This window comes from Bombina bombina, chromosome 2 (genome assembly GCF_027579735.1).
Source record: "Bombina bombina isolate aBomBom1 chromosome 2, aBomBom1.pri, whole genome shotgun sequence".
Taxonomy (NCBI): domain Eukaryota; kingdom Metazoa; phylum Chordata; class Amphibia; order Anura; family Bombinatoridae; genus Bombina; species Bombina bombina.
The window spans coordinates 113,172,579-113,749,294 of record NC_069500.1 but is presented as its reverse complement, the minus strand read 5'-3'; the positions used below and the strand labels follow the sequence as shown (position 1 = coordinate 113,749,294).

At 38.3% G+C, this 576,716-nt stretch overlaps 2 protein-coding genes across 2 annotated transcripts; one reads left to right on the top strand and one right to left on the bottom strand.

Moving 5' to 3' along the window:
• The first annotated feature begins 140,652 nt into the window (after positions 1-140,652).
• FYB1 (FYN binding protein 1) lies at positions 140,653-383,444 on the top strand. The gene is made up of 19 exons (XM_053701223.1): positions 140,653-140,679; positions 244,357-245,455; positions 312,243-312,447; positions 334,105-334,142; positions 335,382-335,407; positions 336,006-336,052; positions 339,146-339,269; positions 340,074-340,230; positions 343,686-343,827; positions 344,025-344,053; positions 348,727-348,790; positions 352,939-353,076; positions 363,025-363,047; positions 370,846-370,912; positions 378,036-378,144; positions 380,276-380,438; positions 381,127-381,160; positions 382,697-382,728; positions 382,872-383,444. Exons 1-19 carry the CDS (start codon positions 140,677-140,679, stop codon positions 382,892-382,894), a joined length of 2,523 nt encoding a protein of 840 aa, XP_053557198.1. The 5' UTR covers positions 140,653-140,676; the 3' UTR covers positions 382,895-383,444.
• Positions 383,445-497,547: 114,103 nt separating this feature from the next.
• LOC128646872 (tigger transposable element-derived protein 4-like) lies at positions 497,548-499,110 on the bottom strand. The gene is made up of 2 exons (XM_053699676.1): positions 498,092-499,110; positions 497,548-497,980 (listed from the first exon to the last, which is right to left on the bottom strand). The coding sequence occupies exons 1-2, from the start codon at positions 499,108-499,110 to the stop codon at positions 497,548-497,550; spliced, it is 1,452 nt and encodes a 483-aa protein (XP_053555651.1).
• Between the last annotated feature and the right edge of the window lie 77,606 nt (positions 499,111-576,716).

Here is a 576,716-nt window from a genome sequence, read left to right as displayed (position 1 = left end):
ATGTTCTACACACTATAAAAGTGAAGTAACAACATGTACCTAGTTCAAAGATATCACTTCCGGTTTCGGCTTAGTACCACTTCCAGTTTCGGCAATAGCAGAGGCATGCTGATACTTATGTAGGGGAATAGTATCTTAATTGTTCAATTGTGTTAAATCAGATAAATTGAATAGTTTATACAGTGTATCAACTATAAGGGTGCATCCATGCCAAATTGCCTAAGATTGTGAAACCGGAAATGGGGGGGTGACGTCACTTCCGGTTTCGCCAAACATCGAGGGGACACTTAGGGGAATAGTAGAGAGAATCTAATGTATTAAATGGGTCAAATATATTGGGTCAAATATATTGAATAGTTGAAACAGTTTATCAACTATAAGGGTACATCCGTGTCAAATTGCCTAAGATCGTGAAACTGGAAATGGGGGTGTGACGTCACTTACGGTTTCGCCAAACATCGAGGTGACACTTAGGGGAATAGTAGAGAGAATCTAATTTATTAAATGGGTGCATTTATATAGGAGGGCAAATTTAGGAATGTAGCGAACTGGGTGTATAGCATGCTACTATCTTAGCAAAACTATATCAATATCTTGTATATGGGGGATGTATCCTCACTTCCGATGGCTATATTGTCAAAGATGGGCCTGGGAGAGGAACAATCTATATATAAGAGATGTTAAATGGAATAAAATTTAGCTCCAAAAGAATCAATAAATACACAGATCTATAGACAATTATTAGGTTTTGTAAAGTGAAAATACATTTCTAATTTCGGTAGACCAGAGCTGACGTAACTTCCGGTTCTTCGAAGGAACCAAAAATAGGAGACTTTTTATAAGGGGATTACATCTTGATGTAGGTAACTTCACTGGTTATTACCCAATCTTTTAGATCTTTTAGATCAATATGGAATGAACTTATAATCAGTCAATATAAGTTATAATAAAACCGGAAATAAGGTAGGTATGATTCTTTTGGAGCTAAATTTTATTCCATTTAAGATCTCTTATATATAGAATGTTCCTCTCCCAGGCCCATCTTTGACAATATAACCATTGGAAGTGAGGATACATCCCCCATATACAAGATATTGATATAGTTTTGCTAAGATAGTAGCATGCTATACACCCAGTTCGCTACATTCCTAGATTTGCCCTCCTATATAAATACACCCATTTAATAAATTAGATTCTCTCTACTATTCCCCTAAGTGTCACCTCAATGTTTGGCGAAACCGTAAGTGACGTCACACCCCCATTTCCAGTTTCATGATCTTAGGCAATTTGACACGGATGTACCCTTATAGTTGATACACTGTTTCAACTATTCAATATATTTGACACGATATATTTGACCCATTTAATACATTAGATTCTCTCTACTATTCCCCTAAGTGTCCCCTCGATGTTTGGCAAAACCGGAAGTGACGTCACACCCCCATCTCTGGTTTCACAATCTTAGGCAATTTGGCATGGATGCACCCTTATAGTTGATACACTGTTTAAACTATTCAATATATCTGATTTAACACAATTGAACAATTAAGATACTATTCCCCTACATAAGTATCAGCATGCCTCTGCTATTGCCGAAACTGGAAGTGGTACTAAGCCGAAACCGGAAGTGAAACCTTTGAACTAGGTACATGTTGTGACTTCACTTTTATAGAGTGTAGAACATCAATATTATCGCCAATATTATAAAATGCAGATGGAAATTAGATGATATTACCCATCCTACCAAGATATGTCTGGAATGTATCACTTTTATTACTTTTTAACAGTTTTTATTCGTTTTTACCCACAATGCATCTTATCAGGAAGTGGGTGGCCCCAAAATGAGTGATTTTGGTGCCAAAACATATTATAGCTTACCATATAAAAGGTCACTTAATGCCACTATTTTTTACTGTCTTGATAAAGGCCTAGCATAGGCCGAAATGCGTGGACATTTGGTAAACAAATTTTTAACAGAACTTTGACTTTTTGTACATCTACACTATGTCTTGTTTATTTATTTTTTCTTAGGTTTATTACTGTTTTTACTGAGGATACAGAGCACCACAGGACCACATTGGAGGATTATTCACATTTTTATAGCTATACTCTCTATACCTTTTTGTGTACACAATATTTTTTCACCAAGACACTCACTTCTACTTTTGCAGTTATTTCCATTTTTGTTTTGATTTTTGTTTTGATTTTTATTTTTCATTTTTGCAACGTCAATTTTTTCACGTCAGTTTTTTCACCTTATACATTTTTCTCACCATTTGGATGTTTAATTTGGACACAATATTACTCTGAGTATTTATTGACAATTTGACATTTATTCACTTATATTGGATTTCTATCACATATATCCCTCTATATGGATCCATGATTGGTATACCAATTTCATTCTGACCATTTGTTTACTTACTACTTTACCAATTGTTGATTTTTATTTTTACAATCCATTGTTTAATGTATTTTATATAGGATTTTTAACTGTGTTATTTCTTCTCGTCTCTCAACATTGTATTTTTTTTTTTAAAATATTTATTTTATTCCAATTCAAAGTTAAAGCTTCATTCAAAACAATAAATAAAGTTTTAACAATAATGCTTATAAACCTAACATTATAACATCACAGTTAATAACAAAGCAATACAATTAACACCTAATTTCCTGTAACTGAATTGGGGTTTTTCATATTTTTTTCCCTGTCTATAGCCAGTATGGCCCCCAACCATACACCAAACAAAAAAAAAAAACAAAAAAAAAAAAGGGGGAAGAGAGAGGAAAAAAAAAAAAAAAAAAAAGGGGAATAAAGGGGGAAAAGAGAGAAAAATTTCCCTCTCTCCCCCCCTCCCCCACCTCCGGAGTTCACCACATACCGAGCTCAACTAATTCTGTATTTCTGAAGGGATATATCAGGTAATCAATTTCACTAGGTGTAAAATCCTTAATAAAGACCATTTTGAGAAGAGTCTCCTAATTTCTTGATCATTGTCTTGATTGGTATCGATTTGTTCAAGAATGTATTGTTTCTTTAAATAATTCTTAATTTCAGTTATGCTAGGAGTAGTTCTTTATTTCCATTTTCTGAAAATTAGATACCTACCGGCTAATATAGTCATATTAATAATTTTTTTATTGGTGCCTAAATTACCCGCTGGGTGAAGATAAAGAAAGACTATAGTTTTAAATGAAAAAGTCACTACGATAGGATTTAGTATCTTATTTAGCCAATATTGAAGCCTCAGCCAAAAATTCCTGATCTTTGGACAAGCCCATAACATGTGCCGAAGGTCTGCTGCAGGGAAGGAACATTTTGGACAAGTGACAAAACTACTATTCCTATATTTGGATCCCTTTTCTGGGGTGAAATACGTCATGTATAATAATTTAAGATGGGATTCCCTCCATGAGGAGGAGAGAGTTACACGAGCAGTCTCTTGGATTGATAGATAAGGTATTCGGGGATCCAGTGCTTGATTAATCTGTATAGCCCATTTATTATGTATTTTTTCCAAATTATTTAAGCCCTTTGCTGATACCATAATTGAATATCCTGGAGTAATTGATAAATTTCCAGTTTTGGCAATGGTAAGCCAATCGCCAACACCCTTCAGGGACCAGTCCCATCCATGATCATGTGTAAGATTAAGAGCAAAGTGTCTTGCTTGTAAATAAGCAAAAAAATTCTTATGTGGTAGTTTAAATTCTGATCTAATAGAGTCAAATGATTTAATGCATCGTCTTTCAAAATCTAGGATCTGATGAACATTAATAAATCCTAGTGCTTCCCATTCTAGGTACACTCTGGTTTGAAGTCCTGCTTGAAATTGGGGGTTACCCAGAAATGGGATAAACCTAGAGATATGATGATCTACTACTAATAACTTACAAATCTTCTTCCAGGCAAGGATTGGGTTATATATCGATTTTAATTTCTTTATTTCAGGCGGTATCGCATTAGTATCGCAATGTATAAGTGCCACTGGGTATAAAGGATGTGTTATACTTTTCTCCAAATCGTTATCTGTTACATAATTCTGCAGAAATATCCAGTCAATGACTGTTCGTGCCAAAAAAACTTGATTATATGCCCCTATATCTGGCAAGGCAAGACCACCATATTTCAAAGGAAGCGATAATTTAGAAAGGGATATTCTGGGTTTTCTACTCTGCCAAATAAAGAGTCTCAAAATGGAATTCAAATAATCAATATCTTTTTTCTTAAGGAAAAGAGGGATATTTTGTAAAATATATAAGAGTTTAGGCAGAATCATCATTTTATAAGCTGCTATTCGTCCAGATAAAGAAAGAGGGAGATTTTGCCAATTTTTGAATGTATCCTTAATTCTGTTTAATACAGGAGTAATATTAAGAGTATACCAAGTGTCTGGAGTAGACGAGATATTAATGCCCAGATAACGAAAAGAGGTCTGAGCTATAGAGAACGGTATATTTGCCAGGGAATCTACTACATGAGTAATCCAAAACAATTCAGATTTTGTGTTGTTAACTTTGTATCCTGAAAAGGATCCAAACTGTTGTATTATACAGACAAGCTTAGGAATATTTATTTTTGTATTAGTCATGAAAATAAGGACATCATCCGCATATAAAGCGATTTTTAACTCCTTCTTGCCTATCTTTATGCCATCAAGTTGCTGTCTTATTGCAATGGCAAGGGGTTCAATAGATATATCAAACAAAAGCAGGGAGAGAGGACATCCCTGCCTGGTACCTCGCTGTAATTTTATATCCTGTGATAGATAACCGTTAACCACCAGTTTCGTAGAAGCATTTTGATAGAGATTACTTACAAACCTAGCAAAGTTTTCCCTTATACCAAATTTATCTAGGGTGAACAAAAGATGGTCATAATGTATTGAGTCAAAGGCTTTTTCTGCGTCTATAGATATTACCGCCCTGTCAGGGGTGTCCTCTCCCCCCGGCCCTTCCTGGGTCCTGAGTGACTCGAAATAATCAATGACAAGAAAAAGTTCACGTATTTTGGCAGCTGAGTTTCTATTCTGTATGAAGCCTGCTTGATCAGGATGAATAATAGAAGATTCTTTTTTTGTTGGATCCTTACCTGCTTTTAATATTAAAGAAGTACAAGATGCAGAGAAATTAGCTGTTGGCTCTTTTCCCTCTATATAAATATCATTAAATAAAGAAGTTAAATATGGTACGATAGGGGAGTGTAAAATTTGGTAAAATTCATTAGGTAACGCATCTGGGCCTGGTGCTTTATTGTGTGGAAGGTTTTGGATAGCTTTATTCACCTCTATCTCAGTTATAGGGGCATATAAATCTTGCAATGCCTCTGGATCTAATGGGGGAGGAGAAATTCTGTTCCAGAATTCCTCACGTTTTAATGTGTCCGAACTTTGTAATGAATAAAGATCAGTATAATAATCGTGAAAGACTTGTAAAAGTTCCTCTGAGGTTTTAAAAGTCTGGCCTTCTGTATTTATGAGATCTATCAATTGAGAGCCTTTCTCAATTTTTAGAAGGTTTGCTAGTAATTTCCCCGTCTTATTGCCGTATCGATACAGTTTAGATTGAACCCTGGTATCCTTTTGAGTTGTTTTATAAAGTAAGAAAGAATCTCTATTTTGAAGAGCTAAAGTATATTTGTCCCAGCTTCGCGAAAAGTTTTCAAGTAAATGCAAATTGTAAGCATTTGAGACTGCCCGCACTAACTCTCCCTCTCTTTGCTTAATTTTTTTAGATCTTTTCACACTATAGGCTAATATTTCTCCCCTTAATACTGCCTTGGCTGTTTCCCAAAATAACATCGGGCGAGAGACAAAATCATGATTAAAGTGGGCATAGTCTTTAAATTTAATTTCCATCCAATTTTTAAATTTGAGGTCTTTCACGAGAAAAGTGGGAAATAAAAATCGCCTAGGGCCTCGTGCCAAATTATTCGCACGAAAATCTAGACAAATAGGGGCATGATCCGATATGACAATAGGTAATATATGTGCTTGGACTTGTGTTTTACATAGCCTTTCATCTAATAGAAATAAATCTATCCTTGAAAGTGATTTATGTGCCTTTGAAAGGCAAGTATAATTGCAAGAATCAGGGTTTTGCAACCTCCACACGTCCCTAACTTTCAGGTTAATAAATAATCTAGAAAAGAGTTTTGACTCTAGTTTGTCCCTTTTTGTCTTTTTTGGAACAGGATCCTTTCTAAGCCTATCAAGCGGATATTTTGGAGCCATGTTAAAATCCCCTCCCATAATACAGTAACCCTCAACACATGTCATGAGCTTGGCTTGTAGATTTTCCCAAAACACCAGGTCAAAAACATTTGGGGCGTATAAGTTACAGAGTGTATACAGTATATTATCAATTATAACTTTAACAATTATAAATCTCCCCTCAGGATCAGGATCTACCTGAATTATTTCATAGTTAACCTTTTAACCTATTAAGATAGCTACTCCCCCCTTTCTATTAATACCTGTAGAGAAAAAAACTCCTCCAACCCATGAAGACTTGAGTTTGAGAGTCTCTTCAGCTTTTAAGTGCGTTTCTTGCAAAAATGCAACAGAGGTATTAATTTTCTTTAAGTATGATAGTATTGTTTTTCTTTTAATGGGAGAGGTTAAACCTCCAATATTCCATGAGGTAATTTTAAACTCCCCAGACATGACTAGACTATTCTCTATATGAGAGATATGAGAGCGAAGAAAAGGAGGGAGAGGAGAGAGGAAGAGAGAGAAGGAAGAGAAAAAAAAAAAAGGGGGAAAAAAAAATAAAAAAATTTGACACTTCAGAGAGCCCATGCCATCTAGGCTCTCTGGTACCCAGTGTAAGCAAGACTTTATCTTTGTATTAGATTTAGCAAACATTAGTCAATTACCTTCCTGTTATTAGCTATACAGTTCCTTAACCTGCAGGGAACTCCTTAGCATAAAACCTTCCAGCCTCTACGGCTGAGTCAAAAAAATATGTTTGGTTATCAGAGTATATTTTAAGTCTGGCGGGGTATATGATAGTTGCTCGTGTTCCCTTTTGAATAAACTTTGTGCATATTGGCGATATTTCCCTTCTCTTTGTGACTGTCTCTAGTGAATAATCCTGAAAGAGGAGGATTTTATTGTCCCCTAAAAATATAGGTTGATGCTTACGAAATGATTGCATAAATGTAACCTTGTCCTGGTAGTTTAAAAATTTAGCAATAATTGGTCTGGGTTTTGTATTTGTTTTACCAGGGGAGATAGAACCTATCCTATGCACTCTTTCTATAAAAGTTTTGGGGAATCCCTCAGAGATCTTTAAAAGCTGGGGAATTGTAGATGCAAGTAATTTAAATAAATCCTCATACTGTTGCTCTTCGGGGACCCCGATTATTCTTATATTATTCCTACGTGTGCGATTCTCAAGATCTTCGATTTTGTGCTGTAGTTTAGATATAGTAGTAAAGGAGACTTCAGACCTAGTATTATTTTCTATCATGGCATCTTCAAGATCGGATATCCTTTGCTCTGCTTCTGTCAGCCTGCTAGCAAATTGTTTAACTTCTAATGCTAATTGTGCTATATCTACTTTGATCTCATTTTTCAAAATTTTGAATTTAGGCGCAAGGGCCTCAGATATTCTAGAAACCAAGAATTGAATGTCCATAAATTCTATTGATGTTTGAGTGCAGGTGATAGAGGACTGTGTCTCAGCAGAAGAATCAAGAGTGCTTTTATTTCGCTTATCTCTCTGTCTAGCCGCCATGGGGGAAAGTGATGTTTTGGAGTGAGGATGTAAAAATTTATCCATATGGTTGTAACCGTAAGGATTGTGATGGGTGGCGGGTGACTTGATAAAGTGAAGGGGGAAAAAAAAACAAAATTCCCTGGGTGAATAAAAAAAGTGATTGAAAAGAATTTTACTTTAAGTTGAAGGACCGTGAGGGAAAGGAGTGAGTGAAGGATGTGGGGTAATTTAATTAATCGTGGACTACCTTAGAGTCAGATGAGGGGTCGTGAATCAATGTGGGGGTAGGCAGAAAGAAAAACGAAGACCAAGCAATAAAGACCAAGCAATAAAAAACACTCTCTAGGGGTTTAAATATAATTTTGGTATTTTAGTTCGCCTCAGACTTGTATTCTAGGGGGATCCTTTATGATGGGATTATCGTATCATTGGTCACACCACAAGTGACCAAATTGTGTCAAGTAAAAAAGACTTAAATTCAGTTATTATATCCAACATTACCAAAGTAGACTATTATATTTATTTCAGACAAAATAGAGTAAGCTGATTTTTTTTTTTTTCTTCCCCCTAGTAGTTTTTATACTTAAAAACTGCCCTCTCAGTCAATGAGAGGCGTTTTGGGTTCTGCTGCTTAATATACGATATATGCTTATATACTTCTATGTAGGAGATATGAACTATATACTTAAATCACAAAAATAGATAGTTGTAGCTCTTAATATCCAAAATTCTGTTTCCTTAATTTTATGAAGAATATGTAGAAGAGGATTACTTAATTGCTAGTAATGGGAGAACACAATGTTTCTTATTTCCGAACAGAGTGTAAGATATAAAAAGACAACAATTTCTGCATTCAACTCTAATTAAAAAAAAAAAAAACTTTTCTTTCTCTTTCCTTTCTTCTCCCCCTTCCTTCCTAAATACCCATCAGATCCTAATCAATTATTTTCTTAGGTACTAACACCTAGATTTGGAGTTTGGCGTTAGCCGTGAAAACCAGCGTTAGAGGCTCCTAACGCTGGTTTTAGGCTACCGCCGGTATTTGGAGTTACTCAAAATAGGGTCTAACGCTCACTTTTCATCCGCGACTTTTCCATACCGCAGATCCCCTTACGTCAATTGCGTATCCTATCTTTTCAATGGGATCTTTCTAACTCCGGTATTTAGAGTCGTTTCTGAAGTGAGCGTTAGACATCTAACGACAAAACTCCAGCCGCAGGAAAAAAGTCAGTAGTTAAGAGCTTTCTGGGCTAACGCCGGTTTATAAAGCTCTTAACTACTGTACTCTAAAGTACACTAACACCCATAAACTACATCGCCGACACTCGAATAATTTTTTTTAACCCCTAATCTGCCGACCGCTACCTACGTTATCCTTATGTACCCCTAATCTGCTGCCCCTAACACCGCCGACCTCTGTATTATATTTATTAACCCCTAACCTGCCCCCCTCAACGTCGCCTCCACCTGCCTACACTTATTAACCCCTAATCTGCCGACCGCAAAGCGCCGCCACCTATGTTATCCTTATGTACCCCTAATCTGCTGCCCCTAACACCGCAACCCCTATATTATATTTATTAACCCCTAATCTGCCCCCTCAACGTCGCCTCCACCTGCCTACACTTATTAACCCCTAATCTGCCGAGCGGACCTGAGCGCTACTATAATAAAGTTATTAACCCCTAATCCGCCTCACTAACCCTATCATAAATAGTATTAACCCCTAATCTGCCCTCCCTAACATCGCCGACACCTAACTTCAAACATTAACCCCTAATCTGCCGACTGGAGCTCACCGCTATTCTAATAAATGGATTAACCCCTAAAGCTAAGTCTAACCCTAACACTAACACCCCCCTAAGTTAAATATAATTTAAATCTAACGAAATTAATTAACTCTTATTAAATAAATTATTCCTATTTAAAGCTAAATACTTACCTGTAAAATAAATTCTAATATAGCTACAATATAAATTATAATTATATTATAGCTATTTTAGGATTTATATTTATTTTACAGGTAACTTTGTATTTATTTTAACCAGGTACAATAGTTATTAAATAGTTAAGAACTATTTAATAGCTAAAATAGTTAAAATAATTACAAATTTACCTGTAAAAGAAATCCTAACCTAAGTTACAATTAAACCTAACACTAGACTATCAATAAATTAATTAAATAAACTACCTACAATTACCTACAATTAACCTAACACTACACTATCAATAAATAAATTAAATACAATTGCTACAAATAAATACAATTAAATAAACTAGCTAAAGTACAAAAAATAAAAAAGAACTAAGTTACAAAAAATAAAAAAATATTTACAAACATAAGAAAAATATTACAACAATTTTAAACTAATTACACCTATTCTAAGCCCCCTAATAAAATAACAAAGCCCCCCAAAATAAAAAAATGCCCTACCCTATTCTAAATTACTAAAGTTCAAAGCTCTTTTACCTTACCAGCCCTGAACAGGGCCCTTTGCGGGGCATGCCCCAAGAAATACAGCTCTTTTGCCTGTAAAAAAAACATACAATACCCAAGCCCCCCAACATTACAACCCACCACCCACATACCCCTAATCTAACCCAAACCCCCCTTAAATAAACCTAACACTAAGCCCCTGAAGATCATCCTACCTTGTCTTCACCTCACCGGGTATCACACCGATCCGTCCAGAAGAGCTCCTCCGATGTCCTGATCCAAGCCCAAGCGGGGGGCTGAAGAGGTCCATGATCCGGCTGAAGTCTTCATCCAAGCGGGGAAGAAGAGGTCTTCCATCCGATTGAAGTCTTCATCCAAGCGGCATCCATCCGGAGCGAAGCGGCAGCATCCTGAAGACCTCCACCGCGGAACATCCATCCTGGCCGACGACTGAACGACGAATGACGGTTCCTTTAAATGACATCATCCAAGATGGCGTCCCTCGAATTCCGATTGGCTGATAGGATTCTATCAGCCAATCGGAATTAAGGTAGGAATATTCTGATTGGCTGATGGAATCAGCCAATCAGAATCAAGTTCAATCCGATTGGCTGATCCAATCAGCCAATCAGATTGAGCTCGCATTCTATTGGCTGTTCCGATCAGCCAATAGAATGCAAGCTCAATCTGATTGGCTGATTGGATCAGCCAATCGGATTGAACTTGATTCTGATTGGCTGATTCCATCAGCCAATCAGAATATTCCTACCTTAATTCCGATTGGCTGATAGAATCCTATCAGCCAATCGGAATTCGAGGGACGCCATCTTGGATGACGTCATTTAAAGGAACCGTCATTCATCGTTCAGTCGTCGGCCAGGATGGATGTTCCGCGGTGGAGGTTTTCAGGATGCTGCCGCTTCGCTCCGGATGGGTGCCGCTTGGATGAAGACTTCAATCGGATGGAAGACCTCTTCTGCCCCGCTTGGATGAAGACTTCAGCCGGATCATGGACCTCTTCAGCCCCCCGCTTGGGCTTGGATCAGGACATCGGAGGAGCTCTTCTGGACGGATCGGTGTGATACCCGGTGAGGTGAAGACAAGGTAGGATGATCTTCAGGGGCTTAGTGTTAGGTTTATTTAAGGGGGGTTTGGGTTAGATTAGGGGTATGTGGGTGGTGGGTTGTAATGTTGGGGGGCTTGGGTATTGTATGTTTTTTTTTACAGGCAAAAGAGCTGTATTTCTTGGGGCATGCCCCGCAAAGGGCCCTGTTCAGGGCTGGTAAGGTAAAAGAGCTTTGAACTTTAGTAATTTAGAATAGGGTAGGGCATTTTTTATTTTGGGGGGCTTTGTTATTTTATTAGGGGGCTTAGAGTAGGTGTAATTAGTTTAAAATTATTGTAATATTTTTCTTATGTTTGTAAATATTTTTTTATTTTTTGTAACTTAGTTCTTTTTTATTTTTTGTACTTTAGCTAGTTTATTTAATTGTATTTATTTGTAGCAATTGTATTTAATTTATTTATTGATAGTGTAGTGTTAGGTTAATTGTAGGTAATTGTAGGTAGTTTATTTAATTAATTTATTGATAGTCTAGTGTTAGGTTTAATTGTAACTTAGGTTAGGATTTCTTTTACAGGTAAATTTGTAATTATTTTAACTATTTTAGCTATTAAATAGTTCTTAACTATTTAATAGCTATTGTACCTGGTTAAAATAAATACAAAGTTACCTGTAAAATAAATATAAATCCTAAAATAGCTATAATATAATTATAATTTATATTGTAGCTATATTAGGATTTATTTTACAGGTAAGTATTTAGCTTTAAATAGGAATAATTTATTTAATAAGAGTTAATTAATTTCGTTAGATTTAAATTATATTTAACTTAGGGGGGTGTTAGTGTTAGGGTTAGACTTAGCTTTAGGGGTTAATACATTTATTAGAATAGCGGTGAGCTCCAGTCAGCAGATTAGGGGTTAATGTTTGAAGTTAGGTGTCGGCGATGTTAGGGAGGGCAGATTAGGGGTTAATACTATTTATTATAGGGTTAGTGAGGCGGATTAGGGGTTAATAACTTTATTATAGTAGCGCTCAGGTCCGCTCGGCAGATTAGGGGTTAATAAGTGTAGGCAGGTGGAGGCGACGTTGTGGGGGGCAGATTAGGGGTTAATAAATATAATATAGGGGTCGGCGATGTTAGGGCAGCAGATTAGGGGTACATAAGGATAATGTAAGTAGCGGCGGTTTACGGAGCGGCAGATTAGGGGTTAATAATAATATGCAGGGGTCAGCGATAGCGGGGGCGGCAGATTAGGGGTTAATAAGTGTAAGGTTAGGGGTGTTTAGACTCGGGGTACATGTTAGAGTGTTAAATGCAGACGTAGGAAGGGTTACCGCATAGCAAACAATGGGGCTGCGTTAGGAGCTGAACGCGGCTTTTTTACAGGTGTTTGGGGGTTTTTCAGCTCAAACAGCCCCATTGTTTCCTATGGGGGAATCGTGCACGAGCACGTTTTTGAGGCTGGCCGCGTCCATAAGCAACTCTGGTATCGAGAGTTGAAGCTGCGTTAAAAATGCTCTATGCTCCTTTTTTGGAGCCTAACGCAGCCTTTATGTGGACTCTCAATACCAGAGTTATTTTTATGGTGCGGCCAGAAAAAAGCCGGCGTTAGTTTTTCGGGTCGTTACCGACAAAACTCCAAATCTAGCCGTATATGTCTGACAATACTATCTGAAATTAACAACCGTTTTTACATTTATCAGAACAATCACAATCTTTACATTTTTGTTTCACCTGGCAAGGCCTGAAAACCAATACCTAAATTGCCCTGAATTCTGTTACTTAATAAAAAAAAATATGTGCTTGTATACTTTTATAAGGAAGATATGAACTATATAATCAAAGCACAGATTTTGACTATTTGTGACTCTTAATAACCAAAGTTCTGTGTCCTTAGATTTTTTTCAGATTTCACTCTTTTCTCTCAATTTTCTTCCTTTTCTTCCTTCCACCCCTTTTCTCTGTCTTGCTTTTAGCCCAGTGCCTTCTTAAAGTCCATCTCTAGTTAACGAACTTTGTGTATGGGCAGCAGAGAATAAAATTCCAATTTAGGTTTATGGTGAAGGAATCAATGCGAACTAAGTTTATGAGAGAGAGTTAAGTTATTGTACAACACAGTTATGTTGATTAACACTGCGTTCAAAAGGAAATAAAAAAGAAAAAAAATAGGTAGAACTCAGGCGTATATCATACAATGAGAATGTACTTTACCCACTCCAGAAAGTCTTGCCTGTGGAGGCAAACCCCCCCCTCGCGCAGCACCAGTGGGAGGGGGAGCGCAAAACAAACAGGCAGGTACGAGGATCCCGAATTGCCGTACCCAGCAGAGCAACCCCAGCAGTGGATAGGACAAGGAGAGCCACAGCCCAGATCAAGACAAACAGCACAGCGTGTGAGAATGGTCCAGGCCCCTCACGCAGCACCGGTGGGAGGGGAGCGTCCGGACCAGTAAAGGGCTGCGCTCTCAGGGCTGTTGCGCTTCCTCACCATAGAAGCTGTAATTCTCTGCACACGTTGGGCACCTGTTCAATTTGGAAGCAGTCCAACCGGCAAGCAACCTCCTTCTCACGGTCAGGTAACAGGACCCCAGCCGGGCAACGAACCATGCCGCAGACCCCCAGCATTCAAACTGGGATACTATCTTCCACTCGCTCTAGCAAGCAAAAAAAAAAGCCTGCAGCATCCAGAATAGGCAAGGCTTTCCTCACAGAATACCTATGCAGGTATGGTATATAGGGTGATTAGTGCAATAGCAATATGCACACAGCAAAAAAAAAGTCTATTCCTTTTGCAATCAGGTTTGAAAAGGTAGATATTATTATGTATATATCTGTAAAATGACTTGAATCCAAGCTAAAGTCATTTAAGTGCATTAGAGTGGCACTATTGGGTTCCAGTAGCGATGTATCACAGCCTTGCAAGCCGCCCAAGGTCAGGGGCCTGAAGCGCAGAGTTCCCGCCAGCAAGCTTGCAGAGAGGAAAGTCAGGACAGGTGTCTCACATGACCTCACACCTGTGCTCCTCCTCCGGAACCACAACATTGTATTTTTATATACCCCAATGTATTAAATTTTGCCTACTACATCTATATCACTTTAGGAGTCCTTTTTCCTCATCGATCATATATTTGTTATCCACTACCACTGCCTTTATAGGCGCTGTATACACCCCATCATTCGATTAGCTCCAACTCAGACCAGCTAGGAGGTCTTTGTATACAAGCTCGAGGTTGTATTCTTGGCGCTCGGTCTGTACCTTCCTTTATTTTTCAGACAGTAGGCAGTATGTGGGAGTAAGTATACGCTGTTTTATGGACTTAGTTGGGAATTCCAGGGGTGTGTAGGTTAAGCGTGATGAAGGTGTAGGTGGTCAAGGGGACTTAACATGGCATGCTAGTGGGAGTAGGCTGCACTTTGATTCAGACATATTGACACCAGTGCAAAATGTTTGAATCTACATTGCCTGAGGTAGTTAGCGTTGGTGTAGTAAAACTTAGGTCTCACAGGAAATATTTGGAGTGTAAATAAAAAGAGAGAAGCGTTCAACCTGGGAAACGAACAATAGCATAATAGCTTGCTCTATGGCTAGTTACCACCCAAGAAGAAGCCTCTTTTTGCTCAACATGTGCCTTTCGCAGAGAAGAACTTTTCTGAAGCATATCAGTCTGAACCTGACTTCACAGTACAGTCCAGCCCTGAATTACCAGGCAATTCGGCCTATTGTGGGCCTCGTCAGTGAGGTGTAGCCATATCCCTCTAGGCACACTGAGCAATGGGTCCACGTCTGGATTCCTGCATCATACCTAGGGAGACTTCCCAAATTTTCATAAATAAAAAGAGAGAAGCGCTCAACATGGGAACGAACAATAGCATAATAGCTTGCTCTATGGCTAGTTACCACCCAAGAAGCAGCCTCTTTTTGCTCAACATGTGCCTTTCGCAGAGAAGAACTTTCCTGAAGCATATCAGTCTGATCCTGACTTCACAGTACAGTCCAGCCCCAAAATACCAGGCAATTCCGCTCTGAATGAGAGAAACAGCAAAACCCCAGATGTACGTTTCGGACTATTGTGGGCCTCGTCAGTGAGGTGCAGCTATATCCCTCTAGGCACACTGAGCAATGGGTCCACGTCTGGATTCCTACATCACACCTAGGGAGACTTCCCAAAATGTCATAATTTGCATAAATAAAAAAGAGAGAAGCGCTCAACCTGGGAACGAACAATAGCATAATAGCTTGCTCTATGACTAGTTACCACCCAAGAAGCAGCCTCTTTTTGCTCAACATGTGCCTTTTCGCAGAGAAGAACGTTCCTGAAGCATATCAATCTGATCCTGACTTCACAGTACAGTCCAGCCTCGAAATACCAAGCAATTCCTCTCTGAACGAGAGAAACAGCAAAACCCCAGATGTACGTTTCGGCCTATTGTGGGCCTCGTCAATGAGGTGCAGCCATATCCCTCTAGGCACACTGAGCAATGGGTCCACGTCTGGCAGGGTGAACAGCAACAGTGGCAGGATCTTTACAGGGAAACTCAAAATATAGGACACTGGCATTGGCAAACCTCAAGAGTGTTGATTTCATCTTCATGTTATCAAAGACCTTAAGAGGGTAAGCATACTCTATTTATGTGTTTCACATGCATGCTAATGTGTTAATGACATTACCAAGGTAGACATTTGGACAGAGGAATTGAGCCCGCTATTTTAGGGACTTGGTGCTTTGTATTGGAAGATTTAGTCATGTATTAATTTTTACATGTATATGTCTTACTTTTCAATTAAGGTCAGCTTTTGGTGTAAATATAATCACTCAGATCAGTGCTTGACGAATATGATAAAAAAATTAGGAGCCAGTAAGAATATTTAGAAGACAGGCATATTTTTAGGAGACAGACAGTTGGATTTGTATATAAATATATGGAGAATAACCCAAAACGTTAGGAGTTAGGGGTAAAAGTCTAGGAGCCAGTGGCTCCCAGGCTCCTGGGTATGTCGAGCCCTGACTTAGGGATAATCTTCAATGGATCATATTACTGAATGAGATGTATCAAGCAGATATGGATAAGCCTTGGAAAACATCTTTTGGGACACTAAAATGTATATGTTCTTTGCAAAATTAGTGTAATGAAAGAATGTAAATTTAGCCCTGCACAACCCAGTGACTCATGTGTACAGGTACTACATAAGGAATAAGCCATTACTATGTATAGCACGATATACTTAAGGTAAAAGGAACGCTCACTCACCAAATCCGATGTGTAGTGTGTTTGTCCGTATGGAGTCCCAATTCCAATCTCGATCCTTCACTGCTGTATCCAAGCTGGGCACTTAGTGTCAAAAGTGTACACGCCTCTAAAGCCATCCCACAATTGCAGGGGGATGAATGTCGCTCCACTCGATATATGTCAAGCTAAGATGGTGAGAGGGTTTAAAGCTAGCTGGTAATGGATAAGCCCAATCCGCATATAATTAGAATAAAAAAATATAAATTCTCACCGTATTGGTGGAAATAACCAGCAGTCCAATGTGCCAAGGGTGAAGATATAAAATGTTGCTTTTATTAGTAAACGCAAGTAAAAATTATCTTTAGCGAAATCAAGCATAGAGCAATATCACAGCCAGTAAAGCAGCCTGCAATTGTTCACCTACTCCAACATATTTATAGTAGCTAAATTTTATTCCATTTAAGATCTCTTATATATAGATTGTTCCTCTCCCAGGCCCATTTTTGACAATATAGCCATCGGAAGTGAGGATACATCCCCCATATACAAGATATTGATATAGTTTTGCTAAGATAGTAGCATGCTATACACCCAGTTCGCTACATTCCTAAATTTGCCCTCCTATATAAATACACCCATTTAATAAATTAGATTCTCTCTACTATTCCCCTAAGTGTCACCTCGATGTTTGGCGAAACCATAAGTGACGTCACACCCCCATTTCCAGTTTCACGATCTTAGGCAATTTGACACGGATATACCCTTATAGTTGATACACTGTTTCAACTATTCAATATATTTGACCCAATATATTTGACCCATTTAATAAATTAGATTCTCTCTACTATTCCCCTAAGTGTCCCCTCAATATTTGGCGAAACCGGAAGTGACGTCACACCCCCATTTCCGGTTTCACAATCTTAGGCAATTTGGCATGGATGCACCCTTATAGTTGATACACTGTTTAAACTATTCAATATATATGATTTAACACAATTGAACAATTAAGATACTATTCCCCTACATAAGTATCAGCATGCCTCTGCTATTGCCGAAACTGGAAGTGGTACTAAGCCGAAACCGGAAGTGATACATTTGAACTAGGTACATGTTGTTACTTCACTTTTATAGTGTTTAGAACATCAATATTATCACCAATATTATAAAATGCAGATGGAAATTAGATGATATTACCCATCCTACCAAGATATGTTTGGAATTTATCACTTTTATTACTTTTTAAAAGTTTTTATTCGTTTTTACCCACAATGCATCTTATCAGGAAGTGGGTGGCCCCAAAATGAGTGATTTTGGCGCCAAAACATACTATAGCTTACCATATAAAAGGCCACTTAATGCCACTATTTTATACTGTCTTGAAAAAGGCCTAGCATAGGCTGAAACGCATCGACATTTGGTAAACACATTTTTAACAGAACTTTGACTTTTTGTACATCTACACTATGTCTTGTTTATTTATTTTTTTCTTAGGTTTATTACTGTTTTTACTGAGGATACAGAGTACCACAGGACCACATTGGAGGATTATTCACATTTTTATAGATATACTCTCTATACCTTTTTGTGTACACAATATTTTTTCACCAAGACACTCACCTCTACTTTTGCAGTTCTCACCATTTGGATGTTTCATTTGGACACAATATTACTTTGAGTATTTATTGACAATTTGACATTTATTCACTTATGTTGGATTTCTATCACATATATCCCTCTATATGGATCCATGATTGGTATACCAATTTCATTCTGACCATTTGTTGACTTACTACTTTACCGATTGTTGATTTTATTTTTACAATCCATTGTTTAATGTATATTATATAGGATTTTAACTGTGCTATTTCTTCTCGTCTCTCAACATTGTATTTTTATATACTCCCAGGTATTAAATTTTACCTACTACATCTATATCACTTTAGGAGTCCTTTTTCCTCATCGATCATATATTTGTTCTCCACTACCACTGCCTTTATAGGTGCTGTATACACCCCACCATTCGATTAGCTCCAACTCAGACCAGCTAGGAGGCCTTTGTATACAAGCTCGAGGTTGTATTCTTGGCGCTCGGTCTATACCTTCCTTTATTTTTCAGACAGTAGGCAGTATGTGGGAGTAAGTATAGGCTGTTTTAGGGACTTAGTTGGGAATTCCAGGGGTGTGTAGGTTAGGCGTGATGAAGGTGTAGGTGGTCAAGGGGACTTAACAGGGCATGCTAGTGGGAGTAGGCTGCACTTTGATTCAGACATATTGACACCAGTGCAAAATGTCTGAATCTACATCGCCTGAGGTAGTTAGCGTTGGTGTAGTAAAACTTAGGTCCCACAGGAAATATTTGGAGTGTAAATAAAAAGAGAGAAGCGTTCAACCTGGGAACGAACAATAGCATAATAGCTTGCTCTATGGCTAGTTACCACCCAAGAAGCAGCCTCTTTTTGCTCAACATGTGCCTTTCACAGAGAAGAACTTTCCTGAAGCATATCAGTCTGATCCTAACTTCACAGTACAGTCCAGCCCCAAAATACCAGGCAATTCCTCTCTGAACGAGAGAAACAGCAAAACCCCAGACGTACGTTTCGGCCTATTGTGGGCCTCGTCAGTGAGGTGCGGCCATATCCCTCTAGGCACACTGAGCAATGGGTCCATGTCTGGATTCCCGCATCACACCTAGGGAGACTTCCCAAAATGTCATAATTTGCATAAATAAAAAGAGAGAAGCGCTCAACCTGGGAACGAACAATAGCATAATAGCTTGCTCTATGGCTAGTTACCACCCAAGAAGCAGCCTCTTTTTGCTCAACATGTGCCTTTCGCAGAGAAGAACTTTCCTGAAGCATATCAGTCTGATCCTGACTTCACAGTACAGTCCAGCCTCAAAATACCAGGCAATTCCTCTCTGAACGAGAGAAACAGCAAAACCCAGACGTATGTTTCAGCCTACTGTGGGCCTCGTCTGTGAGGTGCGGCCATATCCCTCTAGGCACACTGAGCAATGGGTCCATGTCTGGATTCCCGCATCACACCTAGGGAGACTTCCCAAAATGTCATAATTTGCATAAATAAAAAGAGAGAAGCGCTGAACCTGGGAACGAACAATAGCATAATAGCTTGCTCTATGGCTAGTTACGACCCAAGAAGCAGCCTCTTTTTGCTTAATAATAATCTTCAATGGATCATATTACTAAATGAGATGTATCAAGCAGATATGGATAAGCCTTGGAAAACATCTTTTGGGACACTAAAACGTATATGTTCTTTGCAAAATTAGTGTAATGAGAGAATGTAAATTTAGCCCTGCACAACCCAGTGACTCATATGTACAGCTACCACAAGAGAAAACACAAATGACAGGCCTCTGTAAAATTAAAATGCGGTGTATGACATCGTCCCCCCCCCCCCACGAATAAAGAAATGAATCTAAAGAAAGCATGATTTTTTTTTTTTTTTTTTACTAAAGTGCTTTAAGTATGACAAAAAATAAAATAAATAAATAAAACATAACTCTACATAAACACGTCATGATTTATGTTTCTAAAAGGAAGAAATCGACCATAAATGTCCTATTTTAATCAGTGCACTGGAGGATTGCACAGTATCCAATACATGTTGAAGTACACATTTTCTAAGTGGAACATGTTCTCTACAAATGTTTCTCGCATATCTGTAAAACTTGATTCAGTTTCTGTACATGCATAAGATATTGTAGGCTCAGCTGGAAAGTGCAGAATCTAATCCTTTTTTTACAACCTCTGTAAATGTTAAAAACTGGGTTAATGTCATATCTATTCATTTTACAGCTTTTTAATAGTCTTTAAAATTACTTTTCACAGCAGACACTTGTGCATTGTTAAAAGGTTGGTCTTCATCTATTAATTTGTACAATTTTTCAAAAACAGTTAAATCTGAAGAATTATCTGAAATGATAAATTTATGATGTTTTCAAATAATATTTCTTCTTATTACACAAAGATGGTTACTCTCTTCCCTTGATCTGATCTTTAGCTATCAATGCACTATTTCAGACTTCACAAACTCCCCTTTTCCTCTCTCTGACCATCATCTCCTCACTTGCAAGTTGCAACATCTCATCCCTCCCTACAACTCTCCCTCCTTCTACCCCTCACACCAAACTTCATAGAACATTATGTCATTAGATCAGCAACAGCTCGCTAGTTATTGACGGCAGAAACATAGATATTGACGGCAGATAAGAGCCATAGGCCCAGCAAGTCTGCCCGACCTTACCTAACAGTATAAACTTATCTAGTTCGTAGGATAGCCCTATGCTTGTCCCATGCATTTTTAAAGTCCCCCACAGTGTTTGTTGCTACTACCTCTTGAGGAAGTTTATTCCATAAATCAATCACTCTTTCTGTAAAGAAGTGCTTCCTCAAATTACTTCTGAATCTACTACCCTTTAGCTTGAGCTCATGACCCCTTGTTCTTGAATTTTCCATTTCTCTCAAACTTCCCCTTTCATCCATCTCCTCCTTTTCCTACCCTGACCAATCTATCTGCCACTATAATTTCACCCTTACATCGGTCCTTGACAATCTGGCCCCTCCTACCATAGCTCGGAAATCACACACCATCAACCCTGGCACACTCCTCTGACATGATACCTACGCAGATGTTCCCGTACTGCTGAGAGGCACTGGAGAAAATCTCGGAGTTCAGCTGACTTTCTTAACTATAAGTTCATCTTGAACTCCTACTACTCTGCCCTTAATATTTATAAGCAAAATTACTTCTCTACTCTTTTCGTTACTCTTTCTTCAAACTCAGAACATCTGTTCTCCACTTTCAATACTCCTCCCACTCCCATCTCCTAATCAGAGGCGTAACTAGAAACCACAGGGCCCAGGTGCAAGAATCTAATGGCTAGATTTGGAGTTCGGCGGTAGATGGGTTGCTAACGCCACGCGTGTTTTATGTCTAACGCACTGCATTGTTTGACTCCGGTATTTAGAGTTCAAAAAAGACCATCTAACGATGCTCCTAACGCGTGTATGTCACACGCGGAATACTGCCCGCGTTAGACAGTCTCCCATAGAGATCAATGGGAAAGCAAAAAAATAGCTTTTTTCACCTAACACTCGATCTCGCAAGAATATGCACAGCTCGGTCATATGACGCATACCACATCATGCACAACAATAACACGCCGCAAATGTCACAACAACAATCAATCAACAAAGCACACAAGCATTACACATTCACAAGCGGGGGGATTTTTAATAAAATTTAATACGGGGAAAACGCATATACTTTAAGATGCGGAAATTCGCAAAATAACAACATGGAATAAAAAATATATACATACACTAGAAAAATAATCGCATTCAATATCACTATATATTAGGACAAACATACATATACAACACTTCACTAATACCACACCATCGCAAATTCACATTTAAAAAGAATACTATTGGACAATGTTAGAGAAAACGACTACTATGACATCATCGCATTCTACACATTCCACAAATACTAACTCCAAATGAGCATGCGCAAATTCACACAACTAATACACATTGCACTAATATTAATTGCTAATAAAGCACACCTGAACACAATTTACAATGGAAATTGGTACATCATTAAACATTTACACAGGGTATATAAGCACCACACAAGCAGGGCTTCTTTGACTGTGTTGCTGGTGGGTCTTTGGAGATTGGAGGTTTAAGATTAGAGAGTTGGTGCATTATTGTGAGTGAGTTAGTGTTAGCGTGAGAGAGTCAGTTGTTAGTGTTATCGTGAGTGAGTTAGTGGGAGTTAGTGGGAGTGGGAGAGAGTCTGTTAGTGGGAGCGTGAGTGAGTTAGTGGGAGTTGTTAGTGAGAGTTGTTAGTGGGAGCGTGAGTTAGTGGTAGTTAGTGAGAGTTAGTGGGAGTGTTTGTTAGTGAGAATTAGGAGTAGTGTGTTAGTGAGAATTAGTAGTAGTGTGAGTTAGCGAGCGAGTGATTTTTCTGTACACGTAACACATTTACACGCAAACACATTCAATACATACATACACTTATCAATAACACTACATACACTCCATACCCCCTACCCCCTCATACTACACTCCATACCCCATTCCCTGTAGTCCCATTCCCTTTCATCCCATTTACTCTTATCCCATACCCCATACCCATCCCATACCCATCCCCTAGTTACATTTAGTTTACATATCCTCCTTTTAGTCTTCTTCTTCTTTTGGTTTATTTAAATACTCCTTACCCTCTTTGTTTTTTTACATCCCTCTCACACTTTCAGCACTTTTTTTGTCTTTTTAGTTCTTTATTTTGACCCCCTTTCATTTCATCACACTCACTTTTTGTTTGATTATTTGGGGTTTAGTTTAGGGAACAGATGGAGGCCAGGCAGGGGAGAGGTAGAGGGGGGAGGAGAGGGAGGGGGAGAGGAACAGGGCAGGAAGGGGGGCAGGAAGGGTGGGCAGGAAGTGGGGGTGGAAGCGGTGGGTGGACCCAGCCACTTGGTTCAAGATGAACAAGTGGCTGGGCCCAGTGGCGGACAGAGTAGGGCTTCACAGTCCGGGAAACAGAGGGCATCGTCACAGGGGAAGGCCAAGGCGACTAGGGAGGCGAGGTTTTCGATGGAGGAGAAGGAGGCCCTCGTAGAGGCCTATATGGCCAGGTATAGGAGGCTGCAGCACCAGAAGACTACCCCGACTGACAAGAGGAGGCTCTGGAATGAGATAAGAAATGCAGTCAATGCAGTGGGTGGCCGGAACAGAGATCTGGATTCGATAAAACATCGCTACCGGGACTGTAAGATGGATCTCAAGAAAAAGTTAAGCCTGGAGGCCCGACATGCCGCAGGAACCGGTGGCGGACCTGCCCTGGAAATAGAGTACTGCCGATGGGAGGAAATGTTGCGGCCCAGCATCTCCGAGGTGGAAATAGTCGGTATCGGAGGAATTGATACCGGGAACCTGCCACTCTCATATGATGGTAAGCTCATTGAACAATAAATTCACATACGAATGTATTTCAAGGGACACTATACGCAAACCTTTACTTTCATGATTGAGGTAGCGAATACAATTTGACAAAACATTCAAATGTACTTATATTACCTAATTTGAATCATTCTTGAGATATATTTTAATGAAGAAATAGCCATGCACACGGTGAAACAATCACAGGAGGCAGCTATATTCAGCTAACAATCAGCATCTTATAAGCATATTTAGATATGCTTTTCAGCAAAGAATATCCAGAGAATGAAGCTAATTAGATAAGAAAAGTACATTAGAAAGTTGACATTGGGTTTCATGTCCCTTTAAGGATCAGATTAATGCTATAACGTTGTTTACACGCATTCAATTACTTTGCGGTTACATCACTATCTAGGCTATAGGTTAGGTGTGCATTTAAACAGACTGAAAACAAACGCGAAAACATTCAGATTGACCAGAGATATCACAAACACGGTTTAGAAAATGCGGAAATCGTATTGATTGTTTGTTAGATTTCAAAGTGGATTAATGATTCTGCATTTGTAATTGTATCGTAAGCTAAGTCATTTAAAGCTTGATTTGCAAATATGCTAATATATAAAAAAATTTTTTTTTTTTTTAAATATACAGAGTCTGGGGAGGAGGCAGCACAAGAAACACAGCCTCATCCATCTCCCCGGGATGAGAGTGGTGGGGAGGAATTTCCACTTCGGAGGGAAGAGGCCCCCCGTGACGAAGAGCGCACGGAAGCTGATGAAGAGGCCCCGGAAGCAGAGGAGGAGCCCGCGGAACCAGAGGACCCTCAAGGACCCGCACACCGCCGTGCACGGGCACCCCGCCGTGCACGGGTACCCCGCCAAGCACAACAAGAGGAAATAGCGGAGGTGCGGGTTCTACTGGACTACATAGACCAGATGCGCAACTCCCGGATACAAAATATCGAAGGCCGAACTCGAATTCTTGATGGACAAAATCAAATAATTGAAGGCCAAAACCAAATAATAAACATACTTAATAGAATCGAACAAGGCCAAAACCGAATCATTAATCTGCACCAAGAGATGTTCAATTTTTTCCGGGAGGCGCATTCTGGTCTACCTCCTGGTCCGCCTCCTGCTGCTGGGCCTCCTGCTGCTGGGCCTCTTGCTGCTGGGCCTCCTGCTGCTGGGCCATCTCCTCCTGCCGGCCCATCTACTCCTGCCGGCCCATCTACTCCTGCCGGGCCATCTACTCCTCTTCAGCCATCTCCTCCTCTTCAGCCATCTCCTCCTCTTCAGCCATCTCCTCCTCTTCAGCCATCTTCTCCTCCTCAGCCATCTTCTCCTCCTCACCTTGGTCGTCCCAGTACTCTTCCTTCCACTCTTCCCACAACATCTCCAAGGAGAACTCTTCGGAGTCAGCAGTTGCCCCTCCCAGAGCCTCAGCCCCGTGGGAAGAGGGGAAGGAAGAGGAAGTAAGTATTTTTTTTCATCTTTAATGTTTTTTTTATTTAAGGTGTAATGGATAGGTATGTGATGATGTGGTTTTCATACACTTGTGGACCACACTCTGTATATAATCTACTTCTATGGGACCGGGTCCATGGAGGCAGATTGTTTGCAGAGTGTGGGTTATAAGTGTGTGAAAACCACATCATCACATACCTATCCTTGTTCATGATATTGATTGGTTTCTGTGATGTGATGTCCAAACTGTTTCCCGAATCGCAAACAAAATTACCATTACAATTATCCATGATGGCATATTACTGTTTGAATGCCAATAACACAGCTTAAAGGGACAGTCAGAAAATTATTGATTACAAAGAAAACACTGTATTACGCATTATCAAGTTGGAAACAACAAAACATGGAGAAATACGTGTGACTTATGTGCTTAACCTTGTATCTATGACTAGGAAAAATGACCACTTATTTGTTGTTCTGACATAATTACAACATTTTAGATATCAATGATCAATACATGGTAAATAATATGCTGTATGAGCACAAGGTTTTACATATACAAATGCTATCCAAATGCCCTCTAGTGGTCAAATTGCATAATGATTACATGCACTCTTCAAGCTCGAAGAAATGAGCACACGAACCTCATAGGTTTAGCTAGCAAATTTAAATAAACACAGACAAATGATTAATTGGTGAGAAACATTTGATATCATTGATATTACAAAATTGACTTTTAGAATAATGCAAAACATTATTTGTTTTCTAAACTGTCCCTTTAACAAAATTACATATGCTAACACATATTTGAAGCTTGTTGGTATATCTACATGTACTTGTTCAAAAAATAAATATTGAAATCAGATTTATATTGACGTGTTAAATAAAGTCTATTTTCTTAAAGAGACATTAGTGTGTTAATTTTTTTTTAGAAAGACATTTGTTTTAACAATGAATATGGTTTAAAGTCCTTTTAGGAGTAAGGGGTGAAAATATGCTAACAATAATATATTTGAAGATTAAACAATGTGGAACTCATACATGATACAAAAATCAACATTTGCATTAAAGGGACAGTATACTATATTTTTAACAGAACTGTATGTAATAGACACTACTACAAACAACAAGATTAACATATACTGATATCAATATTACAAAGCTTCAAACACTTTCAAAGAAAATAGGGTTAGCTCTATTGAAAATATAGATGAACCCCCATTACAACCGTAAAACAAGACAAAACACCATCATACACAAAACAGGAGAAAGCTGGAGATGGTACTCACATGAAACTTAGAGGCTTGGCGAGGAGTCTGATAATTAATTAAATTTTATTTGAACAGAAGCAAAATGAAACATGTATTTGTTAAACAATGGACTATCTAACTAGAGACCAAATTAAAAGATTTCATTTATAATGTGAGTGTCTAATGAACCTTTAATAAAATATACAACGAAATTACATTTAGAAGAAGTCGGCATCATATATTTAGCATATGATAAAGCTAAATGCATATTGATTACTTTATTCTAACACAATAGCGCATATTTATTAATTAGATATCTTTAACATTAAACACAACAGTCATTTTTCTGAAAAAGGAACATATTGTTGACAAACATATTAAACAACATGGACTATAGAGATTTGCACTTGCCTTGAAATATCATATGCATGAAAACATTTTGCTTTCATTCGTTTATTCAACCAGACATCCAGCAAAAGAGAATGTGGTGGTATTTATCAGCTATGGGTCAACAATGTAACATGATGCAAATAATACATATTCGCAAGGTTTTTAAAATTGGCTGCAGTCACAAACGTGTTTAACGTGCACAAACAAATATTGCGGGACTACGTAATCCAATCAGACGTTTTTTTACCTTTGCATGTGACGTCTTAACAGGGCGCTTCCTTGATCACGTAAGAATGCCATCCAATAAAAGGCACATTCTTGATCACGTAAGAACGCCCCAAAAAAAAGGCGCATCCTTGATCGCGTCAAAATGCCATCCAATAAAAGGCACATTCTTGATCACGTAAGAACGTCAGTCAATACAAGGAATCATTGGACAGCCTGGCAGGTGATGTCTTAAGCAACATGGCGTATCCAAGATCGCTGAAAAACCGCAGCCAATACAAGGACTCAGTTGACAGCTTGGCATATCACTAAGAAACGTATTTATATTTTAGGAACTAGTATGTGTCTAGATTGCTATCTAGGAATGTCAACAAATCATGAATCATCTTTTCGGACTTGACTGTCCCTTGAACTATAGCTATGGTGTATATCTTTAACATTTAAAAGATACACATGAGAAATACATATGCCATTGATGTTTTAAGATATGTTTTGATTGTTTTGGAATAACAATAATTATACATGGATTGATTAAACGTGTCATTTATTCAAGTTTAAATATGGTCAGCCTACCTATAGCCATATATGGGAGGAGAAGTATTTTGTTAACATATTTGTTAAAAAATATTGATCATCTAAAATATTTGCATTACACACAGAGATTTATTTGGTTACACTTTTACAATAAGATAGAATTGAAAATGAAATACATGTGCTGTCAACATTACAATAAGATTGTTTATTAATAAGATTATATGTCCTTGTTCAGGTAAAAAGGACAAAAACGCTTTAGAAATGGAAATACATTCATTAACAATTGTGCTCACCATCACTTAAAGGGACATGATTTTGTTTTTAAAAAGAGGATACACATAGACAATACTATTTCAATAAAATGAACACTTTACAGGGATTATATCATTGTATCAATCCTCAGATCATTTGTTAAAGGTGCATCAATTCATGCAGAGTTTCTAAATACACACATGGATGTGAAAATTGAAATATGCATATATACACAAATAACAATCTATATATACATATATAAAACAATTACTATGCTAATCATAATCATGCAATGATAAAGCTAAGAGAAAAATATATAAAGACAAATAATAAGATTACATTGGAGATGTTAATCTTAAAGTCATTTACAATTGTCTTACATATATGATGTCCCTTTAAGGATCAACAAGATAAACTAGAGCTTTCAAAAAATAACATGAAGAATGAGGACAAAGAATCGTGCAATTACATGTCTTTTATTAGTATGTAAGAAAACATCAACAACGTTTAGAAATAATCTTGTAAAAATAAGGAATATTTGAGCCATATGACAAGGTAACAGAGTGCATCACAGTCCATGAAGAGAGTTGCCAAGGGCCACCATAGCCCCATTGGAGACATATGACAAGGTAACAGAGTGCATCACAGTCCATGAAGAGAGTTGCCAAGGGCCACCATAGCCCCATTGGAGACATATGACAAGGTAACAGAGTGCATCACAGTCCATGAAGAGAGTTGCCAAGGGCCACCATAGCCCCATTGGAGACATATGACAAGGTAAAAGAGTGCATCACAGTCCATGAAGAGAGTTACCAAGGGCCAGCATAGCCCCATTGGAGACATATGACAAGGTAACAGAGTGCATCACAGTCCATGAAGAGAGTTGACAAGGGCCACCATAGCCCCATTGGAGACATATGACAAGGTAACACAGTGCATCACAGTCCATGAAGAGAGTTGCCAAGGGCCACCATAGCCCCATTGGAGACATATGACAAGGTAAAAGAGTGCATCACAGTCCATGAAGAGAGTTACCAAGGGCCAGCATAGCCCCATTGGAGACATATGACAAGGTAACAGAGTGCATCACAGTCCATGAAGAGAGTTGCCAAGGGCCACCATAGCCCCATTGGAGACATATGACAAGGTAACACAGTGCATCACAGTCCATGAAGAGAGTTGCCAAGGGCCACCATAGCCCCATTGGAGACATATGACAAGGTAAAAGAGTGCATCACAGTCCATGAAGAGAGTTACCAAGGGCCACCATAGCCCCATTGGAGACATATGACAAGGTAACACAGTGCATCACAGTCCATGAAGAGAGTTGCCAAGGGCCACCATAGCCCCATTGGATACATATGACAAGGTAAAAGAGTGCATCACAGTCCATGAAGAGATTTGACAAGGGCCACCATAGCCCCATTGGAGACATATGACAAGGTAACACAGTGCATCAAAGTCCATGAAGAGAGTTGCCAAGGGCCACCATAGCCCCATTGGAGACATATGACAAGGTAAAAGAGTGCATCACAGTCCATGAAGAGAGTTGCCAAGGGCCACCATAGCCCCATTGGAGACATATGACAAGGTAAAAGAGTGCATCACAGTCCATGAAGAGAGTTACCAAGGGCCAGCATAGCCCCATTGGAGACATATGACAAGGTAACACAGTGCATCACAGTCCATGAAGAGAGTTGCCAAGGGCCAGCATAGCCCCATTGGAGACATATGACAAGGTAAAAGAGTGCATCACAGTCCATGAAGAGAGTTGCCAAGGGCCACCATAGCCCCATTGGAGACATATGACAAGGTAAAAGAGTGCATCACAGTCCATGAAGAGAGTTACCAAGGGCCAGCATAGCCCCATTGGAGACATATGACAAGGTAACAGAGTGCAGCACAGTCCATGAAGAGAGTTGCCAAGGGCCACCATAGCCCCATTGGAGACATATGACAAGGTAACAGAGTGCATCACAGTCCATGAAGAGAGTTACCAAGGGCCAGCATAGCCCCATTGGAGACATATGACAAGGTAACAGAGTGCATCACAGTCCATGAAGAGAGTTGCCAAGGGCCACCATAGCCCCATTGGAGACATATGACAAGGTAACAGAGTGCATCACAGTCCATGAAGAGAGTTGCCAAGGGCCACCATAGCCCCATTGGAGACATATGACAAGGTAAAAGAGTGCATCACAGTCCATGAAGAGAGTTACCAAGGGCCAGCATAGCCCCATTGGAGACATATGACAAGGTAACAGAGTGCATCACAGTCCATGAAGAGAGTTGACAAGGGCCACCATAGCCCCATTGGAGACATATGACAAGGTAACACAGTGCATCACAGTCCATGAAGAGAGTTGCCAAGGGCCACCATAGCCCCATTGGAGACATATGACAAGGTAAAAGAGTGCATCACAGTCCATGAAGAGAGTTACCAAGGGCCAGCATAGCCCCATTGGAGACATATGACAAGGTAACAGAGTGCATCACAGTCCATGAAGAGAGTTGCCAAGGGCCACCATAGCCCCATTGGAGACATATGACAAGGTAACAGAGTGCATCACAGTCCATGAAGAGAGTTGCCAGGGGCCACCATAGCCCCATTGGAGACATATGACAAGGTAACAGAGTGCATCACAGTCCATGAAGAGAGTTGCCAAGGGCCACCATAGCCCTATTGGAGACATATGACAAGGTAAAAGAGTGCAACAGGCACAACAATAAACTTTGAAATAGGCCAAATGGCAACAATAAAAAAAAAACATCAACATGTGGACGGAGGATTCTTATCTGCCACCTTGGAGCATCTCCAGATCCTCCACTTACTGGTCATCCTCTTCATCGTCCTGTGCATGTCCAGCTCCAGATTCAGGCCTTGAACTTAATCGCATGATTTCACGCAGAGTCAAGTCCTGAACCCGGAGCTGGGCCTGCATGGTGTCGTTCATCCCTTTCAGGACAGCTGCGTTCCTCAACACAGCCTGCTCTACTCTTGCTATACCTTCTAGCATGAGCCATGCTGAGTCACAGCCTAAAATAAAGAATAAATTATATATTAAGGATAATTACACAACAGACGAAAAAATAAGCAAAGATACATTGTCATCATAAAGACAAATCATTCTTTACATCAATTAGTTTAAATTGATTCTTTACACATGAAATATGTTATTCAGACAGACCGAAATCATTAAAGGGACAGTTTACTCAAACATGTTGTCCCCTTTAATTGGTTTTCGATGATCCACTTATACAGCTTGAGTGTATCAAATCTTGTTAAATGATTTACATTGTACTTACATTAGCAATTTTAATATTTTAATTATACTGTGGTAGGCACACCTATCCTTAAGCATTTTGGCATTGAGGACAAGCTGTGTAAACATAGCAACCTGAAGAAATTACATTCCCACTGGGTTAGACAAGAGATAATGTATAAACATTTGTACATAAATTGTTGGATCCAAGTAGTGGTGATTGGTATATGTAGTGATATCAAATTAAAGGGACACTGAACCTAAATATTTAATTGACTGATTCAGATAGAGCATGACATTACAAATATTTAAAAATTACACATATTCTTTAAATGTTAGAATTCTATAGCTAGATTTTGAATGCAAGAATGTCGGTTTTTAGGGCAGGCCATATTTGTTTATCAACTTTGTTTGTCCCTGCTGGTTGATGGATACATTCATCCAACAATAAAGAAATGATGTCCACAATTATTTTTTATTTAAAATTAATTATAGGCATTTCTTTGTTTCAATAAAGATAGCAAGAGAATGAAGAATAATTCATAAGAGTAGTGAATTATAAATTTGATTAACATTGCATGCTCTATTTGAATCACAATAGAAAATATTTACCTTCAGTGTACCTTTAAGTATCTTATAATGTTGATTTTGAATGATACTTACAGCTGTGCCTGGGAAGGACAATCCGACACCCAGGACAATGAAGGTTGAGACAGGGGGGAGGGATGGGATTGGGTTGGGGAGGGATGGGATTGGCTTGGGGAGGGATGAGCTTCTGCTCCGGGGTAGGCCGTACAGCTGGGGAGTGGGGAGTTGGGGTCTGGGCAGCTGTACGGGCCATAATACGGGGAGAGCGGCGAAGGGGGTTGTAGGGGCGTTTTTTGGGAGGGGCAGGAAATGATAAATGGGAAGGGCCGGCAGGGGTCTGGGCATGGGCAGGAGTCTGGGCATGGGCAGTGGTCTGGGCATGGGCAGGGGTCTGGGCCTGGGCAGTGGTCTGGGCATGGGCAGGGGTCTGGGCATGGGCAGGGGTCTGGGCATGGGCAGGGGTCTGTGACTGGTCAGGGGACTGGGCAGGGGCGGAAACCAGATGACCAGAAGTGGCGGATCCATCTGAAAATGTAAAAAATATATATTAACATCTCATACATCATGAAATCAAATCAACGCATTTCAAATTGATTATGTTTTCAATATACTTCGAAGTGTGTTTGAATTTGTAAACAATTATGAAATGAGGATATGGTATGCATATAGGCACTCAGATGAATATCAATTACTGTCTGTACAATTATAACATTATTATTGTGTTTTGGCCTGGAATATGCATGTGACATAATGATGGCATGAATTATACATTTTTAAAAAAAATAATATTTTCATGCTGCCTGATATAGAAAGGGGGCAGTAGTGTATTTGAACAGACAAATAATATTCCTTTTTAAGGTGCAAAAGCTGTAGACTTTGAATGTCTTCAATGAAATGATTTCAAATAAAGCAACATGTTGGAAACATGATAGATATATTTCACATACCATTAGACTCCAAGGCAGCCTCTTCCTCCTCCGTCACATATGTTAAATCAATCTCTGTAAAACATAACATGTTGTGTACACGTTAAGAACAGATATTATAACATATGTTACTGTTGTTCAAAGACACACATCAATGTTGCATTAAAGATATACACACCCAAAGTTATGATTTACATCATTTTGATGGAGCATACAAATTACATTAGATTTGTTATTCTCAATGATTCATATTTTCGATGTATTGTTTGTATTAATTTAAAAATCATAAAAACATAGTACATAGAACATTTAAGATTTCTCATGTGTGTATCACTTGATGACTGTTGTCAAAAATGAACATGGAAACAAACATATGCTATACATCTTCTGAATAACAAATGTGTAGACTAATAAAGTTTTAATTATTAATCTTTCAATATTAAAAGAAAATTAATATATAATCAGAAGAGAAAATTATATGTTTGTTTCAAATGTTATGCTTCATCAGAATCATGCTCATAATATTGATTACCAATACACCTTCAATGACATATAAATGAGTCAATGGACTTACCAGGAGACCGCAAAGGCGGCTCTGTGTCACTGCTGGATTCCTGTGGGCTCCCCACACCAACTCTCTCTATGAATGATATAGATATATATTAGTAAACACATTTGGGATATCACTAAATCACATCTGTATCGAATTTTAAGATTAATCAACTTGAAAATGTGAAGAATAGAGCAGTCATTAAACCAAAAAATGCTTGATTGAATCAAGGGGATTCTGTTAAAAATGATGTATTGAACATATGTTTAATTTCAGACTATATTAGACATCAAACTCATCTCATACGATGCTATTGCATATCTAAATATACCCATTGATCAATGTTCTTAAAAGAATACACACAAACCACATTTTGAAGAACAGCTGTTGACAAATCTAAACAAACACATGTGGCACATCGAGCCATTTGTGCAATGTACAGTAATCTTGTTTAGGACACAACACATATTTATCACAATACAAAACCAAATTGATTAGTACAAATATGTAATCATGGTGCTGTTAGAGTATGCTGATATCTATAAAGTAACTCCAACAGTGAATATGTGAATTATATATCAATATTGTTTAATCCAAAGAATGTAAAGATGAATGAATCTATTGTTTATTAAAGGGACACTGACATGATTTATTTAAATCATTGATTTCTCTGTTCAAACTGTTCAAAATTATTTAACATTGACTCCTATTATAATTTGAATGCTGCTACATTTTAATCTTAAAGGCAGATAAGCAATATTGTATTCAATAAATATTGTTTGTTGAAGGTATCCACCAATCATCAATAAAAACCCAGGTTGGTCAACCAAAATTGAGATGCAGATAAACGTACATTCTTGATTTTAAAATACATTTAGCAATAGAATATTTCACATATGATGATAGTATTATATTTAAATGTTTATTAATATTGCATATTCTATCTGAATGACAACATTAATAATTGTAGCTCAGTATCCCTTTAATATAAAATTATATTGATTTGACAATGTTGGTGTTAATGAATTCTCTACTCCATATGTTGATGTAATGAATGGGATTGAGCATGCAATTCAAATCTAATATGTTATTTAAGGATATCCGAAGAATTATTTAATTTTCATCTATTAAAGGGACATTACATATAAATATTGAACAATGTGGATTTAGTATGTAATGTTCTGTCCATGTTTCTAAGACAAATGTCAATTAAAATGAGACATACCATACTGTGACAAGCCCTGCCTTAAGGATCCAGCAGCAACATCCATATCTGTAATATATTAAATGAGGATTGCATATCATTAATACAAATCATGCCATGTTTAAAATCTTTACATTATTAGCAAATCAATTTAAAACTATTAATCCTTTGGTAGTCCCATGAGTTAATTGTTTCCTCAATTCAATTCATGATAAATATATCCTGTACTCTTATTTTCAATCAGTTGTGTTGTTTACTGTAGCTTTAATTATTTTTTGGTGTTATTTCATTCTCATCAATTGATGGGCATATGTTATAATTTATTTGGATTCTTCTTTTTTTATTATGTATAATATTGAAAATAAGAATACTGTATTCTTCACATATATAATAATTCACATTTCATTTTGACCACATGTATAAAGCAATGCCACTTACAGCAAAGCCATGTTAACATGTATGCGCAATTCCATTTTCGCGATCATTGCGCAATGATTCAAAGCGGAATTACGCATCCGTCATTTGACCAACATGTATAAAGCAATGCCACTTACAGCAAACCCATGTTAACGTGTATGCGCAATTCTAATTTTCGCGATCATTGCGCAATGATTCAAAGCGGAATTACGCATCCGTCATTTGACCAACATGTATAAAGCAATGCCACTTACAGCAAAGCCATGTTAACGTGTATGCGCAATTCCATTTTCGCGATCATTGCGCAATTATTCAAAGCGGAATTACGCATCTGTCATTTGACCAACATGTATAAAGCAATGCCACTTACAGCAAAGCCATGTTAACGTGTATGCGCAATTCCATTTTCGCGATCATTGCGCAATGATTCAAAGCGGAATTACGCATCCGTCATTTGACCAACATGTATAAAGCAATGCCACTTACAGCAAAGCCATGTTAACGTGTATGCGAAATTCCATTTTCGCTCTGTGACGCATATTCTGTAGAGCGCAAGACACATCATTCCTATTTCATGTGTCACTAATCTAAAATCAGATATCTAAACATCATATGTAGTGTATGTTGTGAGATCTGTATAGGTTTAGTATCTGACTATATACACCTTTTTTGATAAAAAAAAAAAATTAAGATATTATATGAAATTGGATAATTACCTGGTTCAGATTCTCCATCTCCTCCCAGGCCACCGGACGGAGAAGCAGCTGCCCTGGCCCCCGCGTCAGGACTTTCAGATCCCGCAGCTGGGAGGGAAGAAGAGGAGGCCGAGGATGGCGAGGATCTGAATCTTTTGGGGACCCGGAGATTGAGGAGCTCTCATAAAGTCACCTCATAAGGGAGTAGGTACAGTTTCCGCAGGGCCTCTATTTTGCCACCTCTTTTACGGGCTTGTACCCAGTCCCTTATGAGGTTGACTTTTTTTGTTAACCGCAACCTCATATCTCCGAATCTCCTCATGATCTGATCCTGGGTCCTCTGGACGTCACACACCAATCTAACCGCATTGGTGATAGACTCCCAGAGGGCCTTCTTAACAGGCGCATCTGTCAACCTCCTCTTGTTCCCAAACAGCTGGGGATAAAAGTCCTTGACGGCGTGGACCAGTGCAGCGCTCTCCTCCTTGGTGAACCTGGGAGCTGACATGCCTGCTGGGTTGTCTAAGAAATCCCGGTATATTATGATATATACTGCCTGCAGGCATTAGAGAACTGACAAAGATGGCAACGTGTAATGGACTTTTATATGGTGAAGTAAACATGAGATGCACCATGGGACAAGTTATCTGTACATCTGATTGGATAAAAGTTTGAAATATTGTTAGAATGTCTGTGAGACCATCCTGACTCAAGTTGTGTTTGTGTGATGAACTCTGATTGGCCGTTCCTTAATGTTTCATATCTTAGTAACTTCCTTACACATACCTCATGGTGGTGCTGTTACTTCATTTTTCATGTAGACTTATTTGTAACTCATGGGCCTGTCATGCGGATATGTGTGACGCAGATTTAATATCCGTGATCCGTTAAATATTAATGATTAAATTCTCTTTAACATCTAATACTGTCACATTATTAAATGTTGTAGACATTTCTCGGTTTAATAACGGTCTGTTTCTTTAATACAAATACACATTTAATATTGTATGTCTTTATTGTTCATAAAATCCATTTATTGACTTATTGTGAAGTATTGATATTGCTCTATTAAATGTATTTCATAATGCACATTGATTGTGTGCTATTGCGTGACATTAGACTCTAATGTTTAAAGATGCTAATCTGGTGTTTCAAGATGCGTTTCCCACGCAATATTTCTGAATGTTCAAATTCAGGTTATAAGGTCAGTAACTTGGATAATCTGTTTATAAATGTTAAACTACAGGTTTGTTTGTTATTAGTAAATAAACATCGAGCTTGTATTTGTCTGAAGTGCTCATATATGTTATTGTGCAATGGCGTCTTTATTTTTAAATAGACATTACAAACAAACAATTGTATCAAATGATCTGTAGAGATAGAAAATTGTTTAGACTTTAAAATGTAAATCAATTTATCTTAGTATTTAGATATCCTCAACAGAAGAAATTTAAATGCACATGGTTGAGACAATCACTTAAGGCAGCTCTGTGCATCCACTAATCTTCATCTACTGAGCCTATCTCGATATGCTTTTCAAGCAAAGTATGTCAAGATAGGAAGAGAAGTAAATACACTATTTAAATCTCTTAAAGGGACACTGTCCAAACAAATTTAGCGTTGGTGATTCAGATTGAGCATGAAATGTTAATCAACGTTATAATTTAATCCGATTCTCAAATGTTAACAATTATCTTGTTATCTTTCTTTGCAAATCAATAATGATATTTGAGATTACGGACAATTGTTTCAAAAAACCTGGGTTGTCCTTGATGATTGTTGGATAAATTAATCCACCACAAAAAACCAAGTTCAGTCCAGAGTACTGAAGCAAATAAATTATCTATTTAATGCATTATTTTTAAAGTAATGATAGCAACATCACAATGAGCATTCATAATATGAGACAATTTTTAAAGTTGCTTAAAATAGAATACTCATTCAGAATGTATAAATCATTAATTTTTTAACTGTCTCCCTTTAAGTATATTTTTAGTTCATGTCCCTTTAAATAAACATTTCACAATAATGCTTGAAATATCAGAAACCTAGGCACCTTCCTTTTGATAAATTAGTATAACATATGAGTAAATAAAATTTAGATTAACTTCTGGATTGTTTTACACACTGACTGAAATATATATTGTAAAGGAGGTATTTCGGAGTCTTCAGCTTAGAGGGACATTAAGCTATATGTTATGTATGCATTTTGGATAAGATTATAATATTTGAACAACTTAATATGTTTTGGTATTCAATCATTAGATTGTAATTATATATATTTTTGGATTAAATACATATCTACATAGGCTATTTTGATGCTGATTGTTGGTTGCACATAGATACCTTATGTAATTGACTAAGATATGTGCATTGATGTTTTTTTTTCAAAGTATATTTAAAGACTGAATGTAATTCTATAGTACTTTCTAAATATGTTTAAATTATTTTATGAATTATTTAAAAATCAATACACAATATACTTTGTGAATGTCCCTTTAAGGACAAAAACATTTGTAATGTTGATTTAACATTGTCAAAATAAACTAAAGGGGAATGAAAATTATATATAGATATGTGATGTCTAACCCAAGAGGTAAGATTTTAAAAACTACATAATATTATTAACTATAGTTAAATGACTCCATTAGAAAATCAAATCGATTAACCTGCCATCCAATAACAAGCTTGTGAAAAATATCAAGTTAAATGACCTACCATTTATAAATGTAAAAATTAAAATAATTTAGCAAATAATGTTTTGAGATACCTAAGGAAGATACAAGATCTTATAAAATTAATTTTACATTCAACAACACTGTCACTTTAATGTAATTGAACCACTTCCCCTTCTTAAAAGTGAAAACAAATAATTTTTGAGAAATTGACTACATATCCGAAATTATTTTAACATCTAAGAATTTCAAAAGAAAAGCATCGATGGATCTCACTCCCCAATGAATGTTAAAAAAGATAGTTTAATGTAATATTCTCGGAATCAGTGGATTTTCAACAATTAATGCATTATTTGATCTTATGCATGTGCTTGTCAAATAGACAACTACCAGTCATGGGAGTCAAATTGTTTTTTATTGACAGATTATATGGATATTTATTATAATCTGTTCCAAAGAGTGTATTTAATACTAAAATGTTTATTATTACCATTTTAAAATTTAATAGTTTCTGAACCAAAAAGAAAAAAATATTCCTGGAAGTCATCAGATGCCAATCTGAAATTTAATTTTTTTTTTTTAACAAAGTTAATACACACATAGTCAAAGATTCATAAAATACATTTACAATCATCTTGTGTCTATGCTCTAACTTTGTTCAACATTTTTTAAAGATATTTATTAATTAAATTAAAAAAAACCAAAAAAAAACCCATTATATTGTGTAATAAAATAAAAAAAAAATCTGATTTTCTAATTATACATAATAATGTATATCACATTTCAATAATATATCTGTTGAACATAAATGTCATATTTCATGTCCATTCAAATACCTCTATATCAACTATAATATGTATTCCTTTTTCTGATTGTGATCCCTAAATATCTAATGATGAAATATGTATGACTAATGTATGTAAGCTACCAATAATCAACATTCTTCCTGTGATTCTTAACTAGCATGCATTGGTACACCAACCTGGATAATGCATGGTCTTTGAAAGTCAATTCAGGGGTAAACAGTTGATCTTCAATAGGTGTCTTATTCATCATTTCAAAAATAGAGGACTGAAATCCCATCTAAAAATTAGAAATTCATCTAAGTGTCTGATTGTGATCCCTAAATATCTAATTAAGAACTAAATATGACTAATGTATGTAAGCTACTAATATTCAACATTCTTCCTGTGATTCTTAACTAGCATGCATTGGTACACCAACCTGGATAATGCATGGTCTTTGAAAGTCAATTCCGGGGTAAACAGTTGATCTTCAATAGGTGTCTTATTCATCATTTCAAAAATAGAGGACTGTGAAATACCATCTAAAAATTTGAAAATCATCTAAGTGTCTCCAATAGGATGCCTCAACAGCCTTATTCTATCAAATAGTTGGCACTTACCATGTGAACATGTCTTTGTATGGTTTTCAAGGTCAGCAGATTTGAAAGATAATGCCAGACATGATCCCATTGGTATACTTCAATTTCAATCTTGGCTTTTTCCACTGTCAGTCTGGGCAATCTTCACTGTCAGGCTTCTAATTCTTCCCTTTCAGTCTTTAGATTAAGTCAGCTCCCTAATGGCATACAAAGTTTATTCAAAATTACTACAAGTGTGTGAATCATTTCTGTAGCCCTCTCCCACCCCCCATTTCATAAGAAATTTCTGTCACTAGCTTACTGTGTAGCATCTTGTGTTATGTTCTATCAAGTGTGAAGATGAGTCATATTGAGCAGAACAAACCTCTAATGTGTGACATTGAACCATAGTCATGCTAGAGGATCCCTTTCTGAGTATTTACATTTTAAGTAATGTGTAAACTAAATACTAGTTTATAAAATGTATGCCATATGATGTATTTGTGTACAATTCATGCCAGCAACAGTCCAGACATTTATACTTACCAGCTGCAGGACCCAATGGCCAGAGCATCACCTATATTAATAAATGAAACACATTTTTAGCATTTGATGAACAATCCTAAAATGTTTGCACAATTCTCTACTTGTCATTTCCCTAGAGTTCACATCTATTGATAATACTCCAGTCTAACTTCTATTCTTTACCGTCTAAAGTTGCGGTTGATGATGTCTGCTCTGACATTGAGCCCCTCGTCCCGGAATGGCCCCTCTAGAACAGGATCATCCTCCTCATCTCTGAGGAGGTTTCTGTCCGGCCGGACGGCCTGCAGCATCCCAGCCCGCTGTGCAATATTATGCAGGACGCTACAGGCTACAACGATCTTAGCCACCTTCTTTGGGTTGTACTGGAGGGCTCCTCCCGACCTGTCCAGGCACCTGAACCTCATCTTCAGGAGCCCGAACATCCGTTCAACCACCGCCCTGGTTCTCTTATGAGCCCTATTGTAGCGCTCCTCAGACACATCAGTCGGGCTACGCAAGGGGGTAATGAGCCAAGGCCGGCTCATGTACCCAGAATCACCTATAAATTATGAACAGAACATAATTCTAACAGAATCCTCAAAATAGTATTTGTAGTACAATAAAAAGTTTTGTACACGATAATCCATTAACAAATGTTTATTTTAAATTTCAAATATCTAGTTCAATATTATTCTCTATCTTCCCATTTCAGCTAAGACATGCTACATATGCGTATTTCTCCTAAATCAAGCCTTGTGTAAAATGCTAACTACATGGTTACATTACATTCTCTATCTGAGCATTTAAGGTAAGACATGCTACATATCTGCATTGAACTAAAAGACATTTGCGGAAAGAGACAATGACATGGTTAAATTGCATTAGCTAATATCTTCCCATTTCAGCTAAGACATGCTACATATGCGTATTTCAACTAAATCAAGCCTTGTGTAAAATGCTAACTACATGGTTACATTACATTCCCTATCTGAGCATTTAAGGTAAGACATGCTACATATCTGCATTGAACTAAAAGACATTTGCGGAAAGAGACAATGACATGGTTAAATTGCATTAGCTAATATCTTCCCATTTCAGCTAAGACATGCTACATATGCGTATTTCTCCAAAATCAAGCCTTGTGTAAAATGCTAACTACATGGTTACATTACATTCTCTATCTGAGCATTTAAGGTAAGACATGCTACATATCTGCATTGAACTAAAAGACATTTGCGGAAAGAGACAATGACATGGTTAAATTGCATTAGCTAATATCTTCCCATTTCAGCTAAGACATGCTACATATGCGTATTTCAACTAAATCAAGCCTTGTGTAAAATGCTAACTACATGGTTACATTACATTCCCTATCTGAGCATTTAAGGTAAGACATGCTACATATCTGCATTGAACTAAAAGACATTTGCGGAAAGAGACAATGACATGGTTAAATTGCATTAGCTAATATCTTCCCATTTCAGCTAAGACATGCTACATATGCGTATTTCTCCAAAATCAAGCCTTGTGTAAAATGCTAACTACATGGTTACATTACATTCTCTATCTGAGCATTTAAGGTAAGACATGCTACATATCTGCATTGAACTAAAAGACATTTGCGGAAAGAGACAATGACATGGTTAAATTGCATTAGCTAATATCTTCCCATTTCAGCTAAGACATGCTACATATGCGTATTTCTCCTAAATCAAGCCTTGTGTAAAATGCTAACTACATGGTTACATTACATTCTCTATCTGAGCATTTAAGGTAAGACATGCTACATATCTGCATTGAACTAAAAGTAGACATTAGCGGGGGGAAAATATATGGTTAAATTGCATCCTATAGCTGAACATTACGCTAAAATTTTAAAACTACAGTGGCAATTGTCAAACTAATTAACCATGTTGTGCACAAATACTCACCAACGAGATAACCAGGGGGCATTTGTCTTTCCTCAAACTGTCTCCACAGTGACGACAGAGAGAGGATGCGGGCATCATGACAAGCCCCTCCAAAATTCGCAAACACATGCATAATCCTCATCTGTGCATCACAAACATACTGCACATTGAGGCTATGAAAATGTTTGCGATTTCTGAAGGGCGAGTCATCAATTGGAGCACGCAGCGCAATGTGGGTACAATCTATGGCTCCCAAGACATTGGGCAATTGAGCAATATCAAAGAATTCCCGCTTCAGGCGCCTCCAATCACCATCATTCTGTGGGAATCCTATGTATTGCTTACTGATACGTACCATGGCGTCCAGAAAGTTATCAAACACCCCAGAGAATGTACCTTGAGCCAGGCCATGCATGTACAGTTCTCCGGATTGAAAACTCCCTGAGGCCAGGACGTATAGACAGCTTAGCATCTTACTCATGGCGGGAACAGCAGTCCTTATTCTTATACGTGGCTCCAAATGAGGTTTAAGAAGATCGTAAAGGCCAATGAGCTGTTCGCGATCGAGCCGATACTTATCATAAACCTCAAAGTCGCTCATGTTTTCCAAGGTGGGTCTCACCCTGTAGACACGAGGACCTTGAACCAGATGACCCCTTCGTCTCAGTCTGAGCCGCCGAGGCTGCCTGATTCGACCAACAGCTAGTTCGCCAATAGCAGCACCAGCAGCGTCTACCATGTCATCGTCATCCATCTTTCAAAACAGCGTAACAAGATAAGCACTTGATCTGATGTGGATCACAAGTGATGCATTGGCCATGTTGTTTGGGGGATTTATAGTACAATTAGTCCAATGGTAGTGAGTTTGTAATGATTGCTGATTGTATTCACCTGTGAGCGGCGCGAATGCTTTCACAGTGGGCGTTTATTTGTTGTTTGCTGAAATGTTATTTTCAAACAATGAATCTCAATGTGAAAGTGTCAAATATCACACATACAGTGCATGTTTGTAATGTTTGTTCATATGCGTAATCAATATTTCTTAAACGCGATCTTATAGTAACAAGCACACGTCCAGGCTAACATGAATGAAAGTGCATAGTTGTGTATAATGTGCATCGAATGTGATCGATCAATGTTGCTGCAATATTGTTTGTAAACGATAAAGTAACAGCTGCCATCTGTAGTATTGTATATATAAGTGATTGCCGAGCTGTCAATATTGTATGCGTCCCTTTAAAATCGCAATAATAATTCCGAACTTCCCGTCTACCATCTGTAGTATTGTATATATAAGTGATTGCCGAGCTGTCAATATTGTATGCGTCCCTTTCAAATCGCAATAATAATTCCGAACTTCCCGTCTGCCATCTGTAGTATTGTATATATAAGTGATTGCCGAGCAGTCAATATTGTATGCGTCCCTTTAAAATCGCAATAATAATTCCGAACTTCCCGTCTGCCATCTGTAGTATTGTATATATAAGTGATTGCCGAGCTGTCAATATTGTATGCGTCCCTTTCAAATCGCAATAATAATTCCGAACTTCCCGTCTGCCATCTGTAGTATTGTATATATAAGTGATTGCCGAGCTGTCAATATTGTATGCGTCCCTTTCAAATCGCAATAATAATTCCGAACTTCCCGTCTGCCATCTGTAGTATTGTATATATAAGTGATTGCCGAGCAGTCAATATTGTATGCGTCCCTTTAAAATCGCAATAATAATTCCGAACTTCCCGTCTGCCATCTGTAGTATTGTATATATAAGTGATTGCCGAGCTGTCAATATTGTATGCGTCCCTTTCAAATCGCAATAATAATTCCGAACTTCCCGTCTGCCATCTGTAGTATTGTAAATATAAGTGATTGCCGAGCTGTCAATATTGTATGCGTCCCTTTCAAATCGCACTAATACTGAATAACTTCCGGCTGTCATCTGTAGTATTGTATATATAAGTGATTGCCGAGCTGTCAATATTGTATACGTCCCTTTCAAATCGCACTAATACTGAATAACTTCCGGCTGTCATCTGTAGTATTGTATATATAAGTGATTGCCGAGATGTCAATATTGTATGCGTCCCATTCAAATGGCACTAATACTGAAGAACTTCCGGCTGTCATCTGTAGTATTATATATATAAGTGATTTGCGATCTGACAATATTTATTAATTGTCCCATTGAAATTGCCTTAATAATGCTGTTCCAAACTGTTGTTTACGTATATGTTGTATTGTAGTATTGAGTGTTAAAGTTCCGAAAGGGGCGGTACAGTCGTGAATCTGTGATGTGTATGGTTGAATCTTCTAATGACGTCATGATATTATTAACCTGCCTATGTAGTTCTGAAATCCTCATTGTGTTGTTGTATTGTGCTACATTGTTATTGTGTGCTGAATAAAATCTAAATGTGTGCTTTGTGGTTGCGTGATGGGTGATGCGTGTTATGTACATATACGTATATATTGTGATTGTGTCCCACATATGCTGACTTCTATATAGCGGTCTGGCATTGTTGTTCCTTCCCATAAAGTGACATCTGTAATCTGGTGTAATGATGTTCTTGTTGTACGTAATTCCTAATGGTTTCTGGTGATGGAATAATGATGTTAAAAGTACAGTAAAATCCATATGTTGTGTTTTGTGATTCCTCGAGAGAATGTAATGTGTTTTTCCCCCATCATTTGAATGCACATGTATGAGTGAATGTTAAAAGTAATGTATGTGCATCCATGAGTGATCATGTGTTAAGCCTATGTAGATATGCTGTTGCTGCAAGCATATGAGTTGAATAACTGAAATGCAATAATAAAGGTAAATGAGAATTGTTTCCCATTGTGTAGTGTTTGTGAATCCTGAAAAGTTGACATTATTTTTGTGTCCGTTTAAATGTAATATTTTTAAAACAAAAATGTTGTTACTAGTGATGTTGATTTGTAGTTGATGTAATATAAAAGTCTGAAACAATTTAATGGTGTTGTGAATATTCAAACAGTAAAATCCATAAATCCACCATAGGGAAATAGTCATTTCTTGATCTATTTATCATAGCTGTGTCTAACGCATGAAATCATGTCTTTTCTAGCGCTGGTATTTGGAGTTTTTCTGTCTACGCTATTTGCGTGCGTTAGGGAAATGAGGGTTTCGCGTGCACGAGCACGTCTTCCCAATAGAAGTCAATGGAGGCTCTAAAATGTTTTCATTTTTTTTTTCTAAGACTGGTTTTCCTCGTAAAGTGAATGACGTCATGAGCTTTTGTGAAAAAGTAACTAAATCGTGTTCTTTTTGTGATAAATAAATATTTTGTGTATGTCATGTGGTGTATATTGTTTGTATGCATCGATGAGTGTATGTTTGTGATAATGTTATTAGTTAGATGTAGGTATATGAGGGTCTTTTCCCGTGTGTCAATGTAAGTCAATGGGAAAATGGATTTGTGTTGTTTTTTTTCTAACACCCGAGATCTCGCAACTTTAATCCTTTGTATTTTGATGAAAAATTATTAAATATGAAAATTAAATATAGTGTCGTGTTTGTATGAGTGTAAGTGTACTTTGTGTAATATTTGTTTTGTGATTCGTTGATGTTTTTTTTGTCGGTATATGTTTACTACTGGTTCTGAGGTGTCGGTAGAAATTTGAGCGTTAGGTGATTTTTGAGTGTCGGTAACTGAACTCTAAATACCGGAGTCCGTAAGAAACCCGCATTAGGAGCCTCTAACGCTGGTTTTCACGGCTAACGCCAAACTCCAAATCTAGGCCTAAGAAGGGCCCCCCACCCCAAAAAAAAGGTGAATTTGATACATATCTTTTTTTTTTTTTTTTTTTACATTTAACACAGAAAAAAACGTGAATCAGATTACATGTCTGCAAAAGGAGGTACCCTGTGCCCACAATCTGTGAGGTGGTCTGACCCCTTATTACTGTATATAGTGACACTGTTTAACCCACCAGTACTGTATATAGTGAGTCAGTGACACAGTCTGTAATCTGCCGGTGAGATGGCTGGCCTGACCCTACCCGCCCCAATACTTTATAAAGTGACCACAGTAGTCTGTGATATGGTCCAGCCCCCCCCCCCTTCTGTATATAGTGATACTGTATAGTGACACTGTTTACCCCCCGCCCCCCTATGCTGTAGTAACAAGGTCTGTAATTTGCTGGTTCCACAAACATACACACACACACATATACATGCATAAATACACACACAGTCACATACATACATACACTCACACATATACACACACACACATAAACACCAATGGGTAAAACAGAAACACTAACCCCTGTAGTCAGAGACACTAGTGAAGCATCATGTCACACTCACATGATATCAGAGCAGGCAGTGGCAGGTCAACATTTTTTTATTGTAAAAAAATTTTTTTTATTTTTTTTTTAAGCTGGGCCCCCACTCTTGGGGGCCCAGTCGCAATTGCGACCTCTGCACCCCCTGTAGTTCCGCCCCTGCTCCTAATACAACTTCTCTGTCAGATCAAGATGTTGCCAGCCATTTCAATAACAAAATTGATTCCATCAGAAACTAAATCAGCTCCCAACATACTTCTAGTCTCACCCCCTCAAAAGCTTACAATCACCCAAAACCCACATAGCCATATATTAAGCTCTTTTGTCCCTGTTACTGAGGAAGAAGTTTCTGCACGTATACTGTGCTCTCACCTCACTACCAGTCCCCTCAACCCCATCCCCTCACAGCTACTCCCCACCCTCTCTTCTACACTAACCCCTATACTCACACACATTTTTAACCTCTCCCTTGTGGTGACATAGCTCACAGACTTTATCCTTGGCATATTCACATAGCTGGTTTTAAAATCCCTCCCCCCAGATATACCTTTCTCTGCCTGAGCTAGGTGTTAAATTAAAGACACTCCCATTAGCCTTGACTGGCATGTGATAGGCCAAACCCCTTTGAATTGAGAATAAAATTGGGAAACACTTTCTTTCTCTCTCTCTTCTTGATGTTGGACACATTGAATAATTTGGATACAATTATGTGATTATTTTAACAGTGTTGCACAAATTGGGGGTAGCTAGTTGCCTGTATTAATTATTTGGACTGTTTTGCTGTAGTATATGTATATGTATATGTATATATATATATATATATATATATATATATATATATATATATATATATCTGTAAATATATTCCTCTTATTACAACATATATTGATTCCTAATAAATAATTTGGAAACAATGGAGACCCTTTTACAGTGTTTATTTCACTTAAAGGGACAGTCTAGTCCAAAATAAACTTTCATGATTCAGATAGAGAATGTAATTTTAAACAATTTTCCAATTTACTTTTATCACCAATTTTGCTTTGTTCTCTTGGTATTCTTAGTTGAAAGCTAAACCTAGGAGGTTCATATGCTAACTTCTAAGCCCTTGAAGGCTGCCTCTTCTCTCAGGGCATTTTGACAGTTTTTCACCACTAGAGGGTGTTAGTTCACGTTTGTCATATAGATAACACTGTGCTCACTCACGTGGAGTTCCAGTGAGCAAGCTCTGATTGGCTAAAATGGATGTCTGTCAAAAGAACTGAAATAAGGGGGCAGTTTGCAGAGGCTTAGATACAAGGTAATCACAGAAGTAAAAAGTGTATTTATATAACTGTGTTGGTAATGCAAAACTAGGGAATGGGTAATAAAGGGATTATCTATCTTTTCAAACAATAAAAATTCTGGTGTAGACTGTCCCTTTAACTTAATTGTAATGGTTTAGTGAGTTTTTACATAGAATTATATATTTAGGGATTTAAATTTAAAAAATCTAGATATTCATTTTTAATAACCACATCCCTCAGCACCAGTATATTTCCCTTAAAGCTAAAACATGCACTGGTCCCACCTATCCTCCAAACACATCCAACCTCCCCATCCAACTATCGCCCTATTTCCCTACTCCCTCTTGCCTCAAAGCTTCTTGAAAAGCTGGTATATGCACGCCTATCCCAGTTCCTTATATTAAACTCCCTCCTTGACCCAAAGCAATCTGGATTTCGGCCCATCACTCCACAGAGACAGCAATCGTTAAGGTTACAGATTACCTACTTACAGCAAAATCCAAAATTCACTTCTCTCTGCTTATCATCCTTGATCTGTCTGCAGCCTTTGATACTGTTGACCACCCTCTTTTGCTCCAAACCTTCCAATCCTTTGGCATTTGTGACACAGCTCTCTTGTGATTCTCTTCCTATCTGTCTAACCATACCTTTAGTGTAGCCTTCTCTGGGGCTTCCTCTGCCCCGTCACCACTTTCTGTTGGGGTACCTGTCCTCAATCCCCTTCTCTTCTCAATCTACACATCATCATTAGGTTCCTTAATAAAGTCCCATGGGTTTCAGTATCATTTGTATGCCGACGACATCCAAATCTACCTCTCTGCACCAGACCTATCTCCTTCCTTGCTAACCAGTGTCACTAACAGTCTTTCTCCCATCTCTTCCTGGATGTCCTCTCACTACCTTAAGCTAAATCTCTCCAAAACGGAGCTCCTTATTTTCCCTCCTTCTTTTAAAATCTCCACCCCCCATCTCTCTATAACTGTCGACAACTCCATCATTACCCCTACCCCACATGCCTGATGTCTTGGGGTCACATTTGACTCAGACCTTTCTTTCACTCCCCACATTCAGTCCTTGGCAAAATCCTGCCGCTTCCACCTTAAAAGCACCTCTAAAGGGGGTGTGTCCTGGCTCTGGCCCAAGATGGTCGCTAAACTGAAGACTGCTCAGAAATTTACATTCTGCCATGTAATCTACATTTTTCTGTGTCATCCACTGCTGCATTTTACACCATCCTGTAGAAGAGACTTTAGTGAAGCGGATGATACCTATATTTTCAATTATTTTTATACAGCAAGTCATTCAGGCTGGACTGTTGAGAAGCCTGGCAGCTCTAACAGAGAAGGCACTCAACACCCCCCCCCCCCCCCCGGGATACCAGGTATAAAGAGAATATAAGCAATTCTAACATGGAAGAGCTACTTGTTCTTATACAGGTGCTATTAGAAGAGTGTGTCAGGAAGATTTGTGAGAGGATTGACAGAATAGTAAGCCCACCTGCTGCGCAACTTGGAGACAAATGGCGATACAAAGAGCAGGCAATAGCCTTCAGGCCCTCAGGTTTGGAAACCTATGAGATGGAGGAGAGGACAGCAATAGTGTCGCGGGAAGTGTTTCAAACTGGCTCCCCTAGCCTGGATCTGGAAAAGTCTGCGATGCAGAGTCTAATGCCCACTGTCAGACTACGATTTGCGGCCTCTGCCAACTCCTGCACACTATACCGAGATTGCTCAGCCGGATAGAAAGCGGAGGTGGAGGAAGCAAGATCCTCCTTTGCCACTTGCGGGGAGCGATGCTAGCTCTTCTAGAAGAGAAATTGACCTCGTGGGAACTAGGCCTGTCCAAAACTCCGCTGTGCATGATCCATACAATACAGAGCACTACAAGAAGACTCCCCGACCACCTACTTACTTTTTTGGCTTCCGACATCATAAGCTGGACTAGGGTGCTTTGGCCCTGTTGTTCAGTTTGGTGCACAAAAATCCCCAGGGCTCTGAGGCTCCCTATGCACAGGGGGCGGAGAGCATGGGGGTCGGTTAGACCGTGGACGACAGGCTCAAGACCCAGCAGCACTTCTCATGAATACCAGACTGGGTGAAAAGTTTATCATGAAGCCTACAGTGGCTGAGTTTACTATTTATCATTTATCGCTAGCAATCCCCTGGGGTATGCCCAACATCCAGACACCTAATGTACTTTATATGCTTGAATTGCTGACTTGGGTACACTGCATTGTTTTACCTGTTTGTTATGCTGCCTCTGCTAACTATAGGGGCCTAACTATGCTGTAGTCCCACCAGTCTGTCTGCTCAGACATAATACCTCCTTGGCCCCACTATAACCCTCTATTAATTTCCTTTTGGTTAGCAGTCTATTATATCTACACCTCCACTTGTAGGGTTGAGTTCTGGCGGCCACCATGTGGTTTATACATTATTGCAGTAAATCCACCATAAGATCTCATATACATGTGTTGGGTCTCTTTATTTAATAGTTCCTTATTTTTCTTTCTAGTCTTGCAGTAGCCTCAATGTACTGTCTGCGGCCGGGACAGTATGAATAGCACATATTCCCCAACTCCTGCAATACATAGAGACCTGGAGTAAAAATTCACTACTAATGGTGATACCTATTATGTTTAAAGCCCATTCACTTACATTAGATGCATGTGGAGCTCATATAACAAGAATTACTCCTCTGGGCCCCCTGAGGAGGTCCCATCTTTTGCCCTAGAATCTAAGATACTCAGTGTGGGGATCTATCTGAGTGTATATTTTCCCTTTTTGAATAATTGATGGGGATGTATAGCACCTTAAGTACAGCTGGGATATAAGGTTGATATGATTGAGTCCTGAATATTCTGCTACAATCCCCCCCTAGAATACGAGACCTCCTTATATATATATTGTGTGATGTAAATGAAGTTAGTCATAACATGGTTCTTATCTCATGTATATGTTTTCTTTTTTTTTTTTTTTTTCTTAAGTTATAGTTCAGGGCTCAAAAGTGGCCCTATCCTTACACAAAGTTGATAAATAATAAAATTTTTCCTGGTTGTTATGTATGTTATGGACACACAAAGACCTCTGCCCTTTTCTTAGAGATAAGATACGAAAACCAGGTTTTGATTTGTTGTGTCCATGTTAACATAGCTATATATAAAATGAGGTACCGCTCATAGCCCAAAGTATTTCCTGCTGCTTGGGAATTTATGTTGTTTATTGTCCTAAGACGTACCTATGTATTAATTGTGCAAGAATTAATGTATGTACACAGGTATGTTGCCATGAAAGTATATGCTGTTATTTATGTATGTCTTTGTTACCTCAATAAAAATTATAAAACAAAAAAAAAAACACCTCTAAAATTAGACATTTTCTTTCACAAGACACAACTAAGATTTTTTTTTTTTTTTAAACCAACTTTATTTGAAAAAGCGAAAATAGTTTACAATATGGTTGGGAGACGCAGCTCCTACATGAAATAACAAAGTCAGTAAGATTTTTCCAAATATTGATAGTGTAACATAAAATAGATAAAGGTATCCCCCTCTGTTTTCGCACAAATAATATGAAATATATATGAGGATATCTTTTCAACTGTTTTAACCTATTTTAAAATTGCTCTTGAAAAAGACGTCTTTGAACGTTGAAAAGCGTAGAGCTAATAAATATATATTTTATACAATTGGAATATTCTTCCTTTTTTTGCTGTGACAGCCGTATCTTCATTATTAATGAAGTAAGTTACTACATTTTTTGTTATTATCAGTTTCGCATACTGTTTATGGAGTTTCCATTTCACTCTCAGTTACATTGAAACCTTCCTGGAGCACTGTTATCTGATATCAGAGGGAGATACTCCAAACAAGCTGACCTCATTCAATTTAAGGAGTGAGTATACTGCACCTTATTCACTTGGCTTTAATACACACAACAAGCCTTGTTTTTCTCTTTATCATTAGAGAAATTGACATTCTTCAAAGACCAGCGCCATCCACTATTTATTTTCTATTGTATATTACGGTCCTTGGGGAGAGACCACCGGAGGGCAGCGGTCAAGCTAAAAGGAGAGTATTGTTTCTTAGCACATTGTAACAGATATTTGTTTATTACCATCTGACATTTTCTGTACATATTTTTTGTATTATATATGAGGGTAAGAAGAAAAGAGCTGTTGAAAGAAAAGTAAAGGAGGAGAGAGAATAAAGGAGTTTGCTCACTTGTGTAGTTCAACTCGTGAGACACAACTAAGATTTTAATCCAATCTCTCATCCTTTCCTGCCTTGACTATTGCAATTCTGTCCTCTCTGGTCTCCCTAGTTGCCGCCTAGCTCCTTTACAATCCATAATGAATGCCTCTGCCAGGCTCATCTTCCATACATGTCGCTCTTTATCTGCTGCAACTTTCTGCCAATCCCTTCATTGACTCTGAGATACAAGACCCTCAACTGCACTGCCCTCCCCTATATCTCAGACGTTGTTTCCAGATACTCTCCCTCCCGCCCCCTTCGCTCTGCTCACAACCTCCTACTCTCCTCCTCTCTTGTTACCTCCTCACATTCCCATTTACAGGACTTTTCCAGACTGGCTCCCATCTTGTGGAACTCTCTGCCTCACTCCACAAGACTCTCCCCTAGTTTTGAAAGCTTCAAGCATTCCCTAAAGACTCTACTGTTCAGGGATGCATACAACATTCACTAACCTTTCCTAATACCAGTTCCTCTCCTCCATTACTATCTGTCATGAACCCCCTTAGCATGAATGTTTAAGAGCCCAACTGTTTGCAGATCAGCTTCGTAAGAGTTGACTACAACAGTGCGAATCTCGGCAGGGCCCTCTACCCATTTGATCCCTATAAATGTTACCTTGTATACCGCCTATGTTTATAGCGCTGCAGAATCTGTTGGCATTCTACAAATAACAGATAATACGAATAATTTGTGTAATTGGTTTTTCTTCCTTAAAACCTTCCTTTTGATGTCGGAAATTATTTTCCTCATCAGATTTCTCATTCTTAGCAGTCAAGTTGACAATATCTGCATTGTCACTCCACATGATATCCCCTTCATGTGGGTTCTTCTCCCTCCTCCACGATCCTATTAAGTAGATATATTGTGGCAACAAGCACTTCATTTTCTTCCAGGGTAAAGTGTGATGCCACCATGGCAATATTTTTCAAGACTAATAGGATTTAAGGAAGTGGTCTAATTTATATATTTTTTGTCATGCAATTAGTACAATGTGTTATAAATTCTTATTGGCTGTTAATACGGATAATAATTGTATTTTTTTAAATAAACTTTGCACTGAATTATGTTTGATGTGTGGTTTTGTTAAAAACATTGTAATTAGTTGAAAAGTGTGGCACAGTTATGGATTATAAAACCACAAAATAAGAACTACAGATGATTACAAAGCACGTCAAAAATCAGGGGGAAAAATATGCTTAATGACTAGCATTTTTGGGACTGTTTTGAGATATCCTTACATATCCTTACAAAGTATTGCCCTCGTAATTGCTGTCTAAACAGTTGTTTATTCACAAACTATAATGCCTCCACCATGTTGAACACGTAATCACGGAAACATATATATAGTAGTCTCCAACATGACGTTTGCTCAGTGTGCTAGTTTCAGTAGCAGTGTTCTGAGTTACCTTTGTTTCAGGGTGTGCATATGGCATTGGTAACATGTATAGCGGCCCACGACAGCACACATATGATGCTGGAGATCACTATTCCTGTTCCCCTCTGCACACCCTGCAGCATGTATAAGTCATAAGTGTCTATCAAAACTTGGCCGAGGTGTCAACCCTAGGCTTACTTCAGCAATCGTAAATGGTGCTAAAGATGTAATTCCAATTAAAGTGATTGTTGTCCTTTCTTGTGCTGACCCTATAATTAAATGTTGTATATGAATATGCATATGGTAGATGTGTTAATATATGGTTGTTCTAAGTAGTTTTCAAACACATTAATGACTGTCCCCATTTTAATTAATTAGTTGGTTTTGAGCTTCGAGCTTGAAAGAAGTGTAGTGAACAGGATATCGTCGAAAATCCACTCACAATACTATACAATAACCCATAAATGTTGCCAAGAAGCAATGTTAGGCCTAGATTTCGAGTTTGGCGGTAGCCATGAAAACCAGCGTTAGAGGCTCCTTACGCTGGTTTTAGGCTACCGCCGGTATTTGGAGTCACTCAAAAAAGGGTCTAACGCTCACTTTTCAGCCACGACTTTTCCATACTGCAGATCCCCTTACGTCATTTGCGTATCCTATCTTTTCAATGGGATCTTTCTAACTCCGGTATTTAGAGTCGTGTCTGAAGTGAGCGTTAGAAATCTAACGACAAAACTCCAGCCGCAGAAAAAAGTCAGTAGTTAAGAGCTTTCTGGGCTAACGCCGGTTCAAAAAGCTCTTAACTACTGTGCTCTAAAGTACACTAACACCCATAAACTACCTATGTACCCCTAAACCGAGGTCCCCCCACATCGCCGCCACTCGATTACATTTTTTAACCCCTAATCTGCCGACCGCCACCTACGTTATACTTATGTACCCCTAATCTGCTGCCCCTAACACCGCCAACCCCTGTATTATATTTATTAACCCCTAACCTGCCCCCCACAACGTCGCCGCCAGCTACCTACAATAATTAACCCCTAATCTGCCGACCGCAAAGCGCCGCCACCTACATTATAGCTATGTACCCCTAATCTGCTGCCCCTAACACCGCCGACCCCTATATTATATTTATTAACCCCTAATCTGCCGCCCTCAACGTCGCCTCCACCTGCCTACACTTATTAACCCCTAATCTGCCGACCGGACCGCACCGCTATTATAATAAAGTTATTAACCCCTAATCCGCCTCACTAACCCTATAATAAATAGTATTAACCCCTAATCTGCCCTCCCTAACATCGCCGACACCTAACTTCAAACATTAACCCCTAATCTGCCGACCGGAGCTCACCGCTATTCTAATAAATGTATTAATCCCTAAAGCTAAGTCTAACCCTAACACTAACACCCCCCTAAGTTAAATATAATTTAAATCTAACGAAATTAATTAACTCTTATTAAATAAATTATTCCTATTTAAAGCTAAATACTTACCTGTAAAATGAATCCTAATATAGCTACAATATAAATTATAATTATATTATAGCTATTTTAGGATTTATATTTATTTTACAGGTAACTTTGTATTTATTTTAACCAGGTACCATAGCTATTAAATAGTTAAGAACTATTTAATAGCTACCTAGTTAAAATAATTACAAAATTACCTGTAAAATAAATCCTAACCTAAGTTACAATTAAACCTAACACTACACTATCAATAAATAAATTAAATAAAATACCTACAATTACCTACAATTAAACCTAACACTACACTATCAATAAATTAATTAAATACAATACATACAAATAACTACAATGAAATAAACTAACTAAAGTACAAAAAATAAAAATGAACTAAGTTACAAAAAATAAAAAAATATATCCGATCAGCCAATCAGATTGAGCTCGCATTCTATTGGCTGATCGGAACAGCCAATAGAATGCGAGCTCAATCTGATTGGCTGATTGAATCAGCCAATCGGATTGAACTTGATTCTGATTGGCTGATTCCATCAGCCAATCAGAATATTCCTACCTTAATTCCGATTGGCTGATAGAATCCTATCAGCCAATCGGAATTCGAGGGACGCCATCTTGGATGTCGTCATTTAAAGGAACCGTCATTCGTCTAGTAGGCGTTGGGAGAAGAGGATGTTCCGCGTCGGATGGAAGATGATGGCTCCCGAAGAAAGAAGATTGAAGATGCCGTTGATAGAAGACTTCATCCGGATCATGGACCTCTTCAGCTCCCGCTTGGATGAAGACTTCAGCCGGATCATGGACCTCTTCAGCTCCCGCTTGGATGACGACTTCAGCCGGATCATGGACCTCTTCAGCCCCCCACTTGGGCTTGGATCAGGACATCGGAGGAGCTCTTCTGGATCGATCGGTGAACCTGGTATGGTGAAGATAAGGTAGGAAGATCTTCAGGGGCTTAGTGTTAGGTTTATTTAAGGGGGGTTTGGGTTAGATTAGGGGTATGTGGGTGGTGGGTTGTAATGTTGGGGGGGTATTGTATGTTTTTTTTACAGGCAAAAGAGCTGAACTTCTTGGGGCACGCCCCACAAAGGGCCCTGTTCAGGGCTAGTAAGGTAAAAGAGCTTTGAACTTTAGTAATTTAGGTAGGGCATTTTTTTATTTTGGGGGCCTTTGTTATTTTATTAGGGGGCTTAGAGTAGGTGTAATTAGTTTAAAATTGTTGTAATATTTTTCTTATGTTTGTAAATATTTTTTTTATTTTTTGTAACTTAGTTCTTTTTTATTTTTTGTACTTTAGTTAGTTTATTTCATTGTAGTTATTTGTAAGAATTGTATTTAATTTATTTATTGATAGTGTAGTGTTAGGTTTAATTGTAACTTAGGTTAGGATTTATTTTACAGGTAAATTTGTAATTATTTTAACTATTTTAGCTATTAAATAGTTCTTAACTATTTAATAGCTATTGTACCTGGTTAAAATAAATACAAAGTTACCTGTAAAATAAATATTAATCCTAAAATAGCTATAATATAATTATAATTTATATTGTAGCTATATTAGGATTTATTTTACAGGTAAGTATTTAGCTTTAAATAGGAATAATTTATTTAAGAAGAGTTAATTAATTTCGTTAGATTTAAATTATATTTAACTTAGGGGGGTGTTAGTGTTAGACTTAGCTTTAGGTGTTAATACATTTATTAGAATAGCGGTGAGCTCCGGTCGGCAGATTAGGGGCTAATAATTGAAGTTAGGTGTCGGCGATTTTAGGGAGGGCAGATTAGGGATTAATACTATTTATTATAGGGTTAGTGAGGCGGATTAGGGGTTAATAACTTTATAATAATAGCGGTGCGGTCCGCTCGGCAGATTAGGGGTTAATAAGTGTAGGCAGGTGGAGGCGACGTTGTGGGGGGCAGATTAGGGGTTAATAAATATAATATAGGGGTTGGCGGTGTTAGGGGCAGCAGATTAGGGGTACATAAGGATAATGTAAGTAGCGGCGGTTTACGGAGCGGCAGATTAGGGGTTAAAAATAATATACAGGGGTCAGCGATAGCGGGGGCGGCAGAATAGGGGTTAATAAGTGTAAGGTTAGGGGTGTTTAGACTCGGGGTACATGTTAGGGTGTTAGGTGCAGACGTAGGAAGTGTTTCCCCATAGCAAACAATGGGGCTGCGTTAGGAGCTGAACGCGGCTTTTTTGCAGGTGTTAGGTTTTTTTTCAGCTCAAACAGCCCCATTGTTTCCTATGGGGGAATCATGCACGAGCACGTTTTTGAGGCTGGCCGCGTCCGTAAGCAACTCTGGTATCGAGAGTTGAAGTTGTGTTAAATATGCTCTACGCTCCTTTTTTGGAGCCTAACGCAGCCATTCTGTGGACTCTCAATACCAGAGTTATTTTAAAGGTGCGGACAGAAAAAAGCCAGCGTTAGATACGCGGGTCCTTACCGACAAAACTCTAAATCTAGCCGTTAGTGTTTAATGTCCCTTTAAGTAAAATTATGACGCACAACTATCACATGTAATAATATGACATAGGGCCTTATTCTCTGAAGCTCTCAGCTCAGGGAAGACTCTCTAAAAGAAAAAAATCTCTCAGTGCTTTGTGGTTCTTCATGTGACCCTATAAAGGCAAAATCTGCCTCGACAGTTATGTCTCGCTAAGTGACCAGTGATCAAAAACTGTCAGCTATAAAGACAAATCACATAAAATCTTTGTGGTGTTTTTTGAGTATTATATTGTAATGTAAGTGTATTTCCTTCACATTCAAAACACTGCATAGTGAGATAAGTTAACATTTTCCTTTGTAAAATTCTTTGAGCGACCTCACAGTTCTGAAAGACTTTTTAGATAATCTTAGAGATCTGAGAGATTGCCGCCCCTAGAGGGGGGTGTCAATCATCATGATCGTATCTGATCGGGATGATTGCTGTTCGCCACCTCAGAGGTGGCGAACGAGTTAAGGAGCAGCTGTCTTAAGACAGTTGCTTCTTTATTTATGCATTTGCAGCATTATAAATTGGCCCCTATAAGTCAGCAACTGAATGCAAATTTAAAATAGTATCAAATGTACAATGTTGTTTCAATATATGAAGTAAAAACTTAAAAAATATCAACGTGTATAAAACTCAAAGTATGCTAATTCATCCATTCCTTTTTCAAAGCATTTTACTCCTGTATGTCTTGCTTTTTTATCTCACTAAAAGTAAGTTTGTTTTAAAGAGACATGCAACCCCAACATTTTTCTTTTACAATTTAGGTAGAGCATACAATTTTAAACAACTTTCCAATTTACTTCTGTTATCAAATTTCTTCATTTTTTGGCATCCTTTGTTGAAGGAGCAGCAATGCACTACTGAGAACTACTAGCTGAACACATAAGGGGAGCCAATGACAAGATTCATATAGATGCAGCCACTAATCTGCAGCTAGTTCCCAGTAATGCATTGCTACACTTGATCCACTTTGATTTGTATTTGCTTTAAATAAATAAAAATAAAGTTGCTGTAAGTGCTAGGTGCTTATATGGTAGTCATAGAATCTTGCAGCCCAGAACACTATAAAACTCCCCTAGGTAGGTGTTGTAATTCCTATGGAATTTGCCAAATACTTAGAAGACCATGAGGTTCCTCATATGAAAGTGGATAATTCACATAAGTGGTATTTTGGGTGTGTGCTGTATGTTGTCTATAGAGGACATACATGAGGTACCAATTACAGGGCTATGTGATTTCTTGATGCTCTATGGTTTAAAGATGCTCCAACTAATCAAACATCTCGCTGTGGCTATTTGGAACAGCTCTTCAAATTAGTATGGTGATCAGCTGCAAATTAGAGAACCCCTCTGTTTTCTGGGCCGAAAAGGCTACTTTTTGATTCCATGCTATCACAATAACATGATTTTACCTGATTCTTGCCCTCGCAAATGGGGCTTCTGTTGCTAGAAAAAAGCCCTGTTTACCCCATGGAGCCGAAAATACATTACATTTTCAGCTCACTTTTCACAACTTTTTTCTCCCCCCAAGAGCTTTATTGTGAATCCACTCCAGGGGATTAAGAGATGTATATTACAAGTAGCAAACATCCACAGGCCCATATTTATCACGCTCCGTATGGAGCTTGTGGGCCCGTGTTTCTGGCGAGTCTGACCGCTGCTCCATAACCCTGTCCGCCTGCTCTGAGCATGAGTACAATCGGGTTGATTGACACCTCCCTGCTGGCGGCCGATTGGCCGTGAGTCAGCAGGGGGCGGCGTTGCACCAGCAGCTCTTGTGAGCTGCTGGTGCAATGTTACATGCGTAGAGCGTATTGCTCTCCGCATTTAGCGAGGTCTTGTGGACCTGATCCGCACTGTCGGATCAGGTCCACAAGACCAATGATAAATAGAGGCCACAGTCTGTAAATACATATATTAAAAAAATGGATTGGAGCTCCATTGTGTGCTTTCTGTGGTGAATTGTCCATATGTCTTAATGTTGGCTTGTATCCCAAGGTCCAAATGTTGAATATTTTATACCTTGAATTGTGTACATAAAATGCAATAGAAATGAAATGAATGTTGAAAAGAAAGAATAAATAAAGTATTAATACAATAATAAAGATCCTAAAGTGTTATCAATTAAAGGGACAGTCTTGTCAAAAGTAAACTTCCATGATTTAGATAAGGCATGCTATTTTAAACAGCTTTCTAATATACTTTTACCATCAAAATTGTTTTGTGTTCTTGGTATTCTTAGTTGAAAGCTAAAACTACATAGGCTCATATGGTAATTTCTAAGCCATTGAAGGCCATCTGTTATCTCAGTGCATTTTACAGTTTTTTCAGAGAGAGTTAGTTCATGTGTGCCATATAGATAATGTTGTGCTCACACCCGTGGAGTTACTTATGAGAGGGCACTGATTTGTTAAAATGCAAGTCTGTCAAAAGAACTAAAAATAAGGGGCAGTCTGCAGAGGCTTAGATATAAGGCAATCGCAGAGGTAAAAACTGTATAAATATAACAGTGTTGGTTATGCAAAAACTGGGGAATGGTAATAAAGGGATTATCTATCTTTTTAAACAATAACAATTCTGGAGTAGACTGTCCCTTTAACTATAATCAATGTAAAAAACAATATAGTATCAATAAGTGTAATAGTAATGACCATGTTTACTTACTGATATAATATCCATTAGGGTTTCTTTAATGATATGGAAGAGATCGAAGCTCCAGCTGAGCAAAGGAAAGGAGAAAGGGGAAAAAGGTTGAAGGAAAAAAATAAAATAAGTGGGAGAGGGGGGAATAAGATTAGATGAGTAAAGGGTAATTTAAGGGGAAGGATAGGTTTTACTTATATGAGTAATATCTATAATTTGTTATTATACTGTCCATCCAACCTTTCAACCTCATTTTTGAGTCCAGTTTTGGCTAATCAAATTCAGCACCTCAAGGAACTTATCTGAATGACTTTTCGGATACCTGTTTCACTTCCAAACTTTTAGCTTGCATCTATGTTAAATACTCTGAAATGGACACTGGAGACATTGTAGAGGTTTGTTAACACATATTTTCCCATACATTCATTAAAGCTCAATATATCCTATTGGAGAGGCTGTATACAATCAACAGGGTACACATATATTTATAGGCACATATGCATATGTAGATGTGATGAGTATGTGATATCATGCACAGCTATAGGAATTGTCACGGATACCAGGCTGCCAAGGCCACCTCCTCCCATATTGTGGAATTATTGAGTCCCCACCAGCTTCCATTGTTTTGTTACCCTGATTGCACATTGTCATGGAAAGAGCTGATCTCTGCCGCTTGGCCCCTTTATGCCTTGCCGGGCTTATGGAACTACTCACCGGCTGGGCTTGCTAGTGGTCCCCGCTGAACATTAATCTAGGTCCCTCCAAAGGTCCTTTGCCCCAGAGCTCTGCTCTTTTGGGGGTTTGTTAGGCCTTTGGTGGACAAGGGTTGGGGTGAGTGCTGAGGGGGAGCTGACTTGGGAACTGGGGGTTTGGACACCCCCCACCTTAGGCTATTCCTAAGTACATTTGCCAGGCTGTCACTCCGGTCCACAGTAATGGATCATGACACTTTTTGGACTGTGACATCTGAGGACCAGGAGCTTTTCAACGGCACCCTGAAAGGGCCGCCACTCCCCCAGGATCACCCCGAAACTGCAACCTAGATACTGTGGGGGTCTGTGTGTGACTATGGCTCCTATGGAGGTGTCAGCCTGTCTGGAGGGGCAGGAATTATGGGATCAGATAAGGCTCTGATCAAGATAAGATTGTGTATAAAAACTGTGTGGTTTTCTCAATAAACTCTTTTTGTGTTTTACCTTAATACTGGTCTTGTCTGGTTATTAGGGTGAGCTCTTTCTCTGCTCTATAGCTACAAGTTCCAGGTTCAGGAAGGACCCTTTTGGAGGAGCTACCCAGTCGGGGTAGCTGGAGTCCGTCACAACTGGTTTGCAGCGGTGGGATGCTTCCTTCTACCTGGTATAATGAATATATATTATAATGGTTTCTCCCAGTCGTTACTGTTTATATTTGTTGCACTTCATATGTTCTAACACTAGGGACAAGCATGAGGTATAACAGTGAAATTTGTGTATTATCTTCAGTTAATAAAAAGTTCTTGTTCTTGAAGTTGAACAATGGTGCATTCATGAGTTCTGTGCATTCTATAACAGTAGATCTTTACATGGTGTCAGAAGTAAACAGATTTATTTAAGTTTGATTGTCATGGCTGCAAGCAGACAGCAAGTGCTTCCTATGGACTTTGATAAAGGCAATGTATGTGAGCACTGGACAAGATGGAGAGAGCTCATGGAATTATTGTTTGCTGGCCCTGATGCTGACAAGTCCACAGGATCAGATGGTTGCACAGTTTTTCATTTGCATTGGAGAGAAAGGCAGAGATATTTGCAGATCATGGAGTGCAAGTGGAGCTATATCTGCTGAAGGTAAATCAGATCCCAATGTGTTATTTGAGAAATTTGAGGCAACCTGTAATCCTAAGAAAAACATAACTGTACAGAGAAAAGTGTTTTATGAAAGACATCAGGGTAAAACAGAATCTATAGATGAGTGGGTCATACAGCTACATCTCATAGCTAAAGACTGTGCCTTTCATGGCTGTGATGATATGATAAAAGATAGAATTGTGATGGGATCAAATTCTAGAGTAGTACAGGAAAAATTACTGCTAGAAGAGGATCTAACCATAAACTCTGCAGTAAAAATAGCTAGAGCATATGAAACATCCAGAGCTCACATGCAGTTAATTCATAGTGACACAGACACAGGAGTCTTACACATGGTGCAAAGGAAAAATGAAAGTAATCTGATTCATAGCAGAAAATCATATAACCTGCAGGATTGTGCAGAGCAAACTCTTTACAGAAGCTGTACTAAATGTGGTACAAAACACACTAAGAATACACAGTGTCCAGCACAGGGAAAAATATGCTACAAATGTCAGAAAAACAACCAGTGTGCAGAAACAACACTATAAAGTATAGGAAGTCAGTGAATCACGTGGAGCAAGATGAAAATGAAACTGATAGTGACTTTGATCAAAGTACAATATTTCTAGCTATGGTGGATAAAACAAATGTAGAACAAGATGAAGTATATGTTGAGATTCGTGTGAGCACACAAAACATACCAATTAAATTCAAGATTGATACAGGTGCACAAGTAAATTGCATTCCTGCTAGCACATATTATGACAAGCTGGCAAACATATGTGAGCTTGAAAAGTCTGGTCTGTCAAAAATTTTTGGTTATGGAGGACACCGGCTACATGTACTGGGAAAGTGCTCATATCAATGCATGTTACAAAACTAAAAGCTTAATTTGGAATTTTATGTTATAGACACCCCAGCAAAGCCTGTTCTAGGGTTAAGTGCTTGAAAACAACTAAATCTAATAAAAATAGTAATGACTGTTGATCAGTATAGCAAAGGTTTATCTAAGCAACAAGTTGAGGAACTATTTTCAGATGTGTTTTAAGGGCTAGGTTGTTTGCCTGGTGAATTCCGCATTAAACTAAAACCAGATGCACATCCAGTAATTCATTCACCAAGAAGGATTCCAATTGCCATAAAAGACAAACTCAAAGAGGGACTGGGTTGCATGGTAAATTTAGGAGTGCTGGAAAAAGTGGATTAGCCCACTGAGTGGGTGAGTTCAATGGTTGCAGTAGAAAAGAAAAACTCAGGTGCTTTAAGAATATGCATTGATCCAAGAGATTTAAACAGAGAAATCATGCAAGAACACTACAGTTTACCAACTTTAGATGACATCACACACAAGTTAGCACATTCAAATTTCTTCAGCGTATTAGATGCTCAGTCAGGATATTGGAAGCTCAAATTATATGAACAGAGCAGCAGGCTCACCACTTTTAATTCACCATTTTGAAGATGGCACTTTACTAGAGTTCCCTTTGGTATTGCCTCAGCACAAGAAATATTTCAGAAAAAAAGCAAATGAAACCATTGCAGGCCTTCATGGTGTAGTTGTAATCATAGATGATCTTCTGGTATATGGATCTACACGGAAAGAACATGATCAAAATCTGTGTGCACTATTGGCTATTGGAACGTGTCAAGAGAGAAACATGAAGTTAAACCAAGGTAAAATGCAAATCGGGTTTACCCAAGTTAAATATTTTGGTCATATTCTGTCAAAAGATGGGCTAAAAGCAGATCCAGAGAAAATATCAGCAATACAACATGTGAATCCTCCTACATCTAAGAAGGAATTAGAAACCATTCTGAGTATGTTTAATTATCTGTCAAGGTTTGTTCCTGGACTAGCAGAATCTACAGCTCCACTAAAAGAACTACTTCAAAAGGATGCACTATGGAGCTGGAATGACTCAATAAATAATGTGTTTGAAGATGTCAAAGGTCTTATTGTGCGTTCATCGGAAACTGGATTACAATATTTTGACCCCAAGAAGAATGCCTCTAAGTTCGGTTTAGGAGCAGTGCTAATGCAGGAAGGCAGGCCTGTTGCATATGCTTCCAGATCAATGACTCCTACGGAATGCAACTCCTACGGAATGCAACTATGCCCAAATAGAAAAAGAAATGTTGGCCATTGTAATTTCATCAATACATCTATGGGCAGAAAGTCACAGTTGAGACTGATCATAAACCACTTATGAGCATCATGGAAAAACCACTCCCCTCCACCAAGGCTGCAAAGAATGATCCTAAGAATACAAACATATTATATGCATGTAGTATATGTACCTGGCAATAGAATTCCAGTAGCTAATATGCTTTCAAGGACATTTAAGCCTGGACAAGACAAAAGAGAGGAAAGGGACTTGGAAGAGCATGTGCACTCTGTACTTTCACAATTACCTGCTACTGATGAGAAACTTAAAGAAATACAGCTAGCAACAGAAAGGGATGCAACTATGGCCAATATGATCACAAAAATAAGGCAAGGCTGGCCGAACTCAAAAGTCAAAGTGAATGTTGACTTAAAACCTTACTGGAATGTAAGAAAAAACTGTCAATAATTGATGGGATTGTTTTTAAATGGGAGAGAATTGTGGTTCCCCTGGAGCTCAGGAAAGAAATAATAAGAAAACTGCATATAGGGCATTTTGGAATAGCCTTGTGTAAAATACATGCTAGGGATCTCTTATATTGGCCTGGAATGAATTCACAGATTGAAGACATGGTCAATAATTGTGCAACATGTCAAGAAAATCAAAGAGCAAACCAAAAGGAGCCAATGGCAACAAGAGTACAGCCAGAGAGAGCTTGGCAAATAATTGCATCAGACCTATTTACATGGAACCATAACAACTATCTTAAAATGGTAGACTACTACAGTCATTATTTTGAAATAGTTCAAATAAGAGACACTAAGTCTAGTGCAGTGATAAATGTCATTAAATCAGATAATGGTCCTCAGTACTCCTCAAGTCCTCAATGGAATTCGCAAACTTTGCAAAAGAATGGGGTTTCAAACACACATTGTCCAGCCCACATTACCCACAGTCAAATGGCTTAGCTGAACAATACATACAAATTGCAAAGAACATTTTGGAAAAAGCATCCCAAACAAATCAAGATCCATACCTGTGTATTCTAAACTACCGTAACACCCCAATAGATGGAATTGCATCACCTTCACAATTACTAATGAGTAGATGTTTGAAATCAGTTTTGCCTTCAACACCTACACAACTGGCCTCCAAAGTACAGTATCCTGCAATGGTTAAACAGCGAGTGGAATCATTATAAAACAGGCAGAAACAGTACTATGATTGTGGGTCTAAATTTCTAAAACCTTGCGAGCTTGGCGATAGGGTAATGATGCAAAATTTAGAAGGAAGGTGGAAACCTGCAGTGGTAACCAAAGTAATAAGTGAACCACGCTCATACATTGTCCGCACCGAGAATGGCAAAGATTACCGGCGCAACAGAACACATCTGCGTCATAACAGAGGTACAAATACAGGAGTTACAAATATTCCAGATGCAGTGCTTTATGTACCACCAAGGATGTCACATAGTGATATAAATGAGACTCTATGCTCAACTGATGCTTCACATGTGGACATACAGGAGGGACAATTACTGAGTACAACACCAACTGCACAACTCTCTGATCACAGCTCCAATGTGATTCTTCCTAGCACGACAGAAACAGCACAAGCTGAGCCACCCAGTAGATTCTCCATATATGGACAGAGAGTCAAGCCAAAGTATTGGGAAAATTATGACACAAAATAACTGTGTGCTTTTTTTTTTCTTTTTAAATGTATATTTCTTTATATCTAATATATATTGTTTTATTTGTATTTATTTTTTAAGAAGGGAGATGTAATGAATATATCATAATGGTTTCTCCCAGTTGTTGCTGTTTGTATTTGTTGCAGTTCATATGTTCTAACACTAGGGGCAAGCATGAGGTTTAACAGTGAAATGAGTGCATTATCTTCAGTTAATAAAAAGTTCTTGAAGTTGAACAATGGTGCATTCATGAGTTCTGTGCATTCAATAACAGGAGATCTTTACACCTGGAACATCCAAATCACCACCAGGCTCACTTTGGATGGAACAGCTGTACTCTGGACTTAAAAGAAGTACCCTTAAAGATTTGCTGGAAGTTCATGCCCAAATGACCAGCAATAAATCCAAAGCAGCGATCATCGCCGAGCTGATGGAAGGTGATTGAGCCAGTAATAAGGCCAGTGAGCCCCGAAGCAGCTGTGGGAAAGTGACTGGGCCAGCGAGCCCTCAACTGGGATAACTGGGGTGTCCGAGGTTCAGAGGGGGATCTAGTTGCGGCTGGCACTCTATGGGACTACCCCACCCCAGGAGATCATCCCGCAGATTATTGCCAACACTACCTGCCTCAAGATGCTAGAGGTCCAAAAAGCTATGGGGGGAGCCGTGCCAACCTGAGGCCTGCTCCCTCTCAGAAGAAGCTACCCTATGAGACTTTCCATGCCTTTTTTAGACAGAGAAGAGGAGATAAATTGATACCAGCAGGTGTTTGAGACTCAGTGTGAGCTGCACGGCGTCACTGATGCTGACCGGGTTACCCTCCTGATTGGGAAGCTGTTTGGGAGAGCCTTGGATGCCTTTGAGGCCATTCCCCTGGAAGACAAAGGGAACTATGAGTGGGTATGCCATCAACCCTGAGGCTCACTGTCCGAAGTACTGGAACCTAAGTAGGAGAGAGGGGCAACCCTTTACAAAGTGGAACCACCAGTTCACCCGCTCCCTGGACTATTGGTTTTGGGGTTGCCAAGTGACCACACTGGCCCAAGCCTCCCATCTCGTCCTTATGGAAATTTTTTATGACCACTCCCCGCCGGATGTACAAGAATGGGTCAGGGATCGGAAATGGAGACAGTTGATCAAAGTGCCATCCTAGCAGACCAATTCCTGGATGCCCAACACCCGGTTCACCCCCAACCCCATCCATCAGCCCGCTTCACTCATGCACCTCTTCGGGCCTCCAGTGACCCACCAGCACCCCCCTGCTCCACTGGCTCCACTCCGTTCTTCTGGGCCTAGTTCATCCCGGAAGACAGGAATCCAGTGCTACGGGTGCGATCAAGTGGGCCATGCACTCACTGTTTTGAGTCAGAGTGCCCAGCGGACACCGCCGCTTGGGGCGAAGAAGAATTTGGGGTTCTGCATAAGGTAGACCTGGTGCAGGTGGCAGCTGGTGACAATTGACTGCACCATCGCCAGCCGGTATGGATCAACAGCTGGCAGGCCCAAGGACTACAGGACAGCAGAGCCATTATTACTCTTGTTCACCAGTTCGGACTAGACAAGGACATTTATTACAGTTTGTGTGGCTAGGGGTAAGGTACTCTGGATCCATACAGCACAGGTGCACCTAGATAGGGGTGCCTGCTCCTGTGCTGTCGAAGTGGGATTCATGGCCCACTTGCCGACAGAAGCCTTATTGGGAAATTACTTGGGATATCTTGCATCCTCCTTCATTATGGATGACCCTACGGATACTTGCCCAGTCACCACTCACCAACAAGCCTGGATCCAAGCTGCCGCACTCGACCCTGGGACCCAGGTATGCCACCTTCACCTGACTACTACACTGACCGACCACCCTGTCTCCTAGTCTTCCCCCTTTGACTTTGCCCAGGAGATGTTAAGCGACCAAATGTTAGCCCCCTACTGAGCCCAAGCAGGGACTGACCCAGGGGGGGGTTAGGAGGGGACCACTTTGAGTGGGACAGAGGACTTCTGTATTGGGTTACCAAGGGCAGTGAGAGCAAGCAGATGGCCAAGCGACAGCTGGTACCACAAAAGTATTGGTACAACCTGCTGTGCATCGGGCATGACATTCTCTTGGCAGGACATCTAGGGATTACTAGGACCCGCCACCGACTGACCCAGACCTTCTTTTGGCCCAGGATTATGGGAGACATTAGGCAGTACTGCTGTACCTGCGACAATTGTCAGAGAGTAGGGAAGACCGGTGACCACTCCAAAGCCTCCCTGCGCTCCATCCATGGAGGACTCATAGAGTCTCCCCATGCTGTCCAACACAGGCGGAGTAGGACGCCGGCAGGCGTAGAGGACATAAGGATAGATGAGCATATATGGACTGTGCAGCGGGAGCAAGTAAGGCAGGTGCTAGAAAGCCAACAGAACCTTTTCTCCATGGCCCCTGGGCACACCTCAGTAGTGGTACACTGGGTGGAGACCCCGGGACAGACGCCTCTGCGTCAGTTAGGGAAAGCATGGACAACAAAATTATGGAGATATCAAGCCCTCCAACAGTCCCTGGGCATCCCCGGTTGATTATGGTAGACTTAATGACCGGACCATGACCGACGCCTACCCTATGCCCCGGGTAGATGAGCTAATAGATCGCATCGCCCAGGGTAACTTTCTAACGACACTAGATCTGTGCAAGGGGTACTGTCAGATTCCTCTGGACCCAGAATCCATTACGAAGTTGGCATTCATCACCCCATTCAGCCAGTACCAGTTTAAGGTCATGCCGTTTGGGATAAAGAATGCTCCAGCGACATTCCAGAGGATGGTAGATCGCCTCCTAGATGGTCTCCAGGATTATGACTGTGCATACCAAAATGACATCACGATCTACAGCGATACCTGGGAGGAACAGTTAGTCCACCTAGGCACTGTGTTGGACTGCATCAGGGCTGCTGGACTGACGTTGAAGCCAGACAAGTGCACAGTAGGGCGCTCAGAGGTCCAATACCTGGGACACTGAGTGGGCTGTGGGAAGAAATGGCCAAAACCGGCCAAGATTGACGCAGTCACTAACTGGCCCACCCCCAAAACCAAAACCCAAGTCTTAGTTTTTCTTGGTACAGCGGGATACTACCACAAGTTTGTACCCAATTATAGCACCCTGGCCAAACCCATCCAAACATTTTCAGTTCATACAGATGCCTCCATGTTTGGATTGGGAGTAGTGCTGAGCCAGGTGGATGAGGAGGATTGTGAACACCCCGTAGCCTGCATTAGCCGTAAACTACTACCAAGGGAGATAGGCTATGAGGCAGTGCAGAAAGAATGCCTGGCATTAGTGTGGGCCCTCAAGAAATTACAACCCTACCGTGTGACAGACCCCTCTGTCAGTACTGGAAGGGTTAACTTTGTTCAGTTTTGAGAAACTATGTTCTAAAGACAGGTTTCCTAGCATCAGCTATTGTTTACTGTAATAAAGTTTAAGTGATAAGCGTTCACATTGTTTAATCACCTCCAGAGTCAGACTGCCAGGTGTGAAGAAGGACTCCATTGTTTTCTTGTGTTCAATTGTTTATTTGGTTAAGTAATGCAATACTATTGTATTCTGTAAAAGGGCATCTTCCCTCTATCTAATGGACTATCTTCTTCCTGTGCAGCTGTTGCTGGGGAGTGACAACCAAGTGGGAGACCTGCATAAATACTGGGCATATAGCCCTCAATAAAACACATTCTGTTTTACTCTCAAGATGGAGCTTGGTCTCATGTTTGGGGGGAATTAACTGGGTTTGTGTGTTGCTGATCCCGTATTCAGGGCATCTTTCATCTGGTATTAACCCTTGATATCCGGGTTATACCATAACAACTGGTGGCAGCGGTAAAATGATCCTCATCGCCCAGAAGAGCAACTACACATCTGGACCTAATGGGAATACCGCATGAAAGGCTGAAAAGAGCTACCCTTAAAGACCTGCTAGAACAAAGGGGCCGACAAGCCAGTAACCTCAGGAAGAGGGAGATTATTACAATACTGACCAAGATGGACAGAGTACCAGGGCCCGAAGGAACCAATGAGCCCAGCATATCAGACAGAACCCCCGAAGAAGCAAGCTTTGACCGGGTGGTTAAAATAAGACTGGCACATTATGGCCCCAACCCGTCTGCCGAAATTATTGACCGGGTCATAGCAGCCGTGGAGGCCAACCTACTTCGCCAAAGCGGCGCTGCAACAGCCCAAGTCACAGCAACCCCAGTGGAAAAGAGAAAGTTACATAATGCAGCTTTTAAAAACTTCCTGGAAACAGAAGGAGAGATTGATAGGTACCTTGCGGATTTTGAGAGGCAATGTGCCCTACACATGGTACCCGCAGAGGACTGGGTCACGATATTATCCGGAAAATTATCCGGCTGGGCCAGCGAGGCTTTTCGGGCCATTCCGGATGAGGAAGTCGGGGATTATAATGCTGTAAAAGAGGCGCTAGTCTCCAGGTATGCAATTACACCAGAGGCATACAGGAGGGGGTTCAGAGACACTGTTAAACAAGCTGGAGATTCCTACGTTGAGTGGGCATGTAAGGTGCACCGCACAGCAGCTCACTGGATGGCGGGGTGCCAAGCCATATCTGGGGAAGAGTTGCTGCAGCTTTTCCTGTTGGAAAATTGCTTTGACAAGTTATCAGCAGGAGTTAGAAAGTGGGTTTGGGACCGTAAACCCTCCACCCCGCATGAAGCTGCTCGTCTGGCAGATGAGTATACAGATGCCCACAAACTGGACACTGCTACCACTAAGATCCCTGCTAGAGTGGAGTACAGACCCACAGTCACCCCAGCAGCTACCAGTTACCAACCCCCGGCGCACCGCTCTACCACACTGCCTTCAGCCATGAACTATCCTCAGACAGCCCGGTTAAACTCACGGGACTACTCACAGCCTATTTGGTGCTTTGGATGTAAGCGACTAGGGCACAAAAGACCAGAGTGTCCCCTAAACACAGCGAACCAAGCACAGTCCTGGAGGAGACCCACCGGCGGAAACCCACGTAACCCTCAGCCTGCTGCCCACTGCGTAGAGGAGGAAGAATGCTGGGGCATCCTACATGAAGCAGACCCCGTGCAAGCTGCCCACCAGGATAACCGGCAACAGCACCGGCAACTGGTTAAAGTGAATGGGATGGAGGTCAGTGGTCTATGGGATACTGGTGCTACCATGACCTCGCTCCAAAAGAACTTGGTGTCTGAGAACCAGCACACCAGAGACATTGTGGCTGGGAGGGTAGCAGAGGGTGCTGTGTTCCGCCTACCTGTTGGCCGGGTACATTTGGATTGGGGAGTTGGCACTAGACATGTGAATGTGGGGATCATGAAGGACTTACCAGCTGATGTTCTCCTTGGAAATAACTTGGCCCCCCTTGTTTCTGCCTACGCTCCCATGGGTCCCGCCAATGTTAACCCTGTGACTACCCGTGCCTAGATCTGTGCCACCGAGACCGGCCCACCTGCTGCTGAGCCCCAGGACGCTGAGCTCAGTAAACCTCTATACGCTATTGATACGTGGAAGTCCCGTTACAATGCGCTGATGAAGGAGAAGAGTCAAGTAGAGGATGAAATGGTGATGTTAAACAATCACGTAACAGTGCTAGTGGGAGAGAAGAGGAGCGCAGAGGAAAAAGCACGCTTAGAACAGGAATCTCTGCTAGACAAGCTGCACCGACAGACCGCAGAAAACACCATCTTGAGAGTGGAACATGAAACATTAACGACAAACTTAGCGACACTGGAGGAAAAGCTGACGCTGGCTCATAGTGAGGTGCAGCAACTCAAGGGCACCCTATGTCAGTATGAAGGGATTGTGGATACCTAGGTACAAAAAAGAGAGAGAAGTTTGACAGTACCCAGCACTCACAAAACACTATATAGTAACAGTATGCATTGAAAACCGTATTGTGTCCAGAACTGGTTATTAAAACGTAACTTTTACTAACGATAGGATAAAATAAAAAAGGTTGGTAAATAGTACCAAATGTATAACATAAATATGTGAGACATACATTTAAAACTTAGATTAAGAAACAGATCAGGACTGTGTGTGTGAGACTTCAAAAACAGAATTACTTCCCTGGGTAATAGTTCAAATACACCGTAACCCTCAGGGCTCAGAGAATACACGGATTGCTCTAAAGCTAATCTAAAAAGGGGATTGACCCCAACAACATTACCTAATCTGAGCAATACTGGTACCTAGAGCAGGAGAGGAAACGGTTTATAAATGACTGATTAAGGAAGGCAATTGCCACATCAATATAAGCTTAGAAAAGTCCCAGGTAAACACAAATTAGCAAGTCTCATGCACACAGACAAGGCCTGATGTACATTTCGCCGCTAGCACGGCTTTCTCAGAGGCTAACCAGAGTCAGGGCCACAACCCGGTATTTGTATCGTCATTGACCAATAGAAATTGGTTCTAAGCACACACCTCTAGATGCAGCCTATCACAAGAGGCTTAATGTAATTGGTTAAAGATTCATCACATGATCGTATCAAGCAGGTGTCAGGATAGTAACATGTTGAAACAATTTTGGGATATAAGGTATTAGATATTTGCTGCATTGTTTCAAAATCAAGAATAGGTGTCAGGAGCATTGAAAGATGACAGCAACCGTTCCATCCCAACATGATTTACTAAACTCGATTGTAATTTTCAATCATGCAGGTCTAGCTTACTCAGAATTGTCACTCCCACCTGGTCAAAGATTAATTCTATCCACCAATTGGATTCGCAAGTGTCTTACAATACAAAAATCTGCGTTTATTACCAATAACAGATTTTCATTCACACCTTTCAAAACACATATAATGAGATTCATCCTTCCTATGTCAAACATAGGAAAATCCTCAATTGATGCATAAATCCTCTCCATGTTTGTTGATAGAAAATTTGATTGTGTTTTTCAAAAAACGATCATAAGAGAATGATGTTAACATCCTTCCTATATCACACGAAGGTGAATACTCTATTGATGTAGAAAAATAAATAAATAAAACCTCTCCATGTATATTGATAGAAAATTTTAATTTATTTAAGTTTTAATTGCGTTTTTCAAAAAACGATCATGAGAGAATGATGTCAAAAATCATTCACAAATTGACTTAAATAAGACACACTCTTCTTATCTGTCAGAGCAAAGAGTAATGTTAACACGAATAAGTATATTGACTCTATTGAGACGGAGTCTTCTTGTGTGTCCCTAGTAGATTAAGTGCATAAAATAGCTTGATATTAAAAATCTATATGTAAGATTTATGAATAATATCACGTAATGCGTATCACATTTCGAATAGTGAATCAAAAAAGGGGGGGACATTGTTTGCAATATTTCAGCCAATATTATCACTATAGTGCAGATCCTGCCCATTAGTGGATTAACCAAATTTAATTGCGTTTTTCAACAAACGATAATAAAAGAATAATGTCAACACTAATCCACCAATTGACTTAAATTGAACATACTATTCTTATTTATAAAAGCAAAGAGTATTGTTTCTTATGCCTCTCCATGTATATTGATAGAAAGTTTAAATTTTAATTGCGTTTTTCAAAAAACGATAATGAGAGAATGATGTCAAAACTCATTCACAAATTGACTTAAATCAGACACACTCTTCATATCTGTCAGAGCAAAGAGTAATGTTAGCACGAATAAGTATACTGTATTGACTCTACTGAAACGAAATCTTATTGTGTGTCCCTAGTAGATTAAGTGCATAAAATAGCTTGATATCAAAAATCTGTATGTAAGATTTATGAATAATTTCACGTAATGCATATCACATTTCAAATAGCAAACCAAAAAAGGGGGGACATTGTTTGCAATGTTTCAGCCAATATTATCACTATAGTGCAAATCCTGCCCATTAGTGGATTAACCAAATTTAATTGCGTTTTTCAACAAACGATAATAAGAGAATAATGTCAACACTAATCCACCAATTGACTTAAATTGAACACACTATTCGTATTTATAAAAGCAAAGAGTATTGTTATGCAATCATAAGATGAAATATGCTAAAGTGTATCTCTTATTACAGTGGTTATAGTTATAATTTATTTTGTACTGTAATTTCCCAAACGTCATCTGCTACAAGTATAGGACTATCATTTGTGCCAGTATGGTAGTTTATCCCTATATGGGTTATTACAATAGTGTTACTGTTCCTTCTGTCATGGATTATTGATCTATATGCACATAAAAAGTCACCTATTGTTCATTTACAGGAATGCCGCAAATCCATCCTGTTCGTTAATCCCATTGGGTGTAAGGGTATTAAGCCAAAAAATCCAGCGGCATTCAGATTGGAGCAGCATTTGTTCTATATCTCCTCCTCTTATGCCTGGTTTTATAACCTGTAATACAGAGACTTTTAGTCGTGGTCTAGGACCATGTTTCTTTAGGTAATGTCTTGCTACCGGAGTAAGTGTTTTATTTTTACCTATATCAGTAAAGCAATTTTTAATGCTATTGATATGTTCACCTATTCTGGTGCGTAGTTCTCTGGTCGTAATACCCACATATCTCAAACCACATTCACACAGTAAACAGTAGACCACATTTTTGGTCCTACAATTAGCGAAACCAAGCATCCGTTTGGTTCCAGCACGTGTAGAAAATTCTCTTTCATCATGTATATATTCGCAGAAGCTACATGAGCCACAAGCATAAGTTCCACATAATCTTTTGGTACTTGTTTTTTTCCTAATAAAATGACTCTGTACCAATTTGTTCCCTATTGTTGGTGCTCTGCGCCAGCTGGTGTTAATTCTTTGGCCTATACAATTAGCCAAAACTGGATCTGATTTCAAGATGTTAACATGTTTATTAAGTATCTCATGAATGTGCTGATGTTCTGAGTTATAGGTTGTAACAAATCTTACAGTATCATCAAGTTTTGTGTTTTTCTTTTTAGGTATGAGTAAGGAGTCTCTTGAGGTTCTTTTGGCACGTTGGAATGCCAATCTTATCATTTTTCTTGTGTAACCTCTCTCCTTCAGACGCAATTTGAGCTCTTTCGCTCTTTTCATGAAAACTACATCATCTGTACAATTCCTCCTGATTCTGAGGAATTCCCCAGTAGGAATTGCTCTTTTAGTTTGTGTAGTATGACAGCTGTCATACTGTAGCAAAGAATTTGTTGCTGTCTTTTTTCTAAATAGATCAGTTTTCAGCATATTTCTCTCATCTTTATAGATCATGACATCCAAGAATTCAACTTCGGACTCACTTGTATTATAGGTCAATCTTAAATTTAGATCATTAGTATTTAAAATTGATATGAATTCTTTGAATGTATTTATGCTGCCTGTCCAGATGATAAACAAATCATCTATATAGCGACTCCATATAATTATGTACTGTGTGTACTGTGACATATCCTCTCCAAAAACTATTTCATGCTCCCACCACCCCAAATAGATGTTCGCATATGTGAGGGCACAGCTAGAACCCATAGCGGTCCCCTGTGTCTGTAAGTAAAATCTGTAGTTGAATACAAAGTAATTGTGTTTGAGGACAAAGTGTAATAATTTTATTATAAAATCATTACGTTCTTTTTTGTCATTAGCTTGCATGTCCAAGAAATATTTGACTGCATCACAGCCTTTGTCGGTTTTAATAGATAGATTGATTGAGTGACTCGACATCACAGGTTATTAATAGAGTTTCTGTGTCAACTGTTGTTATTTATTTTCCCAAGTATGTCCATTGTGTCCCTGGTATAGGAAGGGAGGGAAGTCACTATATCTCGTAAATATAGGTCAAGAAATCTACTCGCTTGTTCACATAGACTCCCTATACTCGAGACTATAGGTCTGCCTGGTAGTTTTGTTCTATTTTTGTGAACCTTAGGTAAGAGATATAGTGTTGCAATTTTCGGATTCTTTACTTCTAAGAAGCAATATTCCTTTTGACTGATAGTGCCGTTCATTTTGGCTTCTGTTATTAAGCTCTTATAATTTGTCAGGAATTGAATTGTAGGGTTTGAGAATAACAATTTATAACATTTCTTATCACTAAGTTGTTTGTTAGCCTCCTGTATATACTCCTCCTTGTCCCAGATAACTACATTGCCCCCTTTGTCTGACGCCTTAATCACCACATCCTCCCATGTTTTAATTTCTAGGAGTGCTTCATTTTCTGCCTTCGTCAGATTGATAGTTTTCTTGTCATCACTAATTCTCAAAAAGTCTGTCATGACCATATTTAAGAATACCTGTAAAGGTGCTATTTTGTTAATACTTTGCATAAATTTAGATTTTATTCTAAGTTTCTTATCCAAAGTAACCTCAGTGGTCTCTACAGCAGACCCCTCACTCTCATTCCAGAGTTCAACTAGAGTGTCTAACGTTCTTAAGTCATCAGTAACTGGGTCCAGTTTGCGGCACTCAAAAAGATGTTTAATACTGAAAGTGACCCAGTTACTGATGACTTAAGAACGTTAGACACTCTAGTTGAACTCTGGAATGAGAGTGAGGGGTCTTCTGTAGAGACCACTGAGGTTACTTTGGATAAGAAACTTAGAATAAAATCTAAATTTATGCCAAGTATTAACAAAATAGCACCTTTACAGGTATTCTTAAATATGGTCATGACAGACTTTTTGAGAATTAGTGATGACAAGAAAACTATCAATCTGACGAAGGCAGAAAATGAAGCACTCCTAGAAATTAAAACATGGGAGGATGTGGTGATTAAGGCGTCAGACAAAGGGGGCAATGTAGTTATCTGGGACAAGGAGGAGTATATACAGGAGGCTAACAAACAACTTAGTGATAAGAAATGTTATAAATTGTTATTCTCAAACCCTACAATTCAATTCCTGACAAATTATAAGAGCTTAATAACAGAAGCCAAAATGAACGGCACTATCAGTCAAAAGGAATATTGCTTCTTAGAAGTAAAGAATCCGAAAATTGCAACACTATATCTCTTACCTAAGGTTCACAAAAATAGAACAAAACTACCAGGCAGACCTATAGTCTCGAGTATAGGGAGTCTATGTGAACAAGCGAGTAGATTTCTTGACCTATATTTACGAGATATAGTGACTTCCCTCCCTTCCTATACCAGGGACACAATGGACATACTTGGGAAAATAAATGAGAACAGTTGACACAGAAACTCTATTAATAACCTGTGATGTCGAGTCACTCTATAAATCTATCAAACACGACAAAGGCTGTGATGCAGTCAAATATTTATTGGACATGCAAGCTAATGACAAAAAAGAACGTAATGATTTTATAATAAAATTATTACACTTTGTCCTCAAACACAATTACTTTGTATTCAACGACAGATTTTACTTACAGACACAGGGGACCGCTATGGGTTCTAGCTGTACCCCCACATATGCGAACATCTATTTGGGGTGGTGGGAGTGTGAAATAGTTTTTGGAGAGGATATGTCACAGTACACACAGTACATAAGCATGTGGAGTCGCTATATAGATGATTTGTTTATCATCTGGAAAGGCAGCATAAATAAATTCAAAGAATTCATATCAATTTTAAATACTAATGATCTAAATTTAAGATTGACCTATAATACAAGTGAGTCCGAAGTTGAATTCTTGGATGTCATGATCTATAAAGATGAGAGAAATATGCTGAAAACTGATCTATTTAGAAAAAAGACAGCAACAAATTCTTTGCTACAGTATGACAGCTGTCATACTACACAAACTAAAAGAGCAATTCCTACTGGGGAATTCCTCAGAATCAGGAGGAATTGTACAGATGATGTAGTTTTCATGAAAAGAGCGAAAGAGCTCAAATTGCGTCTGAAGGAGAAAGGTTACACAAGAAAAATGATAAGATTGGCATTCCAACGTGCCAAAAGAACCTCAAGAGACTCCTTACTCATACCTAAAAAGAAAAACACAAAACTTGATGATACTGTAAGATTTGTTACAACCTATAACTCAGAACATCAGCACATTCATGAGATACTTAATAAACATGTTAACATCTTGAAATCAGATCCAGTTTTGGCTAATTGTATAGGCCAAAGAATTAACACCAGCTGGCGCAGAGCACCAACAATAGGGAACAAACTGGTACAGAGTCATTTTATTAGGAAAAAAACAAGTACCAAAAGATTATGTGGAACTTATGCTTGTGGCTCATGTAGCTTCTGCGAATATATACATGATGAAAGAGAATTTTCTACACGTGCTGGGACCAAACGGATGCTTGGTTTCGCTAATTGTAGGACCAAAAATGTGGTCTACTGTTTACTGTGTGAATGTGGTTTGAGATATGTGGGTATTACGACCAGAGAACTACGCACCAGAATAGGTGAACATATCAATAGCATTAAAAATTGCATTACTGATATAGGTAAAAATAAAACACTTACTCCGGTAGCAAGACATTACCTAAAGAAACATGGTCCTAGACCACGACTAAAAGTCTCTGTATTACAGGTTATAAAACCAGGCATAAGAGGAGGAGATATAGAACAAATGCTGCTCCAATCTGAATGCCGCTGGATTTTTTGGCTTAATACCCTTACACCCAATGGGATTAACAAACAGGATGGATTTGCGGCATTCCTATAAATGAACAATAGGTGACTTTTTATGTGCATATAGATCAATAATCCATGACAAAAGGAACAGTAACACTATTGTAATATCTCATATAGGGATAAACTACCATACTGGCACAAATGATAGTCCTATACTTGTAGCAGATGACGTTTGGGAAATTACAGTACAAAATAAATTATAACTATAACCACTGTAATAAGAGATACACTTTAGCATATTTCATCTTATGATTGCATAACAATACTCTTTGCTTTTATAAATACGAATAGTGTGTTCAATTTAAGTCAATTGGTGGATTAGTGTTGACATTATTCTCTTATTATCGTTTGTTGAAAAACGCAATTAAATTTGGTTAATCCACTAATGGGCAGGATTTGCACTATAGTGATAATATTGGCTGAAACATTGCAAACAATGTCCCCCCTTTTTTGGTTTGCTATTTGAAATGTGATACGCATTACGTGAAATTATTCATAAATCTTACATACAGATTTTTGATATCAAGCTATTTTATGCACTTAATCTACAAGGGACACACAATAAGATTTCGTTTCAATAGAGTCAATACAGTATACTTATTTGTGTTAACATTACTCTTTGCTCTGACAGATATGAAGAGTGTGTCTGATTTAAGTCAATTTGTGAATGAGTTTTGACATCATTCTCTCATTATCGTTTTTTGAAAAACGCAATTAAAATTTAAACTTTCTATCAATATACATGGAGAGGCATAAGAAACAATACTCTTTGCTTTTATAAATAAGAATAGTGTGTTCAATTTAAGTCAATTGGTGGATTAGTGTTGACATTATTCTTTTATTATCGTTTGTTGAAAAACGCAATTAAATTTGGTTAATCCACTAATGGGCAGGATTTGCACTATAGTGATAATATTGGCTGAAACATTGCAAACAATGTCCCCCCTTTTTTGGTTTGCTATTTGAAATGTGATACGCATTACGTGAAATTATTCATAAATCTTACATACAGATTTTTGATATCAAGCTATTTTATGCACTTAATCTACAAGGGACACACAATAAGATTTCGTTTCAATAGAGTCAATACAGTATACTTATTCGTGTTAACATTACTCTTTGCTCTGACAGATATGAAGAGTGTGTCTGATTTAAGTCAATTTGTGAATGAGTTTTGACATCATTCTCTCATTATCGTTTTTTGAAAAACGCAATTAAAATTTAAACTTTCTATCAATATACATGGAGAGGCATAAGAAACAATACTCTTTGCTTTTATAAATAAGAATAGTGTGTTCAATTTAAGTCAATTGGTGGATTAGTGTTGACATTATTCTTTTATTATCGTTTGTTGAAAAACGCAATTAAATTTGGTTAATCCACTAATGGGCAGGATTTGCACTATAGTGATAATATTGGCTGAAACATTGCAAACAATGTCCCCCCTTTTTTGGTTTGCTATTTGAAATGTGATACGCATTACGTGAAATTATTCATAAATCTTACATACAGATTTTTGATATCAAGCTATTTTATGCACTTAATCTACAAGGGACACACAATAAGATTTCGTTTCAATAGAGTCAATACAGTATACTTATTCGTGTTAACATTACTCTTTGCTCTGACAGATATGAAGAGTGTGTCTGATTTAAGTCAATTTGTGAATGAGTTTTGACATCATTCTCTCATTATCGTTTTTTGAAAAACGCAATTAAAATTTAAACTTTCTATCAATATACATGGAGAGGCATAAGAAACAATACTCTTTGCTTTTATAAATAAGAATAGTGTGTTCAATTTAAGTCAATTGGTGGATTAGTGTTGACATTATTCTTTTATTATCGTTTGTTGAAAAACGCAATTAAATTTGGTTAATCCACTAATGGGCAGGATCTGCACTATAGTGATAATATTGGCTGAAATATTGCAAACAATGTCCTCCCCTTTTTGATTCACTATTCGAAATGTGATACGCATTACGTGATATTATTCATAAATCTTACATATAGATTTTTAATATCAAGCTATTTTATGCACTTAATCTACTAGGGACACACAAGAAGACTCCGTCTCAATAGAGTCAATATACTTATTCGTGTTAATATTACTCTTTGCTCTGACAGATAAGAAGAGTGTGTCTTATTTAAGTCAATTTGTGAATGATTTTTGACATCATTCTCTCATGATCGTTTTTTGAAAAATGCAATTAAAACTTAAATAAATTTAAATTTTCTATCAATATACATGGAGAGGTTTTATTTATTTATTTTTCCACATCAATAGAGTATTCACCTTCGTGTGATATAGGAAGGATGTTAACATCATTCTCTTATGATCGTTTTTTGAAAAACACAATCAAATTTTCTATCAACAAACATGGAGAGGATTTATGCATCAATTGAGGATTTTCCTATGTGTGACATAGGAAGGATGAATCTCATTATATGTGTTTTGAAAGGTGTGAATGAAAATCTGTTATTGGTAATAAACGCAGATTTTTGTATTGTAAGACACTTTCGAATCCAATTGGTGGATAGAATTAATCTTTGACCAGGTGGGAGCGACAATTCTGAGTAAGCTAGACCTGCATGATTGAAAATTACAATCGAGTTTAGTAAATCATGTTGGGATGGAACGGTTGCTGTCATCTTTCAATGCTCCTGACACCTATTCTTGATTTTGAAACAATGCAGCAAATATCTAATACCTTATATCCCAAAATTGTTTCAACATGTTACTATCCTGACACCTGCTTGATACGATCATGTGATGAATCTTTAACCAATTACATTAAGCCTCTTGTGATAGGCTGCATCTAGAGGTGTGTGCTTAGAACCAATTTCTATTGGTCAATGACGATATAAATACCGGGTTGGGGCCCTGACTCTGGTTAGCCTCTGAGAAAGCCGTGCTAGCGGCGAAATGTACATCAGGCCTTGTCTGTGTGCATGAGACTTGCTAATTTGTGTTTACCTGGGACTTTTCTAAGCTTATATTGATGTGGCAATTGCCTTCCTTAATCAGTCATTTATAAACCGTTTCCTCTCCTGCTCTAGGTACCAGTATTGCTCAGATTAGGTAATGTTGTTGGGGTCAATCCCCTTTTTAGATTAGCTTTAGAGCAATCCGTGTATTCTCTGAGCCCTGAGGGTTAAGGTGTATTTGAACTATTACCCAGGGAAGTAATTCTGTTTTTGAAGTCTCACACACACAGTCCTGATCTGTTTCTTAATCTAAGTTTTAAATGTATGTCTCACATATTTATGTTATACATTTGGTACTATTTACCAACCTTTTTTATTTTATCCTATCATTAGTAAAAGTTACGTTTTAATAACCAGTTCTGGACACAATCCGGTTTTCAATGCATACTGTTACTATATAGTGTTTTGTGAGTGCTGGGTACTGTCAAACTTCTCTCTCTTTTTTGTACCTATATATCTATCAGACAGTCAGCACCCCCCTTCTCCTACACTTCACCAGTGATACTAACTGGTATATAATGAATATTGAATAGATTATATATCTACTATTATTTCAGCATACTACAGGGAGTGCAGAATTATTAGGCAAGTTGTATTTTTGAGGATTAATTTTATTATTGAACAACAACCATGTTCTCAATGAACCCAAAAAACTCATTAATATCAAAGCTGAATATTTTTGGAAGTAGTTTTTAGTTTGTTTTTAGTTTTAGCTATTTTAGGGGGGTATCTGTGTGTGCAGGTGACTATTACTGTGCATAATTATTAGGCAACTTAACAAAAAACAAATATATACCCATTTCAATTATTTATTTTTACCAGTGAAAGCAATATAACATCTCAACATTCACAAATATACATTTCTGACGTTCAAAAACAAAACAAAAACAAATCAGTGACCAATATAGCCACCTTTCTTTGCAAGGACACTCAAAAGCCTGCCATCCATGGATTCTGTCAGTGTTTTGATCTGTTCACCATCAACATTGCGTGCAGCAGCAACCACAGCCTCCCAGACACTGTTCAGAGAGGTGTACTGTTTTCCCTCCTTGTAAATCTCACATTTGATGATGGACCACAGGTTCTCAATGGGGTTCAGATCAGGTGAACAAGGAGGCCATGTCATTAGATTTTCTTCTTTTATACCCTTTCTTGCCAGCCAAGCTGTGGAGTACTTGGGCGCGTGTGATGGAGCATTGTCCTGCATGAAAATCATGTTTTTCTTGAAGGATGCAGACTTCTTCCTGTACCACTGCTTGAAGAAGGTGTCTTCCACAAACTGGCAGTAGGACTGGGAGTTGAGCTTGACTCCATCCTCAACCCGAAAAGGCCCCACAAGCTCATCTTTGATGATACCAGCCCAAACCAGTACTCCACCTCCACCTTGCTGGCGTCTGAGTCGGACTGCAGCTCTCTGCCCTTTACCAATCCAGCCACAGGCCCATCCATCTGGCCCATCAAGACTCACTCTCATTTCATCAGTCCATAAAACCTTAGAAAAATCAGTCTTGAGATATTTCTTGGCCCAGTCTTGACGTTTCAGCTTGTGTGTCTTGTTCAGTGGTGGTCGTCTTTCAGCCTTTCTTACCTTGGCCATGTCTCTGAATATTGCACACCTTGTGCTTTTGGGCACTCCAGTGATGTTGCAGCTCTGAAATATGGCCAAACTGGAGGCAAGTGGCATCTTGGCAGCTGCACGCTTGACTTTTCTCAGTTCATGGGCAGTTATTTTGCGCCTTGGTTTTTCCACACGCTTCTTGCGACCCTGTTGACTATTTTGAATGAAACGCTTGATTGTTCGATGATCACGCTTCAGAAGCTTTGCAATTTTAAGAGTGCTGCATCCCTCTGCAAGATATCTCACTATTTTTGACTTTTCTGAGCCTGTCAAGTCCTTTTTTTGACCCATTTTGCCAAAGGAAAGGAAGTTGCCTAATAATTATGCACACCTGATATAGGGTGTTGATGTCATTAGACCACACCCCTTCTCATTACAGAGATGCACATCACCTAATATGCTTAATTGGTAGTAGGTTTTCGAGCCTATACAGCTTGGAGTAAGACAACATGCATAAAGAGGATGATGTGGTCAAAATACTCATTTGCCTAATAATTCTGCACTCCCTGTATATTATGAAGGGGTTGATATTTGCTTAAACTAACACCGTTGCCACTATTTCCATTGTGGATACCTATAAAGAGCAGGAACAAAAAGCTGATGAGATTTGTCTCCAACTGGAAAGAAGCGTCTCTGAAAACAAAAACTTGAAGGAATGTTTAGCCCGGGTCTGGGCACTGAAGAAGTTGAACCCTTATTTATACGGACAGGAATTCTCTCTTATAACGGGAATGCAGATGTATTGTCCCGGCAAACTGACATTCCTACCACCTCCTAGTCCGGTCATCCCCAAGTTGACCCGCCAAAGAGTCAAGCCGGGTCTGCCGGAGTGTCCCACCAGGAGGGAGCCGTGTGACAGACCCCACTGTCAGTACTGGAAGGGTTAACTTTGTTCATTTTTGAGAAACTATTTTCTAAAGACAGGTTTCCTGGCATAAGCTATTGTTTACTGTAATTAAGTTTAAGTGATAAGCGTTCACATTGTTTAATCACCTCCAGAGTCAGACTGCCAGGTGTGAAGAAGGACTCCATTGTTTTCTTGTGTTCAATTGTTTTTGGTTAAAGGGACAGTTCAACCAAAAACTTTCTCCCCTTTAAATTATTCCCAATGATCCTTTTTACCTGCTAGAGTGTATTAAATTGGTTGCAAGTAGCTCCTTTACTCATATTTCAGCATTTGAAATAGCTGATTTAGCTTATGGTTTCCCAACCTATACTGAAAGTTTTGATACTGGCGTATACGCTATTGACAAGCCTAAGTAAACACAGCCGGCAGAAGAGATTACAGTCCCAGTGGGGGCATGATAGTTAAGTAATAAAATGATAATTTTCCATTGTTCTCTCTATGTATTGAGCTTTGGTGTTCCAGACAAATATAAGATAAAGAAGCAAGTCTGTGTACATGAAAGTGATAACCTATCTATCTGATATTACCTGAAGCTCAACCCATTGTAATAGGCTGTGGTTTCAAAGCACAAAACCAGCTACTTCATATACACAAATAAACCCGAAAATGCAATTTCTCAAATATTTTATACTCTGCAGTTGGTATAACAAGTCATTTAAAATACATTTATGGAAAAATAATTTTACAGTGTACTGTCCCTTTAAGTAATGCAATCCTATTGTATCCTGTAAAAGGGCGTCTTCCCTCTATCTAATGTACTATCTTCTTCCTGTGCAGCTGTTGCTGGGGAGTGTCAACCAGGTGGGAGACCTGCATAAATACTGGGCATATAGCCCTCAATAAAACACATTCTGTTTTACTCTCAAGATGGAGCTTGGTCTCATGTTTGGGGGGAATTAATTGGGTTCGTGTGTTGCTGATCCCGTATTCAGGGCATCTTTCATCTGGTATTAACCCTTGATATCCGGGTTATACCATAACACCTACCTATACGGGAGGGCTTTCACAGTGCTCACAGATCACAACCCCCTGGTATGGCTTAACAGGGTTTCTGGAGATAACACCTGCTGCGGTGGAGCTTGGCCTTGCAGTCCTTTAGCTTTACAATTCAGTATTGAACGGAAAAGAGTAAAGGCAATGCAGATGGCCTCTCCCGGCAAACTGAATTGGAATAGCCCCACTGGACAGCCTCAAGCCGACCCATCAGGATCTATCTAGGTCTGCCTGACTTTGAAAGGGGGAAGTACTGTCACGGATGCCAGGCTGCCAAGGCCACCTCCTCCCATATTGTGGAATTATTGTGTCCCCACCAGCTTCCATTGTATTTTTACCCTGATTGCACATTGTCACAAAAAAAGCTTATCTTCCGATTGACCCCTTCATGCCTTGCCGGACTTATGGAACTACTTGCCTGCTGGGCTTGCTAGAGGTTCTCCACTGATCTTTAACCTAGGTCGCTCCAAAGGTCCTTTGCCTCCAGAGCTCCACTCTTTTGGGGGTTTGTTAGGGCTTTGGTGGACAGAGGTTGGGGTGAGTGCTGAGGGGGAGCTCGCTCTGGAACTGGGGGATTTTGGACACCCTCCCACTGAGTATCTTTGCTGGGTTGTCACTCCGGTCCCCAGAAACGGATCATGTCGCTATTTTTACTGTGGCATCTGTGGACCAGGAGCTTTCCAACAATACCCTGGGATCACCCCGAAACCGCAACCTAGATACTGTGGGGGTCTCTATGTGACTATTGCTCCTATGGAGGTGCCAGTAAGGTTTAGAACTTTTGGTGATATTATAAACCTTCGTAACTAAACGTTTTCATTATTTACAGTGTGAAAACTAATCCTGTTTTAGAAGATAAAATAAGTTGTAGTCACTTTCTTATGTAAGTTAATGGGACACTGAACCAACATTATTTATTTTGATTCAGATAGAGCATGCAATTTTAAGCAACTTTCTAATTTACTCCTATTATCAATTTTTCTTCATTCTCTTGCTATCTTTATTTAAAAAAGAAGGCAGCTAAGCTATTTTTTTGTTCAATACTCTGGACCGCACTATTTTATTGGTGGATGAATTTATCCACCAATCAGCAAGGACAACCCAGGATGTTCACCAAAAATGGGCTGGCATCTAAACTTACATTCTTGCATTTAAAATAAAGATACCAAGAGAATGAAGAAAATTTGATAATAGGAGTAAATTAGAAAGTTGCTTAAAATTTCATGCTCTATCTGAATCACAAAAGAAAAAATTTGGATTCAGTGTCCCTTTAATTTCCGGAATTGTTCTTAAGAAATTAATCACCACTCTTTCCAACTAAACATGCATAATCTCATTAACCCATTAACACATATTGGACTTTCAGTGCTCAGCATTTATTATTGGTAGATCCAAGTGCCAATGTGGGAAAATTGATATTGTATTTTATGTGATTTACACTCGGAAAAAATGTGATCATTTTGTTAACAAAGAAAGTCTGTTCCTGTTTTTCCAATATTATGTGGATGATGGATGTCTAGACCCGCTTGGGCTTGGATGAAGATGTCGGACATCCACATACCTCAATATTACTATTGAGGTATGTGTTTAACTACCTCAATACTAAAGTCCTACTTGCAAGCCTAAAGCATTGCAGCTCCTGCGCAGGACACAGCTGGTGAGCCAATCAGTAGCTGCTGTTGCATAATATTCCAATTATTGGTAATTTTCTGCTATGAAGCTGCAAGGACTGTGGCTTTATAACCGGGGTTTACTTATGTGCTAAACCACTTTGCTGCAGTCAGTAATGCAAAATAACATGCTCTTAGGGGTCAATCCATTAAAAATACTGTGTGGAGGGTTGTGCACATGATTTTTCTAATTCTAAGCCATTCAAATTCCATTTTAAGGCTTATTTATCCCATGAATTTTCAGTGGCCTAGATTTAGAGTAGGGCGGTAGCCGTCAAAACCAGCGTTAGAGGCTCCTAACGCTGGTTTTTACCGCCCTCTGGTATTTGGAGCCAGTCATTAAAGGGTCTAACGCTCACTTTCCAGCCGCGACTTTTCCATACCGCAGATCGCCTTACGTCAATTGCATATCCTATCTTTTCAATGGGATCTTTCTAACGCTGGTATTTAGAGTCGTGGCTGAAGTGAGCGTTAGAACTCTAACGACAAAACTCCAGCCGCAGAAAAAAGTCAGTAGTTAAGAGCTTTCTGGGCTAACGCCGGTTCATAAAGCTCTTAACTACTGTGCTCTAAAGTACACTAACACCCATAAACTACCTATGTACCCCTAAACCGAGGTCCCCCCACATCGCCGCCACTATATTTAAATTTTTTAACCCCTAATCTGCCGCTCCGTATACTGCCGCCAACTACGTTATTCCTATGTACCCCTAATCTGCTGCCCCTAACACAGCCGACCCCTATATTATATTTATTAACCCCTAATCTGCCCCCACAACGTTGCCGCCAGCTACCTACAATTATTAACCCCTAATCTGCCGACTGGAGCTCACCGCTAGTATAATAAATGTATTAACCCCTAATCCGCCTCACTCCCACCTCAATAACCCTATAATAAATAGTATTAACCCCTAATCTGCCCTCCCTAACATCGCCGACAGCTAACTTCAAGTATTAACCCCTAATCTGCCGATCGGAGCTCACCGCTACTCTAATAAATTGTTTAACCCCTTAAGCTAATTCTAACCCTAACCCTAACACCCCCTAAGTTAAATATAATTATATTCTAACGAAATAAATTAACTCTTATTAAATAACTTATTCCTATTTAAATCTAAATACTTACCTGTAAAATAAACCCTAATATAGCTACAATATAAATTATAATTATATTGTAGCTATTTTAGGATTAATATTTATTTTACAGGTAACTTTGTAATTATTTTAACCAGGTACAATAGCTATTAAATAGTTAATAACTATTTAATAGCTAAAATAGTTAAAATAATTACAAAATTACCTGTAAAATAAATCCTAACCTAAGTTACAATTAAACCAAACACTACACTATCAATAAATAAATTAAATAAACTACCTACAATTATCTACAATTAAACCTAACACTACACTATCAATAAATAAATTAAATACAATTCCTACAAATAAATACAATTAAATAAACTAACTAAAGTATAAAAAATAAAAAAGAACTAAGTTACAAAAAATAAAAAAATATTTACAAACATTAGAAAAAAATTACAACAATTTTAAACTAATTACACCTACTCTAAGCCCCCTAATAAAATAACAAAGACCCCAAAATAAAAAAATGCCCTACCCTATTCTAAATTACAAAAGTTCAAAGCTCTTTTACCTTAACAGCCCTTAAAAGGACCTTTTGTGGGGCATGCCCCAAAGAATTCAGCTCTTTTGCCTGTAAAAAAAACATACAATACCCCCCCCCAACATTACAACCCACCACCCACATACCCCTAATCTAACCCAAACCCCCCTTAAATAAACCTAACACTAAGCCCCTGAAGATCTTCCTACCTTGTCTTCACCATGCCAGGTATCACCGATCGTTCCAGGCTCCGACATCTTCATCCAAGCCCAAGCGGGGGCTAGACATCCATCATCCGGCGGCTGAAGAGGTCCAGAAGAGGCTCCAAAGTCTTCATCCTATCCGGGAAGAAGAGGCGATCCGGACCGGCAACCATCTTGATCCAAGCGGCATCTTCTATCTTCATCCGATGATGACCGGATTAGTTAATTTATTTTGTTAGATTTTTTTTTTTTTTTTTTTTTTATTTTTTATTTCAGTTTGTAACATACATAAATCAGAAATGAAATAAACAGTAACATATCTGGAACATGGTAATTTATTTTGTTAGATTTAAATTATATTTAACTTAGGGGGGTGTTAGTGTTAGGGTTAGACTTAGCTTTAGGGGTTAATCCATTTATTACAGTAGCGGCGAGATTCGGTCGGCAGATTAGGGGTTAATAATTGAAGTTAGGTGTCGGCGATGTTATGGAGGGCAGATTAGGGGTTTAAATAGGAATAATTTATTTAATAAGAGTTAATTTATTTTGTTAGATTTAAATTATATTTAACTTAGGGGGGTGTTAGTGTTAGGGTTAGACTTAGCTTTAGGGGTTAATCCATTTATTACAGTAGCGGCGAGATTCGGTCGGCAGATTAGGGGTTAATAATTGAAGTTAGGTGTCGGCGATGTTATGGAGGGCAGATTAGGGGTTTAAATAGGAATAATTTATTTAATAAGAGTTCATTTATTTTGTTAGATTTAAATTATATTTAACTTAGGGGGGTGTTAGTGTTAGGGTTAGACTTAGCTTTAGGGGTTAATCCATTTATTACAGTAGCAGCGAGATTCGGTCGGCAGATTAGGGGTTAATAATTGAAGTTAGGTGTCGGCGATGTTATGGAGGGCAGATTAGGGGTTAATACTATTTATTATAGGGTTATTGAGGCGGATTAGGGGTTAATAACTTTATTATAGTAGCGGTGCGGTCCGCTCGGCAGATTAGGGGTTAATAAGTGTAGGCAGGTGGAGGCGACGTTGTGGGGGGCAGATTAGGGGTTAATAAATATAATATAGGGGTCGGCGGTGTTAGGGGCAGCAGATTAGGGGTACACAGAGATAATGTAGGTAGCGGCGGTTTACGGAGTGGCAGATTAAGGGTTAAAAAATTATGCAGGTGTCAGCGATAGCGGGGGCGGCAGAATAGGGGTTAATAAGTGTAAGGTTAGGGGTGTTTAGACTCGGGGTACATGTTAGAGTGTTAGGTGCAGACGTAGGAAGTGTTTCCCCATAGGAAACAATGGGGCTGCGTTAAGAGCTGAACGCTGCTTTTTTGCAGGTGTTAGGTTTTTTTTCAGCTCAAAATGCCCCATTGTTTTCTATGGGGATATCGTGCATGAGCACGTTTTTGAAGCTGGCCGCGTCCGTAAGCACCGCTGGTATCTAGAGTTGCAGTGGCGTTAAATTATGCTCTACGCTCCCTTTTTGGAGCCTAACGCAGTGAAACCCCATCCATTCTGTGAACCCTAAATACCAGCGGTATTTAAATGGTGCGGGGGGAAAAAAGCACACATAGCTAATGCACCCCTTTGGCCGCCAAACTCTAAATCTAGCCGAGTTTTTTTGTAATATTCATAGAAAATTCAACAGCAGCATTCTGCTCCATCAGAAAAAGCTTTTTAAGTAGAATTTTGCAGCTTTCACTTCTTGAAAACACATCCAGGGCGTGATCCGATATACGGTGTACTTTTTGGCACAAGTGAGGTAACCCGTGCCGCCCATAGTTTCACCTCGCACATCGGGGTATTACATATACCCTGCCGGCAGTTGCTAAAGGGCCGTAAGTCGGACAAAATAGCGATGTCCAGAAATAGCGTGAGTACAAATTTCTGGAGTCGCCAGTGCCTTTATGGCACTTTAGAAACTGCAGTCACCTACAAAAACTAACTAAAGTATTAAATCTCCTGTAACAGTCTAACACGCCTCCCAAAAATAGCCCGACATGTATACCCCTCTATCCGCAATCCCCCCTCTCACTCCTAACAATAAATGTATTAACCCCTAGACCGACAACCCCCCACAACGCAATAAGCCTAATTATTAACCCCTAAACCACTGCTCCCGGACCCCGCCGCCAACTACATTATATGTATTACCCCCTAATCTGACCCCCCTACACCGCCGCCACCTATATTAAATATATTACCCCCTAATCTGATCCCCTTACACCGCCGCCACCTATATTAAATATATTACCCCCTAATCTGATCCCCCTACACCGCCGCCACCTATATTAAATATATTACCCCCTAATCTGATCCCCTTACACCGCCGCCACCTATATTAACTATATTAACCCCTAATCTGATCCCCCTACACTGCCGCCACCTATATTAAATATATTAACCCCCTAAATTAAAATATTGCAAATTAGGAACACTGTACTTCCATTTTTTTTTCTTTCTGTACAATTGAGAGACATAAATGTTATTTTATAGTTCACACTCCCCCATAGATAGTTGATCTCCTCACACAGGTTACTTATCTGTAACACACACACCCCTTATTTACGCAAATTTAGTTTTGTGTTATCCCCTTTTGCGGGGACTGGAGAAGTCAGTCTAGCTCCAAACGGTTTGTATTGTATCACATCATTGTATAGTTATCTTAGGTTAATGTTATCTTTCTAAAAGGTTCTAAGGCACTAGTGGCTGCTTTCCTGGTGGTCCCACAGACCTGACACTGCATAACCTGAGACCGGTAGGATTCATAATCTGCTGTGCGGATCCAGACGGGGTAAGTTAACTTAAACCCTCTTTCCTCTCCTTTCCCCTCACCTTCCCCCAACATCCCTGCCCAGCTGTGCCCATAATGGAGTCACTCCTAGATAATATTACTTTTGCAACTTTAAATGCTAAGGGCCTTAATTCCCCTGATAAGAGAAGCCTTCTTACTAATTCCATGAAGGCCCTGAAGGTACAGGTTATATTCCTAAAAGAAACTCATTGGCTGGAATCGTCCCAGAGCCTTATAGATCCTCTGAATATCCCACGGTATTTACGGCCTCTTACACTGAGAAGTCTAGAGGAGTGGCGATAGCCATTCATAAATCGATACATTTTTAACGCATACATAAGGAGAAGGACAATCAAGGGAGGTTCCTGCTGCTTCTCTGTAAATTAAATGGCCTCCTATTTACCCTAGTTAATATATACGTCCCTAACCATTCCCAGCCCAACTTCTTGAAAGGGGTGCTATCTAAGGTTGAGCTTCACAAAGTGGGTACATTGGTTTTGGGTGGCGACTGTAACATGGTATGGGACCCCTCGGTTGATAAAAAAGTCCCAAGGGGGAAAAAATTAACACGTATACAGCACATACTGCTATCAAGTTTCGTCAACACATAATTAAATATAATCTGTATGACATTTGGCGAGCACACCATCATAGTGATAGAGATTACTGTTATTTTTCCAAACCCCATATCTAGACATATGCATGGTGAAAAAATTTGGTTCGGTTTGATTCTGAATTTTTCGAAGTTCGGTTTGGATCGATTCGAATTCGGAAAATTTTGAATCGATTCGTTTCGGATTCGTTTCGGTTTGGAAATTCGGAATTTTGGTAAGTGTTAGGTGGGATTAGACTAGTATTATGTACTGTATATTAGGTGTAACCCATAGCAGAGTGATATAACCTAATATACTGTACAATACTAGTGTAATCCATGGCCATCCGAATTTACCGAATAAATCCAAACTAATTCGGATTTATTCGGTAAATTCGGCAGTATTTTAATTCAGAAATTCGGTTCGATACAAATCGCCGAATTTTCCGAATTTCCGAATCGAACCGAACCGAATTACACATATCTACCCATAACTCTTACTCGAGACTGGACCATTTATTCACCGACTCCTGGACACTCAATAAGGTGATTTCTTCACATATTAAGATTTGCGCATGGTCGGACCATGACATACTTACATTTACTTTGTCCACTGACTTGACTAAGACTCCCAGACCTAGTTAGAAACTTCCGAGACAGCTACTCCAAAACAGAGAATTTAGAGCTTTCCTTCAAAAATCTACGTTGAATTTTTAAGAATAAATTAAACCGCTCAAGTATCATCCCAAACAGTTTGGGCAGCGCTTAAGGCTTATGTTAGAGGGTTATGTATTGGGAGACAAGCAGTGATTAGAAAACAAGCGAGTGCCCCACTGGGCCTTTTGGTCTCTGAACTACGGTCTGCAGAACTAGCAAACAAAACTTTGCCCCTAGTAGACACCATTAAAAGACTTTGAATGCAGCTAGAGGACAAGGAACTAGAGAGGGTACGGGAATCCTATACCAGATTCAAGAAACTAATGTACTGTCAAAGCAATAAGGCCTCAACTCTTTTAGCACATAAGTTAAGGGGAAGGACTGCAGCAGCTAGGATATTGTCTCTTAAACGGGGTACCTCATCAGTCTCCTCGCCAAAAGCAATCGGCAAAACTTTTGCTGAGTATTACTCTGAACTCTACCACCTCCAGCCCTCCATGACTGGACATGAATCTTCTCTACAGGCTATAGCTGACTTCCTGCATAAATTAAATTTACCAACCTTATCTGAAATAGACAAAGAAACACTTAACGCCCCATTTACTTTAGCTGAGCTTAATTTAGCCATTAAACACACTTAGAATAATAAGGCTCCTGACCCTGATGGGTACCTGGCAGCCTTTAATAAACTTTTCAAGACGGAACTGAATAAGACCCTTCTGAAGGCCTTCTCTGGGGCGCGAGATTCAGGCTTATTCAGAAAAGAGTTCTTGCAGGCAATAATCTTGCCCATTCCTAAACAAGATAAAGATCCCTCCCAGTGTAGCAGTTATAGACCAATCTCATTGATCAATGGAGACGTAAAACTATATGCCAAACTTTGGGCAAACCGCCTTAACCGCTTGCTCCCGAAAATAGTACACTCGGATCAAGTCGTGTTTACTTTTGGTAGAGAGGGACCAGATAACACCCGCAGAGTCCTCAACGTACTTACAGGAGGCTTCCAGGCTTAGATGTCCCATGCTGGCCCTGTCGTTAGATGCAGAAAAAGCGTTCGACAGGGTCAGATGGGACTATCTGTGGCTTGTTCTGGCACAAATTGACCTGCCATCTTAGGTAATTACAGTAGTTCGGGCCTTATATTCTGGCCCCTCTGCAGTGGTTAAGGGGTTGGGATTTGCCTCTCCGGAAATCCAGATTACTAATGGCACTAGGCAGGGGTGCCCCCTGTCACCATTAATATTTGTCCTAGCTATTGAGCCCCTGGCCCAGGCTATAAGAAATTCCCAAATGATACGGGGAGTCCGGTTTGGGGTGGGAGACACAAAGATAGCCCTGTTTGCCGACAACGTGACTCTGCTCCTAACGAACCCATTAGGCTCTTTGCCTGCCCTTTTCGACCTTATATCTAATTTTGGCGCCCATAGCTATTACAAGGTTAATGTCCTCAAAACTGAGGCACTGCCTATCTGTATTCCCACATTTGAATTAGATGTTCTTCATACATCATACTCTTTCCAGTGGTCTCAAAATACTATTTGTCACCTAAGAGTTCAGTTAGGCCCTGACCCAAAACTAATAATTTCTCTTAATTACTCCACCATTATCAGAGAAGTCACTGATCTTATTACCTCCTGGAATTTTAGAGAGATCTCATGGCTTGGTCGCATAGCATCTTTTAAAATGACGATCCTGACTAAAATTCTCTACTATTTCCATTGCATTCCACTCAATGTTCCTAGTAGCCTTATATGTAGACTCCAGTCCCTTGGCCAGAGCTACATTTGGGAATGGTCCAAACCCTGCATAGTGGCAAAAATACTTCAGAGACGATATGAACAGGGAGGGGTAGCTATGCCTAGCGTCCAAGGGTACTATGAAGCCACACGGCTCTCCCACATTTTGGCATGGGCAGATAGAGGTAAACCACAGGGATGGAAGAGCATAGAAGCATCCAATCTACCTCCGGGACTTGGACTGTCTGACCTGCCCTGGATCCCCGAGTATAGGTTAGATACCCTAGAGATCAGGAATGTTATTATCAGAGACAACTAAAAAATATGGCAAAACCTTCGGCATCTCCTTGATATAGCTCCACATCCCTCTCCTATACACTCTATTCCGGCCCTGCTTGCAGCATTGCCTGACATGCATATTTTGCAATGGGGTGGATGGGACCTACGACAAGTCTCCCATTTCTATCTATCAGATGCGCTGATTATTCCGAGTAATCTGGGTTCTATTGTGCAAACCCCCCGGTGTGGGCCTTTTTTGAATATTCCAGACTGTACTCCTTCCTACTGTCCTGGGGATTCCCTAAAGCCTGGAGTAGACCTTTGACTACCTGGGAAAAGCTGTGGCAGTTAAAGACTAGAACTCCTAAAATCATATCCCATTACTATACTTTAATACAGACGACCTCTACTTCAGGTAGAATCTGGCAACTTAGGGCTTGGGAGGGCGACCTATCTAGGCCTATTACGTAAAAAGGACTTACTCCTAGCTGTGACTTTAACAAAAAAACTGTACACTGTGCAAACACTATGGAATCATACATGAAGTTGTTCCTGAGATGGTACTATACCCCTTCTAGACTTTCACAGATGTTCCCATCATCATCTCCCCTATGTTGGAGGGAATGTGGGCATAAGGGCTCTGACATTCACATATGGTGGGAGTGTCCTAAATTACTACCCAAAAGGAACACAATATCTGAACTCTGCTCAGCACTTGGATTGTCAACCCCATTGACCCCTGAGATGGCTCTCCTACATATATTTCCGCTGAATATTCTGACTCCCTTATCCAAACTGGTAGTCTATGTTTTAGCAGCCATGAAATTGGCGATAGCTCGCGTATGGAAACAACCTCAACCTCCAGACATTGCAACCGTGACCTCTATAATTCAATTTTATGCCAATATGGAAAAAAGCTTTTACTATTATCTATACAAAGAGGATCTGTATTGGCGGATCTGGGACCCTTGGTTTGTTTATCAAGAGGACCAAAGACAAGTACATATACATAACAGCACTCCTAGATCTTCCCTGTAAAATAAGGTACAATTCAAATTCCACTACTGAGGCCATCCCCTCCCCCTTTCCCACCTGTCTTCTCCCTACTATGACACCTTTCACCTCCCTTCTCCACCCTCCCCCTTCCCCCTCTCTCCTGTGGTTGCTTGCCCCGCCTGGTGATGCACATCACAGTTAAACCAAGGTATCATTGAAAGAGGTTTATTTAATTATAATTATCAGCTGACTTTTCTTGTCTACTGGAAAATCCCTGGTTATGGTACTGTGATAGTTAAACACTTGAACTATGTCTGTAGTTTTTGTCTAGCATGATAAGTTACTTCACTCTAGAAAACCCTGTCTATGTTTAGCCTAAAAATCTAAATACATCAATGGTATTGTATATTGAATATGTCGTCTAGTAACTGTTGGACCTTTGATTTCATATCCTATCAACGAAACTGTTGTCATTTTGATATGTTTATTCTACAATAAAAAATATATATATATAAAATATATTAACCCCTAATCTGATCCCCCTACACCACCGCCACCTATATTAAATATATTAACCCCTAATCTGATCCCCCTACACCACCGCCACCTATATTAAATATATTAACCCCTAAACCTAAGTCTAACCCTAACACCCCCTAACTTAATTATTATTTAAATACTTCTAAATAATGTTAATATTATTAACTAAATTATTCCTATTTAAAACTAAATACTTACCTATAAAATAAACCCTAAGATCGCTACAATATAATTAATAATTACATTGTAGCTATTTTAGGGTTTATATTTATTTTACAGGTAACTTTGTATTTATTTTAACAAGGTGCTATAGCTATTACATAGTTAATAACTATTTAATAGCTACCTAGTTAAAATAATTACAAAATTACCTGTAAAAACAGCGCCGGCTGGTTCCTGGAAGAAGAAGAGGTCGCCGCTTGGAAGAAGACTTCACCGCCTGGAACAGGACCTTCTCCGCCGGTTTTCAGGAAAGGTAAAGACCACTTGGGGGTTAGACTTAGGTTTTTTTAAGGGGGGGTCGGGTGGGTTTTAGAGTAGGGGTGTGTGGGTGATGGGTTGTAATGTGGGGGCGGATTGTTCTTTTTTTTACAGGTAAAAGAGCTGATTACTTTGGGGCAATGCCCCGCAAAAGGCCCTTTTAAGGGCTGGTAATAGAGCTGATTACTTTGGGGCAATGCCCCGCAAAAGGCCCTTTTAAGGGCTATTTGTAATCTAGTTTAGGGTAGGGAAATTTTATTATTTTGGGGGGCTTTTTTATTTTATTAGGGGGCTTAGATTAGGTGTAATTAGCTTAAAATTCTTGTAATATTTTTTTATTTTTTGTAATTTAGTGTTTGTTTTTGTAAGATAGTTTAGTTTATTTAATTGTATTTTAGTTTAGATAATTGTAGTTTATTTAATTAATTTATTGATAGTGTAGTGTTAGGTGTATTTGTACCTTAGGTTAGGATTTATTTTACAGGTAATTTAGTAATTATTTTAACTAGATAGCTATTAAATAGTTATTAACTATTTAATAGTTATTGTACCTAGTTAAAGGACCAGTCAACACAGTAGATTTGCATAATAAACAAATGCAAGATAACGAGACAATGCAAAAGCACTTTGTCTGAACGTCATGTGAGTAGTAGATTTCTTTTCTGACAATTTTAAAAGTTATGTCTTTTTCCACTCCCCCTGTACCATGTGACAGCCATCAGCCAATCACAAATGCATACACGTACCATGTGACAGTCATCAGCCATTCACAAATGCATACACGCTAATTCTTGCACATGCTCAGTAGGAGCTGGTGACTCAAAAAGTTTAAATATAAAAACACTGTGCACTTTTTGTTAATAGAAGTAAATTGGAAAGTTGTTTAAAATGGCATGTTCTATCTGAATAATGAAAGTTTAATTTTGATTGAGTGTCCCTTTAAAATAAATACAAAGTTACCTGTAAAATAAATATAAACCCTAAAATAGCTACAATGTAAATAGGAATAATTTAGTTAATAATATTAATATTATTTAGATTTATTTAAATAATAATTAAGTTAAGGGGGTGTTAGGGTTAGACTTAGGTTTAGGGGTTAATATATTTAATATAGGTGGCGGCGGTGTAGGGGGATCAGATTATGGGTTAATATATTTAATATAGGTGGCGGCGGTGTAGGGGGATCAGATTAGGGGTTAATATATTTAATATAGGTGGTGGCAGTGTAGGGGGATCAGATTAGGGGGTAATATATTTAATATAGGTGGCGGCAGTGTAGGGGGATCATATTAGGGGTTAATATATTTAATATAAGTGGCGGCGGTGTAGGAGGGTCAGATTAGGGGGTAATACATATAATGTAGGTGGCGGCGGGGTCCGGGAGCGGCGGTTTAGGGGTTAAACACATTATTAGGGATTGCGGTGGGGGATTGCGGTTGATAGGTAGATAGACATTGCGCATGCGTTAGGTGTTAGGTTTTATTTTGCAGGCAGTTTAGGGAGTTACGGTGCTCCAATACTCAGCGCAAGGCTTGCTACGCCTGCATTTTGTTGCGAGGTGAAAATGGAGTAAGATTTCTCCATTTTCGCCACATAAGTCCTTACACTGTATATTGGATACCAAACTGCGCAGCTTTTCTATGTTAGTCTATGGGGGGAAAAACTACGGGCGAAGGCAGAAATATACGAGCGTAACTTCTATGCTACGCCGTATATGTGATACCAAACCCGCGCAAAATCTGGCGTCGCCGGCTTCTGCGGGCGACGCTGCATATCGGATGGGGCCCCCGGTCTCCTCTGCGTGGATATTACGGCTGATTGCACAGATTTTTTTCCCAAGAGTTAACATTTCTATGCACCGTCTGTTTGAAGGAAAAATTGCAGTTTTCTTTACATACTTAATGGTTTACAATTTAACAATCAAACACACTATATGGATGAAAGTATGTGGATAACCCTACTAATTGAGTTTAGGAGTTTCAGCCACACCCATTGCTAACAGTTGCTTAAAACCCAGCACATAGCCATGAAATCACCATAAACAAACATTGGCAGTACAATGGGTCTTACTAAAGAGTTTAGTGACATGGAACCCATATTTTTTTCTTTCATGTGTTAGAAAGAGCATGCAATGTTAAACAACGTTCCAATATAATTCTATTATCTAATTTGCTTCATTCTCTTGAAATCCTTTGTTGAAAAGCATATTTAAATAGGCTCAGTAGCTGTTGATTTGTGGCTGCACGTAGATGCCTCATGTGATTGGCTCACCCATATGCATTGCTTCATCTTCAACAAAGGATATCTGAAGAATGAAGCAAACTAAATAATAGAAGTAAATTGGAATTTTGTTTAAAATTGTATTCTCTATCTGAATCATGAAAGAAATATTTTGGGTTTCATGTCCCTTTAACCCCTTAGTGACCAGACCACTTTTCCATTTGTTGACCGTTTGGGACCAAGGCTATTTTTACAATTCTGCTGTGTTTGTGTTTAGCTGTAATTTTCCTCTTACTCATTTACTGTACCCACACATATTTATATACCGTTTTCTCGCCATTAAATTGACTTTTTAAAGATACCATTATTTTCATCATATTGTATAATTTACTATAAATTACTTTATAAAATATGATGAAAAAATTGAAAAAAAAACACTTTTTCTAACTTTGACTCCCAAAATCTGTTACATATCTACAACTACCATAAAACACCCATGCTAAAGGGACAGTCAAGGTTAAATTAAACTTTCATTATTCAGATAGGACTTTTAATTTTAATCGACTTTCCAATTTACTTTTATCATCAAATTTGCTTTTTTCTCTTGGTATTTTTAGTTAAAACTAAACATAGGTAGGCTCATATGTTAATTTCTAAGCCTTTGAGGGCTGCCTCTTATCACATGCTTTTTAAATCTCTTTTCAACACAAAGAGACAGAAAGTACACATGGGCCATATAGATAACACTGTGTGTCCAGGCACAGAAAGTTATTTAAGATCTAGCACAATACAATGCTAAATTTAAGACAATAGATAATAAACAGTTACAGTCATGTGATAAGGGGGCTGGAAGAAGGTTCCTAGATACAAGGTAATCACAAAGGTAAAAAGTATATTAATATAACTGTGTTGGTTATGCAAAACTGGGGAATGAGTAATAAAGGGATTATCTATCTTTTAAAACAATAACAATTCTATGGTTGACTGTCCCTTAAACAGTTTCTAAATTTTGTCCTGAGTTTGTAAATACCCAATGTTTACATATTCTTTGCTTTTTTTGTAAGTTATAGGGCAATAAGTACAAGCAGCACTTTGCTATTTCCAAACCATTTTTTTTTTTCAAAATTAGCGATAGTTACATTGTAACACTGATATCTGTCAGGAATCCCTGAATAACCCTTCACATGTATATATTTTTTTAAAAGAAGACAGCCTAAGGTTTTAAACTTGGGTTATTTTGAATGGTTTCATGCAACCATTGACATTGGGTAGTCATTTTTTTGTGTTATTTTTCACACACATTGCACTTTAGACATGGATTCTCAGTTCCTGTTATGTGTTACTGACAAAAAACACCTCAATATGTGTTCAACAACATCTCCTGAGTACAGTGATACCACCCACAAATAGGTTTGTAAGGTTTTCTGGGGGCTAAAAGGCCTTATTTTTAGGGGGCGCATTCTAGTTTTCCAACTTGGAATTTTCACATCTGTCATCATGCACTCATGTCCTATTTGGGACATTTCTGAAGCCAGCCAATGTAATTTACCCCATCAAACCATATATTTTTGAAAAGTAGACACCCTAGGGTATTTAAAATGCTGGTACTTTAACACTTTCAATGCACTAATTTAACCACCAGTCTTTGTCAAACTTTTGTGTAGTCATTTTTTTGTGTGTTATTTTTCACACACATTGTACTTTAGTCATGGATTGATTCTCAGTTCCTGTTATGTGTTACTGACAAAAACACCTCAGTATGTGTTCAACAATATCTCCTGAGTACAGTGATACCACCCATGAAAAGTTTTGTCGGGTTCTCTGGGGGCTAAAAGGCCTTATTTTTAGAGGGCGCATTCCAGTTTTCCAACTTGGAATTTTCACATCTGTCATCATGCACCTATGTCCTATTTGGACATTTCTGAAGCCGGCCAATGTAATTTACCCCATCAAACCATATATTTTTTTAAAAGTAGACACCCTAGGGTATTTGAAATTCTGTTATATATTTTTTTTTCTCAAAACAAGCTTTATTGTTGAGGAAAGGTGACAACATGAAACATTCTACCGTATTTGCAATACATTAGTACAGAAATAATAACGACCCAAATCCATTTTATCTTAGCACTTATAAGTTCCATTTTCTTCTCCTCAGAAATGAGTTCTATTTGTTCAATTAATTTTGAGCTTGCAACAACGAGTTACTTTTCTCGTTGTTTTCCTTTTATATTAATAGTCCTTATCATCATACAATCTATTACTTAGGAACTTAACATCAGGTTATGAATAACTACTTAGATTTCAATGCTCAGCTTAACACATACAGCTGAGGTATTTTTTCCTGTCTCCTAATGTTTCCTCCCATATAGGAGTAAATACATACAGAAAAGACAGGCAAAGAAATAGATAGTTGAGGAAGAAAGAGAAAAGGGGAAAAGTAAAAAAAAAAAAACCCCTCCCCCCCACCCTCCATTCTTAAATTTGAGTCTGCATAACGATTAAAGTCCCTTCCCCTTCCATGTCAAAGTTATCATTTTGTGTGTGGCTAATTTGCAAATTTTCAGATAATGATACCTTTCCAGTCTGAGTAGGTAAAATACCTTCAGTTTCCATTCTTGGACATCTGGAGCCTGCAAGCTCTTCCAGTGTGTCGGAATTAGCCCCTTTGCTCCATTGAGAAGATGCGCAACCTGAGCTATTCTGTATCATGAAGCAAAGATAGCCGAATCCCATTCTGCCAGTTCTACTTGAGTTTTAATTTTATCATGTTGCAAGACGTTGGAAATTATGCCCAAATCTTGGTTATCCTAAATGGGAGTGTTTGGTGATGCTACTGTGGAGACAAATGAGTCCTCCTTGATTAAGGCATTCCATCTCTGGAATACTTCTGCAATCATGGGGTATTGTGAGATCATTTTTGGGCGGTTGCTGGGAGAAACCCAAGCCAATGCCCCCACATTACCTCTTTGGGTTATTTCACCATCCATTCGTATCCATGCTTGTTACATGCTCCCTGACTCCACTCCACCAATCTCTGCAGGGAGATGGCGCTTTGATACTCTCTCAGAAGAGGAACTCCCAGTCCGCCCCTATCCCTGGGTATATAGATTGTGTGCTTTCTGATTCTGGGTCTTATCCCATTCCATATATAAGCCTCAATGGCTGTCTGGATGTGCTGTATATACTGTGTGGTCGGTGACAAAGGGACCGTCTGCATCACATACAGCACTCTTGGCAATACATTCATCTTAACTATCCCCACTCAGCCCATCCATGAGATTGTCTTTGTTTTCCAATCAGAGAGGTCCTTCAGAATATCATCTCTGATTGTTTTATAGTTAAGGTCAGAGATTTCAGCTATGTTGGGGGAGACCAATATCCCTAGATATTTGATGTGATGAGAAGCCACTTTAATAGGGCAGTTAGATCTGAGGGCATCGAATATCTCTGATGACTCTGTGATATTCAATATCTTGGATTTCAGCAGGTTGAGGAGGAAGTTGGAGACCCTGCCAAACTGAGAATTCCAACAAAGCCTCCGTTAATGAGTTAACCGAGTCCGAGACAGTCAACAGCACATCGTCAGTGTACATAGAAAGTTTGTGTTCTACATTACCTATTGAATAGCCTTTAATCCGTAGATTAGCTCTGATTTTACTCGCCAAGACCTCAATGGTGAGGGCAAATGAGAGCGGCGAGAGGGGGCAGCCTTGCCTGGTTCCATTTTTTATCTGAAATGTGTTTGATAACATTCCGTTGACTCTTACCCTAGCATTTGGAGATGAATATAATGACATTGTTCGGTTTATAAAATCAGGCCCAAATCCGAATTTTACTAGCGTGTGCCGGATGAATGACCAGCTAACCCGATCAATCCCCTTCTCAGCATCGGTTGTGACCAAGGAGAGTGGTGCTTTGTTTATCTGAGCATGAGTAATCATTTACAGAATTTTCAGGGTATTGTCCCTTGCTTCACATGCAGGAACAAATCCCACCTGGTCGGTTGAGATCAAATTTGGTAGATATTTGTTTAGTCGACTAGCCATGATTTTGGCTTGGATTTTTACGTCCGAATTCAATAGGGATATGGGTCTGACATTTTCAGGTTTATCTTGTGGCTTTCCAGGTTTTGGAATTACAGCTATGTGAGCCTCTAGCATAGTGCTTAGCAAGGTGGAGATTTGGGCTAACGAATTGAATATGGTTGCCATTGCAGGTGCAAGAGTTTCCTTGTATGTATTATAATATTTAAGCCCGAAGCCATCCGGCCCAGGGCTTTTTCCCAACGGTAGATCCTTGATTGCCTTTTTGATTTCCTCTACCGAAATGGGAGAATCCAACGCTTCTGCCTCCTCCTCCAAAAGTTTTGGCAGAACAACTCCATTAAGATATTCCTGTATCTCATCAGCTTCCTGCAATGGCACTGGTTTATGGCGCTGAAAATCGTATAGAGATTCGTAGTATGTCCTAAAAATCTCTGCGACTGCCCCCCCGTCCGCTCGAATGTTACCCTCTCTTTCCAACATGTGATGTACATACGCTTTCAGTTTTTTCCTCGCTATAGCCCTAGCGAGTAATTTCCCGGCCCTATCTCCCTGTTCAAAATATATTTGCCTCATGATGAGTGCCTTTTTTTGTTGGTCTTCCTGCAGAAACTGCAGCAAGGCCTGTCTGGAAGAGGTCAAGAGCTTTAGTTTTTCCTCGTCCAGGGGATGTGCTTTATGAAGCATTTCAGAGTTCTCTAACTGTGAAAGTAGCGTCTTATAATGCTCCCTCCTTAACCTATTCAGTTTTGCTTTTCGGCTTATCAGGAGGCCTCTGATGGTGCACTTGTGTGCTTCCCATATTTTGGTGTTTTCTATATGTTCGTTTGCGTTTAGGCAAAATAATTCATCCAACGCTTTTTTGACCTCGTTGCTAAACACTTGGTCGTCCAGGAGGGTGTCATCAAGTTTCCACTTGTATGGCGTGATCGGGGTGTTAGGCCACTCTATCGAGCAACTAACTGGTGCATGATCAGACCAGGTGATCACATGTATATTGCTGCTTTTTGTGATTGTGAGACCAATTGTGTCAGTGAACAAAAAGTCTATCCTTGAGTATTTCCTGTGTGGATGTGAGTAAAAAGTGTGATTTCTGAGTGTTGGGTGGTGAATGCGGCAGATATCATGTACCGCTAATTCAGCAAGTGAGGCTGCCATACATCTTAAGATCTTGTGGGGAGTGCTGGATATGCCATTGGAGGTGTCAAGAGAAGGATCCAGGGATGCGTTAAAGACGCCCCCTAAATATAAGACACCAATTTGCATCTCCAATATCTTGCGAATGACCCCTGGAAGGTCTACCATATAATGTGCCTGTGATTACAATGTATCTGCCCTCCGGGTCTTTATATTGTTGCTGCAATTTAAAAGGCATTCTGGAATTAAAGATTATTTCCACTCCATTTTTTTGTAGGACCTGAGGCAAAATAGGCATTGGGGTATTGGTGACTAGACCATTTAGGTTTGTACTTCGAAGGGAAATTGGTCTCTTGTAAGTATATTATGTCCCCCCCATTCTGAGGCCTAGATTTGGAGTTCGGCGGTAGCCGTCAAAACCAGCGTTAGAGGCTCCTAACGCTGGTTTTGGCCGCCCGCTGGTATTTGGAGTCAGTGATTAAAGGGTCTAACGCTCACTTTTCAGCCGCGACTTTTCCATACCGCAGATCCCCCTACGCCATTTGCGTATCCTATCTTTTCAATGGGATCTTTCTAACGCCGGTATTTAGAGTCGTTTCTGAAGTGAGCGTTAGAGCTCTAACGACAAAACTCCAGCCGCCTGAAAATAGCAGGAGTTAAGAGCTTTCTGGCTAACGCCGGTTCATAAAGCTCTTAACTACTGTACCCTAAAGTACACTAACACCCATAAACTACCTATGTACCCCTAAACCGAGGTCCCCCCACATCGCCGCCACTCGATTAAAATTTTTAACCCCTAATCTGCCGACTGCCACCTACGTTATACTTATGTACCCCTAATCTGCTGCCCCTAACCCCGCCGACCCCTATATTACATTTATTAACCCCTAACCTGCCCCCCACAACGTCGCCGCCAGCTACTTAAAATAATTAACCCCTAATCTTCCGACCGCAAAGCGCCGCCACCTACGTTATCCCTATGTACCCCTAATCTGCTGCCCCTAACACCGCCGACCCCTATATTATATTTATTAACCCCTAATCTGCCCCCCTCAAAGTCGCCGACACCTGCCTACACTTATTAACCCCTAATCTACCGAGCGGACCTGAGCGCTACTATAATAAAGTTATTAACCCCTAACCCGCCTCACTAACCCTATAATAAATAGTATTAACCCCTAATCTGCCCTCCCTAACATCGCCGACACCTACCTTCAATTATTAACCCCTAATCTGCCGAGCGGACCTCACCGCTATTCTAATAAATGTATTAACCCTAAAGCTAAGTCTAACCCTAACACTAACACCCCCCTAACTTAAATATAATTTACATCTAACGAAATAAATTAACTCTTATTAAATAACTTATTCCTATTTAAAGCTAAATACTTACCTGTAAAATAAATCCTAATATAGCTACAATATAAATCATAATTATATTATAGCTATTTTAGGATTAATATTTATTTTACAGGCAACTTTGTAATTATTTTAACCAGGTACAATAGCTATTAAATAGTTAAGAACTATTTAATAGTTACCTAGTTAAAATAATAACAAATTTACCTGTAAAATAAATCCTAACCTAAGATATAATTAAACCTAACACTACACTATCAATACATTAATTAAATAAACTACCTACAATTACCTACAATTAACCTAACACTACACTATCAATAAATTAATTAAACACAATTCCTACAAATAAATACAATTAAATAAACTAGCTAAAGTACAAAAAATAAAAAGAACTAAGTTACAAAAAATAAAAAAATATTTACAAACATAAGAAAAATATTACAACAATTTTAAACTAATTACACCTACTCTAAGCCCCCTAATAAAATAACAAACACCCCCAAAATAAAAAATTCCCTACCCTATTCTAAATTAAAAAAGTTACAAGCTCTTTTACCTTACCAGCCCTGAACAGGGCCCTTTGCGGGGCATGCCCCAAGAATTTCAGCTCTTTTGCCTATAAAAGAATAAATACAATACCCCCCCCAACATTACAAACCACCACCCACATACCCCTAATCTAACCCAAACCCCCCTTAAATAAACCTAACACTAAGCCCCTGAAGATCTTCCTACCTTGTCTTCACCATCCAGGTTCACCGATCCGTCCTGAAGAGCTCCTCCGATGTCCTGATCCAAGCCCAAGCGGGGGGCTGAAGAGGTCCATGATCCGGTCAAAGTCTTCATCCAAGCGGGGCAGAAGAGGATCTTCCATCCGATTGAAGTCATCATCCAGGCGGCATCTTCTATGGTCTTCCATCCGGAGTGAAGCGGCAGGATTCTGAAGACCTCCAGCGCGGAACATCCATCCGGATTTTAGTTTAAAATTGTTGTAATATTTTTCTTATGTTTGTAAATATTTTTTTATTTTTTGTAACTTAGTTCTTTTTTATTTTTTGTACTTTAGCTAGTTTATTTAATTGTATTTATTTGTAGGAATTGTGTTTAATTAATTTATTGATAGTGTAGTGTTAGGTTAATTGTAGGTAATTGTAGGTAGTTTATTTAATTATTTTATTGATAGTGTAGTGTTAGGTTTAATTATAACTTAGGTTAGGATTTATTTTACAGGTAAATTTGTTATTATTTTAACTAGGTAACTATTAAATAGTTCTTAACTATTTAATAGCTATTGTACCTGGTTAAAATAATTACAAAGTTGCCTGTAAAATAAATATTAATCCTAAAATAGCTATAATATAATTATGATTTATATTGTAGCTATATTAGGATTTATTTTACAGGTAAGTATTTAGCTTTAAATAGGAATAAGTTATTTAATAAGAGTTAATTTATTTCGTTAGATGTAAATTATATTTAAGTTAGGGGGGTGTTAGTGTTAGGGTTAGACTTAGCTTTAGGGGTTAATACATTTATTAGAATAGCGGTGAGGTCCGCTCGGCAGATTAGGGGTTAATAATTGAAGGTAGGTGTCGGCGATGTTAGGGAGGGCAGATTAGGGGTTAATACTATTTGTTATAGGGTTAGTGAGGCGGGTTAGGGGTTAATAACTTTATTATAGTAGCGGTGCGGTCCGCTCGGCAGATTAGGGGTTAATAAGTGTAGGCAGGTGTCGGCGACGTTGAGGGGGGCAGATTAGGGGTTAATAAATATAATATAGGGGTCGGCGATGTTAGGGCAGCAGATTAGGGGTACATAGGGATAACGTAGGTTGCGGCGGTTTACGGAGCGGCAGATTAGGGGTTAAAAAAAATATGCAGGGGTCAGCGATAGCGGGGGCGGCAGAATAGTGGTTAATAAGTGTAAGGTTAGGGGTGTTTAGACTCGGGGTACATGTTAGAGTGTTAGGTGCAGACGTAGGAAGTGTTTCCCCATAGGAAACAATGGGGCTGCGTTAGGAGCTGAACGCTGCTTTTTTTGCAGGTGTTAGGTTTTTTTTCAGCTCAAACAGCCCCATTGTTTCCTATGGGAGAATCGTGCACGAGCACGTTTTTGAGGCTGGCCGCATCCGTAAGCAACTCTGGTATCGAGAGTTGCATTTGCGGAAAAAATGCTCTACGCTCCTTTTTTGGAGCCTAACGCAGCATTTGTTTGAACTCTCGATACCAGAGTTAAATTTATGGTGCGGCCAGAAAAAAGCCCGCGGAGCGTTAACAGCCCTTTTACCGCCAAACTCCAAATCTAGGCCTATGTAAGTCTCTAAGAACTATGGAGTGCTTATTAGGGCTTTTCAAACCTTTTACGTTAATTGATGCAAGATTGAATACAAGGGGGGATAGTTATCAATGCGTCTACTTTTCCTGCCTTCGCCTGCCCAATACGCCCGCCTAAGCTCGCCTCACATCGCCGCTACGGACCTGCAAAAATTCGCCTAAGTTATCAAAAAAGCTGTCAAAAAGCCGCGCACCAAGTACGGGGTGATGAGCAGCGGATTGTGAGAGTTATCACTCATCCGATCTCGCTGCTCTTCGGCTTTTTTACAGCTTTCTTGCTAGCCTGTCACTAAGCACCCACACTAAACTACACTGTTCTACCCCCTATACCGGCGCCCCCGGAGTTCCCCGTAACTAAATATAGTTAGTAACCCCTAAACCGCCGCTCCTAGACCCCGCCGCAACTCTTATAAATGTATTAACCCCTAAACCGCCGCTCCCGGACACCGCCGCAACCTACATTATACCTAGTAACCCCTATCCTGCCCCCCTATACCGCTGCCCTCTATAATAAAGTTATTAACCCCTATCTTGCTGATCACGCACCTCGCCGCAACTAAATAAATAGTTTAACCCCTAAACCGCCACTCCCGGACCCCGCCGCAACCTATAATAAACTTATTAACCCCTAATCTGCCCCCCCTTACACCGTCGCCACCTATAATACATTTATTAACCCCTATCCTGCCCCCCACTACACCGCCGCCACTGTAATAAAATTATTAACCCCTAAACCTGTCTAACACTAACCCTAACACCCCCCTAACTTAAATATTAATTAAATAAATCTAAATAATATTTCTATTATGAACTAAATTAATCCTATTTAAAACTAAATACTTACCTATAAAATATAAAAAATAATTATATTGTAGCTATCTTAGGATTTATTTTTATTTTACAGGTAACTTTCAATTTATTTTAACTAGGTACAATAGCTATTAAATAGTTATTAACTATTTAATAGCTACCTAGCTAAAATAAAGAGAAATTTACCTGTAAAATAAAAACTAACTTAAGTTACAATTACACCTAACACTACACTATACTTTAATAAATTATTCCTATTTAAAACTAAATACTTACCTGTAAAATAAACCCTAAGATAGCTACAATGTAATTAATAATTACATTGTAGCTATCTTAGGATTTATATTTATTTTACAGGTAACTTTGTATTTATTTTAGCTAGTTAGAATAGTTATTAAATAGTTATTAACTATTTAATAACTACCTAGCTATAAGAAATACAAAATTACCTGTAAAATAAATCCTAACCTAAGTTACAATTAAACCTAACACTACACTATCATTAAATTAATTAAATAAATTAACTACAAATAACTACAATTAAATACAATTACATAAACTAACTAAAGTACCAACAATAAAAAAAGCTAAGTTACAAAAAATAAAAAAAATAAGTTACAAACATTTAAAAAATATTACAACAATTTTAAGCTAATTACACCTGATCAAAGCTCTTTTACCTTACCAGCCCTTAAAAGGGCCTTTTGCGGGGCATGCCCCAAAGAAAACTGCTCTTTTGCCTGTAAAAGAAAAATACAACCCCCCCCAACATTAAAACCCACCACCCACATACCCCTAATCTAACCCAAACCCCCCTTAAAAAAACCTAACACTACCCCCCCTGAAGATCATCCTACCTTGAGTCGTCTTCACTCAGCCGAGCAGCAATGGAACCGAAGAGGAGATCCGGAGCGGCAGAAGTGATCCTCCAAGGGGCTCTGAAGAAGTCTTCCATCCGATGAAGTGATCCTCCAAGCGGCGCTGAAGAAGTCTTCCATCCGATGAAGTGATCCTCCAAGCGGCACTGAAGAAGTCTTCCATCCGATGAAGTGATCCTCCAAGCGGCGCTGAAGAAGTCTTCGATCCGGGCGATGTCATCTTCCAAGCGTGGTCTTCAATCTTCTTCTTCAGGATCCATCTTCATTCCGCCGACGCGGAACATCCTTCTTTCCCGACGGACTACCGACGAATGAAGGCTCCTTTAAGGGACGTCATCCAAGATGGCGTCCCTTTAATTCCGATTGGCTGATAGGATTCTATCAGCCAATCGGAATTAAGGTAGGAAAAATCTGATTGGCTGATTGAATCAGCCAATCAGATTGAAGTTCAAGACGCCATCTTGAACTTCAATCTGATTGGCTGATAGGATTCTATCAGCCAATCGGAATTGAAGGGAAGCCATCTTGGATGACGTCCCTTAATGGAGCCTTCATTCGTCGGTAGTCCGTCGGGAAAGAAGGATGTTCCGTGTTGGCGGAATGAAGATGGATCCTGAAGAAGAAGATTGAAGACCACGCTTGGAAGATGACATTGCTCGGATGGAAGATTTCTTCAGCGCCGTTTGGAGGATCACTTCATCGGATGGAAGACTTCTTCAGCGCCGCTTGGAGGATCACTTCATCGGATGGAAGACTTCTTCAGCGCCCCTTGGAGGATCACTTCTGCCGCTCCGGATCTCCTCTTCGGTTCCATCGCTGCTCGCTGAGTGAAGACTACTCAAGGTAGGATGATCTTCAGGGGGGTAGTGTTAGGTTTTTTTAAGGGCGGTTTGGGTTAGATTAGGGGTATGTGGGTGGTGGGTTTTAATGTTGGGGGGGTTGTATTTTTCTTTTACAGGCAAAAGAGCAGTTTTCTTTGGGGCATGCCCCGCAAAAGGCCCTTTTAAGGGCTGGTAAGGTAAAAGAGCTTTGAACTTTTTTAATTTAGAATAGGGTAGGGAATTTTTTTTATTTTGGGGGGCTTTGTTATTTTATTAGGGGGCTTAGATTAGGTGTAATTAGCTTAAAATTGTTGTAATATTTTTTAAATGTTTGTAACTTATTTTTTTTATTTTTTGTAACTTAGCTTTTTTTATTTTTGGTACTTTAGGCCTAGATTTAGAGTTGGGCGGTAGCCGTGAAAACCAGTGTTAGAGGCTCCTAACGCTGTTTGTGGGCTACCGCCGGTATTTAGAGTCAGTCATTAAAGGGTCTAACGCTCACTTTCCAGCCGCGACTTTTCCATACCGCAGATCCACTTATGTCATTTGTGTATCCTATCTTTTCGATGGGATCTTTCTAACGCCGGTATTTAGAGTCATGGCTGAAGTGAACGTTAGAAATCTAACAACAAAACTCCAGCCGCAGAAAAAAGTCAGTAGTTAAGAGCTTTCTGGGCTAACGCCGGTTTATAAAGCTCTTAACTACTGTGCTCTAAAGTACACTAACACCCATAAACTACCTATGTACCCCTAAACCGAGGTCCCCCCACATTGCCGCCACTCGATTAAATTTTTTTAACCCCTAATCTGCCGACCGCCACCTACGTTATACTTATGTACCCCTAATCTGCTGCCCCTAACACCGCCAACCCCTATATTATATTTATTAACACCTATTCACACGCTGCTTGGTGGCTTCCAATTTCTGAATATGAAAGATGTATAATGTTAGTGATACTACCCTGTCCTAGGGTCCCACAAATAGCGGAATATCACAAAATTGAAAATGCAAATAGCAAAAGGTGTCCCCACTCATCAGTATAAAGGAAGGTTTGCCGCTTTAGTATAAAGCACCTGAGTCATAGAAGTCAGTATAATATATATGTATAAGTGATTCAAACACTGAGCTCACCTAGACAGCACTGTTCCATTTGATTTCAGTGCACTTGCGGTCCACGCCTTCCTTGTTCACAGCAGGTAAGTATTCCGCTGTAGGCTGTCTCCCTCCTGGGATTGCTAGGGCTCTCCAAAAACCCTTGCTGAGCAAACAAAATAGCAAAGAATACAACAAAATCACAATCCCATTGGAGTAGAGATGCAGGCAGGGAGAGATATCAATGTTAAAAGTCAATTTATTATACTTGCATTAAAAACGTTAACAGCACAGATCACAGATCACAGAGTCCACAGCTGACGCGTTTCCTGCCTTACTGGCAGTTCATCAGAGCTAAAGACTAAGTCACCAGCAGCTGCTTTAATCAGAGGTAAGTTGCTGGTATAGCCAATCGCAGGTAGAGCTACAGGTTAACTGTTAGTTAGCCTAAATCGTAGCACATATGTTAAATACCACAATCTAACTCTGTCTAAAACATTGCTAAAAAAGACATTAAAATAATTAATGAATTTCAACAAAGCTAGAACTGGCATACATATAATGTATCAATGCTCATAATGGATACTTTGATTACAAAATGTGAGGAAAAAAGCCCAATGTGAATTACAGTGAACAAACTAAAATAAAGCGCACAACATTATATATAAGATAAATGCAAACAATAGCACACTTTATATCACTGTAAAAAACATATTAGGCTAAGACCTCACATTCCTAAAGGAAACATGGAAGCAGGCAATTTATATTATGATCTCAAAATTTAAAGTAACGACAAGTTTAGATCGACACCAAGTGTGAGCTAGCTGAGCTATGTCTAATGAAACATATAAATAGCAATATGAAGTACTGCAATATGAAGAGTCAAGTACAGTGATATCTGAGGATGGCTAAAGCACCTATAATACTTTTTATCTATCAATAAATAGCTTTACATCACTTATTTTATTTATTCCTAATGGAAAGCCTGTTTTCAATGTGTGTATCCAAAAAATGTCCTTCCTACTTAGGGCTTGATATCTATCACCTCCTCTCACTCCCAGGGATACTTGTTCTATACCCTGAAATTTAAAGTGATCTAATCTATTCTGATGTATGAAAAAATGTTTTGCAACTGGGGTTTTAGGAATATCTGCCTCTATTGATAAGAGGTGCTCCCTAATTCTATCTTTAAGATTCCTGGAAGTGAGGCCTGTATATTGAAAATTACAAAAGGTACAAGTTATAAGATAGATAACAAAAATAGAATTACAGTTTAAACATTCCTTAATTCTATAGGATTTTCCAGTGTTGCTGGAGGTGAAACTATCACCTGTTAAAGCGTAATTGCAACATTTACAGGGTCTACCCCCACATTTGTAAAAACCCGGATCCTTACTTAGCCAATTTGGCTTTTTCAATTTATTAGAAGACACATTAGAGCTGAAATGTTTTCTAACTCTGTCTCCTATAGTGTCAGATTTACGTGAGATAAAGTTACAGTTATTAGATATCGAGATTAAGTCAACATCTCTTTCTAAGAGGGGCATTCTCCTTTTGATAATATTTTAATTCCTCCAGCTTGTAACCCCTATCCACTAATCTACAGGTTAAATCATTTGCATGTATCCAATAATCATGTAAACTAGTGCAGTTTCGTCTAAGCCGAATATATTGACCTTTGGGGATCCCTCTTTTGAGGTGCTTAGGATGCAGCAAATCTGCTCTTAATATTGTGTTTCCAGTGATTTCTTTCCTATAGACCTCAGTGACTACTTGTTGTCCAGAATGTTTAATTAATACATCAAGGTATGGTATACTGTTATGTGAAGTATTATATGTGAATTTCAGATTTTCCTCATTGTGATTCAAACTTTTCACAAATTCACCTAGCTCTTCAACAGTACCTCCCCAAATTAATAGAATATCATCAATATACCTTGTGTAAAATTTGATGTTATTTCGAAAAATATTGGTGTCACTGAAGATTCTCATAAGCTCAAAATTTGCAAGATAAAAATTAGCATACGAGGGGGCAAATTTCGCCCCCATCGCCGTGCCTCTGAGCTGTAAGAAAAAATCTCCATTGAAAATAAAGAAGTTACGATTTAGGAGAAAATCTATTGCTTGTAAAATAAATTCAATAAGTTCAGTGTTGTATCCAGAGTACCTCTTCAAAATGATCTTAGTAGCATTAATTCCGATGGAGTGAGGGATGCAGGAATAAAGAGACACTGCATCTATAGTAACAAATATATATTCCTTCTTCCATTGGAAGTCATGAACCAATCTCAATAGATGCTTAGTATCTCTCAAGAAGCCTGGCAAGGATTGTACTATCGGTTGTAGCTGGGCATCAACCCATTGCCCTAGTTTCTCCCCCAGGGAGCCAATAGCAGAAATTATTGGTCTCTCTGGAGATCATCTATTGGATGTGGGGGTGGAAAGTTCAGTACTTACAAACAAAACCAGCGATTAGATCTTTGTAGAACATCCCAGAGTACCAGTATTCAAATACTTACCTAAAGTACATAAGTCCCTTGTTGATCCACCAGGGAGACCAATAATTTCTGCTATTGGCTCCCTGGGGGAGAAACTAGGGCAATGGGTTGATGCCCAGCTACAACCGATAGTACAATCCTTGCCAGGCTTCTTGAGAGATACTAAGCATCTATTGAGATTGGTTCATGACTTCCAATGGAAGAAGGAATATATATTTGTTACTATAGATGCAGTGTCTCTTTATTCCTGCATCCCTCACTCCATTGGAATTAATTCTACTAAGATCATTTTGAAGAGGTACTCTGGATACAACACTGAACTTATTGAATTTATTTTACAAGCAATAGATTTTCAATGGAGATTTTTTCTTACAGCTCAGAGGCACGGCGATGGGGGCAAAATTTGCCCCCTCGCATGCTAATTTTTATCTTGCCAATTTTGAGCTTATGAGAATCTTCAGTGACACCAATATTTTTCGAAATAACATCAAATTTTACACAAGGTATATTGATGATATTCTATTAATTTGGGGAGGTACTGTTGAAGAGCTAGGTGAATTTGTGAAAAGTTTGAATCACAATGAGGAAAATCTGAAATTCACATATAATACTTCACATAACAGTATACCATACCTTGATGTATTAATTAAACATTCTGGACAACAAGTAGTCACTGAGGTCTATAGGAAAGAAATCACTGGAAACACAATATTAAGAGCAGATTCGCTGCATCCTAAGCACCTCAAAAGAGGGATCCCCAAAGGTCAATATATTCGGCTTAGACGAAACTGCACTAGTTTACATGATTATTGGATACATGCAAATGATTTAACCTGTAGATTAGTGGATAGGGGTTACAAGCTGGAGGAATTAAAAGAAATATCTTTACTGGTATCTAGCTTTGAAAGAGATAATTTATTGAGGGATAAAAACCAGAGAGACCAAACAAATAAGAATTGCCAACAAAGAGGTATTAATTTTATTACAAAGTACAACAGGCAATATGATGAAATTTGTAATATTATCAAAAGGAGAATGCCCCTCTTAGAAAGAGATGTTGACTTAATCTCGATATCTAATAACTGTAACTTTATCTCACGTAAATCTGACACTATAGGAGACAGAGTTAGAAAACATTTCAGCTCTAATGTGTCTTCTAATAAATTGAAAAAGCCAAATTGGCTAAGTAAGGATCCGGGTTTTTACAAATGTGGGGGTAGACCCTGTAAATGTTGTAATTACGCTTTAACAGGTGATAGTTTCACCTCCAGCAACACTGGAAAATCCTATAGAATTAAGGAATGTTTAAACTGTAATTCTATTTTTGTTATCTATCTTATAACTTGTACCTTTTGTAATTTTCAATATACAGGCCTCACTTCCAGGAATCTTAAAGATAGAATTAGGGAGCACCTCTTATCAATAGATAATCCTAAAACCCCAGTTGCAAAACATTTTTTCATACATCAGAATAGATTAGATCACTTTAAATTTCAGGGTATAGAACAAGTATCCCTGGGGGTGAGAGGAGGTGATAGATATCAAGCCCTAAGTAGGAAGGGCATTTTTTGGATACACACATTGAAAACAGGCTTTCCATTAGGAATAAATAAAATAAGTGATGTAAAGCTATTTATTGATAGATAAAAAGTATTATAGGTGCTTTAGCCATCCTCAGATATCACTGTACTTGACTCTTCATATTGCAGTACTTCATATTGCTATTTATATGTTTCATTAGACATAGCTCAGCTAGCTCACACTTGGTGTCGATCTAAACTTGTCGTTACTTTAAATTTTGAGATCATAATATAAATTGCCTGCTTCCATGTTTCCTTTAGGAATGTGAGGTCTTGGCTGAATATGTTTTTTACAGTGATATAAAGTGTGCTATTGTTTGCATTTATCTTATATATAATGTTGTGCGCTTTATTTTACTTTGTTCACTGTAATTCACATTGGGCTTTTTTCCTCACATTTTGTAATCAAAGTATCCATTATGAGCATTGATACATTATATGTATGCCAGTTCTAGCTTGGTTGAAATTCATTAATTATTTTAATGTCTTTTTTAGCAATGTTTTAGACAGAGTTAGATTGTGGTATTTAACATATGTGCTACGATTTAGGCTAACTAAAAGTTAACCTGTAGCTCTACCTGCGATTGGCTATACCGGCAACTTACCTCTGATTAAAGCAGCTGCTGGAGGCTTAGGCTTTAGCTCTGATGAACTGCCAGTAAGGCAGGAAACGCGTCAGCTGTGGACTCTGTGATCTGTGATCTGTGCTGTTAACGTTTTTAATGCAAGTATAATAAATTGACTTTTAACATTGATATCTCTCCCTGCCTGCATTTCTACTCCAATGGGATTGTGCTTTTGTTGCATTCTTTATTAACCCCTAACCTGCCCCCCACAACGTCGCCGCCAGCTACCTACAATAATTAACCCCTAATCTGCCGACCGCAAAGCGCCGCCACTTACGTTATCCTTATGTACCCCTAATCTGCTGCCCCTAACACCGCCGACCCCTATATTATATTTATTAACCCTTAATCTGCCCTCCTCAACGTCGCCTCCACCTGCCTACACTTATTAACCCCTAATCTGCCGACCGCAAAGCGCCGCCACTTACGTTATCCTTATGTACCCCTAATCTGCTGCCCCTAACACCGCCGACCCCTATATTATATTTATTAACCCCTAATCTGCCCCCCTCAACGTCGCCTCCACCTGCCTACACTTATTAGCCCCTAATCTGCCGACCGCAAAGCGCCGCCACTTACGTTATCCTTATGTACCCATAATCTGCTGCCCCTAACACTGCCGACCCCTATATTATATTTATTAACCCCTAATCTGCCCTCCTCAACGTCGCCTCCACCTGCTTACACTTATTAACCCCTAATCTGCCGACCGCAAAGCGTCGCCACTTACGTTATCCTTATGTACCCCTAATCTGCTGCCCCTAACACCGCCGACCCCTATATTATATTTATTAACCCCTAATCTGCCCCCCTCAACGTCGCCTCCACCTGCCTACACTTATTAACCCCTAATCTGCCGACCGCAAAGCACCGCCACTTACGTTATCCTTATGTACTCCTAATCTGCTGCCCCTAACACCGCCAACCCCTATATTATATTTATTAACCCCTAATCTGCCCCCCTCAACGTCGCCTCCACCTGCCTACACTTATTAACCCCTAATCTGCAGAGCGGACCACACCGCTACTATAATAAAGTTATTAACCCCTAATCCGCCTCACTCCCGCCTCAATAACCCTATAATAAATAGTATTAACCCCTAATCTGCCCTCCCTAACATCGCCGACACCTAACTTCAATTATTAACCCCTAATCTGCCAACCGAATCTCGCCGCTACTGTAATAAATGGATTAACCCCTAATGCTAAGTCTAACCCTAACACTAACACCCCCCTAAGTTAAATATAATTTAAATCTAACAAAATAAATTAACTCTTATTAAATAAATTATTCCCATTTAAAGCTAAATACTTACCTGTAAAATAAACCCTAATATAGCTACAATATAAATTATAATTATATTATAGCTATTTTAGGATTTATATTTATTTTACAGGTAACTTTGTATTTATTTTAACCAGGTACAATAGCTATTAAATAGTTAAGAACTATTTAATAGCTAAAATAGTTAAAATAATTACAAAATTACCTGTAAAATAAATCCTAACCTAAGTTACAATTAAACCTAACACTACACTATCAATAAATAAATTAAATAAAATACCTACAATTATCTACAATTAAACCTAACACTACACTATCAATACATTAATTAAATACAATACCTACAAATAACTACAATTAAATAAACTAACTAAAGTACAAAAAATAAAATGAACTAAGTTACAAAAAATAAAAAAATATTTACAAATATTAGAAAAATATTACAACAATTTTAAACTAATTACACCTACTCTAAGCCCCCTAATAAAATTACAAAGCCCCCCAAAATAAAAAAATGCCCTACCCTATTCTAAATTAAAAAAGTTCAAAGCTCTTTTACCTTACCAGCCCTGAACAGGGCCCTTTGCGGGGCATGCCCCAAGAAATTCAGCTCTTTTGCCTGCAAAAAAACCCATACAATACCGCCCCCAACATTACAACCCACCACCCACATACCCCTAATCTAACCCAAACCCCCCTTAAATAAATCTAACACTAAGCCCCTGAAGATCTTCCTACCTTATCTTCACCTCGCCAGGTATCACACCGATCCGTCCTGGCTCCAAAATCTTCATCCAACCCAAGCGGGGGCTGGCGATCCATAATCCTGCGGCTGAAGAGGTCCAGAAGAGGCTCCAAAGTCTTCATCCTATCCGGGAAGAAGAGGCGATCCAGACCGGCAACCATCTTGATCCAAGCGGCATCTTCTATCTTCATCCGATGAGGAACGGCTCCATCGTGAAGACCTCCAGCGCGGATCAATCTTCTTCCAACGATGTCCAACTGAAGAATGACGGTTCCTTTAAGGGACGTCATCCAAGATGGCATCCCTCGAATTCCGATTGGCTGATAGGATTCTATCAGCCAATCGGAATTAAGGTAGGAAAATTCTGATTGGCTGATGGAATCAGCCAATCAGAATCAAGTTAGAATCCTATTAGCCAATCGTAATTCGAGGGACGCCATCTTGGATGACGTCCCTTAAAGGAACCGTCATTCTTCAGTTGGACGTCGTCGGAAGAAGATTGATCTGCGCTGGAGGTCTTCACGATGGAGCCGTTCCTCATCGGATGAAGATAGAAGATGCCGCTTGGATCAAGATGGTTGCCGGTCTGGATCGCCTCTTCTTCCCGGATAGGATGAAGACTTTGGAGCCTCTTCTGGACCTCTTCAGCCACAGGATTATGGATCGCCAGCCCCCGCTTGGGTTGGATGAAGATTTTGGAGCCAGGACGGATTGGTGTGATACCCGGCGAGGTGAAGATAAGGTAGGAAGATCTTCAGGGGCTTAGTGTTAGGTTTATTTAAGGGGGGTTTGGGTTAGATTAGGGGTATGTGGGTGGTGGGTTGTAATGTTGGGGGGGTATTGTATGTTTTTTTTTACAGGCAAAAGAGCTGAATTTCTTGGGGCATGCCCCGCAAAGGGCCCTGTTCAGGGCTGGTAAGGTAAAAGAGCTTTGAACTTTTTAAATTTAGAATAGGGTAGGGCATTTTTTTATTTTGGGGGGCTTTGTAATTTTATTAGGGGGCTTAGAGTAGGTGTAATTAGTTTAAAATTGTTGTAATATTTTTCTAATGTTTGTAAATATTTTATTATTTTTTGTAACTTAGTTCTTTTTTATTTTTTGTACTTTAGTTAGTTTATTTAATTGTAGTTATTTGTAGGCATTGTATTTAATTAATGTATTGATAGTGTAGTGTTAGGTTTAATTGTAGGTAATTGTAGGTATTTTATTTAATTTATTTATTGATAGTGTAGTGTTAGGTTTAATTGTAACTTAGGTTAGGATTTATTTTACAGGTAATTTTGTAATTATTTTAACTATTTTAGCTATTAAATAGTTATTAACTATTTAATAGCTATTGTACCTGGTTAAAATAAATACAAAGTTGCCTGTAAAATAAATATAAATCCTAAAATATCTATAATATAATTATAATTTATATTGTAGCTATATTAGGGTTTATTTTACAGGTAAGTATTTAGCTTTAAATAGGAATAATTTATTTTATAAGAGTTAATTTATTTCGTTAGATTTAAATTATATTTAATTTAGGGGGGTGTTAGGGTTAAAGTTAGACTTAGCTTTAGGGGTTAATAAATTTATTAGGGTAGCGGTGAGCTCCTGTTGGCAGATTAGGGGTTAATACTTGAAGTTAGGTGTCGGCAATGTTAGGGAGGGCAGATTAGGGGTTAATACTATTTATTATAGGGTTATTGAGGCGGGAGTGAGACGGATTAGGGGTTAATAAATTTATTATAGTAGTGCTCAGGTCCGGTCGGCAGATTAGGGGTTAATAAGTGTAGTTAGGTGGAGGCGACGTTGGGGGCGGCAGATTAGGGGTTAATAAATATAATATAGGGGTCGGCGATGTTAGGGCAGCAGATTAGGGGTACATAGGGATAATGTAGGTGGCGGGGGTGTACGGAGCGGCAGATTAGGGGTTAAAAATAATATGCAGGGGTCAGCGATAGCGTGGGCGGCAGATTAGGGGTTAATAAGTGTAAGGTTAGGGGTGTTTAGACTCGGGGTACATGTTAGAGTGTTAGGTGCAGACGTAGGAAGTGTTTCCCCATAGGAAATAATGGGGCTGCGTTAAGAGCTGAACGCGGCTTTTTTGCAGGTGTTTTTTTTTTTTTCAGCTCAAACAGCCCCATTGTTTCCTATGGGGGAATCGTGCACGAGCACGTTTTTGAAGCTGGCCGCGTCCGTAAGCACCGCTGGTATCTAGAGTTGCAGTGGCGTTAAATTATGCTCTACGCTCCCTTTTTGGAGCCTAACGCACTGAAAACCCTGCCATTATGTGAACTCTAAATACCAGCGGTATTTAAAAGGTGCGGGGGAAAAAAAGCATGCGTTAGCTACGCGGGTCGTTACCGACAAAACTCTAAATCTAGGCGTTAGTTTATGTAAATGTATTTAATTGTAGTTATTTGTAGTTAATTTATTAATTTAATGATAGTGTAGTGTTAGGTTTAATTGTAACTTAGGTTAGGATTTATTTTACAGGTAATTTTGTATTTCTTTTAGCTAGGTAGTTATTAAATAGTTAATAACTATTGAATAAATATTCTAACTAGCTAAAATAAATACAAAGTTACCTGTAAAATAAATATAAATCTTAAGATAGCTACAATGTAATTATTAATTACATTATAGCTATCTTAGGGTTTATTTTACAGGTATTTAGTTTTAAATAGGAATAATTTAGTATAGTGTAGTGTTAGGTGTAATTGTAACTTAGGTTAGTTAGGTTAGTTTTTATTTTACAGGTAAATGTCTCTTTATTTTAGCTAGGTAAGCTATTAAATAGTTAATAACTATTTAATAGCTATTGTACCTAGTTAAAATAAATTGAAAGTTGCCTGTAAAATACAAATAAATCCTAAGATAGCTACAATATAATTATTATTTATATTGTAGCTATATTATGGTTTATGTTAAAGGTAAGTATTTATTTTTAAATAGGATTAATTTAGTTAATAATAGAAATATTATTTAAATTTATTTAATTAATATTTAAGTTAGGGGGTGTTAGGGTTAGTGTTAGACTTAGGTTTAGGGGTTAATAATTTTATTACAGTGGCGGCGGTGTAGTGGGGGCAGGATAGGGGTTAATAAATTTATTATAGGTGGCGACAGTGTAGGGGGGGCAGGATAGGGGTTAATAAGTTTAATATAGTTTGCGGCGGGGTCCGAGAGCAGCGGTTTAGGGGTTAATACATATATTATAGTTGCAGCGGGGTCAGGGAGCGGCGGTTTAGGGGTTAACATATTTATTATAGCTTGTGGTGGGTTCCGGGAGCGGCGGTTTAGGGGGTAATACATTTATTTAGTTGCGGCGGTGAAGGGGAGGCAGATTAGGGGTGTTTAGACTCGGGGTATATGTTAGGGTGTTAGGTGCAGACATCTCCCATAGGAATCAATGGGATGTCTGGCAGCAGCGAACATGAACTTTCGCTATGGTCAGACTCCCATTGATTCCTATGGGATCCGCTGCCTCCAGGGCGGCGGATTGAAAACCAGGTACGCTGGGCCGTAAAAGTGCCGAGCGTACATGCTAGTTTTTTGATAACTAGCAAAAGTAGTCAGATTGTGCCGCACTTGTGTGCGGAACATCTGGAGTGACGTAAGAATCGATCTGTGTCGGATTGAGTCCGGCGGATCGAAGCTTACGTCACAAAATTCTACTTTTGCTGGTATCTAGGGCTTGATAACTAAGGCGAATCAGCCTCGCCACAAATACGCTGCGGAATTCCAGCGTATTTGAGGTTGACGGCTTGATAACTACCCCCCAGTATGTCTATGTTGACTCCGGTGACCCTTCATGATTTAAAATGCAGGGGAGAGGGAGAGAAAAAAAAATTATTTTCGACTTTTTCTTTTTTAGGGGGGGGGGGGATAGAGCGAGGAGGGTTAGAGAGAAAAGAGGGGAGAAAAGGGGTTAAGTGAGGTAGTGGTGGAAGGGGAGAGAGAATAGAGGAAGAGGGAAGTCTTGCCTAGCACAGCAAGTAGAACTATGAAATAATAACTTTTACTGTATTTGAGTCTTAATATGACTACTGCATGAACACAATCAGTAAATTCACACTTCAAATAAACACTATCAACTACTTTAAACCAGTCAGGGGGGGTAGTTGTCCCCTGGTTTTTGCATAGTATATAAACATTTATCAATATCTTTAGTAAATGAGCATGTTGCATAACTTTTTATTTTTTTTTATTTTAGTAACCAGCCATGTTCTCCCGTTTATGAAGAGTCAGGGTATATATGGTATAGGTGTGCTATCGTATGTCTAAGTTGGTCTAAGACTTTTCCCTTCAACGTTATAAGTGCAAGGGCTCTCTGTGCCTTCATAACACAGCTATATTTCCTCTGGTGGATGAGCATTGAGAGTATTGATTGGATAAATGATTGTGTGAGTAAGATTCAACCGCGGAGCCGGTGTGTTCCACTGCCCTAGACTTGTCGTTAAATCTACATATTTTCTAGACTCCACTTTTGTATTCTTACATCTATAGAGTATGTGATCCCTATGATGCAAGCTATCAACCCACCCAAGAAAACAGGTAGTTCCGCTACCCTTAGTTTGCCTCCCTGTGGTGTTTATCATATGATTTGCATTCCTTCTATGTGTAGGTTTTAGTCTATTCAGTAACTGAATGATTGTTATGTAGATCATATTATTTTTTATTTTAGTTTTACTAGGTCAGTGGCGTTTCTAAAGTCGGCTATTTCCTGATCAGCCGACGCCTATATATAGATTTCTATTTCTTCCTACTCTTTTCATAGGGATAATAGGATGATGTGCAGTGTCTAAGTGGGAAACCACAGCTGGACACATTGTACCAAACCTATATTAACATACATTATAAATAATAAAGAACATATACCAGAAACAATTAAAGATAGCATTTCTAGATTAAATTAATAAAACATTCAAACTTATAATTAACATCATATGACCTTAAAGTTCTTCCTGTGTCTCTAAGTTAGAGTCCAACATATTAGGAGTACTTTTAGTGTTGAGCGAGCTCAACGCTCGGGTTCAGGCAAAAACATAGTCCCTAGTGCTTTAATTAGGATTCTGTTGAATTTCATCTGGACCCCTTCCCAGGGGTTGTTGCAGGATTGCATCCGGCGCTCGGGGAGGCCTAATGTTGAGGCCTAATGCTTGATTGAAGTTTGGAAGATCATCTATGGTTCTCAGGACATGAGACGCGTTATTCTTTGTAGCTATCAGACTAGTAGGAAAACCCCACCTGTAGGGGATTTTCTTTTCCTTCAGTATGGTAGTAGCGAATCTCATATCTCTTCTTTTCTGCAGGGTTGCTGGGCATAAATCAGAGTATACTTGTACTTCTGTACCTCCAAACTCCAATGGATGTCTTGTCCGTGCTAGTTTCAGGATCTCTTCTTTATCCTTAAAAGATAAAAACTTCATTATAATGTCCCTGGGGGGAGCTCTGCTTGGGGGCTTAGGGCGCAGCGCCCTATGTGCTCTTTCTATTTGTACATCTGGTGCTGCTTCATCATTTCTGAGGTATCTGAAAAAATCTTGTAGATAATGTGGGAGGGCAGGAGGGTCAACCATTTCAGGTATCCCCCTAAACCGAAGATTGTTCCTCCAACTCCTATTCTCTAAATCTTCTATACGGTCCATTAATGTCTGCACTGTGCCTTCCTGAGCTTGAAGGTGGCTAGACTGGTGTTGAAGATCTGTATTAAGGGCTTCCTGCCTCTCCTCAATTTGTGTAACACGCTGATCTACAACTATTATGTCCCTTCTCAGCTCCCCAAATATGGTCTTAAAATCCTGCATAGCCTCTTTTATATCCTTTTAAGAGGACAGATGTCTAATATCTTCTTTTGTGAGATAACTAGAAGTCTGTGTCCCTGGTTCAGGGCCATGTATTTGGGGTGTTGCCGGTTGTATTGTTTTTTCCTGTTGGGGCCTGCTGGAGGATGAGGAAGATTCTGTAGGTATAAGGTAGTTCTCCATAACTGAGGTATTTGTTCCTTTGGGTAATTTATTATTCCTTTTGCTTGCCATGTCATGCAGTAGGCTCTTTGTATGTGAGATACTGATCCCTTTCTGGGTATGTTGATTATACCTCCCACATTAGAGAAAACTATCCCTTTTCTGTTATGGTAGTGTTTAGTGCGGATGCTGAGGGTTATCTGATGCAGTTTTATATATCTGCTTATCCCAAGGGTGATAGTGGGCTTTTTATGAATACCCCCGTACCCAGTTGTGAATATTTGCTTACCCCAGTGAAGTCCAGTCCCCTAATTCCTGTGTACGAGTGGCTGGGGCTCTTCAAGAAGCCCTTACAGTTTTGTAGCTGTGGTGTTTGAAGTTGTTCACAGTGAAGTTCTTTGCAGCGCAGCGTTTGGTCTGGCCACATGGGTGCGGCCTGTGTCGGTGGAATGCGGTTAGGAGGCAGCGCTATCACAACTTACACAGGGAAGGCCTCTTATCAGGTAAGTGCCACTCTGGATGAGCGAGGGGTGCTCCGTCTGTGCTTTCCAGGGTACAGAGGCTTGAGATCCTGTCAGGAGCCTGAGTTTCTTCGGTATATGTAGAGCGGCTAGTACTCATTGTTTACCGCGACTTGCCAGCTCAGCCGCTTGCTGTGTGTTCCTTTGCGGTTAGCCGAGTGCTGCTCCTTACCTGGTCTGTGGTTAGGTATGATGTTTGGTAGTTGCCATTACTTTTTTTTGAATTTCTGTGCTCTGGAAACATGCTGATTAGCAGCGAAATACCATAGGGGACTACAGAGCTCTGTTAATGTGCAGCCATCTCTGTTCGTGGCTAGGCTCCCCCCCCCCCCCCCCCCAAATGCTGATATTTTTTTTTTTTTAAATATTTTTATTGAGGTTATCAAATAATATAATCATGTACATACAATGTAAGAGGTAACATATTTCGAACTGTTACATTGAAATAATATATTAACAATAAAAGCAAAAAACATTAGAACAGCATAAGTGTTACTGTATGTATTAGAGTAAAAACCTCATTTTTCAAAAGTTAACATTATATCCTCCAATTACCCAGGGGGCCACTCATGTGCCCTAGAAAGTAGTTAACACTATAGAGGAGGAATTCTTTCCTAAGCAGTAGTAGTATAAGGAATTATCAAATACTGTATTGTACACAAGAATGCAGCTAGTTAAATTCCTGTAAAACAATAGGCATCACAATAATCATAATAAGGAACAGGCAATATGGGAACATCTTGTTAGAAAATATAATATAATATGATATGTATACCGCTCATGCCACATTAAGTCCCTCAAGGACCCCAATACGCTGTAAGTATCCTTAGAAGGAGTATTTTAAACAATTGTATTTGTAGTTAATATGAATAAGGAATTTTGCCAGGCTATGCGAAAAAGGGAAAATAAAGTCAGCATTCATTATGCACTGCAAGGGTTGCTGTCGGAAAGTGAGGAAGGTGCGGCATAGGCTAGATGAGCCGCATAGTTAACCCTCCTACCCTAGGAGGTATATTATGATGCGGTGGGGGGGGGTGGAGGTGGTAAGTTCAATGCAACAATGATAAAAAAAAAACAACAAACAAAACAGGCTCTGACCTTGTAAAGTTACACAACCATATATACAGTTTCAGGGACATGTAGGGGAAAAATAGAAATAAAGAAAGCACATATTGAACTAAAGTTATACCAAGGTCTGCGTTCAAAACTAACATATATTGTATGCGGGTTATTTATGAAATAGTGAGTGAAAAAGATCCCAAATTGTAGAATAGAAGCAGGTCCAGCTTGCCTAAGGAGCCTGTTGGAGACTTTAGGGCAAAGTTATGTGTCGCAATATACATTAACGACCGTAGCAGCAGAAAATAAATTTGGACCCTATGGCACATACTAACAAACACAATATAACAATAAGATATGTCCCAAGGAGCAAACAATATAAGAGAGGCAAGACTAGGTGCGTCGGCCGCAAATCGTTAACATATATACATAGCTATCAGTGTATGGTCGGGAAATTAAGTATGCAGCGGTAGCCTGCTTGGACAGCTAGACAAAGTTAATCTAATAAGGCCATACATGCTATATACACACTAGGCAAGCATTGCCTAAGCAACATTATCAATTTGCACGATGTGAGGTGTAAATTTTGCCCAAGGTGCGATATCATACCCCTATACATTTAAAATATTGACCGTTGCAACAGTAGCTATAACACTATGGGATTGAGATGGCTAGAGTAAAAGGTCTGCAGTCTCATTACTAGTTGTGTCCAAATAGGTTAAGTGCTAAAATGTACACTAGGACCAATCCAAATGTAGGTTTGTATACAACTTTATTAAGCGGTTAAACAAATGCTGATATTTTAACACTTTCAATGCACTAATTCAACCACCTGTCTTTGTCAAACTTTTGGACAGTAAAAGGTGGTGTCCTTTCTCTGCCCCCTCTTGGTACAGAATCTGCATTTTTTCGGAGGATTCTGCTTCGCCGCAGTAGGGGGGGATTTTGAAAATAAAAAGGGAAGCCCCAACTCTGCTCCCTCCCATCACCTCCTGGGGAGCAGGTGCATCTTGGTAAAAAAATCCCCAAAATTATCTGGAGCTGAAACTGTATTTTGAACAGCAAAAAAGTGTTGTGGGTTGCAATCTGCATTAAGTAAATTGCAACATTTTTGTACCAGCCCTTTGTCTTCTGCATAAGTAGGTAGGGCTGCAGCAGCTGATCTGCTAGATCAACCCCACCCATATGCCGGTTATAAGCCTTGATGCACACTGGCTTCATTGTGCTCTCAGCTCGGCCACATACAGAGACCTGTATGCTAACAGCTCCTCTTGGCGCAGAGCTGAGGTCTCCCCCTTTTCGTAGCCGGGTGCGTGCAAGTTGTCTTGGGAAATCTGCACAGTTCATTTGAATTGTACCGCAAGCTACTGTATCAAACAGTAGCTTGAACAAAAGGTCACTTGTATAAAATTTGTCTACATACAAGTGGTACCCTTTGTTCATTAGGGGTAAAATCAAGTCCCAGACAATCTTGCCAGTGGTTCCCATATGTTCTGGGCAGCTTGGAGGGTCAAGGTGGCTATCCTTTCCCTCGTACACCCGGAAGGCCTGAGTATACCCAGTCTCGCTCGTACAGAGCTTATACACCTTTACTCCATACCTGGAGCGCTTGGAAGGAATATACTGCTTGAATCCCATTCCCCCTTATATTTCATCAGGGATTCATCCATGCATATATTCCTTCCTGGTGTATAAGCCTCTGCAAACCTGGCAGTAAAGTGGGTAATCAGGGGGCAGATTTTATACAGCCTGTCAAACTGGGGGTGCTCTTTAGGTGCGCACAGGCTGTTGTCGCTGAAGTGCATGAAATGTAGAATCATTTCATACCTCTTCCTCAACATACTCTGGGAAAAAATGGGGGTAGAGCAAATGGGGCTACTGATCCAGTAGGAGCGGATGGAGGGTTTCTTTATGATACCATCAGCAAAGTCAATGCCCAGAATTTTTTAAATTCTGGCACATCAATGGAGGCCTATTGCTGCTTTGCCAAAAAAGTGTCAGGCTTTGCAGCATGGAACTGATGGGCATATAAATTATTTTATGGACAATGTTCCCCAATATATCATTGCCCAGAAACACCTCCATAAACTGTTGGGGGCTAAATCCTGCCACATCCACATTAATGCCAGGATTTGCAGTGAAAGGTGGGGTATCTGGCCTCTGGTGATGAGGCATTACCCACTCTTCAGCAGCAATGGCAGCTGGAGCAACACGTCTCCTTCTGGCAGGGGGGCTACCTGGGGGGCTAGCAGCCACAGATATATCACTATCAGTTGAGACTGTATCTAATGATGTATCTGAGCATATGACAGGGTAAAAATTGGGGTCTGAGTCAGACATAGAGGTGTCTGACTCTGACGCAAGGAAGACATATGCCTCCTGAGCACTATATGTTCTCTGTGACATGATTTATTTTTATCTGTAAATTATACTCACTGGATTGTGCTATTACATTATTCTCAGTTCCAGTAATAGGTGTAATATGTATAATATAATATGTATAATATCAACAATTTTATGCCTTGTATCTTTGCATCATGTTCAACTGTACTTTATCTGTTTAGGCTGTTAGTATAGTAGGCGTTAATGCTTTTATTAATTATGCATCAGCGGCTTTGGCACGCTTTTTAAACAAGCATTCTGTTTTCCAATATAGACTATGATTACGGCGTAATTGCCGAAACATGTCAGTCTAGGTGATACGCCTTGTACTTTCTTTTCCTTATTTGACTCACCAGCTTTGGAGGCTTCTATCCGCCAGTGTATCCCAGGCTACGGGCTAGCACACTTGTTTACACCCCTGCTTTACATCATGTGTGACGGTATTCACCTGTGCCGCTGGAGTTCCTGTTAGTGTGGACGGAGGCGATGACTGGAATACAGCTCTGGAGGTGGGTGCAGTGATATCTCTTAGCCCGTGTGGAGCACCAAAGAGCCCTGCATACTGCAAATATCGTCAAACAGCTCCTTCAATTCCGCCTTGGACAAGTACATTGCGGCTATACAGGTACTGAATTCTATTGTTACTTTTTTCATGGCAGCATATGATGTTATGGGGCTTACAGTGGTATGATTTAGACCCGTTACTTTCCCGCTATACACACTGCATGCTTGCTTTAGAATATTACCTTACTTCTATTTTTGCTTATTTTTATCTGTCATGGAGAAAAAAAATTACTAAAAAAAAAATCAACAAAAAATTTAAATTTAAATTAACTAAATGGCTCTGAAAAGAGCCTTTGGGTCTCCAAAAAATTACTAAAAAAAAATAACTCCTAAAAAAAATGCACAGAGAGCAAAAAAGTGCTTTTTATGCAAGAGCCAGTGATTTATAGTGATCACTGGCAAGCTAGGGGTTAATGGCTCACAATTTTTTACAAAAATTAATTTAAACTAGCTAAATGGCTCTGAAAAATATTAACCCCTAAAAAAATGCACAGAGAGCAAATTTGCTTTGATTTATAGTGATCACTGGCAAGCTAGGGGTTAATGGCTCTGAAAAGAACCTTTGGGTCTCACAATTTTTAACAAATATATGAAATACATTGCTCTCTCCTAAACACACATCTCTCTCTCCCTCCCACAAAAACACAAGTGAGGAGAGGGAGGGAAATCCACACTGGTCAGAGTCAATATTTACAAATATTGATATGATCAGACAAATGGAATTTTTTATTATCATTTTTTTTGATTGTGGCAAGCTCAGATTGGATAACCCTAGCCTGTCCGTATGATGAGGCAGGCTAGGGACACCCCCAGAAGCCCCATGATGCACTGGGCATCGCCATCTTTGAATTCACATGGGGGAGGGGGGGCTATATGGGGCTAATTTTATTAAAAAAAAAAATATTTTTTATTTTATATTTTACTTTACTAAGTGCCTCGACCCACTGAGGCACTTAGCACACTTTCAGCGCAACAGAAGCCTGCCCGATGGCTTCCGATGCTTTGCCTGACCGCTGGGCTCCACGTGGAGTGAAAACCGGAAGTGATCGCTCCGGGGGAGCGATTAAAATGGAGCTCGGCAGTCAGGAACAGTATTGCAGGATGCATCAACATCGAGGCATCGCTGCAATACTGTTTGAGTGACTGGAAGCGATTTCGATCGCTTCCACAGCTTAGATACCCGAGGACGTGTCAGGCTCGTCCTTGGTCGTTAACTGACACCAGTTGGAGGACGTGCATGACAGGTCATCGGTCGCCAAAGGGTTAAACACGATAATGAAAAAAGTAATTTTATATAATTTTTAATATAAATAAATAGTTTTAAGCATTTTGAAACTACCAGTTTCTATACTTATTCGCCTATATAGAAAGACCAACTGTAGGTGTTATATTATATATTATACATTTTTAGATATACCATTTTCAATATCACCCTCCTTTTCAGTCAGCTTTGTTCCTGATTTATCCTGTTGTATATATACTTTAGCCTACTTTGGCGCTCCTATTTCCTTTTTTCGGTACTTTGAATCCAAAATCCAGTTAGGGGGTCTTTTATAGTGTAGCCTGTATCTATAAATCTAGTTGCAGTTCTCTAGAACCACATACAATGTCATGCCAAGTAAGCTCATGACATTTCTTTCCTATTAGATCTGCCACCGGTCATCTTTAAGTGCTATTATTGTGAAGTAGAAGCGTCTAGGAGCAAAAACAGCCCAGACATGAAGTGGTAGACTATGAAAGCTCACAGAGCGGAGCTGTAGAGTGTTGAAGCGCATAAAAAGTAAAAATCCCCTATCGTCTGTTAAGTGGCGTCACTAGGGGGTGCAGGGGCTGCGGGCCACACCCGGGTGACACCCTCCAGGGCTGACACCACCAAAAAAAATATTTTTTTTTTTTTAAATTTATTGAAATTCTTAGAAATACAATGTAGAGATGCATATTTTTTTTTATTAGAGGGGACAGCATTTGTGAACATTAGTGGGACTGGGTAAGTTGTAGACACTTCATTTTTTTGACTCTTCAGCCAGCGCTGCAATTTCCACAAATAGTTTCCCGTCTGCTTTTGCTTGTTTATACTTTGTTCCTTCCCTGACCAATTTCACTATGAATGTTGTGGGCATGCCGTAGGGCTTGCGAAGTTGTGCTGATAGCCTAAACCTGCCTGCCGATCTGTGCTCACTGCTCAGTGACGTGTGGAGCAGTGGTGTCACTCACTGCTGTGCTGTCTTTCTAAACGGGAACTGGGAAATCATGAGGGGATGCCTGGCACCTGACCGCAAGACTTTCTGACACTGTCTCTAAAGTGAAGGAGCCTTGTATGATGCCCACCAGACCGGTACAGTTACGGTACATTAAGTGCACACTGAAGAGGTAGGAGGAAAGGGCGGGCGGGGGTCTGGGGGTGGGCAGAGTGCAGAGGTGATTGGCCATAAGAAGCGGTAGTGCTCTGTTTATCTTTCATTTGATGCTCTGCTGAGCCAGGGAGCAGCTCTAGGCATGAGCGTTATAATTAATGAAGTGCAGTTTACATATTTTGTATGTGTGTGTGTCTGAGTTTTTGTGTGTGCGTGTCTGAGTTTTGTGTGTGTGTCTGAGTGTTTTTGTGTGTGTGCGTCTCAGTGTTTTTGTGTATGTGTGTCTCAGTGTTTGTGTGTGTGTGTGTCTGAGTGTTTTTGTGTTTGTGTGTGTGCCTAAGTGTTTTTGTGTGTGTGTGCTCGGATAGAGAGCTGTGAGTCGGACTATCTATATTCCGTGATTATAGGAGCCAATCTTTGATTGGAGTCTATGTGATGAGTATTATTGAGATATATAATTAGTCTTGTGTTACTGAAAAGTGGAAATCCGTGTAGGTGATAGCATTATATTCGTGATTGGATACCTTGTAAAACATACACCTAGTGTCAGTACTATGTGGCGTGCACTCAGTTAGGTGTAGAATTATGTGAGCCGTTAAATATGTATGAATAAACTTCAGGTATGAACTCTAATATATAGTGATGTTGATATCAGTCTGAGGCAGTGTATTGTGCCAAGTGGCATGCACTTTAAACAATGTGATGTGAATGTGATCCGTTAATTACGGATAAACGAGTTTTGGTATAAGTATGAATAAACTTCAAATATGAACTCTAATATAGTGATGTTGACGTCAGTCTGTGACAGTGTATTGTTCCTAAGTGGCGTGTACTTTAAACAATGTGATGTGAGTGTGATCCGTTAATTACGGATAAACTAGTTATAGGTTGTCTGAACAGCATTGGTATTCCTGAAATGAATCCTAATGTAAATGATTTCTAAAAAATGGATGACAAACGCAAATGTTTGATATATTAAGGATGACAAACGCAAATAATTAATATATAAAATTTTACTATAAAATAAATGTTCAAATGATTTATATCATGGTATTCCTGCTAGAATAAAAATGGATAACCATTCATATGCAGATAAAAGCAAAAGAATGAATGACAATTCATAAGCAGACAAAAGTAAAAAAATGACACATTTGTGGCAGCAATGGATACATAGACACAAATAGCAACAAATGTCAGCGGTGTATAATAAATATAAAATATATATATAAAAACTATGGACACTTATGTCCGTATTGATAAGTTCCTGATCAGGATCTCACAATGCTGGTTCAGCGTGAGTTGTTCTTAAACGATTATAAATGAGCAAAGTTATAGGTGAACGGGGTTAAGAACAAAGTTGTGGCCACAACTATTTATATTTGATCCAATAGGATATATCTTGCTGTTAAAAGGTGCTCAATATACAGAGCTGTTGAAATCCCATAGTGGAACAGAATGATGCACTGCTCCCCCTTACCGGACTACCGATATCCCTTACCTCCTCTAGAGACTTTGTGGGTTATGGGAAGGCTGTTTTTATCACGGGATGTAGAACTCCTCTTCGATCGCCGTATGTGCTGGTAGCAAAGGCAATATTTTTCTCTGGTCAGCGTCTCACCGTTTGAGTTTCCCGGTCAATCCTTCCTACCCTGACGTGTGCATAGATGATACACGTGGTCTTCGGGTAGCCGGGTAGCCGGGTTGTGGGGGGAGTGGTTCTGTAGCAGTTCTGTTGTCTTTTCGCTGGAGCCAAAGTTAATCACACTGGATAGTCGATATCTACGCGTTTCATCGCTGGGTGTGCGCCTTTATCAAGACTGTATACTCTTGTGTGTTTTTGTGGCTCTTTTTGTAGTTGTATGGGCGTGGGAAACTCCTCCCAGTGTTAATACAAATCGTTGAAACTGAGCATCCTAATTGGCTATTTGTCTATGTGCATCTTGAGATAATAATAATAAAGCATTGGTGTATCATGGAAATGTGGAATACAATATGCATAAATATATTATGAAAACATGGAATACAATCTGGAAATTAAAGGTGAAAAATGAATTTAAAGAATTTTAAGTTGATGTCCGTACTATTAAAGATTGGTATCATGTTGACATACATGCGTAATTAGAAAGTAATATATATTATCCTCGATAGTTCATTTTAACATACATACGTGATTAGAAAGTAATATATACAGGGAGTGCAGAATTATTAGGCAAATGAGTACCACATCATCCTCTTTATGCATGTTGTCTTACTCCAAGCTGTATAGGCTCGAAAGCCTACTACCAATTAAGCATATTAGGTGATGTGCATCTCTGTAATGAGAAGGGGTGTGGTCTAATGACATCAACACCCTATATCAAGTGTGCATAATTATTAGGCAACTTCCTTTCCTTTGGCAAAATGGGTCAAAAGAAGGACTTGACAGGCTCAGAAAAGTCAAAAATAGTGAGATATCTTGCAGAGGGATGCAGCACTCTTAAAATTGCAAAGCTTCTGAAGCGTGATCATCGAACAACCAAGCGTTTCATTCAAAATAGTCAACAGGGTCGCAAGAAGCGTGTGGAAAAACCAAGGCGCAAAATAACTGCCCATGAACTGAGAAAAGTCAAGCGTGCAGCTGCCAAGATGCCACTTGCCACCAGTTTGGCCATATTTCAGAGCTGCAACATCACTGGAGTGCCCAAAAGCACAAGGTGTGCAATACTCAGAGACATGGCCAAGGTAAGAAAGGCTGAAAGACGACCACCACTGAACAAGACACAACAAGCTGAAACGTCAAGACTGGGCCAAGAAATATCTCAAGACTGATTTTTCTAAGGTTTTATGGACTGATGAAATGAGAGTGAGTCTTTATGGGCCAGATGGATGGACCCGTGGCTGGATTGGTAAAGGGCAGAGAGCTCCAGTCCGACTCAGACGCCAGCAAGGTGGAGGTGGAGTACTGGTTTGGGCTGGTATCATCAAAGATGAGCTTGTGGGGCCTTTTCGGGTTGAGGATGGAGTCAAGCTCAACTCCCAGTCCTACTGCCAGTTTCTGGAAGACACCTTCTTCAAGCAGTGGTACAGGAAGAAGTCTGCATCCTTCAAGAAAAACATGATTTTCATGCAGGACAATGCTCCATCACACGCGTCCAAGTACTCCACAGCGTGGCTGGCAAGAAAGGGTATAAAAGAAGAAAATCTAATGACATGGCCTCCTTGTTCACCTGATCTGAACCCCATTGAGAACATGTGGTCCATCATCAAATGTGAGATTTACAAGGAGGGAAAACAGTACACCTCTCTGAACAGTGTCTGGGAGGTTGTGGTTGCTGCTGCACGCAATGTTGATGGTGAACAGATCAAAACACTGACAGAATCCATGGATGGCAGGCTTTTGAGTGTCCTTGCAAAGAAAGGTGGCTATATTGGTCACTGATTTTTTTTTGTTTTGTTTTTGAATGTCAGAAATGTATATTTGTGAATGTTGAGATGTTATATTGGTTTCACTGGTAAAATAAATAAAGGAAATGGGTATATATTTGTTTTTTGTTAAGTTGCCTAATAATTATGCACAGTAATAGTCACCTGCACACACAGATATCCCCCTAAAATAGCTATAACTAAAAACAAACTAAAAACTACTTCCAAAACTATTCAGCTTTGATATTAATGAGTTTGTTGGGTTCATTGAGAACATGGTTGTTGTTCATTAATAAAATTAATCCTCAAAAATACAACTTGCCTAATAATTCTGCACTCCCTGTACTATATATTCACTAGTTCATTGAATGGTACTATTTGTGGAATATATATAAATATAAATCAGGGGATATGTATAAATTAAGAGACCGTATGATTAGAGGTATCAACTAACATGACTATATATATATCTGTCTCCCTAAAAGTGATAATATTGATCTATGTGTGTTCTATTAGGTGTATATATCTAAAGAGATGAGAGGGGAGAGGGAAAGGATATAGAACTCTGAATATGTATATCGTGGTAATAATTACCGATATATCAGGTTGAGGGGGTAATATTAATGAAATATCAGGTAGAGGGGGTAATAATTACCAAAATATCAGATTGGTGGGTGCCCATATATATTAATAGATGTGGTATACTATTAGGTTGGAGGGGTTCATATATACTAATAGATGCTATACACTAGTTAGTTATTAGTACACTAAAAATAATGTATGATTTGGTACACTATATAATTATGGTATTGTAACTATGTCTGGATTTAATCTAGGTAAATGGATTTAAATTAAGGTCTGTATTGAGACCATTCGTTGTCAATGTGTTAAATTTGAATATTAATTCTGCTTCTTTAAGCAGTAAAAAAAAAATCCATATCTCCTCCTCTATTATTTATCACTTTTTTATACCCAAATATTGGAATCCTATTGGTTTCTTCTGATGTATTTCTGTAAAGTATTTGGAAAGAAGATGTTTGCAATTACCACGTTTTATGTTTGAGAGATGTTCTCTTATTCTGTCATGTAGAGGCCTGCTTGTTTGTCCAAAATATTGTAATTTGCATTGGCATTGTATCAGATAAATTATATTAGTGTCTGAGCATCTAATTGTCTCTCTAATGCGGTGTTTATAATTATTATTAGAGGATGTCACTTCCTTATCTTTTTTGCCAAATTTGCAAGCTTTGCAGCTATTACAAGGAAAAAAACCTTGAAGTCTATTACCTAGTAGATCTTGTTCTCTTGATTTTATGGTTTTATTAAACTGGCTAGGTGCTAGTATACTTTTTAGATTTTTAGTTTTTCTATATATTATATTGGGATGTTTATCTATAGTATCTGATAGGAGTGGATCTTTTCTAATTATGTGCCAGTGTTTGTCTAGGATCTTTTTTATGATTTTATAATCTTCATTATATTCTGTTATGAATGATATTTGTTTATGTGTACCTTTACTCACATCTTTTTTATTGTATTTTAATAATTCAGTTCTATCTTTATGTATTGCTTGTGTTTTTGCTTCTTTAATTATAGTTTCTTCGTATCCTTTATCTTGAAATCTCTTTTCTAATATATTTGCTTGTAGATGAAAAGTTAGATCTTCTGAACAGTTTTTCTTTATTCTGTAAAATTGACCCTTGGGTATGTTATTAATCCATTTATTGAAATGGCAGCTATCCGGATGTAGATAACTGTTGGTACCAGTGGGCTTAAAATAAGTTTCAGTGATAATAGTATTGTTACTGATATTTATTTGAACATCTAGAAAGTGTATGTGTTCTTTACTATATTCGTAAGTGAAGCTTATTCCCCAAATGTTGGAGTTGCTATCTTCGAGGAATAGATTAAGTAGTTCTACATCACCTTTCCAGATAAGGAATATGTCGTCTATAAATCGCTTATAGAGCACGAGGTTTGCTCCCCAAGGGGAGTGTAAGATATGTTCTTCTTCAAACCTCCCCATGAATAGATTTGGGTAACTGGGTGCAAACCTCGTGCTCATAGCGGTTCATTTTAATTGTAAATAAAATATGTTATTGATGGGATGGTAAATTGTGTACATACTTTTGTAAGAATGTATCTACATATTGTGACATGTTAAACTACCAATCCCTGAAATTATATGGCGCCCGGGCGGATGATCTAATGTCTTATGTATTTTTGGGAGGTAGTAAAAAACTGGAGTTTTGGGATGTGTGATGTTCAAAAAATGATACTCGTGGTTGTTTATTATTTCTGCTGCTTTTGCTTCACTCAAGATACTTTCAAACTGTTTTATTTGTTTTTGTATCAGATTGAATGTTAATTTTTTGTAGGTATCTGTATCTTCTAATATCCTATTTGCTTCTATTATATATTCTTTGGTGTTTAGTACTACCACCCCTCCTCCTTTATCTGCTTGTTTTATTGTGATTTTTGGGTCATCCTTAAGTTCTTTTAAAATGGATTTTTCTTTCCTAGTTAAATTTGATGGTTTTCTTGTATTGATTTCACATTTCTGTATATCTTCCTTTATTAACTTTTCAAACATCTCAATATGTTTTCCTTTATTTTGTACTGGGTAGTATTGTGATTTGGGTTTAAGTGATGTGTGTATATATTCTGTTTTTACCATTTGTGTTTGTCTTTCTTGAGGATTCTTTAGAAAGTGCCTTTTTAAAGTCAGTTTCCATATGAATTGGTTGGCATTGATTAGGATGTTAAATTTATTCAATCTTGTGGATTCTAGCAAAGGATAGCCCTTTTGCTAAAATATGTTCTTGCTCTTTGTTTAGTGGTTTATCACTCAGATTTAATATGCCATTATATAGGACCAATAGAGAAAAACGCAATTTACAACTAGATGAGAATAATCATAGACAGTATTATAATAGAAATTATACGTCCTACGAAAGAAGACATGCCCCAGACCAAAGAGATAGGAGGGACCAAGATAGAAGGGGACACCAAAACTACACCCATGACTGGAATAATAGAAACCAAATAGAAAGACCTAGCTATAGACAAAATAGAGGGAACTATACCACAAATTGGAGAAATAGAGAACAATATACTAATGATTGGGATAGGAGACACCACTGGAGGAGACCTACACATAATTTAGATGTACACTTTCAAAGAAGAGAAGATCATAGACATTTCTATTCTGAAGAATACAATCCCAATTATAATAGACAAAGCCATAATAGACACAATGATGACAGATATTATAACTATGAGGGCTATAATGGACCCCAGGGAAGAAATGAAAGAACTGGTAATATACACCAAAACATTGAAACAAAAAATCGATATGAAATATTAGAAACTACAAATGAAAATCAAAATGAAAATAACCAACATTTTTTAGAGATAAGACCAGAACAACCATCCACATCAAAAAACGTTCAGTTGGAGAATCGAGAGAGATTAAAAAATCAAAAGAGAAGAAGGCCAGAGGTTGTAGAGGAGGAGGGGGAAGAATTTCCAGGAAATCACAAAAAATCAAGATAAAAGACACTAGTACCTCCAGTAGTAATATTGGCACCTCCAATAGTAATAATGGCATATTTAATCTGAGTGATAAACCACTAAACAAAGAGCAAAAACATATTTTAGCAAAAGGACTATCCTTTGCTCCATCCACAAGATTGAATAAATTTAACACCCTAATCAATGCCAACCAATTCATACGTAAAATGACTTTAAAAAGGCACTTTCTAAAGAATCCTCAAGAAACACAAACACAAATGGTAAAAACAGAATATATACACACATCACTTAAACCCAAATCACAATACTACTCAGTACAAGATAAAGGAAAACATATTGAGATGTTTGAAAAGTTAATAAAGGAAGATATACAGAAATGTGAAATCAATACAAGAAAACCATCAAATTTAACTAGGAAAGACAAATCAATTTTAAAAGAACTTAAGGATGACCCAACAATAATAATAAAACAAGCAGATAAAGGAGGAGGGGTGGCAGTACTAAACACCAAAGATTATATAATAGAAGCAAATAGGATATTAGGAGATACAGATACCTACAAAAAATTAACATTCATTCGATACAAAAACAAATAAAACAGTTTGAAAGTATCTTGAGTGAAGCAAAAACAGCAGAAATAATAAACAACCACGAGTATCAATTTTTGAACATCACACATCCGAAAACTCCAGTTTTTTACTACCTCCCAAAAATACATAAGACATTAGATCATCCGCCCAGACTCCCTATAATTACAGGGATTGGTAGTTTTACCTCAAACATGTCACAATATGTAGATACATTCTTACAAAAGTATGTACACAATTTATTATCACATCTAAAGGATACTACTGATTTTTTAAATACTATAACAAATATAAATTGGCAAAATGATTATAAATTAGTCACTTGCGATGTGAACTCGCTTTACACAAACATTCAACATAAATTAGGAATTGCAGCTTCAGAATATTTCCTAAATTTGGATTATGAAATGAAAAGACCGCAAATAAAATTTATTCTAGAATGTATACAATTCATTCTGGAAAATAACTATTTTAGTTTCAATAACACATTTTATTTACAATTAAAAGGAACAGCTATGGGCACGAGGTTTGCACCCAGTTACGCAAATCTATTCATGGGGAGGTTTGAAGAAGAACATATCTTACACTCCCCTTGGGGTGCAAACCTCGTGCTCTATATGCGATTTATAGACAACATATTCCTTATCTGGAAAGGTGATGTAGAACTACTTAATCTATTCCTCAAAGATATCAACTCCAACAGTTGGGGAATAAACTTCACTCACGAATATAGTAAAGAACACATACATTGTCTAGATGTTCAAATAAATATCAGTAACAATACTATTACCACTGAAACTTATTTTAAGCCCACTGATACCAACAGTTATCTACACCCCGATAACTGCCATTTCAATAAATGGATTAATAACATACCCAAGGGTCAATTTTACAGAATAAAGAAAAACTGTTCAGAAGATCTAACTTTTCATCTACAAGCAAATATATTAGAAAAGAGATTTCAAGATAAAGGATACAAATAAACTATAATTAAAGAAGCAAAAACACAAGCAATACATAAACATAGAACTGAATTATTAAAATACAATAAAAAGATGTCAGTAAAGGTACACATAAACAAATATCATTGAGTGCACTGACTAACTGAGTGCACGCCACATAGTACTGACACTAGGTGTATGTTTTACAAGGTATCCAATCACGAATATAATGCTATCACCTACACGGATTTCCACTTTTCAGTAACACAAGACTAATTATATATCTCAATAATACTCATCATATAGACTCCAATCAAAGATTGGCTCCTATAATCACGGAATATAGATAGTCCGACTCACAGCTCTCTATCCGAGTGCACCCCACCCCCTTTGTTTGTTTTTCTTCACTATTTTCTGATTTTGAGAGAATCAGAATTAGGGGTAGCACAGTTGAGCCTGATAATAGTATCACCACACATCTTTAGTACTTGTTTTTGTGTGTGTGTCTGAGTGTTTTTCTGTGTGTTTTTTTGTGTGTGTGTCTGAGTGTGTTTCCAAGTGTTTGTGTGTGCATCTGAGTGTGTTTTTAAGTGTGTCTGAGTGTGTCTGAGTGTTTGTATGTGTGTGTGCCTGTGTTTTTGTGGTTGTCTGCTTTCTGGGGGGGGGTGACACCATAACTTACAGCACCGTGTGACACCAACCTTAGTGATGCCACTGCTTCTGTTCAATCACTCACTACAGAATTCAAAACTGTCTAAAGGAAGAGTAAAATTTTTCACAGTAATTAACTATATAAATCTGCAAGTATTAAGGGACACAAGTTAGGGCCCCTGTTCCCTAATAAGGATCACTGAGGAATGGTTTTCTTCTGGGCATTTCCTCATTACTGTGGCATCATTGCATACCTGTGATGACTTTACTATGTGTCAATGGTCATTTTTCTATCTGTCTAGAGTAGACCAACATGCTCAGATTTGTGGAGGAAATACTGATTCATCCACCAGACACAGGAAGTAGTTCAGTGGATTTGTGCTCAAGTACAAAATAATACCCAGTTTGTGCTTGACTATGTGCTGTTAAATTATAATTGTATTAGTTATCTCTTCTACACCCCATTGGGAGTGTAATTTCTTCTGCTGGCTGTGTTTACATTGCCTGTCAATAGCCTGGACATAAAGTGAAGGTCAATTTAGATGAATCGGTGCCCGTTTTTTAATAATCCTATTAAAAACAAGGGCACTTTAATTAATCAAAATTGATATTTCACTCGTTTTCTTCAAAAACGTAGCTTTTAATACTGACAGCCACTGCAGCGGTTCCTTTTCCTCCGCCCATCGCAAGCCCTCTTCGCAGTCCAAAATGACGAATCCTGCTTCCTACAGTCATGGCGTTGCCTCAGGCCATGATTCCCCCCGGGGGAGAAGCCATGATTGGAGGAAGCCGGATTCGTCATTTCTGACGTATGTAGAGGCTTCTGACAGCCAGGGGGAATCACTGGAGCGGCTGTCAGGATTAAGTTTTTGAAGAAAACGATTGAAATGTCAATTTTGATGAATTAACGTGCCCTTGTTTTTAATAGTATTATTAAAAACCAGGCACCGATTTATTTAAATTGACCTTCACTTTAAATCAAGAAACTTTCAGTATGGGAGGGGGCTAAATTAGCTTTTTCAGCATGTAAAATGCAGATAAAATGCATAATTGGGAACAAATTAAAGGGGAGAAAGTGTTGAGTAGACTGTCCCTTTAACAATAAGAAGTTGCAGAAGTGGTTAATCTCAGACAAAGTTAACCATAGAAAGAGAGCTTTGTATGGGGCTATAAATATATATAAATCAAATACCCCTTTAAATACAAAACAAAAAATGGAGAAGGGTAATCAGATCTGATTAAAGACAGTAAGTAAATGACTCACAATTCTTCCTCCTGATGAGGATTAATTTGCCCAGAACTGAACACTAACTGTTTCATTTACGTTCCTTTCTTTTTATCATTTGTATTTTATAGTTAAATGTATTAAAGATTTTAATAAATGTAAAACATTAGCTATAAATTGATTTTATGATATCATAGTTAACCATCAAAAAAAGGGAAGTGTTATATGTCGAATCAGCTTGTCTCAAAGGGACAATCATTAACTGAAAGAAGACTGTACTAGTATTACAAAGAAGAACTGCAGTTAAAATGGTAAGTCATTTTATTTGTATTTTCTATTAATTACGCTTAAACTTTTATAAAGCAACAGAAAGTTTTGTGCAGTTCAGAAAAATAAAGTAAGAGAAAAAATATCAGTTCCTCATAAAAATGCTGACAAACTGAAGTAGATAAATATAACGATCTTTCTGTTGCGTGAAATTAGGTTTTAAAAACACTTTTAGCTTCTCTTAAACTCTAAGCTATACAGTATAAGATTACAATTATTATTACGCTGTATTAAGAAAATACACAGGTTCTAAAGAACTCAGCTCTGACTAATTAAATAAAATGTCCTGTGTAAATATATGTGTTTTGTAACAAATGTGACTGCTATTTGTGTTTTGCAATTGTAGTAAAATAACTGAAAATAGAAGACACAAAACAATGTATTTGTTTTCTGTCTGTAATTGTGTAAAACCTTTCATACAAATTTCATTGGGGCAATGCCCAGTATGTTTATCTCACTTAAAGGATTACTTTCTGTTATAATTTTTAAGCTAAACAACTAACATATTAAAGTTAATAAACATTAATTAAAACCTACTGACCTATATTTTCTCCAAAACAAAGTTTCATAACGTTCTAAAAGTTATATCTTTTATTCGCCGATGATGTCACGTTATCCTGCCCACTATTTTCAGCACTGCATGTTCAAAATACTTAAACCAATAACTTTGTGTTTAAAGCGCCATTTTGAAACCTAGGTATTGTAAACGGATTGGTACAGAGCAAAGGATACCCACGGAGTGGTTTTGGAAAACAATTAAATTTGCAGACAAGATTTCTGATATATACGGTAGAGATATGTTAATGAAATGCTATTGATAAAAAGCGTATTTGGGGTAGTTAGTTAGTAACAGGCATAGAAAATATTTACTTACAGTGGCCCTTTAAGATGTTTAAGTCATGTTTTTGTTTTGTTTTTTTGCTTTGTGATATTTAAACAGCTTTTTTTTGTCTCCATCAGCCAATGGGCATTAATAATTGTTTTTTCAGTTGTGCACAAAATTGCATTTACTATATATTTCAATATGTTGTTTTTACATAACTTTTTGTTTTAATGCACAAATATCATTAGCTATTTTAATTCCTGTGTTTTCATAGAAAATGTTGAGTAGCCTTGACATGAGAACAGCCCATGCTAATCAACATCATGGGTATCAATAAGTGTGCCTTGCATAAGATGAGACATTTCAGAAGCTTTATGTTAGACCAAACAGATTAAACTGGGAGTAATATGAACACATCTGGTAAGCCAATGGCAAAAGGCATATGTGTAACCACCAAACCAGCTAACCCCCAGTAGTAATACATTGCGGCACCTGCGCTTATCTATGCTTTTCGACAAAGTATTCAAAACTTCTCTCCAAGATATTACACACATACTCTCCTGACCCACTCTATGCAATTCTAATAATTAAAACTTCAGTTTAGAAGGTGTGTTTAATGTTATGTCAATTATATTATTTCATTTAGGTAGCTTTTCAGCAAAATAAGAGTGTTTCTCATAACAAGCAAATATTCCCATAACTAACATCAGGTGGATGTGGAGCGAATTGTTGTACTTATTAATACAAATATAGTGACATGTAAAATGGACATTTTCTGGGATGTGCAGTTCCTGGTTATATCTAAATTTCTAATAATTATTCACTTTACAGTTAACCTAATTAAAACCTGATTTATCTGTGCACCTGTAAATGGGGAAGAGCAAAAGTCATCTAAATTATTAATAACCCAACAATATAAGGGTCTTCTGACCAGTGGGTTATTTTATTCTAGATGATGCCATGATAGTAGAGGTGAATAATATTCAACAGGTCAGTGACATTGATGTTTTTTCACAACTGTATCATGTGCTTTGGGTTAGCACACAATACGAAACAAGGATTTTAACTTTTTGTAGGTTTTATACACATTTTAAAAGTTAACTTAAAAAATAACACAACATAAATAATATAGAGAAATACAGCCACAATGTTAAGCTCACACTCTGTATCACACATGTTAACTAGGGATGGGCGAATGTTTCGCAACATTCAAAAATGAAACAAATTTTAACACATTTGTTCGTTCGAATCGAATTTCTAATGTTAACATAACATTCTAACATTCGATTTTCGAATGTTCGGTTTCAAATTTTACGATTACATTTGAAAATATTCATTTCGAAAAATTTGAATTTATATTTGTAATAGTATTTCTAATGCTTTCTTTAAATGTAATATTCGAATTATCCAATATTCAAATTCGAAAAATTCAAATTTATATGTTTGTAATAGTATTTCTAATTCTTTCTTTAAATGTAATATTCGAATTATGCAATATTCTTTATAGAAACATTCGAAATGATATATTTGTATCTATTATGTATCAATTTACTAGATTCCCTCCCTACCACATGAACTATTGAACTTCTGAATAGTATTTGTTAAATAGAATGTTAAATTCGAAATTTCGAATGTGGTCATTCAGTATAATTATAAACATTTGAATTCGAAAGTGACATTCGAAAACTGTAAACAGCATTCGATTATAGAATTTTTAAGAATATTCGTTCTTATCAACATTCGGGTTTATAATTCGAATTTCGGTAATAACATTCGTTCTAACATTCGAATTCGGAAATTTACACATTCACCCATCCCTAATGCTAACCCAAAGTGCACAATGCTGCTGTGACAAAGCTGGTAGCGTTACTGAATGCACACAGCTTCTATCACAGAGTGCATCAATACCTACACTCCAAGATGGCGGCAAACAGTATGAAGATGTACTTGATCAACCAGAACCAATATATCATAAGACCCCTCATTTGAAAGAGTGAGTTCCCACTATTTAAAAAAAAAAAATTCAAATCAGTATAACTATCAAGTTATTCTCATAGTAACAATGATCACTTGTTCTTAGTGCTTATAGATTCATGTTTCTCCAAATTAAAACATTTTTATAATCAAAATAAATGGGATAACTGTATGATATTTTGTGAAATACTAGAAAGAGGGATTTTCTTTTTTTTTTACTAGACTTTTTGGCAGACTGGGGATAAGTTCAGACAGGGGTTGGAGCATGCATACATTATCCCAATGAGTTATGGTACCACTCCAGGAAATCAGAATTTTGTGTCATTTTAATTTTTTTCTAATATGATATTTTGCACCTACTCATTTTCTATATAAATTGAAAGATGGCGCAAAGTTACGAAAATATATTAATATATTAATTATGGTGTTTTGGGAAGATGAAGTGATGCAGTGGGACCATAAAATATTTGTTTCCATGTTGTATTTTTTTGGTATATAATAACTGTTCTGTTGATTACTATGTATTTTATAGAAAATAATATACAATTTATTTTTTATTAATTTCCATATTATGCTATTTCTTTAAATTTATTTTCTAAAAATGCTTGGCCTGCTGAAAACAATGACGTATAATGTCTGTGGGTACCTCACAGAAAAAAAAAAACGTTTTCTCTCTAGCTCTAGCACAGTTGTGTGAAATAGCTCAGCACCCAAAGGGTTAATATCCATTTTAAAGATGGGAAACATTTGGATTTCTCTATATACTGCATTTAATCTAAAATAAGTCTTATAGCATAAGTGAGTAGGCTGAATATTTCCTGTCCATGATGTGTGAAAATTACTAATGCAGCTTCACTTTGACCATGTGATACTCTAAGCTACAGCAACAACAGACTCTCTGCCCCTTCTGCCCAGACTCTACCCTCATGCTATTACAGCTCCACCCACAGAGTCTCCTCTCCTTGACTCCACCCTAGCCTCTCAGTCCCAGAGGTATGTGCTGTATGTAACCAAAACCACTTACACTAATTGGCTGACACAATACACAATTGCATGCTTTATAGTGACCTGTAGTATGGTCACTGTAACATATCTTATCTTAGCTATTAACCATAAGTTTAGCACTGTTGATGAGGAAGTCTGGGACACCCACTGAAAGGGGCTGGGTAAACAAAAAGAGCAGACCCCCCCCTTCCCTGCATATGAAAAGACAGCTAACATAAACAGGAGCCAGCAGAAGTCTGTAAACGCGCGTATACATCTGACACTGTGGGGCTTAGTTAGGAATCTGAAAATTAGCCCAATGTTCTTAAAAAATAAGCAAAAGTATACAATGTTATAAAAACACTACCAGATGGGCTATATAAATGGATCATCTACAAAAGATTTAGGCAAAAAAAATCTTGTGTACAATGTCTCTTTAACGACAAAACGGTAAAGGGACACAATACTAAAAATGCTCTTTGTTTGATCAAAAAGAGAGAATTTGAAAGTGTACTACACTACTCGGGTTTTTTTTTTTTTTAACTGGATAATCCTGTGCCGAATAAACCAGGTTTTTTGGGGTTTTTTTGTTGGAATTGAATGCTTAACTGCTTCTTTTTCACCACACTCCTTTTCACCAAATCAGTACAATACCAGGCTGTGTAGCAGTCATACAATATTTGTGCTGTGACATTACAACTGGATACTGGCAGTCTAATATTATTCATGGATCAAGTTTGGTACTCTCATACTATTCTCTCTATATTCAATAAGCCCTTTACTTTCAATTTGCAAGACTGCTTCAAAATACAACATACTACTTGCTAAACAGGAAAAAATATTATTCATATGGAACTGAGGCAGAAATAAGTTAAACCACATAATTTAAGGGGCATATAAAAGCAATTAGAAAATGTACTATTGTCCTAAAGCATTTTATTATTGCACTGTTTCTTGCATATAACTATGTAGTCCAGAGCAGCAATGCACTATTAGGAGGTGACTGAATAAACCGGGTAAGCCAATGGCAAGAGGCATATATGCAGCCACCATGCAACAGCTAGTTTCCAGTAGTGCTTTGCTGCTTTATAGCCTACCTTGGTATGCCTTTTAACAAATTATTCCATGAGAGCAGAGTAAGTTTGATTATAGATAATAGGAGTAAACTGAAATCAGTTTCATAAAATTGCAGACTCTATCTAAAATAGGGATGGGCAAATAGAAACACATGGGCCACATGCGGCCCTCTGCACTAGTTTTTCTAGGATAAAGTAAGAATAAGAATGTGTGTCAGAGTTTTTGTGGCCCCAGGAAAAAGTAAAACTATTAAAGTAAGCTTTGTGGACTTCTGGTGAGTTGGTAACAAGGGAAATATATTATAATTGGTGTGTTTAATAGCCATACATATATATCTGGCGATAGAGGTATTGATTTAAGGCCTTTAAGGCTCCTAAAAATTGACCTTTGACACCCAATTGTTAGGAAGTTGTGCATCGCTGACCTAAAGCATAAAAAACTTCATTTCTTTCATGTAATTAGCAAGAGTCCATGAGCTAGTGACGTATGGGATATACATTCCTACCAGGAGGGGCAAAGTTTCCCAAAAGTCAAAATGCCTACAAATACACCCCTCACCACACCCACAAATCAGTTTTACAAACTTTGCCTCCTATGGAGGTGGTGAAGTAAGTTTGTGCTAGATTCTACGTTGATATGAGCTCCGCAGCAGGTTGGAGCCCGGTTTTCCTCTCAGCGTGCAGTGAATGTCAGAGGGATGTGAGGAGAGTATTGCCTATTTGAATGCAGTGATCTCCTTCTACGGGGTCTATTTCATAGGTTCTCTGTTATCGGTCATAGAGATTCATCTCTTACCTCCCTTTTCATATCGACAATATACTCTTATATATACCATTTCCTCTACTGATTCTCGTTTCAGTACTGGTTTGGCTTTCTACTACATGTAGATGAGTGTCCTGGGGTAAGTAAGTCTTATTTCCTGTGACACTCTAAGCTATGGTTGGGCACTTTTTATATAAAGTTCTAAATATATGTATTCAAACATTTATTTGCCTTGACTCAGGATGTTCAACATTCCTTATTTCAGACAGTCAGTTTCATATTTGGGATAATGCATATGAATAATTCATTTTTTTCTTACCTTAAAAATTTGACTTTCCCTGTGGGCTGTTAGGCTCGCGGGGGCTGAAAATGCTTCATTTTATTGCGTCATTCTTGGCGCGGACTTTTTTGGCGCAAAAATTATTTTCTGTTTCCGGCGTCATACGTGTCGCCGGAAGTTGCGTCATTTTTGACGTTCTTTTGCGCCAAAAGTGTTGGCGTTCCAGATGTGGCGTCATTTTTGGCGCCAAAAGCATTTAGGCGCCAAATAATGTGGGCGTCTTTTTTGGCGCGAAAAAATATGGGCGTCACTTTTGTCTCCACATTATTTAAGTCTCATTGATTTTTGCTTCTGGTTGCTAGAAGCTTATTCACTGGCATTCTTTCCCATTCCTGAAACTGTCATTTAAGGAATTTGATCAATTTTGCTTTATATGTTGTTTTTTCTATTACATATTGCAAGATGTCCCACGTTGAAGCTGAGTCAGAAGATACTTCTGGAAAATCGCTGCCGGGTGCTGGAGCTACCAAAGCTAAGTGTATCTGCTGTAAACTTTTGGTATCTGTTCCTCCAGCTGTTGTTTGTACTGTTTGTCATGACAAACTTGTTAATGCAGATAATATTTCCTTTAGTACTGTTACATTACCTGTTGCTGTTCCATCAACATCTAATATTCAGAGTGTTCCTGATAACATAAGAGATTTTGTTTCTAAATCCATTAAGAAGGCTATGTCTGTTATTCCTCCATCTAGTTAACGTAAAAAGTCTTTTAAAACTTCTCATTTTTCAGATGAATTTTTAAATGAACATCATCATTCTGATACTGATATTGGTTCTTCTGATTCAGAGGATTCTGTCTCAGAGGTTGATGCTGATAAATCTTCATATTTATTTAAAATGGAATTTATTCGTTCTTTACTCAAAGAAGTCCTAATTGCATTAGAAATTGAGGATTCTAGTCCTCCTGATACTAAATCTAAACGTTTAGATAAGGTTTTTAAATCTCCTGTAGTTATTCCAGAAGTATTTCCTGTCCCTGGTGCTATTTCTGAAGTAATTTCCAGGGAATGGAATAATTTGGGTAATTCTTTTACTCCTTCTAAACGTTTTAAGCAATTATATCCTGTGCCATCTGACAGATTAGAGTTTTGGGACAAAATCCCTAAGGTTGATAGGGCTGTCTCTACTCTTGCTAAGCGTACTACTATTCCTACGGCAGATGGTACTTCCTTTAAGGATCCTTTAGATAGGAAAATTGAATCCTTTCTAAGAAAAGCTTACTTGTGTTCAGGTAATCTTCTTAGACCTGCTATATCTTTAGCGGATGTTGCTGCAGCTTCAACTTTTTGGTTAGAAGCTTTAGCGCAACAAGTAACAGATCATAATTCTCATAGCATTATTATTCTTCTTCAACATGCTAATAATTTTATTTGTGATGCCATCTTTGATATCATTAGAGTTAATGTCAGGTATATGTCTCTAGCTATCTTAGCTAGAAGAGCTTTATGGCTTAAAACTTGGAATGCTGATATGTCTTCTAAGTCTACTCTGCTTTCCCTTTCTTTCCAGGGTAATCAATTATTTGGTTCTCAGTTGGATTCTATTATCTCAACTGTTACTGGAGAGAAAGGAACTTTTTTACCACAGGATAAAAAATCTAAAGGTAAATTTAGGTCTAATAATCGTTTTCGTTCCTTTCGTCACAACAAGGAACAAAAGCCTGATCCTTCATCCTCAGGAGCGGTATCAGTTTGGAAACCATCTCCAGTCTGGAATAAATCCAAGCCTTTTAGAAAACCAAAGCCAGCTCCCAAGTCCACATGAAGGTGTGGCCCTCATTCCAGCTCAGCTGGTAGGGGGCAGATTACGTTTTTTCAAAGAAATTTGGATCAATTCCGTTCACAATCTTTGGATTCAGAACATTGTTTCAGAAGGGTACAGAATTGGCTTCAAGATAAGGCCTCCTGCAAAGAGATTTTTTCTTTCCCGTGTCCCATTAAACCCAGCGAAGGCTCAAGCATTTCTGAAATGTGTTTCAGATCTAGAGTTGGCTGGAGTAATTATGCCAGTTCCAGTTCTGGAACAGGGACTGGCGTTTTATTCAAATCTCTTCATTGTACCAAAGAAGGAGAATTCCTTCAGACCAGTTCTGGATCTAAAAATATTGAATCGTTATGTAAGGATACCAACATTCAAGATGGTAACTATAAGGACTATCCTGCCTTTTGTTCAGCAAGAGCATTATATGTCCACAATAGATTTACAGGATGCATATCTGCATATTCCGATTCATCCAGATCACTTTCAGTTTCTGAGATTCTCTTTCCTAGAAAAGCATTACCAGTTTGTGGCTCTGCCGTTTGGCCTAGCTACAGCTCCAAGAATTTTTACAAAGGTTCTCGGTGCCCTTCTGTCTGTAATCAGAGAACAGGGTATTGTGGTATTTCCTTATTTGGACGATATCTTGGTACTTGCTCAGTCTTCACATTTAGCAGAATCTCATACAAATCGACTTGTATTGTTTCTTCAAGATCATGGTTGGAGGATCAATTTACCAAAAAGTTCATTGATTCCTCAGACAAGGGTAACCTTTTTAGGTTTCCAGATAGATTCAGTGTCCATGACTCTGTCACTAACGGACAAGAGACGTCTAAAATTGATATCAGCTTGTCGAAACCTTCAGTCACGATCATTCCCTTCGGTAGCTTTATGCATGGAAATTCTAGGTCTTATGACTGCAGCATCGGACGCGATCCCCTTTGCTAGTTTTCACATGCGACCTCTTCAGCTCTGTATGCTGAACCAGTGGTGCAGGAATTACACAAAGATATCTCAATTAATATCTTTAACACCGATTGTACGACACTCTCTGAGGTGGTGGACAGATCACCATCGTTTAGTTCAGGGGGCTTCTTTTGTTCTTCCGACCTGGACTGTAATTTCAACAGATGCAAGTCTGACAGGTTGGGGAGCTGTTTGGGGGTCTCTGACAGCACAAGGGGTTTGGGAATCTCAGGAGGTGAGATTACCAATCAATATTTTGGAACTCCGTGCAATTTTCAGAGCTCTTCAGTCATGGCCTCTTCTAAAGAGAGAATCGTTCATTTGTTTTCAGACAGACAATGTCACAGCTGTGGCATACATTAATCATCAAGGAGGGACTCACAGTCCTCTGGCTATGAAGGAAGTATCTCGAATTCTGGTATGGGTGGAATCCAGCTCCTGTCTAGTTTCTGCGGTTCATATCCCAGGTATAGACAATTGGGAAGCGGATTATCTCAGCCGCCAAACGTTACATCCGGGCGAATGGTCTCTTCACCCAGAGGTTTTTCTTCAGATTGTTCAAATGTGGGGACTTCCAGAAATAGATCTGATGGCCTCTCATCTAAACAAGAAACTTCCCAGGTATCTGTCCAGATCCAGGGATCCTCAAGCGGAAGCAGTGGATGCATTGTCACTTCCTTGGAAGTATCAACCTGCCTATATCTTTCCGCCTCTAGTTCTTCTTACAAGAGTAATCTCCAAGATTCTGAAGGAATGCTCGTTTGTTCTGCTGGTAGCTCCAGCATGGCCTCACAGGTTTTGGTATGCGGATCTTGTCCGGATGGCCTCTTGCCAACCGTGGACTCTTCCATTAAGACCAGACCTTTTGTTGCAAGGTCCTTTTTTCTATCAGGATCTCAAATCCTTAAATTTAAAGGTATGGAGATTGAACGCTTGATTCTTAGTCAAAGAGGTTTCTCTGACTCTGTCATTAATACTATGTTACAGGCTCGTAAATCTGTATCTAGGGAGATATATTATAGAGTCTGGAAGACTTATATTTCTTGGTGTCTTTCTCATCATTTTTCCTGGCATTCTTTTAGAATTCCGAGAATTTTACAGTTTCTTCAGGATGGTTTGGATAAAGGTTTGTCTGCAAGTTCCTTGAAAGGACAAATCTCTGCTCTTTCTGTTCTTTTTCACAGAAAGATTGCTAATCTTCCTGATATTCATTGTTTTGTACAAGCTTTGGTTCGTATAAAACCTGTCATTAAGTCAATTTCTCCTCCTTGGAGTTTGAATTTGGTTCTGGGGGCTCTTCAAGCTCCTCCGTTTGAACCTATGCATTCATTGGACATCAAATTACTTTCTTGGAAAGTTTTGTTCCTTTTGGCCATCTCTTCTGCCAGACGAGTTTCTGAATTATCTGCTCTTTCTTGTGAGTCTCCTTTTCTGATTTTTCATCAGGATAAGGCGGTGTTGCGAACTTCTTTTAAATTTTTACCTAAGGTTGTGAATTCTAACAACATTAGTAGAGAAATTGTGGTTCCTTCATTGTGTCCTAATCCTAAGAATTCTAAGGAGAGATCATTGCATACTTTGGATGTAGTTAGAGCTTTGAAATATTATGTTGAAGCTACTAAGAATTTCCGAAAGACTTCTAGTCTATTTGTTATCTTTTCTGGTTCTAGGAAAGGTCAGAAGGCCTCTGCCATTTCTTTGGCATCTTGGTTGAAATCTTTAATTCATCATGCTTATGTCGAGTCGGGTAAAACTCCGCCTCAAAGGATTACAGCTCATTCTACTAGGTCAGTTTCTACTTCCTGGGCGTTTAGGAATGATGCTTCGGTTGATCAGATTTGCAAAGCAGCAACTTGGTCTTCTTTGCATACTTTTACTAAATTCTACCATTTTGATGTGTTTTCTTCTTCTGAAGCTGTTTTTGGTAGAAAAGTACTTCAGGCAGCTGTTTCAGTTTGAATCTTCTGCTTATAATTTCAGTTTTTTTCATTTAATCTTTATTTTGGGTGTGGATTATTTTTCAGCGGAATTGGCTGTCTTTATTTTATCCCTCCCTCTCTAGTGACTCTTGCGTGGAAAGATCCACATCTTGGGTAGTCATTATCCCATACGTCACTAGCTCATGGACTCTTGCTAATTACATGAAAGAAAACATAATTTATGTAAGAACTTACCTGATAAATTCATTTCTTTCATATTAGCAAGAGTCCATGAGGCCCACCCTTTTTTGTGGTGGTTATGATTTTTTTGTATAAAGCACAATTATTCTAATTCCATATTTTTTATGCTTTCGCACTTTTTTCTTACCACCCCACTTCTTGGCTATTCGTTAAACTGATTTGTGGGTGTGGTGAGGGGTGTATTTGTAGGCATTTTGAGGTTTGGGAAACTTTGCCCCTCCTGTTAGGAATGTATATCCCATACGTCACTAGCTCATGGACTCTTGCTAATATGAAAGAAATGAATTTATCAGGTAAGTTCTTACATAAATTATGTTTTTGTCTTTCATTTCCCTACTTGCTGACCCAGGGAGCTTTACTGAAAACAAGTGGATGGTAACAAAAAATATAGAGTAAATGTTGAAACTTTAAAAACAAATATTTCAGTTTTATTCTTGCAGCTTTTTGAGGTAGTAGTTAAACCATAAGGGTGTTATTGTTATCCCACGTGTGAAATATATGTAGAGATAGTGTTAAATAATGTTCTTAAGTATTTTATTTGTTAGTATCTTGTCCTATAAACATAGAATGTGACTACAGAGAATTAGGGGTCAATTTATTATTAGCCGAATTGGGCCAATTCACCCTGTTTCCGCGCAAGCCTTTAGCCTCGCTGTAAACAGGAGTTAAGAAACAGCAGTCTATAGACCGCTGCTCCTTAACTCATTCCCCACCTCTGAGGCTGCGTACAGCAATCCGCCAGATCGTATACGATCAGGCTGATTGACACCCCTGCTAGCGGCCGCAAATCTGCAGGGAGTGGTATTGCCCAAGCAGTTTACTAGAACTGCTTGTGCAATGCTGAGTATGGACAGCGTATGCTGTCCGCATTCAGCGATGTCTGGCGGACATGATACGCTACAGCTGTCTTAATCACATGTTGTCTTAATCACTATTGGGCCGAATTATCTGCTCACCGGAACCAGCAGTTATGAACCTCTGAGGCTGCGGTCTGCAATCCGCCTGATCCTATACAATCGGGCTGATTGACACCCCCTGCTAGCAGCCAATTGGCCGCAAATCTGCAGGGGGGCGGCATTACACAAGCAGTTCTGGGGAACTGCTTGTGCAATGTTAAATGCCGACAGCGTATGCTGTAGGCATTCAGCGATGTCTGTCCAACATGATACGCTGCAACGTATCATGGCAGACAGACATTGATAAATCGGCCCCTATATCTTCAATATATCAATATATTTAGCAAATTGTTTAAAGAGATTAAAAGCCGAGTACATTTTAATACAGTGTCCTGCATTTTACACTTCCGAATTCATCGATACAACCCATTTCTAATATTGCATAAGATAATATATGTCCTAAGTATGTAATGTTGAAGCTTTTTCCAGTGCAGTGACATTTGTGTGTTTTGTTTAGTTTTTACAAACATAATATGTTGCATTTATTTACAAACTGAAATTTGAATAATTCATATATTTTTATTATGCAGTTTTTATCCTGTTTGATAATGACATCCCGGCTTGTGTGTTTGCATATTTTGCATACTTTTTGACTGCAGGGTTGTGTTTGTAGCTTACTGCACTAAGCAGCTGTTATGCTCATGAGTTTATTGTATGTCAAGGTTAATTTTATTAATGCTATTCTTAAAGGGAAATATGAATGCTTAAAGGAATAGGAAAGTAGAAATTAAACTTACAAGAATCAGATGGATTATGCAATTTTAAGACACTTTAAAATAACTTCTATTTTCAAATGTGCTTTGTTCTCTTGGTATTCATTGTTGAAAATAAATACACACATATCCTACACTAGTGGGAGTTAGCTGGTGATTGGTGCCTGAAGACATTTCTCTTTTGTGATTGGCTAACTAGATGTGTTCAACTAGCTGCCAGTAGAGCAATGTTGTTCCTTTAGCAAAGGATAACAATAGAATGAAGCATATTTGATAATAAAAGTAAGATTGAAAGTTGTTTAAAATGATTCTATCTGAATCATGAATAACATTTTTGGGGTTTCCTGTCTCTTTAAACAAAATGCTGTAATTTTTGCATATGTCTGTTTAATCCCTGTAAACAACAAGTCAGGTCTAAAGCAGCAATGTACTGCTACAAATTAGCTAAACACATCTGATGAGCCAATGACAAAATACATATGTGTGTAGCCACCAATCACAGCTAGCACTCAGTAGAGCATTGCTGCTCCTGAGCCTAACTAGAAAGGCTTTTCAACAAAAGATACCAAGAGAACAAAGTGAATTTGGTTACAGAAGCAAACTAGGTTTCTGAAGAAAAATCATACAAAATATTTGTAATTTTTTTAGACCTTATAAAGTCTACCCAATACATTCAGAACACTGCATAGTGAGATAAACATCTCTCAAGCTATAGCTAGTGTATCTTAATTGAGGGAGGCTGCTCCTAGGTGGTACCTTGCCATAGAACCAGCCACTGGGCTGTTGTTCGTTACTGGTAGAGCGATTCTCTCTTTGTATGTATCTTAATTGAGGGACCCTGACTTTCCTTGAGCGGAGACTTTTTGAACAGTCGGCCCTAAGTATTGGTCTCATTGTGTATAGATAAGATAACAAGGATCTACAAAAATATACCTAAAGGAACAATTTCCTATACATTTTCAATTCTGCAGATGGTATAGGGAGTCAATGGAAACACATTCTTGTATCTAAGTCTCTGCTGACTGCCCCCTTATCTCAGGGCTATTTATCTTATCTATTGTCTTGTAATTACTACTGTGTTGTTGTAAATCTTAAATAACGTTAAATAACTCATTGGGCGTGAGAACAATGTTATCTATATGGACCACATGAACTAGCATTCCTCCTGCTGTGAAAAGCAAATAAAAAAGTATCTGATAAGAGGCTGTCTGTATTGGCTTAGAAACAGGCAGAAATTTAGAGGTTTAAATGTTTTAAAGTATATTAATAAAACAATGTTGCTTGAGCAAAACTGAGGACTGGGTAGAAAAGGTGTCTATCTTTTTAAACAATAACAATTTTAGTGTTGACTGTCCCTTTAAGTAGAGCATCACATCATTAGAATCTGAAAATTATTATTAACATTATACTCGTGTTCACTAGTGTCTCCGTTATATGACCGTTATATGACTCAAGTAAGAGATGGAATAGTAGAGGTGTCGGGAGCACGCTGTCCATTCTGTCAGTAGTGAGGGGAGTATGGTTTGTGATTGGCTGCACAGACTACTGTCTAAAATTTAAAAGAAAATGAAAATATTGGAACAATGGGCGGCCATGGAGGTAAGTATAATGGAACCTTAGAGGTTAAATTGTATAATGTTCATGCAATTTGGTGGCTTTTACAGATAACATGATGCTATACCTAATGTATTCTTTTACATGACTTATTTTTTATGTAAATTTTACTGTCCACTTAATGGCATTTTGGAATCACATTTTAGGCAGATTATGTAAAGGCATTTATTTTGTTAGTGCCTGGCTTGAGTGTATTTTTTATTTTATATATATATATATATATATATATATATATATATATATATATATATATATATATATATATATTAATTAGTACTAGATACCCTACCAAGAAAAATAAAAATATAACTGAGACATTACTGTTGGGGGTGGCAGTTTAGGGGTTAATACGTTTATTTAGTGTCGGGGAGGCAGTTTAGAGGTTAATAACTTTATTTAGTGTCTGCAATGTCGGGGGGGGTGGATTAAGGGTATTTAGACAAGGGGTTTATGTTAGGGTGTTAGGTTTTTACATAATCTTCTTGTCCCCATAGACATCAATGGGGAATGCGATATAGTGATTACCATTCCGCAATCGCAGGTGTTTGTTCTAACACTTTTTTTCTATTAATGTCTATGGGGAAAACGTGCACGAGCAAGTCAAGTCAGGCCTTGGCTTTTGTGTGCGCACCATACCGCACAACACAAGAAGGTTTTTGTGCAACTTGTAATGGCAGCAGTGGCGTTACTAGGGTTGGTGTCACCCGGTGCAGTAACTTATGGTGTCACCCCCCCCCCAGAAAGCAGACACACACAAACACAAAAACACAGGCACACACACACAAACACTCTGATACACTCAGACACACTTTGAAACATACTCAGACACAAACAAAAACACTCTGACACACACAAACACACACAAACACTCAGGCACACACACAAACACTTAGACACACACACACACAAAAACACTCAGGCACACACACAAACACTTAGACACACACACACACAAAAACACTCAGGTACACACACAAACACTTAGACACACACACACACACACAAAAACACTCAGGCACACACACAGAAAAACTCAGACACACACACAAAAGCACTCAGACACACACACACACAAAAACAGTCGGTCAGGTGCCAAGCATCCCCCTCATGATTTCCCAGTTCCCGTTTAGAGAGACAGCACAGCAGTGAGTGACTCCACTGCTCCACACGTCACTGAGCAGTGAGCACAGATAGGCAGGCAGGTTTAGGCTAACAGCGCAACTTTGCAAGCCCCATGGCATGCCCACAACATTCATAGTGAAATTGGGCAGAGGAGGAGAAAAGTACAAACAAGCAAAAGCAGCCAGGAAAACTATTTGTGGAAACTGCAGCGCTGGTTCAAGGGGCAAAAAAAAGTGTCTACAACTTCCCCAGTCCCACTAATGTTCACAAATGCTGGCCCCTCTAATAAAAATATCTACGCATCTCTACATTGTATTTCTTCGAATTTCAATAAAATTAAAAAAAAAATAAAAAAAAAATTTTTTTTGGTGGTGTCACCCCCTGGAGGGTGTCACCCTGGTGCGGCCCGCACCCCCCGCACCCCTCTAGTGACGCCACTGAATAGCAGCGTTATGGAGAGTGTGATACCACTACATTTTTTGCATTATTTACGCACCGGGTTTAGCGCACAACTTGTAATCTTGGTGTTGGGAAGAAAAATTTGTAACAGTTATTTATACTTGTATAATAGTATCTGTACTTGACAAAGAAATAATCAAATGCTATTGTATTATCATACATTGACTTTTTTATATTTGCATATGACATGATAAATAGTGTGTTCTAGCAAGTTAATTTTCTACTGTGGTAACTACAAAAGCCTGGCAATATGCAATCTGAAAACTTACAATATTTAATTTTCTATACAAAACCTAATTATTGGTTGCAACAAAACAAAACACCTTGCCAAATGCAAACACCACAAAAGGGGAACAATCTATATTTGTGCTGATTTTGCTATCTGGTATCATTTTCCCTCAAGTTTCTTTTTTTGTGCAGTGCATATATCATGACTGATCATGGGTCTTAGTTGTATGCTCTGGAATATGGGCTACAATTATGAATCTACGTACTAGCACTAGATAGTAGCAGTGATCTTAAAGTGACATAAGACCCTATTCTTTTTTCCTTTGTGATTCAGACAGAGCATATGATTTTAAAAGATTCCATTTTACTTCTATTAGCAATTTTGCTTCGATCTCATGATATTCTTAGTCGACGAGATACTTAGGTAGGCGTCTAGAGTACAACATAGCTGGAAATAATGCTGCCATTTAGTGTTCTTGCAAATGGATAAGAATTTTGCAAAACTTCTTTCATATAGTGCTCTAAATATTTGCACGCTCCTGAGCTCATGTCCCTGCTATTCAACAAAAGATACCAAGAAAACAAAGAAAATGTCATAAATTACAAAATTGCTTTAAATAACATGCTCTATCTGAATCAAGAAAGAAAAATGTTGGGTTTGGGACTGCTGCAATTAAAGGGACATTAAATCTAAATTTTTGCTTTCATGATTTAGAAAGAGAATGCAATTTTAAACCACTTTAAAGTGTACGTCTATTATCTAATTTGCTTAGTGTTGTTGAAAAGCATATCTAAATAGGCTCAGTAGCTGCTGATTGGTGGCTGCACATAGATGCTTCATGTGATTGGCTCACCCATGTGCATTGCTGTTTCTTTAACAAAGGATACCTAAAGAATGCAGCAAATTAGATAATACAGGGAGTGCAGAATTATTAGGCAAATGAGTATTTTGACCACATCATCCTCTTTATGCATGTTGTCTTACTCCAAGCTGTATAGGCTCGAAAGCCTACTACCAATTAACCATATTAGGTGATGTGCATCTCTGTAATGAGAAGGGGTGTTATCTAATGACATCAACACCCTATATCAGGTGTGCATAATTATTAGGCAACTTCCTTTCCTTTGGCAAAATGGGTCAAAAAAAGGACTTGACAGGCTCAGAAAAGTCAAAAATAGTGAGATATCTTGCAGAGGGATGCAGCACTCTTAAAATTGCAAAGCTTCTGAAGCGTGATCATCGAACAATCAAGCGTTTCATTCAAAATAGTCAACAGGGTCGCAAGAAGCGTGTGGAAAAACCAAGGCGCAAAATAACTGCCCATGAACTGAGAAAAGTCAAGCGTGCAGCTGCCAAGATGCCACTTGCCACCAGTTTGGCCATATTTCAGAGCTGCAACATCACTGGAGTGCCCAAAAGCACAAGGTGTGCAATACTCAGAGACATGGCCAAGGTAAGAAAGGCTGAAAGACGACCACCACTGAACAAGACACACAAGCTGAAACGTCAAGACTGGGCCAAGAAATATCTCAAGACTGATTTTTCTAAGGTTTTATGGACTGATGAAATGAGAGTGAGTCTTGATGGGCCAGATGGATGGGCCCGTGGCTGGATTGGTAAAGGGCAGAGAGCTCCAGTCCGACTCAGACGCCAGCAAGGTGGAGGTGGAGTACTGGTTTGGGCTGGTATCATCAAAGATGAGCTTGTGGGGCCTTTTCGGGTTGAGGATGGAGTCAAGCTCAACTCCCAGTCCTACTGCCAGTTTCTGGAAGACACCTTCTTCAAGCAGTGGTACAGGAATAAGTCTGCATCCTTCAAGAAAAACATGATTTTCATGCAGGACAATGCTCCTTCACACGCGTCCAAGTACTCCACAGCGTGGCTGGCAAGAAAGGGTATAAAAGAAGAAAATCTAATGACATGGCCTCCTTGTTCACCTGATCTGAACCCCATTGAGAACCTGTGGTCCATCATGAAATGTGAGATTTACAAGGAGGGAAAACAGTACACCTCTCTGAACAGTGTCTGGGAGGCTATGGTTGCTCCTGCACGCAATGTTGATGGTGAACAGATCAAAACACTGACAGAATCCATGGATGGCAGGCTTTTGAGTGTCCTTGCAAAGAAAGGTGGCTATATTGGTCACTGATTTGTTTTTGTTTTGTTTTTGAATGTCAGAAATGTATATTTGTGAATGTTGAGATGTTATATTGGTTTCACTGGTAAAAATAAATAATTGAAATGGGTATATATTTGTTTTTTGCTAAGTTGCCTAATAATTATGCACAGTAATAGTCACCTGCACACACAGATATCCCCCTAAAATAGCTATAACTAAAAACAAACTAAAAACTACTTCCAAAACTATTCAGCTTTGATATTAATGAGTTTTTTGGGTTCATTGAGAACATGGTTGTTGTTCAATAATAAAATTAATCCTCAAAAATACAACTTGCCTAATAATTCTCCACTCCCTGTAGAAGTAAATTAGAATGTTGTTTAAAATTGTATTCTATATCTTAACGGGAAAGTTTATCAGCACTAGCTTAAACTAGTATGTATGGTTTGTAAGTATGATCATTTCCAGACTATTTTAAACTGCACCTAGAAACATTAAAATAGGATGCACGGCAATCTTTTGCACACTCTGTTTTATTTCAGTAAAAGTAAGGCAGAAGTATGTTTGCTTCATTGCATGTCAGGTATATACAGTTAGGTCCATAAGCAGTTTTCACACTTAGGCCCTGATATTCAAAGGATTCTCCAGCTTGGAGAGAAGTTGCAGTTCAGACTTCACAGGGGCTAAACTGAGTAAATGTTTAAAAGAAGAATGGCAGAAGCCCTGCAAGATCTCTTCCATTTATGTATGTGATGGAGAAACAAGCCCAGTACAATATAGCATTGCATGATAAGGGAGATTTGTTACGCTTACTCTTTCTGATTAGTATTTTATATTACTATGCATTTCAAATTGGGTCCTTTCAGTACTATTGCATTTAAGCTTTGAGCTTTCTCTTTTATATTTTAATACATTTTGATTTAGATCTAGCAGTGATTTTACAAATTCTGATTATGTTTTGTAAGTTTCTGTATTACTTTAGCAAATTAGGTTCAGTTCATACATTGGGCTCAATTTATCGAACACAGGTGGACAGGGTTAAGTCCTTTGTATATTTCTATGTATCTTTTACAAATGACATTGCACTTTGTATTTGCTCCATTGTAAACTAAAAATTACAGTTTCAGAGAGTGGGAGAAACAGGGCAGTTCCCTAGGCTGAAAAGAGGAGTTCCCAGGGTATGTCTGAAGCTCCTCACAAGTCTTGTGAAATTTTGTAAGCATTTTAAACAAGCTTGTCAGTCTGGTTTTTCTAGCAGCTGTATGCAGGTAACGTTTCACAATACACTCATAACTTACAGAAAAGTGATATATACTAAACTATGGACAAAATTAAGTTATATTGTAGTGAAAACATTTCTGTTTATTTTGTAATTGATACAAAATGAACTTTTATATCAGCCCCAGCGATTCTCCAGCTACCACTCTCCCATGTGAAATTTTGTATCCTAGAGAACTTCATTACTTTCTATCGCCCAGATTTAGAGTTCTGCGGCCAAAGGGGTGCGTTAGCTACTTGTGCTTTTTTTCCCACTCACCTTTTAAATACCGCTGGTATTTAGAGTTCACAGAATGGCTGGGTTTTCAGTGCGTTAGGCTCCAAAAAGGGAGCGTAGAGCATAATTTAACGCCACTGCAACTCTAGATACCAGCGGTGCTTACGGAAGCGGCCAGCTTCAAAAACGTGCTCGTGCACGATTCCCCCATAGAAAACAATGGGGCTGTTTGAGCTGAAAAAAAAACTAACACCTGCAAAAAAGCCGCGTTCAGCTCCTAACGCAGCCCCATTGTTTTCTATGGGGAAACACTTCCTACGTCTGCACCTAACACTCTAACATGTACCCCGAGTCTAAACACCCCTAACCTTACACTTATTAACCCCTATTCTGCCGCCCCCGCTATCGCTGACACCTGCATATTATTATTAACCCCTAATCTGCCGCTCCGTACACTGCCGCCACCTACATTATAGCTATGTACCCCTAATCTGCTGCCCCTAACACCGCCGACCCCTATATTATATTTATTAACCCCTAATCTGCCGCCCCCAATGTCGCCTCCACCTAACTACACTTATTAACCCCTAATCTGCCGACCGGACCTGAGCGCTACTATAATAAAGTTATTAACCCCTAATCCGCCTCACTCCCGCCTCAATAACCCTATAATAAATAGTATTAACCCCTAATCTGCCCTCCCTAACATCGCCGACACCTAACTTCAATTATTAACCCCTAATCTGCCGACCGAATCTCGCCGCTACTGTAATAAATGGATTAACCCCTAAAGCTAAGTCTAACCCTAACACTAACACCCCCCTAATTTAAATATAATTTAAATCTAACGAAATAAATTAACTCTTATTAAATAAATTATTCCTATTTAAAGCTAAATACTTACCTGTAAAATAAACCCTAATATAGCTACAATATAAATTATAATTATATTATAGCTATTTTAGGATTAATATTTATTTAACAGGTAACTTTGTATTTATTTTAACCAGGTACAATAGCTATTAAATAGTTAAGAACTATTTAATAGCTAAAATAGTTAAAATAATTATAAAATTACCTGTAAAATAAATCCTAACCTAAGTTACAATTAAACCTAACACTACACTATCAATAAATTAATTAAATAAAATACCTACAATTACCTACAATTAAACCTAACACTACACTATCAATAAATTAATTAAATACAATATCTACAAATAAATACAATGAAATAAACTAACTAAAGTACAAAAAATAAAAAAGAACTGTTACAAAAAATAAAAAAAATATTTACAAACATCAGAAAAATATTACAACAATTTTAAACTAATTACACCTACTCTAAGCCCCCTAATAAAATAACAAAGACCCCCCAAAATAAAAAAATGCCCTACCCTATTCTAAATTAAAAAAGTTCAAAGCTCTTTTACCTTACCAGCCCTGAACAGGGCCCTTTGCGGGGCATGCCCCAAAGAATTCAGCTCTTTTGCCTGTAAAAAACATACAATACCCCCCCCCCCCAACATTACAACCCACCACCCACATACCCCTAATCTAACCCAAACCCCCCTTAAATAAACCTAACACTAAGCCCCTGAAGATCTTCCTACCTTATCTTCCCCATACCAGGTTCACCGATCGATCCAGAAGAGCTCCTCCGATGTCATGATCCAAGCCCAAGCGGGGGGCTGAAGATGTCCATGATCCGGCTGAAGTCTTCATCCAAGCGGGAGCTGAAGAGGTCCATGATCCGGCTGAAGTCTTCTATCAACGGCATCTTCAATCTTCTTTCTTCCGGATCCATGTTCATCCCGCCGACGCGGAACATCCATCTTCACCGACGACTTCCCGACGAATGACGGTTCCTTTAAGGGACGTCATCCAAGATAGCGTCCCTCGAAATCCGATTGGCTGATAGGATTCTATCAGCCAATCGGAATTAAGGTAGGAAAATTCTGATTGGCTGATGGAATCAGCCAATCAGAATCAAGTTCAATCCGATTGGCTGATTCAATCAGCCAATCAGATTGAGCTCGCATTCTATTGGCTGTTCCGATCAGCCAATAGAATGCGAGCTCAATCTGATTGGCTGTCGGCGATGTTAGGGAGGGCAGATTAGGGGTTAATACTATTTATTATAGGGTTATTGAGGCGGGAGTGAGGCGGATTAGGGGTTAATAACTTTATTATAGTAGCGGTGAGATCCGCTCAGCAGATTAGGGGTTAATAAGTGTAGGCAGGTGGAGGCGACGTTGAGGGGGGCAGATTAGGGGCTAATAAATATAATATAGGGGTCGGCGGTGTTAGGGGCAGCAGATTAGGGGTACATAAGGATAACATAGGTGGCGGTGCTTTGCGGTCAGCAGATTAGGGGTTAATTATTGTAGGTAGCTGGCGGCGACATTGTGGGGGGCAGGTTAGGGGTTAATAAATATAATATAGGGTCGGCGGTGTTAGGGGCAGCAGATTAGGGGTACATAAGTATAACGTAGGTGGCAGTCGGCAGATTAGGGGTTAAAAAAATGTAATCGAGTGGCGGCGATGTGGGGGGACCTCGGTTTAGGGGTACATAGGTAGTTTATGGGTGTTAGTCTACTTTAGAGCACAGTAGTTAAGAGCTTTATAAACCGGCGTTAGCCCAGAAAGCTCTTAACTACTGACTTTTTTCTGCGGCTGGAGTTTTGTCGTTAGATTTCTAACGCTCACTTCAGTCACGACTCTAAATACCGGAGTTAGAAAGATCCCATTGAAAAGATAGGATACGCAAATGACGTAAGGGGATCTGCGGTATGGAAAAGTCGCGGCTGGAAAGTGAGCGTTAGACCCTTTCCTGACTGACTCCAAATACCGGCGGTAGCCCAAAACCAGCGTTAGGAGCCTCTAACACTGGTTTTCACGGCTACCGCCCAACTCTAAATCTAGGCCTATGGAAGGTATCTCTTGTCTCTCTTGGGCTTCCAGGTTCCTCCCTTTTTCTTACAAAATTTAGTGAGTTCTGCCCCTGTGGAGTCTGAACTATAATTTCTTTCCAAACAAGAGAATGTTTGATTATCTGGGCCATAGAGAGTAATGAATCTCTCTTGGAAACTGAAGCTGATAATTTTTCAGTTTTAATTTAAAGGGACAGTCTAGTTAAAATTAAACTTTCATGATTCTGATAGGGCATGCAATTTTAAACAACTTTCATATTTACTTTTATCATCAAACTTTGTTCTCTTGGGGCAAGATTATATATACGGTGCAGGCTTCAGCACAAGCACTGAAACCCGCCCGTAATTTCACCTCGCACATCGGGGTATTACAAAAACTGCTGTAAGTCGGATATGCTTGAGATGTTCAGAAATGAGTGTAAATACAAATTTCTGGAGTCGCCAGTGAAAGTCAACCCGCTCCCAAAAATAAACCGGACATGTAAAATCCCTATATCCGCCATCAAGCCCACATTGGAACTAATAATAAATGTATTAACCCCTAAACTGACAACACCCCCACAACGCAATATGCCTTATTAGACTATTAACCCCTAATCCGCCATTCACATACATTGCAATCTACCTAATAAATGTATTAACCCCTAATCTGCCATTCACCCACATCCCAATCTACCTAGTAAAATTATTAACCCCTAATCTGCCATTAACCCACATCACAAAGTCCCTATTAAAACTATTAACCCCTAATCCGCCATTAACCCACATTGCAACAAACCTTATAAATCTATTAACCCCAAACCGCCAAACCCACACAACGCAACAATCTTATTAAAACTATTAACCGCTAAACTGCCAAACCCACACAACGCAATAATCCTATTAAAACGATTAACCCCTACACCGTCAAACCCACACAATGCAATAATACAATTAAAATTATTAACCCCTAAACCGCCAAACCCACACAATGCAAATAACTAATTAAATTACTAAACCTCCTAACCTAACACCTCTTAAATGAAACCTAATCCCTATGAAAATAAAAAAGCCCCCCCTAAATAAAAACACCCCTAATCTAATGCTAAACTACCAATAGCCCTTAAAAGGGCTTTTTGTAGGGCATTGGCCTAAGTTAAACAGCTCTTTTGCATTTTAAAAAAGTCCCCCCAACAGTAAAACCCCCCACCCACCAAACCCCCCAAAATAAAAAACCTAACACTAAAAAAACCGAAGCTACCCATTGCCCCTATAGGGGCATTTGTATGAGCATTGCCCTTAAAAGGCCATTTATCTCTTTTACTGCCCTTAAAAGGGAATTCAGCTCTTTTAAGAGTAGCCATTAAAACACTAATCTAAAAAAATAAATAAAAAAAGCCTAACTCTAACCTCCCAAATACGTACTCACCGTTCCTGAAGTCCAGCAGAGAAGCGGAGAAGTCTTCTTCCAAGCGGCCGACATCTTCTTTCAAGCGGGGACCTCTTCTATCTTCATCCAGGACCTTGGAACTGAAGACAAGCTACCGCGGAACCATGGAGCGTGGAGGATCTTATTCGTACGATCACCGTCGTACACTGAATAGTGAATTTAAGGTACGTGATTAAATGTGACGTCCCTTGCACTCCTATTGGCTGATTTGATTCTTCAAATTCAAATCAGTCAATAGGATGAGAGCTACTGAAATCCTATTGGCCGATTTGAACAATGCCCATACATGCAATTCCCATACAAATGCCCCTTTAGGGGCAATGGGTAGTTTAGGTTTATTTAGTTTTAGTTTTTTTTTATTTTAGGGGGTTTAGTGGGTGGGGAGTTTTACTGTTAGATGGGGGACTTAGTATTTTTACTTCCAAAATGTAGAACCTTGCACTTTCCGGTATTAAATCTCATTTTCCATTTACCTGCCCATTCTTTTGATTTTTTTGTAGCTCCCCTTGTAAAGCAAGTTCATCCTGCACTGACCTTATGACCTTACACAGCTTTGTATCATCTGTAAAAATAGAGATGTTGCTATTTAATCCTTGCTCCAAGTCATTAACAAAAATATTAAAAAGAATAGGGTAAATTACTGATCCCTGGGGGACTCCACGGATTACTTTTGTTCAATCTGAGTATGATCTGTTTGCTACTACTCATTGATCCCTGTCTTTTATCCAATTATTTATCCATGAGCTACTATTTTCAGCTATTCTCTCTTAATTTTGTACATTAATCTCTCACGTGGAACTGTATCAAACGCCTTTGCAAAATCCAAGTATATTACATAAACTGATTACACTTTATCTACATTTTTACTTACTTCCTCTTAGAATCTAATTAGATTAGTTTGACATGACCTATATCTCATAAAACCATGCTGAATTGAACTCATAAACTTGTTTACACGAATATACTCATCAATTTAATCACTTCAAATATCTTTCCCACTATTGATGTCAGACTAACTGGTCTATAGCTTCCTGGATCAGCCCTGCTTCCCTTTTTAAAAAGTGGTAAAACATCAGCTTTACACCAGTCCTGAGGTACTATATGCCTGAGGATAATGAGTTTTGAAAATTTAAGAGTAGAGGTTTGGCTATAACAGTGCTAAATTCTCATAAAACCCTTTGGTGTATTCCATCTTGTCCTGGAGTTTTATTTACCTTAATATTATCCAGTTTTTTTCCTCCTCTAGAGATAACTCAGTTAATGTTATGGGCTTGTATGTTCTAGTTTGTTTCAAAGTATCTCCCATTGGTTCCTCTCTTGTGTGTACCGTGTCTCTTGTGTGTACTAAGAAAAGAACTGGTTTAGTACCTCCGCCTTCTCCCGGTCACTGTTAATCATGCTACCCTTCACACATTTTAATGTCCTTCTTAGATGTTTTGCCATTTATGTGCTTAAAGGACCAGTCAACAATATAGGATACCATCATAAATGCGTTCACAATATAAAATAAAGTAGGTAGAGCTGTACCTGTGTAAGTTGCATCTCTTAATCACAATAATTTTTTAATTTTTTTTAAGATTTCCCCGTCCTCCTGTGTCACGTGGGTGAGGTTGCCAAATGAAAAATGCATATACGTATATGCATTTTTCTGCCTCTGCCCATGCGAAACCGGAAGTGGTGACGTCACACATAACATCACTGGCACAGCGGGACTGCACTTCTTTGGTGGAGCAGTGCACATAAAAGATTATGCACTGTCCACAGAAGCATAAGAGCGCCTGCATGCTAGAGAAGAAGAATACAGAGCGTGTGTGTGGCTGTCAACCTCTCAGAGCAGGAACTTTTATTTGCAGTTTGTTTATTGTTAGACAGATATCAACCAGAAAAAAAAGAATCCTACTGCCTACCTTTCCTAAAGAGAAATTTGTCCCTGGGAATACCATAAATTTAAAAAACTTTAAAGAATATACAGGTTATATAGGGATCCACAAACATGCCTGAAGCTCTGTTATTCATCTGACATGTATTATGCTCTGTACAGCTCATTTATAAACCTTGTGAGCGGAGACATTGGAGGGCGTTTGGTCTCCCTGTGTCTTATGTTCAATATCTTACTCTGAATTCCTGTAAAAGTAACGGTGCTCACAAGGGGGATGGGTGTTTCACATGCATTCGCGAGTGGGGGTGACACGCATGAGAGCGGTAGGTCTCCTGAGTTCCCGCATGAGCACTTTGAAAAAAATTATGGAAATTAGTTAACATCCGATTGGCTGCAAGAAGTTGTCAGTCATAGTAAGCCCATCCTCCTCTAGACGTGGGCAGGCAAGCCACAGAGCCATTTTTAATACGGAAAGGATAAAAGCAAGCTTTTCTCTTAATTTTACATTCAATCACCTAGATTACGAGTTTTGCGTTAGAGGCTGTGCGGTGCCAACGAGCAGTTTATGCTCACCGCTCACTTACAGACATCGCTGGTATTACGAGTTTTTACAAGCTAGACAAGAAGTGAGCGTTGAGCAAAATTTTGCTCATTACCGCACTCCAATACCAGCGCTGCTTATGTTAGCGGTGAGCTGCTGTAACGTGCTCGTGCACGATTTCCCCATAGGAATCAACGGGGAGAGCCAGCTGAAAAAAAGTCTAACACCTGCAAAAAAGCAGCATAAAACTCCTTAACCCAGCCTCATTGATTCCTATGGGGAAATACATTTTATGTCTACACCTAACACCCTAACATGAACCCCGAGTCTAAACACCCCTAATCTTACACTTATTAGTCCCTAATCTGCCGCCCCCGACATCACCGACACCTACATTATAATTATTAGCCCCTAATCTGCCACTCCGGACACCGCCGCCACCTACATTATACTTATGAACCCCTAATCTGCCGCCCCCAATGTTGCTGCAACCTACCTACACTTTTTAACCCCTAATTTGCTGCCCCCAACATCGCCGCTACTATAATTAACATATTAACCCCTAAACCACCGCACTTCCGCCTCGCAAACATTAGTTAAATATTATTAACCCCTAATCTGCCACCCCCAACGTCGCCGCCACTATTTTAAAGTTATTAACCCCTAAACCTAAGTCTAACCCTAAACCTAACACCCCCTAACTTAAATATAATTAAAAGAAATCAAAATAAAAATTGCTATCATTAACTAAATTATTCCTATTTAAAACTAAATACTTACCTATAAATTAAACCTTTATTTAGCTACAATTTAACTAATAGTTACATTGTATCTATCTTAGGGTTTATTTTTATTTTACAGGCAAGTTTGTATTTATTTTAACTAGGTACAATAGTTATTAAATAGTTAACTATTTAATAACTACCTAGCTAAAATAAATACAAAAGTACCTGTAAAATAAAACCTAACCTAAGTTACAATTACACCTAACACTACACTATAATTAAATTATTTCCATAAATTAAATACAATTAAATTAAATTATCTAAAGTACAAAAAACCCCACTAAATTACAGAAAATAATAAACAAATTACAAGATTTTTAAACTAATTACACCTAATCTAATCCCCCTAACAAAATAAAAAAGCCCCCCAAAATAAAAAAAAGCCCTACCCTACACTAAATTACAAATAGCCCTTAAAAGGGCCTTTTGCGGGGCATTGCCCCAAAGTAATCAGCTCTTTTACCTGTAAAAAAATTACAAATCCCCCCCAACATTAAAACCCACCACCCACACAACCAACCCTACTCTAAAACCCACCCAATACCCCCTTAAAAACACTAAACCCTTGAAGATCACGTTACTGGGAGAAGTCTTCATCCAACCGGGCCAAAGTCCTCAACGAAGCCGGGAGAAGTCTTCATCCAAGTCGGGCGAAGTGGTCCTCCAGACGGGCAGAAGTCTTCAGCCAGACGGCATCTTCTATCTTCATCCATCCGGCGCGGAGCGGGTCCATCTTCAAGACATCCGATGTGGAGCATCCTCTTCATCCGATGGCTCTTCTGGAATGAAGGTTCCTTTAAATGACGTCATCCAAGATGGCGTCCCTTCAATTCCGATTGGCTGATAGAATTCTATCAGCCAATCGGAATTAAGGTAGAAAAAATCCTATTGGCTGATGCGATCAGCCAATAGGATTGAGCTGGCATTCTATTGGCTGTTCCAATCAGCCAATAGAATGCAAGCTCAATCCTATTGGCTGATTTAGGGAATTAATTTAATTATAGTTAATTTAGGTTAGGTTTTATTTACAGGTAAATTTGTCTTTATTTTAACTAGGTAGATATTAAATAGTTAATAACTATTTAGTAACTATTCTACCTAGTTAAAATAAATACAAACTTGCCTGTAAAATAAAAATAAACCCTAAGATAGCTACAATGTAACTATTAGTTATATTGTAGCAAGCTTAGTGTTTATTTTACAGGTATTTAGTTTTAAATGGGAATAATTTAGTTAATGATAGTTATATTTATTTAGATTTATTTAAATTATATTTAAGTTAGGGGGTGTTAGGGTTAGACTTAGATTTAGGGGTTAATAACTTTAATATAGTGGCAGCGACGTTGGGGGCGGCAGATTAGGGGTTAATTAATGTAGGTAGGTGTCAGCGATGTTAGGGATGGCAGATTAGGGGTTAATAATATTTAACTAGTGTTTGCAATGCGAGAGTGCGGCGGTTTAGGGGTTAATATATTTATTATAGTGGCGGCGATGTCCGGTTTGGCAGATTAGGGGTTAAAACATTTATTTTAGTGTTTACGATGTGGGGGGCCTCAGTTTAGGGGTTAATAGGTAGTTTATGGGTGTTAGTGTACTTTTTAGCACTTTAGTTAAGAGTTTTATGCTACGGCGTTGTAGTGTAAAACTCTTAACTACTGACTTTAATATGCGGTACCAGTCTTGACAGGAGAGGGTCTACCGCTCACTTTTTGTCAGACTCGTAATAAAGGCGCTATGCAAGTCCCATTGAAAAAAGAGGATACGCAATTTACGTAAATGTATTTGCGGTATTTACAAGTCTGGCCAAAAAAGTGAGCAGTACACCTGTACCTGCAAGACTCGTAATACCAGTGGGCATTAAAAAGCAGCGTTAGGACCTCTTAACGCTGCTTTTTTAACCTAACGCACAACTCGTAATCTAGCCGATAGTTTTTCATTTGAGTACCCATATACATGATGCATTTAATCAGCTATACAATTGTACATTTATTTTGGTTTTGGTTATGTGCTTTGTTGACTGGTCATTTAAAAAACCTTTTAGGGTGTGAATTAGAATCCTTTGCAATTAATCTTTCAATTTCATTTTTGGCTAATTGTATTGCTTTTTACATGCTTTTGTTACATTCCTTATATATTTGGTCTGTACTATTTTCTTTGAATATTTTAAATGCCTGACGTTTTTTCCTAATTTCTTTTAACACAGTTTTATTTAACCACATTGGCTTGGATTTATTTATTTTACTTTTATAAGCATGTGGTATGTGTTGATATTAATATTATTTTTAACAAAGTTTTAAATGTTATCTATTTATCCTCTGTATTTTTATTAGTAAATACCTTTGTCCCAATTTATGTTATTTAATGATTTCCTTAAATCATTGAATTTTGCTTTCTTTAACCCCTTAACGACACGAGTCGTACAGGGTACGTCGCACACAACCTGGTCTTTAAAGACCAGCGACGTACCCTGTACGACTTTGGGGATTAAAGCGGCTGGAAGCGATCCTGATCGCTTCCAGCCGCTTTACGGTTATTGCAGTGATGCCTCGATATCGAGGCATCCTGCAATAACATTTTCCCCCCATCCGATGCAGAGAGAGCCACTCTGTGGCCCTCTCTGCACCGGCATCGATGGCCGCAATCGTTGGTGGGTGGGAGCTGACCGTGGGAGGCGGGTGGGCGGCCATCGGTGACAATTTGAAGAGAGAGGGGGGCGGGATCGGGGGCGGGATCGGGGGCGGGGTTGTTGGGCGCGTGCACGGGAGCGTGCGCGTGCACGGGGGCCGGCGGGTGGGCGCGTGCACGGGGAGGGAGCGGGTGGGAACCGCTACACTACAGCAAAATAATTATATAAGACTGGCAGTAAGGGGGGATACAATCCCCAACAAAAATAAATCTAAGGGATCTGGGAGCGGGTGGGGGATTTGTCTGTGGGGGGGGGAAGCTACACTACAGAAAAAATGGAAAAAAAATTAAAAAAACCTAAAAAAACCCCATTTGTATTTGCAAGCAGGGAACTGGCAGACAGCTGCCAGTACCCAAGATGGCTCCCAGTAAGGTAGAGGTGGAGGGTTAGAGAGCTGTTTGGGGGGGGGATCAGGGAGGTTGGGGGCTAAGGGGGGATCCTACACAGCTGCATATGTAAATATGCTTTACAATTTTTTTTTAAATTTTAAATATACCTTTTATTTTAGTACTGGCAGACTTTCTGCCAGTACTTAAGATGGCGGGGACAATTGTGGGATGGGGGAGGGAAGAGAGCTATTTGGGAGGGATCCTGGGGTGTGATGTGTCAGGTGGGAGGCTGATCTCTACGCTAAAGCTAAAATTAACCCTGCAAGCTCCCTACAAATGACCTAATTAACCCCTGCACTGCTGGGCATAATACACGTGTGGTGCGCAGCGGCATTTAGCGGCCTTATAATTACCAAAAAGCAACGCCAAAGCCATATATGTCTGCTATTTCTGAACAAAGGGGATCCCAGAGAAGCATTTACAATCATTTATGCCATACTTGCAAAAGTTGTTTGTAAATAATTTCAGTGAGAAACCTAAAATTGTGAAAAATTTTAAGTTTTTTTTTAATTTGATCGCATTTAGCGGTGAAATGGTAGCATGAAATATACCAAGATGGGCCTAGATCAATACTTGGGGTTGTCTACTACACTACACTAAAGCTAAAATTAACCCTAGATGCTCCCTACATGCTCCCTAATTAACCCCTTCACTGCTGGGCATAATACACGTGTGATGCGCAGTGGCATTTAGCGGCCTTCTAATTAACAAAAAGCAACGCCAAAGTCATATATTTCTGCTATTTTTGAACAAAGGGGATCCCAGAGAAGCATTTACAACCATTTATGCCATAATTGCACAAGTTGTTTGTAAATAATTTCAGTGAGAAACCTAAAGTTTGTGAAAATATTTGGGAAAAAGTGAACATTTTTTTTTATTTGATTGCATTTGGTGGTGAAATGGTGGCATGAAATATACCAAAATGGACCTAGATCAATACTTTGGGATGTCTTCTAAAAAAAAATATATACATGTCAAGGGTTAATCAGGGATTCCTGACAGATATCAGTGTCCCAATGTAACTAGCGCTAATTTTGAAAAAAAATGGTTTGGAAATAGCAAAGTGCTACTTGTATTTATGGCCCTATAACTTGCAAAAAAAAAACAAAGAACATGTAAACATTGGGTATTTCTAAACTCAGGACAAAATTTAGAAACTATTTAGCATGGGTGTTTTTTGGTGGTTGTAGATGTGTAACAGATTGTGGGGGTCAAAGTTAGAAAAAGTGTTTTTTTTCCCATTTTTTCCTAATATTTTATAATTTTTTTAAAGTAAATGATAAGATATGATGAAAATAATGGTATATTTAGAAAGTCCATTTAATGGCGAGAAAAACGGTATATAATATGTATGGGTACAGTAAATGAGTAAGAGGAAAATTACAGCTAAACACAAACACCGCAGAAATTTAAAAATAGCCCTGGTCCTTCAGGGAAAGAAATTGAAAAATGGCCGTGTCCTTAAGGGGTTAAATTAAGTCCTGGTTTATAAAAAACAACACAAGTGAGGTAAGTAGCACTCTAATTAATCATACAAGATATACAGGTGCATCCTAGATAGATAAATAATTAACAACATAAAACAGAGAGTAGAAACCTAAAATACAGGATTCTAAAAGTCTAGGCAAAAAAAGCAAAACTGTATGTAGAAAAATGAAGAAAATACAACAGATTCTTAAAGTACAAAATAGTTTAATAAAATTACATCACGTACATCCAAACTACCAAACATACAAATCACATCCATACAGAAGATCTCCCGGTTGCATAAATTGTAACAAATTGGCCGTGAGGGAGACTGGTGCACCAGTATGCAACAATAAATGAATGTTCGTAACAATAATGCATATATCAATTGCATATATTTGTAATCCAAAGATGTAGTACGTGTCCCCAAAGTACACAAGCCAGGTGAGTATAGTCTATACCCCTATGTATATAGTAGAGTGTGATTACGTTAGAGCGTTTGTAAACAAGAAGAGCTAGGCTCCGCCGCGTCTTTTTCACAGGTACACCAAAAAGTAATGGAGAAGGGTGTTATGAATAACAGTTCACTTCGATACCTGTCTTTTTCACGCGGTTGATCTTCCCTCAGCGGTTGCTCCCATAACGTAATGTCTTCTGGGGTAGACTTGGGGTAGACCACAAGCAGGCCAGGGATCCTCTGGAAAGGTGCTGCAAACCGACGAGTCTTAGAGCTCGTTTCACTCCTTTCTTTGAAGCAGCATGGAGCTTCTTCCGGGTGCTGACGTCACGTCAGTAGCTAAGCTGATTTATAGGAATTTGGCCGCATAAGGGTTTGTTGCCATTAGCGGAGAAGTCTGTCACTCAAAAACGGCTAAAGTGCCGACTTTGATACTTATCGCAACAATATATTCACTTATAGGCCAGAACAGCAAAAGATTATTTAAAGGGATACATTTTAGATTAACACTCACACACTCATGCTTCCATTCGATACACTAAACGGATTTACTTACAACTAATTTATTACTTTAATACTATATATATATTTGTTTAAGTTACTTGATATAAATTACATTTATTCAAATTGAGATACATAATTTTGATATTATACCTGACCACATTATTACAAAAGAGATGTGCATTCATCGGCAGAGGATTAGCCTAAAAATGAAGCAAACTCTAGTTTTTCATTTAGACCATAAGGTACTAAGGTGTTAAGTTTATATATCCATTTTGTTTCTTTACGTAGCAGGATATTATCAATATCCCCGCCACGCATGCTGAGTTTTACAGATTCAATTCCGATGAAATACAAGTCATCGGTTTTTGAGTTATGAAATTGCGCATAATGTCTTGCTACTGGGCTGTCAATATTGCAGTCTTTAATATCGTCCCTATGTTCTGAAATTCGAGAACGGAGTTCTCTAAAGGTTTTACCAACGTAAAAACTTTTACAGGAGCAATAGAGTAGATAGATAACTCCTTTTGTGGAACAGTTAATGAAAGAGTTAATTTTATATGTATGCCCTGTATTCGTATCAAAAGTTTTGCGTCTCTGCATATATTGACAGCAGACACAGTGGCCACATGGTGTACTGCCTACAATTTTCTGTGCATTTTGTTCCAACCAATTGTATGTTGGGACTTTGTTAAATTCACTTTTAACCAGAATGTCTTTTAAATTACTACATCGCCTTGCGGTCATTTGGGGATAGTCACCTACATGTTGATGCAGTGTTGTATCATTAGTTAATAGATGCCAATTTCTATTTAGGGTGTCTTTTACTTTGCTCCAATGGGCATTGCATTTTGTAATAAACCTGATCTTATTTTCTTCAGTTTTATCATCCATATTTTTTCTTTTGTATAACAGGTCATTTCTTTGGTGTTGGGAGGCTCTAAAAAAAGCTCTCTTAACACATCATTTAGAATAGCCTCTGTCGTGGAATCGGGCCGCCATCTCTTTTGCTTGTATTTTAAAGGTTTTATCATCAGAACATATTCTGCGAAGCCGCAGAAATTGTCCATACGGAATACCTTTTTTCAAACAACCCCTTATGCGGCCAAATTCCTATAAATCAGCTTAGCTACTGACTTGACGTCAGCACCCAGAAGAAGCTCCATGCTGCTTCAAAGAAAGGAGTGAAACGAGCTCTAAGACTCGTCGGTTTGCAGCACCTTTCCAGAGGATCCCTGGCCTGCTTGTGGTCTACCCCAAGTCTACCCCAGAAGACATTACGTTATGGGAGCAACCGCTGAGGGAAGAGCAACCGCGTGAAAAAGACAGGTATCGAAGTGAACTGTTATTCATAACACCATTCTCCATTACTTTTTGGTGTACCTGTGAAAAAGACGCGGCGGAGCCTAGCTCTTCTTGTTTACAAACGCTCTAACGTAATCACACTCTACTATATACATAGGGGTATAGACTATACTCACCTGGCTTGTGTACTTTGGGGACACGTACTACATCTTTGGATTACAAATATATGCAATTGATATATGCACTATTGTTACGAACATTCATTTACCATTGCATACTGGTGCACCAGTCTCCCTCACGGCCAATTTGTTACAATTTATGCAACCGGGAGATCTTCTGTATGGATGTGATTTGTATGTTTGGTAGTTTGGATGTATGTGATGTAATTTTATTAAACTATTTTGTACTTTAAGAATCTGTTGTATTTTCTTCATTTTTCTACATACAGTTGTGCTTTTTTTGCCTAGACTTTTAGAATCCTGTATTTTAGGTTTCTACTCTCTGTTTTATGTTGTTAATTAAGTCCTGGTTTAACCCTTATAACACAGTTTATGGAAAGTGATTTGAAATGTGACCATGTTATGATCACTGCTACCCAAATGTTCTTTGACTTCTATGTTTGATATTATGGGGCCTATCTATCAAGCTCCATAGGGAGCTTGATACCCCGTGTTTCTGGCGAGCCTGCAAGCCCACCAGAAACAGCAGTTATGAAGCAGCGGTCACAAAGACCACTGCTCCATAACCTGTCCGCCTGCTCTGAGCAGGCGGACAGACATCGCCACAATACAACCCGATCAAGTACGATTGGGTTTATTGACTCCCCCTGCTGGCGGCCTATTGGCCGTGAGTCTGCAGGGGGCGGTGTTGCACCAGCAGCTCTTGTGAGCTGCTGGTGCAATGCTGAATATGGCGAGCGTATTGCTTGCCGTATTCAGCGAGGTCTGACGGACCTGATCCGCAGTGTCGGATCAGGTCCACCAGACCTTCATAACTAGAGGCCCATATCTGTACTGTTTGATAGCACTAAATCCAATATAGCGTTACTCCTAGTTGGCTCCTCTACTAAATGTGACATGAAGCTACCCCTGAGAACATTTAAAAAGCTACCTCCCTTAGCTGAATTACTAGTTTTTTTGGCCCAGTTTATGTCAGGGTAGTTAAAATCTCCCATAATTACAGCACTGGTATTATTAGCAGCCTTACCTAATTGCATTAGTTGTTGAGTTTCCTCCATGTCACTAATGTTGGGGGGCTTGTAGCATGTTCCTAGTAATCTTTCTTAGGATTCATTTCAACCCACAGAGTCTCTCTACATTATCACCTGTAACATCATAAATATCTTCCTTTATTGTAGGTTTAAGGTCAGGTTTAATAAACATGTAAATTCCTCCACCGCTTGTAGGAGCATAGAAATTTAAAGCCATGAAAGGGAAAAAGGTAAACAAAAAACTAACATGGCACAGGTAAACAAAAGTGAGGCATTACAATGCAATGCAGCACTATATTATATTGTGTTTGTCTCTCCTACACATCCAGAAATACTGGAAAGAAAGAAACAGTGTTTTACTAAGAGAGACCTATATCATTCTGATTCCCATACTTCATCATGTATATCTCTGTTCCAAAATTAAAAACACAAGAATGGTCAGGGCAGACAGTGTGCTGAACCAGCCATATTCATATAATCAATAATGTTGGCACAATCAACATCCATTTACTACTGAAGGGAAAGGTAAAATAGGGATTTTTATCAGCTTTCATTACCACAGGTATACCTAAGCACTCAAATGCCTCCTCCTTTCTGCAAGTGTCCTGGGACTACAAACAATCAGCCATTTCTTACAGTGCTAACGTGCCACAAAGCTATGTATCAGATCTCCATTTGTCAATAATCACTGCAGTCCACAATAAATAAATACATACATCCAAAATTAAATCACACTGCGTTTGTTTTGTTCAATATGCTACGTTTTTTAGTCTTGTGGGGTGTGTCACCATCCTCCAATGGAACTGTGAGCATCTTTCTTAACAGCCAGTGAGCTTCTGTTCGCCAGACCAGCTGTGTACAGACATGCACTCAAGACTAAAAATCAAAATAAACAGCTTTGACTTAATCTTCTATCACGGAAAATATATTTTAAATGTTTAAGTAAAGATAAATAATGAAAGTACACCGCAATATTTTATTTGCATGCAAAAATATTTTTGAAAATTACATTTTGTATTTAATGTCTCTTTAACTGTACCCTGTCTACTAGAACACTCTTTAATCCAAATATGATTACATGCAGGAATGTGCATTCGGCAGTTTTGTTAGCTGCCAAGTACAGAAGAAGGCAGCCGATTGTGGCTCTTTCCGGAGCCAAATTTTTTCTTGTGAAAATGCATCACACTAAGATCTGTGCAAATCCGGATCATTAGTGTGTTGCACTTTCACAAATAAGAAATATGGTTTTGAAAATAGCTGAACGAGTCTGATTTCTTCCGTGTTCCACAGTTAACAAAACTATGTGTTATTCACCTTCAAGTTCCAATGTTCATGTCCAGTAGTGATGTCGCGAACCTAAAATTTAATGTTCGAACGCGAACTTCCGCAAATGTTCGCAAACCGGGGAACCAGGCGAACCGCCATAGACTTCAATAGGCAGGCGAATTTTAAAACCACAATAGTGATGAAAAAGTTGTTTCAAGGGGACTAACACCTGGACTGTGGCATGCCGGAGGGGGATCCATGGCAAAACTCCCATGGAAAATGACATAGTTGATGCAGAGTCTGGTTTTAATCCATAAAGGGCATAAATCACCTAACATTCCTAAATTGTTTGGAATAACGTGCTTTAAAACATCAGGTATGATGTTGTATCGATCAGGTAGTATAAGGGTTACGCCCGCTTCACAATGACAGACCAAACTCCCCGTTTAACGCACCGCAAACAACCGCAAACAGTCCATTTACACAACCACAAACTACCCATTTGCACAAGGTTGGACCTGAGCTCTGCAATGACGGCATTCTGGTGGTGGCAACAGAATGCTTTCATTGGCGTGCTGTCTGGCTGACCCCGGGTGCCGATGCATGCTGTCTGACTGTGCCACTGGCTCCTTGCGACGACCTCCCCCTGCTTCCAACTCGTCTCCTCCTCCTCTTTGACAACTCAGCAAAGGAAGCAGCAGCAGGTACAACATCATCATCATCACACCGTACGTCCATATGTGTAATGCTGTCTGACTGAGACATATCCCTGTTATCTACATCCTCTGGCAATAATGGTTGCGCATCACTCATTTCTTCCAACTGATGTGTAAATAACTCCTCTGAAAGATCAAGTGAAGCGGCTGTGGTGCTAATGTTGGTGGTAGCGGCAGGCGGGCGAGTGGTAACTTGAGAGGTGCCCGAAGCTAAGCTGGAGGAAGATGGTGCGTCAAGGTTCCGAGCGGAAGCTGTAGAAGATTGGGTGTCCTGTGTTAGCCAGTCAACTATGTCCTCAGAACTTTTCGACTTCAGGGTAAGTGGCCTCTGAACACTGGGCATTATTCTAGGGCCAAAGGGAATCACAGCACCACGACCACGACGGCCCCTGCGGGTGGCCTGCCTCTGCCTGTCACGTTTTTTCGATTAGTGGTACTATGCGTGCAAGCTACTGTGACAACAGATATGAGTGGCACTGTGCACTGGCAGACGTTGGCAGAGTAGACGCTGTAGGCCTGACACACATGCTTGCAGACAACTAACTGCTATTCAATCTATTACAGTCAAAATTGTATTTTTTTTTTTAAATGTACACTACTGTTACACCAGATATGAGTTGCACTGGTGTGACACTGTGCCCTGGCAGGCCCTGAAACGCACACGCGTGAAGGAAACTGACTACTATTATTTTACAGTCAAATTTAAAAAAATTTTTTAATGTACACTACTGTTACACCAGATATGAGTTGCACTGGTGTGAAACTGTGCCCTCGCAGGCCCTGAAACGCACACATGTGAAGGAAACTGACTGCTATTATTTCACAGTCAAATTTCTAGTTTTTTTTCTAATGTACACTACTGGTACACCAGATATGAGTTGCACTGGTGTGACACTGTGCCCTGGCAGGCCCTGAAACGCACACGTGTGAAGGAAACTGACTGCTATTATTTCACAGTCAAAAAAGTGGTTTTTTTTTTAATGTACACCACTGTTACACCAGATATGAGTTGCACTGGTGTGACACTGTGCCCTGGCAGGCCCTGAAACGCACACGTGTGAAGGAAACTGACTGCTATTATTTCACAGTCAAATTTCTATTTTTTCTTTAATGTACACTACTGTTACACCAGATATGAGTTGCACTGGTGTGACACTGTGCCCTGGCAGGCCCTGAAACGCACACGTGTGAAGGAAACTGACTGCTATTATTTCACAGTCAAAAAAGTGTTTTGTTTTTTTAAATGTACACTATTGTTACACCAGATATGAGTTGCACTGGTGTGACACTGTGCCCTGGCAGGCCCTGAAACGCACACGTGTAAAGGAAACTGACTGCTATTATTTCACAGTCAAATTTCTAGTTTTTTTTAACCCCTTAATGACCGATGACGTACGCCATACGTCCTCAGAAAAAACAGTTAACGCCTGATGACGTATAGCGTACGTCCTCGGTTTGGAAAGCAGCTGGAAGCGATCCTGATCGCTTCCAGCTGCTTTCCGGTTATTGCAGGATGCCTCAATATCGAGGTATCCTGCAATAACAAATTTTACACCTCCGGTGCAGAGAGTTGCACTGGTGTGACACTGTGCCCTGGCAGGCCCTGAAACGCACACGCGTCAAGGAAACTGACTGCTATTATTTCACAGTCAAATTTCTAGTTTTTTTTCTAATGTACACTACTGGTACACCAGATATGAGTTGCACTGGTGTGACACTGTGCCCTGGCAGGCCCTGAAACGCACACGAGTGAAGGAAACTGACTGCTATTATTTCACAGTCAAATTTCTATTTTTTCTTTAATGTACACTACTGTTACACCAGATATGAGTTGCATTGGTGTGACACTGTGCCCTGGCAGGCCCTGAAACGCACACGTGTGAAGGAAACTGACTGCTATTATTTCACAGTCAAATTTCTATTTTTTTTAATGTACACTACTGTTACACCAGATATGAGTTGCACTGGTGTGACACTGTGCCCTGGCAGGCCCTGAAACGCACACGTGTGAAGGAAACTGACAGCTATTATTTCACAGTCAAATTTCTATTTTTTTTTTTAATGTACACTACTGTTACACCAGATATGAGTTGCACTGGTGTGACACTGTGCCCTGGCAGGCCCTGAAACGCACATGTGTGAAGGAAACTGACTGATATTATTTCACAGTCAAAAAAGTGTTGTTTTTTTTAAATGTACACTATTGTTACACCAGATATGAGTTGCACTGGTGTGACACTGTGCCCTGGCAGGCCCTGAAACGCACACGTGTAAAGGAAACTGACTGCTATTATTTCACAGTCAAATTTCTATTTTTTTTTTTTTTAATGTACACTACTGTTACACCAGATATGAGTTGCACTGGTGTGACACTGTGCCCTGGCAGGCCCTGAAACGCACACGTGTGAAGGAAACTGACTGCTATTATTTCACAGTCAAATTTCTAGTTTTTTTTTTTAATGTACACTACTGTTACACCAGATATGAGTTGCACTGGTGTGACACTGTGCCCTGGCAGGCCCTGAAACGCACACACGTGAAGGAAACTGACTGCTATTATTTCACAGTCAAATTTCTAGTTTTTTTTTAATGTACACTACTGTTACACCAGATATGAGTTGCACTGGTCTGACAGTGTGCCCTGGCAGGCCCTGAAACGCAGACGTGTGAAGGAAACTGACTGCTATTATTTCACAGTCAAATTTCTAGTTTTTTTTTTTAACCCCTTAATGACCGATGACGTACGCCATACGTCCTCAGAAAAAATACAGTTAACGCCTGATGACGTATGGCGTACGTCCTCGGTTTGGAAAGCAGCTGGAAGCGATCCTGATCGCTTCCAGCTGCTTTCCGGTTATTGCAGGATGCCTCGATATCGAGGCATTCTGCAATAATAAATTTTACCCCTCCGGTGCAGAGAGAGCCACTCTGTGGCCCTCTCTGCACCGGGCATCGATGGCCACATTTGTTGGTGGGTGGGAGCTGAAGTGGGAGGCGGGTGGGCGGCCATTGATGCAGTCCTTGTCAGAGAGAGGGGCGGGATCGGGGACGGGATCACCGGGGGCGCACGCATGTGCACGAGAGGAGGCGGGCGGGCGCGTGCACGGGGAGGGAGCGGGTGGGAACCGCTACACTACAGAAAAAAATGTTTTTATAAGTGGGAGAAAGGGGTGCAAAATATTTAGTACTTGGAAATCTAAGTGATCTGGGAGCGGGTGGGGGATTGGTCTTGGGGGGGGGGGGAAGCTACACTACAGAAAAATGAAATAAAAAAAACCATTTTATTTGCAAACTGGGTACTGGCAGACAGCTGCCAGTACCCAATATGGCCCCCAATAAGGCAGAGGGGGAGGGTTAGGAAGCTGTTTTGGGGGGGATCAGGGAGGTTGGGGGCTAAGGGGGGGATCTTACACAACAGCATATGTAAATGTGCTAAAAAAATATATATATATATATAAAAAAAGATACCTTTTATTTTAGTACTGGCAGGCTTTCTGCCAGTACTTAAGATGGCTGGGAAAATTGTGGGGTGGGGGAGGGAAGAGAGCTCTTTGGGAGGGATCAGGGGGTCTGATGTGTCAGGTGGGAAGCTGATCTCTACACTAAAGCTAAAATTAACCCTGCAAGCTCCCTACAAGCTACCTAATTAACCCCTTCACTGCTGGGCATAATTCATGTGTTGTGCGCAGTTGCATTTAGTGGCCTTCTAACTACCAAAAAGCAACGCCAAAGCCATATATGTCTGCTATTTCTGAACAAAGGTGATCCCAGAGAAGCATTTACAACCATTTGTGCCATAATTGCACAAGCTGTTTGTAAATAATTTCAGTGAGAAACCTAAAGTTTGTGAAAAAGTTGACTATTTTTTTTAATTTGATCGCATTTGGCGGTGAAATGGTGGCATGAAATATACCAAAATGGGCCTAGATCAATACTTGGGGTTGTCTACTACACTAAAGCTAAAATTAACCCTACAAGCTCCCTACAAGCTCCCTAATTAACCCCTGCACTGCTGAGCATAATACACGTGTAGTGCGCAGCGGCATTTAGCGGCCTTCTAATTACCAAAAAGCAATGCCAAAGCCATATAGTCTGCTATTTCTGAAAAAAGGGGATCCCAGAGAAGCATTTACAACCATTTGTGCCATAATTGCACAAAATGTTTGTAAATGATTTCAGTGAGAAACCTAAAATTTGGAAAAATGTAACGTTTTTTTTTTATTTGATCGCATTTGGCGGTGAAATGGTGGCATGAAATATACCAAGATGGGCCTAGATCAATACTTTGGGTTGTCGACTACACTACAGCTAAAATTACCCCAAAAAGCTCCCTACATGCTCCCTAATTAACCGCTTCACTGCTGGACATAATACACGTGTGGTGCGCAGTGTCATTTAGCAGCCTTCTAATTATCAAAAAGCAACGTCAAAGCCATATATGTCTGCTATTTCTGAACAAAGGGGATCCCAGAGAAAAATGTACAACCATTTATGCCATAATTGAACAAGCTATTTGTAAATAATTTCAGTGAGAAACCTAAAGTTTGTGAAACAATTTGTGAAAAAGTGAACAATTTTTTTTATTTGATCACATTTGGTGGTGAAATGGTGGCCTGAAATGTACCAAAATGGGCCTAGATCAATACTTTGGGATGTCTTCTAAAAAAATATATACATGTCAAGGGATATTCAGGTATTCCTGACAGATATCAGGGTTCCAAAGTAACTAGCGCTAATTTTGAAAAAAAATGGTTTGGAAATAGCAAAGTGCTACTTGTATTTATGGCCCTATAACTTGCAAAAAAAGCAAAGAACATGTAAACATTGGGTATTTCTAAACTCAGGATAAAATTTAGAAACTATTTAGCATGGATGTTTTTTGGTGGTTGTAGGTGAGTAACAGATTTTGGGGGTCAAAGTTAGAAAATGTGTGTTTTTTTCCCTTTTTTCCCAATATTTTATATATTTTTTTTTATGGTAAATTATAGGATATGATGAAAATAATGATATCTTTAGAAAGTCCATTTAATGGCGAGAAAAACTGTATATAATATGTGTGGGTACAGTAAACGAGTAAGAGGAAAATTACAGCTAAACACAAACACTGCAGAAATGTAAAAATAGCCCTGGTCCCAAACGGACAGAAAATGGAAAAGTGCTGTGGTCATTAAGGGGTTAATGTACACTACTGTTACACCAGATATGAGTTGCACTGGTATGACACTGTGCCCTGGCAGGCACTGAAACGCACACGCGTGAAGGAAACTGACTGCTATTATTTCACAGTCAAAAAAGTGTTTTTTTTTTTTTAAATGTACACTATTGTTACAACAGATATGTGTGGTGGCACTGGGCAAGTGGGCACAGTATACGCTGTGAGTCTGACACACACGCTGGCAGGCAACTGCAATTAGATTACACAGGAAAAAAAAAAGCAGACTGATGTTCTAGCCCTAAAAAGGGCTTTTTGGGGTGCTGTCCTTACAGCAGAGATCAGATGAGTCCTTCAGGACTGTAGTGGACACTGAATACACTAGCCTAGCTATCGATTTCCCTATTAAATCAGCAGCAGCTACACTGTCCCTCCTCTCACTAAGAATGCAGCTTCCGAATGAATCTAAAATGGATGCTGTCCAGGAGGTGGGAGGGTCAGGGAGGGAGGGTCTGCTGCTGATTGGCTGGAATGTGTCTGCTGACTGTGAGGTGCAGGGTCAAAGTTTACTCAATGATGACGAATAGGGGCGGACCGAACATTGCATATATTCGCCCTTCGCGGCGAACGCGAACATGCTATATTTGCCGGGAACTATTCGCCGGCGAACTATTCGCGACATCACTAATGTCCAGCCTTATTTGCAATATGATTGTAAGTATTTTGTTTGTACCCTGCTTTCCATGTACATAGCACTTAATGGTAACATCAAAACAACACTATACAGTACATATAACTCTGGGTATAAGGTTCCATGTACTTAAAGGCGAGCGGACAAGCTTCTCAACTCGAGAAGTTGTCTGCTCACCTTCGCTGCATACGGGCAGTGGACAAACAGGATCCGCTGCCATATGCATCATTATACACTCAAGTGAGCATTTAAAGCCCACCCCTTCTCTCGCGTGACCAATCGCGTGAGTAAAGGAACTGTCAATCAACAGGAGCGAGCGAGCGGGCGCTCTATGATTTTTCTTCACCACTGCTGCTTCTTACATTGCGGGAAGCAGGCTTGCATATGTACAATAATCGGTTCTTCAAAAAATAAAATAGCTAATTTTGCAATGTTTAGTAGGTTTTTCTTTTATTTTTTTTTACAACCGTTACTGTAATTCCAAGTGGTAGATTAAAGTATTAACCAAGGCATTTTACTAACAGAATAGAACTCTTTTTGAGTAATATAGCAAGTCACATTGAACTATATACATGCATAATATTTTTCTCAGTTGAATAATTATGTAAATGTAAAACTGTATATACCTATCTAGGCTTTCAAATTTTGTAAATGAAAATAAAGGAGACAAAGAAATTGACAAAATTCACCTAGGAAACCAACAAATTATACAGTAGTTACTGAAACAAAACTTTATCTTACAATTACATACAAATCATCTTCATTCACACAGTCTAACCTCATACATTGATCAAAATTCTTCAAATCTGTGTATTCTATTTCTTATTTAAAGGGACACTAAACCCATTTTTTCTTTCATGGTTCATATAGAACATGCAATTTTAAGCAACTTTCTAATTTACTCATATTATCAATTTTTCTTCATTTTCTTGTTATCTTTATTTAAAAAGCAGGAATATAAAGCATAAGAGCCGGCCCGTTTTAGGTTCAGCACCATGCATATCGCTTGCTTATTGGTGGCTACATTTAGGTTAGGGAACACATTTTGAAGACACATGAGACATCAGAAGTTACATTCTACAGTATTCTTCCTTAGTCTGCCTAGCTTTCCTACTATAGTTCACACTTATTATTATGAGGGTACTAATGATACAGTTAATGAATATAATAAATTGGAACTGTGAAGGATAATTCTTTAGATTGGTCATAGGGCAGCATAATTACCTAATTGCACTCCTGATAATGGGCCCCATTCCCATTCAACACAATTTCCATGAGGAGTGCATCACAAAGCTTTGTGTGATTTTAAGATTCAAAACCCATGCCAGTCCTTTTAAATACAAAATGATAACTCATAAGTGACAAGTTTATATTTGCATTTGTGGCACAATAACAACTCTTTTACCTGGCATAGGGACAATATATTCAAGTCCATCATGAAACCCTTTAAAGGGCATTTTTTTGTCATTTAGCAATCATGCTCTTAAAGGGACAGGAAACCCCAAAATTTTATTTCATGATTTGGATAGAACATACAATTTTAAACAATTTTCCAATTTACTTCTATTATCAAATTTGCTTCATTATCTTGTTGTCCTTTGCTGAAGGAACATGGTTGCAATACTGGCAGCTAGCTGAACACATCTTGTTAGACAAGAGACAAATGTGTGCAGGCACCAATTAGCAGCTAGCTCCCACTAGTGTTGGATATGTGTGTATTCTTTTTTAATAAAGGATACCAAAAAAAAGCAGCACATTTGAAAATAGATGTGAATTTAAAAGTGTTTTAAAATGACAAGCTCTATCTGAATCATGCACATTAATTTTGACTTTCCTATCCCTTTAAACGTTTCTTTTTATTTCATATTCATATTTTTGTGATTGCAAGTTACAGTAATTTGATCTAGTAAGCAGCATTTCTATCAGCAATTGCAACTTGAAAAAAACGCAATCTACAGTATCTAGAACCTCATGTAGAATGTTATATTGTGACTGCAATGAATTCTTTGACTTTTTAAAGGGATATTAAATTGCTTCACCAACCATCACCTGTAACCCATTAAAATAAGAGAACAGCTCTGAAGAGAAAAAAAACCTCAGTATGGCGAGTAGTAACCATTCTGTTGAAGTTGTGTCCTGCTGTTTAATGTTTCTTTTTATATGCTAATTATAAAATTATATGAAATTATATGAATTTATTAACTGAGCTCATCATGAATGGATATTATTGGTTACCAATTAAGTAGCTGTCCTGTTTTACTTTTTCTTTTTCCGAATATATTTTCTTTTCATGAAAATCCCCTTTAAAAAATGTGCAATCTTTCTGATTCTTATAGTTTTTTTTTTGCTCATTCAAGTGGTTTTCTAGTAAAAAGAAACCAAAGAAATAAAAATTACCTGAGCGGCCATATTATGTTTTTTTAATGGCACTTCTGATGGTTGGAAATAGATTTCATATACAGTTGTCTACAATTAGAAAATATTCGCTGTGCTTTCACTTTGTAGCTTCCCTTTAAATTTGAGTAACACTAGTTCCTTATTTTATTACATTGCTTCTTTATAAAGAATGTAATTGTTCCTCCTTTGGCCGGCTGCTCCATTTATTTCAACACATGAACGGTAAAATTCTTCTTTCACATAGATATACTGTATTGTGGAGTAAGGAAACAGAATTTGACTTCTTGTGATATAATAAATATCAGTCTATCTGTGCTCTGCTCTGTCTTTGCACCCTGGAACTTTGGGAATGCAAAGAAGAATCTGTAAGGATGAGGTCCTTGTATGATTGAGAAACTGTGAGTAATTTCTTTGTTTTACCATTTTTACACTTTTTTTTTCCTTTCCTGATTCAGATAAAGCATGCATTATCAGTTTTTTCCCTCTCGGTATCTTTTGTTAAAAAGCAGTGAAGCTAGCTAAGAAGCCGGCCCATTTCTGCAGCACTATATGGGAGCAGTTTTGCAAGAATGTTTTACATTGCAGGAGCACTAGATGGGAGCACTATTTCCTGCCAGGATTGTGCTCCAGATACCTCTCTTCAACACAGAATTTCATTGGAACGAAGTAAATTGTAAACTTTTTTTTAAATGGTATGCTCTGCATCCCAAAATAATATCTTTGGGTTTCATAACCCTTTGAATTCACATTTAAAATATAATATTTATCAATAAAAAAGCTCAATAATATGAATGAAAAGATCTCAGTGGAGATAATTTGTTTTTTATATCATTTTTGTTGTGTCAGCCATTTATTGCTTCAATATGCATTTTTTTTTTAATGTTTGTTACATAATTTGATTTTTACGTAAACTATTTGTTCAAAATATGTACAAACAACAAAAGTTATCAGTATTTATATAATGAATGCAAAATGAGTGCAAAATCTTTATCTTTATGTTACTTTTTCTACTCAAATTTAATGCAGAGAAATATAAAGTGAAAAGTAAAAACGTTGCAAACTTGTTTAGTGTAAGAGAGAGTGAAACAAGAATGGTATCATTTCTTCCTTTACCAAATTCTAAATACAACAGATATGTGTTCCGATATATACAGGTGGCTAAAAACAAACAGACATTTAGGGGTTAGCCCCTTAATGACCACAATGTACCCTGAATGTCACTGGTCGTTAAGGGTTTTTTCAGGACATAATAGCGCAAGTCTAGCAAGAACACGCTATTAATGCCCTCCCTCCAGCAGGCTTTATGGAATAGAGCAGTCTCAACGCTGGTGGCAAGACCGCGCTATAAAACAATCAAGTCCCAAAAAAAGACCAGTGACATACAGGGTACGTCGCTGGTCCTTAAGGGGTTAATTTATCATTGTGCGGACAGACATGATCCGCTATAGCAAACCATGTCCGCCGCACATCGATAAATGCCAACAGCATACGCTGTCAGCATTTATCATTGCACCAGCAGCTCTTGTGAACTGCTTATGCAACGCCGCCCCCTGCAGATTTGCGGCCAATCAGTGTTAATCAACCCGATCGTATTGGATCAGGTTGATTTTCGGCGATGTCTGTCCACCGCCTCAGAGCAGGCAGACAGGTTATGGAGCAGCGGTCTTTAGACCGCTGCTTCATGACTTGTGTTTCTGGCGAGCCTGAAGGCTCGCCAGAAACACGGGACATCAAGCTCCATCCGGAGCTTGATAAATAGACCCCTTTGTAAGTTTTCAGTTAAATGTATTTATAGTGTTGCAGAAATGATTCTTTCTTTTTGTCCTAGCAATTGGGATAAAGTGGGGAAACGAATATGGATTTGCTAGAATACATATTGGTTAGAGTTTAAAATGTTGCTTTTAAGATGTTGCACTATTTCAAATGTTGCAATTAAAATGTGGAAATTTGCCAAATTAAAAATGTGGCGTGCCTATTAACTCTTTAGCTACCAACGTTGCAGTATTTTAACATGTTAAAAATATAAATATTTTTAAATGAAAAAATAAACTATATATATATATATATATATATATATATATATTATATGCAATCAGTGGCCACTTAATTAGGTACACTTTGCTAGTACAGGGTTGGACCCCCTTTTGCCTTCAGAATTGCCTTGGATGGCATAGATTCAACAAGGTGTTGGAAACATTCCTCAGAGATTTTGGTCCATATTGACATGATAGCATCACGCAGTTACTGCAGATTTGTCGGCTGCACCTCCATGATGCGAATCTCGTGTTCCACCACATCCCAAAGGTGCTCTACTGGATTGAGATCTGGTGACTGTGGAGGCCATTGGAGTACAGTGAACTCATTGTCATGTTCAAGAAACCTGTTTGAGATGATTTGAGCTTTGTCACATGGTGCATTATCCTGCTGGAAGTAGCCATCAGAAAATAGGTACACTGTAGTCATAAAGGAATGGATATGCTCAGCAACAGTACTCAGGTAGGCTGTCTGCCCATTCCCCTCTGACCTCTGACATCAACAAGGCATTTTTGTCCACACAACTGCCATTTACTGGATATTTTCTCTTTTTCAGACCATTCTCTGTAAACCCTAGAGATGGTTGCGTGAAAATTCAAGTAGATCAGCAGTTTTTGAAAATACTCAGACCAGCCTGTCACCAACATTCATGGCACCTTCAAAGTCACTTAAATCCCCTTTTTCCCCATTCTGATGCTCTGTTTGAACTTCAGCAAGTCGTTTTCACCACGTCTAGATGCCTAAATGCATTGAGTTTCTGCCATGGGATTGGCTGATTAGCAATTTTTTGTTACCAAGCAATTGAACAGGCATATCTAATAAAGACAACTTTCCAATTTACTTCTATTATCAGATTTGCTTAATTAAAGCATACCTGGGTAGGCTCAGGAGCAGTAATGCACTACTGGGAGCTAGCTGTTGAGGGGTGGCTGCTCATATATTCTTCTTGTGATTGGCTTGACCAATGTGTTCAGCATTGATGATTTTTCAACAAAGGAACCATGAAAGAACATTTTTGGATTGCATGTCCCTTTACCAAGATTTCAGAGTAGTAAGGCCTACTTCACCTAATAATTGAATAGTGGTAGTCTGCTTACACTAGCTAGCTAAGGCCTGCATAAAGCTTAAAACCTGAAGGGGAAGACCATGGGCGTGCATCTTTGATATTGATATTACAAGTCCATGGTAAAGCGCATTAACCAGAGAATGATTAGCGCGAGAGACTATGCTCAAGCACAGCCTTTTCTCTCAATGGGTATCGCCACCATATTATCTTGTGCTGCTATTGCATGATGAAAGTTAGATTTTGCGCGCAAGCAAAAGCCAAAACTGAGCTAGAATATTAAGTGTGACTTGAGATCTGAAGTGTAAGGGTTAAATAAAAAGTTTCACAAAATACATCAAAAACACATTCAAATAAAGTATTACACTCATATATATATATATATATATATATATATATATATATATATATATATATATATATATATATATATATATATATATATACATATAATAAAAATATATCATATTAAAATTAATAAAAAAATTTAAAGGGAGGGACTTAGCCAAGGAATATCTATGCTAAGGCACAGGATTTCAGATTTGTTGCTGGCTCGTTGTATATATTATAAACAGTATATATATTTAATCATACAGATGGTCTCCAATCCATATACTGGTTGTATCACTAATGCCTCTTCTCTAACATGTCTAGTTGATAGAAAAAGGGTGGTATTTATTTAGTCATGTGGTCTTTTATTAGGAAAACTATTAAGTTACATGAATGTTAATAATATAACTAGCTTCACTGTTGTATATCTCTATAGCACTTATAACATGAGACTGTTGCCCTTTCCTGTTTGATTGTGTTGCAGATTTATTATATTTGTTATCTGTTATTTCGCATATATCCATTTGAGAATTTGCTAAAATATTGAAAAAAGAGGTCCAAAAGCGGTCTCTTCATATTAGAGAACCTTCTATTATTAGCATTATTTTGTAAGTATTTGAGGTCCAAGAGCGACCTTCTGAGTTCATTTTTAGAGCATACGTTTTTAAACAACTTTCCAATTTATTTCTATTATCAATTTTGCATCATTCTCTTGGTATCCTTTATTAGATTAGCAGCAATGCACTACTGGGAGCTAGCTGAACACATCACAAAGCCATTCCCTATACACATATATGTGCAGCCACCAATCAGCAGCCAGCTCACAGATCCTGAGCCTATCTAGGTATTCTTTTCAGCAAAGGATACCAAGAGAATTAAACAAATTAGATAATAGAAGTAAATTGGAAAGTTATTTAAAATGGTATGTTCTATGTGAATCATAAAAGAAAAATGTTGGGTTTTGTGTTCCTTTAAGATTTTAGGTATTTGATGCCAGATGTTTTTATTACTGCTTAATCAGCAGTGTTAAGGTAAAATAGCAACAAAAAAAATAATTATTAAATACATTCTTCTAAATACATATATTGGATAGATAGTCAACCTAGGTTTGTATTTACAATGGTGCTCACAAAACAACCAAAAATTTTACTTTTGTGGCTTTAACGCAATTTCCATTGCTCCGCCATTACAAGTTTCAAAATAACTTTCTTTTTGTGTGAGTTATGCTGCAGTAACCCGTATATACCGCACGCAAACCAAGTTCTGACTTGGTGTGCGCGTGCATGTATTCCCCATAGAGATCAAAGGAGAAAAAATTTGGGGAAAAAAAACTAACACCTGCAATTGCAAAAATCACCACCACATTTTCGCATTCCCCATTGAAGTCTATGGAGAAAAACAAAGTTTTCAAAAAACCTAACACCCTAACATAAAAACCCATGTCTAATAACCTCTAAACCGCCACCCCTCTACAATGCAAATACTAAATAAAACTATTAACCCCTAAACTATAACCCCCCACATCGCAAATACCTAATTAAATCTATTATCCCCTAAACCACCATCCCCCCGCATCACAAACACCTAAATAAAACTATTTACCCATAAACCGCCATCCCCCCTCATCGCAATTACTAAATAAATCTATTAACCCCTGAACCGCCATCCCTCCACATCGCAACTACCTACATTAAACTAGTAACCCCTAAACCTAACACCCCCTAACTTTACTAAAATTTCCAAAATTCACCAAAATTAAAGTTAAAATAAAATAACTAACTTAAAATGAATAAAAATCTTACCTGTGAAAAAAAATTAAAATCTAAGCTTCAACTAAAAAATACCTAACATTACTTGTTTAAAAAAAATAAAAAATACAAAAGACAAAAAACCTACATTACCAAAAGAAACAACCTAACATTACTAAAAATAATAAATCCTAACATTACCAAAAAAAAAACTACCATTGCAACAAAAAATAAACACTAAAATTACAAAAAATAAAAATAGCTACCATTATTATCTAAAATAAAAAAAATATTCCTATTCTGATACCCCCAAAAAACCTAATCTAAAAATAAAGAGAACAAGAGGGCGACCCCTAGTGCAAATCAGTTATGAAGATATAGTGGTTGTTGAATTGAAACAAAGCAGAGAGAAAGGGCGCCTCCTAGTGTAGCCAGTATGTAACAAATGAGGAGTATATAACAATATACATACTCACAATATAGAAAGGCAGAGGTAATGCCTAGGAGAACGGTCTGGGAACTTCACAGTGTCCCAGAAAACTGTGCACTTTACTGTGGCTGCTCCTCCCAAATCAGAATAGTTATCTGTAGAAGTGGAAATAAAGAGAACAAGAAGGCGACCCCTAGTGCAAATCAGTTATGAAGATATAGTGGATGTTGAATTGTGGTCACAAGAGAATACTCACAGACTGTGTTGCACACTGTAGTGCAAATGAGGTGTACTAGGTATATTTCAGTGACCTAGTGCACATATATATCCAGGCTGTGCTGCTGCAGTAAGATGAATGCCCCAGAACCACTGCTGGTAAACGACGGATGAAGTATAAAGAAGGACTCCAGTAAAAGTAGTAAAAAGTTTTAATAAAATATGTAAAAACAAACACAGGTCAAACAATAGATCTGTGTAAATAATACTACGCGTTTCTAAGCGCTGACCGCGCTTTTTCCTCAGGCTAATAATACTAACAGGACTGGAGACTCCTTCTTATATGCTGGTGTGCTCTAAATGTTAAACAGCTGAACAATCGTAGAAACAGGTGTTATACTAATTACATACGTCAGTTCCTGACAACATGTCAGTAAGATACAAAGATAAAATAAGACCTTATTTATACATTGTAATGTTAAACATATTTGTGAGGGAACAGAAGCGATAGATACCACATAAATAGATACATTGTTAATCGCGAGTATTATGGAACAAAGAAAAACCCTTTTCTAATCTAAACGTGCTTACACTAATGCGTGATTTTCATACTATGAAAACATATATAATTAACCAAATGTTTTCATTCTAAAATGCACAGTGAAAATATACTAGGAGGATATGTCCGGATTCTAAAAGTGAATAGTTTAAACCTAATAGTAAAGGTGTGTCTAACTGCACCAATGAAATTACTCTATCTGTGAACAAAGAAATTATTAGTAAAATTAAAATGTATGAAACTTATTAGCCTGAGGAAAAAGCGCGGTCAGCGCTTAGAAACGCGTAGCATTATTTACACAGATCTATTGTTTGACCTGTGTTTGTTTTTACATATTTTATTAAAACTTTTTACTACTTTTACTGGAGTCCTTCTTTATACTTCATCCGTCGTTTACCAGCAGTGGTTCTGGGGCATTCATCTTACTGCAGCAGCACAGCCTGGATATATATGTGCACTAGGTCACTGAAATATACCTAGTACGCCTCACTTGCACTACAGTGTGCAACACAGTCTGTGAGTATTCCCTTGTGACCACAATTCAACATCCACTATATCTTCATAACTGATTTGCACTAGGGGTCGCCCTCTTGTTCTCTTTATTTCCACTTCTACAGATAACTATTCTGATTTGGGAGGAGCAGCCACAGTAAAGTGCACAGTTTGCTGGGACACTGTGAAGTTCCCAGACCGTTCTCCTAGGCATTACCTCTGCCTTTCTATATTGTGAGTATGTATATTGTTATATACTCCTCATTTGTTACATACTGGCTACACTAGGAGGCGCCCTTTCTCTCTGCTTTGTTAATCTAAATAAACTACCAATAGCCTTTAAATGGGCCTTTTGCAGGGCATTGTCCCAAAGCTAACAGCTCTTTTACATTAGAAAAAAACAAACAATTACCCCTTAAGATTACATCCCCCACCCCCCCAAATTAAAAAAAAACCTAACTAGAAAAACCCTAATCTACCCATTACCCCGAAAAGGGCATTTGGATAAACTAAAACCAAGGGGCTGATTTATAATTTATCCGCCGAAATCGCTGTCGGCATTTAACATTGCACAAGCAGTTCTGGTGAACTACTTGTGCAATGCCGCCCCCTGCAGATTTGTGGTCGCTAGCAGGGGGTGTCAATCAACCCAATCATATTCGATCGAGCGGATTGCTGAATGCCCCCTCAGAGGCGGCGGACGAGTTAAGGAGCACAAGCGAAAAAAGGTGCATTAGGCACAATACGGACCATAATAAATCGGCCCCCAAGTACGAAAATGGTACTCACCAATGATGAAGGGTGGCGCTCCATCCTGGCGGCGATCCATCTTCATCCATAGGCAGAGCATCTTCTACAATCTTCATCCAGGCCACGGTCCATCTAGTCCTCTTCATCTGCGCGACATGAAGCTCCTCTTTATGCAGTCTCCAGCTGCATACTGAAGATTGAATGCAAGGTACCCTTTTTATATAAATAAATATATAAATATATATATATATATATATATATACACACGCACACACAGTTTATAAATAAATATATACAGTATATAAATAAATATATAAATCAATATAAATATATATATATATATATATACACACACACACACAGTTTATAAATAAATATATACAGTATATAAATAAATATATAAATCAATATAAATATATATATATATATATATATATATATACACACACACACAGTTTATAAATAAATATATACAGTATATAAATAAATACATAAATAAATATATATATATATATATATATATACACACACACACAGTTTATAAATAAATATATACAGTATATAAATAAATATATAAATCAATATAAATATATATATATACACACACAGTTTATAAATAAATATATACAGTATATAAATAAATATATAAATAAATATAAATATATATATATATATATATATACACATACACACAGTTTATAAATAAATATATACAGTATATAAATAAATATATAAATAAATATAAATATATATATATATATACACATACACACAGTTTATAAATAAATATATACAGTATATAAATAAATATATAAATAAACATAAATATATATATATATATATATATATATATACACACACACACAGTTTATAAATAAATATATACAGTATATAAATAAATATATAAATAAATATAAATATATATATATATATATATATATATATATACACACAGTTTATAAATAAATATATACAGTATATAAATAAATATATATATACACACACACACACAGGTAGAAAACCCTTTATCCAAACTACTTGGAACTGGAAAAGATTTGGATTTCAGAAGTTTGGAAAATTTGCATCTTTAAATTGGATGGAACCAAGTGTAAAACAACAATATATTATGCCACTTAGGCAATATTCACATGTTGCAATACAGATTATACATGCAACTAAACATAGTTTTATACAACTTTTATTGATAAGTAATACCATCAGAAATATAGTACTGTAATCAGAAAGGTAACATTTTTTGTTTTAAATAAATATAGACAATTGTTTGCATTTTAGAACACTAAAAAATACAACAAATACAACAACAACAAAAAAGGCGCAATCAGAGAAGATTGTAACTTACAGGCAAGGAAAATAGTCATTTGTGACATATTTCATTAAAATATTAATTAAAAAAGTTTGGATTTCAGAATGTTTGGATTTCGGGATTTAGGTTTGGGTATTTGTACCAGTATATACAAAAGGGTAGTCTTTAGACCGCTGTTTCATAACTTGTGTAACTTGAGCTTGATAATTCGGCCCCTATGTCTTTAATGTCAATTTAAGTGCACTTTTCTACTGTGTATAGCATGAAGCTGCACCTGAAATTCCTATTATCTCTTTTGCAAGTAACTCTGTGTCAATATGTGCCAGATTACAAGTGGAGCGCAAAAATGCAAGTTATAGAGCAATAACATTGCTGCAGTAATCCATACCAATTTTTTGTGCTGGTTATAAGTCCACAGTTAACATATATTTTGTGCATTTGTTAATATAATACGCAGTACAATATTTATGTTGTATGGAGCCGGTGGATTATTTCTCTCAGATTATAGATTTCTAAGAGGGCGCGCACTAAATTTCATGTCAGATAAGTCAATGGAGCACAAAAATTCCATGCAAATAGTGTAGTATTTTTTATTTAGCTCTCTGCTATACACTTTCAATGTATATTTTACATATAAGGCTTAACATATATACAGTATATACAAATACACACATACTCACATACCTGTATATCTTTGGCTCCTTCCCACTAATTTCTTATCTCATACTACCCTTCCCCAAAACCTTTATTCTTTATTATACCTATGTTTCATAAGTGTTAAGTCTTAAAGGGATAGTAAACTCCAAGGCCTAGATGATAAGTGGAGTACAAAAATATTAGTACTATTGAGCACTAACACCGCTCAAGTTAAATCAATATCGCTCTTATTCTTGCGCTCATATTACAAATTGAAAGTAAATTGCTGGTATAGCGCGGTCTCACTAAATCCCTCCCTTAATAGACTACTATCGTGCATGCTACAAAATTCAGGTCATGGCTTTTGATTGAGCTCAAACTCAAAGGTGCGCTAAGCCAATGGTGCATTAAATAAGTGAAGAAATGGTTTTGTTCTTCGCACAGTATAAAATATTTTCATTTAACTAAATAGATAGATAGATAGACAGACATTAATAATTGTATTAATTTTATTAATTATTATTTTGTGTATTAACAAATTTAACAGTGATTAGGGAAGGGATATGATATATGACAAGGTGTTTGACTTGGAAGAGCTGAAGGTGCATATATATGTTTGTCTGTATTTGTATGTGTATGTACAGTATGTATGTATGTATGTATGTATGTGTGTGTATGTGTGTACATATGTATGTATGTGAGTGTGCATATGTATGTATACATGTGTATGTATGTGAGTATACATATGTATGTATATATGTGTATGTACCCACAATTCAATTCTCTTGTGCATTGGAAACATTGCATATTAAGAATTTCTGAGGTAAAGCAAGCGGGGATACTTGCTTAGATGTACTAATTTCCTATGCAAATATTTACAGTGATTTAATTTTGAGACATGGAGGATTTTAATTTCAGTTTTTTATCCCCCCCCCCCCCATAATTTTAATGAATTTTGGTTTAACCATGAAAATAGCTTTTCCAATGCAGCAATCAGAAATCTATCTCCTACTGATGAGTTCTAAAAAGAACGAAACAGGCTTGTCTAGTGAGTGATTTCTGGTTTGCTGTCATATTCCTGTTTAAAAGGATCGCTGTGTTAAAACAGTATTTTTGAAGCAAAAAAACTGAGAATTTGCATACCTAATTTGCATATCTTACCCACAATTCTCTTGTGCACTGGAAACATTGCATATTAAGAATTTCTGAGGTAAAGCAAGCGGGGATACTTGCTTAGATGTACTAATTTCCTATGCAAATATTTACAGTGATTTAATTATGTGAGTATACATATGTATGTATATATGTGTATGTATGTGAGTATACATATGTATGTATATATGTGTATGTATGTGAGTATACATATGTATGTATATATGTGTATGTATGTGAGTATACATATGTATGTATATATGTGTATATATGTGAGTATACATATGTATGTATATATGTGTATGTATGTGAGTGTACATATGTATGTATATATGTGTATGTATGTGAGTATACATATGTATGTATATATGTGTATGTATGTGTGTACATATGTATGTATATATGTGTATGTATGTGTGTACATATGTATGTATATATGTGTATGTATGTGTGTACATATGTATGTATATATGTGTATGTATGTATGTATGTGTGTACATATGTATGTATATATGTGTATGTATGTGTGTACATATGTATGTATACATGTGTATGTATGTGTGTACATATGTATGTATATATGTGTATGTATGTGAGTGTACATATGTATGTATATATGTGTATGTATGTGTACATATGTATGTATATATGTGTATGTATGTATGTATGTGTGTACATATGTATGTATATATGTGTATGTATGTGTGTACATATGTATGTATACATGTGTATGTATGTGTGTACATATGTATGTATATATGTGTATGTATGTGAGTGTACATATGTATGTATATATGTGTTTGCATATATGTGTATGTATGTATGTGTGTACATATGTATGTATATATGTGTATGTATGTATGTGTGTACATATGTATGTATATATGTGTATGTATGTATGTGTGTACATATGTATGTATACATGTGTATGTATGTGTGTACATATGTATGTATATATGTGTATGTATGTGAGTATACATATGTATGTATATATGTGTTTGCATATATGTGTATGTATGTATGTGTGTACATATGTATGTATATATGTGTATGTATGTATGTGTGTACATATGTATGTATATATGTGTATGTATGTATGTGTGTACATATGTATGTATATATGTGTATGTATGTGAGTGTACATATGTATGTATATATGTGTTTACATATATGTGTATGTATGTGTACATATGTATGTATATGTATGTGGGCATATATGTATGTACTCATGCATTGACATACACATAGACACATACAAAGCCATATATATATATATATATATATATATATATATATATATATATATATATATATATATATATATATATATATATATACAGGTAGTCCTCAGTTTACGCCGGTGTTAGTTTCCAGAAGGAATGGTTGTAAATCGAAACCGTTGTAAATTGAAACCCAGTTTATAATGTAAGTCAATGGGAAGTGAGGGAGTTAGGTTCCAGGCCCCTCTCAAGATTGTCATAAATAACACCTAATACATTATTTTTAAAGCTTTGAAATGAAGACTTTAAATGCTAAATAGCATTATAAACCTAATAAAATAATCACACAACACAGAATATATCATTAAACTAAGTTAAATGAACAAAAACATTTGCTAAACAGCATTATAAACCTAATAAAATAATCACACAACACAGACATCACTTGCATTTTTCTGCAAACCGTTCTTTCTATGCATTCCAATCTGGACTGATTTATAGAAAGGAAGATCTTGTTCCTTTGAAATCTGCTCAATAGCTCAGGTCTGGTTAAACTGATTAATTTCAGCTTGCTTGGCTTTGCTGCAACACAAGCGGACAGCTCCACCTACTGGCTATTTTAATAAATGCACTGCTTCTCAATGCTTTTCAATAGCAGTCACATGACTGGAAAAAAAGGTTGTTATTCTGAACCGGTGTAAATTGAACCGTTGTAAAACGAGGGTCACCTGTATATATATATATATATATATATATATATATATATATATATATATATATATATATATATATATAAACACACACCTTTGAGCCGTATCCAGTCCCACACCTTGTCATATACTATAATAATTTATTTTATTAAAATAATTTTAATGTCTATAAATATGAGTGAAATACTTTAATATGTTTTCCATCTGTTTTCACATACTTGTATTCTAACTATTAAACTGTACTTCAGGTCTCCAGTTGCAATTTTTAGTGCAATGTGAGTGAGAAATACATTCAGGTGTAAAATATAAAATCACGCGATTTGTAGATGCAAGTGTCCTGAAGTGTCTCTAGAAGTCTGTCTATCCTGCCAACATGTGTATGGCATTTATATGGATAGTGAGTTTTGAGGGTATCTTGCAATGACAATAGTTGAATGTCACAGGTAAATTTGTTTTTTTCTTGCAGAGTGAACAAAGAGGTTTAATGAATAGAGCTTTGGTGTAACCTTAAGAGGTGAGAATAGGCTACTGTGTGTGTCCATTTCAGAAGACCTCCCAGTTTCTATTTTGAAAACAGGCAATTAACACATCAAAAGTCCTTTTTTGGGAACATTTCAGTTGAAAATGCATTTGTGATGGCGGATTTTTAACTATCACTGATACAATGAGACAATAGATTGTAACTTACCCCTGTGTGTTTAACTCCTTTGCTCATAGTTATATGCCAACAACAGTGCAATAATAAAAGGCTTTAGTTTAACTCAGAGCATTTTTAGTTTGCACTTTTATGTTCTTTAAATGCCGTTGACCAGATTGGAAATATGTTTCTTTAAATAATTTCTTTAAATAAGTTGTATCATTTAAAAGCAGAAGGGAAAAGAGGAAGAATTAAAAAAAAAGAAAGGGAAGCAAAAAAAAAGTAAGAACAGTCGACAAGTTATCTTGCTAGAAAACTCACCAACAAATATGAAACAGTTCCACAGTTTCATTTCCTGGTAGAAACAAGTAGTAAAAAAAACAAAAAGATAATCATATATTGCAGTGCTAGTAGGTGGTGCGGAGGAAAATGGCAAGAGAAAATTAACTCTGCATAATATTAGAGAAGGAGGGGACAAGTAGTGATAGAAAAAGTCTTTGCTCCAAATTCAGCGCTGTCTAAAGAGGCTTAAAGGACCATTAAATATAGTAGAACTGCATAATCAACAAATACAGAATAGCAGGGGCTGTCAATCATCCCAATGGGATCCATTTTCCTTCCCTCTGCACTATATGCCAGCCATCAGACAATCTAAAAATGCATATACCTATATACTGTGAATTCTTGCACATGCTCAGTATGAGCTGGTGAATCAGAAAGTGTACATATAAAAAGATTGTGTGCATTTTGATAATGGAAGTTGTTCAAAATTGAATGCTCTATCTTAATCATGAAAGTTTAATTTTAACTTTAGTGTTCCTTTAAAGTTCAAAATTGAATTCATTATAAAGGGCTAGATTACAAGTGGAGTGCAATCAATAATGCTGGGTAAGTTATCTTGTACTCAGTCTCTCCCTAAGAATGATGCACAATTTGTTATTACACGTGGATGGTTAAATATTTTAACCAGAGCTTCTGGATAAAAAAATTTATTGATAGACCAAGGAATGCTATTAGCCTGCTCATTATACTTGTATTACAAGTGGTGAATGAAGTGTTTTGCTCAAGTACAAAGCGAAATACTTCTGTAAATTAGTGCTTTTTAAGACCGGAAGTAAACCATTATTATGATAGTATTCCACAGAACTACATGAAGAACTAAACAATTTGTACAATTTGGTTAACACACCATCGGCTTAGCGGTCAAGCAATATCCAACATAAATTTTACTGGGTGCCCCATAGAAGTCTATTATGTGAGGGATTTAGCCCAATCTAAAAATTTAGTTTTTTCACACTGCTCCAGAAAGTCTGGAGAGCTTCACTAAGATTCAGAAACGTAGGATTTTCAAGAGGTATTCAGATATGTTGTAATGCATAGCTGATATATAAAATGTATGTATTTATTATATCTATATTAAATTAAAAGCTCAGGTAAAAGCTAATATTGGATAGAATGTAATTAATCAAATCAGTGAGTTATGCATTATTTTATTTGTAATCATTTATCATTACTAGGCGATAAACCCCAAAGCTAAAATTATAACACAAAATAAAAAATGTAAAATTACAGAAAAAAATAAACAAAGCTATCCAAAATAAAAAATATAAACCTAAACTAATACCCCTATAAAAAAATTCCCCAAAAAATAAAAACACCCTCTAACTTAACAATATTACCTTAATACTACTTAAAATGGCTTTTGGATGGCATTGCCCTAAGTTAAACAGCTCTTTTACCTAAACAAATTACCAGTTACCTCCTAACAGTAAAACCCCCACCCACCAAATCCCCCAAAATAAAAAACCTAACACTAATAAAAACTAAACTACCAATTGCCACCTAAAGGTGCATTTGTATGGGCATTGCCCTTAAAAAGGCAATCAGCTCTTTTCCAGCCCAAAAACCCTAATCTAAAAAAAAATCCACCCCAAAAAATAAAAAAAAGTCTAAGACTAAGCCCCAAATAGGTACTCACCATTCCTGAAGTCCGACGGAGAAGGTCTTCTTCCAGGCGGCTCCATCATCTTCTATCTTCATCCGGAATGAAGGCGGTGCGGAGCGGAGGTGCAGAGCTGTCTTCCCCAATTGGTGGATCCTCAGCTGCGGTCCTCAATGATGGTGGTCCTCGGCGACATGAAAGCTCCTCTTCATCCGATGTCCGTCGTACACTGAAGATTGAATGCAATGTACAGCAAACAATTTGGGGTACAGTGCATTCCTATTGGCTGAAATTTTTAAATCAGCCAATAGGATTAGAGCTACTGAAATCCTATTGGCTGTTCAAATCAGCCAATAAGATTTCAATAGCTCTCATCCTATTGGCTGATTTTAAAATTTCAGCCAATAGGAATGCAAGGTACCCCAATAAATATGGGGTACCTTGCATTCAATCTTCAGTGTGCAACGGACGATCGCATGAAGAGGAGCCTTCACGCCGATGAGGACCACCGCCGCCGGGGACTGCTGCTGAGGATCCACGCATCGGGGAAGCCAGCTCCACACCTCAGCTCCGCGCCACCTTCACTCCGGATGAAGAAAGAAGATGATGGAGCCGCCTGGAGGAAGACCTTCTCTGCCGGACTTCAGGAACGGTGAGTACCTATTTAGGGTTTAATGTTAGGATTTTTTTTTTTTAAGATTAGGGATTTAATGGGCTGGGAAAGAGTTTAAACAAATGCCCCTTTAGGGGCAATGGGTGGTTTAGTTTTTTTTTTAGTGTTAGGGGTTTTTTTTTCGGTGGTTTGGTGGATAGGGGGTTTTTACTGTTAGGGGGGATTTAGTCATTTTTAAATTTAAAAGAGCTTTTTAACTTAGGGCAATGCCCTACAAAAGGCCCTTTTAAGGGCTATTGGTAGTTTAGTTTAGGTGGTGTTTTCATTTTGGAGGGGCTTTTTTATTTTCATAGGGATCAGGTTTAATTTTTTTATTTTTTATCATTTTGTATATTTTGTATATTTTATAGTTTTTTATTTTTTGTCATTTTAGATTTTTTTTGTAATTTAATGTTAGGTTTTATTTAAGTGTAACTTAGTATTGGGGTTAATTTAGGAGGTGTTATGTTAGCAGGCTTAGTATTTAATTAATTATTTGTTTTGTGGGGGGTTGGTGGTTTAGGGGTTAATAGGTTAATTAGGTTTATTGCGTTATGGGGTTTTGTCGGTTTAGGGGTTAAGAGGTTAATTAGGTTTATTGCGATGTGGGGGTTGGCGGTTAAGGGATTAATAATTTGATTATGTTATTTGCGGATTAGGGGTTAATTACTTTATTATTTTGCAATGTGGGGGTTGGCGGTTTAAGTGTTTGTTAATACTTTGTGCAGGAGGTTAGATTTTTTTTTGTTATACTTCGTGCAGGCAGTTACGTATTTTTATTTATTTCTTGCAGGTGATACATGTTTTTTCGTTATTTTGTGCGGGTGGTTGATTGTTTTTTTTTTTTTAAGGCTTCGGGTTTGCCTATGCTGCATCCAGGTGGATTCCGAAAACGGCAGGTGGATTCTTTCACAACCCTGCCATTTTTGGAATCCACCAGGATGCAGCTTTGCTGCATCCAGGTGTATTCTTTTGGCTGCCTAGCACAGTCAACATTCCTTTGATGATGCATGCGCAACTGGCGACACTGACGGACGCATTAAAAACACGATTAGAGGAGACTTCCGGTGGGTGGACCTAGAAGATGGCAGCAAGAATCCCTAGCTCTGTAGACACCTTCAATTAATACCTGCAAATTTGCCTTTTCTCAACGCCATCTGCATATCACTTGACAGGCAAGCTGTCCGTGAACTGTTAGCAGATAGAAGCCCCTCGATCGCTTCTCCCCTGGAAGTCAGTTGACTAAGTTAAAGTCCCTGAGATATCAGGGCTCTTCTTTTACTTCCAAAGATGGCCGCTAGCTCTATCGTTACAGAACTCATGAATGTGTTTCTACCTCGTTTGGATACTCTCATGTCTTCCTGTCTAGCTCTTCATGAGGAGATTCGGTCAACCCGTTTACCAGCCTTGCGGCAGACGTCTATTTCTGAACCTGGCAATTATACCTTTGAAGCTCAATGGCCGCCACTGCGGGACTATACCGCGTGGCCATGCGGTCAACATCCTGACTCATACTCGCATGCTACCCCGGCTGCTAGTGGTGGTTTCTCGGGGCTCACCTCTCATGATCGCGGAGCTTGCTGTGCTGCAAAACAGGTGTCGCAGATCTGCTCTGTCACAAACCAAGGATACACTTACCCTGAATACTTCTCAACACACGAAGCGACCCGGACTACCAGACGGGCAGGAATTCCGCTGGTCACACAGCATCGGCAGGCATGGCGGATCCCTGACCCACAACAATCCACATTACCCAGGAACACTCCGCTGCTATCCCAGCTGTGGGAGCTGGATCCCCCCCGGCCTGAAAGACTTGAGCTACAGGCGGCATCCAATGGTAGCGGCAGCCGTGACGGGCCCCAGTTAGGGCTCGGTTTAAATGTGAGAAACATACAGGTCGCTTCTGAAATCCCTGTTGCACTTTGGCGGTCTGACAACTCGTTGGGGCCTATGAGATGGACTGGTCCTGATTTGTGGCAGGCTAGTACAAAACACTTTTGTGCTAAAGGTGTTGGCTGAACTATATTCAGGTAATCAAGACATAAGGGGACAGCCACTGCACCACCCCAAAAGACCCTTAATGAAATACTTTGGTTGTCCTGCGTACACTATCACTAGAAATAGCCACTAGCTGACTCATATCTATCTATATTGCTGTATGTGTGCGTGTCCGTTCAGGCTCAGCTGACCTCTATAATGTTCTTATGTACCAACTGACTATGCATCAAATAACTGCAGGGGCTGATATCTTGGTATATGATACACACTGTTCAGCAGCTTTGAAGACCCACTTATACTTGCCACATTTCAGCAAATAGCATTGTGCTTGTGAACTTACTGTGTAACTTTAAAAATGTTTATTGTTATCGTTGATATCCCTCTAGTGAATCTTGTGCAGCTAGATGCATCATGCTTTGATAACATCCCTAAATGATGCACACTAACCTATATGCATCACCAGCATTACACCCCCAGGTCATCCAACCTACAGCTTAGCAGTGGGACATCCAATATCTATAATTTAACCCCACCCTGTAAATCTGCCTGTGGAATGTTGTGAGGTACGGTTGTGCTTGTGGTTTGTTATAATTTTACAGGTTTATTATTTTAGAGTTATACCCCAATTGACAAAATCCAAAAGTACCTTAGCAGCTTAGGGATTCCGCAATATCTGTATGTACTGTGGCAAAATAGTGCCTTGTTTTTTAAAGGTTTCATTACCCTGCTATGAATATCTTCTATATATCTTAGCTGTCCCCGGTACTGTGGTCCACAATATGTATTGTACCTCACTTATAAAAGGATCTACACACGATAGTTACAATTCCCTTACATTGTAATTTAGCTCTACCCGTATCTCCTGGGAATATGAAAGCTGTTTTTTTTTATTGGAGCTTTATCAAGTCTATGGATCAATTAATACATTAACATGTTTATCTTGTGACTCTGGGTAGCAAATATATAAACAACTGATCGATCTATATATATATATATATATATATAGGAATATGCGGGGGGCGGCATATTTATAGAATCCTTGAGTCAATTGGGATTAGGTTTAGAATGTGTTTAGAATTTATGTTTAGTGTGGTTAGGATGTTTATACCTTGTTATAAAAGAAAATGAGAAGCATGGGATACAACTGGATTGATACCCTACTATCTGAATAATGCTATTCTTACTGGACTTTTACATCCGGAGCATCAACAAAAGATCTTTGTCTTGTATCAACTGTATGATTTTCATTTGTGTAAGATTGTACGTGTTAAACTGTACCCATGTTTCTTTAATAAAAAGAATTAAAAAAAAAAAAAAACACGATTAGAGTATAGATATATAAATACTGCCTTTTGAGAGAAATCATTTGCTTGATCAATAACTGCTCTGTAGTAAAACAACATTTTGTTGTATAATTATCCCCAAGCTTTGTTCATTTATCAATTACTAAAGTTAAAAGATATTGCGCCAGATTACAAGTAGAGCACAAAATATCGCTTGCATAAAAAAATAAGAAATGTGATCAAACACAGTATATAATTTGCTATTAGGGGAATTGAATTCGTAATGTTAAATCCTTAGGCAGACAACTTGACCACTACTCTATCAGTTCCCAATGATGTTTTTCAGTTCATAATCTTTGCAAGTGATACAACAAAGCAAATAAAGAATGTGACCAAACAAGCACAGTGCATAGCTAGAAATGCAAAAAATATGCTTATATTATAATTCACCACAAATGAAAATAGTCCACTTTATTTTCTTAAATTCTTTGGTTACAATAATGTCTTAGGGTGGTTTCCTCAAAAAGATAGAAACATAGACATAGTGCAAAACAGTTTACATTTAAAATAATATCCCAATCCGAATGAACGGTACTCACATGGGGGAGAGCTTCTATAGCTGCAAGTGATATTAGCGCTCCACTTTGTAATACAAGCGCATGATAATGAAGGGAACGCAATCATTTAGCGCTCTACTTGTAATCTGGCACATAGATAACTAACAGCAGTTTAAAAATATAAATGGGCTCCCTCTAGGAAGTTCACCAACAAGCATAAAGTGTAATTACGCACAGATGTGTCCACTTGTTTTTAAATAGCAATTTTAAATACACCTGGTATAAAAAAATGTAAGCAAGTATTGTTCCCTGCACCAATTAACATGTTTGGTGAAACACAATATACATGACAACATATACCTTTCATTTATGCTGTTTCACTTGATTTCAAATAGTAGGTGCCGATATTTCATGTAGATAAGATTCCACCAGAATTGTCCATTTCAAATTAATAAAAATGATCCTAACCACCAATACCATGGGCAACCACATTTTTTGATGGTATGGTAGGGTATAATAAAATGTCCATAACATAATAATATTAGTACAGAGAACACTCACCTTGAATTTTTATGCTTAAGTAATTATCAAGCAAGAAAAGTAATTAAAATTTATATCAACCATATGAAACTAGATGGTCATGTGACTGCTGATTCTCTCTCTGCTCTTTATAATATTAAGACTCAGGTGTTTGTTTTATCTTTGATAAACTGGAAGATGCTATTTCCTCAACTTATCTAATTTATATCCCTAAACTCAGTATATAGCGGATTAAAGGTCCATTATAGTAACAAAATGACATGGTGGGGGGGCGTGTCAAACCAGTGACCAAGATGGCTGCTTTTTAGCAAAGGCTGATTACTGGAGCGATTAATCTGATGTTTATCGCTTATCATTTTCACAATCTTTGTCTTTCTCAACGGCTGTGTTGAGAGCAATACTCATGGAACAAACATTCAACTTTTATATAAAAATTCGGCCAAGCAGACCTGAATAGAGGAGGTACGCAGCAGAGGCCTAGCAACTGCCTGGACCTTCAACTACCCACCCCCCCCTTTAAATTCCTGATAAGCCAGGCTAAACAGTATTATATGCTGAACAACTAATCCTCAAAATTCTATTCCTAAAGCTATACAATAGAGCATTTACATTCTACTGTGCTGGAGACTCTGGTCCGTCTACTATGCAAACTCCTATCACGACTTGAAGAAAGTGTGCTAGCGGCATGTGAGGGTGCTGATAGCTTGGAGATGCAGAGTAGCACACTCGGAGCCCCAGATAATGTTCCAGCGGTGCGACTGCAAACAGTACTCAGACCAACGGAGAAGACATTCTTTCATAGCGCTGCTATTACAGGTTTGCAAAAAGCAGACTTGTGCGGGCGATATGGTTGCATTGAGCGCCATACCTCACCCAAATACAAGCGCTGCTTTGACGTGCTCATGCGCGATTTCCCCATAGACATCAATGGGGAGAGCCGGCATAAAAAAAGCCTAACACCTGCGATCGCGGAAACAAAAGCTCCGTAACGCAGCCCCATTGATGTCCATGGCTAAAGAAAAAATTACTTTTAAACCTAACACCCTAACATAAACCCAATGTCTAAACACCCCTAATCTGCCGCCCCCGGCATCGCGCCACCTACATAATGTTATTAACCCCTAATCTGCTGCCCCTAACATCGCCACCACTTACGTTACAATTATTAACCCCTAAACCCTCCCGCATTGCAAACACTATTTAAAGATTATTAACCCCTAATCTGCCGTCCACCCACACCGCCGCTATAATAAACCTATTAACCCCTAAACCTAACCCTAACGTAATCCTAACCCTAACACCCCCTAACTTAAATATAATTAAAATAAATCTAAATAAAACTTACAATTAATACCTAAATAATTCCAATTTAAAACTAAATACATACCTGTAAATAAAAACCTAAGCTAGCTACAAAATAACTAATAGTTATATTGTATCTATTTAAAGTTTTATTTTTATTTCACAGGTAAGTTTGTATTTATTTTAACTAGGTAGAATAGTTACACCTAGATTTAGAGTTTTGCGTTAGAAGGCGTGCGTTAGCGACGCGTGTTTTTTCCCCCCCGCACCTTTTAAACACCGCTGGTATTTAGAGTTCTCTGAAGGGCTGCGTTAGGCTCCAAAAAGGATATCCCCATAGGAAACAATGGGGCAGTTTGAGCTGAAAAAAGCCCTAACACCTGCAAAAAAGCAGCGTTCAGCTCTTAACGCAGCCCCATTGTTTCCTATGGGGAAACACTTCCTAAGTCTGCACCTAACACCCTAACATGTACCCCGAGTCTAAACACCCCTAACCTTACACTTATTAACCCCTAATCTGCCGCCCCCGCTATTGCTGCCGCCGCTCCGTACACCGCCACAACCTACATTATTCCTATGTACCCCTAATCTGCTACCCCTAACATCGCCGACCCCTATATTATATTTATTACCCCGTAATCTGCCCCCCCCCCCCCAATGTCGCCGCTACCTACCTACACTTATTAACACCTAATCTGCCGACCGGACCTTGCCGCCACTATAATAAATGTATTAACCCCTAAACCGCCTCACTCCCGACTCAAAAACCCTATAATAAATAGTATTAACCCCTAATCTGCCCTCCCTAACATCGCCGACACCTAACTTCAAGTATTAACCCCTAATCTGCCGACCGGACCTCGCCGCTACTCTAATAAATGTATTAACCCCTAAAGTTAAGTCTAACCCTAACACTAACATCCCCCTAAATTAAATATAATTTAAATCTAACTAAATAAAATAAATCTTATTAAATAAATTAATCCTATTTAAAGCTAAATACTTACCTGTAAAATAAACCCTAATATAGCTACAATATAACGAATAATTATATTGTACCTATTTTAGGATTTATATTTATTTTACAGATTGAGCTTGCATTCTATTGGCTGATCGGAACAGACAATAGAATGCGAGCTCAATCTGATTGGCTGATTGGATCAGCCAATCCGATTGAACTTGAATCTGATTGGCTGATTCAATCAGCCAATCAGATTTTTCCTACCTTAATTCCGATTGGCTGATAAAATCCTATCAGCCAATCGGAATTCGAGGGATGCCATCTTGGATGACGTCACTTAAAGGAACCTTCATTCATCGGGAGTCGCCGGAAGAAGATGATGGATCCGCGTCAGCTGCTTCAAGATGGTCCCGCTCCGCGGCGGATGGATGAAGATAGAAGATGCCGCCTGGATGAACATGTCTACCGGTCCGGATGTCCTCTTCTTGCCGGATAGGATGAAGACTTCGGACCCTCTTCTGGACCTCTTCTTGCCGGATAGGATGAAGACTTCGGACCCTCTTCTGGACGGATCGGTGATGCGCGGCGTGGTGAAGATAAGGTAGGGAGATCTTCAGGGGCTTGGTGTTAGGTTTTTTAAGGGGTGTTTGGGTTAGATTAGGGGTATGTGGGTGGTGGGTTGTAATGTTGGGGGGGTTTTGTATGTTTATTTAAATGCAAAAGAGCTGTTTTCTTTGGGGCATGCCCCACAAAAGGCCCTTTTAAGGGCTGGTAAGGTAAAAGAGCTGTTAACTTTTTATTTTAGAATAGGGTAGGGCATTTTTTTATTTTGGGGGGCTTTGTTATTTTTTTAGGGGGCTTAGAGTAGGTGTAATTAGTTTAAAATTCTTGTAATCTTTTTTTATTTTTTTGTAATTTAGTGTTTGTTTGTTTTTGTAATTTAGTTTAGTTGATTTAATTTTTACAGGTAAGTATTTAGCTTTAAATAGGATTAATTTATTTAATAAGATTTATTTTATTTTGTTAGATTTAAATTATATTTAACTTAGGGGGGTGTTAGTGTTAGGGTTAGACTTAGCTTTAGGAGTTAATACATTTATTAGAGTAGCGGCGAGGTCCGGTCGGCAGATTAAGGGTTAATACTTGAAGTTAGGTGTCGGCGATGTTAGGAAGGGCAGATTAGGGGTTAACACTATTTATTAGTGAGGCGGTTTAGGGGTTAATACATTTATTATAATGGCGGCGAGGTCCGGTCGGCAGATTAGGGGTTAATAAGTGTAGGTAGGTAGCGGCGACATTGGGGGGGGGCAGATTAGGGGGTAATAAATATAATATAGGGGTCGGCGATGTTAGGGGCAGCAGGTTAGGGGTACATAGGGATAATGTAGGTTGCGGCGGTGTGCGGTTGGCAGATTAGGGGTTAAAAATTTTTATTAGAGTGGCGGCGATGTGGGGGGACCTCGGTTTAGGGGTACATAGGTAGTTTATGGGTGTTAGTGTACTTTAGAGCACAGTAGTTAGGAGCTTTATAAACCGGCGTTAGCCCATAAAGCTCTTAACTCCTGACTTTTTTCTGCGGCTGGAGTTTTGTCATTAGAGTTCTAACGCTCACTTCAGCCAAGACTCTAAATACCAGCGTTAGAAAGATCCCATTGAAAAGATAGGATACGCAATTGACGTAAGGGGATCTGCGGTATGGAAAAGTCGCGGCTGGAAAGTGAACGTTAGACCCTTTCCTGACTGACTCTAAATACCAGCGGGCGGCCAAAACCAGCGTTAGGACCCCCTAACGCTGGTTTGGACGGCTAACGCAGAACTCTAAATCTAGGCATTAGTAAATAGTTATTAACTATTTACTAACTACCTAGCTAAAATAAATACAAAGTTACCTGTAAAATAAAACCTAACCTACCTTACACTGAAAACTAACATTACAATAAAATAAAATAAATTAAATTAATACAATACATTTATCTAAATTTAAAAAAAAAAAACACTAAATTACACAAAATAAAAAATGAAATTATCAAAAATAAAAACAAATTACTCCTAATCTAATAGCCCTATCAAAATAAAAAAGCCCCCCCAAAATAAAAAAAACCCTAGCCTACACTAAACGTAAAACTTAAAAGGGCCTTTTGCAGGGCATTGCCCCAAAAAAATCAGCTTGTTTACGTGTAAAAAAAAAATACAAACAACCCCCAACAGTAAAACCCACCACCCACACAACCAAACCCCCCAAATAAAATCGAATCTAAATAAACCTAAGATCCCCATTGCCCTGAAAAGGGCATTTGGATGGGCATTGCCCTTAAAAGGGCATTTAGCTCTTTTACTGCCCAAACCCTAAGCTAAAACTAAAACCCACCCAATAAACCCTTAAAAAAACCTAACACTAACCCCCGACGATGCACAGTTTTTGAAGACCGGACATCCATCCTCATCCAAGCGGCAAAAGTCTTCATCCAGACAGCATCTTCTATCTTCATCCAGACGGCATCTTCTATCTTCATCCAGATGGCATCTTTCATCTTCATCCATGTGGAGCAGGTCCATCTTCAAGACATCCGGCGCGGAGCATCCTCTTCTTCCGATGGTCAACGAAGAATGAAGTTTTCCTTAATGGTACGTCATCCAAGATGGCGTCCCTTACATTACAATTGACTGATAGAATTCTATCAGCCAATAGGAATTAAAGGGTAAAAAATCCTATTGGCTGTTGCAATCAGCCAATAGGATTGAGCTTTCATTCTATTGGCTGATCCCATCAGCCAATAGGATTGAGCTTTCATCCTATTGGCTGATCCAATCAGCCAATAGTATTGAGCTTGCATTCTATTGGCTGATTTAATCAGCCAATAGGATGAAAGCTCAATCATATTGGCTGATTGCAACAGCCAATAGGATTGTTTACCCTTTAAATCCTATTGGCTGATTCTATTCTATCAGCCAATTGGAATGTAAGGGACGCCATCTTGGATGACATACCTTAAAGGGAAACGTCATTCTTCGTTGACCATCAGAAGAAGACAAGTACTCTGACAAGTACCTAGCCATTCACTTTAATCATAGTACTGAGAATACTCCACCGTGTGCTGTAATCCCCCGACTTTACACAGTATCTCATATAGCTCTACTGTGGCCCTTTTCTTTATCTACATTCTTCTGAAGTTTATAATTAAATTTAGGGGGTCTGCACCAGGTCTAGAAACGGCTAAGATCCGCCTAGACTAAACAAAAATCGTTCCTATCCTGTTTAACAGGAAGGTTTGTTAAAAAATCCTCTCCCAACATCTGTCTGTACTTTATATATATATATATATATATATATATATATATATATATATACACACATATATATATATATATATATGAAAGTGATCTAAAAAAGATGTCTATACCCCTAGAATAAGGAAATTAACCTACAATTTATGTAGCAGGAATGCTGCTAAATCTATTCCGATATTCAGGCCATATGGTTTAATTGTTTAGAATTTGTAAATCCAATATGTTTCTCTTTTTCTCAGTTGAAAACATATTGGATTTACAAATTGAAAACAAGGAAACCATATGGACTGAATACCGATATAGATTTAGCAGCATTCCTCTAACTTATTCCTCTATATACAACATTCCTTTTTCCTATCTCTGTATTTATCAATTATACCTCACACTACATAAATTGGAGGTTAATTTCCTTATTCTAGGGGTATAGACATCTTTTTTAGATCACTTTCAGATATATATATATATATATATATATACATGTGTGTATATATATATATATATATATATATATATATATATATATATATATATATATTGTAACAGGAAACACTTTTAACCACGGTCTTCTAGGGCACAAATGCAGCACAGGACAATCCACTGTAGTTTAAAAGGCTTTATTTTTCACAGCAATAACAAACAGGCAGTTCGTTTTCAAAAGAGGGAAATCCTTCCTCTGCAGCAAAGTTAAGTACTTTTAAATGTGTCCCAGAACTTCACAGCATTCCACAAGTGCTTTGTAAAAATAATGTCCTTTTACAGTTCACAGGAACAAAAGTCTTTTACACAGTGTAACAAACACACACACCTGCTTCTGTAGCTGTGTAACTCTCTCTCAAGGCCTAAGTGAGGCTGCTATTTAAACCCTCACAACTTCTAATTAGCTACACCTGTGATTAGCTGCTGGACAGCTTCACAGCTGTCTGGGATAATGGCCCACCCTCTCTCCAATTATCCCAAACCCCAGGGACCCAGAACACAGTTTATCAACTGCATAATCAAATACACACTCTTTCTCCCTGGGGTTTTAACTGAAAGGAGAAATAGCATGTACAATGCTTGGTCTTAAATATCTTCCATTTATAACCAGGCCTTGCTTTCTGTCACAATATATAAAATCATATTTGCTCCCTTTATCTAAGTATTCCCTGGAGTAGATACATAAGATGTATCTGTCAGCCGCTCTGGAATCAATCCGGGATGTAATCCAACTGCTAGCGTGAATTGAAAGCACACGCTAGCACACTGAGAAATATCCTGGACGTGACCCACTCAGGAAGCAGATTAGAAGATAACTAAAATAAATATTGTTCCAGAATGCAGGAAAGCCACAAAGGATAAAACGTCCCTTTAAGCAGTACAAAGAACAAAAAGGAAATGCTCTTACTTGAAGCTCTGAAAAAAAGGTCCTCTTTAGCAGGCTTGTAAAACAAAGGAAAAAGTTCTCTTTTGCAGCTTGTAAAAGTAAAAGTCCCTTTAAGCAGGTGTATAACAAACAGAAAGGCAAAGTTCTCTTTTGCAGCTTGTAAAAGTAAATGTCCTTTTTAGCAGGTTTAGAACAAACAGAAAGGCAAAGTTTTCTTGTACAGCTTGTAAAAGTAAAAATGTCCCTTTAAGCAGGTTTATAACAGACAGAAAGGCAAAGTTCTCTTTTGCAGCTTGTAAAAGTAAAATGTCCCTTTAAGCAGGTTTATAACAGACAGAAAGGCAAAGTTCTCTTTTGCAGCTTGTAAAAGTAAAATGTCCCTTTAAGCAGGTTTAATTTATCAAAGAAAAGGTTTAAAGATAAAGGCAAAAGCAAGGTCAGGCAGGCAGAAGTCGGCATCCAAATATCAGCAAAAGGTAGAGGCAAAAGACAAGGTCAGGCAAGCAGAAGTCGGCATCCAAGTATCAGCAAAAGGGTAAAGGCTACAGGCAAGGTCAGGCAGGCAGAAGTCAACATCCAAATATCAGCAAGTAGGGTTTAGGCATGAGGCTTGGTCAGGCAGGCAGAAGTCGGTACACAAGAGAACAGAATTGATAAGGTACTCACACTCCAAAGGGAAACAAACAAACGGGCCCCGATTCAGATCTCCCGCCGTGGTTTAAAGGCAGGAGCGTAAACGTCATCAGAGGGGTGTGTCGAGAAAGCGTCATGTTGCTAAGCAACATGACGTCAGTCACACAGAGAAGATCCGGGAGCCGCGGCGACACGGCGATGAACGGAGGTAATCATGACAGCACCCCCCTCCTCAAGGACCCCTCCGGGGGACAGGACCAGGCCTATCAGGATGAGTCTTGTGGAAGGTCTTGACCAAAATAGGAGCATTTACTTGATGAGCCGGTTCCCAAGAACGTTCCGTGACTGGATAACCCTTCCAATGAATGAGATAATACAATTTCTTGCCACGCAACTTGGAATCTAGAATATGGCTGATCTCAAACTCAGGGTGTCCATGCACTAATAACGGTGGAGGTTTGGAAAAAGGCTTAGAATACCTGTTAATCATCACAGGTTTTAAAAGAGAAACATGGAATACCGGATGGACTTTGAGAGACTTGGGTAAAGCCACCCGATAAGCAGTGGAACACACCTGACCCAGTATTCGGAAAGGACCCACATATCGTGGTCCCAATTTGTTAGAAGGTTGTTTCAGGCGAAGAAATCGAGAGGAAATCCAAACTTTATCACCAGGGCGATATTTGGGAGCCTTCTTCCGTCGAAGGTCTGAAAAGAACTTGTAACGTCTAGAAGTTACAGAAAGAATACGATGTATCTTCTGCCAATGTCGAGTTAATCTTCGGGCTGTAAGATCAGAAGCAGGATTCACTGTGGAGGAAGTATGCAAAGGGAATGTTCTAGGCTGATATCCGTAAGCTGCATGAAAAGGAGAAGTCTGAAGGGAGGAATTGTACCGGGCATTATGAGCCAATTCAGCCAAAGGAAGGTAAGAAGTCCAGTTAGAGTGATAATGATCCACATAATGTCTAAGATATGTTTCAAGACACTGGTTTACTCTTTCAGTCTGACCATTCGATTGTGGGTGGTGAGAAGTAGAGAGAGATATAGTAGTTCCAAAATGTTTACAAAGTGACCTCCAAAATCGAGAAACAAATTGTACCCCTCTATCTGAAACAATATCTAGAGGAAATCCATGGATTCTTACAATATGTAAAATAAAAAGTTCAGAGAGTCTTTTGGCAGATGGTTATCCTGGTAAGGGTACAAAATGAGCAGTTTTAGTGAACCTGTCGACCACCACCCAGATAGTATTGTTCCCAGTGGACAAGGGAAGATCGGTAATAAAGTCCATGGATACATGAGTCCAAGGCTGGTGAGGTATAGGCAATGGTTGGAGTAATCCTGAAGGAAGTTGGCGTGGAGTTTTGTTCATGGCACATTGTGTGCATACTGAGACGTAATCCTTCACATCTTGAGAGAGTGTAGGCCACCAGACATGTTGTTTGAGGTTTCGAGTGGTAATACTGATGCCAGGATGTCCAGAAAGGGGACTATCATGAGCCCAAAATAAAATCTTGGAACGAAGGCATTCAGGAACAAAGAGTAAACCATCGGGAGGTTTACAGGACAAAGGAAGATGCTCTTGAGCAGACTGTAATTCTTGTAACCAGGAAGTTGTTAACTGGGCAATGACTTCATGAGGTTGGAGAATGGTACCAGACTCAGGAACTGGGGTATCTTGAAATTGTCTGGAAAGGGCGTCTGCTTTAATATTTTTTGAACCAGGTATGTAAGACAAATTATAGTGAAACCGAGAGAAGAATAATGACCAGCGTGCTTGCCTGGAATTTAATCGTTTGGCTGTTTGGAGATACAGAAGGTTCTTATGATCAGTAAGTATAGTAAATGGCAAAGAAGTACCTTCCAGCCAATGTCTCCATTCATCCAATGCCATTTTGATGGCAAGCAACTCTTTATTCCCTACGTCATAGTTAAATTCGGAAGGAGTGAATTTTTTAGAGAAGAAAGCAACAGGATGAATCCTTCCAGTCTCTGGTATTCGTTGAGACAGAACAGCTCCAGCAGCAACAGAGGAAGCATCCACCTCCAGGATAAATTGAAACTCAGGATTTGGATGACGAAGGATAGGAGCTGAGGAAAAAGCTTCTTTGAGAGATTCAAAAGCTTCTATAGCCTCAGACGGCCATTCTTTACAGTTTTGTCCTTTTCTAGTGAGAGAAGTAAGAGGAGAAGTAATAGTAGCAAAATTCTTGATGAACTTTCTGTAATAGTTGGCGAAGCCTAGGAAACGTTGTAAAGCCTTCAAAGAATCAGGTCTAGGCCAATCCAAAATGGCAGAAAGTTTAGTAGGGTCCATTTCGAATCCAGATGCCGATATTACATAACCCAGAAAGGGTATGGATTTTTGATGGAAAGAACATTTCTCCAGTTTAGCAAACAGATGGAATTCTCTTAGACGTTGAAGTACTTTCTTGACGTGGTGCACATGATCTTGATGGTTCTGAGAAAAAATTAAGATGTCGTCCAGGTATATGATAACAAAGATATTCAAAAAATCACGAAAGATCTCGTTTACAAAATGTTGGAAAACCGCCGGAGCATTGCATAGCCCGAAGGGCATGACCAAATATTCATAATGCCCAAATCGAGTGTTAAAGGCAGTCTTCCACTCATCTCCTTTGCGTATACGGATCAAGTTGTATGCACCACGTAGGTCGAGTTTGGTGAAAATGGTGGCTCCCTGAAGATAAGTAAAAAGTTCAGGAATAAGGGGTAGAGGATAACTGTTCTTGATGGTAATCTGATTCAATCCTCGGTAATCAATACAGGGTCTTAATCCGCCATCCTTTTTTCCTACAAAAAAGAAACCAGCCCCTACAGGGGAAGAGGAGGGCCGAATAAATCCTCTAGCCAGATTGTCTTTTATATATTCTTCCAGAGCCATGTTTTCTGGTTTAGAAAGTGGATATGTCTTGCCTCGAGGATAGGCAGCCCCGGGAAGGAGATCAATGGGACAATCAAAAGGGCGATGAGGAGGAAGACGTTCAGCTTCTTTTTTGGAGAAAACATCCACAAAGTCATGATAATGCATAGGTAAGGATTCCGGAGTTTCAACTGTGAGAGCAATAGTGAGTGGTAACTTAGTAATCTTTTGAAGACATTTAGTCTGGCATGTAGATCCCCAGGAAGTGAGTTCACCGAAAGTCCAAGAAAAAATGGGATTGTGAATCTGGAGCCAGGGTAATCCCAAGATAATGGGAAATTGCGGAGTGGGAATGACATCAAAACAAATTGTCTCGGAATGAAGTATTCCTACGGTGAGGAGTAAGGGTTGAGTAGAAAACTGAATATATCCAGAACCCAAAGGATCTCCACTGACCGTAGAGACTGAAATGGAATACTCCTTCTTTAGTAAGGGTATAGAATGAGTAGACACAAATGTAGAGTCAATGAACACTCCTCCAGCACCAGAATCAATTAGAGCTTGGGTATAGATCTTCTTATGTCCAATTAGAAGGGTTACTGGAACAAAGAGTTTCTTGTATAGGGAATGACCACTATTTTGGCTTAACTCAGTTCCCTGGACTAGAGTTAAGCCCTGGCTTTTACTGGCCTAGTAGGACAATCCCTTAATAAATGCCCTTTAAGGCCACAGTACAGACATAAGCCAAGAGTCCGTCTTCTCAAGCGTTCAGTCTCAGTTAATTTTATACTTCCTACTTCCATGGGTTCAGCCTGATCAGTAGTAGGAGAGACTGGAGTGACTGGATTAGAAAAACGAGGAGCCAAACGAAAAGGAGTTCGAGTTGAAGTCCTCTGTGTTCTATCCTTTTCTTGTTGGCGTTCACGAAACCTGGCGTCGAGACTGATACAGAGATTTATTAAGGCTTCTAAGGACTCTGGAAGTTCACGATACACCAATTCATCCTTGAGACGCTCAGAAAGTCCTTTACGGAAAGCGGCTCTGAGTGCTCCCTGATTCCAAGTGGTTTCAGAGGCAAGGGTGCGGAACTCAATAGCATATTGAGAGACTGGTTGATTTCCTTGACGTAAATCCAGGAGAGTAGCTTCAGCAGCGGATGACCTTCCAGGTTTATCGAATACGTTTGAGAACGTAGATAGAAATGTATCAACATCCAAAAGTATAGGACCATTCTTTTCTAGCAAAGGTGATACCCAAGCCAAGGCTTTTCCTTTCATTAAGGAAATAAGAAATGTGATTCTAGAAGAGGGAGTAGCAAAAAGAGTAGGGCTATTTCGGAAATGAAGGCGGCATTGATTCAGAAAGCCTCTACATTCTTCAGGATTCCCATCATATTTATCCGGAAGAGGTATCCTGGGACTTAGTTGTACCTGAGACTGATTGTTAGGAATCGAAGGAGGTAATGCCTCAATCGGATTTGGATTGGGATTAGGATTGGGAGGTGCAGTAGCAACCAAATTTTGTAATAGAGCAGTAATTTGATCAAGTTTAGTGTCCAGAGACTGCAAGTGAGTGGCATGAGATCCCAAGAGCTGTCCCTGGTGAGCCACGGCCATAGATAATTCAGTGGGGTCCATTTTTATGGCCCGTTTGTAATGTCAGCCGCTCTGGAATCAATCCGGGATGTAACCCAACTGCTAGCGTGAATTGAAAGCACGCGCTAGCACACTGAGAAATATCCTGGACGTGACCCACTCAGGAAGCAGATTAGAAGATAACTAAAATAAATATTGTTCCAGAATGCAGGAAAGCCACAAAGGATAAAACGTCCCTTTAAGCAGTACAAAGAACAAAAAGGAAATGCTCTTACTTGAAGCTCTGAAAAAAGGTCCTCTTTAGCAGGCTTGTAAAACAAAGGAAAAAGTTCTCTTTTGCAGCTTGTAAAAGTAAAAGTCCCTTTAAGCAGGTGTATAACAAACAGAAAGGCAAAGTTCTCTTTTGCAGCTTGTAAAAGTAAATGTCCTTTTTAGCAGGTTTAGAACAAACAGAAAGGCAAAGTTTTCTTGTACAGCTTGTAAAAGTAAAAATGTCCCTTTAAGCAGGTTTATAACAGACAGAAAGGCAAAGTTCTCTTTTGCAGCTTGTAAAAGTAAAATGTCCCTTTAAGCAGGTTTATAACAGACAGAAAGGCAAAGTTCTCTTTTGCAGCTTGTAAAAGTAAAATGTCCCTTTAAGCAGGTTTAATTTATCAAAGAAAAGGTTTAAAGATAAAGGCAAAAGCAAGGTCAGGCAGGCAGAAGTCGGCATCCAAATATCAGCAAAAGGTAGAGGCAAAAGACAAGGTCAGGCAAGCAGAAGTCGGCATCCAAATATCAGCAAAAGGGTAAAGGCTACAGGCAAGGTCAGGCAGGCAGAAGTCAACATCCAAATATCAGCAAGTAGGGTTTAGGCATGAGGCTTGGTCAGGCAGGCAGAAGTCGGTACACAAGAGAACAGAATTGATAAGGTACTCACACTCCAAAGGGAAACAAACAAACGGGCCCCGATTCAGATCTCCCGCCGTGGTTTAAAGGCAGGAGCGTAAACGTCATCAGAGGGGTGTGTCGAGAAAGCGTCATGTTGCTAAGCAACATGACGTCAGTCACACAGAGAAGATCCGGGAGCCGCGGCGACACGGCGATGAACGGAGGTAATCATGACAGTATCTCAATATATAAATATATAAATATATATATATATATATATATATATATATATATATATATATATATTACATATTTTTTCTACATATGCTTTGATTTACATATGTTTAATTTTTATTTTATTTTATTTCATATATTTTCTGTATATTATGCATTTTGTATATATTATATATATTTTCCAGTACATTCCTTCCATACTAAATATAATTACATTGTATTAATAAGCCAATATCTTCAGTGATTACCCCATATATTCACTGAAACAAATAGAATCGTTATATAACGTTTAGTTTCTGAGTCCGCTTCTGAATAAGTGGAAAATGGACAGCAAGTCAATAACATTAGATCAATTCAATAATTCACCAATTAGCTAATCAATCTGCTTTTTAAGCACAACCCAGATGGCTGCAGATTACATGCCTCTGATGAAGTGAGCTGATACCCTCACTAAACGCGTAAGGCACGTGACGCTTGTTCGTGACATCACTTCCGGATATCCGACATCACTGTTAGGCTTCACCGCCAACAGCCCAACTCACTAGCAGCTATTCTTAGCTGTCCGCACATCTTATACACCCATTATTTATTATCAAGTAAGTGTTTATAACGGGTTGCACTAATCGGCAACTCCCCCAGCTATTACACTTTATTTTACTTCTATTACACTTTATATTACTTCGATTTTTCACACAATCGTTTTATGTCTGCATTCATCTGTTTTCAACATTGTTTTTAGCAGCACTTACTCTAATCATTAACTTTTTATAAAAATATATTTTTATACTATTATTATTATTATTCATATATTTATTACGTATCTATTTAGGACTTACCAATTGTTTATCATTATTATCAATTTTTAAATATTTCGTAGTAAAATTCTTTTTAAAAAACTTTTTTTTAATTCACACATCATTTATACGGATACACAGCTCATAATAAAGTGGAATATCCTTTCTGTCCACCCTCTGTCCAATCATACGGAGTGGAATCAGAGAGGTAGTCCTACAACTCCTTTTCAGTCTAAATTCAGACCGTCTGGGCACTATACTATCTTCATCTTTTACTATTTATTAAACATTTGGAACATAAGTTAATCCTGGAGAGAAATACCAAGAAAGTTATACAACGTTGATCACTGGACCCTGTGATCTAACAGGTGAGCTACCTACATCATTTATTTCTGCTGATCACACTGGAGATACATTTATCTCTTTGTACCCATATATGCACATGTGGAACATCTCCTGGAAGCGCTGTTAGAAACACCATCTCTTCAAACCATTTATATATATAACCTAGCAACGTCCAATGCACCCAGCAGCTGTCATCAGGCTTGTTAAAATAGGAAAAAATGACACTCAGGCTTACTTGCGTGTGCAAATATATATTTAGTAATGCAGTCACAGGCAAAATTACTGGCAACAGACAGGCATAGGATTGCGGGTCAAACGCGTTTCATATAGACCATTTTTTACTTCATCAGTGACCTGCTTAAACTCCCATAATGCTATGCTATTTATGCAGTATCTAATACACACCCCTTAGATTCAACCAATAACATTGTTATATGTCATTATGGGCAGGATACTAGGGGACATATGTAAACTAAAAAATAAAGACTTATTAGAATGCTTAGTAAACCTCCCCTTTTAGACGTTACAAAAAGAAACATATTTTACCTTATTTGTACTTGTTACAATTATTTACAAAAACTTTTTTATATCAATATTGCAAAGATTATTATAAATGATCCAACTCGAAGCAATTTTTATTACTGCATTAAATGAACTTGGATACACTTATTGGGAGTCAACAAGAAGTTTGACATCCCATTCTGAGTTCAGACCTGCTGGTATTCTGGTATCCAGCTGAAAAATCCAGAATATTTCTCTCTTACTGAGAGTTATGCTTCTATTTCCACCTCTAGGGTGTCTGGAAATCAGCTGAATACCCTGGAAAGTCAGCAGGGAACTGTCAGAATTGTGCTGCTTTTTGAAGTGCAAGGAGACAGGCGTTGTTGATTCAGGGTCCTCAATTGATCGTAGGTGCTCTAAGAACCTATCCTTTAAGGCCCTTGTCGTCTGACCAACATATTGCCTGTAGCACCCCCTGCAGGTCAAAAGGTATATAACGTAACAAGAGTTGCACGTTATGTGTTCCTGTATTTTAAATTCTTTGTTATTAAAGGAAGACACAAAATCAGTCCCAAATGTGGCATAGGAGCACGATTTGCATCTCCTACTGCCACATTTGAAAAAGCCTGGTTTAATAGTCAACCAATTGGTAGATTTAACACGTGGCAACATTGATGGTGACAAAATGTTACCTAAGGTTTTTGCCTTACGTGAAACAAAATGAACCCCTTCTTTTAATAAGGGTTGTAGACTTTCATCTGTATCCAGAATAGGAAGTGCTTTGCGAACAATGTTACAAATAGTACCATATTCTTCACTATATGTAGTTATAAATTTCAGCTGGTTAAGACTTTTACTGTCTTTGGCTTTCCTTGTGTAAAACAAGGTGGACCTGTCAACATGGTCAACCTCTTCTTTAGTTTTCATTAATATGTCTCTGCAATAACCTCTATCTGTTAACCTATTAGTTAATTCTTCAGAATGTTTATTGTAAACCTGTACTTTGGTGCAATTCCTTTTGACCCTTATGTACTGGCTTTTAGGTATGGATTTGATGATGTGTTTGGGGTGACATGAATGAGCATTTAATATGGTGTTTCCCGCTATCTCTTTGCGGAATAGTTCCACATCAATGCATGAGTCAGCCACATTAGCCAAAAGTCTAATGTCTAAAAAGGACATTGAAATTTTGCTAATTTCCATGGTGAATTTCAAATTCATTGTATTATCATGTATGTACTCCAAAAACAATTTAACCAAATCTTCTGGACCTTTCCAAATTAATAACATATCGTCGATAAAAAGACCAAAAAAGAGAATATGTTCCCTGAAGGGGTTTCCATCTCCATAGACGTGGGACAGCTCCCACCAACCCATATACAGGTTGGCATAGGAGGGGGCAAATTTAGCCTCCATAGCCGTCCCACGCCTCTGGAGATAGAAACCTACTTCAAACATAAAAAAATTATGCTTTAGCAAATAATCTACAGATTTTTTTATAAACTGCTTCAGAGACTTATCATATTTTGAAAATGTGTTAAGAAAAAATTCAATAGCCCTGATCGTGTGGGATGCAGGTATATAAAGAAACCACATCTATGGTCACAAATGTATATTCTTCCTTCCATACTATTTGTTCCATACATTTGACAACATCAGTGGTATCTTTAATATAGCTCATCAGGCTTAAGACTAACGGCTGTAAATAACCATCAATCATTTCTGATAGTGGCTCATTCAAAGAGCCTATTCCAGCCACAATAGGTCTACCAGGTGGGTTATACCTGTCCTTATGGACCTTAGGTAAATAATGAAAAATGGCTGTAACAGTATGTTCAGTGAATAAAAAGTCAAAATTCGCCTCTGTTATCAGACCTTCATGCAATGCCCAATTGAGATTATTCTTTAACTCTGATTGATAAAAATATACAGGGTTAAATTTCAATCTTTCATACACTGATTCATCCGTAAGCTGTCTAAATGCTTCCTTTACATAATCATTACGATCAAGAACAACCACTTTTCCACCTTTATCAGAATTACGAATTATCAATTTGTTATTAGCAGCTAATTCTTTGATTGACAAGTATTGATCTTTTGACAGATTATCTCGTTTATGATCCCTTGATGGATTGTCTACACTTAGTTTTTTTAAAGCATTCTCAACTGTCTTTTGAAATACCTCTATTGCACTAGATCTTGCATTTACAAGATAGAATTTAGATTTTCTCTTGTATCTAGTGATGTTTAGTGTTTCCTTACCAACACATGAATACAAATCTTTATTCTCTTCATTTAATGCCAAAAGATTTGTGAGGGTGCAATCATCTGCAAAATCTAAGCCACATTTTATAGGTCTTGTTACCTCCCCACTCACCACTGGCTGACTATCTGAGACAGCTCCCAAAAAGTGTTTCTTAAGGACTAGTGATCTCACAAACCTATTGAGATCAACCACAGTCTCAAATAAATTGAAATGTGAAGTGGGAGAAAAACCAAGACCTAAGGAAAGTACCTCTATTTGGGTTTGTGTCAGACTAAAGGATGATAAATTTATAACATTGGTATTTCTGGAATGGAATAGCCCTCCTTCTCTGTGGATAATGTTTGGGCTTTGGTGTTAAAGTCTATATATATAAATGCAATATATATATATATATTTACATTTTATGCCATCGCCATCTGACTGCATCAGAACTAGGCTCACATCGGAGCCTAAAAAATAAAAAGACGACAAGAGCGCAACAGCCTCTCTAAGAGTAAAAGTTTTTTACTGAACAAGATAACGCAAGTACAAAATATCACGTACAGGATTAAAAACAAAATGAGCAATGTGTGATAATATCACCATAGGTTTCTCCCCCAAACGGACATGGATTCAATTACTGCTGATTCACAGGAACTGTCAATGCTTCCAATGTTCTCCGCCAGCCGGTCAGCTGTTGGTAAGTTTGCGATGGGCACTACCTTTGCCCCGTCGTACGCCAATTTGTACATGGACCTCTTTGAAAACACCTATATTTGGCAAAATAATGCTTTCAAGGAACATCTAGTACAATATTTTTAGTACATAGATGATATCATTATCATTTGGAAGGGGGATAGTATCCGATCTAGTCTATTTTTGGAATACATCAATGGGAATAATATGAATCTAAAATTTACCAGCAATGTTCATAACAAACAGATTGAGTTTCTGGACCTTATTCTCTTTATTGATTCTGAAAATAAAATAGCTGTAAAAAATTACAGAAAACCAACCGACAAGAATGGATTTCTCAATGCCAAGAGTGGGCATTTACAGAGATGGAAGACTAACATACCTCTAGGGCAATATCAGAGAATTAGGAGAAATTGCACTTATACAACCGATTTACCACACAGAATCCAATCTATTGGATAAAAGATTCATTGATAAAGGATATGACCCCAGTTTAGTATATGATGTCAGAAACAAAGTCTCTAATATGAATATAACCAATATGCTAAATCCTGTAGGTAGGGATAGAGCAACTGAATTGGATGAAGTGAGATTCATCACTACATTCAGCCAGGGTAGTAAGAACATTGAAAAGATTCTTATGAAACATTGGTCCATTTTAACAAGTGACCCTATTTTGGGGAAAGTTCTCTCAGACAGACCCCTTATTACCTTTAAAAATTAAGGTCACACAATATCAATAATACTATCCCTACATCCAATTGGCTTAGCAGGGGAAATGGAACTTGGCCGTGCAATACAAGTAAATGTGGGATTCATTCAATGATATTAATAATAATAAAACGTATAAGGTGAAACATAAATTCACGTGTAAATCAGTATTCGTAGTATACCTTCTCACCTGTGAATGTAATTGCTTTTATGTAGGGAGAACGAAGAGGATGATAAGAACTCGTTTTAGTGAACACTAGAACAATATTAAGAACAAAGTCAAAACACATAGTGTTTCTGAACACTTTAGAATGTTTCATAAGTCCAATCCCCAAAGTCTAAAGGTTCTTATTCTGTATTGGATTGCACCTAACTTTACGAACAATAGATTGAAAGCACTTCGCCAACATGAAACATATTGGATTCACGAGTTAAAAACCCTCAACACATCCAGTACACAAGGACTCAACATTGACTTAGACCTACAGGCTTTCATGTGATATATCAATACATGGAAATACCCACTCTAGTCTAGGGATAATTGTTGCTTGTCTATATTTCTTTTTAGTTGATTCATTAGTATACCTTATTTGGGGGGGGGGGGAATTCTGTCCTATTATCCATTTATTACCATCTAGCCCTTTGTGTTAGCGGATCAGGGACTCTCTTTTTTACATAGGTTCATTCACACCATAGTTTAATGTTCAGTTCCTGACCCTACTGCCCTATATTTTTGTGTGTTTCTCAGTGATGTTTAATGTGAGGGGTCAGTCGAAATGGTCCCACATTTCTTCTAATGGGGCTTAGTAATATTGGAGATCTTTAGGTACGTTCAGGACAGTGCACTAATTCCATGCTCTGTTGTTAGATCCAGGTCTATGAGACGTGCATTTGACAATTACATTACATTCATAAGCTCAGTTTTTAGCAATTTTAAAAAGTTTTTTAGGATTACTTCTTTGAAACACTATTCACATTGTCCAAATGGTCCCACATTTGTTCTAATGGGGCTTAGTAATATTGGAGATCTTTAGGTACGTTCAGGACAGTGCACTAATTTCATGCTCTGGTGTTAGATCCAGGTCTATGAGACGTGCATTTGACAATTACATTACATTCGTAAGTTCAGTTTTTAGCAATTTTAAAAAGTTTTTTAGGATTACTTCTTTGAAACACTATTCACATTGAAGCACATATTCGAGATTTGCTTGTCATCTCTGTCCCGGATTTTTAATTAATCTTTTATTTTCAATTATTTGTAAAGTTGTAAAAATTTTATTTTTTATATATACAATGTTGATATTATGTTATATATTGGATAATAGATTAGGGGTACCCACAAAGCAATGTGGTTGTTGCACGATAAGTGTGTATGTTACTGTTGTAACACCGCTCGAAATATAGGGTTAAGTTGGTTTGGAGGAGTGTCAAAGCTGACGGACATACCTGATCTGAATTGACAAGTTTATACACCCAATCACAATCGAATTGATTGACACTCTCTATAGCCAATCCTGACTCTCTATTGGTACCGGTGAAAGGTGATTCACCACTATTTAAGTTAGGAACATGGCTGCCATGTAACTATTCCTCTTGACAAAGTCTGGTGGAGACCAGAAGAAACGTGTTGAGGCTTAAACTTGTTTTTCCCCATGTCCGTTTGGTGGAGAAACCTATGGTGATATTATCACACATTGCTCGTTTTGTTTTTAATCCTGTACGTGATATTTTGTACTTGCGTTATCTTGTTCAGTAAAAACTTTTACTCTTAGAGAGGCTGTTGCGCTCTTGTCTTCTTTTTATTTTTTAGTTCTACACCAGAAAGGAGTCACCAGAGACAACTACGAACTATTGCCCCTATGTGGCTCAGCGATTACCGATTCACTCTATATTTTCAGATTATATCATAATCATAATTGTGGTATATATTTACATTTATTTCAGATTTTTTAGGTAGTACGGAAGCACTTGTGTTTTATTATCTGCTCACATTGGAGCCTATTTAAGAGTGCTCTCGTGAGCGGGTCTGACAGAGCAGGAGCGAGCTGCACTTAGTGCTATGGCGCGGTCGGGCCGGGCTGTGACTATACAGCTGGCCCGATGCGCTGTTAGAAAAAAACAGACCCGCTCAGAAGATCACAGAGAGCGGGTCTGTAAAACAGCAGTTATTTTTTAAATTCAAAGGGGAAATTTGGTTTTACAATGTTTGCGCTATTATAATGTTATATAATTCTGCACTATGTGCAGAATTATATAACAGTTTTTTTATGGTTTACTGTCCCTTTAAAGGGACAGTCTATTCCAAAAGTAAAAGGCCCTTGCTACCCATTCCTCAGCATTGCACAGCCAACATTGTTATATTAATATATTTTATAACCTTTATATTTCTAGCGTTCTGCCTGTTTCTAAGCCCCTGCAAGCCTTTATCTAAGTGCATTTTATTAGCTTTTAACAGCAAGACACTGCTAGTTCATGTGGATTGTGCTCACTCCTGTGGAGTTATTCATGAGTCAGCACTGATTGGCTAAAATGCAAGTCTGTAAATAGCACTGAGATAATGGGCAGCCTGCAGAGGCTTAGAGTCAAGGTAATCAAAGAGGTAAAAAGTATATTAATATAACAGTGTTGATTTTGCAAAACTGGTGAATGGTTAATGAAGGGATTATCTAGTTTTTTAAACAATAAAACATTTTGAGTAGACTGTCCCTTTAAGTCTGGAGTCTGCACTTCCACTTTTAACAGGAAATGAAAAGTCAACCATTTTCAGAATTAAATTACCAGAAAAGGGGACAAAATAAATAATGAAAGTATATAGCAAAGTTTCTTTACCACATACGATTAAATATTTTATATTACAATCCAAGTGTGTGTAATGTGCCTTATATCCATGCACTGTAAGCTTTATCTTTCTCCATTCACAAATCTTATCTTATTTATCATTTACAACAAATTAATAAGGCATTAGTGTTTACTGTCAAAGCTTCATACCAGATATTCTTTTATTACACAGAACCAAATCATCATCTGACACAGCAAAAGATTTTGTGTTACTTTTGTCTCTGCTCTGATGTAATCAGGAAGTGGCTTTAGGAGGTATATCTTCTCTTAAAATGAGACTAACTTGCAAATTGTACATTTACTGTATGGAATCTATTGTAAAAAGGAATTGTGAGTGCTAATATGTCCACAGGTTTCTACAGGTTTTTGTTTAAAGGGAAAAGAAGCTTAAAAGTTGTCTGTCATGATTCTGAATAAGCATACAATTTAACAAAATTTTTTTTTACTTTTAGTATGAAATTTGGTTCATTCTCTTGGTATGTTTTGTTAAAGATACTGAGAGCTAGCTGACCTCACCTGGTGAGTAAATGACAAAAGGCATTTATGTGCAGCCACCAATCAGCAGCTAGCTCTCAGTAATGCATTGCAGTTCCTCGGCATACCTATGGTTTTCAATACAGAATACCAAGAGAATTAATAAATTTAGATAATAGAAGTACATTGAAAACTTGCTTATTATTGCATGATCTATCTGAATAATGACAGTTAAATTTTGACTTTACCGTCCATTTAATAATTTAATTTGTGAAAGTATTAGTAGAACAATATATCAATTGAAGGTTTATGAGGCCCTATTAACCACTTGTATGGCATCTAATGGGTTAATACACACAAATATTTTGAGACAGAAAAAAAGTTAAAATGACAGTAAAGTCAGAAGTGAACTGTCATGATTTAGATGAACCATGCAATTTACTTTTGCTATCATTTACTTTGTTCTTTTTTTACCCTTTGTTGAAAAGCATACATAGATCAGTTCAGGAGTAGCCATGCACTAATGGGAACTACCTGGTGACTGGTGGCTATGTACATATACGTCTTGTCATTGGTTTACCAAAAATCTTCAGCTAGCTCCCCCTGTACATTGCTGCTCTGGAGCTGGCATTAAATATGGGTTTAACAACTGTGGGCCAGATTAGAAGTGGCGCGGTATTGTTAACGCAAGTTGTGATAACCAATATCGCGGCTTTGCTAACTTGCGCCCGGATTACAAGTTGAAAGTAAAATAATTTGCTCAAGTGCAAACAAAATTTACAATTACAGGGTTAGCGCACCTGAAGACCTAGCGTAAAGTGTAAGGGTTAAAAAAAAATGTGCACCAAACACAACATAAATACATTAAAATAAAGTGTTACACTCATATATACACTATCTGATAAATATTTATATAAATGTTCATATTTTTTTTAATACAGTTTTTTTAATACATTTAATATAAATATATATATATGTGTGTGTGTGTGTATACATGTGTATGTATGAATTTATATATCTATATATGTACATACATATGAACACATATATACACACACACATATATATTTATATATATGTGTGTATATATCTATATATATATCTATATACACACACTTTTGAGTGCATTCCACAAAAATACCTTACAATTTGTCAAATTATTTTAATTAATTTTAAAGGGACAGTCTACACCAGAATTTTAATTGTTTTAAAAGATAGATAATCTCTTTATTACCCATTCCCCAGTTTTGCATAACCATCACAGTTATATTAATATACTTTTAACCTTTGTGAATATCTTGTATCTAAGCCTCTGCAAACTGCCCCCTTATTTCAGTTATTTTGACAGACTTGCAGTTTAGCCAATCAGTGCCTGCTCCCAGATAACTTCATGTGCACGAGCATAGTGTTATCTATATGAAATGCATGAACTAACACCCTCTAGTGGTGAAAAACTGATAAAATGCATTCTGAAAAGAGGTGGCCTTCAAGGTCTAAGAAATTATCATATGAACCTCCTAGGTTAAGCTTTCAAGTAAGAATACCAAGAGAACAAAGCAAAATTGGTGATAAAAGTAAAGTGGAAAATTGTTTAAAATTACATGCTCTATCTGAATCATGAAAGTTTTTTTTGGCCTAGACTGTCCCTTTAATATTTAATAATGTTTTTAACTGTGTATGTAATGTAAATATTCAATGTTCTTCACATAGAAGAAAATGTTGTTTCTATATATATCTGTATAGATCTATACCTGTATATATTCATATAGATATATAGGTATAGATATATATTTTATAAACAAATAATCATATATATATATAGAAATATACAGTATATAAAAAATAAAAAGGGCCTTTTCTTCTATGTGAAGAACATTGGAATGCAAAATATGCATAACTACCTTAATGCTATAGGTCTGATGCAATGTCGAGTTAGCATGCGAGCAGTAAGTGTTAGGTTGTTTCTTTTTAAGGCGTGATCCATTTAAGTTTATGGGGGAGTAGCTAGCTTTGTCGCAATATCAGAGGTCTGGAAGTTAGCATGCATTGGGTTTTGCAAACATTTTACTTTCAACTTGTAATACTCACAACTACCCACGCACATTACAAGTTTACATCTAGTGGTGTTTGAGCGAGAACAAATAGCGTGCCACTTGTTTACTGGTCTTGTCAGTAAAGACCGCTGCTCCATAACTTGTCCGCCTGCTCTGCGGTGGCGGACAAAAAAATCAACCAGATCGAATACACCCCTGCTAGCGGCCGATTGGCCGCGAATCTGCAGGGGGTGGTATTGCACCAGCAGTTTACAAGAACTGCTGGTGCAATGATAAATGCCGACAGCTTATATGGACATGGTTCGCTATAGCGGATCATGTCCGTCCGCACAATGATAAATGGACCCCTATGAATCAAATTATACATGCTAATGCTGTTATAATATTCTTTACAAAGATCATAAAAGATATGCCCTTAAAATTAACTGTACTCACAATAATCACATTAAAATACCACAATAAAATACCAGATTATGGACAATTAACTTAACAATGCTTAGTTAGACAATATAACAAAATACTTTATCATCCAATTGATATGCCAATTTATCTGAACTGAAATAACCTCTTATTTAGCTACAATAATGCAAATTCTAATATATATATATATATATATATATATATATATATATATATATATATATATATATATATATATATATATAGCGCAATAACTGTAATTAATTTATGATATTAAAATACAAAATTATTTCTAAACATTAATATGTAATGCCAGTATACTTACTACAATCTAACTAAAGCTTTAGAATACCTTTGATTTAAAATATTAAATATACAGTTGCTTATACTTTACTAGATTACCAGTTTAAGTATTCAGTTAATATCCAAATATGTCTATCTTCATATATTTTAGGAGAATTATGCACATTTGTAAGAGAATTAATCTTGATAGTCTCTTATCCACAAAGAGTGTCCCAACATATTTGTCTTACAGAAAACTGTGTCCGCACACTGGTCTCTCTATAAGCAAGCAGGATTGTAACAGTTACCAAGAAAAGAATTTCATCCCAGCTCTCCTTTTTTCTCTGTGTGCAGGGAGTTTTTGTCTGAGACAAAACCCCTCCCCATTTCTTACTTTTAATCTCCTAGTTTTAATAATTATATATTCCATATATGGTCCATTTATTATATTTTATTCTGAGTATTTCAAGATTAAACATGAATATACTCCACTTATAATATCCTAAAAATGTGTTTAAAACTCATATTTTCTATGAAAAGATTTAAAAGGATTATAATGCCTTCATCATGGACTCAATTACTTTCTCAGCGTATGCAAATTCACAGCATATGGCAATTGGTGGTTTGATTTCAGGGCTGCATTTTCATCATGAAATACTTCAGGGCCCCCCTCTAACCTGCTCCAGAGGCAAAGGTTAATCAAATCTATTTGTATGGCATATCTATGTAAGAGATCGTTGCCAATATATATTTGATTATGGAGATTATTTAAAACTAAAAACAGGTGCTTTGCCAATTTATTACCTATAGAGATAGATAATAAAAATTTAGCTGTGACATTATAGCTTTCAGACCTGTTATCCAGGCCATGGACACAGTGGTCTTGGGGAAAAAGATATTTAATCACCTTAGGTTCAGCGTTCTGCGATAAATAGCCTTCACTTATATAGCTAGCTTCCTGTTTTAAGTTCAATTTGGCATACTTGGTTTTCCCAAGGTCATGCACTTGCATAGGGATAAATACATCCTCTTTAATGAATGATCTCCCCCTTTAGGGGATTTAGGGTCCCCCTTGTGGAGGTATATGGTTAATACATTGCTGTCTAAGGCCTAGATTTAGAGTTTGGCGTTAGCCGTGAAAACCAGCGTTAGAGGCTCCTAACGCTGGTTTTAGGCTACCTCCGGTATTTGGAGTCACTCAAAAAAGGGTCTAACGCTCACTTTTCAGCCGCGACTTTTCCATACCGCAGATCCCCTTACGTAAATTGCGTATCCTATCTTTTCAATGGGATTTTTCTAACTCCGGTATTTAGAGTCGTGTCTGAAGTGAGCGTTAGACATCTAACGACAAAACTCCAGCCGCAGGAAAAAAGTCAGTAGTTAAGAGCTTTCTGGGCTAACGCCGGTTCCTAAAGCTCTTAACTACTGTACTCTAAAGTACACTAACACCCATAAACTACCTATGTACCCCTAAACCGAGGTCCCCCCACATCGCCGCCACTCAATTACATTTTTTTAACCCCTAATCTGCTGACCGCCACCTACGTTATACTTATGTACCCCTAATCTGCTGCCCCTAACACCGCTGACCCCTATATTATATTTATTAACCCCTAATCTGCCCCCCACATCGTCGCCGCCAGCTACCTACAATAATTAACCCCTAATCTGCCGACCGCAAAGAGCCGCCAGCTACATTATAGCTATGTACCCCTAATCTGCTGCCCCTAACACCGCCGACCCCTATATTATATTTATTAACCCCTAATCTCCCCCCCTCAACGTCGCCTCCACCTGCCTACACTTATTAACCCCTAATCTGCCGAGCGGACCGCACCGCTATTATTATAAAGTTATTAACCCCTAATCCGCCTCACTAACCCTATAATAAATAGTATTAACCCCTAATCTGCCCTCCCTAACATCGCCGACACCTAACTTCAAACATTAACCCCTAATCTGCCGACTGGAGCTCACCGCTATTCTAATAAATGTATTAACCCCTAAAGGTAAGTCTAACCCTAACACTAACACCCCCCTAAATTAAATATAATTTAAATCTAACGAAATAAATGAACTCTTATTAAATAAATTATTCCTATTTAAAGCTAAATACTTACCTGTAAAATAAACCCTAATATAGCTACAATATAAATTATAATTATATTATAGCTATTTTAGGATTTATATTTATTTTACAGGTAACTTTGTATTTATTTTAACCAGGTACAATAGCTATTAAATAGTTAAGAACTATTTAATAGCTAAAATAGTTAAAATAATTACAAAATTACCTGTAAAATAAATCCTAACCTAAGTTACAATTAAACCTAACACTACACTATCAATAAATTAATTAAATAAACTACCTACAATTACCTACAATTAACCTAACACTACACTATCAATAAATTAATTAAATACAATTCCTACAAATAAATACAATTAAATAAACTAGCTAAAGTACAAACAATAAAAAAGAACTAAGTTACAAAAAATAAAAAAATATTTACAAACATAAGAAAAATATTACAACAATTTTAAACTAATTACACCTACTCTAAGCCCCCTAATAAAATAACAAAGCCCCCCAAAATAAAAAAATGCCCTACCCTATTCTAAATTACTAAAGTTCAAAGCTCTTTTACCTTACCAGCCCTGAACAGGGCCCTTTGCGGGGCATGCCCCAAGAAGTTCAGCTCTTTTGCCTGTAAAAAAAAACATACAATACCCAAGCCCCCCAACATTACAACCCACCACCCACATACCCCTAATCTAACCCAAACCCCCCTTAAATAAACCTAACACTAAGCCCCTGAAGATCTTCCTACCTTGTCTTCACCTCACCGGGTTCACCGATCTGTCCAGAAGAGCTCCTCCGATGTCCTGATCCAAGCACAAGCGGGGGGCTGAAGAGGTCCATGATCCGGCTGAAGTCTTCATCCAAGCGGGGCAGAAGAGGTCTTCCATCCGATTGAAGTCTTCATCCAAGCGGCACATCCATCCTGGCCGACGACTGAACGACGAATGACGGTTCCTTTAAATGACGTTATCCAAGATGGCGTCCCTCGAATTCCAATTGGCTGATAGGATTCTATCAGCTAATCGGAATTAAGGTAGGAATATTCTGATTGGCTGATGGAATCAGCCAATCAGAATCAAGTTCAATCCGATTGGCTGATCCAATCAGCCAATCAGATTGAGCTCGCATTCTATTGGCTGTTCCGATCATTGTATATAATTTAGTTAATTATATGCAATTTATTTAATTGTATTTAATTGTAGTGTAGTGTTAGGTGTTTTTGTAACTTAGGTTATGTTTTATTTTACAGGTACTTTTGTATTTATTTTAGCTAGGTAGTTATTAAATAGTTAATAACTATTTAATAACTATTCTACCTAGTTAAAATAAATACAAACTTGCCTGTAAAATTAAAATAAACCCTAAGATAGCTACAATGTAACTATTAGTTATATTGTAGCTAGCTTAGGGTTTATTTTATAGGTAAGTATTTAGTTTTAAATAGGAATAATTTAGTTAATGATAGTAATTATATTTATATTTATTTAAATTAGATTTAAGTTAGGGGGTGCTAGGGTTAGACTTAGGTTTAGGGGTTAATAAATTTAATATAGTGGTGCTGACGTTGGGGATGGCAGATTAGGGGTTAATAAGTGTTATGTAGGTGGTGTTGGCTCCGGGAGTGGCGGTTTAGGGGTTAATAACTTTATTTAGTTGCGGCGGGGTCCGGGAGCGGCGGTATAGGGGTTTAAAACAGTTTAGCATAGTGTGGGTGTTTAGTGACAGTATACCAATAAAGCTGGGAAAAAGTAGAATTTTGTGACGTAATATACGATCCGCCGGTCAAATTCCGACACAGACCGATGCTTACGTCATTACAGATGTTCCGAATGCAAATTCGGCACTATCTGACTACTTTTGTAAGTTAACAAATTTCTACCAGGTACGCTCGGCACTATTCCGGCCCAGCATACCTGGTCTTCAATCTGCCGCCCTGGAGGCGGCAGATGCCATATGAATCAATGGGAGTCTGAAAGCAGGTAAAGCTTATGTTCGCTGCTGCCTGATATCCCCAAGGGAGAATAAAGTTATGTTTACACCTAACACCCTAACATGTACCCCGAGTCTAAACACTCCTAATCTGCCACCCCCAACACCGCTGCCACCTACATTATGTTATTAACCCCTAATCTGCCCCCCTACACCGCCGCCACCTACATTATGTTATTAACCCCTAATCTGCCCCTCTACACCGCTGCCACCTACATTATGTTATTAACCACTAATCTGCCATCCCCAATGTTGCCGCCACTATATTAAATGTATTAACCCCTAAACCTAAGTCTAACCCTAACACCCCCTAACTTAAATCTAATTTAAATAAATATAAATAAAATTACTATCATTAATTAAATTATTCCTATTTAAAACTAAATACTTAAATATAAAATAAACCCTAAGATAGCTACAATATAACTAATAGTTACATTGTATGTAGCTTAGGGTTTATTTTTATTTTGCAGGCAAGTTTGTATTTATTTTAACTAGGTAGAATAGTTATTAAATAGTTATTAACTATTTAATAACTACCTAGCTAAAATAAATACAAAAGTACCTGTAAAATAAAACCTAACCTAAATTACAATAAAACCTAACACTACACTACAATTAAATACAATTAAATAAATTACATACAATTAACTAAATTATATACAATTATCTAAAGTACAAAAAAAACCCACTAAATTACAGAAAATAATAAACAAATTACAGAAATTTAAACTATTTACACCTTATCTAATAGCCCTATCAAAATAAAAAAGCCCCCTCAAAATAAAAAAAAAACCTAGCCTAAACTAATAATAGCCCTTAAAAGGGCCTTTTGCGGGGCATTGCCCCAAAGTAATCAGCTCTTTTACCTGTAAAAAAAAATACAAACAACCCCTCAACAGTAAAACCCACCACCCACACAACCAAACCCCCCAAAAAATACTAACTAAAAAAACCTAAGCTCCCCATTGCCCTGAAAAGGGCATTTGGATGGGCATTGCCCTTTAAAGGGCAGTTAGCTCTTTTGCAGGCCCAAAGCCCTAACCTAAAAATAAACCCACCATATACACCCTTAAAAAAACCTTACACTAACCCCCTGAAGATCGACTTACCGGGAGACGTCTTCATCCAAGCCGGGCAGAAGTGGTCCTCCAGACGGGCAGAAGTCTTCATCCAAGCTTGGCAGAAGTGGTCCTCTAGATGGCAGAAGTCTTCATCCAGACGGCATCTTCTATCTTCATCCATCCGGCGCGGAGCGGGTCCATCTTCAAGACATCCGACGCGGAGCATCCTCTTCGGTCGATGACTACCTGATGAATGAAGGTTCCTTTAAGTGATGTCATCCAAGATGGCGTCCCTTAGATTCCGATTTGCTGATAGAATTCTATCAGCCAATCGGAATTAAGGTAGAAAAATCCTTTTGGCGGATGCAATCAGCCAATAGGATTGAACTTCAATCCTATTGGCTGATTGGAACAGCCAATAGAATGTGAGCTCAATCCTATTGGTTGTTTTTAAGGGTGTATTGGGTGGGTTTTATTTTTAGGTTAGGGCTTTGGGCCTGTAAAAGAGCTAACTGCCCTTTTAAGGGCAATGCCCATCCAAATGCCCTTTTCAGGGCAATGGGGAGCTTAGGTTTTTTTAATTAGTATTTTTTTTGGGGGGGTTGGTTGTGTGGGTGGTGGGTTTTACTGTTGAGGGGGTTGTTTGTATTTTTTTTTTACAGGTAAAAGAGCTGATTACTAGTAGTTTAAGATAGGGTTTTTTTTATTTTGGGGGGGCTTTTTTATTTTGATAGGGCTATTAGATTAGGTGTAATTAGTTTGAATTTCTGTAATTTGTTTATTATTTTCTGTAATTTAGTGTTTGTTTGTTTTTGTACTTTAGATAATTGTATATAATTTAGTTAATTGTATGCAATTTATTTAATTGTATTTAATTGTAGTGTAGTGTTAGGTGTTATTGTAACTTAGGTTATGTTTTATTTTACAGGTACTTTTGTATTTATTTTAGCTAGGTAGTTATTAAATAGTTAATAACTATTTAATAACTATTCTACCTAGTTAAAATAAATACAAACTTGCCTGTAAAATTAAAATAAACCCTAAGATAGCTACAATGTAACTATTAGTTATATTGTAGCTATCTTATGGTTTATTTTATAGGTAAGTATTTAGTTTTAAATAGGAATAATTTAGTTAATGATAGTAATTATATTTATATTTATTTAAATTAGATTTAAGTTAGGGGGTGCTAGGGTTAGACTTAGGTTTAGGGGTTAATAAATTTAATATAGTGGTGCTGACGTTGGGGATGGCAGATTAGGGGTTAATAAGTGTTATGTAGGTGGTGTTGGGCTCCGGGAGTGGCGGTTTAGGGGTTAATAACTTTATTTAGTTGCGGCGGGGTCCGGGAGCGGCGGTATAGGGGTTTAAAACAGTTTAGCATAGTGTGGGTGTTTAGTGACAGTATACCAATAAAGCTGGGAAAAAGCCGAAGAGCAGCGAGATCGATGACTGTTAGTTAACAACAGTCCACTGCTCATTGCCCCGTACTTGGTGCGCAGCTTTTTGACAGCTTTTTTGGTAACTTTAGAGAACGTATTCAGGATCGCGGCAACAATGTTAGGCGATCTTAGGCGAGAGTATTGGTGCCGGCGAATGCAAGTAAGTTGACGGGTTGATAAATAGGAGCCTATTAATCAAATTATACACGCTTATGCTGTTATAATATTCTTTACAAAGATTATAAAAGATAAACCCTTAAAATTAACTTTACACACAATAATCGCATTAAAATACCACAATAAAATACCAGAGTATGGACCGTTAACTTAACAATGCTTAGTTAGACAATATAACAAAATACTTTAACATCCAATTGATATGCCAATTTATCTGAACTGAAATAAACTCTTATTTAGCTACAATACGGCAAATTCTAAAATATATACACCGAGATTACGAGTTTTGCGGTAACAGGGGTGCGTTGCTAATAAGCCTTTTTTTTTTTAATGCTCCCTTAAGGCAACGCTGGTATTACAGGTTTTTTTAAACCTGGTGTTAGCCGCAAAAAGCTGAGCGTAGAGCAAAATTTAGTTCCACATCTCACCTCAATACCAGCGTTGCTTACGGTAGCGGTAAGCTGGCTAAACGTGCTCATGTACGATTTCCCCATAGGAAACAATGGGGCAGATTCAGCTGGAAAAAACCTATCACCTGCAAAAAAAACAGCGTTCAGCTCCTAACGCAGCCCCATTGATTCCTATAGAGAAATACTTTTTATGTCTACACCTAACACCTTAACATGAACCCCGAGTCTAAACACCCCTAATCTTACACTTATTAACCCTTAATCTGCCATCCCCAACATCGCCGACACCTACATTATATTATTAACCCCTAATCTGCCAATCCGGACACCGCCGCCACCTACATTATCCCTATGAACCCCTAATCTGCTGCCCCCAACATTGCCGACACCTACATTATATTTATTAACCCCTAATCTGCCCCCCCCAACGTCGCCGCAACCTAACTACACTTATTAACCCCTAATCTGCCACCCCCAATGTCGTGCTACTATATTACATTTATTAACCCCTAAACCTAAGTCTAAACCTAAGTCTAACTCCCCCCTAACTTAAATATCATTTAAATAAATCTAAATAAAATAACTACAATTAAATAAATTATTCCTATTTAAAACTAAATACTTACCTATAAAATAAACCATAAGATAGCTAAAATATAACTAATAGTTACATTTGTATCTATCTTAAGGTTTATATTTATTTTACAGGCAACTTTGTATTTATTTTAACTAGGTAGAATAGTAATTAAATAGTTATTAACTATTTAATAACTACCTAGTTAAAATAAGTACACATTTACCTGTAAAATAAATCCTAACCTAAGTTACAATTAGACCTAACACTACACTATCATTAAATTAATTTACTAAATTACCTACAATTAAATACAATTAAATTAAATAAACTAAAGTACGAAAAACAACAAAAACTAAATTACAATTTTTTAAAACTAATTACACCTACTCTAATTCCCCTAATAAAATAAAAAAAAACCCCAAAATAATAAAAATCCCTACCCTATACTAAATTACAAATAGCCCTTAAAAGGGCCTTTTGCAGGGCATTGCCCCAAAGTAATCAGCTCTTTTACTTGTAAAAAAAATACAATACCCCCCACATTAAAACCCACCACCCACACACTCAACCCTACTCTAAAACCCACCCAATCCCCCCTTAATAAAACCTAACACTACCCCCTTAAAGATCACCCTACCTTGAGCCGTCTTCACCCAGCCGGGCACAAGTGGTCCTCCAGAGGGGCAGAAGTCTTCATCCGATCTGGCCAGAAGAGGACCTCCAGATGAGCAGAAGTCTTCATCCAGGCGGCATCTTCTATCTTCATCCATCCGGAGCGGATCCATCTTCAATCCAGCCGACGCGGAGCATCCTCTTCAAACGAAGTCCAAGCGAAGAATGAAGGTTCCTTTAAATGACATCATCCAAGATGGTGTCCCTTGAATTCCGATTGGCTGATAGGATTCTATCAGCCAATCGGAATTAAGGTAGGAAAAATCCTATTGGCTGTTGCAATCAGCCAATAGAATTGAGCTTGCATTCTATTGGCTGATTGGAACAGCCAATAGAATGCGAGCTCAATCCTATTGGCTGATTGGATCAGCCAAAAGGATTGAACTTCAATCCTATTGGCTGATCCAATCAGCCAATAGGATTTTTCCTACCTTAATTCTGATTGGCTGATAGAATCCTATTATCCAATCAGAATTCAAGCGACACAATCTTGGATGACATCATTTAAAGGAACCTTCATTCTTCGCTTGTACTTTTTTTGAAGAGGATGCTCCGTGTCGGCTGGATTGAAGATGGACCCGCTCCGCTCCGGATGGATGAAGATAGAAGATGCCACCTGGATGAAGACTTCTGCTCGTCTGGAGGTCCTCTTCTGGCCAGATCGGATGAAGACTTCTGCCCCTCTGGAGGACCACTTGTGCCCGGCTGGGTGAAGACGGCTCAAGGTAGGGTGATCTTCAAGGGGGTAGTGTTAGGTTTTATTAAGGGGGGATTGGGTGGGTTTTATAGTAGGGTTGGTTGTGTGGGTGGTGGGTTTTAATGTGGGGGGTATTGTATTTTTTTTACAGGTAAAAGAGCTGATTACCTTGGGGCAATACCCCGCAAAAGGCCCTTTTAAGGGCTATTTGTAATTTAGTATAGGGTAAGGATTTTTATTATTTTGGGGGGCTTTTTTATTTTATTAGGGGGATTAGAGTAGGTGTAATTAGTTTTAAAAAATTGTAATTATTTTTTTATTTTCTGTAATTTAGTGTTTTTCGTACTTTAGTTTATTTAATTTAATTGTATTTAATTGTAGGTAATTTAGTAAATTAATTTAATGATAGTGTAGTGTAAGGTGTAATTGTAACTTAGGTTAGGATTTATTTTACAAGTAAATTTGTACTTATTTTAACTAGGTAGTTATTAAATAGTTAATAACTATTTAATAACTATTCTACCTAGTTAAAATAAATACAAAGTTGCCTGTAAAATAAATATAAACCCTAAGCTAGCTACAATGTAACTATTAGTTATATTGTAGCTATCTTATGGTTTATTTTATAGGTGAGTATTTAGTTTTAAATAGGATTAATTAATTTACTTGTAGTAATTTTATTTTGTTTTATTTAAATTATATTTAAGTTAGGGGGGTGTTAGGGTTAGGGTTAGACTTAGGTTTAGGGGTTAATAAATTTAATATAGTAGCGGCGATGTTGGGGGTGGCAGATTAGGGGTTAATAAATGTAGATAGGTGTCGGTGATGTTAGGGACGGCAGATTAGGGGTTAATAAAATGTAACTAGTATTTGCGAGGCGGGAGTGCGGCGGTTTAGAGGTTAATATATTTATTACAGTGGCGGCGATGTCCGGTCGGCAGATTATGGGTTAACTACTGACTTTTAAATGCGGTAGTAGTCTTGACAGGAGAGGGCGTACCGCTCACTTCTTCTAAGACTCGTAATACCGGCGTTAGGCATATCCCATTAAAAAGATAGGATACGCAATTTATGTAAGGAGATTTGCGGTAAGCTCGAGTCACGGAAGAAAAGTGAGCAGTAGACCCTCTCCTGCCAGACTCGTAATACCAGTGGGCATTAAAAAGCAGCATTGGGACCTCTCAACGCTGCTTTTTAAGGCTAACGCAAGATTCGTAATCTAGCCAATTGATAGCAATAACTGCAATTAATTTATGATATTAAAATACAAAATTATTTCTAAACATTAATATGTAATACCAGTATACTTACTATAATCTAACTAAAACTTTAGAATATCTTTGATTTAAAATATTAAATATACAGTTGCTTATACTTTACTAGATTACCAGTTTAAGAATTCAGTTAATATCCAAATACTTTATGTCTATCATCATATGTTTTAGGAGAACAATGCACATTTGTAAGAGAATTAATCTTGATAGTCTCTTATCCACAAAGAGTGTCCCAACGTATTTGTCTTACAGAAAACTGTGTTCGCACACTGGTCTCTCTATAAGCAAAAATGACAGCAAGCAGGATTGTAACAGTTACCATGAAAAATTTTCTGCCCAGCTCTTTTTTCTCTGTGTGCAGAGAGTTTTTGTCTGAGACAAAACCCCTCCCCATTTCTTAATCATTCGATAGGTTTGGATATGCTCTCTTCTCTGATTGGCTACTAGGAAATGTCATTTTTAACAGCGAAATGCCTTTTGGTAGTAATTCTGGATTTAGGCCATCGGGGGCAGCAAACAAAACAAACAGTTTCATTTTCAACACTGCTATACAGTAAATACAGTTCAATATATATTTTTATCAAATGCCTATTTTTATATACTTTTAATCTCCTAGTTTTAATAATAATATGTTCCATATATGGTCCATTTATTATAATTTATTCTGAGTATTTCAAGATTAAACATGAATATACTCCACTTATAATATCCTAAAAATGCGTTTAAAAATCATATTTTCTATTAAAAGATTTAAAAGGATTATAATACCTTCATCATGGACTCAATTACTTTCTCAGTTATCATCTTAGTTTCATATAATTATATCTATATTGGATTAGTATCCAATATAAATATTTCATATCTGTATATCTCTTTCTGAGTGTATATAACATATGATATTATTTAAAGCACCAATTATATATGTACTTATTAGATGCCTGAAAAATATAAGAATATGTTATCCATTTAATTTATTACAAACCTTAAATGCATTTCTCAGATCCATGGACATATACATACAAGACTGAGGTATGCCTTATTGAAAATTAAGCATAAGTTGTACTTTAAAATGAATTTCAAAGATACAATGCAAACATGTGTTTCTGCTAGCTAATCTTCACATAGACGTAACTTCTGGAATTTGTGGATTCAACTCGGCAGGGGTAATCAACTCTTGCATATACTTAGGCTTCAAAGAGATCAGTCCCAGATCTAGCGACCGTTGCCTACAGATAGGAAAATCTCCTCCTTATAAAGGCTTGCTTTGAAGAAATCTGCTTTCACTAATTGAACCAAATGTTTTCCTTTTGTACCTAGCTTGTCTTAAACAGCAAGGAGGGGGCAGGGGTCATAGTGAGACCAATTCAATTTATATCAGTTAGATATTAGTTCAATGGAATTATTAAATTATGTGACACATCTGTAGTTTAATTAAAGTTACTTCACAGGTACCCTGACAGTCCACAAATGCAACTGTGTAATTACCTCACATTTGTCTAAATAAATTATGTCCAAACATACTTAATTATTAACCAGAAGTATTTCAGAGTATAGTTTCTCTAAGACTGTATCTTAGCACAAAGCTGCTGGCTTTAGACACTTCAATCTTCTCATCTCATCTCTCTGCCCCTCTCCCTTCTGTCATTCTCATTGTCCATATCTCCAATCTAATTGTACAAGATTAAAATAGAGTAATTTTGCCCTTTTAGGGCTGGGAAATCCTATTTTATTTTTACCATTAACATATAGATCAAATTCAAACACTTTGGGCCCAATGATTTAAAGGTCTCTGAGCTGGCGAGATTATTAAAGAATGTTGGCCAGTACTTCTCTTTCCCTGGTGGAATGATCTAAAGGGTGTCTCGTTAAGGGGCGTATACTGCAATTTCAGATGAAAAGTGCACAATAAAATTTGTATTTTAAACATCATAAAAAACAACAAATTGAACGATTCACACAAAATTAAGCAGGAAAAAATTGTATCAAAAATTGTAACAAAATTCTTCACCAAAAATCGTATTTTACCAAAAATGTAAAAATTTGTATGTAAATTACACAGGAATAAATCTTATTAAACATTCATAGCATAAATTGTAATTTTAGTATACTGGATGTGCAAGAAATTCCTACTTATAAGTTCATAATACAAAGCGTAATTGTTGTTTTATGGTACAATGCGCTGAACATAAGCGTTCCATGGGCGTAAATCAAATTGTCTCTCTAATCCCAGTGTAATTCTGTAAAGAGTATTGCACTCTAGTTCTCACAGATTTTTCTTAAAATACTTAGAACCCCAACAGAAAAACACATGCTCACTGCTAACTTTGCTTTAAAGAGCGAAATGTCCCTTTCCAGCAAACTCCATTACTTTCAATAGGAGATATCTCGCCACTCACAGGGACTGCCCCTTTTTTACAATAATTCCACCTGGGAAGACCCTGCGAGGGTTGGCAAGAAAAAACACATCTGAACCTTTGAAGTTTAGATCATTGAACCCTGAGTGTTATTTTTTAATTTTATATATATATTTATATATCCTTTACATATGTTGTCTTTTTACTATATTTATTTCAAATTTATGTTAAATGGACTTTAATAATCAGAGATCAAAATATACTATTGAATACATTCACATATAATATTTGTGTCAAACAATATAACTGCTCTTGCGTGGTGCTGATATTTTTACATTTCACACTATGAAGAATAAAGAACAAGAATGGGCTTCTGCATTCACACCTCCTTTCCTTACTTCCTTTTGTAATTTTATGAAATTACAGATGAAATGTGTGAACATAGAAATGTGGTCAACCATAGCCATAAGCATATTTTTGCCAGACTTATTCAAACCTTTTCAGTTTTTACTTCTAACATTAGCAGAAATCATTCATAAATCGAATAACTTTCAATGCAACAAGAATTCTGCTAAAGTAAAGAAAACAAGCTATAGCGAGATAAAAAAAAACATGACTAAGAGCAGATAAGTATTTAGCCATACAGGAAGATGTTACAATAACCCCTATCCAATTAGCTCTGCAGCAAGCCTCAAACCAGGAAACCTTTGAAAGAGCTGTATTTGTACAAACTGCAAGTTTCTCACTTCACTTGTTTTTGTTTTGTTTTACTTTTTTGTAGGACACACAGACAAATGTGAAGTCAATTGCAGCTATGTTCAACTCAGCACCTAGTCCAATGGAGACGTCAGACAATTTACCAGCTCATGGGATAAAGACAAATACAGGAATACAAGCTAAAAAGGCTGCCTTTGATAAATTTGCAAACCCAACTTCGCCAAAGTCTGGTTCTCCATCATTTACCCCAAAGAAACCTGTAAATTTTACTGCTGCTTCTGGATTAAAACCTTTCTCAGAAGAAACTAAACCCTCATTTGTAAAGCCTAATGTAGGTGTGAGCCGACATGGTGGATCTTTTTATGCACACAACAAGGATACAGATTCAAGGATTACATTTCCAAAATCCCATGGGCTTACGTCTACTGAAATACAAAAAGAAGAGCCAAAAGAACTATTTCCTAAACCCAAGCCTAAAATTGGTGGAAACAACATACAGGAGAATAGGTTTGGAGGTGTCAAGTCATCATTTCTGCCAGGACAAAAGGAAAATGAAGAAAAGTTCACATTCCCAAAGCCATCTGCTATTAAGACACATAGTACAGTGACTGATAATGAAGTGAAACCCCCCTTCTCAAAAAAGCCTGTTTTGACAGCAAAACAATCTGCAAATCTTGATGCATCGACTCAGGATAACAACATTCACAAAAATACCTTCATGGCAAAAATGCATTCGTCCCCTCAGGATAGCAAACCAGTAAATCAAATAAAAGAACCAGCACAAAGTAATGATGCAGCAAGTTCTTCATCACAGCCTTTTTCAGCAGTCAAATTAAGGTCAACTGGGGTTGCCCAAAGCCCCTTTATAAAGAAAGATCAAGAAGAAAATACTGGGCCAATAAAAAATATAGAAGGAAAACAGCTTAACAAAACAGTTCAAGATGATGGTAATTCCGGCCCTACTACAACAAAGTACCCCAGAGTTCAATCACATTTGTTTACTGGACAGCGGACCAGTTTCAGTGAGAAAGCAAAAGAGAGAGATTCCTTAGAGCCCAAGAGGAAACCTTTGCCCCCATTGTTTAAATTAGGTCCTGCCCCTCCAAAGCCTGCTAGGCCTCCTAACGTGGACCTTGCAAAATTTAAAGTCGGAAGAAAAAATGGTAAGTTAGATTTTCCCCTTCTATGTAAGCCATAATGTAATGTGAAATTTAATTTACAATGTATTTAGTTTTATTCATTTCATGTCAGTCAATTTGTTACTCATTGCACTACAAATCTATGGACTTTTTAATAATACTTTCAATTTAACCATGAAATATGTATACACAGTTGGAATCCTAAATTCAGTAACACAAGTGAGTAATCTCCTTTGAAGATCCTAAAACTCTGTGTTTTATATTTTTGGTGTTAAAGGGACTTTAAATTGCAGAAATAATGCTGTAATTTGCTAAATCATTAGATTCATGCACTGTTGCTTGTATGTGTTTATTACTTGCAAAGATGAAAGGGACATAGTATTCATTATGGTCAGTTTTACCTGCTGGACTGTATTTAATTGTTTGCATACATCTCCTTTTCCTTTATTGTTGTATTTTAAATATTTGCTTTTGCCTGTAGAAACAGCCACCTACACTGGAAATATGTATAACATCTCCGTATGAAAGCTATGTAAACAGGAGACAATATCACTAATAAATATCCCAGTGGCGGTATGAGAGATATTATCATATCTGAAATAGCTGGCTGTGCTCATTAAACCTTCCAGACACCATTAGCATTTCAGTACCTAGCTATTAAGCTGTATTTAAACAGATATAACAACAGCAGGTCTGCTTTTGCTGCAGGCTTAGCCCATTTTATGTACATGTGCTTGATGGTGGTGATGGTTTTAATGTGCAAAAATATATAGATAAATAAACATGAAGTAACATTTAATTCTCTGCAGTAGGTATAACAAGTTATTTAGAACACATTAAGGGAAAACATATTACAGTGTCCCTTTAAAGACAGCTCCACAGCACTGCACTACTGGGACCTAGCTAAACACGTCTGGTTAGCCAATCACAAGAGGCATATATGTGTAGCCATTAATAAGCAGCCATGTTCAGCTCTGGAGCAAAAGTGCATTGCTGGTCTGAGGCTGACTCTAACTTTGTGTTTAACTCAGGGGTTGAACACATATGCAAGCAATAGTGCAATAATTAATTGCTCCAACACAGAGTATTTTAGTATTTTCTTTCTTTCACATATGTCCCTGACAATGATGTTTAGGTCCCCTGGCCACAAAACCTCTTAACTTTCTGTTGTAATATATTGTACTAATAAAGTCATTACATCATTTAAAGTTGGGTTTGTTTCTCCAACTAATAAAGTTAGGATTCACTGTGTGTTGGTATGGTAAATACAAAACTTATGTGCATAACAACAATAGTTTAGAAAGTTTGTATTAATTGTTAACATGAAAAAGCGATCCTGAGACAAAAACAAAGAACAAACAAAAAAACAACCAGCAAATTCACTCACAGCTACAGCAGACGTCACCTCTTTTGTAAGTCATACAAACATTACAGGTAGGAAAAGACAGCGGGATCTGTTCAACTTGTCACCCCATTTTCAACCCTTTCACTGCCGAGCCATTTTCACATCCCTGTGCTTGAGGTGTTTTTAAATTTTGCATTTACCCATAAATTTTAACTCACACAAAATTATACCTGTTTTGCCTTTTTTTTTTAGCAGACCAAGGGGACGATTTATCATGGGTCTGTCCGACATGATCCGCTCAGCCAATTGGCCACTAGCAGGGGGTGTCAATCCGCCCGATCGTATAGGATCGGGCGGATTGATGTCCGCAGCCTCAGAGCAGACGGACCAGTTATGGAGCAGTGTTCTTAAGACCGCTGCTTCATAACTGCTGTTTCCCGCAAGCCTGAAGGCTCCCACGGAAACAGGGGCATCAAGCTCCATTCGGAGCTTGATAATTTGACCCCATAGCCTTTTTAGAAAATAACTTCAGTTTGCAGAAGTATCGTAATATGGGAAATGCCACTATATAAAATACATTTTTGTGTCATTTTCTGTGATGTAAATAGCAGCACAGAAGTTATTATTTCCTATTATTTGAAACACACATTGTATTGTTCAACATTTTGCCTCAGTTCCCCCCCCCCCAAAAAAAAAAAGACCTCAACAAAATATAGGATTGTACACTTTTATTGTTTTAAATTAAAATTGAATTTAGAAGAGAACATTTATTATTTTTGTCACTACGCATCTTGCAATTTATGCAAAAAAAAACGTGTAAAAGATCTAACCACACAAATATTGCATATATATATATATATATATATATATAAACACACACACACACACACACACACATATATATATATATATATATATATATATATATATATATAAACATAAACATTTTCTGCCCAAATTAATCCTTTATAGAATTTTTTTTTAAAAAATCACATAATTTTACATTCACCAAATTCGCCTATTAATTTTGATTCCTTTTTTTGTCAGTTCAGAGAAACATGGATCTTTGATCTGTAACATAAAAAAATGAGGGTAGCAGTTACTGCCAGGTTATCATTATTACTAAGGACATGAAACCCCTTAATTAAATAATGAAACCTCACTCTTTCAAATTTGGTTGCCTTATGAAATATATATTATGGTGAGAGTTTAATAAAAGCCTCTCAAAAAGCACTGAAATCCTCAAAAACAAAACCAATCCTGAGGTTATTTGTTATAACAATCAGTTAGCATGGTTACTGCTTGAGAATAAGGGGTATCAAGTTTGTTTATGTATTATTGGAAAAACATAGGGTATACCCCATTCCCTAATGCTGTTCCATATGCTTATGGTTCTGTCAAGTGATCAGTGGATAAACATCTGGACATGTGACCTCTCCTTAGAACGTATACCCCCTATGCTCCCTAAAGGGATATGAGACCCTTCATTTCCTAATGGGAACCAGACCCTTCTTCTCATGTTCCAAAAGCTTTTCTTATACCACTTGCCCATCAAAGAACTCACTACACAAACAGAATCATTACAACTTCAATCATATTCCCCAAAGCCCAAATATTAATTTTCTATTCAACTAATTGCATATAACAAATATAGCAAACATTATTAGATATTTAAAATAACAGTAATATTCTCTTCATTTATGTTTTTCCAAATGTTATTTAAATTTGATCAGCAATAAAATTAAAATTACTTGATTCATCGATAACTGTGATCAATACCTGCATGAAAATTATATTAAAATCAGCTTTATTTCTATATTAAGAAAAATACGTTTTAAAAAAGCAACCCTAGAAAACTCTACTAAAACCTAAAAACATAAATGTGGAATCTAACCTCTGGCTAAGAGGTATAAACCTTCATAGAATCCCATTAAGCCAAACTTTTGTTTAACACTTCCCATTTCTAAGAATATTAAGTCTACAATGTTTCAAGAGAAATTGACATGACACAAAATTTGTATTCAGACCTCCTGTGATCAAAGTACCCAGAAGAAAAAATGATTTCAGTTTGGCCTCACCAAATAAAGGTTCAGATTACGAGTGGAGCATTATTTAGCGCTTTTGCTAGCGTACCAATTGCGCTAGAAGTCATTTTTTGCGTGCTTCGGGTTGCACTGGTATTACAATTTAAAAGTAAAAAGTTATTGCTCTCATGCTTACCTAATGCGTGCAAATAGCTGAAGTTAGAATAGTTAGAATATTGCGCGTGATAACCTATTTCCCCATAAAAAATGTGAAACACCCTACTTGCACGCTAACCCTAACGGATATTCTCAAGTGCGCTAACCTGACATAGAAATATGAATATTTCACATTTCAATGTTCTTTACATAGCAGAATATGTTCTATTTATTCTTAAATACATATTTCTGCATATATCTGATGGTATTTTGGTACAATATACAGGTGCAGAATTATTAGGCAAATGAGTATTTTGACCACATCATCCTCTTTATGCATGTTGTCTTACTCCAAGCTGTATAGGCTCGAAAGCCTACTACCAATTAAGCATATTAGGTGATGTGCATCTCTGTAATGAGAAGGGGTGTGGTCTAATGACATCAACACCCTATATCAGGTGTGCATAATTATTAGGCAACTTCCTTTCCTTTGGCAAAATGGGTCAAAAGAAGGACTTGACAGGCTCAGAAAAGTCAAAAATAGTGAGATATCTTGCAGAGGGATGCAGCACTCTTAAAATTGCAAAGCTTCTGAAGCGTGATCATCGAACAATCAAGCGTTTCATTCAAAATAGTCAACAGGGTCGCAAGAAGCGTATGGAAAAACCAAGGGGCAAAATACCTGCCCATGAACTGAGAAACGTCAAGCGTGCAGCTGCCAAGATGCCACTTGCCACCAGTTTGGCCATATTTCAGAGCTGCAACATCACTGGAGTGCCCAAAAGCAAAAGGTGTGCAATACTCAGAGACATGGCCAAGGTAAGAAAGGCTGAAAGACGACCACTACTGAACAAGACACACAAGCTGAAACGTCAAGACTGGGCCAAGAAATATCTCAAGACTGATTTTTCTAAGGTTTTATGGACTGATGAAATGAGAGTGAGTCTTGATGGGCCAGATGGATGGGCCCGTGGCTGGATTGGTAAAGGGCAGAGAGCTCCAGTCCGACTCAGACGCCAGCAAGGTGGAGGTGGAGTACTGGTTTGGGCTGGTATCATCAAAGATGAGCTTGTGGGGCCTTTTCGGGTTGAGGATGGAGTCAAGCTCAACTCCCAGTCCTACTGCCAGTTTCTGGAAGACACCTTCTTCAAGCAGTGGTACAGGAAGAAGTCTGCATCCTTCAAGAAAAACATGATTTTCATGCAGGACAATGCTCCATCACACACGTCCAAGTACTCCACAGCGTGGCTGGCAAGAAAGGGTATAAAAGAAGAAAATCTAATGACATGGCCTCCTTGTTCACCTGATCTGAACCCCATTGAGAACCTGTGGTCCATCATCAAATGTGAGATTTACAAGGAGGGAAACAGTACACCTCTCTGAACAGTGTCTGGGAGGCTGTGGTTGCTGCTGCACGCAATGTTGATGGTGAACAGATCAAAACACTGACAGAATCCATGGATGGCAGGCTTTTGAGTGTCCTTGCAAAGAAAGGTGGCTATATTGGTCACTGATTTGTTTTTGTTTTGTTTTTGAATGTCAGAAATGTATATTTGTGAATGTTGAGATGTTATATTGGTTTCACTGGTAAAAATAAATAATTGAAATGGGTATATATTTGTTTTTTGTTAAGTTGCCTAATAATTATGCACAGTAATAGTCACCTGCACACACAGATATCCCCCTAAAATAGCTAAAACTAAAAACAAACTAAAAACTACTTCCAAAAATATTCAGCTTTGATATTAATGAGTTTTTTGGGTTCATTGAGAACATGGTTGTTGTTCAATAATAAAATTAATCCTCAAAAATACAACTTGCCTAATAATTCTGCACTCCCTGTACATCTATATCTGTACCTATATATAAATATATGATTATAAATAGGTATCAATATTTACAGATATGTTTATATTTTTATAAATAATAAGAACACATTTCCATATGTGCAGAACATTGGAATGAACAATATTTACAGTAAATACATAGTTAAAACCTTTATTACATATGAATATTGGATAAATATTCTTTTACATGTTTTCATCTGCTAAACAGCAAAGTGCTCTACTTATATATATGTCTATATATGTGTACATATGTATTTATGTGTTTATATGTGTATATATTTCGGTAAATACATATATACACGTATAAAAACATAAATACAAATGTATACATATATATATATATATATATATATATATATATCCTTACATATCCATCTTTAGACATGTATATGTATGTATCTCAATGTTAAAGCCCTTTGCCTGCCTTTTTACCCAAGACCTTTTATCTTTGAGCCCTTATAATGTTTGTGCACAATATTTTGTTTAATAATTGTTATTAGATTATGTTATTATGATTATAACTGTATTGTGTGATGTATTTTTGATGTGTTTTGTGACACCTTTTAGTTTCACGGAACAGTTAACCAAAGCTCTGAGGTTGCAGTAATCATTCTAACGTAAATTGCGATAGTGCTCACACATTCGCATTTACTTTCAGTTTGTAATGCGAGTGTAATTAAAATTGCACGCAAAGGAACGTGAAAACCAGATATCGCTCTCCTTTAAATGATAGCGCTCCACTCATAATGGTTTATACCCCCTCCTCTTCAACGTGTATAGAATTTTCTAATAGCCATATATTATGTTTCATATTTTAAATTTTTGTTTTAATTTATAAAGATGTTACAATGTATGTTTGATGAAACCTTTTTTGATGTTATTAACATATTCTCAAAGACTCTTACTGTATGGTCTAGATGTCTGTCCTATGTATTGTAGATCACAGCAACATTCTAATAGATATATAACATTTTGAATACAACTGGGCATTAATGGAACTAATTTATTACTCTTTCACTTTTGTTAAATTATTTGCAACCTTAACACATGCAACATTAAAAAAAAATCCTGTGTGTCCATCATTCAACCAAGTTTTTTTTCCACTTCTTTTAAATAACTCCTAGTTACAATGGCCCATAGTTATTAAGGACTGGCGGACCTGATCCGACACTGCGGATCAAGTCCGCCAGACCTCGCTGAATACAGCGAGCAATACGCTCGCCGTATTCAGCATTGCACCAGCAGCTCACAAGAGCTGCTGGTGCAATGCCGCCCCCTGCAGACTCGCGGACAATGGGCCGCCAATCAACCCGATCGTACTCGATCGGGTTGATTTCCGGTGATGTCTGTCCGCCTGCTCAGAGCAGGCGGACAGGTTATGGAGCAGCGGTCTTTGTGACCACTGCTTCATAACTGCTGTTTCTGTTTGAATATAAGATCATTTCAAATTTTGATCTTTATTTTTTCCCTACCTTGTATTTCCTCAATTATTTCCTCTAGATATTTATCTCTATTGTATTTATTTCTATAAAACAATTCTTTAAAGGGACACTCAAGTTAAAATAAACTTTTATGATTCAGATAGAGCAGCAGTTTTAGGACCCTTTCCAATTTACTTCCATTATCAAATTATTCACAGAATTTTTATATTCGCACTTTCTGGGTAACAAGATCCTACTGAGCATGTGTACAAGCTCACAGTGTATACGTTTACTAGTCTGTGATTGGCTGATGTCTGTCACATGATACAGGGGGCCGGAAAATGGGAGAAAAAATAAATTTGTCAGAAAAAAAATCTACTGCTTATTTGAAATTCAGAGTAAGTGCTATTGCATTGTCTTTGTATTATGTATGTGTTAATTATGTAATTCTACTGCATTGAGTGGTCCTTTAATATAAAACTATAGAGGGTGTATATTTTCTCCTGTTTTAACTTGTTTCCTTTGTAAGGTTTTGAAGACATTTTTGTGATGCCTGTATCCTTGACAGTTGAGTTTGTTTTATGTGGCAAGAAATAAACTTTTAAAATAGATTTGGCTACATTGATTATAATGGGGCTGAACTCGCAGTTGTTGAACGGGACGGGTACAAATCTTTTTGAATTATTTAATTTTTGAGTTGCAATATTGTGACTTTTTTTTCTCAAAATTTTAGTTTCACTTACAGGTTTTATGGAATCTAGACAATCACTGACTTTCAATTAAAGGGACAGTAAACATAAAAAACAATGTTACATTATTCTGCACTATGTGCATAATTATGTAACATTATCCTAGCGACACCAAAAACAAAAGACCAATTTAATCTCCTCAAAGGTATTTTCTACCTTCCGCTCCTCGCCAGCCTTTTCTGATTTTTATTTTTCTCAAAAGTGCCTCACTCTGTAACGATATGCGCCTGAACTAAATGTATTGCGCTCTCACAGCTGTAGGTTGCTTTACCCGGCACAGGAGCGTACTGCATTTTATTCAATGGCACGATTGGGCACGCTGTGATTAGACAAAGCACCCATGATGCCCTTTTGAAAAAAACAGAGAATCAGAAGAGGCTTGCGAGGAGCGGAAGGTAAGTATATGTTTGGAGGGGTTAAATCTCTCACATATCTTTCCTTTTTTAAGATATCACTAGGATAAAGGTGAATTCCATCATGTCAAATCCACCAGTACTTTTCATTGAGACAGTTCAAGAAGCTATTCCAGTTTTTTTGGAGTGAATTTTTTAAATATAATTATAAATATAAATATATATATATATATATATATATATAAGTGTGTGTGTATATTTATAGTTGGAGCAGCATATTTTGACTATATGCACAACTGATTTGTACAGTTTACATGTTTATAAATAAGACTAAAGAATAAACATATTAATGAAATACTATATAAATAGAATTCTTATCTATAAAAGAATATTTTACATTCAACCTGCGCTCAAACATTAGCATTAATAATTAATGAATTACCAAGCTTGTTTTACGTTTGCTTTAACTACGTATCTTTAGCTTCTATATGAAGGTTTGTGAAATTTCCTGCAAAACAAAAGCAAAACATTTTTAAAAGCCTGTGCAATGCCTGCTTCCTTCTTTTGTGTGTGTTTTAAAGGGACGTTATACTCAGAAATTCTCTCTTGTACTCAGAGTCTTACTGTAACGTATCAGAAAGCTAAAAGAGGTAGAGAGGAAAAGTGACCTGAAGTGTGCCGTGATCACATGGTCAGTATGCCTAAAAGGGGGCATACCCAAAGAAGTAAATGATGAAGATAAAAGTGAAGGTTAAAGGATGGGTGCCTAAAAGGAGGCAAAAAGAGACAGAGTAGGATGAGGGAAAGTTAATTAAATAATTACAACAGTTATTCAGCCAGGTCTGTGAAACACAAGAAACATTACAACTTGAGAATTGGGAATAAACCTAGCAAAGCATGATACATAGTAACATAGTAACATAGTAGATGTGGTTGAAAAAAGACTGAAGTCCATTGAGTTCAACCTATACAAATCTAAAATATATACAAAAAGCTCCAGTTAAGCTTAAATAATCCCACTAAAAGGTGACCCATTTAATACTAGCAATCATATCCATGAATTTTATAGACAGAAATGTATCCAAACCATTTTTAAATGTATCCAGGGTATTGGCATTCACTACCTCCTTTGGTAATGAGTTCCACAATTGTGAAAAGCATTTCCGTTGCAGGAGATTAAATCTCCTTTCCTCCAACCTTAAATTGTGACCTCTGGTCACAAACAATTTTCTTGGAATAAACAGAGCTTCTGCCATCTCTGTATATGGGCCTTGAATTGAGTTCCATCTTCCAAATTCTTGATGACATGAGTGGGGACCCCATGATGAGAGGTAGCTGACGCAGATCCTAATCTAAAGGAATAGCCAGAGAATGATTTAGGGTTAAAGCCTAGATACACTAAGATAATACGACAATGTTTAATGAAATGTGTTGTATTGAGGGGAGTACAGGGAAAGGTAAAAGTTGGCCATCAACTGTAGCATGAGCTGGTCCAAGACAGCTACCAGGCACCAAGAGTCATGAGTCTCAAAATACTTGACATTGATGCCGGCCCCTGTCTTTTGCATTTAACATGTATTCAAATGCAGACAGTAATGATCAGGCCTATATTCACTAAGATAATGCGACAGTTTGAATAGCAGTTATGGTCTCAAAATACGTAATAACAATGCCAACTCCTAACTGTTGCATATTACAGGAATCCATATGCAACAGTAAAGAACAGAGGGATCCGACTAAAAGATTAACTTTCTACCAGTACACATGAATATGCCTCCTTAATAACCATAATGGCCAAAAAAGGCAGTTAAAAGGGACAAACTAGGTAACAGCCCGAAAGGGGACTAAGTTAACCATTTGGACAAATTACGGAAAATACTTACCTGAATTCCTTTATAATAGCTTATTAGGATATGCAGTAAATAAAGAGGGCATATAAGGGCACAGGCCAGCTAGTGAGAGGCCACAAAATAGCTGCATAACCTGAGAAAGCTTCAGCATCAGTAACTACATGAGGAAAAAGATTCCGACACTGCAGGAATGAATACAAATATGTCATCCCAAAGTAGGTGGAACTCGTCACACATATGTAAATCAAATAAAGCAGCAGGACCAATAATACTCATAGCAAAGTAAAGCATATCGAGCAGTGACTGCAGCTCCTCCTGGTACAGACAATGGAGATCTTAACGCATGGATATGGACTACTAACCCTGCCTAACGTGACGAAAAAGAAGGAAATCTACTAGATAATGAATGGCTTTCGACAGAAAATTCTAAAAGTGAAAGACTTAATAAGTAAATTGCATCCCTGAAAACACTAAAGGCAAGGACAAAACCTAGACAGAGAGTATGTGGCTAAGTCAAAGGAACTTAGACTAAACAGCCAAATTCACATCCTACCAACTAATAAATCCTCTGAAAGTCAGCTAGCATGAAAAGAGCTGAAGTGACAGAGAGGGCAATGATACCAAAACATGAGGCTATGGGCAAAGGGGCCAAGACAGCTAGCATTCGGGAACAACAGGTGTCTCAGGGACAAGATGGCGGATGGGTGACTCTACAGAGTATCAACCCCAGCCCGAAGCTTGTGACATGAAGTCAACAATAAATACAAAACAGAATGAAACTAAAACAGAGAAGTAGCAACAGTACGTAAAAGACTTGCACAATACTGGAACCTAGCGTGCTGGGGAACAGAAGCCTAAATAAAACAGCTTGCATGCTGTAGCCAGGTAAGAAATACCCCTATGCTTTAGACATGAACTAGAGGATAATCCAGGACCAAAGTGATGGTGTACTCCCATGCTCCGATCTCCTGGTAGTAGATGGTGGGACATAGATGATGTCTGAGGCTTGAGACATAACCTATGTAACTGAAAGTAATGAATTATTAAAGCAACTTAATATATATAACATTTATGTATGTGTCTGAGGTATATGGTGCAAACAAGCAAAATCACAATGGTGATAATAAATCATAAAATACAACAAACTTGACGTCAGGTAAGAGGTAGGAATGCAAGTGTTTCCTAAAATTATAACTGAAGTATGTAGTGCAAGCAAGTGGACTCACTAGGGTGATAGCAAATCAGTTAAAAAATGAAAAATCAACTTACACGGCACCTAAGACGTGTCAGTCTCTGTCTGTAAAAGAGGTCAAGTTACCTGGGGCGTACCAGGCAAATTATAAAACGTAAAACTCAGGCCTTGTAATTACATGAAGAACGTGTCAGGTAAGAAGTAGGAATGTTATGATGTCTCATGAGACGTATGAATCTATGGACTATGAGACTTGCCACCAAACAAGTAAATTATTAAACAATAACTCAGTCCATAGGTGCCAGTAAGCATGACGGTTAACAACATGTGGTGATATAACGCCAGAAATAACAGAAATAATGCTGAAAGGGAAATAAATGTGATAAGGACATGGCATTATGTAAATGCAACAAAATGTAACTGAAATAAAACATGTGAGGTGATGGTTCGTATGAAATAAGAAAATAAACATAAGTGTGAGGTATATGAAAACAAGAAACAAACAAATCATAAAACTTGAATATACGGGACTGAAAACATGACAGCCCCTGTCTGTAAGAGGTCAAGTTACCTGGAACGTACCAGGCAAATTGAGCTTAAAACTGAGGCCTTGCGGTACCTGAAAAAACGTGTCAGGTGAAAGGTAGGCATGTTGTGTTTCCTGTAATTATAACTGAAGAATGTAGTGCAAGTGTGCGGACTCACTAGGGTGGTAGCATATCAATTAAAATTGAAAACTCAACTTGCATGGGACCAAAGACGTTTCAGTCTCTGTCTGTAAAAGATGTCGAGTTACCTGGGGCGTACCAGGCAAATTAAAAATCTTAAAACTCAGGTCTTATGATAACCTGAAAAAATGTGTCAGGTATAAGGTAGGAATGTTATGATATGACTTGCACGTATGAATCTACAGATGAGGAGACTTGCCACCAAACAAGCTATGTATTAAATGATAACTCAGTCCGTAGGTGCCCGTAAATGTGACAGGTAACAACATGTGGTGATATAACGCTAGAAAATGACAGAAATACTAATGTATGTAAAATGAAAGTGATGAGACATGACGTAAAGTAAAAACAACAAAAACATAAGAAAATAAGAGAGATGATGGTTCGTAAAAAATAACAAAATAAACACGAGCCAAAAGAATACCAACCTGAACAAAATATAGCCTAACAACTAAAAACAAGCCTAAAAAAGAAATAGACACTGAAAACTAACAACCTTTATGTTAAAAAAGTCATGCAAAAGCGTTCGAACCTACCAGACGGATCCAGAAGTATAGGAAGCATTAATAACAGACTAGAGATATACAAACCAAAAAACAAATAAATCCAAAAAGGAATAAATATAGCTAAATTGAAACAACGAAAGCGTTTGAAGCTACCGAATGAATCCAAAAGCATATGAACATGATTAGAACTAAGAATATACAAAGCAACAACAACCTTAATGAAACAACAGTGTATTGAAAACGAAAGTAAATCAAATTAAGAACACAAAGTACCAAACGTATGTATTCGAAATATAAGGAATGGTTCCGATAGCGCGGTGGCTATGGACAGTAATTAAAAAGGACAAGCTTAACATTACACATCAAACATCAAAAATATATGTAACCAAATATGAATATAGCTAAATTGAAACAAAGTAAGCATATGAAGCTACCAAACGAATCTGATAGCATACGATTGTGAGAAAACTGCAAATATGCAAAGCAACAACAACCTTAATGAAACACAGCATACAGAAAATGAGCATAAAACAAATTACATCACAATGTACCAAATGTATAAATTTGAAAAGTATAACAAATGGATCTGATAGTGCGGCAGCTATGGACTTGAATAAAAAAGCAAACATAGAAAACAAAAAACAAACGTGTGAGAAAGCAGATATAAAATGGTGTGAAGATATCAAAAGCAATCAAAAGGACAACCATATTGTTAAACTAACCATACCGAATATTAACAATACAGCTAAATTGAAACAACGAAAACATACAAAGCTACCGAACGGACCTGATAATATAAGAACATAATTAAAACCTACAAATATACGAAGCAACAACAACCTGTATGAATTTATACAACAAGTATAAAAACGTATGTATTCGAAGTGTAACAAATGGATCAGATATTGTGGTAGCTATGGACAGAAATGAAAAGTAATCAAAGAAAACAAAAAATAAACGTGTTTGAAAGCAGATATGAAATGATAGTGTGTAGAGATATCAAAACGGTTAAAAGAGAAAACATTAACTTAGTAAAGAAATAATCTTGATATACCAACTGCAAATTTTCAACTGAGTCGAATCAAACAACAGATGCGTAAGGAATCAAATGTGAAACAATTTGAATCGATTGAACTCGACTAACTTCGAACACAACGTAAACAGGAAGCAGAAACCAGAAAACATAAAGGAAACGCAGACAAAGAAGATTGGGTATATACAGATATATATATGGTAAGACTCCTCCTACAAATTCAGGCTAACCTATGGCCAGCCTTCCAACTGATCCATCTGAAATGGAATGCTATAAAATGGATCAGGTCCGCCAGACCTCGCTGAATACGGAGAGCAATACGCTCTCCGTATTCAGCATTGCACCAGCAGCTCACAAGAGCTGCTGGTGCAACGCCGCCCCCTGCAGACTCGCGGCCAATGGGCCGCCAGCAGGGGGGTGTCAATCAACCCGATCGTACTCGATCGAGTTGATTTCCGGCGATATCTGTCCGCCTGCTCAGAGCAGGCGGACAGGTTATGGAGCAGCTTGATAGATAGGCCCCATAGAATTTTCCAGATCTAGAAACTTAACAGGATACATGTTGCAGTGTCAGGAATACATCAGTGTCATTACCAACAATGTGAAAATATTTTTTTGGTAAAAAAAATAAATAAAAAAGGTCTATGTTTTGTTCTAACTATATGTATCAACTATCAATCCAAAAATTTTCGAATTTCTAGGAAAATTAATAAACACTTCATTTTGACTTATAGATTTTCAAATAAAATATAGACTGTGCTAGGCTAATAATATATAACTTCTGTTTCATATAATATAACTATGCGTGGCATTAGGGTTGCCACCTTTCATGGAAAAAAATACCGTCCTTAACAGTAATTTGCATAAATTATTTTTAAAGGGACAGTCTAGGCAAAAATAAACTTTAATGATTCAGATAGGGCATGTAATTTTAAACAATTTTCCTATTTACTTTTATCACCAATTTTGCTTTGTTCTCTTGGTATTCTTAGTTGAAAGCTTAACCTAGGAGGTTCATATGCTAATTTCTTAGACCTTGAAGCCCACCTCTTTTCAGATTGCATTTTAACAGTTTTTCACCACTAGAGGGTGTTAGTTCACGTATTTCATATAGATAACACTGTGCTCGTGCACGTGAAGTTATCTGGGAGCAGGCACTGATTGGCTAGACTGCAAGTCTGTCAAAAGAACTGAAAAAAGGGGCAGTTTGCAGAGGCTTAGATACAAGATAATCACAGAAGTTAAAAGTATATTATTATAACTGTGTTGGTTATGCAAAACTGGGGAATGGGTAATAAAGGGATTATCTATCTTTTAAAACAATAAAAATTCTGGTGTAGACTGTCCCTTTAATCAAAATTCTGACACTAACGCTGTTAAGGTTGATTTTGAATGATCTTTTGTTTATAAATAGATTCCAACACACTTAGTCGTAACTTTACATTTACTTAAACCCTAAAAATAGCAGCCATGTCAGTAAAATACTGGCTAGGTGGCTCGTAGGGTTGCCAGGTGTGCAAAATTATTATTATTATCTTTATTTATAAAGCAACAATATTTTACGCAGCATTATACAAAGATATTTTACAATCATAAGGGTATAATACAATATGAAACTTACAATAAGACATTATGGGCAAGATTCTGAGTGGAGCACAAAGGTTTGCGCAAGAGCGATATGGGGTTTATCGTAGGGGTTTGCACTAGATGGGCTTACCATTGATATTAGCAGGCCCATTTATCAAAGGGCTTGCGGACCTGATCCGACACTGCGGATCAGGTCCGCAAGACCTCGCTAAATGCGGAGAGCAATACGCTCTCCGCATTTAACATTGCACCAGCAGCTCACAAGAGCTGCTGGTGCAACGCCGCCCCCTGCTGACTCGCGGCCAATCGTCCGCCAGCAGGGAGCTGTCAATCAACCCGATCGTATTCGATCGGGTTGATGTCCGGCGATTCCTGTCCCCCTGTTCAGAGCAGGTGGACAGGGTTATGGAGCAGCGATCTTTAGACCGCTGCTTCATACGTTGTGTTTCTGGCGAGTCTGAAGACTCGCCAGAAACACGGCCCTTCAAGCTCCATACGGAGCTTGATAAATGGGCCTGTATGAGTTGAAAGTAAACGTGATGGCTTGAGAGCAATTGCGATTTACGCTAGAATGATTACCGTGACTTCATAGCTCTGGTTAACTGTTTTGCCAAACCAAAAATTTGCACAAAATACATAAAAAATAAACTACAAATTATAGTTAGACTAATAATAACACCAAATAATAAAAATTATTTTAAAAAAATATTGCACATAAAAGTTATAAGGGCTTAAAGATATGAGATCTCAGTTGTTAGAAAACATTGAAATACATACATATACATGTCTAAAGATGGATATGTATGTATATACAGTATATGTATATATATATGTGTACATATGTATTGATGTATTTATATGTGTATATATGTATTTTCAGACATATGTACACATATTATTATTATTATCAGGTATTTGTAGAGCGCCAACAGTATCCGCAGTGCTATAAACTTAGAGTATACAAGATAACATTTTCAGGGATCAAATGGGAAGAGGGTAGAGGGCCCTGCCGAGATTTGCACTGTTATAGTTGGCTCCTATGAAGGTGAACTACAAACAGCTGGGCTCATAGACTTACATGCTAAGGGGTTCAAGGGGATAGCAGTGGAGATAGGAAGGTTAGTGTAGGTTGAAGGCATCCCTGAATAGTAGAGTCTTTAGGGAGCATTTGGAGCTTTCAAGACTAGGGCAGAGACTTGTAGAGCGAGGCAAAGAGTTCCATAACATGGGAGCCAGTCTGGAGAAGTCTTGTAAACGGGAATGTGAGGAGGTAACAAGAGTGTAGGAGAGTAGGAGATCATAAGCAGAGCAAAGGGGATGGGAGGGAGAGTATCTGGAGACAAGGTCTGAGATGTAGGGGGGAGCAGTGCAGTTGAGGGCTTTGTATGTCAGAGTGAGAATTTTGTGTTTAATCCTGGAGGCAAGAGGAAGCCAGTGAAGGGATTGGCACAGAGGTGCAGCAGATGAGGAGCAAGGTTTAAGGAAGAGGAGCCTGGCAGAGGCATTCATTATGGATTGTAAAGGAGCAAGGCGGCAGCTAGGGAGACCAGATAGGATGGGGATGCAGTAGTCGAGGCGAGAAAGGATAAGAGAGTGGATTAAAATCTTAGTTATGTCTTGTGTAAGGAAATATCTTAGGGTGGAAGCGGCAGGCTTTAGCCAGGACTAAATGTGAGGAGTGAAGGAAAGATCTGAGTCAAGTGTGACCCCAAGACATTCGGCATGTGGGGTAGGGGTAATGATGGAGTTATCAACAGTTATAGAGAAATGGGAGGTGGAGATTTTGGAAGAAGGGGGGAAATAAGGAGCTCAGTTTTGGAGAGATTTAGCTTGAGGTAGTGAGAGGACATCCAAGATGAGTTAGGAGAGAGACCGTTAGTGACACGGGTTAGCAAGGAAAGAGGTCTGGTGCAGAGAGGTGTCGTCGGCATACAAATGATATTGAAACCCGTGGGACTTTATTAAGGAATCTAATGATGACGTGTAGATTGAGAAGAGAAGGGGACTGAGGACGGATCCTTGTGGTACCCCAACAGAAAGAGGTAATGGGGCAGAGGATGCCCCACAGAAGGCTACACTAAAGGTACTGTTAGACAGATAGGAAGAGAACCATGAGAGAGCAGTGTTGCAGATGCCGAAGGATTGGAGGGTTTGGAGCAAAAGAAGGTTGTCAACCATGTCAAAGGCTGCAGACAGATCAAAGAGGATAAGCAGAGAGAAGTGGCCTTTGGATTTTGCTGTAATTAGGTCATTGGTAACCTTAACAATTGTTTCTGTGGAGTGAAGGGGGTGAAATCCAGATTGCAGTGGGTCAAGGAGGGAGTTTAATGTAAGGAACTAGGATAGGCGTGCATATACTAGCTTTTCAAGGAGCTTTGAGGCAAGAGGGAGTAGGGAAATAGGGCGGTAATTGGATGGGGAGGTTGGATCAAGAGAAGGTTTTTTAAGGATAGGTGTAACCAGTGCATGTTTAAGAGATGAGGGAAATATACCAATGCTGAGGGAAAGGTTGAAGATGTGTGTGAGGATAGGGGTAAGGGAAGAAGAGAGGGAGGGGAGTAGCTGTGAGGGTATGGGTTTAAGGGGACAGGTAATGAGGCGAGAGGACAGTATAAGGGCAGAAACTTCTTCAACTGTAACAGGGGCAAAAGAGCTAAACTTACATATAAACACTTAAATACCTATGTACACAAATAAAGACATAAGTGCATTTGAGCCCTTTGCAGTTAAGTAGATGAAAACATATAAAATAATATTTATGCAATATTAATTTTTAATAAAAGTTTTAACTATGTATTTACTTTAAATATTTCACATCCCAATGTTCTTTAAATATCGGAATTTGTTCTAAGTATTTATAAATACATATTCCTATATATATAAATATCTGTATATATCCATATACATATATTATCATGTACATATAGGTATAGATATATATTGCACCAAAAAAAAATATATGTAAAAATGATTATTTATGAATAAATAGAACCTTATTCTGTTATGTGAATGTAAAATATTCATATTTTCATGTCCAGTTAGCAGACATGAGAAATTAGATTGGGTTTGCGTGAGAGTGGGGTGTTTTTTCCACTTTATTTCCTCCATTGAGTTCTATAGGGGAATAAGTGAATAAGCTCGATTTTTTTGCACTCGTCGGGTTAGTCCTCAAACAAAAACACTTTACTTTCAACTCATAATACAAGCGCAACCCGACGAGCGCAAAAAGCTTACTTCTAGCCTAATTAACGCTCGAGCAGAAGAATTAATTAGCACCCTACTTGTAATCTAGCCCTATATAAGATTATACACTGTACATAAGTAAAAGGAGAGAAGCACCCTGCCCGTAAGCACAATCAGTTGTAGATGTACATTTATACAAAGGGAGCTACAGATAGAGAGGCTCACAAATTTATAATCTGTCAACCAGACAGTCCAGCACTTTAGAAAGCTGTTCAGTAAAATCTTCATAAAAATACTGGATACTGAAATGTGCAGTTTTTAAAGTACCTGAGTGTTAGCTTAATCTAAAAGTCCTCCTATGCCTAAATGTATTACAAATAGTGAACACAAATTGGCAACCAAGGGAGTCAAATCACTTCTGTTTACATATTACTGGCACCCTAGGGGTACATTTACTGCTCAGTTGTGAAAAATGTATATATCATGGGATCAAGAGTGAGGGCTAAAGAAGAGCTTTTAGGGGGTGCATTGTACAACCCCAACTAACATTGTGCCCAGTTACTGCCAGACTGTTCAGTATTGTTGTAGAGGACATCTGGCAACTATAGCGGCATTGGTAACCCTATGTGGCATCTTGCTTCTTGACTATACTGAGAATTTGCAAACTGGAAGAATTATTAATTTTGCTTCACAGTATAAAGGGCTGTAATGCCTAATGATTGTAAAACTCAATGTAATCTGAGGCGTCAGCTTGTAATACAATGTATATCATGCTCAGAAGCATTTAATTCTATCAATGTATCACATTTACAGGCAGAACCACATTTGGCAATAGGCAGTTGCCTAGGGAGGCTCTGGCACAAAGGGCAACCTACTGGTTAAGTTATACAACTGTACAGTTTACAACATTTTTTCTTAAATGTGATGTTCTATAGATTAACTTGGATTCTCTTTCAAGAAATATGGCCTCTTCTTATACAGAAATATGCTCGTGAGGATGCTCATATATATTAGTGGTAAATTAGAGGGATGATCTTGTCCAAAAAATTGTGTGTTGCTTATAAAATTTCAGTTCTGAATTAGTTTTTTATTAAATACACTTGTTAAAAAAATAATAATCCATTACAGCTTTTACTGTGTCCATGGGGCATGCAGAGCATATATGCATAGATTATGTGTATCATGTTAACAATGAAGCAGATTGCATTATTGTTAAAACAAACAATAAAGTGAAGTAATAAGTGAATAAAATATACAATCAGTAACAAAGTCAAAAAGAGATTCACTGCATTATAAAAGGATATTAAATGTAAGATTTCTTCATATAAGGTAAGGATTTCCTTCCAGGTCTCTCAGCAGTGCACATGTAAATAAAAAACAATGGTGCAATATTGTCACAGTCTTAAATATAAGTACTGGTTGAAACCTACTCATGTTCTTCTGTGTTAGCCTGTGTTATAGTTGGATCAAATAGTAACTGGAACTGAACTCAACTGGATACTTTAAAATCCGCTTTTATTAAAAACACTGAGGAACAAGCAGTTCCACAGACCAGAGCAACAGAGATGCAAATAAAACTTCCAAGATCCCCCAGTGAACTACTTGCTCTCAGGCTATGAGTCCCACTGTAGATTTGCATAATCAACAAATGCAAGATAACAAGACAATGCAATAGCACTTAGTCTGAACTCTTAATTTTTAGACCTCAGTTACAGGAAAAGGAGGCAACAGGAAGGGCTCAATGGTATATATATATATGTGTGTGTGTGTGTATATATATATAAAATTAAGAAAAGGAAGTATTAGAAAATACCCTTAATCCAGCACACACTCATGTACCAATTTATTGCAACAACCCGCAGATTACATATGCATTCAATCAAAGGATGCAGACAAGGGCAGTATGCATAAACAAACATATTTATTTATTACTACTAAATAATACTGCTTAATAGCATTGTCCGTATGCACAATCAAATAGTGATTGATACTACTGCATAACAAAACCTAATAAGTAAATAAACAATTAACAAGAACAAACTGCGGTTCTGTCAGAAATTATAAAGTCCGGTGTTCAGTGGCTGTGAATCTTCGCATGCAAGTAACAATAGTTAGTTTACGATGTCAGAAAGCAAAAGCAAAAACTAGAAGATTAGTTGCCAAGCTATATGTCGACATAAGCAATATTTGGATTGTTAGATGCAGGATAGCCAGTCCGTTATATAACAGAGACCAAAGCACAGTCCGTTCTGGTGGGGCGGTACTTCCCTGTACCTTCACAGTGGGTAAATATATATATATGTATATAAAATAAGAAAACGGCATGCATTCACTGGGTTAGTGAAAAAAGTGCTTTTATTAGCACATCAAAAATATATGTAATTTTTTTGGCATTGAAGGTCACATTTACAATCACATCTTCCTGAGGCAGGGAACATTTCTGTTGATTTCTGGAAAGTCTATATTTTATTAGAACTCACCTTGTTTTTGATCACAAGCTGGCTTATGGTTGACATATAAGCCTACACATCTTTAACAAGGGTGCAACCTGGATTTGCACCTTATATGCTGTATATGCAATATGGCAGTGTTTAGTTCTGTGTATTTACACTATGTATTCTCATACACTTCTCTTTTGACCGCAAACAGGTTTATCTCCCTTATATATACGTCTACCAGTCTGGCTTATGGTGTAACCTAGTTTTACATCTCTATTAGTATATGCAGTTTATCGCATGGTCCTCTTACAAACAGATTTACTTCGATATTCCACCTACAGTCATCTTCATATACATCCACTACTCTTTCTTGATGTGCAACAAGTTGCCACCTTAAACACTATAATATAGCCCAATTAGTGTTTGGCAAACAGTTATGATGAGTTATAACTATTGTTAATATGTTTTTAATCATACCATCGTTTCTATTTACATATTCTTATTCTAGCTAACCACTTGTGTGATTCACTTTCACACACTGACACAAGCACTTGATTCTATTCAAATCCAGTGTTAATCTCTGTCACCTAGGTGACTGTTTCCATGACGATTGCTGTATACACATATGATGTTTATTTTGATCACAAAAAAACTTGTTAGATTTCATTCACTATTTGCGTTATGGTATCTCACTTGAAGGATGTTATATTAAGCCAACATGTTTGTTTTTTACAGTTAACACTTATTATTAACATTATTTGCTTTTGTTCACTGCTGACAAAAAACGGAAGTGATGTATTGGAACTTCAGGTTTCGGCTTTTACTGTGGAACGCAATTTGCGTTCCAAACTCGCAATGATTGGCGCACTTTTTTGGAGAGCACTAGGTTTGTGTATTTTGCTTTACACACTATAAAAGAGTTTAAGTATTGTATTGTTGTATGCTGATGAAGGGGTTGTGAACCCCGAAAACGTTACATTAAATTTGTTTTTGAAAAAGTCCTGTGAGTGCATCTCTAGTTTCTATATGCACTTGTATCCTTGCACCCAGGCTGTTGTCGACTTGGAGGGCTGAACTGGATGTTGTTTGATATATATATATATATATATATATATGTATATAAAATAAGAAAATGGCATGCATTCACTGGGTTAGTGAAAAAAGTGCCTTTATTTGCACATCAAAAATATATGTAACGTTTCGGGGATCAATCACCTCTTCATCAGACCATACAGTATATATATATATATATATACAGTGAGGCCTCGGTTTACGAATTTAATTCGTTCTCCGGGTCGTTTCGTATTGCGAAAAATTCGTAAACCGAAACACGGTTTCCCATAGGAATGCATTGAAAATCAATTAATGCGTTCCGGAGGTCCGAAAAAATTCAAATAAAGTGTCCAAAAAATGCTCCAAAAGGCTCCAAAAGGCTTAACAACTTGCTGCAAATGGCTCCAATGTCTCCAAAAGGCTCCACAACTTGCTGCAAATGGCTCCAAAAGGCTTAACAACTTGCTGCAAATGGCTCCAAAAGGCTCAACAACTTGCTGCAAAATGGCTCCAAAACCTCTCCAACACCTCCACACTGGTACCCAAACTTCATTAATTCAATCATACTTGAGTATGCAGGGGGCACAGGGGCCACTGGTTTCGTATTGCGAAAAATATTCGTAAACCGAAGGGGGCAAACCGGCATTTTGTTTCGTATTGCGAAAAAAAATCGTAAACCGAGTCAAATTTTCTTCAAATTTCGATTTCGTAAACCGAAATTTCGTATACCGAGTCGTGCGTAAACCGGGGCCTCACTGTATATATATGTGTGTGTACATACACATACATGTGTATACATGCACAATGCACACCCATACATATACACCTTTGAGCCTCTCCCAGTCCATGGCCTTGTCAAATACCATTGTCACTGTTTAAACATTTATTTTAATAAACAAACATATATATTACTTTTAATATATATACATATGAATTAAATCGTTTTTTTAATTTATTTTACAAGGGTTTTGTTCTACTTTTATTTTAGCCCTAATTCTTTACTTCAGGACTCTAGGCTTGCTTAACCTTTTCGCTCTCCATGTTTAATCCAGGCCTTAAAATAACAGAATATTTAATTCCAATTTAAAAAAATATGCAGGACATAACTCTTCTCCTAGATTTAATTTAGATTTTTATTATATCTTATTAATAGCAAGGAACAACAATATCACAATTTCATCACTTCTTTTTTCATCAAGCATGGAGGATTTGAAATGTTCCATATAAGCACAGTGTTTGTTTTTTTCAGTTTTAAAGGGGCAGTCTACACCAGAATTTGTATTGTTTAAAAAGATAGATAATTCCTCTATTACCCATTCCCCAGTTTTTCATAACCAACACTGTTATATTAATACAACTTTTACCTCTGTGATTACCTTGTATCTAAGCCTCTGCAGACTGCCCTGTTATTTCAGTTCTTTTGACAGACTTTGTGCAGACTCATAGGTAACTCCACATGCGTAAGCACAATGTTATTTAAATGAACACATGAACTAACACCCTCTAGCTGTGAAAAAACCTGTCAAATGCATTCAGATGAGAGGAGGCCTTTAAGGGCTAAGAAATTACCATATTAGCCTACCTAGGTTTAGCTTTCAACTAAGAATACCAAGAGAACAAAGCAAAATTGATGATAAAAGTAAATTGGAAAGTTGTGTAAACATTACATGCCTCCTTCCACTGCTATCTCCCTCCTCCCTTTTCCCTCCCTTTCTTTTTTTTTTTCCTCTTCCTTGTTGCAAGGAGGCAGAATTGTGTTATTAAGAAGAATTGAATTATTGTATAGCATAATAAATGAACTGACTCATGGTTTAATGTCTCCCTCTCTTTTAAGAGAGTAAATATGATTTTGGAAATTCTGTTCTGTATTTATTGTGAAAGGTTTTTTTTTCCCTATGTTTGTTAAAATTATAAAAATTAATAAAGAGATATAAAGAAAAAAAAACATTACATGCCCTATATAAACCATGAAAGTTTATTTTTGACTAGACTGTCCCTTTAATTTGCAATTTGTTTAGCCTAAACTGCAATATAAACAACTATTTAACATATATGTATATATATATATACACCTTTTTAAGGTGTCTATTTATAAAGGGATACATTATATTTTTACTTGCATGTGCTTTGTGCGTGCCAGAGAAACAAATAGCTGCAGTTTATTTGTCATGTTTCAATGTCTTATCATATTTTGTTTTTACTAAATACGTACTTAGTGACATATCCTGCCCTCCATATTGTCCTGCCTGACACTAAATATACATCTTTGTATCAGTTTATATAAAGAACATTGTGTACATTAGATATTAATGGGACAGTCTAATCCAGAATTTGTATTGTTTAAAAAGATAGATAATCCCTTTATTACCCATTTCCCAATTTTACATAACCAACACTGTTATATTAAAGGGACAGTCTAGGCCAAAATAAACTTTCATGATTCAGATAGAGCTTGTCATTTTAAACAATTTTCCAATTTACTTCTATCACCAATTTTGCTTTGTTCTCTTGGTATTCTTAGTTGAAAGCTTAATCTAGGAGGTTCATATGCTAATTTCTTAGACCTTGAAGGCCATCTCTTTTCAGATTGCATTTGAACAGTTTTTCACCACTAGAGGGTGTTAGTTCACGTATTTCATATAGATAACACTGTGCTCGTGCACGTGATGTTATCTGGGAGCAGGCAGTGATTGGATAAACTGCAGTTTGCAGAGGCTTAGATACAAGATAATCACAGAGGTTAAAAGTATATTATTATAACAGTGTTGGTTATGCAAAACTGGGGAATGGGTAATAAAGGGATTATCTATCTTTTAAAACAATAAAAATTCTGGTGTAGACTGTCCCTTTAATATACTTTTTACCTCTTTGATTACCTTGTATCTAAGCCTCTGAAAACTGCCCCTTATTTCAGTTCTTTTGATAAACTTGCATTTTAGCCAATCAGTGCAGAAGGATAAAAATAACTCCATGGGAGTGAGCACAATGTTATCTATATGGCACACATGAACTAGTACTTTCTAGTTGTTAAAACTGTCAAAATGCATTGAGATAAGAGGTGGCCTTCAAAGGCTTAGAAATTAGCATATGAGACTACCTAGGTTTAGCTTTTAGCAAAGAATACCAAGAGAACAAAGCAAATTTTATGATGAAAGTAAACTGGAAAGTTGTTTAAAATTGCATGCCCTATCTGAATTATGAAAGTTTAATTTTGACTAGACTCCCTTTAAGTAGCATGGATCCCTTGAAAAAAAAGAGTCTTTTCAGCCGTTCTCTTTCATTATTCAGAAAGATCATACAATTTTAAACAACTTTCCAATTTACTTATATTATCTAATTTGCTTAGTTACTTTGGTATCCATTGTTGAAGGCACAGTAATGCACTACTGTGAGCTAGCTAAAAGCCAATGACATAAGACATATATGTTCAGCCACCAATCAGCATCTTTTGAGCCTAGCTAGGTATATTTTTCAATAAAAGATACAAATAGAACAAAACAATTTGATAATAGAAATAAATTGGAGACTTATTTAAAATTGTATGTTCTATATTAATGATGAAAGAAAAATATTGGGTTTCATATCCCTTTAATTCTAATAAAATAAAACATGCTGGCTAATTTATTCTCTAACGATGATCAATTATGACACATGCAATTAACAAATTAACAAATTTCATAGTTTAAAAGTGTGATTTAAGCTATATTTTTGACTTGTACCTGTAAACAATTATGTTTAGTAAAGGAACAAAAATGACATTAAAGGGGAATAGTAAAATAAAGTCAGCTCAAGTGCATAGCCACCAACACCAGCTAGCTCATAACAGTGCATTACTGCACCATAGCATACTTTAACTATGTGTTTAACCCCTTTGCAGGTGCTAAATACAAAGTTATATGCAAGTAACAGTGCAGTGATAACACACTGTATGTCCCTTAAAAAAAAAATCAAACAAATTGTGCAAACAGCAGACCATCTAGCTGAAAGAGGCAATGATGGGTTTTCAAGTTGTCAGTGCATTAAATTTGAAAAGCAGCAGCCACCAAGTGGCTGTGTTAACAGTAAACATTTAATACAAAAAAGACACATGGCACCAAATTATAAGAGACGGGGTAGCCTTTATCTGACCCCCCCCCCCCAATAAATACAAAAAGGATTTGTGAGGCAATACTCCTATTTCAAATGAGTAGTATTGTGTTCATCCAGTTGCCAGAAGATTGACATCTATCACTTATCATTTGGGGCTGGTAACTCTAACAAAGCCATTACAAGAAACCTCAGATGGTGCCACCCCCCATATAAATAAGAGGTTTAAGAGGTTTTATGTCCTTAGATGACTGCTGCTTCTTAAATCTTCTTAACACTAAGGAAATCAATGTCTGACTAGAACATATAAAACATTTACAAAGCTATTATTATAATTCAATCTCTGATTGTAAAATTAGTAAACCATACACCAAAGAGTCAATAAGTCCTCCATTGTAGATAAATCATCCTACATATACAGCATATTAAGCCAAAACTGAATTGTCAGTATGTATCCTTGTAAGGGCAGTGACAATTCACAGACACAGAGCTTCTGACTAGAGCTCCTGCTGAACACAAGTTCATATTCTGCTCCAATAGGCAACCTGGGAATCTAGATCACATATGATCAGCTGATAATAATACAGTACATAGATCACAGAAGTCAAACGATAATAGGAATCTTCCGATCCTAAGGAAGGTGCGCTGGTGTAATAGAAAAGGTGATGATTAGCGAGATCCGGCAGCACTCTTAGTCGTATCCGTGGAGATAGAGTCCTATAGCAATGGGGAATAGAAGAGGCGCCACATAGGGTAATAACGTAGAGAACAAGCCTGCTTGTATGTCAGGGCCCCCCTCAAGAAAACTACTTACATAAGAGGCGGCACAAACGGAGTGCCTATCCAAGCAGTACAGGACCAAAGAGTCGCCAGAAAGACTCCACCAACGTCTGAGTGTGTTGCGGAAGGATACAGCAATCACCAACACAAAGTGCTCTTGGAGGGTTAGGGGATCACAGGCTTTCGGTCCAACCAAATGGGAGTACAAGTTGGCGGCGCCTTGTAAGGTAGTAAAGAGAAGCAGCTCCAGCCAATCAGAAGAGGTTGTGAAATGTATATCAGTGATACCCTGAGCAGAGCTACAATGGATCATGTGGCACTCAGAGTTTGTTTGCTGCAACAGAAACAAACTTTCTTTGCTGAATCACCGACACAACGTGCTCTCGGAGGGTTAGGGGATCACAGGCTTTCAGTCCAACCAAATGGAAGTACAAGTTGGCGGCGCCTTGTAAGGTAGTAAAGAGAAGCAGCTCCAGCCAATCAGAAGAGGTTGTGAAATGTATATCAGTGATACCCTGAGCAGAGCTACAATGGATCATGTGGCACTCAGAGTTTGTTTGCTGCAACAGAAACAAACTTTCTTTGCTGAAGTCAATCAAGCGGACTATCTAAATCAAGTCACATTAGGGGTAAGGCATGCTACAGACAAGCTTGTGATACTCTTTACTGGCCCAACATGCAAGGTGAAATCAAAGACTTTGTCAGCAATTGGCCCACTTGCAATGAATATGTATATTTGCAACAAAAAGAAACCATGATGTCACATGAGATACCTACACGTCCTTGGCAGATCGTCAGTATAGACTTATTCAACTACGCAGGAAAAGAGTATCTGATATTAGCTGATCATTACTCAGACTTCTGGGACATTGAACTTCTTCCTGACTTATCCACTGAAACTACAGTTAAGAGGTGCAAGACTCAGTTTGCACATCATGGACAACCAGATAAAGTGATCTCTGATAACGGCCCTTAGTTTGCAAGCTTACAATTCAGGAAATTTGCCACTGAATGGGAGTTTGAGCATGTGACTTCTTCACCACATCATCCACAGGCTAAAGGCAAAGCTGAATCTGCTGTGAAGATTGTTAAAAATGTATGCAAGAAAGCACAAAGTGATGGTAAAGACCCGTGGAAGGCCATCTTACATTGGAGAAACACTCCAACCGAGGGCATGGATAGTAGTCCGGCACAAAGACTGATGTCAAGGAGATTAAAGACCTCCTTACCAGTTGCCAACAAGCTACGTGAACCCTCTGTGATACATGGTATACCAGAAAAGTTACAACTTAAGAGGCAAGTGTTCAAGGCACGATATTACACATCTGCCAGAGATTTGCCTGAATTGAATATTGGGGAACGAATCTGTATGAAACTGCTGCTTGGAGATTGAACAAGTTGTTGGAGAATGGGTACCTGTCTGCAAAAAGTTGCACCACGCTCCTATCTTGTGGACATTGAAGGAACCATCTATCGCTGCAATCGTGTGGATCTGCGAGTGGCTGAGCAGCCTGATTCTCAATATCCAGTTGACAGACCGGACTCATCTGATATTATAAGGGCACACTCACCCATTGGCAGTAAGGAATGTACAGAGGTGATGCCACAGACTAATATTAGTGACAGTCCTGAGCAAGCAGGTATACCTCATGGCAGTCAAGCACAGAGCATGCCAGCAAGTATTGAGAAGACCCCAGTAACCTCAGAGATGGCTAAGAAATTCTTTGTACAAGGAGGGTAGGTCTTCACCCGTAGTGGCAGACATTCACAACCGCCCAAGAGACTTAACCTGTAGAATGTGTTATTACAAGGACTCATCCAAATGTCACAATGTTGATTTATTAACATTAAAAGAGGGAGATGTTATGGATGTTATGTTTAGTTTATATGCAACTCTATGATTCATTTCTATTGCACTTGTTTCCTGTTTTGCATTTCCTGTTCCTGTTGATTCTCTGCTAAGATCATGGCTTCTGTACACTAATGCCTTGTACTGTCATTATTTACACCGCATGAAACACTGCTCTTAAAATGACTACGTTCATTTTGGTATGAAATGTGAACTTATTTTTTTTGTAAGCTAAAATAAAGTATATGTTGCCCTTTAGTTTTGCATTTGTTGGTTGTATGTGGTTAAAATTATACCACAGGGTATAAAATATGTGTATATTTAATTTTATGGGAAACTGTTCTCACCAGTTTTCTCACCCAAATTCCCCATAGACATTAATAAACATTTTTGGTAAAAATTGCTATAGAGTCTCGCCCACATATATCTGCAGTTATCTTTGCCAGTCTGCATAGCTCTGAAGAACTTCCTGATGTCTTAAATTTGGCAGAAATACAGACCATGAAGGAGGGCAGGGAAAACTGTTTAGAGAAGATAGAAAACGTTGGGACACAAATAACTAGCTAAATAATTGTCTTTACAAACAATATCTCACTTAAATGGACATTAAACACTAAACACATGCTAGATAGAATGATGCATTCAAAGAAAAGATAAGTCTTAGAATAACATGTTGATGCATTTTTTAAAGTTTCATTAGTTCTTTAAATATTGACAAAATAAGTGTAAAGTTTAGTTTCAGTTATAAATAGGTCACTAGAGTGTGCAGCCAATGGCTGTGTGATATATAACAATGTTCTGCTCTTCCATTTCTAACAGGAACTGAAAAGCTCACAATTTCAGAAGGGAATTACAGGAAAAGGGGACAACATAAATAATGAAAGTATAGTGCAGTTCATATATATATATATATATATATATATATATATATATATATATATATATATATATATATACGATTTATCATTCTTTATTACCATATCAAAGTGTTTAATATCCCTTTAATAGCACCATGCTCTCAAAATCAAATGAACAGATATTTAAAATAGATGTGCATTTATATATGTACAATATTTATTAACAATTAAAGGCACACTCAAGATAGAGATAGAGCAGCAATTTTGAACAACTTTCCAATTTACTTCCATTAACAAAATGTGCACAGTCTTTTTACATTTACACTTTTTAAGTCACCAACTCCTACTGAGCATGTGCAAGAATTAACAGAATATACGTATAACCATTTGTGATTGGCTGATGGCTGTCACATGATACAGGAGGAGTGGAAATAGACATAACTTTGAAATTTGTTAGAAAAAAATCTACATTTGAAGTTCAGACTAAGTGTGATTGCATTGTCTTTTTATCATGCATTTGTTGATTATGCAAATCTACTGTATTTACTTTACTAGTGCAAAAGATTTGCATACAAAATAATTGTTTAAAAGTTTTTAATTTTTTTAAGCCTAACGCACAACTCATAATCTAGCCATTTGTTTTTATAGTAATTTGGTAGAAGTGTATGTAGCAATGTTTAGGGGGAGCTTTAGAGTGCATTGGTTTCACCCATTCTGTCTAGTGAACAGCTTTATAACTAGAAGCATTGCTAAAAGGGACAGTCTACTCCAGACTTTTTTGGTTTATAAAGATAGATACAATTATTTATATTTATCGTAGGAATGGCCACCGGGGATGGGCTATAAAAGAAAGGTAAAGTGAGTCTCAATGAACCTAGACCATTGTTTTCTAACTTAATCCGATATGGCACTGGGTAATTTCATTGTGTTTTGACTACTATGCACAAAACCAGTGTTCAAGTTGAAAACATCTTGAAGTACTAAGTGATCAGTCAAAACGGGTACTTTGGGGCTTATCAAGTCCTCTAAGGTGCTGGATATAATTCTGAACACAAACTGCTGATATTTTTGTATAGGAGACATTCAGTATCTTGAGATTTTAATATAACATATTTACTCATGCATAATGAAACAACTTTGTAATATAATTTAATTACTTATTTTGCCCCTTTTTCATGTAATATAGCTCTGAAAAGTAGGCAATATCTAATTCCTAGGCTTGAAGTGCACCTGCTGGCTTCTCAAGGCTACGGGGGATATTTATCAAAGGTCTGTCGGACCTGATCCGACAGTGCGGATCAGGTCCGACATACCTCGCTGAATGCGGAGAGCAATACGCTCTCTGTATTCAGCATTGCACCAGCAGCTCACAAGAGCTGCTGGTGCAACGCCGCCCCCTGCAGACTTGCGGCCAATCGGCCGCCAGCAGGGGGTTGTCAATCAACCTGATCGTACTCAATCGGGTTGAATTCCGGTGATGTCTGTCCGCCTGCTCAGAGAAGGCGGACAGGGTTATGGAGCAACGGTCTTTAGAAACACGGCCCTCATTCGGAGCTTGATAGATAGGCCCTACATATCTGTCCCTAGCTGTCTTTATCAGATAACATCTGCCATATAATATATTCTATACTAACTTTATGACAGTGAATAGAATTGTTGCCTGTGGGTTAAAGCCCAGATTCTATCTGAATCATAAAAGTTGTAGGTAAAGGTTCATTATAATGAAATAATACAATACTGTAATTATTGTTATTATTATTATTATTAGTAATAAACTGCCACTGGTAACTACAAACTTAAAGGACATTAAACAGTTTGAGATTCTAATATAAAATGTTCAGTAAAAAAAATCAATGTGCAATATAATTTTATTATTTATTTTGTCCCCTTTTCTTGTAATCAGTGGTGGTTGCAGGGGACAACCCCATTGGAATGAGGTGGTGGGTAATAGGTAAAATTTACTACTCCTTGCCACTGTCATTTTAGGCAGCCACATCCCACAACTTACTAACCACACACCGGTACTACCTGGCGCTGTACCCAGAACTCCTGCGACTCCACATCCCCCTGCACTGGCCCTTATATCTTCAATATCTAAACAACTAATATAACTGGAAAAAATACATCTAAATATTACTCTCTGTCTAATCTTTGCTTTGAATAGATCATTATATCATTGTATCTCACAGTTATATTTACTGGTTTACATCCCATTCCACTGTACTAAATTATGAAAGTTAAAATTTGACATCTGTGTTGTAACAATGTCTTTTTAAACAAATGGTCATTTTGCTAAGAGGAAGTAGAGAGCACAGCAATTATGTGAAATGTAAATAAGGAAAGCCCATATAAAGGAACAGTGATGGCAACTTCAATAACAGAAGTAAAATAGCAATAAAATACAAGGACACATTGTGATTTTACTCATTTTTACAACAGAGCTACAAACATAACAATAATAATATGTTTAGTGGCTGAGTATGTTTTTATTTTCCTCAGTGGGTAGTGCAGCCAATCAGAAGCCATACTGCTTGTTCCATGTTACACAGAATAAACCTAAGATCTAGATATGGACAATCTAAGCATGAGCTCAAACTCTCCCTTCCACCTCGCACACCAGCTTTACCAGTCAGGAGCCATACAGTCTGTGGCATTAAAGGAACATGAAACACAAAAAGGATCTTTCATGATTCAGATACAGCATACAGTTTTAAACAACTGTAAAATTTACTTCTATGATCAAATTTGTTTCATTCTCTTGATATCCTTTGTTGACGGAGCAGAAATGCACTACTGGTAGCTAGCTGAACACATCGGTGAGCCAATGATAGGAGACATATATGTATAGCCACCAATCAGCAGCTAGCTCCCAGGAATGAGCCTACCTAGGTCTGCTTTTCAACAATGTATACCTAGAGAACAAAGCACAGTAGATCACAGAAATAAATTGGAAAGTTGTTGAATGTTCTACCTGAATCATGAAAGTTTAATTTTGATTATTACTTTACCTTTAAATTATTGTGTACTTTCCTGATTTCTTGCTGGCTTCATAGGCTGGAGATGCCTGTCACTCAGCAGTAGTGCATGTGCTGAGGTAGTGGTAGCTAAAAAAAAATAATACAGCAGAATATCAAACTACAAGAGATAAAGCACTTAAATATTCTGCAGGTGTTAACCTCACAGTTTAACTCTCTGGTATAAGAGGCAATTCTCAAGTTTTCTGTAAAGTAAATGCAATTTTCTAGATACAATAAAAATTAGTACAAAAACAACTTACATATAAAGAAAAACACTAAGGCCTAGATTTGGAGTTTGGCGGTAGCCGTGAAAACCAGCGTTAGAGGCTCCTAACGCTGGTTTTAGGCTAACTCCGGTATTTGGAGTCACTCAAAATAGGGTCTAACGCTCACTTTTCAGCCGCGACTTTTCCATACCGCAGATCCCCTTACGTCAATTGCGTATCCTATCTTTTCAATGGGATCTTCCTAACTCCGGTATTTAGAGTCGTGTCTGAAGTGAGCGTTAGCCAATAGAATGCGAGCTCAATCTGATTGGCTGATTGGATCAGCCAATCGGATTGATCTTGATTCTGATTGGCTGATTCCATCAGCCAATCAGAATATTCCTACCTTAATTCCGATTGGCTGATAGAATCCTATCAGCCAATCGGAATTCGAGGGACGCCATCTTGGATGACGTCATTTAAAGGAACCGTCATTCGTCGTTCAGTCGTCGGGCAGGATGGATGTTCCACGTCGGAGGTCTTCAGAATGCTGCCGCTTCGCTCCGGATGGATGACGATAGAAGATGCCGCCTGGATGAAGACTTCAATCGGATGGAAGACCTCTTCTGCCCCGCTTGGATGAAGACTTCGACCGGATCATGGACTTCTTCAGCCCCCCACTTGGGCTTGGATCAGGACATCGGAGGAGCTCTTCAGGACGGATCGGTGAACCTGGTATGGTGAAGATAAGGTAGGAAGATCTTCAGGGGCTTAGTGTTAGGTTTATTTAAGGGGGGTTTGGGTTAGATTAGGGGTATGTGGGTGGTGGGTTGTAATGTTGGGGGGGGTATTGTATGTTTTTTTTTACAGGCAAAAGAGCTGAACTTCTTTGGTCATGCCCCGCAAAGGGCCCTGTTCAGGGCTGGTAAGGTAAAAGAGCTTTGAACTTTAGTAATTTAGAATAGGGTAGGGCATTTTGTTATTTTGGGGGGCTTTGTTATTTTATTAGGGGGCTTAGAGTAGGTGTAATTAGTTTAAAATTGTTGTAATATTTTTCTTATGTTTGTAAATATTTTTTTTATTTTTTGTACTTTAGTTAGTTTATTTCATTGTAGTTATTTGTAGGAATTGTATTTAATTAATTTATTGATAGTGTAGTGTTAGGTTTAATTGTAGGTAATTGTAGGTATTTTATTTAATTAATTTAATGATAGTATAGTGTTAGGTTTAATTGTAACTTAGGTTAGGATTTATTTTACAGGTAATTTTGTTATTATTTTAACTAGGTAACTATTAAATAGTTCTTAACTATTTAATAGCTATTGTACCTGGTTAAAATAATTACAAAGTTGCCTGTAAAATAAATATTAATCCTAAAATAGCTACAATGTAATTATAATTTATATTGTAGCTATATTAGGGTTTATTTTACAGGTAAGTATTTAGCTTTAAATAGGAATAATTTATTTAATAAGAGTTAATTAATTTAGTTAGATTAAAATTATATTTAACTTAGGGGGGTGTTAGTGTTAGGGTTAGACTTAGCTTTAGGGGTTAATACATTTATTAGAATAGCGGTGAGCTCCGGTCGGCAGATTAGGGGTTAATAATTGAAGTTAGGTGTCGGCGATGTTAGGGAGGGCAGATTAGGGGTTAATACTATTTATTATAGGGTTAGTGAGGCGGATTAGGGGTTAATAACTTTATTATAATAGCGGTGCGGCCCGTGTGTGTGTGTTTGTGGCTCACCGGGCTGTTGAAGGGCAGCGTGTCTGATCTGAGGTTTGATGTGGTTATGGGACAGTCAGATGAGATGCAGGGCCAGGGGGTCTGATGAAGCTTGATTACTGCAATACCTGGGAAACTGGAAGTAATTACCACCCTGGGCCGAAAGTTGAAAGTCCTCCTCCCGTTACCAGTGGTTCATTTTACCTGTTTACAAATAGTTCCGTTATCTTTATTTTGTCATTTGAAATAGCTGATTTTGTCAGTTTGAACTGCAATACATACTGATAATTTCAATATTGCATTATTGGAGAAAGAAAAGTTATATTTACAAGAGGTAACAGCAGAAGTCAGTGAGTGAGGTATGGGAGAGACAGATGCCTAGATTACGAGTTTTGCGTTACAGTGCGGTATGGCTATTACCGCTGAAAATTTGGCCATTGCGCTAGATAACGCATATTACGAGTCGTGGCGGTATAGTCTGTAACGCAAGCATTTTAGCCTTAACACAACGTCTATTACGCACTCAAAAATGACGTCTGAGTGCGGGATTTTCCATAGCGTCATATTACAGGTTGTGCGGTCCGGCTAAAATGCTTGCGCTACAGCCTATACCGACACAATCCATTCCGCCATCTGAGAGCAGTAGTTATGGATTTTGCAAAACAAAAATGTTTCACAAAACTCATAACTAAAATGTTACTAAGTACACTAACACTCATAAACTACCTATTAACCCCTAAACCGCCACCCTCCCGCATTGCTAACACTATATTAAACTTGAAAAATAAAGGTAAGTAAGGGCGCTGTTACCAGCTAAAGGGATCGTGGTTCATGGTCAGTGGTGATATACCAAATGTTAATAAGGCCTGTGGAAATTAAAGTATGTGTGTGATTGGCTAATTACCTGATATGTGCAGGTTATAGTGAAAAACAATAGAATGATTATATGAATTTACAATTTCTATTGGTAATTCCAAATGTAATGTGCCTAAATGCAGTGAAAATAATTAATTATTAGGTCTTGATACCAGTGCAAAAGAATTAATTTTTTATTTGATGAATAATTAATATTCTGTGAAGTGCTAAGTGCATGTGTAGTATTACACAATATGTGAAAAATTGGTAAATGGTAGTGCTAGTGTATTCCTAATTGTACTGGAAACCTATGTAAAGGAAGTACATATGTAAACTTAAAGCACTTTCAGAGAAATAGAAGTGCAATTTCATGCGTTTTATTAAAAATATTTTTTTTTTTTAAAAAGAACAATTGATAAACATAAGATGTGGATACCGCTCAATAACTAATATGACTATTATTGCAGAGTGGCTCTCTCTGCATCGGTAACTCTGCAAATCTATTCCTGCAGTGCCCTACTCATGGGGCATGTAGAAGTAGCACAATCTCGCTATTTTGAGCGACATCGCGGCAGATAGAAGGGTACGTCACTAGTCCTTAAGGGTATAACGACCAGCATCGTACAAGGTACAGCGCTGGTCATTAAGGGGTTATGCTTGTTCCTTGGTAGAGTCCATTATAATGATACTTATTATTTCCATTTTGCTAATCAATGCACAACGATGTAGCTCAAATCAATAAGTAAAAAAGAAAGATGATATATGATGGATATAGTAAATGAGAGTGAAGAAAAGGAGGGAATTAGGAGGGGGCAGAGAGGAGAGTGTTATCTCTATTAGGGGTTGTTAATTGCGGTTGCGACAAGGGTATTAAGATGCGTAGCTAAGTAGTTTCTAGCGATTGCTCTCAGTAAAATTTGACATCTAAAAAGTACGTTTTTTACGTTTGATATACGAGGAATCTTCTAAATAAAGTAGTTTAGTTGTTCTGTCTATCCACATTTGTTTACACGGAGTGGTTGGGGTTTTCCATTGTCTAGCTATCAAAGATTTAGCGCTGTTGATTCCAATTTGCAGTAGGTGCAACCTAAGTGTACATGGTTGTTTAGTTATATCATTTAAGAAAGCTATTCTGGGTGTCAATGTGAATGCATCTGACAGTATTGTTTGGAAATGTTTCTCTACAGCTCTTTATAACAGGGTTATTACTGGGCAATCCCACCAGATATGGAGTAGGGAACCATGTGCCCCACAGCTCCACCAGCAGGCTCCCATTGCATTTTTATATATTGCTGATAGGTGAGCAGGTGTTAAGTACCATCTAAGAAGGAGTTTATTGTTTAGCTCTAGAATCTGAGGGGACATAGATGATTTGTTTGTTTGTTTAAAAATGTTCTTCCATTCTGTTAATTGTTCTCTAAGGTCTGTTTGCCATCTATTTGTGTAAGGTGGTAATTTTGTTTCAGTATCCGCCCTAAGGATTCCTGTTGACATTGCAAGAGGATGTCGTACTGGGGTACCTGCTAAACATAATGATTCGAAGGGAGTTGGGTTTCGTGTGAGTTGGTGCTTCTTATAATGTGAGGTTTGTAATAAGTGGTGTAATTGCGAATATTTCAGCCAAGAGGCATATTGGCTTTTAATATAATTTTGTATTTTCTCTCGTGGCATTAATTTCCCTTTGTCTAACAGTTTGGTTAACGGAATGGTATGTCCCCATTCCTCTTTTCCCACAAATCTACTTTCTAATCCTCCAGTTAGTTCTGCGTTGAGTGGTACTGGATAGAGTGGGGAGCGGGGTGTCGAGATTCCTTTATAGTTTTTAATGATATGTGTCCATGATTTGAATAAATGTCAGTGAATTTCAAGGGATTTACAAATGGGTGGTCTACTTTCAACTCATACCCAACAGAGAGCTCCTACCTGAGGGTTTTTTAGGATTTGGGAGTCAATTGCAACCCATGCTTTTTCTGACTGGGAGCCATGCCAATCTAGGATTCATTGAAGGGTTACTGCATCATAGTATAACTCGATGTTGGGGACTCCCAAGCCTCCTGCTCTTGATTTGCGATATATTAACTGTCTATTTATTCTGGGGGTTTTATTTCCCCAGATGAAGCTCAGTAAAATGTTTTGTAATTGTTTTATATAGTGATTTGGGAGGGTAATTGGTAATGCTTGTAAGATGAAAAGATTTTTTGGTAAAACAGTCATCTTAATTGATTGTATTCTGCCCCAGCATGATAGTTGTTTTGTGGCCCATAATTTTGGAGGGGTAAGTAATTGGTTTCGAAAAGTGCTTTCAGACAGGGGGTAAGGTGAATGCCTAGATATTTGATATTGTTGGGTTGGATCTGTAGGGCGCTAAGAGTTTGCAGGTGTTGTAGTTCTGTTGAGCTGGCTGGAGCAATTTATTAGGGTCTGAAAAGGTGAGTAATTACTTTGTCTGCATACATTGTGATTTAAAGGGATTGTGGGCCAATTTGTATTCCCATGATCTGGGTGTTAATTCTGATATGGGCTGCCAATACTTCCATCGTGAGGATAAATAATATAGGTGATAGAGGACATACTTGCCTTGTTCCATTCCGGATTTGGAATGGCAAGGAGAGGACACCGTTGGCTTTGACCTTTGCTGAGGGATTGGAGTAGAGACTAAAAATTCTGCTTATCAATTTAGGACCAAAATTAAATGCTTTCCAGTGTTGCTCTGAGAAATGTCCAATTTGTGTGGTCAAAAGCTTTTTCAGCGTTGAGTGTAACTATGATTGATTTCATTTTCCTCCATTTAGCATATGACATGAGTGTGAGTGATCTAATGGTGTTGTCTCTGGCCTCTCTAATAGGGACAAATCCAGCTTGATCTACATGTATTAGTTCTTGAAGAACCGTATTTATTCTCTTGGCTAGGATCTTCTCGAATATTTTTAGGTCAGTATTCAAGAGGGATATTGGGTGATAACTACCAGGTATTTCAGGATCTTTGCCAGGCTTAGGGACAACAGTTACATATGCTTCTAGGAAGTTTGGGGAATTTTTTTGTTTTTCATCTATTTTTTGGAAATTGGTCAGAAGATGCAGGGCTAGTACATCTTTTTTGTAGTACTGGTTAGAGAAGCCATCTGGACCTGGACTTTTCCCCAAAGGTAAGATGTCAATTGCTTTTATAATTTCTTGTAGGGATATTGGTTCCTCTAAGGTGTTTTTTATTATGGGTTGTAGTTTGGGGAGGTTAGACGCTTCTATGTATGCAGTCTGGTGTTGTAGGTGAGTTGTAGTTGTCTAACATGGTAAGTTATAGAGTGATTAGTAAAATTGTAAGCAATTTTTTGACTGGCAAGTGTGTTGGATCCATGGTTATTTTTTATTTTATATATGTAAGAGTTGTAAGTTTTTTGTTTCAGCATTTTTGCTAATAACGATCCCGCTTTATTTCCTTCATAGAAGAAGGTTCTTTTAAGAAATAGGGCTTTCCTCTGATTTTCCTTGGCAAACAGTTGTCGTAAATTTAATCTGACTTCTTGAAATGTTTGAAAGGTTGATTTGTTTTGGGGTTGATTTTTATGAGCGGTTTCTAATATGTGTATTTGGGCGGTCAATTCGTTTAGTTTTGCATAATAGGTTTTCTGTAAAATAGCTATTTGTTTAATACAATCTCCCCGCATAACGGCTTTGTGTGCTTTCCATATGGTTAATAGGGATGTAGGAGGTTTAGTGTTAATTGAGAAATATTCTTGTAATGTTCTCGTTAATTTCCCCAGAATGTTGGGTTTGTGTAATAGAGAGTTATCTTATTTCCATAGAAAGGGGGTGTGGGGAATTTCAGGAGTTACAGAGTTATGTGAGCATGGTCCGACCGTGTTATGTTTCCTATGTCTGTCTCTGCAATGCTATGCTATGTAGACTACTTTGATCTAGTAGAAAGTAATCTATACGTGAGTACTGATTCCAGGGGTTTGAATAAAATGTATAATTTCTTTGGTTTGGTTGGTGTAGTCGCCATGTGTCTAGGTTCCGTAGAGTCTCGGTCACTTTGTCTGTTACCCTACGTGTCTCCGATAGTTGATGTCATGTACTGTCCAGTGAGGGGCCTAAGGTGATGTTGAAGTCTCCTCCTATTAGCAAGGTACCTTTCCTATGCTCTAAAATTAGGTTACTTCTTTTTTTGAAAAAGGTTCCTTGGCTTTTGTTGTTGGCGTATATATTTATTAGGGTGATGGGTCTATGAAAGAGTAATCCTGATAAGATAATATATCTCTCTTCTGGATCCTGGACTAATTGTATTTTCTGGAATGGTAGGGACCTTTTAAGCAAGATTCCCACTCCTCTATGTTTTTTGGATACATAGCTGAAATAGCTTGTGGGGTATTCTTTGGAAGTAAATTTAGGCATTTTGTTGCTCGAGAAGTAGGTCTCTTGTATAAATAATATATCTGCTCTTTGTTTTTTAAACCAATTCAGGGCAATTTATCTCTTAAAGGGGGAATTTAGCCCTTTTACATTAAGGGATAAGAAAGTAATCTTTGAGTTAGCCATATTGGGTTTCAGTAGTAGGTGAGTAGGGTAGTTTTTTAACCATTAATCTGGCAGTCTGTAGTCAGATATATAATGTGTGTAGTTTGCTAGAAGCTTCGTTTGTGTTGTTCGTAGTGTCGATCGTGGCAGGAGAACTCTCCTCTCTAGGGATGTAGAAAGGAATAGGAAGGGGAGGGTGAAGACAGTAAAAAGAAAACTTTGAACAAAGATTTATAATTGGTATTACTAAAGTGTGGTAGGTATCATTTAAATAACTTTTCGTAACACCAAGTAACAAATGCAATAATATGGGGAATGTACTGTCGTGTAGTACATTCATTACAACAATTAAAGTGGGGGGTGTTGCAACTCAATTAAAGGAGAGGAGCCTAAACTCCTCTAATATAGTTGAATGTAAGGGCTACACAAAACAATGTTAACAGTAAAATAAACATCGGAATACAACTGTTGAACTGTAACAATCTTTCTGTGCCTTATGGGGTATTAGCGGAAATGTCAGTTGGAAAAGGCACTTATGTCACATTTAGTATAAAGTGTCTCTTGTAGTGGCATAACCTTTTACATAACTATAATTAACTCTCAGAGTGCGCTTTAACTAGCCACAATTAAGTGGAATTTAGGAATTCTGTGGTAGTAGTAGGAGTTTAAATTTTTACTAAAATGGTTATGGCCCCCTTAGCCTGGACTTACAGCAATCCTCAGGGCGGTCTCTTCAGGTGATAGGAGCACTGGATCTTCTTTCTCTTTTGGATAGTTGGGTGGTAGAGGTACTGGTTGGTTGTTTACTTGTTCTTCATCTTTTGGGGACTGAAGACCAAGTGTTTCTTTGCGGTTTGGGTGCAGATGAGGTCTCCGGGTTTTTTGGTTGGTCTGGATATGTCGAGTTTGGGTAATGATGGGCATTCAATGTCCAATTTTGAACAAATGTTTTCTGGTGTACGGTATATTACTATACTATAGTATATACTGGTTGTTTTTTAAGACTTTGATCTCGCTTTGCATCTTCTGGATAGTGTTATAGGACTGATGTCTGCAAATATTTACATTTGGTGGCCTTCTATATTTAGTAGGTGATTTTTCCGTGCTGCTTGCATTATCTGTTCTTTGTCACTGTATTTGTGGCATTTCAAAACTATATCTCTCGTTGGTGCTGAGTCTTGTAATCGTGGCCTGAGGGCTCTGTGCACTCTGTTAACTTGCACCGGGTTCTCTGCTTGTGTGTCCATTATTATAGAGAATAAATTCTGCAAATAGTCTTGTATTTGGTTAGATGTGACAGATTCAGGCACTCCCCTCACTCTCAGATTCTGTCTTCTTCCTCTGTTATCGAGGTCTTCTACTTGCTGTTGGAGAGCCTCTATTTGGGTGTCCTGATGTTGTAATTGTATGGTTAAAGCATCTTGGTCATCAATCACTGTATCTGTTTTTCAGTAACTCGTAATGGCAGCGCTATGGAAAATGCGGTACCGCTAATTTTATTGCGTTCGTTACGCACCCAGTTTTGAGCAAAACTAGTAATCTAGGTGAGAGTGAGCCAAGCCCATTTGAAAGGGTGTTCCTGCAACATATTTAAATACAATGGGGCCCATTTATCAAGCTCTGGATGGAGCTTGAGGGCCCGTGTTTCTGGCAAGCCTGCAAGAATGATACATTTATTTAATAATAAACTGCTTCAAAGAATTACAGCATTGTATTATTACATTTGAATGATCCCTTAATGGCTTGTATATAATGTGCATTAATAGAAATAGTAAAGCACAACATGTAAGGGTTCAGCAAGACTTCCAACATTAAATGATTCTAAGTCTGCAAATTAGTTTGTATTGATAACTACCTAAGGGCTTTCAAAATGAACTTCCTGTGATTCAGGTTCTGTAAATGTATTGCAAGTTGCTAAAATTGTGAAAGCTTTAAAGTGCTGTGGGTTTCTGAATTTACTAGGCATACAAATATTTTTGTCGCTTTGCTCCACTTCCTCAATTTTTACTGAAGTTTGCAGGGCGTGTTGGTGCTGCATGTTATATCTGCATGCACTCTGCAACAGCTGTATTGTGCAGAGAGATGTGAAGCCGAACTACCTTTTGTTCTCTGGGAAAGATAAAAAGGCTTACCAGAGAAGGTTGCAGAGATAATACTGTAGCTATCTAAATACAACTTCTTGTATTCAGGGAGGGAAAACTGGCTAAGATATCATTTAAAGCAGTGTTTTTCAACCAGTGTGCCGTGAGAGATCCTCAGGTGTGCCGCGGCAGACTGACAACAGTGCGGGGGTGTCTCTCTTTCAAATTTTTAAATATTGGTAGGTATGTGACAGGCTCATCAGGCATCATTTAGAACCATGACATTGACATTCATTCACAGACAATCATTATGATTGTTTGTGAACTAATGTCAATATGTCATGTATAGTTTGTAGGAGGCATGGCATGACAGCACAGTACAGTGTGGGTGTGTGTATATACAGTATGTGTGTGTGTGTGTGTGTGTATATATATATATATATATCTATATATCCTGTATTAGGCTACAATGTGTCATTTTGTAAAATTTTGGGATGGTGGTGTTCCGCAGGATGTTTTAATGTAAAAAAGTGTGCCACGGCAAAAAAAAGGTTGCAAATCACTGATTTAAAGGAACATAAAAGTGCAAAAAAAGATGGTGGGTGGAATTTAGCTATTGAAAACAATTGCAGCAAACAAGAAGTTTAGACTTGGCTGATATGCTATTCCATAGCAACACTACAGAAATATCCTGTAATTACAAGGAGTTTTTGGCCCCCATTTATCATTGTGCGGACGGACATGATCCGCTATAGCGAACCATGTCTGCCGCACATCGATAAATGCAGACAGCATACGCTGTCTGCATTTATCATTGCACCAGTAGTTCTTGAGAACTGCTGGTGCAACGCCGCCCCCTGCAGATTCGCGGCCGCTAGCAGGGGGTGTCAATCAGCCCGATCGTACATGATCGGGCGGATTGCTATACGCCGCCTTAGAGGCGGCGTATGAGTTAAGGAGCAGCGGTCTTAAGACTGCTGCTTCTTAACTCCTGTTGGGGCCATTCGGCCCTTGTTAAATAGACCGTATGTGTCAATTTAATTGCTGATTTCACATGCTTACAACAATACAAATATAAAAAGGGATTTGTATAAAAAGGATTTATTTTCTGCATTTACAGGTTTTTTTAAAACGTGTGCAACACAAGGTCCTACAAAAACCTTTTATAAGGAGTTATGCTATCTTCTTATTTCTAACCCGAATTTGGTTACAAAATCTCTAATTCAGATAAATCCATTAGAGAATTACAGAGGATTAAAGCCAAAGACAAAACTTCTCATCCAATGTGATCCCTCCCTTGGCAATACTACACACCCTGCCTCTTTGGTAAATTGTGTAGGTTGAATATGAAAATATTGATATTTAAATGGTTACATAAAATCCAGTTTTTTTCTTTCATGACTCAGATAGAACATATATTTTAAAATAAACTTTCAAATTTACTTCCATTATAAAATTCTTTGTTTTCCTGACATCCTTTGTTGAAAAGCAGGACGGTAGGTTCAGGCGTGTACCCGTGTCTGCAGTACTAATAGCAGCAGTTTTGCCCCAATGTTATACATTAGAAATAGCACTAGATTGCAGCACTTATTTACTGCTATGTCGTGCTCTAGAAATATGCACACTACCTAACTAGATATCTCTTCAACAAAGAACAACAAGAGAACAAAGAAAATTTGATCATAAAAGTAAATTGGGAACATTTTTTTAAATTGTATTCTCTAAGTCATGAAAGAAAATTTTGGGTTTCATGTCCCTTTAAAAATGTGGGGGTCAAATTGCAATGAAATTTAAAATGTCATAAAAAAAACTATGGAAAATGTAGTGGTTTACCATTATGGCTAGAGGTTAATGTTAGGAACAAAGTAAAGGTTTGCAAAAGGTTCTTCGTTATAGATAAAGGTTTAGGGTTAAAAGGCTATTATAGAGGAACATGAAATTATTTTATTTGTAGCAGACCTACTCAACAGAGGGGTTTGCCCCCCCCTCCCCAAAGGTTTGCAATATTAAAGGAATAGTCTAGTCAAAAATTATACTTTCATGATTCAGAAAAAAACAGGCAATTTTAAGCAACTTTCCAATTTACTTCTATTATAAATTTTTCTTCGTTCTCTTGGTATCTTTATTTGCAAAAATGTAAGCTTAGGAGCCAGCCCATTTCTCGTTCAGCACCAGGGTAGCATGTGCTGATTGGTGGCTACATTTAGACAGCAATCAACAAGCGCTACCCAAGTGTTGAACCAAAAATGCACTGGCTCCTAAGCTTACATTTTTGCTTTTTCAAATAAAGATACCAATAGAACGAAGAAAAAATGATAATAGGAGTAAGTTAGAAAATTGCATCTTCTGTCTGAATCATGAAAGTTCAATTTTGACAAGACTATCCCTTTAATAATATATATGCTGCTCAAGTCCTACATAAAAAGTATGGGAACTCACCAAGACGTCCACCCCCCTAGCAATTAATATTGTTTTATAGACATGCACACACTTACACACACAGTATTTATATGTATATAATCTTTAGACTTTGGTTAATGAAAGCAAATTAAATCCAATGAAGCGTTGAATGGTTGCCTTTGGGCATGAGAATCCTCCTCTGTCACAGTCTCACCCACTTAAGGTGCAATAGTTCTATTTCTGCTGAGGGGAGCTAAATAACCCCAGAGCAAGCCACGCAGAAATGTAAGCACCATGAGGCCAAATTATCAAGCCGAAAACTTTGCTGCATTCGACAGTACCAATACGCTCGCCTAACATCGTCTAACATCGCGGCCGCGGACCTGAATACGTCTAACATCGCGGCCGCGGACCTGAATACGCTTTCCATATTTATAAAAAAAGCTGTCAAAAAGCCATGCACCAAGTACGGGGCGATGAGCAGCGGACTGTTGTTAGCTAATGATGTCGCGAATAGTTCGCCGGCGAATAGTTCCCGGCGAACATAGCATGTTCACGTTCACCGCGGCGGGCGAACATATGCGATGTTCGATCCGCCCCCTATTCGTCATCATTGAGTAATACTTTGACCCTGTACCTCACAGTCAGCAGGCACATTCCAGCCAATCAGCAGCAGACCCTCCCTCCCAGACCCTTGTACCTCCTGGACAGCATCCATTTTAGATTCATTCGGAAGCTGCATTCTTAGGGAGAGGAGGCACAGTGTAGCTGCTGCTGATTAATAGGGAAATCGATAGCTAGGCTAGTGTATTCAGTGTCCACTACAGTCCTGAAGGACTCATCTGATCTCTGCTGTAAGGACAGCACCCCAAAAAGCCCTTTTTAGGGCTGCTTTTTTTTTTTCCTGTGTAATCTAATTGCAGTTGCCTGCCTGCCTGCCAGCGTGTGTGTCAGGCTCATAGCGTATACTGTGCCCACTTGCCCAGTGCCACCACTCATATCTGGTGTAACAGTAGTGTAGATTTAAAAAAAAAAAACACTTTTTTGACTGTGTTAAATAATAGCAGTCAGTTTCCTTCACACGTGTGTGTTTCAGTGCCTGCCTGCCAGGGCACAGTGTCACCCCAGTGCAATTCATATGTGGTGTAACAGTAATGTAGATTTAAAAAAAACAACACTTTTTTGACTGTGTTAAATAATAGCAGTCAGTTTCCTTCACACGTGTGCGTTTCAGTGCCTGCCTGCCAGGGCACAGTGTCACCCCAGTGCAACTCATATCTGGTGTAACAGTAGTGTAGATTTTAAAAAAAAAACACTTTTTTGACTGTGTTAAATAATAGCAGTCAGTTTCCTTCACACGTGTGCGTTTCAGTGCCTGCCTGCCAGGGCACAGTGTCACCCCAGTGCAACTCATATCTGGTGTAACAGTAGTGTACATTTAAAAAAAACAACACTTTTTTGACTGTGTTAAATCATAGCAGTCAGTTTCCTTCACACGTGTGTGTATTTCATATAGATAACACTGTGCTCGTGCACGAGAAGTTATCTGGGAGCAGGCACTGATTGGCTAGACTGCAAGTCTGTCAAAAGAACTGAAAAAAGGGGCAGTTTGCAGAGGCTTAGATACAAGATAATGACAGAGGTTAAAAGTATATTATTATAAATGTGTTAGTTATGCAAAACTGGGAAATGGGTAATAAAGGGATTATCTATCTTTTAAAACAATAAAAATTCTGGTGTAGACTGTCCCTTTAAACAGGGAGTTTGGTCTGTCACTCTTAAGCGGGCATAACCCTTACACTACCTGATCGATACAACATCATACCTGATGTTTTAAAGCACGTTATTCCAAACAATTTAGGAATGTTAGGTGATTTATGCCCTTTATGGCTTAAAACCAGACTCTGCATCAACTATGTAATTTTCCATGGGAGTTTTGCCATGGATCCCCCTCCGGCATGCCACAGTCCAGGTGTTAGTCCCCTTGAAACAACTTTTCCATCACTATTGTGGCCAGAAAGAGTCCCTGTGGGTTTTAAAGTTCGCCTGCCTATTGAAGACTATGGCGGTTCGCCCGGTTCGCCCGTTCGCAAACAGTTGTGGAAGTTCGCGTTCGCGAACCCAAAATTTTAGGTTCGCGACATCACTATTGTTAGCTAGCAGTCATCGATCTCGTTGCTATTCGGCTTTTTCCCAACTTTATTTATACCCTGTCACTAAACACCACCACTATACTAAAATGTTTAACCCCTATCCCGCTGCTTAAACTATTAATTAACCTACCCTAACTATTATACTAAAGTTACATTAAACTACCAATTAAATTAACTATATTACATATTTAAAAACCTAACCCTACTCAAGTTATTTAAATCTACTATAAAGAATTACTAAGTTACAAAAAATAACAACTAAGTTACACAAAATAAAAAACACTAAGTTACACAAAATAAAAAAGAAATGATCGAATATTTAAACTAATTACACCTAATCTAATAGCCCTATTAAAATAAAAAAATAAATAAATAAATAAAAACCTCTAGCCTACAATAAACTACCAAGGGCCCTTAAAGGGCCTTTTGCAGGGCATTGCCCAAAAGAAATCAGCTCTTTTACCTGTAAAAAAAAATACAAACACCCCCCCCCCCCCAACAGTAAAAACCACCCCCACACAACCAAACCCCCCAAATAAAAACCTATCTAAAAAACCTAAGCGCCTGATTGCCCTGAAAAAGGCATTTGTATGGGCATTGCCCTTAAAAGGGCATTTAGCTCTTTTCAGTCCCTAACCTAAAATTAAAACTCACCAGGGGCGTATTATTGCCTAGGCCAACAAGGCCGGTGCCTAGGACAGCAGATTTGGGAGGGGCAGCACATCTGCCCTATCCTCTCTCTACACAGTACAGTGAGCGATAAAGTGTAGGCTTTTACAGAGAAGACAGGCACATGCGATTAAGGTCCTCTTCACAGGCAGTGCTCCTTTAAACCGTTGCTTCATTTAGAGCTGCCGGCAATTTTGTAGTAGAAGCGTTCTTGGTGAGAAACTTGCCCAGGGATATGCTTATAAGGTGAGGCTGGAAGAGAAGACCTTGTGCCGATATGCTGCCTCCCCTTGTCAGCTGTGGTGGGTCTGGGAGCGCAGTGCTTATTGCAGGTCTAAGCAGCTAACAGACTGGATGCTTATGTGCACTGCTTAGATCAGCTTGTGATGTCTAATCATAAACTCTCAGTGCTAATGTATGTTAGCTACTAATAGCTAGCTTTCTCTGCATTCATGTGATGTCTAATCCTAAACTCTCAGTGCTAATGTTTGTTAGCTACTAATAGCTAGCTTTCTCTGCATTCATGTGATGTCTAATCATAAACTCTCAGTGCTAATGTATGTTAGCTACTAATAGCTAGCTTTCTCTGCATTCATGTGATGTCTAATCATAAACTCTCAGCGCTAATGTATGTTAGCTACTAATAGCTATCTTTTTCTGCATTCATGTGATGTCTAATCATAAACTCTCAGCGCTAATGTATGTTAGCTACTAATAGCTAGCTCTCTCTACATTCATGTGATGTCTAATCATAAACTCTCAGCGCTAATGTCTGTTAGCTACTAATAGCTAGCTCTCTCTGCATTCATGTGATGTCTAATCATAAACTCTCAGCGCTAATGTATGTTAGCTACTAATAGCTAGCTCTCTCTGCATTCATGTGATGTCTAATCATAAACTCTCAGTGCTAATGTATGTTAGCTACTAATAGCTAGCTTTCTCTGCATTCATGAACCCACAGATTAAATATTAAACGAATACTTAAAAAGGTTCTTTACTTGAATGATGGTAATTACTGTATGTTGTTGCATGTCAATGGCAGTGATTGTTTCAAAGTGTATTCTTTTTTCACTCACTTCCTATCTCCCTTCTTTCCCATTCTCCTTCCCTTCCTCAACTCCGGTCTTCGAAAACTGTAATGTTAGCACTAGTGACCCTGTAACTCTATGGCCGCATTTACATAGTTGCTGATAATCACCCGGCGTGAAACTGTAAAAATATTGCTTCAGAAACTCCTGCTTCAGCTTTTATTGTACACGCAGTTTCCATACTTTTGCAAAACAAATCTTTTTTTTATTACATACTTGGATTGATGTTACCGGTATTTAACCATTTTCCATTCCATCCTTTTTATTGGTGACTCAAATCTTTTGCGTTTTTTTTTTCACGATTCACAATTTGGAACTGTTAAAATGCCATCATAAAAGTTGATATTAGTTCTTCTTACAGAAAATAATTTCCTACACAGTTCTTTATTTCAAGTGACAATCTCGCCAAATCTGAAAATGGTGTCTTCTCAATATATAAACTTAAAGAGACAGTCTAGTCAAAATTAAACTTTCATGATTTAGATAGGTCATGCAATTTTAAACAACTTTCCAATTTACTTTTATCAGCAAATTTGCTTTGTTCACTTGGTATTCTTTGTTGAAAGCTAAACCTAGGTCGGCTCACATGCTAATTTCTAACGCCCCCTCTTATCTCAGTACATTTTAACAGTCTTTCACACCTAGACATCACTACTTGTGTGCCATATAGGTAATAGTGTGCTCACTCCCGTGGAGTTACATAGGAGTCAGCACTGATTGGCTAAAATGCAAGTCTGTCAAAAGAACTGAAATAAGGGGCAGTCTGCAGAGGCTTAGATACAAGGTAATCACAGAGGTAAAAAGTTAATAAAACAGTGTTGGCTATGCAAAACTGGGGAATGGATAATAAAGAGATTATCTATCTTCTAGAGTAGACTTTCCCTTCATGGACAGTATACTGTAAAATTGCTTTTACCTTAAAAGGTTTCCAATGACTTGTTAAACCAGCCTCAGAGTATAAAATATATGAGCAACTGCTTCTTTTTTATTTTTTTATATGAAATTGCTGGTTTTGTTAATTGAAATCACAACCCAATGAGGGCTAGATTACGAGTGGTGCACTAACTGCTGCACTTAGCGATCTGGGGCCCGATCCGATATGCAGCGTCGCCCGCAAAAGCCGGCGACGCCGAAATTTGCGTTGGTTTGGTATCACATATACGGCGTAACCTAGAAGTTACGCTCGTATATTTCTGCCTTCGCCCATAGTTTTTTGGGCCATAGGCAGGTATACCAAACCAGCGCAGTTTGGGATCCAATATACAGCGTAAGGACTTACGCAGCGAAAATGGAGAAATCTTACTCCATTTTCACCTCGGCACAAAATGCAGCCGTAGTAAGCCTTACGCTGTCTATTGGAGCCCCGTAACTCCCTAAACTACCTGCTAAATAAAACCTAACACCTAACGCATGCGCAATGTCTATCTACCTGTCACCGCGATCCCCCGCCACAATCCCTAATAAAGTATTTAACCCCTAAACCGCCGCACACGGACCCCACCGCCACCTACATTAAAAGTATAACCCCCTAATGTGATCCTCCTACACCGTCGCCAGCTACATTACCTACCCCCTAATGTGAGCCCCTTACCCCGCCGCCATCTACCTTACCTACCCCCTAAAGTGAGCCCCTTACACCGCCGCCATCTATTTTAAAAATATTAACTCCTAATTTAATCCCCCTACACCACCACCAGCTATATTAACTATATTAACCCTAATTATATTAGGGTTAATAAAGTTAATAAAGTTATTATATTATATATATTAACTATATTAACCCTAATTATATTAGGGTTAATATAGTTAATATTGTTATTATATTATATATATTTTAAGTATAATAACCCTATCTAACTCCAACATCCTTAACTAAATTCTTATTAAAATAAATCTAATTAATATTAATATTATTAATTAAAATATTCCTATTTAAATCTAAATACTTACCTATAAAATAAACCCTAAGATAGCTACAATGTAATTAAGGGCTAATACCTTACCAGCCCTTAAAAGGGCCTTTTGCGGGGCATGCCCCAAAGAAAACAGCTCTTTTGCCTGTAAAAAAACCACAATACCACCCCCCAACATTACAACCCACCACCCACATACCCCTATTCTAAACCCACCCAAACCCCCCTTAAAAAAACCTAACACTACCCCCCTGAAGATCTCCCTACCTTGTCTACTCTTCACCCAGCCGGGCAGAACTCTTCATCCGATCCGGGTGATGTCCAATCAAGCGGCAGAGAAGTTTTCTTCCATCCGGGCGATGTCTTCAATCAAGCGGCAGTGAAGTCTTCTTCCATCCGGTGATGTCTTCAATCAAGCGGCAGTGAAGTCTTCTTCCATCCGGCGATGTCTTCAATCAAGCGGCAGTGAAGTCTTCTTCCATCCGGCGATGTCTTCAAGCAAAGCGGCATCTTCAATCTTCTTTCTTCGCTCCTCCACCGCGGAGCATCCATCTGGCACGAAGACTAAACAAGGAATGAGGTACCTTTAAATTACGTCATCCAAGATGGCGTCCGTCGAATTCCGATTGGCTGATAGGATTCTATCAGCCAATTGGAATTAAGGTAGAAAAATCTGAACCAATCAGCCAATCGGATTGAACTTGAATCTGATTGGCTGATTCAATCAGCCAATCAGATTTTTCTACCTTAATTCCGATTGGCTGATAGAATCCTATCAGCCAATCGGAATTCGATGGACGCCATCTTGGATGACGTCATTTAAAGGTACCTCATTCCTCGTTTAGTCTTCATGCCAGATGGATGCTTTGCGGCGGAGGAGCGAAGAAAGAAGATTGAAGATGCCGCTTTTCTTGAAGACATCGCCGGATGGAAGAAGACTTCTCTGCCGCTTGATTGGACATCGCCCGGATCGGATGAAGAGTTCTGCCCGGCTGGGTGAAGACAAGGTAGGGAGATCTTCAGGGGGGTAGTGTTAGGTTTTTTTAAGGGGGGTTTGTGTGTGTTTAGAATAGGGGTATGTGGGTGGTGGGTTGTAATGTTGGGGGGTGGTATTGTGTTTTTTTTTACAGGCAAAAGAGCTGTTTTCTTTGGGGCATGCCCCGCAAAAGGCCCTTTTAAGGGGTGGTAAGGTAAAAGAGCTGTGAACTTTTTTAATTTAGAATAGGGTAGGGAAAAATTTTTATTTTGGGGGGCTTTATTATTTTATTAGGGGGCTTAGAATAGGTGTTATTAGCTTAAAAATCTTGTAATTTTTTTTTATTTTTTGTAATTTAGTGTTTGGTTTTTTTGTAATTTAGTTTAGTTTATTTTATTGTATTTTAGTTTAGATATTTGTAGTTTATTTAATTTATTGATAGTGTAGGTGTATTTGTAACTTAGGTTAGTATTTATTTTACAGGTAAATTGGTAATTATTTTAACTAGGTAGCTATTAAATAGTTATTAACTATTTATTAGCTATTGTACCTAGTTAAAATAAATACCAAGTTACCTGTAAAATAAATATAAACCCTAAAATAGCTACAATGTAATTATTAATTACATTGTAGCTATCTTAGGGTTTATTTTATAGGTAAGTATTTAGATTTAAATAGGAATATTTTAATTAATAATATTAATATTAATTAGATTTATTTTAATAAGAATTTAGTTAGGGATGTTAGAGTTAGATAGGGTTATTATACTTAATATATATATATATAATATAATAACGATATTAACTATATTAACCCTAATATAATTAGGGTTAATATAGTTAATATATATAATATAATAACTATATTAACTATATTAACCCTAATATAATTAGGGTTAATATAGTTAATATAGCTGGCGGCGGTGTAGGGGGATTAAATTAGGGGTTAATATTTTTAAAATAGATGGCGGCGGTGTAAGGGGCTCACTTTAGGGGGTAGGTAAGGTAGATGGCGGCGGTGTAAGGGGCTCACTTTAGGGGGTAGTTAAGGTAGATGGCGGCGGTGTAAGGGGCTCACTTTAGGGGGTAGGTAAGGTAGATGGCGGCGGGGTAGGGGCTTACTTTAGGGGGTAGGTAAGGTAGATGGCGGCGGTGTAAGGGGCTCACTTTAGGGGGTAGGTAAGGTGGATGGCGGCGGGGTAGGGGCTCACATTAGGGGGTTATAGATTTAATATAGCTGGCAGCGGGGTCCGGGAGCGGCGGTTTAGGGGTTAATAACTTTATTAGGTGGCGGCAGGGTCCGGGAGCGGCGGTTTAGGGGTTAATAACTTTATTAGGTGGTGGCGGGGTCCGGGAGCGGGTTAATATATTTTTTATTGTTAGGATAGTGAGGGGGGATAGCGGATAGAGGGTTAGACGTGTCGGGCTATGTATGGGAGGCGTGTTAGACAGTACGGGAGATTTAATAACTTTAGTCAGGTTTTGTAGGCGCCGGCAGTTTCTAAAGTGCCGTAAGTCACTGGCGACTCCAGAAATTTGTGCTTACGCAGATTTCTGGACATCGCTGGTTTGTCTGACTTACGGCACTTTAGCCTCTGACGGCGCCGTATATAGGATAGCTTGAGTTGCGAGCTGAAACTACGGATGGCGGGGGTTCCCTCGCTTGCGCCGCAAACTACGATCTTTATCGGATTGCACCAAAGGAGTTTATTGAGGCTCTTTGCGCGCACCAGAAGTAGCGCATGTTTTGCAAGTTGAAAGTAAATGCATTTGAATTGAACAGGCGCAAGTATAGAGCGTGGTTAACTGTTGCACAAATCAAAAAAGTTGCACAAAACATTTAACATTACAGTTACACTCATAATAATACTGACTAATAAAAAATATTTTTTTTAAAAATTGCATTAAAAGTTATAAGGGCTGAAAGATATGAGGTCTCAGGTGTTCAGGGAAAAAGGGCTGCAAAGGGCTTTTAACACAAACATACATACATATACTGTACATGTCTAAACATGTAAATGTATGTAAATATATATATATACAGTATATATATTTATATATACTGTAATTTTCACCCTGACCTACAAAGTCCTTACCAACGCAGCCCCCCCTACCTGTCCTCACACGTCAACAAATATACTCCAGCCCGCCCCCTAAGATCCAACAATGACCTGCTCCTTGCATCTTCTACCATCATCTCCTCCCATGCTAGACTACAGGAGGCCTATTTAACAACGGTCTGTCGGACATGATCCAACAGTGCAGATCAGGTCCGACAGACCTCGCTGAATGCGGAAAGCAATACACTCTCTGTATTCAGCATTGCACCAGCAGCTCTTGTGAGCTGCTCGTGCAATGCCGCCCTCTGCAGATTTGCGGCCAATCGGCCACCAGCAGGGGGTTGTCAATCAACCCCATCGTACTTGATCAGGCTGATTGTAGCGATGTAGGCGGACAGGGTTATGGAGCAGCAGTCTTTAGACCGCTTCTTTATAACTGCTGTTTCTGGCGAGCCATACAGAGCTTGATAGATAGGCCCCCAGGACTTCTCTTGTGCAGCACCAACCATCTGGAACGCACTTCCTAGAGCTGTCAGACTTTCCCCTAACCTTTCCTCCTTTAAACGCTCCCTAAAGAACTTTTTGTTCAGGGAAGCCTATCTCCAAATCAGTAACAAATGAATTCCACTTGCCTAATAGCTGCCCTCATCTAACTCCACACTAACATCATTCTCACCTTTGCAGTCCCCAGATCCCACCTACTGTTTCTCACCCTCCTACCCATCTAGATTGTAAGTTCCCACGGGAACAGGGCCCTCAATTCCCCCTGTGTTTGTTTGTTAAACTTTGGTATCTTTTATATTGTATTGTACTGTAGTTTTATCTTTGTACCCATGGACAGCACTGCGGAATCTGTTGGCGCTTTATAAATAAATAATATTATACATATATATATTATATATATACTATATATATATATATATTATATATATATATATGTGTGTGTGTGTACATATGTATTTGTGTTTTTTTTATATATATATATATATATGGCATAAAAGAGAAATAGATCGAATAGAATTCAGCGCTACTAATACAAAAAATATGTGAATATATAGATGATCTTACACCAAATATATAAATATCTATAAAAGAGTGTTAGCAAATATCACAGATCACAATGAATGCAATTGTACTGAGATTGAATCAGCTAAACAAATAAGTTCATAGTCCTGTTTGCATGATAAGCAGTTATTTATAAATAGCTGCAACAATGGCACATAGAGACAGTTGATATCCCCTTACCAGAGGGTACCTCAATCATATGAGGTAATGTTTGCACGTCTGGTTATTCCTTTCTGGTCTGTCGTGGGTTTCCCTCAGGCTTTGGATGTTGTGTGTATTCCGTTGATTCGTGCAGGCTTGAGTATGGTGTTGTTTCACTTTGAAACTTCCTAGTCCTTGGTATTGCTGCCTTGGTGTCTCACGAAGTATGGTAGTCCAATCTGGATCTTGGCTCCCACCGTGTTCAGAGGAGTATGGCAAAGGAAAAGAAAGAGTACATAGTGTGATATTGTTTAAGCAAATATTTATTTCAAACCATACAAAAATAGGAAATGCACTCACATGTATAAACCTCAATCAATATGAGGTAAGTAGAGGTATGTAGATATATATTTATACACTTTAAATAGGTGTTTCGTTCTTGTAACTGTGGAGTTGATACGTGGTAACAAATTGTTAATAATTCCCAATGGTCACATTATACTTCCAAATGGTACCTTGGTTGTAAAGTTCACTAGGTGATTGCCAGAGATTATAAATAATAATAAAAGATTCCCAATTTTCCAGAAAACTGCTGCTGAAATGATGGAAGCAGCTGCAATTTCTACTAGAATGTACAGTGTCTGTATTAAAATGTGATATATATGCACATAATATCCAATATAAACAGTTATGCAATAATAATAAAATCCAGAGTCTTTAAGAAGCACCAACACCTTAGCGTTAATTGCTGTAATGTAATTACTGAAGTCACTGTATTACTATAGCGATTCTGGATGAAATGTTTATTAACAAGGAGTGTGCCATTAATAATTAGCACCAAATAGTGTGGCCGGATTAGCGGCTCGCTATGCAATAAAGATGCTGTCTATTTATTGATAATGTCAGATGGACTATAGTAATATGCTGGTATCAATGGTGCAAAGTGAACAAGCTACGTTTGCAGCTTATCTAGCTGGCGTCAAGTCAAATTGGCATGCCAGAGTTGTAAGCAAGAGTCCGCAACAAGCGCCTGTTAAAGTAACAGGTAAGTAGGAAAAAAAGAGCAAAGCCACACTTTCAGATTCTTATCCTTACGCGTTTCGAAACTTTGGGGGTGCTTCTTCGTCAGAGGAAGTTGTGGCTTGCTTATAGAGTATGTTGAAATTTAAAGGTCTTGAAGTGGGCGTGTTTTTTCCTAAATGCGCTTGACGTCATTACGTTGTGGCTGCGGTGTGAGGGTGTGTGTATGGGTTGTCTAGGTAACCGATTTGTGTATGTTCTTGGAAACTCCTCCGTGTATAATGTATTATGTTTGCATGCATCTATGTAATTATAAGTTACGTGTACTCAACCATCGATTATGACGGGTACAGAGATACTTAGAAGTTTATTCAAAACACCTCTTTTGGCATGAACAATAAATTTATACTAAGAAATTGCAAACAAAAACACTTGTATTGTTTATCTAATCCCAGCCTTAATGTTCTGCTTGCTAATCAACGCAAATTTTGTTTCAAGCATTATGTAAAAATAAAGTAAGAGCCTTTTCTTATCATAGGGCTTTATATCTGCGATCGTCAGGTTTTAGGGCTGACTACCAAAGACTTACATTCTGTTAGGCTTCTGAAACCGCTACGTGCAATAGTTAAGTACTCTTTGGAGGAGTGTTTTATCAGCTTATGCTTTGTTTTGTTAAGACAAAATAGCAAAGAATTGTTTTCAGTGTTGCTAATTTGTTGTTAACATATTGAGAGTTCATGATTGATTTGTATTGGGATTTTATTATTGTTATTATTATGTCCCCAGCATGGTGAAGACTTAGTAATTAAAAAATGATTTTATATATAAAAAGGGGAAACTGGTTGAACTGATTTTAACTTAGACTTCAGTTGGAGCAATTAGTCTGCTCAGATATTAGATACCTGGACTCTAATTTGCCAAGGCAGGAATTATCACACAAACTAAAAATTAAAAATTAGAGTGTTTATGAAGGGAATGTGCTGGACTTTAATAAATGAGAAATTTCTACTTGGAAGAAGGGGGAAAGTCTACAAAGACTGGAATGATTTATTATTAATGAAAGCATGTCTACTGGTCAGAGGAAGGCTGCCAAATCTATCTCTTCATTCATGCCCCTTGGGGTCATAGTGCCCATATAATGAATCCAGTACGATTCTCTCTGGCTCAGTTTTTGAAATCTATCTCCTATGTCCTAGCTCCAACTAGAGGCGGAGAACCATCTGGTTGAAAAACACTGGTATATGGCATACATCTGATGGGCAGCTGGTGGCATAAAATACAGATAAGTGTCCCTAGAAAAATACCTTGGGTTGTCTACTTAAAAAAATAATATATACATATACTTTACTATACTATACATACATATATGAGATACATAGCTGCAGACACAGACCTTATAATTATCAAATCTGATAATACATTTATTTTCCTTTTTTTTAATCTAATTTTTTTTCAATAGCCAAACTCTACCTTCCACTTGCCTTATTTGAAGAAGCCAATCTGGCATTGTTAGTGGAGTAGACAAGGTTAACCACAGTCATTAAGAAAGCAGCTTGGATGTTACAGCTCATTATCTGAAAACCTCTTCTGAGGTCAATGAAGGACAGATATGCAGCAGCTTTGAGATCCCTGTAGCTGTCTTCACTTCCAGTCTAATATATTAGAAATAAACAAATGCATGAGGGCTGAGATAAGGGCTTTTTTACTGCCTGTCCCCAGGATCAGACTTTGTGGATGTATCCAAGCTGAGAACTACTGCCTGTGGTTATCCGCGACGTCAGCCCTGACACAAAGAACATTTTGCAGGCTCTGTTTAAAGGGATAATATTTTTTTTTCTTTAAATTTATGAAAAAAGTTAAATTTTATCTAAGCATCAAGGTCAATATGTAACATCCACACTCTCAAAGAGGAAGAAAGAAGTTACCCAAGCAGAAACCAATAAGAAGGAAGTAATCTATCATGCAAATCTATAAAAACATGAATGCTTGAAACTGGAAAGTGGTTTGGACCATGATGCAAAATTACAAGTCAAGCGTAAAATCTGAAACTAATTGAAACCTCACTGGGTAATTTAAAACCATAGATGATGGAATGTGTAGTCCTCTCATTATAGTCCATATGGAACAACCATTCTATTAAAGGGACACTGAACCCAAATTTGTTCTTTCGTGATTCAGATAGAGCATGCAACTTTAAGCAACTTTCTAATTTACTCCTATTATTATTTTTTCTTTGTTCTCTTGCTATCTTTATTTGAAAAAGAAGGCATCTAAGCTTCAGAACTCTGGACAGCACTTTTTTATTGGTGGATGAATTTATCTGCCAATCAGCAAGGACAACCCAGGTTCTTCACCAAAAATAGGCTGGCATATAAACTTACATTCTTGAATTTCAAATAAAGATACCAAGAGAATGAAGGAAATTTGATAATAGGAGTAAATTAGAAAGTTGCTTAAAATTTCATGCTCTGAAAATGGCATGCTCTGGTATGTTCTGTGGTTCCGGTGGAGGAGGAGCAAGGTGCATGTTGCTGAGCTCCCTGCTCCAGTCCCGCAGCTGCTGGCGGTTCTCTTCGCGCCTCACCCCAATTAGGGGGCCAGCTAATTGGATAGCCTGAGACATCGTCTCTGGAACCAGCACAGCGATATTACATCTTGCTGTTAAGCAAATCAAGCTAAACCAGAAGGAAGAAAAAAAAAAAACCCTAACTCTCAAGAAGCTGCTTAAAACGTATATGGCTGACATTAAAAGCCCGTGAGTGAAGATTTATTCTACTAGGCAACCCACTCCCCTTGGCCAGTTATGCTTAAGAGGAGCGGACTACGAGGTGCCTAGAAAAGAGCGAATTAAACTTTATCTACTCACCGGCTAAGAAGGAAGACTCCCCTGCCCCCCAATCACTCTGCCTATTCTAGTGAATCTCGGCCCCTGCTGTGACTTTTGCTCTGTGTCCTCCTCTCGCACGCCGCCTCCTCTCCCCGGTATACCTCTACGAGACCACCCTGAGACACCGGCTGGATCTGCTGAAGTAAGAGGTTTGGAGGAGCCAATACATCAATAGTCTGTCTGCCCTGCTGGTCTCCTAAACCTGCACTTACCTGCATTTGGTGGAACAAGCTTCCTCTTACCCTGGACGGACCGCGACTCTGAACCGGCTTCAGTATCCTCGGCGACTGTGCTAGAACTCAGCTTCCGCATACCGCTACTGAACCACCCCCTCTCCCACCGGTGCTGCGTGAGAGGGGTAAGAGCCGGAACTTGCGTGGCGGAAGGATAGGATCCTCGGAGGCTCTCAGCAAGGAAGACTGGCCTGTTGCTCCTCTCCCTCCTCTCCCACCGGTGCTGCGTGAGAGGGGGAGAGATTGCCAGGGACTGCGGCAATTGTCTTGAAAGGTCACTTGTGAGGCCGGACCCTCACTGGGAAGTTGATCATGCCAATGGCACTCTAACCTACGCCGGCTAGGTGAGCGGTGGTCGAGGGGAGGTAAGTCTATCTGTTCCTCCAGCATTTCTTAAACTCATAAGGTCAACAGGCTGCAGGGCTGAGCAGGGGGGAGCAGTGGGCTAGAGCACTCAGGAAACAGGCTTTCATAGCCAGGAAAAGGGGCTAACTCCTCAGAAGGGGAAAAACTGGCATCCACACGAAAGGATATATGCGGCTAAGGGCAGAGGTATTCCTGGTTGCGTATCAAAAGTATCTAAAAAAGAAACTGTAACCAAATTGTTTTGAACTTAAAGGAAGCGAGTAAAGAAGAAAGAAAAGGAAAATATTTCTTTTCTTAGCATCACTCTATATTGTTTGAGAGACATTACTTGTTACATTGCTGCTACTTAACGTTGCAAATGACTGATATCTAAAACTTATTGAGACATACCTAATTTTCTCCCTTTTTTTTTCTTTTTTTTCCCTTGTTTATTCAGAAAAACCTGCTTAATCCTTCTCCTTAGTATTAACTGGTATAAAGAGCACTGAGCCAGCCATAAAATCTAACAGAGCCTTTTTTACTCCCCGTAAGGAGTGACATTCAGTTGCTGCAGACTCAGGGGCTAATATAACGTTATTTCTGCTCGTCTATTCTAAGAAACATAACCTTTATAGATAGAGAAAGCTGTGGGATAACTTGTGGAAAATATAAATTAAATAAGCCTTAAAAGGAAAAATAAGATCATTTGCTGAATTATAGATAAAAATCAGGTTGTATGCAGCCTAGAATTGTATATTTCTAATCTACAGGGAAAGCTACCTATTCATCAGGAGAACCCTGACGATAGGTTTATATTTTCTGTTCTCTTTTTTTTTTTTTTTTTTCTGTGATTTTCCCTTCTGTCTGTGTTTTTGACTAAGCTATGTGAGATAAAAGCTGGATAATGTAGCCAACTATAAGAGCAATTAAGTCTTTTGCTGTGATTTAGAGAATCCGGATTGGCTACTTGATTAAGTTAATCTTTTAAATGCATTATTGTTGCTAGGTATACATATATTGTTTTGAAAAATTGAAAAAATTCTCTCTTTTTGAGATCCTCTTTTATTATCTAACAGAAATATAGTAGGTTGTTGCAATACATTTGACACACTGTCCTCTGGGAAAGAGTTAAAGGTATTTAGTAATAAATATCCTACGTTATGCAAACTGTAAAAGGCCCTAAAATTACAATAAGGGTAATTACATAATTGGGGCTGTTCAGTGAACCACTAATATAACTCCCAACCATTCAACTGGTAGGAGCTTAATACCCTGAGTACTCACTAGGTGGGTTGAGAATTAGGAGACTGACTCTATCTCCTGTACACTGTTTAGGAACCCAAAATGACTACTAATACTCAATCTGGTAACTAAAATTACAGAAATAAAAAGGCAAAGTAGTAATTATAAGGAAGCTGTTATAAGCTCAACTATAAATTGCTAACTCCCAATAAACGAAAAATAAGCCTTATAAAAGACAGGATAACACATTAGCCTCGGAGTTTAAATAATTCAGAGTTATAAGGCCTCACGATTCACAATATAGAGAATAGTAGGACCCCTCATAAAGGGGCTAGCTGGCTGATTTGATAAAAAAACCCATTGTCCTCCGCTGTTGCAGCGGGGGAAGAAAGAAAAACACTCCATTGGAACTGAAATCACTTTTATAATCACAAATCACAATTTCTTAAATCTAACTAGAAACACTTCCTCACCTCCCCATCCCCTCCCGGGGATCTTTTTTTGTTTTTCTTTTTTCCCTTCTTTCTGTCTCCCTTTTCCCCATAGGCACTGAGTACCACACACTATTAACAGTACCACACATTATTAAGATTAAATCCTCAATTGTTTCACCATTCACATCACACTCTCACTTGATTCACCTCCCCCCCCCCTTTTTTTTTCTGTCACCTCCCTTTCCTAATATACCACTAAGTCACACTAAGCACCTTTTAAACACATGGATAAGTATCTCCACAACCATCCAAAAAATTCCCCCCCAGCAATGGCAGGAAGACAAAGAGACAAAAAAAATAAAGCAAGCCATGAAACTCCAACAGAAGCACAGACACCCTACATAAATCCATCCTCAGGTGAATCGTTAGACATCCAGACCATTGTTAGTAAGATCTCTGATGCCCTAGCCCCTAAATTTGAGGCCCTTAAAAATTGAGATCAAGCAGGACATAGCATCCCTGACGAATGAAGTAAAACAATTCTCTCATAGACTCTCCGAAGCAGAGCAGAGGATCTCAGATCTAGAAGATACCAATATGTCCTATAAAAATAATCTCGAGGCCCTAAATTTAACAGTTTCCAAAATGCAGAGTAAGTTAGAAGACCTAGAGAACAGATCCCGAAGGAATAATCTGAGAATCATTGGAGTCCCTGAGGAAAAGCAATATGAGAATCTAGACAAATTTCTTACAGAGACATTACCTAACCTACTTCAAATCCCAGACTCATTCCCTAGGATCATAGTGGAAAAGGCCCACAGGATAGGCACACCCATATTAAATAAAGACAACCCCAGACCTAGGCCCATAATTGCTAAAATTTTGAACTTTCAGCATAAAGTGGCAATTCTTCAAGCTTTTCGTAAGCATCAACCTATATCATTAGGTGATGTAAAAAGTCTTATCTTCCAAGATTACTCAGCAGAAGTGGCATCAAGAAGAAGGGAGATTGCCCCAATATGCTCAAGGTTCATAAATCAAGGCATACGAGCAACTTTACTATACCCAGCAAAACTAAGAATACAGAGGGAGGGAATCACATCTTATTTTGACTCGCCACAAGATGCAGCTAAATTCTTTGAGGAATTATTCCCTTCGGGAAAAGGATAAGGAACAAGTACAATAAGTCAGGTAGGACTGATATTATAACTACATTACACTGACTGGAGTACTACAAAATAAAGAGGGAAGGGGAAGTTGGGCTAAACTTCCTTTAGTAGCCTGCTTGAAATGGGATAATGTTCTATGTTTAAGTGTGATTTTGTGTTTTATTGTGGGGCTTTATTTTTTTTTTTTATTTTTTTTTTAGTATTTTTAAACTCAAATGGCTTTGGATAATAAATTCAAATTAATTTCCTGGAATATAGGTGGCCTTACCTCGCCTATCAAACGAAAGGCAGTTTTAACTTTTCTGAGGAAGAATTATGCTGATTTGGCCTTTCTTCAAGAAACCCACTTAAAAGCCGAGGAAGTGCTTAAATTAAAAGCCTCTTGGGTTAAGGAGGTTCTTTTTTCCGCCTCTTCTAATAGAAAGAGTGGGGTGGCTATCCTCCTGGGGAAAAAACTTTGTTATGAGATCATACAGGTAGATACAGACCTAGAAGGAAGGTACATTATTGTAAAGATGAAAATCAACAAAATTCTTTACACACTTTGCAATGTTTATGCCCCAAATGTTTTTAATTCCTCATTTTGGGATGCTCTTCAAAACAGGCTCATGCTTTGTGCAGCAGGTTACCTAATTATTGGTGGCGATTTCAATATGGCCCCAAAATATCCTTTAGACAGATTTACTCAAAGCTCCCACATCATAAAAACCAAAAGAGATAATCTTGAAACAAAGACGTTTAACAAAATCTCATTTAATTTAAAGGTCACTGACATCTGGAGATTGAAAAATCCAGAGGCCAGAGACTTTACCTGTCACTCAAGGGCTCACAAATCGTTATCACGTATAGATTTGTTTTTGCTAGATGACAGGCTTGTTAATTCTAATGTAACTGCAGAAATCTTCCCCATTACTATTTCGGACCATGCGCCCATTTCTTTATATTGTCGGCCAAGCCCTATCCCCGCAAGGAATACGGGCTTTCGGTTTCCCCGGCATTTATCTACAGACAACAAGTTTAAAAATTGGCTTATAGCTAAATATCGTAAATTTACACTATTTAATCATGAGCACACCATTAAACCTGCCATTTTTTGGGAGACTGCTAAGGCGGTCTTGCGAGGTGAGATTCTAGCATATACCATAGCAAGGACAAAAAAACTCAAGGCAAGAGAAATAGAAGTACTGAAATCAGTCATAAATACCTATAATCAGTACATTCTACTGAAATCACCCGAGAATTGGATGAAGTATACAACTGCCTTACGAGAAAGAGATTCTCTCCTTCTTTACCAATCGTCTCAGAAAGACCTAAGAATGCAGGCAAAACTGTATCGTTTTGGGAGCAAAACAGGGAAGCTTCTTGCGAACCTGGTTAGGCACGATAGGTCCTCTTCATTAATCAGCTCACTTCGTCATGAAGGCAAAACCTATAAGACAGCTGAAGAAGTTCTCGATATTTTTACTGAATATTTTAAATCCATATATGCACATAAGACCTCTGACTTTAAACAAAGGGAGGAATTTTGGGAGAAAATTCAATATCCAAGGCTAACCTCCCAAATGTTGGATCAGATCTGTGCCACAGTATCAGAGTCTGAAGTTCTTGCTTCAATAAAGAAACTCTCTCTTAACAAAACCCCGGGACCAGATGCTCTTCCAAATGAGTTTTATAAGATCCTAATGCCCAAAATAATACCTCATCTAACTGCATTATTTAATGATCTCTACATTAAAGGCACCACCCCCTCCCCTGACTTTGTGGCTTCATTCACTACCCTTATTCTTAAACAGGGTAAAGATCCAGCTGAAAAAGAGTCTTATAGACCAATTGCGCTTCTCAACACCGATTACAAACTTCTATCATCAATACTCGCACATAGGCTTCAATCTCACCTGCCTAGTATTATTCACGAGGATCAAGCTGGTTTTATAAAGAAACGCAATTCCTCAGCTAAAATAAGGGAGGTGTTCCTTGTTGTGGATTATTTTAAAACAGGCGAGGGGCAGCGGGAGGGGGCTGGAGAGGGCACCCCTGACTTGGCAATTATATCAATAGATGCAGGTAAGGCATTTGACTCAGTTTACCATGATCATATAGCCTTTACTTTACAACAATTTGGTTTGACAGGTCACTTTTTGACCTTTTTTAATAATCTATATAAGAACGCTTATACAAAACTAATTGTGAACGGGTCTCCTACGCAGGCCATAAAACTAGAAAAAGGCACGAGGCAGGGGTGCCCTCTTTCGCCGCTCTTGTTCGATCTAGCCATTGAACCTCTGGCTAATCAAATCCGCCAACAGATTGAGGGGATCAAGATTAAAAGAAAAATCTTGCAAACTGCACTTTATGCTGACGATGTGTTGATATATATGTCAAACACACAAAGTAATATTCCCAAACTTCTCTTGATAATTGAGAAATTTGGACCTTTCTCAGGTTATTCCGTCAATTCTGCAAAATCAGAACTGCTCTGGATTAAAGAATCGCAAAACTCACCTATATCCATTCCTTTCAAAATTGTTCAGGACTCTTTTAAATATTTGGGTATTTGGATCTCGGCTAATCCAGATAACTGGTACTCATTGAATATACTCCCGGTGTTGGCTAGTGTTAGAGAAGTGCTAAAAAACTGGCAGAATCTTCCTCTGTCATTGTCAGGTCGTATAGCTTTGTACAAAATGTCCCTTCTCCCTAAAATTCTCTACGTTCTCCAGAACACTCCTCTACTTCTTAAAGCAAAAGATATCACTGCATTTAATACTGCCCTACGAGCATTCATCTGGCAGAAAATAAAACCGAGAATTTCGTTAGTTAGACTAACCCTATCGAGAGAGCACGGAGGATTGTCTCTCCCTGATCTTCGTATTTATAATCAAGTATTCCTGGCACGAATTACAGCAGATTGGCTTACTAATAGTAATTACATTACTAATGGGGACTTAGAGAGTAATATGACTCATCCCTACTCACTGGTAGCACTGACTCATTGCAATAGCAGCGTGACCCCTATTGGAATAAAAAAGATGAGCTCTATTTATAACCCAATTTCCGCTTGGAGAAGGATAGGATTGGCTCTTCATATAAACACTGAAGTCTCAAAACATCTCTCTATATTAAATAATCCTCAGTTCATAGCAGGCATACAGTCAGCTGTATTCTCTAAATGGGCACTACTCGGACTGGTAAGACTGGAACAGGTATTGGACTTTGAGAGGAAATGTATAAAGTCCTTTGACTTTCTCAAGCAGGAGTTCGCTATTCCTAATAACGATTTCTTTGCTTACTTGCAAGTGAGACATTTTGCTCTTAAGCAGGTTACTGACCATGGCTGGGAATGGTCTATGGGAGATTTAGAAAAATGGATGATATTATTCAAAAATGGGCTCACATCAATCTCTTACATCTATCAAATCCTATTAGCTCTTAAAGGCCCTGGTGTTCTGGAGAATCTTCACCTTAAATGGTCCTCCCTGCTTTAACAGAACTCTCTGGATCCAGCTCTTCTCACCTTTTCGATTCAGGAAACCTGTCGGGTTACTCTCTCAGCTACGTGGAGGGAGTCACACTTAAGACTTCTCCACATGACCTATTTCACTCCTAAGAAAGGCTCCAAATGCAGAAGCTTGGAATTCAATAAATGCCCCAAATGTTCATTTCCATCTGCTGACCTGCTGCACATGATCTGGGACTGTCCAAAAATTCATAGCTTTTGGTTAAAGGTTCAATTTTGGCTTAATAATATAGTCAAAGTACCTCCCTTCACATTCTCCCCCAGGAGGATAGTCTTCTTCTCGGATAACCCTATCCCACCGTATCAGACTAGTAAAATTATAAATATGGCTACCCTCGCAGTGAGATATTTGATTTTTTCCTTTGAATTAAATATATAACAGTTTTGAAAATGTATACAGAAATGGTTTGTGAAGATAATATATGTATATAAATGGCAATATACAGAGGTGTAACTAGAAACCACAGGGCCCAGGTGCAAGAATCTAAGAAGGGTCCCCCCATCCCAAAAAAGTGAATTTGATACATATCTTTTTTTTCTTTTTTAACATTTAACACAGAAAAAAAAATGTGAATCAGATTACATGTCTGCAAAAGGAGGTGCCCTGTGCCCACAGTCTGTGAGATGGTCTAACCCCCTATTACTCTATATAGTGACACTGTTTAACCCACCAGTACTGTGAGTCAGTGACACAGTCTAAAATCTGCCAGTGAGATGGCTGGCCTGACCCTACCTGCCCCAGCCCCCCAGTACTGTATAAAGTGACCACAGTAGTCTGTGACATAGTCCACCCCGTACTGTATATAGTGGTACTGTATAGTGACACTGTTTACCCCCTCCCCCATGCTGTAGTTACAAGGCCTGACCCTATTGACCCTTGACCCATAAGCAGCCTCAAGGCCACTTCAGAGCAAACTCGCACATGCAAAAGTTAAGAAGTACCAGTCATATAACTGATGTTTCTTAATGTGTCCACAGCATCAGCGATTGTAGAAATCAGACAATCTGGACTCATTCGCACTGAATGACTGACAAGGCCTGCTCTCGTTGGTTGTGCAAGAGCAAGGAGCAGGGTTGCACTAGTGATTTCTCTTTAAATCTTAAATTACATCAACTGATGCTGCTCAGGTGGCCCAAGATGCCCCGAAGGTGCATGGACAAGTTCTTTATATGAGAAATGTGTCCACAAACAGAATAATTAACCCCTGGCCTATATATGTATAAAATACATTTAGACTAGATAATATGACATTTTCTTCAAATAACTATAAAATTCTTGCTTTCTATTTGCATAAAAAAATGCTAATTTTAGCTAGACTAGGGTTGGTATTACCAAAATAAAATGTGATTATGTTATGAAAATCTGATTTAAAGGGACAGTTTACACCTTAGTCATCTAAAAGTCTTACCTTATATTAAGCTGCAAATAGCCCCCTACATCCTTTTTATATAATGCAGGAGTAACAGTAAAATAAGTTATTTTAAAATTAATATTGTTTTTGACTGCCTAGCTAAGCCCACTGATGACATCACGATCTGGGCTGCATCTAGGCACTCTGCTGAATGGCATTGACCATCTGTTGAATCCAACTAGTGAGCCTTTTGTGATTGGATGCCATATGCAGCCCAGTTAATGATGTCATCGGTGGGCTGAGTTTGGCAGTCATTTCAAACTGTCCAGAAACAATATTTATTTTAAAATAACTTTTTTTTACCATTGCTGCTGCATGATATAGATAAGGTGCAGGAGGTTATTTGCCGGTATGGTGATTGTCCTTCTCTGCAAAATATCAACTTAAATCCAATTTGTTGTATTAACCACGTATGCCTTTATAAATCATTTTTATTAATATCATTTCTAGACAATAACGGTAAACTAGAAGGAACAGTAAATTAGAAAACATTAAGCTTTTATTTAACAAAAAATATAGATGTTTGAAATCTTGTACTGAAAAATATTATGGGGTATTTAGCTGTCTATTACTTATGAAGGTTTTGTTCACTTACCAGTTGCAGCTTAAGGAATAGTCTGCTGAAAATGTTTGGTTTTGTATGTTACAGAAAGCAACAAAGGAGCCGTTACTGAACAGAAGGCATCTGCATTATCCAATGCACTGCCTCCACCTCCACCCTCTCATGTAGCTGCAGGGGCACCAACCCCACCACCCCCACCACCCAACAGCTCTGTCTCTGCCAAGCAAACTTCTGGCCCTCCACTACCTCCTAATTTGCCTCCCAGAAACATTAGATCTGCTACTGAGTCTGTGTAAGTACACTTTTATTTCTATAGTAAATGTTATACTCTAGTGTGTGTGAGTGTGTGCACAACAACATTTAAAATTAGGGGGAGGTAAAAGGTGAGTTTAAAATCCTCCACTACACACAAAATATAGAGAGAATAACTCATTGTGTAGTTCATTAACAAATCTAGACAGGTCAGAAGGCTTGTTTTTCCCACAGAAAACCTCTGGAATACATTGTTTCCAATGCAGCAAAGGATTCTGGGTAAGATATGCAAATTAGGTTCACAGACTGTCTGTCCTGGGATGGTTATGAATCACTGCACTAACCCTTGCTAAGCTTATAAGCTGTGTGAACATCGATGCTTTGGCATTAAGGGTATCTGCTGAAAAGCAGACTTGAAGTAAAAAGGTGCGTCATTGTGAACCTAATTTGCATATCTTACTAATGGTTTTCTTTCTGAATCTCTGCTGCATCCAACGGTAGAAATGTCTAAGCTGTGGTTACACTTTTTCCAGCTTGGAGATAGGAAAGTAGCTTTCTTCTCACTATCTCTCTCTTTTTGTTTAAACTTGATTCTTCTTCTCTCCCAGATGGTATTTTTCTTCCTTAAAGTGACAGTTCACCCCAAATTTTTCTCCCCTTTAAATTGTTCCCAATGATTCATTTTACTCACTGGAGTGTTTTAAATTGTTTACAAATAGCTCCTTTACCCCTATTTTGCAATTTGAAATAGCTGATTTAGCCTGTGGTATCCCAACCTATACTGAAAGTTTCTATACTGGAGTATATTCTATTGAATACAGTGGCGTCACTAGGGGGGTGCAGGGGGTGCGGGCCGCACCTGGGTGACACCCTCCAGGGGGTGACACCAAAAAAAAAAAAAAAAATTTATTTTTATTATTTTATTAGAGGCTGGCATTTGTGAACATTAGTGGGACTGGGGAAGTTGTAGACACACAATTTTTTTGCCCCTTGAGCCAGTGCTGCAATTTCAACAAATAGTTTTCCTGGCTGCTTTTGCTTGTTTGTACTTTGCTCCTCCCCTGCCCAATTTCACTATGAATGTTGTGGGTGTGCCGTGGGGCTTGCAAAGTTGCACTGCTAGCCTAAACCTGCCTGGCTATCTGTGCTCACTGCTCAGTGACATGCGGCCAGGGCTGTGCACTGACAGACTTGGAACAGAGTCAGAGAGCAGAATTTTCATAGTTTGCACGCCTAAACCTTTTCTTCAGTGATTTATTTTAGAGTGCTCTGTTTATCTTTCATTTGATGTTCTGCTGAGCCAGGGAGCAGCTCTAGGCATGAGCTTCATAATTAATGCACTGCAGTTTACATATTTTGTATGTGTGTGTCTGAGTTTTTGTGTGTCTCAGTGTTTTTGTGTGTGTGTTTTTGTGTGTGTGTGTGTGTGTGTGTGAGTGTGTTTCCAAGTGTTTGTGTGTGCATCTGAGTATGTTTTTAAGTGTGTCTGAGTGTTTGTATGTGTGTTTGCCTGTGTTTTTTTGTGTGTCTGCTTTCTGGGGGGGGGTGACACCATGACTTACTGCACCGGGTGACACCAACCCTAGTGACGCCACTGATTGAATAGCCTAAGTAAGCACAGCCAGCAGAAGAGATTACACTCTCTGTGGGGGGCATGCTAGTTATGTAATACAATTATAATTTTCCATTGTTCTCTCTAAGTATTAAGCTTTAGTTTTCTAGACAAATATAAGATAAGGAAGCAAGTGTGTGTACACAAAGTGATAACTTAATGAGATCTGATATTACCTGACTCTCAACCCATTGTAATAGGCTGTGGTTTAAAAGCACAAAACCAGCTACTTCATATACACAAACAAACCTGAAAATGCAATTTCTTATACATTTTATATTCTGCAGCTGGTATTGAAAATACATTAATACAAAAACAATTTTACAGTGTACTGTCCCTTTAATATGGATATGATAAAACAACATCTGAATTAGAGTATGTGATTTTAAAAAAACCTTCCAGCAAAAATAACTCAGAAAGAACCAAGGTGGAGCCAGGAGCTCCTTTAACCCCTTAAGGACCACAGCACTTTTCAATTTTATGACCGTTTGGGACCAGGGCTATTTTTACATTTCTGCAGTGTTTGTGTTTAGCTGTAATTTTCCTCTTACTCGTTTACTGTACCCACACATAGGCCCCTATTTATTAAAGGTCTTGCGGACCTGATCCGACAGTGCGGATCAGGTCTGCAAGACCTCGCTAAATGCTCTCCGCATTTAACATTGCACCAGCAGCTCACAAGAGCTGCTGGTGCAACGCCGCCCCCTGCTGACTCACGGCCAATCGGCAGCCAGCAGGGAGCTGTCAATCAACCCGATCGTACTCGTACTTGTAGGGTTAATTTTTACTCCCAACACCCTCTCCCTCCACTTCCTATGTGCACATATGTGCAGATTGTGGGCGCACGTGTGCGCACACACCCCCGCGCGCACTCCTGCGTGCACCGGCGAGTGATTTCACACTGCTGGCCAGAAGTTCGCCAGCGATTGGTCGTGCCCCCACCCACCTCCCTGCAATGGCTTCCACCTACCAACGATCGGTACCATCGCTGGCCGATGCAGAGAGGGATACAGAGTGGCTCTCTCTGCATCGGTGTGCAAAAAAAGGTATTGCAGAGATACCTCAATATCGAGGCATCACAGCAATACCTTGAAAGCGGCAGGAAGCAATCAGGATTGCTTCCACTGCTTGAAACCCCAGAGGACGTATCAGGCACGTCCTTGGTCCTTAAGGGTATTTTTTTGTAGAACGTGTCTGACACATCCTCGGTCGTTAAGGGGTTAAGACACGTCTTGCCGCTTCAGCTGTAGGCTCCGCCCCCCATTTTAGATGGATTTTAATTAATCAATTGTAATGAAGATATGCTCAAATTACTTTTTAATGTCATTTTTTGTGAGCTAACAGTTTAAACTGTTCTCCAATTGGCACTCTAGCTACAAAAAATTGTGTGCGTAACATTTAGCTAGAGCAACGATTGTAAAACAATTCAAACCGTTATCTCACAAAAGAAAAAAATTACTCTTGAAGAGGGCGGCCGGAGCGCAGGGTATTTTAATTCTATCTAAAATATCACTGCTGATCTGTTTATATAAAGGAGAAAGTTTACAATCACTTTAAATTACAGGAATTGTGGCATGAGCAAAATAAAAAACAAAGGTATATTGCACAGATGTTTTATTACACATAATTACCCATTGTATATTAAAATCTCGAAGTGTTAACTTGTCCTGTAAAGCTATCACTGAAATGGTTACAACCAGGGGCGGACTGATCAGCCGGGCAAATAGGACCTGGACTGAGGACCCAGCATGTCTGGGGGGCCCACAATTTCAATACATTCAGGTCATTGCGAGACAGTGGTGACCCTTCCATAATTTTTGCCCAGAGCCCTGATTGGTCTCAGTCCGCCAGTGGTTATAGCTTTTACTAGAAGCATTTTTGCTAAGACAAGTGTATATCAAAAAAATTCTATTCAAATTTGGAATGCACTGATGCATTGCAGATGATAACCATACAATTAAAGTGTTCTATTTAACTGTTTTAACCTCAGATCTGACAAGCTAGTATAAAACCACTGCAAATGCATCATACCACTAGAATATAGTGTAACAGACTTTAACAGCATATTATAATAACTACTAAAATCGTTTTACTATTATATTCCAATATTAAAAGTACAATCCTAATCCTAGTTTGTAGGTTTTAACTGGATAACCATGTCCAAAAGGGCTTGAAATACAAACAATAACTACATTTACTATGATAGAGAAACATAATATATTTATCTATGTTAGCAACACAATTACATACAGATGTTAACAAATAAACAACTCCAGACCAGGGGACTGTATTCTATTTTTTATCCTTATCCAATCTTAAATAATAATTAAAAAAATGTAAACAATAAATAATAATTTTTTTAAATGATTCTCATTTTGTTATCTATAATGTAATATTAACTATTTCCTGTAGGTGGCATTATAACATCATCTACTTTCATACTGTATTTAGGAAAGGAAATATTTGTCTTATACAAGCTATTACAATACCTAGCCATTTATTTATAGTCTCTTTTTATATCATAAATATGTTGAAAAACTCTCAGTCCTAGCTTCCTTGACATTTTCCCAACATAATACATATGAATAAATCTGACATTGAAATCAATAAATGAGATGGATGATAGATAGATAGATAGATAGATAGATAGATAGATAGATAGATAGATAGATAGATAGATAGATAGATAGATGATAGATGATAGATGATAGATAGATAGATGATGATGATAGAGATAGATAGATATTTAGATAGATAGATAGATAGATAGATAGATAGATAGATAGATAGATAGATAGAGATTAGATAATAGAGAGAGAGAGAGATAGTAGAAATATAGATGGATAGATGATAGATGATAGATAGATGATGATAGGGATAGATAGATAGATAGATAGATAGATAGATAGATAGATGATAGTTAGATTAGATAATAGAGAGAGATAGTAGAAATATAGATGGATAGATGATAGATAGATAAATAGATTATAGATAGATCGATAGATAATAGATGATTAATCGATAGATCGATTGATAGATGATAGATAGATAGATAGATAGATAGATAGATAGATAGATAGATAGATAGATAGATAGATTATAGATGACAGATATAGATAGATAGATAGATAGATAGATAGATAGATTGATAGATCGATAGATCGATAGATAGAATGATAGATAATAGATTATTAATAGATAGATTGATTGATAGATAGATAGAAAGATAGATTATAGATGGCAGATAGATAGATAGATAGATATAGATATATTAGATTAGATCATAGAGAGAGGGAGAGAGATAATAGATAGATAAATAGAGGATTCATATTTTTTTACATCATTCCACTTAACTTGGTGCTTCCCATACTTACAAATGAAATGTTATCTTCCATAAAAGTAATTAATTAAGGAAAATAAAACTACTTTGCAATATCCATACTTTATTCTGCCTGATTTTGCTGTAAATTAGCACTAAAAATTGTGCTTGCTCAACTTCCTCTAGGGAAGCTACAGTACTTAAAGGGATATGAAACCCAATCCTTTTTTTTTTTCATGATTCAAATAGAGCATGCAGTTTTAAACAACTCTTCAATTTACTTATTTTATCAATTTTGCTTCATTCTTTTGATATCCTAAAAAAAAAGTAAACCCCAAAAATTGTATTTTATGATTCAGATACAATTTAAAAATAAAATCCAATTTACTTCTATTAACAAATTTGCTTCATTCTCTTGTTATCCTTTGCTGAAGGGACAGCATTGCACTACTGGCAGCTAGCTGAATACATCTAGTTATCCAATCACAAGAGACAAATGTGTGCAGGCACCAATCAGCAGCAGCTCCCACTAGTGTAGGATATGTGCATATTCATTTTTAACAAGGGATACTAAGAGAACGAAGCACATTTGAAAATAGAAGTGAATTTAAAGGTGTCTTAAAATGACATGCTCTATCTGAATCATGCAAGTTTAATTTTGACTTTCCTATCCCTTTAATTGAAGGAGCAGCAATACACTACTAGGAGCTAGCTGAACATATCAGTAAGCCAATGAAAAGATGCATATATGTGCAGCCCTTAATCAGCAACTAGCTCCCAGCTCCTGAGCTTACTAAGGTATGCTTTTCAACAAAGGATATCAAGAGAACTAAGAAAACCAGATAATAGAAGTAAATTGGATGTTTAAAACTTTATGCTCTATATGACACATGAAATAAGAAATTGGAGTTTCATGTCCCTTTAAAAGAGTATGTTACTTCACATAAATTCTTATTTGTACTTCATGGGCCAGTAAGAAAATATTTTATGATATATAGCTAATTTTTTTCTTTAAAACTATGATCAACTTCCCATGCATATTAAAAATAAAAATAAACAGCCAATCAGCATATTTAGTGTTGAGTTCACACGTCAGTCAATCAAACATTAGTTTGACTAGTAATAATATGCTCTCATTTCACCCACTTTATGGAGATGGTTTAACATATATATATATATATATATATATATATATATATATATATATATATATATATATATATTAATATATATATATATATATCACATCAAATTAAATCTGTGTGTTTGTTGACTAAAGACCAGTGAGTGCTTCATTATCCTGCTTTGTTTCATATATATATATACAGTTGTGCTCATAAGTTTACATACCCTGGAAGAATTTATGATTTCTTGTCCATTTTTCAGAGAATATGAATGATAACACAAAAACTTTTAATGACAACAGAAACATAATGACAACAGAAACTACCCAAATGACCCTGATCAAAAGTTTACATACCCTGGGGATTTTGACCTGATAACATGCACAGAAGTTGACAAAAAGGGGTTTGAATGGCTATTAAAGGTAACCAGCCTCACCTGTGATCTGTTTGCTTGTAATTAGTGTGTGTGTAAGGTTAATTACTTTCTGGACTCCTGACAGACCCTTGCATCTTTCATCCAGTGCTGCACTGACGTTTCTGTATTCTGAGTCATGGGGAAAGAAAAAGAATTGTGTCAGGGCTCTGATAAATAGTTGGATCACAACTGCAGACTGTGACAACCTTTTTAGTAATGTATCACTTTAGACACTGAACTAGTATAGATGATTAGCCCAAAGTGACTTCAGTGAGATTTGATAGTGGATAATTTCATAGAAGACTGTATCATTACTCAATTGTAACAGAGTAATAAGAACTTCTTTTGGAAGTAGGTAGTACTAATTGGTATTAAAGGTAATGTTGTGGAGCATCCCTTATTACAACAGGAAGGTACATATAAGATCTAATGCAGAGAGTTCTTTTTATATGTGCCAACAGGGTTTTTGTCAGGATAAATACTGCTGAAGAGAAAGCACTTAATTATGCTGTCTTATATGTGCTAACAGGGTTTCTGTCAGGGTAAATGTTGCTGAAAAGGAAACACTTACTTATGCTGCCTTGGTTTGGTAACACAGATCGTCTGCAGGTATTATGTGTTTTTAACACAAGAGAAGCGTCAGAGACTTCAGGGAGATCAGCCTGTCAGTGCTCAAGCTGCTCAGATTACTGAGCTGGAATAGATCCTTGCGTTCCGGTTAAGCGCGCGATGAGCCATCAGAGTGAGCGGCTGTTGAATGAGCTCGGAGTCAGCCCGGGGGGCATGGCGTAGTTCCGTGACCGGAACGCTTCTGACTGAGACGCACACAATGCCGAGTAGAAATGGAAAAAAAGTCAGGTACGGTATTCAAGTGTGATTATGCTCCAGCACACTGAGTTAACATATACAGGCTTTTCCTTGCACAATCCGAAGCTTAGATGTAAAAGCTGAGAATGTAAACAGCTGACAGAGTGTTAGGTAGCAAATCTTGTACAATTGTAATCCAGAGCAGTTCATCAACTGATGTGGTTTTCACAAGTAATGGCTCCTGAGTGCAAGTGTTCATAGAAGTGCTGAGTCTGGAGAGACACAGCTAGGGCGTAGTTCCTGCTTCAATACACAATAACTAAGCACCTGTTTAAGGTGCACTGAGAACTTAAATAGGGGAGTGGTGAAGCAGAGCAGGAATTCTGAGGTGAGACAGAAAATATGGTGTGGAATCCTCACAGATCCCCCCCCCCCCTCAAGCAAGCCAACCCTTGGCTTGGGGTTTGGGTCTATGACGGTAGCGCCTATGGAAGCGAGCAACAAGCCTGGGGGCATCGATGTTGGAGTAAGGTTCCCATTTATCATCTTCAGGAGAGTAACCTTTCCAACGTACAAGGTATTGAAGTATACCGTTGAAAAACCTGGAATCCAGAACATCCTGGACTTCGAAAGTGTCCTCATCCAGTACAGCAGGTTTAGGAGGTAGTATGACTTCATGTGAGACTAATGGGAAATGGACCAATGAAGAGAGTGGCAAGTTTTTTGCTAGGTATTTGAAGACGTAAATATTTATTGGACAGCCATACCTTATCACCAACGGAATATTGAGGAGATGGCCTTCTCCTAATGTCATAGAAACGCTTCTGCGAAGCTTGAGCCTGTTCTATGTTTTTTCTTAACACTTGGAAGTTTTCTGTCAGATTATGGAGTAGGTCATCTACAGAGGGTATGTTCTCAGCTTCTGAGTAGTTGAACGTTAATCTTGGATGACATGCATAGTTCGCATAAAATGGTGTCATATTGGAGGATGAGTTTAGGGTGTTATTATACGAAAACTCCGCCATAGTCAAGAAGTTCATCCAGTCCTGTTGGTGGTATATGCAATAGCATCTTAAATATTGCTCCAGCCAGTGGTTAATTCTTTCCGATTGCCCATTTGTTTGAGGGTGGTAGGAAATAGATAGGCGATGGTCAATTTGTAGTACTTTGGTGAGATGTTTCCAAAATCGTGAAGTGAATTGGCTACCCCTATCAGTTGTTAGGATGGTGGGTAGACCATGGATTCTATGTTGTCCAGGAAGAGTTGAGCTGTCTCAAAAGAGGAGTGGAGTTTGTGGAAAGGGATGAAGTGTGCCATCTTGGTTATTAGATCTGTTACAACAAAGATGGTATTTTTCCCGGAACTGAGAGGTAGATCAACAATAAAGTCCATACCTAAATGGTTCCACGGTTTTTCTGGGATTGGCATTGGCATGAGAAGACCATATGGGAGTTTCTTTTCTGCCTTCAAAGTTGTACAAATGATGCAAGAACTAATGTAGTCCTTTATGCTGGAAATCATCTTAGGCCACCAGTAGTGTCTTTTTATTAATTCAAGAGTTATTCGGATACCTGGATGACCTGAAAGAGGAGGTTTGTGATATTCTCTAATCAGATTGAGTCTAAGTGGTTCTGGAATGTAGAGTTTGGTTCTATGGTAGTATAAGTTTTTATTGAAACTGAGATCATTGTGTGGTATATGCTTGTCTGCGTTTAAGGCAGCTTGTAGATCTGTGATCGAGATGGATAATGCACCAAGAAATCTTTCAGGTGGTATTATTGAGGTTGGAACGGAGCATGGTAAGGGTCTGTCTTCCATTCGAGAGAGCACATCCGCCTTCCCGTTACGTGAACCAGGTCTATAGATTATCTGGTAGTTGAAACGAATGAAGTAGAGGTTCCATCTGACTTGTCTACTGGAGAGAGACTTATTCTTTTGCAGATATTCTAAGTTGCGGTGGTCAGTACATATGATAACAGGTTGTTCCGTGCCCTCTAATAGATGCCTCCAATGTTCAAAAGCCCTTTTAATCACCAGGAGATCTTTCTCCCCAATTGGATAATTTAACTCAGGAGGGGACAAGGTTTTCGAATAAAAAGCAACCGGGTAAAGAGGTTCATTCAAACTTTTTCATTGGGAAAGCACTGCTCCTAAGGCGTATTCAGAAGAATCTACTTCAAGAATGAATTGAAGTGTAGAATCCAGAAAACATAAGATAGGTGCTGTAGTGAAGGCTTCCTTAAGGAAGAGGAAGGCAAGGTTAGCCTGGTCATTCCATCAGTAAGGGATGTTAGAGCTGGTGAGCTTTGTGAGAGGTTTAACTATTGTGGAGTAATTCCTAATAAATTTCCTATAATAATTGCTGAATCCTAAGAAGCGCTGTAGCTGTTTCCTAGTTGTGGGTTGAGGCCAATGTGTGACCGCATCTACCTTGTCTTGCTGCATCCGTATTCCACTGGGACTGATGCAGTAACCGAGGAAAGAGATGTCCTGAGTATGAAAAATGACATTTTTCGGCTTTTGCATAGAGGCGATGCACTTGTAGACGGGACAATACCCAACTTACATGCTTTAAATGTTCTTCCAAAGTTGACAAATAAATTAGGATGTCGTCCAGATAAACGAAGACACAAGTGTCTAAAATATCTCTGAAGATATCATTGATAAAGAACTGAAAAGTTGCAGGAGCATTTGTTAGTCCGAAGGGCATTACTAAGTATTTGTATAATCCATACCTTGTTCTGAAGGCGTTGAGCCACTTGTCTCCCTCTCTGATGCGAATCAGGTTGTAGGCTCCCCATAGGTCTAATTTGGTGTATATTTTGGCATGGTGGTAAGCGGTAGCGGGTATCTGTTCTTCTTAGTGATATTATTCAGATCTCTATAATCATTAATCGGACGAAGAGATTGGTCCTTATTCTTGGCAAAGAATATTCCGGCACATGCTGAAGAAACTGAGGGACGTATGAACCCTTTCTTTAGATTTTCTTCCAGGAAATTTTTTAGATGATCTAATTTGGGTTTGTTGAGAGGGTAGAGACGTCCACAGGGCGGTGAGGTACCCAGCTTCAGATCTATGGGACAATTGTAGGAGCGATGAGGTGGTAAAGTCTCTGCTTCTTTCTTGCTGAAAACTTCAGAGAACTTGGAGTAAACATGCGGGATCAAGGGAGGCTCCTGCTGTGGATTGCTGAACTGTAATAAGGCAGTAGTTGTGTGCTGGTAGCATGTGTGAATGCAATAGGGTGAATCCAACTTGAACTGTAGTGTTTTCCAATCTACGGTAGGTTCATGTAACTGAAGCCACTGCAACCCCAGAACAATTGGGGGAAAAATTACATCAAATGTAACATTTTCTTGATGGGAAGTTTGGGTTGTCACTAGTAAGGGAATTGTGTTGTGTGTGTGATTGGACCTGAAGAGATTTCTGACCCATCTACAACACAGATAGACACAGGATTTATTTTCTTTATCAGTGGTATTTTATTAAGGAGTACAAGTGATTTGTCAATATAATTTCCTTGTGCCCCCGTATCAACGATAGCTTCTTTCATCAGGTGATTTCGTTCCCACTGTAAGGAGAGAGAGATGGTGCAGTGAGTAGGTTTATTGTGTACAATGAGAGAGGTAACATGAGAAGGGGACTTACTGGATTTATTCCTTTCAAGGGTGGGACAGTCTCTGACTGTGTGAGTTGCCTTGCCACAATATATACATAGGCCTTTGTTCCTACGTCTGAGACGTTCTTCTGCTGTTAGGGGTCCTCAAATAAACCCTATATCCATAGCTTCAGCAACATTTGGGAGTGAAGGAGTTGGAGACATATGTGGGGACATCAGACCAGGTTTCTTATAGACTGTATCTAGAATATGGCGTTCGGTTTTCCTCTCTCATAGCCTTATGATTATCTGCATGCTTAATTTCATAAGTGATTCTAGAGAATCAGGAAGAGCTACCCTGGCCAGTTCGTCCTTTAAGGCTTCGGAGAGACCGAGTCTGAACTGGTTCTTCAGAGCTACTTCGTTCCATTGCGAATCAGTCGCATACTGCTTGAATTCAGCGATGTATATTTCAACTGGTCTGCTCCCTTGCTTTAATTTTCTCATTTTCCCTTCTGCAGTGAGTTGGAGATTACTATCTGAGTAGAATTCGTCTATGGCAGACAGGAAAGTGCTGAGAGATGTCAGCACAGGGTTATGTGTCTCATAAAGGGTGTCTGCCCAAACCCTGGGTTCGGCTCTGAGGAAAGATATTAGAGTGAGCACCTTGATGTTGTCAGTAGGATAAGTCCTAGGTTTCAGGTGGTACATTAGGAGGCAGGCGTTTTTGAACTGTCGGTACTGACTTCTATCTCCGTAGAACAGATCCGGAGAGGAGACTAAAGGTTCTGGCGAATGGTCAGAAGATGGTGTCTTTGTAATCACAGTATCTTTAATGACTTTCCGCAGGGTTTCGTTCTCCACCTGAAGTTCCCTAAGTCCTTGGCTAAGTTGATCCACTCTTTGTGAAAGGTTGTATACTAATTGAGGTAGATCTGCTGGATCCATTCCTGAGGCTTATTCTGTCAGGGCTCTGATAAATAGTTGGATCACAACTGCAGACTGTAACAACCTTTTAGTAATGTATCACTTTAGACACTGAACTAGTATAGATGATTAGCACAAAGTGACTTCAGTGAGATTTGATAGTGGATAATTTCATAGAAGACTGTATCATTACTCAATTGTAACAGAGTAATAAGAACTTCTTTTCTAAGTAGGTAGTACTAATTGGTATTAAGGTAATGTTGTGGAGCATCCCTTATTACAACAGGAAGGTACATATAAGATCTAATGCAGAGAGTTTTTTTTATATGTGCCAACAGGATTTTTGTCAGGATAAATACTGCTGAAGAGAAAGCACTTATTTACGCTGTCTTATATGTGCTTACAGGGTTTCTGTCAGGGTAAATGCTGCTGAAAAGGAAACACTTATTTATGCTTCCTTGGTTTGGTAACACAGATCGTCTGCAGGTATTATGTGTTTTTAACACAAGAGAAGCGTCAGAGACTTCAGGGAGATCAGCCTGTCAGTGCTCAAGCTGCTCAGATTACTGAGCTGGAATAGATCCTTGCGTTGCGATGAGCCGTCAGAGTGAGCGGCTGTTGAATGAGCTCGGAGTCAGCCCGGGGGGCGTGGCGTAGTTCCGTGACCGGAACACTTCTGACTGAGACGCACACAATGCCGAGTAGAAATGGAAAAAAAGTCAGGTACAGTATTCAAGTGTGATTATGCTCCAGCAAACTGAGTTAACATATACAGGCTTTTCCTTGCACAATCCGAAGCTTAGATGTAAAAGCTGAGAACGTAAACAGCTGACAGAGTGTTAGGTAGCAAATCTTGTACAATTGTAATCCAGAGCAGTTCATCAACTGATGTGGTTTTCACAAGTAACGGTTCCTGAGAGCAAGTGTTCATAGAAGTGCTGAGTCTGGAGAGACACAGCTAGGGCGTAGTTCCTGCTTCAATACACAATAACTAAGCAATTCTAAGGTGAGACAGAAAATATGGTGTGGAGTCCTCACAGATCCCCCCCCCCCCTCAAGCAAGTCGACCCATGGCTTGGAGTTTGGGTCTATGAGGGTAGCGCCTATGGAAGCGAGCAACAAGCCTAGGGGCATCAATGTTGGAGTAAGGTTCCCAGGTATCATCTTCAGGAGAGTAACCTTTCCAACGTACAAGGTATTGGAGTATACCGTTGAAAAACCTGGAATCCAGAACATCCTGGACTTCGAAGGAGTCCTGATCCAGTACAGCAGGTTTAGGAGGTAGTATGACTTCATGTGAGACTGAAGAAGTGACAGGCTTCATAAGTGAAACATGGAATGATGGGTGGAATTTGAGGGAAGATGGAAGATCGAGTACAACTGCGTTCTCAATTATAATTAGGATAATGGGAAATGGACCAATGAAGAGAGTGGCAAGTTTTTTGCTAGGTATTTAAAGACGTAAATATTTAGTGGACAGCCATACCTTATCACCAACAAAATATTGAGGAATGGCCTTCTCCTAATGTCATAGAAACGCTTCTGCGAAGCTTGAGCCTGTTCTATGTTTTTTCTTAACACTTGGAAGTTTTCTGTCAGATTATGGAGTAGGTCATCTACGGAGGGTATGTTCTCAGCTTCTGAGTAGTTGAACGTTAATCTTGGATGATATGCATAGTTCGCATAAAATGGTGTCATATTGGAGGATGAGTTTAGGGTGTTATTATTATACGAAAACTCCGCCATAGTCAAGAAGTTCATCCAGTCCTGTTAGTGGTATGCGCAATAGCATCTTAAATATTGCTCCAGCCAGTGGTTAAATCTTTGCGATTGCCCATTTGTTTGAGGGTGGTAGGAAGTAGATAGGCGATGGTCAATTTGTAGTACTTTGGTGAGATGTTTCCAAAATCGGGAAGTGAATTGGCTACCCCTATCAGTTGTTAGGATGGTGGGTAGACCGTGGATTCTATGTTGTCCAGGAAGAGTTGAGCTGTCTCAAAAGAGGAGGGGAGTTTGTGGAAAGGGATGAAGTGTGCCATCTTGGTTAGGAGATCTGTTACAACAAAGATGGTATTTTTCCCGGAACTGAGAGGTAGATCAACAATAAATTCCATACCTAAATGGTTCCACGGTTTTTCTGGGATTGGCATTGGCATGAGAAGACCATATGGGGGTTTCTTTTCTGCCTTCGAAGTTGTACAAATGATGCAAGAACTAATGTAGTCCTTTATGCTGGAAATCATCTTAGGCCACCAGTAGTGTCTTTTTATTAATTCAAGAGTTCTTCGGATACCTGGATGACCTGAAAGAGGAGGTTTGTGATATTCTCTAATCAGATTGAGTCTAAGTGGTTCTGGAATGTACAGTTTGGTTCCATGGTAGTATAGGTTTTTATTGAAACTGAGATTGTTGTGTGGTATATGCTTGTCTGCGTTTAAGGCAGCTTGTAGATCTGTGATCAAGATGGATAATGCACCAAGAAATCTTTCAGGTGGTATTATTGAGGTAGGAACGGAGCATGGTAAGGGTCTGTCTTCCATTCGAGAGAGTACATCCGCCTTCCCGTTACGTGAACCAGGTCTATAGATTATCTGGTAGTTGAAACGAATGAAGTAGAGGTTCCATCTGACTTGTCTACTGGAGAGAGACTTATTCTTTTGCAGATATTCTAAGTTGCGGTTGTCAGTTAATATGATAACAGGTTGTTCCGTGCCCTCTATCTAATAGATGCCTCCAATGTTCAAAAGCCCTTTTAATCACCAGGAGATCTTTCTCCCCAATTGGATAATTTAACTCAGGAGGGGACAAGGTTTTCGAATAGAAAGCAACCGGGTGAAGAGGTTCATTCAAACTTTTTCATTGGGAAAGCACTGCTCCTAAGGCGTATTCAGAAGAATCTACTTCAAGAATGAATTGAAGTGTAGAATCCGGAAAACATAAGATAGGTGCTGTAGTGAAGGCTTCCTTAAGGAAGAGGAAGGCAAGGTTAGCCTGGTCTTTCCATCGGTAAGGGATGTTAGAGCTGGTGAGCTTTGTGAGAGGTTTAACTATTGTGGAGTAATTCTTAATAAAGTTCCTATTATAATTGCTGAATCCTAAGAAGCGCTGTAGCTGTTTCCTAGTTGTGGGTTGAGGCCAATGTGTGACAGCGTCTACCTTGTCTTGCTGCATCCGTATTCCACTGGGACTGATGCAGTAACCGAGGAAAGAGATGTCCTGAGTATGAAAAAAGACATTTTTCGGCTTTTGCATAGAGGCGATGCACTTGTAGACAGGACAATACCCAACTTACATGCTTTAAATGTTCTTCCAAAGTTGACAAATAAATTAGGATGTCGTCCAGATAAACGACGACACAAGTGTCTAAAAGATCTCTGAAGATATTGTTGATAAAGAACTGAAAAGTTGCAGGACTTGAGCTGTAGTATTTTCCAATCTAAGGTAGGTTCATGTAACTGAAGCCACTGCAACCCCAGAACAATTGGAAAAAGTGGGGAAAGAATTACATCAAATGTAACATATTCTTGATGGGAAGTTTGGGTTGTCACTAGTAAGGGAATTGTGTGGTGTGTGATTGGACCTGAAGAGATTTCTGACCCATCTACAACATGGATAGACACAGGATTTATTTTTTTTATCAGTGGTATTTTATTAAGGAGTACAAGCGATTTGTCAATACAATTTCCTTGTGCCCCCGTATCAACGATAGCTTCTTTCATCAGGTGATTTCGTTCCCACTGTAAGGAGAGAGAGAAGGTGCAGTGAGTAGGTTTATTGTGTACAATGAGAGAGGTAACATGAGAAGGGGACTTACTGGATTTATTCCTTTCAAGGGTGGGACAGTCTCTGACTGTGTGAGTTGCCTTGCCACAATACATACATAGGCCTTTGTTCCTACATCTGAGACGTTCTTCTGCTGTTAGGGGTCCTCGAATAAACCCTATATCCATAGCTTCAGCAACATTTGGGAGTGAAGGAGTTGGAGACATATGTGGGGACATCAGACCAGGTTTCTTATAGACTGTATCTAGAATATGGCGTTCGGTTTTCCCCTCTCATAGCCTTCTGACTATCTGCATGCTTAATTTCATAAGTGATTCTAGAGAATCAGGAAGAGCTACCCTGGCCAGTTCGTCCTTCAAGGCTTCGGAGAGACCGAGTCTGAACTGATTCTTCAGAGCTACTTCGTTCCATTGCGAATCAGTCGCATACTGCTTGAATTCAGCGATGTATATTTCAACTGGTCTGCTCCCTTGCTTTAATTTTCTCATTTTCCCTTCTGCAGTGAGTTGGAGATTACTATCTGAGTAGAATTCGTCTATGGCAGACAGGAAAGTGCTGAGAGATGTCAGCACAGGGTTATGTGTCTCATAAAGGGTGTCTGCCCAAACCCTGGGTTCGGCTCTGAGGAAAGATATTAGAGTGAGCACCTTGATGTTGTCAGTAGGATAAGTCCTAGGTTTCAAGTGGTACATTAGGAGGGAGGCGTTTTTGAACTGTCGGTACTGACTTCTATCTCCGTAGAACAGATCCGGAGAGGAGACTAAAGGTTCTGGCGAATGGTCAGAAGATGGTGTCTTTGTAATCACAGTATCTTTAATGACTTTCCGCAGGGTTTCGTTCTCCACCTGAAGTTCCCTAAGTCCTTGGCTAAGTTGATCCACTCTTTGTGAAAGGTTGTATACTAATTGAGGTAGATCTGCTGGATCCATTCCTGAGGCTTAGTTATTCTGTCAGGGCTCTGATAAATAGTTGGATCACAACTGCAGACTGTAACAACCTTTTAGTAATGTATCACTTTAGACACTGAACTAGTATAGATGATTAGCCCAAAGTGACTTCAGTGAGATTTGATAGTGGATAATTTCATAGAAGACTGTATCATTATTCAATTGTAACAGAGTAATAAGAACCTCTTTTGGAAGTAGGTAGTACTAATTGGTATTAAGGTAATGTTGTGGAGCATCCCTTATTACAACAGGAAGGTACATATAAGATCTAATGCAGAGAGTTCTTTTTATATGTGCCAACAGGGTTTTTGTCAGGATAAATACTGCTGAAGAGAAAGCACTTAATTATGCTGTCTTATATGTGCTAACAGGGTTTCTGTCAGGGTAAATGTTGCTGAAAAGGAAACACTTAATTATGCTGCCTTGGTTTGGTAACACAGATCGTCTGCAGGTATTATGTGTTTTTAACACAAGAGAAGCGTCAGAGACTTCAGGGAGATCAGCCTGTCAGTGCTCAAGCTGCTCAGATTACTGAGCTGGAATAGATCCTTGCGTTCCGGTTAAGCGTGCCATGAGCCATCAGAGAGAGCGGCTGTTGAATGAGCTCGGAGTCAGCCCGGGGGGCGTGGCGTAGTTCCGTGACCGGAACGCTTCTGACTGAGACGCACACAATGCCGAGTAGAAATGGAAAAAGTCAGGTATGGTATTCAAATGTTATTATGCTCCAGCACACTGAGTTAACATATACAGGCTTTTCCTTGCACAATCCAAAGCTTAGATGTAAAAGCTGAGAACATAAACAGCTGACAGAGTGTTAGGTAGCAAATCTTGTACAATTGTAATCCAGAGCAGTTCATCAACTGATGTGGTTTTCACAAGTAACGGCTCCTGAGAGCAAGTGTTCATAGAAGTGCTGAGTCTGGAGAGACACAGCTAGGGCGTAGTTCCTGCTTCAATACACAATAACTAAGCACCTGTTTAAGGTGCACTGAGAACTTAAATAGGGTAGTGGTGAAGCAGAGCAGGAATTCTAAGGTGAGACAGAAAACATGGTGTGGAATCCTCACAAATTGTCAAAGGATCTGCGGGAAAAGGTAGTTGAACTGTATAAAACAGGAAAGGGATATAAAAAGATATCCAAGGAATTGAGATTGCAAATCAGCAGTGTTCAAACTCTAATTAAGAAGTGGAAAATGAGGGGTTCTGTTGAAACCAAACCACGGTCAGGTAGACCAACTAAAATTTCAGCCACAACTGCCAGGAAAATTGTTCGGAATGCAAAGACAAACCCACAAATAACTTCAGGTGAAATACAGGACATGTGGTGTGGCTGTTTCAAGATGCACAATAAGGAGGCACTTGATGAAAGATGGGCTGCATGGTCGAGTCGCCAGAAGAAAGCCATTACTACGCAAATGCAACAAAGTATCCAGCTTACAATTTGCCAAACAGCACAGAGACAAGCCTCAAACCTTCTGGCACAAAGTCATTTGGAGTAATAAGATCAAAATTGAGCTTTTTGGCCACAACCATAAACGCTACATTTGGAGAGGAGTCAACAAGGCCTATGATGAAAGGTACACCATTCCTACTATGAAACACGGAGGTGGATCGCTGATATTTTAGGGATGTGTAAGCTACAAAGGCACAGGAAATTTGGTCAGAATTGATGGCAAGATGAATGCAGTATGTTATCAAACAGAACGCCTCATTTTCCACTTCTTGATTAGAGTTTGAACACTGCTGATTTGCATTCTCAATTCCTTTGATATCTTTTTTTATCCCTTTCCTGTTTTATACAGTTCAATTACCTTTTTCCCCCAGATCCTTTGACAATTCTTTTGCTTTCCCCATGACTCAGAATACAGAAACGTCAGTGTAGCACTGGATGAAAGGTGCAAGGGTCTGTCAGGAGTCCAGAAACTCATTGACTAATTGCAAGCAAAAGCATCACAGGTGAGGAAGGTTACCTTTAATAGCCATTCAAACCCATTTATGTCAACTTGTGTGCATGTTATCAGGCCAAAATCACTAGGGTATGTAAACTTTTGATCAGGGTCATTTGGGTAGTTTCTGTTGTCATTATGATTTAAAAAGAGTAAACACAGTTGATTGATAATAAATGGCTTCAGCCAAACATTAACCATGAGTGAAAGAAAAGTTTTTGTGTTATCATTCATATTCTCTGAAAAATGGCCAAAAAATCATAAATTCTGCCAGGGTATGTAAACTTATGAGCACAACTGTTTATATATATATATATATATATATACTGTATATATATATATATATATATATATATATAATTAATTTGTAGCGGTATACAATGACAAAGATTTGTGGAAAGATACAAATATATAAAGACAGACTTAACAGCAAAAAAAAGTACAGGAGGGGGATTGCCCTGCACCAAAGAGCTTACCATCTACAGGTTGAGAATGCAGAGGTTTTGGCGTAGATTGTCATGTGGATTGTAGTTACAGCAGCAACTGCGTCAAGGCAGTTCAAGATTTATTTTAGTTAAGATGAAAAACGGTAAAAAGGAGAGATGGTAAGCCTCTCTAAATAGGTGGTTTTCAAAGAGCATCTGAATGGTTGGAGACAGTCTGATGGAGCGGGGTAGAGAGCTCCAGAGAACAGAAGCAGCATGTGAGAAGTTATGAGGCGAGACAGTCTGATGGAGCGGGGTAATGAGCTCCAGAGAACAGAATCAGCATGTGAGAAGTTATGGAGGCGAGACAGTCTGATGGAGCGGGGTAGAGAGCTCCAGAGAACAGAAGCAGCATGTGAGAAGTTATGGAGGCGAGACAGTCTGATGGAGCGGGGTAGAGAGCTCCAGAGAACAGAAGCAGCATGTGAGAAGTTATGGAGGCGAAACAGTCTGATGGAGCGGGGTAGAGAGCTCCAGAGAACAGAAGCAGCATGTGAGAAGTTATGAGGCGAGACAGTCTGATGGAGCGGGGTAGAGAGCTCCAGAGAACAGAAGCAGCATGTGAGAAGTTATGGAGGCGAGACAGTCTGATGGTGCGGGGTAGAGAGCTCCAGAGAACAGAAGCAGCATTTGAGAAGTTATGGAGGCGAGACAGTCTGATGGAGCAGGGTAGAGAGCTCCAGAGAACAGAAGCAGCATGTGAGAAGTTATGAGGCGAGACAGTCTGATGGTGCGGGGTAGAGAGCTCCAGAGAACAGAAGCAGCATGTGAGAAGTTATGGAGGCGAGATAGTCTGATGGAGCGGGGTGGAGAGTTCCAGAGAACAGAAGCAGCATGTGAGAAGTTATGGAGGCGAAACAGTCTGATGCAGCGGGGTAGAGAGCTCCAGAGAACAGAAGCAGCATGTGAGAAGTTATGAGGCGAGACAGTCTGATGGAGCGGGGTAGAGAGCTCCAGAGAACAGAAGCAGCATGTGAGAAGTTATGGAGGCGAGACAGTCTGATGGAGTGGGGTAGAGAGCTCCAGAGAACAGAATCAGCATGTGAGAAGTTATGGAGGCGAGACAGTCTGATGGTGCAGGGTAGAGAGCTCCAGAGAACAGAAGCAGCATGTGAGAAGTTATAGAGGCAAGACAGTCTGATGGAGTGGGGTAGAGAGCTCCAGAGAACAGAAGCAGCATGTGAGAAATTATGGAGGCGAGACAGTCTGATGGAGCGGGGTAGAGAGCTCCAGATAACAGAAGCAGCTTGTGAAAAGCTATGGAGGCGAGACAGTCTGATGGAGCGGGATAGAGAGCTCCAGAGAACAGAAGCAGCATGTGAGAAGTTATGGAGGCGAGACAGTCTGATGGAGCGGGGTAGAGTGCTCCAGAGAACAGAAGCAGCATATGAGAAGTTATGGAGGTGAGAAAGTCTGATGGAGCGGGGTAGAGAGCTCCAGAGAACAGAAGCAGCATGTGAGGAGTTATAGAGGTGAGACAGTCTGATGGAGCGGGGTAGAGAGCTCCAGAGACCAGAAGCAGCATGTGAGAAGTTATGGAGGTGAGAAAGTCTGATGGAGCGGGGTAGAGAGTTCCAGAGACCAGAAGCAGCATGTGAGAAGTTATGGAGGTGAGAAAGTCTGATGGAGCGGGGTAGAGAGTTCCAGAGAACAAAAGCAGCATGTGAGAAGTTATGGAGGCGAGACAGTCTGATGGAGCGGGGTAGAGAGTTCCAGAGAACAAAAGCAGCATGTGAGAAGTTATGGAGGCGAGACAGTCTGATGGAGCGGGGTAAAGAGCTCCAGAGAATAGAAGCAGCTTGTGAGAAGTTATGGAAATGAGAGAGTCTCTTAGAGTAAGATAATTGTCAGGTGTAGATATCTAGGCAAGGGGAGAATGAGAAGCAGCTTAGTTCTAGATAGATTGAGTTGTAGGTAGTACAAATACATGCAAGAGAAGGTTGCATTGAGATAGTTGGCAATCTGGTTGAGTAAATAGTGACAGATATCAGTAAGAAAGATAGATTTGGGTATCATCAGCATATAAGTGGCATGGGAATCTAAAGGAGGAGATAAGTTTTTCAAGGGAGGATGTACAAATAGAAAAAAGAAAAAAAACAAGGAATCCAAGACCCTTATGGTACTACTGAGAGAGGCAAAGAATCATAATAAATGGTTATTGACTCTAAACGAGCAGTTTGATAGATTGGAAGTGAACCAGAAGAGGGACGTGTGTCAGATGCCAAAAGAAGTTTGGATTTGTAAGAGGAGAGGATGATCGATGTAATAAGCAGCAGATAGATCAAGAAGAATAAGTAAGCAGTAGTGGCCTTTTGATTTAGCTAATAGCAGATCATTTTTTACTTTAGTTCGACCAGTTTCTATTAAGTGTTTGGGGGGAGGGGATCAAGTAAAGCTTTAGTTGAGAGTAATTGATTTGGGCGATTATAGACTAATTGTGCCAATAATCTGGAGCCAAGAGGAAGTAAGATGACTGTCCAATAGTTAGAAGAGGTGATGGGGTCAACCAAGGGATTTAGGATTAGTGTGAATATCACATGCTTGAATGTAACAGGAAATAGAGCGTCTGTAAGGGAAGGCATTGACAAATATTTCCCATTATAGTTATGTTACAAATGCTTTGTAATTTACTACACTGGCATAAATAATGAGTTATTTTCAAACAATTATTTTTTTTATTGTAGATTTTTAAAAATGTAATAGAAATAACTCAAAATATTGCATCATTTCAGGACTGGTGAAGAGAATTATGATGACGTACTAATTGAAGGTAAGTGCAAATGAACCACAATCTGTATGCAGGGATCCTGTTGTCTTTATTCATTTTAATGGGTTTTAAGTAGGATAGAAGTACGGTTTACACTTGCCAAAGCCCTGTAGAAGTATTTTATACACAAAGCTAAAAATAACAATGATGAAAATTATTTTGTTCATACAAAGATATAAGAAAGTAACATTTGTTGTCTTAAAAGGACATAAAAGTGCAAAAAAATTGTATTATTGCTTCAATATAACTGTGTCAAGACCCAGAAAAGAGGTTAAACACATAGTTAAATTTGGCTTCAGAGCAGCACGTTAGCATTTTCTTTTTTAATTTTTATGTCACTTTAAGGTGACATTATTGTTAAAATTGAAAGGGCTCATCAGTTGATTTCATTTTCCATTGTATTAGAAAGATATTTCTAGCAAAAGCCATCTGTATTTTATGGACATATGCAATCTATTGAGTATGAGTACTTATGTCATGTGCATTCCCTGATTGTGCCATGTTAGAGAGCTGGCACTGATGATTATCACAGCTCATCAAGGACACGCCAGCTTTAGCTACAGTGAGGGAATAATGGTGCCCATGAGGTACAGACTTATAAATTATATAATTTGTAGCTCATGTGCAGAGTGGAAGCATTTACTTGAAGCATTTATGCTAATACTAGTGCAAAGCAAAAACATTTATAATAAAAATGTACTGATCTGCATTACAATTTCAACTAGAATATCTCCTTAGGGAAATAAACAACGTTCCTACTGAAAAATATGGTGAATTAAATTATAAGGAAGCAGTTTAGTTGAAAGTGGCTGATAGAAAGCATATAACACAAAGCTCCCATTTGAGAGCCACAAAAAATTACAGCTAAGCAGTAAGATATGGTCAGTGATTGGCTGCTACATCTATAAGTCTCTCTTAATTGGCTGACTGGCTTCGTCTTGTTCATGATCTGCACTCTGTAGTGGTTCCCAAGTGGAACTTTAGCAACAAAGAGCCTATAAAGAGATATAACTGAAGAATGAGGTTTATCTAAGCAAAGTTTGTGTTTGAAACTAATGGCTGCATTACCACATACACTTTTGCTTATATGGTTAAATGATAACATCCAGTTATCGTAATATGTATGTCATAGTTGTGAATTCTAGACATTGTAATTGTCTTTAAAGCACAAGCCAGTTGCATACTTATTAGATATTAAACTATTAATAGCAGATCTTTTAGTCTGTATATTTTATTTTACAGGTCCCTCAAACCCTGGCGAAGATATGGTATGTTTTATTTCAATTTGTAAAATACTGTTTGTTTCAAAACCAGTGAGTGCAATTTTTTATTGGACGCTTATATATTATATATATATATATATATATATATATACATACTGCAAAAATGCTTCTTTTACAAGTTATCTGTACTTTTGGGATAACCTTTAACGTGCACAGGAGCATAATGCGCATGCAACCTGCTTGCTGCCATATTGAAAGGGGTTTTGTCTAAAAAACAGTGATCATTTTTAAATGAAGCATTTTTATAAAGACTTTATATCCCTTAATATTTTAATGACCATCTGGATGTGAATTATGGCATGACGGACTGTGTGAAGTGTACATATGTCCAAATAGTCGGTCTGGTCATAGTTCATGTGCAGGTAGTCAATCAGCTCCCAGCTTTGTTATATGCCACTCCTACAACACCCTGACCAATCAGGGAGGCTGTAATACAACACACCACTGAGTAAAATAAAACTTTGGTCTTTGACTTGCAAAATACCCTTTAACAGGTTAAATGAGAACAGGTGGAATGAGAAGAAAACCTACAAACTTTTCATAAACCTGCAGATTATCCTAACATTTTCCATTTGTTTTCTAGAGTTTAGAAAGTGATGAAGAGTTCTATGACTGGATAGATGAAGAAAGGTATGATTTATTTTCAATATATTACTTATGAATTATAATAATGTTCTTATTTTTTTTTTACCATAGGGAGATTTTTTGAACGTTAATTGAAAACAGAATTTTTGTGCTGTATTTGATATGAAATGTTCATTGCCGATTTGCAAAAAAAAAAAATCATTATAAAAGTGTACAGTATTCTAGCGGGCAATGAAAAAACAAGTTGACAACAATTCACTGCATGTGTTGTTTGTGCGTCTATTCAAACCTAAAAATAAATTTAAAAAAATCATATCTGTTATGCTTTCTTTCAGGATTCAGATAAAACATACAATTTTAAACAATTTTCCAATTTACTTCTTTTATCAAATTTGCTTAATTCTCTTGGTGTAATTTGATGAAGGAGCAGCAACACGCTACTGGGAACGAGTTATGTGTGCATGTACCAATCACCAGCTAGCTCCCACCATTGTAGGATATGTACATACTATTTTTCAACAATAGATACCAAGAGAAAAAGCACATTTGAAAATAGAAATGAACTTAAAATGTCTTAAAATGAAATGCTCTATATGTAGGCTTACCATAATATTTAGAGATGAAACTGGGACCACCTGGTGCAGTGCCAGTGGGGGTGTGGTCAGGAGCGGTCCTTTTAAAGTAGTAGCTTTTATGTGTGTAATGTTTCGTGGATACTCTACCCTTCCTCAGTCAAACAAGTGAATCACACAGTTTAAATAGACCATAACACCACCCCCTAGTGAAAAAGACACCATTACGTTGTCATGGCAAATAAATCATTAATCTAAATATCAGATGCTAAATAATGCCAAACATCAAGCATAATTATCACTTTCATAATTATCAATTTCACAATTTAATATCTGCAGTGTAATATGTGTTTTATGTGTCTAATTAAGGAACAGAGCCAAATACTGATAAGGCATAAATACAACATTGAATGAAAGTAAAAAAGAAACACGTACCTACTAAAGCTGTTTAAGAGACTACTCTATACCATAATGCAGGAAGATTATAGCCAAAATGCTATCCTGCAGGAAGTAAAGCAAGAGCCACGCCAAAAATCCTGCCTGTCTGTACTTCCTAGTCATACCCATATGATTCCCCTAAAGGTGTATTAACGGCAATGACACCAGGGGTCGGGGGGGGGGATGTTAAATTCTTAGAAAAATAAACCAAGTAGTACTACAAAATTAAAAAAACCCTATGCTGCTCACTCAGCCTGTATTACTAAATGTAAACTTTGAAGGACACGAACGTTAAGCTAAGCAGGGCTGTATGTAACAAAGTACCAGCATCCAACTATGCTGGAGAGCCACAGTCCAGTCATTTTGAATAATGTGTCTGGGTTTCAGGTGGTCTGAAACCCGGACACAAGATTTGAAAACTGGAGGTCGCAACCCTACTGGGACAGAATGAACAACCGGGTGGGACACTGTGACAGCGCCTCCAAACCGGGACAATCCCAGTAAAAGTGGGACTTCTGGTAAGCCTATATATATGAGTCATGCAAGTATCATTTTGCCTTTCCTAACCCTTTAAAAAACAGTTCAAGCTGTTTAAATTTAAATAATAACTAATAAAGCAATGTCAGTTCTGTAAATTCCTACTTATTTGTTCATGATATCTAGGAGGCCCTGGATATAATCCTAGGTAACAGATTTTTTAGTTTATAAGATCTGAAGGTTTACAAGATCTTATATCACAGAAACAACATGGAAGCAAAGAAGTAGCTTAATAATATACAACAATGTACAGTATATGTAATGTGTTGTACAATACATAAATGCTCAAGAAAAAAATATGCATTTTTAAATGGCAGCGACAGAGAAATAATGAGTTCTCAAGTACTAACCCCATCTAGGTATAATCCTAATAAGGTAAAACCAAATGCAAACTAATATAATGCTTTTTTATTATTATTTTTGACAAATAATGGAAAATGTGGCATGACATAAGATTCCCTAATGTTGACATTCAATTTATTTTGATAATTGTTCCCTGATATTTGCTTTGTTTTTTGTGGATTTGTGCACAAAAAGTGTAATTTGATTTAAATTCATTATTCTAAATTCAAAAATACGCTGAGGTACAGCCAACCAGAGGCTGTAGTGTTCAAGCCATTACTTTCAATAGCATAGCACTTCGAACCCAAGTACATATAGCTAGATATAGACAGATATATAGATAGATAGATAGATAGATAGATAGATAGATAGATAGATAGATAGATAGATAGATAGATAGATAGATAGATAGATAGATATAGACATACATATAGATAGATAGATTGATAAATAGATGATAGATAATAGATAGATAGATAGATATAGACAGATAGATATAGATAGATAGATAGATAGATAGATATAGATAGACAGACAGACATATAGATAGCGATAGACAGATAGATATAGATAGAGATAGATAGATAGATGGATAGATAGATATAGATAGATAGATAGACAGACAGACAGATAGATATATACAGATAGATATATACAGATAGATATAGATAGATATAGATAGATATAGATAGATAGATAGATAGATAGATAGATATAGACAGATAGATATAGATAGATTGATAAATAGATGATAGATAGATATACACATGCCTAAGTTTCTATCTGCAATAATACCTAATTAAGTACTTGCATTTTTTAAATTTTCTCTGTGTACAAATTGACACTATACTCTGCATATTTGCTATAGGGATTTCCTTGATTGGTTTTTCACATAATAAAAATATGTGAAATTAAATGTTTTCAAAACCTCGCCGGCATTAAGAGAAATCACACAAAATCTTTGGGATTGTTTTCAGACCTAGTATTGTAATGTAGGAGTCTCTGTTTCACATAAAGAACACTACATAGCAACAAAAACATTTCTCAAGATAAAATTTGTGTTTCTATTAATTGCAGCCTTTCAGATTATTATTTTTCAACAGTCAGATTTTAGGTCTAACTATATGGTCACAGATATTCATGTTTTAATATTTGTTCACATTGCAACTTCATACAGAACGTTTTTTATATAAATGTACAGAATCCATATGTTGTATTTTTATGCATTTTTTTTTCTTTCTTTTTTTAGTCTACAAAATAAAAAGGAACAAGCTGCAAAGAATGAAAAAGAGGAAAAGAAAAAAATTGAGCAAATTAAAAAAGAACAAAAGGAAAAAGAAAAGAAGGAACAAGAAATCAGAAAACGATTCAAAGTAAGAGTAGTTTTATTTTTAACTTACTGACCTGAAAGTTGACTCTCTTCCTCAGTCTTTCAGACACTCTCCCAGCTTTCAGACCTTTAAAGGGACAGTAAAGTCATAATTAGACATTCGTGATTTAGATAGAGAATACAATTTTAAACAACTTTACAATTTACTTATATTATTTAATTTACGTCCTTCTCTTGTTATCCTTTGTTGAAAGGTTTATCTAGGCAAGCTCAGGAGCAGCAAAGAACATAGGTTCTAGCTGCTCATTGGTGGCTGCATATATATACTGATTATCATTGGCTCACCCATGTGTTTAGTTACAAACCAGTAGTGCATTGCTGCTCCTTCAACAAATGATACCAAGAGAATGAAGAACATTTAATAATAAAAGTAAACTGGAAAGTCGTTTAAAATTATATATTCTACCTAAATCATGAAAGAAAAATTTTGGGTTTCATGTCCCCTTAAAACCTCCCTTAAAACTTACCTTTTTAGAGAAGCCTACCACCTAACCTTATAAGTTTATTGCTCATTGAATGCTTATTCTCCAAACCGGAAACTCATCATCCCCCAACGAACTATGCAAAAATCACGTTTCAGCCCCCTTTTTTATTCTAACTACCACGACTCCCCGAACAGCACTGAGAATACTGTTGGTGCAATACAAAGAAAGAAAATGATTATATTGAATATATTGCTTCTGAGAAACAGTGTTCACAACACATTTGTCGGACTGATGTAAAGTATGTAAGAATCCCACTCTCCACTTTTTTCTTGTAATTAAATGTTCTCTTACTATTATTTCAGTTAACAGGTCCCATCGAGGTCCTTCATCAAGGTTGGTCTTGTGTTGCTCATAAAGGTGGCAAAAATGAACTGAGCTTCAAGGAAGGAGAACAGATAGAAATCATTCGTATTACAGATAACCCTGAAGGCAAATGGTTGGGTAGAATAAAAGGAACTTGTAAGTAAAATAATTTGTTAAATTTCATTCAGGAACATTTTGTTATTACAATATACCAGCTCTGTATAAAAGTCTGGACCAGAAAAAAAATATATAATGAAATAGCTTTGCAATATACTTTAAGGATTTATTTTTCCAACTTTTTTATTTAATTCAGTGATTACCTTGCAAAAATTAAAGTTCTTTTATTTCTGTACTACAAAAAAATATATATTATAACCTCCAAAACCCTGTATGGGCCGCTATTTTACATGTGGCTACCCTTGATAACAATTTAGTAAGGTGGTCACAATAACAACATGGGTATCTGTAATTTTTCAATATTATTTGTTAACATTTTAACAAAAAAAATATTTTTTACATTTTTGCTGCAACTATCTCACAAGTTATGAAATATATTATAATAATGTTATATTCTGAATCTGCTTGGCCAGCTGAAACATCCTATATAATAAAAGGCCAAGTGTGTTTGTCCGAAGCTGTCATGCGCAGTAGAGACTGCACGCGAGGACAAACACACCTGGCCTTAGAGTCCCTACCTGAAAAGTTGGTCTTGTGTTGCTCATAAAGGTGGCAAAAATGAACTGAGCTTCAAGGAAGGAGAACAGATAGAAATCATTCGTATTACAGATAACCCTGAAGGCAAATGGTTGGGTAGAATAAAAGGAACTTGTAAGTAAAATAATTTGTTAAATTTCATTCAGGAACATTTTGTTATTACAATATACCAGCTCTGTATAAAAGTCTGGACCAGAAAAAAAAATATATAATGAAATAGCTTTGCAATATACTTTAAGGATTTATTTTTCCAACTTTTTTATTTAATTCAGTGATTACCTTGCAAAAATTAAAGTTCTTTTATTTCTGTACTACAAAAAAATATATATTATAACCTCCAAAACCCTGTATGGGCCGCTATTTTACATGTGGCTACCCTTGATAACAATTTAGTAAGGTGGTCACAATAACAACATGGGTATCTGTAATTTTTCAATATTATTTGTTAACATTTTAACAAAAAAAATATTTTTTACATTTTTGCTGCAACTATCTCACAAGTTATGAAATATATTATAATAATGTTATATTCTGAATCTGCTTGGCCAGCTGAAACATCCTATATAATAAAAGGCCAAGTGTGTTTGTCCGAAGCTGTCATGCGCAGTAGAGACTGCACGCGAGGACAAACACACCTGGCCTTAGAGTCCCTACCTGAAAAGCTGGTGCGGGCGAATGTGGGCGTGGCCGGGTGTGAACTGTGTGACAGGGCGTGGTCGGATGGGGCGTGGTCAGACAGGGCGTGGTCGGGCACGGCCACGCACGAGAGGGATAGAGGGGAGAGAATAAGAAAGAGAAGGAGAGAGAGATAGAAAGAGAGGGGGAAAGAACAAAATAGATAGGAAAGAGCAAGAGAGGGGAGAGAGAGAAAATAAGAGGGGGAAAGAGAGAGAGCAAAAGAGAGGGGGAGAGAAAGCAAAAGAGAGGGATGGAGAGAGTGAGCAAAAGAAAGGTGGGAGAGAGTGCAAAAGAGAGGGGGAGAGCGCAAAAGAGAGAGAGCGCAAAAGAGAGGGATGGGGAGAGAGACAGAACAAAAGAGAGGGGGGAGAGAGAGAGAGCACAAAAGAGAGGGCGAAGAGAGAGCGCAAAAGAGAGGGGGGAGAGAGAGAGTGCAAAAGAGAGTGGGGAGAGATCGCAAAAGAGAGGGGGGAAAAGAGAGAGCGCAAAAGAGAGGGGGGAGAAAGTGCAAAAGAGGGGGAGAGAGAGAGCGCAAAATAGATGGGGAGAGAGAGCGCAAAAGACAGGGGGAGAGAGAGCGCAAAAGAGAGGAGGGAGAGAGCGCAAAAGAGAGGGGGAAGAGAGAGCAAAAGAGAGGGGGAGAGAGAGAGCGCAAAAGAGAGGGGGGAGAGAGCAAAAGAGAGGGGGGAGAGAAAGCAAAAGAGAGGGGGAGAGAGGGAGCAAAAGAGAGGGGAAAGAGCAAAAGAGAGGGGAGAGAGAGCAAAAGAGAGTGGGGGATAGAGAGAGCCAAAGAGAGGGGGTAGAGAGAGCAAAAGAGAGGTGGAGCGAGAGAGAGCGCACAAAAGAGGGGGGAGAGAGAGCAAAAGAGAGGGGGAAGGAGAGAATGCAAGGGGTGGGACCGTTGTACTCCAAAAAATGGCCGTGTGAATGGACTTTTAAAGACAGTATTGCTTTTTTGTTGAACTTTTACTGCTGTTAAAAAATGTAGGCTTTGATTGAGAGCAATAGGCTTGAGTTTCATAAAGTCAAATAAAGATATAGAAACATAGAAACATAGATATTGACGGCAGATAAGAGCCATAGGCCCAGCAAGTCTGCCCGACCTTACCTAACAGTATAAACTTATCTAGTTCGTAGGATAGCCCTATGCTTGTCCCATGCATTTTTAAAGTCCCCCACAGTGTTTGTTGCTACTACCTCTTGAGGAAGTTTATTCCATAAATCAATCACTCTTTCTGTAAAGAAGTGCTTCCTCAAATTACTCCTGAATCTACTACCCTTTAGCTTGAGCTCATGACCCCTTGTTCTTGAATTTTCCATTTTATGTAAAATACCCACAGCCTCAGTTTTACTAAACCCTTTAATGTACTTGAAAGTACTCTTTCCTCTAAGCTATACATATTTAGGTCATTGAGCCTGTCCTGGTAAGTTATCCTGGTATATATATATATATATATATATATATATATATATATATATATATATACATATACATATATATATATATATATATATATATATATATATATATATATATATATATATATATTACAATAAACAGTTATGCCTCAGGAAATTTCAAATTGGGTCAAATTTGACCCACTTTGAAAAATCCTGAGGCATCATTGATTATTGTAATCTATGTATAATGAGTGTATACCCAGGTGGTTGTTCCAGGAGGGCAGATTCATACTTGGAACTATATATATACATTATATATATATATATATATATATATATATATATACACACATATAAATATATTAAAGCAGGCTACTGTAGGTTGTAGGCTTACAAATATAGCATATATATATATATATATATATATATATATATATATATATATATAAAGTCCAGAAAAGAGCACTCTCATCTTGTAATCAGCTGCCAGGGTGCAAACGGTTAAATATAAAGGATAGGAGGCACTCTATGGTCTTTTTAAGTGTACTAATAAACAACACTTAAAAAGGCCAGAGAGTGCCTCATTCTATCCTATATATATATATATGGATTAATGACCATTACAGCTTAAGGAATGTTCTTGTTAAATCATCTTATAACGGGAACAATAACAGTGTAAGTGTTGTGTTAGTTTAATGGACATTATTATGTTTAAAGGTAAAGTACCACATATATATGCATATGTTTAAAAATTGCTTTAATGTCCCTTTAAGACTTTCACAGAGCAAAGCATTTTGACTTTGTACAATGTGTTACAGATGGATATATAAAAACAACTATGGTAAACATTAACTATGATTCACTAAAAAGGAAAAGGTCGACAATAGGTCTTCCAATAAAGCCAGAAACAATTGAGCAAGAAATATATGATGATGTGGGAGAGCAAGACAGCACAAGCAGGTAGGGGAAAAAAACTTTATTTAAAATTGTGCAGAAACGTAACAATTCATTGTTATTTCAACGTTTCTGTTATTAATAATAATAACTATAATAATCCTGTGGCTTATTTGTACATTTATAATTGCAGTACAAACAGATGCAGAGTGTTAGCTGTATGATTAATATGACCACTATTGTTTCTTTTCTTTTTTTTTTAGCCAGAGCATGGGCGGAAGTGGAGGCGGATGTAAGTTTTTAGAATGCCCATATCTGTATTTTCTGTTTGTGTGTCTTACATACTTATTAAAGGGTCATGAAACCCAAAACTTTTCTTTCATAATTCAGACAGACCGTGGGATTTTAAATAACTTTCCAATTTACTTCTATCATCTAATTTGCTTTATTCTCTTAGGCCTAGATTTGGAGTTTGGCGGTAGCCGTGAAAACCAGCGTTAGAGGCTCCTAACGCTGGTTTTAGGCTACCGCCGGTATTTGGAGTCAGTCAAAAAAGGGTCTAACGCTCACTTTTCAGCCGCAACTTTTCCATACTGCAGATCCCCTTACGTAAATTGCGTATCCTATCTTTTCAATGGGATCTTTCTAACTCCGGTATTTAGAGTCGTGTCTGAAGTGAGCGTTAGAAATCTAACGACAAAACTCCAGCCGCAGAAAAAAGTCAGTAGTTAAGAGCTTTCTGGGCTAACGCCGGTTCATAAAGCTCTTAACTACTGTGCTCTAAAGTACACTAACACCCATAAACTACCTATGCACCCCTAAACCGAGGCCCCCCCACATCGCCGACACTCGATTAAATTTTTTAACCCCTAATCTGCCGACCGCCACCTACGTTATACTTATGTACCCCTAATCTGCTGCCCCTAACACCGCCGACCCCTATATTATATTTATTAACCCCTAACCTGTCCCCCACAACGTCGCCGCCACCTACCTACAATAATTAACCCCTAATCTGCCGACCGCAAAGAGCCGCCACCTACATTATAGCTATGTACCCCTAATCTGCTGCCCCTAACACCGCCGACCCCTATATTATATTTATTAACCCCTAATCTGCCCTCCCTAACATCGCCAACACCTAACTTCAATTATTAACCCCTAATCTGCCGACCGAATCTCGCCGCTATTCTAATAAATGTATTAACCCCTAAAGCTAAGTCTAACCCTAACACTAACACCCCCCTAAGTTAAATATAATTTAAATCTAACGAAATTAATTAACTCTTATTAAATAAATTATTCCTATTTAAAGCTAAATACTTACCTGTAAAATAAATCCTAATATAGCTACAATATAAATTATAATGATATTATAGCTATTTTAGGATTTATATTTATTTTACAGGTAACTTTGTATTTATTTTAACCAGTTACAATAGCTATTAAATAGTTAAGAACTATTTAATAGCTAAAATAGTTAAAATAATTACAAAATTACCTGTAAAATAAATCCTAACCTAAGTTACAATTAAACCTAACACTACACTATCAATAAATTAATTAAATACAATACCTACAAATAACTACAATGAAATAAACTAACTAAAGTACAAAAAATAAAAAAGAACTAAGTTACAAAAAATAAAAAAATATTTACAAACATAAGAAAAATATTACAACAATTTTAAACTAATTACACCTACTCTAAGCCCCCTAATAAAATAACAAAGCCCCCCAAAATAAAAAATGCCCTACCCTATTCTAAATTACAAAAGTTCAAAGCTCATTTACCTTACCAGCCCTGAACAGGGCCCTTTGCGGGGCATGCCCCAAAGAATTCAGATCTTTTGCCTGTAAAAAAAAACATACAATACCCCCCCCCCAACATTATAACCCACCACCCACATACCCCTAATCTAACCCAAACCCCCCTTAAATAAACCTAACAGTAAGCCCCTGAAGATCTTCCTACCTTATCTTCACCTCACCGGGTATCACCGATCGGTCCTGGCTCCAAAATCTTCATCTAAGCCCAAGCGGGGGCTAGACATCCATCATCCGACGGCTGAAGAAGTCCAGAAGAGGCTCCAAAGTCTTCATCCTATCCGGAAAGAAGAGTAGATCCGGACCGGCAACCATCATCTTCCAAGCGGCATCTTCTATCTTCATCCGATGAGGACCGGCTCCATCTTGAAGACCTCCATCGCGGATTCATCCTTCTTCTCCGACGACTAGACGACGAATGACGGTTCCTTTAAATGATGTCATCCAAGATGGCGTCCCTCGAATTCCGATTGGCTGATAGGATTCTATTGTATGTTTTTTTTTACCGGCAAAAGAGCTGAACTTCTTGGGGCATGCCCCGCAAAGGGCCCTGTTCAGGGCTGGTAAGGTAAAAGAGCTTTGAACTTTAGTAATTTAGAATAGGGTAGGGCATTTTTTTATTTTGGGGGGCTTTGATATTTTATTAGGGGGCTTAGAGTAGGTGTAATTAGTTTAAAATTGTTGTAATATATTTCTAATGTTTGTAAATATTTTTTTATTTTTTGTAACTTAGTTCTTTTTTATTTTTTGTACTTTAGTTAGTTTATTTCATTGTATTTATTTGTAGGAATTGTATTTAATTTATTTATTGATAGTGTAGTGTTAGGTTTAATTGTAGATAATTATAGGTATTTTATTTAATTTATTTATTGATAGTGTAGTGTTAGGTTTAATTGTAACTTAGGTTAGGATTTATTTTACAGGTAAATTTGTAATTATTTTAACTATTTTAGCTATTAAATAGTTCTTAACTATTTAATAGCTATTGTACCTGGTTAAAATAAATACAAAGTTACCTGTAAAATAAATATTAATCCTAAAATAGCTATAATATCATTATAATTTATATTGTAGCTATATTAGGATGTATTTTACAGGTAAGTATTTAGCTTTAAATAGGAATAATTTATTTAATAAGAGTTAATTAATTTCGTTAGATTAAAATTATATTTAATTTAGGGGGGTGTTAGTGTTAGGGTTAGACTTAGATTTAGGGGTTAATCCATTTAATCCATTTATTAGAATAGCGGTGAGCTCCAGTCGGCAGATTAGGGGTTAATAATTGAAGTTAGGTGTCGGCGATGTTAGGGAGGGCAGATTAGGGGTTAATACTATTTATTATAGGGTTAGTGAGGTGGATTAGGGGTTAATAACTTTATAATAATAGCGGTGCGGTCCGCTCGGCAGATTAGGGGTTAATAAGTGTAGGCAGGTGGAGGCGACGTTGTGGGGGGCAGATTAGGGGTTAATAAATATAATATAGTGCTGGGCGGTGTTAGGGGCAGCAGATTAGGGGTACATAGGGATAATGTAAGTAGCGGCAGTTTACGGAGCGGCAGATTAGGGGTTAAAAATAATATACAGGGGTCAGCGATAGTGGGGGCGGCAGAATAGGGGTTAATAAGTATAAGGTTAGGGGTGTTTAGACTCGGGGTACATGTTAGAGTGTTAGGTGCAGACGTAGGAAGTGTTTCCCCATAGGAAACAATGGGGCTGCGTTAGGAGCTGAACGCAGCTTTTTTGCAGGTGTTAGGTTTTTTTTCAGCTCAAACAGCCCCATTGTTTCCTATGGGGGAATCGTGCATGAGCACGTTTTTGAGGCTGGCCGCGTCCGTAAGCAACTCTGGTATTGAGAGTTGAAGTTGCGTTAAATATGCTATACGCTCCTTTTTTGGAGCCTAACGCAGCCATTCTGTGGACTCTCAATACCAGAGTTATTTTAAAGGTGCGGCCAGAAAAAAGCCAGCGTTAGCTACGCGGGTCGTTACCGACAAAACTCTAAATCTAGCCGTAAGTGTCCATAGTTTAAAAAACATGCCTAGGTAGGCTCAGTAGCAGTAATGCCTGTTGCTGATTGGTGGCTACACACAAATGCCTCTTTTCATAGGTGTGTTCAGCTAGCTCCCTGCAGTACATTGCTGCTCATTCAACAAAGCATAACAAAAGAAGTAAACAAATTTGATAATATAAGTAAATTGAAACCTTTTTAAAAAACACATGTTCTATCTGAATCCTGAAAGAAAATTATTGGGTTTTATGTCCCTTTAAAGTGATGTTGTAGTCATTTTTTAATTTGTTTAATTTAAAAGAGGACATTTTATTAAATACATATTCCTGTTATGGTTATGAATACCCAGCAAAGATGTAGGAGCTGCTTATATAAACCATTAACAGGAAGTACACAACTGTATGGTGTTAGTTTCAATTTAAATATATTGAACTAATTATTTATTTTTTTCTGCCATCAAAATTAGGCCAAGGAGTTGGTTTTTTTTTAATAAAACACATGTTCCTGTGCTGAAAATAAGAATTATTTGTTCTTATGCATCTAAGGATGAGTCACTGTCCTACAATAGAGCTGAGGGAATCTTCCTTTACAGCCATTGAACTTCTTTCCCACAGACTGGTGATGCACAGAAATGCACTTCCTGTTCCATTGATAAACAAAATAAACAGTTTTAGCTCAACCTTCTGTCATGCAAAAATATATATTTTTAAACACTGAAACAAAACAGTCCTCTTTCAAATGTATGACAAACATTTGTTGAGTATAATGTCCCTTTAAACTTAAGCACTGTGTACTTTTTTTTCAGGTAAAATAAATAAATAAACAAACATGTCTAAATGATGGAAACATTTTGAGTACGATATTCCCAGCTTAGTCATTACAAGCCCTTATTATCGACCCTGTAAATTATTAATGAACTCAAATATCAGCAGTAACTAATTATTCTGTAAAACACAGTTTGGAGTGCACATGCTTCACTGAGTATTTTATACAATTTGTATTTACTAATCTGTTGTTATTTAAGGCTGGAGGACTGAATTATAAAATATATGTCTGTCAATCAAAGTAACTTCTTTTAACATTTGAGCAATAAAATATAAAAAATTAACCAATGTTGTTTGTTTAAGCAGCATTTCCACCTCCACCCAGTGAGGAGGACATTTATGATGGAGTGGATGATGAAGGTATTGGCAGGTATGGGTTTATTTATTTATTTAACTGTAGTTCAAATGGATTTAGTGTGGGAAATAATTTATATTTTATATATATATATATATATATATATATATATATACTGTGTATATATATATATATATATATATATACACAGCATATCCTGTAAGTTGAAAAAATAAAGTGTTTTTTTATGCAAAACAGTTTTGTATTTGGCACGGATGACCTCTATTGATCATTAATGAGGCTGAACATATGTCATTTTATTGACAAGAAATTCCTTATACAATGTATGTTTCTTTCTGTTGTGTCAGCTTTAAAGGGACACTAAAGTTAAAATTAAACTTTCGTGATTTAGATAGAACATGCGATTTTAAACAACTTTCCATGCTACTTATTTTTATCAAATTTTATTTTGTTGTCTTGGAATCTTATGTTAAAGAGTAAATCTAAGAGGGCTCAGGAGCGTGCATGTGGTTTTGCACTCTGTGATACCTTGCTGAAACACTGCTGCCACAGAGTGTTAAAGACACATGCATTTTCATTGGCTTACATAGGTATGCTCTTTAGCAAAGGATACCTAAAGAAGAAATTTGATACTAAAAGTAAATTTGATTTTTTTTTTTTTTTTCATTTTAATTGCAAGCTCTGTTTAAATAACTAACATCTAATTTTGGCTCTCATGTCCTTTTAAATATGACAACTCTCTGCTTTATCATGTCTTATTTATGACTTCCCATGCAAAATGGAGCCTCAGGGCAAGATTTATCAATTTGCGACCAGACAGGATTCACAAGTCACTTGATTGCAAATTGTGAGGCTCTTATGTTCCCCATATTTATCATTGCATGAGGGAACACTCGTGCAATGCCGTCCCCCTACCCTCACCCAACCAATTGCGTGAAAGTAGGGCTTGTCAATCACCCTGTTTAAATAATTCCGGGGTGATTTTCATCCGCCAACTCCAGTTTGCCCAAGAGAGTTTATGAAGCAGCAGTTTAAACCATTGCTTCATAAATATCAGTTGCAGGCTCAAATTAGTGCACCTGCAACCGATCGGGTACTTTCACCTCATCTTAAATCTTGCCCTTAATGTAGCTTCTGATATATTCTCAATTTCAGTAGGTTGTCTTTTTCTAACTGAAGTATTCAGTGAAATACAATTATCAGCTGATTAAATGTTAGGTGCCTTGGGGCTGGGTTGGGGAATCACCAGATAAAAACAGACTATTAGAGACCCTCTTGTTTTACTACTAACACACACATACACACATAAATATACATACACACATAACACACTCATACACACATACATATATACACACACACACACACAAACACATATACATACTCATACACACATAAACACATATATAAACACTGACACACACATACACATAAACACACACTCATACACACACAAACACTGACACACACACATACACATAAATGCACACACAGACATATATAAACATTGATACACACACACATACGCATAAACACATACAAATAAAAACTGACACACACACAAATACACATAAACACACACAAACACATTTATAAACACTGACACACAGATATACACATAAATACACACGCAAACACACATTTCTAAACACTGACACACATATACACATAAACACACACACAAACACACATTTATTAACACTAACACACACATATACACATAAACACACACAAACACATATACACGAAAGACATCAAGCTACTAAGTGGCAGATTGCATAGAATTGATATGTCCTCCCTATAGTGGCCTCTTCATAAAACATTACCAGTGATCTACCCAAATATAGAACACATACACCTTATGTATAGTTTCCACTTGCAAAATAATTTGGGAAATTACTATTTTTTACGTTTTTTTGCTAGAATTTAAAGTGAATGTAAAGTTTGCGGAATGAGTGCCCATTTTTTTTAAATCCTATTAAAATCAGGGGCACTTTCATTCATCAAACTTACCATTTCACTTGTTTTGTTAAAATACTTACCTTTTCTTCTTGAAGGCCGCTCCAGCGTTTCTCCAGCCCGTCGCAAGCCTCTTCATATGTCAGCAATGACGATTCTGGCATACTCCAATCACTGCTTCCCCCCCAGGGGAATCATTGCCTAAAGCAACGCCGTGATTGGAGGAAGGCTGGGATCGTCATTTCTGACGTAGGAAGAGGCTTTCGACGGGCGGGGGAAGCGCTGGAGAGGCTTACACAAAGAAAAGGTAAGTATTTTAACAAAACCAGTGAAATGTAAAGTTTGATGAATGAAAGTGCCCCTGTTTTTATTAGGATTATTAAAAACCGGGCACTGGTTCATCAAAATTTACATTTACTTTAAGGTACACTGGCAGTTATATTAAACTACTATTTTCTTTCTACACAAACCTATAATAGGTCCTTAGGGAATGTCTCTATATAATAATCTCCTATTTAAACAGACACAAACATAAGTCCTTTTTCTATCACTTTTCAGTTAATTAAACTTTACTAGTACTTATATTTTGCTACTTTAGATTTATGAGACTAAATATATTTTTTTCCACCACTAAATACCAGGATTGTGCTTTGCATTATTTTAAAGTTGTCACTGGACAACACATCTCTGCCATCAAGATGTAAATACAGTGCACTTCAATATTAATCAATAAACTTGAATATCACATATACTGTAACATACTGCAATGACAATTTGAGGCAAGGGGATTTGCTATATAAGTGGTCTGCACTTTAGTACATTATCCACTTAATCATTTGAGGTCCTGCTTCATTATTTTCTGGAAATGTATTTTTTTTTTTCTGATTGAACTTTATTGATCATGCATTTTAAAACAGGGTTCCTTGGTGTTTTCAGTAATCCTCTCAGACAAAAAATAGGCAATTTGAAAACTTTTAAACCTGATGGTTGTTATTATGAAAGGGAAAACAGTTTAAAACAGAAAAAAAGACAAAATGTTAAAAGTAATAAAAAAACATATTTATGATAAATTCTAGAAGCTAAAAATTTTGTAAATGTTCTTAAAAAGCCCTCCAACAATATTGTAAATATTTTCTAATCTAAATGTTTGAACATTATGAAGTTAATGTAACATTGTATTAAGAAGCTTTTGAAATGTTAGTTGAAACTAAATAGCTAATTGGTTGATTGCAGGGATGGGCGAATGTGTTTATATTTGAATTTGAATGTTAGAAATTCAAATATTGTAGAAATTCGATTTTCATAATCGAATGTTGATAAGAATGAATGTATTTATAGTTTTCAAATGTCACTTTAAAATTTGAATGTTTATAATTAGATTTAATTAGATCGAATGTCCACATTCAAAATTTCAAATTCGATTTAACAAATACTATTCAGAAGTTTAATACTTCATGCAGTAGGAAATTTAGTAAATTGATACATAATAGATACAAATATATAAATTTGAATGTTTCTATTTCGAATACTGCATAATTTGAATATCACATTTAAAGAAAGCATTAGAAATACTAATACAAATATATCAATTCAAATTTTTCGAATGCAAATATTGCATAATTTGAATATTACATTTAAAGAGAGCATTAGAAATACTAATACAAATATATAAATTTGAATTTTTTCGAATGCAAATATTGCATAATTTAAATATATTACATTTAAAGAGAGCATTAGAAATACTAAAACAAATATATAAATTCAAATTTTTCGAATTTGAATATTGCCTAATTCAAATCGAATTATTAGAAAATTCAAATTGAATATTACATTTAAAGAAAGCATTAAAAATACTATTACATTAAACAAATGTTAAAATGTTGTACAAACACTTGAATTTTAGCACATTTGTTCATTTGTTTTGAATTTCGTTTCATTTTTCGAATGTTGCAATACATTCGCCCATCCCTAGTTGATTGGTAGTTCCTGCTAATTACCATTAAGCATTAGATTGTTGGAAGTGACAAAGAACACATCTGATACTTGTATTTAAGTAGCTGTTGCTTCATTCTTTCATACATAAAAATGCATCATGTTTAAATGTTACTCATATGTATGATAGAACATGTTTAAGTGCAATCCTCCTTGTGCACTCATTTCAATATTAATCAAGAAAACAATAATTTGCACACAAAAAACATTCAAGATTCTGAAATCAATGATGCTTTCTACACACTGCAAAGCTCTGTACCACAGGAAGAAGATAAAAAAAACAACTGGACGTGGGGTTTGTTTACCAAGAGGAAATCAAATGATTCCAGAAAGAAAAGTGCATCTGACAACGCAGCAAAAGAAGACAACGATGAAAGTGATATTGTCTTGTAAGAATCTCAAACTGAATACACTAATGCTAACAAGAATTACTAATTCACTGGCATAATCAAACTAATTCCACAAATTTATAATCAGTATTTGCTTCACCTTAAAAATTAACCCAATTGCCTTTATATAAACATTTAACAAACGATTATTCTGATATGTAGCTGCAGGTATCTTTTCCTATATGTTGGTTTAGGACATGCAGGTGCTTGACCCAGTGACCGTGTAACAAAGCTAGTGTAATACCCTAGCACTGCCAGGCAGTGGTTAAACAAATGGTGTCTTATCATACTTAAAAAATATAGATCCACTCATGTCCATACTTGTTTATAGTATTGTTAATTGGTTAAGAGATTCATTGACTGCATTGTCATAAGGTTCAAATGACAGAATATGTAGAAAGCAAGCAGCCCCTAGTCTTCAAACAACATTTCCCCCAATCAATTCTCAAAGGTGTTAACACCCATACGTCTGTAAAGTAGTCATGTTTGTTAAATGCCCTCTAAGCAGGACAAGGTAATAAGTACATTTAGAAAAAAAGTGATTTTGTTGAGAAAAACAGAAAGAAGCTGTAGAAAATGATGACCAACCCTCTACAATTTACCCACCTCTAAATATTTCTTAGATGCAATTGGAAGCTGTGAATCTGGGGTGAATCTTAGCAGACTAGTAGTAGAAGTAATAGTAGTAGTACTAGATTACTACAGAGCTGTAGTAATGCAGGGGGTAGAGCCAAAATAATTGGAGGTGGTGCCTCATGGGCGGAGCAAGGGTGGGATTATAGAGGAGGAGGAGATTTTCAGGGATGTAGCTAGATTGTCCTCAAATTATGCCATTTATAAAGGAGAAAGAGTTGTAGGGGGAAAAGAGAGTCAAATCTTCCCAACAATGATTTTCCCATTAAAATTTGAGATGGTTCAGGACTCTAACCTTTTCACAAGGCGGAACTATCATTGGTAGAGCAGGTGCAGTTGCACCAGGGCCCATAGCAGTCCCGATATATATGTGCAGAATGTGTACTCCTAATGAAGGTGAGACTTTTATTAGTGCAGGTTGCAGGTAGATCTATCTATCTATATATCTATCCATACTCAAAACCATTATACAGGGCAGCATGTTTATTATTATTCTTGTTTATAATAATATATAATAATAATTTGCGATTTATATAGCGCTTTTCTCCCTGTGAGACTCAAAGCACTTTACAAATATACCAACATAAGACATAAAAGTTAGGAGTTTCTGAAGGTCAGATAAGTGGACTGAATGCCTGATGGAAGAGGTGGGTCTTTAGCTTTTTTTTTAAAAGTCTGTAAGGACGGTGCCTCTCTGATTGCGCATGGTAAAGAGTTCCAGAAAGAAGGGTAAGCGTGGCCGAATGCTCTGGAGCCTGAGTTTGTCCTTATTCTTGGCACTGAGAGGAGGGATGTGTTGGCTGACCTACTGAGTTACCTTTGGGGGGCCCAAAAAAGTTGCGTAGGTTCGCTACTACTTCTCAATGTGTATCTTTATTGCAACCTTTGTTATCATCATTAAGAACCAAACCTGCCAACATCACATATCTAAATGCCGCATTTAAAGCAGCTTTATTTTTAATGGAATATTTTCTGTTTGTATTTTAACAAAAGTAGCCACTTCTGTGTGATTCCTTCTTTCTGTTCTGGCTAATAACAAATCTCAACTGTGATTTTACTAACTGCTGTATAAATTATCAATAGCTTACCACTAAGGGCCCAATTCTCTAAGCATCTCAGCTCAGACGAGATAGTCTAAAAAGATTGATCAGTGCTACATTCACAGGATTCTCAAAAAGCAAATTAGCCGTGTACCTTGCTAAGAGCAAACTGTATATTTCGGTATGTGAAAGAGAAAACATACATTGCAGTATAGTGCTCAATAACATTAGCAATTTAACAAGAACACTGTATAAATTGTAATTAAAACATGCAGCACAATGAAACTTTAATTTACACAATAAATTCTTATTTAAAGAAGAAAAATCATATTCAATGTACACAATAGAAATCGTATTTCGTTCACAATTTCATCCATTCAAATTGTTCTTATCTTTCAATTTTAAAATTGAGTTTCACAGTCTGGGCAAGTGGAAATTCCTAACTGAAAGCAGAATTTTCTTAAAAAAATATTTTGTTATGAGTGCCGGGTCAACCTTCTTTTTTAGAGAATTATGTGAGACTTGCCCATGCAAGGGTCACCAAGATACTTCAACTCCATGCTGGCAAATATCAGAGAATTGGGCCCTTCAACAGATTACATTTCTTTCAATTATTAAGAATGTGTGTATAAATGCATCTGATTTTATGAAGCTTTGCTATATATTAAACTAACATTGCAGTGTCTCAGATAAATCTTCTCTATGTCAGTAGTCACAACAAATAATTATATATTTTAGATTGCTGATAAAATTCTACAGCTTCTCAGGAAGTGCCCTAAAGGCAGTAAATGCATAAGATGAATTTTATAAATGTTGTATTCATGCATCCTGTGATATTTTACTGAGTTAATTTAATTTTTATGATTATTATTTTATAGCTAACAAGTTTTCCTTCCATTAATAACATTTCAGATATTTTATATATAATCTTTATCAAATAACCATGTTGTTAAGTTAATTACATGCAAGATAAATAAGATTCTTAGCATAATTAACTAATCAGATTGTACTGGTTATTATTAGATAATAAAAAATAGTTACATTTATGTTTGAACACAAAATTAAATGGCCATTAAACTTAAAAAAAATAAAAAAATTAATTTCAATATACTGTTATAAATCTAATCATCTGCCCCAGTGTGGGTCCCCAACTCTGTTTCTATCTATATTTTTCAAAACCCCATATCACTTACCCTTCTATACATTGTCAGCCTTTCAGGTAGTACAGGGAATAAGAAGCTGAATTGCCTGCTGCAATTTACCGTATTAGACCACACTCAGGTGTTTCTGCTTACATAACTACTTTGTGTAAATGCGGCTTACGTGTAAATGGCTCTGTATGGTGGCAGTCACATGAGCAGTACAAACGGTATTTACATAAAGTAGGCAGCCAGATGGTACAAGCAGAAATGCACAAAAGTGTTCTGCTAGCCTAGATTACAGCAGATGATTTAGTTACCGTCCTAAATATTTTTATTTTTAAAAAAGCATTCAAGGGAGTAAGAAAAGTATATATAATAGGGCTCGATTTATCAATCATGGGCGTACATATTTGCCCCTGTCCGCCCCAGCTTTCCTCTGGCGAGCAGCAATCTGCTGCCCGAATTTAACATTGCACACAAGCACTATTTTGCACTCGCGTGCAACCCCTCCCCCTGCCTGTGCACAGCCAATCACGCGTGGGCAGGAGCTGTAAATCTCCTTGGTTGGACGAGACCGGGGAGATTTAAAATCTCAACCTAAGAGGTGGGGAAGAGGGTAGGAAGCAGCGGTGACTTGATAAATCCTGGCTGCTGGTTCTCTTGTGCGAACCTACAGTCGAAGGGAAGTGAAGGGTTTGATAAATCAAACTCATAGAGGGAGAGTTGAGGTCCCCGATTCAACAGAATGTAATGATGAAGAAAAAATGTTTAGTGTCCCTTTAATTATTTGCCATTAAAAACACATTAAACTGAAAATATAATTTACCAATTAGGCTTAGGAAAAAGTGTGGGGGGGGGGGAATGTACATCTTACTTTCATTATTGTTTTTGCCTATTTTCTGTTATTTACCTCTGAAAATTGTGTTTTTCTGATGCCCCTAGAGAGGACATACTGCAGTATTTAAACCCCTGACACAGTAACATTCTACACAGTGACTGCTTGATCAGTGCAGGAATATCTGTTCTTAACGGGCATAGCAATGGAGATGAAATGGATTGTAAAACAGTTTCAATGTTGCTAATAAAATTACAATTTTAATTGCTATTTACTGTAATTTCCTAGTTTAAGGTTGGCGCAGCCCAGCTTTTATTATTACTTAAAGGGACACTGAACCCAAAATATTTATTTTGTGATTCAGATAGAGCATGCAATTTTAAGCAACTTTCAAATTTACTCCTATTATCAATGTTTCTTCGTTCTCTTGCTATCTTTATATAAAAAATAAGGCATCTAAGCTTTTTTCTTGGTTCAGACTCTGGACATCAGTTTTTGATTGGTGGGTGAATTTATCCACCAATCAGCAAGGACAACCTAGGTTGTTCACCAAAAATGGGCCGGCATCTAAACTTACATTCTTGCATTTCAAATAAAGATACCAAGAGAATAAAAAACATTTGATAATAGGAGTAAATTAGAAAGTTGCTTAAAATTTCATGCTCTATCTGAATCACAAAATAAAAAATTTGGGTTCAGTGTCCCTTTAACAACTTCATACAATTTTATTCATGTATATTTGAGAGCCTTTGTATAAAGATGTAAACAGTGTGATATATAATCATGTTTAAGATATATATTGTTTAACTGAGCTGTATCCTATGACTATTACAGAAATTTTTTTAAAGAGATATTATATTATGTGAATAGCATACTGACACTATTGTAAGACACTTTTAAATAAAAAGGTCATTTAAAAAGTGTTTTAAGTGGCAACCCTGGTGCATGTGCACACACTAAATTTACAGGAGCAAGTCAGTGTTCCCTCTAAAAACAGTTTTTTTTAGCAGCCCAGCAATGAAATGGTTAATAAGGGAACCATACCTTGCAATTTGCCTTGTTTAGTGTTTGCTAATTGCTCTAATTAACTGATTCACTGCTGGAACCGCTCACAAAACTGGCCTTAGAGGGAACGCTGGTGTAAGTCTTGGAGGTAATCAACAGCCTTTATATTGCAGTGTCTAAAAATAGTATGCTGAAGCTGTATAGACTCTGCAAAACTGTGAATTCCCTTAAAGTAGTAGGTAGGTTAAAGGGACATGAAACGCAAATTTTTCTTTCATGATTCAGATAGAGCATACAACTTAAAAAAAACTTTCTAATTTACTTCTATTACCAGATTCTATTGATATCCTTTGTTGAAGGAGCAACAATGCACTACTAGGAGCTAGCTGAACACATTGGGCTCTATTACATATACAGCGTCGCCCGCAAAAGCCGGGGGCCAACAGTTCTTACGCAATTTTGGTATTACATATACGGCACTGCATATAAATGCGGCACGTATATTTTACCCATCGGCCGCAATTGTTACTCCCGTAAGCTAACATAGAACTGCGTCGCAAATCGGTATAACATATTCAGGGCAAGGACTTACGTGGCGAAAATTGAGAAATTTTACTCCATTTACACCTCGCCACACAAAGGCAGCTGCAGCAGCAAGCCTTGCGCTGAGTATGTGAGCACCATAACTCCCATAACTGCCTGAAAATATTAACTAACACCTAACGCATGCGCAATATCTATCTATCTGTCAACCACAATCCCCCACCTCAATAACTAATTAAGTATATTAACCCCTATATCTGACATCAAGCCCCATCACAATTAATAATAAAAGTATTAACCCCGAAACTGACAACCCCTCACAACGCAATATGTCTAATTAAAGTATTAACCCTTATATCCGCCATCAAACCCACATCACAACTAATAATTAAAGTTTTAACCCCTAAATCCGCCAACCCCAACATTGCAAATTACCTAATAAATGTATTAACCCCTAATCCACCATTAACGCACATAGCAAAGTCCCTATTGAAACTATTAACCCCTAATTCGCCAATAACCCACATCACAAAGTCCCTATTAAAACTATTAACCCCTAATCCGCCAAAACCCACAACGCAAATAACTAATTAAATTACTTAGCCCCCTAGCCTAACACCCCCTAAATTAAACCCAATTACCTAAATTAATAATACGAAATTACAAACAATTAAAATAAAAAACCTAACATTACTTTAAACATAAAACAACTAAGTTTAAATTAAACTAAAATTACAGAAAATAAAAAAGTCTAACAGTACATAAAATAATAAACAAGATTATCCGAAATAAAAAAATTATACCTAATCCCTATGAAAATCAAAAAACAAAAACAAAATAAAAACACCCTCTAATCTAATGCAAAACTACCAATAGCCCTTAAAAGGGTTTTTTGTAGGGCATTGCCCTAAGTTAAACAGCTCTTTTGCAGTGAAAAAAAATTATAAGTCCCCCCAACAGTAAAACCCACCACCCACCAAACTCCCCAAAATAAATAAACCTAACACTAAAAAACCTAAACTACCCATTGCCCCTAAAGGGGCATTTGTAATGGAATTGCCCTTAAAAGGGCATTCAGCTCTTTTACTGCCCTTAAAAGGGCATTCAGCTCTTTTAAGAAGGCCCATAAGCCTAATCTAAAAAAAAAAAAAGTTTTAAAAAGCCGAAATCTAACCCCCAGGTTTGTTCCTGTCGGAGAAAGTCCTGTTCCAGGCAGTAAAGTCTTCTTCCAAGGGGCGACCGGATCCTGAAGTCCGGCGGAGAAGGTCCTGTTCCAGGCGGTGAAGTCTTCTTCCAAGCGGCGACTGGTTCCTGAAGTCTGGCGGTGAAGTGTTCTTCCAAGCGGGGACCTCTTCTTTCTTCATCCAAGACCAAGCCGGAGTGGAGATGACATCAGAGCAGGACCGACAACCGCGGAGCCATGGAGCGTGGCGGATCCTCTTTGTATAATCTCCGCCGTATACTGAATAGTAAATTCAAAGTACGTGATTAAAGGGACACTTAACACCTGCCTGCTAAAATCCTTAAATCCTGCACTGGGAGATCCTTACCCTTCCAGCCCGAAAGTTAGATTACTCCTTGGGCTCAAAGTGTGACTCCTACTGCCGGCTAACAAAAGGCAGCCTAGTCTGTCACTGCCAGGGAGCATTTGCAAACCCCACAACTGCAGCCTGTTACCAGCGTCTGGAAACTCTACATACTGGGGAGCATGTTCAAACTAATGTCAATCACTTAGCCGGCAGTAGGAGTCACACTTTGAGCCCAAGGAGTAATCTAACTTTCAGGCTGGAAGTGTAAGGATCTCCCAGTGCAGTATTATGCACTGCAGGGTCAGGAGTGCTTGGCAACCATTTGAAATAACCGGAGCTTGTATTTTCCTATGCAAGGCTTAGCCTTTATTTCCGGGCTGATCTCCCATTTCTTCCCCAGAGCTTGCTACTTTCAATTCTTGTTCCTGAAGCCGTGCATTTACTAACTTATGTATTACTATGTTGAAAATACTTATTACTATTAGTCACATTTGAAACAATAGCTCTACAAACAATGCAGCACCCGCTCTACAAGAATCACATGTGCTGCTGCTGCATGCATCACAGTGAGCGTGTGCTGCAGATGGGATTCCTCTAAGCAGCAAATACATAATAGAACAATATGCGTGTGTGTCATGTGACTGGTGTATCTGTGTGTAACGCACGTCACAATATGGCAGCATGCATACTAGCAAAGAGCACAGGTAAACCATTGTTATACTTTTTTTGAACAATTTGGGGTAAGATGACAAGTTGGCATAGACATTCATGCTAACTTGATTTTGATTGATTAGAAGGAGCAAGATTTAAGGATTTTAAGCATGTTTTTAGTGTCCCTTTAAAGATGGCGTCCCTTGAATTCCTATTGGCTGATTTGATTCTTCAAATTCAAATCAGCCAATTGGATGAGAGCTACTGGAATCTTATTGGCTGATTTGAACAGCCAATAGGATTTCAGTAGCTCTAATCCTATTGTCTGATTTGAATTTTAAGAATCAAATCAGGTTAATAGGAATTCAAGGGACGCCATTTTTAATCGCGTACCTAGAATTTAATATTCAGTGTACGGCGGAGATCGTACAAAGAGGGTCCTCCACACTTCATGGCTCCGCGGTCACAGGTCTTCAGTTCCGCGGTCCTGGATGAAGATAGAAGAGGTAGTCGCTTGGAAGAAGACTTCAATGACAGACTTCAGGAATCGATCGCCGCTTGGAAGAAGACTTCACCACCAGACTTCAGGAACCGTGAGTACCTATCTGGGGTTTAGAGTTAGGCTTTTTTTTTTAAACTTTTGTGGGGTTTTTATATTTTAGATTAGGGTTATTGGCACCCTTAAAAGAGCTGAATGCCCTTTTTAAGATCAGTAAAAGAGCTGAATGCCCTTTTAAGGGCAATGCCCATACAAATGCCCCTTTAGGGGCAATGGGTAGTTTAGGTTTTTTTAGTGTTAGTTTTTATTTTTATTTTGTGGGGTTTGGTGGGTGGGGGGTTTACGTTTAGAGGGGGACTTAGTATTTTTTTAAGGAAAACAGCTGTTTAACTTAGGGCAATGCCCTACAAAAGGCCCTTTTAAGGGATATTGGTAGTTTAGTATTAGATTAGGGGGTGTTTTTATTTTAGGGGGGCTTCTTTATTTTTATAGGGATTAGGTATAATTTTTTTATTTTTGATAATTTTATTTTTTATTTTCTGTAATGTTAGACTTTTTTTTCTGTAATTTTAGCTTAATTTAAACTTAGTTTTTTTTTTTTTTAAAGTAATGTTAGTTTTTTTATTTTAATTGTAATTTAGTTTTATTTTAATTTATGTAATAGGTTAATTTAGGGGGTGTTAGTTTAGGGGGCTTAGTGATTAGTTTTTTGCATTGTGGGCTTTGGCGGTTTAGGGGTTAATAGATTTATTAGCATTATTGCGTTGTGTGGGTTTGGCGGATTAGGGGTTAATAGTTTACTAGGTTTATTACGTTGTGGGTTAATGGCGGATTAGGGGTTAATAGTTTTAATAGGTAGTTTGCGATGTTGGGGTTGGCGGATTTAGGGGTTAAAACTTTTATTAGGTCATTTGCGATGTGGGTAAATTGCGGATTATGGGGTTAATAGTTTTATTAAGCATATTGCGTTGTCGGCTTAGGGGTTAATATTTTTAATATTAGTTTCGATGTGGGTTTGATGGTGGATATAGGGGTTTTACGTGTCAGGGGTTTTTTTGGGAGGCGGGTTAGACTTTTACGGGAGATTTTTGTGTTGTTTTTTTAATTTTCTTCAGCGCCGGCAGTCTCTAAAGTGCTGTAAGTCACTGGCGACTCCAGAAATTTGAATTTACGCTTCATTTCATAAGCGCCGTATATGTAATACCCTGATGTGCGAGGTGATATTACGTGCGGCGCGGGCTTCAGCGCTGGTGCTCAAGCGTGCTCCGTATATGTAATCTCATTGTGTGAGTCAGTGACAAGAGGCATATATTTATATAGCAACCAATCAGCAGATAGCTCCCATTAGGGCATTGTGGCTCCTTAGTCCACCTAGATATATTTTTTTCAACAAAGGTTTCTGAACAGGGCTGGCCTTAGGTGTTCAGACACCGAGTGCGGGCTACTCCCTGTGCAAGTGCAAACAAGTACAGAGAGGCTATCTCTGTGACCATCAGAGAGTCTCTGTTAGAAAGAGTCCCCTCCAGCCCCCATTAGAGAGTCTAATGGGACCTGGAGGGGGTCTCTCTAACAGAGGACACCTCTGTGACCATTAGAAAGTCTGTCAGAAAGAAATGCTCTTCTTTTTTTTAATTTGCTTAATTCTCAGGCTGAGAATTAAGCAAATTAAACAAAAGAAGAGCATTGTAACATTATTTAGGATGTGATATAACATTTTCTGGGATCTCTGCCTTTTGAACAAAGTATGTATTTCTCATGATCATAGCCAACTTTGGCAAAAATATGTTAAATTATGCCTATTTTATAAATGTGTTAAGATTGTTTTTTCATGTGCATCAACTAGTGTCAGGTAGATATTGTTACTGAGCAAGTCAAACAGTGGCATACATTTAGCTAAAATGTTTTATTTTAACCTTGTTTATACATAAGAATATTTTACGTAGCCTGTTTACTTTAATAGTTTAAAACAATTAAGACATTTGCTTTCCAGCATTCCGGCTTTCTCTTCATATGCACTTATTGGACATCCCTGTTATAAATATCTTACTAATGTTTATTTTTCTCCTTACAGAATACCTCCAGTGGTATCTCAAGGTTGGTAATAAATAATGGCACAATTTGTTATAGAGCATGTTATTTGTAAAACATTATTTAGCTTTTTATCACTTACCTGCTTCATGTGTATAAATAATCTCGCTCTCGAAAGCGTAAAGTGGGTAGTCCTCAAGTAGACACCGTTCTAAACCTTACATTCTGGGCAAGCTACAGAATGCAAGAATATTACAATCACCTTAACGTATTCTACCCATAAACTTCAACAGAAAGCGAAGAAGGAACACAAACCCGCACATGAAGAATTGATGATCTCAAAGCACATTTTTAAAATATTAACCCCTTAATGACCGAGGACGTGCCAGGCACGTTCTCGTTCAAATTGAGCGCTATAAGCGAACGCAATCGCTTCCAGTCACTCTCAGGCCTCGATATTGAGACATTGTGCAATACCCTTTAGGCAGTAACCAATGCAGAGAGGGCCACTCTGTGGCCCTCTCTGCATCGGCCAGCGATGGTGCTGATCGATGGTGGTGTTGGAGGGTTAGGAGGGAGGTGGGTGGGCGGCCCATCGCTGGAGGGGGGCGGGAGGAGGGCAGGACCGCTAAGCCAAGCTACAGGTATATACAAAAAAATATTGAGCCGCAGTGGCAGTGAGGGGGAAGGAGGGAGGGGGAAGGAGGGAGGGGGAGGAGGGGTAATGTGGGGGATCCTATGTGCAATCTGATATAGGAAAGGAATCTGGGGTGGGGAGGGGTATGGTATTGAGGGGAGCAACTACACTACAGAAAAAATGGGTCTTTTTTTTATTTATTTTTTAAATGAGCCTAATTTGCAGCAAACAGTGTACTGTCTGACAGCTGCCAGTACGTAAGATGGCGGCAAATAGGTAAAAAGGGGGAGGATTAGAGAGCTTTTTTGGGGGGGATCAGGGAGGTTGGGGGGTAAGGGGGATCCTACACTGCCGCGAATATAAAAAAAATATTAAAAAAAAAAAAAAGCTTTTATTTTCATTCTAGTAGACTTTCTGCCAGTACTTAAGATGGGGGTGACCATAGGGGGGTGGGGGAGGAAAGAGAGCTGTTTGATAGGGATCAGGGGTTAGGAGGTGTCAGGTGGGAGGCTAATCTCTACACTAAAGCTAAAATTAATCCTACAAGCTACGTAATTGATGGGCGTAATACGTGGTGCGCAGCTGCAATTACCGGTCTTCTAATTACTAAAAAGCAATGCCAAAGCCATATATGGCTGCTAATTCTGAACAAAGGGGATCCCAGAGAAGCATTTACAACAATTTGTGCCATAATTGCACAAGCTGTCTGTAAGTCATTTCAGTGAGAACCCTAAAGTTTGTTAAAAAGTTAACGATTTTTTTATTTGATCGCATTTGGCGGTGAAATGGTAGCATGAAATATACCAAAATGGGCCTAGATCAATACTTTGGGTTATCTACTAAAAAATATATATACATGTGAAGGGTTATTTATAGTAAATTATATGCTATGATGAAAGTAATGGTTTCTTTAGAAAGTCCATTTAATGGCAAGAAAACGGTATATAATATGTGTGGGTACAGTAAATGAGTAAGAGGAAAATTACAGCTAAACACAAACACCGCAAAAATGTAAAAACAGCCCTGGTCCTTAACGGCAAGAACATTGAAAAATGGTCTGGTAACTAAGGGGTTAAATATAAAATATTAAAAATGTTAATAATAATTATTATTAAAACGCATTATACATACTGTCAAATATATAGATATATTTAGAATATTCTACAGTATGTATAATATTTTTTTAAGAATTATTATTAATATTTTTTACTCTTTTATATTTAATATTTAAAAAATGCGCTTTGAGATTAGCAATTCTTCATGTGTCCTAACCACACACCATGTTAGACTTTAACAGCAAAACGTGAAGCACGATATACATATTTTATATTCCTATTTTTATCACACAGAAAAAAAATTATATTTTTAATATTAAATATATATATATATATGTGATAATGTTAATGTTAAATAGATAGCTATACCTATATATCTAAAGGAATATATATACAGGCATACAGATATATAGAAATATGTATTTACAATAAGAACATTACCCTGTAAGTAATATGTACAGTAAATATACAATAAAACACAACACATAAATACATAGACATGTATATGTATATTATATACATATATACAGTCAAACACCTTGTCACATACTATATACCTTTGAGCCCTTATAAAAAAAAATATTATATTTTTATGAATACTTTTTATCAGATATTGTTTATATGAGTGTAACTGTCATTTTAAATGTATTTGTTGATTTTTGTGCAATTTTTTAATAATGCACTACTCTTTATGCAAGGTTTTCAGTCACACAAACCTGAAGATCACAATTACTTTCAATTTGTTATATGATTGCTATTTATGTTGTGCGCAAAAAGCAGAAAAACACGATATTGCATGCACGCAGAAACTAGTGCGCCACTTGTAATCTAAAGCTATGTTGGTAATTACACATTATCGAATTTCGAATGTAGAACGAATGTTATTACCGAAATTTGAATTATAAATCTGAATGTTGATAAGAACGAATATTCTTAAAAATTCTATATTCGAATGTTATTTACAGTTTTCAAATGTCACTTTCGAATTTGAATGTTTATAATTATATCGAATGTCCACATTCGAAATTTCGAATTTAACATTCTATTTAACAAATACTATTCAGAAGTTCAATAGTTCATGTGGTAGGGAGGGAATCTAGTAAATTGATACATAATAGATACAAATATATCATTTTGAATGTTTCTATATAGAATATTGCATAATTTGAATATTACATTTAAAGAAAGCATTAGAAATACTATTACAAACATATAAATTTGAATTTTTCAAATTCGAATATTGCATAATTTGAATATTACATTTAAAGAAAAAGCATTAGAAATACTATTACAATCTAAATTCGAATTTTTCGAAAATAATATTTTCTAATGTAATCATAAAATTCAAAACCGAACATTCGAAAATCGAATGTTAGAATGTAATGTATACATTCGAAATTCGATTAGAACCAACGAATGTGTTAAAATTTGTGCCGTTTTTCGAATGTTGCGAAACATTCGCCCATCCCTAGACCTAATGGGGACATGACATTAGCTACAATGCATTTGGAAATCCCATTAAAAGTATAGGCAGCCACAACCTCTGGCTACTCTACAAGAGTACTTGCTTTGTTTTGTAGAGAGTGAAGTGTGATAGCTAATGATTTACTACTTGTAGCTAGTGCTGGTACAAAACTCTCGCTACAGGTAGCTAACGTCGGTTAATCCAGCCCTGTGAATGTATTGTGTTGGTGAAGTTTGGGATGACTCCATATGTATATGTTGGTTCTGACACATGCTGAGTGGAATCCTGGTTATTCATTTTGATTCGAGGAAAGTCCTGGAGTTACTTTCAGTATTCATCCATACAGGGGGAAAAAACTGAATATTGAAGGGTTTGTAAAGTAAGCTGAAAGGTTTTAGATGTCTGTGAGGAAGTTATCATATGTTCCTATGGGATATATATAAATGTTAGTGATTGTGGTGCTATCTATATTCAGTTGTTGTTGAACATCTCAAGGTGCCAAAATAATTTCAAAGTTATGTGGTTGAAGGGACGTAACACCCATTTGCCAAATCATTCAAAAGTGATGCAGCATAACTGTAAAAAGCTGACAAGAAAATATCACCAGAATATCTCTATTTAAAAAAGGAAAATATTTTACCTCAAAATTTCTTCAGCTTACACCAGTAAGTGCTCTGGTAACAGTTATATTTCAGCTACAGTCAAACTGCAAGTTAAAAAAAAAACAATAGCCAATCAGCATTAGCAGTGCTGAGGTCCCTTGCTTTATCTCATGAGATTTCACTGAAATCTTGTGAGATTTCATAGTAAGCTTTCTTAAACTGAACAGGGAAATAACATGACTGTGCTTGCACATGCTACCGTCCAAGTCCTGGGACTAGTATCCTGATTGGCTGCTTAAAGTCCCATTACAATGGGGTGTAAATACTTAGAAAATTTTGAGGTAAATATTAGATATGTGCAATTCTTTTCGGATCGATTCGGAAATTCGGAAAATTCGGAGATTCGGATCGAACCGAATTTCCGAATTAAAATACTGCCGAATTTATAGAATAAATCCGAATTAGTTCGGATTTATTCGGTAAATTTGGATGGCCATGGATTACACTAGTATTGTACAGTATATTAGGTTATATCACTCTGCTATGGGTTACACCTAATATACAGTACATAATACTAGTCTAATCCCACCTAACACTTACCGAACTTCCGAATTTCCGAACCGTATCGAACCGAATCCAGACGAATTTCTTCGAATCCGAATGAATCGGAAATGAATCCGAACCGAATCGATTCAAATTTTTCCAAATTCAAATCGATCCGAACCGAAATTCGAAAAATTCCGAATCGATCCGAAACGAATTTTTTCGCCATGCACATATCTAGTAAATATCTTCCTTTTTTACATATCGATGTTCAGGTGATATTTTCATGTTCCTTAAAGTTGTTGTCAACGCAGAGTGAAAATAAACTGTGAAAACCTTAACTTTCTACAGGATATATATAAATGTTAGTGATTGTTGAACATCTGAAGGTGCTAAAATTATTTCAAAGTCACGTGGTTAAGTTGTTGTCAATGATGTCATAGAAGAGTGAAAATAACCTGAAAAAAGCACAACTATGAATAGCTATTCTGTTACTTATTCACATCAGCTAAATCAGCCTGCAAACTGTGCATGACTGAATGAAAACCTATTGGGATTGCTTCTCTTTCACAGGTATGGTTTCCGCCTGTCCTCCTCAAGCACATTGGGAAATCTGTTGGCTACTGAGCACAATGGTAGATGAGGTCACATAATGCCCCCCCCAACCCCACAAAAAGCTCTACATTAGCCAACACTCTTGATCCCACATATACAAGGATTGATTTATATGTTACTGGCTGCTAGTATCATATAAATCAATCATTTTACCTCTTTAGCTGTCAGTAACATATAAATCAATCATTTTACCTCTTTAGCTGCCAGTAACACACAGTCACAAACAGAAATTAATAGACCCCTTTGCCCCACCCACTTCTTTATGCTCCACATTTGTTATGTGTTGAGGCATAGGAGACCTTATACATTTAGCTAACACACAAGGACTTTAAAAAAACTGGAATTTAAGTGTCCAGTATTTTTGTGAAGATTTTACTGGACAGCCTGCAGAAATACTGAACTGTCCAGTTGAATACTGAACACCTGGCAACCCTATTCTAAGGCAAACTGGATACTGAGCTACATATCTAAAGAAATGTTAACCTTTTTTTTAACGTTTGTGGAAAATCCATTTTTAACATACACTTTCCCTTTAATATTGTTTCAGATTGTTAGAGATTCTATATTTTTAACTTAAAAAATTCCCAAATTTAATTTGTGATTTTTCTTATTTTTGTATGGCATGCGTGCTGTTACACTACCTAAAAGTAGGGATGGGCGAATGTGTAAATTTTCGAATTTCGAATGTAGAACGAATGTTATTACCGAAATTCGAATTCTAAATCCGAATGGCGATAAGAACGAATATTCTTAAAAATTCGAAAATCGAATGTTATTTACAGTTTTCGAATGTCACTTTCGAATTTGAATGTTTATAATTATATCGAATGTCCACATTCGAAATTTCGAATTTAACATTCTATTTAACAAATACTTTCAGAAGTTCAATAGTTCATGTGGTAGGGCGGGAATCTAGTAAATTGATACATAATAGATACAAATATATAATTTCGAATGTTTCCATATAGAATATTGCATAATTCGAATATTACATTTAAAGAAAGCATTAGAAATACTATTACAAACATATAAATTCAAATTTTTCGAATTAGAATATAAATTCGAATTTTTCGAATTCGAATATTGCATAATTCGAATATTACATTTAAAGAAAAAGCATCAGAAATACTATTACAATCTAAATTCGAATTTTTCTAACTCAAATACACGTATTGCATAATTCGAATATTACATTTAAATAAAAAGCATTAGAAATACTATTACAATCTAAATTTGAATTTTTCGAATTCGAATATTGCATAATTCGAATATTACATTTAAAGAAAAAGCATTAGAAATACTATTACAATCTAAATTTGAATTTTTCGAATTCGAATACACGTATTGCATAATTCGAATATTACATTTAAAGAAAAAGCATTAGAAATACTATTACAATCTAAATTCAAATTTTTCAAATTCGAATATTGCATAATTCGAATATTACATTTAAAGAAAAAGCATTAGAAATACTATTACAATCTAAATTCGAATTTTTCAAATTCGAATACACGTATTGCATAATTCGAATATTACATTTAAAGAAAAAGCATTAGAAATACTATTACAATCTAAATTCAAATTTTTTAAATTAGAATATTGCACAATTCGAATATTACATTTAAAGAAAAAGCATTAGAAATACTATTACAATCTAAATTCGAATTTTTCGAAAAGAATATTTTCGAATGTAATCGTAAAATTCGAAACCAAACATTCGAAAATCGAATGTTAGAATGTTATGTAAACATTCGAAATTCCATTCAAACGAACGAATGTGTTAAAATTCGTGCCATTTTTCAAATGTTGCGAAACATTCGCCCATCCCTACCTAAAAGGCAGGATAGTTTGGTATGTGCACAGGAAGCAGATGTATAGTGTACGTATACTGTACCTGTACTGTACCTGTATAGCTTCAGACGCTCCTTGAAAACCCACCTATTCAGAGAGGTTTACCATCTCTCCTCCATCTCTCATCCTAACCAAAATAATTATTGAACTGCCTGACTCACTGCTGCAACTGCAATCTATGTCACAAGCTACCCCAAACCTTATGTCTCTGCACCCGCAACCTGTAGACTGTGAGCTCTTCCTCCTGTACTAGATTTGTCTAGTTTGTTATGTTTTGTATTTTAGCACAAATCCTTGTCATTGTACGTCTATAATAAGGTCACACATCTTGTAGATTATCCTTGTCATTGTATACCCCTATCTTCGTACCCAGCGCTACAGAATTTTGTGGCGCTATACAAATAAATGATAACAATAATAATACCTAAACCCCACAACCACCAAACTTTACAGCACAACCATTTTACCACCTTAATTCTTAAGGGGATAGTAAAGTCAGCATTAAACTTTCATGATCCAGATAGCGCATGCAATTTAAATCAACTTTCCAATTTATTTTGATTATCTAATGTGCTTTATTCTCTTGGTATCCTTTGTTGCAAAGCATACCTAGGTAGACTCAGGAGCAGTAATGCACTTGTGGGGCTAGCTGGTGATTAGTGGCTGCACAAATATGCAACTTGTCATTGGCTCATCTGATGGGTTCAACTAGTTCCCAGCAGTGCATTGTTTCTATTTCAACAAATGATAACAAGAGAATGAATCAAATTTGATAATAGGAGTAAAATGCAAAGTTGTTTAAAATTACATCCGCTATCTGAATCATGAAAGAAAAGTTTTGGCTTTCATATCCTTCTACATAGGTTTCCAAATACAACTATCATCACTATATAAAATGAGAGACATAAGGCAAAGCTATGTTTTATTCTGCCGAAATAATACTATTTTATTTATACTTTATCAAACGCTATATATGTAGTTCTAATTTGTTTTTAACTAAAGAATATGTCAAAATTAATATTATATAACATAAAAACATAAATAATGTTTTGTAGCATTTCTAGACAACAAAAAATTGATTTTCATTTTGTTTCAGAACCAGACGGTGATGTTTATGATGATGTAGAAACAAGCGACTTCCCTCCTCCTCCTTTGGAATCAACGTAAGAAATATAATGAAAACAATTTGTTTAACCCCTTTACGCCGTTAGGATGTTCGATGAGCGCTGGATTTTAACGCTGTTAGGACGTCATGGAACGTCCTACCATACATGGCGTTCTGCAGCTTCTCCTTTGGCGAAAGGCCAGGATCGGCCTGGGGGCGTGCCTAGCAGCGTATGTAGTCCCTCATAAACCGATCCTTGTCTTGAAATCACACGATAACATTGATGAGCGTGTGATTTAATTTTTACTAATAATGTTTACTTCGTTCTGATGAGATCACTATTGTACCACCACGAAAGGGTTAATGAAAACTTTATATTTATGTTGAGTAACACTTTTTTATTGCACTTTGATCTTTTTTGTTGCAAGTAGAGCCAGGATATGAAATTACATTTATTATGCCTAGATTATCATAAAATTAGTAATTAAAACATTTAAGTATTTAAAGACACATACACCAGTTTAATTTAGTTTCCTTTGCTTAAGTAAACATTAAACTCTTTATATATATATATAAACACAGTCTAGCAATAGCACTCTCTGGATTTAAATCACAACAAACTTTATTGTGAGCGTTTTTGGAGCATTCACTCCTTCCTCAGACAATCAAAACGTGAACAAAACAGTGCTTTTTTGCAAAGCCAGGCTATAAGGCGCTAAACATAAATAGAGATACACGCCTCCCCCTCATACAGCGTCAGAACACCAAGCTGGAAATGTTTGTAGTTTTTGTAAATGGAGGCTTACAATATGGTGTGTAAACATATTAAATACATAGGCCCGTAATGATTTGGTTTTATATGGATAGCAGGTGCTATATTTCTAAAACGGTGAGTTCTCTATGTTTAGGTCCTTATAGCCTGGCTTTGCACGATTTTAATGATAATTATGATTGTGGTGATTTATCTCCTGGGTCTAATTCCTACGTGTATAGAGGGTATGATTTGTCACTAGGTTTATGCACTTTATACATTATTGATATTATGAATATAATTTGCACTTTTGATATGTAGTACATATCCTATGATTGACATTTTTCTATGTCCCTAATGTCGTGTTGAGATTATCACCTGTATGCAATGATGATGATTTGTGATACTGTTTTGTGATTGGATACAGAGGAAGCAGGAGAGTCCTGTATGTTTATTTAAGCACTCTTTTGTTCACTTTTTGATTGTCTGAGGAAGGAGTGAATGCTCCGAAAACGTTCACAATAAAGTTTGCTGTGATTTAAATCCAGAGAGTGCTGTTGCTGGACTGTATTTATTGAAAACTTTTTGCACCCTGGTACTTAACTTATTACCGAGTGGGAGTGCACTTTTTCAACTATATTGACATAAATATATAGATATATATATATATGTACATAATACAATAAATATTTTAAAAACATTTTCTTAGCAAAATTTGCATAGTTTGCTATTTCAGAACATTTTAGAAAGACTCACTGAAAAGCCTCCTCTGCAATGACCTGTCAGAGAACAGATGCTATGAACTCTTCCACTAGTCCAAGTAGGATTAGGCAAAATGCGGCATACTTAAAGGGACACAGTGTACTGGAAAATTGGCTTCCCCTTAGAATATAAAATGTATTGGAAATTGCTTCTTTAGGTTTGTTTATTGATTTATGCAAAATAGGTGGTTTTGCTGTTTAAAACCAAAACACATTCAAATTGGTTAAGCTTGCAGAAAGAGCAGACATCCTTATCTTTTTTTTTCCTATAAATAATTGTCTCCTTATATCATCTCTCTCTGATTACACAAAAGCAAGTACAATTGAAAATTAACATTTTAGTACAATATCTCAGAACCCTCACTTGGAGTTTAAATTATTCTACAGTTTCTTGTTTACATAGCTCTAATATAGCCATTCAGTATAGGAGGGGATACAACAGACAAAAGTAGCTATTTCAAACAACAAAACAAAGGTAAATTAACTATTTGTAAGCTATTTAATGCAATTTAACAGGTAAATGGATCATTGGGAACACATTTAAGGGTAGACAATGTTACAGTACACTGTCCCTTTAAGCATGCATTATGTATTCTAAAGGTAAATTACAGGCAAAAAGGCAAAATAAATAATGAATACAAATAACATTTTTAACTATCTTTAAACATTTATGGAGGATTTGTTTTGAGTTGAATGCCTTTTTAAAAAGGCATGACCTACAAAACTATGTATGTATATATATATATATATATATATATATATAATATAATATATATATATATATTATATGGGTTTTAAGACAGAGAAAAAACCTGAACCTAGTATATCAGGATGAAAGACAGGGAATTCAGCACTCTTTTCAAAAAGTTTTTTATTTAGCTCATCAAAGTAAAATGAGGGGTATCCCAAAAAAGAATAAACTTGAGTGGCCACAAGAGAGGACAATCTCTAGCATTTATTTAGCGAAACATATTGTTTCAAAAATACAGATACAATATGTCTATAGCAATAGACCAAGAAAGAAATTGTACATACAACAGAAAAAATGAACACAAAATAATAAAACAAACCTGACCGGTCAGGGGTTAGCGTGAATACCTGAACTTTGTACATATACTGACATGGAATTTCAACAGGTATACCTATATTACAGAAGATAGCTAAATTTGCTGTCAATTTTCATGTCAGACAGAGATATCTCAATGTGTGAATGGTGAAGTAACTATATTTCACACGGAGCCTTTGTCATACTACTACACCCAGCTGCGAACGGCACCTTCAAGTATAGGGTTAATTGCCGGGCAGGTATAAGAATGGGATCTAAGTAGATACTGACATTTGCGCCCACAGAAATATGGTGTAACTATGGGCAATACATATAAGGCATATTTTTATATTGTGCATACAAATAAAAAGGGAGATATATTAGTGAGACACACTTTTTAAACTACTACACCCTACTGCGTGCGGCACCTTAAGATATAAGGCTTAATGCCGTGCAGGTGTATAGATGGGATCTAAGTAGTTAATAGTGTATCTCATAATATGTACATTCGTCTGTTAGTAAGCAGGAAGCAAACAGTATAGGCGTAAGCATGGGACGTAGCTCAGCAGGAATAAGTAGCAGGCAGATAGTAGCATATATTTTTCTGTTAGTTGCTAGACAGTCCCGTGCAAGCAGTCTTAAATGCATGAGGATGAAAAGTTCATGATAGAGATGGTAAGCATAAGTGCAAAGTGGGAGACTGCACGGTAGTTGTGCTTAGTAGTGATGTTATTTCGAGACTTGTAGTTTTACCCTTGCAACCGGGTAGCAATATCCAGTTCTTATATAGATGTGCCTATTTATCAGGCAAGACTTATAATGGCATACGACCTGTTTCCTGCTCAATCCCAGGACTATTGTATGGCAAGCAGTCCTTTGTGGATCCCCAAATCCATCTTACAGGAGATCCTTCATGAGCGTAAGTTTGCAGAGCTGTTAAGTTCAGTGGCGTTCACACGCCCTGACGAAGCCCGACACACCCAGCGGGTGAAACGCGCGTCGGCATTGGACAAGCCGACACGGAACATGAGGTTCGTGTGAACGCCACTGAACTTAACAGCTCTGCAAACTTACGCTCATGAAGGATCTCCTGTAAGATGGATTTGGGGATCCACAAAGGACTGCTTGCCATACAATAGTCCTGGGATTGAGCAGGAAACAGGTCGTATGCCATTATAAGTCTTGCCTGATAAATAGGCACATCTATATAAGAACTGGATATTGCTACCCGGTTGCAAGGGTAAAACTACAAGTCTCGAAATAACATCACTACTAAGCACAACTACCGTGCAGTCTCCCACTTTGCACTTATGCTTACCATCTCTATCATGAACTTTTCATCCTCATGCATTTAAGACTGCTTGCACGGGACTGTCTAGCAACTAACAGAAAAATATATGCTACTATCTGCCTGCTACTTATTCCTGCTGAGCTACGTCCCATGCTTACGCCTATACTGTTTGCTTCCTGCTTACTAACAGACGAATGTACATATTATGAGATACACTATTAACTACTTAGATCCCATCTATACACCTGCACGGCATTAAGCCTTATATCTTAAGGTGCCGCACGCAGTAGGGTGTAGTAGTTTAAAAAGTGTGTCTCACTAATATATCTCCCTTTTTATTTGTATGCACAATATAAAAATATGCCTTATATGTATTGCCCATAGTTACACCATATTTCTGTGGGCGCAAATGTCAGTATCTACTTAGATCCCATTCTTATACCTGCCCGGCAATTAACCCTATACTTGAAGGTGCCGTTCGCAGCTGGGTGTAGTAGTATGACAAAGGCTCCGTGTGAAATATAGTTACTTCACCATTCACACATTGAGATATCTCTGTCTGACATGAAAATTGACAGCAAATTTAGCTATCTTCTGTAATATAGGTATACCTGTTGAAATTCCATGTCAGTATATGTACAAAGTTCAGGTATTCACGCTAACCCCTGACCGGTCAGGTTTGTTTTATTATTTTGTGTTCATTTTTTCTGTTGTATGTACAATTTCTTTCTTGGTCTATTGCTATAGACATATTGTATCTGTATTTTTGAAACAATATGTTTCGCTAAATAAATGCTAGAGATTGTCCTCTCTTGTGGCCACTCAAGTTTATTCTTTTTTGGGATACCCCTCATTTTACTTTGATGAGCTAAATAAAAAACTTTTTGAAAAGAGTGCTGAATTCCCTGTCTTTCATCCTGATATACTAGGTTCAGGTTTTTTCTCTGTCTTAAAACCCATATAATTTATTTTAAGGGTCTGCACCACATTTAAGTCATATTGAGGCCATACCGGTATTTGTCCAAGAACTGGTGGGTCACTACTTATTAGCTCTTAGCAGTTGCGTCCCCTCCGTCATTTCCCATATATATATATATATATACACATTATACACATATACTTTTGCAGCACTGAATAATTAGTTTGGAACAAGTTACCAAATATTCAGTATTTGTTTATTATTAAACGAAACAAATACCGAATAGCGCTACGCAGTAATATTCTGAAAAAAATTGTTTTTCAGAATATTTCTGCCCTGCACTATTCGGTATTTGTTTCGTTTAATAATAAACAAATACTGAATATTTGGTAACGTTAAGTAAATGTTTATTTATTGCAGATAAAAAAGTATCACCTGCAGTTCTATACTTACCTATAGGACGCTAATTAAGGAAGCAACCCCCCCCCCCCCACTCTAAAATAAAAAAAACACTGTAATATAAGAATCTTGTTAAGATTTAATTTAGATTTGTAAATAACCTTCTTCCTTTTGTGCTTTCAAAATTAGCCTTTCATACAACTACTAGCAATGCACCAAATACCTCTGTATAATTCCTAACCGGCTGCACAAAATTAAAGCAATTAGTTAAACTAAAGGAGGAGTTCTCGAAACAAATGATACATTTAAATTTCATAATTAAAAATATTAATTTGTGTTATAAAATAAAATAGAATTTTCATGACCTTTATTACAATTATTTCTGCTCATGGAAAACAAGAGTCTATGTACCATGATATATGTAGTTGTAGATGTCAAACACAATTAAGACATGTTCTTTAACATTAGATTCCCAAATATGACAAGTGCTGCTAGAGTCTCCATTTAAAGCATCAAGAACAAATGAACATATATAAAGTCTTAGATCACAAAGGACAATTTTTTATTAAAGGGACATGTTTCTCAAATTTGGAGGCACTTGAAAGTAATGCAGCATATTTGTAAAAAGATCACTAGAAAAGATCACATGAATAGCTCTATGTGAAAAATGAAGATCTTTTACCTCAAAATGTTATTAATAGCCACATCCCGTTGAAAAGGTAATTTAAAGGGATATGAAACAGTACTCATTTAGTAAAAACCAAACATACTAAATCAAATTAACCATAAAAACTGACTTTAAAAAACAGCAAACAACTTACTAGTTACTTGTTTGCTTGCAAAATGAGCAAATATAAATGATCAGTGTAGCCATTGCCCTCAGGGAGAGGAGGGAGCTGACATGTTGATAACTTAAAGGGACAGTCTACACCTTAGTCATCTTAAAGTCTTACTTTAGATTAAGCTGCAAATATCCTCCTGCACCATTTCTATATCATGCAGCAGTAACAGTAAAAAAGTTATTTTAAAATGACTATTGTTTCTGGTGACTTTGAAATGGCTGCTAAGCTCCGCCCACTGATGACATCATGATCTGGGCTGCATCTATGCTCTCTGCTGAATAGCACTAACAGACTGTTGAATCCAATTAGTAAGTCTTTTGTAACTAGCGAAGCCTTTAATGCAGCCCAGATTATGATGAAATCAGTGGGCGGAGCTTGGCAGCCATTTCACTGTGACCAGAAACAATAGTCATTTTAAAATAACTTTTTTACTTTTACTGCTGCATGACATATAAAAAGTGCAGGAGGATATTTTCATCTTAAACTAAAGTAAGCCTTTAAGATGACTAAGGTGTAGACTGTCCCTTTAAGTTGCATTCTATCCTAAAATTATCATGGACAAAACAGACTTCCTGTTTCACTAGTATTCCCTGAATGGTAAACCTTCTCATGTTAATCTATTTTTATATCCCATTAAATTATGTTAGTCTCGGGACTAGCAAGGGAGCGTGCATCTGGCCGGTGCAGACACAGTCACTTTATTTCCCTTCTCGGTTTAAGAAACGTTACTATGAAATCTCCCCAAATTACTGTGAAATCCCACAAGATCACACTAAAGCAAAGTGTGAGCACAGCACTATTGATGCTGATTGGCTATTGTTTTTTTATCATGCAGATGAAAGCAGCTAAAGTATAACTGCTCACAGAACCCTTACTCTGGTGAGCTAAAGACATGTTGAGGTAAAATATCTTCCTCTTTTACATGAAGGGGTTCATGTCATATTTTTTAGATATGCTGAATTTCTTTCAAGTGATTTAGCATAAGGATAACATGTTCTTTTTATGACTAGATAGACAACTAAATTGTTTTTCTCAATTACCCACACTAATTTTTATTAGAACAGGCAATAAGATACATATAAATATATTACCTGATGCGGAAAGTCATGGAAAAGAACCATAGCATTTACATTAAAAAAAAGTAAATACTTTTTTTTTCATTCAATGTGACAGATTAACAATAAGCACAAAATCCTCTACCCTTGGAAAATCAGCTGACAGAGACAGCAAGACTCTTAAAAAGCTTGAAAAAGAAGAAAAAGAATTCAGAAAAAAATTTAAGGTAATTTTTATTAGTTGTGTAAAAAAACAGACCACTTCTCTGTTGCCACTTTGTCTCATTTCTTGAGTTATAGAGGGGCTCATATTTGCTTCTCAGGTCCTGCAAGTACTTTACTAACAGAACTCTGAAAAAACGTTATCTACTCCTTCCAGAACAGTTTCTGTCTTCTGGATGTTGTCACGGGAACCATTTATTCTTGTCTGTAATATGCATGAAGAAAGACGAGTGGACCGTGGTCAATGCACCGTCAAAACTGCAAAAAAACAACAACACTAAACCACATGAAATATTAATATTTCACGATCCAATGTTCTTCACATAGAAAAATATGTTCTATTTATTTTTAAATAAATATTTCTATGTATATACCTATACCTGTATATCTATTCATATAAATATATAGGTATAGATATGTAGTTGACATGAACAGTATCATATATATATTTAATAATAAAAAGTACATTATTTTCTATGTGAAGAACATAGGAATGTAAAATATGTCTTTTGTGCATCATGTTTTGCCATTTAGATTTTAATGTGATTGGGTTAACGCACATGAAAACTTAGTAATCTTAAAGCACGTTATTGAAATATTACATCTAAAATATTTTTTAAAATATATAAAATTATTAAACATATTGTAAAATATTCTAAATAATATAAAGAATATATCTATATATTTTGCAGTATGTTTACTAATTTGTATTCATTTTTTTAATATTTAAAAAAAAAAACATTGCAACATTCAATATTGTGTCATAACCCTGGCATATAAAACTACAACAAAAATTAAACAATAAAAATAAAAATAAATCTTTTAAGTTAGAGCATTAGACAAACATAAGAAACAATTTATATGACTATTAGCAGCTCCATCTTGAACAACTAAATTTCGCTTTTTCTACCTTTCCGTCTTTATAAATAGGAGTGATCGTATAACATTAAATATTAGTATGGTGTTCTTGTTTAAATATTGATATAAATGGTGGTCATTCATGAAGTTTTTATTAAAACACCTATGTGGAAAGTGTTTTTGTTTTCACCCTGTCATCCCCTATGAGTGCCAAGTAAGCTAAATTTAGCTCGTCTGATTACAATTAATAAATATTTAAATCCTGGATTGTTCAGAGCTCTCAGGTACAATAGATGGACTCTCCACCTTGCTTTTACCAATTATTTTTTTTGCAAGGAATTTTTGCTATCAATTGTTGTTTGTAGAGAGGCTGCCTTTGTAAGTTAACAGATATTTTATAATAATAAAAAGTATTTTAACCTGAAAACCACAGTGTGATCCCATACAATAAAAAATATGGTAAATATGTAAATATGTAAACAGAGGCGTAACTAGAAACTACAGTACTATGTAAAGCTTAGGAGAAAAAGATATTAAAAAAAGTATCCAAATGGAAACCACTATAGTCCCCTCCTTTCTGCTTTATAGTATAGGGGGAAAAAAAGTATGAGACTTGCGGTAATCCATGTGCCCTCCGCATTAAAACTAAAACAGATGCTCACATAAAGAGATTTAAGTCAACCCTGTAGGAAAACAAAAAATCAAATATCATCAGCTTTCTGGGTAAGACTCAGGTTACAAAAAATATGTTTTTATATCATTTATAGCATTACAATAAGACAATAAAATGAATACATTAACTCAGTAGAGTGCTGTATTATTAAGATCATTTACTTGTTACAAGAAACCCAGCCATTTTGCCTGAAGTGGTACATTTCCACAGACCTTATTTTTTTATATTTTCATTAAAATAGGGTTTATTAGTTCTGCTCACAGAGTATGGGATTGCAACAGGTTAATTTTAATCTACAAACAAGGGCTTCCTTTATCACTTCTGAATTTAGCACATACTTACAAATAGATTTTAATTTCTATATCATAGAAGATGCTTAGTACAGTCACACATTTACATATTCTTTCTCTCAAGTTATTGAGTAGAAAATGATATCTATCTCAGCCAGAGAGAAGGCTATGATCTTAAAATTAAGATTAATTTTGAAAGGGAACATATTTAGATTATTTTTTTTTATCTCCATTGGTTATGCAATAAATAAACTGAAATGTTTTCATTACATCTAATGCATTTTAGTAAATACTTGATATATTTTTATTTTATAGTTTAATGGTGACATTAAAGTGCTCTCAATAACACAAGTAGCATCCACCCTGACCTCAAAAAAATTTGGATCAAAAGATTTACCACTGAAACCTGGGGAGTCGTTGGAAGTCATACAACACACAAACGAAACTACTCTCCTTTGTAGAAATAACGATGGAAAATGTAAGTCCTCCATTTACTTTTCCACATTGTATCTAGGGATAAAAGTGGCAAACCATTTTTTTTTATTCTGATTAGTATTAGATAAAATAACCAGATAAGCAAGATAACTTAATTGTTAGTAACTGCAAACATATCTATGAAAATGTATAATATTTGTATTATTTGCAGTTGTTAAATTTACAAATGGAAGAATCCTAACCTAATTTGTGTAGTTTTACTGTTAAAGGGACACTCAGGTTAAATTAAATCTTCATGATTCAGATACAGCATGTAATTTTAAACAGCTTTCCAATTTACTTCCATTAAAAAAAATGTGCACATTCTTTTATATTTACAATTTTTGAGTCACCAGATCCTACTGAGCATGTGCAAGAATTCACAGACTATACGTATATGCATTTGTGATTGGCTGATTGCTATCACATGGTACAAGGGGAGTGGAAACATACATAACTTTGAAATTTGTTATAAAAAAATCTACTACTCATTTGAAGTTCAGACTAAGTGCTATTGCATTGTCTTGTTATCTTGCATTTGTTGATTATGCAAATCTAATGTGTTGACTGGTCCTTTAATTTAATTTAAATATATAAATATACACACACAATATATAAATCTATTAAGTTCTAAACAAAATTAAATGATTGCCTTGATAAATTTTAAACAATACTTTTTTTTTTTCTTGCAGATGGCTATGTTTTAAGAAGTAATGTAATTGACAAGTAAGTTGCTAAACATTTTTGTAAATATTGCTTCCCCGTAGTCCAACTGATATATTGTGCATGCTAATGAAGAACAGAAGAGGCACCCACATGGTTTACATATTTTGTTTTTTAATACATTTATAATATATGTTTTCCTGATTTCCATTCCCAACTGGAGACAAAACTCTATTATTTATCATTCATGTGCATTAACCCGCAGCATGCACATGCAAATACTAGTGATTTCGTCTATAATGTCAACAGCATTGCCAGCACTGAGCCATGTGCATTATCTCAGCAGTGACTCCATAATTCTATACAAACATTAACAGGAGAACAGGTTTATGGTGTTTCATGAAAGGACTGCTCCCAGCCCTCCTGATTTTTTTCTCAACAGTTCTGGTTTGGGATCTCTAACTAGCTGTTCTTCCTTTCTATATTTTCATTTTCTAGTTAAGACCCTGGACCTCATTTCCTAAAATAATCCCTTACCACAACCTTTTGCCAATGCATGAAGCTTTACTGCACTAACGCTCCGACTCCTTTGAACCCTCTACTCCACAGACTTTCCCAACCACTTTAACCTTGTTGCAAGTTACCTCCACACACTGCGTTGAAACTTATATGATCTTCCTCAATACATTATTATTCTTACCACAATCTACTACACAGACTCCCAAAATATTAACCATTAATACAAACTCCCCCACTGCATTCATTCTTATTGGTCCAACCCACCACTATTATCTATTGCAGCTACAGCAAAACATATCACTCTCACTGCCTTATAAAATAAATTGCTATTGGTTAAATGTCAGGCTATTCCTCCAGATGTCAAGGGCTGCTCCCTTAAGCCCAGTTATAGTTTATTATGCTAACATGTTGTGGTTTGAGCTTTTAGAGTACAGCTATGCTTGTATATGTGATATCACTGGGCAACATTAAAGGGACAGTAAAGTCATAATTAGACCTTCATGATTTAGACAGAACATACATTTTTAAACAACTTTCTAATTCACTGCTATTATTTAATTTGCTTTATTCTCTTGTTAACCTTTGCTGAAAGGTTTATCTAGATAAACTCAGGAGCAGCAAAGAACCTAGGTTCTAGCTGCTGATTGGTGGCTACATATATTTACCGATTGTCATTGGCTCACTCATGTGTTCAGTTAGAAACCAGTAGTGCATTGCTACTCCTTCAACAAATTATACCAAGAGAATGAAATAAATTTGATAATAGAAGTGCATTGGAAAGTTGTTTAAAATTTTATTTTTAATGTAAATCATGAAAGAATTTTTTTTTTTTTCATGTCCCTTTAATGTAAAGCATGTCCTGATGAACCTGCACTATAAGATTCTTGAAATATAAATATATTTTTATACTTAGTATGTGCTGGCTGTGTTTCTAGAACCAATGTTTAATGTTAAAAAAGTCTACATCAATAATATTTATATTCTTTATATAGTTTTTCTGTTGCAATAAATGATTAATATAAGATGTTTCTGTTGTGATAATTAATATTTACATTCTATACATTTGCTTTGCAATTGCAGTGATGGAGAAATCTATGACGACATTGGTGAAGGTACGTGAACTGAAACTTGCCTGACAAAGGGACCTCAGTGTTCTGAAATATTTCAGGGGTTATCCCTATAAGTTAGCTATTAATGTTTCTTTTTTATTTGGTGTGAAAAATTTTTTCTGATCCATATGTCTCTTTGTCCACAGAATGTGTCTACGATAATGACTAAGTATATGGGAATACTTTCAACAACCAGAACAGACAAAATATATTGCATCCCAAAATATTTTATCTCTAATATATTTCTGCTGAAACTGGAGTTGCTCTCTTTGGAAGGAAACCATTTCCAATTGCATTAATTATGATTACTCAAGAATATTTTTTTAATATGGTTAGTTATGAACTCCCAAATTGCAAGTTAATAAAGTTATATTTTTAGGAATCAATACCATTTTACAAAACACATACCAGCATTTTAAGTAGTATTTTGCATCACTGACTTGACGTATTCCATTTAAACAACTCAATTTAATGTTAAGAATTACAAATATTTTTAGTCTATTTATTAACCATTTGTTTGATGCTTGTTTTTTTATTTAGCAATTATAAGATTTAGTATTAGACAATTATTTTAACAACTGTATTAATTTAGTCAACGTGTGCTACTGATGTTTGTGCTGTGTAATGAATTACATTGAAGCTTTTAAAACTTTTAGAATATTATCCATACTTTTTTTTAAAATGGGTTAACCTTTTAAAATACAAGTTATTATAGTGAATTTGTCATCTTTCAGATTTATTGAATTCTTTCAGTCTAAAACTTTTGAACAGGTCATTCAGAACTCCTAAAATGTTAATTTTAACTCCTAACCTTTTTGATTATTCTACATAGCATGTGGCTGGCAACTAAACATGTGGCTGACTTAAAAGTATTCTGGCTTGCTCCTAGGTTTCACGTACATTTTCCATCCAATGCCTTAGAATTTGATTAAAGCACAATTTATAGGATTTGACCTCTAAACCCACACAAATGTGCTAATATGTGCAAGGAAGTCTGCTGACCTATTTGTGAAAATTACATGTTACCGTCAGGAACTCATTTTTTTTTACAGAATCAGTTATGATATGGAATCTACTGGCAGATGCAGGAGAACTGTGGGATCCTTGATGTGGGTGATCACAAGACAAATGTTAAGGGCAAGCCGTATCAAGAGTTTTCTGGGGACTCATTAATACATGGCAATATCAATATGTAAATAGGTGTAAGCTAGAAATGAATGATTTAAGGTTGGCTGATACATATAGTGGACTTCAAACAGGTGTAGACTGAGACTCAGCAACACAGTGAACTATAAATATAGATAGAAAGTAATAGGTTTGGGAGAGTAAGGAGAGGGAGGTACTTATTAAAGTCAGAAGGTTGACAAACACCAGGTAGGCTGAGACAGTATCAGAGATAGTAAAGGGTCAAGGCAGATAGTAGAAAAGCAAAAATCCAGAAACAAAGAAAAAGGATAAAAGCATTTTTTTCCTTTTTTGGAAGAAGTCTTCAGAAGAGCTTCTACCTTAAAATCTGTTACCTCCTTTTAAGGGCTAGTTGGAAGCACATTACCCAGTGGAACTAGAAAACTTGAACTATTCCATCCTTAATTGCTAGTGAGAACTCATTAGACAGTCTGCTATAAACTTCACAGCTCAAGTACATTAAATACATATTCCATATATCTTCTTTAGACCATTTTTGAAAATGAAAAATACACTAAGTAAAGATATGTTGGCTTTGATGGACTAGTCAACTGCTATTCCCTTATGGAAACCTAGAAGTAAAATGATTCTATCAAGGCTTAGAGATACAAATGCTTTCAAGGAAAACTTAGAAGAAAATATCTCCTGATGTTAGTTCAGTACTTCTAAAAAGATGAAATTGAAATCTACTAATGAGAAGTGTAGTATCCATGACACAAATAAGCGTAGTAGCCATGCACACAGAAACTTAAAAAAAGTTTACAAAGTGGTACACCTACAGCATAGGATTCTGGAAGATGACTGATAAAATATAACTCTTATTTTATTAGAAAAAAAAATTGGGGTAACTATGTACAATTATAATACCGAGACTGATGGAGGACTCCCCATGAAATGGTTCAGATCAAGATTACAATACAGCACTGTGTGAATCAAATTTGTTTCTCACACTTAAAATAATGTTATAAAAAAACTGAATATTTATTATATTTATTTGTTAGCAATTACCGTAATGGTTCCACTATACTTTATTTTTAGCTATTCATATTATTATATTGTTGCAGTAAACATATATACACTCAACAGTTAGACCTATTATTAAAGTTGTATAGTGGGCTGCTAAGGAGCCATCCCAAAAATTGTTGTTCAGATATACTAAAGTAGATGTATATTATTTTTAAATTGCTTCAGTCCTATTAAAAAGAAGTCCCCAATCCTTCCCCCTGCCCTGACGCCTTTCACCTGACCAGCTTTTTCAAAGGTCATAAAAGCCATATTAAATGTAAATTTTACCCATGGCATAATGGTATACACATGGCTAGTATATGCAGTGAAATATGAATGACTCACAAAGGCAAATTGTTCATAAACATAAGTTAATTAGGGATCACTGGGTAAGCTGGACTGCAAAACACATTGAGATGGCAAACAGTCAGCAAATGCCAGCATAAGATTTGAGAGGTACTAACCATAATCAAAAGGAATAAAAAAACATATTGGGTAGCATGAGAAGGGGAAAATTCAAGGTAATGTATCAGAAGGTCAAAGGCAATGATTGAATCAAATGTAGTAAGCATCAGACAAGCTAAAGGCTAAGATCCAAGGAATCATATCAGAAAAGAAACATGATTATATCAGGTAAAGGAACACAGTGTCAGACCACTGGGAAATGAACTTGGCTAGTTTGAAACTGCAGGTCTAAAACATCTGAGAATGGAGACTGACATCTGATGTCCAAAGCTATGGAGTAGTATTAAACACCGAGAAGAACTTTTCTGCAGTAGTAGGGAACTAGAAGTATCTCTTCTGGTTTCTCACATGCAAGTAAAATATAACAGAAGTGCATTCCAGTTTTCCCTTGGTATGCATTATGAGATCCAATTATTTTGTCATGATAGATACATATAACGCATATCAAAATTATGTTAGGTTTAGTTAAAGGGTAAGCTGTGCCAAAACATAATTAAATCAATTATGAAGGAGAACAATAAGGAAAGTTTGGCAATGTGTAAATAAAATAGAACTAGTCTATTTGACCTTTTACTTCTAGCTAGTTGAGAAAGAGAGCTGCCTCTTTATCTATATTGTTCTTGTGTCACTAATAACCTAGAGAATGTATATGGAAGCAGATAAGAACTAAATGGCCCATTGAGTCTGCCCATATTAAAGGACCAGTAAATACAGTAGCGATCGGTCAATCACAAATGCATATACATATATTCTGTGAAATTCTGCACATGCTCAGTAGGAGCTGGTGACTCAAAAAGTATAAATATAAAAAGAATGTTCACATTTTCTTAATGGAAGTAAATAGTAAAGTTGTTTAAAATTGAATGCTCTATATGAAAATTTAATTTTGACTTGCGTGTCCCTTTAAGTGCAAACTTAAAACATTAGACAATGTCTTTCATTCATTGAAACAGCAATCTTTAAACACCTTAAAAAAATATTTTTATGCATGACAAAGTTTATTTATTTTGCCTTTTAAACAAAAAGGAATTGCATTGTTATTTAATTGTAATGAACCTTATAAAACTTAATTAATGAACCTTATATATCCTGGAAGTCAGAATCCCAATATTTTTACAATATTCTGATTTGTCTGATTTGTATAGAAATTGATTCTAAATTAATCTGTATGTACTAAAGATACAATATAATTAAATTTGTGTAGTCTCAATGATGTTAGCAATTTTAGTAGTTAATATTATTTTAACACTGAAAAATATGTAATTTCAAACACAATTTGTAATTTTTTTGTTCCTGAGTTTAAATTTTTTATTATTTAGAATCTTCTAAAATATGTATTTAATTTGTTGAAGTAATCATTACCCATAAAAATGATACAATAATATTAATAATTAATTGTCAGCCAGATTACGAGTTTTGCGTTATGGCTGGCTCGCTAATAACTTGCAAGTTATTTTCACCGCTCACCTTTCATAGCGCTGCTATTACAGGTTTGCAAACAGCTTATGCGTGCGATATGGTTGCGTTGAGCTCCATGCTTCAACCAAACACAAGCAGTGTTTTGACGTGCTTATGTACGATTTCACCCTAGACATCAATGGAGAGAGCCGGCTAAAAAAAAAGCCTAACACCTGCAATCGTGGAGCATAAAGCTCCGTAACGCAGCCCCATTGATGTCTATGGGGGAAAAAAAATGTATGTTTAAACCTAACACCCTAACATAAACCCTGAGTCCAAACACCCCTAATCTGCCGCCCCCTACATCGCTGACACCTACATTACACTTATTAAACCCCTATTCAGCCGCCCCCAATGTCGCTGCCACCTACCTACACTTATTAACCCCTAATCTGCCGCCCCCTACATCGCCGACACTTACATTACACTTATTAACCCCTAATCTGCCGCCCCTACAACGCCAACACCTACATTACACTTCTTAACCCCTAATCTGCCGTCCCCAACATCGCCACCACCTACCTACACTTATTAACTCCTAATCTGCCGCCCCCAATGTCGTCGCCGCCACTATACTAAAGTTATTAACCCCTAAACCTCTGGGCTCCCACATCACTAACACTAAATAAATATATTAACCCCTAAAATAACCCTAAGTCTAACCCTAACCCTAATGTAACCCTAACCCTAACACCCCTAACTTTAACATATTAAAATAATTCTAAATAAAACTTACTATTAATAACTAAATAATTCCTATTTAAAAATAAATACTTACCTGTAAAATAAACCATAAGCTAGCTACAATATAACTAATAGTATCTATCTTAGGTTTTATTTTTATTTTACAGGTAAGTTTGTATTTATTTTAACTAGTTAGACTAGTTAGTAAATAATATTAACTATTTACTAGCTACCTAGTTAAAATAAATACAAATGTACCTGTAAAATAAAACATAACCTGACTTAAATAACTAAATTAACAAAATACAATTATCTAAAGTACAAAAAATAATAAACACTAAATTACACAAAATAAAAAAAGAAATTATCAAAAATAAAAATGAATTACTCCTAATCTAATAGCCCTATCAAAATAAAAAAGCCCCACCAAAATAAAAAAAAAACCTAGCCTACACTAAACTGCCAATGGCCCCTTAAAAGGGCCTTTTGTGGGGCATTGATCCAAAGAAATCAGCTCTTTTACCTGTAAAACAAAATACAAACAACCCCCCAACAGTAAAACCCACCACCCACACAACCAAACCCCCCAAATAAAATCCTATCTAAATAAACCTAAGCTCCCCATTGCCCTGAAAAGGGCATTTGGATGGGCATTGCCCTTAAAAGGGCATTTAGCTCTTTTACATTACCCAAAACCCTAAGCTAAAATAAAACCCACCGAATAAACCCTTAAAAAAACCCTAACGCTAACCCCCGACGATCCACTTACAGTTTTTGAAGACCGGACATCCATCCTCATCCAGGCGGCAAAGTCCTCATTCAAGCGGGCAGAAGTCCTCATTGAAGCCGGAAGAAGTCTTCATCCAAGCGGGCAGAAGTCCTCATCAAAGCCGGCAGAAGTCTTCATTCAAGCGGGCAGAAGTCTTCATCCAGACGGCATCTTCTATCTTCATCCATCCGGCGCAGAGCGGGTCCATCTTCAAGACATCTGGCGCAGAGCATCCTCTTCTTCCGATGGCGTTCGTTGAAGAATGAAGTTTCCCTTTAAATGACGTCATCCAAGATGGCGTTCCTTACATTACGATTTTCTGATAGAATTCTATCAGCCAATAGGATTAAGGGGGAAAAAATCCTATTGGCTGTTGCAATTAGCCAATAGGATTGAGCTTTCATCCTATTGGCTGATCCCATCAGCCAATAGGATTGAGCTCACATTCTATTGGCTATTCCACTCAGCCAATAGAATGCGAGCTCAATACTATTGGCTGATTAAAGGGAAACTTCATTCTTCAACAGCCATCGGAAGAAGAGGCTGCTTCACGCTGGCTGTCTTGAAGATGGACCCGTTCCGCGCAAGATGGATGAAGATAGAAGATGCCGTCTGGATGAAGACTTCTGCCCGCTTGCGTGACGGCCAAAAAAGTGTGTGGAACAGCTATTCTGACAAGACTCCTAATACCGGTGGAAGTCAAAAAGCATCGTTATTGGCCATAACGAAGCTTTTTCACTCATAACGCCAAACTCGTAATCTGGCTGTATATTCTCTTTTGCTTGAAGTATCTTTATATAGCACATACATTTGCATTATAATTTATGTTAGTCTCTAGTAAAGGAATATATTAATGGTGTAATACTGTGTGCATTTTCCTTATTTAAAGTTTAAGATTCACTTTACTATAAAATATGTTGTAATTTTAAATATAACTGCAGTAATAAAACAGTAAAATTATGATCTGAGATATACCATAGTGCAGTACTTTAAAAAAATAATAATTAAAAATGACTTTCTTGTTTAGAGTAAATATCAATGTGTATGTTGATCAATTACATTATTTGGCTTTAGGTGCTATATATATATATATATATATATATATATATATATATATATATATATATATATATATATATATATATACATATGCCTATATATAGGAAATATTATGGATAATATAAAAATCATGTTAGAGTGGTTGCTAATTGATCTTAAAAACTATGAAAAAGATGTATCATTCTGTATATGTTTATATCTCTTCTGAAAATATCAATTGCAACAATATGCTTGCAAATGGCTTTGTAAAACAATGTCAAATGTTTGCATGTTTAATAAATTAACATAACTATTCAATACATTTCAGGCACTTAGGGCCAATTGATCTATTGCTCTCTGCTTAGGTGAGATGATCCAGAAAGTCTTGTCAGATATGTAGTTTTTATATATGTAGAACAATTTTAAAAAATAATGGTGCCTATTTCCCACCAAATACAGCAAATTTTAAAGTTATTTAAAAAAAAAACCATAAGTGATGTTCACACTTGCATTAGTTTAGATTAAAGTATTAAGTGAAAAATACTGCCTGCCCTTCATTATAGGTGAGTATCTAAAATATGCCATGATTAATTCTCTGAAGTCAAACAACTGCTGTTGTTGATAGAGTGTGTTTAAAACTGTTTTTTGTTGTTGTTTGATATTTTAAAGTTCTGTTTATAGAGATACTCTATTTGCCTTTTCTATTATATAATGAAAATGATTATGTGTGTTCTAGATTGTGCTGGCTTAGATATAAACAAAATTGTAATTAATTTTAAATATATGCATGTTTTTTTATATTCTACATGGCAGCCTATTTATAGAAAATAAAGTTTATGTGTGTAAAACATCCTGTTTTTTTTTTATTCAGCCCTTACTTTAAAAAGTATTTACATCTTGTATAAGGGGCGTATTTAGGTTTTGTGCTGCCCTAGGCACTCAAAATTCTGTTGCCCCCCCACCCCAGGTTTAAGGCCTTTTTTAAACATATTTTTGGGGCAGGGTGTAAAAAATTTAAAAAATAATGTCTTTTTAAGTACCGTAGATGTTCACCAGGGCTTGCATTCACTCTGGTCACACACACACACACACACATATATATATATATATATATATATATATATATATATATATATATATATATATATATATATATTTTAAGACATTATTTTGCAAGTCAGATGATTAAAGTGTTTATATCAGAAAAAAATATCCTTCACTGTATGATAGTTTGTCAATAGGTAGTTGTTTAACCTTAAACATTTAAGCAAAATATCTGCTTGGATAAATATGTAATGAAAATACAAACTGGCCTTTAAAAGTACTTAAAAAATACAACAGTAGTTATGATAGGTTTAGGAATTGTATCCTAGGGGATAAAGTCACATGATACAAACATAATAAAGTATACACTTGTATTGTTTCTGAATGTATTAAATGCATACAACATATTTTCAGTTGTGTTTTAAGTCACATAGTTGTATAGATTCAGCAATAAATACTTATTCTTTGCATGTATGACAGATAGACAAACAGTAAATGTACAAGTATTTAGTGACTTATCCGTTTAAGTATTTTAATGCCTAATAAAGATGTATTGAAGGGAGAAAGGCATATGCTGTTTCACAGTGGTCACGGTGTAGTGCACACTGCACTGTGTAGTCTGTGTGAGTCTCAATCACGCAGTGGAGCCAGGAAGAATACCGCATTTCCTCTCAGTCCAGGCAAGGCTGCGCAAGTGAGCTCTGCCTCCACTGTCACCATGTCATGCGCACCCACATACAATCCCATAGGATAGCAATAGCCGGGCCCTGGTTGATTTAGCCACCCGGCCCTGAGTTCAGTAGAGTGACCCTAGGGACTCAAAATTCTGCTGCCCCTTTAAAATCTGCTGCCCTAGGCACCGGCCTCATTGGCCTATGCCTTAATATGTCACTGTCTTGTATGCTTTATTGTTGAAAACAAAACTGGTATAGATATAGTTGTAGGCTGATTTATGATATTTGTTTTAATAATTAGCAGTCTGAATGTATATACTGAAATATTACCTTAGAAATAAGAACACCTCTTGTAGCATATTACACCATTTGCAGATATTAAAAAAGGTCAGTTTGGTTGTGCTTTAACCCAGGTCACTTCTACACTATCTGAGAAATGTATTCTTTTGCTGGCTTTTAATTTAATTTTCTTTTTAGGCACCATGAGCTATTTAGCAAATTGCATTCTTTTTAGAAATTTGTTTATATGTTAACCATGCACATAAATTAAACCATAAAGAAAAAATTAGATTTGATAATACTCATGATTAGGTATTGTGTATATTAAATGGAGATATTTTTAAAGTTACATATTTAGGTACAATAAAAGCACATTTACCTCACTGTTTGCACCGATGTGTATTGGGGCTATTTATTTACATTTTTCTAAACCATCAGAAGAGTTAAAAAAAATATATAATTTTGTAGACAATAAAACATATAGAAAATGCCCTTATGCATGCATTTGCCAAATAAGAATTCAGAAGAGTAGTCAAATGAGACAGATGTCAAACACAGCCAGGATACAGGAACCAAATCATAAAAACAGTAGTGCAAACAAAACAGTAAAACAGGAGTTAAAAAATCAGGATATGCAGATACAGAAGGCAGCAACCCCTTGATACACATATCAACAAACACGAGTGAACCCACCCAGGTATAGAGAAGGGATAGAACACACTAATCAATGCTTCCTGGATATGCATCCAATGAGTCAAGGTCATAAACATTTCAACAGTCTAAATATGATCAGGCAGATAGCATGGCAGAGACAGGTCAGTTCAGGCAAAGTTATAGCAGCAGTAGATTAGTCCAGGTAGAAATAGACAATACAAACAAAATCAGGCAGATGTATTCTAACAGTTAATCAGTACAATAGATAAACAAAAACAAAATGTATGCTTACCTGATAAATTATTTTCTTTCCTGGCATGGAGAGTCCACAAATTCCTTCAATTACTGTTGGGAAATTTACCTCCTGGCCACCAGGAGGAGGCAAAGAACACCCCAGCCAGAGTTTTAGTATCATCCCACTATCAATACTCCCCCAGTCATTAATCAAGCAAATAAAGGAAGGTAGGGGAACACTAGGGTATATAGGTGCCTGAAGGAAACATAAAATAAATTCTGCCTAAACAGACTTTCAGGGCGGGTCATGGACTCTCCATGCCAGGAAAGAAAACATTTATTAGGTAAGTATAAATTATGTTTTCTTTTTAATGGCATGGAGAGTCTACAAATCCATTCAATTAATGTTGGGAAACCAATACCCAAGCCAGAGAGGACACAGAATGGATAGGGAGGGAAACACATCAAATTTGAAAATTTAGAAAAAGTATGTAAAGAGGACCAAGTAGCCGCCTTACAGATTTAATCCATGGATGCTTCATTCTTAAAAGCCCAGAATAAAGAAACAGCATGAGCAGAATGAGCCGTAATTCTCTCAGGAGGCTGCTGACCAGCTTTCTCATAAGCCAAAACGAATGATACTCCTCAACCAAAAAGAGAGAACAGTTGCAGTAGCTTTTTGACCTTTATGCTTTTCAGCGTACACCATGAATAAGGCAGAAGACTGCCTAAAATTCTTTGTAGCCTGAAGATAGAACTTTAAGGCACATACCACATCCAGTTTGTGAAGAATATGTTCCTTCTGAGAAGAAGGATTAGGCCAAAAGGAAGGAACTACAATCTCGTGATTGATATTACTATCCGAAACCACCTTAGGAAGAAAACCCATTTTAGTAAGAAGAACCGCCTTAGCCACATAAAAAATAAGATAAGGCAAATCACACTGTAAAGCAGATAATTCTGAAACTGTAGGAGTGGAAGAGATAGCTAACAAAAGAAAAACTTTCCAAGATAAACGATTAATATCTACAGAATGCATAGGCTCAAATGGAGCCCCTTGAAGAACAGGAAGAACTAAATTAAGGCTCCAGGAAGGAGCTACACATTTAAACATAGGCCTAATTCTGACCAGGGCCTGAACAAAAGGGTGAACATCAGGAAGATTGGCTAATTTCATATGTAACAAAACTGAACGGGCAGAGATCTGGTTTACAGAACTAGCAGATAAACCTATCTCCAAACCCTCTTTGAGAAACAAAATAATTCAAAGAACTCTTACCTTGTGCCAAGGGAAACCTCAAGATTTGCACCAAGATAGATAGGTGCACCAGACCTTATTATACATATGGTGAGTGACGGGTTTATGAGCCTGGATCAAAGTGTCAATAACCTTATTCAAAAAAACCCTTTTAGAGAGAACTAATCATTTTATCTCCACACAGTCAGCCTCAGAGAATCTAGACTTTGATGAAAAAACTGACCTTGAAGAACGAGGTCCATTCTCAATGGTAACCTCCACTGAGGGGAGGACGGCAACTTTACAAGATCCGTAAACCAAGTCCTGCAAGGCCAAGCTGGAGAAATGAGGATCACAGAGGCCTGATCCTGTTTGATGTGGGCTATGACTCTGGGAAGAAGGGCAAAAGGGGGAACACATACATCAGATTAAACTCCCACAGCACTGCCAATGCATCCACCAACACTGCCTGAGGATCCCTTGATTTGGACCTGTAATTGGGCAACTTGGATTTGAGACGAGAGGCCATGAGGTCAATTGTCGGAACACCCCAACAATTTTCAAGAATACCTCTGGATGAAGAACCCACTCCTCTGGATGGAATGTCTGTCTGCTCAGATAGTCTGCTTCCCTGTTGCCCACTCCCAGAATGTGAATCGCTGAAATGTGACAACTGTGAGACTCCACCCACTGAAGGATGCAAGAGACTTCCTTCATAGCCAGGGAACTCCGAGTTCCACCCTGATAATTGATATAAGCTACCAATGTTATTTTGTCCGATTGTAATCTAATAAACTGGACAGAACAGGTTCCTCTGACAACCAGGATCCCTTAGCTCCTAAGGAACCCCAAACTGCTCCAAGTCTGAAAGGCTGGCATCTGTAGTCACAATCTCTCAACATGGTCTCAAGAAGCACATGCCTTGAGACAGATTATGCTGACAAAACCGCCAAGAGAGAGATTTTCTCATGTGGTTGTCTAGGACAATTCTCTGTGATAGAATGATTGCCGTTCCAATCCTCCCCCAATCTGCCATAATAGATAAGGGATACACCATTTTTCGAAACTGGTTTCACTACACTCGCGTCCATCATTTTATAACACACCACAAACAATTCGAGAACATGGTAAGACCCCTGACAAACTTTGAAATTTTATGCATAAGTACCCCTCCAATAACCCATACCCTCTCAACAATCTACAAAATTCTAACACAAACCCTTCCAGGTCATTTACCCCCTTTTGTTGAAAGATGGGAGGAAGAACTAGGTAAAGTAATACTACCACAAACTAGTACCATAATATTTCAAAATCTGACTAAATCTTCGATCTCCCTCTCCATGCAGGAGATAAACCTAAAACTCCTACACAGATGGTACCTTTCCCCAGTCAAATTAAACCACCTAACAGTAACAAATCTCAACGCTGCTGGAGATGCGGTCATGGTTTTGGTAACCTAGCACATATGTGGTGGTGGTGCAACTCAATTCAAATTTTTTGGAGCTCTATAATTGGAGAAATGGAGTCCATACTTGGGGTTCAATTCTGGTTGGACCCTATAGTGTGGCTCTTAAACAAGCCCCCCAAAATTAAATCCAAGCACTGCCTTAAATTATTCTATATAATGTCCAACAGTGGGAGATATCTCCTTGCTAGAAATTGGAGGTCTATAGAGGCCCCCACCTTGCTCATGTGGCAAAAGTTACAGAATTACTTAATATAGAAGAGTTTTACTATCTTAAAAATCTCAAGATGGACACGTACGCGGAAATGTCTAACTTGTGGGAACAGTACCTTAAGAAATAATGATTCCTAGCTTTTGAGTTAGATGGGACACGAAGAAAAGAACCCCGATATATTGCAGCCCTAGCAGATGAGACATAACCTTTAAGGTTTAATTAATGAATTAATTAATTAAATTATCAATAACTCTTATAATCGGTCCCGGTAAACCCAATCTTCTTGACAGTGTACTTATTCTTTTCCTTTCCTCCTCTTCCCCCCCCCCCCCACTCTCGTTGGACCCTATAGTGTTCAAGCGGTATATTTACGATATATGATGCAATTACATTGTATATGCTTGTAAAGGGTTAAAGAAAAAAGAGAAGTAGAAATACTTCTCTTTTTTCTTTAACCTTTTACAAGCATATACGATGTAATTGCATCATATATCGTAAATATACCGCTTGAATACTGGTAATATGCTTCTCTGTTATTTACTGTTTAATATGTAAAATTTTGTCGATAACTGTTTCAGGAAGCTGCGACTTCCAGTTTTGTATTTCACATTTTGACAATAAAGTCGACATTACAAAAAAAAAAAAAAAAAGAATGATTGCCGTTCCATTGTCTGAGCATACATAGTTGAAGAGGTCTCAGATGGAAGCGAGAAAAAGGAATAATGTCCATGGTAGCCACCATGAGACCAATAACTTCCATACACTGTGTCACTGGAGGATGTGCAGAGGATTGAAGGGAGAGACAGGTTGAGAGAAGTTTAGATTTGCTTAAATCTGTCAGGATGATCTTTATGTAGACTGTCCCCAGAAAGCAAACCCTGGTTTTTGGAATTAGAGAACTCTTGTCCAGGTTTATCTTCCACCCATGGGAACAAAGAAGATACAACAGAGAGTCCGTGTGAGATCTTGCCAAATGAAAAGATGGAGCTTGAACCAAGATATCATCCAGGTATGGAGCCATTGCGACTCCTTGGGTCCTTGCTACCACTAAAAGAGCCACCAAAACCTTCGTAAAGATTCTGGGAGCTGTAGTCAGTCTAAATGAAAGGGCTACAAACTGAAAATGTTTATCTAGAAAGGCAAACCACAGAAATTGAAAGTGTTCCTTGTGGATAGAAACATGAAAGTATGCTTCTTTCAGGTCTATAGTGGTAATAAACTGACCCTCCTGGACTAGTAGAAGAATGGATCTGATGGTTTCCATTTTGAAGGACGGAACCTTGAGAAATGTTTTGAGACATTTTAGATCCAAAATAGGATGAAAGGATCCCTCCTTTTTGGGGACAACGAAAAGGTTTGAATAAAACCCTAAGCCCCTTTCTGCAGGAGGGACTGGAACAATCACTCCCAGGGAAGATAGATCCTTTACACAGTTTATGAATGCCTCTCTTTTCACTGGGTTGGAAAAGAGTCTTGATAGGAGAAACCTGCCTCTTGGAGGACAAAACTTGAAACATATCCTGTAACCTTGGGAGACTACTTCCACTGCCCAAGGATCTGGTACGTCTCATATTCCAAGTTTCTCGAAAAAAAGGACAGTCTTTCCCCCTACATGATCCGATCCTGGATCGGAGGCCGCCCCTTCATGCAGACTTGTTGTCAGAGGAAGGCTTCTTAGATTGTTTATTCTTGTTCCAAGGCTGGTTAGGCTTCCAGGAGTTCCTGTGTTGATCAGACTTAGAAAAAGTAGAAAATGTTTGTCCTTTGAAGTTGCAAAAGGAACAAAAATTAGATTGACAACCCTTTGGTTTAGCCTTCTTATCCTGAGGAAGAAAGGCCCCTTTTCCACCAGTCACAGTGAATATAATGGAGTCAAGACCAGGGCCAAATAAAGACTTCCCCTTAAAAGGTAAAGCGAGAAGTCTCAAATTAGAAACCATGTCTGCTAACCAGGACTTCAGCCATAGGGCCCTGTGAGACAGGACAACAAATCCTGAGGACTTAGCACTCAGATGAATAACCTGCATATTAGCATCACAAATATAGGTATTGGCTAATTTCAAGGCTTTTATATGATCTTGAATCTCCTCCAAAGGAGTTTCTTCTAAAATCAAATCAGCTAAGGATTCACAGCAGTGGGAAGCGGATCCAGCGACCGACACAATACTTGCAACTGGTTGCCAAAGAAGACTAAGTTGAAGAAAAATTCTTCTTAAGTACCCCTCTAATTTTCTATCATAGGGTCTTCGAAAGAGGTACTATCCTCCAGAGGAATATTAGTTCTTTTAGCCAGAGTGGAAATAGCTCCATCCACCTTAGGCACAGTATTCCATAACTCCAAAATAGAGTCAGAGACAGGAAACATTTTCTTAAAATTAGGAGAGGGAGAAAAAGGAATTCCCGACTTTTCCCATTCCTTAGTGATGATTTCAGGCATACGATCAGGAACTGGGAAAAATTACAGAGATTTGGATTTAGTTTCCACAGTAGCTAAAACCTCCTTAAGTAGTAAACAAAGGTGTTCAAGCCTAAACCTAAAATTAACCTCTTCAGACTCTACTGGATTGTCCAAAGTAGAGTCAGAATCCGAGATCTCACCCGTTAGAAGCTGCTGAGGAATGATCATTATCAGAATTCTGAGATAAACCGACTAAAGCAGTCTTGTCTATTGAATAAATTCCCAAGTCAGAGGAAATATGTTTAGGTTTTCTCTTTCTCTTACCTGCAATAGGTAAGGAGCTCAGCGCAGCAGAAGCAGCCGATTGAAGCTATGCTGCAAAGTCTCCTGGTAAAATTCCCCCAGAAAGAGACTGAGCTGAGCCACAGGGCACTGCTGGTGCAACTACTAGGGACGGGGACTGAGGAGAAAGTTGAGGCATGTCAAGGGCAGAAGAGTCCTGAGAGACACAGGGCTCTAAAGGGTTAACCTTTTTCTTAAAAATCTTAGATCTTTTAGATTTTGATTTTAATATATTAGATAAGCATAAAGAACATAATAGAGCTGGAGGGACTACTTGACTCTCCTCACAATATAAACACTTATCACTTTGAGGAAGAGAAGTAGTATTTTGGTCTAAAGTTTTATTTCCCAACAGAAAAAAAATTATATAATTTATAATATATAATTTATAATAAATAATATTAAATAATAATTAATTCCAATGTACTTTACTAATAACCACAATGATTAAAATAGTAAGACACCTATATATCCCACAGTCAAGTATGCTACCTACTGTGGAGTCTTACCACCTCCTGAATAATCTTAAATTAGGCAGATACTGTCGATTGAGACAGATGGATGAGCCGTCTCACTACCCGATACTGTAGGAGGAATCGTTTCTTCAAACCCACTTCCAAAGATTATTAGACACGGTCAGAGCAAGATCGTGCTAACCACTGACGCCAGGTCTCCAAGGTGGAAGTCAGCGGAGTGCGCGATTGATAGGAAACTGAAAAGGCACAAGATCAGCAACAGCGCCACAATACACAGATGAAATTAATTTTAAAATGCTGCCTAAACGATGTCTAATAACTGTCAGTGTATATAACAGAAAAAAGTACTACAAATAGGATATGAGGATAATACACCTATCACCTTTGACACAATATAATCTTTTATAATAAAATAAAGAAATATTACTGCCCTCACATGCCTTAGTCCCTATTAGCTAGTAGTGGTGCCCTGCAGCAATAATAAGACTGCCAATGAAAATAAATTCTCTTACATAAGGGGAAAAAATTCTAGTCCCCAGGCTCTTAGGGTAAAGGGAGATATTATACTCCAAATGGTGATCTAAGGATCCCTTAAATAAGGAAAAGGCACTTACCTTAGAGCCTCTGCTCTTTGACAGACACAGCACTTCCAAGTCTAACAGCTTCATCCAAACTTCTGACAGGGACCTGAAGTAGAAGGAAAGCAGTGCAAAAAAATGCTAAAAGGACAGAGAAGTTATCTGCGTCATTCTAGCAGCTAACAGCTACCAATACTTTTACTAAGAGGTTTATGTGGATAAAGCATAAACCCCAGTCCTATCTTGAAGGGAAACAACCCATAAAAGGACTAATTTTCTTCAGAGCACCATCTTCACCTCTTCCTAGTTAAAGAGGCAAAGATTGACTAGGGGAGTATGGGTAGTGAGAGGATTGAGCTCTGACTGGGGTGTTCTTTGCCTCCTCCTGGTGACCAGGAGGTGAATTTCTCAACACTTATTAAATGGATTTCTGGACTCTCCATGCCATTAGAAAAAAAGGCCCAGCCAAAGCAAGGTTAGTGCAGTGGCTAGGCAACAGTTGATCTTTCCAATGGAGCAGGCAAACTTAGGTCAGATTAGCAACAGGAACAATTTGGTTACACTTTAAAAATTAAATACGTATGCAAATTAAATTCAGATTACTCTGATTTTAGAGTGTTTTACACAATCTTGACATCTTTCAGTTTGCAAGAAAAATCAGCGAGACGTGTAGAGGGAGCAGAAACGCGTTTTATGCTAGAATGATTTCTGTGACTTCAGAACTCTGGTTAACTGTTTTGAAACTAAAACATTGCACAAAACACATCAAAAATACATTACAAAGTACAGTTACACTCATAATAACATCATCTACATCATCAGCCGGTACAATGAAGATAATTAGATGGAACGCCGGGGAGAAGATAAGAAGATGGATAAAGATGGAGCGCTGCCACAATCAACATCGGTGAGTACCAATTTGGGGGTTCATTTTTTTTTTTGGGGGGGGGGGGTTAAAGATTAGGGGGGGATTGGGGGGGTTGGGCAACAAAAAAAGCTGAATGCCCTTTTCAGGGCAATTGGTAATTTAGTTTTTTTAGTAATTTTTTTATATTTTGGGGGGTGTGGGAGTGTAATGTTAGAGGGGTTAGTGAGTTTTTTTTCATAACTTCATGACTTTGCTATGTTTGGGGATGGCGGTTTAGAGGTTAATAGAGTAATTTATGACTGTGATGTGGGGGGATGGCGATTCAGAGGTTAATAGTTTATTTGGGTAGTTTTTGATGGGGGATGGCGGTTTAGAGGTTAATAGTTTATTTAGGTAGTTTGCAATGTGGGGGTGACGGTTTAGGTGTTAAGAGTTTATTTAGGTAGTTTGCGATGTGGGGGAAAGGTGGTTTAGGGATTAATAGTGTGTTTAGTGTAACTATTTCACCTAGACAAACTATTTACACAAACTTTAAAGTTGTGTAAAACGTTTGATTGGTAAATGCGATTGCATTTGCACGATCGCATTTACTTTCAACTTGTAATACAATCGCTACTTATCGCTTTACGCTCCCCATAGAAAATATATATACAGTATAGCAATAATATGGATTTGAGCGTAAAGAACACTGCGACCTTGCGATCGCGTTTACGCTCCTATTGCTCCACTTGTAATCTAGTCCTTAGCACACTAGAGATAAGTATATAACACTACAGGTGAACTTTGCACCTGTAGCAAAGGAACATATACATTAGTTTCACAAAAACAAATGCAAATGTTCCACGAATATTCAGTATTCGTTTAGTTTTAAATTAAATAGCACAGCAGCCGAATATTCAGAATACTAATTTTGAATTAAATCTGAATATTCAGTCCAAAAGAATCGAATGAACCTAACTGTTTGCCTATGCACATGTCTAATTTATAACATGTTTTATTGTGTTTTGAAAATAAATACTTTAAATTCCTATGTTCTTCACTTTGAAAATTTATTTTTTTATTTTTAAATAGATATTTATATATATATATTTTATATATATATATATATGTTTATATTGATATAGATATATCTGTATAGATAAATACTTTACAAAATATATATATATATATTAGAACAAGTTATTTAAGAATTTTACAAAGAATTTATTTCAAGTCATTTTATAGACTCTTTGAGATCACCCATACTTATCGCCATATTATAGAGAAAATGCAATAGCATTTGCATTCCAATCTTTACCCTGATTTGTATTCTTAAAGGGATAGTGTACCCTACTTTTTTTTATCCCCATTAATTTGTTCCCAATGGCCCATTTTACCTGCTGGAGTATATTAAATAGTAGTGAATTTACCTTTACATCTGAATTTGAAATAGACAATTTTGCCTGTGATATCCCTACCTATACTGGATGCTTCTATACTTAATAGAAAAGCTGTGTAAAGATAGCCAGCAGAAGAAATTATACTCCAAGTTGGTGTTAGGAGAGGTAATAAAATGTTAATGTTCAATTGTTATTTCTATTATTGTGATTTAGTATGATGATAGCATGAAGAAGCATGCGTGTGTACAGAAAGTGATAAAATAGACAGATCTGATTTCCCTGCAAGCACAACCCTTCTTAATGTGTTGTGGTTTCAAAGAGCATAACCAGCTATTTTATTTACAAAAATAAACCTAAAGAGGCAGATTTGCATACATTTTATACTCTGCAACTGGTATAACATGCCATTGTAAACACACTAGGGGAAAAAAATTACAGTACGCTGTCCCTTTAAGAAAAATTGTTGTTAATAATACTCCTGCACCAGACCTTAATATAAAACCTATAAAGCTGTTTGCCAAATAAATGATTACTGCAAATAATCATAGTAAATTTAATTAAGGGCTAGATTACAAGTGACGTGCTAACTTTTATTTGTGGCTTTTTTATACCCTTTGGAAATAGCAATCATATTACAAGTCGAAAGTAAACACGCAATTGTGATTTGCTCTTGAGTTTGTGTGACTGAAGAACTCACGTAAAGGGTAAAAAAAATTTTTAAAAAGTTGCATTAATACAACATAAATACAAAAAAGTACAGGTGAACTCATATTATAAACACTATTTGATAAAAAAAAATATTTTAAAAAAAAATTATAGAAAGCTATAAGGGATAAAAGATATATGGTATAAGGTGTTTGGCAAAAAAGGCTCTAACATATTTATATACATACATAGATATGTCTAAATATGTATAAATATATGTATATATGTGTTCAAAGATGTATTTATCCCCTTAATGACAACTGTAGTACCAGGTACGTCAGCCGGTAAAATGAGCGCTGGAAGCGATCAGTGGTCGCTTCAGCTGCTCTAACCGTATTGCTACAATGCCTGCATATTGAGGCATTGTGCAGTAAGTAACTAAACTAAACTTGAGTCTTGATGAAAAACGATAGAACACTGCGATCCTTAAAAAGCTGATCTTTTATTTATTCCAATATTTCTCCATATGCAAAAACAAAAAACACTCAAATCAGGCAACAAGCCTTAAAAACAATTGTGCAGGTAGAACATGCCTAGGAACCAATCTGCCCTACATGTTTCGGTGGTTCCTTATTCATGGACATGATTGGCTGCCCTTACACCCTGCCTTAAATACCTGAAGCTATGTTCCTAATTGCCTACCGTATTCTGATGGCTAACCCCTTCAATACCTTTGTTCTGCTTTTTACTCATAGCATTAACCAACTTGATATAAGTTAATATATTTGACATTTTTAACATTTTTAAGATACATTTGAGTGAAGACAGGAATAACTACATACTATACATGGGAAATTCAATTCCTTGAACAAGGTTTTAGTCCCTAACTTATGTATACATATTTCTACTTCCACAACTCAATGATACCATAAATGGTCATTCAAAACCTATTAACTTGAGTCTTGCCTTGTGCGCCTTTTCTTCTCTTTTCTTCTAAACTGCCGGGGATCTTCAGATCTGAAACACCCGGCAGTTTAGAGCATCGGAAGCATTTGATCGCTTCCGATGCTGGTTGCTAACATGCTGAGTGCCTTGTAGGATAAAGGCACTCAGTATATGTGAATAAAAAGTTTTTATATAAAAATAATTAAAAAAAAGTTATATAGTTTGCCTGGTGGTGTCTGCAGGCAAGATGGTGCACGATACTGCCCTTCTAAGGGCATGGCTTCAGTCTGGAGGGTGTTCCTAGCTTGCCTCATCATTAGAGGCGGGCTATGAACATCCAATCAGAGATTACCCCTAAATGTGATCACTCATTAGAGTGATCATCATTTGCCTGATCAAGTCAATATTTGTAAATATTGACTAATACCACCATGGATCTGCCTCCCTCTCCTCACTTGTGGTTTAGTGAGGGAGAGAGACAGATCTGTATTGAGAGGGAGAGTGTTATTGCGTTTTAAATTTGAGAACTATCAGACCCAAAGGCTCTTTTCAGAGCCACTATACTGTTGGTATTTATATATATATATTTATATACATATATATATATATACAGGGAGTGCAGAATTATTAGGCAAGTTGTATTTTTGAGGATTAATTTTATTATTGAACAACAACCATGTTCTCAATGAACCCAAAAAACTCATTAATATCAAAGCTGAATAGTTTTGGAAGTAGTTTTTAGTTTGTTTTTAGTTATAGCTATTTTAGGGGGATATCTGTGTGTGCAGGTGACTATTACTGTGCATAATTATTAGGCAACTTAACAAAAAACAAATATATACCCATTTCAATTATTTATTTTTACCAGTGAAACCAATATAACATCTCAACATTCACAAATATACATTTCTGACATTCAAAAACAAAACAAAAACAAATCAGTGACCAATATAGCCACCTTTCTTTGCAAGGACACTCAAAAGCCTGCCATCCATGGATTCTGTCAGTGTTTTGATCTGTTCACCATCAACATTGCGTGCAGCAGCAACCACAGCCTCCCAGACACTGTTCAGAGAGGTGTACTGTTTTCCCTCCTTGTAAATCTCACATTTGATGATGGACCACAGGTTCTCAATGGGGTTCAGATCAGGTGAACAAGGAGGCCATGTCATTAGATTTTCTTCTTTTATACCCTTTCTTGCCAGCCACGCTGTGGAGTACTTGGACGCGTGTGATGGAGCATTGTCCTGCATGAAAATCATGTTTTTCTTGAAGGATGCAGACTTCTTCCTGTACCACTGCTTGAAGAAGGTGTCTTCCAGAAACTGGCAGTAGGACTGGGAGTTGAGCTTGACTCCATCCTCAACCCAAAAAGGCCCCACAAGCTCATCTTTGATGATACCAGCCCAAACCAGTACTCCACCTCCTCCTTGCTGGCGTCTGAGTCGGACTGGAGCTCTCTGCCCTTTACCAATCCAGCCACGGGCCCATCCATCTGGCCCATCAAGACTCACTCTCATTTCATCAGTCCATAAAACCTTAGTCTTGAGATATTTCTTGGCCCAGTCTTGACGTTTCAGCTTGTGTGTCTTGTTCAGTGGTGGTCGTCTTTCAGCCTTTCTTACCTTGGCCATGTCTCTGAGTATTGCACATCTTGTGCTTTCGGGCACTCCAGTGATGTTGCAGCTCTGAAATATGGCCAAACTGGTGGCAAGTGGCATCTTGGCAGCTGCACGCTTGACTTTTCTCAGTTCATGGGCAGTTATTTTGCACCTTGGTTTTTCCACACGCTTCTTGCGACCCTGTTGACTATTTTGAATGAAACGCTTGATTGTTCGATGATCACGCTTCAGAAGCTTTGCAATTTTAAGAGTGTTGCATCCCTCTGCAAGATATCTCACTATTTTTTACTTTTCTGAGCCTGTCAAGTCCTTCTTTTGACCCATTTTGCCAAAGGAAAGGAAGTTGCCTAATAATTATGCACACCTGATATAGGGTGTTGATGTCATTAGACCACACCCCTTCTCATTACAGAGATGCACATCACCTAATATGCTTAATTGGTAGTAGGCTTTTGAGCCTATACAGCTTGGAGTAAGACAACATGCATAAAGAGGATGATGTGGTCAAAATACTCATTTGCCTAATAATTCTGAACTCCCTGTATATATATATATATATATATAAATAAATAAATAATTTTTTAACCCTGTCTGTGCCACTGATCTCTGCATAAGCATTATTATTGATATTGCACAGGAGCACACAGCAGCACTTTTTTTTGCTGTGCATTTTTTAGGGGTTAATTTAAAAAATAATTTTTTATTAATTTTATTGTGCCGTATATCACTGCTTTAGGCATTGATTTATATTTAATATTTTTAGGCGTTGATATCACTGCTTAGGCATTGATACACGGGCCTCTATTTATGAAATGTCTTCGCTGAATGCGGAGAGCATTTAACATTGCACCAGCAGCTAACAAGAGCTGCTGGTGCAACACCGCCCCCTGCAGACTCGCGGCCAATCGGCCGCCAGCAGGGAGCTGTCAATCAACCCAATCGTACTCGATCGGGTTGAATTGTGGCGATTCCTGTCCGCCTGCTCAGAGCAGGCGGACAGGGTTATGGATCAGCGGTCTTTGTGACCGCTGCTTCATAACTGCTGTTTCTGGCGAGTCTGAAGACTCGCCAGAAACACGGGCCATCAAGCTCCATTCAGAGCTTGATAGATAGACCCCACAGACTCTTATAAGAGCCATTAACCCCTTCTGTGCGCAGATCACTGCTTTAGGCAGTGATTAATATTTATTTAATTTTATTGTAAGACCCAAAGTCTCTTATAATAACCATTAACCCCTTTTGTGCTGCAGATAAGATTGGTATAAATGTATTTAATTTTTTTGTAAAAGCCATTAACGTAGATTCTGTGCGTAGATCACTGCTTTAGGCATTGATTCATTTTAATGTAAGTCCCAAAGCCATTAACCCCTTTTGTGCCGCAGATCACTGCTTTAGGCATTGATATCACTGCTATATAATTTGTTTGTAAAAGCCATTAACCCCTTTTGTGCCGCAGATCACTGCTTTAGGCATTGATATCACTGCTATTTAATTTGTTTGTAAAAGCCATTAACCCCTTTTGTGCCGCAGATCACTGCTTTAGGCATTGATATATATTTATAATGGCACAGCATTTTTATACAGCTGACGAGGCTTATGCCATCCTGGCTTCAGATTCTGAGGCCTCTGACGCAGGCTCTGATTTTGACCCTGGTCAATGCTCAGATACATCATCTAGTGAAATAAGTGTATCTAGAAATGAATCTAACGCTAGTGATGTATCTGTGGCTTCTGAGCCCCCTGCCAGAAGGAGACGTGTTGCTCCAGCTGCTGAGGAGTGGGTAGGGCCTATTCTCCAGAGGCCATATATCCCTCCTTTCACAGAAAATCCTGGCATCAATCTGGATGCCACAGGATTTACCCCCCTTCAATTTATGCATATTTTTCTAGGGGATGATGTTTTGGGGAACTTTGTCTCCCAAACTAATGTATATGCCCAGCAATTCCGTGCTGCTACGCCTCAGTCTTTTAGGACAAAGCAGCAATGGGCCCCCATTGACGTGCCAGAATTTCTAAAATTCTGGGCACTCACAATGCTGATGGGCATACTCAAGAAGCCATCCATCCGCTCCTACAGGAACACTAGCCCCATCTGCTGTACCCCCATTTACAGACAGTCTATGCCTAGGCAAAGGTATGAAATGATACTTCATTTCATGCATTTTAATGACAACAGCCTTTGCCCCCCTTGGGAGCACCCCCAGTTTGACAGGCTGTACAAAATCCGCCCCCTGATTACCCTCTTCACTGCCAGGTTTGCAGAGGTTTATATACCTGGAAAGAATATCTGCATAGCTGAATCCCTGATGAAGTATAAGTGAAGGCTGGGAATCAAGCAGTATATTCCTTCCAAGCGCTATAGGTATGGAGTGAAAGTGTATAAGCTCTGTGAGAGCGAGACTGAGTATACTCAGGCCTTCCAGGTGTGTGAGAAAAAGGATACCCACCTTGACCCTCCAGGTTACCCAGAACATATGGGAACCAATGGCAAGATTGTCTGGGACCTAATTCAACCCCTAATGAACAAAGGGTACCACTTTTATCTTGATCATTTCTATACAAGTGTCCTTTTGTTCAAGCTACTGTATTGTTTTGATACAGTAGCTTGCGGTACTATCCGTAAGAACCGCATAGGATTCCCAGAGCAACTGTAACGCACCCGGCTACAAAGGGGGGAGACCTCAGCTCTGCGCCAAGAGGAGCTCTTGGCAGTCAAGTATAGAGACAAGAAGGATGTATACCTTCTCAGCACTATCCACACTGAAAGGACTGTGGAGGTCTCTGTACGTGGCAGAGCTGAGGTCACAAGCAAGCCGGTGTGCATCAATGCCTATAATCGGCATATGGGTGGGGTTGATCTGGCAGATCAGCTGCTACAGCCTTACCTAATTATGTGGAAGACAAGGGCCTGGTACAAAAAGTTTGCAATTTATCTAATGCAAATTGCAACCTACAACACTTTCTTGTTGAACAAAAAAGCAAACCCCGAAATGAAACTCACTTTTTTGCAGTTCCAGCTCCAGGTCATTTCGAGGATTTTGAACCAAGATGCACCTGCTCCCCGGGCGGTGATGGGGGAAAGCAGAGTTGGGGCTACCCACTTTATTTTTAAAATTCCAGCTACTACCACACAGCAGAAACTACAAAAAAGATGCAGAGTTTGTTATAAAAGTGGGCTGAGAAAGGATAGCACATTCTACTGTCCTGATTGCCCTGGACAACCTGGACTCCATACATTGGTGACATTTTAAAAAAATGTACATTTATTGTTCCTAAATGTATTATTTTTTTTTTACTTTTACTGCTCCAGACTTACATTTTACTGCTCCATTTTTATGAGCAAGTTCTAAAATTTTTTTTTTTACTAAACCTGTGATGAGAGTGGGAAGTGATGTCACCAGATTGGGGGCGGGGCTTAGGCCCTTTTGTCTGTGTCACAGTTAGTTAGTTAGACCGATGCTACCAGATGTATATTTTCATGCTCTACAATAAAATAGAGTTGTACCATCTTTGCTGTGTCCTGCATGTGTCCTGCATCTCATGACATGGTGTCAGAAGTTCTTGCCTGCGCTTCTGTTTCCTGATCGATGACGATGTCAAAGTTTACCCCACCTGAGCCTTTTGACTTCTCTCAGCCTGCAGCTTGACCCACATGGCGTCAGCGGTTTCAGCGCTTCAGGATTGCTTCCAAGCTGGACAAGGAGAGTGGATAAGTACAAGTTAATTCTCTTTTATACTCTATGGGGAAAGATGTGGAGCCAGTGTTCAATGCTTTTACTTTCCAAGAAGGGGAAGAATTTGACTTTGAAATAGTTATATGAATAAACTTAGTGCCCACTATGTGCCCAAAAGAAATGTGATTCATGAGAGGGCTTGTTTTCACAAACGTGCTCACCGTGTGAGAGAATCTGTGGAGTCATTTGTGTGCAGCCTGTATGAACTAGCTGAATTCTGTGAGTTTGGTGTTGCTAAAGAAGAGCAAATCAGAGACAGAATAGTTATTGGAATTCAGTGAAGTCTCACTGAAGCTACAGTTAGAGTCTGATTTAACATTAGATGGAGCTATTAGGATGGCCCAAAAACAGGAATACAGTCCAGCACACAGGTATGTTATGCAAGTCACAGTGACCAACTTCCAATAGTCACAGCAGTAATCCAAAAACGACAGAGAGTGACAGCATAACAAATATATTGTTTAAAACAACAGGGTAACAAGAGCAACGTTTCGGGACTTCTGTCCCTTTCTCAAGCTGATATACTCACTGAATGATATCACCTTATATAGTTACAGACCACTAGGTGGTGCTAAAAACAATTACAAAAATTAACTCTTAATAAACATTCATTATTCAGATAGAAGCATCAAATCTAATATATTCATAAATTGATATTTATACATAACTTCAAAATTGATCAATTGATCATGTCCCAAGATTACGCAGAGGGGGTGATAGAGAGTTAATGCTTAAACAAAGAGAGGCATTTTGGATTCATGAATTGGGCACTAAGTAGGCTTACCATACGTCCCGTTTTTACCGGGATTGTCCCTGTTTTGAGCCCCTGTCCCAGTGTCCCACCCGTTTTTCATTTTTGTCCCGGCCGCCGGTGTTCTATCAATCATTCCAGCAAATTCATCAGACTAGCGTAGTCTGCTGAATTAGCTGGAATGATAGAACACCGGCAAATCTGTGAATTTAGCTTTGTTGCGCATGCAGCATGCACTGCCTTTTACAGCTGTCTGCTGCCCGTCGGAATGTGCGACCGTGACGTCACCACATTCCTGCAACAGACGGGTCACAGAATCCGACTGATAACGTGTGCTCCACCTCTGCTTCACACTCAGTGTTTTAGGCGCCTTCAACTTAGGAGAACGCATCGTGGGGCTGCACACTGTGGCTTCCTGTTGCTGAAGCAAATACCAACAACAACAAATTTCTTGACTTTTGCAGATCTTCTTGCTGATAATGATAAGTACGTGTGAGTTACTTACTACAATACAATATTACTTGATCTTTTCCTTTTTTCATATGCAACCACATATCTTAGGCTGCTATCTCTATCTGCTATGTGGTGTTATTATTCATTTATATTATTAGATATCTCCATTAATAATTGTGCTTCTGGGGTCACTCATCAATCATCATTAATTATGGATGGTAAACTAATAATTGTGCTGCTGGTCATTAATTATGTCAATATAATTGTGCTGCTGGAGTCAACTCATCATCATTAAATTAATGATGATGATTGATGACCCCAACAGCACAATTATATTAACATAATTAGTGATGCCCAGCAGGACAATTATATTAACATAATTAATGATGATGACCCCCAGCAGCACAATTAAATTAACATAATTAATGATGATGACCCCAGCAGCACAATTAAATTAACATAATTAATGATGATGACCCTAGCAGCACACTTATATTACCTTCATTAATGTAATTAATTATGTTAATATAATTGTGCTGCTGGGGGTCATTATCATTAATTATGTTAATATAATTGTGCTGCTAGGGTTATCACATCATTAAGTATGTTAATATAATTGTGCTGCTAGGGTCATCATGTCATTAAGTATGTTAATATAATTGTGCTGCTGGGGTCATCATTAAATTAATTGATGTCACTAATTATGTTAATATAATTGTGCTGCTGGGGTCATCCTCATTAAATAAATTATTGTCACTAATTATGTCAATATAATTGTGCTGCTGGGGTCAACTCATCATTAAATTAATGATGATGATGATGGATGACCCCAGCAGCACAATTATATTAACATAATTAATGATGATGACCTCAGCAGCACAATTAAATTAACATAATTAATAACATTAATTAATTTAATGATGATGTTGACCCCCAGCAGCACAATTAAATTAACATAATTAATTATGATGACCCCAGCAGCACAATTATAATTAATGATGATGAGTAACCCCAGCAGCACAATTATATTACTATAATTAATGATGATGACGCCAGCAGCACAATTATATTACCATAATTAATGATGATGACCCCAGCAACACAATATATTACCATAATTAACGATCATGAGCACAGCAGCACAATTATATTACCATCCATAATTAATGTAATTGTGCTGCTGGGGTCATCATCATCATCATTATGTTAATTTAATTGTGCTGCTGGGGTCATCATCATTAATTATGTCAATATAATTGTGCTGCTGGGGTCAACTCATCATTAAATTAATGATGATGATGATGGATGACCCCAGCAGCACAATTATATTAACATAATTAATGATGATGACCCCAGCAGCACAATTATCTTAACATAATTAATGATGCTCACCCCAGCAGCACAATTATATTAACATAATTAATGATGATGACCCCAGCAGCACAATTAAATTAACATGATGATGATGACCCCAGCAGCACAATTACATTAATTATGGATGGTAATATAATTGTGCTGCTGTGCTCATGATCGTTAATTATGGTAATATATTGTGTTGCCGGGGTCATCATCATTAATTATGGTAATATAATTGTGCTGCTGGGGTCATCATTATTAATTATGGTAATTGTGCTGCTGAGGTCATCATCATTAATTATGGTAATATAATTGTGCTGCTGGGGTCATCATCATTAATTATGGTAATATAATTGTGCTGCTGGGGTCATCATCATTAATTATGGTAATATAATTGTGCTGCTGGGGTCATAATCATTAATTATGGATGGTAATATAATTGTGCTGCTGGGGTCATCATCATTAATTATGGATGGTAATACAATTGTGCTGCAAAAAAATGTAGTAATATAATTGTGCATGGAAAATTAGTTCTGGTTGACAAATGCCCCGCCCCTTGGCCACACCCCTGACCACACCCCCACTGGCACCGTGCCAAGTGGTCCCAGTTTCATCTCTAAAAATTATGGTAAGCCTAGCACTAAGCAGCCTAAAGGCATGAATATAGACTGGGACTTATCAGTTTTTCTTTAAAAATCAGGTCTTTAAAAATCAGTTCTCCAAAAATCAGGTCTTTAAAAACTAGGCCTTTAATAATCAGGTGTTTAATAAAGGTATAGGATGAAATAGGAGGAGAGAGAAAAAAATCTTTTATTAAAGTTTAGATGGTTGCAACTTATTTATTAAAACTCTGATGGTTGTAATATTTTCTCCATTTTTCCTCTATTTAAATTATGTAAATACATTAAATTAGGTAATTTTAATGTATATAAGTCATCAGTATTATGAAATTTTGATGTTATGTATAAATATCAATTTTTGAATATATTAGATTTGATGCTTCTATCTGAATAATGAATGCTTATTAGCAGTTTGTGAAAGGCTCAGTAATACGACTTGTGTTGTATGAACGGTTGAGGCATCTATATGACTTTTTTATTCCATTATCTATCATCTATCTATCTATCTATCTACCTCTATATACTAGTTGGTAAGCCTGTCCAGAGGGCAAGTCTATGTGTTGTTAATGGGGGAAAAAAATGGAACTACAGAAGAAAATAAACAAATTATCAAAAATTAAAAAAATTAAACCTAATCCCTATGAAAATTAAAAAGCTCCTCCCCCAAAATAAAAACACCCCCTAATCTAATGCTAAACTACCAATAGCCCTAAAAGGTTTTTTTTGTAGGGCATTGCCCTAAGTTAAACAGGTCTTTTGCAGTTACCAAAAATTCTAAGTCCCCCCCTAACAGTAAAACCCACCACCCACCAAACCCCCCAAAATAAAAAACCTAACACTAAAAAACCTAAGCTACCCATTGCCCTGAAAAGGGCATTTGTATGGGCATTGCAGTTAAAAGGGCATTCAGCTCTTTTGCTGCCCATCCCTAATCTAAAAATATATATATATATATTTAAAAAAGAAAACCTAAGTCTAACCCCCAAAAATTAAAAAATTAAACCTAAGTTTAAATTAAGATAAAGTTACAAAAAATAAAAAAGCTAAGATTACAAAAAATAAAAAAGGCTAACATTACAGAACATAAATAAAACAAATTACCAAAGTTTAAAAAATGATACCTAATCCCTATGAAAATAAAAAGCCCCCCCAAAATATAAGCACTCCCTACTCTAAGAATAAACTACCAGTAGCCCTTAAAAGGGCTTTTTGCAGGGCATTGCCCCAAGATAAACAGCTCTTTTACATTAAAAATACACAAAGTCCCCCCTAACAGTAAAACCCCCCACCCACCAAACCCCCCAAAATAAAAAACCTAACACTAAAAAATCTAAACTACCCATTGCCCTGAAAAGGGCATTTGTTTGGCATTGCCCTTTAAAGGGCATTTATCTCTTTTACAAAATGCCCACCTTAATCTAAATAAACCCCCCCAAAACATTTTTAAAAAAGGTTGGTACTCACCGTTCCTGAAGTCCGGCGGAGAAGGTCCTGTCCCATGCGGTGAAGTCTTCTTCCAAACGGTGACCTCTTCTTTCTTCTTCCAGGAGCATCCGGCGCCTCGTGGTGCCAACATTCCATTGAGGATTCGTGCGCAACTGCCGACGGCGACGGACATTACAAATGCAATTATAATATAGGTATTTAGGAATGTACAATATTAATAGCTCAGTTTAGGTTAGCATGCGAGTATAGATTGTAGGTTTTTTTTTTAGTTTGCGCACTCCATTAAAATCTATGGGGAGAATGCGTTAACGCGGTTGCAATATCTGAAGTTTTACATGCGCAAAACTTAACTAAATAGCGCACCACTTGTATTCTAGCCCTATATAGATATATATTTTAAAACTACAACATATATATACAGTTCCGATCCAGCCTAGTGAATTTAGCCTTCACAGTTTATCAATATTACATTCCTAATAGCAAATGTTTAATTTTGACTTTATTATCCCTTTAAAGAGACATGTTACCCAAATTCTGAATCACTTGAAAATTATGCACTTGAAAAAGCTGACTAGAAAATATCAGATGAACATATCTGTTTAAAAAGGAAGATAGTTTACCAGGCAGATGACAGTAAAAAGAGAATAACTACTCACCGATCACTTACTCTGGTGGTGAGTAAGACATTTTGAAGTAAAATATCTCTCTTTTTTACACAGAGATGTTCAATCAATATTTTCTAGGTAGCTTTTTACAGATATGCTGCTTTCAAGTAATAGATAACAGGACCCTTTTAATATTATTCCATGCTGCTTTTTGTTTTCTTAGAACGCTGATTGCTATGTTTAATATTTTCTCTCATAATTTATCTAATGAGTTTGTTTCAAGCATTTTACCCCTGTCTATATTGCACTTAGATGGCTTTAACAGTGCAGGTCTAACTCACAGCAGAGAGACTGTGCTATTTCTGCTGTCAGCGAGGCTCTCATTGTTAAAGCCCTGAAGACACTTGCGACAGGCCGGCGACATACAGGGTATGTTGGTGTCTTTAATGGGTTAATTGTAACTGAAATAAAATATTATCTAACATTTTTTTTTGGCTTTTTATATAGACCTTTTTCAGCACAGCTTAAACTTATGCAGATCAGGCATTAGTGGAGTGTTGTTTATATTGGTATTAAATGAGTTGCCTTTGCAGGTTCATTAAGAAAACAGATATATATTTATTTTATGTAAAGTGTTTCATTGGTATTGAGGGATTATGGAAGAACAGATAGCAAACTATTTTGTCCATTTTTGCATGCCAACTTGCAAGTCATTCCACGTGAACACATACATGACAATAATTGAATTAGTAAGGCATATTAAGCATTGTTCCATCAAGAATAGAAAAGCAAGTAAGAAGAAAAAAAATAAGAGTATATTTCATTTAAAAAAATGTTTTATTCTCACACAAAACATGGAAAATTCAGAACTTTAATTCTTAGTGCTCTAAGCTTTGTTGATGACATCTTTTGTTACATTATCAATCACATCACTGACATGACAGATGACATTATTCATTATGTCACGCATAACACAAATATAACTTACCCATAAGCGTTGTTTATCAAAGAAGTAGATACTGCAGTGCATTAAGACGTGCTGAGATAGTGTGGTAGCATTAAAGAGACATTTTAATTTATTTAAAAATAAAATACTATAATGAAATAAAGAAATGTATTTTTCCTCTAGAATTTCATTTTAAAGTAATTTGTATATGCATTGGCTATATGATCTTAAGAATGACAGTGCCATTTGAATTGTGTTGTGTGCAATATTGTATAACTTTCAGATTTTCTGGAGGCCTTGAGGGTCTGGGATGTGCAGGAGACCTGTGAACGGGAGTTCTGATTGTTTTTTTCGTTTAGCCACAGCCATAGGTTGAATGGGTTGACAAGGGTAGGGTTGGGTTAAGGCACTTTGTGGTTTTGTTATGAAAACTGGGACATTTACCCTCAAGGAAAAGTCTGGCATCAGATGGTATCAAGTACCTGATAATAAAGTATAGGTAGTGGGCAAAATGAAATGGGAAGGCAGGGGGGTAAGTCAAGGTAAAAGAACAGAAGTCAGAAGCAAATCAAAACACAAATGTGTAGTAGAGTCCAGGACTAAGATCGGCAAACAAAAAGCAGCAACAGAAATAAAATCACAATCCAGAAGGGTAATCAAGGCCCACGGAAAAGGTCAGTTATCAAACAGCAACTCATAAATGGGTGCTATGGTTCAAATGGAAATGCACAAATTATTATGCGTATGTGATGGGACTTAATATTTGACTAATATCTGATAAACTTGCATCAAACATGACTGAACAAGACTGATGCATTCCTAACCATAAAAGGACACCATACATTTATCCCTAGTTACAATGTCCTTTTCATTCCTGGTTATCCACACAAAGGTCTATTTGTTATCAAGACTGAAGAACCTTTCATAGGGGTCGATCACAATCTATCAGATTTTTGCTTTCTGGCTGAATTGGAAGTCAAGTTTCTTGAGTGATCACAATGCTATATCATATTGTTTCTTTAAAAAAATGTTGCCGCTAACAAGGTTTCAACAGAAAAGCTCCCAAAAAGGATTTTTCGTGTGTTAAGTATCTCTTTTCAAAATAGAAACAGAGAGGTCTCCTGAAACTGAAACATACATTAGCCCATTACATCTCCTAAGGTTACAGAAATGCTCTATTCATGTAACCCCTTTGTTTACTCAACAAAGAAAATACTCTTTTGAATGTGTGACAATAACCTATTGTCATCCCAATAGACCCTTAACACGCATATGTATCTTGGCAGGATGGACATACTTCTATAGTTATTTCAGAATCTAAAGATGGCATTGTTTTATACTTCATTTTTTATTGTACTTCCTCAATCGCTTTTTCGTGATTGTCACTAACAGAACAGGGATTGTTAAAAACTTTTTTACAGGAGCTCGCTTAGTCTCTGCTTTTATATAGCTATTGCAATCCGTTTCCACCTGCACCACTGCTAACCCATATAACTGCATCTTTTAAGTTCTCAGGATGGCCAGACTTCGCTCTGATTTTCTATCGCTTCTATCATTTGACAACTTTCACAAGGATTCTTTTAAAACTATAGTTATTTCTCTTTAAAAGACCTGTTTTCATTTTGACATGAACTGTAAGAAAGATGGCGGATACGAGTTTCTAAGCAAGAGACTATCTTTTTTTACAGGATTTTCCCTTCTCTAAAACTGCAAATCATGACCTTGCTGCTTTATATCTTTCTAAGAGACCCTTAAACGAGATTTATAGATGATGAGCCCCCGTACACTCTAAGAGGCCTATTTATCAAGCCATCAACTGTGCTGCAATTGACGGCATCAATACGCTCGCCTAACATCGTGGTCGCAGACATGAATACGCTCTAATTATTTATAAAAAAAAGCTGTCAAAAAACCGTGCACCAAGTACGGGGCGATGAGCAGCGGACTGTTGTTAAGTAACAGTCATCGATCTCGCTGCAATTCGGCTTTTTCCCAGCTTTATTTATACCCTGTCACTAAACACCACCACTATACTAAAATGTTTAACCCCTATCCCGCTGCTCCCTGAGCCCACCGCAACCTAAATAAAGTTATTAACCCCCATCACGCAGCTCCCGGAGCCCACCACAACTCTAATAAAGATATTAACCCCTATCCCCCCCGCTACTGGAGTCCACCGCAACTAAATAAATGTATTAACCCCTAAACCCCTGGCCTCCCACATCACTACCACTTACTAAACCTATAAACCCAAAACCGCCAGACCCCCACATCGCCATAAAGTAAATTCAGCTATTAACCCCTAAACCTAACAACCCGCTTACTTTACATTAAATATTAACTCATCCCTATCTTATAATAAATTTAAAGTTACCTTTAGAATTAAATTAAACTATATTAAACTACTAATTAACCTACCTTAACTATTATACTAAAAATACATTAAACTATATTAAACTATTAATGAACCTACCCTAACTATTATACTAAAAATACATTAAACTATATGAAACTATTAATTAACCTACCCTAACTGTTATACTAAAATTACATTAAACTAACAATTAAATTAACTATATTATATATTTTAAAAACCTAACCCTACTCAAGTTATTTAAATCTACAATAAAGAATTACTAAGTTACAAAAAATAAAAAACACTAAGTTACAAAAAATAAAAAACACTAAGTTGGGGGCGGAGCCAGCTGAGAACATGGATGGTCGCATATTTTTAGAGCTCCCATTCTAACTATGCTAAAGGCAGTTTAAATCAAGATCTCACTATGAAGTTGGATCTCTTTTGCTAGGGGATTGTATGATTAACTCATTGTTTGTACTTGGAGATTGCAAGTCTGTACTGTGAATACCCTAGACCCACATAGAGACTGAAGTCCTGCTTATATATTGTGAGAACGGCAGACATTTTGTCACCCTCGTGGGTTCGTGTCTAATATGGAAAGCTCCTACCAGATATTATTTGAGCTTAGAAGACTCCTGACTTCTCATCAACTTCTATTTGCTGCAAAGATAGATGAAGCCATGGGCTCGGGAGAGGAGAACAGGACCCAGGCAAACGTTTATCTAAGCCATGCGGATGCGAACACTGTTTGCGGGGATGCTGTGGGGCCCCAGCATCCTCCGCTCTCCCCTGAGGCAGTAATTACTGAGGAGACACTATACCAAGAGGCGGATGGGACTACCAATGAACCTCTGTCACTGTATGCTTTTGATAGGAGCCTAACTGGAGCTCTCCTGGTTCACCCACGAGGCCTCGGAGGTGGAGTAGGTATGCAGTCGGAGCGAGCAGGGATGGTTCCAGAGCATTCCTTTTTCCTGCTGAAGCAGAACTACCAGACTTACACAGCCGGACATAAGATCAGAGTTTTGGCCAGAGCAGAGTTGGTCCTTGGGGAAGCGGTAAATGCTATAAATGCTACCTCTCCACCCCTGCTCTCTCTCCCTCTGTCCTCTCTCATGACAGCAACTGCTTATCTGGTATCTCTTCCTGGATGGCCTCTCACCACCAAAAGATTAACATGTCCAAGACTGAGCTCCTTCTTATCCCCCACTCAAGCTCTACGCCGACTTCTGACTTCTCTATCCTTGTTGACGGCATCACCATTTCCCCATCGCCCCAAGTACGCTGCCTCGGAGTCACACTTGACTCAAACCTATCCTTTGTCCCCCATATCCAATCGCTTTCTACATCCTGCCGCAATCATTTACGCAATATTTCCAAAATTCGCCCTTTTCTGAGCGCTGACACCGCAAAGCAAATAATCCACTCCCTTGTTATCTCCCGACTTGACTACTGCAATAACCTACTCACTGGCCTTCCTCTTTCCCGCCTCTCCCCCTTCAATCCATCCTAAATTCCTCTGCCAGGCTGATCCACCTTTCCCGTCGATCTGTATCTGCTGCACCTCTCTGTGAGTCCCTTCATTGGCTCCTCATTCACAGCAGAATCAAATTCAAAATTCTCACCCTTACATACAAAACTCTCACCAACGCCGCTCCCCTCTACCTATCCTCTCTAATACACAAGTATACTCCAGCCCGTCCACTAAGATCCAACAATGACCTGCTCCTTACATCCGCAACTATCACCTCCTCTCATGCTAGACTGCAGGACTTCTGTCGTGCAGCACCTACCCTCTGTGACACTCTACCTCGTGCTGTCAGGCTTTGCCCTAATCTTTCTTCCTTTAAATGTTCCCTGAAGACTTTTCTGTTCAGGGAAGCCTACCACCCAACTCAATAATTAATTTCACTTACCTAACATTTTCCTCATCTAACTCTGTATTAACATCTTTCTAAATCTTGCAGTCCTCACCTCCTGTTTCTTAACCTCCTACCCTTCTAGATTGTAAGTTCCCACGGGAATAGGGCCCTCAATCCCTCCTGTATGTGTTTGTAAATGTTGTCCTGTATCTTACAAGTCTTGTATTGTTTTATTTAAATGAATTGTATCCATGGACAGCGCTGCGGAATATGTTGGCGCTTAATAAATAAAGTATAATAATAAATAATAAAAGCTGGATACCAGATGGGCGAGTTGGTCAGTGTTGAACTAGTCCTAGTCAAAGTGGCACCTCCTATAAAGATGGGCATAGGATAGGAACTGAGTGCATTTTCATTTATGCCTTGCCGCAAGAAGGTAATAAAAGAGAACTCTAGAAAAAGGGAATCGTGAACTTTTCTTTTTGCCACACAAGTTAACTTGAAGGCGATCTAGTCCTTAGACTGTTGTATATGAAGGCACTGCGTTGGAAATCAAAAGATGGCCTTGTAAGGACTTGCCTAAAGCTCAATCTCAAAGTATATATTTATTGCTCTGTATATGTGATTTCAGAGCTTCATTAGGTCTCTGTGCTGTTTTATAATGTTATTTGTTTATATGGTTCCCCAATTACAATATAAGGTGGTGAGTGCTTCTTTTAGTTTGATTTGGGACTAAAATGTTGGGTGTGCTCTGTGTCCTTTAGATTATACTTTTCTTACTATGATAAACCCATCTCCTCTATTATTTATTTAGAGTGCTTTAAATAAATTGTGTCGTGTCTGTTGAGGTCATATCTCATATGCTATATATTTTGCCAATCTGATTGGGACATAAGTCTATAGTTAAAAGTTAATGACGGGGGGCGGAGCCGGCTGCAGACCAACATGGCCACTAAAATCTAACGCTCCGTAGCTGCAAAGCATATTCTTCAACAACACTGGAGACTCAAACATTATACTATCTCTTAAAATAGCACCATCTGATAACAGAAAACTTGAGCTTTATACTGATGGGGGCAGGTCCCCAGACATACAGCATTTAGACAGATTATTCATAACTGTCATATCAAGGAGCAACGGACACCCACATGGCCGCCTTCCTCTGGATTGATGTTCACTATACTATACCGCACACATTTAACTAGGAGTTAACAGATTTTTGAGTGACAAAGGGTGCGTTCTTATCTGTGGCAACAGTGGACCGCACAGAAGCAGCCTGATTCCAGCGACATCTCTTATTACACCACCAAGCATGGAGGAATTTTCGTTACAGGTGCTTGCGCTACTTAGCCAATTTGAAGAAAAAATGCAAAATAGCTTCGATGATCTCAAATATATCTGTAGAGCTGACTTTATAGAGGAAAACACCTCCTTTGCAGTAAGGGCGGCTAGATTAGTTCCTGCGAAGACCACAGACACGGTCAGTAAGGCTGCTCACAGGATGGAGCTAACTAAGGAAGGCCTTAGCACCCCCGAGATGCGGCAGATGGATAAGCCCCATATAGAAGAGCACCAGGGAGAGGGAACATACCCTGCAACCAGATCTGTACCAACAGCGGAGTCCGGTATATTAACCCTACCTGTCACTATGCAGTCCTCTGATACTGCACACACGGATCTTCCGTTGGGTAAGATGTATCCCAGACTGAGGCAGACAGCTCTTTGTGCCGTTGACCTCTTGGCTACTTTGCTTGTGCGGACCATCCCGACCCTTTACATGCCTCACCTCCAGCCCTACCACATGGGAGAGACCGACCTGCAGACACTGTTGAGGGCATTTGTCTTACTGCATTTAAACCGTTACATTGGGTCCTGGATCAGCTTGCCGACAGAACTCTACTACAGGTATACTAGCAGAGTCGGAATCGGCTAATTACAGAACTTGCTCTTCATAGCACATTGGCGTCTAGGGAAGTCATAGCCCAGTGACACTTCATGTGTAGTTACCTGTGCGAATAATAGAGGGCATTACAACTCTTGTCAGCAGTTTATAATAAGCCTTCATTTATATGTTATTTTCTGTTTAAAATACCCCATTCTGATACACCTACAATGACAAGGAACATGGACTGTGGGTTTACTTGGGATGTTAGAATGCTCTATATGCCCATCATGAAATTGGAGGTGGAGTTATTATAACCTTAACTGCCTTGGCCTCATGCTCTCACTACTGGTGAAATTGACAGAGTCCTGAATGAAGACACGACAGTCTGAAGAATAGGACACTGTACTCTCCCACATATTCAGAACTCAATAAATAGTTGACCATACTTAGTACTTTTAATCCTCATCTACCTGCATAACTCTTGCTCCCAATAAAGAGTCCCCTCTTTAGACATGATCTCTTATGACATTCCAGGCTAACTGAGTGTTATCCACTAAGAGTATATTATTTTAGTTAGGAGATCACTCTTCAGGTGTACAGGGGTCTGGTATTCCTTAGAGAACCCCATACTTTGTCCTTTTTACTCTCCAAAATGTTTACACAATTCACAAAATATATTGTAAATTAGGTAACATGTGCTTTCGCTTGCATTGCAGATAGAATCCATCCTGATAGTACCTATGCTCTATATGTTGGTTCTAGTTACAATTGATTCCCTAGCCTCATACCAGTCTTATTTATGGTCAATTTTGCATTGGAATATTGTTATTTGGGTCTTTTGTTATATATTTTTTTCTTTTTCCCTCTTTTCATGTTATAAGCCATAAAATGTTTCATGTTATATGTTCAAAAGCATAAGTTAGATACAATATATACTGCAGCTCTATGATAATAGCTGGTTGAGCTCTTCCACATTCTACTGCATACTTTATTACATTTTCCATGTACATACATATGTAATGATGGGTGCTTGTACATGTATCTATGCATATTTTTGTATATATTTGTCCATAGAGACTTAAGTATTTAAGAGACCTGCTATTTCATCTGTTGGCTCCGGAGAGAACCTAGGAAAGACCCCTTTTGACTTTTGACTTTGGACATGTGGTATACAGGTTTTACATATAAGCTCTCCTTTAATCTATTCGATAATACCCGACATCATATTCTCCTTAAGGCACAATACATTGACATTATTGTATAACTTTATGGGTGATATAATTTAACATACTTTCTTATCTGACCACCGTTCTGATTATACCTGGAAGCCCATACCGAGGTTATGCCTTTTATATCAATGTCACACATTATTCTAATTAGCTTATACTTTAAAATATGAGGCTCTTCTTTGTTCAAATTAGGACACATTCTAACTATGTATAGGGGGTGTTTACTCATTTATTCTCTAATACTCCACATAGCAACATGGTCCTTGGTTCACTTAGTAAGATTCTGTCATAACCACAGCTGACATATTTGAGACATTTAATATGGTCTTAAACCTCTACATATAATAGATCTCTTAGAGTTGGCTAACTTACGATAGATTACTATAACCTCTCTTATATGTCTTTGCGAATATTTACAGCAGGATCACATAGTTATTTTTCTCCTATTGTTTTTCCTAGAGGCCTGCTGTCAATAGTTTTCTAAATTCTCTGTTAGATGCCTCTCTAAGTGGATAGCTTCCCCCTCATGCTGTTTAACTTTTAGATACTGGACAATATATGTTTGACATAGCCCGCACCTCCTAAAGTTGATAAGAGACCTGAGTACAATGTTGTTATCTTACCCAGAGGAGCTCCGCCCCTCCCTCCCCCATTTTTCCCTTTTATTTAGAGCGGCTCTTGCCCGCTGCACTTTACCCTCTCGCCTTTATACACTTTGGCCCATTACTGGATAATATAAATGCTAATACTCTACTTACTAATTTTATTAGAATTGTTAGAGTACAGATAGTTGAAGTGGGGAACATTCGCTATGTAATAATATAAAATGAAGTTCCATCTTATTTGTTCCAGACACTTTTATTACAATCTATCTTGACATTACTGGTCTTATTTTTACATGTCTTCCCCACATTATAGAGTTCGTCACCCTCATGCCAAAGACAAAGCTAGAGACAGCTCTATTTCTCATTATTACTTATCTATGTTTTTGTTCATGTGACCAGGGGAATGATAGTTGAAGATGCAATTTTTAATTGCTTTGATGCTCTTTATATGATAACTATGTATCTCTTGCCCTGTTGCAATTTATTTATCTGGACAAACTTTATATGTATTTCTTTATTTCGCACAACTTCAATAAAAATCGTTTATGAAAAAAAAGTTAATGACTATACTCCTGCTACATATATAATCTACTATTTAATATACTCTAATTACCCCAACGTGTGTTTATACCGGCCGCCTGCGGGCCGGTGCGGGCTGATTGTAAACACATGAATCTCATAACTTGTCAACAAGAGGTTGCTCTTCACAGATTCCGATTTAAGTTTGACTCTGCTCTTAGTAAAAAACTATATAAAATGGCACTTGTATATAGTTTCAGTTATGCATACATTTTTGTTGCCCTTCACCCCACAATAGCTTGACCATTCAAAGTATCTCCTGGCAACCCTCTGTTTGTTAAATGCACCATTTACTCTGCATCTCTCCCTGAAAGATTTACAGGTTGTTAGCCTTGATATTTTTGATTAGTAAACATTATGCTGGTATAGCCAAATTGTTAGGACCATTTATAGATGAGACTGTCAGATTTCAACTTGGGGAGCTAGTTTTAAAGTGTGAATATTTGAGCTTATAAGCCTACATTATGATCTCCGTCCTTCCTCCCCCCCTTTCTTCTTTTTTTTTTCCCCCCTTCCCCTCTCCCCCTACTATAGTACTCAGGGTTGACTGGAGTATTCCTGAGTCTCTCAAAGCGGTTTCTCTCGTATTAAAACCGCAGTTAATTCAAGGTCTTAATATGTATATTACTAACTATTATATAAAATTAATATTGTGTTCACAAATGTACAGTCAATCAAATAATTGTATTGTTTAAAACTAAAACTGTAAACAAGTATTGAGTTTGCATCCTCATATTAGATATAGTAGTTGGTATCAATTTCTTAAAAATAAAGAAAAATATTTGAAAATGTGAGGTTCTTTTTATATATATTCTAGACCAGCGGTCGCCAACCAGTGGTCCATGGACCACTGGTGGTCCACGAGAAGATGTTGGTGGTCCTTTACACCATCAAGCAGGAATTAGTCTCCTCTGATGGTGTCACCCCCGTTGCCCTGCAACTCCCTACAGTGCCTGGCTTGACATCAGTGAAAACCGGAGGAGGAGTTAAATTACAATCTCCCTACGCACGTTGCGTAGTACTGTGCAACTTGAGTAGCTAGATTGTATTTTTAACTCCTCCCGCCCAGCGCACTGCTCAGAGGAAGATGCTTCCATTCTAAAGCCAGCAGAGGTTGGTATAGTCTTGGCTTGAAATAGTGGAATTAAAGTATATAAAAAAAGAAAATCTTAAAAAAAAAAAAATCTCTGTTATATTTCATTTATTTTCTTCCCTGTACCTGTCTCTTTGTAGTAGTTTTCCTAATTCCTTCAGATGGACTTACATTACTGTTTGTCTTCCTCCCCTCCATCTTCTTTTTTTTAAAATTAAATATGAATTATTTTTCATTCTAATAATTTTCCTGCGCACAAATCCATTCCACCTAAATTCCAGTAATTGCCATCCAGCAGATTAGCCATATCCCACCAGCATTACAGTAATTGCCAGTAACATCAGTCGTGGTTAGCTTACATCCATTTTGAGAGCTTTCTGATATAAACTTAATTTATGACTCCAATGTCTGTCCATGATCATAACTAGTTTTGAATAATTCCTAACTGGGGAGGTAACTTGGAAGTCTTGTGGTCCCATTAAACATTATTCTTTTTCCCCACTTTCTGCCTCTCTGTTTCCAGCTCAAAAGTTAGCACTTACCCTTCATCTGTTATTTGGAAGTATTCTCTCAGTTCTGTCATTCAGTTAGTTAATTCCAAAAAATAATTCTTAGAAATGTGTAAATATATACATAATGTAAACTTAGCTATGGTTATACTAGTTATGTACAGTATGGGGCATATTTATTTAAAGACCGCTGCTCCATAACCTGTCCGCCTGCTCTGAGGCGGCAGACAGAAATCAAATCGATTGGCCGTGAATCTGCAGGGGGCGGTATTGCACCAGCAGTTCACAAAAACTGCTGGTGCAATGATAAATGCCAACAGCGTATGCCTCTATATCGGATCATGTCCGCTCGCACCATAATAAATAGGCCCCTATGTGTGTATGCGTATATATATATATATATATACACACACACACACACACACATTATAGAGGTTTGTATCTTTTTTTTTTTTTTTTTTTTTTTAAATCATGTTAGTGGTCCACAGGATTCAAAATTGTGACTTTAGTGTACCATTGCATTAGTTAATGCATTGTTTGTATCTTATTTCATATCAAACCTCAATAAAAAAAAATAATAAAAAACAAAAAAAAAAAAAAAAAACACTAACGGCTAGATTTAGAGTTTGGCGTTAGCCGTCAAAACCAGCGTTAGAGGCTCCTAACGCTGGTTTTGGGCTACCGCTGGTATTTAGAGTCTTGTAGGTAAGGGTCTAACGCTCACTTTGCAGCCGCGACTTTTCCATACCGCAGATCCCCCTACGCCATTTGCGTATCCTATCTTTTTAATGGGATCTTTCTAACGCCGGTATTTAGAGTCTTGGCTGAAGTGAGCGTTAGAAATCTAACGACAAATCTCCAGCCGCAGAAAAAAGTCAGGAGTTAAGAGCTTTCTGGGCTAACGCCGGTTCATAAAGCTCTTAACTACTGTGCTCTAAAGTACACTAACACCCATAAACTACCTATGTACCCCTAAACCGAGGCCCCCCCACATCGCCGCCACTCTATTAAAATGTTTTAACCCCTAATCTGCCGCTCCGTACACCGCCGCAACCTACGTTATCCCTATGAACCTCTAATCTGCTGCCCCTAACACCGCCGACCCCTATATTATATTTATTAACCCCTAATCTGCCGCCCCCAACGTCGCCTCCACCTACCTACAATTATTAACCCCTAATCTGCCGACCGGACCTCACCGCTACTATAATAAATGTATTAACCCCTAATCCGCCTCACTCCAGCCTCAATAACCCTATAATAAATAGTATTAACCCCTAATCTGCCCTCCCTAACATCGCCGACACCTAACTTCAAGTATTAACCCCTAATCTGCCGACCGGACCTCACCGCTACTCTAATAAATGTATTAACCCCTAAAGCTAAGTCTAACCCTAACCCTAACACCCCCCTAAGTTAAATATAATTTAAATCTAATGAAATAAATTAACTCTTATTAAATAAATTGTTCCTATTTAAAGCTAAATACTTACCTGTAAAATAAACCCTAATATAGCTACAATATAAATTATTTATTTTACAGGCAACTTTATATTTATTTTAGCCAGGTACAATAGCTATTAAATAGTTAATAACTATTTAATAGCTACCTAGTTAAAATAATTACAAAATTACCTGTAAAATAAATCCTAACCTAAGTTACAATTAAACCTAACACTACACTATCATTAAATTAATTAAATACAATACCTACAAATAAATGCAATTAAATAAACTAACTAAAGTACAAAAAATAAAAAAGAACTAAGTTACAAAAAATAAAAAAATATTTACAGACATTAGAAAAATATTATAACAATTTTAAGTTAATTACACCTACTCTAAGCCCCCTAATAAAATAACAAAGCCCCCCAAAATAAAAAAATGCCCTACCCTATTCTAAAATTAAAATAGAAAAGCTCTTTTACCTTACTAGCCCTTAAAAGGGCCTTTTGCGGGGCATGCCCCAAAGAATTCAGCTCTTTTGCCTGTAAAAAAAAAACATACAATACCCCCCCAACATTACAACCCACCACCCACATACCCCTAATCTAACCCAAACCCCCCTTAAATAAACCTAACACTACCCCCCTGAAGATCATCCTACCTTGAGTTGTCTTCAGCCAGCCGACCCACCGATGGAACCGAAGAGGAGATCTGGAGCGGCAGAAGTGATCCTCCAAGGGGCGCTGAAGAAGTCTTCCATCCGATGAAGTCATCATCCAGGCGGCGCTGAAGAAGTCTTCCATCCGGGCGATGTCATCTTCCAAGCGGCGCTGAAGAAGTCTTCCATCCGGGCGATGTCATCTTCCAAGCGGGGTCTTCAATCTTCTTCTTCAGGATCCATCTTCATTCCGCCGACGCAGAAAATCCTTCTTCACCGACGGACTACCACCGAATGAAGGCTCCTTTAAGGGACGTCATCCAAGATGGAGTCCCTCGAATTCCGATTGGCTGATAGGATTCTATCAGCCAATCGGAATTAAGGTAGGAAAAATCTGATTGGCTGATTGAATCAGCCAATCAGATTCAAGTTCAATCCGATTGGCTGATCCAATCAGCCAATCAGATTGAGCTTGCATTCTATTGGCTGATCGGAACAGAATAGAATCCTATCAGCCAATCGGAATTTGAGGGACGCCATCTTGGATGACGTCCCTTAAAGGAGCCTTCATTCGTCAATGTCTGTCGGGGAAGAAGGATGTTCCGCGTTGGCGGAATGAAGATGGATCCTGAAGAAGAAGATTGAAGACCCCGCTTGGAAGATGACATCGCCCGGATGGAAGACTTCTTCAGCGCCGCCTGGAGGATCACTTCTATCGGATGGAAGACTTCTTCAGAGCCCCTTGGAGGATCACTTCTGCCGCTCCGGATCTCCTCTTCGGTTCCATCGGTGGGTCGGCTGGCTGAAGACAACTCAAGGTAGGATGATCTTCAGGGGGTAGTGTTAGGTTTATTTAAGGGGGGTTTGGGTTAGATTAGGGGTATGTGGGTGGTGGGTTTTAATGTTGGGGGGTTGTATTTTTCTTTTACAGGCAAAAGAGCAGTTTTCTTTGGGGCATGCCCCGCAAAAGGCCCTTTTAAGGGCTGGTAAGGTAAAAGAGCTTTGAACTTTTTAAATTTAGAATAGGGTAGGGCATTTTTTTATTTTGGGGGGCTTTGTTGTTTTATTAGGGGGCTTAGATTAGGTGTAATTAGCTTAAAATTGTTGTAATATTTTTTAAATGTTTGTAACTTATTTTTTTTATTTTTTGTAACTTAGCTTTTTTTATTTTTTGTACTTTAGTTAGTTTATGTAATTGTATTTAATTGTAGTTATTTGTAGTTAATTTATTTAATTCATTTAATGATAGTGTAGTGTTAGGTTTAATTGTAACTTAGGTTAGGATTTATTTTACAGGTAATTTTGTATTTCTTTTAGCTAGGTAGTTATTAAATAGTTAATAACTATTTAATAACTATTCTAACTAGCTAAAATAAATACAAAGTTACCTGTAAAATAAATATAAATCCTAAAATAGCTACAATGTAATTATTAATTACATTGTAGCTATCTTAGGGTTTATTTTACAGGTAAGTATTTAGTTTTAAATAGGAATAATTTATTAAAGTATAGTGTAGTGTTAGGTGTAATTGTAACTTAGGTTAGTTTTTATTTTACAGGTAAATTTCTCTTTATTTTAGCTAGGTAGCTATTAAATAGTTAATAACTATTTAATAGCTATTGTACCTAGTTAAAATAAATTGAAATTTGCCTGTAAAATAAAAATAAATCCTAATATAGCAACAATATAATTATTATTTATATTGTAGCTATATTAGGGTTTATTTTACAGGTAAGTATTTAGCTTTAAATAGGAATAATTTATTTAATAAGAGTTAATTTATTTTGTTAGATTTAAATTATATTTAACTTAGGGGGGTGTTAGTGTTAGGGTTAGACTTAGCTTTAGGAGTTAATACATTTATTAGAGTAGCTGTGAGGTCCGGTCGGCAGATTAGGGGTTAATACTTGAAGTTAGGTGTCGGCAATGTTAGGGAGGGCAGATTAGGGGTTAATACTATTTATTATAGGGTTATTGAGGTGGGAGTGAGGCGGATTAGGGTTTAATACTATTTATTATAGTAGCGGTGAGGTCCGATCGGCAGATTAGGGGTTAATAATTGTAGGTAGGTGGAGGCAACGTTGGGGGCGGCAGATTAGGGGTTAATAAATATAATATAGGGGTCGGCGGTGTTAGGGGCAGCAGATTAGGGGTACATAGGGATAACGTAGGTTGCGGCGGTGTACGGAGCGGCAGATTAGGGGTTAAAAAAAATATGCAGGTGTCAGCGATAGCGGGGGCGGCAGATTAGGGGTTAATAAGTGTAAGATTAGGGGTGTTTAGACTCGGGGTACATGTTAGGGTGTTAGGTGCAGACTTAGGAAGTGTTTCCCCATAGGAAACAATGGGGCTGCGTTAAGAGCTGCTTTTTTGCAGGTGTTAGGGTTTTTTTCAGCTCAAACAGCCCCATTGTTTTCTCTGGGGGAATCGTGCACGAGCACGTTTTTGAAGCTGGCCGCGTCCGTAAGCACCGCTGGTATTGAGAGTTGCAGTGGCGGTAAATTATGCTCTACGCTCCCTTTTTGGAGCCTAACGCAGCCCTTCTGTGAACTCTAAATACCAGCGGTATTTAAAAGGTGCGGGGAAAAAAAAGCCAGCGTTAGATACCCAGGTCGTTACCGACAAAACTAGCCCTATGAAAATAAAAAAGCCCCCCCAAAATAAAAAAACTCTAGCCTATAATAAACTACCAATGGCCCTTAAAAGGGCCTTTTGCGGGGCATTGCCCCAAAGAAATTAGCTCTTTTACCTGTAAAAAAAATACAAACACCCCCCAACAGGAAAACCCACCAAACCACCCAATAAACCCTTAAAAAAACCTAACACTAATCCCCGAAGATCCACTTACAGTTTTTGAAGACCCGACATCCATCCTCAAAGAAGCGTCATAAGTCCTCAGCAAGCCGTCAGAAGTCTTCATCCAAGCAGGCCGAAGTGTTCACCCAACTGGGCAGAAGTCTTCATCCAGAAGGCATCTTCTATCTTCATCCATCCGGCACGGAGCGGCTCCATCTTCAAGACATCCGGCGTGGAGCATCCTCTTCTGACAAATCATCTTGGCTGTTGCAATCAGACAATAAAATGCAAGCTCAATCCTATTGGCTGATTGCAACAGCCAATAGGATTTTTTCAACCTTAATTCCTATTGGCTGATAGAATTCTATCAGCCAATCGGATCTCAAGGGACGCCATCTTGGATGACGTCATTTAAAGGAACCTTCATTGTTCAGAAGACGTCGTCAGAAGAGGATGCTCCATGCCAGATGTCTAGAAGATGGAGTCGCTCCGCGCCGGATGGATGAAGATAGAAGATGCCGGTTGGATGAAGACTTCTGCCCGGTTGGAAGAAGACTTCGGCCCGCTTGGATAAAGACTTCTTCCAGCTTCGCTGAGGACTTCTGCCGCTTCGTTGAGGATGGATGTCGGGTCTTCAAAAACTGTAAGGGGATCTTCGGGGGGTTAGTGTTAGGTTTTTTTAAGGGTTTATTGGGTGGGTTTTATTTTTAGATTAGGGTTTGGGCAGAAAAAGAGCTAAATGCCCTTTTAAGGGCAATGCCCATCCAAATGCCCTTTCCAGGGCAATGAGGAGCTTAGGTTTTTTTAGATAAGGTTTTATTTGGGGGGTTGGTTGTGTGGGTGGTGGGTTTTACTGTTGGGGGGTGTTTGTATTTTTTTACAGGTAAAAGCTGATTTCTTTGGGGCAATGCCCCACAAAAGGCCCTTTTAAGGGCCATTGGTAGTTTATTGTAGGCTAGGGGGGGTTTTATTTTGGGGGGGGGGGCTTTTTTATTTTTATAGGGCTATTAGATTAGGTGTAATTAGTTTAAATATTTGATAATTTATTTTTTATTTTGTGTAACTTAGTGTTTGTTTTTGTAACTTAGGCCTAGATTTAGAGTTCGGCGGTAAAAGGGCTGTTAACGCTCCGCGGGCTTTTTTCTGGCCGCACCATAAATTTAACTCTGGTATCGAGAGTTTAAACAAATGCTGCGTTAGGCTCCAAAAAAGGAGCGTAGGGCATTTTTACCGCAAATGCAACTCTCGATACCAGAGTTGCTTACGGACGCGGCCGGCATCAAAAACGTGCTCGTGCACGATTCTCCCATAGGAAACAATGGGACTGTTTGAGCTGAAAAAAAACCTAACACCTGCAAAAAAGCAGCGTTCAGCTCCTAACGCAGCCCCATTGTTTCCTATGGGGAAACACTTCCTACGTCTGCACCTAACACTCTAATATGTACCCCGAGTCTAAACACCCCTAGCCTTACACTTATTAACCCCTATTCTGCCGCCCGCTATCGCTGACCCCTGCATTACAGTTTTAACCCCTAATCTTCCGCTCCGTAAACCGCCGCAACCTACGTTATCCCTATGTACCCCTAATCTGCTGCCCTAACATCGCCGACCCCTATGTTATATTTATTAACCCCTAATCTGCCCCCCACAACGTCGCCGACACCTACCTACACTTATTAACCCCTAATCTGCCGAGCGGACCTGAGCGCTACTATAATAAAGTTATTAACCCCTAATCCGTCTCACTAACCCTATCATAAATAGTATTAACCCCTAATCTGCCCTCCCTAACATCGCCGACACCTACCTTCAATTATTAACCCCTAATCTTCCGATCGGAGCTCACCGCTATTCTAATAAATGTATTAACCCCTAAAGCTAAGTCTAACCCTAACACTAACACCCCCCTAACTTAAATATAATTTACATCTAACGAAATAAATTAACTCTTATTAAATAAATTAATCCTATTTAAAGCTAAATACTTACCTGTAAAATAAATACTAATATAGCTACAATATAAATTATAATTATATTTTAGCTATTTTAGGATTAATATTTATTTTACAGGCAACTTGGTATTTATTTTAACTAGGTACAATAGCTATTAAATAGTTAAGAACTATTTAATAGTTACCTAGTTAAAATAATTACAAAATTACCTGTAAAATAAATCCTAACCTAAGATATAATTAAACCTAACACTACCCTATCAATAAAATAATTAAATAAACTACCTACAATTACCTACAATTAACCTAACACTACACTATCAATAAATTAATTAAACACAATTGCTACAAATAAATACAATTAAATAAACTAGCTAAACTACAAAAAATAAAAAAGAACTAAGTTACAGAAAATAAAAAAATATTTACAAACATAAGAAAAATATTACAACAATTTTAAACTAATTACACCTACTCTAAGCCCCCTAATAAAATAACAAAGCCCCCCAAAATAAAAAATTCCCTACCCTATTCTAAATTTAAAAAGTTACAAGCTCTTTTACCTTACCAGCCCTGAACAGGGCCATTTGCGGGGCATGCCCCAAGAAGTTCAGCTCTTTTGCCTGTAAAAGAAAACATACAATACCCCCCCCCCAACATTACAACCCACCACCCACATACCCCTAATCTAACCCAAACCACCCTTAAATAAACCTAACACTAATCCCCTGATGATCTTCCTACCTTGTCTTCACCATACCAGGTTCACCGATCCGTCCTGGCTCCGATATCTTCATCCAACCCAAGCGGGGGCTAGACATCCACTGAAGAAGTCCAGAAGAGGCTCCAAAGTCTTCATCCTATCCGGCAAGAAGAGGACATCCGGACCGGCAAACATCTTCTCCAAGCCGCATCTTCTATCTTCTTCCATCCGGTGCGGAGCGGGTCCATCTTGAAGCAGGCGACGCGGATCCATCCTCTTCTTCCGATGTCTCCCGTCGAATGACGGTTCCTTTAAGGGACGTCATCCAAGATGGCGTCCCTCGAATTCCGATTGGCTGATAGGATTCTATCAGCCAATCGGAATTAAGGTAGGAATTTTCTGATTGGCTGATGGAATCAGCCAATCAGAATCAAGTTCAATCCGATTGGCTGATCCAATCAGCCAATCAGATTGAGCTCGCATTCTATTGGCTGTTCCGATCAGCCAATAGAATGCGAGCTCAATCTGATTGGCTGATTGGATCGGCCAATCGGATTGAACTAGATTCTGATTGGCTGATTCCATCAGCCAATCAGAAAATTCCTACCTTAATTCCGATTGGCTGATAGAATCCTATCAGCCAATCGGAATTCGAGGGACGCCATCTTGGATGACGTCCCTTAAAGGAACCGTCATTCGTCGGGAGACATCGGAAGAAGAGGATGGATCCGCGTCGCCTGCTTCAAGATGGACCCGCTCCGCACCGGATGGAAGAAGATAGAAGATGCGGCTTGGAGAAGATGTTTGCCGGTCCGGATGTCCTCTTCTTGCCGGATAGGATGAAGACTTTGGAGCCTCTTCTGGACTTCTTCAGTGGATGTCTAGCCCCCGCTTGGGTTGGATGAAGATATCGGAGCCAGGACGGATCGGTGAACCTGGTATGGTGAAGACAAGGTAGGAAGATCATCAGGGGATTAGTGTTAGGTTTATTTAAGGGTGGTTTGGGTTAGATTAGGGGTATGTGGGTGGTGGGTTGTAATGTTGGGGGGGGGGGTATTGTATGTTTTCTTTTACAGGCAAAAGAGCTGAACTTCTTGGGGCATGCCCCGCAAAGGGCCCTGTTCAGGGCTGGTAAGGTAAAAGAGCTTGTAACTTTTTAAATTTAGAATAGGGTAGGGAATTTTTTATTTTGGGGGGCTTTGTTATTTTATTAGGGGGCTTAGAGTAGGTGTAATTAGTTTAAAATTGTTGTAATATTTTTCTTATGTTTGTAAATATTTTTTTATTTTCTGTAACTTAGTTCTTTTTTATTTTTTGTAGTTTAGCTAGTTTATTTAATTGTATTTATTTGTAGCAATTGTGTTTAATTAATTTATTGATAGTGTAGTGTTAGGTTAATTGTAGGTAATTGTAGGTAGTTTATTTAATTATTTTATTGATAGGGTAGTGTTAGGTTTAATTATATCTTAGGTTAGGATTTATTTTACAGGTAATTTTGTAATTATTTTAACTAGGTAACTATTAAATAGTTCTTAACTATTTAATAGCTATTGTACCTAGTTAAAATAAATACCAAGTTGCCTGTAAAATAAATATTAATCCTAAAATAGCTAAAATATAATTATAATTTATATTGTAGCTATATTAGTATTTATTTTACAGGTAAGTATTTAGCTTTAAATAGGATTAATTTATTTAATAAGAGTTAATTTATTTCGTTAGATGTAAATTATATTTAAGTTAGGGGGGTGTTAGTGTTAGGGTTAGACTTAGCTTTAGGGGTTAATACATTTATTAGAATAGCGGTGAGCTCCGATCGGAAGATTAGGGGTTAATAATTGAAGGTAGGTGTCGGCGATGTTAGGGAGGGCAGATTAGGGGTTAATACTATTTATGATAGGGTTAGTGAGACGGATTAGGGGTTAATAACTTTATTATAGTAGCGCTCAGGTCCGCTCGGCAGATTAGGGGTTAATAAGTGTAGGCAGGTGTCGGCGACGTTGAGGGGGGCAGATTAGGGGATAATAAATATAATATAGGGGTCGGCGGTGTTAGGGGTAGCAGATTAGGGGTACATAGGGATAACGTAGGTGGCGGCGCTTTGCGGTCGGAAGATTAGGGGTTAATTATTTTAAGTAGCTGGCGGCGATGTTGTGGGGGGCAGATTAGGGGTTAATAAATGTAATATAGGGGTCGGCGGGGTTAGGGGCAGCAGATTAGGGGTACATAAGTATAACGTAGGTGGCGGTCGGCAGATTAGGGGTTAAAATTTTTAATCGAGTGGCGGCGATGTGGGGGGACCTCGGTTTAGGGGTACATAGGTAGTTTATGGGTGTTAGTGTACTTTAGGGTACAGTAGTTAAGAGCTTTATAAACCGGCGTTAGCCAGAAAGCTCTTAACTCCTGCTATTTTCAGGCGGCTGGAATCTTGTCGTTAGAGCTCTAACGCTCACTGCAGAAACGACTCTAAATACCAGCGTTAGAAAGATCCCATTGAAAAGATAGGCTACGCAAATGGCGTAGGGGGATCTGCGGTATGGAAAAGTCGCGGCTGCAAAGTGAGCGTTAGACCCTTTAATCACTGACTCCAAATACCAGCGGGCGGCCAAAACCAGCGTTAGGAGCCTCTAACGCTGGTTTTGACGGCTACCGCCGAACTCTAAATCTAGGCCTTAGTGTTTTTTATTTTTTGTAACTTAGTAAATCTTTATTGTAGATTTAAATAACTTGAGTAGGGTTAGGTTTTTAAATATATAATATAGTTAATTTAATTGTTAGTTTAATGTAATTTTAGTATAATAGTTAGGGTAGGTTAATTAGTAGTTTAATATAGTTTAATGTAATTTTAGTATAATAGTTAGGGTAGGTTAATTAATAGTTTAATATAGCTTAATGTATTTTTAGTATAATAGTTAGGGTAGGTTCATTAGTAGTTTAATATAGTTTAATGTATATTTAGTATAATAGTTAAGGTAGGTTAATTAGTAGTTTAATATAGTTTAATTTAATTCTAAAGGTAACTTTACATTTATTATAAGATAGGGATGAGGTAATATTTAATGTAAAGTTAGTGGGCTGTTAGGTTTAGGGGTTAATAGCTGAATTTAGTTTATGGTGATGTGGGGGTCTGGCGGTTTAGGGGTTAATAGGTTTAGTAAGTGGTAGTGATGTGGGAGGCCAGGGGTTTAGGGGTTAATACATTTATTTAGTTGCAGTGGGCTCCGGGAGCGGGGGGATAGGGGTTAATAACTTTATTAGAGTTGTGGTGGGCTCCGGGAGCTGCGGGATGGGGGTTAAACATTTTAGTATAGTGGCAGTGTTTAGTGACAGGGTATAAATAAAGCTGGGAAAAACCTGAATAGCAGCGAGATCGATGACTGTTAGTTAACAACAGTCCGCTGCTCATTAATAACATTATGTAGGTTGCGCTGGGGTCCGGGAGCGGCAGGATAGGGGTTAATAACATTATGTAGGTTGCGGTGGAGTACGGGAGCGGCAGGATAGGGGTAATATATTTATTAAAATTGCGGCAGGGTCCGGGAGCGGCGGGATAGGGGTTAATAACATTATGTAGGTGGCGGCGATGTCGGGGCAGCAGATTAGGGGTGTTTAGACTCGGGGCTTATGTTAGGGTGTTAGGTGTAAACGTAACTTGTTTTCTAGCATAGAAATCAATGGGATATCTGGCAGCATCGAACATAAGCTTTCGTTGCTTTCAGACTCCCATTGATTCCTATGGCATCCGCGGCCTCCAGGGTTGCGGATTGGAAACCAGGTACGCTGGGCCGGAATAGTGGCGAGCGTACCTGTTAGAAGTTTGATAACTAGCAAAAGTAGTCAGATAGTGCCGAATTTGTATTCGGAACATCTGTAATGACATAAGCATCAATCTGTGTCGGACTGAGACTGGCGGATCGTATGTTACGTCACAGATTTCAACTTTTGCCAGTCTGCAGGCTTTGATAAATAAGGCAAATGAGGCTCGCCACAATTACGCTGCAGAATTCCAGCGTATTTGCGGTTGATGGCTTGATAAATAGGCCTCTAAGTCTAAACTAATTTTATATATATATATATATATATATTATTGAACTCACAGTCACGAATGGTGGATGCAGATTACAAATTCTTATCAAGTTCCTTGAGGTGCCAATTTTGATAAGCCAAAACTGAGTTTAAAAAATAGTTATAAAGTGAGCTGAAAACATTTTTTGATCACCGAGAAGTTTTTTCCTAACAATCAAAAACCCATTTGCGAGTGGGAGCAGTGCTTAACAGTAAATGAGTAATTCTGCTTTATAGAGGAATAATATTTGCCAGATTACTAGTACTACTGCATTCTAAGAAAAACTGAGACACAGCATCTGCTTGGACATTCTTTGAGCTAAGAACATAAAACAAAATAAAAGTGAATTGGGTGAATATAAATGCCCGGTGGTCTTACTGGAAGTTTCATTTGGTGGGCAGATTTTCAGTATAGGAAGTTCTTATGATCTGAACGTATAGGAATAGGTTCTGTTGTTGCTTTTAGCAAGTGCTTTAATTCCATAAGGATATCACTGGAAAATTGTCAGGGAATAGGTGAGTGACAATTGAATGCTATAAAACTATGGCCTCTATTTATGAAGCTGTCTACTTACCTGCATTCGACGGCCCCAATACGCTCGAATAAGCTCGCCTAACATCGCCGCCGCGGACCAGAATACGTTCGCCAAATTTATCAAGAAAGCTGTCAAAAAGCCGCGCACCAAGTATGGTGCGATGAGCAGCGGACTGTTGTTAACTAACAGTTATCGATCTCGCTGCTCATCAGCTTATTCCCAGCTTTCTTGCTAGCCTGTCACTAAGCACCCTCACTATACTATACAGTTTTACCCCTATACTGCCGCTCCCGGAGCCCCCCGCACCTAAATAAAGTTATTAACCCTTAAACCGCCGCCCCCGAACCCCGCCGCAACTATAATAAATATATTAACCCCTAAACCGCCGCTCCCGGACCCTGCCGCCACCTACATTATACATATTAACCCCTAATCTGCCGCCCCCTATACCGCCGCCACCTACATAAAGTTATTAACCCCTATCCTGCCGATCCCGGACCCCGCCGCAACTAAATACATTTTTTAACCCCTAGACCTCCGCTCCCGGAGCCCACCGCCACCTTCATTATACATATTAACCCCTATCCTGATCCCCCTACACGCCACTATAATAAAGTAATTAACCCCTAAACCTAAGTCTAACCCTAACCTTAACACCCCCTAACTTAAATATAATTAAAATAAATCTAAATAAATATTCCTATTATTAACTAAATAATTCCTATTTAAAACTAAATACTTACCTATAAAATAAACCCTAAGATAGCTACAATATAATTAATAATTACATTGTAGCTATTTTAGGATTTATTTTTATTTTACAGGCAACTTTGTATTTATTTTAACTAGGTACAATAGTTTATTAAATAGGATTTTTCCTACCTTAATTCTGATTGGCTGATAGAATTCTATCAGCCAATCGGAATTCAAGGGACGCCATCTTGGATGAAATCATTTAAAGGAACCGTCATTCGTCGTTTAGTCGTCGGGATCGATGGATGCTCCGCGTCAGATGTCTTCAAGATGGAGCCGCTCCTTGTCGGATGGAAGAAGATAGAAGATGCCGCCTGGATGAAGCCTTCTGCCGGTCTGGATGTCTTCTTCTGCCCGGATAGGATGAAGACTTCTGCCAGTCTGGATGTCCTCTTCTGCACGGATAGGATGAAGACTTCTGCCGGTCTGGATGTCATCTTCTGCACGGATAGGATGAAGACTTCTGCCGGTCTGGATGTCTTCTTCTGCCCGGATAGGATGAAGACTTCTGCCGGTCTGGATGTCCTCTTCTGCCCGGATAGGATGAAGACTTCTGCCGGTCTGGAGGTCCACTTGTGCCCGGCTGGGTTAAGACGTCTCAAGGTAGGGTGATCTTCAGGGGGTTAGTGTTAGGTTTTTTTAAGGGGGGTTTGGGTGGGTTTTAAAGTAGGGTTGGGTGTGTGGGTGGTGGGTTTTAATGTTGGGGGGTTGTATTTCTTTTTTTACAGGTAAAAGAGCTGATTATTTTGGGGCAATGCCCCGCAAAAGGCCCTTTTAAGGGCTATTTGTAATTTAGTATAGGGTAGGGAATTTTATTATTTTGGGGGGATTTTTTATTTTATTAGGGGGCTTAGTTTAGGTGTAATTAGTTTAAAATTCTTGTAAAAAAAAATACAAATCATTATTATAATAAAATATACTATAGAGAAGAATTACACATTAAATATGTTCTTCATAGATAAACCATTGACATGATAAGATTTTAAGAAAAATTAAAACCCTATCAATCTGAAAAAAAAATCTTTCTTTGGTTTATGACACACTGTGAAAAGGGTGGTGATAACAAATCCAAAATATTGGCATATATACATAATATACATCCAACATCTAGGCAATATCATTTAGATATTAGAAAATGAGGATGTTAATTTCCAAAAAATGTAAATCGGAAACATTTACATTAATCAAATAAAGAAAAGGTTTATAAAAAACATTTTCTTTTCAAAATCAATTTATGTAAAATTAGATCGATATAATGTCCCATTAAGAATGTATGTTCTAATGTTGTGTAAGACAAAAACAGGCGCAGCCCGACTCAAATGCAGATTATTTATTACAGAGGGAGTTCATATGACAAAATGCATACTCACTAGCATTTAAAAACAATTTAGGCATATATGATAAAAGCAATCCCTCCGGTGTGATTCTTGTATCCTTAGCAGATTCAGCCACCTCGGTCGAACTATATCATATATCATATAGTTCGACTGAGGTGGCTGAATCTGTTCAGGACACAAGAATCACACCGGAGGGATTGCTTTTATCATATATGCCTAAATTGTTTTTAAACGCTAGTGAGTATGCATTTTGTCATATGAATTCACTCTGTAATAAATAATCTGCATTTCAGTCGAGCTGCACCTGTTTTTTGTCTTACACAGCTTTCTTCTTCTATTGGGTGCAATCTGGAAGTGCACACCCATTTCTAGGGGCAGCAGACCACCTTGATGACATCACAGAGGATCCAGAACCACTTCCTGGATTAAACCACCAGACTCTCTGTGTCTGTGTCTTTTTTCCTAAACAGGGACAACCTGCCTCTATTATGCACTGATCTGAACATATTTCCACCAGTCACGGGCTGGGGGATTTGGTGGCTGTGCAGGTGGGGTAGAAGCAGGACGGGCAAAACGGGGAGAGCGGCAAAAGAGTACAGTGGTTTCTTTTTGGGAAGAGGCGGGAGAGGGGTCAGGACAGGAAGGGCCGGGAGAGGGGTCAGGACAAGAAGGGCCGGGAGAGGGGTCAGGATGGGAAGGGCCGGGAGAGGGGTCAGGATGGGAAGAGCCAGGAGGCTGATGCCCAGAAGTGGAAGTTCCATCTGAAATATATAATACAATTTTATAAATACATATATTATATGAAAATATATTATCTTTTTTTTTTTTTTTTTCTCTTTTTATTAATAATTTTTTCTCTTGACAGTATAATAATAAATACAAGATACCAGGATCCAGTGGTCCAGACAAAAAAACTATTCTGACAAAAAAAAAATTCCGATCATCTAACCGGAGAGTCCATGTACATGAACAAATACTTAGACAATTTTTATAGGCCCTTCATGTTAGACTATTATGCTTACACTTTATACACCAATTATAATTCTTAGTTTAAGTAATATATTCTAATAAACCTTGTCAAACATTGATTTCATTCATTTCATGAAATTAAACTGCATTACAAAAAAGAGAAGACAAAAACAATCAAGATCAACAATAATTCAGTGATTATAGTCTGATTATTAAACTTGCATTGACTATGAGGGGTGGGGAAAAATAAATATATATATATATATATATATATATATATATATATATATATATATATATATATTGTTATCTTGAGAGAAATTAATATTCACCATTATTTAAAATCTGTATTCTTGTTCTCATAAAATATTTATACAATATCACAATAATGACTATGTTTAAAGGTATTGATTGATTGGAATCAAGTCTAATTAATAATAATATTTAATTGATCCTTGAAACTCTGATTGTTCACTGGTACATTTCATGGAACATTTGATCAATACATTAAAAACCATATTTTTCAAAGTCAACATTATGTGCTAATCTTTATGATTTTATAATATGATATTTCTCTTTTTGATAATATATCAGTACGCATGTATGCATTTAAGATTGGAATGCCATAGAGTTCTTTTAGACACATGCCCGTGGATTGACTTTGGAGACTCCAACAATTGGATAATATGGGAGTGTGTAATATGATCAAATCTAAATGGCCACTCCACATAGCCTTTGAAACAAGGTAATCACTGATTAACATATAGATTAAGATGATTGCCTTTGTAATCTTAAATAGAATTATTTTAAGCTTGATGGATCAATCAATTACTATTCAGAATCTATACATGGTAGATACTACCGTTCATATTAAATATTAAGAATAGAATGGTATCTATCTGACATTACTTTTACAGAGTATGTATGTCATCCCAATATTAATAGACACATTCAGAATTGCATTTTTTAGGTTAGAGGAATATTAATGTTTGTTTGAGTGAAATGGACAGTCTACACATGCATCATTTGCAAATCCCTTTACATATCATACATCATGAAATTAAATGGATGAATTTCAACACAGTTATGTTTTATGTATACTTAGAAGTGGCTGAGAAGCACAGAACAATGATGACATAATGAGATGGTCTGCATCTAGGCACTCAGATGAATAGCAATGACTGTCTGTACAATAATAATATGATTATTGGGGGTTTGGATGTAATATGCATGTGACATCATGATGTCATTCATGACAATTCATACATAAATAGAAAAAGAAATAAAAACATATGTTCATGCTGCATAATATAGAAAGGCGCAGTAGTGTATTTGAAAAATAATGGAATAATATATTTTAAAGGGACAAAGCTGTAGACTTAATTTTTCTTCAGTAGTATGATTTGGAAACAATACACGTTATATACATGTTATATATGTTTGACGTACCATCATACTCCGAGGGAGCCACTTCCTCCTCCATCGCACATGTTGTTACATCAATATCTGTAAAACATAATATGTTGTGTACACATTAAAATCAAATATTATAACATGTGTTACTGGTGCTCAAGGACACACATCAATGTTGCATTAAAGAGATACTGAACCAAAGTTAGGAATTTCATAATTTTGATGGAGCATGCACATGAAATAAAATATATAATTATCTATGATTAATAATTAAATGTGATTGTCTGTATTTTGAAAATCCAGAAAAAAACATAGTACATGGAACATTTAATAGTTCTCATATCGCTTGGTGATTGTTGTCTACATTTATACAAAATATCAACATGTGCTAGCCATGTTCTGAAGTACAAATGTGTAGACTAAGAAGCTTTGAGATCTTAATATTAAAATTATATATATATATATATATATATATATATATATATATATATATATATATAATTAGAGGAGTACATTATAAGTTTTATTCAAATGGAATGCTTCATCATAATCATGATCAGAATATTTCTGAAAAAGACACCTTTAATGACGTATAAATGAGTCAATGGACTTACCAGAACCCTGCAAAGGCAGGTCTGCATCAGTGCTGGATCCCTCCGAGTCTGTCACAATAGTTAGTTCTATTAATGATATAAATAAATATTATGTAACACAATTTGTACATCAGCTTTAAATATACACATTTGGTATTCCAAAATAACATTATTCTAAACTATTTAAAATAATATCTTTTGAAATGTGAAGACTAGACCTCTAATATGAAAAATAAATTCATTAGTTCATCAAGGTGAGTGGAAAGAAAATGATCTCTTTCACATATGTCCGATTTCTTAAAATATTAGACAGCCAATTCTTATCATATTAATCTATGGCATATCTAAAAATAACTATTGGTCCCTCTTTGTAAAATAATCAAGACAGACAACACTTTGAATAACAACTGGTGACAACTAGAGCATAATACATGTGGCACATATATACATTTGTGCAATGTACAGTAATCTGGTTTCTGACACAACACATATTGATCCCAAACTATGTCATCATGGTGCTGTTAGAATTTGCTTATATATAAAGGTAGTCCGAGAGTAAAAGATGTGATTTAAATCACAGTATTGTTTCATCAAAACAGTGTAATGATTAATAAAGATATTGTTTATATATACATAAATTCAATACCAATATTTGAGAATGTCACTCTAAAGGAATTGTTTATTCCATATGTTAATGTAATGAATCGGAGAGAGCATGCAATTTCAATCAAATATATAATTTCCTCCTATCATTATGAATATTTAATTATCCTTCTCTCCTAATGATAAGAAGAAAATATCAAAGCATATGAGATGTATATTTATATATTCTGCACATGTGTAAAAATGGGTTAGTGTTGTCTAAATGTAGCCACCAACTGTCAAGCACTACACAGGTGCAGAATACAAAATGGGAAAGACCCTAATATTACATTCAAATAAAGATAGCAAGAATCAGAGGAATATCTTCGAATACTTATAAATTGAGATTTGGATTACAATGGAATTCTATCTCTGAATCATGATTGTTCTTTTTAAATCGAATTAGAGGATACATGTTAATATAGATCAATGTGAATGGATTAGGCAATGTTATGTCCAAATTTGTAGGACAAAAGTAAAGTATAATGAGGCATACCAGAATGGGACACACCCGGGCTAGAGGGTCCAGCACCAACATCCATCTCTGTAAAATATTCAATCAGGATTGGATATCATTAATACAAATCAGAACTTTGACATGAACAATCATACATTGTTTATCAAATTGACAAAGTTAAACATTTTAATTCTTCACGTGAGTTCATTGTTTTCAAAATTGTATTTATAAATAAAGAGATCATGTATATTTAGTTTCAAGCTTTTATGTTGTTGACTGTCCCTTTAAGACATTTTATGTCTTCTTGCATTGTCATCAATTGTTAGACATTGAGCAGTCAGTTTTTATTTTTTTATTGCTAGTATAGCTTTTGTAATTTATAAGATTGAAAATCAGGATACTGTATTCTTCACATTTATTCTAATTAATGTACACATTTGACCAACATGCCACTGTTACAGCAAACCCATGTTTACGTCTCTGCGCAATTATATCTTCCATGAGCATTGCGCAATAATTAAAAGCGTAATTGGGCATCCGTGATTATGAATTGATTTGGATCTAGTAGTGTGATGAGTATAATTTGTAAAGCTTTAGAATATATTTACAATTGTGTGTATCACGATATTCCAATAGGATCATTGTAAAGATTGAATGATACAATTGAATATTTCTAACTTTTGTATGAATCGATATTCAATGTATGAAATGGCGGAGGATAGGGATTTCACGGATGCGCAATTCCATTTTAGCTCTGTGACGCATATTCGGGAAAGCACAAGAAAAAGCATTATTCCTATTTGATGTGTGACAAATCTAAATTCAGATGTCTACCATCATATGTAACGTCTGTTGGGAGATCTATATAGGTTTAATATAGGACTATATACACATTGCTTAAATATATACTCAAATATTAATATATTATATGAATTTTGATATTTACCTTCTTCAGCCTCTGCAGTTCCTTCTCCCAGGTCACCGATTGGAGCTGCACTGGCCTCCGGGTCGGGAGTTTCAGAGGCAGCAGCTGGGGACTGTGAAGGGGCAGAGGAGCTTGCAGAAGCAAATCTGCAAGGGAAACAGAGATTGAGGAGGGCGCATAAAATCTCCTCATAAGGTTGTAGGAAAAGTTTCCGTGGGGGTGGATCCTTATTCCTACCTCTCTGACAGGCTTTTGCCCACTCCCTCATGAGGTGGACTTTATTACAATGCCGCAACCTCATATCCCGAATCGCCGCATGATTTGATCCGTGGTCCTCTGGACGTCTTTCACCGAATTCACAGAAACAGTGATAGACACCCAGAGGGCCCTCTTCTATCACCGGCTACGTCGACCCCTTCTGAGTCCCAAACAGCTGCGGATAAAATTCCTTGACCGCGTTGACCAGTGCAGTACTTTACGCCCATGTGAACCTGGGAGACATCCTGTTGGTTTCTGAGAAATATTATAAATATATATATATATATTTACATATACTGTACACCAACAGGCATTGGAGAACTGACAAAAATGGCAACGTACGTGTAATGGACTTTTATATAGGGAAGTAAACATGAGATACACCAAGGGACATGGTATCTGTACATCTGACTGGATAAATACTGTAATATTGTTAGCATGTCTGTGAGGCCATACTGAGTCAAGTCATGTTTGTGTGATGATCTCTGATTGGCCGTTACTTAATGGTTCATGGATTCATATATTTGTAACTTCCATACACATACCTCCTGGGGGTGCTGTTACTACATTTGGCATGTAGACTTATTTAGAATTTATGAGAATGGTATGTGTATATATGTGACGCATATATAATATACTAAAGACAAAAAAGTAAATACTGCGCTCTCTGTGAACCAAGATGTAACAATAAAGGATACAATAGTATTAATCCTAATGTGCTGAAGAACCAGCAAGTAATAATAATTCAAACAATATTAATAGAAATGAATACAAATAATAATGATAATGAGATGATAATAGAAATGTCAATGGCGTGATAAAAGAAATTCCCAATGGAATACCTAAAAAAGGGGTAAAAAATCAATCTGTTAAACAAACTCTAAAGTTGTCACTGTACCGTATCCTGTAATGGTCTGATGTTGGAGTTCAATAAAAAAGTGAAGTCCTAATAAATGTGTTAAATCCGGCCTGGAAGTATGGTAGAAAAACTTGTTCCTTTGATGGTGGTGAAAACCAGACGGCACTGGAGTACGAGTACAAATGGTGATGTAATCTCTATTCAATATCTCCTTTTGTACAGTGCCTGGAACAGAGCGCAACCCATCTAAGAGTAAAAGTTTTAATAATCCACAATGTGCGCAAGGTAAAAATGAACACATATATAATATATGTAATCCTTTAACTATTAATATATTTTGTTGACATTTGAACTAGATTGTATTTTTACTCACGATAGTAAATATAATCCAGTCACATTAGTAAATGTTTATGACACATTTCGATGTTTTATATTGATCAAGTTCTTTAATAAAAGTTTACAAATGTTTTAGATTCAAAAAAGTAAACATTGTATGTATTCACTGTTTATTAAATAAATATTGTGACTCATTGTGAAGTATTGCCAGTACTCTATTAAATGCTCTATTAAATGTATTTACAATCCCAACAATGCACATCGATTGTGTGCTAGTGCGTGAAATTATATTAGACTTTACATAGATGCGCATCTCGTGTTGAAAGATACGTTTACCACGCTATATTTCTATAATGGTGAAATGCGTAATTTGTATTTATAATGGACGCTACTTTCAGAAATATAAAGGGAATATTTTTAAATGCAATATCAACGTTTCTGTTCCTTAATTATAAAAAATCAAATAGAGCATGTATTTGTCTGAAATGCTCACATATAATTTTTTTTTTTAAAGGTGTCTTTATTGTTAAGGAGCAGATATGCAATAGTGTGAAGTATCTAAAGACATCTGGCTAACCATTGCAACTATGCATTGTTGCCCACCCACAAACATGTAGATATCTCCCAGTAATGCTTTGCTGCTCACAAGCCTATGCATATAGTTTGTGCAAAATTAGGATAACATGAGAATGAACCATATGTGATTATTAAAGTCCATTTTTATTTTAGATTCAAATCTGCTCTGTCTAAATCATGGAAGATTAACTTTTGGTTGCATTTCCCTTTCACTACAAATGAAATAGCCATCACAAGCTATTAACTCAAACTAAATAGTTGACATAATAGCCAATATTCTAATAGTAAATATGCAATGTGAAATTTTAAAAATAAATATGTAATCATGTCTAAATATGATAATATATTTAAATAGATGAGTGTATGCCCCACTGGGAGTGAAATTTCTTATAATGGCTGTGTTTACACAGCTTTGCCTTAAGGACAAAAACATTATGAATAGAAGGAGATACCATAGGAGAAATAAACTATTGAAAATCAAAATTAAGGGTAAAAGAAATCCTTGTAAACAATTCTATACACTCCAGCAGGTAAAGAGGATAATTGTGAGAAATTATATGTTGAAATATCTATGAGTTAACTGTCCCTTCAAATGACACCACTAGAGTGAATAGTCATCAATATGGCATACAATAACTAGCTCTGTATAAATGTGAAAATAAACATAACTATCATGTTTTCTTTAAAGATAATTTAATCTACCTAGGTTACCTTGCAAATAATGAGACCATAATAACTAAGCTATATTTATTTTAAAAATATGTTAGTTTTTTGAAAAAAAAGTATATATATATATTAGCATGTGAATATAAAATTAAACTACACTGTCAATTTAATCTAACAAGTTCATCCTACACATTTCTTAAAAGTGACGTGACCAAAGAAGTTATGTAGACTTTATACTGCATAACCTTGTCATTAACATTTTAGGATTTGTACATCTCTAAATCACACAATCAAAAATTAGATGGCTGTATCTAACTCCACCTTAACTTTTCTAAGTTACAAGATTTTAACACTCATTATCTGCTTGAGCTGTGTTGATATTTGAAAAAAATTCAAAAAATGTCAACTGTATAAATTATATTTCATATCAGGCATGTGCTTGTAAAATAGATACTTTAACAAACAGTCATGGGACTAATATTTTGTTTACATGTCCTAATATTAGAATGATGTATTTCTTATTATCTTACTTGGATAGAGAATATGAATATATATACAGGTATATCCCTCTCATACAGCAGGTTAGGGACCGGAGCCCCGCTGTACAGTGAAAACCGCCTTAAAGTGAAACAAAGAAGTTTTAGCTTTCTTTTCACTTGCCAGTGTGTTTAAAAACTTTAAAACATGTTTGAACTAACATATATTATGTGTGCAATAGTGCTAAGTTTAGGTTAACACTAGCACAGCATAGTATCCAATTTGTATTAAATAAAAACCGTACCTGTAAAATAGTGACAATTACTGTAGTCAAATTGGCCAAATTATAGCACTGAGACACAGATTGCATTGTAATACTGTAAACAGAGTGAACTAAGCATAACAAAATGGTGCCAGTCAGTTTTCTCGCAATCTCACGATGATTACAGCACTGTTTTTAAATCCTTGGAGGTTGAACTTCAGCTCCACAAAGTGCTGTATTAGCGAAGCGCTGTAAAGTGAAGCGCTGTAAAGTGAGGTATACCTGTATTTATATATATATAATGTATCTAAATAAATTTAAAAAAATATATATAGTATGTAAAGATATTTATTAGAAAAAAAAGGGGGGAAAAAAAGATTCTAACAATAAATCTATATTCGTTTTGGAATTAATAAAAACAACCTGAATGTAATATTTCATGTCCCTTCAAAAACTAATATACCTAAATGTCAACTATTAAATGTATCCCTTTATCTGTCTGATTGATCACAATCTGAGTCCTCTCTAGCACAAAGTATGAGGAATGTATATTAAATACTGTAAATGTCTTCAAAAATAGGACAAGTTTAAAATTGTCTGATACATTCAATATATTATGAATTAGTTGCACATTATTCCTTCTATGATTCTTAATAGCATGCATTGTGCAAACTAACCTGGATGTATGGTCTTTAAAAGTTGATTCTATTCAAAATATCAGTTTATCTTCATTATGTGTCATATTCATCACTTTCAAAATAGAGGATTGTGAAATACCATCTAAAAGAAAAGAGGAACATAAGTGTTTCCCATAGGATGTATCCTGCATCCCCAGTCTTGTTCCAGAGAATTATGTACACTTTCCATGTGAATGTGTCTTTGTATGTTTTTCGAAGTCAGCAAAGTTGAAAGACAATGCCACAGACATGATCACATTGGTATTTTTCACTTCCAGTCTGTAGATGAAGTCAATCTCCCTAATGGAAAATAAAGTGTACATCAAGGGGCCTATGTATCAAACGTCTTGCGGACCTGATCCGACAGTGCGGATCAGGTCCGTAAGAACTCGCTGAATGCGGAGAGCAATACGCTCTCCATATTCAGCAATGCACCAGCAGCTCACAAGAGCTGCTGGTGCAACGCCGCCCCCTGCAGACTCACAGCCAATGGGCTGCCAGCAGGGAGGTGTCAATCAACCTGATCGTACTCGATCAGGTTGAATTGTGGTGATTCCTGTCCGCCTGCTCAGAGCAGGCGGACATGGTTATGGAGGAGCGGTCTTTAGACAGCTGCTTCTTAACTGCTGTTTCTGGTGAGTCTGAAGATTTGCCAGAAACACAGGCCCACAAGCTCCATTCGGAGCTTGATAAATGGGCCTCCAAATCTCTAATAAAATGGTACATGTTTCTGCATCCCTCCCCCTAACTATTTGCTAAAATATTTATATCAATAGCTTACTAAGCATATGCAGCCTCTTTCGTGTTATGTTCTAACAATCAAGTGTGAAGCAGAGTCACATAAATTGTGCAGACTCAACCTCTGAGGTATGACTCAATTCAATGTGCTTCAGAGTATCCCTTTATCTGCTATCTGTCACATTAATCCATTTCAGAATATATAAAATCTAATAATGTATAAACTGAGTTAGACGTGTAAACTAATAGTGTGACATATGATGGATCAGGGGCCAACCCCCCCCCATCTAGTTCCATACAATGTGTATACTTACAATGTGAAGGTGTCTTTATATGTTTATCAAAGTCAGCACAGTTGAAAGACAATGCTACAGACATGATCACATTGGTATTCTTCACTTTCAGCCTGTAGATTAAGTCATCTCCCTAATGTAAAATAAATTGAAAATCAAATATCTCAACAAATTGTACATAGTTTTTCACCCCCCCCCCCACTAACACTACCTATTTCCTAATATGTTTATAGCAATAGCTTACTAAGCATATATAGCCTCTTTTGTGTTATGTTCTAACAATCAAGTGTTAAGCTGAGTCACATACATTGTGCAGACTTAACCTCTGATGTATGATTTTGGCAATGCTATGTGCTTCAGAGTATCCCTTTATCTGCTACCTGTGGCATGTATCCCTTACAGAATATCTAAAATCTAATAATGTCTAAATTATATAATGCATTGAAACTAATTGTATGCCATATGATGGATCATTGTGCAAAATCCCCCCCCTCCCAGTCTCAGTCCATACATTGTGTCTACTTACCATATGATGTTGTCTTTAAAAATCAGGTGGCAAAGTCATTACAGGAGCCAATGCCAGAATCATGTGATGTATAAATTACCTATGATAATAAAATATAATTTAGATTTTGCTATAATCATTTCTTGAACAATCCTAACATGTTCACACGATTCTACTTTCATTTTCCTAAAAGTCTCACATATTTGCAATTCTCCTATATAACTTATAGTATTTACCGTCTGAAGTGGCGGTTGATGATATTGGCTCTGACATTGACCCCCTCGTCCCGGAATGGCCCCTCTAGAACTGGGTTGTCCTCCACATCTTGGAGGAGGTCTCGGGTACCTGGATGGCCTGCAGCATCTCAGCCCTCTGAGCTATATTATGCAGGACGCTGCAGGCTATAACGATCTTCGCCACCTTACTAGGTGTATTGGAGGACTCCTCCAGACCTGTCTAGGCATCTTAAACGCATTTTGAAGAGCCCAAACATCGGCTCCACTACAGCCCTAGTCCACTTGTGCGCCCGATTATAGCGCACCTGGGCTTCGTCTGTGGGGTTACGTATAGGCATAATGAGCCAAGGCCGGGTCATGAAACCCGAATCACCTATAAATAATTAACATGACAAAATGTCAATATTACAAATATCTTAAAAATTACATTTAAATACAATGATACAATGCATTTGTGTATACAAAAATTGCCTAAACTAGACATTAGCAGAAAGAGACAAAAAAATGGTTAAAGCGCATCCTATATCTGCACATTTAAGGTATGACCTGCTACATATCTGTTTGTTTCTAAATCAAAAAAGGAAAGAGAACAGCACACCTGTTTGTGGGGCACGGAGTAAGATTTGCCAAATCTTGTTAATCCAAATAGTCATACATCCAAAGCACTCCAGCCACCAGCAGAAATCTTTGTTTAAAAGACCTTTATTTTCATTAGTTGAGTCCAAAAGTTTACAGGAACGTTCCTGTAAACTTTTGGACCCAACTAATAAAAATAAAGGTCTTTTAAACAAAGATTTCTTCTGGTGGCTGGAGTGCTTTGGATGTATGTTTCTAAAACTAGACATTTGCTGAAAGAGAGAAATAAATGGTTAAAGCGCATCCTATAGCTGCACATTTAAGCTATGGCCTGCTACATATGCGTTTTTCACTAAAACTAGACATTTGCTGAAATAGAGAAATAAATGGTTAAAGCGCATCCTATAGCTGTCAATATGTCTATGTTTGACTCTACCTCCTCTATCTACTTAGCCGATATGACTCCTGCACATAACTTATGCTAAATTATCTCTGTTTAATATTATATATTTCTAATAGTTAGATCTGAGTCAGAATGACACATAAATAGTCTCCTAACGTTTGGTTTTCATGAGGCAGCATACAGCTAATATTACTCAAGGTCCATATAGTATCTCCGGGCCCAGAAGTTGTTGGAGACCAATAGTGGATCACCTTTGGGAGGTGTCTCTTACACTCAGCTCCTAGAAACTTATCTCCCCCTATCATGCAAGCATGACCATATAGCTAACTTAGAAGAGGCCAACAGATAACTAATGAGAACTCTCCCATCTCTAATACTAGTTTAGCCAAGAACCAGATCTAACACAAGAATGTCCTGGAGACTCTTTTACTGTCCAGTTGCTTTGATGTGTCATAATTTGTTGGGTGACTGAATACATGTAAGTTATACTTTCTAAAGTGTTTATATGTCCATCTCATCAGTTATTAATTCTACCTATACTACATTAAATAAAGCGGTGCCCACCCACTGATAAATGTGCTTTACAGAACTGACTAAATGAAAGTGGCGTTGACACATGTGGAGTTCTAGATTTTAGGGTCAATTTTACTTGCCTTGCATCCACCTGCAGAAACACGTTATTACTCGCTTACTATTATCTTTGCTTATTATATATTTTGAAGGACATAGAGATATTTATGATATTCATGCCAAATATACTGTATATGGTTCATTTAGAGATATCCCATCACCCTTTCTGCGTTTGCCAGAATAGTTTATATACTTTATTCTTCTATTACTGTTTATATAGCTATGCTTCGGCTCTGAGACTCATATAATTTTTCTAGCGCTATATGTTTCTCCAGAATATATGCCCTTCTTAAGCAGTTCTTAAGTATTGGTTAGTCACAAAATAGAGCCTTATTTATTTATTTGGAATGCTTTCACATAGCTAACGATGCAATTGTGCTACAAAGGGGTCTCATCGTTCTTTAAATGGTAGACATGAGGCTTTACTTTTTCCAGGTCCTATGTGGGTTGGGTCTTTCCTCTCTCTCCCTCAGCCAGCGGGGGGTTAGGGGACTGCAAGCATCCTCGCAACCACAAAATAGGTATCTGGATTAGGCTATTATCTTTCACATGCCCTACATAAACAGTTAGGCATTGGCTGGTCCATATAAATACAAGGATCCTAGGGGACTCATAGATTATAATTAGTTGCAGTTAGACCGTTCTCAGGTATACTACTTTCCATTTAGCAAGCTTTATTAATGCGTTGGGAGCATTGAAAACAATGGAAATATCCCAGTTTCTTTCCTAAATTGATACACATGTTCGGGTGGATGCCCTCATATACGTGACAAACAGGAAAATATTATGCCTACTCTGAAAGATACTTAACCCGTTTTATGGCAGATATTGCTTTAATTAATAATTGAATGCTGATATGGTTTTATGTTTGGCTATATCGCTGATACTGCTTATATTATATATAGCCAGTTTATCTCCCACTACTTTTGATGTTTATTAATCGACTCCCCTCCCCCTCAATCTTAAGAGGTGTTTATCCGATGTTAAATCTGCAAAATAACCCTATTGAATTTATTGCAAAGTTATATCATTTAGCTAGTGTCACTATTAGATATTGCACATATTCAGTGACATTTGGATCCTTAGGGGTTTATAATATGGCTATCTTGTCTAATTCATTTTTCCTAAATCAATTAGCCCATGAGAGGCTTGATAAATAGTCATTGAGGTACGCTATCACTATTATAAAATGGAGGTTTCAGAAGTCCATATGTTGTAGCTCATCTGATCTTTTATTTTTCTCTTTGTTTATTGTTTGATGGAAATGTTGTAACTAAAAGTACATGGCATCTATTGTATGTATTCAGTTTGAAAAAATTAATAAAAAATTATATTAAAAAAAAAATACATACTCAATTAAATAGGCCCATAGAAATTGACCAAATAAGTTTATTAAAGCTGGAAATAATAACGGCTAGATTACGAGTTTTGCGTTAGAGGCTATGCGGTGCTAATGAGCAGTTTATGCTCACCGCTCACTTACAGACAGCGCTGGTATTACGGGTTTTTACAAACCCGGCATTTACGGCAAAAAAGTGAGCGTAGAGCAAAATTTTGCTCCACATCTCACCTCAATACCAGTGCTGCTTACGTTAGCGGTAAGCTGGCTAAACTTGCTCGTGCACGATTTCCCCATAGGGATCAATGGGGGAGAGCCGGCTGAAAAAAAACCTAACACCTGCAAAAAAGCAGCGTTTAGCTCCAAACGCAGCCCCATTGATTCCTATGGGGAAAATACATTTATGTCTACACCTATCACCCTAACATGAACCCCAAGTCTAAATACCCCTAATCTTACACTTATTAACCCCTAATCTGCCGCCCCCGACATCGCCGACACCTGCATTATATTATTAACCCCTAATCTGCCGCTCCGGACACCACCGCCACCTACATTATATGTATTAACAACTAATCTGCTGCCCCCAACATCGCCGACACCTACATTATAGTTATTAACCCCTAATCTGCCACCCCCAACGTCGCCGCCACTATATTAAAGTTATTAACCCCTAAGCCTAAGTCTAACCCTAACCCTAACACCCCCTAACTTAAATAAAATTTAAATAAATCTAAATAAATATTCCTATCATTTAATAAATTATTCCTATTTAAAACTAAATACTTACCTATAAAATAAAGCCTAAGCTAGCTACAATATAACTAATAGTTACATTGTATCTAGCTTAGGGTTTATTTCTATTTTACAGGCAACTTTGTATTTATTTTAACTAGGTAGAATAGTTACTAAATAGTTATTAACTATTTAATAACTACCTAGTTAAAATAAATACAAAAGTACCTGTAAAATAAAACCTAACCTAAGTTACACTAACACCTAACACTACTCTATAATTAAATAAATTAACTAAATACAATTAAATACAATTAAATTAAATTATCTAAAGTACAAAAAAACCCATTAAATTACAGAAAATAATAAACAAATTACAAGAATTTTAAACTAATTACACCTAATCTAATCCCCCTAACAAAATAAAAAAGCCCCCCAAAATAAAAAAAAGCCCTACCCTACACTAAATTACAAATAGCCCTTAAAAGGGCCTTTTGCGGGGCATTGCCCCAAAGTAATCAGCTCTTTTACCTGTAAAAAAAAAAAGTACAAATCACCCCCCCCAACATTAAAACCCACCACCCACACAACCAACCCTACTCTAAAACCCACCCAATCCCCCCTTAAAAAAACCTAACACTAACCCCTTGAAGATCACCTTACCGGGAGACGTCTTCACCCAACCGGGCCGAAGTCCTCAACAAAGCCGGGAGAAGTCTTCATCCAAGCCGGGCGAAGTGGTCCTCCAGATGGGCAGAAGTCTTCATCCAGACGGCATCTTCTATCTTCATCCATCCGGCGCGGAGCGGGTCCATCTTCAAGACATCCGATGCAGAGCGGGTCCATCTTCAAGACATCCTCTTCATCCGACGACTCCTCTGGAATGAAGATTCCTTTAAATGACGTCATACAAGATGGCGTCCCTTTGATTCCGATTGGCTGATAGAATTCTATCAGCCAATCGGAATTAAGGTAAAAAAAAATCCTATTGGCTGATGCAATCAGCCAATAGGATTGAAGTTCAATCCTATTGGCTGATCCAATCTGCCAATAGGATTGAGCTTGCATTCTATTGGCTGTTCCAATCAGCCAATAGAATGCCAGCTCAATCCTATTGGCTGATTGCATCAGCCAATAGGATTTTTTCTACCTTAATTCTGATTGGCTGATAGAATTCTAAAAAGTTGGATGTCTTGAAGATGGACCTGCTCCGCACAGGATGGATGAAGATAAAAGATGCCATCTGGATGAAACTTCTGCCCGTCTGGAGGACTACTTCGCCCGACTTGGATGAAGACTTCTCCCGGCTTCGTTGAGGACTTCGGCCCGGTTGGGTGAAGACGTCTCCCGGTAAGGTGATCTTCAAGGGGTTAGTGATATGTTTTTTTAAGGGGGGATTGGGTGGGTTTTAGAGTAGGGTTGGTTGTGTGGATGGTGGGTTTTAATGTTGAGGGGTGATTTGTACTTTTTTTTTACAGGTAAAAGAGCTGATTACTTTGGGGCAATGCCCCGCAAAAGGCCTTTTTAAGGGCTATTTGTAATTTAGTGTAGGGTAGGGCTTTTTTTATTTTGGGGGGGCTTTTTATTTTTTTTAGGGGGATTAGATTAGGTGTAATTAGTTTAAAATTCTTGTAATTTGTTTATTATTTTCTGTAATTTAGTGGGGGGGGTTTTGTACTTTAGATAATTTTATTTAATTTAGGGAATTAATTTAATTATAGAGTAGTGTTAGGTGTAATTGTAACTTAGGTTAGGTTTTATTTTACAGGTACTTTTGTATTCATTTTAGCTAGGTGGTTATTAAATAGTTAATAACTATTTAATAACTATTCTACCTAGTTAAAATAAATACAAACTTGCCTGTAAAATAAAAATAAACCCTAAGCTAGCTACAATGTAATTATTAGTTATATTGTAGCTAGCTTAGGGTTTATTTTATAGGTATTTAGTTTTGAATATGAATAATGTAGTTAATGATAGTTATTTTATTTAGATTTATTTAAATTATATTTAAGTTAGGGGGGGTAGGGTTAGTGTTAGACTTAGATTTAGGGGTTAATAACTTTAATATAGTGGCAGCGACGTTGGGGACGGCAGATTAGGGGTTAATAAATGTAGGTAGGTGTCGGCGATGCTAGGGACGGCAGATTAGGGGTTAATAATATGTAACTAGTGTTTGCGAGGCGGGAGTACGGCGGTTTAGGGGTTAATATATTTATTATAGTGGCGGCGATGTCCGGTTTGGCAGATTAGGAGTTAAAAAATTTATTTTAGTGTTTGTGATGTGGGGGGGCCTCGGTTTAGGGGTTAATAGGTAGTTTATGGGTATTAGTGTACTTTTTAGCACTTTAGATAAGAGTTTTATGCTACGGCGTTGTAGTGTAAAACTCTTAACTACTGACTTTTAAATGCGGTACCAGTCTTGACAGGAGAGGGTCTACCGCTCACTTTTGGTCAGACTCGTAATACAGGCGCTATGCAAGTCCAATTGAAAATATAGGATACGCAATTGACGTAAGTGGAAGTGCTAACTTGTTACAACCCTACTTTGCTGCCATTTTTCTTACAGAGAGACGCAAGTGGATAAGAAATTATTGGGCTTACTTCTCTCCCAAAATTATGCAATATCTCTTTTATATGACAATAGAGGAATCTTCTATACTGAAACTGGTAAAGTATAGCGATTGTTTTAGATATTTTTAATCGACTTTAGATAAGATATTCTTTATAACCATAGTTTAAATGAAGCTGTGATTTAAAAGTGTATTTTGTATTTCTAAATTAACATTGCATACACCAGGGTATTCTAGATAAGAATAATCATATTTAAAATTAAGTCATTTGACCATTGAGGAAAATAAACATTTTTTTTAACACTTATAAATTGATTTGGAGTTACTGTAAAATATTTTAGAAATTGCATTTACTATTGTGGTTAAATTAGACTTATTAATACTGTACTGATTGATATATCTTGATAATATAGCGTTAAATCTCCGGTTGTTTAATTGAAGTCTAAAAACAATCTAAAGTATTAACAGCGCAACTAGGAAGGTAGTAGATATAAACCTATTAGGTCAGAATAATAAAAGTTAAAAAGTAAATATATATATACACTGTACATAAAAAACAATCAATTGAAATACACAATTCATACTATATGTAATAAATATTACCCCATAGAGGGAAAGGTCCTTAGGAGCTCCCAGTTCAAAAAAATAAATGTTGGAATAAATCTCAGGTTAAGCTCCAAAAAGTCCTTGAAGTGTGGGATGCAGCTGCTCTCAGAGGTGTGTTCCTAAACACTCTCTCATATGTAGAGCCTGTAGCAACAAAAGAAAAAAGCGCAGCCCCACATCAAGGTAGACGTTTCTCAAGCATTTATTTCACACACTGTTAATATTGCACTTACAAACTGAACGATAAAATCAAGCCTTTATCCCACTTAGGGGAAGGAGATAGCGAGTCCCAATCGACTGTGGATCACTAAAAAGTCATTAGCTTTGTAGACGCTCGTTTACTCCTTATAGTGATGTCCCTTTATTTAGGAGCCGTCCGAAGCCGTACAGTTTGTAAGTGCAATATTAACAGTGTGTGAAATAAATGCTTGAGAAACGTCTACCTTGATGTGGGGCTGCGCTTTTTTCTTTTGTTGCTACATGTTTAATTGAAGTACATAAGATTATTTTGACCTAAATAGTGAATTATATTTTCCTGGAAATTCCATTAAATTAGTGGGAGTTAAAGGGCCATAATACCCAAATGTTTAAACACTTGAAAGTGATGCAGCATAGCTGTAAAAAGCTGACTAGAAAATATCTCCTGAACATATCTATGTAAAAAAGAAAGATATTTTACCTCAAAAGTTCCTCAGTAGCCACCTCCCATTGTAAAGGATTTCTAAGCAGCATTTTAGTGTGTCTGTCCTGGGACAGCTGAAAGGATGAGCCTCGTGAACTCTCATATTATTTCACCAATCAGGTAAAGGAAGCTTACTATGAAATCTCATGAGAGTTAAGTCAAATCTCATGAGATCACAGTAAGAGTTCATGACCTCAGCAATGCTGATGCTGATTGGCTGCTGTTCATTTCTTAATTTTTTTTTATTTTTACCTGCAGCTGGGAGCAGGTGAAGTATAAGTTTTTACACAGAAATTACTCTGCTGAGCTGAGGAGATTGTGAGGTAAAATATCTTCCTTTTTTATATAGAGATGCTCAGGTGATATTTTCCTGTCAGCTTTTTACAGTTATACTGCATCAGTTTCAAGTGATTTAGCATATGAGTATTATGTCCCTTTAAGCTAAGATTACCTTGTGAGATTTGGATATATGCAATGTCCAAACGTTCTTAAATAAGCTATATATTGAACTGGTTAATATTTCTGGCTAAGGTAAATTTATAGATTAAATTGTGTTCATATACAGGGTACAAGACGATTTAATTGAATATTATTTGATCTAAAGATTTTTATAGCGTGTTAAATTACTTTAATATTGTGATATTCAAATGATATATATTTCTGGTCATAGGTGATATTCAGTTTACTGCATAAATAAAATCACTGTGTTCATAAAGATTAACTGGTCAGAATTTAGGAAATATTTTAAAGTGTTATTAATAATTAATATTGATAATTGACAATAATTTTATTATTATTAAATATTAATATTCATAGTCAAAACATACTAACACGCTTGGAGGACACTGCTGAGATGTACTAATAAAATAATAGTTTGCAGTGCCACATTAGAGGCATCCATTTGGAGAATATATTGGTGATTTGCATTAGGATGGTATAGTAAAGAGAACAGGTTGATGTCACACTGCTCCAGAGAGTACATCTCACACAAGCTTTAAAAAATAGAGATACCTAACAAACAGCTAGATTACAAGTTGCACGTTCGTGTTTTAATGCTGAAAAAATAGTAATTTCAGCGTTAAAACAGCACCGCAGTCATTACAAGTCTTGTCGGCATAGCTGTACCGCAAGCCTTTTAGCCGGTAACGTAACGTCAGTCCCGCACTCGTAAAAATGACGTTTTTTTCATGGAATTCCCATAGCGCTGCCATTACGAGTTTTGTGGTGAGGCTAAAAAAACCTGCGTTACAGCCTAAAACGTTAAGAACCGTAACGCCATCTAAAAGCAGTAGATATGAGTTTTGCACTACGAATATGTAACATAAAACTCATAACTAAACTGCTACAAAGTACATTAAACACCCATAAACTACCTATTAACCACTAAACCGAGGACCTAAATAATTACTATTTAAAACTAAATACTTACCTATAAAATAAACCCGAAGCTAGCTACAATATAACTAATAGTTACATTGCAGCTAGCTTAGGGTTTATTTTTATTTTACAGGCAAGTTTGTATTTATTTTAACTAGGTACAATAGTTATTAAATAGTTATTAACTATTTAATAACTTCCTAGTTAAAATAAAGACAAATATACCTGTAAAATAAATCCTAACCTAAGTTACAATTAAACCTAACACTACACTATCATTAAATTAATTCCCTAAACTACCTACAATTAATTACAATTAAATTAAATAAACTAAATAACGGAAAAAAACTAAACTAATTACATCTACTCTAATCCCCTAATAAAATAAAAAAGCCCCCCAAAATAATAAAATTCCCTACCCTATACTAAATTACAAATAGCCCTTAAAAGGGCCTTTTGCGGGGCATTGCCCAAAAGTAATTAGCTCTTTCACCTGTAAAAAAAAATACACTACCCCCCCAACATTAAAATCCACCACCCACACACCCAACCCTACTCTAAAACCCACCCAATCCCCCCTTAAAAAAACCTAACACTACCCCCCTGAAGATCTCCCTACCTTGAGCCGTCTTCACCAAGCCGGGCACAAGTGGACCTCCAGAGGGGCAGAAGTCTTCATCCGATCCGGGCAGAAGAGGTCCTCCAAGCGGCAGAAGTCTTCATCCAGGTGGCATCTTCTATCTTCATCCATCCGGAGCGGAACGGGTCCATCTTCAATCCAGCCGACGGGGAGCCATCCTCTTCAAACGAAGTCCAAGTGAAGAATGAAGGTTCCTTTAAATGACGCCATCCAAGATGACGTCCCTTGAATTCCGATTGGCTGATAGGATTCTATCTATCAGGATTCTATCGCTTGTACTTCGTTTGAAGAGGATGGCTCCACATCGGCTGGATTGAAGATGGACCCGTTCCGCTCCGGATGGATGAAGATAGAAGATGCCACCTGGATGAAGACTTCTGCCGCTTGGAGGACCTCTTCTGCCCGGATCGGATGAAGACTTCTGCCCCTCTGGAGGTCCACTTGTGCCCGGCTGGGTGAAGACGGCTCAAGGTAGGGAGATCTTCAGGGGGTAGTGTTAGGTTTATTTAAGGGGGGATTGGGTGGGTTTTAGAGTAGGGTTGGGTGTGTGGGTGGTGGGTTTTAATGTTGGGGGGTATTGTATTTTTTTTACAGGTGAAAGAGCTGATTACTTTTGGGCAATTCCCCGCAAAAGGCCCTTTTAAGGGCTATTTGTAATTTAGTATAGGGTAGGGAATTTTATTATTTTGGGGGGCTTTTTTTATTTTATTAGGGGATTAGAGTAGGTGTAATTAGTTTAAAATTCTTGTATTTCTTTTTTTATTTTCTGGAATTTAGTGGGGGGTTTTTTCGTAATTTAGTTTATTTAATTTAATTGTAATTAATTGTAGGTAGTTTAGGTAATTTATTTAATGATGAGTGTAGTGTTAGGTGTAATTGTAACTTAGGTTAGGATTTATTTTACAGGTATATTTGTCTTTATTTTAACTAGGAAGTTATAAATGAGTTAATAACTATTTAATAACTATTGTACCTAGTTAAAATAAATACAAAGTTGCCTGTAAAATAAATATAAACCCTAAGCTAGATACAATGTAACTATTAGTTATATTGTAGCTAGCTTAGGGTTTATTTTTCAGGTAAGTATTTAGTTTTAAATAGGATTAATTTATTTAATTATGGTAAATTTATTTTATTTAATTTAAATTATATTTAAGTTAGGGGGTGTTAGGGCTAGGGTTAGACTTAGGTTTAGGGGTTAATAAATTTATAACAGTGGTGGCGATGTTGGTGGCAGCAGATTAGGGGTTAATAAATTTAATATAGTTGCGGCAACGTTGGGGGGGCAGATTAGGGGTTAATAAATATAATGTAGGTTTCGACGATGTTGGGGGCAGTAGATTAGGGGTTCATAAGTATAATGTAGGTGGCGGCGGTGTCTGGAGCGGCAGATTAGGGGTTAACAATATAATGTAGGTGTCAGCGATAGCGGGGGTGGCAGATTAGGGGTTAATAAGTGTAAGAGCAGGGGTGTTTAGACTCGGGGTTCATGTTAGGGTGTTAGGTGCCGACTTAAAATGTATTTCGCCATAGGAAACAATGGGGCTGCGTTAGGAGCTGAACGTTGCTTTTTTGCAGGTGTTAGGTTTTTTTTCAGCCAGCTCAGCCCCATTGTTTCCTATGTGGAAATCGTGCACGAGCACGTTTAGCCAGCTCACCACTGACTTAAGCAACGCTGGTATTGAGGTGAGATGTGGAGTTAAATTTTGCTCTACGCTCACCTTTTTGCGGCTAACGCCAGGTTTAAAAAAACCTGTAATACCAGCGTTGTCTTAAGTGAGTGGTGAGAAAAAAAGACTCATTAGGACTGCACCCCTGTTACCGCAAAACTCGTAATCTAGGCGTTAGTTTTTTATTTTTCGTAAAAAAATGTTTAAATATAGTAATGTTAGGTTAGTTTATAGTTTAATCTTAGTTTTTTTTATTTCACAGGTAAGTTTTTATTTATTTTAATATAGTTATAAATTTAATTTAGTTGTAAATTTAATTTAAAGTATAGGGGGTAGTTAGGTTTAGGGGTTAATAGTTTATTTAAGTGTGTTACGATGTGGGGGGCCGGCGGTTTAGGGGTTAATAACTTTATTATAGTAGTAGAGATGTGGGGGGCCGGCAGTTTAGGGGTTAATAGCTTTATTATAGTATTTGTGATGTGGGGGGCTGACTGTTTAGGGGTTAATAGCTTTATTATAGTAGTAGCGATGTGGGGGGCTGGCAGTTTAGGGTTTAATAGGTTTATTTAGTGTTGGCGATGTCGGAGGGCGGAGGTTTAGGGGTAATTAACTTTATTTAGTGTCTGCGATGTTGGGGTTGGCAGATTAGGGGTATTTAGACTAGGGGTTTATGTTAGGGTCTTTTCCCCATAGACATCAATGGGGATTGCGTTATAGCGATTGCCATTCCGCGATCGCAGGTGTTAGGTTTATTCTAAAACTTTCTCTCCATTGATGTCTATGGGGGAAAACGTGTACAAGCACGTCAAGTCAGGCCTTGGCTTTTGTGCGGTATGGAGCTAATCGCACAATACCGCACAACAAAGGAAGGTTTTTCAGTAACTTGTAATGGCAGCGCTATGGAGAGTGCGATACCGCTCATTTTTTTGCGTTATTTACACACCCTCTTTAGCGCATAACTTGTAATCTTGGTGAATCTTTGCACTGTATTGTCTGTTAAAAATGGCTGCTTATTTGTAATGTACAAAGATAAGCTACCACAAGCAAAAAAAATAAAGTCGATCCATTTTTTAAAACATTCTCTTTTATATGCAGCTAAAGTTCCTTTAAATAAAAATATAGTCTGACAGTGAAAGTATATTATGAATGTCCTTAAAGGGACATTGAGTGCAAAATATCCCAGCATTACTAAAGCTACAGAAATATTTGCAAATTAACGCCTAGATTTAGAGTTCTGCGTTAGCCGTCCAAACCAGCGTTAAGGGGTCCTAACGCTGGTTTTGGCCGCCCGTTGGTATTTAGAGTCAGTCAGGAAAGTGTCTAACGCTCACTTTCCAGCCACAACTTTTCCATACCGCAGATCCCCTTACGTCAATTGCGTATCCTATCTTTTCAATGGGATCTTTCTAACGCTGGAATTTAGAGTCTTGGCTGAAGTGAGCGTTAGAACTCTAACGACAAGACTCCAGCCGCAGAAAAAAGTCAGGAGTTAAGAGCTTTATGGTCTATTGCCGGTTCATAAAGCTCTTAACTACTGTGCTCTAAAGTACACTAACACCCATAAACTACCTATGTACCCCTAAACCGAGGTCCCCCCACATCGCCGCCACTCTAATAAAAAAAATTAACCCCTAATCTGCCGACCGCACACCGCCGCAACCTACATTATCCCTATGTACCCCTAATCTGCTGCCCCTAACATCGCCGACACCTACATAATATTTATTAACCCCTAATCTGCCCCCCCCAACGTCGCCGCTACCTAACTACACTTATTAACCCCTAATCTGCCTACCGGACCTTGCCGCTACTCTAATAAATGTATTAACCCCTAAAGCTAAGTCTAACCCTAACACTAACACCCCCTAAGTTAAATATAATTTAAATCTAACGAAATAAAATAAATCTTATTAAATAAATTAATCCTATTTAAAGCTAAATACTTACCTGTAAAATAAACCCTAATATAGCTACAATATAATGAATAATTATATTGTAGCTATTTTAGGATTTATATTTATTTTACAGGCAACGTTGTATTTATTTTAACTCGGTACAATAGCTATTAAATAGTTAATAACTATTTAATAGCTACCTAGTTAAAATAAGTACAAAATTACCTGTAAAATAAATACTAACCTAAGTTACAATTAAACCTAACACTACACTATCAATAAATTAATTAACTAAACTATCTACAATTATCTACAATTAAATCAACTAAACTAAATTACACAAAAAAAAACACTAAATTACAAAAAATAGAAAAAGATTACAAGAATTTTAAACTAATTACACCTACTCTAAGCCCCCTAAAAAAATAAAAAAGCCCCCCAAAATAATAAAATTCCCTACCCTATACTAAATTACAAATAGCCCTTAAATTAAGGTAGGAAAATCCTATTGGCTGATCCAATCAGCCAATAGAATTGAAGTTCAATCCTATTGGCTGATTGGATCAGCCAATAGGATTGAGCTCGCATTCTATTGGCTGTTGCAATCAGCCAATAGAATGCGAGCTCAATCCTGTTGGCTGATTGCATCAGCCAATAGGATTTTTCCTACCTTAATTCCGATTGGCTGATAGAATCCTATCAGCCAATCGGAATTCAAGGGACGTCATCTTGGATGACGTCATTTAAAGGAACCTTCATTCTTCTCTTGGACTTCGTTTGAAGAGGATGGCTCCACGTCGGCTGGATTGAAGATGGACCCGTTCCGCTCCGGATGGATGAAGATAGAAGATGCCACCTGGATGAAGACTTCTGCCGCTTGGAGGACCTCTTTATTTTAACTAGGTACAATAGCTATTAAATAGTTAATAACTATTTAATAGCTACCTAGTTAAAATAAGTACAAAATTACCTGTAAAATAAATCCTAGCCTAAGTTACAATTAAACCTAACACTACACTATCAATAAATTAATTAACTAAACTATCTACAATTATCTACAATTAAATCAACTAAACTAAATTACAAAAAAAACCACTAAATTACAAAAAATAAAAAAAGATTACAAGAATTTTAAACTAATTACACCTACTCTAACCCCCCCAAAAAATAACAAAGCCCCCCAAAATAAAAAAAATGCCCTACCCTATTCTAAAATAAAAAGTTAACAGCTCTATTACCTTACCAGCCCTTAAAAGGGCCTTTTGCGGGGCATGCCCCAAAGAAAACAGCACTTTTGCATTTAAAAAAACATACAATACCCCCCTAACATTACAACCCACCACCCACATACCCCTAATCTAACCCAAACACCCCTTAAAAAACACTAAGCCCCTGAAGATCTCCCTACCTTATCTTCACCACGCCGGGTATCACCGATCCATCCAGAAGAGGGTCTGAAGTCTTCATCCTATCCGGCAAGAAGAAGTCCAGAAGAGGGTCCGAAGTCTTCATCCTATCCGGCAAGAAGAGGACATCCGGACCGGTAGACATGTTCATCCAGGCGGCGTCTTCTATCTTCATCCATCCGGCCAATCAGATTGAGCTCGCATTCTATTGGCTGATCGGAACAGCCAATAGTATGCAAGCTCAATCTGATTGGCTGATTGGATCAGCCAATCGGATTGAACTTGAATCTGATTGGCTGATTCAATCAGCCAATCAGATTTTTCCTACCTTAATTTCGATTGGCTGATAGAATCCTATCAGCCAATCAGAATTCGAGGGACGCCATCTTGGATGACATCACTTAAAGGAACCTTCATTCGTCGGGAGTCGCCGGAAGAAGAGGATGGATCCGCGTCGGCTGCTTCAAGATGGTCCCGCTCCGCGCCGGATGGATGAAGATAGAAGACGCCGCCTGGATGAACATGTCTACCGGTCTGAATGTCCTCTTCCTGCCGGATAGGATGAAGACTTCGGACCCTCTTCTGGACCACTTCTTGCCGGATAGGATGAAGACTTCGGACCCTCTTCTGGACGGATCGGTGATACCCGGCGTGGTGAAGATAAGATAGGGAGATCTTCAGGGGCTTAGTGTTAGGTTTTTTAAGGGGTGTTTGGGTTAGATTAGGGGTATGTGGGTGGTGGGTTGTAATGTTGGGGGGGTATTGTATGTTTTTTTTAAATGAAAAAGAGCTGTTTTCTTTGGGGCATGCCCCGCAAAAGGCCCTTTTAAGGGCTGGTAAGGTAAAAGAGCTGTTAACTTTTTATTTTAGAATAGGGTAGGGCATTTTTTTTATTTTGGGGGGCTTTGTTATTTTTTTAGGGGGCTTAGAGTAGGTGTAATTAGTTTAAAATTCTTGTAATCTTTTTTTATTTTTGGTAATTTAGTGTTTGTTTTTGTAATTTAGTTTAGTTGATTTAATTGTAGATAATTGTAGATAGTTTAGTTAATTAATGTATTGATAGTGTAGTGTTAGGTTTAATTGTAACTTAGGTTAGGATTTATTTTACAGGTAATTTTGTACTTATTTTAACTAGGTAGCTATTAAATAGTTATTAATTATTTAATAGCTATTGTACCTAGTTAAAATAAATACAAAGTTGCCTGTAAAATAAATATAAAAGCTAAAATAGCTACAATATAATTATTCGTTATATTGTAGCTATATTAGGGTTTATTTTACAGGTAAGTATTTAGCTTTAAATAGGATTCATTCATTTAATAAGATTTATTTTATTTCGTTAGATTTAAATTAAATTTAATTTAGGGGGGTGTTAGTGTTAGACTTAGCTTTAGGGGTTAATACATTTATTAGAGTAGCGGCGAGGTCTGGTCGGAAGATTAGGGGTTAATACTTGAAGTTAGGTGTCGGCGATGTTAGGGAGGGCAGATTAGGGGTTAATACTATTTATTATAGGGTTTTTGAGGCGGGAGTGAGGCGGTTTAGGGGTTAATACTTTTATTATAGTGGCGGCGAGGTCTGGTCGGCAGATTAGGGGTTAATAAGTGTAGTTAGGTAGTGGTGATGTTGGGGGGGGCAGATTAGGGTTTAATAAATATAATATAGGGGTCGGCAATGTTAGGGGCAGCAGATTAGGGGTACATAGCTATAATGTAGGTTGCGGCGGTGTACAGAGCAGCAGATTAGGGATTAATAATAAAATGCAGGGGTCAGTGATAGCAGGGGCAGCAGATTAGGGTTTAATAAGTGTAAGGTTAGGGGTGTTTAGACTCGAGGTACATGTTAGGGTGTGTGCAGATTTAGGAAGTGTTTCCCCATAGGAAACAATGGGGCTGCGTTAGGAGCTGAACGCTGCTTTTTTGCAGGTGTTAGGTTTTTTCAGTTCAAACTGCCCCATTGTTTCCTATGGGGATATGGTGCACAAGCACGTTTTTTAAGCTGGCCGCGTCCGTAAGCAACGCTGGTATTTAGAGTTGAAGTGGCGGTAAATTATGCTCTACGCTCCCTTTTTGGAGCCTAACGCAGCCCTTCAGAGAACTCTAAATACCAGCGTTGTTTAAAAGGTGCAGGGGGAAAAAAACACGCGTAGCTAACGCACCCATTCTAACGCAAAACTCTAAATCTAGGTGTAACTTTGTAATATCTTGCATGATAATAAAATACATTTTAGTTGCTTAAAACCCCAGAATCACTTGCACTAGAATGTCTCCTTAAAAGGACAGTCTTCATGAAAATGTTGACTGTTTAAAAAGATAGAAAATCCTTTTATTATCCATTCCCCAGTTTTGCATAACCAACACTGATATATTAATACACTTTTTACCTCTGTGATTAGCTCATATCTAAGCCTCTGCAGACTGACCCGTTATCTCAGTTCTTTGTACAGACTTGCATTTTAGCCAATCAGTGCTGACTGATATCTAACTTCGCCGGAGTGAGTACAATGTTATCTATATGACACACATGATCTAGTGATGTCTTTGAAAGTTGACTTTACTGTCCCTTTAACAAGTTATAGAATTATGAACATATTTGTAAATTGTAAGGATGAAATGAGTCAGGAACATCAAAATGTCTTAGGGGAAAACATCTCACTGGTTCAGTTTTGCTCTGAGTCTGAACTGATGAGAGAAGACAACCTTCACTGATTACTAGAGGCATATGAATCAGTAAGAATTACTGTAAAATATATATGTTTGGATAATTTTTCAACAGCAATACAAAAGATAAAGGGCCAGATTTCAAGTGGTGTGCTAATAATATCACGCGCAATAACCAATATCGTTTGATTGCGCTGCCATTAGCACACAACTTTGATATTACAAGTCCATGGTAAAGCTTTAGTTAGCGTGGCAGACTTCACTTAAGCGCAATCTATCATTTCAATGGATATCATGACAATGCTAACTTGCACTGGTGTTACCAGTAACCAAGCCCCAAAGTGTCAGATGTAGACTGAAGTCTATACATTTTCATAATGAAAAGATTTTACATTACAATCTTATGCACATTAAACAATATCTCAGAGGGATATTCAAAGAGATATTCACATATAGATCTTGATTTAGCTAGACATTTATATAATCATAAACATATCTCGCTATAAATAGATATATCTGTCCAAAAATCCTCCCATATATAGAGAAATATTTATTTATAAATAAATAGAACATATTCCGTTACAAACACGTTTTCGCAATATGAAATATTCACATTTTCATGTACACTTTTCGAGAAGAATACGCCATGGGCTTTGCGCAACAGATTAGGGTTTTATTGTTTTTTTTTTTTCCTATTTGTCTTCTCCATTGACTTCTATGGGGAATACATGAAAGCGCACGCGATTTGGCTGTTTGGATTACGCAGCTTAACAAGCGCGCAAAATAATTTATTTTGCAACTTGTAATAGCTGCTTAATCCCAAATGCCAAAAATGCCGTCATTAGCACTAAAAAGGGTTAATAAGAATGAATATTCTTAAAAATTCTATAATCGAATGCTATTTACAGTTTTTGAATGTCACTTTCAATTTCGAATGTTTATAATTAGATAGAATGTCCACATTCAAAATTTCAAGTGTAACATTCGATTTAACAAATACTATTCAAAAGTTCAATAGTTCATGTGTTAGGGAATTTAGTAAATTGATACATAATAGATACAAATATATCAATTCAAATGTTTCTATTTCAAATATTGCATAATTTGAATATTACATTTAAAGAAAGCATTACAAATACTATTACACATATATAAATTTGAATTGCATAATTCAAATCAAATTATTAGAACATTTTAATTGAATATTACATTTAAAGATAGCATTAGAAATACTATTACATTAAACGAATGTTAGAATGTTGTACAAACATTAGAAATTCAAAACAAACGAATGTGTTAAAATTTGTTTCATTTTTAAAATGTTGCGAAACATTCGCCCATCCCTAGTAATTAACCAGCTTGGAACAAGGCAAATCATCTAGAAGGTCAAGATCCGTGCAGCAGTTAAGGCCATATAGAAAGGATATAGGCTTTTACATTGTTGGTGCTAATGTTGCACATTTACAGCAAAGCATTACCCAGTTTTTCTGGATGTGATATGTTCACATTGAGCAACTTGGTAGTTTTAGAAGAAACATAGCATCTCAGAGTATGTTGCTACCTGAAATAAAAAGCCCTGGGACAAGTTTACATTTCTGCATTTATTTTTCCCTGTTCTTCCCATTCTACATAATAGTGGACTTTGCACACTTGACTGAGGATTTGTGCGATTCAAGTGGTCCTTTTACAAGGGAACAAGAATTACAGGGACTGTTGCTTAATGCATATTAACTTGTAGTGATGTTGCGAACCTAAAAATTTCGGTTCGCGAACGGCGGACGCAAACTTCCGCAACTGTTTGCGAACCGGGCGAACTGCCATTGACTTCAATAGGCAGGCGAATTTTAAAACACACAGGGACTCTTTCTGGCCACAATAGTGATGGAAAAGTGATGGAAAAGTTGTTTCAAGGGTACACCTGGACTGTGGCATGCCGGAGGGGGATCCATGGTAAAACTCCCACGGAAAATTACATAGTTGATGCAGAGTCTGGTTTTAATCCATAAAGGGCATAAATCATCTAACATTCCTAAATTGTTTGGAATAATGTGCTTTAAAACATCAGGTATGATGTTGTATCGATCGGGTAGTGTAAGGGTTACGCCCGCTTCACAGTGACAGACCAAACTCCCCGTTTAACACACCGCAAACAACCGCAAACAGTCCATTTGCACAACCGCAAACTCCCCATTGCCACGAGATGGATAGATTTGATAGATAGATAGATACATAGATAGATACATAGATTAGATAGAAAAATCAATAGATGCAATAGATACATTTGATAGATACGATAGATAGATAGATTTGATAGATCAATAGATAGATTTGATAGATAGATAATTTCCCAGACAGAGAATAACAAGACGTGCGGTCTGTGACCCATGGTAAGGTTCCCAGAGGCAGTTGCGGCGCCTGAGGCTCTGATTAGAACAGAGCACTCTGGAACGTATCTGCCCTCGGCCGAAATCGGAACATTCTTTAGCTTTCTATCTGTCAGCCAAATGTCCGTCTGCCAAATGTCCGTCTGCCAAATGTCCTTCTGCATTTTGTCAGAGCACCGCGTGCAATCTACTGTGCCAACAGATATGAGTGGTCTGTCAAGTAGTACTATTCTTATCAGTTTAATACCTGTTACGTCCCCTATCATGGTACGTGTATATGGCATGGATTTTAGGAACCGGGAGATGGAAAAAGATGCGTGGTCAGTCCGGCCACGAGATAGATAGATTTGATAGATAGATAGATAGATAGATAGATAGATACATAGATACATAGATTAGATAGATAGATAGATCAATAGATGCAATCGATACATTTGATAGATACGATAGATAGATAGATAGATAGATAGATTTGATAGATCAATAGATAGATTTGATAGATAGATAATTTCCCAGACAGAGAATTACAAGACGTGCGGTCTGTGACCCATGGTAAGGTTACTTCCTTTTGCACAATCGAGTACAGGTTGGGGATTGCCTTTTGTGCAAAGAAATTTCGGCCGGGTACCTTCCACTGCGGTGTCCCCTATCAGGGGACGGGTATATGGCATGGATTTTAGGAACCGGGAGATGGAAAAAGATGCTTGGTCGGTCCTCCTACTTGAAATTTGGGGCACTGCGCGTGCAATCTACTGTGCCACCAGATATGAGTGGTGTGTTAAGTAGTAATATTCTTATCAGTTTAATCCCTGTTACGTCCCCTATCAGGGGACGTGTAAATGGCATGAATTTTCGGAACCGGGATATGGAAAAAGATGCTTGGTCGGTCCTGCCACAAGATAGATAGATTTGATAGATAGATAGATACATAGATTAGATAGATAGATACATAGATGCAATAGATACAGTTGATAGATACGATAGATAGATAGATAGATAGATAGATAGATAGATTTGATAGATCAATAGATAGATTTGATAGATAGATAATTTCCCAGAAAGAGAATTACAAGACGTGCGGTCTGAGACCCATGGTAAGGTTACTTCCTTTTGCACAATCGAGTACAGGTTGAGGATTGCCTTTTGTGCAAAGAAATTTCGGCCGGGTACCTTCCACTGCGGTGTCCCCTATCAGGGGACGTGGTTGTGTATATGGCATGGATTTTAGGAACCGGGAGATGGAAAAAGATGCTTGGTCGGTCCTCCTACTTCAAATTTGGGGCACTGCGCGTGCAATCTACTGTGCCACCAGATATGAGTGGTGTGTTAAGTAGTACTATTCCTATCACTTTAATCCCTGTTACGTGCCTTTTTTTTGTTTTGTTTTTTGAAGCCACAGTGCAGCACCAGAGGCCAGAAAAATTTGGCATGTACACATGCCTGAAAAATTAGGTATTGTTGCAGCCGCTGCTGTAGCAGCGGCCAGAAAAATTGATGTTTGTTTCCCTGGCAGAAAGTGCCCTAAAACATTGCGGCTTGAACCCTAGTTGGTGGCGGATAAGTCACGCAAGTCATCCGGCATTCGAAGATAACATACATCAGCTTGTGGACCATTTATAGCCCAAGGCAGCTCATCTCATTAGGCCTTTTTTACTCGAATGTATCGCCCAATGACAGTCCCTTCGGGATCTATCCTTCATTCATCTTAATAAAGGTGAGGTAATCTAGACTTTTTTGACCTAGGCGACTTCTCTTCTCAGTGACAATACCTCCTGCAGCACTGAAGGTCCTTTCTGACAGGACACTTGAAGCGGGGCAGGCCAGAAGTTCTATAGCAAATTGGGATAGCTCAGGCCACAGGTCAAGCCTGCACACCCAGTAGTCAAGGGGTTCATCGCTCCTCAGAGTGTCAAGATCTGCAGTTAAGGCAAGATAGTCTGCTACCTGTCGTTCTCTGAGGGTGGACCCCGAAGGGCTGTGGTGATGCATAGGAGTTAAAAAGCTCCACATGTCCTCCATCAACAACACGTCTGTTAAGCGTCCTGTCCTTGCCGGCGTGGTTGTGGGAGTCGGAGGATTACTTTCACCTCTTCCCCTGTTAGATTCCCGTTGTGCTGTGACATCACCCTTATACGCTGTGTAAAGCATATGTTTAAATTTATTTTGGAACTGCTGCATCCTTTCCGACTTGCGGAAATTTGGTAACATTTCAGGCACTTTATGCTTATACCGGTGGTCTAGTAGCGTGGACACCCAGTACAGGTCCTTCTCCTTCAGGGTCACTCAACAGGCACGACAGCATGAAAGACCCCATTTGCACAAGTTTGGATGCCGAGCTACTCATGTCCCATTCCTCGTCCTCAGTGATCTCACTGAAGGTATGTTCTTCCCCCAGCCACGTACAACACCACGGGTACCAGATAGGTGACAACGAGCACCCTGGGATGCCTGTTGTGGTTGGTCTTCCTCCTCCTCCTCCTCCTCCTCCTCAAAGCCACATTCCTCCTCTGACTCCTCTTCCTCACAATCCTCTTTCAGCGTTGCCGCTGGTCCAGCAAGCGATGCTGATAAGGCTGTTTCTGGTGGTGATGGTGACCACAACTCTTCCTCTTCACGCTCATCTACGGCCTGATCCAGCACTCTTTGCAGGGCACGCTCCAGGAAGAAAACAAATGGTATGATGTCGCTGATGGTGCCTTCGGTGCGACTGACTAGGTTTGTCACCTCCTCAAAAGGACGCATGAGCCTACAGGCATTGCGCATGAGCGTCCAGTAACATGGCAAAAACATCCCCAGCTCCGCAGAGGCTGTCCTAGCACCCCGGTCATACAAATACTCGTTAACGGCTTTTTCTTGTTGGAGCAGGCGATCGAACATTAGGAGTGTTGAATTCCAACGTGTCGGGCTGTCGCAAATCAAGCGCCTCACTGGCATGTTGTTTTCGCCACTGGATATCTGCAAAATTCGCCATGGCCGAGTAGGAACACCTGAAATGACCACACACCTTCCTGGCCTGCTTCAGGGCGTCCTGTAAGCCTGGGAACTTATGCACAAAGCGTTGTATGATCAGATTACACACATGTGCCATGCACGGCACATGTGTCAACTTGCCCAATTTCAATGCCACCAACAAATTACTTCCGTATTTCCGTCAGAAACCACTTTGCCGATCTCCAGTTGGTGCGGAGTCAGCCACTGATCCACCTGTGCGTTCAGGGCAGACAGGAGTGCTAGTCCAGTGTGACTCTCTGCTTTCAGGCAAGTCAACCCCAAGACGGCGTGACACTGCCGTATCTGGGATGTGGAATAGTACCTGCGGAGCTGGGGGAGTGCCGTTGATGTGGAGCAAGACGCAGCAGCAGAAGAGGACTCAGCCGAGGAAGAGGTTATGGAAGAGGATGGAGTAGGAGGAGTAGAGGAGGTGGCAGCAGGCCTGCCTGCAAGTTGTGGCGGTGTCACCAACTCCTCTGCAGAGCCACGCATTCCATGCTTGTCAGCCATCAGCAGGTTTACCCAATGCGCAGTGTAGGTGATATACCTGCCCTGACCATGCTTTGCAGACCAGCTCAGTGGTCAGATGGACCCTTGCCCCAACACTGTGTGCCAGACATGCCATTACTTCCTTTCGCACAATCGAGTACAGGTTGGGGATTGCCTTTTGTGCAAAGAAATTTCTGCCGGGTACCTTACACTGCGGTGTCCCAATAGCTACAAATTTTTTGAACGCCTCAGACTCCACCAGCTTGTATGGTAAAAGCTGGCGGGCTAAGAGTTCAGACAAGCCAGCTGTCAGACACCGGGCAAGGGGGTAACTTTGGGACATTGGCTTCTTACGCTCAAACATGTCCTTGACAGACACCTGACTGTGGGCAGATGAGCAGGAACTGCTACGGAAGAGAGACGAAGTGGCGGATGGTTGAGAGGGGGCAAGGAGGACAGCAGTGGTTGACGTGGCTGAAGATGCTGGACCAGGAGGAGGATGGTGGCTTTGAGTTTGTGTGCTGCTTCTACTCATGTGTTCATCCCACACTGCTGAGCTCTGCGATGACGGCATTCTGGTGGTGGCAACTGCATGCGTTGATTGGCGTGCTGTCTGGCTGACCCCGGGTGCCGATGCATGCTGTCTGACTGTGCCACTAGCTCCTTGTGACGACCTCCCCCTGCTTCCAACTCGTCTCCTCCTCCTCCTCCTCTCTGTCTCCCCATCTGAACTTTCCCCCTCTTCTTCTTCTCTTCTAGCGAGCACGCACGTGACATCCATGGTCGCATCATCATCAACCACTTCACTTGTATCTGACAAATCAACAAAGGAAGCAGCAGCGGGTACAACATCATCATCACACCGTACGTCCACGTCTGTAATGCTGCCTGACTGAGACATATCACTGTTATCTATATCCTCTGTCAATGATGGTTGCGCATCACTCATTTCTTCAAACTGATGTGTCAATAACTCCTCTGACAGATCAAGTGAAGCGGCTGTGGTGCTAGTGTTGGTGGTGGCGGCAGGCGGGCCGAGTGGTCACTTGAGAGGTGCCCAAAGCTAAGCTGGAGGTGGATGGTGCGTCAAGGTTCTGAGCGGAAGCTGTAGAAGATTGGGTGTCCTGTGTTAGCCAGTCCACTAGGTCCTCCTCAGAACTTTTCGCGTTCATGGTACGTGGCCTCTGAACACTGGGCATTATTGTAGGGTCAAAGGGAATCACAGCTGTGGTGCGAGTATTGGTGGTGGCGGCAGGCGGGCGAGTGGTCACTTGAGAGGTGCCCGAAGCTAAGCTGGAGGTGGATGGTGCGTCAAGGTTCCGAGCGGAAGCTTTAGAAGATTGGGTGTCCTGTGTTAGCCAGTCAACTAGGTCCTCCTCAGAACTTTTCGCTTCATGGTACGTGGCCTCTGAACACTGGGCATTATTGTAGGGTCAAAGGGAATCACAGCACCATGACCACGATGGCACCTGCGGGGTGGCTTGTCTCTGCCTGTCATTTTTTTTTTAAATGTACACTTACACTACTATTAAACAAAATATGAGTGGTGCCACTGGGCAAGTGGGCACAGTATACGCTGTGAGCCTGACACAAAAAAGCAGACTGATGTTTCACAATCCAAAAAGTTTATTTTTTTTAAATATACACTTACACTACTATTAAACAAGATATGAGTGGTTGCACTAGTTGGCAAGTGGGCCTGGCACACATGCTGGCAGGCAGGCAACTGCAATTAGATTACACTAGCAGACTGATGTTTCACAGTCAAAACAGTTTTTTTTAAATATTTACACTACTGTTACAACAAATATGAGTGGTGGCACTAGTTGGCAAATGGGCCTGGCACACACACTGGCAGGCAGGCAACTGCAATTAGATTACACTAGCAGACTGATGTTTCACAGTCAAAAAAGTTTTTTTTTAAAATATTTACACTACTGTTACAAAAAATATGAGTGGTGGCACTAGTTGGCAAGTGGGCCTGGCACACACGCTGGCATGGAAGGCAACTGCAATTAGATTACACTAGCAGACTGATGTTTCACAGTCAAAAAAGTTTTTTTTTAAAATATTTACACTACTGTTACAACAAATATGAGTGGTGGCACTAGTTGGCAAGTGGGTCTGGCACACACTCTGGCAGGCAGGCAACTGCAATTAGATTACACTAGCAGACTGATGTTTCACAGTCAAAAAAGTTTTTTTTTTCAATATTTACACTACTGTTACAACAAATATGAGTGGTGGCACTAGTTGGCAAGTGGGCCTGGCACACACGCTGGCAGGCAGGCAACTGCAATTAGAATACACTAGCAGACTGATGTTTCATAGTCAAAAAAGTTTTTTTAAAAAAAATTTACACTACTATTACAACAGATATGAGTGGTGGCACTAGTTGGCAAGTAGGCCTGGCACACACGCTGGCAGGCAGGCAACTGCAATTAGATTACACTAGCAGACTGATGTTTCACAGTCAAAAAAGTTTTTTTTTTCTACTGTTACAACAAATATGAGTGGTGGCACTAGTTGGCAAATGGGCCTGGCACACACGCTGGCAGGCAGGCAACTGCAATTAGATTACACTAGCAGACTGATGTTTCACAGTCAAAATTTTTTTTTTAAAGATTTACACTACTGTTACAACAAATATGAGTGGTGGCACTAGTTGGCAAGTGGGCCTGGCACACACGCTGGCAGGCAGGCAACTGCAATTAGATTACACTAGCAGACTGATGTTTCACAGTCAAAAAAGTTTTTTTAAAATATTTGCACTACTGTTACAACAAATATGAGTGGTGGCACTAGTTGGCAAGTGGGCCTGGCACACACGCTGGCAGGCAGGCAACTGCAATTAGATTACACTAGCAGACTGATGTTTCACAGTCAAAAAAGTTTTTTTTAAAATATTTACACTACTGTTACAACAGATATGAGTGGTGGCACTAGTTGGCAAGTGGGCCTGGCACACACGCTGGCAGGCAGGCAGGTAACTGCAGTTAGATTACACTAGCAGACTGATGTTTCACAGTCAAAAAAGTTTTTTTTTAAATATTTACACTACTGTTACAACAAATATGAGTGGTGGCACTAGTTGGCAAGTGGGCCTGGCACACACGCTGGCAGGCAGGCAACTGCAATTAGATTACACTAGCAGACTGATGTTTCACAGTCAAAAAAGTTTTTTTTTTAAAAATTTACACTACTGTTACAACAGATATGAGTGGTGGCACTGCAGACAGGCAACTGCAATTAGATTACACTAGCAGACTGATGTTTCACAGTCAAAATTACACAGGCAAAAAAAAAAAAAAAACGACAGATGTTCTAGCCCTAAAAAGGGCTTTTTGGGGTGCTGTCCAAACAGTAGAGATCAGATGAGTCCTTCAGGACTGTAGTGGACACTGAATACACTAGCCTAGATATCAATTTCCCTAAAAAATCAGCAGCAGCTACACTGTCCCTCATCTCACTAACAATGCAGGATCAGAATGAATCTAAAATGGCTGCTGCCCAGGAGCTGGGAGGGTCTGGGAGGGAGTGTCTGCTGCTGATTGGCTGTAATGTGTCTGCAGACTGTGAGATACAGGGTCAAAGTTTACTCAATGATGACGAATAGGGGCGGATCGAACATCGCATATGTTCGCCCGCCGCTGCGAACGCGAACAAGCTATGTTCGCCGGGAACTATTCGCCGGCGAACAATTCGCGACATCACTATTAACTTGCTCTGCTTGCTTTATTTTGCAAATAACCCTGGACTGCTGATAACTTAAGTTCCCCCCTTGGGACGCCTTGGGGGTGTTTATCTCTGTATTTATTTTTGTTGTTTTCCTTTTTCTTTTTTGTGTGCCTGAGTATGTGCGATGGTTTGGGGCGTTTCATGACCAGGCTTCCTGAATTATAAAAAATTGTCATATACATTAATAAACATCGTATATGATATATTTGGTCTGCAATTTTGTGCTGGGATTATTAGTAATTTGATTATTATATACATATATATTTATGTGTTAATATGTTTATATAGACATATTAAAGGAACATTATACACTCGATTTTTCATTGCATAAATGTTTTGTAGATGATCTATTTATATAGCCCATAATGATTTGTTTTTTACAAAATGTATAGTTTTGCTTATTTTTAAATAACATTGCTCTGATTTTCAGACTCCTAACCAAGCCCCAAAGTTTTAGGAGAATACCGTCAGCTACCTTCTCCAGCTTGCTCCTGTTTGTGTAAAGGGTCTTTTCAAACTCAAAGTAAGGGGGAGGGGGGCGGTCTGGTATTTCCCACTTGCAATGGGTGTTCCAGTAACCTTTTAGACAGAGCTAAACTAGAAGCTTCTAAATAAGTTTTTTTTTTTTAAGTATCTCTTTATTGATAGAATCTGTTGAAGCATTACACTGTATAGGTCATGAAAAAACATTCTCATACATTGAGGAAAAAACAGTAAATCAATTGTCGAGACAGAATCATATAGCATACTGTATAATAAAATTACAAGAAAGAAAAAAAAAACTTTAGCAAAGGCAACTTGAGCCATGTCTCATAGGGTACATAGAAAATATGTCACAAATTATTTTGCAGCAAACACAATATTTGTTCCTGTAGAAATACCAAGTTAAAAGGAATACTAGCTAGGGAAAATTATGATGAGTTGGTTCCAGGATATGTCCCCTTATTGCTAGTAGGACTAATGGCTTTTATTATACTCAAACCACAATGATTGTAATATTAGGAAGCTATCACTGTTTCCACTCTTATAAGCTGTGTACTCCTCGAGTTCCAACAATTTGGAGACTTTATTTTTCCACTTTGTCACAGTTGGAATGTCGCTAGATTTCCAAGCCCTCGCTATGAGGGTCTTAGCACTATTCGTGAAAATCCTAAACAGTGGGACTAGATTTTTAGAAGGGAGTCAAACAGATTTATTTAAAAGCCAAATCTGGGGGTCTGGAGGAATTGGTGTTCCCAATAAGAGTTCTACTTCACCCATAATGTCATACCAAAAATGATTAATTTGAAAGCACCACCACCACATGTGGCCCATGCCGCTCCCAACATGGCTACATCTCCAGCAGCGATTGCTAACTTTGGGAAATAAACAATGTAATTTTCTGGGGGTCAGGTACCAACAATTAAGTATTTTGTAGTTAATCTCCAGGATGGATGCTGAGATGGAGGCCCTCCTTGTGTTAGAGAATATGTTGAGTGCTGTCTGGGGGAGAATGATGGTTCCCAGTTCTCGCTCCCACATGTCAATGGAATAAGTCAAATTGCCTGGGGGGGGGGGGTGGAGGAGGATTTTGTAAATAATTGAGAGGGAATGTCTAATCGGGTACCCAGATAAATAGAGTTTTCTATGTTAGTTGGAGGCCGGGTTAGGTTATGGGTGTGAGTGTGAGTGGTGATAAAGCTATGTAGTCTTCTATAGGAGAACCAGTTCCTCGCCTATTCATACCCTTTCTCTATCAATTGATCTTGGGTGCAAATGGAGTCATTCATAGTGACGTGATATGCGAGTATGTCATGAGAGGGGGAGTCTGTAGCAAACAGTTGACCAAAAGATGGCATTGGAGAGTCTATGTTATGGATCAAAGAGGTCAATGGTCCCGGGTTAGAAGAAAGACAAGGGTTATATCTATTGGCCACCACCCACTGGCGCACTGTCTCCCCGTTGATAGGGTTAGAGATTGACAACTATTTTTGTGAAGTTGGGGTTCCAACAAAGGCCAGCTAGGGGGAAAGTTGAGTTTATGCTCTCCTCCAACCCCACCCACCTCTTCAACTCACTTTCTGTCCCCCAGTCTAAGATCCTCTGTAGGAATATGGCTGATCAGTACGCTTCCAGGACGGGTACTCCCACCCCTCCAAGAGTTCTAGGGAGGGACATAGTTACTTTATATATTCTGGGTGGCTTTCGTTGCCAAATGAAGGAGCTAAACAGGTTCTGGACTTGGGGGAAAAATCTGGGGGGCAAGAGGGATAGGTAATGCTTGCAATATGTATAGCAGTCTAGGAAAATGGTCATCTTTAGAGAGTTAATACGCCCCAGCCAGGAAAGCCTTTTGGAGCTCCAGGAGGAGAGATCTCGCATAATGGCAAATTTGATTGGTAGATAATTTTCTGAAAATAACTGATCAAAGGATCCGGTGAGATAGATGCCTAGGTATTTCATGGGCCATTACACCACCGAAAAGGGCAGCCATGTTTAATCATGGCGGCCGTACGCTCTGACAGGCCAAGACCCAGCACCTCAGACTTAGACTGGTTTACCAAAAAATCTGTTAATTTATTAAATGTGGTAAGTTCTATCAGGAGGTGGGGGATCAAGCTTACAGGGTTAGTTAGAGAAAATAGGATATCGTCAGCGAACAGAGAAACCTTATAGGTTTTGGGGGCCAGAGAAGATACCCGAGATTTCATTATTATTCCTTATTTTGGACGCTAGTGTTTCCACAAAGCAAGCGAAAAGTAGGGGTGAAAGGGGGCAACCCTGACGGGTACCATTCCTGATGGAGACTGGGGGAGACAGGGTACCGTAATGAGGATTTGTGCGCTAGGGGATGTATAAAGTGAAAAGATGCGGTTTAGGATGGTGGGACCAAAGCCAAAGGCTACCAGGGAGGCTTTGAGAAATGACCAGTTTACACGATCGAAAGCCTTTTCGTCATCGGTTGAAATGAGCACTGAGGGGATTTTATTGTTAGTAGCATGCCAAATTAAGTGGATGTTGCGAACAGTATTGTCCCGAGCCTCGCGGCTTGGGACAAATCCGACCTGGTCATTGTGGATTAGGGTGGGTAGGAATCAGTTTATTCGGTTGGTCAGTATTTTAGCGAAAATTTTTATATGTTTTTAGTTATAAATTTGTTCTGATGATTTATTGGGCTTCAAGAGGACGGAGATGTGGGCCAAGAGCGCAGAGGGAGGGAATGACCTGTTGTCATCGATACTCTGAAAATATCTAAGAAGTTGGGGGGCTAATATTTCTTTAAATAGGAAGTAGCAGGAATTGTTGAACCCATCGGGGCCTGGGGCTTTACCTTTGGGAAGCGAGGAGATAACTCCTTGGATTTCGTCTTCAGAGAAGGGGGCCTCTAGCTTGTCATTTTGCGCTTTCGTTAACTTGGGGAGCATCGATTTTTCCAGGTATCTAGCTATTCCGTCTCGGTTTGGGTCTCCTACCGCATCACGAATGTTGTTTAGTTAGTTTATCATAATAGTCTTTAAAGGCCAAAGCGATACCTTTGGTGGAGGATCTCAGCCTGCCAGAAGCATTGTGGACCCCCATGATGTAGTGTTTATGTGCCCCTTTAAGCTGGCGGGTCAGCATTCTCCCTTGCTTGTTAGCCCCCTTGTAAAAGTGCTTTTTAAGAAAAAGAGCCCTATTTTTAGCCTCAGTTCCCAGAAGGAGATGAAGCTGACTGCGTTTGTGATCTACACTCTCCAACAAGGAGGCACTGTGAGGAAAGTGTTTATGCATATCTTGTAGTTTGGATAAATCGTCTAGGAGGGATTTCAGGTAGATGTTTTTTTGTTTTATTTTAGCTGCTTTAATAGCAATAATTTCGCCTCTATGGACGCACTTATGGGCATTCCAGATATTATGAAAGTCAGTATAGGGGGTGTTATTAATTTGAAAGTATTCAATTAAGGCTTTTTGTACCTGGAGGAAGGACAGGGGGTTGCGGAGGAGGGAATCATCTAGTTTCCAGTTTATGTTAGGTAAGTAGGAAGTGGGCCATTCGAGTGAGCAACTGATCTTAGCGTGGTCTGACCATGTGATGGGGTGAATGGTAGTGTGAGTGGTGAAAGATAGAGTGGAGACATCGGTAAGTATATAGTCAATCCTAGAATATAGGCGGTGGGGGTGGGAGTAGAACGTGAAGTCTTTTGTGGATGGGTGTTGGAGTCTCCATGGGTCGCGTACTGAGAGTTGAGAGAGGGCTGATTTAATTTCCTTTAACATCTTGGTAGGGATGGACGAGGAACCCGAGAAGCAATCCATGCTAGGGTCAAAAGTCAGGTTAAGGTCGACACCCATTATTAAGCTACCCCTAGCGATTTCTAGTATTTTTTTACATAACTGATGGAAGAAGGGAGAGGGGTCGCTGTTAGGGGCGTATACATTTACTAGGGTAATGGGTTTATGATAAAGTATACCGACTAAGATTATGTATCTACCTTATTTATCTTTATAAACAGTGGTTTCCCTGAAAGGGAGTTTTTTTACTAATTGGTATCCCTACACCATTACGTTTAGTTGAGTGGGAGGAGAGGTAGGTCGGGCCAAATTTCAATAAGGCTAACCTGGGCTCTTAAAATGGATCTCTTGAAGGAGCAGGGTGTCTCCTTTACTTTTTTTATAATCCCTCAAGGCCATAGATCTTTTCTGAGGAGTATTAAGACCCTTGACATTGTGGGAAATAACCGTAACCTTAGCTAGGGTGCCAGCCATAATCGTTTAGGGATTTATTTAGCGCATAATAGCTGAAGGAAGCTCTAGAAACGATCGATAGTACAGGAACTGCAACAATATCTTGAATTAGGCATACAAATTGAGACAGGCAATAAACAATATAAATGACAATTCGAATAACAGACAACAATGAACGCAAATCAGAATCAACAACAACATTTGTAATAAGTGTATACATGTAGAGACTATACACCATACTAGGGGGGAGAGAAGTATAGCCTGTCGAGCTCTCATGTTATTAAGGAAGTAGCAAAAGAGTGGGGTGGCAGTGGGTCTGACCCACTTAGTTCAAAGTGATATAACCCGTTATGGAGGTAATAGTGTGTATAGTAGGGATTGAGTCGACTGAGGGGATGAACCTAAATGGGCCCTTACATAGGACGGGGAGTTATTGTATTACCTGACATATGTTCAGGATCTAAGTGGTTATATTAGGTTAGAGGGGGGTTGGATAGAATGTTACCAGGAGCTAAGAATATGAGAAATCGCAGTGTAGCTTATGGCCCAAATTGTGTAGGCTGCAATCTAGCAGGGTTGCGGGTATACGACCGCGATGACATTATATTATAGGTAGCATTACAAAACATTCTGTAGGAAGACGTAAAATAATTGGGTTGTCAAAGGAGAAACAGATTACATGTTTATAAGCATCTCATCCCCTACATTAATGTCCTAGCCTTGATGTTAAGCATTGTAGATTTCAACATATTACCAGACTCAGTCCCAGACCTCCCCTCCGTCATCCCAGCAACATGTAGATTAAGACAGGCAATAAACAGTATAAATAAAAATTAGATTAACAGGCAACAATAAATGCAAATCAAAGCTATACACCATGCTAGAGGGGAGAGAAGTATAGCCCATCAGGCTCTCATGTTCTGAGGTATTAGGAAAAGGTAGGGAGGTAATGGGTCAGGCCCACTTAGTTCAAAGTGATATAACCAGTTATGAAGGCAATAGTATGTAGAGTAGGGACTGAGTTAACTCTAGGGATGAACCTAAGTGGGCCATTACATAGGGCAGGAGATTTATGTGTTTCCTAACATATAATCAGGTTCTAAGTGGTTATATTAGGTTAGAGGGGAGTTGAGTAGGATGTAACCAAGAGCTAAGAATATGTAAGGTCGCAGTGTGGCTTATGACCCGGGTTGTGTAGGCCACAATCAAACAGAATTGCGGATATAAGACCGCGATGATACTGAATTATAGGTAGCATTACAAAACGTACTGTGGGAAGGTGCAAAATAGTTTGGATAACAAAGGGAAAAACATATTACATGTATATAAGCACTTTGCCCCCTACATTAATGTCCTGGCTCTGATATTAAGCATTATAGATTTCTACATATTACCAGACACAGTCCCAGACATAACCTCCATCATCCCGGCAGCACAGATAGCTATTGTCCTGAGGTCATACTCTTGGTCAATACTCGCCAAGGAAAGAGATGCGAGGGAAAAAAAATAAAGACATGGGAGACAGACTTTTCAGTGTGGAGGGTCTCCTTCTTCTGAGGGCTTTGGGCACATCTTCCTTCTTTTAGATTGGACTCTGAGCCAATTAGGTCTTTGTTGTTTTGCAGTTGCAGGACCGGGATCAGCTGGAATAGGGGGCAGGTTGAGGGCAGCGTCAGCGGGAGGGGAGAATTTGATGTTGAGAGATTTGGAGAGAAGATCGAGGTCACTAAAATCCTTGTAGACCAACTGTGAGCCATTATGTGAGACAACCAGGCTGAATGGAAAGCCCCAGAGGTACTTTATATGGTGTTCCTGCAAGGTGGCTGTGATGAATTTGTCCTCTCTGCGTCTTTGTATAGTAAGGGGACTAAGGTCCTGATAGACTTGTAGAGAGTGGCCTTGATAGGAAATAGAACAGCTAGTTCAGGCAGCCTGCCAGATGTCATCTTTTGCAGTATAACGAAGAAATCTGATGACCACATCCCTTGGCGGCAGGGGGGCCTATGGGCCCTATGGGCTCTGTCAATGTCCTCAGGGAGTAAAGGAGATGAGTTTGGAGAGAGATGTAGAAATAAGCCAATCAGATAGGGCTTCAGTTGTTCCTGCTGGATATCCTCAGGGATGCCACGGATACGCAGATTGTTTCTGCACCCACGGTTGTCGAGATCCTCTACTCTATCTTGTAGTGATTGGACCATAGAGTCTTGAATTGACAGTTGCTGAGTATTCGAGCTGACAAGAGTATTTAGGGTGTCCTGGCCCTCCTCTATGTAATTGATCCTCAAGCCCATCTCATTTAAGTCTCTTTTTAAATCCCTGATCTCCTCTTTTATAAATGATTTCAAGGATGCCAGTTGTGTCTGGATAGCCTGAAGGGAGTCCTGCTGGCTGGACATGTGGCCCTGGGCACCAGTAGGGGCTTGAGTGTCATTTATTTGTGCATTTGGTTCACTAGTGTGAAAAAAGTTGGAGACAGAAGGGGTCTGTGTGGGGGCCCTGGGTGGTTTATCTGTCTTCTTGCCCTTTTTTGGCGTCATTATGACTGGGTGGTATTAGCTCGGCCATAGGATAGATAGGGAGTGCCAAACAATAAATTTATCTGCTCCTCCGTTATCGGGAACATGATCATATGTGTCTTGGCCCCTCAAGGAAAGATGTGCACTTTTAACTTGTATTATATTGCTGCGTGTCTAGCAAAATCAGAGTCTCCCAGGGTCTCCCAGAACCACCTCCAAGCAGCAGCAAAAAAAACCTTTCCCCTTTTATTACCAGCAGAGCATCTGTGTTGTAGGTCTGGCAGGAGTCAATCTCTGTACTGGCTCTGAAGACTAACCATATGAGGCCTGCTAGATGATGATCGTGTGGGTACTGGCCACGTGGGTAGGATTACACCGGACGACTCCGTTAATATCGTCTCCACTTCCTGCACCAGACCGCAGAGAGTACACCCAGTGTCAGAGGGCAAGTGGTTGACCACTATGGGATCGCTGCTTCTGGGTTGGGTGGATAAAAAGAGAAACCCCGATTCGCCTGCATGGCAAGATGGCGGCTCTCCGTGTACTCCGGCTACATTGCAGCATAGTGAGTGCCCCGTAGGGGGTTAGTTATGACACAGGGACCTCAGAGGCTCTCGGTCCCGCCACCTGTGGGTCAAGATCTGACCTCCACCCCTGGTTAGTAAGATAAGAGCTGAGGCTAATACGGAGCACTCCTAATGTGCGGCCATGTACCAGCACGGCTAGGCTCCACTCGCTTCTAAGTAAGTTTTTAAACGGTTTTATGCTGGATTTTTATATCAGTATCTTTGCATATTATTGTTTATAGTAGTGTCTATTACATGCATTTATATTAAAATTGGTGTATACTGTCCCTTTAACCCATAAATATATATGTATATATTCATATACATATATTTTACAGCGAACACACTATTCCCATAGACTGCAATGTAAAGGTACTTTTCAGAGCCTTTTTTTTCTAACACCTCACTCCCACCAACTTTACCCCCAAAATACTGCCTAGGCAGTTATTTTATTAAAATATAACAATGCTGCTATCTTTATTTTTTTATATAAAATACACTGCACTGTATTTTGGGGGCATTTGAGGTGCATTTATAAAATTAACCAGAAATCTGATTAATTTTATAAGCGCTAATTGCTACAGTGAGGGGAGTTAGCGATCTAGCAGGAGCCTTAAATAACGCTCCACTTGTATTCTGGCCCTGAATGGGATAGGGTGAGTTAGACAGGGACACTGCAGCCTATATTCTCTGCAGCTCCATCAAAGTTTAAACACCACCGGTCCTGGATGCAGGCTTGATGATGTAGCTATGGGCCAGCAAAGCAACAAATACGTCTTTTAACATAAAGGACAAGGTCCTCTCACCTTGATGGGAGAATGATGGATAATAATTCACACACGTCCTCTACACCAAAGAGGTTAAGCTATTACCGTTTTTTTATTATTCCAGCTTTACAAATGCTTTGGAAACTTAAATCTGTAAAGTTTTATAGTGATTTGTTTGTCTGGTTTCTTCTTGACTATAAAGTCATAAACTTCCACTATTACAAATTTAGATTTAGCAGCTTGAGGGTTCCAAAGTGTCAGCTAAAGTGGTCAATTTGATTTCATGTTTCTGATTCTGAAAAACAAGACCTGCTGCATGAATACAAAAAGCTGCCTAAACCGATCAGCTTCCTGCTGCATCTCCTGCAGGCTTGAACAACACATGAACCACGGTTTATAGAAGGATAAGCAAGGCAAGGTTAGTGTATTTTCTATATTTTTTGCAAATATTATTAATAATAATTTCAAAAGCAATTGTAATCTACAAGTAAAGTCGCTGAATCAGTTTCAGATTTGCAAATATTTGTTGCTCCCATGTTGGAAACAAATTTAAAGGTCCATTTACTTTATGTCAGCTTCATCGCATTTTCGTGGGCTTTTTGACACCTTAAAGGGACATAAAACCCCCAAAAAAATATTTTGTGAGTCAGATAGAGCATACAGTTTTAAGCAGTGTTACAATTGACTTTTATTTTATCAAATTTTCTTTGTTTTGTTGGTATCCTTTGTTGAAAATCTGTAACATATGCTCAGGAGTGTCTGCAGTGCTATATGACAGCAGTTATGCAAGAATATTATACATTATCAAAAGCACTAGATGGCAGCACTGTTTCCTGTCATGTAGTGCTCCAGACATTTGCATGCTATGTTTCTAGATATCTCTTCAACAACACATAGGGGTCGATTTATCAAGGGCCGAATGGCCCCTGATGCTCCTGTTTCCGTGCGAGCCTTCAGGCTCGCTGGAAACAGCTGTTATGAAACAGCGGTCTTACGACAGCTGCTCCTTAACTGGTCCGCCTGCTCTGAGGCTGCGGACATCAATCTGCCCAATCTCATACGATCGGGTTGATTGACACTCCCTGCTAGCGGCCGGTTGGCCGTGAATCTGCAGGGGGCGGCATTGCACAAGCCGTTCACAAGAATCGGCCTCATAGCATGAGAACAAAGCAAATTTGATGCTAGATGTAAATTGGAAAAAAAAATTAAATTGTAAACTCTGTTTGAATCATGAAAGAAAAATGTGGGGTTTCACGTCCCTTTAATAGAAGAAAGTTACAACCAACTAATTTAAGAACACTTCCTCATTGCTAAATATGGTGATATTGTTTTACATTATTGACATGATTCTTTAAAATTATCGCATGGGCTCATCTAAATTGTCCAAAAAGAGAGTAGACCTGGAAGTTCCAGTGAACAGTAAGCTGTCTCCTATAAAAAGTAATGGATCTCCCTGAAATGGAGAATCTAACAAGAAAAGCAAATACAAATCAAATTGTGATGTTTTGTGCATATTTGAACTTGCTTCTTTTTTCTCTAGTTATAAATAAATTTCAGACAAATTTACCAGCTTATAAATGGTGTGATGGGGGGGTAGAGGGGGAGAGAGGAAATCTTAAGTGAGTTAGAGGGTGAGATAGAGGGAGTGAGGGCACCCAGAGGAAATGAGAGTCCGAGTGTGAGACAGGGAAAGAAAACGAGTGAGATGGGGTAACTGAAGCAAGAGATGGAGTCAGTGGAGAGAGAGAGAGTAACAGGTGAAGTGAGAGAGGGGTAAAAAATAATGTATGGAAGAGGATAATGATGTATGTAGAGTTTATGTAACCAACAGAAACATACAGGGCCAGATTACGAGTGGTGGGCAAACAGTTACGCACGATCGATATCGGGTTTATCGCACATCGGTGTAGCGATTGTATTACAAGTTGAAAGTAAACGCGATCACTTAAGCACAATTGAAGTAAACACTTGACTGGATAGCGTGACCTCAATGCTCTGGTTAACTGTTTCTTGTAGGGTTGCCAGGTGTCCAGTATTTAACCAGACAATCTAATATTATAGCAGGCTGTACAGTAAAATCTATACAAAAATACCAGACACTAAAATGTCCCCTAAGTGTCAGTTAACTGTAAAGAGCCTACTATGCTTCTATTACAAATATGGGCAGAAAAGAAGTAACACTGTGAATTTTCTATTATGTGTTACAGACGGCCATAAGAGTGTTAAATCATTGTTATGTGTGTGCTCTTGGCAGTTAAAGGGGGCCAAATCAGAACTACGTACATGTGTTACTCGCAACCAATGGGATAAAATGAGTTGTGAAATATAGATGGTGGAGTGGGATCAATGGTGGAGTCTAAGGTTGAGATTTTAGGGGGACTTTGTGTGATCCCAGCTACCACCTGTATATATGTATTAAAAGACTTATATACTCATATGTAGTCATAAATACAGATCTATAAATATATAGACATATTTATAAGTGCATTGGAGCCCTTTGCAGTCAAGTAGATGGAAAAAAATTAAAAAGCATATTTATACAATATTCATATTTAATAAAGTGTTATACTACGTATTTACTGTAAATATTTCACATTCCAACTTTCTGCACATAGCAGAATAAGTTCTATGTATTTTTAAATAGATATTTATATATATATATATATATATATATATTTAATCATTTAAACATATAGGTATAGATGTATATTGTATCATGTTCACCAGCCATCGCTGAATGCTAACAGCATACGCATTTAACATTGCACAATCAGTTCTAGTGAACAGCTTCTACAATGACGCCCCCTGCAGATTCGGGTGGATTGATGTCAGCAGCCTCAGAAGCGACGCACCAGTTAAGGAGCAGCGGTCTTAAATCGGCCCCTAAGACTTCCCAAAAAGACCAGAGCATTTTGAGCATTTTTGCCATCACTACATTTAAACAGAAATAGTGCCTTGTTTTTTTATTTACCTATCAAAACTATATTTATTTTTTTAGTAGACAACCCAAAGTATTGATCTAGGCCCATTTTAGTATATTTCATGCCACCATTTCACCGCCAAATGCGATCAAATAAAAAAAAGTTAACTTTTTCACAAACTTTAGTTTGTGAAAAAGTGCTTTCTTCACCTAGGTAAGCTCAGGAGCAGCTGCTTATTGCAGGCTGCACTTTTGTCCTCATGACATTGGCTCACCCAGTGTTTTTAGCTAACTCACAGTAGTGCAGTGCAATGCTGCTCCTTCAACAAAAGGATACCAAGAGAATTAATTTGATAAAAGACGATGGAAAGTTGTTTAAAATTGTGTACTTTATCTGAGTCGTAAGTTTTTGGTTTCATGTTCCTTTAAGTACACCAAAATGTATCTCACCAACATTATGAGTGACAGAAGTGAACAACCAGGTATCCCTCCATGTTTTCCAGGTAACCTACACTTCTGAATATACAGTTTATCCAAGGTTTTGGCATTGTACACCTCAGGTGTTGGTTGGCATGACCTCTGATCCTATTGAGTATTTCTGTACTTGGGCTGAGATTATAATTTCCAGTGGTTCCCTGTTTTTCTCGGATCTGTTTGGATCACCGTCTGCGGAATCTGTTGGCGCTCTACAAATAACCGATAATAATAATAATAATAATCACCATGCTTACTTTGGCATGACTATCGTTAACTGTTTTCAGACTTGTTTGCTGTCTGTATTCCTGGGTATGCTTTTTTTCTGACTAGACTGTGTTTAATGGAAACCATCTTGCTGCCTGAATGTCACATACTATGTTTTTGTTTACTTGTCAGCGTCATTTTTTGGGTATGATTGTTGTTTTTATTTATGGCTTTGACTTCAGTTTGTTACTACAGTTACTTGCTCTATGGACATCTGCTACTACTGATTCTTGTCGCTGATTGTGGACTGTCTTGATTTTTGGCTTGTGATACCTCTTGGCATCTTGTTTGTCTGAACTGATTTCCTAGCTCTAAACCCTGCTTTGTTATTCAGTTTATGGCCTGCCTGAACCCCCTGTACTTCACTTGGTACTGTGATCATTGCTAACCTCTGGATTGTTTGACCTGTCTCTAACCTGCTTCAGTATCCTATATTTACTGGTGGCACCTCTCCTGTATCATATACCTAACCATATTTTATCTTCAGGTACTATTTACTTTCCTTACTATAACATCCATATGAGCAGACCAGTCATAGCTTGGACTGTATCCAGAGCACTACTAATATCAAAACCTCAGTCTCTGGGTACTTTTTAGTATTATTCTCACCTTCTGGGTGTGACACTGAATACCTGCTTATTATGCCACTTTGCTTGCTGGCTCTTAGAAATATATAATAGTTTACTCCAGCTACCATGTTTGCCATTTTCTGGACTGACCTAATATAACATGATTGCACAAGCTTTGCAGTACCTCCTATTCCAGTTACCTATTTGCCATTTACCATGTAATACAAAACTACATCACATAAAATAACAGGTTAAATGTACTTTGCTTTGTGAATCAAATTAAGAAATTTTTGGCTAGATTATGAGTGTCGCGCTAACTGTTGCACGTGAGCGATAAGGGGTTTATTGTGGCTATTTGGGTGCTTTAGAAGTAGTGCGCGTATTACAAGTTCAACGTAAACGAGTTTGCTTGAGCGCAATTCAATTTAACGCACGCTGGGATATCGCAACTTCAGGGCTCTGGTTAACTGTTACGCTCAATTTTTTAAAAACTATTGCATTAAAAAGTTATACGGGCTCAAAGATATGAGGCCTTATGTGTTTAAAAACACCTTACTGCTAGCAGAATTAACGCGCGTGTGGGAGTGATAAATAGCGCTCCACACGTAATTTAGCTGTTTATGTGATATTGTAAACCCGTTAATTCAAGTTTTAATGTTGTTTTTAAAATAAAACTATTTTAAGTGGTGGTGAATAGATAGAAGCTGCTAATATAAACAATATTATACTTACAGCTTAGCTATAGCTCAAAAGAGTAATATTCCTTTAAAATTAAAACCTCTTTAACACTATCGCCACATTTACATATTTGCCAATAATCAGCAGTTGTAAAAATAAAAAATGTCTCTTCACAAAATCCTGCATCAGCTTATGTTTAACAAACATTTAACATACTTCTGCATTATATTCTACCAGCTTGTGAAAAACACAAACTATTGGTCCACACCACACCACTATTGGTCCGTCAGTATTAGGCGGGACAGAAATTTGCGTGTGTATATATAATTATTATGTGACATTTCAAACAGCTAATGAGATCTGCAGGAAACAAGAGAAATCGGAAATCATCCTGCAAAATATAGAAATAGCGTTTATCAATTGTGTTTTTAAAATGTATCTTTTTCATTTCTTTTCATTTCATACTCATACTTTTGTGATTGTACAACCTCAATTCCGAAAAAGTTGGGACAGAATGGAAAATGCAAAAAAAAACCAGAACAAATTCACCCTGTACTATATTGAAAACACATAATTAAAACATTATTTGACGTTTTACTTTGTGAATTTAATGTATTATTGAAAATATACACTCATTTCAAATCTGATGACTGCAAACAGATGCATCAGTGAATAATCCAACACTTTGAGAACACCATTCCCCAAAGATAAATAAGTAGAATTCTTTTGGCATTTCACCTTCTACAGTGCTCCATATAATTAAAGGATTCATCGAATCCAGTCAAATCTCGGTGCATAAAGGGCAAGGCTGAAAACCAATTCTGAATGTGCGTGATCTCTGATCCCTCAGACGTCACTGTCTAAAAAACCGTCATGAGTTTGTAATGGATATCCTGACATGGGCTCGGAAATACTTTGGTAAACCTTTGTCAGTCAACACTATTCGCCGCTACATCCACAGACGCAAGTTAAGGCTTTACTATGCAAAGCAGAAGCCATACATTAACACTGTCCAGAATTGCTGCAGAATTCTCTGGGCTCTGTCTCATCTGAGATGGACAGTAGCAGAATGCAATCGTGTTTTGTGGTCCGACGAGTCAACATTTCAAATAGTTTTTAGAAAAAACTGTCGTGTTCTCAGGGCCAAAGAGGAAAAGGACCATCCAAGCTGTTATCAGCGTAAGGTCCAAAAGCCAGCGTCTGTCATGGTATGGGGGTGTGTCAGTGCCCATGGCATGGGTAACTTGCATATCTGTGAGGGCACCATTAATGCAGAAAGATATGTATTCATTTTGGAGCAACATATGCTGCCATCCAGATGTCGTCTTTTCCAGGGATGTCCTTGCATTTTCCAGCAGGATAACGCCAAACCACATTCTGCCCGGATTAAAAGTGCATGGTTGCGTAAGCAGAGAGTGCAGGTGCTAGCATGGTGTGCCTGCAGTCCTGACCTGTCTCCGATTGATAATGTGTGGCGCATTATGAAGCGCAAAATAAGGCAACAAAGGCCACCGTACAGTTGCGTACCTGAAGACATGCATAATGGATGAATGGGGGAAAATTCTGCTTGCTAAATGTAACTAACTGGTGTCTTCAGTGCCAAAACGATTAATAAGTCTTATTAAAAGAAAACGTGATGGTACACTTTTTTGGATTGTGTTGCAGTCATCAGATTTTAAATTAGTGTATATTTTCAAAAATACATTAAATTCACAAAGTAAAATATCAAATATTGTGTTAATAAAGTGTTAATAATATAGTACAGGGTGAACTGAATTTTTGTTTTGCTTTTTTGCATTTTCCATACTGTCCCAACTTTTTCGGAATTGGTGTTGTAATTTACAGCAATGTGTCCTTCTATTGGAAATCATGTTGTGATTGTGAGTTAACTGTTTGTTTGCGACTGACATCATTTGCATACATTTTTTTAAAAATCCAAAAAGTCCAAAAATAAAAAAAAACATGATTTACAATATATAAAACATAATGCCTTAATCTTCTTACAGTGATAGAAATATTACAAAGTTCACAGTAGATGATTTTTAATAGATTTATTTGAAGAAAAAATATTTTTAATAAAAAAGCATCATTTTTATGATTATACTTTTGGTGATATTTTAAACCTCGGAGTCGTAACTTAGAGGTGTCACAATTTACAATTTGAGAATTGTTAAAATCCCAATATAGAAGATGATAATAGTTTCTTCTTATACAAAAAAAAATTCCAGTACTGTTCTTCGACATTTCAGACAAAAATCTAGCTAAACTGAAAAATGGTGTTTGATGATCAATAAAACTTTTAATAGATTCCTTTAAAATTTTAAAAGTTTAAAAAAAACATGAGCAAACATGATCAGTATACTTTTCATGCCCATCTATAAATGGCATTTGGATTGTTTAACACTTATAAGGATGGTTTCAGAATACAAAAGAATACATTTACACATGTAGATGATTATTCAAACACCATAATGTTTTTATATATATATATAAAAACCATAATGTTTTATATTATATATATTAATATATATACACACGTTACCCATATTTGTGCCTTAATGTCTCATTTTGTGACATTGGTTAAAGGTATACGAAACCCCCCAAAAAATATTTTGTGATTCTGACAGAACATACCATTTTTAAAAAGTTTCCAATTTTCTTTAATTATCAAATTTGTTCTGTGTTGAAGAGATACCTAGGTAGGCATCTGGAGTACTACATGGCAAGAAATAGTTCTGTCATCTACTGCTCTTGCAAGTGGATAATATTTTTGCAAAACTGTTGCCATATAGGGCTCCAGAAATAGGATGGCTGCTAAACATATGTCCATACTTTTCAACAAAAGATACAGAGAGAATGAAGAAAATTTGATAATACAAGTAAATTAGAAAGTAGTTTAAAATTGCATGCTCTATCTGAATCATAAAAGAAAAATGTTGTGTTTAATATCCCTTTAAACAATAATTTATGCAGTGTAAAAATGATGGAAATTATCATTCTTTGGTTGCTCCTGATGTCAGTGGGAGCCAGTAATAGTAAGCTACTGCCTGAAGGACAATTTTCATGTTTGAAGGCTGCCAATCATTAATTATTGGAAAAAATGTAAACTCAGACTTTGTAATGTTAAAGTTAAAACATCATAGCCTTAGATCAGACATCCTCAAACTTGGCCCTCCAGAGGTTTTGGAACTACATTTCCCATGATGCTCAGCCATGCTGAGCTCATGCTGGCTGAGCATCATGGGATATGTAGTCTGCCTTAGATGCAAATTTCCAATAATCCACTGGTAGCAAACTAGTAAAAAATTGCAGAAGACAAGTAAGAAATAAAACGTTTGGCTATTTTTAACAATTAATGGTCTGGTAACATTCTTCATTCAGACTAGTATTTTTTTCCCCAACTGGTAAAATGTACTAATATTATTTTCAACCTCTGATCATGTCTTTTAAAAAAGGACAAAGTTGTAACCATTAGAGGTCAGTCTTTGCAAAAATTAGGCTGTCTTGCTGAGCTGATTATTTATGCAGCCATAGCAAGCCTCTGCAATGATGTAAAAAAAAATAATTTTAAAAGGATCATTAAAAGTAGTCATAAGCAAGTTGTGCTTAGACAGTGGCGTCACTAGGGTTGGTGTCACCCGGTGCGGTAAGTCATGGTGTCACCCCCCCCCAGAAAGCAGAAACACACAAAAACACAGGCAAACACACATACAAACACTCAGACACACTTAAAAACATACCCAGATGCACACACAAACACTCGGAAACACACTCAGACACACACACAAAAACACACACACAAAAACACTGAGACACACAAAAACTCAGACACACACATACAAAATATGTAAACTGCACTGCATTAATTATGAAGCTCATGCCTAGAGCTGCTACCTGGCTCAGCAGAACATCAAATGAAAGATAAACAGAGCACTCTAAAATAAATCACTGAAGAAAAGGTTTAGGCACGCAAACTATGAAAATTCTGCTCTCTGACTCTGTTCCAAGTCTGTCAGTGCACAGCCCTTGGCCGCATGTCACTGAGCAGTGAGCACAGATAGGCAGGCAGGTTTAGGCTAGCAGCGCAACTTTGCAAGCCCCACGGCACACCCACAACATTCATAGTGAAATTGGGCAGGGGAGGAGCAAAGTACAAACAAGCAAAAGCAGCCGGGAAAACTATTTGTTGAAATTGCAGCACTGGCTCAAGGGGCAAAAAAATTGTGTGTCTACAACTTCCCCAGTCCCACTAATGTTCACAAATGCCAGCCTCTAATAAAATAATCTATGCATCTCAACATTATATTTCTTTGAATTTCAATAAAATTAAAAAAAAAAAAAAAATTTTTTTTTTTTTTGGTGTCATCCACTAGAGGGTGTTACCCGGGTGCGGCCCGCCCCCCCCCCCCTAGTGACGCCACTGGCTTAGATAATTAGGCATGCAAGTTATTTTACATGATTTAACAGCAAACTTACCAAGCTTATTCCACCCATCCTCTTTAAATGTTAATGTAATTTAGCCAATTAAAACCTGAATTACTTGAGTCAATCAATGAGAGAATACTACTGAGAATGTTATTGCTGGCCATCATAAAGGGAATGATAAAAATAAATACTGGGATACATATGAAGATCAGAGCAGCGCAACCAGGCGTGCACAGCTTCAGATTTTGGTGCCTACACAATCCTGATTGTGAACATGCGTCCATTAAATATAGAAGTTTTGGGTGTTATAGCTTTAGATGGGCTGTACTATCACCCGTACCTATGCTTAAAAAATGCACAAAGGGGCAGACTTTTCTGTGCAGACAAAAATTTGCCTTCACTTTGCAATTTTCTCAGGACAAAGGAAATAAATTGATGTATTAAAAGTTCCAAAAAAACGAATCTCGTGCTTTTTTTAAATCACTAGTATTCCTGAAATTTAGAAATATGAAAAATATAGTTTGGTAAATGCACAGATGTGAATCATTTTTCCATGTAACCAACATTTAACATAATCTAAACTATTATTCAAAAGATATATATATATATATATATATATATATATATATATATATATATAATATTAATACAGTGAAACCTGTTTAAGACAGAATGGCATCGGACAACGGAAATTTTCCGTCTTGGACAGGTTTCCGTCTTATACAGTTAGTAACTGATGGAGCATCTTTTGACATGTGCAAATTCAAAAATGGCAGAATAATGTTACTGTATTGGTCATGAAGCCAGTCTGACCTGCCTTGCCGCAAGGGAGCATAGGATTGAATTCCTGACCAATTAGGAAGTCGGGCGGAAGGTAATGACCTGCTGTCCAGCTTCCTGATTGGCTGGGAAGCCATTTCCATGTTCCCTCGCGGTATTGCAGGTCTCCCTCTGACCGTCAGTTCTGGTATCAGAGCATTTTGGCGCAAATGCTGAGGATCAGCACCATATCATAAAGATCCAATATCAGTGCATCCCTAATCAGAATCAATTTCTTGTTTTTCTTGCATTCAAGTAACAAAGACAGTACAATTTTGCTGCTTAATCATTACAGTCTTTTATTTAGTTTTTATCTGGATTGCCTTTTTTTCTCTAACACAGAAAATGGGTGAGAAAACATAAATTGTATACAAACACAGTACAGTACTGTATTAAAAGATTATGTGTTGCATCAATTACTGTTCAGTAATACAGTACACAAACTTTAAGTCTTCTAAACTGTACCTGTACAGTATGCAGTACAAAGACATCTACAGGTGCAGTATCTATTGTGCACAATTACCACAGATACAGGTACAGTAATCACACCTTATGCAAACATTTTAAATACTGTAAAATGTACAGTAAAATACTGTAAAAATAAAAATACAGGTACTGTACTCTACATGTACGTGCTTTTTATTTTTTAGTGTACACCTGTACTGTACAATACTGTATCTGGATTTATTTTTACAGTTCTGTACTACAGTACTTTTTTATTCTAACATTAAATGGAACAGTACTGAACATTATTACCGGTAAAAGATTAACTGTAATTGTTGCATCAACTTGCTTCACAATTACAGTAATACAGTACACAAACTTAAACTCTTCTAAGTACAGTACAATCACAGCTACAGTATCTATTGTGCGCAATGCCCACTAATACAGTAATCACATTCACATACAGTAATATGCAAACATTTTAAACTACAGTACTGTAAATACTGTCCAGTAAAATATTGAAAATAAAAATACCTGTGCAAGTACTGTTAATAAAATACAGTACAGTACTGTAAATAAAAATACAGGTACTGTACTCTACCTGTATGTACTTTTAATTTTTTTAGTGTACACCTGTTCTATACAGTACAGTATCTGGATTTATTTCTACAGTACTGTACTTCAGTACTTTTTTTATTTTAACAGAAAATGGTACAGTACTGAAAATTATTAAAAGATTCATTGTTGCATCAACTTTGTTCATAATTACTGTACTGTAATACACAAACTTCAACTCTTCTAAATACAGTACTGTACTGTACAGTACAATTACAGGTACAGTATCTATTGAGCGCAATGCCCACTAATAATCACATCTTATGCAAACATTTTAAAGTACAGTACTGTAAATAAAATATGTACAGTACTGTAAATAAAAAAAACAGTACAATTACTGTAAATAACATAATGTACCTAAAATAGTGTACAACTACTGAAAATAAAATTCTGTAAATAAAAACACAGGTACTGTACTCTACCTGTACATACCTTAACATTTTTAGTGTACATCTGTACAGTACAGTATATGGATTTATTTTACAGTACTTTACTTCAGTACTTTTTCATTCTAAAAGAAAATGGCTCTGAAGACATGAACTACCTGTATATTCTATACAAATACAGTACTGAACATTATTAAGTGTAAAAGATTAATTGTTGCATCAACTTGGTTCACAATTACAGTAATACAGTACACAAACTTAAACTCTTCTAAGTACAGTACAATCACAGCTACAGTATCTATTGTGCGCAATGCCCACTAATACAGTAATCACATTCACATACAGTAATATGCAAACATTTTAAACTACGGTACTGTAAATACTGTCCAGCAAAATATTTAAAATAAAAATACCTGTGCAAGTACTGTTAATAACATACAGTACAGTACTGTAAATAAAAATACAGGTACTGTACTCTACCTGTATGTACTTTTAATTTTTTTTAGTGTACACCTGTTCTATACAGTACAGTATCTGGATTTATTTCTACAGTACTGTACTTCAGTACTTTTTTATTCTAACAGAAAATGGTACAGTACTGAACATTATTAAAAGATTAATTGTTGCATCAACTTTGTTCACAATTACTGTAATACAGTAAACATTTTAAAGTACAGTACTGTATAGTTTTTTGTATCCAATCCAGTACTGTACTTTAAAAAATTTTTAGCTGCAGATGGAGACAATGTTTACATACTGTACTTTAAAATGTTTGTACTGTACTGTTGCTGGAGAGGTCTTGCTTGAAGGTCCGGATACAGAATGATCTGGAACAGGCCAGTGTGTTCTAAAACAGGGAAATACAGTAGTTAGTCATCAGAAATAATGATCATAAACAAAACATTCAACAGTACTGTTAAATAATGTACAGTACTGTACTAAAAAACAGTACAGTACTGTATTTAAGCTTTACATACTCTTATACAGTACTGTACTGTATTTAGATAGTGTACTACAGTTACTGTCTACTGTATGTTTTTACTGTACATACCTGTACCTTTATTGGTTTTCTTGTCCCCACAGTGCCAATAATGTTGCTTGTTTTCTTGGGGCATTGGTTATCCTTTTTTCAATTAAATGTCTAGTGGATGTTATTGGTTCTAGAAGCTCCGGGCAGTTATTAAATAATGCAAACTCTTGCAACTGGTGAACTATCTCTAGAGCATCTTGGTAGCTTTTGATTGCTGGCTCACTGGGAATTTCTGTGGTTTCAGCACTTTGATCGTCATCCATGTTCTCATCACTATCTTGTTGTTGATCTATAAGTTCCACAGCATTTGTAAATGTGCTTTCCGTCGCAAGTTCTTTGTCTATGTCAATGTAACGGTCTATTTCACTGTCAACAAGACCTCCTTGCTGGAATAATGAACGAATATCATTGTTTTCTTCTACAGTCACCTGTATTATTTCTGGCAATTCTTCATTATCGTTCCTGTTTGAATTAGAGAAACCAGCTTTTACAAAGCACTTGCAAATGGTATCAGCAGAAATAGACTTGCATGCCATAGAAATCCAGTTGACAGCATCAAGGACTGTTATGGACTTGGCAAGCTGGTGTACATTTTGTGTGGTAGAAATGTTTGCAACCAAGGACTGTAGCAATAATTTTCTATAGTGTGTCTTCATCGTGTAGATAACACCTTGGTCCATTGGCTGTGTTACGCTTGTTGTGTTTGCAGGGAACCAGGCTAATTTTACATTGCTAAGTTTCAGATGTGGATGGCAGGTAGCGTTATCCAAAAACAGGATGACTTTATGACCTTCTCTCTTCATTTTTCTGTCAAAAATCTTGAGCCATTCAGACATTAGTTCTGCTGTCATCCAGGCTTTTTTATTTGCACGCCAAATAACGGGAAGCTGTGTAGTGTCTATGTTTTTGAAGCAACGTGGCTTTGCTGCCTTACCAATCACAAGAGGCTTCTCCAATCTCCCATCCATGTTTCCACAGAGGAACACCGTCAATCTTTCCTTGGATAACTTTCCTCCTGTGCATTTTTCACGTTTAACAGCCAGAGTTTTTGAAGGTAGCAACCTAAAGAATAGGCCAGTTTCATCGCCATTGTAGATATCTTTTGTAGCGTATGGTTCCTTAAGCATTTTGAGCTTTTCTTCCCATTGGCTAACAGTTTCTTGATCTACATCCTTTGCTTCTCCACATATTTCATTCCATACAATGCAATGCCTCCTTTTAAAACTTTCCAACCAGCCATTAGATGCCTTAAAATCTGTTTTGCCTAATTCTTTGGCTAGTGCGAGGGCTTGTGTTTGTAGTATAGGACCAGAAATTGGTAAATTTTTAGAGCGTGCGGCTACAAACCATTCCCACAGGAGCTTGTTTAAATCTTCATTTCCAGTTGCCTTCGCTTTCCTCTTCACTTCGCCATTGCCAGCTAACCATTCTTCCATGATTTTCTCTTTATTTTTGATAGCTTCATAAATTTGTGTTTTGCCACACTTAAATTTCTCAACACATTGTTTTACAGACAACTTATATTTTGTGTAGGCCTCAATCACTTTAACTTTCATAGCAAGAGTAAGTGTGTTGCACTTTCTAGGAGCCATTCTTTGTCACACACCTCTTAAGTCTCTTAAGTTTCAGGGTCCTTCCAACACCGCTTCGTTCCCACACCACTAACGTTTCGGCGTCCTTACAACACCCCTTCCGCTTCCTTCCCACACCACTAACGTTTCTGCATCCTTCTCACATCACTTCCGTGTCAGCGTCTTTTCCAATACCCCTTCCGCTTCCTTCCCACACCACTTAACACCCCTTCCGCTTCCTTCCCACACCACTTAACACCCCTTCCGCTTCCTTCCCACACCACTAACGCTTCTGCGTCCTTCTCTCATCACTTCCGTGTCAGCGTCTGTTCCGTCGTCTTGTTCTTACCTCACTTCCGTTCCGCGTTACATTTTCCGGCTTATCCAGGTTTTCCGGCTTATCCAGGTAAGTGAACCAAATGTATGCGTAATTAACACTGTGACCACTTTCCGTTTCCGCGTTGGACAGTTTCCGGCTTATCTAGGTAGTAAAACAATGAAAGTATACACTAAGCGCCGGGACGGAGGGATATTTCCGACATGGACAGGTTTCCGTGTTATACAGGGTCCGTCTTGGACAGGTTTCACTGTATATATATATATAATATTAATATATATATACTTGGATTAAAGTTGTATATATATATATATATATATAATAATTGCAATTTTTTTTTTTTTTTTTAAAGCCAATAAAAAATATATTTTTTCCCATATGAGAGGTGAAGCTCTGCCTAACCGGTCTCTAGTGACTGCACGTCACTATACAATACACATTCACGTATTATCTATGGGAAACCAAAACCCAAGCTGAAGAGGACACAGAATGAATAGGGAGCGGAAAAAATAAAGAAGGCAGTCCTAAACTGGAGGCATAACAGCTTGAAGAACCTTTCTCCCAAAAGAAGCTTAAAGGGACAATATACTATAAAATAGTTTTTCCATTAATGTGTTTCCAATTACTGCAGAGTATAAAATGTATGAGATTTACTATTTTAAGGCTTATTTGTGTATATGAAATAGCTGATTTTGTGTTTTGAAGCCCCAACCTAATAAAATGGGTTGAGCTTGTAGGTATATTCAGATCTCATTACTTTATCACCTTGTGTACATATACCTGCTTCTTTATCTTATATCTGTCCATAAACCAATCACTAATACTTGGAGAGAACAATGGAAAATTAATATTTTATTACCTTATCTCTTCTACAATTCACTGGGAGTGTAATTTCTTCTACTGGCTGTGTTTACACAGCTTGGCCATGAGGCCAAAAACTTTCAGGATGGGTGGGGATACCACAGGTTAAATAAACTATTTATAATACTTGTAAACAATTTAATACATTCCAGCAGGTAAAGTGGATTATTGTGAACAAATTAAAGGAGAGAACATTTTTGAGTAAACTGTCTCTTTAAGCTGAGGCAAAAAGATCAAATTTGTAAAACTTAGTAAACTAAGTATGTAACGAGGACGAAGTGTCTGCTTTACAGATCTTTTCCACTGAAGCCTCATTCTTAAGGCCCAAGACGAAGACACTGCACAGGTAGAATGTATTGTGATTCTAGAATGAGGCTATTGTCCCGCATCTACATAAGCCATACAAATTAAACTATTCAGCCAAAAGGAAAAAGTAATCACAGTGGCCTTTTGACCCCTGCGCTTACTAAAGTACATAGTGAACAGGGCCCATCCGCAACTTTGATATTGAACACAATAGAGTGTATGGGGACGCTTCTTTTAACTTAGGAGAACAATATAAATTAAAGAATTATGACTTCATTAATTTAAACTGAAAACAATCATTTTTGGGATCCGCAATTAACGGCTACTATTGTGTTCAATATCAGAGTTGCGGGTGGGCCCGGGAATGTGCCCGGTATACGCTTCAATAATTCACACTAATATTTATGACAACCACTGTTTGCACTAGATGCAGCAAACTATAGTCTAGGCATCAAACTACTTGTAAAAGCACATAGATGCATGGGCAATATTTATATCTAACACAAGAGCTCTGGCTACTAATATTTGTGGATATTTGGAAATACGTTAATTTATTACGGAATACTGAACACTAACCAACAACGTCAGGTTTATAAAATGTATTCACTTTTCAGATTGGTAGACATATGGGGATAGTTAGACGAAGAGGATATAATAAGCAACAGTGTTACCACTAATTAACGGCTAGATTTAGAGTTCTGCGGCCAAAGGGGTGCGTTAGCTACGCGTGCTTTTTTTCCCCCGCACCTTTTAAATACCGCTGGTATTTAGAGTTCTCTGAAGGGCTGCATTAGGCTCCAAAAAGGGAGCGTACAGGCATATTTACCGCCACTTCAACTCTCAATACCAGCGGTGCTTACGGACGCGGCCAGCTTCAAAAACGTGCTCATGCACGATTCCCCCATAGGAAACAATGGGGCAGTTTGAGCTGAAATAAAACCTAACACCTGCAAAAAAACAGCGTTCAGCTCCTAACGCAGCCCCATTGTTTCCTATGGGGAAACACTTCCTAAGTCTGCACCTAACACCCTAACATGTACCCCGAGTCTAAACACCCCTAACCTTATTCTTATTAACCCCTAATCTGCCGTCCCCGCTATCGCTGACCCCTACATATTATTTTTAACCCCTAATCTGCCGATCCGTACACCGCCGCAACCTACGTTATCCCTATGTACCCCTAATCTGCTGCCCCTAACACCGCCGACCCCTATATTATATTTATTAACCCCTAAGCTGCCGTCCCCAACGTCGCCGCCACCTACCTACAATTATTAACCCCTAATCTGCCGACCGGACCTCACCGCTACTCTAATAAATGTATTAACCCCTAAAGCTAAGTCTAACCCTAACCCTAACACCCCCTAAGTTAAATTTAATTTTATTCTAACGAAATAAAATAAATCTTATTAAATAAATTATTCCTATTTAAAGCTAAATACTTATGTGTAAAATAAACCCTAATATAGCTACAATATAAATAATAATTATATTGTAGCTATTTTAGGATTTATATTTATTTTACAGGCAACTTTGTATTTATTTTAACCAGGTACAATAGCTATTAAATAGTTAATAACTATTTAATAGTTACCTAGTTAAAATAATTACAAAATTACCTGTAAAATAAATCCTAACCTAAGTTACAATTAAACCTAACACTACACTATCAATAAATTAATTAAATAAACTATCTACAATTATCTACAATTAAATCAACTAAACTAAATTACAAAAAAAAAAAACACTAAATTACAAAAAAACAAACACTAAATTACAAAAAATAAAAAAAGATTACAAGAATTTTAAAATAATTACACCTACTCTAAGCCCCCTAAAAAAAATGCCCTACCCTATTCTAAAATAAAAATTGTAAAGCTCTTTTACCTTACCAGCCCTTAAAAGGGCCTTTTGCGGGGCATGCCCCAAAGAAAACAGCTCTTTTGCATTTAAATAAACATACAATACCCCCCCAACATTACAACCCACCACCCACATACCACTAATCTAACCCAAACACCCCTTAAAAAACCTAACACTAAGCCCCTGAAGATCTTCCTACCTTATCTTCACCACGCCGGGTATCACCGATCCGTCCAGAAGAGGCTCTGAAGTCTTCCTCCTATCCGGCAAGAAGAGGTCCAGAAGAGGGTCCAAAGTCTTCCTCCTATCCGGCAAGAAGAGGTCCAGGAGAGGGTCCAAAGTCTTCCTCCTATCCGGCAAGAAGAGGACATCTGGACCGGCAAACATCTTCATCCAAGCGGCATCTTCTATCTTCTTCCATCCGGCGCGGAGCGGGACCATCTTGAAGCAGCCGACGCGGATCCATCCTCTTCTAACGACATCCTAAGTCCGAATGTTCCGATCAGCCAATAGAATCCAAGCTCAATCTTATTGGCTGATTGGATCAGCCAATCAGATTTTTCCTACCTTAATTTCGATTGGCTGATAGAATCCTATCAGCCAATCGGAATTCGAGGGACGCCATCTTGGATGACGTCCCTTAAAGGAACCTTCATTCGGACTTAGGACATTGTTAGAAGAGGATGGATCCGCGTCGGCTGCTTCAAGATGGTCCCGCTCCGCGCCGGATGGAAGAAGATAGAAGATGCCGCTTGGATGAAGATGTTTGCCGGTCCGGATGTCCTCTTCTTGCCTGATAGGAGGAAGACTTTGGACCCTCTTCTGGACCTCTTCTTGCCGGATAGGAGGAAGACTTCAGAGCCTCTTCTGGACGGATCGGTGATACCCGGCGTGGTGAAGATAAGGTAGGAAGATCTTCAGGAGCTTAGTGTTAGGTTTTTTAAGGGGTGTTTGGGTTAGATTAGGGGTATGTGGGTTGTAATGTTGGGGGGGTATTGTATGTTTATTTAAATGCAAAAGAGCTGTCTTTGGGGCATGCCCCGCAAAAGGCCCTTTTAAGGGCTGGTAAGGTAAAAGAGCTTTACAATTTTTATTTTAGAATAGGGTAGGGCATTTTTTTTTATTTTGGGGGGCTTTGTTATTTTTTTTAGGGGGCTTAGAGTAGGTGTAATTAGTTTAAAATTCTTGTAATCTTTTTTTATTTTTTGTAATTTAGTGTTTGTTTTTTTTGTAATTTAGTGTTTGTTTTTTTTGTAATTTTGTTTAGTTGATTTAATTGTAGATAATTGTAGATAGTTTATTTAATTAATTTATTGATAGTGTAGTGTTAGGTTTAATTGTAACTTAGGTTAGGATTTATTTTACAGGTAATTTTGTAATTATTATGAACTATTTAATAGCTATTGTACCTGGTTAAAATAAATACAAAGTTGCCTGTAAAATAAATATAAATCCTAAAATAGCTACAATATAATTATTATTTATATTGTAGCTATATTAGGGTTTATTTTACAGGTAAGTATTTAGCTTTAAATAGGAATAATTTATTTAATAAGAATTATTTTATTTCGTTAGAATAAAATTATATTTAACTTAGGGGGGTGTTAGTGTTAGGGTTAGACTTAGCTTTAGGGGTTAATACATTTATTATAGTAGTGGTGAGGTCCGGTCGGCAGATTAGGGGTTAATAATTGTAGGTAGGTAGCGGCGACGTTTTGGGGGGCAGATTAGGGGGTAATAAATATTATGTAGGGGTCGGCGATGTTAGGGGCAGCAGATTAGGGGTACATAGGGATAATGTAGGTTGTGGCGGTGTGCGGTCGGCAGATTAGGGGTTAAAAAATGTAATAGAGTGGCAGCGATGTGGGGGGGCCTCGGTTTAGGGGTACATAGGTAGTTTATGGGTGTTAGTGTACTTTAGAGCACAGTAGTTAAGAGCTTTATGAACCAGCGTTAGCCCAGAAAGCTCTTAACTCCTGGCTTTTTTCTGCGGCTGGAGTCTGGTCGTTAGATTTCTAACGCTCACTTCAGCCAAGACTCTAAATACCGGCGTTAGAAAGATCCCATTGAAAAGATAGGATACGCAATTGGCGTAGGGGGGTCTGCGGTATGGAAAAGTCACGGCTGGAAAGTGAGCGTTAGATACTTTCCTGACTGACTCTAAATACCAGCGGGCGGTAAAAACCAGCGTTAGGACCCCCTAACCCTGGTTTGGACGGCTAACGCAGAACTCTAAATCTAGGTGTAAGTAACCACAATATAGTTTCTTTATTAAAGGGTCACATTAAGCAAATTTTAACAATGCTTGTTACGACTTAACTATATAAAATAATCTTATTCTCAATAGGATCTCATTATGAGATCTTTACCATATCACCGTAATCTTCTTTCAGAAATGTATTTATTTCCAAACCCACTCCATGGTATCTTTCGCTCCTCTCCAATCCTGACTGACAACTGCAGTAATAACGAGCAATCTTAATAAACAGTTAAAGAGAATATTGGTAATGAGTCACAACATTATAACAACATACAAATAGAATATACAATTACTATAATTTAGATAAATTGTCTTATTCAATAATCAATATATGTTTATAAAACATATGTGTGTATAAATAGGTCTTTCTTGTATAAGTTATTATGATATTGCATACTGTTTTATGAATTTAATTTAATATAACTATTTTGTGATGTTTTATATAAGCATGGCTTGATTATTTTTTATATACATTATCATTGCGCTGCACAAATCAAGCTAATTTACTAAATATCAACTAAAAAGTATATATGTATTATTTATATACTGCATAATATACAATTATAAATTCTATCTTTTGAAAAGTCTAAAAAATTATTTTTAGAAGCTCTTATTTTAGTTTTTAATATAAAACGCAGGGATGTATGCTTAGGGTTAAATGGTTTTTGTATATTATATTTATTTGTGAAAAAAAAAATCGTTCTATACAACTTTAAAAAACCTAATGCAGGTTTTATTAATTTCACTTAGAAAAAAATATATATATATATATATCCTAAGCTTACATTCCTGTTTGAGTTTATACATATAGAATTTATGTATATTTTTGTGGATAATCACCAGTGATAGTGATTGAATAGGACTGTCTCAATTTAAAAAGCTCTATCAGGTAGACATCAATGGGGAGAGCGGGTTAGAAAAAAAACACCTGCGATTGCGTAATAAAATCTAACACCCTAACATAAACCCCATATCTAAACACCCCTAATCTGCTGCCCCTGACATCGCCGCCACCTACCTAAACTTATTAACCCCTAATCTGCCGCTCCCGATATCGCCGCCACCTAAATAAATCTATTAACCCCTACTCTGCCGCTCCCGATATCGGCACCACTATACTAAAGTTATTAACCCCAATTTCCCTGCACCCCAACATCGCCCACACTATAATAAACCTATTAACCCCTAAACTGCCAGCCCCCCCACATCGCAACAACATAAATTAAACTATATTAACCCCTAAACCTAACTAACCGTAACCCTAAACCTAAACCTAACCGTAACCCTAAACTTAACCCTAACACCCCCTAACTTTATCATAATTAAAATAGAGCTAAATTAAAGTTACAATTATTAACTAAATAATACCTATTTGAAACTAAAAACATACTTACCTGTATAATAAAACCTAAGATAGCTGGACCCCTCCACATTGCCGAAGAACCTTAGGCATAGAGAACCAGGTGGTCCGAGAATGCCTAGCCTCTTGGGAACTCCTGAGACATTGTTCCCAGGTGGCCCCCCACCCATCCCCTATCACTTCATTAACTGGCCTCTTATCTGGTCTCCCTGACTCCCACCCCTCAACGTGGCTGAGACTAGGTGTCTCGAGAGTAGCTGACCTATGGTCCTCATCTTCCCACGATTCGTTTGTATCCTATGCCCAAATTGGCGGTTCAGCACACCCCCCCCCCCCGCGCTATATGCGCTTCGAATATATAAATGGGAACAGAAACTCGAGTTCATTGCCCCCACCAAAGAGTGGCACCGTACATTACTTCTCACAAATAAAACTCTCCACTGTGTTACTATGCATGAGAACTATATTAAACTGCTCACACAATGGTACTTTGTGCCTACTAGATTAGCTACAATTTTCTCTGGCGCATCTCCTATCTGTTGGAGAGATTGCGGTAGAGTAGGAGACATGACACACATTTGGTGGACTTGCTCCAAACTGAGGCCCATTTGGAATAAATGTTTTTCAACTCTTATGTCTATGGGCATCTCCCTTCCCAATACACCAGAAGTCGCCTTACTCCACATAGGTACCTGCAAACTCCCTAAGCACTATGCTTCCTTAAGCATTTATTTATTTTCAGCTATCAAACTCAACATAGCTAAAGCTTGGAAAAGAACTAGCCCTCCATCCTGGTCTAATATCACCCAAACCATGGCCTATATCTACACCATGGAAAAACCTATCTATTACTCCAAAGGTAAAGTTGACTTTTTCGATCTGATTTGGGCAGAATGGAAAGATAGATTTGACACGACTTGGCTCCCTAGCTTTGAGACTTAGACTATTATACCCTCACTCAATATTGTCAGTACAACATCCCACACCTATCTAGTTTTATTTGGTGTCTATCATAGGTTTATTCCCTTGGCCTTAGTCCCTATCCTTCCCCCTCCCCTCTCTCATGGATGACCCCCCCCCCTCCTCTCTTATGGATGATCCCCCCCCCCTCCCCTCCACCCTCCCCTTTTTCTCTTTTCTTTTTCCTTTTCCCTTTTTCCCTTTCTTCAGTTACTTCTGACTTAAGTGAACAATTATGTAATATCCTTACTTTAGATATTGAGGTTACATATGTTTAGTTGATCCATTAATGTATATACTGTGTTTTCTTATGTATCCATTCCTTTTGTCATTTTACTGAAATAGTACGCTTTGGTCGTACTAATGTTGTACTTCTTTATTTCATATGAAAAATCTAATAAAAATTACTTTAAAAAAAAAAAAAAAAAAAAACCTAAGATAGCTACAATATAACTAATAGTTATATTGTAGCTAGCTTAGGTTTTCTTTTTATTTCACAGGTAAGTTTGTATTTATTTTAACTAGGTAAACTAGTTAAAATAAATACAAACTTTAAGACTGTAATTAGGGGGGCTTTAATAAAGCACAAAGCATTCCTTAATAGACAATATAGGACCAAATACCTTGACCTTCAATCTAGACTTGGCCTATTTGAGGCTAAACATAAAGAGCTTCCTTCTTGCGCAGAAACCACAACCCAATTAAAAAAAGCAAGATTAGAATTCCAAAAACACTTGACAGAGTCTTACCAAAAGAAAGCCCTTTACTTAAAGCAACATTACTACGAGGGAGGCAATAAGCCGGGCAGAATCTTGGCGAGAACCCTTAAGAAGAGACAATTAAGCTCCTATATACACTCTATTAAATCTAAAGACGGTCATATTCTTCGTAGCAGTGCCCAAATAGCAAGGGAGTTTCATAGTTATTATCACTCGCTATATAATATACAGGAAAATACCCCAAAGATCCCTCTGGGAACAGCATCATTGTCGCAGGATACCTTGATCAGCTCTTACCTGAAAGATACTGACCTCCCTTCACTGTCACTGGAGGATTCTGACGCATTGGACGCCCCGATATCTTTAGAAGAGCTATACAAGGCCATAGCTGACTGCCCAGGTGGCAAAAGCCCAGGCCCTGACGGTTACTCTGCGTCATATTATAAAAAGCTCAAGGAATCCCTGGCAGGTCCTTTGTTGGACCTTTTTAACGACCTTCGCGATAATCCTGAATTATCCCGCGTTCTACTGGAAGCTCACGTAACGGTCTTACCTAAACCGGGAAAAGCTGCAGACTCTCCTAGTCATTTTAGGCCTATTTCTTTGATCAACTCCGATATGAAAATATTGGCGAAGATCTTAGCAAATAGACTCAACAAACTCCTGCCTACTCTAATTTATAATGACCAAGTAGGTTTTGTCCCGGGCCGAGAGGCAAGGGACAACACAATCAGAGTTACTCAGCTGATCAATCATGCCAGAGTCTCTGGATGCCCTCTAGTGCTCTTCTCCACTGACGCAGAGAAGGCATACGATAGGGTGAGCTGGCCTTTTCTGTGTAGAGTCCTAGAGAAAATGGGGTTCGGGATGGCTTTTGTGAATTCGGTAATGGCACTTTATTCAAACCCAAAAGCCAAAATTAGGATTAACGGGACACTATCAGATTCATTCAAAATTAATAACGGAACTAGACAAGGGTGACCCTTATCCCCATTGCTGTTCGCTCTGACTATAGAAGTCTTAGCTCATAAAGTAAGACTTAACAACAATATCAAGGGGGTAGTGGTAGGAGACAGGGAGCATAAGCAGGCTCTATATGCTGACGATGTTCTTTACACATTAACAAATGCATCGGAGTCTGTCCCAGAGCTATTGAAGGAACTCAGGGCATATGGTGAAGTTTCCAACTTCTCCCTCAACCTGAATAAATCTGAGATGATGAACGTTAATGCCAGTAGCAAAATAGTACAAAGTTTGCCGCACAAATTTAAGATACCCGTAGCTAATAGGAAACTAAAATATTTGGGCATTTATTATTATTTTAAATACAACTATATCCCTTTAAAAAATGAGATCGCGGCAGACCTTTTTTACTGGAAGAATAAGACAATATCTTGGTTAGGCAGAGTGGGTGTCATCAAAATGAATGTCCTGCCTAGAATATTATACCTACTTAAAACTCTACCCATTGCACTCCCCAAATGCTATATTTCCCAGCTGCAGACCCTAATAGAACAATTCGTTTGGGCCAATATCAAACCTAGGATACCTAAAAGCACTATGTATTTACCGAGAGATAGGGGAGGTTTGGGTTTACCGGATATCTTCTCCTATAGGCGGGCGATAGGCCTACAAAGAATAGCAGAATGGGCACAAAATTCTATAACTAAAGCTTGGATCGATCTAGATAGACAAATCCTAAAACTAAACAATATGGGTACCCTCGCTTGGCTTGTGCCTTCACAGTGCCCCCTCGTAGTTTCTAGATACCACCTAATTGAAGAGACTCTCAATATATGGGATGCGACTGTTGCCACCTCCACACACATCTCCTCTAGGTACTCTCCCCTGACGCCTATTCTAGAAAACCCTGAGATTCCATATTATAACAGAGGGATACATAAGCTAGCTCCATATAAAATCAAGGAGGGCTCTGTGTATGGGGTAGTCTTTAGTGGTTAATTGGCACCACAGGCAGACCTCACAACCTTACATCCCACGATCTTTTCATCTTGGTTACATTACCATCAGCTGCTCCACTTTATCAAAAGTCACAAAAGAAGACAGGACATGGGTAGGACACTCTCGACCTTTGAAAAAATTTGTGTAGCCGACAAGGTGCCCAGACACATCATATCTTTGTTATATAATTTACTCATACTTCAGGGCACTGACTCACTACCCACATATACAAAGCGATGGATTGACGAGTTAGGTCTAGACGGTGAAACCGAGCCCTGGCTGAGGGCTTATAGATTAGTCAAGAGGTCTTCAGTATCATCTATTATTCAAGAAACACACATTAAATTTATGAGTAGGTGGTACTTAACTCCAGTAAGACTTCACAAGATTTTCCCATCTCTGAGCCCTCTATGCTGGAGAGGCTGCGGAGAGAACAGCTCAATTTTACACATATGGTGGCAATGCCCCTGCTTGGCATCTTTTTGGTCGGGTGTTTTGAAAAAAATAGGGGACACCCTAAACCTGGACATCCCAAATACTCCTAATATTCTGTTATTTCTTTCCCTACCTAAAACACAGATTATAGCACACCTATCTCTTTTACTCATAATGATCACAAGTGCGAAAAAACTGATTCCAAAGAAATGGAAGTCTCAGAGCCCTCCCACCTTTGAGGAATGGAACACCCAAGTGATGGACACATTGCTGTTAGAGAGGTATCACTATCTAAAAAATCATAACATGGTGCAATATGAGATATTGGTTGCACTATGGCAGGGCACACTTTAGGCACCAATTTAGGCATAGATCTAGGCACATAGCATTTACACTTGGACTGAAGTTTTTTTTTTTGTTTTTTTTTCTCCTCCCCTTATTTTCCCAACTTCCTCTTTCCTGCTTCTGACCCTCTCTCTCCCACTAACCTCAATACTTCTGGAACTATCACAAGATAAGAGAATCAAATTTTGAAAAATTACTCATACTTCTGAATGCCCACCACGGGGCTACCCGGGTGAGTTGTACAAGATTATTGTTGAAGTGACTATATTTGGTACATCTTTGCTTTGTCTGTTTTGTTTTCCCTGAGTACCACTGATGTTAAGAATAATACCTATGACTACTTATTGTACAAGATTACAAATTTGTTATTCTGTATCTACTCACTTCAATAAAGCCTTTTGAAAAAAAAAAAAAAAAAAAATACAAACTTACCTGTGAAATAAAACCTAAGTTGCCTTACACTAAAACCTAACATTACAAAAAATAAAAAACACTACAATTACAAAAAATAAAAAAAACTACCATTACAAAAAATAACAAACGAAATTATCTAAAACAATAAGAATGATTCCTATTCTAATACCCTTTAAAAAAACAAAAAAACACCCCAAAATAAAAAAAATCCTAATCTATAATAAACTACAAAGGGCCCTTAAAATGGCCTTTTGTGGGCCCTTAAAAGGGCATTTTGTAGGGTATTGCCCTAAAGAAATCAGCTCTTTTTCTACAAAAGATAAACAAACACCCCCTAACAGTATACAAACCCCCACCCCCCAAACCCACAAAATAAAAATAAAGTTAAACCTAATCTACCCATTGCCCTTAAAATGGCATTTGAATGGGCATTGCCCTTAAAAGGGCATTCAGCTCTTTTGCTGTCCATTAAAAATAAAACATGTCTATTCTAAAAAATAAAAAAACACCCCAAAACGAAAAAAAAAAAAAAAAACACAAAATAACAAAAGAATTCGCAAAAATAATAAAAATTATTCCTATTCTAATACCCATTTTAAAAAAAAACACCCCAAAATAAAAAACCTAATCTATAATAAACTACCAATAGCCCTTAAAAGGGCCTTTTGTAGGGCATTGCCCTAAAGATATTAGCTATTTTCCCTGAAAAAAATACAAAGACCCACTAACCCACAAAATAACCCCCCCCAAACTACAAAATAAAAAAAACTATCTAAATAAACCTAATCTACCCATTGCACTGAAAAGGACATTTGTATGGGCATTGTCCTTAAAAGGGTATTTAGCTCTTTCTCTTGCCCTTAAAAGGGCATTTAGCACTTTTAAGAAATACCTAACCCCTAATCTAAAAAAAAACACCCAAAAAACCTAACACTAACCCCTCTTTAGATTCTCACAGTTGCTGAAGTCCCGCTTGAAGGATCTTCGTCCCGGGGGCTCCATCTTCATCCAGACGGCTCCATCTTCATCCAGCTACTGAAATCCTATTGGCTGTTCAAAACAGCCAATAGAATTTCTGTAGCTCTCATCCTATTGGCTGATTTGAACAGCCAATAGGATTTCAGTAGCTCTTATCCTATTGGCTGATTTGAATTTCCAAAATCAAATCAGCCAATAGGAATGCAAGGGATGCCATTTTGAAAAGGCTCCCTTGCATTGAAGATTCAGTATATGGAGGCAAACGTATGAAGAGGATGCTCCGCGCCGGATTTATTCAGGATGGACCCGCTCCACGCCCCCGGGATGAAGATAGAAGACGCCGCTGGGATGAAGATAGAAGATGCCTTCTGAATGGATGAAGACCTCGCCGCCTGGATGAAGACTTCTCGCCGCCTGGACGCCTGGATGCCCGGACTTCAGAAACTGTAAGAGGATCTTCAGGGGTTAGTGTTTGTTAAACTTTTTTTGGGTGGGTTTTTTTTTTTCAGTTTAGGGTTTGGGCTTTTCTTAAAAGAGCTAAATGCCCTTTTAAGGGCAATGCCCATACAAATGCCCTTTTCAGGGCAATGGGTAGCTTAGGTTTTTGTTAGAGGTTTATTATTTTGGGGGGTTGGTTGGTGGTGGGTTTTAGTGTTGGGGCTCTTTGTATTTTTTAAAGGTAAAAGAGCTGTTTAACTTAGGGCAATGCCCTACAAAAGGCCCTTTTAAGGGCTATTGGTAGTTGGTGAAGTCAGTTTGTGCTTGATTTTCTTCTGTGATATGCGCTTCTCAGCATTTTGAAGTCCGATTCCTCTCAGAGTACAGTGAATTTCAGAGGGATGTGAAGGGAGTATCACCTATTAAATTCTATGGTTTTCCTCGAGGGAAATCTTTTCTTAGGTTCTCTGTTATCGGTCGTAGAGATACATCCCCTACCTCCCTTTTCAGATTGACGATATACTCTCATATTCCATTACCTCTACTGATAACTGTTTCAGTACTGGTTTGGCTATCTGCTATATGTGGATGGTTGTCTTTCGGTAAGTATGTTTTCATTACTTAAGACACTCTCATCTATGGTTTGGCACTTTATGTATTTATATAAAGTTCTAAATATATGTATTGTACTTATATTTGGCATGAGTCAGGTTTATGTATATTGGGGGGTTGGTTGGTGGTGGGTTTTAGTGTTGGGGGCTCTTTGTATTTTTTTACAGGTAAAAGAGCTGTTTAACTTAGGGCAATGCCCTACAAAAGGCGCTTTTAAAGGGCTATTTGTAGTTTATTGTAGGCTAGGGTTTTTTTTATTTTTGGTGGGCTTTTTTATTTTTATAGGGCTATTAGATTAGGTGTAATTCTTTATTTCTTTCATGGAATTGGCAAGAGTCCATGAGCTAGTGACGTATGGGATATACAATCCTACCAGGAGGGGCAAAGTTTCCCAAACCACAAAATGCCTATAAATACACCCCTCACCACACCCACAATTCAGTTTTACAAACTTTGCCTCCCTATTGAGGTGGTGAAGTCAGTTTGTGCTTGATTTTCTTCTGTGATATGCGCTTCTCAGCATTTTGAAGCCCGATTGCTCTCAGAGTACAGTGAATGTCAGAGGGATGTGACGTATCACCTATTAAATTCTATGGTTTTCCTCGAGGGAAATCTTTTCATAGGTTCTCTGTTATCGGTTGTAGAGAAACATCTCCTACCTCCCTTTTCAGATCGACGATATACTCTCATATTCCATTACCTCTACTGATAACTGTTTCAGTACTGGTTTGGCTATCTGCTATATGTGGATTGTTGTCTTTCGGTAAGTATGTTTTCATTACTTAAGACACTCTCAGCTATGGTTTGGCACTTTATGTATTAAATACGGAAAAAATCTGACAGCGCTCAACCTGCTTCCTCACAGCTCCTGGATAAAAGGGTATCTAGCTTACCCTGATAAGATTACAAAGAATTAACAAAACAATCCGAGAGCGCCAACTAGAGGCAAAGGAAGATTCTAACAAGAAAGTGAATAACAGTCAAAAACATTTATTTGAACATATATTAAAACCATGGATCCATGTAACATATACGAAAATGAGATGCAGTGAACATGTAGTTAAAAATACATAATCGGGTCAGTGGAAAATACAATAAAAAATACAGTAAAAAATACAATAAAAATACAATAAAAATACAATAAAAATACAATATTCCACAAATTAATATCACCAATTACGGGGATATACAAAATAAGAGTCACATTAAATGATCTCTTAAGAAGAACAAAAAGTTTCTAAAAGAGTTTTTTAGAAAATTGTCCAAAGGAATTGTGGTGCAATTCTTAGTTGTAGCTAATGAGTCTAGAAATCCAGTGGAAAAAACAGTGATGAAAAATCAAGTATTGATGAAAAATCAAGTGAAAAATAATATATATAAAATCCAATTGAAATAATCCAAGTGTATATATAAAAGTGTAATATGAACGGGGGATCCCCCTAACACTAGTGGTAAGTGTAAAAATTGTGAAAAATTGTGTGAAAGTGTAAAAATAGTAAAAATATAAGTGATAAAAATGAGAATGAAATCCAAGTGATATTTAGTAAGAAAAAATATATTAGTGAATGATCCTCCTTATGAATTTCTCCATATGAGTGATGGTAATGGACTTTTATGTGCTAGATGACTTTACTTGATCTTTGCAATGTAAACTTCGATTATCCCTGTAATTTAAAAAAACAACAACATAGTGCAATAACGTTTTAACATATGAAAAGATATGAAATAATGCTCACCAATTTTGTCAACGCGTTTCGGCCTCTATAAAAGGCCTTTCTCAAGACTAACTAAAGGTGAGTATTGGTGGCTCTATTTATATATATCAACAGCCAATGAATTATCTTCGTTTTGGCGCCAAAAAACGGGTTTGGCGCCAAAAAACCGGAAGTTCTATTACTCTTATACTTCTGTTTTTGGGTAATGTATTTGCATGCCTAATTGATCAGTATATCCTTTACTGATCAATATTGTTCCATTCTGTCATTCTAGATCTTTGGAAATGTATATTGCCGATCGCTCAGTTTATAAACTCGTGAGCGTCGGACCGGAAGTGACGTCATGTTTGTTTACTTCCGGTTATTCGTACTTCCGGTTACATTATTTCTGTGGCAGTTTGGCAAATAAATTCATGAGCATCAGACCGGACGTCATGTTTGTTTACTTCCGGTTATTTGTACTTCCGGTTACATTATTTCTATGGCAGTTTGGCAAATGACGATATTCGTAATGGGGGCATTAATGCTATATATGGAGCTCCCACATAAACAAATTAGGCAAATGTAAGCTCCATGTGAGGTGGTCATATTTGGGGTATATAAATAATAAATAATATGAGCAATATTCGAAATACAGTGGGTAACATTCTTAAATACTTAAACATAACACATAATAAAATGACAATCCCAAAATAAATAACAATCTTACAGTTAGTAACAATTTTAAAAATTTTAGGATTAAAAGAAGTTTAAAATTACTGTAAAAATGATAAACTAGAGTCATAAAATTATAGATTATGATTATAATGTAAATTGGTAAAAATGATAGACTATGGTCATAGGATGTATAAAATGCATAAATAAGGCCCGGGGACATCTATTAAAAAGGAGATATAATAGGGGGATACAATGGGTGTACATTCAATAAAGGTACATATAGTAATGGTATCCATAATACAAAAAAGGTTATCTGGAGATTCATAAATATCTAAAATCGTCTTCTCTCAGAACAGACTAAAATAAGGCTAAAAATGGGACTTAAAAATGGGATGTAGGTACTCAGTTCTATATAAAATAAAATAAAAGCGTCTAATGTTGAAAGAGCCTATTGTTATGGTTTATATGATAGTAACGCTTTGCTAAAAAAGCTAGTATGAAGATACATGCTAACTAGCTAAGAGTCCTAAAATATTACTTTGTACTTAATAGGTGTGAGAGGTCCTCTCTATTATTTAAGCCTCTAGGGTAAAGACAGTCAATGTTAAAAATCCATTTGGATTCTACAGTCAGTAGGCGTCTCTCATAGTCACCGCCCCTCCAATTTTTTTTATTTTTTTTTTAAATTATTTTTATTGAGGCGTAAAAAAACATTTACAAAATAGTCAAAACAAACAAGTTACAATTTCAACAGACAACAAAATGACATGACAAATCGTTACAGGCACCTCATTTTTTTTTCTGTAGGTACATAGTGTCCCCTAAACAAACAGGTCCAGACGAGGGACCAGACACTATATGGAACCCTTGAGGACATATGGATAAAGTTAATAATAAAAGGACTGGTTTCAGTGTGTATGAAGTAGAGGCAAATTTTGGGTTAAAGACACATTTACAGCAAATAAAAGTGTAATAAGGGCATCATCACAACTCTGCAAGTTAAAGACAAAAATTTACCAGAATAGTCCTCAGTTGTCATTGCAAGCGTGATTAAATATTGACACTGAACCTTTATTGAAACATGAACATCAGGAAAACTATTGTTTTTGATAATCTTCAGAGATCAGAATATAAGAAACAAGGAAAAATCTCCAATAATAGGGCCCATGGAGCCTTTTTTATTTCATGAATGCAGGGAAAAACTTAGCCATGGCTCATAGGACTGGGCAGAGACTGCTTAACTCTGCCAAAAGAAGATGTGGAGGACAAAGTATTCATCCCTACTGCATCATAGTAGTGGGGGGGGGGGAGGATGAACCAGCGACAATATACTCTATTATTGCTGCTGTGTACCATGACCAACAGTTAAATAAACTCTAGTATTAATGGGAGAATACCAAAAGAGTCTCAGAGGTACCCAGTTCACAAAGGCTCGCGTAATGAATGGTATTCTATATGCGCTGCATATTGGTTGATATAAAAAAGTGTATAATTCAAACATAACTTTATAAATACAAAACTAACTGACAGTACTAACTTATCAACTGGTATAATGCTCTATAATGTGGGTAATGCCTTCTGAGTTTACTGTTAGGGGCTTAAGGTTGAGACAATAACAATATATGGCGGGTGTACATCAATAGTCATAAGAAACAATCTACTGTTTAGAGCAGAGTAAGTAATAGCAGCTCTCATACTGAAATTTTTGCCCTACTACTTTTAGGTACCAGCGGTTATATTCACAATATTGGATAAGAGTGACTCAGTCTAAAGCACCCATAGGCGAATTTAAAGCAGATAATTAACAAGTGATCCTTAAGATAAGTCCCACGGGTACTGGGAACAGTAGATATCTATTCGGGTATCAAGAGCAGCTAGTATGATTCTGTATACATGTTTTCCCAGTTATAATCTCAAACAACATTTCCAGAACAGTTACTCACATTTTTGTATTACATTAGTTAAATAGCTGCTTTTAAATAGCACGAACATAGAGTAACCCCTTAAGAGCTTTGAGAGTCAGGGCTTAGTATATAATGACATTTTAGGGGATCTACATACATAGACATATGTACTTAGATTTTTGGATGAGCAGGTAACTAGCGTAGATAAATATTCAAATATGTTCAGTAAGTAGTTAGCAGTAAACTAACTTAAGCACATGTTGCATATACATATCGGCTTTTACAGTCATCATACAGTATTATCTTGGATAGGCTGGATACAAGACTATAAGTATTGTGTGACTACTTGAGACTTACAAATACCTGGGCTTAATCATTAGTTTTGCTATCTGTGAGCGGGGGGTATATCAGCATATAAGAAGCAATCATGAGGCCAAAAGGGGACATACATCACACACCACTCGCACTCATAAGCACATAGGGATCAGAGACAAAACACTTTTAGCTAGGATAAGAGGCATGAATATGTACAGTCCTGCTCTAGAATAAAGGAAGTTTAAACATAAACTTAGTTCTTAAACTAAATAAACAGTAAAATGTTAGGATCTGCAAACAATAACAACACAGAGAGGCAATAAATGTAGAGGTCCACGTGGTTTCAGGGATTATATCAACTCTCTTCCCTGGGCGACAGGTGTGGATTATGGTGCACAGCCCCACAATTATCTATCAGATCCAAAAGTAAACATACACAGGAGCAGTTGTGGGTGCAAAATCTACACTGTTCCAAGTAGCATTGTTAATTAAAGTAGTCTCCGGAGTATAAAACATAGCAACTATGATGTGATAGGCAGTAGTATAGTACCCACTCAAGGGAACAAATGACACCGCAAAGAGTCACTGAATTGTGTAACAAGTATTCATCCCTCTGTCAATAGTTAACTGCTTGGATGTGAGCCTTAGTAAAATCAGACAGCTGTGTCTTCATAATCAGGAGAGTGCAAAGAGGGGAAAAGAAAAAAAGACAAAAAAGAGGTATGCTAGGTTAATCGTTCCCAGCTATGGAGGGTGAAAGGTCAGCCTATTCCAACTTTTTTGTAGAGAGAAATCTGCCCAAGGACGCTCCTGCCGTCCCCTCTATATCCCTGGGAAACCGGCTCAGACATATGTGGAACAGGCTGAGTGCACTGCGGGGAATCAGGATAGTGGGGAGAATGAGGCCAGCTGATAGAGTAAGTCGCCTCTGGGGTTACATCCTCCCGGTCAGTCACAACCACAGACCTGTATCCATTTGTCACCGGGAACCTCTCCTCAGTGTCTCCCACAGCTACTAACCGCTGCATGTATAAGCGGTACGCTCTGTGCTCCAGGAAATCGGCCGCGGCTCCTAAGTCAGAGACGAATGCTGAACAGCTGCTGCTCCCGTAAGTAGAAATGAACTCTGAGGGGCAGGTCGCGGCCGGTAGAGGATGTCGGGCATTATACCCCTGGGTGGTGCTCCCCTGTGAGGCAGGTGTTGCTGCTGTTCTTCCGTGGGGTTCAACGCTGCCAGCCCGGGGTCCAATAGCCAGTATGAGACGGTCTAGCCTGTCTATCAATTTACGGCTATAGTCTTCGAAAAGGGAAGGCATAGTCATGTGAAGATCCGCCATTTTAGCACCGCCTCACAAGGAGGCCGCAGTGTCTAAGCCGGATAATATGTCGTGGAAGTCCCTTCTTTCTTCCCTATCTCCCTCCAAGCTGTGTAAAAGAGTCTTAGATAGGGATCACAATATGTCTCTCCTTTGTTATGGGGAATCAAGTGAAGGAAAGAGCCCAAATTATTTGATAAAGCTAGGAGCTGCTGCAATGTGCTTCCAGTCACTTCAGTGGTTAGCTCCGCCCCCACCGCCCCTCCAATTTGGTGTCACTAGTTGTATGCCTATGTAGTTAAAATCTTTATGGCTCGCTCGATGGTAAGTGGTAAAATGTCTATAGAGGGCTGTTTCAGTGTTTCCATGTTCTATCTTTAATAGATGTTCTCTAATGTGATCTTTAAGACTTCTGGACGTTTGCCCTATGTATTGAAGTCCGCAGCTACACCATATCATGTAGACAACTCCTCTGTCACTGCATCTTATCAGATCATTGATCTTGTATTTCACTTTTGTGTTGAAAGAGGTGAATTCTTTAATTTTAACACCTCTTTTACAGGCTTTACAACTTAGACATGGGAAGAATCCTTTAATTTCTTTACCAAATACATCCCTTACTTTATTCTCTATCCCCTTAGGTATACTTGGGGATAGTCTGCTCTTTAGGTTATCCGTCTTCCTATATATGAAGACAGGTCGGGTTGTCAGTTTGTCCCCTATGATTTCGTCATTCTTTAAAAGTGACCAGTGCTTCTCAATGATTTTCTCCACAATGTGTCTGTTTTCACTATACTCAGTTATGAACGGGACAGTGAGTTGGTTATTTTCAAAATGGTTGATTGTTTTTTTGGGTTTATATACCAGGAGATCTTTACGGTCTTTATTCCTGACTTCTTCCATAGTTTCAATTAGGGACTTTTCTTCATAACCCCTTTCTAAAAAATTTTCTTTAAGAGTGGCAGCTTGTTCTTCCCACTTATTGGGATTAGAGCAATTTTTCTTCAATCTAAGGAATTGACCTTTTGGTATATTGGTCTTCCATCTGTTGAGGTGACAGCTTTCTCTATGTATATAATTATTGCAGTCCACTTTTTTAAAAAAAGTGGACGTCTCCAGTTTGCCTTCATTGATGTCGATTTTTAGATCTAGGAAATTGATCGTTTTATTGCTCATCTCATATGTGAATTTGAGATTGTGGGTGTTGTCATTCATGACTTTTAAGGTATATTCTAAATCTTCTCTAGACCCCTTCCATATCAGAATGATGTCATCTATATACCTGTTGTAGAGGACCAGGTCCGCGCTAGCTGGGCATGAATCCCAGAAAACTAGTTCCCAGTAGCCCATATACAAATTCGCGTAGCTAGGCGCGAACCTGGTCCCCATCGCTGTACCACATATTTGTTTAAAAAAAGTCCCATTGTTGCTAAAATAGTTGTGGGTTAAAATAAAACGTATCCCTCTAAGAATAAATTCTCTTTGTAATTCAGGTAAATTGGGATCTTTCTTAAGGAAGAAGTCCACCGCTTCTATACCGCCATCATGTGGAATGCTGGTATAGAGGGACATAACGTCACATGTAACGAGTATATAATTTTCTCCCCATTGTACATTCTCCAATTTATTCAGAATCTGAGTAGAATCCCTCAAATACGATGGTAATTCTGTAACGTATTTCTGTAATAATCTGTCTATATATTCGGACAGATTACTAGACAGACCCCCTATCCCCGATATTATTGGGCGGCCGGGGGGTTTTTCGAGGGATTTGTGTACTTTGGGGAGATAATATAGTACTGGGGTTATGGGATATTTGATATTGATATATTTATACTCTTTGTCATTTAGGATCCCAATGTTTTTAGCTTCCCCCAACATTTCTTCTAATTCTCGTTTGAAGATTTCAACTGGATTTTTCTTCAATACTTCATATGTCTGTTGGTCTGATAAGATCCGGTTACACTCGTGATTGTAGTCTGTTTTGTTCAGAACCACGATGCCCCCACCTTTATCGGCTGGTTTAATCACCACATCATGATTCTTCTAGAGGGCCTTTATAGTGTTCATTTGTTCTCTAGTCAGGTTATGTTTATGTCTATTCAATTTCTTGTAGTTGATGTCCCTGATCTCATTACAGATCATGGTATCGAATGTGTCAATAGCATTACCCTTACTTGCTAATGGGTAAAAATTCGATCTTGGTCTTAGATCTGTATGAAGGTAAGTATTTCTGTTGGTAGTTTGGGTGTCTGAAATAACATTTTCATGTCGAATAGATTGTATTTCCAATGGAGTTCTCATAAAATGTCTTTTTAAAGTCAGTTTCCTGACCAATTCTTTTGCGTTTATGAAAGTGTTAAATTTGTTCAAACCCTTTGATGGGGCGAACGATAGTCCATAGTTTAACACAGACGATTCCTTTTCAGTGAGTTCCTTTGAGCTTAGGTTAAAGATGCCTGTGGTAGTTGCCTTGACATTTAATGGGGAGAGTGGTAATTCCTTCTTTCTTATTCTTCGCCCTCCTCTCTTGCCTCTGTGGGTCTTCTTTTGTCTGTTGGAGTTTGAAAGTCCTCTGAATTTGGGTTCTTTCTCTTCAAAGATCCTCTTTCTAATTCTTTGGGAGTTTTCTGAGGTATTCCTAAAAAAGAATGCCCTGATGTTGATGCTTGATATTCTTCATTCATACCTATATCTGGTATGTGTTTATTGGGTTGTCTTTCTTCTTGTTGTTTAGATTGTTGGTTCGTCCCACGTATATTTGTATCTGGTCGTGGTCCTGGATGGTTAAATCTAGGAGGTTCGTAGTTGTCGTTGTGGCGATAATTGTGCCAGTTTCCACCTCTATGAAAGGACTGTTGGTGTCTTCGATTAAATTGGGGGTATCTTCGGTATCCTCTTTGTCCCCAAGACGAGTCTGTGTTTTCTCTATTATTACCATTTGTTCTCCCATATTGCCTTGGATAGTAGTTGGGATATGGATATTCTTGTCTCTTATTGTCATGTCTATATGGGGAGTGGATATATCCTCGATTATTATCCCCCTTGAAAAACTCACCATTCTGATTTGTATCTTGTCTCTGATTATATTGATAACTGAGGTCTTGGGAATGGGACCAATGGGGTCTGTAGTCGCCCCCCCAACCCCTATTGTGTCTGTATTGACGAAATGGTGTTCTAGGGGTCCTATTGTCCTCTGGGTAGGGAGGTTCATAATTCCATCTGTCATTTTTGGGTGTGTACACTTTATTCCAGGACCTATAATTTTGTTGATTTCTGGTCTCATCGTGTCTAGTGTCCTCATTTCTAGATGGTATCCTAGGTCTGTGCCCCCTCCTCTTATTAGTCACTTCTACCCATTCACCCTCGTTATCATTATCTTTTTGTGCAGTGTCATTATTATCAGTGTTATTGCCATTTATTAATTGTTCGTTTGCCTGATCCTTACTAAGCTTAATCAGTTCTAGTTCCCTATAAAGTTTTTTGGACTTTTTGTTAGTTATATCTTCTCTTATCTTAGTTATTTTCTTTGTCAAATTTTCTTTTCTATCTAAAAAGTCCTTACATTCTATTATACAACCATCAGAGCCAATAAGATTGTCCTCAGTACTCTTAATTTCGATATCTACCTTACTCAAAATAGATTCCCTATAATCTATTATAGTCTGCATCAATTTCCTAGAGGTCTCTACCAGGGCTTCTGCCCATTGTGTTAGAAATACTGAGTCCTCTGTTTGAAATGCACAATCTTTTTTAATCACTAACCCTTTCGGGATGATGTTAAGTTCAAGACATTTCTTTAAAAAGGATATTTCTGCTTTAAATTTAACCTCTTGTATGAGTAGCTTCTCTAAAGATTTGAAAATTGTGGCAAGATCTAAGTTATCGTTAGTGTTGATTCCAGTGGTTATGCTGGAATGTTGGATATCCAATTGGATATCTTGTCTGATGGACCTTGTGATATCCATATCTGTTAAAAAAATGTATGGTGCTCAAAAAAGGAACTAATACAACTAAATTTACAAAAAACAACTAGATAAAAAGGAAATAAAATTGAATAAAATCACAACCTATGCAATTATGGTTGCTTATGCAAGTTTAGGTTTGCTGCTGAAAGATGCTAGAGAGAAGGAATTATTTACGGAAAAAATCTGACAGCGCTCAACCTGCTTCCTCACAGCTCCTGGATAAAAGGGTATCTAGCTTACCCTGATAAGATTACAAAGAATTAACAAAACAATCCGAGAGCGCCAACTAGAGGCAAAGGAAGATTCTAACAAGAAAGTGAATAACAGTCAAAAACATTTATTTGAACATATATTAAAACCATGGATCCATGTAACATATACGAAAATGAGATGCAGTGAACATGTAGTTAAAAATACATAATCGGGTCAGTAGAAAATACAATAAAAAATACAGTAAAAAATACAATAAAAATACAATAAAAATACAATAAAAATACAATATTCCACAAATTAATATCACCAATTACGGGGATATACAAAATAAGAGTCACATTAAATGATCTCTTAAGAAGAACAAAAAGTTTCTAAAAGAGTTTTTTAGAAAATTGTCCAAAGGAATTGTGGTGCAATTCTTAGTTGTAGCTAATGAGTCTAGAAATCCAGTGGAAAAAACAGTGATGAAAAATCAAGTATTGATGAAAAATCAAGTGAAAAATAATATATATAAAATCCAATTGAAATAATCCAAGTGTATATATAAAAGTGTAATATGAACGGGGGATCCCCCTAACACTAGTGGTAAGTGTAAAAATTGTGAAAAATTGTGTGAAAGTGTAAAAATAGTAAAAATATAAGTGATAAAAATGAGAATGAAATCCAAGTGATATTTAGTAAGAAAAAATATATTAGTGAATGATCCTCCTTATGAATTTCTCCATATGAGTGATGGTAATGGACTTTTATGTGCTAGATGACTTTACTTGATCTTTGCAATGTAAACTTCGATTATCCCTGTAATTTAAAAAAACAACAACATAGTGCAATAACGTTTTAACATATGAAAAGATATGAAATAATGCTCACCAATTTTGTCAACGCGTTTCGGCCTCTATAAAAGGCCTTTCTCAAGACTAACTAAAGGTGAGTATTGGTGGCTCTATTTATATATATCAACAGCCAATGAATTATCTTCGTTTTGGCGCCAAAAAACGGGTTTGGCGCCAAAAAAACGGAAGTTCTATTACTCTTATACTTCTGTTTTTGGGTAATGTATTTGCATGCCTAATTGATCAGTATATCCTTTACTGATCAATATTGTTCCATTCTGTCATTCTAGATCTTTGGAAATGTATATTGCCGATCGCTCAGTTTATAAACTCGTGAGCGTCGGACCGGAAGTGACGTCATGTTTGTTTACTTCCGGTTATTCGTACTGCCGGTTACATTATTTCTGTGGCAGTTTGGCAAATAAATTCATGAGCATCAGACCGGACGTCATGTTTGTTTACTTCCGGTTATTTGTACTTCCGGTTACATTATTTCTATGGCAGTTTGGCAAATGACGATATTCGTAATGGGGGCATTAATGCTATATATGGAGCTCCCACATAAACAAATTAGGCAAATGTAAGCTCCATGTGAGGTGGTCATATTTGGGGTATATAAATAATAAATAATATGAGCAATATTCGAAATACAGTGGGTAACATTCTTAAATACTTAAACATAACACATAATAAAATGACAATCCCAAAATAAATAACAATCTTACAGTTAGTAACAATTTTAAAAATTTTAGGATTAAAAGAAGTTTAAAATTACTGTAAAAATGATAAACTAGAGTCATAAAATTATAGATTATGATTATAATGTAAATTGGTAAAAATGATAGACTATGGTCATAGGATGTATAAAATGCATAAATAAGGCCCGGGGACATCTATTAAAAAGGAGATATAATAGGGGGATACAATGGGTGTACATTCAATAAAGGTACATATAGTAATGGTATCCATAATACAAAAAAGGTTATCTGGAGATTCATAAATATCTAAAATCGTCTTCTCTCAGAACAGACTAAAATAAGGCTAAAAATTGGACTTAAAAATGGGATGTAGGTACTCAGTTCTATATAAAATAAAATAAAAGCGTCTAATGTTGAAAGAGCCTATTGTTATGGTTTATATGATAGTAACGCTTTGCTAAAAAAGCTAGTATGAAGATACATGCTAACTAGCTAAGAGTCCTAAAATATTACTATATATCAAAGGGTTTGAACAAATTTAACACTTTCATAAACGCAAAATAATTGGTCAGGAAACTGACTTTAAAAAGACATTTTATGAGAACTCCATTGGAAATACAATCTATTCGACATGAAAATGTTATTTCAGACACCCAAACTACCAACAGAAATACTTACCTTCATACAGATCTAAGACCAAGATCGAATTTTTACCCATTAGCAAGTAAGGGTAATGCTATTGACACATTCGATACCATGATCTGTAATGAGATCAGGGACATCAACTACAAGAAATTGAATAGACATAAACATAACCTGACTAGAGAACAAATGAACACTATAAAGGCCCTCAAGAAGAATCATGATGTGGTATTTAAACCAGCCGATAAAGGTGGGGGCATCGTGGTTCTGAACAAAACAGACTACAATCACGAGTGTAACCGGATCTTATCAGACCAACAGACATATGAAGTATTGAAGAAAAATCCAGTTGAAATCTTCAAACGAGAATTAGAAGAAATGTTGGGGGAAGCTAAAAACATTGGGATCCTAAATGACAAAGAGTATAAATATATCAATATCAAATATCCCATAACCCCAGTACTATATTATCTCCCCAAAGTACACAAATCCCTCGAAAAACCCCCCGGCCGCCCAATAATATCGGGGATAGGGGGTCTGTCTAGTAATCTGTCCGAATATATAGACAGATTATTACAGAAATACGTTACAGAATTACCATCGTATTTGAGGGATTCTACTCAGATTCTGAATAAATTGGAGAATGTACAATGGGGAGAAAATTATATACTCGTTACATGTGACGTTATGTCCCTCTATACCAGCATTCCACATGATGGCGGTATAGAAGCGGTGGACTTCTTCCTTAAGAAAGATCCCAATTTACCTGAATTACAAAGAGAATTTATTCTTAGAGGGATACGTTTTATTTTAACCCACAACTATTTTAGCAACAATGGGACTTTTTTTAAACAAATATGTGGTACAGCGATGGGGACCAGGTTCGCGCCTAGCTACGCGAATTTGTATATGGGCTACTGGGAACTAGTTTTCTGGGATTCATGCCCAGCTAGCGCGGACCTGGTCCTCTACAACAGGTATATAGATGACATCATTCTGATATGGAAGGGGTCTAGAGAAGATTTAGAATATACCTTAAAAGTCATGAATGACAACACCCACAATCTCAAATTCACATATGAGATGAGCAATAAAACGATCAATTTCCTAGATCTAAAAATCGACATCAATGAAGGCAAACTGGAGACGTCCACTTTTTTTAAAAAAGTGGACTGCAATAATTATATACATAGAGAAAGCTGTCACCTCAACAGATGGAAGACCAATATACCAAAAGGTCAATTCCTTAGATTGAAGAAAAATTGCTCTAATCCCAATAAGTGGGAAGAACAAGCTGCCACTCTTAAAGAAAAATTTTTAGAAAGGGGTTATGAAGAAAAGTCCCTAATTGAAACTATGGAAGAAGTCAGGAATAAAGACCGTAAAGATCTCCTGGTATATAAACCCAAAAAAACAATCAACCATTTTGAAAATAACCAACTCACTGTCCCGTTCATAACTGAGTATAGTGAGAACAGACACATTGTGGAGAAAATCATTGAGAAGCACTGGTCACTTTTAAAGAATGACGAAATCATAGGGGACAAACTGACAACCCGACCTGTCTTCATATATAGGAAGACGGATAACCTAAAGAGCAGACTATCCCCAAGTATACCTAAGGGGATAGAGAATAAAGTAAGGGATGTATTTGGTAAAGAAATTAAAGGATTCTTCCCATGTCTAAGTTGTAAAGCCTGTAAAAGAGGTGTTAAAATTAAAGAATTCACCTCTTTCAACACAAAAGTGAAATACAAGATCAATGATCTGATAAGATGCAGTGACAGAGGAGTTGTCTACATGATATGGTGTAGCTGCGGACTTCAATACATAGGGCAAACGTCCAGAAGTCTTAAAGATCGCATTAGAGAACATCTATTAAAGATAGAACATGGAAACACTGAAACAGCCCTCTATAGACATTTTACCACTTACCATCGAGCGAGCCATAAAGATTTTAACTACATAGGCATACAACTAGTGACACCAAATTGGAGGGGCGGTGACTATGAGAGACGCCTACTGACTGTAGAATCCAAATGGATTTTTAACATTGACTGTCTTTACCCTAGAGGCTTAAATAATAGAGAGGACCTCTCACACCTATTAAGTACAAAGTAATATTTTAGGACTCTTAGCTAGTTAGCATGTATCTTCATACTAGCTTTTTTAGCAAAGCGTTACTATCATATAAACCATAACAATAGGCTCTTTCAACATTAGACGCTTTTATTTTATTTTATATAGAACTGAGTACCTACATCCCATTTTTAAGTCCCATTTTTAGTCTGTTCTGAGAGAAGACGATTTTAGACGATTTTAGATATTTATGAATCTCCAGATAACCTTTTTTGTATTATGGATACCATTACTATATGTACCTTTATTGAATGTACACCCATTGTATCCCCCTATTATATCTCCTTTTTAATAGATGTCCCCGGGCCTTATTTATGCATTTTATACATCCTATGACCATAGTCTATCATTTTTACCAATTTACATTATAATCATAATCTATAATTTTATGACTCTAGTTTATCATTTTTACAGTAATTTTAAACTTCTTTTAATCCTAAAATTTTTAAAATTGTTACTAACTGTAAGATTGTTATTTATTTTGGGATTGTCATTTTATTATGTGTTATGTTTAAGTATTTAAGAATGTTACCCACTGTATTTCGAATATTGCTCATATTATTTATTATTTATATACCCCAAATATGACCACCTCACATGGAGCTTACATTTGCCTAATTTGTTTATGTGGGAGCTCCATATATAGCATTAATGCCCCCATTACGAATATCGTCATTTGCCAAACTGCCATAGAAATAATGTAACCGGAAGTACAAATAACCGGAAGTAAACAAACATGACGTCCGGTCTGATGCTCATGAATTTATTTGCCAAACTGCCACAGAAATAATGTAACCGGAAGTACGAATAACCGGAAGTAAACAAACATGACGTCACTTCCGGTCCGACGCTCACGAGTTTATAAACTGAGCGATCGGCAATATACATTTCCAAAGATCTAGAATGACAGAATGGAACAATATTGATCAGTAAAGGATATACTGATCAATTAGGCATGCAAATACATTACCCAAAAACAGAAGTATAAGAGTAATAGAACTTCCGTTTTTTTGGCGCCAAACCCGTTTTTTGGCGCCAAAACGAAGATAATTCATTGGCTGTTGATATATATAAATAGAGCCACCAATACTCACCTTTAGTTAGTCTTGAGAAAGGCCTTTTATAGAGGCCGAAACGCGTTGACAAAATTGGTGAGCATTATTTCATATCTTTTCATATGTTAAAATGTTATTGCACTATGTTGTTGTTTTTTTAAATTACAGGGATAATCGAAGTTTACATTGCAAAGATCAAGTAAAGTCATCTAGCACATAAAAGTCCATTACCATCACTCATATGGAGAAATTCATAAGGAGGATCATTCACTAATATATTTTTTCTTACTAAATATCACTTGGATTTCATTCTCATTTTTATCACTTATATTTTTACTATTTTTACACTTTCACACAATTTTTCACAATTTTTACACTTACCACTAGTGTTAGGGGGATCCCCCGTTCATATTACACTTTTATATATACACTTGGATTATTTCAATTGGATTTTATATATATTATTTTTCACTTGATTTTTCATCAATACTTGATTTTTCATCACTGTTTTTTCCACTGGATTTCTAGACTCATTAGCTACAACTAAGAATTGCACCACAATTCCTTTGGCCAATTTTCTAAAAAACTCTTTTAGAAACTTTTTGTTCTTCTTAAGAGATCATTTAATGTGACTCTTATTTTGTATATCCCCGTAATTGGTGATATTAATTTGTGGAATATTGTATTTTTATTGTATTTTTATTGTATTTTTATTGTATTTTTTACTGTATTTTTTATTGTATTTTCCACTGACCCGATTATGTATTTTTAACTACATGTTCACTGCATCTCATTTTCGTATATGTTACATGGATCCATGGTTTTAATATATGTTCAAATAAATGTTTTTGACTGTTATTCACTTTCTTGTTAGAATCTTCCTTTGCCTCTAGTTGGCGCTCTCGGATTGTTTTGTTAATACTTTATGTATTAAAGTAAAGTTCTAAATATATGTATTGTACTTATATTTGCCATGAGTCAGGTGTATGTATATTTCCTTTTGCAGACTATCTGTTTCAAAATTGGGAAAAACATATTTAGGAAGTTATTTTTTCTTACCTGGGGTATAGTCTTTTCTTCAAAATTGATTGTTTTCAATAATTTTTTTGGCACGAAGGTACGTTCGGTGACGCAAATTTGTCATTTCCGGCGTCTTAGTTGATGCCAGGTTTCCTTGCACAAGGTTGCGTCTGTCATGACGCAAGTTGCGTCATTTCTGGATGTTGTTAGCGCCAAACAAATTAATTTTGCGTTGTGCGTCATACTTGGCGCCAAATAATGTATTTATTTAAACCCCACTTCCTATATGCCCCTTGCCTTTTTCTATGCTCAGAGGGCTATGCTGTTTGCATTTTTTCCATTTCCTAAAACTGCCATATAAGGAAATTGATAATTTTGCTTTATATGTTGTTTTTTTCTCTTGCATTTGCAAGATGTCTTAATCTGATCCTGTCTCAGAAACCACTGTTGGATTCCTGCTGCCTGATAACAGTTCTACCAAAGATAAGTGTATCTGTTGTAAGTTAGCAGAGATTATATCTCCAGCTGTGGTATGCAATAGTTGTCATGATAAGCTTTTACATGCAGAGAATGTATCCATCAGTACTAGTACAATGCCTGATGTTCCTTCAACATCTAATGTACATGATATCCCTGTGAATATAAAAGATTTATTGCTGATGTGATTCAGAAGGCTTTGTCTGCTAGTCTGCTTTCTAATAAATGTAAAAGCTCTTTTAAAACTTCTCATAAAGTTGATGAAATTTCAAATGACCGACAACTTACTAAATTATCTTCCTCTGATGAGGATCTATCTGATTCAGAAGATCCTACCTCAGATATTGACACTGACCAATCTTATCTCTTTAAGATGGAGTATATTCGTTCTTTGTTAAAAGAGGTGTTGATTACTTTGGATATTGAGGAAACTAGTCCTCTTGATACTAAAACTAGTAAACATTTAAATTATGTTTATAAACTTCCTGTGGTTACTCCAGAGGTTTTTACAGTTCCTGATGCTATTTCTGATATGATTTCAAAGGAATGGAATAGGCCTGGTACTTTTTTATTCCTTCTTCGAGGTTTAAAAATTTGTATCCTTTGCGAGCAGTTAGATTGGAGTTTTGGAAAAAAATACCCAAAGTTGATGGGGCTATTTCTACTCTTGCCAAACGTAATACTATCCCTATGGAAGATAGTACTTCCTTTAAGGACCCTTTAGATAGGAAACTTGAATCTTATCTAAGGAAAGCTTATTTATATTCTGGCTATCTTCTCAGGCCTGCCATTTCTATGGCTGATGTTGCACCTGCATCAACTTTTTGGTTGGAAAGCTTAGCGCAACAGGAAACAGACCCTGAATTGTCTAGCATTGTTCGCTTGCTTCAACATTCTAATCATTTTATATGTGATGCCATTTTTGATATCATCAAAATTGATGTTAGATCAATGTCTTTAGCTATTTTAGCTAGAAGAGCTTTGTGACACAAATATTGGAATGCTGACATGGTATCTAAGTCTAGATTACTATCTCTTTCTTTCCAACTTTGTATGCTGAACCAATGATGCAGGGATTTTACAAAGATATCACAATTAATATCCTTAAATCCCAATGTTCGACTCTCTCTGACTTGGTGGTTAGATCACCATCATATAGTTCAAGGGGCCTCTTTTGTTCATACAACCTGGACTGTGATCACAACAGATGCAAGTCTTTCAGGTCTGGGGATCTCTGACAGCACAAAGGGTTTGGAAATCTCAAGAGGTGAGGTTACCAATCAATATTTTAGAACTTCGTGCTATTTTCCGGGCTCTTCAGGTTTGGCCTCTGTTGAAGAGAGAACTGTTCATTTGTTTTCAGACAGACAATATCACAACTGTGGCATATGTCAATCATCAGTGTGGGACTCACAGTCCCCTAGCTATGAAAGAAGTATCTTGGACACTTTCTTTGGCAGAATTTCTTTCATATTGACAAGAGTCCATGAGGCCCACCCTTTTTATGGTGGTTATGATTTTTTGTATAAAGCACAATTATTTCCAGTTCCTTTTTTGATGCTTTTACTCCTTTTTCTATCACCCCACTACTTGGCTATTCGTTAATCTGAATTGTGGGTATGGTGAGGGGTGTATTTATAGGCATTTTGAGGTTTGGGAAACTTTGCCCCTCCTGGTAGTATTGTATATCCCATATGTCACTAGCTCATGGACTCTTGCCAATATGAAATTCATTTATTCAGGTAAGTTCTTACATAAATTATGTTTTTTGATAATTTCGTTTGTTATTTTTCATAGTTTAGTGTTTGTTATTTTTTATCATTTAGTATTTTTTATTTTTTGTAATTAGATACTTTGTAATTTTTATAGTAGTGTTAAGATTTTTTAATGTGTATTTTAGTTTTCTTTAAGTGGCAGTTAGTTTAATTTTAGTTTAATAGTTATATTAGTTTAATTGTTAGTTTAAACTTAGTTTTTTTAATTTGACAGGTAAGTTTTAATTTAACTTAAGATAGGGAAATTGTAATTTTAATATAAAGTTAGGGGGGCGTTAGGTTTAGGGGTTGCTAGTTTAAATTACTTTATTGTGATGTGGGGGGCTTTCGGTTTAGGGGTAAATAGTTTAATTTAATATATTTCGTTGTGGGGGGCTTGCGGTGTAGGGGTTAATAGGTTTATTATAGTGGCAGCAGTGTCGGGGAGCGGCGGAATAGGGGTTAATAACTTTAGTATAGTGGGGGCGATGTGGGTGGGCGGCAGATTAGGGGTTAATAATATTTAAATAATGTTTGCAATGCGGGAGGGCGGTGGTTTAGGTGTTAATAACTTTATTATAGTGGTGACAAGGTTTATTTATTAGTGGCGGCGATGTCGGGAGCGGCAGATTAGGGGTGGGCGGAAGGGAGGGGGATGGGGGGGGGGCCAGAGAGGAAAGGAAGGAAGGGAAAGGGGAGGGAAGGGGAAGGGGGAGGGTAGGAGGGGGAAGGGGAGGGAGGGAAGGGGAGGGAGGGAAGGGAGGGAGGGGGGAAGGGGAGGGGGGGGAGGCGAGGGAGAGGGGGGAGGGGGGGCGGAGGAAAGGCCAAAAGAAAAACAACAAATCTTACTATTATTAACTCACACTTCTACCATAGAGCCCAAAGATATTGATAGAACAACAAAACATCATGACTAGCTGACTAAGGACAACTAAGCATATGGACAACCTAGAATAGAATATACATTTCAGACAAGCGCTCTAGATTAATCATACATGACAGTAGAATGCTAGAATATGTAGGTTAGCGTCCTGACTGACCACAGAACATTGTTACTAAACATTTATACCTGGGTGGGCCCCAGTTAACATGCTCAAATCCATAGGTCAACTAAAATGTTAGGAGGAAGTTAGTTAATTAGTGATCTCTTAGGAACTAAGCATATTATCAAGGTTTCATCATATGCATGACGATCATCTTTAACAGAATATAAAAGTTTCATGCTGCTCCATGAATAAAGAACATTAATACGGCCATTATTACGCCTCTAAACAAGAACAAATAACAGAGATTGAGATAACACACATTGTTAGGCAATTAAGCAGTTACACAGTTAACATTAGATCTCTAGTAGCCCTTTACATACTATATAAAGCAAAGGGGGTTAGTCGCGCAGACTGAGGGGAAAGCTTAAATGCTGCTACAACAGACAGCTCCTCATGCTTTGGTACAGATTAAATGGATTGCATCGGGTGACCCCCACTACTATCTCTCTATCAGATGTGTGAGCTTGTTATAGTGCATATACATGGGAACAAATATGCGCCTGCGAGTATTTCTCTTTCAACCATTCAGTGGGGTTTAGTGCTAAAACCTATGGAGCTGTGGGGAAGTTACGCTCGTGTGCTCTGCAATATATTCTTATTTCCTCTCCTGTATTCTAATGTCTAAGACCAAGACCTGCGTCATTAGCAAAGTAACATAGCGGTTAGCCATTGCCACCCAGTAACAGACAAATAGTAAACAGAATATGTATGTAAGAGCAATAATTAGCTTTTCAAGTAACATTAAAATTATCAAACACGCTGCATAAACATTTTGAATAAGCAAGGTAGAAACCGAAATACTTCGCTAATAGATGCAAAGTGGGGTGGGGGTGAATTGTAGAAATGACAAAGTAACCCTCGTTATAAAACTGATCAAACCTAGAGTCTTATATTCCTTGCAGTGTCCAAACCTTTACAGTCCCTCAATACTCTGGCTTAGGAGCCGCCATTAGGGTTCTTGCGTGTGTGGCTTGGACCAGCTATGGGGTAAAAAGTATGAGGTGAATAAACTGGAGCATTCCCAGCGTTCATCTGAAAGCAACACCAGATGTAGTAAAACGCTACTCTTTTGTGAGTCACCACATCTCATTTGCGCACATGGGTTGCGATCATCAACCAATACCGGAACGGTTTTTAAGTGTAACTGAATGGTTACGCTGCCAAACTAGACAATGACAGAATGGAGCCCGTTCAGCTACAGAGGGGAGCGTGACCAGCGATACGCGAGCTCTGCGATGTTCTGTGGCGTCTGCGTCCGTAAGCGAGGGGCCATAAGACATTTTCCTCCATGTGTGTGAGCCGCTTACAACAGCAGAGGGGAGCGTCATCAATAAACTTGTACCTTCTGAGACCAATGGCGAGAAGTACGCCTGGGGAGTTGCAGGCGCTGCGTTGCTCACCGGCTTCTGTTCTACTCTGCTCTCCTCTGCAGTGTTGTCGCGGCATGTTCGTGCCTCTTGGACTATTTCAATGAGAGCATCGAGCCTCTCGCACATATTCCGCCCATAATCTTCTATCAGCTCCCTTAAGCCAGTATAGAGTGTCTGGGTCTCCATGTCTGGCAGCCAATCACTATAATGTTCATTAAGTATTGTATTGCAGTAGCGGTTTAGCCAGATATTAAGCGTTTTTAGGAGCAAGAGTAACAATCTCTTCTAAGCGGCCCAATCCATCAAAATGGAGCTCCAGTGTATGGCGGGTAGCTCCGAGGCAGCTAGTTAGCACAATAATGTACACACTGTCACCAAATGTTGATCAGTCTGCCCCAGGCTTCTCCCTGTGCTCTATCCATTTGGGCACAATGTTATTTGCAGGGTTTCTACCGTTATTAGGGCTATCTTAGAGTCTGTGTACACGGAGCTCCCTGTTCATGCGGCCATCATAGTTGCTGGGCAGCTCCGCCCCTAACACAAGCTTTTTAGCCTCACAGCAAAACTCGTAATGGCAGCGCTATGGAAGTCCCATGAAAAAACATAATTTTTACGAGTGCGGGACTGACGTTGCGTTACAGGCTAAAAGGTTTGCGGTATAGCTATACCAACAAAACTTGTAATGGCTGTGTTGTTGTTTTAATGCTGAAATAGCCATTTTTTCAACGTTAAAACACGAACGCACAACTTGTAATCTAGGTGTAAATTTCTTCCTAAACCTAAAATCCCACATATGAAATCAAAAGAATGAATATACTGTATATTACATTTTGACAACTTGAAGCAAATATCTATAATCGATGACAATAACAAGTATTTTTTTTTTTTTTGCTGAAATCATTTTTATTTTTGAGAATAAAAAATGAACAAACACAAACAAAAAATAAATATAACATAACATTGCACAGTTATACCAGGTATGTTGCGTCATTTTGAAAAATTCCATTATACCCTGTTCCAAATTATTATGCAAATTCTATTTCAGTGTCACAAAGATTAATTTTTTTTTCTTCAGTTTAACTCATGAATGGCATTGTGTCTCAGGGGTCTTTTGATCACTGAAAAAAATCTCGGACACCTGTGATAATTAGATTGCCAGGTGAGCCCAATTAAAGGAAAAACTACTAAAGGAGGGTGTTCCACATTATTAAGCAGAGCACCATTTTCAAGCAATATGGTGAAGAAAAAGGATCTCTCTGCTGCCGAAAAGAGTGAAATAGTTCAATGCCTTGGACAAGGTATGAAAACATTAGATATTTCACAAAAACTTAAATGTGATCATGGCACTATTAAGAGATTTGTGGCTGATTCAGAGCATAGACGGGTTCGTGCAGATAAAGGCACATTGAGGAAGATTTCTGTCAGATCCATGCATTGGATCAAGAGAGCAGCTGCTAAAATACCATTACATAGCAGCAAACAGATATTTGAAGCTGCTGGTGCCTCTGAAATCACACGGACATCAAGGTGTAGAGTCCTCCAGAGTCTTGCAACTGTGCAGAAACCTTCCATTTGGCCACCACTAACCAATGCTCACAAGCAGAAACGGCTGCATTAGGCAGAAAAATACAGGAAGACTAATTTTCAAACAGTCCTGTTCACTGATGAGTGCCGTGCAACCCTGGATGGTCCAGATGGATGGAGTAGTGGATGGTTGGTGGACGGCCACCCTGTTCCAACAAGGCTGCCACGTCAGTAAGGCGGTGGTGGAGTCATGTTTTGGGCCGGAATCATGGGAAGAGAGCTGGTCGGCCCCTTTAGGGTCCCCGAAGGTGTAAAGATGACCTCTGCAAAGTATGTGGAGTTCCTGACTGACCACTTCCTTCCCTGGTACAGAAGGAAGAACTATGCTTTCCGTAATAAAATCATCTTCACGCATGACAATGCACCATCTCATGCTGCAAAGAATACCTCTGCATCAATGGCTGCTATGGGGATAAAAGGAGAGAAAGTCATGGTGTGGCCTCCATCCTCCCCTGACCTCAATCCTATTGAGAACCTTTGGAGCATCCTCAAGCAAAAGATACAGAGCATCGGGAGAGGTGGATTAGCCTAGCAGAGGCATTTAGGATGGATTGAAGGGAGGAGAGGTGGGAGAGAGGAAGGCCAGTTAGTAGGTTGTTACAGTAGTCAAGCCGGGAAATTACTAGGAAATGGATTAGCTGTTTAGTAGTTTCAGCACTCAGAAAAGGATGAATTTTGGAGATATTGCGTAGGTGGTTGCGACAGGATGAAGAGAGCGATTGGATGTGGGGTATGAAGGACAGATTGGAGTCGAGTGTAACTCCAAGGCAGCGGACTTGGGGTGATGGGGAGATAGTGGTGTCACCGACAGTGATAGTAAAGTTAGAAACTGGAGTAGAATTAGTTGGGGGGATTAGAAGAAGCTCAGTTTTGGACATGTTGATTTTTAGGTGGTGAGAGGCCATCCAGGAAGAAATGCCAGATAAGCAGCCGCTGATGTGGGAAAGGACAGAAGGAGAGAGTGCAGGGGTGGATAGGTAGATCTGAGTATCATCAGCATAGAGGTGATAGTTGAAGCCATAGCTACTAATAAGTTTACCCAGTGAGGAAGTATAAATAGAGACGAGTAGAGGGCCTAGAACAGAGCCTTGAGGTACTCCAACAGACAGAGGCAGTGGAGAGGATGAGTCACCAGCAAATGAGACAGAAAAGGACCTATTAGAGAGATAAGAGTGGATCCAGGAGAGGGCAATGTCACAGAGCCCAAGGGAGCTGAGAGTCCGTAGGAGGAGGGGATGGTCAACAGTGTCAAAGGCAGCAGACAGGTCAAGTAAGATAAGTATAGAATAGTGGCCATTGTTTTTAGCAGAAAGAAGATCGTTAGTAACCTTGGTGAGGGCAGTCTCAGTTGAGTGTTGGGGACGGAAGCCAGATTGCAGGGGGTCAAGCAATGAGTTGGAGGATAGGAAGTGTGTTAGGCGATCGAAAACTAGTTTTTCCAGGACTTTAGAAGCTAGCGGAAGTAGTGATATGGGGCGGTAATTTGCAGGAGAATTGGGGTTGAGGGAGGGTTTTTTGAGGATGGGGGTGACCTTTGCATGTTTGAAGGATGATGGAAATGAACCAGTAGTAAAGGATCGGTTGAATATGTGAGTAAGAGCTGGGGTGAGGGTAGAGGACAGATAGGGTATTAGATGTGAAGGGATAGGGTCAAGGGGGCATGTAGTGAGGTGTGAGGAAGATATTAGGGAACTCACTTCATTCTCAGTGACCGGGGGCGGAGATGAAAGGTTGCAGTCTTGTGGTGGGATGTTGCTTCTGATGGTAAGTGTTTTGTTGAAAAAGTAATCTGCCAAGTCTTGAGCACTAAAGTCAGATGAGGGGGGTGGTGCAGGTGGATAGAGGAGAGTGTTGAAAGTGGAAAAGAGACGTTTAGGGTTTGAGGAGTGAGAAGATATGAGAGAAGAGAAGTAGTTTTGCTTGGCTAAGTGAAGGGCAGAGGAGTAAGAATAAAGAATGAACTTATAGTGTAGGAAATCGTGTTCAGAGCGGGATTTCCTCCAGGCACGTTCAGCAGCACGGGAGCATTTTTGTAGATAGCGTGTTTGCTGAGAGTGCCAGGGCTGGAGCTGACGACGTGGGGTTTTGCGTATTTGTGGAGGATCAAGGGTGTCGAGTGCAGAGGAGAGAGTATTGTTATAGTGGTTTGTAGCAAGGTCAGGGCAGGATACCGTGGAAGTGTGGGGAAGGCGTTTTTGAATAAGGTTAGAAAGTTGGAGAGGATCCACAGTGTGCAGATTTCTACAGGTGCGGAGGCGGGGGTAGAAATAGGTTTAGCCTGTACATTGAGATTATAGGTGAGCAGATGGTGGTCTGAGATGGGAAATGGGCGACAGGTGAAATCAGAAGGGGAGTAGAGGTAGGAGAATACCAGATCAAGAGAGTGTCCATCACGGTGAGTAGGGAATAGGGTGGATTGTGAAAGACTAAAGGAGTATGAAGATATGTGCCTATCTCCCTGCAACCCTTGTAACAACGGTTGCTTTCTGCGTCTGGTGTGTTATGAAACCTTGTTGGGTATATATACCATTTGAAGGCCACCTTCAAGTAATTTTCCTTTAGGGCCGCATTCACTGAGAATGCCATACCTCTATGTAGATTTGCTTCCCATTGGTCTACTGACTAACTATTGTCTAATTCATTTTCCCATTTTGTCATAAAGGCTGGCTTGTCAGATTTGCTAGAGGTATTGAATATTGAATAAAGCTTGGAGATTGTCCTTTTTATATTATTTTTAGATAGGTAAATTCCCTCAAACATGGTGTCTGGACAACCTGTTTCCCCTCCCAACACCTCCCTTATTCTTGATAGTAGTAACGAATAGTGGAACCATTGATACCCTACTGCATTATCTAGGTTTATGTAATGTTCATAAGATATAGGTGTATTGTGTACTAACACATCTGCTATTCTGTATAGACCTTTGTTTGACCATTTTGTGCCAATGGCTTCCTCCATTGGTGACCCTATAGTAATTAGAGGCATTAGCGTGGATTTTCGATTGAGTAAGGGGAATTTGTGTGTAAGCTTGTCCCATAATCGTATAGTATGCTCTATGACTATAAAGCTGTCCTTTCTATGCGGTCTCTCTTTCTTAGAAGTCCATAATATTCTATCTATCCGATCAGTACCGATGAGATTGGATTCTAACTGAACCCATTGTTTCTCTCCCATAGATTTACCCCAATGTAGCATTTGAGCCATCTGGGCGGCGTAATAATATGATATCATGTTTGGTACCTATACCTCCCTCCGATTTCTAGACAATACTTGTTTATTTATGCATGCCATTTTGCCCTGCCATATAAAATGTAATATGTCTTTCTGTATTTTACATAGTTCAAGTATAGGTACTGTTACTGGCAAGGACCGAAACAGATATAGTATTTTGGGCAAAACTGACATCTTGGTTGTGATAATTCTGCCAAATAGGGATATTTTAAATTGAGTCCATTTATCCATTAATTTTCTAATATGTTTAAACATTTTAGTGTAGTTTTCATCATATAAGGTATGTGTCCTAGCTGTCAGGTTAATTCCCAAGTATTTTAGTGTTTTTTTAGGCCACTTGAATGAGAAATTGATCTCCAATAGTTTTCTTGTCTGGGATGGTATCTGTACACCTATTGCTTCACATTTGTCCTCGTTGATCTTATATCCTGACAGTTTTCCACATTTTTGAATAGTGGAGTATAGGGGTGGTAGTGATAGGAGTGGCTTAGTGAGCGTTAGTATAATGTCATCTGCAAATAGTGATATTTTATAATCTTGTGAACCAACCGTCCCTGCAATATCTGAATTATCTCTAATTCTAGTCGCTAATGGCTCTATACTGAGGGCAAAAAGGAGAGGAGACAGAGGACACCCCTGTCTTGTTCCATTTTGTTTTTTTATGGTTTTAGACTGATATGCTGCCACCCGTATAAATGCTTCTGGGTTTGAGTATAGTTTCGATATTGCTTTATGAAATGGGCCAATTATACCAACTTTATTTAGGGTGTCATGTAGATAGTCCCAATTGATCCTATCAAATGCCTTCTCTGCATCCAGGGCCAGGAACAGAGAAGACATAGATTTATTCTGCGTATAATTCAAAAGATCTATGATCTTGCAAGTATTGTCTGGGGCTTCCCTTTGTTTAATAAATCCTACTTGGTCTATATGCGCTAATTTTGTGATCACTAAATGTAACCGATTTGCTAGTATCTTGGTGAAAAGTTTGATATCTTGGTTAATAAGTGATATGGGCCTATAATTTTGACAATATTGGGGACATTTGTCGGATTTAGGTACTACTGAAATACAGGCTAGTAGCATATCCAGGGGTATTTCCTTTCCTTGCATAATTAGGTTAAACAACGTAACTAGCTGTGGGATCAGGATCTGTTGGAGATCCTTGTAAAAGGATCCCGGAAAACCATCCAGGCCTGGGGTTTTATTTCTCTTAATCTCCTTAATTGCTGAATGGACTTCCTGAGGAGTTATTGGTGCATTCAAAAAGTCTCTATCTGTAGTTGTTACCGTTGGTAACTGAGATGTCTCTAAAAATGTGTCTAATTCTATTCTCTTGCTCAGATTCCCCATAGAGGGAGTAATATTGTATAAGTCACTATAAAAGTCTGCAAACGAATTGGCTATCTTTAGTGGATCATTCATGGTTGAACCATCAGCTTGTTGTATTTGTGGGATTGAGGAATGTCGGGTGATGTCTTTCAGTTTATTTGCCAGCATTTTGTCTGGCTTGTTGCCATACAGGTAGTATTGTGTGTCTATAAGTTTGATGGCATGGATTGCCTCTTTATCGAGTAAGTGATTTAGCTCTTCATTTTTTTCCCTAAGTGACTTAACTATGGTTTTCTTAGGATTATGTGCGGATTCCCTGTGTAGTATAGCAATTTCTCCCTTTACCTCAGTTATCCTAGCTCTGTCTTGTTTTTTCAATATATTAGATTCTGAAATTAAAATACCTCTCACATACAGTTTAAGAGCTCCCCAAGTATATATTAGGTTTGAAGTAGAACCCTCATTAATTGATATGAATTCAGAAATATCTTGATGGAGCTTCTGCAGTAAAAGAGTATCTTTCAATAAACTGGGGTGTAGAGACCATGACTGCACTCTATTAGGGTTAATTAGTCCCTTAAGAGTCAATTCCACTATTGAGTGATCTGACCACGTACAGTTTTGAATATCTGCCGAGGAAAGAAGTGGCATCATAATTTGGCTTATTAGTTTATAATCGATCCTAGAATGCGTATTATGGACCGAAGAATAATATGTGTAATCTCTTGCATTCTTGTTGAGGGATCGCCATCCATCTATTAGATTCTGATCTAAAAGAAAGTCACTTAGAATCTTTTGGGAGGTTCTAGGCCCTAGTCATGCATCATTATCTTCTGCAGATCTGTCTAATGTATTTTTAAGTGTCAAATTGAAATCTCCTCCTATTATAGTTTTATATTTTCGCCATTGTATAAGGTGTTTATTAAGCTTCAAAATAAAAGATAGCCTGGTTAGTATTAGGCGCATACACGTTAACTAGGAGAATTGGTGTGTTTTGGATTAACCCTCTGACAATAAGGAACCTGCCTTCTCTGTCCCTTACAACCTCCTCTACTTTAAAATTCAATGATGTGTGTAGTAGCAAAGAAACTCCACATTTTTTCTTTTTTATTAATTGCATGGTATTGTATAGCAAATAATTTATCCCAATATTTAGGTGTAGATTGAGTGGTGAAGTGTGTTTCCTGAAGCATAACAATTTGGGCTTTAAGAGATTTGTATTCAATTATGGCTTTCTTTTTTTTGACGTCAGGGTTCAATCCTCTAACGTTGTGTGATATTATTTCAATTCCCATGGTGTGTTACTGGGCTATATGCTCTTCTCAATTGTGTAAGGTGTAGTGGTAGTGATAAGTATCTCACTTCAGTTACCCACTAACATTAACAATATAAGTCACAGCTCTCATCTGCAACTTCAAAGGATATAGTGACCCTAAGGTATTATCTCTTCATTTTGACCTGAGGGAGGATAGGGGGTGGGAACTTGGAGGGAGGGAAAAATTGGAGTGTAGATATTATTCAATAAGGAGATACCTAATGATATAGCAGGGTAAGGTGAGGCTTTGGAAGGGAAAGGGGGGGGGGACGGTTAAAGTATGACCTCCACAAAAAAAAAAGAGAGAGAGAAAAAATTAAGAAGATAAAGTATAGTTATAAGAACACTTGTAACTCAAAGGATACTAAACATGTTAGTCTCTGTTAGGTAATGTTCAAGTGGGTAATGCTACCCCGTATTTTAATCTTTCCTGAGCCGGAAACATGGACAATACTTGATTTCTCCATGGTTATTGTCAAGGAGGTGGAGTGTTGTCTCTACTTGGTGCCCTTCATCCTGATTCCAGATTGGATCCTGTCTTGGGTTTATTCAGTTTGCCATTTCTTCCCACTTGTGTCCAATCTTTCTGTGAAGTTTTTCTTTGAGGTTTTGGAGAAGAGTTTATCTCTGATGTTTCAGAGATTAGTTTCAGCTGTTGTAGTAGTAGTAATCCTTCTTCATTGGAGGAGCAGGAATGGGCACCGTTTTGATATGCAAATGTGAGTTTGAAGGGAAAATTCCACCTATATTTGATCTTTTCTTTAATGAGGATTTGTACTAGAGGTTTCATCTCCCTCCTCCTCCTCAAAGTTGTTGGCGAAAGATCTGTATAGATCTGGATCTCATGTCCTTCATATGTGAGGTTACAAGCTATTCTAGCGGCTTTTAGTAGTTCTTCTTTGATGTATTAGTAGTGCATCTTCACAATTATATCCCTTGCAGCTGATTGGGTGGGTTTAGTGAGGGCCCTTTGGGCTCTGTCCATAAGAACCATCGGGATCTCTATCTCAGGAGCTAGCCAATGCAATAGATTAGTCACATCATCTGGCAAGTTCTTGAAGCATTCAGGTAGGTTTCTGATTCTTAAGTTGGAGCGCCTTGATCTATTTTCTAGATCCTCTACCTGGTCCTCAAGCTTTCTGATGTATATAGAAAGGTCTAGAAGAGTGGTTTGTAGTTGTGGAACTTCTCCAGATAGTTCATCTAGTTTGTCTTCTATATCTGATGTTCTATGTCCAATTTCTCAGTTATCTTTCTTCAGCTCCGATAGAGCCGATTTAAATTCTTCCTGGAAAATCGCTTTTATTTGTGTGAGCAGCTCCTTGTTAGAGGTATCTATGGGGCTGTTTTCCTCCATTTCCAATTGGTCTTTACTTGTATTTTCTTTTGTAGGAGATATATTTCTTTTTTGGCATTCTTTGTTTAGCTTGTGCTTTTGTTAGATAGTCCTTAACTAGTGACTTCTGCTTTTCATGGTGTTTGTGTCTTCCTTGATCCCTTTGCCAAGGTGAGTATATAGGAATTTATGATATTTTGTAGGAGCAAAAGGCTAAGAGGACTTAGCAGTACCAAATATGTGAAGTTGCTGCTTAGTGTTGTTGTTTAGAGGTTGTTTGGAGGTCACCTACTCAGGTCATTTGGGCTCTTTATCACTACACCCTCATCCTGCGGTCTTTAGTTACTCAGGGGGAGCATTTCTCCTGGATGCAGATTCTTGGTTATTGATTTCTGTAGTATCACTCTTGAGGGATAGTCAGGGTGCATTTGTAGCAACACGCTATGTTCTCAGATATTTACCCCACACATGTCCTGGCTCTATACATTCATGTATTGTAGGTCAGGGTGTGGAGTCCGCCTTTCGTGATCCTAAGGTGCTCCTTAATATCTTAGATGCTCCGACCTCCGAATTTAAGTAGTTAAATTTTAGTTTCTCGTTTTCAAGGTTTTAAGGATCTGAGCCCACACCATCTGGTATTTCTCTAGTAAAAGTTCTGTTACCTTCCAGATAAATCCTCTCCCTTCAGCTATACACTACCCCCCGGAGAGGCTGCCCTCACAGGGTGATCACAGGAAATGGTATTGGGGTATGACCTAGCTGTCCGCAGAACAGCAGAAAAGGGGAGGGGGCGTGTAAAACCAGATCAAAGTAGCCCTGAGTGTTGAAAGTACTGATCTAAGTGGGGGGGACACTGCTGATTAAAGTGAGGACAAGACCTCTCAATGTATGTGCATACAAAGAGAGAAGCGCTCTACCAGGTACGAACAACAGCTCAGTGCCCAGTGTGCTTAGAGGAATGTGGCTGCACCTCACTGACGAGGCCCATAGGAGGCCGAAACGATCGTCTGGGGTTGTCATGTTCCTTGTTCAGAGGAGAATTGCCTGGTATTTCGGGGCTGGACTGACCTTTCTTGGCAGGATCAGACTGATATACTTCAGGAAAGTTTTCTTCTGTGAAAAGCACACTGGTCTAAAAGAGGCTGCTTCCGGGTGGTAAATCGCCATAGAACAAGCCACTGAGCTGTTGTTCGTTCCTGGTAGAGCGCTTCTCTCTTTGTATGCAAATTATTATGACCCTGGGGAAGTCTCCCTATGGGTGATGGGGGAAACCAGACGTGGACTCCTTGCCCAGTGTGCTTAGAGGAATGTGGCTGCACCTCACTGACGAGGCCCATAGGAGGCCGAAACGATCGTCTGGGGTTGTCATGTTCCTTGTTCAGAGGAGAATTGCCTGGTATTTCGGGGCTGGACTGACCTTTCTTGGCAGGATCAGACTGATATACTTCAGGAAAGTTTTCTTCTGTGAAAAGCACACTGGTCTAAAAGAGGCTGCTTCCGGGTGGTAAATCGCCATAGAACAAGCCACTGAGCTGTTGTTCGTTCCTGGTAGAGCGCTTCTCTCTTTGTATGCAAATTATTATGACCCTGGGGAAGTCTCCCTATGGGTGATGGGGGAAACCAGACGTGGACTCCTTGCCCAGTGTGCTTAGAGGAATGTGGCTGCACCTCACTGACGAGGCCCATAGGAGGCCGAAACGATCGTCTGGGGTTGTCATGTTCCTTGTTCAGAGGAGAATTGCCTGGTATTTCGGGGCTGGACTGACCTTTCTTGCAGGATCAGACTGATATACTTCAGGAAAGTTTTCTTCTGTGAAAAGCACACTGGTCTAAAAGAGGCTGCTTCCGGGTGGTAAATCGCCATAGAACAAGCCACTGAGCTGTTGTTCGTTCCTGGTAGAGCGCTTCTCTCTTTGTATGCAAATTATTATGACCCTGGGGAAGTCTCCCTATGGGTGATGGGGGAAACCAGACGTGGACTCCTTGCCCAGTGTGCTTAGTGGAATGTGGCTGCACCTCACTGACGAGGCCCATAGGAGGCCGAAACGATCGTCTGGGGGTTGTCATGTTCCTTGTTCAGAGGAGAATTGCCTGGTATTTCGGGGCTGGACTGACCTTTCTTGGCAGGATCAGACTGATATACTTCAGGAAAGTTTTCTTCTGTGAAAAGCACACTGGTCTAAAAGAGGCTGCTTCCGGGTGGTAAATCGCCATAGAACAAGCCACTGAGCTGTTGTTCGTTCCTGGTAGAGCGCTTCTCTCTTTGTATGCAAATTATTATGACCCTGGGGAAGTCTCCCTATGGGTGATGGGGGAAACCAGACGTGGACTCCTTGCCCAGTGTGCTTAGAGGAATGTGGCTGCACCTCACTGACGAGGCCCATAGGAGGCCGAAACGATCGTCTGGGGTTGTCATGTTCCTTGTTCAGAGGAGAATTGCCTGGTATTTCGGGGCTGGACTGACCTTTCTTGGCAGGATCAGACTGATATACTTCAGGAAAGTTTTCTTCTGTGAAAAGCACACTGGTCTAAAAGAGGCTGCTTCCGGGTGGTAAATCGCCATAGAACAAGCCACTGAGCTGTTGTTCGTTCCTGGTAGAGCGCTTCTCTCTTTGTATGCAAATTATTATGACCCTGGGGAAGTCTCCCTATGGGTGATGGGGGGAAACCAGACGTGGACTCCTTGCCCAGTGTGCTTAGAGGAATGTGGCTGCACCTCACTGACGAGGCCCATAGGAGGCCGAAACGATCGTCTGGGGTTGTCATGTTCCTTGTTCAGAGGAGAATTGCCTGGTATTTCGGGGCTGGACTGACCTTTCTTGGCAGGATCAGACTGATATACTTCAGGAAAGTTTTCTTCTGTGAAAAGCACACTGGTCTAAAAGAGGCTGCTTCCGGGTGGTAAATCGCCATAGAACAAGCCACTGAGCTGTTGGTTCGTTCCTGGTAGAGCGCTTCTCTCTTTGTATGCAAATTATTATGACCCTGGGGAAGTCTCCCTATGGGTGATAGGGGGAAACCAGACGTGGACTCCTTGCCCAGTGTGCTTAGAGGAATGTGGCTGCACCTCACTGACGAGGCCCATAGGAGGCCGAAACGATCGTCTGGGGTTGTCATGTTCCTTGTTCAGAGGAGAATTGCCTGGTATTTCGGGGCTGGACTGACCTTTCTTGGCAGGATCAGACTGATATACTTCAGGAAAGTTTTCTTCTGTGAAAAGCACACTGGTCTAAAAGAGGCTGCTTCCGGGTGGTAAATCGCCATAGAACAAGCCACTGAGCTGTTGTTCGTTCCTGGTAGAGCGCTTCTCTCTTTGTATGCAAATTATTATGACCCTGGGGAAGTCTCCCTATGGGTGATGGGGGAAACCAGACGTGGACTCCTTGCCCAGTGTGCTTAGAGGAATGTGGCTGCACCTCACTGACGAGGCCCATAGGAGGCCGAAACGATCGTCTGGGGTTGTCATGTTCCTTGTTCAGAGGAGAATTGCCTGGTATTTCGGGGCTGGACTGACCTTTCTTGGCAGGATCAGACTGATATACTTCAGGAAAGTTTTCTTCTGTGAAAAGCACACTGGTCTAAAAGAGGCTGCTTCCGGGTGGTAAATCGCCATAGAACAAGCCACTGAGCTGTTGTTCGTTCCTGGTAGAGCGCTTCTCTCTTTGTATGCAAATTATTATGACCCTGGGGAAGTCTCCCTATGGGTGATGGGGGAAACCAGACGTGGACTCCTTGCCCAGTGTGCTTAGAGGAATGTGGCTGCACCTCACTGACGAGGCCCATAGGAGGCCGAAACGATCGTCTGGGGTTGTCATGTTCCTTGTTCAGAGGAGAATTGCCTGGTATTTCGGGGCTGGACTGACCTTTCTTGGCAGGATCAGACTGATATACTTCAGGAAAGTTTTCTTCTGTGAAAAGCACACTGGTCTAAAAGAGGCTGCTTCCGGGTGGTAAATCGCCATAGAACAAGCCACTGAGCTGTTGTTCGTTCCTGGTAGAGCGCTTCTCTCTTTGTATGCAAATTATTATGACCCTGGGGAAGTCTCCCTATGGGTGATGGGGGAAACCAGACGTGGACTCCTTGCCCAGTGTGCTTAGAGGAATGTGGCTGCACCTCACTGACGAGGCCCATAGGAGGCCGAAACGATCGTCTGGGGTTGTCATGTTCCTTGTTCAGAGGAGAATTGCCTGGTATTTCGGGGCTGGACTGACCTGTCTTGGCAGGATCAGACTGATATACTTCAGGAAAGTTTTCTTCTGTGAAAAGCACACTGGTCTAAAAGAGGCTGCTTCCGGGTGGTAAATCGCCATAGAACAAGCCACTGAGCTGTTGTTCGTTCCTGGTAGAGCGCTTCTCTCTTTGTATGCAAATTATTATGACCCTGGGGAAGTCTCCCTATGGGTGATGGGGGGAAACCAGACGTGGACTCCTTGCCCAGTGTGCTTAGAGGAATGTGGCTGCACCTCACTGACGAGGCCCATAGGAGGCCGAAACGATCGTCTGGGGTTGTCATGTTCCTTGTTCAGAGGAGAATTGCCTGGTATTTCGGGGCTGGACTGACCTTTCTTGGCAGGATCAGACTGATATACTTCAGGAAAGTTTTCTTCTGTGAAAAGCACACTGGTCTAAAAGAGGCTGCTTCCGGGTGGTAAATCGCCATAGAACAAGCCACTGAGCTGTTGTTCGTTCCTGGTAGAGCGCTTCTCTCTTTGTATGCAAATTATTATGACCCTGGGGAAGTCTCCCTATGGGTGATGGGGGAAACCAGACGTGGACTCCTTGCCCAGTGTGCTTAGAGGAATGTGGCTGCACCTCACTGACGAGGCCCATAGGAGGCCGAAACGATCGTCTGGGGTTGTCATGTTCCTTGTTCAGAGGAGAATTGCCTGGTATTTCGGGGCTGGACTGACCTTTCTTGGCAGGATCAGACTGATATACTTCAGGAAAGTTTTCTTCTGTGAAAAGCACACTGGTCTAAAAGAGGCTGCTTCCGGGTGGTAAATCGCCATAGAACAAGCCACTGAGCTGTTGTTCGTTCCTGGTAGAGCGCTTCTCTCTTTGTATGCAAATTATTATGACCCTGGGGAAGTCTCCCTATGGGTGATGGGGGAAACCAGACGTGGACTCCTTGCCCAGTGTGCTTAGAGGAATGTGGCTGCACCTCACTGACGAGGCCCATAGGAGGCCGAAACGATCGTCTGGGGTTGTCATGTTCCTTGTTCAGAGGAGAATTGCCTGGTATTTCGGGGCTGGACTGACCTTTCTTGGCAGGATCAGACTGATATACTTCAGGAAAGTTTTCTTCTGTGAAAAGCACACTGGTCTAAAAGAGGCTGCTTCCGGGTGGTAAATCGCCATAGAACAAGCCACTGAGCTGTTGTTCGTTCCTGGTAGAGCGCTTCTCTCTTTGTATGCAAATTATTATGACCCTGGGGAAGTCTCCCTATGGGTGATGGGGGAAACCAGACGTGGACTCCTTGCCCAGTGTGCTTAGAGGAATGTGGCTGCACCTCACTGACGAGGCCCATAGGAGGCCGAAACGATCGTCTGGGGTTGTCATGTTCCTTGTTCAGAGGAGAATTGCCTGGTATTTCGGGGCTGGACTGACCTTTCTTGGCAGGATCAGACTGATATACTTCAGGAAAGTTTTCTTCTGTGAAAAGCACACTGGTCTAAAAGAGGCTGCTTCCGGGTGGTAAATCGCCATAGAACAAGCCACTGAGCTGTTGTTCGTTCCTGGTAGAGCGCTTCTCTCTTTGTATGCAAATTATTATGACCCTGGGGAAGTCTCCCTATGGGTGATGGGGGAAACCAGACGTGGACTCCTTGCCCAGTGTGCTTAGAGGAATGTGGCTGCACCTCACTGACGAGGCCCATAGGAGGCCGAAACGATCGTCTGGGGTTGTCATGTTCCTTGTTCAGAGGAGAATTGCCTGGTATTTCGGGGCTGGACTGACCTTTCTTGCAGGATCAGACTGATATACTTCAGGAAAGTTTTCTTCTGTGAAAAGCACACTGGTCTAAAAGAGGCTGCTTCCGGGTGGTAAATCGCCATAGAACAAGCCACTGAGCTGTTGTTCGTTCCTGGTAGAGCGCTTCTCTCTTTGTATGCAAATTATTATGACCCTGGGGAAGTCTCCCTATGGTGATGGGGGAAACCAGACGTGGACTCCTTGCCCAGTGTGCTTAGAGGAATGTGGCTGCACCTCACTGACGAGGCCCATAGGAGGCCGAAACGATCGTCTGGGGTTGTCATGTTCCTTGTTCAGAGGAGAATTGCCTGGTATTTCGGGGCTGGACTGACCTTTCTTGGCAGGATCAGACTGATATACTTCAGGAAAGTTTTCTTCTGTGAAAAGCACACTGGTCTAAAAGAGGCTGCTTCCGGGTGGTAAATCGCCATAGAACAAGCCACTGAGCTGTTGTTCGTTCCTGGTAGAGCGCTTCTCTCTTTGTATGCAAATTATTATGACCCTGGGGAAGTCTCCCTATGGGTGATGGGGGGAAACCAGACGTGGACTCCTTGCCCAGTGTGCTTAGTGGAATGTGGCTGCACCTCACTGACGAGGCCCATAGGAGGCCGAAACGATCGTCTGGGGTTGTCATGTTCCTTGTTCAGAGGAGAATTGCCTGGTATTTCGGGGCTGGACTGACCTTTCTTGGCAGGATCAGACTGATATACTTCAGGAAAGTTTTCTTCTGTGAAAAGCACACTGGTCTAAAAGAGGCTGCTTCCCGGGTGGTAAATCGCCATAGAACAAGCCACTGAGCTGTTGTTCGTTCCTGGTAGAGCGCTTCTCTCTTTGTATGCAAATTATTATGACCCTGGGGAAGTCTCCCTATGGGTGATGGGGGAAACCAGACGTGGACTCCTTGCCCAGTGTGCTTAGAGGAATGTGGCTGCACCTCACTGACGAGGCCCATAGGAGGCCGAAACGATCGTCTGGGGTTGTCATGTTCCTTGTTCAGAGGAGAATTGCCTGGTATTTCGGGGCTGGACTGACCTTTCTTGGCAGGATCAGACTGATATACTTCAGGAAAGTTTTCTTCTGTGAAAAGCACACTGGTCTAAAAGAGGCTGCTTCCGGGTGGTAAATCGCCATAGAACAAGCCACTGAGCTGTTGTTCGTTCCTGGTAGAGCGCTTCTCTCTTTGTATGCAAATTATTATGACCCTGGGGAAGTCTCCCTATGGGTGATGGGGGAAACCAGACGTGGACTCCTTGCCCAGTGTGCTTAGAGGAATGTGGCTGCACCTCACTGACGAGGCCCATAGGAGGCCGAAACGATCGTCTGGGGTTGTCATGTTCCTTGTTCAGAGGAGAATTGCCTGGTATTTCGGGGGCTGGACTGACCTTTCTTGGCAGGATCAGACTGATATACTTCAGGAAAGTTTTCTTCTGTGAAAAGCACACTGGTCTAAAAGAGGCTGCTTCCGGGTGGTAAATCGCCATAGAACAAGCCACTGAGCTGTTGTTCGTTCCTGGTAGAGCGCTTCTCTCTTTGTATGCAAATTATTATGACCCTGGGGAAGTCTCCCTATGGGTGATGGGGGAAACCAGACGTGGACTCCTTGCCCAGTGTGCTTAGAGGAATGTGGCTGCACCTCACTGACGAGGCCCATAGGAGGCCGAAACGATCGTCTGGGGTTGTCATGTTCCTTGTTCAGAGGAGAATTGCCTGGTATTTCGGGGCTGGACTGACCTTTCTTGGCAGGATCAGACTGATATACTTCAGGAAAGTTTTCTTCTGTGAAAAGCACACTGGTCTAAAAGAGGCTGCTTCCGGGTGGTAAATCGCCATAGAACAAGCCACTGAGCTGTTGTTCGTTCCTGGTAGAGCGCTTCTCTCTTTGTATGCAAATTATTATGACCCTGGGGAAGTCTCCCTATGGGTGATGGGGGAAACCAGACGTGGACTCCTTGCCCAGTGTGCTTAGAGGAATGTGGCTGCACCTCACTGACGAGGCCCATAGGAGGCCGAAACGATCGTCTGGGGTTGTCATGTTCCTTGTTCAGAGGAGAATTGCCTGGTATTTCGGGGCTGGACTGACCTTTCTTGGCAGGATCAGACTGATATACTTCAGGAAAGTTTTCTTCTGTGAAAAGCACACTGGTCTAAAAGAGGCTGCTTCCGGGTGGTAAATCGCCATAGAACAAGCCACTGAGCTGTTGTTCGTTCCTGGTAGAGCGCTTCTCTCTTTGTATGCAAATTATTATGACCCTGGGGAAGTCTCCCTATGGGTGATGGGGGAAACCAGACGTGGACTCCTTGCCCAGTGTGCTTAGAGGAATGTGGCTGCACCTCACTGACGAGGCCCATAGGAGGCCGAAACGATCGTCTGGGGTTGTCATGTTCCTTGTTCAGAGGAGAATTGCCTGGTATTTCGGGGCTGGACTGACCTTTCTTGGCAGGATCAGACTGATATACTTCAGGAAAGTTTTCTTCTGTGAAAAGCACACTGGTCTAAAAGAGGCTGCTTCCGGGTGGTAAATCGCCATAGAACAAGCCACTGAGCTGTTGTTCGTTCCTGGTAGAGCGCTTCTCTCTTTGTATGCAAATTATTATGACCCTGGGGAAGTCTCCCTATGGGTGATGGGGGGAAACCAGACGTGGACTCCTTGCCCAGTGTGCTTAGAGGAATGTGGCTGCACCTCACTGACGAGGCCCATAGGAGGCCGAAACGATCGTCTGGGGTTGTCATGTTCCTTGTTCAGAGGAGAATTGCCTGGTATTTCGGGGCTGGACTGACCTTTCTTGGCAGGATCAGACTGATATACTTCAGGAAAGTTTTCTTCTGTGAAAAAGCACACTGGTCTAAAAGAGGCTGCTTCGGGTGGTAAATCGCCATAGAACAAGCCACTGAGCTGTTGTTCGTTCCTGGTAGAGCGCTTCTCTCTTTGTATGCAAATTATTATGACCCTGGGGAAGTCTCCCTATGGGTGATGGGGGAAACCAGACGTGGACTCCTTGCCCAGTGTGCTTAGAGGAATGTGGCTGCACCTCACTGACGAGGCCCATAGGAGGCCGAAACGATCGTCTGGGGTTGTCATGTTCCTTGTTCAGAGGAGAATTGCCTGGTATTTCGGGGCTGGACTGACCTTTCTTGGCAGGATCAGACTGATATACTTCAGGAAAGTTTTCTTCTGTGAAAAGCACACTGGTCTAAAAGAGGCTGCTTCCGGGTGGTAAATCGCCATAGAACAAGCCACTGAGCTGTTGTTCGGTTCCTGGTAGAGCGCTTCTCTCTTTGTATGCAAATTATTATGACCCTGGGGAAGTCTCCCTATGGGTGATGGGGGAAACCAGACGTGGACTCCTTGCCCAGTGTGCTTAGAGGAATGTGGCTGCACCTCACTGACGAGGCCCATAGGAGGCCGAAACGATCGTCTGGGGTTGTCATGTTCCTTGTTCAGAGGAGAATTGCCTGGTATTTCGGGGCTGGACTGACCTTTCTTGGCAGGATCAGACTGATATACTTCAGGAAAGTTTTCTTCTGTGAAAAGCACACTGGTCTAAAAGAGGCTGCTTCCGGGTGGTAAATCGCCATAGAACAAGCCACTGAGCTGTTGTTCGTTCCTGGTAGAGCGCTTCTCTCTTTGTATGCAAATTATTATGACCCTGGGGAAGTCTCCCTATGGGTGATGGGGGAAACCAGACGTGGACTCCTTGCCCAGTGTGCTTAGAGGAATGTGGCTGCACCTCACTGACGAGGCCCATAGGAGGCCGAAACGATCGTCTGGGGTTGTCATGTTCCTTGTTCAGAGGAGAATTGCCTGGTATTTCGGGGCTGGACTGACCTTTCTTGGCAGGATCAGACTGATATACTTCAGGAAAGTTTTCTTCTGTGAAAAGCACACTGGTCTAAAAGAGGCTGCTTCCGGGTGGTAAATCGCCATAGAACAAGCCACTGAGCTGTTGTTCGTTCCTGGTAGAGCGCTTCTCTCTTTGTATGCAAATTATTATGACCCTGGGGAAGTCTCCCTATGGGTGATGGGGGAAACCAGACGTGGACTCCTTGCCCAGTGTGCTTAGAGGAATGTGGCTGCACCTCACTGACGAGGCCCATAGGAGGCCGAAACGATCGTCTGGGGTTGTCATGTTCCTTGTTCAGAGGAGAATTGCCTGGTATTTCGGGGCTGGACTGACCTTTCTTGGCAGGATCAGACTGATATACTTCAGGAAAGTTTTCTTCTGTGAAAAGCACACTGGTCTAAAAGAGGCTGCTTCCGGGTGGTAAATCGCCATAGAACAAGCCACTGAGCTGTTGTTCGTTCCTGGTAGAGCGCTTCTCTCTTGTATGCAAATTATTATGACCCTGGGGAAGTCTCCCTATGGGTGATGGGGGAAACCAGACGTGGACTCCTTGCCCAGTGTGCTTAGAGGAATGTGGCTGCACCTCACTGACGAGGCCCATAGGAGGCCGAAACGATCGTCTGGGGTTGTCATGTTCCTTGTTCAGAGGAGAATTGCCTGGTATTTCGGGGCTGGACTGACCTTTCTTGGCAGGATCAGACTGATATACTTCAGGAAAGTTTTCTTCTGTGAAAAGCACACTGGTCTAAAAGAGGCTGCTTCCGGGTGGTAAATCGCCATAGAACAAGCCACTGAGCTGTTGTTCGTTCCTGGTAGAGCGCTTCTCTCTTTGTATGCAAATTATTATGACCCTGGGGAAGTCTCCCTATGGGTGATGGGGGAAACCAGACGTGGACTCCTTGCCCAGTGTGCTTAGAGGAATGTGGCTGCACCTCACTGACGAGGCCCATAGGAGGCCGAAACGATCGTCTGGGGTTGTCATGTTCCTTGTTCAGAGGAGAATTGCCTGGTATTTCGGGGCTGGACTGACCTTTCTTGGCAGGATCAGACTGATATACTTCAGGAAAGTTTTCTTCTGTGAAAAGCACACTGGTCTAAAAGAGGCTGCTTCCGGGTGGTAAATCGCCATAGAACAAGCCACTGAGCTGTTGTTCGTTCCTGGTAGAGCGCTTCTCTCTTTGTATGCAAATTATTATGACCCTGGGGAAGTCTCCCTATGGGTGATGGGGGAAACCAGACGTGGACTCCTTGCCCAGTGTGCTTAGAGGAATGTGGCTGCACCTCACTGACGAGGCCCATAGGAGGCCGAAACGATCGTCTGGGGTTGTCATGTTCCTTGTTCAGAGGAGAATTGCCTGGTATTTCGGGGCTGGACTGACCTTTCTTGGCAGGATCAGACTGATATACTTCAGGAAAGTTTTCTTCTGTGAAAAGCACACTGGTCTAAAAGAGGCTGCTTCCGGGTGGTAAATCGCCATAGAACAAGCCACTGAGCTGTTGTTCGTTCCTGGTAGAGCGCTTCTCTCTTTGTATGCAAATTATTATGACCCTGGGGAAGTCTCCCTATGGGTGATGGGGGAAACCAGACGTGGACTCCTTGCCCAGTGTGCTTAGAGGAATGTGGCTGCACCTCACTGACGAGGCCCATAGGAGGCCGAAACGATCGTCTGGGGTTGTCATGTTCCTTGTTCAGAGGAGAATTGCCTGGTATTTCGGGGCTGGACTGACCTTTCTTGGCAGGATCAGACTGATATACTTCAGGAAAGTTTTCTTCTGTGAAAAGCACACTGGTCTAAAAGAGGCTGCTTCCGGGTGGTAAATCGCCATAGAACAAGCCACTGAGCTGTTGTTCGTTCCTGGTAGAGCGCCTTCTCTCTTTGTATGCAAATTATTATGACCCTGGGGAAGTCTCCCTATGGGTGATGGGGGAAACCAGACGTGGACTCCTTGCCCAGTGTGCTTAGAGGAATGTGGCTGCACCTCACTGACGAGGCCCATAGGAGGCCGAAACGATCGTCTGGGGTTGTCATGTTCCTTGTTCAGAGGAGAATTGCCTGGTATTTCGGGGCTGGACTGACCTTTCTTGGCAGGATCAGACTGATATACTTCAGGAAAGTTTTCTTCTGTGAAAAGCACACTGGTCTAAAAGAGGCTGCTTCCGGGTGGTAAATCGCCATAGAACAAGCCACTGAGCTGTTGTTCGTTCCTGGTAGAGCGCTTCTCTCTTTGTATGCAAATTATTATGACCCTGGGGAAGTCTCCCTATGGGTGATGGGGGAAACCAGACGTGGACTCCCTTGCCCAGTGTGCTTAGAGGAATGTGGCTGCACCTCACTGACGAGGCCCATAGGAGGCCGAAACGATCGTCTGGGGTTGTCATGTTCCTTGTTCAGAGGAGAATTGCCTGGTATTTCGGGGCTGGATTGACCTTTCTTGGCAGGATCAGACTGATATACTTCAGGAAAGTTTTCTTCTGTGAAAAGCACACTGGTCTAAAAGAGGCTGCTTCCGGGTGGTAAATCGCCATAGAACAAGCCACTGAGCTGTTGTTCGTTCCTGGTAGAGCGCTTCTCTCTTTGTATGCAAATTATTATGACCCTGGGGAAGTCTCCCTATGGGTGATGGGGGAAACCAGACGTGGACTCCTTGCCCAGTGTGCTTAGAGGAATGTGGCTGCACCTCACTGACGAGGCCCATAGGAGGCCGAAACGATCGTCTGGGGTTGTCATGTTCCTTGTTCAGAGGAGAATTGCCTGGTATTTCGGGGCTGGATTGACCTTTCTTGGCAGGATCAGACTGATATACTTCAGGAAAGTTTTCTTCTGTGAAAAGCACACTGGTCTAAAAGAGGCTGCTTCCGGGTGGTAAATCGCCATAGAACAAGCCACTGAGCTGTTGTTCGTTCCTGGTAGAGCGCTTCTCTCTTTGTATGCAAATTATTATGACCCTGGGGAAGTCTCCCTATGGGTGATGGGGAAACCAGACGTGGACTCCTTGCCCAGTGTGCTTAGAGGAATGTGGCTGCACCTCACTGACGAGGCCCATAGGAGGCCGAAACGATCGTCTGGGGTTGTCATGTTCCTTGTTCAGAGGAGAATTGCCTGGTATTTCGGGGCTGGACTGACCTTTCTTGGCAGGATCAGACTGATATACTTCAGGAAAGTTTTCTTCTGTGAAAAGCACACTGGTCTAAAAGAGGCTGCTTCCGGGTGGTAAATCGCCATAGAACAAGCCACTGAGCTGTTGTTCGTTCCTGGTAGAGCGCTTCTCTCTTTGTATGCAAATTATTATGACCCTGGGGAAGTCTCCCTATGGGTGATGGGGGAAACCAGACGTGGACTCCTTGCCCAGTGTGCTTAGAGGAATGTGGCTGCACCTCACTGACGAGGCCCATAGGAGGCCGAAACGATCGTCTGGGGTTGTCATGTTCCTTGTTCAGAGGAGAATTGCCTGGTATTTCGGGGCTGGACTGACCTTTCTTGGCAGGATCAGACTGATATACTTCAGGAAAGTTTTCTTCTGTGAAAAGCACACTGGTCTAAAAGAGGCTGCTTCCGGGTGGTAAATCGCCATAGAACAAGCCACTGAGCTGTTGTTCGTTCCTGGTAGAGCGCTTCTCTCTTTGTATGCAAATTATTATGACCCTGGGGAAGTCTCCCTATGGGTGATGGGGAAACCAGACGTGGACTCCTTGCCCAGTGTGCTTAGAGGAATGTGGCTGCACCTCACTGACGAGGCCCATAGGAGGCCGAAACGATCGTCTGGGGTTGTCATGTTCCTTGTTCAGAGGAGAATTGCCTGGTATTTCGGGGCTGGACTGACCTTTCTTGGCAGGATCAGACTGATATACTTCAGGAAAGTTTTCTTCTGTTAAAAGCACACTGGTCTAAAGAGGCTGCTTCCGGGTGGTAAATCGCCATAGAACAAGCCACTGAGCTGTTGTTCATTCCTGGTAGAGCGCTTCTCTCTTTGTATGCAAATTATTATGACCCTGGGGAAGTCTCCCTATGGGTGATGGGGGAAACCAGACGTGGACTCCTTGCCCAGTGTGCTTAGAGGAATGTGGCTGCACCTCACTGACGAGGCCCATAGGAGGCCGAAACGATCGTCTGGGGTTGTCATGTTCCTTGTTCAGAGGAGAATTGCCTGGTATTTCGGGGCTGGACTGACCTTTCTTGGCAGGATCAGACTGATATACTTCAGGAAAGTTTTCTTCTGTGAAAAGCACACTGGTCTAAAAGAGGCTGCTTCCGGGTGGTAAATCGCCATAGAACAAGCCACTGAGCTGTTGTTCGTTCTTGGTAGAGCGCTTCTCTCTTTGTATGCTCTCAATGTATGTTTCAGGCAGACTACAGACTTAATTATTTGTTCCACCCTTTAAAATGTACTTCTCTGAGCTCTCTCCTTTCAGAATTATGCCAAGTTGCACCTTTATCTATATTATTGTCTGCAGGTGATTAGGCACTTTTCAAGAAAATCTAATACTGATTAGTGGTGCTCCAGTTATAAAATTAACACTCTGTTGGTATTTGCTACAGTTCTTCTCTTTTTAGCTAATTAATGAGCAACCCGCTACTTTTTCCCTGCTGCCTCCCTCACTCCCCTCAGTTAATTTCCGTACTCTGAAGCATCACTCTTAAAAATTATCCCCCTTAGTATATTATTTGTCCAGTTTAAATGTCTTGCAGCTCCGGAGTGGAGCCCCGACCCCTCTGGAGCCCCATGAGTAGTCACTTGGTGAGGGATTGATCTGTAGTAATGACCTGTATTATCCAATGGTTCGTCCCTATGAGGGAAGTTGATATAGTCCTCACCGGCTCCTGATGCCTAATTATATCGGTTGTCACACAGAATTTATATATGCTAGAATATATATCACTCCTATGCTACCACAGTGGATTCCCCCTTCTCTGGAACCAGCCTTAAGTGACTGATCTGTTAGATGTCGCAGATGATAGCTATATCAGGCATCTGATTTAATAAAGCTGCTGTTTAAATATAGGGGTGTTCATTCAAGATGGCGATTTTCCCACCACTTACCCCTCTCCAGGGACACCATATGATTCTGGCTGTACTCTTTGTGGCTACTTTCAATCTGTCCCAAGATGCTGCCCCAGCCTGGAAACACCAAGTTCCACCTCCAACTATTGCACTTTAAAAAGCCACCTAGTCCGCTTGGTGTGAGGGCCTCCGGTTTACTCTTTACTTTTGTTGGCTTAATGTAGCTTACAGCCCCTTGCCACTGAATCCTCTTTGTGGTCCCTTACTGAGCGGGGGGCTGAAGACAGGATCCCGGATAGTTTTGCCCCTTTTTAAAACGGCAGCGAAGCCCGGAGTAGGCCGCAGCCGCATAATTTCCTAGATATGATCTGGTCCTGATGTTCCGGTCCGTTGTGCGCTCGCTCAAAGCCACCTCAACTTTACTTTGCTGATTTCCCACTAGTTATAGATGTGGTCAACAGTTGAATTTTTGTCGCTATGCTCTCAAAAAAGCAGCTAATAAACAATTATATCACTCTTTAAACACAGAGCTCTGCCAAAATGCTGCTGCTCCAGTTGCTGGCTAGCTCTGCCTCCCCAATAACAAGTATTTTAATAGTTTATCAGTTTGATGTATGTATGTAAAACATTAATTTCTAAGAGAAGTTTGTATATCACTGATATTTACACTCTTAAAAAAAAGGTTATATGACTATTGTTAAGCACAATTAATTTAATGATATTAGCAAATATAATAGACTGACAGAACAACAATAATAAGAGAAATAAAGTACAAATTTACCTGATATACGATGTGGAGTGAAAATCACCAACTAAATGCAGCAACTAACAGAAAGATTTTTTAAAAACTTATCTTGATGAGTATTCAAAATAAGTTAATGATTTAGTTGGTGATCCTTCAACTCTGCATGTAACCAGCAATAAATTGTGCTCTGAAGATTAGGATGTGCAGGCTAATAGTGTTTCTATTGCGAATGAGGACTAATTATTTGTCTGCTAATGAGATGCATAAACAACAAATAGGATTGGTTATAGTTTTCAAAGACGTAGTCCTGAAAATTGTGGGCTGGATGTTATAACGAAATCATCAGAAAATAAAGATTCCTTTTATAACTTTATGCGGCTTCGTTTTTCAAAATCTATAGGTCAGTACGTTTTACTTTATACATGTTAATTATTATATGTGGTTTTTATTTACTGAAATTAGTAAAAGTTTGTAATCCTTTAACTTGTGCAATATCATATCCCAGCTTTCTGAAATGTAACAGGATCTTCACACGTGTTTAAGCACAACACAACACTTTACCTGATTCTTTACCCAACATGTTAACAGATGTAATTCTTATTGTAGCATAATATCCCATTCCTCATCAGCAGACTATTTTTGCTCATTCATTAATGTAACATATTTATACCCAGTATAACTAACCATCTGTTTTTTACACAAGTGGTATTTGGTACAGTGGTATTATTTCCTACTTATCCTAGGCAAATAGCCATATATTAGGATAGCTGGTATTAACATAGAAACATAGATATTGACGGCAGATAAGAGCCATAGGCCCAGCAAGTCTGCCCGATATTACCTAACACTTTGACGTGCTGTCATAGGAGCCAGGTGAGCCAATTGTTCTCAAAGGTCAACCCCTACCCCCCCCCCACCCCCCGCCGCCAACTCCGCCACCATATTAAACAAAAAGCCTGTCTGTCTTGTGCCGTTAACTACTATTATATACATTACAATATCTCCCCACACACACATCCATATTGTGTAAGGAAGTAGAGGCTGTGAGCTATTCGGCTCCCCTTCCGTTGCACAATATGAATGCATGTATTCGTATGGGCCACTAGAGACTGCCACCCAGTGGCAATGAAAGCTTGATGATCTTCTCTTCGCGGCCCATACAGCTCCAAAAGAAGCGCCCCTCTAGCAGCCTTGAGTCGGGACTCAGGTGCCAATCAGCGGCTGTGCGGCAAGCTTCTTATTTTCATTTGCAGGTGGCTGGGAGGACTCACTGGTGCCGGGCGGGAGATTAAAAGTCAACAGCGAGGCATGGAAATGCGCTGTCACGTGCCAGTGAAGAGGACGCAGGTTGTCTGACTGTCAGTTGAGCTTCGCCACATTGTCAGATTCAGTCACTGTGAGGTGAGCTGGTAAAGTGTGACCGTCACCGATGTGACTCAAGCTCATCACTCAGATAGCCAATTAGTGAATTAGCCATATAGCCAGGAGGATCATTCAGTCATTAACCCTTAAGCCTTAGCCGCTGCCTAGCCAGGCCAGCTGAATGCCAGCCGACTGAGCCGCTCAACCGAGGTGTCTCTCTACTTTTTTCTGGACAACGAACGAACTGTCATTCAGAGTAATTTCTCAACTACTTGAGAGAGCTTGTAATAAGGTCAGTGGTGGCGTGCATTCATTGTGCATGCAGCATGTGTGGATTGTCATTGTGTGGCCATGATTGTGCAACTGCAAAAAGTTACTTTAGTAGTAGTGCACTGCTCTCTCTACTGCTCTGCTCTCAGTGTGCTGTGTTATACTTTTGTGAGCTTGAAGTTTGTGGACTTACTCACTTCACTTATGAATCCAGGATTCCAGGTTCAGCTGCTTGTTATTTATTTTATTTAATTATTATTGCTGATCAGATTCAAAATCTATTTGTAGAAATTAAAACCCAAAGGCCACTCAGCACAGAGTAGGATTCGTATGGGCTACCTTATTTTTGGACAGTATCTAATTCTCACCTGCCCTCCTCCCTCTGTATAGTATTACTATTGCCCAAGATTTTGTTTTTATAACCTTACCTTGCTTACATCCATTATAAATTATAATGATATAATGTAAATGGATGTAAGAAAAGTAAGGATATAAAAACAACATCTTGTAAAAGTCCACTCTCTTTCTCTCTCTTTCTCAAATCTAAAACAATGCCAGCTGCAGTGACCCTCCTCCAAATGATTGAGGACAAAGCAATGCATGCAGGTAAAAGGAAGTATGCCTGTTTTGCTACTCTTATTATTATTAACTTTATTATACATCCTTTTTTATATTGTGTATTCAGACCATGCATTTTTTTGTATTTTAACCCCCTTTGTGGTAGGGGAGTACTATATTGTGGCTCAGTGAGTTGCAGCCTTCTGTTGTACCTAAGGTGGTGGTGTGTTTTTTATTTCACTTTCCCTCATACTTTATTCATGTTAGGTAACTATACATATTTTGATGCGTCATCTAAGGCTATAGTGGAGTCTTTTAAACCTCTGTGTCAAGCCTCTTATATAGTGTCACATTAGGATGATTTGAGAATATCACTAACCAATCTGTTTGGCTTGTCATGGGATTTCTGAATCTACAAATTTGGGAATGTGTACTGTACAGTTCTGCTATTTGTACACATTTCCAAATTTGTAGGTTTAGAAATCCCATGGCAAGCCAAACAGATTAATAGAGCTACACAAAAGCATTGCTTCCCAGTTATGAATAATAAAACAACTTTGCAATATATTTTCATTATTTATTTTGCCCCTTTCTCATGTAATTTGCGCTCTATTGATTTTTAAAGTGCAGCTTATTTTTATTTTTTTATTTGATAAAACATCTTCTTCATAGGGTATATTAACAAAATTGGCTAACCTCCATAAACCCTGTTCCTATAAAGGAATGAGGTTAAACATGACATAATCCAAAATATCTTAAAAACATTTTGCCCCCTTTCTCATGTAATTTAGCACTAAATGTTGAGCAATTTCTAATTATCAGAATATGGAATGCACCTTGCTGACTTATCAAGGCTCAGCCTGCTACATATCTGTCCCTAACTGGCTTTAGTGGATAACAGCTGCAAAACTCTTTATACTAACTGTATGACAGTGGCCTTGTTGTCTGAGGAATAAATCCCAGATTGGCTTCTCCAAATAAGGCAAACAGTGGGTGGAATTTGACTATTGGAGAATAGCTGCAGTAAAACGGATGTGTTTTCACAATTTTAAAAGGAGCATTAAACACAAATGTTTCTTTCATGTATGTGATAGAATATACAATATTAAACAACTTTACATTTTACTTCTGTTATCTGATTTGCTTTTTTTCTTTTGGTATCCTTTAAAAAGCATACCTAGATAGGTTCATGAGTAACGATATACTACTTGGAGCTAGCTGCTGATTTGTGACTGTACATATATGCCTCTTGTCATTGGTTAATTGAATGTGTTCAGTTAGCTCCCAGTAGTGCATTACTGCATATCTTTCAACAAAGAATAAAAAGAAAATGAAGCAAATTTAATAATAGCAGTAAATTGGACCTGAAACCTGCCAATTTAATCATAAATTTAAGCTGCCTCTGTCGGGTTCATATATGTGTTTCTCAAGCGTATCATAGCCAGTGCCTCACTAGCCTCTGACGTCACCGCACGTCACTTGAAGTATAAACTTATCTAGATTGTAGGATAGCCTTATGCTTGTCCCATGCATTTTTAAAGTCCCCTACAGTGTTTGTCGCTACTACCTCTTGAGGAAGTTTATTCCATAAATCAATAGAAACATAGATATTGATGGCAAAAGTCTGTGAAGCAACACATCCCGAAACGGCAGGCAGTTCGAAATTATGCATCCTTCAAGTCTATAGTGGTCATAAATTGTCCTTCCTGAATTAAAAGAAAGATGGACCTGATAGTTTCCATTTTGAAGGAAAGAATGTTCAGACATTTGGAGAGACACTTCAAGTCTAGGATGGGGCGAAACGTTCTCTCTTTTTTGGGAACTATGAACAGATTTGAATAAAATCCTTTTCCCCTTTCTGATAAGGGAACTGGAACAATCAATACCATGGATACGAGGTCCTCTACACATTTCAAAAAAGCTCTTCTCTGGCCTTGTTGAAAGCCTGGAGAGCAGAAATATGCCTTTTGGTGAGCAAGACTGCAAATCTATTCTGTATCCACCGTAAACCACATCCAGAACCCAGAGGTCCTGAACATCCTTAATCCAAGCTTCCTGAAATAGAGTTAGTCTGCCCCCTTCACGATCCGATCCCAGATCGGGGGCTTAACCTCCATGTTGACTTGTTGTCAGGGGTAGACTTCTTGGATTGATTATTTTTGCTCCAAAATTGATTTGGTTTCTAGGTACTTCTGGGCTGATCTGTTCTGGAGGAGTTCTCTGGCCCTTATTTGCACAAAAGGGACGAAAATGGCAAGATTGGCAACCCTTGTATCTAGTTTTCTTATCCTGGGGAAGGAAGGCACCCTTACCTCTAGTTACTGTAGAAATAATTGAACCTAAACCTGGACCAAATAAGGTTTTACCCTTAAAAGCCAAGGAAAGCAGTCTAGATTTTGACACCGTCAGCTGACCTGGACTTCAACCAGAGAGCTATTCCCCCATAGATTTCAATGCGCAAAAATTGGAAAAACACTAACACCCAAGTTGAGCAAGCCCGATCATGTTTTCTCAAATACGCTAACCCAACATATATAGGTATATACATATATAGGTATATATATGTATATATGCTGTTTTTATTTACTGAAATTAGTAAAAGTTTGTAATCCTTTAACTTGTGCATTATCATATCCCAGCTTTCTGAAATGTAACAGGATCTTCACACGTGTTTAAGCACAACACAACACTTTACCTGATTCTTTACCCAACATGTTAACAGACGTAATTCTTATTGTAGCATAATATCCCATTCCTCATCAGCAGACTATTTTTGCTCATTCAGTAATGTAACATATTTGTACCCAGTATAACTAACCATCTGTTTTTTACACAAGTGGTATTTGGTACAGTGGTATTATTTCCTACTTATCCTAGGCAAATAGCCATATATTAGGATAGCTGGTATTAACATAGAAACATAGATATTGACGGCAGATAAGAGCCATAGGCCCAGCAAGTCTGCCCGATATTACCTAACACTTTGACGTGCTGTCATAGGAGCCAGGTGAGGCAGCGCCTCACCTGTCCTATGTGTGTAATTACACAACTTAATAATCTTTTTAAAAAAAAAGATTTTTATAAAAAAAATTGTTCTCAAGGGTCAACCCCTACCCCCCCACCCCCCGCCGCCAACTCCGCCACCATATTAAACAAAAAGTCTGTCTGTCTTGTGCCGTTAACTACTATTATATACATTACAATATCTCCCCCCACACACATCCATATTGTGCAAGGAAGTAGAGGCTGTGAGCTGTTCGGCTCCCCTTCCGTTGCACAATATGAATGCATGTATTCGTATGGGCCACTAGAGACTGCCACCCAGTGGCAATGAAAGCTTGATGATCTTCTCTTCGCGGCCCATACAGCTCCAAAAGAAGCGCCTCTCTAGCAGCCTTGAGTCGGGACTCAGGTGCCAATCAGCGGCTGTGCGGCAGGCTTCTTATTTTCATTTGCAGGTGGCTGGGAGGACTCACTGGTGCAGGGCGGGAGATTAAAAGTCAACAGCGAGGCATGGAGATGTGCTGTCATGTGCCAGTGAAGAGGACGCAGGTTGTCTGACTGTCAGTTGAGCTTCGCCACGTTGTCAGATTCAGTCACTGTGAGGTGAGCTGGTAAAGTGTGACCGTCACCGATGTGACTCAAGCTCATCACTCAGATAGCCAATTAGTGAATTAGCCATATAGCCAGGAGGATCATTCAGTCATTAACCCTTAAGCGTTAGCCGCTGCCTAGCCAGGCCAGCTGAATGCCAGCCGACTGAGACGCTCAGCCGAGGTGTCTCTCTACTTTTTTCTGGACAACGAATGAACTGTCATTCAGAGTAATTTCTCAACTACTTGAGAGAGTTTGTAATAAGGTCAGTGGTGGCGTGCATTCATTGTGCATGCAGCATGTGTGGATTGTCATTGTGTGGCCATGATTGTGCAACTGCAAAAAGTTACTTTAGTAGTAGTGCACTGCTCTCTCTACTGCTCTGCTCTCAGTGTGCTGTGTTATACTTTTGTGAGCTTGAAGTTTGTGGACTTACTCACTTCACTTATGAATCCAGGATTCCAGGTTCAGCTGCTTGCAATTTATTTTATTTAATTATTATTGCTGATCAGATTCAAAATCTATTTGTAGAAATTAAAACCCAAAGGCCACTCAGCACAGAGTAGGATTCGTATGGGCTACCTTGTTTTTGGACAGTATCTGATTCTCACCTGCCCTCCTCTCTCTGTATAGTATTACTATTGCCCAAGATTTTGTTTTTATAACCTTACCTTGCTTACATCCATTATAAATTATAATGTTATAATGTAAATGGATGTAAGAAAAGTAAGGATATAAAAACAACATCTTGTAAAAGTCCACTCTCTTTCTCTCTCTTTCTCAAATCTAAAACAATGCCAGCTGCAGTGACCCTCCTCCAAATGGTTGAGGACAAAGCAATGCATGCAGGTAAAAGGAAGTGTCATGAGATGCAGGACATAGGCAGGACACAGCAATGATGGTACAACTCTATTTTATTACAGAGCATAGCAATACACATCCAGACAGGTTGATTGTACTAAACTAACTGCGACACAGACACCGGACCTAAGCCCCGCCCACATGCTAGTGACATCACATCCTGCTATCATCACATCTTCCCCTTTTTCAAAGACAAAGCATACATTCGCATATATTAAATAACAAGGTACACCAACAGGGTATACAACAACATTTTGTTTTAGAACATTATAAAAACAGATAGATTAGAAAACATGAACAAATAAATTACATCCTGATTGGACATCGGGGTAGACTACCCTAGTCCACAGTGACCATGGGATTATTCTGCCCATACTTCCGGTCACTGTTCTAGCTAAAGTCAGTCCCTGTATCGGGCCGGAAGCCTCACCACTCTTCCGCTTGATGTAACTTTGCATGAACTGTCCTCTGATACAGAAGATGGTGAATAAGAGTCTGCTGGAGGCAAAGATATATCCCCGCTATGATCTTGCTGAGGGGAAGGCACCTCTCTTAGAACAGGGGATCCCACCGGCGGTGGTATTGAGGTATCCGGTTCCAGACTCTCAGGTACAGGCTGAAGATGTCTTCGGTTACGGCGTGTAACCGTCCCTCCCTCTGTAAGGACTGTGTAAGACCTTGGTTCTGGAGAGCGGCCCACTACCGTAGCAGGCGTCTTCCATTTCTTCTCATCATCCAGTTTAATTCTGACACTTTGGCCTGCTTTCAGTTCCTGTAAAGGCCTGACAGAATGTCTCCTGTCGTAGAAGAAACGATAACCCTTTTTGGCCTCTTCATCCCTCCTAAGGACTTCGTCCCGAGGAACAGGGCCAGGCGGCTTGAAGACACCCACTGAGGGTAAAGTGGTGCGAATCTGGCGTCCTAGCATCAGCTGTGCCGGGCTAAACCCGGTGGCTTGAATGGGCGTCGCCCTGTATGACAAGAGGGCTAGGTACGGTTCAGATTGCTTTAGAATGAATTTTGTTGTTTGAACTGCCCTTTCAGCCATTCCGTTGGCCTGCGGATAATGTGGACTTGACGTGGAATGTACAAAATCATATTCCCTGCTGAAAGCACTGAACTCTGTAGAAGCGAACTGCATGCCATTATCACTCACCAGCTCCATTGGAATGCCCCAGCGGGCGAACAAGCTCTTCAGGCAAATGATAACGGCCTGACTTGTGATATCATTCAGGGGTGCTATTTCCAAATACCTGGAATAGTAGTCGATAACAACAAGAAACTTTTTCCCGTGCAGTTCGCACAAATCAGCAGCTATTTTCTGCCACGGCCCCGCAGGCAGCGGAGTAGACATTAAGGGCTCCCTTCTCTGAGTAGGCCGGCGTTCCCGGCAAAAGGCACATTTAGACACGTGATTTGCAATGTCGGAGCTGATCCCAGGCCACCACACAGCTGTAGCTGCTCTTTCTCTGCACTTTGTAATGCCTAAGTGGCCATCGTGAATCCTGTGTAACATCTCCTTCCTCATGCTGACAGGAATTACAATACGGTCTTGGAACAGCACCAACCCCTCCAGCTCCGTGAGCTGCGACCTCTCTGGCTGGTAAGCATTTAAAGACATCCAGGCTGCCCGGCTCTCGGGCCAGCCATCTCTTATGTACCTTATAACTTCTTGCAGATCTGTGTCCAAATATGTCTCTTTCTTTATCTCTTCCAGTTTCCTTGAAGAAATGGACTTAGAGGCCAGAACTGAATCAACATACACTTTTACATCCGACTCTGTGGAGGATTCTTCAGCAGCAGCCAGCGGGAGCCTGGACAGTGTATCTGCCACAACCAGCTGCTTCCCCGGCACATGCACTGCCTGAACATTGAACCTGAGTAGTCTCATTAAAAGTCTCTGGCATCTCAAGGGTGTTTTGTCGATGTCATAAGAATTGATAAGAGGGACTAGCGGTTTGTGGTCAGTTTCCAGACAAAATTTCTCCAAACCCACTAGATAACGCTGAAAGCGCTCACAGGCCCAAACTGCAGCCAGGCACTCTTTCTCAATTTGAGCGTATTTCGACTCCGCAGCCGTCAGTGTGCGGGAACAGTAGGCGATGGGCTGTAGTTTGTTGTCATTCAGCTGCAGGAGTGCAGCCCCCAACCCATAACTGCTTGCATCAGCACTAACCACAGTCTTTTTTGAAGGGTCGTAGAACCCCAGCACTGGGGCAGACCCCAGCAGGGACTTAGCATGCAGGAACGCTTTTTCTTGTGAGGGTCCCCAGACCCAGGCAACATCTTTCTTAAGCAACTCCGTGATAGGGTGCAAAACTGTAGATAAATCTGGAAGAAACTTGCCCACGTAATTTACAAGGCCCAATATCTGTCTCAGCTCATGTACATCAGAAGGGCTTTTCATCTGTTCGATAGCCCGAATTTTCTCGGGGTCCGGCTTGATGCCATCCCCGTTGATGATATGCCCAAAGTAGCATAATTCAGTTTTCCTAAAATGACATTTTTCTTTATTCAGCTTCAGCCCAGACTCTTTGATAGCCTGCAGCACACAACTCAAACGCTGATCATGCTCCTCCACTGTAGACCCATACACTAGAATGTCGTCCATGACGACTGCTGTGCCCACGTGGCCACTCAGGAGAGAACTCATTTCCCTCTGAAAGATCTCAGGAGCGGAGGATATCCCAAAGGGAAGTCTGCAGAAACAGAACCGACCTACCGGAGTGATAAAGGTAGTCAGTTTGCGGCACTTTGGATCCCGGGGGATCTGCCAAAAGCCGCTAGAAGCGTCTAATGTGGAAAAGAACTTCGCCCCAGCCAACTTCGGGGCTATATCTTCCAGTGTCGGCAGCACAAATCTCTCCCTCTTCACTGCCTCATTCAACCTTTTCAGGTCCACACAGATGCGCACCTTTCCGTTTTTCTTTGCAACTGGAACAATGGGGGCACACCAATCAGTTGCTTCAACAACCTCTTCAATAACCCCCATAGACTTCATGCGCATGAGCTCTTTCTCCACTTGAGGCATGAGCGGGAACGGAATTCTACGAGGAGTAGAAATACTGTACGGGACTGCGTCACTTTTAAGTGCTATACGGACAGGTTTGCAGCTCAGTAGGCCCAACTCGCCAAACATATCTTCAGAGATCTCATTCACTCTGGCCACGAGGCCCAAGTCACAGGCTGCTTTTCTGCTCAATAAACTGTTAACACACTGACCTCGGATCACATGCACCCACATGGTGAACTTCCTTTGTTTGTACTCACAGCTGGCAAGAAATTTCCCCACACAATCAATGCGGCCACCAGGACTATGAACATTTGTAGTAACCTTCGCCAGCTGGGGCTGTCGAGGCAGTTTCATAAATTCAGCAAAAGACATTACAGTGATATCAGCTCCTGTGTCAATCTTAAAATCAACATTGGCTCCCATTACAGTAAAGGTAACTTTCCAATCTTCCTCTGAGCTTGTCCGTTCCACAACAGACCCCACAAAAGACACTTCCTGACCCTCCTGGTCACTGTCCACCTGCATCTCCTTAATGTATTCAGTTTTACACACCACTTCAAAATGGCCTATTCTGTTACATTTTCTGCATCTTTTATCTCTGGCCGGGCATATAGCACTCTGATCATGAGCCCGGTAGCACCGTGTGCATCGGCCATGTTGCGCCCATCCACTTCTAGGCCTTTCCAGTACTTTAGATCTACCGCTCACACTGTGCCTTTCACTAGTAATTTTCCTAGACTGTTGCACTTCATCCACAATACTCTCAGACCTCAGATCAGCACTTTGCTTTTTCACCAGTTCACTCTGGCGGGCCATCCTAATAGCCCCGTCTAACGTTAAATCAGGCTCTAACTGCAGCTTCAGGGAGACTTCAGCATCTGCAATTCCAATAACTATTCTGTCTCTAATTTGCTCTTCTTTAGCAACACCAAACTCACAGAATTCAGCTAATTCATACAGGCTGCGCACAAATGACTCCACAGATTCTCCCACACGCTGATTACGTTTGTGAAAACAAGCTCTCTCATGAATCACATTTCTTTTGGGCACAAAGTGGGCACTGAGTTTATCCATAACTATATCAAAGTTAACTTCGTCCCCTTCTTGGAAAGTAAAAGCATTGAACACTGGCTCTACATCTTTCCCCATAGAATATAAAAGAGAATTAACTTGTACTTCACCACTCTCCTTGTTCAGTTTGGATGCAATCCTGAAGCGCTGAAACCGCTGACGCCATGTGGGCCAAGCTGCAGGCTGAGAAAAGTCAAAAGGCTCAGGTGGGGTAAACTTTGACATCGTCATCATCAGAAACAGAAGCGTAGTCCAGAACTTCTGACACCATGTCATGAGATGCAGGACATAGGCAGGACACAGCAATGATGGTACAACTCTATTTTATTACAGAGCATAGCAATACACATCCAGACAGGTTGATTGTACTAAACTAACTGCGACACAGACACCGGACCTAAGCCCCGCCCACATGCTATCTTTTTTATATTGTGTATTCAGACCATGCATTTTTTTGTATTTTAACCCCCTTTGTGGTAGGGGAGTACTATATTGTGGCTCAGTGAGTTGCAGCCTTCTGTTGTACCTAAGGTGGTGGTGTGTTTTTTATTTCACTTTCCCTCATACTTTATTCATGTTAGGTAACTATACATATTTTGATGCATCATCTAAGGCTATAGTGGAGTCTTTTAAACCTCTGTGTCAAGCCTCTTATATAGTGTCACATTAGGATGATTTGAGAATATCACTAACCAATCTGTATGGCTTGTCATGGGATTTCTGAATCTACAAATTTGGGAATGTGTACTGTACAGTTCTGCTATATTGTACACATTTCCAAATTTGTAGGTTTAGAAATCCCATGGCAAGCCAAACAGATTAATAGAGCTACACAAAAGCATTGCTTCCCAGTTATGAATAATAAAACAACTTTGCAATATATTTTCATTATTTATTTTGCCCCTTTCTCGTGTAATTTGCGCTCTATTGATTTTTAAAGTGCAGCTTATTTTTATTTTTTTATTTGATAAAACATCCTCTTCATAAGGTATATTAACAAAATTGGCTAACCTCCATAAACCCTGTTCCTATAAAGGAATGAGGTTAAACATGACATAATCCAAAATATCTTAAAAACATTTTGCCCCCTTTCTCATGTAATTTAGCACTAAATGTTGAGCAATTTCTAATTATCAGAATATGGAATGCACCTTGCTGACTTATCAAGGCTCAGCCTGCTACATATCTGTCCCTAACTGGCTTTAGTGGATAACAGCTGCAAAACTCTTTATACTAACTGTATGACAGTGGCCTTGTTGTCTGAGGAATAAATCCCAGATTGGCTTCTCCAAATAAGGCAAACAGTGGGTGGAATTTGACTATTGGAGAATAGCTGCAGTAAAAAGGATGTGTTTTCACAATTTTAAAAGGAGCATTAAACCCAAATGTTTCTTTCATGTATGTGATAGAATATACAATATTAAACAACTTTACATTTTACTTCTGTTATCTGATTTGCTTTTTTTCTTTTGGTATCCTTTAAAAAGCATACCTAGATAGGTTCATGAGTAGCGATATACTACTTGGAGCTAGCTGCTGATTTGTGACTGTACATATATGCCTCTTGTCATTGGTTAATTGAATGTGTTCAGTTAGCTCCCAGTAGTGCATTACTGCATATCTTTCAACAAAGAATAAAAAGAAAATGAAGCAAATTTAATAATAGCAGTAAATTAGACCTGAAACCTGCCAATTTAATCATAAATGAAAGCTGCCTCTGTCGGGTTCATATATGTGTTTCTCAGGCGTATCATAGCCAGTGCCTCACTAGCCTCTGACGTCACCGCACGTCACTTGAAGTATAAACTTATCTAGATTGTAGGATAGCCTTATGCTTGTCCCATGCATTTTTAAAGTCCCCTACAGTGTTTGTCGCTACTACCTCTTGAGGAAGTTTATTCCATAAATCAATAGAAACATAGATATTGACGGCAAAAGTCTGTGAAGCAACACATCCCGAAACGGCAGGCAGTTCGAAATTATGCATCCTTCAAGTCTATAGTGGTCATAAATTGTCCTTCCTGAATTAAAAGAAAGATGGACCTGATAGTTTCCATTTTGAAGGAAAGAATGTTCAGACATTTGGAGAGACACTTCAAGTCTAGGATGGGGCGAAAAGTTCCCTCTTTTTTGGGAACTATGAACAGATTTGAATAAAATCCTTTTCCCCTTTCTGATAAGGGAACTGGAACAATCAATACCATGGATACGAGGTCCTCTACACATTTCAAAAAAGCTCTTCTCTGGCCTTGTTGAAAGCCTGGAGAGCAGAAATATGCCTTTTGGTGAGCAAGACTGCAAATCTATTCTGTATCCTCCGTAAACCACATCCAGAACCCAGAGGTCCTGAACATCCTTAATCCAAGCTTCCTGAAATAAAGTTAGTCTGCCCCCTACACGATCCGATCCCAGATCGGGGGCTTAACCTTCATGTTGACTTGTTGTCAGGGGTAGACTTCTTGTATTGATTATTTTTGCTCCAAAATTGATTTGGTTTCTAGGTACTTCTGGGCTGATCTGTTCTGGAGGAGTTCTCTGGCCCTTATTTGCACAAAAGGGACGAAAATGGCAAGATTGGCAACCCTTGTATCTAGTTTTCTTATCCTGGGGAAGGAAGGCACCCTTACCTCTAGTTACTGTAGAAATAATTGAACCTAAACCTGGACCAAATAAGGTTTTACCCTTAAAAGCCAAGGAAAGCAGTCTAGATTTTGACACCGTCAGCTGACCAGGACTTCAACCAGAGAGCTATTCCCCCATAGACTTCAATGCGCGAAAATTGGAAAAACACTAACACCCAAGTTGAGCAAGCCCGATCATGTTTTCTCAAATACGCTAACCCAACATATATAGGTATATACATATATAGGTATATATATATATATATATATATATATATATATATATATATATATATATATATATATATACAGGAATATCTACTTAAAAATACTTAGACCATATTCCCCTATGTGAAGAACAATAGAATGTGAAATATTTACTGTAAATACATAGTTAAGCACTTTATTAAAAATGATTTCACATGTTTTCATCTTCTTGATTGAAAAAGGGTTCCAATGCACTTATCTATATGTCTACATATGTAGTTATGTGTTTATGTGAGTATATATGTCTGTAAATACATATATACAAATATAAATACATATGTACACACATATACACACACACACACATTTATAGATGTATATATATATACATGCATGCATACATATTAAACATGTATATGTATGTACCTCTATGTTAAATTCATTTGCCTGCCTTTTTTTTTCTCTAGCACCTGAGACCTCATATTCTTGAGCCTTTACAACTTTTTTCTGCAATATTTTTTTTGATAATTTTTATTAGACAATGGCCCGGATTACAAGTCGCGTGGCAAATCTGTTGCAAACTTTTTGCGTGCGTTATGCGGCGTTAAGCCGCATAACGCACACAAACCAAGTTCCAATTTGGCGTCCGCATGCATGTATTCCCCCATAGAGATCATTGGAGAAAAAATGTTGAAAAAAAACACTTGCGATCGCATTCCCAATTTGAAGTCTATGGAGAGAAAAAAAATGGCCCAAAAACCTAACCAAATACCATAAGCCCCTAGTCTAATAACCCTAAACCGCCATCCCCCACATCTCAAAGTATCTAAATAAATCTAAGATTAAGATCTTCTTCAATCTTCATCCAGGCCGCGGTCCATCTTCTATCTTCATCCCGGTGGCGGCGGCGAATGCGGGGAGGTCATCGGCGACATCGATCCTCTTCTTCAGCCAGGCCACACGGAGGTCATCTTCATGTGATCTCCAGCCACACACTGAAGATTGATTTAGGGGTTATTAGTTTCATTTAGTGCTTGCGATGATGGTGGATGGGGGTTTACCAGTTAATAGTGTAGTTTATGGGTGTAGGTGTACTTTGTAAGGTATTTTTGATGTGTTTTTTGTTTTGCTAAACACATTACTACAGGTCTTTGAGTGTAGAATAGATCGTTGCGGTAAAGGCCATATTACGCATAACAAAGACTGAATGAGCGACTTATAATACTAAATCAATAACCATTCCACACGCAAAGACCATATTGTGCGCAGAAAAGCCATACCACGCAACATGTGATCTAGGTCAATGAGTGTACTTGTACTTTAAATTTATTTTTTTATGTGGTTTTCCACTTATTATTCAAGCATAACAGTGTAAATCGTGATTGTGCTCATGCGCTTGCATTCACTTTCAAAGGCTACAGCTAAAGAATTTAAAAATCTATATTTTTTATAATAAATAAATAATTAAACAAAAGAGAAAGACTATCTTCAGAATTAGGGCTAGATTACAAGTGGAGCACTAAATATTGCGATATTAGCCTTCCACTTTGTAATAACAGCGCACGATAATGTGTGTTGGTATTACAAGTAAATTGCAATGCAAATGTGAGGTCACGATCGCCTTGTTAGCAAGCATTGTGCTCAGTGCCCTTCCATAGGCTATGGGAGCCTTGTTCTGATAGCGTCAGTGGCGTCAGTATTGCGCCCCCTAACCCATTAGCACTGACTGAGTCTCTTCCACCAGTACAGTAGGGATTGACTATAGTACCTCACTGTACCACTTCACTATAGCACCTCACTGTACCACCTCTGTATTGTACCTCATTGTACCACCTCACTGTTGTACCCCGCAGCCCCCCAATTCAGAATTCCTCAGTGCTCTGATTATGAAATAGTTGAAAATGTTATCACAAAAATAAAAAAAATATATAATATATAAATAAAAAAGACAAGATGAACCTTGCATGTATAAATATATATTACCATCTTATAGCTATAAAGTATGGGAGTCTGCACAATATAAAGTATGGGAGTCTGCACAATATAGAGTATGGGAGTCTGCACAATATAAAGTATGGGAGTTTGCACAATATAGAGTATTAGAATCTGCACAATATAGAGTCTGGGAATCTGCACAATATAGAGTATGGGAGTCTGCACAATATAGAGTCACCCACACCCTCGTCAGCAGCCGGTTGGACTACGGCAACGCACTCTACGCAGGCTCCACCATCAAACTCCAAAAGAGACTCCAACATATCCAGAACGCCTCAACCAGACTCATCCTCGACATTCCTCTCCAATGCCACATCATCGAACACCTAAGGAACCTTCACTGGCTCCCCATCAACAAGAGACTCACCTTCAAGCTCCTTACCCACGCATTCAAGGCCCTACACAACATCGGACCTGAATACATCAACCACTCCGTACATTTCCGCCAGACAACTCCGATCGGCCGACCAAGCACTTGCAGTCATCCCCCGCATCAGCAAATCCCCAGTGGGCGGAAGAACCTTCTCCCACATGGCAGCAAAGACATGGAACACCCTCCTGCTGCACCTCAGACAATGCACCTCCCTTACAAAGTTCAGAAAGGACCTCAAAACCTGGCTCTTCGACTCAACGCCCATACCCTCCACCCCTCCCCATTTCCGCTTTCCCTTAGCGCCTTGAGACTCTCACGGGTGATTAGTTTGTGCTCTATAAGTACCCAATAGATAGATAGATAGTCTGTACAATATAGAGTTTGGGAGTCTGCACAATATAGAGTTTAGGGGTCTAAACAATATAGAGTTTGGGAGTCTGCACAATATAATGTTTGGGAGTCTGCACAATATAGAGTTTGGGAGTCTGCACAATATAGAGTTTGGGAATCTGCACAATATAGAGTTTAGGAGTCTGCACTATATAGAGTTTGGGAGTCTACACAATATAAAGTATGGAAGTCTGCACAATATAAAGTTTGGGAGTCTGCACAATATAAAGTTCGGGAGTCTGCTCAATAAAAAGTGTTTGAGTCTGCACAATATAAAGTATGGGAGTCTGCACAACTCACCTATATCAGGTCTGCTGCTATGTCTCACTGCACTAGAGCTCAGGAAGGGGGAGAAAAGTCTAGAGAGGAGTGCAGTAACTATTTACATTGAGCTATAACGGAACAGTGACACCTAGAGTTAGAAATGAATAGTACAGGCACAAACCACCAGGATGATTACTTCCTCCCGGCGCTGCATGTGAGACACTCAGTGAGAGCGGTGGTGGAGACTAGAGAGCGTACTTCATGATAAGGAGATGGCTCTTTAATTTTGCGCCCCTAAGAATAATGCGCCTGGGGCAACCGCCCCTGTGGCCCCCCCATGCTACGCCACTGGACAGCGTCACAGACAGCATCAGAACCTCGAGCAGCAAAGGGGGTAAGTAGCGCAGCGATGGGCAGCATTTTTAAATATATATGTATATGATTATATAAATATATATTTATGTGTTAATATGTGTATATACACACATTAACACATAAATATATATGTATATAATCATATACAGTACATATATATTTACATTGCAGTCTATGGGAACACACAGTTCCCATAGACCGCAATGTAAATGCACTTTTTTTTATATATTTTTTTTTATTGAATTTTTATTTGAGAATATACCATACAAATGCTCAAAAGAGTGCAATACAAGTAAATTGTATACATATTAGCTAATAGGCAGAATTAGATGACATAATGAACATGTGCTTCTATAAAGATAATAAGGAAGAAAAAAAATAACAATAATCAACATACAATGTAATCCTCATGAGGAAAGGTATGAGTTAAAGGTACAACAATAAACAATCTCCATTCTAGGTGTCACATACAAAGATAAAACTAAATGTACTTTCAAATTAGCACTCAGCAACCTCATTATCCTCAATTTTAATTTTATCTACTAAATGTACAAAGCAGAATATAGTGCCAAATTTATAATCTAAATTGTAAGAGTATCAAGTATACAAATATCTATTTTGTAAACATCTAAAAATACGAGGCATCTTGTTGCTAATAAAAAGTGGCTACATATTTTTCACCTCCTGGTTCAACTATCACCAAGCGAGACATTTCATACTCACACACAAACAAAAAGCTGACTTCTTGCGACCCTTAATAAAATTCGAGCAATATTGCTTGAGCGATCTAAAGGCTCTTAGATCTGTTTCCACTCTGTATAAACTAGTGTTGGAAAATAGGTTCCCGAGATTACCCTCGTACATTGCAGGATGGGACAGGGAGCTAGACACAACCACAAGTAAAGGAGACTGGCACAATAGATTCGAGAATTTATCACGCTCCGCACATTCCTCAAGAGCGAAGGAAACAAACATAAAAATTTTTACCCGCTGGTATCTAACCCCAACCAAAATTAAGCGTATTTTTAGAGGCAGCTCAGATGCATGCTGGAGAGGTTGTAGTCAGCCTGGAAGTATGGCTCATATATGGTGGGATTGTGTGCCCATAAGAAACTTCTGGACAGCAGTTTTCCGAGAAATTAACGCAGTTCTTGCCACACAACTCCTCCCAAGCATAGAAACGGCCCTTCTACACGACACCCCCCAAATAACATGTAAAATCCGTAGACAGCTATTCTACATTTTGGTAAATACTGCGAAACAAATGATACCCAGATGCTGGAAATCCACTAAAATCCCCACTATTAGCGAATGGAAGAAACTGGTCAACTCTGACTTGAT

Coding starts and splice junctions, on each gene's coding strand:
- FYB1 (XM_053701223.1), top strand. Junction 363,048..370,845: donor ACCTCCAGTGGTATCTCAAG/GTTGGTAATAAA, acceptor ATTTTGTTTCAG/AACCAGACGGTGATGTTTAT. Junction 370,913..378,035: donor CCTCCTCCTTTGGAATCAAC/GTAAGAAATATA, acceptor TCAATGTGACAG/ATTAACAATAAGCACAAAAT.
- LOC128646872 (XM_053699676.1), bottom strand. CDS start 499,110: ATGGCTCCTAGAAAGTGCAACACACTTACTCTTGCTATGAAAGTTAAA. Junction 497,981..498,091: donor AATGTACACCAGCTTGCCAA/GTCCATAACAGT, acceptor TAATTCAAACAG/GAACGATAATGAAGAATTGC.